A 465,422-nucleotide genomic window follows, 5' to 3' on the forward strand; every position below is an offset into this window, starting at 1 on the left:
GGGCCCGGAGCCCAGCTCCCGGGGCCGGGGCTCGGCCGTTCCGTTTGGCAGCGCCGAGAGCCGAGCCCGGGCCCCGCGGCCGTGGGGCCGGGGCAGAGAGCGAGTCCCGCGCCTTCGGGCCCAGGAACGGAGCCCCCGTCGGCCGGTTCTGGGCTCGGGGCCGGGGGCCGGAGGGGGGCTGGGGGGGCCGTGGCCGCGGGTGGGGGGAGGCGGGAGGGCGCCGGGCTCTGGGGCTGGGAGGGGGTGGGCAGGGTGCGTGGGCCCCCGCCGGAGGTGGGGGTCCGCTCGCGTTGGTCCCCAAAGCCAGGGAGGCTGGCATGCACCAGGCCGAATGAAACGTCTGAGATAGTCTCTGGGCGAAAAGGCACTTTGCACACTCTCCGCTTTCGTCCAACTCTTTATTCGAGGTACACACATCATAAACACCACGATCCCCCCGCCCTCAACGCGCGTACAGCGATGACAGGTCATATTCATATCCGAGAGGTGACAGTGATTGATTTACGGCCTGGCCACCAGCCAGGAGCGCTGGAACAAGCCCGAGCTGTACTGGGCAGGAGCTGGAGGCACAGGCACCCTGGAACTGGGAATCAGCTGGAGAGGAGCTGAGGCACCAAACGGAGCTGGAGACCAACTGCCCTGGAGAGGAGACGAGCTGGAACCGAAACTGAACTGGAGCTGGACCTGAAAGAAACAGAGGCAGAAACAATGAGCTGGGGCAGAAACAATGAGCTGGAACAAAAACAAACAGGGGCAGAAACAATTGGGTGAAGCTGCGCAAGAGCTGGAGCCATAAACAACCTGGAAGAGAAAGAAAAATGGGGGAAAAAAAACCCCAACCCTACCTGAAGCTGCAAACGAGCTGGAACCACAACCAACTGGAGCTGAAATGATCAAGAGTCATCCATGGGCTGGAACTGCAAACAAGCTGGAGCCATAAATGAGCTGGTCCTGAGATGGGAACCCCAAATGAGCTGGGGCCAAAACTGCACTGGAGCTGTCCAGGAGCTGGACCTGAAAAAAACAAGGACAGAAACAATGAGCTGGAGCTGCAAACGAGCTGGACCAGAAACAATCAAGGTGAAGCTGCTGCAAATGAGCTAGAGGTGTCCAAGAGCTGCAGCCAAAACTGAACGGGAGCCATCCACAAACTGGACCTGAAACAAACTGGGGCAGAAACAACCAACCTGAAGGTACAAACGAGCTCGAGCCAAAACTGACCCAGAGCTGTCCAGGAAACCAACAGGAGCCCGAACCAACACTAAACCAACCACCCAAACAACTGACCTGTGGCTGTGCAGTCCGGGTGGGCAGAGCTGGGCAGGCGCAGAAACAATGAAGGTGAAGCTACAAATGAGGTGGAGCCAGAAGCAGCTGGAGGCGTCCACAAACAGGAGCTGAAGCTGTTCAGAGCCGTCCAGGAGCTGGACCTGAAAAAAACAGGGGCAGAAACAATGAGCTGGAACAAAAACAAACAGGGGCAGAAACAATTGGGTGAAGCTGCACAAGAGCTGGAGCCATAAACAACCTGGAAGAGAAAGAAAAATGGGGGGAAAAAAAACCAACCCTACCTGAAGCTGCAAACAACCTGGAACCACAACCAACTGGAGCTGAAATGATCAAGAGTCATCCATGGGCTGGAGCTGCAAACGAGCTGGGGCCAAAACTGCACTGGAGCCGTCCAGGAGCCGGACCTGAAACAAATGGGTGCACAAATGATGACCTGAAGCTGCAATCGAGCCGGAGCCATAAATGAGCTGGAATAGAAACAAAACAGGGGCAGAAACAGCCTACCTGGAGCTGCAAATGAGCTGGAACCACAACCAACTGGAGCTGAAATGATGAAGAGCCATCCATGGGCTGGAGCTGCAAATGAGCTGGAGCCATCAATGAGCTGGTCCTGAGACAGGAATCTCAAACGAGCTGGGGCCAAAACTGAACTGGAGCTGTCCATGAGCTGGACCTGAAACAAATAGGTGCAGAAACAATGAGCTGAAGCTGCAAATAAGCTGTAACAGAAACAAAACAAGGGCAGAAACAACCTACCTGAAGCTGCAAAGAAGCTGGAACCACAACCAGCTGGAGCTGAAACCAGCCAGAGCCATCCATGGGCTGGAGCTGCAAATGAGCTGGGGCCATAAACTGAACTGGAGCCGTCCAGGAGCTGGACCTGAAACAAACAGAGTGCAGAAACTATGAGCTGAGGCTGCAAAACGAGCTGGAGCCATAAATGAGCTGGTCCTGAGACGGGAACCACAAATGAGCTGGGGCCAAAACTGAACTGGAGCCGTCCAGGAGCTGGACCTGGAACAAATGGGTGCAGAAACGATGAGCTGGAGCCATCAACGAACTGGAACAGAAACAACCAACCTGAAGCTGCAAATGAGCTGGGGCCGTCCAGGAGCCGGGCCTGAAAAAAATGGGAGCCCAAACCAACAAACCAACCAAACAAAAAAGAAACGGGGCCCCAGACAACTGACCTGAAGCTGGAGCCGCACAGTCCCTCAACATCTCCGGGCGGGCGCAGGCAGGGCTGTCCCCAGCCAGGACGGGCCACGTGCAGGGCAGGCGGCAGCGTCGGCCTCGGCGCAGGCAGCCCGGCTTCTTCCCGGGGCTCCGCACCCCACGCGGCTCCCGGCGTGGCTGGGGCTCCTCTGTCCGTCCGTCCACCCCTGCGCAGACAGACACGGCACAGTCAGAGCTGCCGGCGGCACCGCACGGCCCGGCCCAAAGAGCCCCCGAGCTGCTGCCCTGCAAACCCGGCTGCCTCTCGGGCACGGGCAGCTCTGCTCGGCCCCTCGGCAGCAGCGACCCAGCACCGCGCGCCTGGGAGGGGAGGGGGGGACAGTTTCTCCCCACGAAAGCGGGCGAGAGCCAGGATCTGACTGAAAACCCACTCACCCTGTGCAGCAGCAGCAGCACAGACCGACTCCAGCAGTGCCAGGCTGGGGACAGGGCCGCACCGCACCCCGACAGCGCCAACTCCACCTCCCCAAATGCCCCTCGCAGCCACAGCCCCCCAAAATACACGGCCCAGACCTGCCCGGCCCCAGCTCAGGACAGGCTGCGGGGACGGGAGCCGCGGGGACCCCAGGGCCCAGCCTGCACCCACAAATGGCCTCCGGCCACGGGGGACACCGCCCGGGCAGGCGCAGGCCCTGGCCCTGCGGTGCTGAGCTCCTGCCAGCCCCGAGGGACACACACCAGCACCCACACCAGCACGGCCCCACCAATGCCGGGACCTCCCTTGCCCCCCAAGAACTCTCTGGGGAGCTGTGCCGGGGTTCGGCCACCCCCCCAGCAGGACGAGGGCAAAGCCCAAGTGCCCCCAGCACAAAACCGCTCCCCAGAGCTCCCGACTGCCCTACCCCCCCGGGGCACAGCAGCCCCCAGCACCTCCCCACGAGCCGGCACCCCGCTCCCACGGCCTGGGGGGCTTGGCCCCCACCCACCCTGGTGACCCCGGTGCTTCCTGTGGCACCCAGAGATCCCCGCCGGCACAGCCAGCGCCGGGAGCTGAGCGCCCCGCTCCCACCACCCAGCTCCCCTCGGCCGCCGCCTCGGGGCTCTCACCTCACCGGGCACGTCCTCCCCGCCGGTGTCCCTGGGCGCTCGCTGCCTCGGGGCCGTGCTCCTCACCCGGGCACAGGGATGAGCCTTCCCCCCACGTCGGCACAGCCACACGGCATCCCCGGTGCCGCCAACGCCTCCCAGGGACCGGCAGCACCGGGACGGCCATCGCTGCTCCTCCCTGGCCAGGCCGGCTTCACCAACGGGGCTGCAGGAGCTGGTGCGGTCCCGGAAGCGGCTTCTGCTCCCACCGCAGCGCATCTGGAGCTGAACAAGAAATTTTTGGGTGAAACCCTGGCTTCAAAGCAAGCTCAGAGGCACCCCAAGGCCCCAGCATGGGAGCACCCCAGCGCTGCCAGGTCCGGTGCTTGGGCATCTGCCTGCGAGGATGACACTGGGCAGGGCTGAAGGGCTGAACCCCAGTGCAAACCAGCTCCCCCTGGTCCAAGCTTGCACCAGCCCGGAGGGGTTTGTCCTGCCGGCAGCTGCTCTGGAAAAGAGCTGTGGAGAAGAAACCAGCCGGTGCCCGCACCAGGAGGGGTCACCCCAGCTCCCCCGGTCCCCTTCTCCCCCAGGGCACACGGCTGGCAGCCAGGCCCAGGAGCCGCCAGCGGCATCACCCGGGATCCATCCCGCGGTGGAAATCGGGAGCTGCCAGAGATCCCCAGCCCCACAGGCCGAGCTGCAGTCGCTGCCCCCCAACAAGGGATCGGTGCCAAAACCCACCTGTGAAGTCACCACACCCCAGCCGGGCTCCCACAGGGGGTCCCGCACCAGGGGAACAAACCCCTCGCCCGCGGCCGCCCTGCGTGCCTGCCCCAGCGCCGAGGAGCGGAGCAGGAACCGAGCGCCCAGGAGGGTCCCAGCCAGGAAGGGGAGCTCAGCACCTGGCAACGAACTCACAGCCGGCCCAGGAGAGGGGCTGGGACGCCCCCGACAGAACTGCAGGAGTTGATCTATATTTACACGCGTGAGGCGTCCCAGCCAAAGCGGGGCACCCCAAACCTGGGCTCACCCGGGGTCCTTGCACCCTCCAAACGCTCAGGTCCAACACGTTGGACTAATCGCTGGCACCCACACTGCCCATCACCGAGCACAGAAACGCTCGGCCGAGCAGCGCTGTTTCGGCAGCGTTCTTGCCGCTCGTCCGTTGATCCAGACGCCCCTGGAGTCCATCGTGCCAGAGTCACTTCTCTGCGACACCAGCCACGCCACGAGGGTTTCAAAGCCGCGTCAGAGGGGCTGGGGTGGCGGCGTTACCTCGGATGCCCGGGGGCTCCTTTGTCCTTCAGGGACGGCTCTGTGTTTCCAGGAAGCAAAGTCCTTATGTCCAGGGCCGGGCCGTCCCGTGGGTTGTTTTGCTGCAGCACGCACACTGCCCACATCTGCAGTACAACCGCAGCACCTCCTCGCTCTCCGGTGCAGGGTGGGAGCTAGTACAGATGACCAAAGTTAATACCTTTCATGCGATAAACACCCCCGATGTCATCCTTAGGGAAGGGCCTTTCCTTAGCACACCCCGGGCAGGGGGCACACGCAGCTCACGCCGCTGCCCGGAGCCGCCCCCGGGGCTCCCCCGAGGCCTCTCGGAGCGAGTCCTGCAGCGAACGTCAGCCCCGGGGGGGGGCTTTGGCCCAGGGATCCGCGGTAGCCCCAGCCCCCAGGAGCTCCGCTCCTCTCTCCCGCGCCCCAAGAAAAGACGCCGCAGCCGCCACCCAAGTCCCCACTCACCCGCGGCGGAGCAGCCGCGGCGTCAGCCGGTTCCCCCGAGACGCGGCTGCCCAGACGCCAGCAGTCCCGTGCTCGAGCAGCCCTCGTGCCCGGCACGCAGCAGAGCCCCGGGGAGCAGCCAGAGCACAGGCAGCGCAGGGACGGCAGCTCCCGCAGCTGGAAACATCTCGCTCAGCAGCCAGCACCACGTCTGCCCACGGTCACTCGTGGGCTCGCGGCAAAAACGCAGCGGCTGGGAGACTGCAGGGTCAGGGATGTGGACGTGAAGGGCTTGGAGAGGGATGGAGGACAATAAACCACTCTGTTCTCTGGGAGGGGGAAAGAAAAGCGTGGTCAAAATCAAGGCACAAATACAAACAACTGCTGTGTAAAATCAAAACTTTAACCTTGACTCTTGAGTTTTAACTTTCCACCTCAACCATAACCCATGGCTAGCAAGCACATGCAGGGCACTGGTAAAGAGCAGCTTAAACATACCAGCTAATAAACTGCCTTAAGCAGAAGGAAACCAAAATGCATTTGATGAGACCCTTGGTCTCCTCAGAAACCCCCCAGGAAGGCTGTTCCTGTCGGGGTGACCTGAGGAACCGCTGCAGCAGTTCTGGGCCCAGCCCCGCTGCCCCCAGCAGCCCAGGGCACCTGACCCCCCCGAACCGCCCCCCCCACAGCTGCAGCTCTTGGGTGTTTGAAGGAAGAACACAAACCCTTCTCCAAAGTACCTGCCGACTCCCGGAGCTGAGAACCAGAAGACACTGTGCTCCAGCCCAGGCAAGAGAAGACAGGTGGAGCCCATCCCGGTGCCTCCAGCTCGGGGGGGCTCTCCTCCTGCCTCCTGTTACTCACCCTGATCAGGGCGGTGACCAGCGTCTCTGCTTCCCCTCGCTGGGGCACCCCAGGGAATCCCGACCGTCCGTCGGCCTCCAGTCCGGGGGTCGGATGCCGAGACCGTGCCCCGGTGTCCAGGGAACGTCCCGCCTGCGCAGCCCAAAGCACCCTGGCCCGCCCGGGGCTGGAAACGGGCGCAGCCCAGAGCGGTCAGAAAACGTCCCACTCGGAGATCTCGGCAAATCCAGCAGCACTCGCGTTACACGGGGACCGTAAAACTGCACCACAAGTGCATTACCTCCACCAAAGGAGACCTCAGACACGGCTCCCAGCATTGCTGCAGAGCCTGCACCCACCCGCCGTCGTGGCCCAAACCTCCCGTCCCCTCAGCCCGCACGGGGGGGACGCCCGTGTCCCGGCCGCTTTGGTCCCTGTGGGGACGAGCAAAGCAGCTTTGGGAACAACAAAAGCAGCAGAGGTGCCTGAAACCCTGCCCCGAGAGCCGGGGGTGTGGGTGAAGGTTGGTGCATCAAAACCAGGTCGCAGCCTGAAAAGCAGAGGTGCAGCAAACGGGTTTGTCTTGCTGATACGCAGCACGGAGGACCCTGTGCCCCAAAGGGCGGCAGGAGCTGCCGCCCGCCCCACGGACGAGTCGCTACCGACCCCCAAAACTGCAGTACCGTCTCGGGACAGATGTCACGTCCCCCTGTGCGCCTCGGGAAGCCCAGCAGAACACAGACCGGTGCCGACGGGCAGGCGTAGCGTCTCTCGTGCCGACGCAGGACGGGCGAAGGGCGAGCGATGCCCGCACACGCGTCACGCCTCGCCCACGGGAGCGCCCCGGCTGTCCAACCTGTAAAACACGAGGCCCGGAGGAGCAGAGCATCAGCAGGGGGAACTCCTGGGTCACCCCAGCAGGCACAGCCGGCACCAGGAGCAGGGCCAGGCACCCTGCAGCCCGGGAGGCTCCCCGGTACCCAGAGCAGCAGCAGCAGCAGCTGCCGGGACGAGAAGCGGGGCACAAGCCCCCCTGAGCCCCCGCGGGGGCGTTGGCAGGGGACGGTCCCCCCCCAGCCCCCCCCGGCCTCGCACCCCGGTCGCTCCCGGCGCACCCTCCCCCGAGGCGGCAGCCGTGCAGGGGGACCCCGCACCCCGGCTGAGCCCCACGGGGCTGCTCCGGGACAGAGCCGGCCCCTCCTGCCGCCCCCACAGCCCGGCCGGGCCCCGACACCCCCCGCGCCCCAACCCGGGGGGGGCACAACCACCCCCGACCCCGGGCACCCCCTCACAGCCCGCCCGGCCCGGACACCCCCTCCCCGAGCCGCGGCCGGGCCCCACCACCCCCCCGGCCTGGGGTTCGCCAGGGGACGGCGGGGCCCGCAGGTCACCCGGAGACGGGCCCCGAGGGCCCGGGCACGGCAGGGACACCCCCCCCCGCCCGCCGGCAGCCCCCTCGACACTCCGGGAACCCCTCGCCGGTCAGGGACCCCCCAGAGCCCTCAGGGACCGCTCAGGCTCGGCGGGACTCCCCCTACACCACACTCGGGACCCTCACACACCCCTCAGGGACCCCCCAGGCCCTCGGGACCCCCCCGGCCCTCAGGGACCCCCCCGGCCCTCAGGAACCCCCCCGGCCCCACTCAGAGACCCCCACCCCACCCCTCAGGGACCCCCCCGGCCCTCAGGGACCCTCACACAGCACTCAGAGACCCCCCAACCCCACTCAGGGACCCCCCCGGCCCTCAGGGACCCCCCAGCCCCACTCAGGGACCCCCCCGGCACTCAGGGACCCTCACGCAGCACTCAGGGACCCCCCAGGCCCACTCAGAGACACCCCCCCGGCCCTCAGGGACCCCCACAACCCCTCAGGGACCCCCCTCAGGCCCCCCCCCCCCCCTCAGCCCCCCCGGTACCTGCAGCCCCCGCCCCGGGTCACGCGCAGCTCCCGCGGCAGACGGAGGCGCCCCCTGGCGGCGGCGAGCGGTACCGCGCCCCGGGGCCTGTTCAAGCCTCGGGGGTCGGCGCGCACCTGCCCCGGCGGGGGCGGCCCCACCCGCGCCGACCAATCGGCGGTGCCGGCGTCTCCGCGCAACAGCCAATGGCGAGGCGGGGCGGGGCGGGGCGGGAGCAGTGCCCGCCGGCCGTGGCGCCGCCTAGCGGGCGAGCCGCGCCCCCAGGAGCAGCCCCCGCCGCGGGGTCCCCTCGGGCCGGGCGGTGCCGGCGCGGCCGCTGCCCCGGGGCTGCCTCGGGCCCCGGGCCCCGCTCCCACGAGTCCTTCCAGCGCCGGGAGCTGGGCCGTGCCTGCCCGGGCTCTGCCCGCCCCTCCCGCCTCACAGCCCGTCCCCGAAAAGCGCGGAGCGCGCGTGCTCCCGGCGCTCCCCCGCGGGTGCCTGCCCGTCCCGGTGGCACCGCCGCCGTCCCCGGGCCTTCCGCGGGGTGAGGCCTCCTGCCCCGGGCCGTACGCACCAAGCAGGCCCTCCCCTCAGAGCGCTCCCGTCCTCCGGATCCGCAGCAGCGGGCAGGTGGCGGATGGGAGCGAGCGCCGGGCAGACCCCCCACGCCCAGCCCCGCCGGGGACGGGGGGCACCTACGGCCTAAACCGGGCACCGGCCGTTCGCATCCCGCACGCCCGACCCGGCACGGGCACCGCCCTTTGCTAACGGAGCCCGACTCCTTGTCGGTGAACGCCAAACCCCAACCCGGGCTGGTGGTTCACGCCTGACGGCCTGGCGCTACCCACCGCCTGCCGCGGGGGCCTCTGCCGGTCTTGCCAAGAGACCGATCGCACGGCGGGTGCGCATTCTCAGCACACGGTACTCGTGGGAAGGGCGAAGGGCGAGCGGTGCCCGCACACGCGTCACGCCTCGCCCACGGGAGCGCCCCGGCTGTCCAACCTGTAAAACACGAGGCCCGGAGGAGCAGAGCATCAGCAGGGGGAACTCCTGGGTCACCCCAGCAGGCACAGCCGGCACCAGGAGCAGGGCCAGGCACCCTGCAGCCCGGGAGGCTCCCCGGTACCCAGAGCAGCAGCAGCAGCAGCAGCTGCCGGGACGAGAAGCGGGGCACAAGCCCCCCTGAGCCCCCGCGGGGGCGTTGGCAGGGGACGGTCCCCCCCAGCCCCCCCCGGCCTCGCACCCCGGTCGCTCCCGGCGCACCCTCCCCCGAGGCGGCAGCCGTGCAGGGGGACCCCGCACCCCGGCTGAGCCCCACGGGGCTGCTCCGGGACAGAGCCGGCCCCTCCTGCCGCCCCCACAGCCCGGCCGGGCCCCGACACCCCCCGCGCCCCAACCCGGGGGGGGCACAACCACCCCCGACCCCGGGCACCCCCTCACAGCCCGCCAGGGCCCAGACATCCCCCTCAAGCCGTGGCCAGCCCCAACCACCCCCCCGGCCCTGACCGGGCCTAGTCCCCCTTTCACCGTGGCCAGGCCCGGGCTCCACCGGGAGCACGGCGGGGCCCCCAGGTCGCCCGTAGACGAGCCCTGCGTGCCCGGGGCGCGGCACAAGCCCTCCCCCTCAGTCAGGGCCCCCCCAGCCGTAAGCGGGACCCCCGCAGCCCCCCCGCAGCCCCCCCCGCCCGTACCCGGTCCCGTTGCGCCGCTCCGCTCCGCCCCGCCGGGCCACGCCCGGTGCCCCCGCCTTGTCGCCCCCTGGCGGCGGCGCTGGGTACTGCAGCGCCCCCCCGCCCCTCCGGGGGCTTCTTGTCGCCTCGGGCGAGTCGCCGCGCACCTGCGGTGGGGCGGGGCTGGAGGCGGGGCCTAGCTCCCGCTGTCCAATCAGCGCTGCGATCGTCACACGGGAACCGCCAATCGTGAGCCAGGTGGGAGTACATAACGGTCGCTGTGGGCTGGTTGGTAGTGTGGGGGTTTTGGGGTCTTTTGTTTTTCTTTTTTTTGGATTTTTTTTTTTATTTCTTTTCAAATTTTTTTATTTGTGGTTGTTGGATCGTTGTTCAAGTGTATAACATGTCCCATATTGGGTACTGCACCATCCCCCTTGGAGTTGTGGTAGGAGTGTTTGCTCTTTGCCTTTCTTTCCTGTCAGTTATTTATCTTTTAATCCTAGCTTTAATCTTAAATGTCCTTCTTGGGAAATCTTATGAGGTAAAGAGTGTTCTCATTTTCACTAACTTCAGGTTTGCAGGGTTCCGTTAGGGTTTTTCACTCCTGGGTTTTGTATTTTCACTCCCCCTTAGGCCTTGCTTGTAGTGGGCCTGTTAAGGCTCTGTCTTGGGTGGGCCTTTAGCTTCTTATTGGCAAGGCCATGTACTCACTGTAGGCGTTGTTGGGGTGGAGTAGTTTTTTAGTAAGCTTGTAGAGTAGACTATACACATGCAGAGTTTTCAGCTTTTTCTAGGAGCAGCACTCTTACTCACAGTTAGTAGCTGGGGTTTGGCAGGTAGGGGGAGGCAGAGAGCTTATTTTGTTTTAATTCTGTTGTGTTTATTCATTTATAGTAACAATTTTGTAGATTAGGGTTGCCTTACTGTTGATAAGGATCATAATATCCAAGCTACTCCTTTGGTTTGGTAATACAACAGGGAATAGACTTTGTCCCTTGTGTTAAAGCTGGTTTAAACTGTGTTAGAAAACATGTTAAAAATACACATTTGAAAAAATTATCTATAACTAAGTTTTATATCTACATAAGTCTGTTTTTATATAAGTTTCTGTAGCCCAGAAAGCCAAATGTATCCTGGCCCGCATCAAAAGCAGCGTGACCAGCAGGTCGAGGGAGGTGATCCTGCCCCTCTACCCCGCCTGGAGTACTGTGTCCAGCTGTGGGGGCCCCAGTACAGGGGAGACATGGAGCTGTTGGAGAAAGTCCAGAGGAGGGCCACGAAGTCAGGCAGAGGGATGGAGCACCTGTCCTGTAAGGACAGGCTGAGAGGGTTGTGATTGTTCAGCCTGGTGAAGACAAGGCTCTGGGGAGACCCAGTTGTGGCCTTCTAAAACATGAAGGGGCCTACAGGAAACATGGAGAGGGACTGTTTATCAGGGAGTGTAGTGACAGGACAAGGGGGAATGGGTTTAAGCTAAAGGAGGGGAGATCTACATTAGATGTTTGAAAGAAGCTCTTCCCTGTGAGAGTGGTGAGGCCCTGGCACAGGTTGCCCAGAGAGGTTGTGGCTGCCCCTGGCTCCCTGGCCGTGGTCAAGGCCAGGTTGGATGGGGCTTTGGGCAACCTGGGCTAGTGGAGGGTCTCCTTGCCCGCAGCAGGGGGATTGAAGCTAGATGATCTTCGATGTCCTTTGCAACCCAAACCATTCTATGAATTAAATTTCCTCTCTTCTTATAGGTGAACATACTCTCTAACTGCTCTGATGGCAGAGTGTTTCCAAAACACTTTTTTACACTATCATCTTGTGCTAGTTGGATAGGGTTTTTAAGTGCTTCGTGCAGGCTGTGCAGTACCTATGAAATGTAATGCTGGCGTGCGTTTTAGGGAGTAAGTAGGATGCTCAGGTTAACTTGGTCAGTGAGGCTTGCTAACTCTGGTTGGAGTTAATCATATGGCAGTATTGTTTGTGTGACCAGCTTAGTTGGCTCAATGCTGCGTTGTGCTTTGCAGATGCTCTGTGAGAGGGGCAGTGATTTGAGCTCTGTGTCCTTTACAACTGGTAGCAGCCTCCACAAGTTGCAGTAAAGGGCATTTTGGCCTTGTGTCTCTGCTGCTGCTCTGTTGCACTGTGGTTATGAGTAGTGCTTCATAGTCCTGCTCTCAGATGCTGAGGCTTCTCTTCTGTTGTACGTGGCCCAGGAAGCGTGTTCCCAGGTGGACACAGGGTGTTTAAAGCTTGTAGATGAAATCTGCGTTTTAATTGCCAAGGAAAAAACGTGCTTAGCATGTAAAAATGCTCTTACAATTGGTAAGAGCATCTACTTAGGGTAGGTGCCTTTCTGTACTGCTTTCTACATAACTACTACATAACTACTGTAATCATGTAGTTATGATTTTGAATTCAGTAGCTGCATTGTGATGTGTACTTACTCATTGGAAGCGCATTGGCTGTGTCAAGGTAGGATGGAGGTGTGGCTTTCTTCAGCTTTGGATATTTTGTCTTTGAGCCAGGAGTAGCCCTGTTGTGATGCTAAGTTCAAGTGCCTGCTAAGTTGCTTTTTCTTTGAGGTCTGTGGAATTTCCTAAATAACAGTTGCTGTGAGGCAGGAACAACTGTTTTTTGTTGTTGTCCCATTTGCCTCAAAATAGAGTGAAAACCTCTTGGCTTAAAGGAGTGCTTTAAGAGGGCACTTGCTAGCCTTGTGTTGAGTGACAGGGCGTAGCAGACTGAGTCTTGCTGTGGGTTCATGCACTGGATAGCATCACAGGAGGCAGAAAAGCTTGGGAGTGTGCTGGAGAATTGAGGGCAGGAATGGGTGCTTGGACCAGCCTCACCTGGCTCACCTTACCCACTAGTTCTGCCTGTTGACACAGGAGTTCTAATGAATTGTTGGCTTAAATGGCTGCCTAAACCTTGTCTGAGTCAGCTGGCTGGAAATGAGGATAAAATGCATTTATGTTTCTCAAATACTTTCGGCTGGACATCTCTTCAGTTGACACATCTGAAGAGCAATGATGTGCTGTAAAATAAAAGTATGAGGTGCAATGTTTGCAGCTGGCTTTGTCTTGCCAGAGCTATGTTGAAGCCTCTATATATTGCAGGCTACGCAGAGCTTGTTCCTTGCTTTCTGAGGTTGATGGTGGAACTCCCTGGTTGATTTAAATGACCGATGCATAAGAGCGTTGGGCTAGAATTACTGGTTACATCTATGTCTTCTATAGGGCTTATATCAGAGCTTTTCATTCTTGACTAGATCTGTCTTGGCTAACTTAAGACCACATGTCTGGGTTTGAATGTGTATTTAATACCTGAGTAATTCAGGTAACAGTAATTAGAGTCAGTTGTCAGCCATGACAGTTTTTCTCACATGAAGACTAACAACTTATTGAGATAATACACAGAGATGATGCATTGCAACTTTTGGGTTAATATTAAGTCTTGCCAGGTGAGTCTGAATGGGTTAAACCTAAGTTATACCTAAAAAAACTTCTATTTGAAGTTGTGGAAGATAATAACCTGTTCTGCAAGAAATGCTAGGCCTTGGTCTGACTCTAACCCTAAATATTCAGTGTGTTGAGCTGATGTGTTCTTAGTGCTGCTGTCAGAAGTGGAGATGGATGGATTGAAAAAGCTGTAGTTAAACCACTCAGAGGTGTTTTAGAACAGATGCAGAGTACTGAGGCAGAGATTCCTGTGTAATTTCCCAGTGTAGTACTTAAACATTTGTGAAATTGGTCTGTAGTAAACTTGTCTTGTGTGGTGCTTTTCAAACAGGTTGCGGTTGAGAGTGTGAGTACATCATCCATTTGCTAAGCAGTGCAGCTGAAAAATAATCCCAAAAGGTTAATGGCTACTTCTCCTCTTTTTTTGTCAGGTAAGATTTGTCTTGTGTATAGCCATCAGTGATAGGTGTGGATCTGAGCCACCTGTAAGAACGTGCACTTTATTTCACAATTTGACCTTAGCTGTTGTGTTTCACGGAGTAGCTGGGTTATGAGCGCTGTAGGGTATGGGGAATGGGATTTTCAGGGAAGCTGATGCTCCCTGTGGTATGGGGAGTGTCATGACTCAGTGTAGGTACAATTGAGGTACGTGCTGTTATGCTTCTAAGGGTAAGGAGAGAGGTTAATTTCCTAGGCCTGTCCAAATAATACTTTCTGTTTAACCACAAAGCTATCTAAAACTAATTCTTAATTTAGTACATGAGAAATGCACTCAAGCTTATCTTAAATTAGCCATGTGGATCTTGTTCCATATTGTGTTGGGAACAGAGTTAAGCTCTGCTTAGTTCAAAGGAGCATCTTTGGTCTTGTGTATATGCTCATGCAGGACTCTTATCTGTCTTCGAGATTTTTAGACTTGTTGTTATGGGTGGAAACTAACATGAAACACATAGAGATAAAGGTACCTGATGATCCTAAGGCTGCTTTCTCTCTTCAAGCAGCTGTCTTTTCTAAGTCTTACCTATTTGCAAGTGGTAAAAATCAACTTGGTGACTTGCTTCTGGTAACACTAGTCAAAGGAACAGGGTTTTTGATGAAAATCCTTGAGATGAAATTCAGATTCTAAAATGGAGAAGATGCTGAAGATGGTAGAGGGATGGGAATGGACAGTCCGTTGTAAGTATTTTCTGGAGGGTCTCTTGGTGTTCCTGATCTAAAGCTGTTGTGTCACCAAGTAACTGCACTCTGATTTAAAAGGTTTGGCATGTGTTGAAAGTACAAATCAGACACTAGCAGACCAATATCTGTGCTAAGTGTCATCTTCCTAAATGACTGCTTTGGGTAGAAGTGTGTTTCTGTAATGCACAAATACTGAAGTTTAGTATAGAAAACCTGTTTGGGAGTAGTTATATGACAGGAGTGTAATAAAATTGACGTCTTGGCTGGTAGGTTTGTATTTTTTCTTTGAAGATCTCAAGATTGCAATGAAATAGTGTTAATGTACTACTTGAAAACCACTTACCAAGGTAAGTGGTATAATTTAGTATTTTTCCTGCTATCTGCAATCTCTCAATTAAGTCCTTAAGTAGAAAGCCTAATGCCAATATCATGTCTGTGTGTTGGAGCTTTGCGTGATGATCTGCATGCAGCTGTGTCATTCAGTAGATGTCTCGTGAAACCATCTGAGTGACACGACTTGAGGTGATGGCAGACACAGAAAGTCTCTTTGTTCACTGAATGACCGGGTAAGGTCTAATACCCCTTCTGTTTTTCCTGACCTAGCCAGAAATGGTACCTGTTAAGGTAAGCACCAGGTGTTGGGGGACAGCAGTCAAAACCAGACAGAAGACCATTTCCAGGTAGCTTGGCTAACCTGTGCTTGAAGTACCTTTGCCTTGGGTGTGCTAAGCGCATTTTCTGTGAGGCTGTTGTGCACTTGGAAATGCGTTTCAGATCTACCGATCAATTCAGTTAATTGTACTGGTTGGAGACCTCTTTGCTGACCTAAACATAGTATTTAGATCCTAGTACCACAGGGCTTGCAGTAGCTTACAGTAACGGAGTAAGGTGTTATCTGTTATCTCTTTCAGAGACTGCAGCTGCTGCTGAACGCCAGGTCAGCTGGAAACAGTGCTTGCTGTCAGCTTGTTTTCTTCTGTTACAGGGAGGAGTAAAAAACCCACTTTGCTTTACTGTGCAGCATTGACTGAGGCTATTAATTGCAATAGAGAACATCTACAAAGCTCTTGTTCCTTGGGGATGTGGTGTTGTGTATGCACAGTAAATCCTAGGCTGTGAACTCGTGGGTTTGATATAGCTTTACAGGACTAACTCAGTCTGGGTGTACCACCCACACAACACTTACTTTACTGAAGTCCCAGGACCAGCAAGTCCCTGCGGCTTGAGGAGTTGAGGTAGGGCGAGAAAGATGAGGCAACACAATTACTGCCTAAATGTTTTTCCACTGCTCCTTGCCACTGTGAGGGACGAAGACTTTGCATCTCTGCTGAGATGAGCTGGCAAACAGCACTAGCTGTTTTTTGAGTGGGCAGTGAGGAGGAGTCTAGTGGTCACTCATCTGATGGCAGCTGAACAACAGTAGTGTTGCCATCACCAGCCTGACCACCGGATGTCTGTGCTGAACAGAAATGACATGCGGCTTGAGAGAAACCCTTCTGAAAATGGAAGCCAAGTTAAGTGGCAGGGAGGGGAAAAGCCAAGAGTGGGAAAGGCTTTCTTCCATGCCTGGACACCCTTGAGGCAGGGATGGTTTTCAGGTGTGTTGTGCATCTCTTGTTTCACAGTCCAGGACTGAGTTCATGTTACCTCAAATGGGTGCTGAAGTGAGGAGGTCTCAGTGTTTGTAGAGTGGGAGAACTGTTCCTCCTGTTTGGGATGGACTTGGTGGGAACACAAATTTGATATAGTTTACAATGGCTTGTGGCAGAAGGCAGTAGTAGGTTAGAGATTTGCTTTTGGATGTTTGGCCATGACTGGAAATGTGCAGCTGGACCGAAGGCATGCTGTGATGCATGGATATCTGGGTTCTGTCTGGCCACAGGTCGGTGCAACAGTTACTGTGGTGTTTTGGTGCTGCCTGTGTCCCAGCTTGCATGGATCTGGCCTGGGTAGTTTTGCAGTGTGCCCTTAGCCTTATTTGGGGCTTAGCCTCATCTCTGGGACTTTGTTTGCTGGCCCTTGCATGAGTGCAGCTCATCCTTAATAAGGAGCTTGCTGATGGGATCAGAGAATGCAGTCAGGCCCTGGGATGTTGCGTAGGTTCGGCAGCTCCCTTGTGGCCTACACGTTGCAGAGGACAAGCAATGTATTGTTACATGTCCTCTTCCACTTCATGTTCTATAGTAGTACTGTTTAGGGTCAAGAGTCTTTCATACTTGGAATATTTCTTACTACCTCTTAAACTTCACTTTTGGTTTCATTTTAGAGGAAAATTGTGCCTGTTCAAGGTTCTTGGACTGCAAATAGAAGCTAAGAGCCCCAAGATGTCTCTGTTGGTGTGAGCCAGCTGTTCTATCAGTGTCACTCGCTGTCAGCGTAGACACCAGTTCTGTATTTGCCATCCACTTGCTGAAATATGGGAGCTATGCACAACCAGGAGGATCCAGGTGAAACTTGCTTTTTTTTTAAAGCAGATAAGAGGTGGAGGTGCAGGCAGTGGCAAAGAGTGTTTGCCAGGTGAGAAGACAGAGGTAGCGGGGAGAATCTCAGTGCTCTAGAGCCCAACAGCTTTGTAGAGTCCTCGTTTTGATTCAGTGGTAAGAAAGCCCATTGGCATGGCTAGTAAGTAGCCACTGACCTAGTAAGGAGTTTGCAAGGCTTCAGGACTGACATGTATCACATGGCTAACTTGTCTTGATCTGTGGAGTGGCTTTGGTTCCTCTGTAACAAGCTCAAGAAACTGTAGTCTTTTTAATGACCAGGTCTTGTTGCTTAAGCTGATGAACTTTGGGTTTACTGTTGTGTAGCTTAATCTAGGCTGTAGTCAAGTGTTTTGCTACTGTGTAGAGTGAGATGGTACTTGTTAATGCTCTAGTGTAGGAGACGAGGCTGGTGTGACAGAGGCCTTGAAGGACAAGACACATCAAGCTGTGTGGGGTATGGAGCTGATCAGGAAGGGGCACGGAGTGACACTAGAAACCCTGAGGCTAGAAACTACTCAAATAGTGAAATAAAAAAACCCCTGGGAACTGGGCAGAACAAATTGAGCAGTTTCAAAGAGAACCAGGGAAAGAATATATTGTCTTGTGTGCTTTTGCATCTTGTGGGCTTGAAGATAAGAGGACCAAAACATGACTTAAATCTATGCAGATAGCCCCAAGTGCACAGAGGAGGGGAAGATGGTGCCTACAACATTGGTCTGGTGAAGGATCAACGATGGATAGCTTGGGATAACCCGTTTCCCAATTTGTCAATGACATTGGAACCCAGAGGGGTGACTGACAGCAGAGGAAGGGGTCAGAAGTAACTAACTTCTGTATAGCTATTTAGTTAATGCTCCCAGGATTTGTCTGGGTTAGGGGGAAAGGCGGTACCTTGCACTGCGGGTAGCTTCTGTGTGGGCTCCCTGGCTTCCCAGGCTCACTGATGGCCTGGGCTGACCCTGGTGATGAGCACAAACACAGCCTGAAGAAGCACTTCATGTCTCTGTGCTGTTTTTCAGTCAGACATCCTGTTGAAGGTGCTGGTATGAGGCTGTTCACTCAGGCTAATGTTTATGCTGTGAGGGCTGAGTATTCACAGGGTTACTTATCTGTTTGGGTAAGAATAAGGACTTGTTCCTTATCCATTAGATGCTTGACATGTAGTGTCAAGCACTGTACTGGCTCTGGTTCTCTCTTGGATTTCAGCTTTTGCTATTACAGTATCTAGTATATCATTTATAGGCATGAAAGTCTAACTTAAATGCATACATTGGGTTGTGTGTTACAGCAATGTTGACAAGAACTGATGAAATGACATACTGCAGGCAATATACTTGGATTGGTAGAGCTAGCTCTAAAGCTAGCAGTTCTGTGCAAGCTGAGAAATTGACATTGGCGGCCTGGAAACAACTCCCAAAACTTTCTTCAGGTAAGATGGATGAACTCCCACTGTGTCTGAAAAGCTTTTTGGTTTTGCTTTAAAAAAAAAATCAAGTACTCCTAAAGGTGTGTTAGCATTACTTTTCATGTACTTTTGGTGAGGTGGTTACTCAGTACCTTGTTTGAGCTGCTGTTGGCTGAATAGGTGCCCTTAAGTTAAAGGTCATAGTTTTGTTAACTGCTTCTCACAACTTGTACTGTAAGCTCAATTCCAGTGATACCTTATAGATGACTCGTGGTGGTCCTGAAACGAGCATTTCTTCCTTAAATGGCAGGTTTCATCTGGTCTGTACCAGAAGCCATTTCTCAGCTCTGTATCCTCTACAAGGCAGAGGTTTCAACTGGGCTGTCTGCAACTGCGCTTAAGTGATTTTGCTGGTCTGCTTGATGCTGTCCTGGTACATTATGGGTCTCATGCAGTTAGACCTGTTTTCAGAAGTGAAGTGTTCACAGTGACAGGCTTGCAATCCTCTTTATGTTGCACAGCCAGCCCTTGCTGACAGGATGATTATTTTTGATTGCCTGGTTGACACTTGCAAAGGGCTGGAAGGGTCTTAGTGGCACAGGTAACAATCTTTAATGGAAAAGCAAGGCCACAGGTGTTATGGCTTGGACAATTTAGTAATGACTTTGGTTATGTGGTATGCTGAGCTTGTCCTACAGGCTGTAGTGCTAAAGTTAATATATAGGTTTTGCTGAAAGGATAGCAACATAGTCCAACTTGCATAGAACAGAAAATTACATGCAAATATTTGGGGCAATTTTTTGGGTCTACTTGCCAAAAGGCTTGTGGCAAGTGTAGCGCTGCAAAACTCATTTAAGGATAAGAAGAGAAAGGTGAACCAGTTCTCATGAAAAAGTAGCCTCTGTTCCACTGAACTAAGTATATCTGGGGGGAGGGGGCATTTGCTTTGGCTGTCCTAGGTGGGTTAATGAATCCTTGGAGGCACAAGTGGAGTTTACAGCATTAGTATTTCCTGAATGACACTTTGTCTGAACCCAGCAGCGCATGAGATGCCACAACAGGGGTGTTTGGCTGAGAGAAGGTGGAGAGGCATGGGAAGAAGCAAAAATGATTGAACAAGGACAACAGTAGAAACAAATTGCTAAGGTGAGTTGTCAACTTGTTGGCCAACCCAGAGGTACAGCCACTTAGGTAATGGAAGGTTCGTACTGAGTCGTACAGCCATGCAAACAGAACGGCCACAGCCTAATTCAGACTTGCTGGCCGAAGGCCTGGAGCTACAAAAAACCTCCTGTTCTCTGGTGTTATGCCTGCTGTTCCAAGCTGTCTTCTTGGCACCAAATGATGAAGACTCCTGGATTGGGTCAGCTTTTGACAGAGGCAGTGCCAGCTGCCTTGGGTTTGTACTGGGTGTTTAGAGAAGGAGGGGATGGGTTCAAAAACTGGGTGCAGGGAGAAAACTTTTTTCTGGAGTTGGAGGTGGGTTGTTTACATGTTTGGTGCTTGCTGAGCAGCTGTTGACATGGCTGGAAAGGTGGATATGTAACTTGAAGTTTTGAGAGGGCAGTTGCTCGCTTAACTGTACTTTAAACATATTCTCTGACTCTGCCTGGTGTTGGATCTAATAAAACACTACTGTTAATAACAAGTGCTGAAAAGCTTTCTTTTCTTCTCTGCTTGATAAATTTCAAGTAAGTATTGCATCCAGCGCATGCATATAACTAAGAATGCCTCCTGACATTTGGAGAGTAATGATGGCTCTGGAACTTGTTGTGCAGAATATCAATGTTAATAACAGCTGCCTACCAAGGAGCCCTGCATGATTCTGTTTTAACACTTAGCCGCAGTGTATAAATGTGAGTTCGTAACCTGTCTTCATGACCTGTACTCAGAAGGCTTTGCTTGTGCAATTGCAGTATACTTAAATAACTGAATTTGAATGTGCCTTTCTGAGGAAAATAATAGACTTTGGCTTCAGAGGAGTCATTTGGTGTTAACCGATGATTTAAAAACATAAAATCTTGGTCTTTTAACAATTGTCCTGCATAAATGTAGCCCTGCCTAAAAGAATATAAGTGACTATTGCCTTTTTTGCTTTGCTTGTATCTGGTTAAAATTGTCCTGTATTGCTTTAATTACAGTATTTGTCTTGAGTCAGAGTCCATCCTCTAATGTAAGTCTGTATTCAAGTTAACACTGTAACCACTTCTAGTTAACAACTGGCTAAGGTGCACAGGCTGATGCAAGGTCATTTTACAGCTCATGTCCTTGCTTTTCCAGTCTGTCACTGAGTGGTGATGGGGCTGCTGTGTTGCTGTCATTACATGGGTGGCTCAGAAGTTTCGCTGCTGTGGAGAGGGTTGGTTGGTTCCTGCCTGTATATTCTTCACTGGGTTGTTTCTGGCCCTCCTTCTGAGGCCCTGTGGATGTCTGTGGACTCTAAGTCTCTTAGCAGCTCACAGGTCTGTAATTAAGCCCTGGTTTCCATTTCCATACCCTTCAAGAAAACTTAGTTCTTCATGTCTACAAGTGTGATCTGTCTGCTGGTCACTGCCACCTCCACCTTGCCCATGAACACTACACCTTTCAGAGAGGGGAAATGGATCTGGACTAATTCAGTTGGTTGGCACACTAATGCCACCAAGTTGTTTTCATGCTTCACTTCTGGCAGCTAGTTGATGAGCTCTGTAGTCTGAAATGAACCAATGGAAGGAGGCTGACCTTTAGGTGGCCAAAAGGCTTTCTGTTTGTTTTGAAGCACTTAGCCTTCGTATTCTTCTCTAGAACCTGTGTGGATGAACAGTTAACTTAGCTGTGCCGTGGGGTCTTTCTGTTCTTTATGAATGAATTACCAGGGAGTTGACTTCTGTCCCCTAAACTAATGAGAAGCAGCCTTGCTTACATGGGTTATGTTTCAAATATTAGCAACTTTGAACCCCTGAAATGTGGAAGTCTTGTGGCAAATTACGAGTCCTGTGGAAGTAACCCCTAATTGTTGTGGGTATTGTTTCTACAGATGGGATGTAACTTGTATTAAACACTTGATGGTTTGGGATGGCTTCTGTTTGTCTAGATGGTGATTACTGTTAACACAAATCCAACTTTGCTAGATTGTTTTTCAACATGTAAAAAATATAGACATGAGCCTGGCTGAAAAGAACCTGCAAAACAAAGCACAAGTAAAAGGTGTGTAAGCAAAACACAAAGAAAAACTGCTGCTGAACCGTGGCATGCTTGTCTTAAAGATAGGTTTTGTAATGAATTGAAAGGCAGTTTTCCTGCCTCTGGTGAATAGCACATATGTACTACCTGCAGAAGAAAATGTGTAGAGAGCAGCAGGCAGGAAGATAGTTTTTAGATCTACCTTTTGATTCCAATTCTTCCTGGTGGGTCTGTGCTATGTGAAGTACAAAGAAAATAAATGTTGGGCTACCTGGTTGTTCATTTGTTCTTTAGCTTGAAAGAGATGTACTTGTCATGGAATTCCAGTGAAGCTTCACTTGCTGTATTGGCTGGAGTGACAAGCAGCTGGAGCGGTTTACTGCCCTCTTGTTATAACTGTCATGCCAGTTGCTTGTGACTCCAGATAATGACACATCACACTTGTATTTTCTAGGTCCTTGCTTAAAGCTTTCTACATGTGGAAATCAGGTTTTCTATAGTTCCAGTGGAACTGGAGGATCTGTTCCAAGAAATATTTTCCATAGTACAGACTTACATAAAAAGTTCCCTTGTCAGAAAAATAGCAGTACAAGTATGAAAATGAAGAAAATGGCCTCAATTAGGATGCAAGGATGCCTATGCCAAGCAGGGCGGTTGCTTCTTGGTGTTTGTTCTCCAGAGGGCTGGTCCAGTACTGTCTGCTCCTCGCTGCTGCCTTGTTCATCAGTGTCCAGCCTGACTGGTGGCCAGATGGGCATGTATTAGTTGGTTTTGGTAAAAGGTTGAGAAGCCCTCAGATGGGATTGGGGCAGGACCTTGGTAATAAACTTCAGCCCTCAGTGATATGAGTAAGAGGTAGAATATCCCATTCTTGCAGTTGACAGTCTGAAATCACTGCCTGGCTGAGCAGGACTTCTTGTTGCAGACAGTTAGCTCTGGTCCATGGATCCTTTCCAGTCAGCAGCGCCTAGTTCCCAAACACTGTCCCCTGCTTCCCTAACCTGCTAATATTTTACTCTTCTGAGCCCCAGATAGTGTTTTTACAGTTGGGAATTAAACTATTGCAGTTGCCTACTGGGGACATAAGTGTTGCAGCTGAATAAAGTCCATTTCAGTGTTCATTGTGAATGCATTTTTATGTAATAAAACTACTTGTTTGCCTACTATGTCAGTTACTCTAAACTGTTCCTCTGCATGTGTTTGGTTTGTTATGGCCATAAGGTGCCATTAACCATGTCTTCTTCCTTACTGGAGAGGATGTGTATCCACCCAGGGCATTCTGCATAACATTTCCATTAAATAACAGTCTATTGACTGTCCCCTGGATCCAATTCAATCAGATGATTAGAGGCTACTGCTGGTCTACAGGGCTAAGGTGTTTTGTGTAACCCGTTGCATTGCTGTGTAACAGGTACACTAGCAGATTAATGCCCTCGGTGAGAAATAAAAAAAGGACTATTTCACTTGCCTAGCCAGCAGCTTTGCAAAGGAGGGTGTAGTTGAAACAAGAGTTTTAAAGTATTTTGATTTTACATATAAAGCGAAAATTCAAGGGTGAGTGAACATGACATTTTGTGGTGCTGTAGCATCTGTGTGGAGAGGACCTCTGCCAGCAGAGTTCAGTCCTGAAGAGAAGCACTAGTACGACTTGCTCGCATGTCCCCTTAGCACTGCACGAGAGACTACAACCTGGACTGCTACTTAAGCACTAGAGAGAGCGTGGAAGGATGGGAATGTTCTGCTTGCCAGCTCCTGCCTCTTCCCACAGCTGTTGCTTTTGTTGCTGTTTTTTAGTGGGTCTTGCATTTTAGACTTGGTTCTGAAACAGCAAGGCACACAATCTTCATTTGGTTCATGTCCTCATTGAACTCTGAAACTGTTCACAGAATTAAAGGTGTTTCCAAGCCAATGTGTTCACATCTTTTTTTCTTTTCTGTGGTTTTCTTTAACTGGTTCTGGAGTTAGGAATGTGGGAAGTTAGGAATTATTTTTTTTTTTTTTAAATAATGGTGTGGTAGCTACCCAGGTTCTCTGCTGAAAATCTCAAGCCTGTGTTTTATTAGATAGCACCAGCACAGGGTGGGAAAGAGATGGTGACCCAAAAAGCTAACAGCAAGGTAGATGGTGGGGCACCAACTGGAGCTTGGCCCATACAGTGCCTTTGTGCATTATGCATAACATCAGATGAGGTATAAGGGGAGAGCTGGAGAGGGTTAATGAACAGGTATTGTTTTTTTCAGATGGGTCCATCTTGAGATAAGAACAAAGCCAGAACGTATTTCTTGTCTGGTTGCATGAGTTACGTGAACTTTGAAAACGTGCAATATTAAATTCATCTGGGCCATGATCGCTGTCCCTGTTCTGATTAATAATTTTCTCTTTTGTTCCTAGGCCTTAGCACCATTGTCTTATGAGTGAAGCAAAGGGCTGCTTCAGTATAATAGCTAATTTGATTCCAATCCAGGGATGAATCAATTCAGTGAGGGGAAAGTGCTAAGAGCATCCAAGCATAGAGAAGGAAATAAGTGACTGTGTTTACCTGTATTTCTTTACTTGTCCTTCCTGTTGTCAGCTGGGCTGCAGGGACTCGCATAGCCCGTGGTTATCCTGCAAAAGTGGTGTTATTCAACGTGACCAAAATTTCTGAAAGGCTAAGCATAAACTCTGATTTACTGACAGGAAGGCTCATCTTAACTTTGCATTGAAAATCCTCTGCGGAGTTGCTGTCCAGGATTAGCACCCGTGCGGTTATACAGTATTTACTGTAGAGGAAGTTGAGCATTTGGCTTATCTGCGCAGGTCAGATGTGTTTGCCTCAAGGGAATTGGTGTGGACTGGCAAGGTGTGAACGTATTTTTGTTTTCTGAAATGTCTTGTAACTTTTCGTTGTTGTGTTTTTCAGCTATTTTCCCTCATCATTTCCCCTTATAATCGATGCTGGTGTATTCTATCACAGGGGTTTTTTATTTGTTTTTCTCAGCCTTGTGGTCTTGAATGGTTTGGACAGAAAAGGTTTTGCTCATTGCTTTTTGTCTTCCCTTGTTTCTGACAGATCATTGCAGCATGCTGCACAAGCACTGGGCCTGGCGGATGCTCTTCTTTGTTTTTGTGTCTGGTTCAGTTCTTGTTAAGCATTTCTTGCGGTCCAGCATACTAGATATCTGTTACTTGATCCAAAGTAAAACGGCAAAGGATTGAATGACAAGGTAGGGTATATAATAAAAATAGTTCTGCTGAAGTTAGGCTAAAGCTACAATAATAGAATTTAGCAGACTTGTTATGCCTGCAAGAGGTAGGAATCAAACTGTTGAAATAGGGCTTGTATTTCATTTTGACTGTCACCTCAGAATTTTTATGGAAAAAAAAAACCCTTTAGTGAGAAATCAGAACAAAAGTGTGAAAAGATGATCGTTTAACTTCCACGGTGTACTTCATTTCCCCCCTCCCCCCCCACCTTCCTTTCAGGACAGGAAAAATCATTCAAGCTGGCACAGCTATGCTAAATAGTTTGGTGTTTGATCAGCAAAACCCAACGTGCTCCCTGCCCCATCTGCCTGCGCCGAAATGGCATCTAGTTCTAACAAGGGTATGGGTTAACTCTAGAGGGAAGCTTTTACTGGGTACGCTTCTATTTTGCTTTCTGCTTGGGCTGAACTCAGGAAAATGACATTTTTAAAACTCCAATTTGGTCCTATGTGTGTGTTCTGAAAAACGGTAGAAGTTGAGAGGCATGGGACAAAGTTAATTTCAGGATTAGTAGTATTAGACTAGTTCTACAGAAAAGTATGCTTCGTTCATTAAGCTGATAGTTATAGATGTGGTATATTGTGTGTGTTTGACTTTGTCCTTTTGTTTCTGAATTGCAGACTGTTAGGTCATGTAAATTTCGGTAGTCTCGTTATTTTAGTGGGGTCAAGTTCATTTACACAGGCTGACCTACCTCAAAAACGTTCAAGGGGACTTTACGACCCCCTAAACGAGCATTTGTTTGTCTCCTCTTCCTTTTGTATCTCGCTCACATCACAACTTGCCGTTTCAGTTTCTCTGCCTTTTTCCCTTGGCTGCCTACAGTTGAGAATTGAAAAAGCTTTCAAAATGTAGAAGGCTAGCGATGCAGTACAGTTTGTTCCAAACCACCGCCTGGAGGCAGATTTAAAGGCATCAAAAAGAGCAGCTATGAAAGCAACCTCCCGGAGACGCCACGGCATAATGAGATCAGAGCTGCCCCCTTCTTTGCATTTTGATAGAGGCTGCTCATTTACGGATGAAGGATTCGGTAGCAACAGAATTTGCATTGCAGCTTGCCTGACTGTATCGCATCTGTCCAGAGTGTGACTCTGGGTAGAAGGCTTTCAAGAGCAAAATGACTTCAGACCTTCTGTGTGTATTTTACGTGAGATACAACTTTAGGAATATGCATTTCAGTAACGTTACATGCATTTATCTGTCCAACATATTAAGAAGTAGTCTTTGTTCTTAGTATCAATAGTACTTGTTTTCCTAACAGCAGGAATACGCTTCCTCTTTGTGTATGCTCAGCACGTGTCTACTTTAAGAGCGTTCCATATATTCCGTACCTGTCGGTAATGGAGCTGTACCTACCGGGGCAATGTTGGAATCTTAGCTAATTGCTCTTCTGCCTCTTCAGTTCTGTAGACCCCTTACTGGAATTAGCGGTAGCATCATGCTGCTTCTCTCCCCAGTGGTGATAATTATATTCTGTGATACCATCTTGAATCGGGTCAGGGGTTTATAGCTTGTGTCCGACCTTGCTGGCTCAGAAGATCCTCTCTTTTCCCACTTGGTTAGACTTGAGACGTCCGGCATCTCCGTGGCGGGTGTACCCACAGGTTGCTTGCCGAGCTGACCCTGTCCTCCATCCAGACCTTTCCGAGGGGCAAAGCCTGCTTGCTGCTTCCAAGGGGGTCATGAGTTTTGAGGCAGGTACCGGTTCCTGAACAGCAAGGGAGGGCGAGGGCCGAGATAAGGGCTGTGGTCGGGTGGAGATGAGTCTTGCAAAGCCTCCAGGAGTAGATTATAAGCCAGCTCAGGGATAGCTGCGTTCTCATTACCTGTGCTAAGAGGCATCGGTTGCTAATTACTTGTCAATGAGAGTCTAAGAAGTGGTTTGAGGGCTTAGGACAGGAGGAACCCAAGTTTTCTGTTTATTTTCGGATCTTACAAGGATGATGGCTAATGCAAGAATGGCTGAGAGCCTCTAAGTCGGGCTCGATGTGAGCACTGGTCATGGGAAAACAGATGCATTTAAGGTTTGGGGACGATTTGGGGTTAGCCTCTGGAAAGAAGCAGGACAGAATACTACCATTATTTGTTGGACCGCTGAAGACTTAGTGGAGGAAAATGAGTGATGGTGCTGGATGAAGTGAATGGCTTCTGCCGTTTTAACGCAGGCTTGCAGGTTACTGGGATCTTGCTAAACCTCAAGTTAACCTTGTGTTTAGGAGCCGTGTTCAGGGATGCAATGTCTGAGGAACTGTAGTTGCCATGACACCAGAAAGAAGGCAAAATTTGGTGCCAAAGCTGTCTCATATCAGGTTGCATTTTCCTTAGAAGATAGAGGTCTCTGGACTGTTGTCACGATGGCTGTGAGGTTTTGAGCAATCAAAATAACAGGGAACTCTCAATTCCAGATGCCGATTGGAACAATTCCCTTAAGTTAGTTTTGTGTCTGTGATAAATTGGATTTGGGCTGTAGAGTGGTTGTTAGGAAATGAAGGACTGAGTAAATCTGCTCCATGACTTTGTAATGCCTCTGGGAGAAGAATCAGTGCTGGTTGTGTCACAATGGACTTATAACTGAGTAGCATTCACTACTCTGGATGCTGGTTGTTGTTTAATTTAAAACCGGCGTTCTCGTTTCATTCTTGCACGGCATGTACTCAGGTTTGTGAAGTATGTGCAGTGAAGATGAGAGTCATTTGAAGGAGAGCCTGGCTGTGCCTAGTTTTGTTGCACGCGTGGATCCGAGGGCATTAGAGCTAGGGTTCTTTTAAGATTAATTTTTTAGTGTTAGCTATGGACCAGTGTTTATCAGATCGACTTTGATCAATCACGAGCGAGACTGTAGGTATGTGAAGGTGTTGGATATGCAGCAGCGTCACAGTGACGCACCAAAGGGACTGACGCTCCGAGTGTGTTTCAGAAGCGTTACAGCTCTGTTTTCTTTTAATTTTCCTGGTGAAGCTTCTTTCCTGACAGGGTCACAGACACAGGGAGATGAGAAGAGCAGTCGCTACTCCATGCATTCAACGCTAGGGAAGCGGGCTGCCTCTGGAGGAGCGATAAGCACGGTTATTATCTGGCTTTTCTGACAAATGACTTGGTAGTGGTTCTGCTGAGAATGTGCTCTTGTTTGGTGAGCTGGTCCTGCTGATGAACCCGCTTCTCTGCTCTTCTGGTCTGTTGGCTCGGGAGCAACTGGGCTGTGTGCGGCTTCGGCTGAGAGCTGCTGCGTGAGCAGGCGTGCAGGAGCCGTGGCGTGCAGGAGCCGAGCCGTGGCGTGCAGCGGCAGCCGCCTGAGCTTAACCGCTTCTGCACAGAGCTCAAGTGGGGGTCGTCCCCACTGAAGGGTGGGAGCACAGAGAGAAGGGGGCCCAAACCTAACCCCCAAAACCTAAATGGGTGTATCAAACACTTCAACAGTCATTCATTTTTAAAAAAGAGGAAAATGTTAGTAGTTGCTTATGATACATCGTTAATTTCCTGTGTAATTATCAACAAGAAAGGGTTTCAACACAGAACAGTTGAGTCAACTTATAAAAGGAGCTGCTAAGAGGAGAGTCTGTGGCAAAATAAGTCATGTGTCTTGTTTTCTTGGGATGACCTGTTCAACTTTTCTTTTCCTCTCATTTCTTTTTGCCTTTTTTCCTGGTTTGTAATTTCCTTTCTGCCTTAAATTAGTTTTGTACGCTCATGTTAAGAAGTGTATTTTTAGTGTAAGTTGTGGGTGGGTTTGTTTGCTTGTTGATTCCCCCAACAGAATCAGGACTTAGGAGGTTGTGGAAGTCTGAGGTATTTACGAGTGGTGAAAATCCCCCTGTTCCGATGAATACCTGGATTTATCATGCAAAATATCCTGTTGAACAGGATTTTTCACGAGAAAATTATTTGGAATCTTTCCAAACACAAGTGGGCTGTTGTCTCGCTCCTCCTGATAATCGCTCGAGGCATATGTGAGCGGCTTAGTGCTAGCACCGCTCTCCAAATAATGACATTTGAGAGACTTAAGTATTACTAATAACTCTGTTGTCACTTGATGGCCAAAATTTGGTCCTACAGCTTGAGACTTATGAGGTAAGAAAGGAACGGAAGCTGACCGAGGAAGAAAGAAAATGAATGCTCTGAAACGGTGGGAGGAGATGTGCAGCTAGGGCTCTATTAAGACACAAACCAGCAAATCTAGCTGTCTCATTAAAATCATCAATTACCTCCCGCCAGTCTCTTGGCACTGCTGTTCTATTGGTAATTTTGCTACCTGCTTCCTTTCAGCAGGAAAAACAATGGTTGTCTTGTATCTTTGGGAGGCTGCGAAGGGAAGGGAGGATTTTTCGCTAGTCGGCCGCTTCTCCGCTTTGCCTGATTTTGTGACGCTCGTGCTCCTACACCAGAAGGTTTGGAAGCGACTCGGGGAGCTCCAGCCATGTCTAGTTTCATGGCAGTAGTGCTGTTAATTTAAAATAGTCTGTGGTACTCTGGAGCACCTGAGGGGTTGTTAATTCTTCTGAAATTGTGAAGTCTGAAGCAGGAACCTGGTGCAATGTCTTGTGGATCATTTGAACAAAGCTTCTTTCTTCTTTTTCTCTCGCTTGAGTCAGAGATGTGTATTTGCTCACAGGCTCCAGTGCAATTTCTGCTCCCTTTCCGCTTAGAAAAATAGCAGCAGGACACTGTGTGGGAAAGATAGCTGATGCAGTGCCTCTCACTGATGCATTTACAAACACAATCACAGCTCCAAAATTATTGTCAAAACGTTAATGAGTTAAATCTGTGTATTTTCTGGGGCAACAACAAAAAAAAATCGTCATTTCTCCAACTGCCCTGCCTCTCTTATATGCAACATGGTTAGAGAACTACTGTTACTCTCATATTCAAAACCTGTGGTTTTTTCCTGTTTTCAGGCAAGCCAACTAATTGCTGTGGAAGAACTGCTGTTATTCATTGTGCAGTCTTTTAATTACGTTGTATCATTTACTGTCAAAATTCTTTTTGTTCATATGTCTTTCTTTTCAAGCTGCCTTTGGCATATCTCTCCGGTGGCACGGTAAGAAATCTGTTTCTGGCCAAAAACTCTCACAAAAGCTGCTGCTTCTTGGTTTGCACTTAATTCGTTTAAGTAACAAATAAAAATTAAAATAAGGGAGGAGGGATCAAATTAACCTGAATGTTGAGGTGAAACCTTTCCTATCTATTAATTGTTTAAACTTATTTTGAAGTCTTAGAAGACAACAATTGAAACACAATTGCAAGCATGCTTTGTTTAACCGTATAAAAAATAGTCATGAGGATTCAGAAGTTTTAGGGCTATCAAGGGAGCGGTGTTTCTTGCAAGGACATAAGACTGGCGGGACCAAGATGAGGGCGCGCTGTGACGCAGGTGACTGACACGTTTTGATGCATTGAATCATCACTGCCCTGTGACCCCTGTTAAAGCTAAACTCGGAGCCGATGCGGGCAGAGATCTGGAGAAAGGACTAATTTTGCATTAGCTACTAACGCACTGTAGAATTGTCAGTTAGAGGCTCTGTGGCAAGCTAAAAATGATGGTTTGGCATTGGTTTGTGGGAATGATTACTGAGGTGGCTACTCTCAGCAAAGGTTATTTATTAATATTATGTCAGGTTTTCCTGTAGCTGTGGGCAGCAAAGGCAAGGCTTTGGGTTAGGAATTCTCAAAATAGGGATGGTACGACCATTTATGAGTAAATACATATGTAGATCTTCAAGGATTGGGACGAGGACTTTTGCATTTAGTGAGCTGTAATTGGACTTGTTGCAATTTTGAGCCATCTTGTTATTTTAAAAGTATGATGATGGAAAAGTTTTGAGGATATTTCAAGAGCTCCATTTGTAGCTGGATGTCACTCAAATTGCAGCTGTCAAGTGAGGTTTCTGACTAGTAGTAAAGCCTAATGCCGTCTGGTCGGCCTGGCTGCGGCTGTAACTGTCACAGATTGTGGCTGGGGTAGGTTTTCCAGGAAACCGGAGGTAACTAATGGACAGCGTTCTGGAAAGCAGGGACCGCACAGTTCTTAGTTTCTGTAAAGCCGAGATGAAGGCTTGTAACAGTAGCACAAAACTATTATTCTTGTTACTTTTTGTTGAGTACATGTTAGTCATCACGATGGATGCGCAGCAGGGTTGTCGGTGGGGTCTGCTGTTCCTCGAGGAGAAGGTTTGTTCTGTAGTAATAGAGCTTTCCAAGGGAGCTATGGGCTCCCTTTTTTCCTAGCTTTGCCGTGGGTATTTGGGCACTGTTCTCGTTTGGATTAAATTTGAGGGTCACACGTGGGGTCAGAGCTAGGTTTCATGGTAAGAAGGACTGAGGAGCTGCATCCCTAAACTTTGCGTCATCTGTGTGATAAAAATGAAGTAGTAGCCACAGAGAGTGGCGGTTTCTGATAAATGTTTTTCCAGTTATAACCGGCATACTGCTAATACCGGGTTTCAGTTCAGAGATTTGTTCTGGTTTGCAGCTACACGTGCGAAAGTGCCTTGGATGCCTGCAGAGAGAAGGATAGTGGCTTTTACTGACTTGTAATTAATTTAGCATAACCCCTCGGCCCATCTTTAAGATCAGAATTAGGGCTGCAGTTATGGTGAGGGATTGGTGGGGTGTTGGGTTTTTCCTCTCTGGTTTGGGTGGAACAGAGTGGTTTCTGCTGAGCTGTGTGCTGACTGGCCGGACCTTACGCCCAGGATGAGTTTAAGATATAGGCTTAGGTTTTACTCGAGCGGAAATTGAGGTACCCTGTTTAGGTAAGTAAGGTTTGTGTTGATAAAAGTGACTGTGTGATATTTAAGGTTGATTCAGGTGTAAGGGTCAATGTTTAGGTTTCAGGTTTTGGATCTGCATGCTGATTTGAAGCAGTCTTAGGATGAGTGGCATTAAACAAACAACGGCTTTGTAAATTAGATAATCACGAACAACAAAATGAGGAAATAGCAAAGGTTTTCAACGTCTGGAGCTGAGGACAGACACTGTGTAATAACTGTGCCTAATAAACACGTAGTTCAGAGACCTGACTCCAACTAAGGTGTGACAGCGCGTGGGCACAGAGGGGTCGGCTCCTTGCCCTGCCGAGTGTGAGCAAGGTTCCCTTGGCTGGGATTGCAGCCGTGCAAGGGTGTCGCACGGCGCGCCGTGGCTGTCGACTCGCCTCCCAAACCGTAGGTTTCATAAAGATACGTTTCCTCCCCTCTCTCTTTTTTTATTTCTTTCTCACCCTGTGGTGTTGAAGATAAGAATGGAAATTTGCTTCATCTGCTGGGCAAGTTGTTTTTTAATGGAGAAGCTGGGTCAAAGACAGACGGCTGCATTTTGTTGCATCCTGAGATTTTATATCTCACCTTGAGATTTCCTCCCGGTATATAGCTGTTGTGGAGGATAATGTTTGCTTCTAAGGTAACAGAAGGTAGAGGTGGACTTTGCGTGGGCTTCGCTGGCGGTTTTCTCTCTTGTTTTGCCATCTGTGGGCAATTTGCTCTGCAACAAATTGCAAAAAGTACTGCTGAAAAATAAAGAAGTTAAAAACAGCTATCCAAAGAAATAACACTTTTTTTTAGAGGAAAATCAAACCAGTCTGAAACAAAGAAAATTGTTTCCCCTCTACTGAAATCTTTAACATGATGCATCCACACGAGAGGCCAATTTCCGATCGGTCTGTGTTGAAGAGGATTGCGAAGAAGGGTTGGCTGTCAGGTAAAAAAAAAATCTCTGCCACAGAACAAGGGATATGGGCAACTTTCTCAGCATTCAAATCCTCTCATGAATGCCGTTCCAAATCACGGTTTCCAGCCCCAGCACGCAAACCCGTAAGTTTTTGGAGGCTTCATGGGAGATGCAAGAGTCAGGCAACGCAATCGAACTTTAGCTTCTAGCAAATGATAGCTTAGCAGGGAAGGAATCGTACTTCTTAATTGTGAGCCGGGGTTGGTGATGGGCACTTAAGAAGAACAAAATGCCCTAGAAAGACTCTGTGTCTTTTCCTGTCTGTAACTCCTCCACAGGAAGAGCTCCTAGTAAAATTCTACAGGGGCTGAAGAGAACAAGTCCCTTCTTTAAACCTGCCCGGCACAGGAAAAGAGGAAGAATCGTAAAGTTTCCTCTGCCAATAAATTGGATACTGTGGGATTTCCTGTTGTCATGCTCAGCATCCCTGTGAGGCAATTTGCCTTTGACACTAAAAAGCTGTGGAAGTAGCAATGCTTTATTATGCACAAGAAAAGTGGAAGTTAGCGTATTTGCGGAGTATCGTGAGGTTTGCTTTGAACTCTCACCAGCTGAATGGGGTTTAAACAATATGGGGGGAAGATTGCAGAGGAAATCTTGTTACATCTGGTTTTTGTTCCCTTGGGTGAAAAGGGTGTTCTGAAGCCGTTCCCAAAACGGCAAGGGATGTGTACAGCGTGCCTTATTCTTAGGGAAAGCAGAAGCTGATCGGGATGCAAAAAATAGAGCTGGTCTTGCTGTAGCCTTTATCTGATGTTGGTCAAGTCTCGCTAATTTTGCAGATATTCAGTGGCAATGCTCTTGTCATTGCTAGGTGTCTGAGCGAATGTTCCGTGAGCTGATGGACAGCTGTGAAGAGCAGTCGCAGCTACAAGTCTGGATACACTCTAAGCTGCTAAAAGAATTATACAGAGTCCTCTGAAGAAAAAGACCACGAGCGATGCTTTGACTAGTGTGCGTATGTAATACTGCTACTGCTGTGCTGTGGCTCCTAAGCTGTAAAATAATTCTGTGAGCATGGAATGATTCATGCTTATGGACCAGTTGGACGGCACGGTGCTCACGCTATCAGAAAGCTGGCAGGCACACGGACACGTCCACATTCCAAGCAGGGTTTTAATGGTGTGCGGGAAAGTTGATCTCATGCTGTGTACTGCAAAAAGGACCATCAGGAAAAGTGAATAATGGGATATTAACAGGGAATAATTCAGATCATGAAAAACGACAGAGAGAATAAGCCAGACTTGTGTCAGTAGGCAGGGTTACAGTGTGTGCAGCTCAAGGGAGACCATGTGGAATTATTTAGGGGTTGGCTGTGCCCTTGTCACCTCCTCTGATTTTTCTAACTTAGCGTGGTCCTGCAAAAAGGGGGAGAGCAGTTTGTGCTGTGAATGCCAGTTAGGTGTGAGCGAACCAAAGCTTTTGCCTGAAGCGTGGGATGGTAAATGTAGTTAGGTGCACGGTTTTCCCTACAGATTGTGATGCCTCTTCTTTCTAATCCCAAAATGCACCTAAATTCTAGGTGTATTTCCTTTCCCTTGGCCCTTTGCCCTGGTTTTGGCCGGTGAGCTGCAGAGACTTTATCTGCACGAGTCCCTGGCTCAGGAGAAATCTTTTCCATAGCTGGGTGTCTGGGCCCACTTGTTTCTCCCTTCTTTCTGAACGCTTCTAGAAAGTGTTTCTTTTGCTGTGGGAGAATCGCTCTGCGGGAACTGCTGGCTCTCTTTGTTGATGGAATAAGCCAAAGCCCATCCCTGATAGTTAAAAAAGCCCGAGGCTTAAACAGAAACCCTTCCCACCGTTATGCTGGAGGAGAGGGGAGCCCAACTTCCATGTCCTCTAAAGGGGTGGACTAGCTGGCCTGGGTGCAGGGCAGCACTCCTCGAAGCACCGTGATGGCGTATGCTGCAGCCCACGGCCTGTCTGGAGGGTGATGGAATGTTTTAATTTTCTTTTGAAGGCAAATTGATGACTTTAAGCATTGAAGATGCTCAGTAGATGAGTTCAGGGTAAACTCTTCCTTTCTCAGAAGTCGAACAGATGCTGCAGTAAATGTAGTTCTGGAGGTCGTTGCTACTGTGAAACTCGATAATTCCTTCTGTCGCCTCCCTTCTTAGCATTCTCTGAGCTGCTGTTGCCCAGAGTGAGATATATGTACTTGGTAATTTGCTGTGGGAAGCAGAGTGTCATCACAGATTCTTTTGAATAAAGCTAGCTCTCATTAACTTGTCTTAAATTCATGCCCACTAATGTGACGGGTTTTATTAAGCCGTTACCTTAAGGGCTAATGTAGAGTGTCATTAAGAGAATGCAGTATCATATCAGTCAGTTGGAAAAATACATTGCATGCAGATCAACTTTCTTTTAAATGCTTGATGTCAAAATAGAAATTAATTAGCATGCCGCTAACATCTGAACCTTTGGGCTACTGAGCACAAAGGAGTGCAAAAGCATTAGTACGTGTTTGAAGCCAATGAGAATTTCATTATTCAAAGTATACGCTTTCATTAGGGCCTCGTACCGAGGAGATACATTTTTACATCGTTTGTAAGGAAAGCAGGAAAAAAGTGTACGGAATGTATATTGATTTGCAAAGTAAGGAAGTAGGTGTATTAAAACTGTGCGGATTTTTGTGCTTGCTTATTCTTTGCAAACAAATGTGTCGGAAACGTTTGGGAAGATGCTAGGGGAAGATGAGTCTTGCTGCTCAGCCCTGGCTGTCGTTGCAGGAACGCCTGCAGCTCAGCTGCTCCGCAGTGCCCTGCCTGAGTCGCAGAAACCACTTCCCAGGCTGTGGCAGCGTAATTAGGTTTCCAGCTGAGGCAAAAACTCCAACTGAGATCAGTGGTCTCTCCCCATATTCTTACATCTGAGAGACGTTGTGGAGGCACTCCATGTCTGTCGACTTGAAAACAGCCCCTGTTTGGGGATGCCGCAGTTCAAACGGAGCGGGATGAGCATCTCAATTGCTGTCCCGGGCTGAAGCAGGCACACCTGGAAGGCTAGGGGCTGAAGCAAGCTGCCTGAGCTTGCCTGTCCACCATTTGTCTGCCCTGCGCCCATCAGGGGGTTGTCACCTTACAAGCATGTCTCACGTGCTATGAATTTCAGCGGAAGCAGGACTGGGGCAAGTCAGGCTTTCCGCAGCTGTCGGACGGGAGAGATGTTCAGCTTTCTTCAGACGGCACAGGCTTGAAACCTGTTGCCCGGCCGAGAAAGGCCCTCCGCTCAGTACCGCACCGCGCGCGTCAAGGTATGTCGGCTCTGGGGAAAGCGCTCTCGCGCTGGGAGAAGGTTCTGGGGGCTGTGCGCCAGGCTGAGCTGGCTGTGCGCAGAAGTGCGACGCGTTGAGCCCTACCTCACGCTCTGCGTGCCTCTGCGGTGCTCCTCTGTGATCCTGCTGGGCTACAACCGAGCACCCTGGATCAGGCCAAGACAATTTTAAATGAGCAGCCATAGAGTTTGGAAGGGACTGCGGAGGTGATTAATACTACTTTGGACCTTTTTCCCCTCAAATAGTCTTTCTGCTCTCCTGCCCTTCTCCTTTTTTCCTGTCCTTCTGGGAAAGGTTTGTCATGCACGTCGGGTGTTGTGTAGCTCTTCTGGCACAGCCCCATTAGTATTCAGGACTTGAGTTCTCCATCGGTAAAAACTGAGATGGTGATTATTTCTGCCTTGTCAATGTGTGATTCTAAACAACTTTGGACAGTTCAAATGCACCTTGCGGTAAAAATAAGTATTTAAAGTGTTGACTTAGAGCCTGCGGTCTCTGGATCCCTGGAGGTTTGCGAGAACCCGGTGCATGCTTCACGAAAGGTAACTAAGGAGAGGCAGTGTCTGGTCAGTAGGTTTAGTCTGACATGAGGAGAGAGGTACTCCTGCAGGGTCCAGAAACCGACAGATTTTAAAGTGTTCAGACTTATTCTTGGATGCACCATCTTTGAATTTTATCATTATTTATCTTGGTTGTATATGTATGTATGAGGATTACTCATATTTCTGTCTTTAGTAACATCTGCTACAGAATGATTGTTGTATTAATGAGGTTTTGGTGATTGCTTACAGGTTATAGTGGAAATTTTGGCCAATGAGAAGCACAGGATTTTTACAGACAAAGAAGGAATAAAAGAGGAGTCAGGGAGGATGGGGTCTCTGCACAAAGCCAGGAACGGATGGAGCCAGATGGGTTCCGAACCCTCAAGGTTAGTGCACACGGGATGGGTTTGGGCTCCCCTCTGATTGCACAGGCCAAAGCGCTTTGCAAAGCGTGCGTGTGTGTGTTTGCTTTTCGGAAGTGACTAAAGGAGCTGCCTGCAGCCGGGTCCTGTACCCGAGCGCATAATGACCCTTTCAGCCCTGTTCTCGGGGTCTGGCAGCGGCTAGTTCCGCTTGCTGGAGAGCAGAGGCTGTAAACCTTAGTGCAGTAAGCGGCGGACAGCCTTCCCACAGCAGCAGAAAGCAGGTAAGGTTAAACGTGCCACATGAGCGACCTGTGCGATGGAACGCTCAGCGGAGCCAGCTCTGCTCCTTGCTAATGGGATTGTTAGGCTAATGCGGATTAGACTCCTCGTTTAGGAGTGGTGTCTGCGCAACAGTATTGCTTGGTGCCATCAGAATTTCGATAGCTGGGGTATCAAGTACCAGGAGTTCCAGTGGGGCTGGATTGCTGAACGTGAGCGGCGAGTAAAAAGCAATGCAGAGTTTAATAATGTTTTCTGTACGTCTCTCTAGAAATGGAGAGTCCAGAAGGGAATTAGTGCCTGAGCTGTTAGCTGGGTAGGAGACTCGCGCTTGTGTTAGTTATGTCCCTGGCTTGGCTCACAATTTCGGCGTTCAGGATCAATTCTCATTGACTCCCATCGAGAACTGAGCATAGCCCTTGAGGTGAGGAATGTGACCCTTAGCTGCAAAACAATCTCTGTGAAAAACAATGTACCGTTTATTCAATATTGTAGAAGGAGCATTAACATTTCAGGAGCTGTCAAATGCACATGGGTATTGTAGTGTGCAGCTCTAAAGAAGAGTATGTCCTTGGTTTTCTACTGTTAACATGCTCAGCATGTTTCTCGTTAATAGTTTTATTTTCTTTTTTCCTTGCTGTATTTACATTCTTATTTGCCCCCCATCTACATGACGAGGCTGTTAACCACTCACAGGGTGGCGATGCGGCGCCGATTCCTGCCCGCACAGCTCATTTAGGGTCAGATTGTTGAAGAGCGTGCTGGTGAAAGCTGAGTTGAGAACTAGTTTGAGAGCTTGATGGCATCTCCTACTGAGAAGAATAATTTTGTGCTCTGTCTGTATCTCTGTGTTCCAGTCTTTCTCCTTTTTTCCAGATTGCTTGGCTGGCAACACGGGGCGACGTATCAGCTGGCCGTTGGAAACAATACGCGGTTTATCCGATACACTGGTGTGTGAGACCAGGGAAAAGCAGAGAAGGACGATTTTCTCCAAGTCTTAAGCCTGAAAGGATAGTATCTTTTTTTATTGTGTGGTTTACTTAAAAAAAAAAAAATAGTGAGGATTTCTCATGTGCTGTGTCATGTAATCCTATCTGCCTAAATTTGCCTTGGAACAGCAGCAACTGTAAATGCAGAGGAAATGAGCGCTGCAGCTCTTGTCAGAGAAACGTCTTGGATTTGTTAAGTAATCCAAGGAAGAGGTACCTGTGATGCAGATAAATAGACCTGCTCCAAAGCCCCAAGTGAGGCAGTGGGAAGGCTCAGCTGCTGCTCAGAGGCTGCTGCTAAGCCTGCAGAGCAGCAAAACCTACTGTGTTTTAGGATTTACTTGCAGTTGCTGTATCAAGGCACTTAGACTTGAATGCACGATTATCTGTGTATTTGGGAAGTGCCAAAAATACCCTGGTAGTTCTTGTGGCACGTGACGAGCTCGCTTCCAAGAGTTGCTTAAGTTTTCGTTTCATTGAGTTTATGGGGGGCTGGCAACTCCTTGCAAAATAAGGCTGGAAACGCCGGGGCACTTGGCTGTTGCCAAATTCTGTTGCAGCTGCTGAAGTGTATATATGTAAAAATCAGGGAAAGCAATTTCCCCTTCTCCTGTGAAATAGTTACATTGTTGGTGTGAATGTGTAAAAACATGAGAAATGTAACCAGGGTCATAATAAACATAATTTTTGTTGTAGTCCTTGTGGTGCTTTTGTGGTCAGTTGAGGGGAACAGTAAAAGTACTTGTTTTTTCAAGAGGTAAAATCAGATAAGCCATATTGGTATTGATCTACCTCATGACTATAGATACAGTCAAATATACAATTGATTTTAATTCCTAAACAGTTTAAGTGTATAAAAACAACAAGCCTACTGCATCCAAAAGACAACTGTTGTTTTGTGCAATTATTACCTTTTCCCAGATAAACTGTGGCTCTGTCAGAAACGAGATGGACTGCATTTCAGGCCTCAGGATAATGTTAGCAATAAGACATTGTGCTATTCAGAAGCCCGTGTGGAACATAATTAACCTCTGGCAAGACTCTACTGATTTCTGTAGATTTAAGGCAGGAATTAGTCTGTCTGCCAGTATTTTAAAACAGGTAGGAGGTCAGCAATCCAATGATAAATTGGATTATGTGGTAAAGCACATTAAAAATATATATACTCTTCCAGTGCCTTTGTTCTTCTTCCCTGAAAAATACTTCTATCTATGCCACTTAATTTCATGGGATCGTCGTTTCTGTGGCCGTGAACGGCACGGTGCGATATAGGCAAAAAGATCCCATGTGATTTCCGTAGAAGAATTTGGTATGTATTTTATAACCTAGTAATAAACAATGCTTATCCAGTCACGAGTCCAGCGTCCTGCGTTCTGTCTCTCGCACCAGCAGAAAATACTCCAAGTACCTTTTTTGGTAAGGGCAGAAAAGAGGACACCACCATTCCCTAAAGGTCTCGGAGCATCTCGACGCCCTGCGTGTGGAGGCTGGCTGGGGATGGGGTGAGGGAGGCTCTGCCGCGTACGTGCCAGCGGTGCCGAATTGGCTGTTCCCTCGGCACGTATCCTGCGCGGGGGTGATCAGCGTGGGTCACCATTCTGTCTTTTCTGGTGGGGAAGGACGCAGCGTTTTGAAACAGAATCAGCGCTTGAAGGCTATTGTGAGGGTGGTTCAAAACAAGGCGCTTTTTTTGCTGCATATATACAAAAGCAGCAACCGTCACCCTTGAAACTCCCCGCCTTGCCTAGTTGAAAAGTTGGAGTAACTCAGGAAACAATAGTGTCCTGTAAGAAATATCTACAACTGGCAGTCTGGCTCAGGGGATGTGGGGAGCCTAGTCCCTGAAACATTACATTAACACACGGGGCTTTTTCTCCTTGTTTTTTCACTGCTGTGCAAATCTAAACCACGCAGGCTATTTCCAGAGCGAGCTGCTTTTCCCCTTCAGATGATCGGGATCACCGTGGTATAAATATTCCCTTTTTCCCTCTTCCAGAGCCTGAGTTCAAGAAGCTGATAGACTAATCGTCAAATTCAGACCTCGTGGCTTAATTGAGTGTCCTCTGTACAGAGTCCCTTAGCTCGCTGCTCACACGGGGATTGAACAAGTGAAGGCCGTACTGAGTATTATACCGGGGCTAAAGCCTTTCTCGTTGCCCATACCAAAACCAAGCTGATGGTGCTATGGTTTTGTCTACTCTTCTGCTAGCAAAGCGTTATTAGATGGATATAACCTCCTCTTTCACGAGGAAGATAAGTGCATCAGTGTAACTTCATTAGGTGCATCCAGGACCCATTTACCCAGCTGAAGAGGTGTGATTTTTCTGTTCACAAGTCTGGCAGTGGTTATTTTGAAGAGTGGCAAAACAGTCCCCCAGCTGGAATTCTTTCTCTGTGAGCGGGACATTTAAGGCCACGGAAAAACCTCAACGCTCTGTGTGCTGTGCTCGTGCTGCTTAGTATTTTCTTGCTCGGAGACGAGCTGAGCTGCTGTCGCTGCAAGTGCCACCTCGCCTGGGGAGCTGTGTGCTTCCTGCAGCTATTTACAGCCTGACACACCAAACCACGTTGGTGCCTCCCGTACTGTCTCGGGTGTTTGTGGCAGCGTGCTTTATGTGCGTCATCAGGTGGGAATATTCTGCTTGTTCCAGACTGGCCCCACGGAGCGTTGCTGAAAGTTTAGGCTTGTCAGCTTAAAAGTTTGATTTGAAAAGTGGCTAAAATAACATGTGGGTTTGTCAAACTGGTGCTTCTGTGCACAGCATGACAGTCTGTGTTTTCTATTTGGGGTGCTCAGCAATTTGTAGTCCAGATAATTTAACGTCCTACGTTCGGCCCAGCAGATCACAAAGTCTATTACGTGAGTATTTATTCTTTATTTTCCTTTGTGATAGCTTAATGTCCCAACTGCCACCAGCAATTTCTTAATTTCTTTTTGAGAAAACCAAATTACACAGGCACGTTGAAAAGGGGACGGTAATTTTGTTTAGAGAGGATAGTGCTGACGGATTAGTCTGCCTGTGCGACCTAAGTACTGCAATATCCGCAGAGCCCACGAGGAGACTAGTCAAATATGATTAGATGAAATGAAGTTAATTCATTAAAGAGGTTTTTTGATTTGCACATCAGCCACCAAATATGAGAATTTTGCTTCAAATCTTGTCACAGTTTTCTGGTGATTGCTCGGGTTGTTTTGAAAGTCTAAATAGCTGGTTTTTTCTAACTGGTGTTTTAAATTTTTATAGAGTGACAAGTGGGAAAGTGGGGAAAAACCCCCACGAGTGTTATTAGCAAATGCTTTTAAGATCCGCGGATCGGTCACACGCCAATGGACCCGACCGGTTCGAGGCTGTATTTTCCACTTGGTAACACCTCCTCCATTTTTGGAATCTGCTTTTGAATGGTATCAGAACGAAAATGTTAATTTCAATACTTAATGAAATAATGTCAGAACATTTGCCTTTCAGAAACTGGCCAGGCAGACCGCTGGGAAAATCTGTTACTCTGCCCCTCGAAAGCATCGTTCAAATCAACATTTTTGTGATGAAATAGCTCAACCTTAACAGAACACATACAGTGAGTTTAGGCGAAAATACTGCCTGGTGCTAGCAACAGAGAGCCTGTCAAGGAATAAAGCTGTGTCCAAGTACCGCTACGGTTTTAACCGGAGACGGCTCCGTTTCATATTGAGTCGCAAAATCCGCTACTGCGCGTGGAGCAGCGCGTTAACCTTCTACTTACGCAGATGGGCACGTTCAAATCTTTAGTTCACAGACAAGAAAAAAATCCATCTGAAACTTCCTACGCTTCAGTTCTTATTCCAGATGGTAATTGCAAAGACTAGGAGAAACTTCCACAGCCGGAGAAACCTTATCGTTCGTTTATCAGCCCTAACGCTGGCTGGCGGAGCTGGACTGGGGCGGGGTAGCCGCCTCTCCGCAGGGGCTGGAGCGATGCTGGGGAGCCCAAGCCATCAGGCGCGGCATAAAATCCTGCGACGCCTCGGCAGACGGTTTGAGGCATTAGCTGGGCAGCCTTTTTGCCTTTTTAAAGTCCCCTGTAAGCGTAAGGAGTTCAGCCGCCGTTCTGGCTGAACACACTCGCTTCTCAGCGCTAAATTCGGCAACCAAAATACGGTAGGTATGAGCCGTGCCTGCTACTCGGTATTTCCCGTAACAAAAGTCAAAAACAAATGTGGTTTTGGATTGAATAACTTGAAATAACTTTTAAAAATCGCTTTTTTCTTCAATTTTTCCTGTTTGTTTGTTTGGATAATGAAATTCCCTCTCTGGAAGCGTGTGAAGGTCTTGCCGCAGTGGGCTGTCAATCCGCTCAGCTGCAGTTCTTATAAGTGCCCTGGGACGGTAAGAGCCCCGTTGGGTCGGAGATGGGCTGCAGTTACCAAATTAAGCCAGGGCAGAGTGTAACGACTGGGCTTGTTCCTATCTGGGATTCTTTTCCTTTCCACCTGACAGCTTTTTGGCAAAAGGAGGCAGGCGGGGAAGCGCTAGGCGGGGAATTTTGACTGCTTGCTCTGACAGCGCCAGGTCAGGCTGTCCAGCGAAGGTACACGCGTGTGAACGCGTTTTTTCCTTTGGGCGCGAGTACCTGTGGCGGTTGGCGCGTGTGGCGGTTTAATCCCCAGGCATAAAACCGATTTAGCCGGCAGTTAGAGGGCTGCTCTGATTTGGGGCCCATAGCTCCAGGATCTGCTGAGGAGCTTTGTGCACGGACGGTTCTTTCTGCTCGCTCTGCGACAGAGGTGCAGAGACCGGGTTTGGGTGCAGAGCCAGCTCAACCGCCGCCTCTCTGCCGACAAAGGCGTAAAACACTTCAAAGACACGATTCTATTATTATTTTTGTGCTGTTGACCTCGTAGGTGCCTTTTAGATTTGCGGGCGCTGCTAGCTACGGGTGTGCGGAGACGCGCCGGCCACCGGTTCCTCCCGTCTCCCTTCGGCCAGGAAGGCGCCGTTCTTTCCTTGCCAGTGCAAATCGTTCTCGGATTTCTACGAAGCATCAAAGCTATAAAGCTTTGGTTGGTATTAAGATGGACTGTCCTCTTTTTCTGTTTGTTTAATGCACGTTATAGCAAGCCAAGGATTTGAAGCCAGTCAAGTTGTGGTGGCTTAACCCGACAGGCAGCTAAAACAACCGTGCGGCCCTTTGCCCGTGCTCAGCTAGTTTCACAAAGGCAAAAAGCGACCAGAAAAGCAGGAGGAAATAAAAGAAATGTAGACCAGAATCCAGACGGGGCGAAGGCGTGAGTACGGCTGGCAGGAGCGTGCTTCGCAGGAGCAGCAGGGTTTGCCGTGCGAGCAAGAGTTGCGCTAAATCAGAGGAGAATCCCCTGCGAGGGGTCAGGCTCTGCCGGAGCCCGATGCTTTCTCCGTCCTTTTGGAGCCGGTGCCGTCGCCAGCGCCGCTCCTGCTCCAGCCCAAGAGCCTTCTCCGGTACGCTGCGCTCCTTCTCACGCCGGCGCTTGGCTCCCACTCCTCTTTGCTGCAGCTGAGCACCATTCTTTGCAATTCGGAGCGCCTCGGCTCTCCTAAAGCTCAGTAACGCAAATGATTTGGAACTTTAAGACCTTAATAGCTGCCCGTGACTGTTGTTCTTATTTGGAAGACTGGAAATAATTCTTAATTAGATTGCAGAAGTGTTTTGCAAAAATTTTCCCTTTTTCTGCTGATAGATCTTCTGTTACTCTGAATTTCCAGGTATTCCTTTATGTCATACTGCCATACTAATTTCTCTGACAATCCTTTGGTCCATGCTCAGCCCAGGCTTTGTTGAGGCCTCTTTGGCCTCTGAAACGTAACGTCCGCAGAGGCGACTCGTCGGTTAACGGGTGTGATTCGCAACTGGGAGGATTCATTCTGCGTCCGTGCAGCGTTCCTTGCGTGCACGGGATCCCTTCCTCGCCGGACGGGTGGGCGCGGGTGCGCGCGTGTGTCAGGCTGGTGACCGACCGCAGCGAGTAACCGCTTGGTGTTCAGGTTTTAATAAATTATTGCAAGGGCAGAGCGAGAAATGCTCGGGCAGGACCTGTCCCGGCCGAAACGCCGTGGAACTTACAGTCAGCCTTCGTCCAGGGACTTGATGCGAGGCGTTCCTAGCCAGGACAAAGCAGCCTTGTGTTCTGCTCCTCCCGTGCCCGGCGCGACGGTCAGCGCGTGAGTTCGACCCTTACGACTCGTGTAGCGCTAAAGGAAGTACGTAAGTACGCAGATGCCCCCTCTCCCGAAGGTGTCTGGGCGTCGGATGGCGGATTGCCATCTGTCCGTCGGAGGTGTCGGTGCAGCGCCCAGATGAACCTTGGCAGAGGTGCCAGGAGAGCTGTCGTGACGCTCATCTTCGTCTGACAAAAGGGGCTACGTCTTTCTAAAAGCCGGTGTTTTCAGTGAGAATCACATTTTCCTTCCAACTATACCACCACTCAAAGAAAAAAAAAAAAAGAGAATGCGTGAGGTTTTTAAAATTTATGGATGACGTGTATCGATTGTGAGGGAGAAACTTAAAATTGTCTCGAAGCGCAGGATTCCCACTACGCCAGCGTGAACTCAGACGGCCTGAAGTGCAATTAGCAGTTCCGTTATCGGTCTCCGCTTTACAGTTTTCTCATCGCTGCTCTCCCGACGGTATTGCCGGGTACCTGAAGTGACATGGCTTCTCTCTGAAATTCCTCTCCACCTTCTCTGCAGGAATTGCTTGACAATTGCACGCGTTGCTGCTTGTGAAGACTTTTTGACGCTCTTTGTCTTTTTTAATTTAGAAAGGAGTTTTAAGATCAACAAGAGCAGCTTACAAAGCCAGGCTTCAGCGCCGTATGTTTTTCTTTTGGAGTCAAGAGCTTGTGAAGAAGTTGATGTTGTCTAATAGTACTTTAGAGGAAAACTTTTCTCGTTTAGTTTGGTAAACAAAAACAAGCAGTGGAAAGGCAAACAACACAGTGGCATCATTGCAAAGGATTTTGACACATTTGTTACTGCATAATTTGCTTTATTCCCTTGATATTCTGCTGGCTTCGGATCATTTCATTTTAATGACCTGTTTTTTTCACTATCCAGCAACACTGTTTACTTTCCTTGTCAGGGTAATTCTGCCAATTAACGTCCTCTTTTTTTTTTTTTATTTTTTTTTTCTTTTTTTTTTCTTTTTTTTTTTTTTTTTTTTTCTTTTTTAACATCAGCTTAATTTTTCATAATGTTGTCTTTACCTTCTGGCAGAAATTGTAGCTGTTTGCTGCTTATTCTCAGCAGAACGGGAGAGCAGTAAGACTCTCCTGGAGGACCACGCATTTCCTGCCAAGGTTCCCAGATTCACAGGGTGTTCGCTATACGTGGGGTTTGAATCGTTTGAGCGTCGATGCCGATGACAAGTTCTGTTCATTTTTCAAATGAGACAGGCAATGAAATATTTGGGTTTCGGAAGATGGCAAAACTGTCCCGTAATTCCCAGCAGCAGGGCGGTGAGTCGCTCTCCCCGGGCAGCGTGCGGGTTCCTGACGAGAAACGCTCCTTGCACCCAAAAGCTCCCGTCGGAAGGGCGGCGGGTGAGTCGCGAGGTCCGTTCGGCGAAGGGAAGCGAAGGGCCGGGAACGCGGTCGGGGCCCCCGGCCAGGCTATGGGCACGGAGGTTTTCCTGCCGTTTGGGGAGCCCAGGGGATGAACCCTTGGTTATTTCCTCAGCGAAGAAAAGTGTGCCGCTGAGCGCTGCCGAAGGGGAGGTCAGGGAATTGTTTCTGCGCGGCCTCCGCGACTCGGGCGCGTGTGGTCAAAGACTCGATTTCTTGTTAATGGACGAGCCAGGAGGGACTGACAGCGGTTGCCGGGTTTTTAACGCCTGTAAGCGGTGGCTGCCGGACGAGAGCAAAACCACGTCTCTGGAGGCTTCTCCTCTGCCCTCGGAAAGGACGAGGCTCGTTCAGCTCTTCCGAAGGTCTTGCTCGGCCATCGCGGTCCCTGCCCCCAAGTCTGGAAGACCCGTGTTGTGGAGCAGCGATGTGGGGGTGAGGAAACACACGGTGCTGCTCCGCAGGGGAGCCGTTCCTTCCATCGCAGCGCTCGGGAACCGCTGGCAAATTACTTCAAGGCAGTACTGAGGGAGGGAGGGATGCGTGTGACACCGCCGCGGGTTTGGTGACGCCCGGGTCGCTGCATCTGTTGGGGAGGTGGTCGCTGCTGCTGCGCTCGGTGTTTGCCAACTGAGAGCGTTCCTCCAACTACGGCACAGGAAGATTTACGCCACGGGTAAACCACTTATGCTCCCGGCTTTCAGAGGTTTATTAAAATTGCGAAGAGGAGGCGTAGCTGTAGGAAATGTTTTCTTCCTCTTTGTTCCTTTTTTTGTTTTGTTCTCCCCTTGAATTGCCAACGTGTCTACGGTCATTGTTGAGACTGAAGACTGTAAGAAAGCTCTGTTTTAACATGATCTTTTTCCTATTCCGGGCAGTTTCTTTCTGATGTCAATAAAGAGCTCTTGACGCAACCGGTATTGGTTTCGTGTTATTTTTGTCATAGGGAAAGTTTTCTTTTGAGAGTTTTGTCTCTTCCAGTAACTACCCACTCCCCCTTCGTCATTCTTGGTGTTTTCCCCAAGAGACGCTCACCCAGTTCCACGGCCCCCTCAGATCTGGTGACGACACTGTCGTATAGCTGGCTTGCTCGGCTGCGTTACATCTGTAGGTAGCCTAGAAATGTCCAGTAAAACCCACACCGAAAAAAAAAATCGAAATGTATTCACAATAATTTAAAAATGCCCTTCCCTGGAACAGCTGGGTCTGTTTGCCACTAGAGCCTTTTCTTAAAACGCTCTCAGGCCCAAATGTAGCTCAAGAACTATGTTGACAGGTTTCAGTTAGGGATTTGTGGACTTGGATTTCCAGGTTCTCTAACAATAATGTCGAGGTGTTTGTGTGTGAGCAGAGCAGGCCCAGCAGATCAATCAAGGGCGTTTAGGCTAACGGGGGTCCGTGGGAAGCGTAAGCGTTCAGGAGTGACGCGACCGGGCAAGTTACAAAACGCGAGACTCTGGAAACCTGGTACCTCACACGTGACGAAGGATGTTTGATTCTGATTCCGTTTCAGCGTGGGAGGTATATGATTTTTTTATTTGGGTTTTTGTTGATAAATGATAACTGGATCTGTCGTGCCGTGAGGTCTGCGGCCCTCGGAGCCGTGGGTTCTACATCGTGAACGCTGCTGACCCTGAGGACAAGCAAGTGCTCTGAAGTTCCCTGTACGGATCCCATATTGAAAACGAGCGTCTAGTGGAGTACCGGATACTCGAGGTTTTTCATCAGCCACTTCACGCCGCTGACAAAGTCATTCAGGTATGTCTTAAAAGCCGGTTCGGGAGCGTCCTGGGCAGGAACTGCAGAAACCAAAGCAGAGACCCAGGTCTGCTCCCGCTTTTGTGAAACAAACGGGTGCTGGGAGAACCTCGGGCCTTGAATAGAGACGTAAAGCGGACAAAGTCCTCTCGCTGGGGACTGTCCCGACCCAGGTGCGGGACCTTGCACTTGGCCTCGTTGAACCTCGTGAGGTTCGCACGGTCCCGCTCCTCGTGCTGTCAGACGGCCGAGGACTGGACGGAAGGGGTGCGGGAAGCGTGGCATACCCGCAGCTCCGAAAACCTTTGCGGTGGGGTTTTCAACAGAGCGTGGCAGGATCAGGCAGTCGTATTGGATGAGATCCTTTGAAAATCCTAGTCTAGACAAAATGCATTATAAAAACCTTCTGCCAAATCAGAGCTGTTCCCGCAGCTTTTCTGCCCGTTTCTTCCCAGACCTTTTCCTTATTTTCCGCTGTTCGGAAAGGAATGTGCTTTGGGATAACACAGTTTGAAAAGTTGTCAGTTTTCCTTAACTGGGCAAATCTGTCACGATCTGCAAGGTTCTCCAGTTCACGTGAAGAAGGACCGCAGTCTGACGAGCGAGGGTGCCGCCTCATCCTTTCCCGGCACGTGGCCCCGCAGCCCCTCTCGGGATAAGGGGCGGCGTGCTCGCGCCGTGCAGCGGAGCTGCGTAGGCTGGTCTGTGCGCCGACCCGCGTTCCTCGCTGACGTCGGGAGCCTCCGTGAGATGCTGCCAGGGTTGCTGTCTGTGCACGCTGAGCTCCGTCGGATTGAACGAGCCCCACAAGTGGTTTTTCTCCTCCTAGCGCTGAAGTCGCAGTCTCTTTGGGTGACTTACGTCTCCCCAAAAATAGAATTGAGTTCCCCCCCAAAAAACGTACCACAAACGCCATTTTTCATCCTTTATTTCTCAAATTTCCACACCTCTTTATTTGCCTAGGTGCAACAATAATTAATATCACGGAATTATCGAGGGGGGCAACCAGAAAGGGGGGTAAGTGGAGCGTGACCGAAGATGCTTTCTCGCCGTCGTTTGGGCAGGAACCGGTTGGCCTTCCGCACATCGAGGCAGGAGCAACGCGAGCGCGACCACGGGAAGAGCCGGGAACTGGTGAGTTCCGTTCCAGTACCCAGCCTGTATCGCCAGTGTTTGCGTCAACGAGAGTTATAGAATAACGGGTTGGCGAGCGCCGGGAGCAGGCTTACGCTTCGCAGAAGAAGCCACAAGAGTGGTACCGAGGACCCATTGCCAACAAAGAGAAATCTATGTTAAATCAAAGTAGCGAGATTATTGGATTAGTCTTGCTTTTAGCAGAGGACTTTTTTTTTTATAAATCTCATTAGCAGGGATTTTGGTCTAGAGATGAAATTATTTCTTAATCTTCCGGGGGACGCCCTCAGCCCCACCGAGCCCTGGGGTGGGGGGCACACGCTCAGGGCCCTGGCGAGTCCGGTGGTTCCCTCCTGTGTCCAGCTCCGCAGTCTGGCTGGATGCTACGCACGGCAGCGACGTTTTCGTCGTCTGGTATCAGAAGAAAATTGCAGGTATTAACAAGAACTAGCCTTACGCGCTGAAACGTTACCGTAAATATTGTTCGAGCGGCCCCGTCTCAACTCCTCTGAGATTCACAGAAGCAAACGAGCGAATGTTCTCTTCATCGGCGAGCATCCAGAGTGATCGTATCCAAGTCAATAATCACGGTTCCCTTTTTTGCTGCCGTTAGGACAAAGGGAAGGTAATCCCATTTTAATCACGTCTTTGCTCCAGCGTGGTGCAGGAGCCGCGGGTGATCGCTGACTGCGGGCCGGTAGCCGTAAGGGCTGATATTTGGTTTCCTACTCGTATCAAACGCTCAAATATCATGCAAGCTGCGTACCTCCTTCAAAACAGAAACGCCCCGGCGTTTTTGTCAGAAAGGGCTTACGGAGCGTGAGTTTCACGACACAATAAACAAACTCTGCTAGGCGTAAATCGTTCAGGCAGTTCCTAGCACGTTTCACTTAATCCCGTCACCGCGGGGCTCTTCTAGATCCTCCATTATCAAATCCTGCTGGTTATTCACCCAATTTCCTTTCTTAACTGCCTTCCCTTCGTTTCGAGCAGCTCGATCCTGGCGCGGCCGGGAGTTGGCGGCTGGCGAAATGGCGTTGCTTTGGCCTTGCTGAGAAGAGACCTCCCTCCGCACGATCTCCCTGAAGCAGAGCTGAAGTTTAAAGGCTGCCCGAAAGCCTCGGCGAAAGTTTTCGTTAAAGAAACCGTAGATGATGGGGTTGACGCTGCTGTTGAAAAAGGCCAGCCAGTGAGCAAAGGGGTAGATGTAAATGTTGATGATCTGCAGCTGGAGATCCGACAGGTTGGCGTAGTCCGAGAGCATCATCAGGGTCCACAAGGGAAGCCAGGACAGGGTGAAAAGCAAAGCCACGATAATGAGCATTTTGACGACTTTTTGCTTCTTCTTAGACGCGCCGTGCCGCTGCTCCCGGCTGTGCTTCCCCGCCGCGGGCACGGCTGTGTTGAAGAGAGCAATGCTCACCCGAGCATACATGATGACAATGAGCGACAGGGGAGCCAGATAGATGTTGGCAAACAGAACCGTCGTATAGATCCTCCTCATTCCCGGGTCGGGCCAGTCCTCCCGGCACCAGTATACGGGGCGGGTTTCGTTCCCGTAGCCAAGGATCACCCTGAAATGCTTCTCTTCTTGTACCCGCAGCATCACCGCGGAGGGACACATGATCGCGACGGCCAGAAACCAGATGACCGCTATAATGACGAGCGCAGTCGAAACGGTGAGCTTCTGCTTAAACGGGTAAACGATGCAGCGAAACCTGTGGCAAAGACACCCGGGGACAGATGGGGAGAAGCCGTTCAAGGAGTGCTTCGTCAAACAGGCAAGCACGCGTACGCTGTTTAAATCGCGGGGTTTTAAAAACGTACGGATGGAATCATCTCCTCATCCTGCATAAAGCAGTGGAATCGCGTTTTGTTGCTCCCTTTAAGAGCTGTGTTGGTAAAAACAATCCCAAAAAAGGTCACATTTGTCGCTAAAGTTTCCTTATTTTGATCTGTCTCTGGATCAGCCTGCTGCCGCTTCCATTAACCACAGCGGGTACCAGCGTCGCTGCAGCCCAGCTTAATGGCTCCGGAACAAAGCAACACACGGCAGCCGGGCTGCGCCGGTTTTAAGAACGTAGGAGCAAATTGCTACGGCTGCTCTTGAGAGTCGGCCGCGTTTTGTTTCGCTTAGCTAAACAGCCTTAGGAGCAACACGCGCCTAGCGTATCGCAGTGCGTGCGGATTGCTGAATTGGGCTCCGCGTGGCCGGAGGGAGGGGAAAGCGGCAGTGTGCGGTCTCTGCATCACCTTACCTATCCACGGCAATGGCAACTAGCGTGAAGACGGAGGCAGACACGGAGATTCCTTGGACCATCCCGCTCATCTTGCAAACCAGGCTCCCAAACGGCCACCCTGGAAGGAAACAGGCCATTGAGATTGCCTCCCTCTCGCCGCAGCGCGATGCTTATATACCTAAGAGGAAATTTCCACCCCGGCGCTAACGCGTCGGGCCGTAACGGGGGTTAGGGGGACAGAGCCTGTGCGAACAAAGGCTTCGCCCGACGCCTTGGGTGAGTTTCTGACGTTCCAAAAAACAGCAAAGTAACCGTTAATGGCGTAACGTCCCGTTACGACGAGATCTCAAGACGAGACAGGGCATCGACCGCTACGGTTGATCGTTCTCTGCACCTGGCTCGTAGCATCGGCCAGGTCTCCCCAGACATGTAACCTGGTAGTGGGACAATCCCTCCCTACAGACGGGGGACGTGGCAGTCGGCAAGGGCAGCCCCAGGCGGAGGGCGGGTGGAGGCTTGTCTTCCTCGCGGTGACCCCCAGGGACTTGCCAGGCCCGCGGAGCCCCCCCCGCCCCCCCTTGAGGTTTTGCCCCTTGAGCCCAGCACGCAAGATGAGGGGCATCCAAACTCGCCCCAAGCTCCCCTAAAGAAGTTGGTTTCTGTATGCCACGGATGGAGTTGAGGAGCCATCGGAGCGCATCGCGGTCACGCGCACCCGGCTCGGGGGGTCCTCGGGGGGGGCCCCGGCGCTCGGACGCGCGGGCCAGTCCCCCTCGAGCTCTTCCAGCCTACCTGCAATGATGTTGTCCAGGAGGGTGGTGGGCATGCAGAAGATTCCCACCAGCAGATCGCTGACAGCCAGGTTTAAGATGAAGAGGTTGGTGACTGTACGCATACGTTTGCTCCGCAGGACGATAAAGCAAACCACGCCGTTGCCAACCATGCAGAGCAGGAAGATCAAGAGGTAGGAGACGATGAAGACAGCCGCCACGGAAGGCTGATGAAGGTAGAAGCCCACATAGGAGACGTTGCCTTCTAAGTAGAGGTACTTGTACGTCCCGTTATAATTCAGCGCTTGAGGCCAATCGAATGACGAGTTCGAGTCCATTTTCCTCCTCGCGTTGTAATGTGCCTTAAAGGATATTTTTGAAAAGGTCATTTCAGTATGCTGGAAATGGACCTGAAGAAACGCGCCCGGTTTGGAGATACCGTGTGCTGAAACACGTGCAACGCTTAGCTGTACTCACCCCTCCGTGGCTGCCTTCCACAGCCCCGTGGTCGGAGCCTCCCCAGACAGGACAAGCACCAACACCATCAGTTTGATTTTACAACCCGGGCGTAAAAAGTGACCGATAAGACGGCTGAAGGTTTTTTTCCTTCTGCAGGGTCTGTGAATTAAGTCCTTCCTTTCCCAAAGGGGAGGAAAGCAAGGCAGGGTGTCAGCTGGCCTGTTGTATTGTGCCAAGTAAACAAACCAGCAACCTGAACAGTTTATTTCGAGAAAAAGGGGTTTCAGCTGCCCCCCCCCAGCCCCTGGGATTCCCCCGTCCGCGGGCATCGCTGGAAGGCGACGTTCTGCCGTCACTGCTCCCCGTAGGGCAGCCCTCTCCCCGGGAACAGAAAATGAGGGTCAGGTACCAAGGCCGACAGGACGGGTGGTTTTTCTTCGTTCTTCTTGCTGGGTTTTACTTCAGAGAGTTTCTGATTTACCTTCTGTCTCTGCCTGGTGTTCCTCGATAGATTGACTCACACCTTGTTCTCAGGAAAGCGTTGCAGCTCTTCTGTATTTTGCTTGTCGGTGACATTTAACAACATAAAGGTCTGTGTTTTACCTTTCAGGTAGCAGGCGCAGCGAAAAATATTTATTCTGATATGCCCCAGGTACGGAACAAAGAGAGTAGTGGGGAAAAAAAGTCATTTTCTGGTGTCTTCTGCCTTTTTAGAAGTCAGCAGCAATACAATGTTTGCGATGGGTCTGTATTTTTACGTTTTCGTTAAATTGTCTGCACATTAAGGTAGGCGGACAAGAATCTGAAATTTCTTGCCAAAAACCGGCTGCTTGTGTGCTTTAGGGAAATACAGGCAAGCTAGCCGTGGGAGCTGGGTACTCGCTTTGGCCGTCCTTACGGGGAAAGACCGTCCGTATGGGGTTTACTCAATGAATTTCAAAACGATTGAAAATATTTTAGTTCAAATGCATCACGTGCCAAATGCTTTAACTAGCCAGAGATGGGAGTCATCTGCTTTGGAGATCGTTTTACTGCCGGTTTTGTAATTCAGGCAAGGCAGCGGGCACCGGTGCGTTTGCCCACAAACGTGCCCGAGATGAAGAGCGTCAGCAGGATCCCCGCAGAGAGACTGGCCGGGAGCGGTTTACCCTCTTGCTTTAATCGCGGATCTGGAGCTGCGCTTTAGCAATCCCCGGAGATGCTGTGTCGCTCAAACCCCACGTAAAGCCCAGCAGCTCCCGCGCTCCCTTTGGGCCTCGTCGTCCCCCCAAAATAATACCTTTCTATTATTATTCTTATTACTGTTATTGTAAATTAACACTAATTTTCTTCTGCACCCCTGTGTTTGCCAGAGGTGGTGCTTTAAGAAGGACGCTCCAGGTCGGGCCAGACGGCTTTGGCCTCACGCTGTGCCGGTCCCCAGGACCGACAGGACCGGTGCTGCGACGAAGCAGCCCCGCAGAGGAGACGGAGCTGGCTTCCCTTCCTCGCCTTCCTTCGTCTGGCTCTTCGAGGGGGAAACGTTCCGTGTCGTTCCGGGGGAGCCTTGCTCCTCCGAGCGGGAAGGAATAGCTAGGGTTCGGATTTGACGGCTGCTTTGCTGCGCTCAGGGGCTACGTGGCCGGTGCTGGGCTCGTCGCACGCGCCGCTTGTTACGCAGGTACGCAGAACAGGCAGCCTCGAGCCCAGGAGTAAAAAAACCCTTGCGGGTTATTGCCGTGCAATTCTAGGGAATGAATTACTTATAACTCTGTGCATAAAACAACTGAAATGATAGCTTACCGCACGCAAAGTAGGAGAAATAATTTTATTGTTGTTTTTTGGATGCCTGTCTCAGATGTCCTCTCATTTTCCGACGATGTTTTGTAACGCAGCAGCTTTCCGTCTTTTCAGTGATGGGCTCTGGAATAGTTTTTGTTTGTAACTGGTAAACAAGAAGTTTTGCAAACAGCCTCGAGGCAAAACCGGAGCTGTGCCCGCTTGTCTGACGCGGTCACGTCCCAGTTCCGCTAATGAAATGTTGCGTCACCGTGGCCGTAGCAAAGCCGGTGGCTTTGCCGTACGAATACCGCGGCTGGCAGGCAAAGGAAAAGGTTCGCAGGTTTTTATTGTGTTGAAGCTGCAGTGGACAAGGAGTGGCTGGAAGGAGAAGTGAAGGCAGTGCCTTGTGTTTTCACAAGGTTCTTGCCAGCTAAAAGGGCCAGTCATAAATAATCGAGAGGGGCACAGAAGACAGAAACCTAAGTCATCTCAGAAAAGGGAAAAAATAATGCAATGCATAAATATTACAAGATGATAAATAAAAGTAATTTGCTTCCACATGGTATTCTGATAAGGGGACGGCCTCCCTATTCCATTTAATATACCAGGGAAAAACCTGCCCACAAGTAAAGCGAGAGCTTCCACGCGTGAGAAACTGCCCAGTGCCACGCGCCGGGTTTTGAAACCCCCGCGGCTCCTACGCTGTCGAAATCCCAGTAACGGCACCTGTACGCAACCGTACCGTGCTAAGTCTCACACCTTAACCAGCACGTTCTCGTGCTGCTGGAGATGGAAAAATCAATTTTCCATTTTTACAATAGCAGTTCCAGGTAACCATGAAGCAAATGCAATGATTTTTATGGTGGCCGCGTGGAGGAAACCCAGTAGCCACCGGAGCCGGCCAACAGTGCTTTGCCTCAGTGGTGCGCGACCGTCGGGTTTTGTTATCGGGATTTTTGTGCGTGTGACATCTCCTCGCAGAACCCTCTGAGGCTTGGGAAGCTGAAACAAAGATCAGGAGCCTTCAGAGACACCAAGAACAGAAGCACGTTACGGTGGAAAAAGAAAATTTCATGTGGTAAGTGCTAAAGAATTTGTCCTTCCCTTGTCCTGAGCGCTGTGCTCAGTAACGGGTCAGCATCCGAAATTTCTCGGAGACCTCAGAAAATGGTAACATCTCTGGCGTGTCGGAAAGTTGGAAAATCCTGCTTGCAAAACGCAGCCACTGAGGGCTGGCAAAAATAGCAGCACCTTGTTCTGGAAGTGCCTTAGAAATCAGGAAGAGACAAATGCATGGGTTATCCTATGCCTCGGTGGATCAGCAAAAGCCATTAACCAGGACAAACAAATTGCTCTTGCCTAAAAAAATGTTAAAAGACCAACCGTGAAGGTTCCCAACTCAGGGAAGTGCTATTAGCAGCTATTTCTAAGAGTTAAGTAGGACACGTAAAGTAGAAGAGACCGGCCACTAGTGAGCCGTGCCGTAACAAAAAGGGATGGTTTGGGAGAAGCAACAGCAGGGCAAGCGCTCCCACGGCCAGCCAGGCACGCGGGGTGCAAAAGACCATTTCCTATGGAAACCAGCTTAAAACCAAAACGCCATCCCCCCGGGACGCACCGCACGGCAGGACAACGCCGCGAGGCGGGAAAAACTCAAGGCACCCCTGATTGCACGGTTGTACAGTGGCCCAGGACCAGGGCTTGGTACCCCAAGACCAGGGGTTGGTACCCCGGTACTGGCCGAGCGGGAGGAGACGACAGCAGCGCGACGAACGAGCACGACAGGCGCCCCAGGAGCACCCGAGCGGGACGGTAGCGGGCGCGATGCACCTCCACGCTGCTGAGCGCTCGGGGCTCGTGTCGCTCCTTGCGTTTAGTTCCGGTTGATTTAATTCAGCACAGGTTTGGAGCTAGTGCAGGAAGCATCAGGGTATAATGTATGCCCTACAGGGAAAAATCGTAAGATTAGGGGCTCGTTTAATCTCAAAAGGTAAGATGCAGTGGTATGTTCTTCCCTTTTGCTCTAAGTTTCAGAAATACTTGATCATGGCGTCATATATTTCAATAGGCCAGACACAGGATGGATGTCACCTTTGCTTTCCCTTCCAGAGAAGGAGCGAGGCTCCGCCAGAGCCCAAGACCAAGTTCAAGGCTGCGGCTCAGGTAAGCGACCAGCCGAAGCGGAGAAGCTGTCGCTCACAAACCGGAGAACCTGGGCTCGACCGAGACGTGCCCCAGACAAAACCACCTTTTCCCCACGTGCAGATTGCATGAGAGCATCGTCCGCTGCTTGGGAACTGGGTGAAGGTATGTTTTAACTTCCTTTGGAACTTAATGGAGCTGCCCACCTAAGCACAAGCGTTCCGTTTCGCTCATGCAAGACTTGAGCTGCAAAGTACGAGCTCTGATTGTGTTTATGAATTAGGAGAAGAGAACTTACTCTTAAAGTACTTTATTTGCTTTTTCATACTTCCAAATTTCTGTGATATTTCATATGAAATACCTCAGAGTGTCTTATCTCAAAATAAGCCACTGAATATCACATGGAAAGGGTAGGCTTTGAGCTGGGAGAAAAGGAGCCGTGAAAGTAAAGCCACACTAAAAATAGCAAGTTATAATAAAAATTTTTTTCTTACTGACATTTACTTGCATGAAAAAAACACATATGCAATGAGAAGCAAATTTCTCATTTTTAAATGGGCAATCCCAAGGAGCTGTACTCATCTTCAAGTTGCACACAGAGCTCTTATGAATGGACTTAAACTGTTTATCCTCCCCAACACTCATTTATCTGCATGGTCTCAGGTGGGACCAAAGAAAATATTTCATCAAAGTATTTGTGGTTGTTTTTTAAAATCTTAAAATTTCTCTCATCCTGTGTAATTATGAAGAACAATGCTATCCGTGGGATTGCCATCATAAACGAAACAAGACATGGTTGCAGATTACTCATCCGCTTGAGCTAGGAATAGAAAATATTTCACTGCAAAGCTGAATCTCTGCTGTACATCAGAAGGTGCTAATGGCAGGTGAGGCATTCATAGCGAGGTGAGTTACTCTGAAATGCATCATTTTTTCCACCCGGCTTAATTCTTTAGGCAATCAAATAATATTACACAATTTTCATGTCAAAGATATATTTTATTTGCACAGTAAATGAGGAAGAGTAAAGCTGAACACTTACTAGCACAGACTCTTGCCCTAGCTAAGTGTTTGCTGCCCTTGGTTATTAGTTGACCTTCAGATGCCCACGTATGATTTCTCTCCTTCCCAGCCCATGCTTGACTCCTGCCTAGGAACATGAAAAACACAACGAACATGAAGTCTTGGAGAACTACAGCCTGGGGTGCTTAGCCACTGCTGGGCCTTGTGTTATTGCTCTTTTCCCTCATGCTTAGTCAACCTTTAAGCTTCCGCATTTATGGTTTCTCTATTGGATGTGTCACAGACTGTTTTAAATTTTAACTCATGTCTCAGCCAACTGTTCCCTGAAATAAGGTGAAGGGAAGATTTGCACAGACACACACTTATCCAAGCCCTTTATTAAGCGGCCTAGCAGGCTGCTGTACACCAGCTCCCTTTGGCTTGGAAAGGGCTTTTTGTCACCTTGACAAGCATTCCCCACAGACCACTCCCACCCCGAGTCTCACTTCCCCATCTCTTAATAGCCTTTTTGCAACTGGCATCTTGGGAGCGTGCTGGGCCTTAGTCCTGCCGGCCAGCCGCAGGCGGGGACAGGAATATGGGCCTACCCCTCCTGGCAGCAGCACGGGGGAAGAGAAGGGTAAAGGACTGAGCCTTGGCCTGGCCATTGTCAGAGACTTGCACCCAAGCCTGGAGTTAAGAGCTGCTGAGTCAGAAACCAAACGCATGCGTGAGGAGATGTCCTCCAGAGCTCCCCAAAACCTCACCGACAGCCATCCCCACGCTTGCCAAGGCAGGGTGTAACAACACGGCTCCGGTGCTTTCTGCTCTTCCCGCCCCGAGCCTTCTCGCCCTGCCCCTCTGCTATTCCACCGGCAACACAGGGATGGAGAAACACCCTTGTCTGAGTTATGGCCATTCCCCTGGTGCTTGGGATGCTTTGCAAGGTGTTAGCACTCGCCTCTCTTCCCTTTGGAGGGTTCCCCCCATGTGATCTAGCACTACTGGGCTCGCCACAGCCAAGGAACAAATGTTGAACAAGCCAGAGCCATGCAGAAAGCTAAGGGCACTCCCTCCATGCCTTGGCTCTTCAGGCATTCCCTCAGCAGAGCAGTGAGGGTTTTCTCAATATATTAAGTGGGTCTTTGTGGTCGAGCAGAAAAACCTCAAAGAAAGCACTGCAGAAAAAAAAATTAGTACAGCAAGAGCAGCGTTCTCCCCTCTCCCAGCACAGAGCCGCCGAGTGCCGCAGCATTAGCAGTGCTTTGCAGGGAGAGTAGCAAACCTGGCAGGTCTCCTCTCCGTCACCAGCGTTGGCTGATCCAGCGTGTCCACCGTTCCTGTGAGCCAGGCATGGAGCATCATGTTCTTGGTGCCCCCTGCATCCCCCCCGTACCTTGCCTCTATTGTTCCATTTTAATATAGGATGGGAAACAAGGCCCCACTTGAGAAGCTGTCAGTAGGGTGAATCTATTCCAATTCAGTTCTCCTGAGACAATCTGCCAGCAGCAGCTTCCCACCCACCATGGCAAAGTGGCCAGGGACCCCACTAAACACCATCTGAGCTTTTTCACTGGCGAGGTTCTCCAGAGAGCACTTAGCACTGAGTGCGTGGATTAAGCTAGAGGAACAGTTAAATGACCACGGCCAGGCTTTTTGCAGCACTAAAATCCCCGCTAATGGGTGACAAGCCTCCTAAATTGCCACCTCCCAGCACGGCAGCTGATTTTTACCATCCCCAGCTCCTTGGTCCTGGCTGGCTGGCAGGCACAAAGCTGAAGCCTCTGATGTTACGTGCAGGATAAGGCTCTGCACCGCAGTCACTCGTCATCAGAGCGCCTGGGTAGAGATGACAGCTATGTCATTTGGAGTACTGAAAGCCAACAGAGTAATTGGGGAATAGGCAGAGGGAGGAAGCAAGTATAATCATGGTTTAGGTAGATGCTGGAAGGTGGGACAGCCATGAGATAGTGCCAGTGGAGAATAAAATTGGCAAACAAAACAAGCAGTGTAGGAGCCCATGCGTCAGGCTGCCAGGTAAATCCCCAGGTACAGAGAAGCAGGCGCTGCCAGCACACACCTCACACACCGATGGGGCACTGCAGCGTGAATGCCCACCTCTCAGCCCAGGGTTCCCCAACACCCGGTACGTGTCCCTACAGAAGCGCAGCACGGACGTGTTAGTTTTAAGTCAGCTGCAGAGCACCAAGAGATGCAGCAAAGCAGCCTGCTCTGCCGCGTCCCCTGCGGTAAGGCTCTGAGGAAGCATCTCTGTGAGATGGGGGGATGCTGGGGGAAGCTGGGGTGCCCGGTGACTCAGGTTAGCCCCCCGGCCCTGCAGCAAACCCCCAGGCCCAGCAGGGAGCAGCGCCGGCAGTCCGGGTCACAAACCCCAGCAGCGTGCTCAGCCTGTCCGAGCGCTCCTGGGATCAGCACGGACACAACTGGGACAGGACTTGCACGCTGGCAGCAACACTAGAAAAGTCTATCTGATGTTGGTTTGTGTCTAAGTTCCACATGTATTTTATGGTAACTATGGAATGTAGTACTGATGTTGTTTTGGGGAATGGGGCTCAAAACTTAGCTCCTCTATACCACGTGGCGTATACCAGGGCAAACCCAGCCAGCTGCACTTTTCACATCAGGCTAACTGTAGGGTTTACCCGGTTTGTGTTTCACACTTCAAGCTTATTACACCTCAGTAGCATTTCACCTCCTCACCAGGCTGCCAGGAGTGCGATACCCGTTGTGCCCCACCAGACGTTCATGGGAACTGTTGGCCTTGCCGAGGGGCAGGGCCTACCTGGGCGGCAGGTTGGTGCCGAGCCCTTAACACCGACCCACAGCCAGAGGTCAGGTGTGCCCAGTGACCATCCCCGTACCCTTCAACAACTGCACAGACTACACGGAACAGAAGACCTGGCTATTAAGGTTAGAGCAAGGGTTTAACCTGCGTAATATCCTCTCTCCACAAAGAGCTAATGGTTGGTAGGACTCTTCCTATACCTTCCCACTGCTATCTGTTCACTTGGACGGACTTGGCACACCAGCTACACGGCTAATTTAAATATTCACCTGGAGATGAATCCACTAATCCTTTCCATGAGTTGTTCTAATAATTTGAATTCATTTAGGACTCTTGAAATCCCACTTACCGCCTCAGTGACTAGATAATCATTATGCACTGGGCAATTATCACTCAAATTTGAAGCCTCACACCTGGTAAACATTGATAGGCACATCTAACAGAGGTCAGAAATTTTACATACTCCCATCGCACTGAGAGGTTACCTCTCAATAGCCTAGGCGGTTCACCCTGCCTAGTTTGAGGTGGTTCTGTGTCCAAACATCGGCTATTCCCCCCAGTCATTTGTGTCCTTCTCCTGCGGTTTTCCAGCAGGCAGCATCCTGGCAGGGGTGAAGGGGAGCGTGGCAGCAGTAGTAGTGACATGGAGGAACCCAGCAGTTTCGGTGGCACGGTAAGCTGTCCTGCTTTGTTATCTCCTCTTCCCTAAGGATCCCTTTTTATCCCTGATGAGCACAAAGCATTATTTCACCGGGTCACCACCATGCCAAGGCCGCAATGGCAATAGCTACAGGAAACTACTAATCCGTGCGCCTACTGCTAGTTAGCCATGCACGCACATTGTGGCTCTGAAAAGGTTGAGTCCATGTGGCACCTGCACTCTGAGGTCTCCATCACCGTGAGCCTGAGGATTTTAGGCTTCAATTCTAATGACTGGTGCAAACAAAGAGAACAGCAACTCTGCACTTCTAAAGGCAGAGCTAGTCATTTCCTTCCAAGAGAAGAGCTTTTCTGTCAACGCAGTGCTCTTGGTACCTTTCATTTATCGTGTCGGAAAGCTACGATTAGTCAACAGGTTCCAGACATATAATCCTTCTGCAAGGAGGGGGTCAGGCCTAAGTTCTGCAAAAACCTTATCCTTAGATTTTAGTGCCATTTGGTAAGTGATTTTAGTCTACAAAGTCATCTTTCACTGTGGGATTAAATGTCCTTAAATCAGGAGAGGTGATTATTAACACATCAACTACCATCAGCAGCTACTACCAACTGTTCAACTTTGCCATAACTAATTCAATTCTCACCCCGTACACGTCAAGTCCTGCCTTCAGTCCGCAGGCGTTCAGGGTGTCGAGCAGGTGGGTGGCTCAAGGCACCGGTGTCCTGTTGGCCATGACCTTCAGACTCATCCCACCTTCCCTTTATCCTTGAGGTACCTCAGCCCCATGAGCAGCACCAGCCCCTGCAGAGAGTCCCCCTGTGTTTCTTCACTGATAATGGCGGTACTGTACAGACACCCTCACCTAGGGAGGAACTGCAAGTTCAAGGTCAGTTCTCATCACCCCAATTCACATAGCATCAGCTTGATCAGGTCAGGAGATGACTAGAGCAACACTGCTGAAGGACTTGACCCAGCTCAATTAACTTATGCTTCTCCCCATCTTGTTGTTGGTCCTTGAAGGAGCTCTGCCAGCTCCTACAGCAGCAGTGGCCACACCAGCCTGGCAGTTGGCTTCCCCCTTGCCTCTCCGCGGCCTCCTCACAAGCCTCAGGACCTTGGCCTCTAGCACTGCTGCGGACATCGCTGTACCATCAGCCCCAGGGCATTCAGCAGAAGGAGTAGTCCAGATGCCCACAAGATAGGTGAGGGTGGCAGAAGCCTATGATAAACCAGGATGTGCAGGAGGTACGCTTTCATCTGAGGTCTACACAATTAGGTTGCTTACCAGATTACAAGGTAGATAAAAACAACTTTTAACCTTCAAAAGTCTTCGACTGCTGTGGAAGCCATTCAGTTTTACTGAGATGCTCATTAAAATGGAGATTAACATCAACACAACACAGGCTTTAACATATGCGACAGGCATAAGGCAAACTAAGCCAGGATTTGGGACGTGCAACGGCCCTTCGGGAAATCCAGTGGCTGCTGTACCTCAAGCAGCAGGGACTGCAAGTAGGTTTGCCTTGCTAAGATCTTCCCTGTGAGAAAAGCAGCAGCACAGGTCCCTTCCTTCGCTTTGAGATGCCATCTTAGAGGTACCCGATCCCAAGCCTCAGGAAATGGTTCTCCCTTCAGAGTTACATTCAGTGAATTACTCTTTCTCCAGAAAAACGGTTGAAATGGATCTCACGGCATTTTATACCTTGCAGCCCACAAGTGTGGTTCACATATAAAGAACCTAGCACTACTCTCCTGTGGATAAATAGCAGAAGGTACTCTACCAGATACCTATCCCCTACGGGAGGTGGTCTGCTCTTGACATAAAAGCAAAATGAAAGCATTTAAACTTTTTTGTCATTTTTCCCCCAGTGATTATAGTCACCCCTTGGAGAGCCATTCTGATGGAAATGAGTAGTTCAGACTGAAAGGGGTTGGCCTTATTTAAACATCCCAAATCTGTCTTGAATCAGAGTTTTCAACCTGAATTTCAAAGCTGTTTAGAAGGGAATTGCCAAGAACTCTTTTCTGTACCCCTGTGCACATTTGGTGTTTGATCCCCCAGCTGCACCGCTAGCACTAACAGCAATGTGGTGGACTATCAGCGGTAATGCCACCACAACACTGCTCTGTAACGCTGTATGGGGCTTCCAGCACTTACATTCACAACAAAATTAACGTACCTCTGACTCCTGGCATACAAGTTAGCCAGACTCAGCAGAGGACCTGTGTTAAACTGGCAGCTTTTGACAACCGACCCTTCAAACGTGGATTTCACCCTTTTAATGGACAGCCATTTGTGTAACGAGTCAGGACAAAGAAAGTTCCACAAACCGCTCTACTCACCCCTCTCCCGCAGCAGCCTTGGCTTTCGAGAGCCCCGGAGCTCTGCGCAGGGATTCAGCGGCAGCCCCTTTAGTTCGGCTCTTCCAGCAGCAGCGACACAGGTGCTTCCCCCATCACACACAGGGGTCCTGGCTGGTGGGGAGAAGTGGTGAGTGTGTGTGTCCTCCAGTTATCGAGCCACAAAGCGATGTGCGTTTGGGGCATCTCCTGCCACCCCCTATCCCCCCCCACCAGTGCAAGAACTGGTCGGGTGTGCAGCCTTCCACTCCTGGGACTGATTTAATCAGCATTGCCAAAGGGGGGGGGGCTTGCTTAGCAGAAGGCTGGCGTCACCACGAGCCCCATGCAAGCAGGGTTATGTCCCGAGGTAAACTGGGGTACCCCCCCCCCCACCACCTCAGAGCAGTAGGATCAGCGTCCCACCTTGCACACACGCACAAACCTGTTGCTAACAAAGCACATGCAGTTTGACCTCAGCCCCCAGCCACAGCAGAGCGGGAAGAAGAGCCCAACCCAAGCCGAAAGCACCCCCCCACCCCAAAGGACACCCCACTTACAGGTGCCAGAGCTCCGCAGCAGCCGCTTGCTCAGCACGGCGAGGAGGAAGGCTGCAGCCCCAGGCGCAGCAGAGAGCTACCAGACTGATGCAGGGAGGAGGGAGAGGAGGAAGGAGGGACTGGAGAGAACAGCCCAAAGCCTGGCCGCCGAGCCCTGGGGCTACAGGGCTGTCACCCGCAGCCACCTCTGTCCTGGCTGGAGGAGGATGCCTGGCTTGCACCTCAGGGCTGGGTTTCTTGCCTGTGTTTCCTAGTTCAGCATCCCCCTCCTGCTCTTTTTGAGCTTGCAATGAGGGTCAGGGACTACCAGCTACCGCGGCAGATGCCAGCCCTCCCACGCACAGCCCAGCCGTCGCAGCTGGGGGAGCAGCAGCCCAGAGCCATCCCCAAAGCGCCGAGCACTCCTCGGCGCAGTGTGCGGCTCTCAGGCACTTGTGCCGCACGCTGAGCTACGGCACTTAGATCCAGCCCCTCTGGGGAGAAGGCAAGGGCAGCTCAAATCAGCAGCGGGAACCAGGGGAAGAGAACAGTCCATATGGCCCAGGCTAAGCTAGCTGGCCCTGGTAGCTGAGGTTACAGATTTTGCCTTACCTGTTTCTGCCTCCCCAAAACTCAACTCCTCCCCAGAGCCAGGAATATTCGTCCCACCAGGAGCTTTCTGCCTCCTCATGGGGGTAAAGGGTGGAGGAAGGTCATCTCAGGAAGGCCAAGGAGGGCTCCGGGAACATCTTACCTCTCCCCATCCAGAGCAAGAGAGGAAGCTCCAGGGCTCTAGTTTTACAAGGAAAAAGCATCCTTGCTCTCTGGGGCACCCTTCCATGGGTACATGTTACCAAAAGAGCCCTCGGACCTGGGCTTAAACAGACCCTCAAAACCTGGCCAGAAATTAGGAGAACAAGAGCTCTGCCATAATGCTGTCACCAGGCTGTGCATTTCTGGGGGTAAGAGGTAACGCAAACGTGACAGGCGTGCTTTTACAAGAAAGCGCTCCAGCCTTATGTTAATCAGCCAGTGAAAAAACCCAAAACTTTTAAAGTCACATATTACCACTAACCCCAGACAGATTACAATACACCGGGCAGAGAAACAACCTTAAACCTCATGGCAGCAGGAACCCAGGGCTGTCCACCTGCCCCCACCTTCCACACACAGAGCCCCCCCCCATGCCTAAGCAGGAGTCAAGGGCAGGCAAATAACACAACACAGGTAAAAACACAAACTAAAGACAACAACAAAAACATCACACCTACCAAGGAAAGAGAGCTGACAGCACAGCTACAAGTGGAATGAAAAAGAAGCCCCCTGGCCTGAGCTTAAATACAGAGCTGGGGCCAATGGGGCAGGGGGTGTGGGTGGGGGGGCCCCAGGTGAGGCCGTCGGGGCGATGGGGACCTGGTGGGGCACTCGGGATGCCTCTATCCGCAGCTGACGCCAAGCAGCTCTGACACCTCCACTGACATCCCCGCAAGGCTGTCAGCATCCTTCGGAGCGGAGGGAGAGGCAGAAGCATCATCTCCTTTTAGGATGTGCCCAAGGGTCTTCTCTGCAGTGACGCACGGTGGGGACAAGCCGTGAGCAGCGTGTGTGTGGTACGTGTGCCGTTAACAGAGTTTCCCTACACACAGCGCTCTGTGTGATCCAGATCGGACTACGCGGTGAGCTCGCTCCTTTTTTTTTCTCATGACAGTAGGAAAACAATTGATGGGCACAGACTACAAATTGAGTGTTTACTACTTGATTTGCCTTCTGCCCATCAAATCGATCAACAACAGCTGAAATTAGAAAGACCCATTTGAAATAACAAACATGGGGACAGAGAGATAAGGGAGAAGCATTTTCTGCTTTTCCAGATCCCAGCCCCAGCCCAAGCCCAGCAAGTGAAGTACCAGGCCGTTCGTGATGGGCAGCCAGCAGCACGGGTGGCTGCTGCAGAACGGGGAGCTCCGGATTCTGCAGAGGGATGGGAGCATCGATCTCGCACTTCGATTAGGTATGTATATTTTGTTAGATGCCTTAGAATATATTGCGAGGCTTCTAAGACTCTCATCTGGCCCGACGAAGGAAAAAAATCCTCTAAAATTTGAAACCCCTCATTCAAAAGAAGCCTTTTCTGCCAGGAAAAAACTGAAATGTCCCTGTTTGGCTGGACGTGCTGGTTGTGCGTGCGTGTGCGCGTACGCTGAGCTGTGCTGCTGCCTTGGGCACGGCAGTCTGCGGCAGCAGAGCAGGATTCAGCCTGGGGTCCTGGGTGAGATGCTGATGGATGCGATGGCGTGAATATTTGCTTTCTTTTCCTCAGAATGGCTCGCAAAGCGTCGACGCGTCGTGGGGCTGTCTCGTGGTCTTCGTTTCTTCTCCTCGTTTGAAAGTCTTTTCGCTGTTAGAGGAGAAGTTGCTGTACAGGACATGAACTCTGCTTGGGCTCGCGGTTATAGACTTGGGTTTGTCCTTGTAGGTCCTGAAGCAGACTGTGACCTTGCTGTTGCGTGGGATGTCATCGTGTACGCTCGCGATCGCCCCAGAGGACAACGATCCCCTCTCCTCTGTATACCGGAGCAATCGTTCCCAAAAAAATATCCAGCTCAGCGCGAGCGCTTCTGGTTTTACCTTCAAATAAGGTGTGCGTGAGTTGCAGCTTGCCGGCTTTCCGTCTGCCACCGCACCTATTGCAGGGGGTTCCCTGTCCTCCCAAGCACAGCGATGGCTTCACGAGTTTCCCAGAGCAGTAGAAAGCCTTTGTCTGGAATACTCTGTATTAATCAAAGCCTGCACATCCAGGAAAGGTTAAATTAAAGCAAACTCTCAGAGCCGTTGCTGAAGGACTGGAAGAGGACGTCCTTTGTAGGAGAGAAACGGCAAAGAGCTCCCCGACGTGCGGCCGGACGGCACGTGCTGAGGCAGGATCTCCTCCTCTTCCGCTGCTCTTGAATCTCGGAAGTAAGAACCAGGGAACAAACCCAACATACTTAGCTACAAGAAAGTATTGAAAGGGTACTTATTGGGAATAAGCTGGCAATGAGGAAATTTAGGTAGGAAATCAGAAAGCTTTTCATAGGGAAAACCTAAGCAAAAAGTACCCCCAAATATTTTAAATACGGGACTTTTTCAGCTTGAAAGAAATGGTCCCGTGTGAATTCTGAGCTCTCGGTGAAGCCGTATCAGGGCAGCCGTCCTGACGCGGTGACAGTCACTGCCTGTGAGCAAATACGCTCTGACCTGTGCAGGCAAGAGAAGAGCCAGCGCTGGAAAAGGTTCCTTGACTGGCCTTCCAAACGCTGAAACAGGCAGCTTTCACGCTTCGTGCTCTCCTCCCTCCCGGGGAGGCCTCATTGCCCTTTCTCTCCATCTTTTATTAGGTGAGAATTTAAAAGGAAACTATTTTTGGCTACAGTAATTTTCTATAGCCGGTGACGACAGCTGTAACTGGAGATTTATTCTGAGTCAGACGGGTTGCTCAGGGTGGGGAGGAAAATGGGCCTGGGATGATTTGGCTGGTGTCTGGGGAGTGCGGACTGGTTTTGGGGAGGAAAGAAACGAGGGAAGGGTTACTTTTAGGAACTTTAGGGCTCAGCGGTGCGGATATATGTGCGTTTAGGGTGTAAGATGTGGTGTGCCTGCAGAACAGCAGGGGAGTTTGATCTGAGATGCTTGAGACCTTCACCACTTTATTACCCAAATGTGACATGATGCTGGACAGCCTTGAAAACTGCATTTCAGCTACAGGGAGACTGCATCAGAGGCGCAGGCAAGTCCCGGATGCTTCTAAGCCCAGTTCTAAACAGAGCATCCTAAAAAACCAGCCGCGCTTCCGTCCGAACAGACAAGGGAGGACTGCTGGTGGTGGCAATCCGGCCGGAATGGCTTTTAGGCGTGCCTTCATTCCTGCCTTTATTTCGCACTACGAAAGATGTTTTACTGACTTACTGTGGCGCAGAAGGGAACGACCACATAGAAAGCTGAAGCTTGCCAGAATTGCAAACCTGTCTTTTGGGTTCACTGCTATCCTTAACCTCACGCGCGGCAGGCTGACACCAGTCTGGAGATTGTTTCTTTTATCACCTCTCTCGCCTTTGCAGGATGGACACATCCACCCTCGAGGAATACGTATCTTGTTCTCCCTTAGTTCTGAACTGACTCCTCTGTATTTCTTTCTGCTGCTACGCCGTTGCTCAGGGGCGAGGGTTACTCAGTTTTCATCAAACCTAACAGCAGTCGGGCTTCCAGGTCCTCGGGGCAGCGCTAAGTGATTTTCTCACAGCCCCTCGCTCCCGGTACAGCACTTGGGTTCTCTGCAAATTCTCGCTGGCTCCCCCATCGCCCCCGTAGTGGATGCAGGCAGCGTAGTGTCGCTGCCCGCCCCGGGACGTTATTAATGCTCTGTGGGGTTGGACTAGCGCGTCCTCAGTCCCGCTACCCCGTGCGCAGGCTGCGTTTTCCTGACAGCTTGCTCCGACGGAGACGAGGGGAAGCTCGGGGCTCCTCCGCACTCTGCTCCCAAGCGTTTCAAAGTGTCACGTTTGGTCCCCTTGCTCCGGCTCGCTGCTGTTCGTTCGGCGAGCACCCGCCGTGCGATCGGTCTCTTGGCAAGACCGGCAGAGGCCCCCGCGGCAGGCGGTGGGTAGCGCCAGGCCGTCAGGCGTGAACCACCAGCCCGGGTTGGGGTTTGGCGTTCACCGACAAGGAGTCGGGCTCCGTTAGCAAAAGGCGGTGCCCGTGCCGGGTCGGGCATGCGGGATGCGAACGGCCGGTGCCCGGTTTAGGCCGTAGGTGCCCCCCGTCCCCGGCGGGGCTGGGCGTGGGGGGTCTGCCCGGCGCTCGCTCCCATCCGCCACCTGCCCGCTGCTGCGGATCCGGAGGACGGGAGCGCTCTGAGGGGAGGGCCTGCTTGGTGCGTACGGCCCGGGGCAGGAGGCCTCACCCCGCGGAAGGCCCGGGGACGGCGGCGGTGCCACCGGGCCGGGCAGGCGCCCGCGGGGGAGCGCCGGGAGCACGCGCGCTCCGCGCTTTTCGGGGACGGGCTGTGAGGCGGGAGGGGCGGGCAGAGCCCGGGCAGGCACGGCCCAGCTCCCGGCGCTGGAAGGACTCGTGGGAGCGGGGCCCGGGGCCCGAGGCAGCCCCGGGGCAGCGGCCGCGCCGGCACCGCCCGGCCCGAGGGGACCCCGCGGCGGGGGCTGCTCCTGGGGGCGCGGCTCGTCCGCTAGGCGGCGCCACGGCCGGCGGGCACTGCTCCCGCCCCGCCCCGCCTCGCCATTGGCTGTTGCGCGGAGACGCCGGCACCGCCGATTGGTCGGCGCGGATGGGGCCGCCCCCGCCGGGGCAGGTGCGCGCCGACCCCCGAGGCTTGAACAGGCCCCGGGGCGCGGTACCGCTCGCCGCCGCCAGGGGGCGCCTCCGTCTGCCGCGGGAGCTGCGCGTGACCCGGGGCGGGGGCTGCAGGTACCGGGGGGGCTGAGGGGGGTGGGGGGGCCTGAGGGGGGTCCCTGAGGGGTTGTGGGGGTCCCTGAGGGGTTGTGGGGGTCCCGAGTGGGGCTGGGGGGTCCCTGAGTGGGGTTGGGGGGTCCTGAGGGGTGTGTGAGGGTCCCGAGTGTGGTGTAGGGGGAGTCCCTGAGGGGTTGTGGGGGTCCCTGAGGGGTTGTGGGGGTCCCTGAGTGCTGTGTGAGGGTCCCTGAGGGCCGGGGGGGTCCCTGAGTGGGGCTGGGGGGTCCCTGAGGGCCGGGGGGGGTCCCTGAGTGGGGCTGGGGGGTCCTGAGGGGTGTGTGAGGGTCCCGAGTGTGGTGTAGGGGGAGTCCCGCCGAGCCTGAGCGGTCCCTGAGGGCTCTGGGGGGTCCCTGACCGGCGAGGGGTTCCCGGAGTGTCGAGGGGGCTCCCGGCGGGCGGGGGGGGGGGGGTGTCCCTGCCGTGCCCGGGCCCTCGGGGCCCGTCTCCGGGTGACCTGCGGGCCCCGCCGTCCCCTGGCGAACCCCAGGCCGGGGGGGTGGTGGGGCCCGGCCGCGGCTCGGGGAGGGGGTGTCCGGGCCGGGCTGTGAGGGGGTGCCCGGGGTCGGGGGTGGTTGTGCCCCCCCCGGGTTGGGGCGCGGGGGGTGTCGGGGCCCGGCCGGGCTGTGGGGGCGGCAGGAGGGGCCGGCTCTGTCCCGGAGCAGCCCCGTGGGGCTCAGCCGGGGTGCGGGGTCCCCCTGCACGGCTGCCGCCTCGGGGGAGGGTGCGCCGGGAGCGACCGGGGTGCGAGGCCGGGGGGGGCTGGGGGGGACCGTCCCCTGCCAACGCCCCCGCGGGGGCTCAGGGGGGCTTGTGCCCCGCTTCTCGTCCCGGCAGCTGCTGCTGCTGCTGCTCTGGGTACCGGGGAGCCTCCCGGGCTGCAGGGTGCCTGGCCCTGCTCCTGGTGCCGGCTGTGCCTGCTGGGGTGACCCAGGAGTTCCCCCTGCTGATGCTCTGCTCCTCCGGGCCTCGTGTTTTACAGGTTGGACACCCGGGGCGCTCCCGTGGGCGAGGCGTGACGCGTGTGCGGGCACCGCTCGCCCTTCGCCCGTCCTGCGTCGGCACGAGAGACGCTACGGCTGCCCGTCGGCACCGGTCTGTGTTCTGCTGGGCTCCCCGAGCCGCACAGGGGGACGTGACATCTGTCCCGAGACGGTACTGCAGTTTTGGGGTCGGTAGCGACTCGTCCGTGGGGCGGGCGGCAGCTCCTGCCGCCCTTTGGGGCACGGGGTCCTCCACGCTGCCTATCAGCAAGACAAACCCGTTTGCTGCACCTCTGCTTTTCAGGCTGTGACACAGGTTTGATACACCAACCTTCACCCACACCCCCGGCTCTCGGGGCAGGGTTTCGGGCACCTCTGCTGCCTTTGTTGTTCCTAAAGCTGCTTTGCTCGTCCCCACAGGGACCAAAGCGGCCGGGACACGGGCGTCCCCCCGTGTGGGCTGAGGGGCCGGGGGGTTTGGGCCACGACGGCGGGTGGGTGCAGGCTCTGCAGCAATGCTGGGAGCCGTGTCTGAGGTCTCCTTTGGTGGAGGTAATGCACTTGTGGTGCAGTTTTATGGTCCCCGTGTAACGCGAGTGCTGCTGGATTTGCCGAGATCTCCGAGTGGGACGTTTTCTCTTGACCGCTCTGGGCTGCGCCCGTTTCCAGCCAGGGCAGGCCAGGGTGCTTTGGGCTGCGCAGGCGGGACGTTCCCTGGACACCGGGGCACGGTCTCGGCATCCGACCCCCGGACTGGAGGCCGATGGACGGTCGGGATTCCCTGGGGTGCCCCAGCGAGGGGAAGCAGAGATGCTGGTCACCGCCCTGATCAGGGTGAGTAACAGGAGGCAGGAGGAGAGCCCCCCCGAGCTGGAGGCACCGGGATGGGCTCCACCTGTCTTCTCTTGCCTGGGCTGGAGCACAGTGTCTTGTGGTTCTCAGCTCCGGGAGTCGGCAGGTACTTTGGAGAAGGGTTTGTGTTCTTCCTTCAAACACCCAAGAGCTGCAGCTGCGGGGGGGGGGTGGTTTGGGGGGGTCAGGTGCCCTGGGCTGCTGGGGGCAGCGGGGCTGGGCCCAGAACTGCTGCAGCGGTTCCTCAGCTCACCCCGACAGGAACAGCCTTCCTGGGGGGTTTCTGAGGAGACCAAGGGTCTCATCAAATGCATTTTGGTTTCCTTTTGCTTAAGGCAGTTTATTAGCTGGTATGTTTAAGCTGCTCTTTACCAGTGCCCTGCATGTGCTTGCTAGCCATGGGTTATGGTTGAGGTGGAAAGTTAAAACTCAAGAGTCAAGGTTAAAGTTTTGATTTTACACAGCAGTTGTTTGTATTTGTGCTTTGATTTTTACCACGCTTTTCTTCCCACCCCCCCCTCAGGTAACGGAGTGTTTTATTGTCCCCTGTGCCTCTCTGAGCCCTTCCTGCCCACGTGCCTGACCCCGCACAAAGGACTTTGCTTCGTGGAAGCCCAGAGCTGTCCCTGAAGGACAAAGAATGTCCCCGAGCATCCGAGGTAAGGCCGGACCCGGCCCCTCTGACGCGCCTTTGAAACCCGGCTGGCGGCGCAGAGAAGCGACTCTGGCAAGACGGACTCCCGGGGCGTCTGGATCGACAGAGCAGCAGCAAGAACGCTGCAGAAATGGAGTTGCTTTGCCGAGTTTTTCTGTGGTCAGTGATGGGTAGTGTGGGTGCCAGTGCTTAAGTCAAACGTATTGGACCTGAACGTTTGAAGGGCGCAAGAACCCCGTTTGGGGTGCCCCAATTTGGCTGGGACGCCCCATGCACGTGAATAACTATTGACTCCTGTAATTCTGTACTTTGTGTTGCAGCCTCTCCCCTCGGTCGGCACGGGCTGCCGGTGGGACAAACCCCTCCGGGCTGGCACCGGCTCTGCCGGAGCCGGGGAGAGCTCGCACCAGGGGGAACTGGTTTGCACTGGGGTTCAGCCCTTCAGCCCTGCCCAGCGTCATCCTCGCAGGCAGATGCCCAAGCACGGAGCTGGCAGCGTTAGGCTGCTCCCATGGCGGGGCCTCAGGGTGGCTTTGAGCTCTGCTTGAAGCTGTGGTTTTACCCAAAACCTTCTTTTTCAGCTCCAGATGCGCTGTGGTTGGAGCAGAGGCCGCTTCTGGGACCCGCACCAGCTCCTGCAGCCCCGTTGGTGAAGCCGGCCTGGCCAGGGAGGAGCAGCGATGGCCGTCCCGGTGCTGCCAGTCCCTGGGAGGTGTTGGCGGCACCGGGGATGCCGCGTGGCCGTGCCGACGCAGGGGAAGGCTCATCCCTGTGCCCGGGTGAGGAGCACGGCCCCGAGGCAGCGAGCGCCCAGGGACACCGGCGGGGAGGACGTGCCCGGTGAGGTGAGAGCCCCGAGGCGGCGGCCGAGGGGAGCTGGGTGGTGGAACCGGGGGGCCGTGGCTGCGAGGGGTGTTTGGGGAGGTGGGAGCGGGCGCTGTCGGGGTCCAGCCCAGACCCCATTGGCACTGGTGTGGTGCCAGCCCCGTCCCCAGCCCGGGGCTGCTGGACTCAGTCTGTGCCGCCGCTGGTGCTGCGCAGGGCGAGTGGGTTTTCAGCCAGATCCTGGCTCTTGCCCGCTCTCCTGGGGAGAAATGAGATGTTTCTGGTGTCCCGTCCCCGTCCGTCCCTCCCCTCCCACCACAGGCGTGCGGTGCTGGGTCCGTGCCCTTGATCTCTGACTGTGCCACGTCTGTCTGCACAGGGATGGACGGACAGACGGACAGAGGAGCCCCAGCCACACCGGGAGCCGCTTGGGGTGCGGAGCCCCGGGAAGAAGCCGGGCTGCCTGCGCCGAGGCCGACGCTGCCGCCTGCCCTGCATGTGGCCCGTCCTGGCTGGGGACAGCCCTGCCTGTGCCCGCCCAGGGACGCTGCGGGGAACCTCGCAGCTCCAGCTCGGCTGCAGTTTCAGGCAGGTTGTTTGGGCCCCATTTGGTTTTGTTTAGTTGGTTGCTTTGTTGGTTTGGCCTCCCGTTTGTTTCAGGTCCAGCTCCTGGACGGCTCCGGTTCACTTTTGGCTCCAGCTCATTTGTGGCTCCTGTTCCAGGTCCAGCTCATGGAGAGCTCCAGCGGGTTTGCAGCTCCAGCCCACAGATGGCTCTGGCTCGGTTCAGCTCCACCTTGTTTGCAGCTTCAGGTTGGTTGTCTCTGTCCCTCTTTTGTTTCTGTTCCACCTTGTTTGCAGCTTCAGCTCATTGTTTCTGCCCCTGTTATTTCAGGTCCAGCTCCTGGACGGCTCTGGACAGTTTCAGCTCCTGTTTGTGGATGCCTCCAGCTGGCTGTGGCTCCAGCCCATTTGCAGCTTCACCTTCGTTGTTTCTGGCCCAGCTCATTTTTCAGCCCTGCCTGCGCCTGCCCAGCTCTGCCCGCCCAGACTGCACAGCCACAGGTGAGTTGTTTGGGTTTGGGTGGTTGTTCTAGTGCTGGTTCGGGCTCCTGTTGGTTTCCTGGACAGCTCCGGCTCCAGCTCATTTGTACCTTCAGGTTGGTTGTTTCTGCCCCAGTTTTTTTCAGGTCCAGCTTGTGGATGGCTCCCGTTCAGTTTTGGCTGCAGCTCTTGGACACCTCTAGCTCATTTGCAGCAGCTTCACCTTGATTGTTTCTGGTCCAGCTCGTTTGCAGCTCCAGCTCATTGTTTCTGTCCTTGTTTTTTTCAGGTCCAGCTCCTGGATGGCTCCAGTGTAGTTTTGGCTGCAGCTCTTGGACACCTCCAGCTCCTGGATGGCTCTGGCTAATTACAGCTCCTGTTTGTAGATGGCTCCAGCTCATCCAGCTCATTTGTAGCTTCAGGTTGGTTGTTTCTACCCCCATTCTTGTTTCTGGTCCAGTTGGTGGATGGCTCTGTCTCGTTTGGAGCTTCAGCTCATTGTTTCTGCCCGTTTTTTTCAGGTCCGGCTCCTGGACGGCTCTGGACAGCTTCAGCTCCTGTTTGTGGACGCCTCCAGCTGCTTCCGGCTCCACCTCATTTGTAGCTTCACCTTCATTGTTTCTGCGCCTGCCCAGCTCTGCCCACCCGGACTGCACAGCCACAGGTGAGTTGTTTGGGTTTGGGTGGTTGTTTTAGTGTTGGTTCGGGCTCCTGTTGGTTTCCTGGACAGCTCTGGGTCAGTTTTGGCTCGAGCTCGTTTGTACCTTCAGGTTGGTTGTTTCTGCCCCAGTTTGTTTCAGGTCCAGTTTGTGGATGGCTCCCGTTCAGTTTTGGCTGCAGCTCTTGGACACCTCTAGCTCATTTGCAGCAGCTTCACCTTGATTGTTTCTGGTCCAGCTCGTTTGCAGCTCCAGCTCATTGTTTCTGTCCTTGTTTTTTTCAGGTCCAGCTCCTGGACGGCTCCAGTTCAGTTTTGGCCCCAGCTCATTTGTGGTTCCCGTCTCAGGACCAGCTCATTTATGGCTCCAGCTCGTTTGCAGCTCCAGCCCATGGATGACTCTTGATCATTTCAGCTCCAGTTGGTTGTGGTTCCAGCTCGTTTGCAGCTTCAGGTAGGGTTGGTTTTTTTTCCCCCATTTTTCTTTCTCTTCCAGGTTGTTTATGGCTCCAGCTCTTGGGCAGCTTCACCCAATTGTTTCTGCCCCTGTTTGTTTTTGTTCCAGCTCATTGTTTCTGCCTCTGTTTCTTTCAGGTCCAGCTCCAGTTCAGTTTTGGTTCCAGCTCGTCTCCTCTCCAGGGCAGTTGGTCTCCAGCTCCGTTTGGTGCCTCAGCTCCTCTCCAGCTGATTCCCAGTTCCAGGGTGCCTGTGCCTCCAGCTCCTGCCCAGTACAGCTCCTGCCTGTTCCAGCGCTCCTGGCTGGTGGCCAGGCCGTAAATCAATCACTGTCACCTCTCGGATATGAATATGACCTGTCATTGCTGTACGCGCGTTGAGGGCGGGGGGGATCGTGGTGTTTATGATGTGTGTACCTCGAATAAAGAGTTGGACGAAAGCGGAGAGTGTGCAAAGTGCCTTTTCGCCCAGAGACTATCTCAGACGTTTCATTCGGCCTGGTGCATGCCAGCCTCCCTGGCTTTGGGGACCAACGCGAGCGGACCCCCACCTCCGGCGGGGGCCCACGCACCCTGCCCACCCCCTCCCAGCCCCAGAGCCCGGCGCCCTCCCGCCTCCCCCCACCCGCGGCCACGGCCCCCCCAGCCCCCCTCCGGCCCCCGGCCCCGAGCCCAGAACCGGCCGACGGGGGCTCCGTTCCTGGGCCCGAAGGCGCGGGACTCGCTCTCTGCCCCGGCCCCACGGCCGCGGGGCCCGGGCTCGGCTCTCGGCGCTGCCAAAGGGAACGGCCGAGCCCCGGCCCCGGGAGCTGGGCTCCGGGCCCCCGACCCACCCCCCGGCCCCGCGTGTGATGTCGGGACGGGCCCGGGAGCCCCGGCGGTGTCGGGCGGTGCTTGGGAACTGGCCGGGGGGACCCGCCGAGCGGGCCCGGCCCCGGGGGAGCGCGGCCGAGCGCGGGGGACGAGGGGGGGCGCCGGGCTCCGGCCCTCCGGGCTTTATTCCCCGGCGCCCCGACGGCTCCTCCTCCGCCGAGCCACCCGCAGCCACCCGCCCGCCCGCCCGCCGCCCCGACACCCCCCCCCGAACCCGGGGCCGCGGCCCCCAGCGGTACCGCGGCCCCTTCCCCGCCGCGGCCCCTTCGGTCCCCGCCGGCCGCTCCGGGCCGAGCCCCCCCGCGCCTCACCTGGGCCCCGCCGGGGGAGCCCGGCCCGGCCGCTGCCGCCCCGGGACGGCGGGCGGCGCCCCCGGCAGAGAACGAGCAAATGGGGGGGGACGGCGGCCGCGGGGGCTCAAATCTGCTCGGCCCCGCCCCGCGCACGCGCCCCGCCACCCGCCCACTCGCCCCGCGCACCTGGGCCGGACGCCGCGCAGGCGCCCTGCGGCCCCGCCCGCTCCCACCTGGGCTCGGCCCCGCCCCGCGCACGCGCCCTGCGGCCCCGCCCGCTCCCACCTGGGCTCGGCCCCGCCCCGCGCAGGCGCCCTGCGGCCCCGCCCCTCGCACCTGGCGCAGGCCCCGCCCCTCGCACCTGGCGCAGGCCCCGCCCCGCGCACGCGCCCTGCGGCCCCGCCCCTCCCGCCCCCGCGCCCCGCCCCGCGCACGCGCCGCCTCTTCCGCCGCCAGAACCGCGCCGGCCCCGACCGCGGCGGACGCCGGTACCGGAGCGGGGGCGCTGGGCGGGACCCGCCGCTCGGTTCGCGGGGCTGCGGCCCCGGGGCTTCTCCTGCGGCCTGTGCGGAGCTCGGGGGCGGTGAGGCGGGGCCGGGAGGGGGGGGGCGAGGCCGGGGCTCGCGGGCGCGCGGTCCGGGCTTGCGGCCCTGCCGGGGCCGGCGGGGAGTCCCGGGCGGTGTCCGCCTCTCCCCGGGCGGGGCGCGGGGCCTGGGGCAGCGCCGGGGCTGGGACCGGCCGAGCCCGAGCCCGGCCTCGCCGCCTCCGTCCCGGCGCCGCGGGCAGGAGGAGCCGCGCTCCGGGGCCGGGCCTCGGGCGGGGAGCGGGGACCGGCGGCCGGGGCCCGAGTGCCGCGCTGTCCGCTCCGGGGGTGCCCCGCGGGGGAGCCGGGGCTCTGCCGGGTGCCGGAATAAAGGCGGCGGCGGCTCGGTGGGGCGAATCAAGGAATAAAGGCTGGAAGGGGCGGGCGGCGGCCGGGGGGGATCGGCGGGGCTGCACAGGCCCCGGGGCCGTGTCGGGGGGGCCGGAACCGGAGCGCCGGGGCCGTGTCGGGCCGGAACCGGAGCGCCGGGGCCTGTGGTTCCAGGACACGGCCCCCGGGCTCCGGTTGCAGCCCCCCAGCCCCGGGGCTCTGGCTCAGCCCTACCCCTGCCCACCGGAGCTGGTTGGCAGCCCCCACCCTGCAGCCCCCGGGCTGGAGTTGTGAGCACTGACCTGCAGCCCTTGGCTCTGGTTCTCAGCTCTGAGCCCAGCTCCCAAACACAGGGCTGGGGCTCTGCTTCCAGCCCCCCGGGGGCAGCACTCGGTCTCTCTGGGGGAGCCCCAGAAGTGCCTTAGTGACCCTGGCCCCACAGCTCCCACCATGCAGGACGTGGGCTCTGTTCCTAAGCACCAACCCTGGCCAAGTGAGCCTGGCTTCGGGCCCCCAAAACGCAGCACTTGGGCTCTCTCTGTGAGCCCAGACACACAGGGCTTGGGTTCTGCTTCAGCCCCCAAAAGCAGCACTTGGAGTCTCTGGTTTTGTACCACACCACACAGCACTGGGGCTCTCTGTCTCAGCTCTAACACTGCCCAAATGAGCCTGGTTTCAAGCCCCCAAAACGCAGCACTTAGTCTCTCCTGGTGTGCCCTACTGCTGGCCCAATGAGCCTTGTTGTGAGCTCCCAAAACGCACGACTTAGCCTCTCTCTCTGAGCAATGGACCTGGCTTCAGGCCCCCAAAACGCAGGACTTAGCCTCTCTCTCAGAGCAATGGACCTGGCTTCAGGCCCCCAAAACGCAGGACTTAGTCTCCGTTTGTGTGCCCTAACACTGGTTTCAGGGCCTCTGGTTTCAAGCCCCCCAAATGCAGGACTTAGTCTCTTTTAGGGACCCTGGTTTTGAGACACACACCCCCCCAATGCAGGACTGACTTAGCCTCTGTTTCTGAGCAATGAACCTGGTTTCAGCCCCCCCAAAACGCAGGACTTACTTAGTCTCTATTTGTATGTGCAAAAACTGGTTTTGGGGCCCTAGTTTCAAGCCCCGGGAACACAGGCCTTGGTCTGTATTTCTGAGCCCTCTGTCTGGCAACAGGGGTTTTGTTTCAAGCCCCCCAAACGCAGCACTTGGTTTCTGGGTTTGAGCTGCAAAAGGCAGGCCTGGGGCTCTCTTTCTCAGCTCTAACACTGACCAAACGTTTCCAGCACTGGGCCTGTGAGTCCAAAACCTGGCGTCGTGGATTCGAGCCCCCAATACACAGGACTCGGTCTCTCCTTGTGCGCCCTGACACTGGCTGAACGAGCCTGGTTTTGAGCCCCCCCCCAAATACAGGACTTGGTTTCTGAGCAACGAGCCCGGTTTCAGGCCCCCAAAACGCAGGACTTGGTCTCTAGTTGTGTGTGTGCAAAAACTGCTTTAGGGACTCTGGTTTTGAGGTCCCCCACAAACACAGGACTGAGTCTCTGTTTCAAGCCCCCAAACACAGGACTTGGTCTTTATTTGTGCACCCAAAAACTGCTTCAGGGACCCTGGTTTTGAGCCCCCCCCCCCCAATGCAGGACTCTGTCTCTGAGCAATGAGCCCGGTTTCAGGCCCCCCAAACGCAGGACTCTGTGCACACAAATCGAGCCTAAAACGGGTTGAGGGCCTCTGGGTCCCGGCCCCCCAGGCGCAGGGCTCAGTCTCTGTCGGGGTGCCCAAAACCTGTCGCAGGGCCCCTGGCCGTGACCCGCAGAGCCCCCCCCGGCAGGACTGACCCGCTCTCTGGCCCTGAGCCCCGGCCCCATGAGCCTGGTGCCCAGCCCCCGGGCGCAGGGCCTGGAAGCACAGCCTGAGCCCTGAGCCTGCCCCAGCGCCCCTGGGCTGGAGCCCCCCCGCCCCCCAAACGCGGGCCCGGTCTCTGGGCCCCGGCCCGGTGCCCCGACTCCGGGTGCCGGAGCCCCGACCCCCCGCAGCCCGTCTCTGCTGCGGAGCCCCGGAACCGGCCGCCGCGCCCGGGCCCAGCCTGCCAAGCGCAGCCCCGGGCTCCGTGCTGAGCCCCGGCGCCCCGAGCCCCCAGACCCGGCTGCCGAGCCCCCCACACACACACCGCGGGTGGGGCCGGGGCCGGTCCCGGGAGCCCCGGCGGGGCTGGGCGACGGGCCGGGGGCAGCGGCTGGGGCTGGGCCGGGGGCGCCGGGCTCCGGCCCTCCGGGCTTTATTCCCCGGCGCCCCGCGCCCGCCCGCAGCCCCCGGAGGCGCCGGCAGCCCCGGCAGAGCCGCCCCGGGCCGGGCCGGGCCCCCCGCGCCGCCCGCACTCACCGCTCCGGCAGAGCCGCCACCGCCACAGCGCCCTGCGCCTGCGCCTGGCCCCGCCCCGCGCCCCGCCCACGCCTTTTATGGCCAGCGCCCCGCCCCACGGGGCCGCCCCGGGTCCCGCCGCCCGCCCGCCCGCCCTGCTCGCTCCCTCCCGGGAACCCGGGAACCCGACCGCCCCCCGGGGCACAAAAGGGGGGTCCCGAGCGCCTCGGCAGGCTCCGTCGGGCCCCTTGTCCCTGCCGGCGCTCAGACAGCCTGCCCTGCCCGTGCCAAGCCTTTCCCTCCGCCCGGCCAGAGCAGAGAGGCCCCCCCGGCCCAGCCCGGGTCCCGGTCCCGTCCCCGCACCCTGACCCGCCCCCGCACCCCCCCGCTCCCGCCTGCTCCCGGCTCCTGCGGCTGAGCACACGGAGCAGCGGGGCCGGGGGGATGCCGAGCCCCGACACCCACCTCGCCTTAGGAGCGGCTTAGGAGCGGCTGCCCGGCCCGGCCCCGCCGCGGGACGTTCCCTAGGCCGAGCCTAAAGCCGCTTCCCGGGCAAAGCCCCCCGGCTGCAAAGACACGGGCGGGACTCGCTCCGACGCCCTTACCGAGAGCCCGCGGCAGCGGAGCCACGGCCAGACCCGGCCCAGGCAGCCAGCGGGGTCCCGGGCACCAGCACCCCCCCGGCCCCCCACCCCGGCCGAGCCCCGAGCAGGCTCAGCCCAGCCCCCACCCGCGGGGAGAGCCTCAGCACCGGCCCCGAGAGGCGGCGGCTGCTGCTGCTGCTGCTGCTGGTGCTGCTGGTGCTGCTGCTGCTGCCGGTGCTGCCGGTGCTGCCGGTGCTGCCGGTGCTGCAGGGCCCGCAGAGCTCGGGGCAGGCCCGGGAGGTGCTGCCCCCCCCGCACGGGGAGAGCCCCGGCACCCCCGAACCGAACAGCTTCGCCCCCCGCTCGGGCTCCCGGGGCCGCCGGCAAAGCGCGAAGGCGTCCCCGGCCGGGGAGCGATCCCGAGCGACTCTTCTCCCCCAGAACCGGCCCCGGAGGCCCCCGCGGCTCCTCGGCGCCAAGCCGGGAGGGGGGTTCCCGGAGCCAACCCGGCGGCCCCGACCCCCTCCCCGCACCCCCGCGGCCCAAAAGCCCCCAGGGCCGCCGGGGCCGCCCCTTCCCCCCCTCCCTCCCTCCCCCGGGGGCGGGTCCTGGCCCATCGCCCGCGGAGAGCCCGCACCTGGGGGGGACCGGGAAACCGGAGGGGAAAGGGGAAAGGGAACAGTAAATAAAGAGAAAGACATTGAATAAAGAGAAAAAAAGAGGGAAAAACATGAAATAAAGAGAAAAAAGAGAAAAAACATGGAATAAAGAGAAAAAAGAGAAAAAACATGGAATAAGGAGAAAAACATGAAATAAGGAGAAAAAAAAGAGGAAAAACATGACATAAGGAGAAAAAAAGAGGAAAAACAAGGAGAAAAAAAGAGAAAAAACATGAAATAAAGACAAAAAAGAAAAACATGAAATAAGGAAAAAAAGAGGAAAAACATGACATAAGGAGAAAAAAGGAGAAAAAACATGAAATAAGGAGAAAAAAAGAGGAAAAAACATGAGAAAAAAGAGAAAAATCATGAAATAAAGAGAAAAAGGAGAAAAAACATGAAATAAGGAGAAATAAAGAGAAAAACATGAAATAAAGAGAAAAATCATGAAATAAAGAGAAAAAGGAGAAAAAACATGAAATAAGGAGAAAAAAGAGGAAAAAAACATGAAATAAGGAGAAATAAAGAGAAAAACATGAAATAAAGAGAAAAAGGAGAAAAAACATGAAATAAGGAGAAAAAGAAAAAAATTAAAAAGAGGAAAAAGAGCAAACAGAAAACAGATAAAAATAAAAAGGGGAGAAAAAGGAAACAAGACAAAACAGGCAAAATAACTTCAAAGAGGAAAAAAAGAGAAAAAAGAGAGCGAATGAAACAAAGCACAAAACCAAGAGGCAGAGGTGCAAAAGCAGCCAAGGGAGCAGCAGCCCCTCACCCCACCCCACGGGCAGCTGCTGGTGGGGAAAAAGCTGCTGCAGCAGCAAAACTGACCCCGCAAAGCACCTGCCTGGGGAAAAATACAGCCCACAACCAACCACCCACCCAAACCCCCCAAACAGAAAGGCCCCAAACCAGCCGTGCCCAAATACAGACATGCCCAAAAGCGAGAGCCCAGCAGCAGCGAGCTCCCGAGGTGCAGAGCAGCAGCAGCGCTGCAGAACTTGCCCCCCAGCCCTGGGCAGCCCCCCGTCCCGGAGCAGGGGGTGCCGAGGGACCCTCGGGGCTCTGGGGGCCGGGTGCTGGGGGAGGCGGCAGGGCCCCCCCGCCGGCCCTGTGGGTGCTGGGACGGGGCTGCTTTGGGGAGGGGGCAGGTTCTGGGGCCTCGGGACCCTCTGGGTCCGTCCTTGGCACGGGGAGCCAGCGAGGTGGGGGGGTATCGCTGTGCTTTGGGGTATCGCTGTGCTTTGGGGTATTGCTGTGCTGGGGGGTATCGCTGTGCTTTGGGGTATCGCTGTGCTGGGGGGGTATCGCTGTGCTGGGGAGGGTATCACTGTGCTGGGGGGGGGGTATCGCTGTGCTTTGGGGTATCACTGTGTTTTGGGGTATCACTGTGCTTTGGGGTATCGCTGTGTTTTGGGGTATCGCTGTGCTTTGGGGTATCGCTGTGCTGGGGGGGGTATCGCTGTGCTTTGGGGTATTGCTGTGCTTTGGGGTATCACTGTGCTGGGGGGTATAACTGTGCTGGGGGGGTATCGCTGTGCTTTGGGGTATCGCTGTGCTGGGGGGTATCGCTGTGCTTTGGGGTATCACTGTGTTTTGGGGTATCACTGTGCTTTGGGATATCGCTGTGCTGGGCCATCGCCCGGGCAGGATGCCGAGGGGACGCACGTTCCCAGGGCAGGGGTCCGGCCGTGCTGGCAATGACGTGAGAAACGCCCGGCGATGCAGGTGGCTGGAGCCAGGGAAAGCTCGCTGCGTTTCAGGCAGATATCTATATATCTATACGCATCTCCCCTGGAGACGTGGGGGTGCGCGTGCCGTGTGGCACTGTGGGGGGGCGTACCCCCCGCCCGGCAGCTCCTCGCCCTGGGGCAGCGTCTGGCCCCAGGCTCGGGGCGGCTGCAAACCGGAGCTGGGCCTGAGCCAGAGCTGCCCGTGGGGTGACGGGACGGACCCAGCTGCAGGGGGGCAGGGGGGGCGTTGGGAATCGGGGCCAGGGCTGCAGGACCAACTGCCCTGAGCCACTCCGTGACTCTGGGAACCGCTTTGGGAAGCCGAGCGTTGCCCCGTTTCAGGCGGAGGGCTTGCAGGGAAACCAAGGAGGGGATGCGGGGGCATGGAGGGAGCCCTGGGACAGGCGGTCCCTGGGCGGGGGGGGGTTTCGCCCCAGTTTCCCTCCTAGACCCCTCCCGGCCGGTTGCACCCCTCCTTCTTCTGGAGGGGACGATGTCCGAAGGCGCTGCCCCGAGTGCCACGGCCCCGGGGGGTGGGGGGTCTCGGTTTCCCAACGCTCCGTCGCCCGCTGTGCCGGCTGCCCCGGCTTCAACCTCAGCCTGGGTTTATTGGCCTTGTCCCTGCAGCTGGGGGGCACGAGCATCACCTGGGCAGGGCCCCCTTAAACCCCTCGTAAAAGCCAATGTCTTCCATTGCCCGCCCCGCTTAGATCAGATGCCAACCCCCAAAGCCCCCCGGCAAGGCAGCAGCCGCAGCAGGGCGGGTTACGTGCCGACGGGGTGAATACAGGCGAACCCCCACAGAGGCTGGGCAGATGTGGGGTCTGGGGCACAGCGCAGCAGCTGGATTTCCAGCCATCCCTCCATCTCTCCATCCCTGCTCCCCCCTCTCAACACACTCCCCAGCAGGACCCGTGAGCATCGTTTCAGCTGGATTTTCCTGTTTCCAGGTTTGACGTTGGACACTAGAAGAGAATAACTTGTTGAGTTTTCATTTTCCAGGGGGTAACCGGAAAGCTGAGCTGTAAGGAGAACCCGGACAAGTGCTCCCCGCAGAAACATGGGACAGGGCTGGGACAGACGCGCCCGGGCACAGTTCGGCTGCTGAAGCCTGGCTGCCAGGACCAACTCCTGGGGAGCGTGGCGGGGCTGGGGGACCCCCGGGCACTCTCGGGCTCAGCCAACGTGCTCGTGGGTGCTGCTGCAACGCCCCCGCTCCAAACCAGAGACCCAAACCCGTCGGCTGCAGGGGCAGGAATTTCACCCGATGCCGTCCGACTTGCCGAGGCGCTGTCTGGAGCTGAGCTTCCCAGGATAACAGCCGACATTCCCCAGCAGCACCGGGCGCTGCTGATCCCCCCCCCCCATTTAACACCCCGGCGTGGGGGGCTCACCCGTGCTGCCCATCAGCGAAGGAGATCTGGACCAGCACCAGCTGTCAGGCAGCCGCAGCGCAGGACGTGCACCATGGGACCCAGCCTGGCCTCTTGTTAATTATTCCGCCTGACGAGGGCTTGTCGCGCAAGCGGTTGGAAGGGACGGGAGGGCAGCCCAAACCTCCCTCCAAAATCCTGCCCTCCTCGCCGCGATGGGCACGAGCTGAGCCGCCGCTGAGCGGGGACGGGAGGCAGGACCGCTTCCCTGCAAACACACGGCGTGTGGTTATCTGCCGTAGGCGCTCGTCTGCGCCTGGGTACTTTCTGCTCCGTCTCGCTTGGATTTCCGCCCCTCTCTCATTCTTCATTAATTTCACCTGTCAAAAAGATGAGACCGCAGAGAGCGGAAATCTTGTCTCCTACGCACCCCTTAGGTACGCACACCCCCTGCCATCGGGCATCCCATGGACACGCAGCAGCGCCCGAGCGCAGGGGAGCACCCCCCCCCCCTTACTGCGTTACAGAGAGGCCCCTTGCAGAACCCAAACCCCACGGGATTCAGGCGCGGCAGGACGGTGAAGGCAGCCGCCCATCCCAGGGGGGCCGAATTTGGGGAGGGGGCACAGGCAGGAGGCTGCTGCCGTGCCGGGACAGGAGGGCTGCCTGCTTTCGGCCTGGCACACCATCGGCTCTCCCAGCGGCTGGTAAGCCGTTAGGCATCCCCCCGCTTGGCAGGGACTGTGCAAGCAATTATCCTCCCTCTGGCTTAACCCGTAGCCGGGTTTTGGTTCAAAACGGGCTGAATAGGTGGCGATTCAGCAGCTGCTGGGAAACTACAGCTTGCTTCATAGAGGGCAGTCACAAAAGAGAGGGAATATCTGTGTCTGCGCCCAAAGAGCCCGTTACCCGGGTTTCTTCGACAAGCACAGTGCGGTCGAACCCTCCTCTGATCTCCGGTGGCCCTGGGTCCTCGCAGCAGCCACGCGGTGCTTCCGTCACTCCCCAGCTCCGACACCCCCGTCCCGGCACTGCGGAGCTGCTCAGCAGGCGCGTTCGCCGAGGTGGGGCTGCTCGCGGGGGAAAAGCACCGTTAGTCCCGGTAAAAGCAAGAAAACTCCCTTCCCCGCACATCCGGCTGCGCGTGGAGTCCCGCTCAGCGCTGTTCTAACCCGGGGCCACTTCTAGACCACGGCTCTTGCAGGGCTGTCCCGAAAAACAAGCCCACCGCTCCAAGATTCGGAGGGCGGCCCAAGACCAGCAGCAACTAGCTCAAACGCCGCTTGCCCCAAACAGCTGCGAACTCTCCGTACGCGTCCCTGGAAAAAGGGATAGTTGAACGATTTGGTTGCTCTAGTCTCAACCCAGCTCTTCAAAAGCCCCGGGGCGGCACCGCTCTGTCCGCCCCAGGGAAGCCCCCCCCTGCCGAGAGGAGCCGGTTGCTGCAGCAAACCCCGCAGCCCCGGGGCGGTGTCTGCTAGATGTTTAGACTAAATAAATAAGCTGCTCCTGATCCCGCTGGTCCCGGCACCCTGCCAGTGGTACGTACGGCCCCCCGCCGCCCCTTCTGCTGCAGCTCCCGGGGGGCCGCGCCGTCAGCCCGAGGAGGGGAGAAGGCAACACGCGCTCTCAGAAAGCGGCAAACGAACCTCCGGGCACGCGGGTGCGCGACACCCGGCCGTCGGTCAGTTCGGGTGGGAGTCACCCTGACCCGGCGCAACACGGTTGAGACGGCCAAGGGCATTGCGTGCGGCCGCCGTCGCCTCGCGGAGCGGTTGTCCCCACCTAACCGCCGCCCCGGGAGGGGTTGATGTGCTGACACCCCAAAAGTGCGAGCTCCGTCCTCGCACGGGGCTGGGAGGACCGTTCCTTGGCCCGACCGCACGTGGCTTTGCACTTGCGGGGTGCGCGGGACGCTTCCCCCAGCGCTTCTCCTCTCGTCGCGGATGTCGCGCCCATCGTCCGTCACTGGCGGGAAGACCCTGCCTGAGGTCCCGCAGCGACGCGTCCCCGTTTTGCCGAGTTAATGATTAAGACGATTTTGGAAGCGCTGGCACCCAGGCTATGGCAGGCAGGCCAAGGATGCTCGCCCTCTGCCCCGCCGCCGGGATCAATCATTCACCCGTCGGCTGGCGCCATCTCCATATAAACGCCGGGACGGGTTTCCCAGCGCCGCTTTTCGGCAGGAGGAGGGAAACCAGCCCCGCCATGAGGGCAGCTCTCGCCCTGCTGCTGCTTTTCGCCGCCGTGCGCGCCGAGCACCGAGGTAAGGGCAGTTATGGCGCGCCGGGGGCTTCGCTCCACCCCCCCCGCCGGGGTCCATCAGCTCCGGTGGGCTCCCCTCTCCCCGGCTCACTGCCAAATCACTGGGCAGGAATCTGCAAGAGGAAAAGGAAGGCATGGGACGAGGCGTTGGTACCCGGGACGTCCCTTTGGGGTGATGCTGGAGGAGCTGGAAGAGGCTGGAGGGAGGGACGGGGGGAGGACAGCGTCGCAGAGCTGCCGGCTTCTGCCTTTTGCAAGGGAAAACTAGGATTTTTCTGACCCCCCTCGCAAGCACCGTCTCACTGTAACCCCCCTCCGTCGGATGGAAACGATGCTCTGTGCCTCCCCTTGCTGCCTTCGCAGCTCCGCAGGGAACCATCCACCTGCCAAAAACCCCCTCAAAACCTTCTTCAGCCGCACCGCTGTACGGGCGAGAAATGAAAGGCACCGCGCCGGCACTCCGAGCGGGACCCACAGCCGCTGTTCCTGCAAGGGAAGCGAATCGCCTTTTACCGGGGCGTCCCATCTTTTCCCAGCGCCAGCAGCCCTGCAGAACCCCCCCTCACCCCTTCTTTCCCACCGCGGCAACGCGCCCTTCCGCGTGACGGCACGTAACCCCTCAGTTTTGGGGAGATGACCCCGCTCTGCACTGTAATACCGGTAAATACTGGTATCAGTGTTTACCCTGCCGGTACCAAAGTCTAACCAGCGCGGTTTGTCGTAAAAATCGATAGCATTTTTCCAGGGATGAGAGCTGCCGGGGATGCCGCCGCCGCTGCTGGGAGCTCCCGACCTCCATGTCCCGTCTCCCGCGCCCCCGGCCCTTACGCTCTCCAAACCCCGCCAGAAAAACCACCCCCCCGCGTTTCCAACGTCCGTTTGGCCAAGGGCCCCGTCCCGCACCTCGTCTCTGACCCCCGGCTGTCCCGGCTCCGGGCAGGGGGTTCCCCCGGCCCCGTTCTTGGCCGGCAGAGCCGGAGCAGCAGCCCTGGGGACCAGAGGGGCTTCTCCCCCCCGTCCGTGGCCATCGCTGCCCCGCAGCTCCGTGCCGGCACCTCCCCGGGGACTGCCCCGAGTCGCGCTTGAGACCAGAACCGACTGCGTGATAATAAAAAAATGACAACCCTCAGGCGAACAAAGCGAGAGCCCCGCAGCCTTCGGGGCCTAGCGTCCCTCATTGCCGCGCCGCCGCTGCCGACGGAAAGCGAGAGCAGAACGGGCTGCACCCGAGCCAGCCCCCCCCCGCACAAATCCTGCTCACGAATCCTCCTTTTTTTCTGCGCTTACAGGTAAAGCTTATGTCCGGGACAAAGTCTGCCAGGAGTTCAGGACCCTGGGGAAGGAGGATTTCCGAACCCTGTAGGTACCTCCTGCCCTGTTTGCCCTCCCAGGACGCTCGGCACCTAAGCCAAGACCAAAAAAAGAATAAATAAAAATAATCTTAGAAAGAGGAAGAATTACTCGCTCCCTGCAAACGAGGACTGCGATTGCTCTTAGCAGGAGAAAAATTTGCTGCGTTGTTGAACTCCCCAAAGCCAATTAAGTGCCGAAATAATTAGGCATTCTAACAGAGCTGGCGCGCGATCCCCTGGGAAGGGCAGCCCCCCGCCCCGTGACCCGCTCTGTTTTCCAAGGAATACGCCGCTATTTCTTGCCGCGCCGCAGCTGCTCCTCTCCGGCTGAGGGTGTTACACCCCGTCGTGGCAGAAGGATGCTGCAAACGTGATTTATTTTGTTTAAAGAGAGAGAAACGTGCCGCCGGCTCATCCTCTCCTTGCTCCCTGCTCCCAGGACCATTGTCGCCAACAGCAGGAAATTCTCCAACGCCACCTTCGAGGAGATCAGCCACCTCGTCCGCGAAATCGTCTCCCTGGCTGAGACCTGCTGCGCCGAAGGTGCCGACCCCTCCTGCTACGACGCCGGGGTGAGGCTGTCCGAAACCGGGCGACGGACCCCAAAAACCGGGAGCGGGGCGCGGGGGACACACACACACACACACGGGATTTGCCCTCGGCACGTAACCTCTTCTCCCTCCCGCAGTCCTCGGCTCTGTCGGCCAAATCCTGCGGCGGGGACTCGCCCTTCCCGGCGCACGCCGGCACAGCGGGGTGCTGCGCCCAGGAGGGGCTGGAGCAGAAGCTGTGCCTGGCCGCCCTGCAGCACCCGCCCCAGGAGCTGCCCCGCTACCTCCAGCCCTCCAACGAGGAGCTCTGCCAGGCCTTCAAGAAGGACCCCAAGGACTTTGCAGACAGGTAAGCCGGGCTGGGGAACGATAACGCCGGGCGACGCGCGGGTGCCCGCCGAGGAAACCTCTCCCGGTCTCGCCCCTCCGCCATCGCCGCTGCGGCTCTCGGCGGCCGCGGGGCTACCAGCGCATCGGAGCGAAAGGCCGGGGTGTCCTGCTTTTGCGCGGGCCGCAGGACCGGGCTCCTACGGAAGGGACGAGGGGTGCCATCGCCTGCGTGAGTGGCTGGAGAGCGGCCGCCAGCCCGCTCCGTGCCTTGGTGCAATGAGCCGGCAGCATGGGCTGCTGCCTGGAGCGGGCTCCCATCCCCGGGCAGCCCTGATGCCCCCCACCCCCCCATCTCCTGCACCCGAGCACCCGATCCGGGGCGGGTGGGGGCCAGGTCTCCTCAGCCCCCCCCGCCGCAGGTTTCTGCACGAGTACGCCAGCAGCTATGGCCAGGCGCCCCTGCCCGTGCTCCTGGGCTCCGCCAGGACCTTCCTCTCCATGGTCTCCACCTGCTGCATCTCCCCCGCGCCCACCGCCTGCTTCCTGAAGGAGGTGAGACCCTTGGGACCGCCGCGCTCGTCCCCAGCCTCGCTCCCCGGGGAGCCGGGCGAGCGCCGTGCCGACGGCCCCAGGAGAGGTGGCCGGGAAATGCTCGCGTTTCCCTCGGGGGACACCTCCATCCTCTTTCTGGGGCAGAAACTGGAAAGGAAAACCCTCTCCCTCCTCACCCTGATGTCAAACCGGGTTTGCTCCCGCTTCGCGGTGTACGGGAAGGACAAAGTCACCTTCAGGTAAAGGGGGAAAGGGCCTTTTCTCTCCTTGAACACGCTCGGGCCGGGAGTGCGTGCCTATTTCCAGCTGTGGATCCTGTCGGCCGGTAGCGTTCGCAAAGACAGGTTTTAGTTAAGATGTAAATCCAAGCGTGGTGGAGCATCCCGTGGAAACACTGGGTGCGCGGCAGAGGTGCAGAGCGAGCCCCGCGGCTCCCATCGCCTCCCTCCCGCGGCTCCCATCACCTCCCTCCCGCGGCTCCCATCGCCTCCCTCCCGTGGCTCCCCGCGGCAAACCCCCCGCCTGGAGCTGTTGGGAGGGGAGGGGGGTGCTGAGCCCCCTGAGCCCCCCGCACCCTTGTGCCTGCCCAGCTACCTCGCCTCGCTGGCGCAGAAGATGCCCGCCGCCTCCTTCGAGGACCTCTTCCCCCTGGCAGAAGACGCTGCCGAGGTGTTTTCCCAGTGCTGCGACTCGGTGGCGGAGGACTGCATGCAGAAGAAGGTAGGGGAGCCAGGAGCTCACCCCAAAACCACCTCCCGAGTCACAGCAGGGGCTTAGGGAGCGAACCCTGTGGTGGTGGTGGTGGTGGCGGGGGGGTCCCCGCAGCATCACCAGCCCCGGCAGGACGCCGAGCCCCGCGCACCCTCCGCTCCCCCCTTTGCAGTTATCGGAGCACACGGCCAAAGCCTGCGGCGCGCTGTCGGCCCGAGACGAAAGGTTTGCCGACTGCTGCAAGGGGAACAACCTCGTGCAAAACTACTTCTGCATCTCGGCCTTGCCACCGGCGCCCACCCCCACGCTGCCGGAGGCGCAGAAGCCGACGAACGGGCAGCTCTGCGGCGAGGAGGGGGCTCGCCACGCCAAGAGGTGAGCGGTGCCCGCGGCGGCGGAGTCGCCGACCCTTCCTTCTGCCCTCGTCTTCGTTATACGCTTTGATTATTACGAGGGTAACCGGGGCGGGGCGGGGGGTGATCATCTCTTCCCTCAGGGGTATCGCCCCCGGGGGCTGCCCAAAGATGCAGGAAGCAGCCCCCATCCCACGCTGAGCAGCACCCGGCGTTAAAACTCACCCGACGACTCGTTTTCCCCGCTCCAGGTACCTGTTTGAGCTGGCGCGGAGGCACACCAGCGTCCCCGACGCCTTCCTCGGCAAGCTCTACGACACCTGCCAAAGAGTCCGGGGGGAGTGCTGCTCTGCCAAGGACCCCCCCGCCTGCCTGGACAGCAAGGTGAGCGGTGGGGACGGCTCCGTTGGCTCACCCTGCTCCCCGCGTCCCCCCACGCCCCCGCAGAGGCTTTTCCCAGCCTGGTTCGAGCCGTGTCCCCCCCTCTGCCACCCAGCACCGGCGGATGGAAGCAGAGCTGCCCCCCTTCCTGGAAAAGGCCGGCCAGCTCTGCGGGCAGTACGCCGAGTTAAACTTCCTCGACTTCAAGAAGAGGTAAGCCTGTGCCCCCCCAAACTGCGTCAGCAGCTGCAGTCAGCCCGTGGCCAAAGGGTTGAGGATGCACGAGTGGGGCCGGGGGTTGGAGCCTGAACAGCAGCCAGACACGGGGAAGCGCATAACACGTCCCTCGCCGGGCATCCTGCCATCCCCGCGTGCTTCCCCCCGCCCCCCCCAAAATGCCGCGTGGGTATTTAACATCCCCCCACCCCGGTCCCCTCTAAAACCCGCCGGTGCCCCCCGCCGCAGGCTGCGGGAGAGCTTGGTGAAAACGCTGCCCGACGCCAGCCCCGAGCTGCTGGGGCAGCTGGTGGAACAGCGAGCCGACTTCGCCTCCACCTGCTGCCCCCCCAACGCGCCCCCCCTCTACTGCACCGCCAAGGTAAAGCCGTGGCCCCCGCCGCCCCGCGCCGTGCTGGCGGCCACCCCCCGCTTCCCCGGGCTGCCCCTCGGCTCTCTGCCCACTTTCTGCAGGTGAGCTGGGAGCTGGGAGCGGCGTGCGGCGGGGGCTCCTGCCTGCTGCGCTAGGTGCCCCGAGGGGAGCGGCTGGGGCGGGGGTCCGGCACGTCGGCATCGGGGACCGCTTCTCCGGTCGTGCATGGATGGAGAGGGGGTGCCCGGGGACACGTCGGGGAAGCGGGACATCAAGAGGGAGCATGAGAGGGAACGGGGCTGTTGGACGTCCGGCAGACGGCCGCTTTTCCTTGCACCGGGAGAGGAAGGTGCCCCCGAGCCCACCGCCCACCGCCCACACCACCGATCTATTCCTGCAGCCCCAATAAAGACTTTACAAAGCACCCTCGCCGCCGCTGCTGGAAAGGCTCTCTGCACCCCCGGGGCGGCGGGGAGGGCTGGGAGAGGCACGGCCCCCCCTCCGCAGGCAGGAGGAGGAGGTCCCAGCTCCGCTCCTGAGAGCTAACTGTCTAAAAACCATCAAACCCACCAAAACCACTCATCGAGTGCCCCAGGGGCGGCTCTCGGGGGGGGGGGGGTTTGGATGTTCAGCTGGCTGGAGGCTCTCGCACCCCCACAGCCCCAACTTCCCTGCCCAAACCCGGGCGTTGTTCGCGGGAGAACGGGATCGATAGACCCCGAGGGAAGCGGGAACGGCCCCTCGGCGCGCGGGGCTGCGCAAACATAAACCACAAACCGCCGGCGCTGTAGGAACGGAGCACGGACGGGCTGAAGCGACGGCCAAAGGAAAGCAATAAATGACATCAAGGGATAGAAGTCCCTTACCAACGGGGCAGAGGGACTCCAGCCGAAAAGGGGACACGCGAGAGGCAGAGGAGCAACAGGCGGAATCGGGGGAAATCCATTTAAAGCTAATTAACGCCCCAGAGCAGCTGTTTTGGGGACAGCGTTAGCAGTCCGGAGCTGCCACGCTCACCAGACCCGACCCAAAGCGAAACCAAGACGAAACCCCCGTCCACGTCGGTTCCGCTCTGTACTGGCGCGCACCAGTAGCCCCCAGTCTCCGCCTGCCTTCCCCCCGACGTGAGAAGCGAGATGGATTTGGGCGGCACGGTGTGGGACGGGGAGGGGGGCTGCGCCCCACAGCCGGGTCGGTCCCTGCCAGAATCCCTCCGGCAACCCCAACGCTCCTCTCGGGAAAGATGGGGGGGTCGGCAGAGACCGTCTTCCTCCCTGCCTGCCCGGAGCCTGCGGCGGGCGCTGCCGTCGTCGCCCAAACCATTTCCTAGCAAACACAGCATCTGTGTGTGAGTCCCCCCCGCCCACGGTTCCCTTTGCTAGCAAAGGTATCGAAGGACCGTGCCCCCCCCGTACTCTGGGGTCGCTGAGACCCCAGCTCCCCGTTAGAAGCAGAGCGGGGCTGTGCTCGGGTGCTGCCTGCATCTGCTGCCTGGAGCGGGCTCCCATCCCCCTAATGCCCCAACCCCCCATCTCCTGCACCCGAGCACCCGATCCAGGGGGCCCGGTCTCCTCAGTCCCCCCACCCCGAGGTTTCTGCACGAGTACGCCGGCAGCTCCGGGCAGGCACCCCTGCTCCGTGCCCTTTAGCCTGTGCTAAGGACGGGCAGGGATGCTGCACCCGCTGCCTGCACCTGCCCGCGGGCAGCACGACGGGCACAGGCAGCGAACGCCGAGCCTGGTCCTGCCCGGCTCCCAAATCCCGGGGAGCAGCAGCCGCATCTCCTCGGAGAGGGGGAGCATGAGAGGAAAGGCGCCTCACCCACAGAGGCTGCACGGGGAGGCAATATGCTCTCATTTCTGGGGACAGAACTAGAAAAGGAAGAGAAATTGCTTTTCTTTTTTTTTTTTTGGTGCAAGACGTGTGGCAGGGTGAGATAAACACCCTCACTGTGCATCAGCACCCAGCCGCAGAAGACGCGCTCGCAGCACAGGGCAGTCACCGCTGACCTGGGACCGGGCGCTGTCGCCCCGCGGCAGCAAACGCAGAGACGCCAGTTCCCCCCGCCCGCCGCCGCGTTACCTCGGGCATTTATTTTCCAAAATAACCAACAGTTGTTGTTTTATCCTCTTCCGTCAGGGCGAGACCCCCACACCTCGCTCGTGTAGTCGGCATCGCCTCAAATTCTCTCACCTCCCGCGGCAGCTCCACGCGCGCGTGGACGCGTCTCTGCTCCAGCAGCGCTGGGCAGCGGCCAGGGTCACCGCCGCGCACCCGGGTCCCGGCCGGACAGACGGCTCTGTCCCCCCGCTCCCCCAAAACACTTCATTCCCCGTCAGGCACGAGGTGTTTGTTAGCCGCCAGCCTGGGCTTTCGCTCCCTTCCAGCGTCACGTTTGCGTCCGTCACGCTCCGGGTGCGCACGGTAAGGGCGAACAACTACAGCGGCCTTCCGGGCTTCCGAGAAAAATTGGAGAAATACAATGGAGTGAGCCAAGAACATCTCCTCTGCTGCACGCCTGTTTCTAGGAAATGTGCTGATAGTTATTAAAAAAAAAAAAAGCAAATAAACCAGCAGTGCTTATTAGCATTGCAGCTTTCCGGGCGAGCAGCGCGCGTTGCGATGCCCCAAGGGTATTTCCTAACGCCGAAAGCCCGAGCACGCTGGAGAGAGCAGAAAGCCAAGCCCGGGCTCTCTGCGGAGCAACGGCATCGCTCACCCCTCCGCTCCCAGAGCGCAAAACTTTTGGCAGGGGCTTTCCTTTGGGATCGGGCAGCGCTGGCTGCTGGGGCGTCCCCTCCTCGGGGTACCAGGGGCTCCCAGGCCCGACGGCAGGGAGGGACGCGCTCAGTAGCTGGCCGCTCCTCCCCGGCCTGCCGCGACCCACCGGCGCGTGCTGTGTTTTGCCTCTAACAGCCCGTGAGCAAGCGCTGCCCAGCTGGGCAGGGGGCTCGGCGCAGCCACGGGGCGTTGAGCTCCCAAGCGCGCGTTCGCTCGGGCTCAGCTTTAGTTAGCTATGGGAAAGCCCGATTTTACTGAGTCTTCCTCCCCACCCGTTAAGCCAGCAAGCGATCGCGCCGAGCCATTAACGAGATCGCATCCCTTAGTAAGGATTCCGTTTTAGCCACGGCCGCTTCCCCGCGCGGCTCCCGGGACCTTCCCCAGGCCCCCAGCCCCCCCCTCCCGCCCGCACCACGGACGCGTCCCCGCGGCTTTGCGCCAGCGCGTCGTGCCGCGCGCCGTGCCGCACCAGCAGCGGAGAAATCGGACGGGAAATGCCCCCCAGCCCCTACCCTGCCTGGGGACAACGAAACCTTTGCTGGCAGCACCCCGCACAGCGCCGGGGGGGGGCTCCCATCGCTGCTTTTGTGGGGATCTTGTAGGGGGGAAACCCCCAATCTCCCCAAAAATACCAACCGTTGTTTAAAAAATACCCAAACAAACCCAACACAACAATTTTTTTATTAAACCAGTGGAGTTCTGAGGAAGCCCGGGCTGGCGGGTACAGCAGCACGGCCGCTCTCCGCTGATGCCCCCCCCCGGCCAGGAGCACCCCGAGGGGTTCCCTCCCGTCCAGCCCTCCGCCAGCCCGGGCAGGAGCCGCTTTCCTCCGCTACCCTGCAGCGCGGTGGGGCCTGCGCTTTGGCTTTTCTTTTAATTTCATTTACCAGGTCTCCTTCCTCTCACCTTCGGCACAAAGCATGGTCGCCTCCTGCGTTTTTATCTGAGCAGCTCTCTAACCCGCTTCCAAAGATTTGAAAGAAGCAGAAAAGTTCCTGGTTTACTGAAAAAACACGTTCTTGTTGCTCAGAGCAACAAGGCCTGGCCGGTCTCTCTGTTCATCACCCAAAGATCGGGGTGCCCCGCAAACCCCTGGCCACCTCCAGCACCTTCCTGCCAGGCGGCTGCAACGCCGGAGACGGAGCGTGCCACGAGGTTGGAGCAGGGAACGTAACGAGGATCCGCTAAAATCACCAAACCCCAACCGCAACGCCTCCGCCAGGCAGACACCGTTCCCTCCCGCAGCCGTCGGTGACGCTAACCGCGCGGCTGGCCCGGCAGTCACTAAGCGTCACAGGCGCAGTGGCAGGAACGGCACCGCACGTTTCCAAGAAGAGAGAGCGCGGCTGCGAAGGGGAAAGCACGACCGGAACGGCTCGAGGCACTAAAAACCGGCGGCGCTGAGTAAACCGGGTCCCACCGTTCGCCTTGCCGCTGCTCGCAGCCCACCCAGCAAGTGAAATAAGCTCATACCTCCTTTCGTTTTTCTTCTGTCCTGCATACAGCGCTTTCCTCGGAGGAGCAGCAAGCGGTTTCCTCTCGGCGTGACCCCCAAACCCCGCCGGGACGGGCTCAGCAGAGGCTCCTGCCCAGCAGAGAGGAGTTAACCAGCAGTTTAGGAGGGAGGGGACCGGCCGCAGGTGCTGCTCCTGTGCCCACCTCAGCCCAGGGCTTCCAGCACCTGCAAGCACTAAGTCACTTATTTCCCCGGGGAATAACGCTGGTACCCTGGTGCAGAAATGGCTGCCCAAAAACTCGGGGAGCCCCCAAGTGCCCCGGAGCAGCCCCGGGGCGGGCGCAGCCCGGCTCCCTGCACGGCCCCGCGGGCACCAGGCTCTCGGGGCAGCCCCCGACCGTGGGCGCCGACGGAGGCTCGCCCCTTTCCCACCAGGGCCCACCCAGCGAGTACCCGAGGGGTTCTCTAGGGGGTTTCACCGTTTTCCAGCGCGGCTCTTTGACAGCGGCGGCCGCCTCCAGCCCTCACCAGAAGCCGTCCTGGTACCGGCACGGCGGCGGGCGAGCATCCCTCCCCGTTACGCTGAAGCGTGTGAAACGGGGTGCTGGCAGGTCGGCCCCACGCCTGCCGTGGGGAAGGAGGGCAAGCCCGGGGAGGGGCAGCAGGAGGGACCCTCAGCCCAGCCCAAGCCCCCGGCCCCAGGCTCCCCGGATGTGGGGTGCGAGGGGCCACAGCCCCGACACCAGACCCCCAACCCGCTCTAATGCCAGGTTCCACTCCGGGTCCCGCGGCACCGAGCCCCTCGAGGGCCTTCTCTGCGCCCCGGACGGATCTTCGGTGGGGTGGCTGAGGGTGCCCTCGCCCCAACACCGGCATCTCGGGGAGCCCCCAGGAAGGAACGGGCTGAAAAAGTTCTATTTCCCTCCCCGAAAAGCTTCAATACATTATCCAAGAGAGAGCATTTCTGGCATTAGAACTCCCTTTCACAGCCGTACGTCCTCAACGCCTTCCCGGGTTGGTAAGAGACTTTCTCTACGTTCTCACGTGTATTTGTGGGACCTTTCCTCAGCATCCCCTCCCTCCGGAGAGCCGCCGAGCAGCTTTCCTCGGAAACGGCGATCACGACAACAGCGGTCTCGGTTCCATCAAACAAGACAAACGAAGAACGCCACGCGCACTCTCCAGTAAATGCATAAAGTTACTTTATTTTCAGTATACATTTAATTTTGAAAAATATAAATGCTAAAATATCTCATCATCTTCATCTTTTGATTCCATAAAAGTCACAATAGAAAGCTTCATAAAACTGTAAAATACTATAATGTTATAAGGAATTTCGTGGTTTATATTACTGGAAAAAAAAATCATTTTAATACATTGAAATGTTTTCTGCTTTTTTTCCTTTTTTGTTCCACCATCTTGATCCACTTCATTTTCTACTAAGTTTTTATTCTTTCCTCCAAAGCAAATACAGACTTACGAGAATTAAAAACACCACCAAAAGTATCTGAAAGTGCGTGTTGATTCAAAAAACACCCACCCCACCCCCAAAAATAAAATAAAACCACCAAGATATCTCGTCCCCGATGACAGCCGTGCGTGGGCTTACGGCGGCAGACGCCCCCGGGGCCGGGACAAAGCTGGCTGCGGCGGGGGGGCTCGCGGGGCTCCCACCACCCGCGGGGACCTTGGCCGCTGCCCGGGTCAGCCCGCACGCCTCCGCGCTCTCGGCCGCTCTCGTTGTGCCGGGTTTGGGTTTTAAAAGGCAAAACCAAGCGAGGAGCCCCCCCTGCGCTGGCGGCAGGCACCAGGAACGGAAACATTTCCAGCTCCTGGCCCCGGAGTTGGGTGTTTCTCATGGAAAGCTACAGAAATCTTTGTCCCGTCCCTTCAGCAACGCTACCCTCTGCACACCACCTCCCTCGGGTTAAAATAAAAATTTAAAGAACAAAAAAAAAAAAGAGAGAGAAAGCTCCAGATCAGCAGTCAATACATTTCAAGTACATTTAACGCGGTAGACGGTGGAAGACCTCACTGTCGAGGAGACACGTCACCAGGGGCCGGCCGACGCGAAGCTGCGCGTGGGCTGTGCGCGCGGGCGCGGGGTCCTGCCGCGGAGCCCACCGGGAGCAGGAACGCCGCTTCCCTCTCTTCGTCCGGGTTCATCTTCCCTCCTCAGCTACTGGGATTCCTACAAACCAAAGGTCTGAGCAGGCACAGGCAGCTCCCCCGTGCTCCGCAGGCGACGCTCGAGGCTGTCCCTCCCTGGGGAGCCAGGGACCGGTGCTCACGGCGGGATGGAAGCGGGTGGCTGAAGCCGGCACTGCGCTTCCCGGGTCGTCTGTCCTCCAGCTAGCGGGCCCCGGCAGCGGAGGAGAGCACCGAGCCGCCCCTTTTCTGGCCGTTTCCGACATCTCCCCAGCCCTTCCGCAGCGGGTTGGGGCTGGCTTCCCGGGATGCCGATCCCAGACTCAACACACGTTTCACGGAAGCCGAAACCGAGACCCCTCGAGAAGGAGGCGGGGAGCGCACGGAGGCGTGCGCACGCGCGTGTGCCACGTAGGCGCCTCTGCAGCCCCGCCGTCCCTGCAGCAACGGCCGGCGGCGGCAGCTCAAGCGCCAACCACCGCGGTCCCGATGGACTCGCCCTTGAAGGAAGCGCTGCGGGGAAGGCAAGGCGGCCAGCTGCTGCTACAGCACGTCGGGGGAAGAAACCAACAGCCCTATTCTGCGCCGCTCGTCGCGCATACGGCTACTGCGAGTAAGATGCTAAAATTTGGCATAAAGGTCTCAGCACCATCATGAAATTCTCTTTACTTAACCAACACGGACTTTGGTTTCGTGAGGACAAAAGCGCAGGAACGTGTCTGTCCTCTGGGGAGGGATTTTTTTCCATTGGGGAATTAGCTCTCACAGCTGGGCTTTTTTTTCTTCTTTTTCTTCTTTTTTGATGAAGCCTTTAGTGCATTACACGTAATCCCCGCCTTCATCAAAGAAACTTCCGAAATGCGTGCTTACGTGCGCACACCAGTACCTGCGCGCACGTGCTACGGAGAGAAGATCACCTCCCCCAGGGTGGTATTTGCTCGTTCGGTTTAAAACCAGAAGCCTGGGCGTGCCCATGCCTGGCCTGCTTCCTATCGACGCAGCACGGATGGACGGGTGGAGGAGCCAGCGGTCAAGATTTCGGGTGAATTCTGCAGATGAGGGAAAACGGATGCGGGGTGCGGATGCTGGTGAGCCTGGCGAATACGAGCGTGGGTTTGAGCATCCCAGTAGGCGTCTTCGGCTTCCTCCTCCGTTGCGCCGTCATCGTGCCTGAACTGCACACGGGGTCTTGCTCACGCGCACGCACGCGCGCACCGATGTTTCCAAAGAAATAGTTCCAACAATACCGCGTAGGAAACCAACAGCATGAGTACAATCAGCATCCGTCCGCTGACGTCGGTAGCCGGCCAGTGTTTCGCTTACCACCGTTACGTTTAAGACTCTTCCCAGATCACAAGAGATTTAAGTTACATCCCGTCTCCTTCATAGTAAAGTTAGATTACTTATAAAATAAAAATAAAAATTAACATGACCCTAAGCGAAACAGACGTTTCGGAGTAGAAGGTGTTAATCAAACTGATCCAGCGCTATGCCATGTCCTGGAGATTGCGGTGTGGTGTCGTGGTTTTGTTTTTTGTAAAAATCACATTATATATGGTACATTACATTTTTTACAGAAAGCCTGGCATCTAGAAATAAGAGGTAGAACTACTCATAACTATATGTTTCCTGCTGCAGGAAAAATTCATTTTTCTTTACAGTAATTAAAAAAAGGTTAAAAAAATTGACAAAAAAAAGTCGTAGGTTAGGCCCCCATAATTTAAACAAAATAATCTAGGAAAATAACACTCTTCAATGTACCTGACGGATTAAGTCCATTAAAGTGTTTCTTTAAAAAAAAATTGCATAGGAAAGGGACATTTCAACACACGTGCTACAACGATGGCAACGGTTTGTCTGTGCTGGGAGCGAAGTACCTTTTCCTTTTCCTTCCTGCGTTACCTACGAGTAGAGGCTTTAAGAGCAAATTAGTATCAGCAGCACTTGCCAGCATCTTCGAGCAGCGTAAGCAAGACAGCGAATTCGCCTGGAGGCCAGTTTTGTTCTGCCGGAGGACAAACGGACAAACCAACCAACCCTGATTCACAACTACGGCAACGGCAGCGCCCCTGACATCGCCCACCGGTGCGACGTGGTATCCTCAACGCTTCTGCCCCCTGCTCGCCAACGAGGGACACGCGTGCACGTCGGAGCGACAGAGAAGGCAAAACGAGTCTTGGTCAGCGCGGGGAAAATCGGGTGAGGAGGGATGGGAGGAGATGTGGCGGGGCAGCGCGGGATGTCTCATTTACTTATGCGGGTGGGGAGCAGAGAGCCTTTTAATATTTGGCTAGTGACAAAACAAATTCCATAAAAGATTTAACAGACAGACAAATTACAAAGTAGTTTCTGTTCCCTTGCTCCTCCAGAAATAACCATTGTCTTCAGGCTCAAGTTCTACTCTAATTTGAGGCACAACTTTAACTGGAGTTCGTGGAGGGCTGCGAAGAGAGAGAAAGAGAAGGTGAGAGCGGGGGCTACCTCCAGCCTTCGCAGCCCGCCCAACGCCGTCCGCCGCGCTCAGGACTTCTGCTAGCAAATCCCGAACAAAATTAACCACCGGCACTTTACAGACACAGCAGAGGGGCAACTGGCGTAAACTGGGAAAACTGGGGGTCCTGGGACTTTCCGGACAGCCAACAGACAGCGTCCCACCTGGAAGCGGAACAACCGCTGGACTCCCAGTCGCGGCTCCTTGCATCGGCTCGTGCAACGCCGCTTTCGGGAACCGGCAGCGTAGAGGTGCCCAGGGAACGTACAGCTCGCCCTAAGCTAAGGCCCGTACACCACGTAAGAGAATTTCGATGAGGTACTCTGACCACTGCCCCAAGTGTCCAGCGCTTGTGCCTCACACCGAGCTGTGCAACACCCGCAAACCCCACAGCACCTGGGTCTAGAGCCAACCCCTGGCGCGGGGAGGCCCAGGGTGGCCCCGCGGGGCCGAGCCGTGGCTGAGCTCTGAGAAATTGTTACCTAACTCTTCCTTGCTGCAGTCTGAGGTTATTATTGACTCTATTTTCCAGCGCAGACATGGGAAAATGGATTACTTCCTCTTTGCAGCATCCTGTTACATGGCTGAAGGAAAGCATAACAGCAATTTTCTCTCACTGTCTCTCTCTTGGTTTTTTTAAAGGCTAAACAAATCCAACTAATGTCATTTTTCCCCTGTGGATGGGTTTTCTAGACTCCTCCCAGTTGCTCCACGTCCTTCTCCTGGTTTAGACCCCAAAGCAGCCACGGGCAGGGCAGCAGGGTTCTGACCAAGGCTGGCGCAGCCCTCGCGCGTCCCGCAGCCGTGTCACCCATTGGCTTGGGACATAGGGAACTTTCTCCAAGTGCTTCCTAAGAGCTTCCTACAGGGGGACAGAAACTTTGGGTATACGGAGGGGTAGCCCGGATGCTTCCGAGGAATGATTACACGGTGCGGTTTTTGGGTGCTTACCTTGGCATGGCGTGTGACCGAAGGAAAGGAATTGTCTCAGCACGACGTATGGCGTTCAAGGAATGTTGGGGCTTTCTCTCCTGCCGGGGAGGGAAGAGAGCCTTGTTGGTCAGTGCCTGCAGCGCTGGGGGCTTCTCACGCCCAGCCCCAGTTTCTCCAGTACGCTCTCATCTGCCTGGCAGTGCTTTTTTACCGCTGCCTGCCTGCCTGCCGGGTGCACGTCACACCTTGTCAATAAACCCACCCCGTTTCTCTCTCTCTCTCTCCTCCCAGACAAAAACCCTTTAACTGCCAACACGACCCAAAGACTCATTTCCCAAAAGTTTCACCACCTGGAGACTTACCTTTTATCTACACCTAGTATTAGCAGGATTATTAGTAATATGCTTTGAATTGCAGAGCACAGTTATATTCTACAGCAATGCCACGCTGTTGATGGATTCCAGCTACTTTTTCTAGTCCAAAGGCCTGATTATTTTTTTTTTTTAATTTTCTTTGTTTCTAATTAAACCCCAGCAAATCAAGTACTGGCTCCGAAAAATGTACAAATATGCAAACCCACTGCTGCTCGGCTCATGGGTGCTTTACCCCGTGTTGTCTCAAAGGGCGTTCCAACAAACAGGTTTGCCGCAGAATTAACTTTTCCTTAACTACTTCAGCCTTAGAGGTGTTGAAAACACTGCCTCAGAAAATGGATCATAAAATCCTCCGTAACAACGCTTAGGATGCACCAGGGCATTTTCACAGAAAAACGAGGAGGATCCGTTTGGTCGTCCGAGGCAGATTTCGCTCCTTTTCCTTATCGGCAAACCCCTGAGAATATCTGCATCGCCAGGAAACAGTCTCTTTCTCTTTGCCTTTGCTCTCTAATGCCAACCTCCAAGTGCTCCTGTATCGAAAACCCACAGGGCACCGATCAGGATTGCTAAGTGCCACCACAAGGCAAGCGACTTTGGGACCAGCTCTGGAACTCAAATGATAGTTTAAGGATCTCAAGATCTGCGGGTTTCGGTCCTACTCCTAGAAATCTTAGCAGCAGCATCGCAGCGGTACTGATCTGTTACTACCACTTGTATTTCTCCCCTCCCGGCTCACGACAAACCAGCATATTTATCTCCACGTGGCACCCACTGCTCGCAGTGTTTTAAAAAGTCAGCGCCAAGGCAGAAAAGCTACGGTCAGTTGTTATTCCCGATTCCTCACTTAAAAGACCGTAACATGAAAAGTGGAAGTGACTGAAAATGAAGATCATAATAATCAGTTATGGATATTAATTTAAGAAATCAAAAAGAAACAGAATAGCGCAAAAGCAAGTCACCTAAGAAGGGAAATACGTTAATGGGCAAGTGATCACTGCCTTGTCAGTTTAATGCGCAATGCGGATCAATGACACGCTTAATTACTCTTTTAAGCGCTGATTTTTGCAACTGCTTGGCACCTAAGGAAACAAACAGTAACGGGACAGCGATGCAGTTTAGACATGCTGCAAATCCAGAACACTAGGCTCAGACGGGAAAAAAATAATAAAAAAATCGAACGGTCAGCAGCGTTAAGAGAAAACAGGAAAGGTCAGAAAAGAGAGGAGCAGAGAGGGGGAACGGCCACGAGACCTGGTGGTAGCTGGAGAAAAGCGCTTAAGCTGCAGGCACCAGAAGGAACAACATCAAGTTTGTAACGAGCAAAGAAAAAGGCTCACAAACCCCAAACCTGTCATAAATCAGAAGCCTGGAAATTAAAATTAAAAAAAAAAAAAAAAAAAAACCAAACCAAAAAACAAGAAGTACTTCTCAAGTAATAGGAAAGCTTGTGTTTTTTTTAAAAAAAATCACTCTAAACATCTCTATTTTTGTACTGCAAGGCAGAGTCAAGCAGGCATGCAAGAGGTTAGTTCTACTCACTGTCGGCAGGTTTGCTATCACTTAGGAAAGGTTCCTGCTCCATGATGTCCATTGGTATTTTAATACTTGGGACTTTTTCTGAGTAGGGGCAGTCAGACTGTGAAAGAAACGTGTAAAAGGTCTTAGAATATTTTCACTGCTCGCTCTCTTATCATCTCCCACAAATTAAAATTAGCCTTCATACGGTTTCTGTAGGAATGAGGAAAAGAAGAAAAAAAATTAAAAAAACATCATCCAGCTCAGTTGCCTGCTGGGTTCCACTGGTTCCCCACCGCACCCCACTTTCCCTCTTCCTTCGCGCTACGGAAGCGAAACAGATGGAAAGAACCATCTCGTGCAACCGTCGCCTTCCCCCTTCCCCACCTCACCAGCTCCTTCGCCACCAGCTTCCCATTCAGCCTGGCGTTGGCTGCGGGAAACACGGATGGAGAACGCGTTCGTAGGCAGAACGAGCAGGGCGCTGCCTTCTGAGACAGCTCATCAGAGTGCTCATCGTCTCCTGCTGGGATTTCCAAAAAACCCCTTTTTTCTCCCCAATTGCTCTACGAGGACGAGGGCCAGACGCGCTATGGCAGAGGTTCCTCGAGCCGGACTGTCTCAGCACCTCCCGTACGTCAGTCGAGCCGAACCCGCTCTCGGTTACCCCTCTCGTTAGAGTAACGCAGCTCACGGCGGCCAGGGCGCCCGTGAGGAGGCAGCTCCCTGCTCCCAGCCAGCCGCGGCACAGCAAACCGGCCGACGAGAGGCGCAGAGACCAGCTCTGCTCGGGGGGCCCCCGTTCGGGTACCCGCGGGGTTCGTACCCCACCCGCCTCAACAACCCACCTGCTTCTGCTCAGGGCAAGCTACTTGGAATTCGTTTGCTTTTTTTAAAAGGAAAGCACCTTCTCCTAACCAAGGAAAGGCTGGGACGGCACAAGCTGGCGGAACTTGGTTAACACATCTTTGTTCCCAGACACGGCACCGAGCGCCAGGCTGGGGCGGAGCGGGGGAGACCTTCACGTCAGGGCAGGAAAACATTACAGAGAATCGCTCTCCCGGCATTTTATTTTTAAAATGATTTCTAACATTGGCACCCAGTGCGGCACTTCGTACTCCAATAGCAAAATATTTCCTCAGGAGTATTTTTACGAGGCTGAGGCGTAAGCATAGCTCAAGTAAAGATGATTCCGCAGAAAAGCGCCGAGGCACTCAAGCCGTCCCAAAACGTCCGTCCCTGTGGGGCCGTGCTGTAAGCAGAGTGTCAGAGCCGGGTAACCTCTCCAGCGTCTCGCCGTTTCAGTGCTAATAAATAAATATGAGAGGTCTGGGGCCCCGCAAGGCTGACGCTCAGGGTCTGCTTTAAACTTCACCATCTAAAAGGAACAGAGAGACGGAGAAAGTATCTGCAGTTGGCAAACATGCCCCAAAGGGGAGATTCTGACTCTGAAACTATATATATTAGCTCAAAGTTGGTTTGTTGTTTTTTTTTTTAAAATTCTCTGGGCTTTTTTGGATCATGCATGTTTTGACATAAAATTGGTGAGAAAGCCAAGGCGCTTGAGGTTTCATTAGGCAAACACGGCAATCGGTTGCACTAATTCCCGCTTTGTAAAGACAAGCTGGAAGAAAAAATGGTGAGATTACTGAGAATCTTTCTTTGCCGCACGTTTGCCACTGCCCGATTGCTAGCAAACCGCACTGAGAACTTGAGGTGCGTCCTAACCAGCGCTGACAGCGGTCTCGCTGGCGCCGGGTTTCGCCGTACTCGCTCATCCAACCCCACCCGCGTTAGCAACGCCCAGCACTTCTCGCCGCCCAACTCCAGTTGCCGTACTGCCCGCCAAACCCCCAGTACTAACGGTGCGGAGGCACGTTTCTGGAAGGGAAAGCGTGAAAATAATCACACCGATAATGCCAAGTGCTTTACGATCGCAGAAGCTGGTAAAGGCAAGTGCTGAAAAAAAAAAACCCAAGACGAGTTAAGAACCAACATTTTGCATAAACTCTCTTACCCAACAGATTAAATACTGTACCTGAAATTCATTAACAGCCTGAGAAGAGAGGAGATAGCTTAAAACATCGCGGAGAGGCAGGAGCCACGGCCCAGGATACGACGCTGCTGGATTCGAATGGGGCAGGAGGAGGGGACGGAGTCAAACCTTCGCTGACCATTCGCTAGGCACGGAGTAGGGCGCCTTCTCTCATTTCGGCGCGTACAAAGCTATCTGCTGAAGGAAACCCTCGGCCTCGCAGGAGCCGGAGGAATGACGGGAAAGGGGAGCGTGCTGCCTGGAGCGAGCGCCAGTCCTGCCAGCTGGGATGCAGCTTGGTTGTTGGACAAGGCGTGGATCCGGGCACCTCCTGCACCCTCACCTACCAAACGCCTCGTGCTGTCCCCGGCAGCGCGCACGCGCTGCTTCAGACAGCGTATACTCCTTATAGCAAGGCCCTGGCACGTTCTCTCATCGGACTGGCCTGACTGCCGCCTCTGACGCGGACCCGCCGCGGTGCTCTGCAGCTCTCACGTTAAGGAGGCGGGTTCTCGCTCGCTCTCCACCAGGACCGAGGTTGCCTTCTCTGTCCTCCCGACCTTGAGCAAGATCTAGGAAAAGGCCAGCTGACTTCTCCCGCTGCCTGCCTCCTGCCAGAGCGCGACCCCTTCTCGTTTGTTCCTCCTGACGCGTTAAAAATGGGATTTTTTTTTTCTGGCTTCAGGCATACCTCTGCCTGTATGGTGGGAAAAGCCCTTCTTCAGCAACTCTGGTTCCCACGATTACGTGAGCAGAACGAGTCCTCTCCGCGTGGCCCGGAATCGTTAAAGCCTAGCTCCCTTTTCACGATGCAGAAGGCAATGCTGGCCAAGGCAGCCAGCTCCCCTCCCAGACCAAGCGCCGCACAACCAGCGGGTTCAGCGCTGCAGGACACATTGATGGCACTGGAGTTCACGCTAGACCTGGGCAGGAGAACGTTCGAAGGCACGAGGACTACGTTTCCTCTTCTCATATATACAGTAAAAAATAAACCAGTCTAAGGCACATGGATCTGGTCTGGTCAGGTCGCCGCCCCTAGCAATGACATAAGCAGCTACATCTCGCTATTTGAGGCCACGCTGCAACCTGAGGTAGGACCAAAGAGCGTACCGCAGAAGGGCACCTACGCTTTGAAAATATTTAGGTCATGGTATTATCAACAGAAAGCAGTCTTTCCCGCAACATGACAAGTCACATCTTTTTGTGCTTTTAAAGAGAGCAATTAAAAAAATATCCAAAAAGAAAACCAGAATATATTCAGAAGTAACAGAGCTGCTGGCGAAAGCCATCGTCCTTCTAAAAGGTAAAAGACAATGACGGGGGAGAAAGGCGGAGGAGGGAAAGATGAGCAAGGCAGGGTGACAAAAGGCATTCTAGTAAAGGGCACGACATCTCGGCAGGTATCTAGTGCTCTTGTGGAAAGTGTGATTTCATTCCTGGCAACCCAAGTGCCACCTACCGCAGGCTGGTGACGCCTGCCAAAGGGAAGGCAATGGAGAGAAGAAGTTTTGTCTGGGGCCGGTTTGCTGCTGCAGCAAAAGACTGAGCTGGTCGGCTTCGAAAGAGGCTGGGAAAGCCCCAGCCCCAGAGCTGGGGGGGGCGTGGACCGTCCCCTGGGATCAGCTAGCTAGAAATGAGTAATTTGACAAGGGCAGAAAGCTCCTTACGTCATCATTGTCACTGTCCACGCTGCCCTTCTTTTTCTTCTTCTTCTTCTCGTCCTCTTTCTTCTTCTTGTCCTTTTCTGGAATGACGTCGTCAAGAAAGCTTAAGTCATGCTGGGAGAAGAGGTAGTCCATGGCTTTTCTGACTGCTACGAGGGCCAGGATCTGCAAAGGCAGAGAGGGACTTCTCAGTCACATTTTACCTTTCACTGGGAACGCTCTGGGCATTCCTCTTGACACTGCTTCTTCATCCCACACACACTGTAATCCTGGTTGTAAACGAGCACGCGGGGAGCAAGGTGACCACCTGGGACATCGCTATCAACTTGAACGTCTGAGCTGTGACTGCTTCACGTCAGAATAAACAGGAGCGACGTACAAAAAGAGCACGTCATCACTTCATACACCCGTAGAGACAGAGGTCCTCTTTAACATCCAACTGACACGCATTGAGCAAAACTATAGAGACAAGAAATGAGTATTTTCGTTTATTTTTTGGATTTAGCCTACCTATGCAGGTTCACAAGGGCAGCCTGAGTAATTGTCTTTACTTTTTTCTCACCGCTTCCCCAGACGTAAGAACTCTTTAGAAGAGGGCCAAACTGTGCCCTCAGAGTTTGCAGAATAAAGTTTACCAGGATTGTGGCTGCACAAAACTGGAGGAAAAGCTTCTTCTGTGCAAGACTGCAAACAAAAGCACTGGGGGGAAAAAAAAAAGGGACATGTCTGAAATAATAGGAGTTTACAGCGACGGTGGGTTTACCACGACCACCAGAAGCCTACCAAGGTCACACGCACGCTGTGCCAAAGGACCACCGACAGAGCGAAAGCTCGACTTGGCCGTTAAAAAATATAACCTATTCCTGACAACCGAAGACTGCCTTTAAGATGAAGAATTTGTTCCGAGCAATGATGATCAACGGCACAAACAACTCCTAGGAAAGGATCTCAAGCTTTGCCTTGCGTAACTTAAGACACGATTACAGAAGTGAGAAACTACTCAGAGGGGGGAAAGATGCCATGTAGACACCCGGGATTATCCCATTACCAATTACTTTCGTATTAAAAGTGCTTTTACTTCAAATAAAGAGAGGTTTGGCTGTCGGCCGGATCTTCACAAATTGGAAGTTCATAGTCTTTTTGTTCACGGGTGCAAGTAACGGCGTTTTTGTTATCAGATCCAGCTACAACTAAGCCAGGACTGTACGTTCACTGCGTTTGCACCGTTATACCAAACTTCAGCAGGCTCAGAGTTCCCTCAGCTTCTCTATCGGGGGCAAAGAGGAGGAGCGTCCGGATCTCAGAGTCAGCTTTCAGCAGCCGTGAAAATGCACTGGAACAGCGTGTCAGCGGGAACTGCCGACTTTTAACGCCTTTATATATGAGCGGGTGTCCCAGCACGAACATGTGGAGGATATTTTTTTTTTACTTGAATAACCTTTTCTCTTCTAATTTCACCAGCATCAGAGAACAAACACTTCTCCTTGTTTTGTTTTCCACTTTCCCTCCTTCTCTCCCTTAAATAAGCACTGCAGGTCACAACTACACCCACAACTGAAATTCTACTTGTCCGTAAACCTGAAACGGGGTGACACTGGGACCAAATTGCTCAAGGGAGTTTCGTAAAGCTTTGACCTGAGGCAAAGTATACGTATCAACTCCCCTTAACACTCGTTTGGTTTTCATTTGGTCTAAGCACCTAATTGTGGCTGTAGCTCTAGTAATAATCTAAAGGCACAGAAACCCATCTCGCTACTCCCCTTCCTTGATGTAGAAATACTCCACCTGACTGACTGCACGGCGTGTATTTAAGAAACAGTTCTTCTGTGTGATCAACATTTTATCTCTCAACATCCAGAGTAAGTTTGAACAGGACTTTGACGTGCATTATTAGAAGGAGGACACGCGTCCTGCAAACGTACGTATATCATCCTCCTGTGCGAACGCATGAATCGACATTATTGTCTTTTTACTCAAGCTCAAGGGAAAAGACAGTGCTTGTTTTGCTCTCGATTTAGCTAATCCTTCCCCTCTGTTCGGCACACCTCTTCGCAGTGAGCCTCGTTCTTGGTTTTGTCGATTTGTGCTATTTAAAAGCGAGGGAGACATTTTCTGTACGGTAATTAGTGTGGGCTAAAAAAGGAAAACTCCGCACCTCTCATTCGTTCGTGCAGCTCAAGGAGAAAACACGGCACATCTAACCTTGGCAGCCAGGAACGGTCAAGCTAACTACACCTTTCTGGAGAAAAATTAACTTTCCAGGCTTGTTTTCCTCCAGAGGGTTTATGGAAAGGCGGCGACGGCAACACTGACCCCGTGCAGTCGTACATCAGCGCTGCGCACGGAGGCAGAGCCCCGAGCTGGGGATTTGACAGGGATGGGCTGGATTTGTCCGTTTACGGGAGGGTACGGCCGCGCGGGGAAGGGCGCGGGCTGCGACAGGAGGGATGTGAAGGAGAGGGTCGCCTACCATGACGGGGAATATGATAGCAGCCACGGTCGACTTGAGGATCCAGAGGAGGGCCAGGCACACCACCTGCAGGAAGGTGAACAGATGGACCCTGCGCAGCGGGACGTGGCGCAGGTAGATAAAGTCAGGCTGGTGTTTTAGAGGCATCAAGAGCAGCTTCAGACGATCCATGAACTGGAAAGGAAAAGAAACGAGCATTTAAACGCAACCCAGGATACGCAGAAAAAGAGATACAAAAGCGTTATTCCGCTATGAAGTGTGACCTTGAATCAACTTGCTTTCCCTCCGTAAAAGAAACCCAGCAGAAAACCCAGCACAGCCCCTCTATCCTGACTGACTTGTGCTTAACGTGTGGTGGGCGAGACACGCCAGTTCAGTTGTCTCAGGTGAAGGTCCCAGCTCTACTCTGTATTTGGGAACTGAAGAGAGGCGCAGGAGCGAAGCGCCTCTCAAGGCAAGGCTCGGGGTGCCTTTGTTTTAAGGAGCAGGATGATCTGGTCTAAGCCCAGAACAGAGGCGACGGCGGAAATGGCTCCGCTGGCGTGAAAAGAACGGGCTCGATCTGCTGCGGCTGGGCACACAGGGCGTTTTCTCTCGAAAGGAGCACTTCGTTACCCAAAAAGCAGAGAAAATGAGATGAATGCCAAAACTACGGTCGGCATCAAACTCTGGGTCGCTTCTGCCGCCCTCCCCTGCCCCGCTCCTGCCACGGAATGACATTCAGCATTTAAAAACAATGCTTTCCACCCCCCCCCCAAATAAACTGGGAGCAGAGGTGAGCAGAGGTGAGGGCAGACATCACGTCACCAGAGAACAGAAGGGCAGCTGACCGAAGAGCGAGGCAGACGGGCAGCTTTTCCGGCAGCGTCCCTTGCCCCGTGCTGGACCGGATGGACTTGGAGTTCAACCAAAAATCGGGATTTCTCATCAAGTGAAAAACATCCTTGATCAGGGGCAAACGAGCTGCCCTGTCCCCCGACCACCTGGGCCAGGCACCAGGGGAAATCCCCTCCGGGAGAGCCAGCCCCAGGGCGACCAGTACAATCCCCTCGTTGTCCCCTGCCCGAACGCGGGCTTGCTGCCCGCTGCTCAGACCAGACGGGTCTCACACGAGGGAATGAAAGCCCGGGCCATTTTTAAGAACACCCAAGGAAATTCTCATGGTGCTCACAGAACAGGCAGTCCTTTCCCGTTAGAGCACAACCAGGCGCGAAAAAGAAAGGCCGCAATTAACAGGGTGCCAGAAAGCAACAAAACCCACTTCCAGCTTCTGAGGGCCGATTACAGACGCTGCGCTGTGAGAAAGGCTCCTTACGTAATATTTCCTCAACGACAAAGAGAAGGGCTTGGCTTCCCCTCCCCGGCAAACAGCAATGTTCCCGCTCGTTAAGGCTGCGGAATAACCCCGCCGCCATACATCACCTTCCCTTGTTTTCCTCTGGCCTGCGACAGACGTCCCGGCAGAGGACCCCAACCGCGGGGCCTCTGGAAGCGTACGCTACGCTCGGCACCGCCGAGGTCTTCCCAAAAGACCCCTGGGTCTTCCCAAAGCTCCCACCGTCGCTCACAGGGACCAGACTCGGCCGCCCTCCCGCTTGGGCCCATCGCTCCCCTCTGGTGTGACCCTCAGGACGGCCAGCCAGCCTGCGGCAACGTCTGGCAGCACTGCCGCCCTCCCCGGCTCGCTTGGGAAGGGAAGGGAAAGGAGGCCATGAAGGAGGAGGGGAAGGCCGGAGGGTGCCGAAAGAAACCCCGCGCCGGTTCATGACTGCCGTCTCATGGAGAAGGCTCGGCAGGGAGCCCGGTCGTCGGAGGGACTCACCTGCACGCCGTTGAGGGAAGCGACACCCATGTAGAGGAAGACACCGTAGAGCACCGGCATGGGAATGAACTGCAGGGAAAGAGCAGGAGAAACTGAGTGAACAACCCCCTCGGACACAACGCACCCTTAACACGTGGCGGGATGTAATTCCTGGTCTGTCAGCGACTCAAATGGCACCTATGAGCAGACAATGCGGAGTAATAAAGCGAGCAACCCTTCTGCTGTGCTTTGAGAGGTGCGAGAACGTTTGTGGGATCACTGGAGGGCTGAGGAGCAGGGCAGGGGCTGCAGGAGCCCTGGGCTCTCCGCTTCACCGCGACTTGGACGTCCCTCCAAGGACCCAAGGGAATGAAGCCGGCCAGCGCCAGTCAGTCAGCAAATTAAAGGGGACATGGGGTAAACATGTTCCAGTAAGCTTCAAACTGCGATTCACCTCTTGGCTTCTGGTGAGACTAGAAGGAAAAGGTAGAGAAGAAGAAAAGGTGGCGTGAGGCTGTGGTCTGTCCGGCTCAGTAAGCCGTGGAAATCCATCCAGACAGGCTCTTGAGTCCCACTGCAGCGATGACAGTCATGCCAACGAAATCTCCGACCGCTCCAATCTTTCACTCATGTTAATCCATAACTATTCACAAATACGGGACCGGGAGTTACTTTCTTCACTGCCAGGATCCGTCCCTTTCAAACATCAGTTTCTGCTCCCCCAGGCGCTAAGCGCTGCCCGTTCCTCCATCACCGGTCCTGATGTCAGGGACATCTTCCTTCAGAAGCGAGGAAGGCGCAGGGTAACCACGAGTATCTGTCCCTCTGACCTCAAGCACAAAGCCTTCCTCGCCGGCGAAAGCCACGGCACGGCTGCCAAGAGGCAGAACCGCTCCTCGGCCCCGCGATGGAACGGCGCGCAGCCAGCCTGGCGTGACGGGAACGGGAATGCTCGGGCAGAAACCGCACGCAGGACCTGAACATCGGCCTCTGGGCGACTGACTTGAACCTAGACGGACGGAAAGAGCTCCGCCGCCGAAGGAAAGCCTTCGTGCAGTGACGGGCGGCTGCCACTGAACGGCAGCCGCAGCACGGCTGAGGCTCCCGCGCAACCTGCGGCCGGCACTGCTGCTGCAGGAACCTTTGTCTTCCAGCCTCTGCAGGCAACTCGCTACAGAGGCAAAGACGGCAGTTACCCAGCGTTTCGTCGTATTCTTGACCGCTCATTTAGCCTTCCGTTTGATTTATTTGCTTCCTTGAGCGAGCTCTGTTGATATTTCAGATTAAAAGCCAAATGTTTTTTCCACAGCCCGGCTTCAACGGTCTGCCATCGCCGTCGCGGGGAGGGCCGGGGAGCCAGCGTGTGTGTCCATGGCTGTGGCTGTCCGAGGGATTCACATCCAAAGGGATTAGACGATACAAAATAACACCTCCTCCGACAAACAGGGCAGGAGGCTTTGGGAGTTTAGCTTTCTAGTTCATTTACATTGCTCTCTTTCTTTCCCCTTCTATTTCTTTCTTTTTTTAATTAAAAAAAAAAAAGAAAAGAAAAAGAAAAATGCCCAAATATTATTTCACGATTCCACGATAATTAATCCTGTAAATCATCCCTAGGTGAAACTTCAGTACATTATCCTGCAGAGTGGTGAGCGGCGCTTTCATTTTGGAAGACTTTCTTTTGGCAAAGTAGTCACTAACGATGGGGTTGCTGGCTTAGGCGCTCCGAGCAAACCTGCTGCTAGCCAACAGAATTAAAAATGTATTTAGAGGAAAGTGCCTGTCATTCTCCTAGCAGGGCCGAGCACGTTTTGTGGAGATCTGCCATAACTGAGCAGAAACGTCAGTGACGTTGACAACCAGCACAAACACCGCAAAACCCACAAAAAACAAAGATGAGATTATCCTGTGGATCGCCCGTTTTATTGAATTTGGGATCCTCAGGGTTCGATTTGCCGCTGCCGTGAGAAGACTCAATGTTCTGCAATGCATTTAGCAAAGCGGCTCTCCCGAGCGGGAGACCCTGCCACCGGAGTTTGTGAAAGGTCCTGAAACGCTGCCAGGTGCTGCGTGCCGGCACGTGGGCGAGGAGCGTGCCGGTTTATCCTCAGGCGTCCTCCCGCCAGGATCCTCCCCGTACGCGTTCTTAGGGGAAGCACTGGCAAATAATTAATGAATGAAGCAATGACAGGGGAAATAATAGACCCCAGTGGAATAGAGGAAGGGAGATCTTGCAGGGAAAGGTCACATCAACTAGCAAACAGAATGATGACAATCATCAGGCATTAAATTAAGGGCACGGAAATGCCTGCTTGTGCAGAGGAGGAAACCGTTACCAAGACACAAAGATGTGCTAGTTGTAAACACAACCTTAGGAATCAGGAATAGGCACCCGCTGACCTCGCAAAGCCACTGTCGCCACTTCACACACAGGCAGCATCGTTGCCCTCTGCCTGCTCCTCCCCTTCGGCTCACGTCTAACCGTGCCTCACAGCCCCCGTGGCTTCCAACCTCCTCGTGACCAAAAACTCATTTGCCTCCTCCAGAAACGCTTCTCCAGACACCCATCTGCTCCGTCACGGAGTTAGGGCGCGTGGTGCCACTGCTTCAGTACGTACGTTAGTGTTCCGACATCTTCTGCTGGTACCACTGGTCAACGGATCCGCGGAGATGGACTTCTGCAGCTGACATCTCCTGCTGTACTTGCACTTGGCATCACTGAAATCATCGTCCCCGGAGAAGGCAGCATCCTCCACAAGACACGGGTAAGCAGGTTCCCCAGTTTCGTTCTACGATCTGATGATCCGCTAAGGATGTGTTTCTCTGTGGCTACGTGCCAACAACTTTCAGGTCTTGGGAAAAAAGCTACCTACCTAGATTAAATGGTACATCAGCACCACATCTGTCCAGAGCCTGGGCTAATCTCACAAGAAAAAAAAAAAAAAATCAAGAGATTAAGAAATAAATAACATTTGGTCACACTGCTTCCTCCAGAAACAGGTTTTCCATACTGCTGAGCTGGGCATCGCTTCTGAGCGACAAGGGATGTGCTATTTTAGGAGGATCCAGCCTAAAAGAGTCAAAACTTGATTGCTGTGCTGGCTGTTTAAAAAGAAAAAGCCAGGCAAGCTGCAGGAGCCTCGCGCTGCTGAGGTGCGCTCCTCGGCAGCTGCACCGGGCAGGGTACAGCTCCGCCACGGCAGTGGCAACGCTCCCCAAGAGTTCTGGCCAAAGCTGTACCCATGGACTCGCACCATCAGCTGTAGGCTCTGCTCGCTGCCACCAGCTCTGCGCGTTCTCTCCCATCAAAACCCCCTCCTCCTCTCCGTGGGCCATGCACACAGCCTGTGAGTAAGCACCGAAGGAAGATTTTCTTCGGGTACGCGTGTTAAGGCGTGCGCACGCTGAAATCAATCCAAACGTGCTTTTAAAGCTACATGTTCGTCTGTTCACCTGTGTCTTCTGCACAGCAGCTCTACTGCGTTGCCAACCATCCTTCCATCGTGCCACCAGAAGGCTCTCAAGCTTTATCCGCAAAACACAGGCCCAGCAGAAGTGTAAGAGTGCAAAATAAAAGGAAACTTAACTTTATACAAACGTGGAAGGAAAATCTTAAAATGAAAAAGAATCACAGCCCCCCAGAGCACCAGCCCCAAACTTTGTCACTATCTAGCACACTACAACGATGTTATTTTCTCCTTCCAAAAGGAAGGCTTTTAAGCTTCCAGAAAATTGTAAAACTGCATCAGTAATTGTCGCTAATCTCCTTTTCCACGCTTCGGCGATGAGCGTAAAACCAGCCCGACAGTTGCTGTGGCCCTGCTTCGGCTGTGTGAGCAGGAGGAGGCAGAAGAGGCGATGTCCTTACCTTCAGGATGGGAGCCATAAAGACAGACACGCCAGTCAGGATGAAAACGATGACTCCAGTGACTCTCTGCTCCCTGAAACAAAATCACGGGGTGAGCAGGATGGCTTCAGTGCCACTCTGGCTTTAGCCCCTCTCAGGGCACTCAAAACCAGCGTAAAAGCCTGACGACTCGTTTTCGCAGCCCCGCTTCCGAAGCGGAGCGGCGATGCCAAGCCGAGAGCGTCGGGCAGGTGTCTTGAGCCTGCCCAAGCCTCAGACAGCTCCTCTGTCGAACCCGAGGCCAGGCTTTGTACGCTGCCCTAGCTCCGCTGTTTGGGGATCTACAGAGTACTGCTGCTGAGGAAGGAGGAGCGTGTTTGCACCTTCAACATCAGAAACCGTTAACTAGCCATCCAGCTGCTCTGCACGGCAGTGCTTACAGCATGCAGATAGGTAATAAATCACGAGCTGTCCAGGCTCTTCATTTAATAGCGCATTTGGAGTCCTGGGCCTAGCACTCCAGCAGCTGGAGAAACGGGCCGGGCCTTCGTGGGGTGCTGAAGATGCGCCTTCATTGGCACCCACACCCGCTCCCTACACCCACAAATACTTTTCCCAGTAATATTTCAGAGTACCGACAGTTAGGCCATTAATTTTCTATTTTGTCACCTAAACGAGTGGCCCGATTGCCAGAAGTGCTCCTACTGAAAGCACTTCAGAACACTTAATTAAGGCAACTAAGTACAGAAAAAATTGCTTGATTGATTAAGTAGAGCTGACTGCTCTAGGCACGACAGGTTTACGTTTTTTACCGTTATGTTTGCTAATGAATGCCTGTCGAATTTGCATGGATAAGGAAACGTGCGGTAAATTTATCTCCTTTCTCAAACACTGGAAAACAGCGTCTGGTCTGGCCCAATAAACTTGTGAGGAGTTACAGGCAAATTTGTCCAAGACTTGCGCTGCTAAATCTCGCAGCCGGGTTTGGAAACACGAAGAAAGCAGCACAAAATTCTTCATGACAACTTCGCAGTGTCCCACGGGCACCGGAGCTCGCTCCGTAAAGCTTTGTGTATTTTGGGGTGACTTCTGCCCAAAGCAGACCGAGAAACGGTCTAAGCTCAGGTGCAAAGTCTCCTCCCTTTGCTCCCACGCGTTTGCACAGGCTCTCCCGTACTACAACAGTCGTGTTCCTTTTCACGGAAGAGTATTTGCAAATAAGGGCTACGCCAGATCAACTTCTAACCGGATATACCCTCTGCGGACAAAAAAAAAAAGCTGTAAGGAAGCACAGCTGATCTGAGGCTTGGCAGCGATTCCCCCCGAGCTCCGCACGTGTCCTGCTCGAAGCAGGACCAGTTACAGCACCAACCGACCTTGGCAGGCACACAGGCCATTGCTGGTCTGACGTACCTCACTCCCAAAAACTTGGGCTGTTCTCCAGGGGCTGAAGTTTCCGTCTCCATCTTCAAGCTGTCAATGTGAGCGATGGAGATCACGGTAGCGGCAACGTACCAGGGCAGACCCATAAAGGAGCAGATGATCATCAGGATGGCCACCCAGAACAAATCCAGATGATACCCAGCACCTTTCTGTGAAGGGAGACAGACAACCTTCAGCTTAATGACTCGAAAGACCTCCAGAAGGGCCAGAGGGTCACCAAACAAGCAGCATTTCCTTCCACAGCATCTTCTGGCCAACAGAAATGGTTACAAAAAACACCCGAGTAGGACATCAGTGCTCCTTACAGGATGAATTCCCCGTCTCTGCAGAGAAAACAGGGAAGCGTTGCAGGTCTGGCAAGCTCTGAACACAGCAGCACGCAGTAAGCACAGGAGAGCAGCAGACTTGCAAGCGGTTGCAAAAGACGGAGGACCTTGTGTAGACTCCAGAGCGCTCGGGGGTGGAGCTGGCACAAGGTGCCCTGCCACCAGCCAAACCGCTCTTCGCTAGGTGCTTGACACCGCAGACCAGGAGTTAAAGACAATCAGAGCGCACCACCTTCACCGAAAAGCGGCTGGTGAGACACGCAGCGTATCTTGCAAACAGTATACGCAAGCTCTCACTATCTGTATCTCGTGCAAAACCACGACGGCCCATTTGCACAGCACGAGACAGTTACGGCAGCAAGAGAGTTCGGAGCGGGCGAGCGGACGGAAGATCGCCCGCAAAGCAGAGCGCGGCTCGCGACGGTGCGAGCTGTTCGTCCTGCTGCCCGGCTAGGAGGGCGCAGGACTCGTCTGGACGCGGTGGGAGGCTGAGAGCGGCGCCTTTGTGCGCCAAGTCATCTCGCGTCCGTGGAAGCGACAGCTCGGATGCGTGCTGAGCTTCAAACACCCAAACCGCCCTTTAAAGCCAGGCAAAGCCTGATTCACATTTTAAGCAGCTGTTGTCAAATCCCTCTGAGTGTAAGGACTTAGTGAAGTCCACCTGAAAGCAATCCAGCAGAAACACGGTGCCCGCCTGAAGGTACCTTTGCTGTCTCAGGTCCCAACTCCCGTCCTCAGGACGGGACGCAACCGCGGGATCCCACAGTCGGGACTTCACAACCGGGCTGAGCCCGGCTGACGGTGCCTCGTGCCCGAGGCTCGTCCCGCAGCACCCAGCCCCGCGCGCTCTTGGGGAAAGCATCGGCAGCTGATGGGCTCGCACCTTATCGGGAGGATAAAGCTGCCCTCATCTTTACTCCTTTTGGAAGACCTCTGCTCTCCTGTTTTTCAAATCCTTTAATGAATTAACACAGGAAACCCGCCAGCCCCGAGTGCCAAGAGAAGTGAAGAAACAAAAGAGCTGCTAAAGAAAGGGATCTTCAGAAAAATACTGGGCAAATCTCTGAGGTTTGCTATTTTCAAGAAGATTAACCTTCTTTTAATCCCGTTCAATTTGATTTTATTGGAAAGAACAAATGATCCGGACCTACTTGGTGACCCAGGAGGGAAAGCAACCCAGTTCATCTTGAACGGTCCTCATTGTTTTCCTCATCAGCGCGCTGCTTACCTTGGCTGGCCGGCAGCACTGGGACGGGCACTCAGGGACACCCTGCCAAGACCTGGGCAAGGCACCACCAGAAAAACCCCCGTCCTCCTTTCGGCCGACAGGAGATCCGGTGTGCGGAGATGCTTTTTGGTGCGGAGGAGCGGGATCACGCTCGAGAGCCCCCAGTTAAACAAAAGCATGTGCTCGCAACCATAACAAGGAAGCAGGAAATATTTTTTTTTTTATATTAAACAGTTCTCTGCTGGAGTGTTTATACTTCGTTACTAAAAAAGTACGCCCAGTGCTGATAGCACAACCACGTGCGGTGCCTGTAAGCTCAAGAGATGAGGGGTCTCTTCTTTGTGGGGGAGGAACAGTGAATATATTCCTCCAGTGATTAAGAAAATGATGTGTCTGCTGGTGCGGTTAGGTGCAGGAGACAGACCTGAAACCGAGACCTTGTGGGTGACTAGCTTCCCCCGAGGACGACGGGGGTACCGTACCCAATATCCCCGCCCAGACCCAGACGGCAAGGAGCGGCGTGCAGAGGGCTTTCAAACCAGCCCCGTGAGACCACCAGCCGCACTCATCGCCCTCGCAGCAAACCTTCCCGCTCCCGGTGACTCTGACTTCCTCCTCCGGGTCAGGCTCCGGACGGTCTTAAATCCCCCGTCGGTTGTCTAATGTCCACGGCGACCACGTAAATCGGAACATCCTCCTCTCTTTCAAGTAAAGCTCCACTGGCATTGCCAAGGGCTCTCCATAGAACAGCTATCTAAACAACGACCCAGCGCCGCCCGTGCCCCGAGGGAGTCTTTACTCTCACGGGTTTGACCGCTCGAAATGTGTCCCGATAGCAGGAAGGGAGAGTCGTCTTTTACAGGAATTTAATATTTTTCAACAGAACTGACTGTGCAGGGAAAGGAAAGACCCTACAGGCACGAAAAGCTGCATAGCGCCGGTCCGGAAAGTTTATTTTAAAAACAGTACTACATCCTAGGCTGTTCTATGTCAGCGGATATAAAGCTCTTCTTTAAATAACATCCAACTGCGGCTATGCCCTTGGTATGTCCCAAATCTCTTCAGCTTATTGCTTTATTTTACAGCACTGTACAGCCGACACGGCTGTCGTACTGGGACCACTGGAGGGGTTCTGTGATCGCCCCGGCGCCCCCAAAACCTCCTTCAGAGCAGCTGACAGCCACACCGCCGTGCTGTGCCCGCTCGGGGATGGTCGTGACACAAAGAGACCTTGTTCTGCCGGTGGCTGGGAACATCCGCCAGCGATCGTCTTAGACGATAAACACGGCAACAGGGGCTTGTCACATCCAGAGAAACTCTGCCCGTTCTGATCAGGTGAGAGAGATTTGGGGTTGCAATAACGCAGTGCGGTGCAGATGAAAATTAGGTCCCGGCTCAGGTCAAAGCCGAGCTCCTGAGGGAGGAGGCCCTTCGAAGGCCCACCGCAAGCCTGAGCTCCCAAACACGGGCACTCTCTACAGACCCCTGCATGACCTGGTGCACCCGCCCTGGCTCTCCTTTCCACGCTGAGGCATGCGATCGATAAAGTATGCCCTTCTAGTCTGTGGCACCAGTGCAGGAAGAAAGCCGACCACCATCACAGAGCAACTTGCTCTCCTTCAAAACAGCAGCAGACGATAAGGAATAGGCCTGGGCCTTTGAGGGAAGAGGAAAATTAGATGTTAAGAGTCATTTGATGCTAGACGAGAGGTTTAGCTGGACTTGAGTCTGAGACTAGTTTCTCTAGGGAACCTTCATCTGTGAAGCGAAGGGCCGTTTGGAAGCACCAGCACTAGCCATCCCAGCAGTTTCACACACCAGCGAGCCATCAGACCCTTCTGCTGGCCCCAGTCATCTTCCTGAATGCCCTGCTGACAAAAATGCCAGAAAGAACGTTGGCCAAGCACCCCCACTGGAAAGCATCCTACCCTTCCTAGGCCTTGCTTAACATCAGACCTGTTTCAGAGGAGGTTTCTGAAACGGGACTCGTTTCAGAGGACTGAACAGTTTTGGCAGTATGTACAACTGTATTTGCTGGGCACAGGGGACAGCACGCGTTTACCCTACCCGAGCAAACATCGGCAATCACAGACATCAACCAGTTTCTGACTGCGTTTCATTTAATGATTTCTGATCTCCCGCTGGAAAAGCAGAGCTCACGGGACGGACGCACAAAGCGGACAAATGTATAACTTCATGTTTGTGGACAGACGCGCACGCTCTTTCCTTTTCTAATTCTTCAAACGGTGGAGTCTTGCAGAAGCACCAAGGCAAACACCACCTCTGGGGTCAGGGCTAGCAGATTCTGACACGAACTTCACCCAGCCCTCTACTGAGGTAGACAGTACTACTACCACGACTAGAAGTGCCGGGGCAGCAAGGCCATGAAGGCAGCTAGATGGTTTCCACATCAGTATTCTTGACAAGACAAGCCTTGACTAGCCTGTACTTACCAGTTTCCTTTGCCATTCTCCAGCGTTTACAGTTGGAGAGCAAAGCTCTTGCAAGGATAGACCAAAATATTGTAAAGGTATTAAGAAACTTTTGGGGTTTATGTGGACATGAAACACAAGTTCTGCCTCTCAAAGGAGGGCTGCTCCGATTTCTACCGGCTCTTGCCAGGCCTTTGCCAGAAGAGCAGTGGGTAGGATGCGACGGGTCTAAGTCCTCTCCTTCCCCTGGGAGGGAAGGCGTAGCTGGCTGGTGGGGTGAGATCCCACTGTTCCTTGCATGGGACCTGTTTGTGACGGAAAAGGGAGAAGCAATCCCAAAGCTTCTCATGTGGGAACGCTTCAGGCCGCACGATGGTGAAGCCAATCAAAGTTAGCAAGCGCTTACTGAACGAGACACCGCGAGTTGGCCCCGCACAGGGTTCTTGCTCTAGGAGGAAGGCAAACACTGTTTGCGCAACGCTCAAGATTTTCAACCGTCTCAGCGGTTTTCCTGGAAAAACCTCTACGCTAGTCAACAAAATAAACAGTGTTGTTAAACACCGCCATGACGTTTCTGCGGTGGCATGTACGTTCAACCTTGCCACGGGCCCTCCTCCATCTCGAGCACAGAAAAAGCACCGGGCAGCTCTCCGCACGCATGCAAGACACAAAGCACACCCACCTTGAGCTTGTGCTCCTTCCTGTTGACGATGACGGCTGTGATTTGCTGGTCCATGAAGATGAGGATAGTCACCAGCAGTGCAGGGATGGCTGCTGCCAGGTAGACCCACCACGGGTTCCCTCCAAAAGGTGGGATGAACCAACCCCTCTCAGGACTGGTTGGCTTTGAAGGGCAAGGAAAGGAAAGCTTGCATTAGAGCCGCAATATAGGAGCGATGACATCTAAATACACCGGCACTTCCAGCCATGGGGCTACAAGGAGATACCTGAGGTTTGCAACAACTTCCTCCTTCCCATTAGCAGCAACAAAAGGTTCCAAGCATGGGGGCAGGATTTAGGAGACAAAGCAGCCAACCCAAACCATGCTATCAAAATGGGTCTCATCTGAGAAAAACGGCCCTTTCCAGACAGCCGACTACTCTCCTGTTTTGAGGGCAAGTCATTTCCCACGGGGCAGACGGGTGGAAAAGAGAACCTCTTCCCAAGGCCACCAAACAAGCTGACGACGACATACCTTGAATTCACTTGGCACAATGAGTTTCGGTGTGTCCACACCTACCAGGGCATCTATTCCACAGAAAATCAAAATGGACAAGATAATGGCAAAGTCACTGATGAGCTTCCGGGCCTGAAACAGAAGATGATATCACATCAGTACTCAGTACGAGGAAAGACCGTTTCACCCATGCTTTGGTTTCTGTGGGATACTCCAGGCTCGTGTCCGGTGGCGATACGAGCTCATCATTTCTTTCGTAGAAACAAAGGCGTGTATCGTCACGTCTGGTGCCGTTTGCCTCAACGTGCCTGGGTACTTTTTTGCGTTGTCTGAAAGCCGGACAATTAGGCCTAAATGGAAGCATGAAAACAAGCCCAAGGACAAAGAAAACTGCTTTTGTAAGGAACGCCCCCATGAATCCTTCAAGGCAGCCTCACTGCTGTTGGGTTCGACAGCAGCCAGCAACCACGGGCACGGGGACCTAGTTCCTCTGCAGCACCGTCTGAAGAGACTGTGCAGGATCAGCTTCCACTATTAACAGATATTGAACATTCACAAATAAACCTAATCAAAATTGTGACTTTTATAGACATATGAAATATTGTTTCCTTCTGTTTGCCTTCTGATCTCTGATTCTTTAGGGTCCACGTATTCCTGGTTTTCTATGCAGGGCCAGAGACTGCTTTTCTGACACCTTGTGATCACGGGGCTCCTAAGGTATGTGGCTTTAACAAAAAATACTGTGTTACCTCCAGACTCCATTTGTTTAATATGATGGATTTTGCAATGCAGACTAAAAAAAAAACCCACAACAAAACCAAACAAAACGGAAAAGGGGAGAAATGGTATTTTAGACCAGACAATGGAAACAGTCCCAAGCTTCTCTTCAGAAGATGGGAAGACCCAAAGTTCCACGACAGGTGAAACGTTCTGCATGACTGGCTGAGATGAGATTGTTTTCTGTTCAAGTAACAAATCAACCTAAACAGACAGGAAACCAAACTACGCTTCTCGGCTAAATCCTCAGCGTGCCCTGAGAGCGCCCAACTCCACTGAAGCCGTTGGAATACGACAACTTACAGCCGCCACTGGTCAGAGCCCGCAATTTAACTGGGCAGGACCCGCTGCGCTTGCCCGTAGCTGCATGGTCGTCTCAGAGCTGCTGTTCCTGCCAGGTTTCCTGGGTTCACATGGTTACAGATAAATTGAGCTGCATTCCAGCCCCGATGGAATTTGTTTCCTTTTTATTAAAAATAATAGAGGTTCAATTCTAACACAGCAGAACAGTAAACATCCATGCAGGATAAATCCCCGTGTGTCAGAACGCCAAGAACGGGGGGTGTGGGGGGGGGCAGGTCTTGGAGAGAAACACGGCTTCGGTACACACGGAAACCGCCAGCTCGCACGCGTGTCGTGGTACCTTTGGTCAGGGAGACAGAACAAGCAGATGCACCTCAAAGGGGCATGTAAGGCGGCTGTAAGTCTGAGCAAAATCTTGTTTAAATCAATGCCGAGGTTTTTCAGGTCATCCTTATTTTGCACCTGATCCTCGGAGAGGAAAGGGAATTTCTGCTTTAGGTCCCTACCGTAACAGGTCGGCCAGACACAGACTGCAGTCGAGTTCAACATTTTTGCATTGATTTCTGAGTATTTCGGACGCTACGTGGTAATATCAAAGATGCGTCTCTGCTCTCCTGTTCCACACGGACAGCTCGCTTACCTGCTTTTACGGTGACACAGCAACGGGCTGCCTCCCCAAAGACTCCCGCCGGCTCCAAGCAGGCAGACTTCTGACGTAAGGATTAACAGCCCCTTTTGGTCGCTTGAGCCCCGCAAAACGGCCACGCATCCCACCCCAGAGCCAGTACGTCACACCAAGCGCTTTGTCTGACGCTGAAAACGGCCGGCTGGAACTATATATGCCTGAAGGACTCTTCTGATTTCTTAAGGCTGATAAACTACATCGTCGCCTATCTCAGCTTGGAAGCGTTGTCGTCAGTACGTTTAAAATCACTGCCCCACCCTCACGACAGATTATGGCTCATTTTGGCTCTTTTGCTGCCTTACCCGTGCCCTGCAGGAACACCGAGCGCGAAAGCTGAGCACTCCCAGCCACGCCTGGCTTAACCAGGACCAACGTAACGCGGCTGCCCTGCGAAGCGTTCCTCCCTGCGTGCGAGAGCTATACCCAGAGGAGGGCGGATCTTTGCACGCTGAGACTGCTAGGGTGAAAGGAGACACTTACAGTGGTTGGAAAGTAGCGACTGGTCTTGAATTTCTTCAGGGCCATGGAGCAGGTGTAAGTGCCAAAAAAGAGGATGAAAGACATGAGGGTGATGTCAGGGACGAATCCGCAGTTGTTGCCCACAAGCTGACCTCTGTATTTCAAGCACTCCTTGGCTGTCAGAGATGACCAGTCAATGGTGGTGTTCTGCAGGAAAAAAGAGAACATCTCCATAAAGCTGTGCTCATGCAAACACTGCTCGTGCTAGCACAGGAACGGGGACAGAGCGTCAGGAAAAATACTGGGAGGAAAAGGGAGGCACGGAGCAGAGGCTGAAAATCCCCGTGGTTCTGTGCAGACAGAACGGATGTTAACCCGGGCAGAGGATGGTATTACCTGGGAACTGAGGACACGCCGGCCCTCGGAAAGAAGACAGAGATCTTTTGACCTCTGCTGCGGTCTGCCAGACACGCTCTGCGTTTTCTCCAGTGGAAAGGCAACGTGGGAAACCTCACGCAGAAACTGGAGTGGCCTGAGACCACCTCTACATCCGCTCCCCGTTGCTCGTTCACCGCAAGCAGTGCCGAACCCAAACCTGCTTCTCTCGGATCAAGACCACAGCAAGAAATTCCCTTCCTCGCCCTTTCTAGAAACAAGGCTTGAGCTCGCCTCATGCCCACTGGCGTCAGGAGGCTTCTGCAGGAGGCAACTGCACTTACTGGGTGCCATCAGCGCCCGCAGAACGCCGGACGTGCAAAGAAAAAGCTGGCGCACGCTGTAAATCGTGTTAAATTGCTGTCTCCACGCAGCTCCCTTCCAAAGCAGGGAGGTGAACTAAGAAACAAGCATTTGGGGGCAAATTTTACATGTTGCTATTTTATATCGGCAGAAATAGGCACCGGAGAGTGCTCAATAGGCTGGATTACCACTTGGGGTATCAGAGAGCGGAAAGAAGAGGGCATCTCTCTCCTTTGGGAGACCCCGCAGTGTGATCTCACTTCATCCCCGGCAGGATTTGTGCCAGGGCTGCTCTGCCCCTTCCCACGATCCCTGCCCTGTGTCCCCAGACTCGGGTTTTCCTTCGAAACTCCAAGGCATCCACAAAGGGGCCTGGAAACAGAGCCAGGCTCTGGGGACCAGGAGACCTCAACTTGCGTCTCTTCCCCCTGCGACTGATCCCTCGGGGACCCTGGGCAACGCTCTTGCCTTCAGGTTCGTGTGTCACGCTCCTAGCGCCTGCCGACAACTCAGAAACCATTCCCTTTCTGCTGGGCCACCTGATGCCGCACGAGAGTGGCCACCACGTGAAAAGAAACACAGGCAGGAGGGATCCGTGTTCCTCAGCGGAAAGCTGTTACTCTGCGTCTCAACTTAGTTCCCCTGCACCAAAGACAAACGTATCTGACCCCACCAAGCTCCGTTTCTCCCTCCTCATCATCCAAAGCTCACCGCCAGAGTGAAATGTGGAAAAGCCAGGCTTAGCCACGGAAAAATCCAAGAAGGGGATGGCAGCAGGACCTTCCAAAGGAAGGGCTGGCCACAGCACTCCTACCGTTACAGCCCTCCAGGGCTCTCACTAATGCCCCGGAGAACCACCCGCATCCTGCCACACGTCCCGATCGGACTGCGAAAAGCGGCCGCTGGTAGCAAGCAATCGGCATTGCCCAGCCGTGCACGCAGCATTCCGCACGCGGTGCTACGAGAAATCCTCGGAGGATCAAGCGAGCGTGCCGAAAGGAGCAGCGTCGCGTTTTCACAGCGTCACGGGCAGCGGGGGCTGTCGGCGCGAGGGTTTTCTTTGCGCGCTCGATGCCAGCTCCATCGGCACGGCCCAGCAGAAGCGCGCGGCACGCGCAGACCTCAAAGCCCGCACGACCCCGTCCTCGCAAGGGCACTTACCGTCTCGGTGGAGTAATCGAACAGCTCATCGGCTGACGGCACCGTTGTCCCGTTAAGTAACGAGCTATTAACTGCAAGAGAGGACAGAAAAAGGAATACCGTGAGCCGTGCTGCCGAAAAGCACATTTCAACTATCAAATCGTGTTAACTCCATCAAACCGTTGGCAATCTCTTTGCTCCAGTAAAGTGAGACAAAAGTATTGTTTCAGGGTGACCCAAGAGCATCGATCATCAACCACTCAAAAACTGGAAAGAAAAGGCTAAGGGAAACATAATTAAAACCTAACTGGGTTTTTTTTGGAGTTCACTGTAAAAAAAATATAATAGAAAAACAGACGGACAATATAATATTTCATGGTTTTGCAATATTTTTCTAATGATTTCTGGAATAAAACTAATATCCACAGAACACTCCTAATTATTAACTTGAAATTAATGCACAACCCCAAAGATATCCAGAAAAGCAAAATGCATCTCAGAATCCAGCACAAACACATTTTTTGCGTTAAAAAAAAAAAGACAAAGAGCAATTGAAATCAACAGGATGGGAATAACTTCTTTGAAAAAAGGGGCAGCATTCATTGTGACAATGATACACGCTTTACTTTTCTTTCCATGGGATTAGAAATCATTTCTTTGAAATTTCATTTAGAAATGCAATCCTTCCTGAAAACAGGCTTGTTGACTACGTCCTCGTGTTTTATGCAGGTTTGGCATGTACTTCTAGGTCTGTAAGAATATTTAAGTTGTATTAAAGCATTGCATGGCTCACATTTCTTTAGCTGGAGAAGGAGGAGCTGCGTTTGTCTTTTACACCACAGAAAGCAGGCTAGGGTCTAAATAAGCAGCAGGACAGCTTTGTACGGGGGGGATCTTTCCCAGGCCCTCGACAAGGCAGATCGCGCGACTCTTGTCAAGACAGGGGTTTTGCTGTGCCTCGAAGTGTTACTGCGGGTCCTGCTGCCCGCGTCTTCCTCGCGACGGCGCGGCCTGGACGCGGCGACTGCGCCGAGCTGCGAGCCGTGCTGCCAGGACGGAGCTGAGCCTGGGAAACGATGCAATCCTCTTCTTCAGAGGGCAAGTTTGAGAAGCGATAATCAACGTCTCTCTCGGAGTGCTTGACGTTCTTTTTCGAGCGCCTCCAGTCACGTCCGAACCCCTCGGCAGGCTCGACAGACGAGGCAGAACGCCTTTTGGACGGAGCGGCTTGTCCCCTCCGAGCAGAAACATGCCAGGCGGCCGGTTCAACGAGGGTCTTCGCACCGTCACGGCCGTGCCCGAAAACCGCGCGGAGCCGAGAGCAGCGAGTTGCAACCTTCCAGACCCCCGGTGCCCCCCGCTGCGGCCGCCAGCCCCCTCGGCGTTCAAGCACACTGCCCCGACGCTTTGCTTTTGGCCAAACAGTCGCTACGCGGACGCGATTGCTCCTGAAGCGGATGGATTGTGGGTCCCGCTGCTGGTTTTGCCTTTTAACTTCCTGACGCACGTGATACGCCGGTGCGTGTCAGCTCGGAGACACAGACCGGAGGTGCAAAGATCAAAGGGAAATCGCCGCAGGACACGCTGGGTAATTCTTGCCAGAGCACGCGCAAATCCCGCCGGTGATTTCGAAGGCATTATCTCAGGGTGCTGTGGGACGCACGGCGGGGCTGGCGAGACGCCGCTGCCCGGCTTTCTGCGGCCGCTGCTGGTGGGGGAGCGGGCAGAGGCCAGGGCAGACAGCGAGCCACGCCAGCGAAGGGCTGACGCTCAGGCTCTGGAGCCAAATCTTAACGGCGCAGAGATGAAAACCAGCGGTAAAAAGCCTGAACCAGAGTCCGAGGAAAAGAGAGTCGGCTTCACCTGGGGTGTGACACAAACCAATAAAGCTTTACCTGCACGCGCTCGGGGGGAAAAACCCCAAAGCAACCTGCCCCTCTCCGCAACGCGACCCCCACAGCTTGTCGACCGCTGCTTACACCACCCCGACAGCAGCAGCCGTGAGCTGCGCTCAAGGAAAATCACCGGAAAGAAAGCACCTGCTACCGCGTCATGCTTTGCTTTGTTTCCCAGCACAGACGTCCCCTTTTGCTCGTCTGCCACGTGCCCTGTTATTCCGTTTCCTGCGGCACGAGAGAAAGCTTGCGAACTTCCAGGGAGGGAACGGCAGCACGAAGGGTAATTGATGTCCTAATGCTCTCTTGGTGGCTCCTTACAAAACCTGCTGCTGCAAGACGTGATGGTCTTGAGCTTTGTTTCGAAGCCATCCGACCGCACCGCTGGGACCGCAGCTTGCTTTGGGTTAAGTGCAGATCTCCTCGCTTGTCTTATGCTGTGCCACCCCCCGCAGTGCCTTCATCCCGAGCCAAAGGACCAAGAGACCCCCCGGCTGCCAGGGCCCCGTTGCCCCTTTCCCCGAGCTGACACCGTGCAAATATCCCCCAAAGGCAACGAGGATCTTCTGCCGCTACTTTGCCTTCTCACGCAGGGCTTTAAAAAACTGCAGGACATGGAGAATAAGGCCACTTACGTTCAGCGAGCAAAACGTCACAGACTGACTCCCGCTGCGCGGCCAGAAGCACGCAGGCAGAGCAAGGCACTACCTTTAAAAACGGGCCAACTCAGAGAGGCTGCGGAGCCCCTTTGTGAAAGCTGGGCTCAGACTCTGTCCTGGCTGGCGCTCGCTGCGGTGCTGCGGATTTACTGTTGCACGGTAAGAGAAAAAAACCTCCGCGGTAGCTGTGAGGAGCAGCTGATGTGGAAACCTGTTTATTTAAGGAGCGGGAAGAGAAGAACCGCGGCAGCGCGGGTTGGTGAACTTTAGCAAACCACACGTGCTCATCCTCCCCCGGCTTGCTTACAAAGGTAGAGACCAGCCTTGCGTTTCCAGGCACGGGCCTCTCAGGAACCGAGCCGTGGGCTCTGCCACACGCTCCCTGTCCTCCCCACGTTCCGCCGTACCACCACGTTTGCCCTGGGCACCGGCTCTGCACCGCAGGCAAAGAAGTGGCGACTTTCAATTCGGCATTGACCGTTCCCCGCCGTCCGAACTCCGACAAAGAAAAGGCCCCGGCGGTCAGCGGGCAGCAGGACTAGCCCGACAGCCAAGCACGTGCAGAGACCCTACGCTTAACACCGAACGCCAGCACGCAGCGCCGGGGGATCCAGCTCCCGACACCTTTTGCCCGGCGCTAGCAGCACCCAGCAGCTTTTCCTGTTCGACAGGTATGTCGAGATAACCTGCAGTTTACTTTGAGCACAAACCAAGTTTCTTACTCACTCCTCTTTGTCTGAAGGATCCTAGGAGTGGTCGCAGCTTCCCTAATGGTACGAGCCAGCCTACTTCTGTTTGCGTTTGGGTTTTGCAAGCTTTTGTTCCCGCTCGCGTTGCCAGATCTGTCCGTATGCTGGCTACACCGGCCTTGCGGCCCACGCTCTAGCGATAGGCTGAACTGTTGGATATACGTCCCTTCCGCTCCAGCGAGGAACCGTTTGTGCTTTTCCACTCATACGTGCAGCCGGGAGGTGGAAAACCACCCACGTTTGGGTGACGCCCTGAATAAATCCAGCTCCTGCACTTGACATAATGGCTCAGCGGATACCAGGAGTGACCCAAGCACCGTGGCGGTGACCTGGCCGCCGCTTCGGCCCCTTCACAGACTTCTCCGAGGAATGCCACTCAGAATTACCAGCCACAGGGATGCGAGGAGACAAGGGTACGGAGACGGCTTCTCCACCGGTAACGATGCTCATGCGAGGAGAACCCAGGAAGGTCGGCGGTAAAGACCTTCCGGTTGGCACGCAGGGTGAAACTCACCCCTCGGCCTCGAAATAAGGCTGAGATAGGATATCTGAAGACAACTGATAAAGAAGGATTAATCTCCCCGTTTGTTATCTGGACCGCAGCACAACAGAAAAAGAAAGCAAATGCAATCTCCTATCTGCAAACTGGAAAGCTAATTAAACATTCTCTTACCTGGATCTAATGGTTCACAGGCACAAGAGTATTGCGTGATATAGTCCACCTTGAACTTGGAGTTGATCGGGTAATGATCTGCCAGCTTGATCATCTTCTTGAAAGCATCGTAAATGAAGATGAAGCTAATAAGGGAAGAAAAACCTTCTTCGGTGAAGCGGGTGAAGTACTTGACCAGGAAGCTGGCATCGGTCGCGACGAGAACCAGACACTGGAAGGCTGACCAAAGGCCGATCCAGAGACGAAACTCCAGGTAGTCAAAATCATTGTCTCTGCAACAAGAGAGGGGTGGCAGGAAGGGAGAATATCGGGGTTAGATAAATCCACGCAGGATCGTGCCTTCCCGGTGGGAAGTGGTGAACGCACAGCCTCTGGGACCTGTCTCGTTGAGGCTCAGGGTCATCCCACGAGCCAAGCTCTCCGCTTTCAGCCGGCCAACTCCATCAACGTGTGCGGTGCAGTTTAACAGCCGAGGTGGCAGAAGAGCATGCAGAAGCCATCACTCTTGCTTACGCCTCCGCTAATAAACGTTACCAATGAATTCAAGCACTTTCTAGGCTTCCCAGTAAAAATCCTCCCTTGGCAAGCACGCGCAGAGCTGTGAGGGGCCGAACACCCAGCTCTCCAGACCCAGAGCAGCTCAGCGCCGCAGCTTTCCACCAGCTGAAGACATAACCACAGTTTACGCATCTCCTTCAGAAAAGCAATCTCCTGCCAAGCCTCCCGCTCAGCAGCCTGCGTTTCCATCTCTCAGGCCCTCGCACTATCTGTGGAAATCTCGATATCACCAGCAGAAAACCGACAAGTACAAAGGTACAAAGCAGAAGACGACAAACCCTGGTGCCAGGATGTGGCAGAACGATGGAGCGAATTGCATCGTTCCTTCCTGGGAAATCGGTTTTCCCCCCCGTTTGCTGCTCGAGGCTGCCATGCCCTGACAGCGCAGAGTCCGAAGGCACGCTTTTAGGACCAAACAGACGTGAAAAGCGAACACCGGAGCAGACAAGGCCCTGCCAGGGAGGTTACAGCCTGCCCTGGGAGGCCACGGGGCCCGCAGCCCCAGCCAGCCCATCTTCCCTGGAAGGCAGGAGCCCTGCCGCCTTGAAGGACAGGGGAGGAAGGGCAGTTTCTGTGAAAAATCATAGAATCCCAGACTGGTTTGGGTTGGAAGGGACCTTAAAGATCATCTAGTTCCAACACCACTGCTGCGGGCAGGGACACCCTCCGCTAACCCAGGTTGCCCAAAGCCCCATCCAACCTGGCCTTGACCACTGCCAGGGAGGGGGGAAAACCACCGAGCAAAGTCTCTAACAGTGTCCGAAAGCTCTGGGGAGGGAACGGGGCCCAGGAGCTCATCCCTTCCTTCCCCCAACTACAGCAAGAGTTGTAAGAAAAACCGAACGCCTCTCCCTGCGAGCCTGCCTTTAAACAAAACCAGCAAAAGCCGTGCTCGAGACACCTCCGGAATGCAGGCTACAGCAGATAACCACCCACAGCTCAAACAGAACAGCGGAAAAGCACCTCCGAGCGCCTCTGCAAGGCACGAGGGAGGAGGAGATTGCTGGATTGCCCTGCAGCACCATCCCTGCGGGACCGTTTCCAGGCGTGGGTCAGAGCGGGCTCCCCCAGAGACCCGCGCGTGCCTCGGAGCGGGCTTAGCTCCTAGCACCAGGGGCAGGTTTAGCTCAGCAGCAAAACCCTTGGTAGGGTGCTTGCACCCTGGCACAACGGGATGCCTTCAGAGCTGTCCACGGGCTGGTCCCACCATTTACTCGAGTCCCGTCTGCAGACGGACTCCCTCAAACCTTGCGTAGTAACAGCGAAACAAGTCCCTGCATCTCCCACGTGCCTGTTCTTACACGCGCTTTCCACGGAGACACGGTGTGCCGTCACGCACCTCTACCCTCGCTCAGCAGTCACCCGCGGGTGGCAACCTGTGCCGTGTCCGGTTGGCTCAGACAGCGTCGGGCACCCGGGGTCAATCCGAGCCTCGGCAGGGCTTGCTCCTTGTCGTAGATAAACCTCTCAGGGAGGGCTGCAGCCTTCTCACGCTGCGGCCCTGACCGGGAGGAGGGGGAAGGAGCAAGGAAGAAACAAAGTGATGATTTAGCAAAAGAGAAGGGGGGGAAATAATAAAAGAGCCCAGTGCCAGCTCTCTGAAATATCCAGCGTCAGTGCCTCAGAGCGCAGGAGCTGCCATCCAGCCGACCAAGTGCGGAGAAGGCGGCTGGCAGAAGCCCAGACGGCACCCTGGCTGTGCACCGTTGAAGAATTTCAGAAGGTTTAAAACTTTTTTTTTTTTTTTTTTCCCCCTCTCCCCTCCCCAAAGTCCCACAGCACTTCTGAAGCTCACAGAGCAAATGAAAAAGCACAGGACACTTCACACACACCATACAACAGGCCAAGTACTTTTGCCGTGATTAATTCTCTTTCCGAGGTGTCTGCAGGGGAAGCGTTCCCAACAGCCGCCTTTGCAGCTGGAAGGCAGCAGGGCTGGGGTCCTGCCTTCCGGGGGAGCCCAGCGCCTCGCTCCCCGCCGCTTCCAGCTCGGAAACCCGGACTCATTTCACAACGGGCACCGGAGAGACTCTGTACGGGAGCGGAGCTTGCCAGCCAGGACGGAGTCGACCTGCGGTGTCCTGTAGCATTGACCCGTTCTGCCGGCAAGGCGGTGAACGTCGCTCCCGCAGGCGCCCAAAGCTAGACGCACGGCTGGGTACACGAGGCTTTTGAGCCTTATGAATCGGTAAATGGGAAGCCTTTCTAATTTTGCTCCCAGCAGGGAACAGGGTGTTGTGAATATGAACAACCACAAATCCATTATTGAAAAATCACAGTACTTGATTCCAATTTCCTTGTGAGAAATTCTCCCTCGAAAAATCCTGCCGTTCTGCTCCAGCAGGTTGTTAGGACAATAGCTTTTATAACCACCTCCTCCTCCTCGGGTTAAAAATAACCACCTTCTCCCTCCCAAAACCGTACAAAGTGTTTTTCCATCTTGCTTCTTCCCTTCCGCGTGCAGCACCTGGGCTTTGGCCCGCCTGCCAGAATCAAACAGCTACAGCGCGTCTATTCCTGATTTCATCCTGTTATTCCAGCCGAAGAGAGAAAAGAAAGGTGCCCCTTTCTGCCCCTGCAGAGCAGAGCGTGCCGAGGCGAGCGGCGGTGCCGGGGCCAGGCAGGAGGGGACCGCGCTGCATTTGAAGGTGCGGGGTCGTCTCTCCGTGGCATCCTCGACTCAGGGATGAACTTCTCCCCGGCTTGGCACGCTTACGGCTCTGCCTAACGGCAGTCAGGGCGCGCTGCCGGGCCATCCGGGCTTCAAACCCAGCAGTGCCGATTACAGAACAACGCCAACTGCCACAACGCAGCGGGAGAATCAGACCCTGCCCGCTTCCCCCTGCACCGTTTTCCACAGACACGGCTCGCACGGCCTCAAGTGTCGTCAAGTGAGCTCAGTAACCCAGCGAAATCATCCCGCTCCGGAAGAGCCCGGCGCAGCAGCGTGAATGCGGGATGGCATGTAAACACACCATCCGCCTTAGCCCTGGGCCCCTAAAGACTTCTCCGACATGTGGGCTGTTTGCAGGAAGGCACGATTACATGCTCGCAATTATCTCTGAGTAACTGCCCACAGAGATTAAACCTAATGAGGAAGGAGATACAATTAAACAACCGAACATATACCATGTCTCCTGCCTCACTGCAACCTGCAGCCATGTTCAGCTTCATAATTCAATAGACCTTTTCTAAAAATAACCACCACCGGCCAAAGAGCTGTTCCACATCACAGGCGACTGCTTTTGAAAGCAAGCCCAGTAACACCTTCCCTCCAAAAGCTCTCGCTTGTGTGTCCTGCAACGTGCGTCTCCCACACCTTGCCATGCTGTGAACGCTCCCTGAGGGGGGAAGAGGGGGATACAAGCAATTTGGGGTGTTTTCTGTACCACCCAAAGCGATATCCTTGCAAAGAATCCGTAGTCCCACGTGTAAAATCATCAATGAGTACCCACGTCAAACCCCCACGGAAGATGCTGACCCCTTTAGGGATTCTCACGATATTTTGCCAGCGTTGCAGAGGCGGGAGTAGTGCAGGAGAGCACCTAACCAACGGGGCTCCCTTCAGCTCTGGGGGTCAGCCATCCTCCCCGCACCAACCTCAGCGCGCGGGGAGGGCGCCGAACCTCTTCGCTCCGGGGAAAAGGAAAACACCCCAGAGCATTTAACGCGGCAAAGCTCCACCGAGGAATTCTGGGGACAGACAGACACGGATAGCTGCTTCTGTCAGAGGTACTTTTGCTTTTACAATAGTGATTATTTCAAATGAGCACTGATTTAAGGACAAATTTTTGGTAACCTTGAGACTGGCGGGATTGTGTTAGTGAAATCACAGAGAGCTGGATTCCCTCCTCGGCTCCTACGGGAAACATGGAGCAGCCAGGGAAACTCAGGCAGCAGCCGGGCAGGAACAGCACGCTGACTGTAACCGCTGCAAACGGCTCGTCGAGGAGAGGCTTGGCCGAGAATTTCCAAGCGGCCCCGAGGAGAGCCGTACCCACAGAGCGGGCAGCGCTCCGGGACACGAGTGCCTGGGAAAATCCCCGAGGTGACTGCACTGCAATCTCAACGAGGAACAAAGAGATGTTCCGTTTCAGGCACTAAATCCTCTCCTTCCCCACCGCCAGCCATCTCATTCCTCAGCTAGTATTTCATTAGCGCGAGACATTCCTCCCCTCCGCCCTCCTCCACCCTCGTACTTACTTGCTGAAATTAAAGAGGAGCCGTTCAAAGACAAGGACAGGTCCCGTGCTGCTCAAAATTGTGAGTGGCTGACCAGCGAAAAGGCAAAATATCGCACCGGTGACCGCCGTGCCCAGAAAGCTCTCCAACACGCCCTACGGGAGACAGAGCAAAGACGTGAATTCTACCGAATAACCCTTCCTATTAGCCCTGCTGCAAGGAAACGAGTAGTTAGAGCAGTGAGTGCCACGTGGCGTACGCCGACACGTCCAGGAGGAAGGGCAGCCCATCGCCCTCAGCTGCACACTTAAGACGTGTTCGTCCCACGCACTCCACAGGTACTGGGGATAACCAGCAACGCCCCTCGGTGTTTCTGAGACCCAGAGTTCAGTAACGCTATAGCGTATTCTGCATTTGACAAGGGGAGGGGAGTGTTTTCAAAGACCACCTAAAGGATTTGAGAACTCCTCGAACATCTCCCACATCTTTGGCAGTAAAGACACCCATTTGCAGGGCTCTTCCAATGGGGCAGAGCACGGCTAGAGGACAACGGAGGGTGGGTTCTTCTTCGTTCTCCAATTGCGCAGGTGCTCTTTCTAGACAAACAAGATGCCTCTCCTTCAAGTAACTGTTTTAGTAAGCGAGACACAAACCAAACAAGGTTACTTCACCCAGCAGTCCTGATGTGTTGAGACCCAAGTTCATCAGATGTCACCAGCAAGTAATAAATTCCATACTTAACGGGCTCTACAATTACCTTTGGCATCTGTGGCAAAACAGCTTTGCTGGAGAAGGATAAAAGAGCGTGCTTGACGCCTTCTTGGATTGTCATGTCCAACTATAGCTGGACAATATCTACTTTTAAAATGCAAAATGTGGATGAAATATAAATGGCAATAAAACGTGGTTATTGACGGAGTATGCATCCTTCTACAAAAACGGCAGAACTCGCTGGACCTCACCTCGTTTGCTCTTACGGAAACTAATCCGTTTACGCTCGACTGAGTTTTAAAGGAACAACAAGAGCATCGCCTTCGACTAAGACGTGCAGCCGTCGGCATCACCCTCTCCAGGAACACTTGCCCGAGAAGCCGGGCAGGTTTAAGCAGAGGCTTACGTGCTCCGCTGTAGCTGCGTCTGAACGCGCGGCCCCATCAACGCCGCACGTGCTGAGCAACCGGCCCTCAACGGCACACACAGATCCTTGTCTCCATCCCCGCCAGACTGCAGGGCGGGGGCTGCAGTTTTTCTGACTTATCAGCGGTAACCCGAAGAATTTAAATTAGGTTTTGTGGCTCGCTCTCTCGGAAAGACCCACGTTACTGTTTACACTGAGGAAAGTATATTCGTATTGTCATCTGTCAAACCAGAATGTTGCTACACAGAGCAGAAGATCCTTTTTTTATCTACTAAATTATTAGCAGAACATTCTCTAAAGCAATCATAAACTATTTTTCTTGGCGCAAACACGATCTCGAAATACCCGTGGTCAAGCACTGTTACTGCTGGGTGATTAAAGCAGCAGCACGGCAGCCGCGCAGAGCAGCGGAAGGCAAGGACGGCCTAAACGCCGCCTGCTCCTGACACACATTCGGTCACTCGTCGATGTAGACAAGCTGCTGGAGCGGGGACAGAAACCACCTTGCCTTGGCAAGAGGTGTCATCCTTGGTCCTTCTCGTTTCCTAGCGCTACCGGCGATGCCCATCAACCGCCAAGAGCCGCGGCCACGCAGGGATCAGCGCAAGGCAGGTCTGCTTGCCGTGATGCCCTGCGGCCCTCGCGCGGGGGTTTCGGGGGGACCCGGCCGGGAGCCTGCCAGCCTCTGCATCCTGCCGTGGGGGACTCGTGCGGAGGAGACGACTGCTCTCAGGGCCGGGAACGGCATCCGCACAGCTGATCCCCTTCGCTCCTCCCGCATTACTCATGGAGAGGGCCCTCGCGGCCAGCGCATCTGGAATCTCTTTTCCCTGCATTCTTCCACGTGTCTGTAGCTAAGAATAGTGTCTGTTCTCAGAAACACAGAACTCTGAAGTGAGCTTTTAAAGAAGCGTTGGCCCCGTCAGGCTCTCCGGGGCAGGCAGCGTGGGACGGGCGACTCTCAGTGCCTGACCCGGCGGCAGCCACGTAATTGTTTACAAGAAACAATAAGCATAAACTGTGATGTGGTAGCCCCAAACCCACTGTTTTCTATGAGGACAAAACGTCTGGGGGAAAGCTTCTGGGTGCTGTTCCTCAGCTGCAGAAGCTGGCGGAACCTTCCCTCGCATTTCCGAGTACAAAGACCGAGCGCGGCGCCTGCTCTTGCACGCCTCTCAGCAACCCACGCTTCCAAACTCCTGCTGCTGCAGGGACGCGCAACGGTTTGAGCAACGCTCGACGTGAACCTGGACTCCGTCCGATCCCACTGAGCAGCTCCCTGGAGGAACGACTTGAACTGGGAGCCTTGGGATGCTTCGCTCTGGCTCTGACGATACGGGGGCATTCGAGGATGAAGAATGCAGAGTTTTGCTCTTGCGTTGCAAACCTGCGGTCAAAACCCCTTCCAGGCTCCCGCAGCAGCCAAGAGCCCGAACGCCTTTCCAAACAAGGGCGGTGAGTAAAGGTTTGCTAAAGGGAGATGGCAAAAGAAAAGCCAGCTGCGCCCAAAGTCTCCAAACCTCTGACCCACCACCAAACTCTTCAGAAAAACTGCTGGTACTTGAATTTTAAATCAGCGCATTAATAAAACCCAGTAAATTCAACTGGTCAATGTACATGAGAAGCAAGTCAATGCTTAAGTGCACAAACTAGAAAATAGCAGACAACGTTTTCCTGCACTGAGCCTTGGCTATGTTCTGCACGGATTTGTTTTTTCTAGCAACTCAGCGATGATTTTCCTGCACTTGGCTCCAGTTCTGTGCATTGAAGTTTAACGGCCATGGGGAGCGGGCGGCCGGGGGGGGCACATCCACAGCCCCCCTCCTTGCTGTCAGCGCTCCTCCCCGCCTGCAGCCCAAACTCCCCTCCCTGAGCACGACCCCCTGAGAAGCAAAGGGGAAAGCCTTCGACAGCGCCTCGTGTCGGTTCCTCCTGCCGCTCCCCCAGTTTTTGTCCGTAACGGCTACGCTGTGTTTCCATGTGCTGCAGAGCTTCCCCGTTACCAAAGCTCTATTCTTAACTGCAGAGCACCAACGGCTTCCCTTTTCGACGTGGAGAATAAATCACTGGGCTCCAACCAGACTGTTTCTGCAGCTTTTGTCTTTCTAGGGACTTTTTTTTTCTCCGAGCAATAGGAAAACTCAGACTGGGTTTTACCTACTGCAGAGAAAACTCCGGACTAAAGGCAACCTGTGCCTTCTCTTCCATCGTTTCCCCCCGGTGTGTCTCCCCTCCTAAGCAGCTCACAGTTTCAGACATGCTTTGGCCAAAGACGACTGTCACGTTCAAGAAATGAACGCCGCTTTAAATCAGAGGAAGGCTGCACACTCTGATATAATCCCATCGAGAAGGTTCGCGAGGTTCTTGGGAGAGTAACCTCAGCTCAGCGTCAGAGGGATTAACGAAACACGTTTGTGCGTCAGCCCCTGGCAGGTGGAAGACGCAGAGGGCTCCCCCAGGAGCACAGGGATTACCGGCTCTTCTCCTGGAGGCCGACCTGCTTTTCTCGCCTGCTTGTGATTCTACTTGATAATAAACATTCATGGGGTTCTAAGGGAACAGAAAAGACTTCTGGACACAACAAAGTGATTATGTGCACTAGCTTTGCAATCAGGTAACGTTTCCCCTTCCTCCCCTCCTTTAACGACCGTACCTCGTACGGATGCAGAGCACACAGCCCCTGCTCTGCTGCTCAGTGCCACAAGAGTGATGCTCACCGGTGGATCCCGGAGGCTTTCCACTCTCTGCTTCCATTCGCTTTTATTTCTTTTTAACGTTGCACGTCACCCATTTGTTTGCATGACTGCTGCGGAGCTGACTTTTGGAAGAGCTAAATGGTGTTTGTACAGGGGAGAGGGAAGTTTGGCATTCCACCGGCTACCGAATCTTACTCTAGTCTGTAATTTATCACAGGGAAGTGTAGAGCTCCAGACAGGTGCCCCCTCTTTTCTATGTTTGGTTTAATTAAACCTGCATAAATTACTAATTCAGCCATTGTCACTATGAGTTTAATCTTTCTCAGGAGATTCAATGTGGCTGCACTGAATCTATCTAAATACAACCTCCTATGTTTCCTTCCTCCTCAAAAAGCCAAAGGGATACTACCGCGCACTGCTGGAGCATAACTCTGCTCTGGTCCTTTAGGCTTCATCTCAAACTGAGCCATCCTTGGAAGCCCCTACTTCTGTCTTCACCGCTGATCAGCCTGTCTCTGGCTACGCACCATGGTGCTCGGGATCTGATCCTCCGCTATTACCAAATCCACCTTTCTCAAGAACCTCGCATTGTTCTCCTGCGTCGCATCTCCTGCTTTACTCGCTTTCCTATCAGTCTCAGGATTTGCTTTGCGCCGGAGAGGCACAAGTCCAGGGACTGCAGGAGTCACGCAGAGGATACAGCGCTATGCTCTGATGACATGGAAAGTCTGAATCAGCCTTAGTCAACTTCACCGGACTGAAACGGTACGACCGAGACACAAACACAGAGAGCAGATGAGAGGAACTTCGCTACATAGAAGGAGCAAGGGCCCTCTCTGTCTGGCCATCTTTCAAACACCATTTAAGGTAACAGCTTGTACAATTTTTCAAAGGACAGCCGTCCAACAGCAGAGAAAGCAAGCCAACTTTCAGTCGAAACACAGGATACCTCGATGAACTGCACCCAGAATTCAAGCTTTGCCGGTGGCCAAACGCCCCTTGACTGCAGAGAGCAAAAGGCGAATGACGTTATTTGCTGCTTCCGAAAGCTCTTGCTAACCTGCATGTTTTCCGTAGCGTCACCAAGCAATCCCCCAAAAGTGATAGCGTTGGTCACCGTGGCCAGGTAGATGAAAAGAATGGCTGACAGGGCTTGAATATTTAAAGCGTCGTAGAAGTCGCTGGCGAAGAACGGTGCTTTCCTCTTTATGTCTTTGATTAAGCCACCGCAGAATCTGAAAAGACAAGCAAGAGAGGACTCGTGCAAAATGTTTTACAGTGAAAGTCACCACGGTAAGTAATCAGAAACCTTGCCAGAAATGAAGTATTATCTGAAAGGAGTGAGATCATCACGTTACATACTAGTCTTATCGCAGCTGTGATGGTCCAGGGATCTCACTGAGATCACGTTGTAAGGAAAGAGAGTATCTTGAACATGTGATGCAGTTGGAAGAGACAAATTTCAGGAACACAAGCCCTACTTCTGCTGAAACAGACCACTGAAGTTCGCAGTTCAGGAAGCCTGTCTGTTGGGGTTCCCCACGCCGCCCCCCAGCTATATTGGTTGAGGTAATAAAATATATTAACTCTCGTCTAAATCCCTGCCTAAATTTCTCCACGTGGCAGACACAACGGTTGGCTGAGCCAAACAATCTGCTAAATGGAAAAACGCGTCAAACCATTAACCAGAAAAAGAATTAGAAGTAAAAACGCAAGTGAGTGAAATCATCTTGGAGAACAAGACGGCTTCACTTGCAGACATGTTCTTTTTGTACAACCACGGACGAGACAGTATTTAACTCTTACAGAGCCTCCGTGCGGCTCTGACGGTGCCAGCACCGAAGACGTTTCTGTTTCGCCTCTTGCTCCCTCGTACGCAGTTCACCACCGACGCCAGGACTGCTCAGACGCTCTGTACGCAGAGGCACAGGGCAGGGATGCGCACATCGCTTTCTGACCCAGAACCAGGACGTATCGACTGCCTGGTACACACCGACGGGTCATCTCTGACTTTCAGACCTTTGACCTAATATTTAGATATCCTACTAGAACTTAAAAAAAAAAATAGAGAGTGGGAAGGAGGACGCAACACCACCACGCAAACCCGTGTATCGACCCTGAAATGCTGAGCACAGCGTTTCATGGCCACCTGAACGGCATCCCCACTCCAGCGGACTTTGACGTGGCGTGCAAGCAGAGTAATAAAGCAGAGAGTGAGACCTCGGGCTCTGTGACCTTCTGTATTTCTGCCCCATAAAAGCCTTCATCTGTGCAATTCAACTACAACAGCAGTGTCTGGCAAAGGGAACGTCTCTGCTTTTGGCTAAGGCACTCCCAGCAATCCAACTGGAAACTGCAGCTGTACCGGCCACGCTGACATCCCTTACAGTCCATTGAACTTCACAGACCTCCAACAGCCAACACCTACCTGCGCCTTCGTTCATTTTTGAGCGCCTCGTTTATGACGCTTTGTCATTTGCTGGGGGTGGATGTTCAGAACCCTTGGGACAGCCTCAAGCTGGGCACTAAGAACCCCAGGACACGTTTTGGGGTCACAGCTCAACCTACACAAACGCTATCTGGGGATGGAAGGCACAAGGGGCGAACTTGTTCCGCAAGGGAAGCGCTGCCCCTCGCTCGGATCACGCCGGGTACATCCCGCTGAGCGGCGCGTTACCGACCTGCCAGTCCGCTGCAGTTCTTCACAGTCCCCGTGGCCCCCGCCGCCGTGTCCTCCATCGTGAGGCGTGTCTCCGTTCATCTGCAGATTTTCTCCGCCGGAGTACATGTTTTTCCTAGGCAAGAAGGCAAGCCACGCTGAGCCTCGCTCCACAACGCGCCATCCGCACAAACAAGCGTTCACAGCCTCTCCCGAAGCCGTGCTGTGCAAAGGAGACCAGGAGGCTGACCCGCGTGTTAGGAAGACCACGCAGAACCCCAAAGAGTCTGGATAACCACTACGTACCTTACTATAGGCCGACATCACCTTAAAGGGTACAAAACTGCAAGAATAGCCTCCCTCCAGCTATTCAGACCGACCTGAACGTATCTCTAGTACTTTCTAAATACAGACAGCAACTCCGCCGTTGCTGAATAAACCTGGTGCACCCAAAGCACCGGCTCTTCCCGTCACCCTTCCAGAACTGATGCACACTGTCCCTCATCCCGGAGCTAGGCCTGCCTGTCTCCTGCTCTTACCTTTTATCTGAGGAAGGGAGAGACTTGGGGGGCTCTATCCTAATGGCTGGATCCCACTCCCCAGGCGGGAGCACGATGACTTCATCCAGAAACTCATCGATGCCAGCGATCAGGTCCTGCCGGTCCTTGGCTTTATAGGCAATGTCGTGGAACACCTGCAAGGGCAAGAGAGACTCCACGTAGAAAAGGTTTGCACCTTCTGTGGTCTGGACTCCAGAGGCAGCTACCGAGTTTTACTCTACAAAACCCCCTTATTCATTCTCAAAAAGCTCTCAAAGAGCATCAGGACACTCGGCACAAGGGTGCGTGAACCTCAGGAAAGCCCAAGTCCTTTAACGATAGAGATTCTCTTCTTTTAGGCATATTTCTAATTTTTAGCAAAATATACATTTCTAGCCTTTTAAAAAAACGTTACTAACGCAATAATCCATTTCTTTTATTAAAAAAAAGAAGAGTTTTCCTATAAATGAGGAGTTTCAATGATATTTGGAGAAGGCGCTTTTACAAAGCCACAAAGAAGCACCGATCCTCTTTTCCTACCTACTTCACAGGTTAGTTTTCAACCCTGTGACACAGAAACAATGACAATATTTACTCAAAACTAAGAACAAGAAGCACAAAGGAGTTTTACAGAAAGGCCTAGTGTTACTGATGGAGAGCAAATGAGAGAAGAGAGGCAAGAGAGCATTAACGCTGAATTTTACAGAAATCTTTTGGACCACTCGGAGTGAAGGTGGATCAGGACACGCGACAGACTTAGTAAGAACAGCCGGTGGTAGGAGGGAGGACTTTGGGGCTACGGGGACTAGACCATTGCTCCAAGCAGTGGAATGACAGAAAACAAGAGCTGAAACCAGATGAGCGGTAATTAAGAGAACCGTACGAGAGCAAAACAACACAAGGAGAAAGCAAGAAACAAACACGATGTGAATCAGCCCCAGACGCGCAGAGCCCAAGGGACACTGGAAGAAAGAAGCCGTAAGTGAATATTGAAAGCCCAGTCATCTCACCGAGGTGTACGACTAGCGAGTAATTGCTGGCTACTCATGGATAATGTATAAGCGCTGCCTGAATGAAGAAGTGCTCCGGGATACGGCGCGGCGCACAGCAGCACGCCCTGGGTGGAACCACTTCTGCCCCGACTACCTGGAGCGTAGCTGCGGGTTACTGCCACCGTGGGACGCGACGCGGGGCGCGCGCCGCGAGAAGATCAACGCAAAGATTAATTCACAGTCTATTTGAAAGGGTGATTGTTAGCAGGAAAACAATCCACACGATGGACAGAAACCTCCTGTAGTCACGCTTTTAGGCAAACATGAAGCCAGATGAAACCATTATGTAAACAGATGGAATTAGGTGACATTTGGGTATTTCAGCTTTACGTGTATGCCGTCGATCACGCTGGAGGAAAGGACATCGGTATTAACTACAGAAGTGAAACCCAGGAGACCCCATTTCACACAGGAGACGTCAAGACACCTACCTCATCCGACATCAGAGTGGCGATGGCTCGGCCGATCTCATGGTAGGACTTTGCTTTGCCCTTCGGTCCCAGAAGAATGAAGAGAAATCTGACAAAACAAACAGATTGTTCCCATGTAGGATGGCAAAAATGGATCGCTTATTACTTATACAATACCTAGGCAGAAATTCAGCTTTAAAAAGTTGTGGCCCTTGTTAGAGATCCAGAGGCTGCCAGTGGCCTCCAGCTAACGTGGGAGTAGAGGTTACACCCTGCAGCCCGTCACGCTTACCTGGACAAGCAAGACACTACCCAGAGGTTTTCTCCCCAAAAGCCTTAGAAGTAGCCTTGAGGCCACCGTGGCCAAACGCTATCACAGCCCTAGGCAGAAGTCGCTACCGTCAGCAACCGACACTGTGGGATGAGGTGAAGGAAGGACCTTCTTCCAACGTCCAGTCCCTGGAAGTGAACCCTGCACGATGGATGCAGCTCCAGCGCAGAGCGGTTGAGAATCCATGCCCTGTGCACCACAGAAAGCCCATCCACCTCCACGGTGATTTATTTGGTCATACGTTACTGGCACCTTGTAGCTGTTCAATCCTGGTTTAAGACATCTGTGTTAACCGTTTCCCTAGCGCTATTCCAGTACCATGTACGTGACAACAGCGGTGACGTAACTTCTGCTAAACAGCCAGGAGGGGACAGAAGAAGGTTTAGGGACTGTTCGCTCCGCAGAGCTCCAAGGGCAGCGACACGCCTGAGCACCGTCTGTGCGCAGGACGGAGCGGGGCCAGCACAGCAGCGGGCACAGAGGGAAGGTGCCGTTAGCTATCCACGTTGCTCGCTGCAAAGCACATGGCTCCCCCGAGCTATCAGACAGCACTCCGCGTCCTCATTAATGCTCCCTCTAAGAGAGAGATCTCTCTTACGGTTCAGCACCCAGAGTAATGACCCACATGAGAAGGGAAACCATTAAACTAAAACAGGACTTTAGCAATAAATAATTAAGCCTAACTTGTATGCCCTGAATTTCCGCTCCGAGTATACAATACATACCAGGACCCGTAAGCCCATCTGCTGGCTTCGTAGTCACAGCTTGATTCCTAAACAGGCAACTGAAAGCGCAAACCAATTCCTACGATAGGCACCATCAGCGAGGGTGACTACATCTACAAGGAATTAGGAGTTAATTTCTTACATGATGTCTTTTGGCAGCAACTTTATCCGAGTCACCGCTAATGAGTTTGAAAAACACCGTGATATGAAACCTTTGCAGATAGGAAATTACTGCTCTTTATCTTTCCTGCCCTTGCTTTTGTCAGTGCTAATGTGCTATGAATCAGGACTTGACTACGTGACAACATGTTCTAATGAGATTCCTTAATGGAAAAGGCTATCCATGGAGAATGGATGTTTCTGCCAACAAAATTGTCCAGCGGTTGTGCCAAAATAACGGGAATACCGGTGAAAGGTGACTGGGTTTTCCAACCTCTTAACTGATACTCATGAGAAACAGTGTCAAGTACGGCCTCAAGGTTGGATGTCCAAATGTACCTAGACCCTTCTGGCTTGGAATGAAAAAATGAAAAAAAAAAAAAAAAAAAGAAAGAAAAAAAGAAAAAAAAGATACCACCATTCAAATACTACTGAAGTCAGGAAAGATCTAAGCCCTACCTTAGACACTCCCAGTTCCTAAACTAAGTTTCGTACGCAAGGCCAAGGTATCAACGCTGAAATGGTAAAAGCCATTCTACCTTCTGTAGAAATACTCTAACGCTGATTTTGTGCCGCAGGCAGACGCAGAGCTGGCAGCTACCTACTCACGCAGCAGCTACGTACGGCCTTGGCCGTACAAACACGAGCTTCCTATAAATGCCCTGCTCAGTTCTGTCCCAGAAAAAAAGCTCTGGGTCATGGCTACGGCACAAAAATACATCTGTCTTCACGCCACCTCGTGCAACGGCCAACACTGGGTGGCCCGTGGGCTTTCCATGCCGACCATCGTGCCGGTCGGACGGTGTCGTTTCAAGCCTTCAGCCTGAGCTGGACTCTAACGAGTGACCTTGAGATAAAAGTCTCCCCCGCATCAACTCATCCTTGCAATCAGCAACAAACGAAATCTCATGGCAGGAGACCAACTTCTCCATTTCACCTAATTTAGCAGGGACCGGGAATTATTAGGGCAATTTTCAGCAAACTCCTTATCAGCGTGTATTTCAAAGAGAAATGCTCATAGCTGCTCCAAACAACTGTAAAGCTGCCCGAATTAAGCCTTTTTCCAATTACAGCCGTACCTCTCAATCAGTAATGGAAAATAAACACACCATAACCTTTGGTAAGTTGTCTCATCTAAAACACGTCCACTGTGAATGTGGGTTAGCTTCAACTTCTAGACATAAATTTCCATTGTCTCTCATAGCTAGATCGAAGAACCCTCGATAATTAAATTCCTGTAAATATCCTCCCCTATCGATCCACTCGCCCGTAGCCATCTGTCAGTCGGGCTTTCCTCCTCCATTTGAGGCTTTCTTCCTCTCTTTAGTCACTTCGATGGCTCTTCTGCGAACCTTCTCTGATGCATCAGTGTCTTCCTCGGGGAAATCATCCAAGAGCTGGTTTGTGAGTGCAAACATATAGATGAAATAACCTCTGGCTACTCAGGAGCTTGATGTGAGCCTGCCTTCCTGAGAAAATGAAGTTAGGAGCATCGAGTCAGCAGACAGGACTTGGGATAAGCACGGGAACTCTTAGGAAACGTGGCAGGATGATGGGGAGATGACCGGACTGCTCTGGGCCACGGATACACCCTCTGCGTTATTGGCCGACCTTTACTACACTAACTGTATGTTTTCTCAAAAGCTGCTGATAAAACATGACACGCAACAGGGTTGTGAGGTGTGACACCTCACCAGAAGTACTTCTCCCCTTACAAGCACCGTATTATTTTGGCTTCCTAAATGCAAATACTGTGAAGTACTAAAGTCAAATGTCTTAAACGGTGTATTATATCCAAACAAGTACTTCCTATTTAAAAAATCAAGAGTTCTACAAAAAAAAAAAAAAAAAAGGCATCAAGTTAGTAGGACAGGATCCATAAATACACTTTAGCTTGCATTACTAACACTAACACTTCCTAATCGAGTTCTTCATGAGGCTTTCAAGTGTTTTCCCTGAGGTTCACACGGAGGTGACTAAGCCACACACGCCTAGGTCATGTCCTCTGCTCTCCTCCTACCTCCGGGAACTTTCCCTGTCTTTCACGAGTTACCATAAAAATACATTAAAGACAAACTGTTCCTTTGCCAACTCTTTTCAAACTCTAGCATGCAAATTACTTTAATACATTAATTGGAAAAAAAAAAAAAAAAAAAGTTCGTAACTTCAGAAGTTGCTGCTCAGCATTCTCTGATGTTCCAGGGGAAGGAGACATTTTCATAACCATCTTCTGAAATAATTACACCAGCTGGCTCTCTTCCAAAGCCTAACAGCAGTACCTGAACGCTCTTGCATTTACTAAAACTTTCTTGAAAACAAGCCGTTTGTGTTGCCTTCTAAACTCTTCACCCTGACCGATTCAGCTCAGAATTGCCTTCAGCGTGCAGAACAAGAGCTTGGAAAGGGCCAAATATTATAAACACAAAAACATTAATGCATTTTAGTGGCCTGGACTAGATGATGTTTGCTTGCATTTAATATCATTTACTTACAAACACTTCCACCCTCGCTCCTAGCTGTGACATACTCCTCCTCTTCATCCGCCAAGACGATGCCAGCACAGAACTCCTTGCTGCTGCACCCAAGGCAGGCTGAGTTAGCAAACGTCCCTTTCTGACACGCAACGTTGCTAAGGATGCTTCAACGCAGAGAATGCGAGGTTCCACCTCCTATCACTTCGCTCAAAGTCTCTCTGAAGTGGTAACAAAATTCCACGTTTCTCCCGAATGCTCTGGGCTTACGGACAGGGCCGACAGCCCTCACGCCCAGGGTACCTGGTCTTGAACTCTGTGTGACAGCACAGTCAAAGCACTCAAAAATCCTTTGATTCCGAGCTCATATGAGCCAGAAACCCAAGAATTTATGATTCTGTTTTACCTAAAGCACTATTCGCCCTGTCGTTTCTGCACGCTTTACCCTTCTTAAGCAGATGATGGCCAGCGACTACGTACGATTCACCTTTTAACGCTATGGACTATGCCACCAAACCCGACAGGAACAAATTCATTCTCACAGATGAGTCATTCCAATTCGAAATGGATAAACGTGTCCCGGCCAACACACTGTAAACCCAGACAACGCACCTAGAAGATCTATATGTAGCACCACAGCGACACTGCGTACGAGCCCAGTAACTTGGGGATGTGGACCTAACAACCTGCTGAGAGGAACACAACCCTCCTGGACCTCGGCGAGAGGTGACACCAAAGACTGCAGGGCAGAATTTCAATCTAGTCTGCCCCAGGAAGCGACAAGGCTTTACGTGCTGTGCCTCTTGGGAATCGGGCTAGAAATCTCCATGAAATCACACCAAGAGCACGCTTAGGAGGTGGGGAGCGAATGCAACGCAGACAGGCTCCAAAGTCAGTGGAGCACTAACGTTTTGCCATCTGTTTGGGATATCCTGCAAGAAATTCGTAACGTCCATGACTAGCACGTTCCTGTACGGGGTAAGGGTCATGGTGAAAACTGTCCCAGGACCAAGCCTCACCGTGGTCTCCTTGCAAGCTGACCCTCAGTGCAGGAGACAAGGTAGGTTAAAGGCAGCTACGCAAAGGAACCTCAGTAAGGTCCTGCAGAAAATGGTTTTATTTTTGAGAGGGGTAGGGGGAAGCAGACCTTCTATTGTTGGACACCATGTGAGATGCCTGCAAGGCATCCAGCATTCCCAACAGATACATGTCGATGGACTCGAGGGCTGAAAGAACCACCTCTTGATGTACTTTTCCAGCAGAATCTGTGGCTTGGACCGCTGATGAAAGGAGCACGACTTGAGACTGCAGTAATGAAAGGAGACAGTGAAGCGTTTTCTCCCTCTCCTATTTCACACAGGTGGTCCTTCAAGTTCTGTGCAACCTACCAACGTTGCAGGCTTCTCCCACGGCGTCCAACACGTGAACGCAGACAGACAAAGGTAGTCCTTTGCTGCCAGAGCTCCCATTTCCCAGAGCAAGTCCTTCAGCTGGAAAGGCTGCTAAAGGACACAGCCCTGAAAACCATGTCAATGCTGTAATTACTGAGCGAGACACACATTTCATCCTCCCCTACAAAGAAGAAAAGATGCCTTTGCAGTTAAAAGCTCAAGTTAGGAGACAAGGGAGGAGAATCTGACTCCCGGTTTTGCCATATGCTTCCTAAGTGACCTTTGGGCAAGTTACTTCATTTCATTTCAGACTTGTAGACACGGGCGATTTCCCAGCACTACATATTAGACTGTGCAAGTCTGTACAGCTTATCTCCAAAAGAAATCTTTCCCTTGCTCATTCTTCCTCTTTTTTCCCCATCAACATGACATTAATGCAGCAGACCTGAACACGTAATTGCACATTTCTTTGATGAAAATAAGAAGCTGTGCCTATTGCATCGTCCGGAGGAGAAGCAGCCGTACCCAAGCCACGGCGCGAGCACAGTAGCTAAGTGCTTGCCAAAATTAGGAGTTCGTTGCACCGTGGAATTACATCCAACATGAGAAAACCAAAAAGTCCTTAAAGGTTTTTTCAATCTGATCGGTGAAACGAAAACACAGTGAAAGGCTGGGATCTTTCCGTACCGATTTCAGATCCCTGACTGCTATTACTAGGGCTGTACGAAAACACCCTGCTGAGAAACTTTCCCTGGGGAGTTCATCAGATCTTGCTGGTTTAAGTAAAAAATTACTTTTAAGTAAAGGAAACACGTAAAATACTGAGCAAGGAAGCGTGAAAGGAAAAACATATAGAAAATGTACGTATCCAAGGAAGAGCCACTTCTACACAGGGAATCTTATTTCTACAAAGCATCCAAAATTCTGTACCTCACAAGAAAAATCCATGCCAAAGAATGTGTGGAGGAAGTAAAAAAAACCCCAAAACAGCAAACTAAGTAACTCATTGAACTGGAAGCCTACGTGTCGAATACTGACTACCTTACGCACACAATCTTCCTTACCTAGGACCTGTCCTGGTTTCAGCTGGTCAGTACGAATAAAGCAAAACAGGGCAGGGACTATAGCTGTCACGAGCCTTTCACCTCCGCAGAGCTGCTGTCACATTTGCTCCTGCATCACCAGGCAGCGACGATGCCCTACGCGCCCAGCGCACGGATGCAGCCGATGCAGCCGACACGCTGATGCTCAGCTGGGCTGACGAAAGCTGTCGCCGCCCTCTCCCTGCAAACCTGCCCACCCGGCGCTTTGAAAAGCAAAACATCAAGATGGCTTCGTGCAATTCTGCAAGCTGCGTGACAGCGCGTGGCGGCTGGGAACGCCGTCTCCCTTCTCCCCGCTCCTCGGGAGGGCTTTCGTCCCTGTCCCTCTGCCAGTGACCCAACAAGCCCTGCGACCCAGGACGTATTCGGTGTATCCGTAGTCGCTAAAAAGCAGATTTGTACCGAACGCGGCCCACCAGAAACACCAGCCGGATGGCCGTGCGAAGGCACCTCCAGCAGCGCCTGTCCCCGCAGGAACGGGCGGCCGTGGCTGCGGTGCAGGCCGCGTGCCGAAACCTGGCTGCCTGCCCCCCACAAAACCAACCTGCTGCTTTCCGGAGAGAGCGACGGATGCGGGTCACGCTGCGCTTACTCGATACGCTCGGCTCACGACGCTCCTGCAGCAACCCACAGGGCTGAAACGTTAGCTCAGGGTTATTCAGAAACCCCAGGTGGTTTTTGCGCTGCCTAGCTTTGATGGCTGGTTGTGACAATTTTACCAGGAACTTGATCATTGAACAAAACAAAAGGAGAAGCCCCAGGGGAGAGAAGAAGGGTGGCACCAAAGGCTCCAGCCCCAGCATCTTGCGGAGCCCACGGGCTGCTAAGTGCATGTCCGCAACAGGAACCGGGCGAGATGGCCGAGGCTCAGCGCTGGCCGAGGAGCCGCTCCATCATAGCTCGTCTGGGCCCTGATGGGATTTCCTTGATTGAATTTCACAGGATGCAGCCATTGCAAATGGCTCTTCATTACTCACAAAAGCCATCTAATGAGCCTCCCTGCTTTGATTAGGGCTAGCATTTGGTTTGGAGAACGGCAAATGGATAATACTATTTCCTGGAAAAAATGTTGGCAGGGAAGGACATATTGTCTTGATTAATGCTATTGAGTAATGAGGTCGTTCCGCAATCCTAGATCTAACTTCCTGGCTCCCACTACCAAAACAAACAATACCTAATTTTACATCTGCTGAAGAGCATTTGGAGATGTGTTTAGAAGAAAAGACTGAGTGGGGTTAGACTTCGAAGCTGAAATACTCAAGTATACAGAGCTCAGTAACGCTGAGGAACGAAGGACAACCTTTTATAAAATGAGCCACTTGTATCTCCCCCTACTCCTACCAGAACACCCAGCACGTGCAAACGCTTGTCGACGTGGTTATTGTAAAGAAACCCCAGGAAATACAAACACTGCTGCGTTACTAGAAGGCAAAACTAGATCATCTTTTTGCTTTGTTTTGTGCACGGAAATAAGGTACGGATGATAATAACCGTCCAACTTTCACTCCACACCCTGGCTGTGCATCCTTCCAGTATTAGTGATGCCCTAGCCACGTGCTTTTGTCGAGGTACTGCGTCTCTTCCCACCAAGTTTTACTTGATACAGCCTCAAACCCTCAAGGCATTATTCAAACGACAGCCTTCGCCCTGCACTGAAAGCCCTTGAAACCCTTCACCTAAAATACACATTTGCGCATTAGCGATGCGAAAGGGGCGGTTGGAGCTGCCTGAGGAGAAGCAGAATGCGAAGTAACCCCTTTGTAAGCGGATACCCAAGGCACGCCGGAGCCCGGGGGTGCGCAGCGAGGAACACGGCGCCGCAGGGACCGCCGCGGAGCTGCAAGGGGATACTGCCGCGCGGGTGCAGGCTGTCCACCCGCCGTCCTTCTCACCGACGCCGCGCTGCTCCGCTCCTCCTGCGCCTCGCTACCTTCCAACACCGACCGCTTTCACAGTCCTTACCTTGGGGGGGGGTGTTTGCGTACGGGTGATGCAAAGATGCGCTGCTGCGTAACGCTCGCGTACAGCAGGGGCTCTGGGCATCCACACCGACGGGTTTTCTCTACTACGTGACGTGATAAACAACAGGCGACCGCCTAACTAGGGGCGACATTGCGAGGAATTCAAACCCGACTCCGGCTTTGCTCTTCCGGCAGATACGTACGCTCACTGTCCAGGCAGTGAGGCACATTCGAGAGGTGAATTCAAATACTTAAGAACGTAAGATATACTCATATTTGTGAGACTCAGATCAATTTGCAATGAGTCACAATAAATAAAATATTTATAAGACCTTGTTCGCTGAACCGTTACGCATTACAAAACAACACAGAGGGTGACTCCCCCCCCCCGACAGAACTGTATCCCCCAGTTTTCCTGACTTGACTTTTTTTTTTTTCGCCCAGCAGGGCCAGAATTGCATCCTTCATCTGATGTGAGTCTTTAAGAGGAAAAATATGTACTGCAAAAACGTGCAGCGGGACTCTGAGGTATGTACGGTGTGTGTTGGGGGAGATATCGGGGGCAGGAAAAAAGCCCCGGTAATTAAATTTCACACTGATAGTGCCCTTCACTGCTAAGTTGTTCAGTTAGTGTGTTTGTGTAATGTTTGTGTATTTTACAGCTCATATCTTATAGCCAAATTCAGGACCTGGAAATGATTAAGCATCTACAGTGAGTTTTGTTACTTTAAACCAATAATCCTGACTGTTACGCACATCCCAGGATGGAAAGCAACGGGGAATGCCTTCTTTTGGCCCGGTGTCTTTAGTTTAAAAGGTGGAAATGCAGTTTCCAATTCTTGTCCCCTGCCCGGGGGCTGAAGTCTCTTACCGGGTGGGTACGGGGACTTCAGTCAGAGCACCCAACATGACCGCCTGCTGCAGCCGGACGAAGGCAATGAAGGGGTTCTCCAGGAAATCCACCTCCCCCACCAGCACGTTGGAAGCCTCAGCATCACGGGGTAATTTCTTCATGAATTTATTCTTCAGCTGCATCAGTGAAAGAGGAAGGAAAAGAAAATTAAGTCTCGTTAGGCGTGCAAACAGGAACGCACAATAGAATTTAGCCTGTTTTCACCCACGTTTCCTCCTTGCTCAGAACCTATCTTTGGCCAGTATGCATCATCCCCACAGGGTCTACTGAGACACAAACGCGACGAGGATCGCCCCCGAAGAACGACGCTGAGTTGGGTGCCTGGAGCCGAGACGATGCTGAGACGACGCCGCCTCTCGGAGCCGCTCTTTTTGTTTACAGAGCCGAGGTGGAATTATTTTGGGAGCAAAAGGCGTGCAGCACTGCGGAAGATAAGTCGCTCTGGGCAGGGTTTGGGGAAGCAGCACCGCACCGCCTCGCTGCCCGGCATCCGCGGCACGGGCACGGGCGGGCACTTCTACGACTCAAACTGCAGCTCCACGATCTGCCGCCGCCGCTACGGAAACAACGGGCCCGAGGGAAACTAGCCCTGAGGGATGGACGCCAGGAGCTGGGCACCGGCGTTTCGCTGTGCACGTGCCTTTTCAAGTTCCAAGTGAAAGACCCAGCTTAGCGCGGGCTTTAGGAGCACGTTTCCTGCGCGAGGATGAAGACAGGCGCACAGAAACTCCCGCCCCCCTCCCAGCCACAGAACTCCTTTCCAACAGGAGCCTGAGTTGTCATTTGAGCTTTTTTGGGGGGTGCTAAGTGCTTTTTCTAGTGTTCTTTCACTCTCTGGCACATCTTTGCCTCTGTCTCCGTTACCCGTGAGCACAGCTGGGCCATGGGAGGCATGGCAAAGGGAGCCGGTTAAGGCACCGGGAGCGGCTGCACCGCTCATCTCCACGCTTTCTCAGACTTAAGGTCTAGATTTTAGTCTATATGAAAAACAATACAACTGTTTTGTTTTTTTTTTTTTAGAAAGAAAGGTTGTATCTCTAAACAAAACAATGTAGTTATTTGCTATATTGTATCATATTAAAAAATTAAGTATTTAGCAGAATTTTCTATCAGTTTTTGCTGCCTGATCAATAAGAAAAGCATATGGGAAAGTACATATTTTTCATCACATTTTGGAGTTTAAGTCTTCATTCGTAGCAAGCGCGCTATAACCTGTGGCTCCAAACACACGGCCCCTCCTGCCTCCTCCAACACCCCCATCACACCTGGGACCACAAAATGCCACAGTCAAAATAGCGTCACCTAAGGCAGAACGTCGCTGTGGAGTGGACATCAGCTCCGTGCGTTTGACCTAGAGAGAGCCGCCCCGGTTCCTGCATTGGGATACGCGCGCAGGCGTTATCCCAGCTGAAAAGGGGGACCGGAGCGAGCCCTTGGGCTCCTCGCGCCTCCTGCCTCTGCGGGCTGTCCGCTCGCTGCAAAAGCGGCACCAGAGGTGCCAACGCAGCGTGAATCCACCAGCAAGGCGAGCGGCGCTGGGACTTCACTCACGATATAAGCAGCACTTCTCGACAGGCAGCAAAGCGGCTGTTGCGTCACTGAACGGTGGGGCTCAAAACTGCAGGAAAGCGAGCTTAGAAAGACAACCTGTAAAGCTGTATTTATTCATTGCCAGCAATCCCCCCTGCGGCACCCAAATGGTATCCCAGGTCCAGTTCTGTGCTCATCACTGTTAAACCAGAGCGCTGGAAGCAATCTACTGACCGGCATCGGTCTCATCAGCCAGCTGCCAGGGTTCCTCTTATTTATACGTCTTCTCCCACCGTGTAGCTATCAGGCTAAAACCCGTTCCTTACAGCCTGACGGTTATTCTTCTCATCTCTGCACCTACGTACTGTAATTGCACCGGGGCAGACGTGAGTAGGCGCACGGGGCTCTGCAACACGCATCATCGAGCCGACAAAATACCAACCAAGTCCCACTACGGAGAAACGCCGTCAACGGCTTCTGATCTGGTACAGGAAGACACAGCAGCAGCCGAGTTTTACAAATCAGCCTCTCCCGGCAATTTTCTGGGATCTCCCCGGCACCTGACGTCCCCTCAGCCGGGCAGAGGGCTGCCTTTCTGCTGGGTTATGAGATGAGCTGGAGCAGGGCTGGGCGACGTGCGCGGCACGGCTCTTACCCGGCCCCAGCGAAGCTCCCGCAGCCCCGGCTGCGCCGGCGGGGGGCACCGAGCCCCCATCTCACACGCGCCCCTCCGTCTGACTTAGCATTCAGGCTGCGTCCTCGCAGCCAGGGAGGGATTTCCGAGCGTCCTCGGATCCGAGACGGCTTTGTTTTGAACTTGAGCAGCGGGAGAATTAATTTCAAGTTAAGGCTTTGGAAAAATCCTGCCCTTAGTTGGTTCCCAACACCGCCCCCCCCGCCACCCCGGCTGATCTCTGGAGACGCTCTGTGCGCGTCTGGCGCAGGGTGAATGGCGAGGGAGGATGTACTGCCAGAAACACCCCCGGGGGGAACGCTCAGCGGGGCTACGGATCCGCAGCGGGCTTTGCCAGGCGATGCGAGGAAGTAGGAAAATGGAAAAAAGTCTCAGGAAAAAGCATGAGTTATTGATTCCGCAGGAAGAAATCTGCTGGGACAATCCTACTCCTGCTTCAGTCAGGATTGCCACCCCAGAAAACATTAAATAAGCATCAGGGAGCTCTGTGGAGGAAGGCTAGAGAAGTGCTACCAGTTCTCCCATGCACAGTGTTTTGGAGGAAAGTGGAGATTAAAAACACCGGGAAGGCGGCAAATCCCCAATAAACCTTCAACTTTGCGAACAGGCCGGTTGCGCGTTACGTGTGCTGCTGAACGAGCACCGCGTCGGCCCAAGCGCAGGTGCCTTTCTGAACCAGAACCGACAAGCAGGACCTCAAGTCAAAACCGCGCGACTAGTTTTGAGGAGCTATCGTTACAGTGGGGTTTCTTTCCTCCAAATGAGTTTTGCAGCACCACTCGCCACTTAAATCATTTATCAGCTAGGTGATGGGGAGGGTGCAGCTAGCACTTAAAATCCATTTTGAACCGTTCCCCGAAAAAGCTGCAGAAAGCTTCGAGTCTTCAGCAGCACCCGAGAGCAGGGCGGGCGGGCGGCTAGGCGGCTGGCAGCACTACATTCGCTTTCCCTGCACTCTGCTAAATTGAGCATCATTCCAAGCCGACCGCTGATGTTACGCTGAAGGCCAGAGATCTCCAACACTGTACGTGAAAAAAGGCACGGCAACCTGAAAACCACAATATCCCTAAATGTATTTTAACACTCTGCTGTCTACAGCACCACTTTGGATGGATGGGAAACGAAAGCAGTTCCTAGGAACAGCCGGGTTTCACTGCGCCGGGCACGGTGCCGCGCCGCAGACCTGTCTGCCTGGCCTCCCACCGACGCCGCATCGCCCCAGGCAGCTCCCGACCGCTGCCCTCTCCAGCCCGAAAGACAGGTGTTGAGGAAAGGCAGCGTCCGACGTTTTGTAAGGGATGGAAAGCTTCTTCCTTTCTTTTGGGAGCACCCAGCGCAACCGAGAGCACAACCGCCCGACAACCCGGAGCGGAAGGTGCAAAGGAGCACTTGGCCTAACGAACGCGTGGCTCCTGCCTGCGACCCCGGCACGCTCTGCCAAGCAGTCTGCAGGCTTGTCCGAGGCAAGAGAATGCCCAGGGCAAGTGGAAACTCCGTGAAACGAGTCCTTAGCTGAACCATGAGAAACACAAAGCTAACCAAAACCCAGGACGCAGCACTCGCACTCTAACCAGAGAAGCCCTCTAGCTAGTCGCGTTACTGTAACGATGCTCCGCGCTTTGCGGAACAGCCTGCAAGGAACATGTAGGCACGGATCCTGGGAAGAATCTGTCGGCCCTACGTGTCATTCCTGGCCTCAGGAAGAGTTACCGAACAAAAACCGCGGCTGTGCGAGCTGGAGGTCAGGTACAACACACCACCCGGAGCAGCCGCCTCGGAAACGGAGCTTACACGCCTACGAACGCTGGGCATCAACTGCTCTTTGGGGACGGAGCTCTGCAGCGTGCCGTATGGCAGCAACAACTGCCTCTGCCTTTGCAGAGGACACCTCGGCGCCGTGAGCACCGCCGCCTGACTCGGGGCTCTCGCCCGACTAGCGCTGCGTGGATTTAAATGCCAGCTGCACGGGGAGAGTAGTCCCGATGAGCGGCGATGGGACACGGCCAGTCCGTTCGCGTGCCTCCTTACACCTATTTCACACCACGCAAAGCTTTTGCAGCTACGCCCGGATTGAAACATCAGCCCCAAGTGAAAGGAGGGCTGGGACAAAAGCCAAGCTGTTAGCGAAGCGCGAGGCCGTGACTCGGGCGAGCTTTTCTGTACGGGTGGCGCAGCCGCCTTTCTGGGCTGCCACCCCTGTCCTCGCCTGCCGAGGTCGCGGCGGGGAAGCCCCTGCATCGTTACAGCAAAAGGGAAAAGAAAAACGTTATTCAAGTCTAATGCCATGACGTAGGTGCAGCAGATAGCTAATAATCCCTGTCTCATCCCTACAATAACAATATTAATAAAACAAAACCAGAACGAAAGGGCCATCCGCCGACTTGTCCTAAGGAAGCTCTCAGCAGACACGAACGCCGTATCACGCCTTCCCCTGGCCGTGCAGGATTTAGCTGCTATTGTCGGTGGAATGGAGCGACCAAAGCAAACGCCACTGGCATGAGAAACTGAGAATGCTGTCTAGCGGGCAAACATCAAACCCAGAGTTTCTGAGCTTCTGCCTAAAAGCCCAGGAAGGCGGCTTGTGGCAGTCCCACTCCGGAAAGCAAAGCTACCAGGGCTGTCCCATCCAGTGGGGAGAACGTTCCACCCCTTTTCTGTCTCTTCATGCCTTTCATCATTTTACCAATCTCCCTGCTCTTGCCCCGGCCACGCTTTTTCCACCCGAAGACCCCTAGATGATACTTAGCGTCTCCAAGAGAGTCTCCGCTCCAACCCGCCGTGTTTCACTTCACTCGTGCCGTTTCTAAGCTCACCGTTTCCAACAGCCTCCAACACCGCCCTGCTACAGCCAGCCAGCGCTCGATGCGGGGACGACAAGGAGGGGAGAACCCCACGTGAAGGCTGGGGTATGATCCGGCTGCAGGTCCAGCAGAACTCAAACCCACCCAACGCAGCTCTGCCCCCTCAAACCACGGCAAAACCCGAGCGTTCGCAATCAACGCGGATCGCACGGATTACCACCGCGAGCCTAACTGCACAGGCGGTGCTTTGTGTAACTAAAGGAAGGTCCCTGATCACAGGGAGAAGGGATCCAGGTCCCCAAACTCCTGTTACACCAAAGCCAAGCGCAACACGGGGCGCCTTCCAGCCTGGCAGGCGGCACCGGGGGGGACGAGCACGGGGGGCACCGGGTGAAGCCAGCAGAGGCTCGGGGGAAGGAACCCCTCCGCAGATACGGGGGGAAGAAGAGGTGAGGGCTGCATTATTTAACGAGGCCGTTTAAAAATTCGCCCTGCCTCCTGTTTACTCTGCGCAGGGGTACGCGTGCTCACCTCCGCACAGCGGCCGGTTTCATGGTGGGTTCCGCACCTGAGCGCAGGCACACGGAGCTTTTCTACTCAGGAAAGGTTAACTGCCCCAGGAACCTGAACCTGCCTCCGCCTCTCTGTTTTTCTGTACCTCTTCGGGTCTACGTCTACAATTACCTTCCCACAACTTGTCCCACGAACGCCTGCCTCAAGGGGTACCTCCAACGCTCTGTGTTTTGCCTACGCACAGACCTCCATCACCCAGGCATGCTTCAGAGATGCTGTGGGGAGAAACGATGCAAGCCAAACTGCCCTCTGCATGGAGAAAAAAGGCCAAAGTAAATGAGATTGCAGTTAACTCAACTTCCCAGAAACTTCTCCTCTCCTTCAGAAAGGTGGCAGCGATCCGCACCGGACGACAGTCCTTTTCATTTGAGCTCCGAGGAGTGAAAGTAGGTCACCCCGGCTGACGGACCTAAAAACTAGGAATGTCAGCTTGTGACTGCGCAGACGAGGAGACCTTGTTCCAACAGGAAAAGCAGCGAATTGAATCGCTCCCATCATTAACCACCGGCCTTGGTTCCAAACAGCGGGATCCCACCGGTGCCCTCCCCGTCCGTGGGTCCCAGGAGAGGCAGGAGGGTTTCTCCCAACAGGGCCAGTTTCTTTTTTAACTTTAAGAGCCGGCTTTGGCACAGATTCCCTGTTGATATGGAAACACCGGTTTGAATAAACAGTGCACACACCACAACAAATAAGGAGGGTTTTGTGCCTCTCTGGCTGACCGTACCCATTCAGAGCCCGTTTTTGTCCCATATACAAGCCACTCAAAAGTGGAGATAATGCCAGGTCAGTAAACTCCCCTTACATCAACATATATTCATTTTCTATATGCTACCGCATCAGCTCGCTAAAACCAGGTCCCTGGTACAAGAGGTTTTCTTTAAATGTCCCCTTTATTTTACATCGTGAGCATTAAAGAAGTCCTGGCGATTCGGCCATCGGGAGCTGCCAAGGACATTTTAACAGAGCACGACGGAAGGATTTCTCACGGGAGGAGGGACGGACACCAGCGGGAACTTCCCAGCTGCCTACGGTCCGCTGGCGCTGCGGCAACAAAGGGGCTGATGCAGGCTGTACCTGACTCTTTCAATCACTTCCGTTCGCAGATAAAAGCTGAAAAAATAATTTTAACTAATTTCCGATTATTAAGACTACATGAACCAAGAGCTGAAAACAAGACCAAATGGATAAGTAGCGCTAGCAAAACGCCCAGCGAGCAGCCGCCGTGCCAGCAGAGAAGAATGCCACCGAAGGGATGGCAAAAAGCCGAACGGTGGGGAGCAGAAAGCCGACCTCCGAGGTGCAGGCACAATCCACGCGCACAAGTTTGGCTGGTGCAGCCCCATCAGTCGACGGCGTGGAAAACCCCCCCAGTCTCTTGGCGTACGCAGCTCACGCCAGCAAAAGGATCGCTGCTCACCAGTACAGGTCACCCAGCGAGGCGGCTCCAGCCGGCGGAGGCTGCGGGTCTGCCACACGGGCTTGCCGCCACGCCGGAATTGCACCGGCAATCCCTGCGACCCGCAGACCAGCCTCTGCTACAGAGAAAACCAGACAGGAGCGCGGGATGCCGCCAGCAACAAGGAGCGAAGCTTGGGATGGCCCTGCGCAAACCTTCGCCTGCTCCCCGGCAGGCTGCACCGCCGCTCCTGGTCCGCAGCCCCGGCCCGGGCACCTCTCTGGCAAAAGGCTGCTGGCAACCTGGCAGGAGCTCAGGCAAGAGCGATCCAAACGAGGCAGCGGCCCGGAGACACAACCCTATCAGAAAAGCTCACGTGCATTAAATACACGGAAGATGCGTAACTTGGCTGAGACGCACCTAGAGCAGCAGCAGCGTTAGATCTTTTCTAACGACGGCCGGCTGAACAACCCACACGTAGGCGCAGGCGCGCACCCCCCTCGCCTTCCCCGGGTTTGCCGCCCAGCCCGCCAGAAGCACGGGATGAGGGGAAACCACAAGGCTGGCTTTTCTGACAGCCCAAGAAACCTCCATCGGGCCTTTCGGTTCGGTGTTGTTCAGCGTGGTGCTAAGAGAAGAACTTGAGCAAAGAGCTCGACCTCCGTGAGCTGGAGGAATCGCCATGCCATGAGACGTCGTGCTCTTTCAGACTCTGCTCCGGCACCACCGATGTACCTGGCAAGAGAGAGCTCAGAGCCCGGGAGAGAGCAGGAGGCCTGGACACTGGAAAAACAGAAAAGAAAAATAAATTGTCCAAAAGCGACGCTGCCTCTGCTTGTCTGTCTAGCTGCAAATGGCCGGTACGTGAACTGCAGCCAGCACCTCATAAAATAAGACAAATGAAGGCACGTCACTTCTCCGCGCTGCTACCTCAGAAGCGGTGTTCTGCCACCACAAATCCAACCACAGGGAAGACACCTCCCCTTCCCTAATCATCCTTACAACCTGCCAAAGTGCCAAGCAAGCCCAAAGCAAAACCACGATAAAACAGCAAAATGAAAACTCGGTGGCCTTTATTGAAGCTGTTTATCATCAGAGCGGGTTGAGTCAGCGCCCTGGCGTCTTCTGCGAGACCCTCGGGGTGCTGAGCCAGTCTCTCGGGCGCTCCAAAGGTAACGCGGAGCAATGAATCCAGCCGTCATTCTCAGGGCAGAGAGGAGCCGGTCCATGCAAATTGCCCGACTTCAGCACTCAGAAATAACCCTCTCCTAAGCAGGCGTCGCTGTCGGGGTGCTCGGCACTGCTGACAGCCAGGAGAGCGGCAGGAGGAAGGAATCAAAAGCCTTTTGTTCAGCTGCGGAGCAAGCTTCCCACGCGGGCTGGAGGCGGAAGGGGAGATTTCCTTCGGAGCACCCCCCGCGAGACAGCGTGTTCATCGAGCACGGCAGCGAAAGCGGGAATAAACGCTGTCCTGCCCTCTTCCCTCCTTCCCCCACAACCCTTCGCCTCTTGTAGACATCATTAAATATCCTGTTACGGCTTTTGATCCCACGAGCTCAGCTGGGAACCTGACGGGCAAAAAGCTCTGTAACGTTTTGGTGCTCGTCAGCAGATCCCAGTGCCCCGACATAATGACCTAACAGTAAACCAAGGCTGAACATCTCTCGGAGAAAACGCACGTGCTTTTGCTCAACCAGAAACCCCGGCTCGCTGCTGCCTGCGGACGCTCTCTACGACCCGTTCCGTGCAGGCGAACGCCGTACCGACAGCACGGCCGCTTGGCCAAGCGCTGGTGGCCGCACGCTGCGCTGCCGCTGCCTGCAACCCAAAATAACCCTGCGCTACCAAAATAACCAATAAACCACCGACCCCGTCGTTTCCCTTTCCGCAGACCACCAGTGGTGACGAGCAGCCGCGACACGCAGTCGAGGCGGGGGGCACCGTGTTTTGTCTGTCGCACACGCATGAGATCCGGATCAATAATATTGATGCAATTTTTGCGATGAGTAATCTGCAGTTAAGGATTTTCTGCGAGCTCTGCATTTTGGTAACTGGGCCTTCCTCTTGTTTCAGCGTTACGATCATTTCCTTTCAATAAATTAAAGGGGGAAAAGAGTAACATGACATTTTTAATTTAGGAGACGTCCCAACCTCACAAGTAACCCAGGACGTTTTGACTTTCAGATTTCTGCATCGTTTTATGATTTCACTCAGTCTTATTCCGATGGCAAAATTATTTCATCCAGTCTCAAACAGAAGGAAGAGAATTCCACCAAGCCAATGACCGTGTTCGAACTCCCCCCTTTTCCAGGAAGCAAGCTCTCCTTTGCTAAAGCCGCTCATCTAACCGCTGATCACACGTCCGTAAATGCGTTAGGTCAGAGGGAAAAGAGAGAATAAAAAAAAAAAAATCTGATATTTAAGTCACAGCAAGATTTGTTTGGGGTTTTTTTTAGTCAATAGCAGTATGCTGAAATTGTTTTCAGAGGACAGTAAAAATTAGCACGATGATCTTAAACTTATCAAAGAACAAGCCAACCACGCATTACCGGAATTACCGGAGCAGGCTGGCTGCAGAGCACGGGGCTCCGAGCTCCGGCCCCAGCTCCACGCAGCACTCGCTGCTGCAAAGAGCCCGAGCATCCCCTCTCCTTTCCTGACTCCAGCCTTTTCCAAGAAGGATCCCAAGTTTGTTTTCTTTGTGAAAGAGCTTAATGGTTACCCAGTATGATGATCAACTCTAAAAAGCTTATCAAGAGTGGTCACCAGCGGTCACCACCTCCATCGTGCATTCGCCTTTGAACACCGGCATCCTTCCCGACTTCTCTGCAGGGCAGGACAAGACCGGCCCCGGCAAACCTCGGGGAGGACATCCTCTGGACATCTTCAGGGAAACGCCGAGCACGTCCAGCGCTCGCTAGCACGCCCCACTGCCATGCCCTCGGCCAGATCCCAAGCCATTCCAACCCCTCTCCGCCCTGCTGTGACGGAAGCACCCACGGCAGCCAGGTGCTGCCACGGCTGACGTATGCCAGCACGGCTGATGTACGCAAGCATGAAGATTAAGCCTCTTCACAGAGTTGTCCATGCTAGCAGGGCTTCTTCTGCAGCTAGCGAGGCAACTACCAGCCCACCTGAAACCTGAACTGACTCTGCAACTCCAGCTCTCTGCAGGGACTCAAAAACAAGCTCAGGAGAGCAGGCTCGACGACAGGCACCTCGAAGAAGTGCCTACGTTTGGAGGGATCCATCTGGGCTTTTGCCTTTGTAGCTGAGGTGCCAGCTGCTTACTGCCCCTTAAATGGATTATCTAAAAACACCCACCACGACCCAAGCCACCTGAAGGCAGCCTGGTCCAGGTGACCACGCTCAAGCAGTGCTGCCAGCTCCGAGAGGAGAGAGAAGTGGCCAAGCCTATTAGGTAACACGCCAACACATGCCACTCTTCTGCACAGAGCGTTTCCCCTCCCAGAGTGTCCTCTTCTGACCTTCTCCAGGCTTGGTTTGCTGCCTCTGAACTCAAAGGCTATCCTTGGAAACCACCAGTCCTTGCCAACACGGAATGGAACGGAAAAACTCAGTATGTGCTAGTGGTGAGGCTACCAGAGTACGCCAAGAGACCTGCTCCTGATGCGGCTCCACAGCTAACGATCCCAAAGAATTATCAGGGTCGTACAATGGGAGACACCGGTTTTCAACTTGGACCTCACAACAGCAAGGGGAAAGGAGCAGGGAGGCACAGGTGGGTGCCCAGGACCCGTCTGCTTTTCCAAAAGCGTGCGAGGGAACTGCTGCTAAGCAGAGACCGAGCGTCTCCGGATGGCGAAAGGGAAGTATCACGGGTTGGAGCCTGGGAGCTGGGGGAGAAGGCTTTCCCGGGCAGGCTGAAAGCACTGGGAGGTCTGGCTGCATCAAAACGTTACGGCTGCTACCAGCGAGATGAGCGTACAGGGCAAGAGCTGTGCTAAGGCACGGTCCTGCGTCCCTCTCCCCGTTGTCACGTGGGTGACAATCGCCGAACCCGCCCTGCCAGCCCGGAGGAGGGAGGGCTCGAGGTCATACTGCGACTGCAAAGCACCGGCCACCAGCACCGCTCCGTGAAGGGAAAGGCATAGAGGCAGAAACAAACGGAAACCACAGGGTAAAATCTTCTGAGGAGCACACTGCACAGGTTGAAGAGAGAGCATCCACAACCTCTACTCCAGTTCTCCTCGGGTGTCTTTCTGCTCAGTAAGGACCTACCGAAGCACAGACTAAAGGAGTCTTCTGGCTGTAATATCGCTGCACCGCTAATTGCACCATTCCAATTAGCATTAAAGGTTGCAGAACTGAAAATGAGGGATGTGGGCAGGCGGGAGAGTTACTGAAGGTGTAGAGAAGTTTGTTCAAAGCCTTTCTTCCTTTAAAACACGGGCACACAACACCCTCCTTTATCTCTGCAAAAAGGGTGATCGATCCAGGAGCTCAGGTCCCCGTCCTGCTCCACGCAACCGTGGCAAGCTGACTTCAGCCTGTCGCAGCTCCTACACACGCAAATAAATCAAAAGGGGAACAGCTCTTTCTCCAGCGAACTCGTACCTCGCGATGTGGCCTCATTAACCGCCAAGCTTCCAGATGGGATCCCAGAATAACGAAAGCCAGTCACCCTGCTGTCAGGGCAGGAAAATCTGCTCTCTTTCCAGCTCCCGCTGTCGTGACGTGATGGATTACTCCTCCGGTACGGCATGCTAAGCTCTGCTCGAGAAAGTCGCCGGGCATCACCACAATTTCACAAACTTTACCAAGACAGGAGTTTCAGTCAATCAGTAACGAAAATTGAGATCTAAGGTGATTTCTCAGGCCAGCTCCGAAAGGCACACAGTACAAGGGTTCCATTGTGCAAAGTTCATCAGCAGGACACGGGCTAATTAACTAAGTGGCTTTTTGGAACTAGTTAGTTTTCAAGTAACGGTTTTCACTACCAACAGTCAGGCATTATCTACGCTGAAAATTCAAAACTTTGGAGCGCGCTTCCAAACTGGCTTTATTAACAGATTTCATTATTAGCACTGCCGAAACATCTATTTTTATACCCAGTTCCACACACAACAAGCCTATTATCGGTCTGCGCCCAGAGACATTTCACCAGGAGGGGGAACTGAGACTGTCTGCACTGCTGAGATCTACGAAGCCTGCTGCAACGTTCAGACCCAGTTTTCTGCTGGTCTATCTGTAAGATCCCAATTAGAATGTGATTAAAAATATGAAACGTAGCAGTCTTTCCAATAAAAAAAAAAAAAGCTATTTTACAATCCTACTCTTTTCCTAGGTGTAGCTGCATGTATTAAAGGAAACAAGTATTCTGCAAAACCAACCAACCAAGATGTATGCTGCAACTCTGAATGACACCGAGGTCAACGCCAAACACGTTACCCCCCATCTCTTTCTGTGAAAGTATATTTATTTACATATATTTTTTAATATTTAAGTACTCTGAACTCACTTTTCTACATGGCTTACACTGCTGTGCCCCTTAAAGGCAGAGGTGCACTTACAGAAGATTGCAACCAGGCACCGTCTGAAGGACCAGAGTCCTTCTCAGCTGGCCGGCATCACTGCGGTACCCAAATCATTTTCCAAAGTAACTCTCATTTGCATTCAGAATAACCATGGGACTAGAGAATACTGAAAGACATGGAAAAAAAAATAAAAAGAGTCTCCGAAAGAAAGCCTCACGCTTTGAGAATAACCCACTTTTTGAACCAAGACAAAGGTTTTTTGAAATTTGCACAGAGACCTTATTCAGACAGCAGTTTTATAAGAGTGGAAATAAGCTCACCCTTACCCCTCGGACTCTTCGGCTCTCAGAAAGGACGAGAACACACACAAAGCCAGCCCATACCGTACACCGCAAACACTACCCTGGTCTAAGAAACCGGCGGGGAGGCTTGGCACTGAAGGCCGAATTTAACTTCGTTACGCGTCTCTATTCCGGAGCTGCTCTGCGTCAGCACAGCCGCCGTTCCGAAGCGACGCGGAGCTGCGCGGGGCGAGGCAGCGTCCTCTGTTCCACCGGCTGCTGGGGTAGGGACACGCTGCCCCCAAGGCTCCCCGTCTGCCCCGTGGGCCCTGCGAACGCCCGCCCCGGAGGGCTGCAGGACCCCGGCTCCTGGGCAGACCCTCGCTGCGACCCCCACGACCCTCTTCTCAGCAGAAGAGGATCCGAACTACGGCACTATCCGGGTATTTTCCCTCCTTTTGCGTGGGTACCAGCGAGATGCCACCTGCGTGGCGTCACTTGCTTCAGGCCTCGCAAGAGTTGAACCCGCCGTTTTCGAGGGCTGGTGCCCAAAAAGTGGAGGAACCAGTCGCAGACTGGGAAACGCTCTACTCACCTCGTTCACCCGCCGCTTCTGCTCCAGTTTTTTGGCGGAGAGCCTCTTCCCCCAACATCCAGCCCCTAACCGTACACATCACCAAGCGAAGTCTGCACCTGAAGCTTACCTGATCTTTCTCGGGCTTGTCAGAGATGTCGTTCAGACTGGTGGAAGTCAGGTTTCTGTGAGTCATGGCTGGGCTGCCTGTAAGAACAACGTCGACACCAATTAAAGCACCCGTCTGGGTCCGGTCAGAAGAACACAGAGGCTCAGGCTACAGCAACACCCTTCCTTGCACCAGGGAGGCTGACGTGGGGAACTGAAGACCCTGACAGGCTGCTTCCTGCGACTTTACGTGGCACGTGGGATAGTAAGATGCTAACGCTTCCTCGTCTCTGACCCACAGCGTTCCCAAGACTCTTTGGGAAGCAAGAGAGTCTCAGGATTTTCCCTAATTCCTGCCCGTGGGAGAAGCGGCAAAGCAGCGACAGCGATGCTGCTGGGGCCGCCAGGACCCAGGCACAAAGCCACCCCTCAGCAGGGACCCTCGCGGTCACCCCGACCTGCGAACCCCTCGCCTTAGCCGTCCGACGGAGACGGCACCTTCCCGGCGCCGCTCAGCGTCCCAGCCCCTGCACGCAGCTCCCGGCGGCGAGGGAGGGCCAAACAGCCGAGAACCAAACCCCACCGTTTCGGTGGCCAAAAGCCACCGGTTCCTGACACCAGATACCCCCGGGAGATGAACAACAACCCGAGAGACAAAGAGCTGAAGCAGTCCGCCTCCGTGTCTGTCGCAAAGCCCTGCTGCTCGTCCGCAGACGCCGGCGTTCGAGCGCGGCAGAACCGCCCGTCAGGAGCTGCTTGCTCCCTTTTGGGCGACTCACCCTACTTACTCCGCTGTGCCCAGAGGCTAGCGGAACATATGGAAACAGTTGTAAAGAACTTGGAAAAAAGCCCCACGATTTCGGAATTCAGTTCTACAATCCCACTAAAAGCATTTGTAGTTAAAACTGAAGAAACCCAGAAATAGCCGTAATTGTAAAAGAAGAAAAATAATTTAATTTAAAAAAAAAAAAAAAAAAAGATGACTTCTGGGATGGACAGAGTATCATAAACCACAGCAGTCAGTATGCATTTTTTTAACTATTCTGAAATTTTCCCATCCCTCCTCACCCACGCTCACAGCAACCAGAAGCACAGGAACAGGAGCTGTTATCTCAGAGTTTCTGACCACGAACATCACTGGCAAGACAGAAAATACTCACAAACAACTGGCTCGGAGGCATTTCCCAACTTAGGCTGTGTTTTGAGACAATATTGATTAAACTTATGCTTTGATATTCGTACCAAAATGAAAGTCCGAGTTTTCAGTGGTCATCAGTTCCCACTGCAAATGAGCTCTATATAAAGCAGCATAATGGGGGGGGGGGGTAAAAGAAAAAAAAAAAAAAGAAAAAAAGATATAAAGCAGCATAATGGGGGGGGGGGTAAAAGAAAAAAAAAAAAGAAAAAAGATATAAAGCAGCATAATGGGGGGGGGGTAAAAGAAAAAAAAAAAAAAAAAAGAAAAAAAAGGAGTGGGAAGAAAAAGATCTGGACTCCCGGAGTTGGGTTTTCTTTACAACATATTCCAACGTATGTGGAGATAGACCTAAAGCATTCTTTCTTATGAGCCACTTGGAATCACAATATTGTTGTCACATCCAGGAACGTCAACCCAGCAGCAGCCAAGCACAATTAGATAAATTAGCTATTATAAAAGGGGGATCCCCAGCTTCTCCTCTTCCTGCTGTTATTGCGAGCCAGGTTTAAGACCCTGCCTATCTCTACAACATTTTTCCACATATGTTTACTCATAAAGTGAGAAACGGCACTAGGAAGACTGGTTTAAGCTCCGTATATTAGTAACCAGTCTCTTAATTATCAGCAAGCCAGACTTCGACGTGTCTACACACTGTGATTGAAGGGCTGGTATGAGGCGGTAGGTAGGAGGTAAACGCATAAACAGAACAGGAAAAAAGTGAGCAACCTTGCTCATGTATGCTGTGTCTGCGTAGACGTTCTTCTGTTCCTAACACCTTCGGTGATGCGATTATTTCATAAAGATTTCTATTTGGTAAAAAGCAGAGCTGGACAAAACCCCCCAAAATAAACCCAGGTCACTGGAATCCTGAAGCCCGCTCTTGAAACGCAGGGCTCCTTTTTCTGGTATTTTTCCAGATAACATTTGTTTGCTTTGTTTATTAGACGTCCAAGGCTGAATGTTTCTTAGGAGACAATCACCCTGCTTTCTGGAGGAAGGGGCTAATGACTTTATCGCCTCTTTCTCCCAACGTGATCTACATAAGCACATCAAACTCACAGCAGCTCTTCCTCAAGGCATCCCAGATTCATTTCAGACCTGGACAGACTCACGAGCCCAAACACTGGTCTGCCTTTTCCGGCTGAACCCCTTGATTTAATAAATACCACACTGCCCAACAAGCATGCCCTTGACTATGCTCTAAAACCATCACAGCTACGGCAGCGCTACCACGACAAGGCTGACCAAGGACAAGTGCGCGGAGCCCAGAAGCGAGGGACATCAGACAAAACCCCGCGCAAGAAGCAGCGTGAAGCTCCAGGCAAAGGGCTCTCGGGAAACTCCTTTTGTCACAGTTCCAGCGCTGCCAATGGGGAATGTCCCCTCCTGCCCATAAATCCCTCGCTGGGAACTCAGCACCGCTCTGGTATTTTCTCTGCAGAAACTGCTTGTGTGACAGCAGCCCTGTTTCAGTGGGTGACAGAGCTCCCACCAGGAAGGAGGACCTGAGCCCCAGAAGAAGGCAAGCCTGCACCTGCACCGCTTTCTGAGAGTTATCCCCGCAAAGACCCGTCGGCACGTTAGCCATAGCTCCGACTTGTCGGCACAACGCACAGACCTTACTCGCTCCCTTTCTCCGTCATCAGACTGCCCTTGCCTTAAGAGATCTGGGCACCAAAACTTTGCAACGTGCTCTTTGTTCTTTGGAGGTAGAAAGCGTCTCACAATCCTAATTTAAATAGGGCTCTCACGGGCGAAGGCGATTCGTATCTCCATCTCCTTGCAAGAAATTTTACACTTAATGCTGACAGCCAAAACCTCCTGAGCACGTAATATGACTGCTCTCCCCTGAAGTCTGGTGTCTGTGCGTATCATCTCCTGAAGATGCCTCACAAGGCCCTCAAGTTCAGACTAGTCCCACTCAGTTCTGGCTTTGATGATCTCTAGAACACAGGCTGGAGATCACAAGCTTCACCTTTCACCAGCTTTGCTGACCTAAGGAACCTGACAGTATCCCAGCCTGCGTTTAGAAGTTCTCCCCAGATCCCTGAATTTACCTTGACTGCCAAGCACAGTCACTAGCAGAAAAATGCTGCTAAAAATGCAAGATGCAACACGTGCAAGGCTGGCTCAAAAGCCGTTCAGCTTTGCGGGCACTGTGGCCCAAACCTGTACAGCCTAAATCCCTCCCGATGCAGGTTCCCAACGGGCGTGCACCTTTGAAGACCCCGAGTAAGAAGGACGCGTCCAATACTCGTGTTTGTACAACAAACCTGCTCCTAAGAGCAACTCTCAGCAGCAGACTCAACCAGTTGGAGGTTACGGTGACACGAGCTGATCTCAGTCTCTGGGGTGAGCCTAGCAACACCACTTCCGAGAAAGACCTGAAAGAGGTGGGAAAACCCAACCTTAAACGCTTGGGAGCGCTCGGGGGAGCGGCTTCTCTGATGGAGAGGAAACGGGGGAGCAGAAGGAAGCAACAAGCCGCTCAGCCTGCGGGCTCCCAGAGCCCTGGACAAACCAGCCCAGTTAAAGGTTTCTGCTGCCGAGACGTCAGCCGAAGCCTTCGGCAGGCGATGCCCACCCTTAGGCGGTTTGCTGAGTGCGGCCCTTTCCTGATGCAGGCCTAACTGGCACTACTGGCTCCCTGGCAAAGGCGCTGGGAGCCGCTCCTGGCTGTGCTCGGTCAAGCGCTGGCACAAGAAGTACGGCAGGCGGCCCCAACCTCCCCGTGCTGTTACCTCATTCCACTAACGGGGTCTCTCACGGGGAACGCGCTGAAATTCAGATTTCTGTGGGTCGCTGTGGCCTATAGAGAACGTCTCTGTGCCGTCAGGACAGCAAGCCGTGCCGTCCCGGGGGAACCGGCACGCTCCTCTGGGATCAGCAAGGTTCCTGACCAGTCGTGGTTTGTACAGGATAATCAGAGACAAGTGGGGCCTGAGAAGAGTCCAGCTCATCACCGCGAGATCGAGCTGGCGAGGGCTGCTAGCTGTGTGACAAAGGGAGCCCGGTTTTGTATTTAATTCATCTGGAAATTAAAATATTTAAGCACGTTGCCTTTATCATGCTGCACTGGCGGCAAAATTCCTGCAGCCCTTTTAACAGCGCTTCAGTAGGGGAAAGAGAAGTCACTGGACAGCTTAGGAGGGAGAGCGTGCGGGCTGACCTACCTGCTTCATCCCGGGTGAAGAAAAAAAAGGCAAACAGAGCGAAACAGAGCGGCGGGAAGGGACAGCGAGGGAACGCAGACAGCCAGCACACAGCCATTCCGCAGTCTTCCCGCCGTTAACGCAGCAGCGAGCGTCCGGAGCCCGGCAGCGTGAGTTCCCCGCTCCTCTGCCCCTCGTCCCCCCGCCGCCCGCCCGCCCACCCGCGCGCCTCCCGGGACTTACTGAGCCATCCCACGCTGGGGCTGCGCTGCACTCCCATCTCATCATCCAAGGTGCGGGTTGCTAGGCAGGGCACGGAGCTCTCGAGTGGGCTGCGTGCTTGTGCGGTGCAAGCAGGAGACAGTAGCAGCAGCAAAGAGGAGGAAGAGAGCAAAGTTGAAAAGTCAAAAGGAAAAAAAAAAAAAAGAAGAAAAAAAAAAGCAAGACAGAAACGCTCGAGCAATTGCACAAGCAAGCCAGGTAGGAGAGCGAGTGTTTGAACAGGCGCAGTTACACACGGGTGCACCTTTTTTGCACAGTTCGGTGACCAAAGCGGTAAGCCCGCTCATTTGGAGCACGACGTCTCCTGCGTAGCTCCACCTCTCAGCGTTCCCTTGCCAGGTCTGGAGCCAGTTTTCCATCCCCGGCGTCTAAAATTCAGGCGTCTTAGAAGCGGATTTCAAGCAACTGCGCGAGGCGGCCGCAGCGCTAGCTGTGCTGAGCAGCCCCGCGCTGCGGCGTGGTCAGTGAGAGCGGCAGACGCACAGTGCTTTCGGAAAAAAAACCCCAGGTGACGTTCGTGTAGGAGCCGACCTCGAGCATCCTGAGCACGCACGGACCCAGGCGCACCGATTTGGGCTGGGAAACGCGTGCCTTCGTCTGCAACGCTTCGAAGGATGCAAACAGCTACGCACGGCGATGGGGCATTTCCAAGCATTCCTTGAAAAATATCTCATTTCTGACTTAAACTTCTCTCCTCCTGTGCTGGTACTATTCAGCTGATGCCATCACTCAACTCTCTAAAGGGACTGCGGATGCAGTTTGTATGACAAACACTTAACTGAATAAACCTCAACTCTAACGTGAAAGTTTTAGAGGAGAAAAGTTTTCATCTATCGCTAGCTATCCTTCTCTCAGTGCATCGGTCGACGCGTTGCAGACAGCCCGAGTGTTATTTTAGCTCAAGTGCTTTCCAAACTACAGGAAAATAAATCCTGTTCACGAGGGGTTTGGGCAGCACAGACACCGTCCACGCGGTGATGGGTAGCGTGCCGTTATTGATGGTGGTTAAACCCACGCTTAAACACATCACGGCTCTCTACAGCCTCCGCCAGCTTGGCGGTAGCACCATTCTTATAAACAAAAATGTCAAAAATGCATAGCAAACGTCACCCCCGGAGCACCGGTACGCACTGACCCAGGCAGCGCCACGGCAGAGCTGTGCTAGGACCAAAGGTGAGCCTGCCGGGCAAGGACTGCCGCAGAGCCGCCGGTCATTATCGCAGGGCTTCGGCGTCAAGCGCTGCGTCCCGGGACAAGGCAGGACACAAAGAAAGCCCGTCAACAAAACAAGACGTGCACAAAAAACCCTGTCCAAAAACCCTGCAGGAGTTGAGATCTAAAATCGGAACGTCCTTCTCGGACGCTTCGTACAGCTCAACCTTCTACCGATAAAAGAAACGAAACGGGCGGTGTCTTTGTAAGGGAACTTTGAGTAATTACTGGGTACAGCTCTGTCTGCTCGGCTTTTTGATAATCATCTTTTTCCTGCTGAATGGAGAGCAAAGGAACGGAGAGCTTTGATTTATCCTCCTCCACCCCATGCCACACAAGAAATTACCTTCTTTTGCCCAATGTCCTTCCCAAGAGCAAAAGGATTTCTGAGAAAACATCCTCCCACAGGCAGGATGCAAACATCGATCTTTGTGACGCAGCAATGACTAGAAGGCGTTGGGCGCACACCTTCGCCGCTCCAAAGCTGGCTGATCCTGCCCATCTGATTGCTACCGAGCCTTATCTCCAAAAAGAGCCGGGAAAGGAAAGAAGGGGGAGGAGGATGACTCCGCTACCGGGGACCGCAGAGCCACAGTCATCCCTGGCGAGGTTCGCCAGGGCAGAGGGAGCAGCTGGAGACGCTCAGGGATCGGTCATGGCGGGAGGTAAATCACTGTGTCTTAGTTTGCTGGATTTCTCTGGGCGTTTCGCATAACTGCGCGGGGCTCAGTCCCCTCAGAAGACGGAAAGAAGAACAATAATACGCATCAGAGTGAAAATACACTCATTTTCCCAGGCTAAGTCTTAGCAACTCCTGCTTATTCACCCTCTTTCCTGCTTTATGCGTAAAGACTATCCTAGGATGCATTCAGAAGTTTTAACTAGGATTGAACGTAACACCGGAGCAGGACTTGACACAAGCTTACCATGAAGCTAGGAAAGGCACAGAAAATTTTAGAGCCCCTGAGACCCGGTTACTTAAGTGAGATACAGGCACCTCAATACCTTTGGTGGCCCGGGGGACGCTTCCAGATTTCAGCCCTAACCAATACCCTTGAAGAAATCTGTCATTATTTAATGTGGGTTTTTAAGCCTAACTGCCCCGAAAATAAAAAAAAAAAAAGGAAAATTGCGGGCAGAATCCACACTAACGACATTTTACTAAAGAAACATTTTTGAAAGTAATTTAATCCAATTAGGTACCTGTCAAAATGAGAAGTTGCAAATCAATTGTGATTGCCCAGTAAGAGCCCCTAAGTTGCATAAAATATTTACACATAACCTACAGCAGGGTCCGGTGCAGCTTCGGTAGAGCTCGTTTCATTAGCAGCCCTTAACGAACGCACAATAACTGCGTCCACTAAACGAGCAGGGTGCTTTGTACTTTACATCAACGCGTTTTATGGGTAAACCAGAGATGAGAAGTTCCCTCTTTTAACAACGGCAGTAAACGCCAGCCGAGCAGAAAGCCGAGCTGCTTCCCAAATACACCAGCCCGTCAACCTACTGTGCGGAGGTGAGAAGTAAGCGATGCGCAGAGGGGCCGCTGCTCTCGCGAACCGGGCGGCAGCATCGATGTTGGATGGAAGTTGCGCTGAGGCTGAAATGAAAGGCGGATGCTGAAAGGAAACACCTACCTGGAAAGAAACTCTAAGGGAAATTTATGAGCGCAGGGGGCTGACGGCACTTTGGTTATTGTGATTAGCCGTGCTGAGAGACAGCTGCACTCCTCTCGGCCTCATTAAATTTTTATCTGTCTACAGGACAAATTCTGCCTTTAGAAGCAGGATGAGAGGCACTCGCTGAACTCTGGGGAGCGTGGTGTAACTCGATCAAATACATTCTGGAGTTACTTTTTCATTAAAGTGTAAATAATAAATAACGGTAACAACTACTCATGAAGTATTTCCCTTTGTATGCAAGTCTCTCCCTCCTTAAGTCTCAAAGAATTGCAGTGTCACGGGGCGTAATGCATTATATATTCTCCTAATACATAACATCCCAGGTGGGGAAAGAGAGGCAGAACAACCTGAAAGGAGTGGCTGAAGGTCAGCCAGCGCGCCAGCACAGTCAGGAAAGAATTTCTTGAGAAGCGGTCCAGCTGACACAGGACTTGCACAGCCCTTTCCAACAAGAAAACGAAATGAATGAAAAGCAAAGTCACCTAGAACCGAGTAAAGGATGCCCTTAGCCATGAAAAATAAGCAGGGGCTGGAGCGAGAACTTAGACAAATGCCCTCTGTCAGCACCATCCTTCCCAGGATGAGCGTGCTGTTATTTCCTCTTTCATCAGCCCCGTAAGTCTTGCTCTGTGCAGTGAAGAGACGGGGCTTACCGTCGAGGTATACTTCAATAACGCACTGTGCATCATTTACCTTCGCACCTCCTGAGTAAGTTTTAATTTGCCTCTAACACCCTGAGGGTTTGATGGCTCCTCGAGGAACGGCTGTAACTGCAGAAAGGAAGACTTGGACATTCACCAGCTGCTGGAAAAAAGAGGAGGCTGTTACAAGCATACGGTGCCGTAAAAATAGATGCAATACAGAGGGGGAAGATGGATGTACCCTGTACGCAGAGCACTTCTTAACCCCTTCGGCTAAGACTCCTGCTGTGTCCGAAGGAGGCACTCGTCACAGCAATGCCACACAGCCCATCCTACAGGTTTCTTTACGGTTCTACGCCTGCGGAACAACCCGAGGCGGCTACTCTGAATAAAACACTAAACTCCATTACCTGTTCAGCTGCAGCACAGGAAAAAAGCCTGTCGCTGCCCGAACACGGAGGCAGTCCCTGCAGTCACAAGTTCACCTGCCCGTCCGCCACACAGTACGAGAGCGGCGAGGCGTGAGCGGGGAATCGCAAGCGCACCGTGGGCCAGCACGGAAACATCTCTGCACATTACCATGACCCTCGGTGCCCCGGTGCCCGCCCGCAGCAACGGGGCTGGGGCTGGAGCCGAGAAGCGAGGGCGTCCCCCACACCGCGCACAAGGCGCCGCGTGCTGAGGACGCGTCCGCCTGACGTTTTGCCTCCCATACAGCACGGCTACAGCGCAGGGTCCTTCTCCTCAAAGCAAACCTGTTCATCTTTTCAAAGGTGCAGAAAGAGCGGTGGTCATCACGGAGATGGTAGCTGATGGCTACAGGCACCACCGCAAATAACGCCTAGGCATTTTACCCGCAACGGCCGTTTCCTTCTTCTAACAGAAAGCAGATGCCTCCCACACCGACAGTGGGGAGGACCCAACGGAAAGCCCCAGAGCACGTGCTAAAACGAACCTAAATTCTTACTCCCAAGTGAGAACAAGCACGGGTTACTCGCTGGGTGCCCAGCCCTGAGACGACTGAGGCGTCCTCAGGGATCTGGAGTGCCCGGCTGACGGACGGGCCAACTCTGAGGCACCTACAAACGTTACGCCTGAGGCTAAGGGGAGACGAGCCGAGGGGCTTGAGGAGCGGCAGTTCGCCACCGCTCCTGGATCCGGCCCTCCCTGGCCACTCCTGCCCGTGCGGACTACCCAATTCGCCAGGTGGCTGCTCAGCTGGAATTCCTTGACAGCGCTCTCCAAAGCGCTCGGCCCCTCTCTTCGCTCCACGGGAGTCCTGGAGGGACAGTCCCGCCCGAGCTGCACGCTCACGACTTTCCCCTGATTCACGTTACCGCGCCTTCGTGTTATTCATTTAATCACTGCGTTATCAAGGCGCTCCTACACGACAAGATGCATCATCAAGACAAATAAATATTCTTCACATGCGCACACACAGCCGTTGCAAAAGCAAAGGAGGATAAAAAGCAGGAAATGTTAATAAAGCGTGGTAACAGGTTAGGGAGAAAGGTTAGGGTGAGTTTTAGAAGCAGAATGCAGAAAGCTAAGAGGCCTTCAACGTAGCAAGGAGAAAATAATTTCTTCGATTGCTTTCACTTTTGGGTATTTTAAAAGGGCAACTTTTAGATAAATGTCCAGACTGCAACAGGAGGCAGTTCACGGAAGTCCAAGACATGACAATCGGCTTAAAACTCCTCTTTTTTGGTTAGCTCTCATAAGACGACTGCAAATCTCGATGCATGGACGGGTAAGCGCAGAGTCACTGCCAAGGCCTCCGTAGCCGTCTGCATCCACACGCACGCACACGTTTACAGACACCGCTATAAACGCGGCACTATCTATTATGCGATTTTTAGAGAGAAGGAGAGACGTGTTCACAAACATCCACCACAAAACAGTTTAGGATGAATAAAGCAAGATGGAAATCAGCTTTACCCACACTGGACAATGATTGTATGGCAATAAAATGCAAGCTAGATGTAACTATCGCGTAATTTTTGATTAAGAGTGTCATCGACACCATCTGTTACAGAAATCGAACGCGCAACGAAAGCTTCGTCTCTGCCCAAACACTTCAGACGATTGGCCTCTCAGGTTCAGGCGCGGTTGGAGTTTTTTGTAAATCTCTCTTCCCTATCGTTGTCCCTCCGTTATCTCCTACACGCCAGCTGCGAGAGCATCCCGCTGCCCGTCCCTGCGCCTGCCTGCCACCTCCCCTCCTCTCCCGCTCAGTCCAGTGAAGATACGGTTAGAGCGATGTGCCACGGCCAAAGCAGCCTTCAGAGCCCACCACTGACGCGCTATCAGTACGGGTCTCGCTACGCTAATGGTGGGTTAGAAAAGCATTGTCAAGGCAACGCAGTTAGTTTTTGGCGGGCAAGTTTGGTGGGTTGCTTTAAAAGGGAAGGCTATAGCCAGTTAGCCTCTGCATTACCATTATCGGGGTTGGTAAACATCCTACTTGCACTGGAGACGGTCTTTCCAATGTCGGCCAGAGAGCGCAGGTTGGATTTCTTGGTCTGGTGCCGGTGCTTCCTGAGCAGCGTGTAGGTGACTTTGTCCTTCAGTTCCGATTTCAAAAGCCCCGTCTCGATCTGATTGTCAACGATCATTTCTGTTGCACGCAGAGAAAGGGGCGAGGGAGAAGAGAAGACGATTAATCACAAAGCACAAAACTCAGCTGCATCAAGGGAGAGCGGGGGGAGAGAGACGGATCGTTTCCGCCCCACCTTTTTGAAGGCCTTCCTTCCCCTCTCAAAACCACCCCCATTTTATTTTCAGTGGGAATCTCTCTTGGACGTGTCTTTGGAAACAGAAGGACTTCCATCTGGCAACACCCATCGGCCCCCGATACGTACCTATCGCACCGAGACTCCCTTTTGTAATTTTCATGAGCCTATTTCAAACCAAGCGTACCCAGGATAAGACGGTTCTTAGTTGAGAAAGGGAACCCGCTCTGACCCTGCGTTTTTGTGAAGAAGCTACAACTACTTTGCAAGTTCCAGTACGCTCCCAAAAATAACCCGGTAAAACTTCTACCGGATTCAACGAGGCCTGAGTTCACCTCGCAGGCCCCCAATAAAAGCTTATCTAATGATAGAAAACAAGTCCTGGGGATGAGTAACTAATTAAATCACTCACTCTCAGAACTGAAGTAAAGTGACGGCAACTGCAAAAGGCAGAACTTGCTCCAATTGTCACAGGACGGATTACGTGGCTTTGCCTCGAACCGAGCGGCCAGGAGAACGGCTCCCAGGCCACTGCCCAGACTGCTCGCTGGCCACCGATTCCCTGCTCCCCTGCCCCAGAGGAGACAGGAACACAGGTAGCCAGATTTATGAAGAATTTCTATTGTGCGTTAAATCTCACATCAAATTGTTTCCTTGATTACTTCAGTTAACGTGCTGTCCCCCAGGGGAAAGTGGCAGCTCTTATTTGTCTACCAGTAACTTTAATTTGTGCTAATAATAAAAGTTATGGGAAAGGGGAGACAGAACATGCGTCACATTTGCTAACTTGGTGAGTCAGAAAGTCATGCTCGATACGCTGCCCAAGAATTAATGCCTCTTCAGATCACCAGGGAAAAAAGCCCAGCTCTTCCACCCAAGCTCAGGAAAGGACGATTACACACGTGTAGGTACGGTTACACAAAATGTTTGGCAACAGGTTTATTTTTGTAACGTGCCCTTTTTCCTGTAAGCTTTTGTTGTTCCTATGTTTTGTTAGTGACTTTTGGAATGCTGCCTTCAGAACATCATGTCTTTCTTCATCGAGTTTACGCTTCTCCATCTGGCAAGTATTCCTTCCCTTCCGCGCTTCTGACATACCGCAAATCAACAAAGGGAGCTCTTGGAATTTTTCCTTTCTGTCGCTCCTCGACACCAACCAAGTGAGATCGTGATGAAATAATTCTGGAAACCAAGTCTGCGGGCTTCTTGGACATCTCTATCTATCTGATTATGGACCTGGACCACCAAAAATACCCCACTGTGGACAGTGTTACAGCAACAGCAGACACTGATTTGTAATTTAATCTCCCAGAAATTAGACTCAAAGTGACTTCGAAAGGAAATTTAATGTTGGAGGGCTAAAGTTTTGGACCACTGACATCAGCTGCTATCTTCTGAAGCACGTTCAGCTTCAGCATAGAACTTCAGAAGGTTTATTTTTTTTTTTAAACTTTGCCAGGCTGTGCATTTGGATACACAGACACAAAATTAAAGATAAATGCCACCATAAGCACCTACAAAACTAAGCTCAAAACTCTGCAGATAACATCACAGGTAGCTTTTGTAATTCTGAGTCTTACAAACTGGTGCAACACCTGATACTGGATAATTTTCTGCCAGGACAATTTTGAGCCTGCGTCCTGAAATTCTAATTCAAAGCTCTGAGTTTTATTTTCTTTATTTCATTTTGCTCTTCTACACCTCTTGACACAACAGCTCCTACGCTCAGTGCTTTGGTTAGATGTACCTCCACTGGATGGCTCACTTTCAAAATTTATTTTCGCATGTTTTCTCAGACGTCACCAGGAACAGGGCATAGCTCTCAGCAATGTCACTGAGCATCATTCCAGGGCACGGCTATTTCGACTGCGGAAGAATTGCCATCCCATCGAGCGGAGTGAAGCAGCAGCTGGTACCGTGGCTGCTCTTCACCCCCTTTGCTGGAGGGGAGCCCCCCATCCCAAACAGAGCCTGGCTGCCATCGGGGGCCTCGTCGGAAAGCAGCCCACGGTCTGGCACGCGGGCCAGCGTCCTGCACCAAGCGGCGCGTGAACCGAGGGAGCCGCCCTTCGGCAGGTCACCCTTCTGGCAGCGAACACACGCTACTCTTCTCACGCACACGCAGCGACATCGGAGCACACGTACTGCAGGCTCCAAATGCCTCCATGTCATCACCAAAAGCCGGTTCAAGGCAAGCACTAATTACCGCTGGAGTCTTTTACTCTTGCACCCGAATTGAGAAGAACTCCTTTCCTTTATCTGTTATCCTTCTCCATGTGCTTTCTAGTTTTCCCCGTAATTCCTTAGAGGATTCCTTCTTTATTTTCCTCTCTTATTTTTTTATTCTCTTTTCTTTGTTTTCCTCTTAACCCACCAGTGGAGCCATCATCAGGGTTAGTAACATCTTGCAGGGAAGAGCTGAGGGGAAGAGCCGAGGCAGCTTTACTTACCCACCACCTGCGGGAGAGAAGAGGCCTCTATATCCAGCATGATCGAGCCCTTCTCGATACACGTCCTCAGCTCAAACAAGCTGTGCAGGGACAAGGTGGCCACGTGAGGTTTGCTCCATCGCTCCCCACCTTGTTCTACCTTCTCCTCAAACTTGATCCACCTACGAGAGAGAGCAGAGCAACGAGACCGCGTTAAAGCCGTCGGCTCCTTGCAGACACGCGTCCCCGGAAGAAGGGAGACAGTTGAACCGTCACGGCGTACCGACAAGTTCAAGCACACGCGTTTTCCCACGCATCTCCGGGCCCACAGACCCGTGATCAAGTTGCAAAGGCTTAATGAATCGGTTTGTGTCAGCTGAGCGGCGATAACGCTCCGCCTGCTTGCAAACTACTGCAAATGTGAGGTAAAAGACGTTATCTTCAACAGCTTTCCCCAAGGCTTGGACTAACACCCTTTAGCTGGTGTTTGCTCCAGGCCAAGAGCACCCAGGCGGGTTCAGCAACCCGTCGCTCCCTCCCCAGCTTGCACAGCCGGTCCCTGACCCGACACTGCGTCACACCAACCGTCACACCTCGACCCACGCTTCGCCAGACCCAACGGAGACAAAGTCAGGTAACCGCATTCACGCTGCAACTCTCTCCAGTGAGGAGGGCTGGGCACCACGGCTCCACAAAACGGACGGGGGGAAAACCAACAATCAGCATTTCGGGAAATGAGGTGACCTGTATTCAAGTATTGACGTCCAGACAACACAATCCGACCGCTTCAGCCACCGCCAAAGCTCAGCAGCACGGGATGGTAGCGCCCGTACCCACGGGTGGGCATTAGGCGAAGGGTGGAGGAGAGGAGCGCATCCCAAGCAGATCCAAAGATCTTCTCAGCACAACAAGTGAGCCACCAAAGGAAAAGACGCCAATCAAGGGGCTTGCTCCTTCCCTCCGCTCTCGAGCCGTTGTTTAATGATTTAACAGAGTAGGTCTCAAAAACCACAGAAAGCTCACCCCTAGTTGAAGATTAGCGCAAAGGTTAAATCCTCTTCTGTGCAAAATACTCTTTACACCTCTAAACCCATGTCCTAACGGGGGGGAGCGGGAGGTTCCACCTCCACCTCCAGCCTTGACCTGCCCTTGGCTCCGCTGCGCCCAGCCAGGGGTCTGCACAGATGGGCTGCCCGGGACGGAGCAAACCGCTCCCTGCGTGGGCTCGAGGAGGAGACTTCCCCCGGCTCCTGCCTTCCCTGCGCTGGGAAAAGGAAAAGGAAAAGGAAAAGGAAAAGGAAAAGGAAAAGGAAAAGGAAAAGGAAAAGGAAAAGGAAAAGGAAAAGGAAAAGGAAAAGGAAAAGGAAAAGGAAAAGGAAAAGGAAAAGGAAAAGGAAAAGGAAGGCCACGGGCCTTTTTTCCTTTACTGCAGCACCCGGGGATGGCTTTGCTACAAGCTCAGAGTGCAGGACGACAAAGGCGTTTTAGCAGCATCTAACTGCAAAGCAAAAGTGCTTTTTAGTCCTGTCTTGAGATGCTGTTTGAATATATGTGGAAAATGAAAATTCCAGTGACTAATAAAAGGGGATTATTAAGACAAAACCCCACAGATGTAAAGGTAAGGAAGTTCATAAATTGGTTCAAAAGAACGTTATTAACACCAAGAGAAATTATATTTAATCCTGCAAAATGTATTACTTGAGGATTAATCCATTGTGCTTTTCAATTGCAAATAACCTCTTTTTGAGACTTTTTTTTCTAAGAAGCTGCTTTCTTAGCCCAAGCTAAAAGCCTGAATTTGATCTCAAGTTAATAAGGTTCTGTCTAGTTCACAAGGTATTTCCTAGGACACCTGCGGGACTCGGGCAGGCGCTGATCCGTGAAGCTGGAAGGATACAGATGACGTGTGATGAGATGCAGTTTACCCTGCAGCAGCCTAACGGCCGCAAATTACAACGTGTTTGTCTTCTCAGTGAAAGCGCATTATTCACCACTATCAATATTTGCTTTCTGTTTACTTTTCTCACTATAACCCACAATATAAACACAATAAAACAAATATTAACTTGCCAACCTGTTTGAACTGTGGCCAAGCTGCAGAGCCCAGTCCCTGGAATAACTCTTTCCCTGGGGAGCGTTCAGGCCGTCCCTTTCAACGGGGATTCGCCGACAGCGAGGCGCGTTCCAAGCACCCCGAAGCAGCTCTGGGCTCCTACGTCCCCTCTGAAGCCCACCACCTCCTACGCAAACCAACGCCGGCAGGTAGTTAAGCAAAGCTCTCCGCGTGGCTTTCCACGCGTTTAACCAATGCCGCCGCCTTCGGTTTCGTTTTGTTTTTTAAAAATCTGCTTCTGCAGAACAGGTCTCTTACAACCAGAAACCTGCAAGGGCAGAAAAAAAGTGCTGGACTTGCAGGGTGGAGGGCAGTGGAGAGGGCAAAAGGGCTGAGGGTTCCTATCGCGTGAATGCGGAATCGGGCCGCTCTCAAGGGAGGGTGCCGAGCGCCGCAAGCAGCGCTGTCTGCAGCCCAGCCCCAACCTCCCGCCCAAGGCAAAAGATGATCTCGGCTGTCTGAGAAAACTGACCATCAAACTGCCTCCCTCATCTCCATCCCGCTCTGCTCTTGACATCTACGTAATCTTCCCGACTGCCGGCTGCACTTCACCTGCAACAGCTAGTAAACGTTCCTGTGAGCGCATCAGAGAAGCGGCAAGGTATGACATAACCACCCGCGTGCTGTTGCGCCTCGTGGGGCCTGGAAACGACGCTGGCGGCTGCGGCAAGGCTCCTCCGGCACTGGGGACTGCTGAACTCAGGTACCTATTGGCATCGCTGGCTCCGAAGGGCTGACGCTTGCCAGAAAAACCTGCCCCGGCGCACTTGGTTGCCTCCGGAGTAACACCCCGCGCTTCACGCGCGTGTCCGGGAGCCGACGGCGCAGTCAGTGTGCGAGTACTGTGAAGAGAGCCGGTATCCCTGCTCACCCACGGGCAGGAGCCATCCTTTTATTTTTTATTTTTAGAGCTTCAAGAAGCACCGCGTAAAAGGTGCGTTAATATTACCGTGTGTGAAAGGGTGAAGGATATGGATGTGCTGCCTGACGGAGCTTATATGACAGAAACCCCCCAGCATAAGAGAAGATTGAAACCCCCTGCCCGCCATCCCACGCTCCTTTCATTCCTTTTCCCTGTCATCTCGTGATCTTTCCACCATCTCCCTGCCTCGTAGAATGACCAAATGTACCGTACTGAGCCTCAAAACACACTGGTGGCCTCCGCAGCTTCAGTCTCTTCCCTTTCCTAGCTGGCTCTGTATCCTGCAGCATCCACGTGCTAGTGCAAGAACTCGTCCACCCGCACCAGGTAAATCGATTACGAGCGCCAACAAACGGAACGAGGAGCACCCAGTGACCCAAATCTTCAGGTTACCTTTTAACAGCAATAAACCTTCCCTTTTACTGCTCTCTTCCTAAAGCACCGACAGGGCTTTGTGGTGCAACCCCGGGCACGCTGAGGACATTTTGCCAAAACGGCCCTTTATCGCGAGCCGTGGCCCGACACCGTGACGTGCTAACCGGGAAGAGGACTGCGCTAAGGGATACGACGTCGAGCCCTGGTCAGGGGCTGATCTCACCTCCCGTCAGAAACGTCACCTTCTGCAGGGGGACAGCTATCGCCCGTTTATACTGGGGTTGCAACAGGCACCTCAACTCACGTGAACCAAGAACCGGGACGGGCAACTGAAGGTCCCCTTCCAGAAACATCCTTTAATCAGCACCTTTAAGGTTCTTGCTAGAAATTTTCCGTGAGATGTACCAGTTCTTTTTCCGATGACCAGAACAGCTCTGGAAGGGACAGTGTAATTCGCTAATCCCTTCCAGTACAAACACTTTCCCGACAGCTTCCACGCTCTTTCAAGTCTGAGCCCTGCAGAGCCAGCAGCTCCTCCACCCGCCGCAGCACCGAGCTGGCCAGCTCTAGCCGGTACGTCCCGCAGCAGGAGCCGCTCCGTAGCTCGCAGCAGGCTTTGCTGTACAAGATTAAGTCATTTTTGGGAAGATCCTGACCATTCCTGAATAACCATACGCTATGCAAGATCCCTATCGACAAAATAGCACGCACGGCAGGAGGTCGGGCCAAGTTTAGGAACTGCACAGCACCAACGGGGTGCTTAAAGCTTGCAACACGTGCAGCTTTAGAGAGAGAGCACCATAAACGCAGCTCCGTCTGGCACTTCCACCAAAGACACGTGAAAGCACACAAACCCAGAAATCATTTGCCCGAGAAGACGACAACCTCCCTTTTTCCCTAGAGCCGCCGGACGGTACGAAGAGCGGAGGCAGACCCCGCCGCACGGTCCTCTGACGGTGAGAGCGGAGGGCTCCTGCCGACCGTCCCTCACCCCAGAGCAGGGTGCTCAAGCACGACACAGGGCGTCTTCTTCTGACGGCTGACACTCCTGGACTTAAGGAAAACAGAGCTTCCCAATATTCACGCTATAAAGCAGAGATCGAAGAGCCCGCTCCATAAGAAATACCGCGCTAAGGTGAGAATCGTGAAAAAGCTTTAGGAAACTGTCATTAAAACCCCTTCCCAAAGACCTACGCACGGCCAGAGGAAAGTGTCCTTTGCTGTAAAAAGCAGAGGTGGGCGGTGACAAAATGCAAGTACTGAACTAATGATAAGAGGGAAGAAAAGCAATAAAGGGAGAAAAGGATGACCCACAAGTAAGGAGTTAAAGAGTAAAAGGTGAAAAGTCTTTAAAGAGGTTCTCCAAGTGACCGAGAAGTAAAAATAAAGATAGATAAGGGGGTAAAGGGGTAGGTGGTGGAGCGGTTCATTAAATCGCAGGTAAAGAAGATTAAGGTAACCAAACAAGACGGGCTAACTAGGAACACAGTAGGTGCCCTTAAGACTGGAAGGTGGGGAAAGAGCTTAGCCCAGCCACAATAAAGGAAAAGGAGAAGCCCCGAGGCGAGCGAGGGGGAGTGGGAATAGGGAAGGCAGAGCCCCGGACCCCTCCCCGGCCGGGGGAGCGCCTCTTTCTAGTGGGACATATCAGGCTTCACAGCAACGAGAACGCAATTAGGGGGTTATTTTTTAAGGCAAATCCAATAAAATATTTTTCTGTATTAAAAAAAAAAATAAATATCAAAACTTTCTAAGGCTAGAGGCTAAGCAGCAGCCTTCAGATCACAAATCCAATCCAACGGCTCTTTCAGTGGTGTTCAGAAATAAACTACAGGTAACTTGTGTCAACCAGATCCAAAAGACATGCCAGGTTTTTCGACCGTGGGTTTGGCATGGCTTTTTAACCAGACCAACAGCGGCATCAAAGAAACAGGCAGAGAACCCAACCAAGAAACTCCGAGCGGGGAACCCAATCCGGCACTGAACACACACCTTGAATAATTTCCTCAAAAGAATAAAAAAAAACTTTAGGGTTTTTTGCCTGTTTAAAATGAATTTCATGAGTAACTCGTTAGCAGAGGGGCACAGTCAAAATCTCCCAATTTGTGGTGTGCAGTGGGGTCAGGCTCAGTTGGGCAGCAGAACTGAGGTCGCTTTGACGTACCTGCAGGAGCTTTCCTCAGGCACTGACTGCTGACGGCTCTGGCCGAGACATCATCAATTCTCTGCAAAGCGCTAACGTGCCCATATGTCTGCTGGCTCTCCGCTGGCAAACCAGTCAAATCAATCTGGCACTCTGTTTTTCCCTAGTTTTTGTTTTAAAGGAATACTTAAATCCTCAAATTCTCTCATTTATCAAAGCAACGTAATTTGAACTATACGGGCTCCTTCCTGCGGAACCCCCAGCGACCCTGGAGCACAGCTATCGCCCCAACTCAATGTTAACGAGCAATTTCCCATGGGGGTCCCGTGCGGCTGCCCTTCCCTTTTGGGGAAAAGGAAAACCAACCCACCTCGCGGTCTCCTTCCATTCCATCTCTTGTCCGTCGACGGCCAGAAGTTCATCCAGCTCCGTGAAGAGCTGCGGGGGCGCCGGGCTGTCATCTTCCTCTCCGAGGATGAAGCGGATGCGTTCGGCAGCGGGGGAGACTGCAGAGGTGAAAATACTGCGGTTAACGGCCTGCGAGATGACCAGGGATGTGCGGCTCCTCTCCTTCCCCTTCTCCCCAAAGCCATTCAGCTGTTTCTCCAGGCTGTCTTTTCCATTTGACATCCTAGTCGCTGCGGACGGAGGGGCGTGAGCGAGGGTCCGTCTGTCTCCCTCTCTCCCCTTCCTTGCCTCTCACTTAACTTCTTAAAAGTTCAGGCTGGGAGTAAAGTTCAGGAAAACTTGCCTCTTCCTACAGTCCTTAACTATGTTACAGCAATTTGCAGCCCTTGTAAAAAAAAGCGCTATCGAGCTCACAACCAATATGCTCTATGGTGCGTGCCCAAGGACCTTTCGTACTCTGATCAGCTGAGATCCTTCGCCCCCTTTTTTATATGACGTCAAACCAGTTTCGGCCAAACTATTTTGGGGCTTGCTGTGACAGCATCCCATAGCTGGCTCTCCCCTCCCACTGGCCTGCAAGGCGGGCTCTAACCTCCCCGGACCGACTGCTGGAAAACACAGGAATATTTAACAGCAAGGTTGTCTCATCTACACATGAAGAATGCGACCCAACGCATTTAGTCAGGCACCAACGCACTCAGAAAAAACAACTGCTCCCGTGGGGAAAGGACTGCCCGTTTAGGCACAAGAAACTAGGTTCAGCACACGCTCTTCTGCCAGCGCAAGCAATGTCCATCGGCGTTATTATCAGCTCAAGAAAAATTAGCAGAAACCCCTTCCCGGTTAAGAAACACGGGCGATTCAAAGTTAAAACCTGAGAACATCGCTGGCCACGTCCCAAGACCTAAGGGCGTCTCCCAAAGGCACGGAGCTCGTGCCACAAGAGTCACCTTGCTGGAGGGCTTCGTGGGGTCTGCGGGCTTGTTCTGATCCTGGCACCTTAAAACGAAGGTGCCATCACGTGAAATTTTAAGCCAGACATCCTTTCTGCTGAATGTTTATTAGCATGAGAGTTAAACAGCAGACTATGAACTTTGAACAGTTCTGCTAAAAACTCCTTTCTTTTCAAAAGATCAGCTGTCTGTCTGTTGCAAAATAATTAATTACACCAGGTGTCCAATCACCATTGATTTTTCCAGGGTAAACAAAGTCTCGATTTGTAGTGGGAAAAAGGAACCAGAAAGAAACATGCCCTTTCCTCCCTTCCTCCCCAACAAGAAACATTCTCAGTTTCCTTCTTCCTGCACTCAACAAAGACGGATGCAAATTCAGGTAGGAGGGATAACGACACACGTCTGGAAAACCCCGCAGCGCTGGGCCACGACGGAGTGCAGAGCTCAGGGTGCCGGGCACCCTCGGCACCTACCAGTCTTTTGGCTTTGTAGAGGAGCCGCGTGTCCCTCCTTTAACATCCCAACCCAGCAGCAGAGACGGCAATCTCTGAAGAGGTCTTTGGAGTACTGCGTGTCCTGCTAAAAGGGCTGGAAAGCGATTCCCTTCTCTCGCTCCAACAGGAGCCGGGACATTCACACGCACCTCCTTTCTCCCCCCGCCAAGTCCTCGGCACCGTCGCCTTCCATCACAGAACCACGATCCCAGGAAGAAACTCTGTGACAGCCCCGACCGTCCCTTGGCACGCAGCATAGCGGTTCAGCCTACCTGCCAGCTGGGTGCATCCATCTGTGTTCTCCATCGCTGCCACGGGGCCTGCAGAGGTGCATCCCGCCGAGGCACCGCAAACCTGTTTCCAGAAATCCCCATCTCCTACCCCCCGCCATTTGCACCTCCCGGAGACGTGGCCCCTACCGCTCTTTCTCTGCAGCGCTGCGAAGGGCAGCCCCTGCCAATCCCCAACGCAAATAACTAACTGCACGTACACCCTGGTGTCACCGCTCCTGTCCCACGCTCATCGTCTCAAGGGTACCGTTTCATAATCCCAGCTCCCTTGGCCACCACGGCCTCGGGACGCGCGCGCAGCAGCCTTCCGACGCGGACCAACTGGTCCGTGCCCCCGCCCCTACGCCGCGCGAGCCGCACGCTGCCCATCGCTCAGTACAATTCCCAGACCGGCTACGCAAAGGTGTTGGCATTTCCCGTCAGTCCTTCCTTTGAGAAAATCCATCGCTTCCCACCAAAAAACACCAAAACCAAAAGCTTTCCTTCGATATGCTCCCAACGGGAGAGAAAAATATTGCTAAGCTGGATTTACAGACATTTAGTTATAGAAAGATCCCAAAAACCCTCCTGGTAATTAGCACTCTTACATCACCGCTAGCTCCTACAGGATTTATCCTTTTTCTCCACTATATTTCTCAGAATTTGTGAGGTGCACAATGAGTATTTGATTATCTGACTTGGATGTAACAGACGCGCTCTGCAAAACAGTTCCAAAATACATCTGCAAACACATAACCTCACGCACGAGAATTGCCCTTGCAATTATAAAAGCAATTTGGACCAAAAATCTGCATCTAAAACACATTTACAGCAAACATTAGTATAAATAATTAAGATTACCCTATTCTAAAAACGCAATTAACACTTGAGCTCATCTTGACAGAGTCAGCCCCAGCCGACCACTGGTGCCAGGACCTCGCGCTGAAGCCAACGCACCCGAGCATCGGGAGGCAGGGTTCCATCTCTCGTGCGTGCCGCGGGGCGGAGATCTCTCCCTCGGTGCACACAGGAAAAAATACCTAGTCAGAGGCCGAGGAGTCCCCTAAGGCCTTTAAATACCACTACACCTGTGGACTGTTCATAACACAACGGCATTTTTTTTATTTCTAGTGCAGTAGTGCTTCGGCCGTGAAGACGGACACGCGGCCCCTGCACAGCACACCCGTCCAGGTTTCGGGACATCCCATCGCTTCGAAAAGCGACGTGGAGCTGAGCAAGGGGCTGGTGCACGGAGCAGCCTGCGAGGGAAACGCCTGCAGAGCTTCCAGGGCTGCCGGAGGCACGGGCTGCAGCCGATGGGAACGTTATCTCTTTTCAGCCACTTTGGAGGGGGTTTGTTAGGTGGAAGCGTTACCCTGACACTCGGTCCCATAACACGGCGATTCCACAACCTCCCACGACGTCTTGCTCCCTGAATGGCATCAGGAGGTACAGAAATGCTCCCACCAAACCTGGACGTGCATCATACATCTCCCCTTCTTTCTCTCCTTCTTCCTTCTGTTTTTGCTAATTTCCTATTAGCTGCCTTTAGCACAGGCGATAAGGGTCAAAATCCAATTAAGGAATTTGCTGGGTCACAGGTCTCCTATGGCCTGCTTTACCACATGTTCTTTATTGCGATTTTGTAGGTTAATGGGCCGTTTATGGGTTGTTTATGTGCTCTCTTTAGCAAGGAGAACATATTTTCATCTTAATCTCTGGAGCGAACACTGTGTGCTCAGCGCGGGGCGGACGGCCGAGTGTCAGACTTCAGAACCGGAGAGCAATTAGCCTGGGGGGTGAACTCTGCGGACCTCCTCCCGCCCGACCTTTGAGCACCGACCCCGCCAGCCTGGCCCAGCCTTGACCATCACCTTGGCTTCTACCTAATCCGTCCAGTTTCGGAGCTGCTGGAACCGGCGCCGTTAACGACAGGATCGGTCACCGCCGCTAAGTCGTTTTAATGTTATTTTCCTTGCTATCTCATTCAAGAAACAGCCTGACGATCAACAGGCATATGTAGCACAGAAAATGCTAATCCACAGATTTAGACGGCTAGGATTATATTTTTCCCCTGAATGGGAGAGGAATTAAGGTATTAATTGCAGATGGTAAAGTGCTCCAACGCAACATTTCAACAGAGGTATTGCCGTCCGTAAGCGACACCTCTTACCTCTCCCTTTCCCCCCTTTCCTTCCTGCGTTCAGCTGCAAGCGGTCCGTCAGGCGGCTTATAAAATACATCACTCGCGGAAGAGAATGAACACATCAGCAGTTTCTCCCAGTTCAGTTCAGGCCAATTACGAGTACCATTTATATCCTCGGGTTCCCAAAGGCAAAATCAATCTCCATCAACAGAGAGAAAGCTCAGGGAGCTCAGAAATAGAGAGAGACACATCCTAGCACGACAACCTCCGATCAGCCGCGGCTGAACTTCCCGACCCGACGTTGTTCCCCTCCTGCAACCGCTGGCTCCGGCGGGGAGCCCTCCCACGCTGCCCGGCGCCACGGCGGTGCTCCCTGCCGCCCTCGGAAACGCCGGGGGGCTTTGCGGCATCGGCACGTGTCCCGAAGTCACCTCCTGCTTCAGCAGCGCCTCGCCTGTCGTGGGTGGAAGGTGGCTGTAGCCCGGCTCTGCGGGTGCACGAGGCTGCCTTGGGTTGGGGGACGCGGGGCTCTTTTGTGTTAATGTCTGAGTAAAAACTGCCTCTTCTCCAACCAACCAACCAACCAACCAACCACCACGGCTTTCCTTCTGTTTGCCCAGCTGGCTGCTACCAGCGACACTTCTAAATACCCGTGGGACCTGCCCCTCAAGTCAACTGCTTCCTCCATTCCGGGCCACGGAGACCGTCTAACACCACGTTCTGCGTTACTCTGAACGCCGTCGGCAGCTACAAAAATCCCCAAGAGACCTGGTGTAAATCCTTCCTCAGAGCCCGTGGTAACATTATCAAGGAAGGTTATTTGTCAACCGTGCTTTCCAAATACGCTTGTTAAAATAGGACAAGATCGTACTCCCATTGACTTCTGGGGCTGCCCTCACTCAGCCAGAACTCGGTTCAGATCCATCTTCCATCTCAAGTCAGAGCGAGCTAGTTAAGTGAAACACCCACGCGCTTTTATCAAGTTTGAAGTCGACTTCTTTCTAGTTTAGCTGACTTCACTTCCGAAATTAATCCCTTACCCAAAGCAGTTTTAGTTGTATGCTAATGTCGATACCAGACCTCACGCAGTTTCATCGCCTCCCTTACGATTTACGCCTTGGATGAACTGCCATTCGTTTCCCTGACGGTTCTTGCCTAGCCAAGCACCAGCGTTTGAGCGTCTTTAGCCGGGATTGAAGGCGCTGTCAGGGTCAGTTTCTACCAAGGATGACTGATCCAAGACCCCGCGCTCCAGTCAGCATTACCAAGGGGAGCAGCAAACCAGGCAGTTTTACTGTTCTAACCCCCCGACAGCAACAACCCCGTCTCTATCGAGGCTTCATGCCTCACAGCAAAACACAAGCACCGAGCTCCGCAGACTACAGACAGTCAAAAACTGCTCCTAAGGACAGGAGACTAGAACAAAACCAATTACGCCTCGCTTTACTTTTGATACTCCCTTTGTGCAACTTCCAGCTGCAGGGCAGACTGTGCACACGTACCATCTCCCCTGATCCCCTTCCACAACAGGGATGTCATCAGAAGCAGCAGTAACCCGGACCGGTGCCGATTACACACCCCTGATGAGACCAGAAATCTCGCTATCTTGATTTCACAGTGAGATTCTTGCTCTGCATCCACCTGGCTTGATTAACAAAGGCAAGAGCTAGTTCAGTTACTCGCTTTGGCAAAAAATTGCGGAGGAAACCTCCTGAATCGAGAGCAGGGTAAGACGTGACAGCGAGAAGGTGAGATGAGACTGAAGAGCACCATCTAAAAGCAAGCAGGGATGGCTTTTTTGGCTATTCCCACACCTTTACGGGTAAGAACTGTCATTCTCATCACAGAAGAGATAACCCTCGAATTAGTGAAGACCAATTTCTGCAGAACAACCCGGGTGAGAACTGACTTCGCGATTCGCCAGGCGCTCTGTCAAGCGACAGCATCCTTGAGCGTCACCGAAGAAGTCAACTGCACGGAGCTTTGCACGTGGCATCTGCTTACAGAAACGCCGGCGCCTGGAAACGCCGTTGAGCGACCCCGCACCGGGCTTTCCCAGGGCCTCGGGGAGCCCACCTCTGGATGATCAACTCTCCAGCTAATCGCTCTAAGCAAGCGTGAGAATTTCTTTTTTTCTTCTTTTTTTTTTCCTTATAGAGAAAAAACGATTACTTGTTGACCCTGCCCTCAGCGCTGGCTGGCTGTAAGGCAGATTAGACTTGTCCACAGGCTGAACTTGGCAGCCTGCAGGGAACACTCACCACGTCACCCAGATCCCATCCCGGGCCGTTTCTTTCACAACTCCGGGGAGCAAAAGCAGAGAAGGCTCTTCAACTTTTCTGATCCACCTTGAAGCAGGTATCTCCCATCCCTTGATACCTTGTGACCCTTCCCAGCACATAACGAGCAGCACTGACTGCCTCTGGAATAATCCATTTTCTGCTGGACGACTGTACTGCACGATTGTACACGTTCTGCTGTAAGCTCCTCCGCAGCATGTGGCATATATTAAGTCTTTGATCTGCCAAAACTCTTCAGTATTAGACAAATGCTTACTAACAACATATTCTCTCAAGTGCCAGCAGAACGGCAGCTTTTACGTAACAATTTGCTGAGGATTCTCAGCTCCCTTTGTCTTCAGTGCTGCCAAGATCATGTACGAGAGTTTTGTCTACAGGTATTTTATTGAAGCATTCCTTGGAGATGCAGGGGCAGAAAAAAGACCCTTCTTCCAAACGTGTCTCAAATCAACTCCCCCACAGTGGACAGCTCACGTGGACAAGGTGTGCAATGTGCTGGATGCTATACCTCCGGTCTAATTATGATCTTTTCCCAACGTTGCTCCGCTCGAGAGAGACCGTCAGTAACTGTCTTCAAAAATGCTCTGCTTTTTCCAGCTGCAGACAATAACAACAATATCTATAGAGCACGTCAGGAGCAGAGGCAGCTGCATATTCCAAACGGAATGCATTATTGATAGCTTCCCACAGATACGCGATTAGCAAGTTGAGCCAGACTGAATATTTAACGTATTAACAGCGTGAGTCTGTGCCTGCTCAAATCAGTGCAAGGTTCCGCCGATTTCAGGGGTGCGGAATCAGCCGTACGTGGACCGCGCAATTCTCCGAGGGTATGCAGTAGCGAGATGCTAATCACCAGTGACTAGCTTCCAAACTGCTAGAAAAACTGGAAGTTTCTTTCTCTATCTCTTTTTTTTTTTAATTTTCTAGATTCGCCGAGTGTCATTTTTAATTACGTCAAAGGCAGTGATGTCTCTGACGCTCATTTTCACTGAACAACCAGCCCATGCTTCTGTAGCGTAGCCTGAGCCCTGTAACCAACCAAACTGTTTATAAGCCCTGGCATGATGTAAACTACATAACAAGCAATTCATTACAAAATATGGATCACAACGGTATTTTTTGACTAGTCCTGGAGGCCAGCCATCTTACTTCAAATTGGTGAAACTGCTACAGCAGCACATTTTTAAGGAGCTATTACGGAGCAGTTGGCAAAAAAGACTTTAATAAAGAAAAAGCAGCATCTAGAGAAAGCCTGGCTTTTTTTCCGAGCTTTGTAACATTTCCCACTGTCACACAGATACGGGATGCTGTCTGGCATCGCACCTCCCTTGGACTCGAGTATCAGTCAAGTCTCCAGTTAAACCGTTTAGCAGCACAGTGGCTGCCATATATAACAAAGTTCAAAAACTGCTCCATATTTCTCAGCGGTTTTCTTTTCCTCTGGCTTTTCTCCATTTTCCTTTTAGAAGCACTACGGCTTTCGGAGTCTCCTGCAGAGACGTGTGCCGTTTACCTCTCTGGAATCCTGCTGGGGTCCTATTCTAACATCTTAAACATCTTAATCGCATTAGGGAGCACGCACAACTGCCCCCGTACTTCCAGCGGCATCGCACCAACAGCACACCGTGGGCACGAGGCAACTGCTCGACAGAAGCTAGCCCAAGAGAAAATTTCTGTTCCTCCGGTGAGCAAAAAAAGATACCATTTTCTTTTCCAAGACTCTAACGCGGCTCCCCCGAAGACAACTGTAAAGCTATTTTCATGTGACGCAGTCCCTGAGTAAGTCCTGTCATTTCCTTGCGTCGGCTGCAAGCCCCTCTGCCAAACTATTGATTCTTTTTTAAGTTTACCGCTGATCATTTACCTCTGTCCCCTGTGTCAGGTAATGGTGAGAGTACACTGACGTTTTTAAGGACACAGCTATAACAACTCTGGGCTCTTCTTCCGAATTTAAGCTTCCATGCAGTAACAAGAAGAAACTTCCCTTTCCTCTCCGCGCTGTAAAACCAGCCCTCCGGCAGCAATAGACAATTTTATGCCTATTAAGCTCTTCTCACAAGCCGGGTTTCATCATTGTCTGTTTGTCCCGTTCAATCAGTCTCCACATCAGCTCTGACCATTTCAGCATTTCTAGAAGTCTTCTTCAGCGAGGGCTCGACAGAAGAGACCGACCCGCAGAGGAAGGAAGCGAAGCGCAAGCGTGCGAGGGTTTTAATTTTTCGTTCCTGCAGCTCCAGTGCGTGTCGAGCCCTTTCTCCCACGTGTTTTTCAGCCAGCGTCTCCGGCTGAACTGGAGTCCCTCTCTGTTGCCAGGCAGTATTTCAAGGAGTACTGAATGCCTCTGGCATCCAACACTTTTTGCTTTCAACTCTTTTCATCCTGCCCCCCCCCCAGCCTGTTTTAAATGTTCCCACTTTCAGGCATGGAGAGAAAAAAAAAAAGCACATTATTATTCCTTACAATCATTGCAGGAGATGAGACCAAAGCACAGGCGCTGTGAGCGTTCTGCAGGTTGTTATTTCTTCATGATCACCTGCCCCGCTCCAAACACCCCGCAGCAGAGAGATGCCCCGGGCTCCCGTCGGCCTCGAAGCCCACAAGCACCAGTCACCGCTGGGGGAGAGGATGGAGGGAGAGCTCAACTAACGAGGTTCAGGTTGCCAGTGCCTGGCACACGGGACCGTTGTTTGTGAAACGGGTATCGATGGCCGGGCCCCACTGGAGTGGTTTCATCTGGCAGAGGGTGAACGGCAGGACGAAGTGCCAGCGATCACAGACCCCGGCTCGGTACCGCAGACCTGGCAGGACAACTAACGCGAGAAGCCCTGTCGAGGCGAATCTCATTTTCAAGGCTGGCAAATACTTCCTCAGAATCCACAACGTGACCTTCTTTTCACCAGCGAGTGTAAAATTATCTCCAGGATCAATACTCAAAGGCAGCGCTCGTTAGCAGGCGGCGTTCTCAACAGCACCGAAGGCGACTCTCCTGCTTGGGCTGAACGAAGGACAGCAAAGGGGCACTGCGGCAGCCCACAGCGGGAAAATGAAGGTACGAACGTACGTGGAGAGGTATCTCTTATTGATATAAGTACACCCCGTCTTCGCCAGAGCCGGCGGTGGATGTGGAAGGCTCTCCTTTTCTCCATGTTGGCCGTTCTGACGAATGCCCATCTCCACGCTATAAGCATTAACATGTGTATTCAGTAGCCTAAATCTACTCTGAGCTTAGGAGGCCACCTCATCTTGAGTATCAGCAGGAGCAAGGCGCCAACCTCCTTTGAAATGCTTTGAAAAAGCTCAGCTTTTATTTTTCCATCACCTTCTGAAAAGCTTCATTCAGTGACAAACCGCCCTTTTGGCTCTTAAAGGTTAACAGCCACTTATCTCCAAAGCTGCAAAACCAGCCTGCGGATTCAGACAAAGCTTCCATTGACTTGGAGAGCAGCAGGATTTGGCCTGACGGAGCGGTTACAAAACCAGTTAGTTTCACGTTTGGACGCCGGTTTTCCTCACACCGCCCTGCTGCAGCAAAACGAGATCCATCAAGTAGACCCATCTCTTCAGACCTGCAGTTTGGGCGACCGCATTGATTCTGTATTTTAAATCCTGATAAAAGCCCGTCCTCAGCACTTCCCTTGATGGGCAGCCTTGGACATCAGCCTGATGAAACTGTCACCGTCTGCTAGCGGTGTGGCAAAGCAAAGCTTTTGGGGGATAAATCACTCCTCTGAGGGCTTTTTCTTTTTCTCCCCGAGTCAAAACAATTCAGAAAAGGGCTTTTGCAATGGTATTTCGGTAGCAGAAAGACCCTATTGAGATACAGACACAATAACCAGTTTCGTTCCTGCCTTTAAAAATTAACCACCGTTAACCTCAGGCTCGGAGCGGCTCCAGGCTGCCAGCAGCAGACTCCTTCCAACTGCCTTCCCAGAAAGAAACTCCTGATTCAACTCGTTCTCAAAAGCCTTTGACATTTCTGCAGCTCTTGCTCTTCGCCGGTTTCCCCTTGCAACAGCAAGGAGAGTTCAAGCTTCTGCCTCCTTTTTACTCGGAGCTCCCAGACCCACCCCACCTCCTACCCAAGCACTAAACCTGCGCAGAGCACGGCGATGCGGGAACAAACCAGGCGCCTGGGCTCACAGACGAGGTCCGCGCCTTCCGATGTGTCCCGCCGCTCTGAAGCGGAACCCAGGCAGAGCAAGACCTGCAAACCCATCCCTCCACGGAAGAAAAACCGCAGTTGCTCGGTATCCCTCGCGCAGTGAAGTCGGAAGGGAGCAGAGTTAGACCAAGAGGTGCGCGCGGGGCCGTGTTTTGAGCCGTTTTATGTGAGCTCCCAAACGGCAGGTGATCCCTCATTAGCGAGAGGTAAACCGGCGGGGTATCGCACAGCAGGCATTTTAGCACAAACGTCAACGGCAAAAACAAATGTTGGAGAATGGAAAACAAGCTGAGATCAAAAAAGTTAAAAAAAAAAAAAAATAAATCAAGAGAAGGCCAACGAAACATTCACGAAACACGATGTCAGGCTGGCAATGCATACCCTACCCTTCCTTGGCGGCACGTCAACTGGCCAGATTTTGTGGTTGACCTTGGCGCCTACTGCGCAGCAGAGGAGAGAGCGAGTCTCATCAGACTCCAAAGTACGAGAAGGAAAAATGACTCAGGCAAGGCAATAACTTCAGTGGGTTTGCTAAGGACTCACCTACGCTGGAAGGTAGTTTTACTGCTTTAAGCAAATTTCTGTAATTCAATCCACCAAGGACAAGAATAAAATATTTGGGAAATTAACACTACTAAGATCTATACCAGTAAAATTGTGTACAAAAAAGAAAACAGACCATTATCCAGTGTATTTATACAGTAAAACTGAGCATAGGCCAGCTTTCAGTAAGTGACTGGACTGTAATTAAGAACAATATCCTCAGGAAAGGGATACTGCCAAAACTGAGGAAGGAAGAAAGCTAGTTCAAACAAACCTAACTTTTTTTCACCGAAAAATGAGAAATTTGGGATCTAGAGTTGCATTTGGAGACTAAACATGGAATGCAAAGCGAGCCACACGGAGATACACTTTTACCGGGAGAGGCTCAAAACCAGTAAGGAAGCACAAATCCACGAACAAGGAGGCAAAGCCCCACTTCCCTGTCCCATGTGAGAACTCAAGTCCAACACAAGCCTGGGTCAAAGCAAAACTAGCAAACATGAAACCCAAGGAAGATTCAACCAAAAACTGGAGAGTAAGTACAGAAGGCACACAAGGAAAATTAATTATTTAAGAACATTAGCAGCAGGAGCTTGAGAACCGGCGGGTGAACTGGACCACCTCGGAGTGCGACTGCCAATTAAGAGGATTAAAGGTTTTGCAGAAAAGCAAACCGGTTTCTTCGTGTGAAACTTCACCACATAGGCGGGTGGAAAGACACCTAACCTTTTTGAAAGGCTAACACGTGAGGCAGCTCGGACACGAAGGTGTCTGCAGAAAAGAAAGAAAAGATACAGATGAACTCGGCACTAAGTGGGCGAGACCCCTCGCGAGACCCCGCCCAGCCCCGAGGTCTGGAACATTCCGTACGGCGTGAAACCAAAGAAAACTATAATCGATCCATGGAATCACCAAGAATTGATAACCAACTAATTTAACAGGGGATTAACACCAGAAAAAAACCCACATATTTTATCTGATTCCGCTGCTTTCTAGACTGCGGGTAATGCCCTTTGGAGGTTTTCTACCACTGTTCAACCACACTGGGGTTTCAGAAAGTGCACAAGGTTAGCGTGCCTTTATTTTTCTTCCCCTCCTAAAAACACAGCGAACCTGAGCTGCCGCAGCCTGTCCGGACTCACACAGACCGGGGTTGCTGTAGTTAAAAACAAAACCATTAGCAGAATTCTCCGAACCGAAGCGCTAGTTAAGCAGATTTCCTTTCTTTCTTTCAAGCGCCTAACTGCAACTTTAGCAATTATTGGTTTATGTAATTGCCTAACATTTAATGTTTACAGCAACATTTTACAACTAATTTACATGTAGTTCACTAAATGCTTTAGGGTTAATTGGTCTTTTGTTGTGCATTAAGTAGCTTGTTAATTATTAGACGGCTGGGAGGAAAAAACAACTAGGAGGTCAGTTTGAGGATGGCTCGGACTGAACAGAATGGCTGCTTGTCATTAGCAAAATGCACGGGGTGATTTTTACCTAAGCATTGACCTTCCGCATGGTCGACCCCATGGTTAGCCCCAAAGCAGGCAAGCCATGAGCCAAGGGCCTATTTTACAGGATCACGTCGTCTCCGTTCCTCGACCTACGCAAAGGAGAACACAACACTGACTTCACTGCTTACAGCATGTGTGTGCGAGGTAAAGATGAAACCGTAGGAGAAGAGAGAGAGAAGACGCAATTCCTTGTGCTCGGCATGAAGAAGATAACAGAGACAACTGACATTTTTAAACACGCTTCAGACAAAACGGGTGGAACAAGGAACGCAAGGAGGATCCAGAGGGATGTCTCCCAGGGCCACCTCGAGACGACCAAAACCAAGCACCCACATTTCCCAGTTTCTTGATTAGAGCGCACCCAGGCCACATCTCAATAGCGTGTTGCGGCACGAATAATTTTGTACCGGATGTGCTAAAAGGGAGCCCCAGGACACCCAAGTATTCTCTGCTCTGAGCGCTGTCAGCCCGGATGCATCCAAAGAGATCAAAATGATTTGAGAGAAAAAAAATAAATCAGTGTGCCTCCTTGGGGCTCTACTCCACCTGCACTTCTATCTAACGAAAGAGTGCTTTGGACACGATATCATAACTTAGAAACCAACATTAATAACTTAATTACCAAGTTGGCCCTGCTTTGAGCAGGGGGTTGGACCAGATGACCTCTATAGGAGCCTTCCAACCTAATTGATTCTATTGCATTAGTGAACGCCACATATAGCTAATCTCCGCTCCAGTTATCCCATCTGCTGCCCAAACGTGAGCGCTTTGCCAGGTTTTCAGAACAAGTTTTAGTAATGAACAGAGACTGGAAACCCCAGATGCTGGTTTTAATGATCTGCTTGGCATCATGGTCTGGGAATTGAGATCAGAAACTCATGTAAGAAAAAGCCAACTCTGTATATTAGAAGCATTTGCAAAAAAAAACCCAAACAAACCCCGCATCCAACTTGAAAAATATATGTGCTGTCTTTCCCATGCAAAGCGTTCCCATGGTGGCTTCTCACCAAGTTCCCCAACTCCAACTTCTTTGGCTTTTAGTAAGATGGAGCTATTATTAACCACGTGTCCCGCGGCAGCCCAAAATGTTTCATGCAGGAGCCCACACCCAAATGACTCTGGATGCTGCACAGACATACCCAAGTAGGCTGAACCGAGGCACCAGGAGCAATTAAACCAAAATGACCAGATGCCTGGGAGAAGATGCATTAGAGAAATCACATCCATTTCTTGCATGGACCGTCTCGTTCAGAATTGAAGTGACCTTTACCAGATGCATCTTGACTGGAGTTATTACGCACTTAACTCCATGAAAGATTTTTTTTTTTTTCCTAGGACCCTCCATGCTAACTCACTCTTTGGAAGCCCCATGGGCTGCCCCAGCACGGAGGTCTGACTCCACGGGCTGTCCCTCAAGACCAGCCAGAGGAAAACAGCAAAACAACTCCGAAACGACACCGCTTCCTCTGCGTTCGGGGAATTGACCATGACCAACTCAACATGGAGTCAAACTCTACCTGTACCTTTTAAATCCCTGCCCAAGCACGAACAAATGGCCTCATCTGCAAAAGCACTGAGCCCCCAGAAGCAAGGTTGGCCTTAAGGAGTATTCAGGACTCAAAGAAAAAAAAAAAACCACCAAACAAACCCAACAGTGAGGAAGGAAAAGGAAAAGAAAAAGGGGGGGGGGATGGGGGGGGAGAACAAATCAGCCAGGTACTACTAATAATCTTTTAAACAACTCGAGATGGAAAGGGCAAACCCAAAATGAGCAGTGTTTTCCAAAACGTATTCCATCAAAACAACATTTCCTCAAATGTAAATCGCTTTACAAGTACTGATCTCCTTAGAGTCGTTAAGTGCTATCTTTATTTCTTTTTAATTGGTCCCACTGCATTTCAAATTGCTTTTTGAAAGTATAGTAGAAGTATATAAACATGATGAGTTGAAACACTGAACTGTTAATACAGGGGAATTAAAAACTCTGTAGTTTTACTGTTGCTTAAAATCCATTATCGAGAAATAAGGAATGTACTTGTTGTTTTTTAAAAAAAAAAACCCTGATTATTTAAGAAAGTCTTAGCGTGTGGCAAGTTTCTGCAAATCATTAATTATTATAACTCGGCACGGGGTGCTGCTGCTTTCCTTCTGACCCCAGGAGCATGCACACACTCCGGGTGGCTTTAAGAATAGCAACACGGAAACGTCACCCTTCCCGAGCTTCAACGCTTTTTTGCTCCCGGCGCTTCGGCCACTCGTTGCCCCATCCACCCTGGGATCAGCGCCCGTGCTTGGACCAGCCCGTTGCGCAGACGCAGCTTCGCGCACGGCCGCGAAACCAGTTAGATGGCCACGAAACCAGTTAGATGGCCACGACGGCGAGGGCAGGAGCTGCTGTCGGGAAGGCAGAAAGGAGTCGAGGTGTGATGGGAGCTTTGTAGAGGCGACGTACCCCAACAGAAACGTGCAGCTAAAGCTAGATGCCACCCGTGCAGTTAAGCCATCTCGGAGCGCGCTGTAGAAAGTTCACAGCCCGGCAGCTGGGCAGGGCTCGGTTAATACCGATATTCAAAGGACCCTGTCCCGGTGCCAAGCACACAGTTCGTATGACAAGGGTCGCTTTGTCTCGCATCCCCCTCCACCTCCCAGTACATGGGAAACTTCAGAAATTCCCTTGCCGAGGAGAACAACTAAGCTGAGTAACTTGGAATTACAGGCTTTCAAGGTTAGTTTGCTGCTGGAGCCAAGACATATTTCCAGTGCTTCTCAGGACTGAAAACAACCTTCTACTTTTAATGACTTGCCTTTTATCTTTAATAAGGGATTAGGAGTTATTTTTCCAGCTAATACCTTAAAATCCAGATAATCATAAAAGCAATCAGTAATACCCAATATATGTTAATTACTCATTTTCTTCTCGTCTCTCGTTGGCGTGCTGTCACTCATGTACGTTAATTTGTCTATAATAAGGCTGCAAATCAAAATCAACAAAAGGCTTCGGGTCCTCTGGGGAGTCACAGGTTTAAGACTTGGGGGATTAACAACAGATTATACCTGCGACGACAGGGAAGAAAACAACATCGCGGCCAAAGAGGCGCTGAGCTATCCCACGAGCCATTTACCTGCCATCTCCCTGCACGCCACCTTCCCGCAGGACTCAAACAAAGCACAGGACCACGGTAAGAAAAGCGAACGAGGCACCGGACAAACTTTTCAGCTAGACGGCAAGAAGGGGAGTCAAAGTCGTGCTTGCCAAGTTATTCCCAGTGAAATGTGACCCTAAAATAATTGCAGGTTGTCTGTAATAGGCTACACTGGCCTTTCCAAGGGGAATCTCTGGGAGTCGCAGCTGTAGAATCTTTCCATTCAAGACCAGAGGGTGGCAGAGGGAAAAGCTGAAGGCGCTGGAATAACGATGATAAACAGCACATCGCTCGGCCGGGTAATACCTACAACTGCAAAAGACTTGAACGGAGAGGATGTCATCAGAAATGTCCATGTCCTCTTGAGGACATGGAAATGCAAGCAGCCAGGAAACTTTCTTCTACCCAGGTTTATGAAAAGGCTGGACCCAACACCGCTGCCGACACTGCCCACGCTGCTCTCTGCGCTCAGGAAGGTCAGTCCGGCAAGCAGTGCCGCAGAGCACGAACCCAAAAGCTTGTCGACTTCTCCAAATTTCAGAGTCAAAGCCAAGTGTTTGAAAATCCCCCCTTCTGCTAAAATGATATCATTTCTCTCAAAAAAAATGCTGTAAGAGGTACTAAAACTCAACCTTTTAAATCAAGGAGTAGTACAACTAGCCTATCTAGCCACAGCTGTCTTTGCACAACACAAAAGCGTTTCTAAGCTGGAAATACTTGCACTTGGTGACAAAGCGGACACCCAGAAACTAGACATTTGCGCCTCTGAACCCAACTACAGGAATACAATGCAAGACGAAGGGAAAACAGCACAAAAATAAGAGGCTAAGATCTTGGTGAAATTAAAAAAAAAATCTAACACAGCACAGATACTGGAAGAAGGAAACACCTTTCGTTGCTCACAACGAGAGCGTCTCTCTCATAAATCACTTGTCAAATCTTCCTCTTCCAGATTTTCACCTGCAGACCACAGAATTATAGACAAGCCTCAGCTGGAAGAACCCTGTGGCAATCATCTGCTCCAACCCGGGTTGAAAGCAGGGCCTTCGATTAGGTGCCCAGGGCCCCATCAAGCTGAACCTCGACCTTTCCAGCGAAGGAAACCACACCACTTCTCGCTCCAATGTTTGCTCTCTCAGCGAGGAGTATTTTTCTCATACCCAGACGGACTTTCCCCTGGAGCGGCTCATGCTCGTTCCCTCCGGTCCCATCACCGTGCCACCTTCCGAGGATCTCTGTACACGGGAGAGACAACGGGCTTCACTTGCAGCTCTCCCAAGAGCACTGCAACCGCACGGACACGGCCAATGCAGGCTACGTTTCAGGACCGCCCTTTTCTGTCCAGCCAAAACCTAATTCCACTTAATTGCTTGGTTCAGTACGTTCTTCTTCATATCCCAGCGGCGTGCATGACGATCGCCACGACGTGGTTGTCCTACGCCCAGTGCAGGTTCTGTTCAATCCCCGCTCCTTACGCTCTGGCCGGGGGCGGGAAACCTGGAGGCGAGTCCCTAACGTGGACCAGGACTTCGGATGCGGGCCGAGTCGCTCCCGGGGAAGATCAAAAGACTCGAGAGGCTTCAGCTACGAAATTCAAAGGCCTTTCTGCTGCACACGTGCAAGCAGGCATTCACAAAGCTTTGACTTTTGGGGAGTTTGGGCAAATTTTCACCTGGGCAATGACTGGCAGACATAGCTAACCGTTTTCATTTCAAGCATCTGATGTAAAATGCAGGTGGGATCTAGTTTCCAGAGATAAGGATCACTAGAAATTTTTTTTGTTAGGTTCTGTGAAACCTTTTCTAGAATTTTAAATAGAAATTTATCCCTGCTTTCCTTCTTCCTCCTCTTCCCCAGAAGAAATGCGAGCTTAATGCAGATAGCTAAATGGAAAATTCCAAGTCCTAACGATTACATTTTGGCAAAGACACAAGCAAGGACCTTAGATTCTCCGTTTTAACCGTCTACGAGCACCCCGGGTGGTCACGCACCACCGTGCGCGTTTCCTCGCTCCGGAGCGGGACGAGCCCACTCTGCTCGCTGCGGAGGCCGGGCGATTCTCCGCTGAGCGCCCCGCCACCCCGTGCCCTTTCCTTACCTTGGGAAGGCACTTGTGACGCCGCAAGGCTGGAGCGCCAAATCGTTGCTTCTTCAAGACGGTGATACAAAACCAGTTCCCATTTTTGTCCGATCATCTGCTCTTAAATACTTTCTTAATAAACCGATTTAAAAACTAGCAAATGAAATTAAGACCCAAACTGTAGCGTAATCTGCCGAGAACATGAAAACTAGTAAGACAGAGCACTGAATAAAGAGCAGAAAATACAGGTTTCATTCCAAAGACCAGGGCAAGTCAAATTGCTTAATCAAAGTGAGAATCACTAATTAATCATCTCAGCAGAGATATGCAAATGTGCTAAACTAGTTTATTAGCAGCGGTATCTTCTATAGTGCAGAAAGAATATTACCATCAGTTCACTTCATTAAATTATTCAACTCATTAAAGAAATTAAATGGGAGGTGACAGAACAGGAGAGGTTGTTTATTTCTTCTGAATTGGGAGCTAAAAAGAAAGGGCAGGGAGACGAGACCCAAGGAGAACGGGGAAACTCCGCTAGCTCATCCGCTCAGGTAATACTGCCCGCGACTCCTTCATTCAGTTCGGGTTCTCCCTCTAGCAAACAAAAAAATGCATTGCTTACTACTTGCTAATGCACAAAAATTAAGATGCTGAACACCTATAGACTACATTATCGAATTAAAATGAGTATTTCAAAGTGTGCCTTGGCTACCAAAAGGGAACGACAGGTTCAACGTGAAAGAAATATTAACAGCAAGTCAATCACTGAGAATCAACTTCCCTTTAGGAAATCGTGAAAATTACATAGCCAGATTAAAATCCATCATTTAAAGTTTCCTACTCACTGATTCAAACCACTGATGACACCAAGTTTTGTTTGTTTGTTTTGGATTTTCTTTTAATTTATATTTTTTAAGGCAAACCAGGCTCCCTGATGAACTGTCTCGTACATTACTTCGGCTACTGACTTAATTTCTCCCGAGCAAGATGCACATTTTCAGGGCTCCAGGAGAAAAGCAGCATTACCCCGACCAACAAGGGCAGGAGCAGCCTGCAAGCGAGAGGCAGCAGCGAAGCTGCCGAGCGGGAAGGGATTCACTGAGGATGTGTAACACACGTGCCAAGGCACACATGGACCCATCTCAGCCGTTTCAGGTCGCAGAATTTTAAGAGTTTTATTTGTGTATGCAAACACACACAGAGGGAGGGGATTGATTTATTTATCTTAAAAGCTGGGCTTAAAGCCTACCGAACTTTTAGGAAGAGACAGAAAAATTATGTTAAGAAATACGCACTTGATGTTCAGGGAAATGAAATTCCCTGCCTTCCCCGGCCCCCCAGTTCAAAGTATTATTAAAGCGACACGTAAAGCCAAGGTGCTGCAGAGAGAGGGACCTCCTCATTTCCCCAAGCCTCCGCAACAAAGTGCCGGAGCAACGTCAGTACGTGCCACTGAAACGCTCTTCCCAGGAGACACCGTACCTTGCTGTTACGCTGAAGGAGCTTTGAAGAAGGAGAATGAACTTCTGGGGGGGCTTCATTTATTTCAGAGTGAGCGAAGAGCAGCAGTTTGGTGCCGCGAACAAACCGGCAGACCCTTGCTACAGCAGTTACTGAAAAAGAAGCCTAGGCTATTAACTTGAAAATCATCTCCCGCGAAGGGCCGCACTCATCTGTACAGAGGAAACGTTACCAAGTCTGCGTTGCCTTCTGGTTTTGAAAGAAGAGTTCAAAGAGTTTTGAAACTTTGACTGATGCAGGAGCATATGTGAAGTCAAACTGAGGACAGCACGTGTGCTCATCTATCAACATCAATCTCTTCTCTTCCCCTGAGTTTTCAGTAAATGGATTTCGCGCCGCAGCAAACTCAGAAAAATAATAATAATAAAGATAGATAATAAAATAAACTTGCCAGCAACCTGCTGTGCATTAACTGCTGTGCCTGGCTTACCCCAGCACCTCTTCCACCCACGGGCTGCAGTCTGAACACTGTGCACTTCTCAATATCCCAGCCTTACTGCGCATCCTAAGGACAACTCCATCACGTGGAAAGGCAACTTCCGAAGAAACAGGCAGGGACTATTTCCTACACGTCTCCATCAAATGCATTAAAGAAAAGAACACGTAGAAAGAAAAGCCAGAAGCCGTTTTCCATGTATTTCTCAACTTTGTGGCAGTTGAGAAGCCACAGGAAAGCAGACAGCTCTTTCAGATACCTGTTCCCTCGACCACAGCCCAGGGTCTTCTGCTTGATTTTGAGATCAAGTCAAATGTCTGCCAACAACATCACGTCAAAGAGGGGAACGGTTCAGTTCACTGCAGGTTCACAGACAAAGGAGAACCTGGTCTAGATAAAAAAAGCTTTTCTTCAAAACGCATTTGTTTTTTATCCCCCAAAGAGACAGGAAATTGTGAGCAATAAACCTCAAGGATTTATTTTCTAAGATTACTGCATTTGAAAGCCGTCCTCAACTAGAGATTCCCATTTTCAGCACATGCTTTGCATAACTGAAAATACCTGACCTTGATAGGAACCAAAATATTTCTTGCAAAACATTTACTCTTCCTCTTGCTATGTAAAATCTGTCTGTTCTTCCTAAACGAAGGACATCAAACCCACATTACCTAAAAAAATGTCACACCGGATTTCATCGGAGGAGTATGTTTCTACAACAAGTGAAGCACTGACCTTATGTTTCTGAAGCCGTGGGCGCCCGAGAAGAGAGCATCTTCTGCGCCAAGTGCTGTCCTGGCTGCGCGGGCTTTCAACAGGCCCTTCCTTTGCAGAGCCAGGACAGAGAAGGCACCGCTGCAGTGCGACGGGAACAAGCTCCACTGAGCTCTCCACGTGTCGGCAGGGGACACCAGAATCACCAGCCAGATGTGCAAGGGACCCTCTGGCTCATCGTGCCACCCGTGGCCCTAGGGCCTCGGGAGGCCGCCGGATACCCCGGTACTGTCCGAGCTCAGCCCAGTCAGCTTAAGGAGGAAGCTGTCGTCAACTGCAAGAGCAACGCACCTACAGCAACACCAAGCTCGGCTCAGACTAACTGAGCTAGAGCTAAAGGCTTCAATGGCCCAACACTGGAGATCCACATGAAGCTGCTCTGGTATGAGCCAGAGAACTGATCTCACCTCCAGCCCGTGCCTAGGAACACGGTTGGTACACTCTAAGAAACACCTTTTCCTTTTTATCCTGCAATGAATACTTTCCCCCCCATCAGAAGGGACTGCAGAGATATTAAAAAAAAACACCACCACCACAAAGGAAAAAAAGAAAGAAGAAGAATAAAGCCCGGAATTGCACTCTGCAAGTAACTGCCTGACAGCAGAGAAGAGATTAATCCAAGAAGGCGTACATCCATCGGAGCAGCATGAAAAGGAACCGCAGGCATACTGCCTGGAGAGCGTATATGTTACGCTGAAGAATTTTTGCGTGCCCACAGCTAAATCCACACGCAGGTCCTGGAAAACCTGGGACCATTCTGACTCCGTGTGCCTGGTGAAACAGGGCACCGCTCCCCCCACGCAAGCCATCGTAAATGCGATCCGGTCTTCAGAGGACTTGCGAAAGAGCACTTGCCATTCCAATCTCCTTGCTTTTCATGGCATAGCTACATCCTGGGTTTAAATGGGTTTTTTTAAGAAATAACACGCTTCTCGGCGCAAAACCTGAAGCAGGCAGATGACCCTCTTAGATAAGCACATCAACGAGCAGGCGTACTGGCTGGCTTCTGGGACATTTCCCAAGTTCAGAAACACAAGTGTTAGGATTTTGTCTCCAAGATACCGTTTGTCAAACAAAGCGCTGCTCGCTCTCCGCTATAACACCCTATCTCCCTTGCCAACAGGCAGGGCTTTGGATACCCCCAGCAGAACTGCCGTCTCCTCTTTGCTCCTCCCGCAGACTAACCCAAGAGACCACAAGTCCCTCTCGAGACCCTCAGCAGGTGTGCTACTTCTCTGCTGTTTCCCCCAAGGCGCATGCTGATGTCCGCAGTGGACGGATCGCCTGCAGAATCCACGCTCGTGACAGAAAGAAAAGCAGGAGCTACTGGCACTCCTTCTTGCAGAAATCTCTCGGGAGGATGCTCGTGATACCACCACGTCTACATCAAGGACATTTGACAGTGCACCAAATACCACCTAACGCTGTCCTACACCCATACAAAGGTCTCAGGCTCTCTTCAAACTTGTACCTAGGGCCTCACCTCTCACAGCCTGAAGCTACGGTGGTAGCAGTGTCCAAATGACCAAGCCCTGCCAGAAACGAGTCATTGACCGCAGCGGCTCCTACGCACTCCGTGTCCGAAGGAAAGCTGACCGGGCAAAAACCTTCTGTCTTTCCATTCCTTACAAGCACCGAGTTAAAATGCTTGCAGAACAGCACAGCGTCACCACCACTTCCAAACACTTCAGACAAGTACAGGCAGCAAGTGTAACCGCTTGTAATAAATACCATAAGCCCGATCCCCAGTCAAAAAAGATGTGAAGTTACAGAAGATCATCAAAGGCGAGGCCTGTGGCTACACATGCTGTGAGCTCAGACTTAAACACTCACCATTTTTAAATGCACAAAACAGTTTATAAAGGTTATTCTCAGCAAAAAAAGGACTTAGAAAAAAAAAATTGCTTGCCGTGAAAACCAGAAGGAGCTTTAAACACTTCTAAAAAGTTGCATTTGCTAATAAATATTTCACAAGTAGGAAAAATTAGGTCATTAAAATGCAACATCTGTTAACGCTAGTAAAAAGCAAAAAAGTACTGATTTTTGTACCAGCGGTTCAACCAAAGGAGAAAGTGATGAGGGTAAGCCTAAGTCATGAGTGAAGTCATCAGCCAGTGATGCGATTTCTACCGTCGCTCAGACTCTCCCCACCGACTTCGCTGGGAACAGAGGTAGCCCCAACTCTCCGGGCTTCCAAAGCTCTCCCCTCAAGACCTCGTTACCAGATGAAACCTTAGAGCAAATGAAAATACTAATTTCCAAAACTTGCCGAAGACCAGCAGGCTTCAGCCAAAAGGAAATCAACTTCCTAAGTCTCCAACTTTCCAAGTAACCCCAGAGCCAATACAGTACTTGGCCATTTAAAGAAAACAGGTGAAAAGAAACGCAAGCGCCTTTTCTGGTCAGAAATCCAAAAGTTCTTGTAAAATAATCATTACCAAAGGTTCAAAAATAGGAGCCAATAGAAGCATGGATCAACGGAGCGTTTACACATTTGTTAGACGAAGTGCTGCAGAGCATTCCTGCAATCTATGAATACACTATCCCCCTTCTCTCCCAGAACGCAATCCTGTCTGTAACTCATTACATGTGCATATCATTATCATTTCATCTTTTGATAGTTCTTTCTATCTTCAAAGCCCTTCCATTTGATTAAAGCAGCCGCAGTCCCTCTTGACAACAGGAACGAACAGGTTCCTCCTCAAAGCACTACACCTTCCATTGCTCTGCCCCGCTCGCTTCCGAGCCACATTCCTTGGCAAAAATGGCTATCAACACCGGAACTTTGATCGATAGGCTTTTAGCCGTTACAAGTATGCAATAACCACTGCGGAATGATGAAGCAAATACCTTAGTATTTTTCCATTTTTAAAAAAAGTACACAATTACGTTAACAAATGACAAAACTATGAGATTAGTCACAGGACAGTACTGAAAAGAGTCAAGTCACAAACCTTAGATTAGCTGTAGATGTCAAGCAGTCAAACTAATTACTCTCTCAAGCCCAAAATAGCATTCAATTGCATTTGAAGGGTATCTACAGCCTTCCACAGCATTCCGAACTAGCCACGGAGAGAGAATTAAGTCGCCAAAAGGAAGGTTTGCTTCTGGTGCAGAACGGCAGTTTTGGAAAAAAAAAAAAAATTAAGAAATGGATCCATCAGACTTTTTTTTTTTTTTACTGCAAACAATCTATATCCTCTTCTCCAGAAGGGCAAAGAACACCCCCTTGGTTTGTTAACAGGTATTCCATCCACTCGCAGAAAACGAAGGGGAAGAAAAGCCATCCACAGCTTCCCAAACACTGCCAAGTTTCCGTTACGAGCCTATGGCTCCAACTGTTGTGAAATATGGGATGGCCTGAAAATCAACACTTTGCACGGACGGTACCAGCCGCAAGCTGTTAACGGCGTTCAAGTCCTCCGCGGGACCGGGCTTCTCGCTCAGGAGCTAACGAGGATACAGCGTGCTACAATCTGTTTTGCTCTAATGACTGAAGAATGACATGACACAAAAGCTGGGTAACAGGACCTTCTTCGTTAGCAAACCTTCCCCGGTTCCCGTCTTTACCAGCTTCTTCATATTTAGCCCTCCAATAATTAAGAAGCACCTTTCACTCCAGAAGCGTGAAAAACGCTTTATGTTCTGCAGGCACAGGTTTTGGACAAAAATCCGCACGTGTTATCACTTTCACGTAGAAAAAGAGCGTATTTTGAGACTGGGAATGCAAACTAAACGCAAAGGCCAGGTTTGCTGGAGCAGCAGGGACACAGCTCTCTGAGGCAGCCCTGCCAGAAGGGCTAGCAGGGTGGCAGTGACCGCCGCCAGCTCCTGCCCGGCACTTTCCAGGTAAGACGGAGTCAGCGCACGACCTCGCAGCGGCAGGCGGCAAGAAGCGTGACGCAGGGAGAAGGTCAGCAACTGCACCACCGCTTCCAAGGGGAACTCGGAGCCCCTCATCGCCCTAACCGCGTCCGACTCGAGAACGATGCCGGCCCAGAGGGATCTGCCCGCTGCGTTTCCCTTTTTTACAACCCCTTTTTCACAACAACAGGGAGAAACTCTGACAACACCTAGCGTTCCATCTGGTGACAGCTTACCTAGCGTTAAGTAAAAATAATAGGGAAAATGAGAACGCTCCTCGTAAGCAATGCTGGGAGAAGAAAGCCCTTCCACGTGAACTCTACTTACAAAGGGAGACCGGGGCGAGCTATATAGAGCACGCTGGCAGCTTCCCAGCGAAGAGATAGCCCTGCTCATCCTCCCGGGATCAGTTTACAGTAAACGCGGGCGAGGGGGGGAAGCTCTCAGCAGAGCCACGCTTCTGGAAACCCCCACAGCTCCAGGGTCAGCCGGGGTGGTGGGCAGGAGCCAAACTCCGGTCCCGTCTGTGCTCCGCTTCTCCCGCTGGCAACAAAGGAAATTCTTCCTTGGTTCTAAAACCCCGTGGTCATTAGAAAGCGAGCTAAAGAAAAGGCGAAAGGACAGCGAGAATCTACGGCAGAAACAGCCATCTGGCGAAGCCGCGCTGCTTGCATCATCCCAGCGCAGCAGAGCGGCCGAAAGCGCTCCCTGAAATCTAGCCCGCTCCTAGGTTTCCCCACGTAGACAGAGCAGCTCCAGTTCGGCAAACTATTTATATCAGCAATCCGCACAGCACTTCAACAGATGCTTAGCTTTAAATATGGATTTAAATCTTCTTGAAAACAGCCAGGCTAAATATACGCTGTAGGTTAAATTTGTTCCTCGGTGCTGTCCTGAATCACAGCTCTCCTTCTGCCTGCGCTGTTCTGTAGGTGCTGACAGAAGATGTACGGGCAGCCTGTCCCTCTATCACTGACCTCCCTCCGATCGTCACGGCAAAGCACGACCAAACCCTAGGAGAAGCTGATGCTGGGATCACAGCGCTCCTTCCATAGGGAAAGGTCCAACAATCGAGAAATGCTCACATTTTACCCCAAATGTGGTTTTGTCTGCACTTAGAAGTTTCTTATTTACTGCCAAAGCATTACAGGAACCCACAAGACAGAGAGCAATCTCATGTCGAAGGCAAACAATTAATTAAAACCTGCTGCCTGTTTTACATAGACATGCCTGTGTATTTTAAGCAGGCCAGGTGAAAGAATTGGAACTCTTCCCTTTTCACCATCGAGCAGAAGTCACACTGACACAGCTGGAATGAAATCCAGATTCAGACTGGTGAAAAGACTGCAGCACCGTTTATTTGTCTAGATCCCCACGATCTTTAGCGGCCATCCTGCCACCTCCTCCTCACAGCCCCGCTAGAAGGCTCCGCGCACGACACGCATGGCTCGTGGGAGCTGCGAAACCCTTGCGGCCGGGCCCAAAGAAAATCACTGAGTTGTGCCACTTCAGCGATTACTCTAAATTAGGAGTGCAGAGCGTGAGAGGAGTTCAGTGATATCTGAACTACAGAGCTGACGAAATTTCACTCTAAAAAAACCACGTGAATAATTTAAATCAGCATATTTTGTGGTTACGTAGCTGTTTCGTTTGCCTCCGCTTAGCAAATGTGATTCTGCAAGCCGTAACAGCCATTTATCTGAAACAGTCCATCCCTAAAAAAATCCCCATTTCTTGAAGCAGACACGAAACAACTCTTCTGGATGGCACTACTTCTCCGCCACTAGGAATGCGGAGTATGTTTCAGCCCAGCTTTAATGCAAAGCCTAGACTAATCCCCCCCAGAGAGCTTTAGCCAGACTTTGCCAAAGGAGCAATTGTTACCATTAAATAAGTTTGTACTGTTTGGTGGTGAGCATTTTCTTTCTGCAGAGTGAGCTCTTATTCCCACGATGAAATGCATGCTGGAATGAAGTCACTTGACTACATTTCTTTTTTCTATAGACTCATCCTTCTGAAGTTTCCCATCCTAGGCAATTTACATAGAAACAGGCTGGAACAAGAAAACCATGATATACAAAGTAGGCGGAATGAGTCCCAGACAGATAAAGGGAAACCCAAATAAGAGCCAGTCCAACAAAACGGGGTCAGACATGTTCTCTAGGAATACCCAAAGCGCGAGGAAGAGTCAGTGCCCGGCTGAATAGTCAGGTCGGCGCTCTGCCTGCAAGCGAGGACGGGAAGCAGGCTTCCTCTTCTCTCCAGCGTCCGGCGCCCGACCGATTTGCGAGACGCCCCAGAACGTTTTTATTGGCGCAAGGACCAAACGGCCCAAGTCGCACATGGAAGTGCTCCCGCATCCGTGCAACTCTTCCCCAGTCTCAAAGTTCCCGTTGCCTTCAAGGACACGAAACCACACGGTTTTGTGCAACTTGTGTAAGCGCATCTCCTCGTCGGGAGCAGACCTACCCCGTCCACATAACTGCCCCCCAAACGGCCCCCAAAACTTTGTGGATCCATCACGTGCCACCTCCCAAGTTTATTCTTTCCACGCAGCGGCGACGGGCCCGTCTCACCATCACCCACAGACCACGGGAACCATGAAGCGTCTGACTCCAAAATGCAACGGCTCACGCAGGACGGGGCTACCCGCCTCTCTCTGAGACGCCACCGGTCATCCCGCACACCGCGTTCAGCCCTTGGAGCGTGAATTAAGGTCCAACATCACTGCAAGGACACGTGCGACAGCGCTGCCCGTCCGGAGCTCTTCAGGTTTCTTTGTTTCAGACAGGGAATTCCAAGGGAATTCCACGGTTCGTGGAGAGACTTGCTCACCCAGACTGCAGGCCAGGGAAAAACCTTAATTTAGTTTCTCCCCATCTGTGTGACGCCTGTCTCTGCCCAGATTTGATGCAGGACACTTGGCAGGTGTCTTGATAACTAAATCTTTTGTTTTCAATATCGCTTTTCTGACCTCTCTGCACAAAAAGCCAAGCACACAAAGTTTCACTGCGTACAGCGAACTCTTCCCGACTGCTCTTTCCTGTGAGTGGTGTTATTTAGCGCGTGTCCTTCTTTTTTCCCCGACTGATGATTCACATCGTAAGAGCTACTTATCTGTTTTAAAAACAAAAACATCCCCCAAACCCTACAACGCTATCAGCGCTCTACAGCCAAGGACCAACATGCCGCCATAGCACTGCAAACTTGTTTAACTCTTTCCTGTAGCGTGTACACAAAGCTGATCTCTTATCTGTACCATCCGTCGCCCCGTCGGACCACGTTTGCCCAGCTCCGACGGGGCCAGGCACTCCGAGACACGCTTCTATCACGACGGGTCCCCCTCCGAGGCAGAGCCGGGCTCCACCGTGAGTCGTCTATCTGCAAGCAGGTTTAGACACCTACGCTTTCTGCTTCGTTTCGACCTTCCAGCATCCTTCCACTCGCCACTGCTTTTACCTCGGGACAAGCGTTTGGTTCCAAAGAAGCGAAAGCGCGGACTGAAGAGCCGCAGCCTTCTGTTGCCGACCCCAGGTTCCCCTAGCAGGAGGGCAAGTACAAAATAAGGACACGCACTTCACCTAGCAAAAAAACCCCTCCCACGTAGCTTCAACGCAGAGAAGCCGAGTTATTAATCGGAGCCTGAAATCCAAGACTAATAACTCATATCGTTATGAAACTGCTCTTGGAGCGTGAACCCAACAGAGAGTAACTGCTGGAGGTCTCCACAGATCAGGATGCTCAAAATACCTCTCCTTTCATGCACAGCCACGCAGTTCACAGGGTATTATATACCCGTAGCTCCGAGCTAAGTCAAACACCCCTCCTCAGCTGCATGAACTCAGTTCCCATTACTATATTTAAATATCAAGGTCTCCAGTTGGAAGCAAGACTTGAACACAAGCCCAATACCACATTCAGGTTGAGACTAGTCCATTCATATGTTTCTTTACCAACAGGAGGAAAGGCTCTGCTGATTTATGCATACTTTTATTTCCATTTAACTGCTGAGGTCTACACTACTCTTCCAGTGAGTATACAAACCATAAGGCAAAATGCACCAAAAGGCATCTGCCCTTTTATAGACAGAAATCTGGCCAAACAAGTACAAACACATCTATAAAGAAACGCTTACACTTCAGTTAACACCTGCTTTCCTCTTCAGCTTTCAGATGACCAAGCTCTTCCCTACACGTAGTTTTGATGTACTTAATATCCTTAAAGTTCACTCAGTGGGTAAGAAATAAGCAAATAAATCCAGGCAGAGACTCTCCCCTGCTTGAACAGATGTTGGATCAGGATTCGAAGCTGAGCAGAATAGCCCACAGCTCTCAAAGCTTTCGTTTCAGATATCACACGGATTTATTTTAACGAATATACCATTTTTCTGGGAATTGGCTGACACTAGCGAAGAAGAAAGGAAACCATTTGCAATGATTCATGTACCAGGGCTGAGGCCTTTGCCACCCTATCTTGTTTATTCTTTGGGTTTATGACATTGAAATTTCAGTGTCGTTCAATTTCCATTTCCTTTGGTGGTGGTGGTTCTTTGGCGTCCAGTCCTTCAGGCCGCAGGTGAAATAGTTCATTCTGGCTTATCAGAAAGTCAAAGAGATAAAAGAGTCAGAAGAGATAAGAGAGAGGTAGTTCTTGCCCCTCAGTAAGCTGTTGTTTCTTCAAGGCACGGACACATTCACAACAGCATCTGCTTCAACGCAACAGAAACTTCAAAGCAAGTTCACCATCCCTAAAATAACCCTGGCAGAAAGAGAAACCCAGGAGCGGGTCCCTGGACAAGACCCACAGCTGCAGAAGACTCAGCCTGAACATAAGTCTTTCCTCAAAAGCGTTTGTAAGGGTATAATTAAGCTTGTTTGTCGTGAGCGATGACAGAAATGTATTTATTTTAGGGTTCACACTTATACAAGCGAGAGCTCCAGCAAAGCGCGCACCGGAGCAACACTCTGTAGGGAGGCAGAAAGACCTCTGCTATCGGCAGAGTATTCCGTATACGACTGATTGACTTTTTCTGTTTATTAACACTCCCATTTTGCCATACCAACCTACTGGCATCTAAGTAAAACAGGTTTTTGGCCTCGAGATCTCTGTTTCGCCCTCCACACATTTCTTAATCATCTAATTCCCTAACAGCTTCCTTGTGCAATCTAAATTATCCGCATTATCTCTGTGCCAGCCCGATCTGGAGGAGGAGATAAATGGGGGGGGGGGTGCCAAGAGAAGAAGGGAAAGGGCCCAGAAACAACTGGTGTTAGAGAAGGGAGCAGCACTGCGGTTCTACAGACATCCCTACGCCACTCACCACGGTTTTGCTAAAACGCCTCTTGATCCTACTCATTAGATCAGCAGCATCTGCCGCCATCCCGAGAGCAGCCATCTGTGCGCTCATTTCCCAAGCCCACGATCCCAACTGGAGGAGGTTAGTAGGTCACGGGCATAATACTCTGTCCCTCCCGGGATGAGAGGAGACTCAGCTCCATGCTGCGGGAAGCACTCGGAGGGCCCCTCTTTTACCCATCCCTGCCCTCTAACACTTCCCCGGCCAGCTGACCTCAGCTGCAACCCACGTTTCAGTCCCTCCAACCTAAGGCTACCTTGCCTTCTTCCTAGTGCAGCAGCAGCAAGAAGCGACAGGCAAATCTACAGTAGCTCTGTTCGTGGGTAAGGAGATTTCAGTGTGGAAAGAAAAATTTAAAAAAAAAAAAAGAAAGTACATGAGCTTCAAGAATAACCAGACTAAGGATCAACATTTCTAATGGTCTCAACAGGAACAGTTCAATGAGATTCACAAGAGCCAACAGAAAACACAAAGTAGGGCTTAGAGATGAAAATCCTGACGTTGGGTGTATTTGCACGAGAGGATTTTGCACAGAGCCTACCTACATCAAGACTTCCTAAGAATGAAGCAATGCTTTTCAGTTGCCGCGTGGAACAAGATCGTTCCAGCTCGCAGCTCTATTTCCAACGTTCCCTGTCGTGACAGACCCCGAGCCTGCCTCGTGCCTCCCTCCATCTCAACTTCAGACCTACAGTCATCGGAACCCTCTTCTTTCTGTAAGTCCCTCTGGCAGCCAAGCCAAGTGGAGAACTTGGAACTCGCCCCATCAACTCGTACTCTAGCCAGTCGCTTCTCTGTCTGGGGCGATAAGGACTGAACAGTGACAGCAGCAAACATTTAATACACAACATTTCCACCAAGTTAGTAAGGATCCAAGGAGAGCTACTTTTCCTCTCTTTGTTAGTACAGTACTTGCCATCCAACTCCAAGCAGCATCCATGCTACGTACACCTACAACATAAATATGCAGAAGCGATGTGGCATCGCTGCTGACCAGTTTTGCCTGTTCATCAGTAAGACTGAGCCTGATCTGGACAAAGCCACGCCTTCTGCCGAAACGTGAGTCAGAAAACCCGCGGTATGAAACATAAAGGCAATGTTGAAATAGCTACGGGGCTCAGCGGACAGGTTCCGTCTATTTGCTTTGAAGCGCTTCAAGCCCTTGTTTACACATCCACAGAGAGAAACCCAGAGCTTTGGGATGGCTTGTTCCCACACTGTCCAACAGATTTGCATGGAGTTTAATCCAAAAAGGGCAGCTTTACAGTACCAACCATCACCTACACAAATCAGCCCTTCTCAGCTATAGAAATACCTTTGGCTTAAAAGCAAAATGCTTCTACATGAGATATTTTTTCTTCCCACATGGTAAATTCCTTAGACTTTTCTGTCCCTTAGCAGTTTCACGTGAATGCAGAGAACAGAATTAGGCAAAGAATTAAGGTGGCTTAGGTAATTATAGCGGCACATGCTATCAGTTCAAGACAGAAGATTAGCACAGCGAGCTTCCAGTTAAAGGAGGTCTTCCCCTGTACCGTGAAAGGAACTGGCCTCTGTCTCGCTTTGTCTGTCTCAAACACGAACAGCGTACCATGTCGAAGTGGCAATATATGCCGCACAAAAACCTCCCAGAGGCACTTTGTCTGGTACTTAAGAACTGAAGGAGTTTGAAGACCAATTTGAAGAACCACTTTAAACCCACAAAGTAGACAGCTATGCACCCTGTGGCTTTAAACCCAATGTAAAGTTTATATCGAATTCTTTTCCTCTACGTCTAGCGCGCCTAATTGTGTCGCCTTTGGCCGAGGGAGATTTCTAATAAAACCTGCCCGGTAATGAAAAAGGCAGCAAAGACCATTCTTAATCAAGAACGGCTTACCTGCAAAGCTGCAAGCAAATATGCAGTTAATCAAGGCAGAAGTGACCAGTAAAGGAAAATGCTTTGCATCACGCTTACCTACCACAAAAGGGAGGTATTTTCAGACTGATTCATCCCTTCATTTTGCAGGTGATAGTCTCTGTTCTGCCCAGACCACATTTATCAAATGCATAATTCTTATCATTTTATCTCAAACTTTGCAACAATTAATTCAATATTAACCAGATGGGGTTTATAATTTTAACTTCCCTCTCAAGGACAAGTTAAAGCTATAGAAGAATCTTAACTTTCCCTTAACCAAAAAAACATTTGTATCAGTTTGGCAAATTGTAGAGAAAACATACAAGTATGGCAGGAGCGCGACAGCGTGAGGGTGTCAAATCCAGCAGGCCAGTTGAAAAAAAAACACGACTTCTGTATTGGTACTTCACATGCAAATTAATTTTGTTATTTCAGGGCCAGGGATTTTGATCACTTGAAGTTGACAATAACATAAGTGGAGCCGCTCAACAGCTCTGCCATCTATATTGGGGTTATTGCCACGGCAATTTTCATGGTTTGTTTTTTAACGGTGAAAACAGTAGAGGTTTTAAAACACCTGAAGAGATGACACTGGGCCTTTAAATGCACCGCCCCTAGAAATAATCCTCATCAAAAGCACATTATCATTTCTCTTGAGAGGAAAATGATCACATCCATTCCTCCCCCTTCTTCCACGGCAGCGGCTGCTCCTTTCAGACACATCCAGAAATCTCTGAAAACAGAATTCAGATCTGAACGACTTTATCCTGGTCTCTGCACGGGTGGAAAACTCTCTCCTGCGTATTCACATTGCTCCAGGCCCAGGCATTTGCGATGGCTGTGCACGGGCACATTACAACGCCCGTTTTTTTTAAACTCTTTTCCAGACTGGAACGGCTTCTCAGCGCCAGTCTGGCTGCATCACAACCAGGATGGAAACAGTGAATTCCTAGAAATAGAAGATGCCTTCTGAATCCTACCCGACGCACCCCGAAGTCACCGCAGTGAACCTTCGTAAGCCAGCAGGCTCTACTCAAGTACCCAGCAGCCTCGACGCAGCTCGAGGCGACAACACAAACCCCGAATGACATTACCGCTCTCCCAAACACAGTACGCACACAAGAAATAAGTAGAGCTCGACTATGGAATTTCCAGTCTAGGCTGCTCATTTCTTTTGAGGAACCACACACGATGGTTTTGTTTGTGGGGCTTAAGGGCCATTCACTTCCTAAGGACACCTTTGTGGCACTGCGCAGGCTGGAGAACGCATGGAAAAAAACTTAGAGAAACGGTGCTGGAAAGAAAAAAAATTACTGATATTGGGGAGGGGAGAAAGATGTTGGAAGCAAGCTGCGCACGGCCGCTTGTGCTCACAGCAGCCTGCACGGTGCCCTCAGCACCTCGGCTGCTTCCAGTGCTCAGCCCAACAGCCGGAGCTTTTATCCCTTTGGGTTTCAGCCCCTTGTCCTCGCACCCTGGTATCAAGCGGAAGCCTGTGGGGAGAGCTTCAGATGTCACAGCAGAGGAAGAGAGCAGGTAAAATCCAGGGAGCAGAGTCTGGAGCTTCCCTGAGGCAGAGGGCTTTCTCAAAGCGAAGGACTTGCCAGAGCGAGATGCAAAACTCCATCTACGAAGACCGCCAACCAGAGAGGATAACGTGGGAAATGCTGTTACATTTGGGTGAGATTTGTTTTCACTCACCCGAGATCCCTGACATAACTGTCCCTTTGAGGACTTTCAACACCGGCTTTCAGGACTTGCCAAAGGCACCCGGGGCAGCTGGTGGCAGGGCCAAGCCCAGACGCCGTGTGTCGCGTCCCAACAGGCACACACGCGTACTCCCCAGGGGTACTCGACTGATGCCTAAATCTAATCAGACCTAGCATGCACCTAACCTATTTGGGGACAACTGCTTCTTTTCCCCAAGCCTTATTCTCAAAGCTAACTTGAGAAATGACCCTAAAGGGAAAAGCCACATCTACCATACCTTTCTGGACAGGAAAAGAACTAATCCTCTGCACCAGGGCTCTCGGTATTTGCCTTAACAACCAGCACCGCCAGGAAAGATCACTTGCTGTCACTGTGCATGGGAATCTCAGTACACACCTACCGAGGGAGGAGCAGTTTAGCCCTACTTGTTATCACACCCACCCAAAATCCCGACTTTGCAAGGGGATAAAAAAACCCCCAAACCTTAGCTCCTTTCCCAGCTGTCGCAGGCAAGGAACGAAAGCTTGACAAAAAAAATGAGGTTTTTGCTCTATGTCAGAATGAGAGATTAAAAACAGGCTTCAGTAATTATTTCAGAAAACATACCGACAGGGGGAAAGGGGAAAACGTAACACGGGGCGGGGGGGGGGTGTGCAGGCAAGAGCAGGGGAGCACGCTTGGCAGCGATAAAAAGCTGCACCGTTTGCACTCGCACGGAGCAGCTCTCGGGACTGCCAGGCTTCAGCTGCACAGCGAAGGCAAACCAAGAGCACCGGGCAGGTTCGCACTGTTCCGTGCTGTAAGCCCAACTTCAGCCGTGCATTTTCCTAAATCAGGTGGATGTTATGTGTAAGGGAAGCGCCAAGTGTTTTAAACAAAGCTAAGGGTTCCTAAGAAGCCCTTATGTGATTGGCATATGCACAAGTCAAGTTAAAAAAGAAAAAAAAAGCAACACTTCAGTCAAGAGGTGTTGCAAAGAAAGCAATTTTTTTAATTAGCTGTCTGAGAAAAACCCTGCACTCTTGCCAAGAAGGAAAAGAAAGCCTTTGCCTAGGGTGACAGTTCACATCCAGACCCAACCTCGTATCACCGTGTGCCTTCATCCTGTCCCAGTGCTTCCGTGGGAGCTGTGAGTCCCTGCAGTTACAACGGAGCCACAGGAGCAAGAAGAGAAATACCATCCAGAGCATCTCCCACTGACGAGCGCCGGAGTAATTAACAGGTGAAAGGAAGTTGGGGTTGGCTGCTGCTTGAACCATCTCCCTCCTACATGCGTCTCTCACTCCCGCACCTACAAGAAGTCCTCCTAACTGCCCGTTGTCTGCATCTCCAAGTAGCCTCTACTTACTCCTCCTCTCCCCATCTTTCCTCTGGATTTTTTGAGAGCACAGCCTCTTTCCTGAACCACCCATAAATCCAGAAATATCCATCTTGAAACCTAACGCGACTCCAGGTTTGTATCCCCTGCAGCTAAAGGAAGGAGAGCCTCCTGCACCCGCAAAATGAGGCAACCTGCCGGGGACAGAAGGGGTCCTGCCTTGGGGGAGCCCGACCCACCACGAGAAGGTCCCTGACCAAATATTCAGGGCCGGGACGCAGTCAGCTTCACCCGCGGTAGTCCGATGTGCAGCCCAGGTAATTCGCGGTCTCTCCCTGCGTTACGCAACCTCTCCTTTGCAGGGTGAGAGCGGAGGCGAGGGCTGTGTCAGCAGACGGTGCCGTGCCGGGCTGCTGGCTCTGCAGGGCTGACCTCCTCACCTGCACCCTTCCCACCGCCCGCCTGCCCCGAGCACCTTCCCATGCCCCCTCCCGTTCACTCAGCCAGCTGCACCCCGACAGCCTCTCTGACGGGCCCCCAGCTATGCAGAGGGCACGTTTGCAACCGAAGCAGTAATTATTTCTGCGTTTACCTTGGCAGTTGCGCTACGCGTGACCTAAATAGGCCCCTTGCAGCGTCCGAGATCGGAAGGGCAGAACGAGGCATGCTTCAGCTGACTCGGCCACCTCGGACCAACGCGCCAGCCTGCTGCGCGGTTCCTGAAGGCCAAAATACCACAGATTCCCTTACATTTATGGGAAAGTCTCCCTGACCATCTTCCCTATGTAAAACGCTAATATTAAAAAACCCCCTGAGCTATTTGGCCATCCTGCCTGGTCTGGTTCAAAGGCTCTCAACGCTGGTCTGCCACTGCTCTTGCTGTGGTGAGCTGAAGCTAAAAGGTTTTGGAAAATCCCACCCCATGTCTTCAAGAGCCAGGAAAGAAATCGGATTGCTGAAAAATCCAGCCACACTAATAGAAAGAGGACTTTTGGCACACCCCTGACTGCGCCGCATCTGCTCTGCTAAGTAGGTACATTTATTCCAATCCTGCAGTTGTTGCTATTTATAGCTGCTAGCCTAATGAACTTTCAGGGTAGACACCAAGCCTGAGCCTTCCTAAATCGATGTTTAAATATCCTCGTTGAATTAATTCGATCTTGTTATGGATGGACTGTTCCACAGTTGGACCGGCAACTTCCACTCCTCACTGGAAATCAACTGAGATGTTCTCCAGAATACAGGACCTTCTCCTGCAAGGCAGGCACTCTGACCGGGGAAGCAAGACCAGAAATTTACTTCCCAGTAAATCAGACCGCACATCAAGAGGTAGGAAGGCCGTTTAAGAATGACCAAAGAGATGACAAACACATTTTTTAAGAGACACGCAGCTGAATAGCCACGTCACACTCAACTTCAAGACCAAGAGGAGCAATTCTGCAGGCGTCGCAGGCACAGGCACTTGGACGCGCAGTCTCTGGCTCGGGCTGCAGGCAGGTGTACCTACCGACCCGGCACGCTGCACGCTCCTCAGACCGCCGTACCGCTTCACTAACCCCGCGAGCGACTTGTTTCCCATTTTGTGCAGAAGCGCTCCTGAGAAGAGGCAGTTTTGTGCCGGAGAGCTGCAGGGCTTGCTCTTCGTAAGGAGAGGCCTGCCACAGAAAGCCTGGAAAAGCCCTGCCGAACACATCGCCGTGTCCAACGGATTGCACTTACTACTAGAAAGAGACGGGTTCCACACCCGTGGGCTCAAATTGCCCTTCCCAGGAGTGGCTGGTTTCAAATAGAGCCTTGTCGCCGTTTCGGAGGCTGTGCCAGGGACAGAGCCTTCTGTCCGTTCCTCGCTCATGCCAGCTGCTCCCTGGACGCGAAGGCTCGTTCTGTCCCCACGGGAGACTCCGGCCCCACGGGTGTTTCGCAGCACGGCCCTCGGCACGCTGCTCCGGATATCTTACCTGCGGCATTTGCGAGAGACACTGGGGATACCTGGCTAGCGCCGTTCGGAGGTACTGCGCTCGACAGACAGATGTTAGAAAACTATTCACGCACCCCCCACCCACCCCAGTCTCTTATTGAGGCACTTAAACCCATCAAAAGACCTGAAGAACGTGAAAGGACCAAAAAACATATTTGTTACACAAGAAGCAAACCATAAGGTAAAGGAAACAAAGGATACCAACGCCATCAACTTCAGGGTGTGCCACATCAACCAGAAGCAACAGACAAACTGCTGTACTCGGATTAAAAATGAAAAAGCCTCCACGTAAACAAATCAGTGTGGTGAATTCATGGTATGAGACCGCTCACCACAACATCTTTTATATCGCTAGGCATCTCGATAAACCAAGTATTGATCACCCAGTTTAAAAAAAAAAAAAAAAAGAAAGAAAAGATGCCAACTGCTGTTGCAGGATCCGTCAGGTTCAGACAATCGGTTAGCGATAATTACGGTTCTCTCTCCACATCAAACATCCTCCCCATCCTCCCAAGCACTACCAAAACGCAGGTATTCAGCAGCAAAGCCTTCGCAGGCGTACCCCAAACTGACGGCCAGCTTCAAGCGAGCAGGATTCTCTGGAGCTCCGGCTTTCCTAGCCCCAGATTACGCAGAACTTGCCTTTGCGAGATGGCTGCATTCTAAATGAGAATTGTTAAAAGGTGCGTACGAACCCGTAGCGAGGGATGACGCTTGGCGATCATTCCGGAGGGACCCGGCGGTTGCCTACATAGCAAATCTCATCCCTCCAGACCAAACCTCACCTTCACTGGGAGAGATGCCCTCCATCCAGAATGACAGCCCAAGCCTCAAACAGTACCTTAATGAAATGACTCTGCTGCAAACGTTCTCTCTTTCAGCAAAACGCTCCTCCTCACCCACATCTGAGGGCTCAAGAGAGGGTTGTTTTTTTTTTTTAACTAAAACCTTCAAGAACTACTGCTGGTGGGTGGCAGAGGAATTTCTCTGAGCAAACTGCAACCCTTTACAAACCTTTGATGGGATGACATACCATCCCATCCCTCTCTCTTGCTATACGGGTCCTCTAGAAACCACCCCAACAGACAGATCCAGATTTTCAACCTCTTTTCCCCGTTTCTGGTTTTGTGTCCCGTAAGCAGGATCAGGGTTACACCCTTCCACTGGTAAAGAAACCCTTCAGTAAGCTTAGCCCACGTGCGACCACATGCAGAAGAGCTGCCACTAACAGTGCAAAAGGAACGAGGCCCGCAAACACAACCACTTACCCCTCCTTTCAGGTTTTCCAAAATGTAGATTCTGCAGTTATGTTTATCCACTCGACAACATTTTGACTCCTGCCAAAAATGAGGTTTTACTCTCTTCACCGATGCAAGGGCTAAGTAAATTCTACTACAACAGGCAGACGATTAGTTTCACAGGCCCCTTGTTATTGCTCGTTGCTTTTGGGTCCCGGTGCCTTGCTGGATCCACTCCCAAGGCTAAGACTCACGGTCCCTTCTGAAGCCCAGCACCACCCGGGGCAGAGCGCCCTGAACACCCATTTCCAGAAAATGATGAACACTCAATTTCCTTTCCTCCCACTCCATTTCCTTAAGCGTTATGCGGAGTTTAGACAAATCTTTCACATTGGCAACAGCGATTTTTCAGACCCGCAAGTGGTTTTATCAAAGTCAGTAAACCATAGAGTACTGCAGCAAGGCTCTACACCCCGCAACTTGTGGGATAAAGCCTTTATACTTGCAATAGCAATAACATCTCATTAAAGGAATCTAATCTGACAGCCCTTCAGCAAAGGGAACTCCCAAATACTCCCTCTTGCTCTTTAAAGGCAGGGCATTGACATGTACAAATACGCGTTCATACCATGTAAAGCGCTATACTTACGATGGGCATAAAGACATCCCATGTTCACAGTGAAGAGTAATGCCAGCAGGCAGCTTGCTGTCCCATCAAAGCAAATTCCTTCATCCCTTTTCCACATAACACTGGTAAAAACGAAAGAGGCAAGAGGCTAAAGCCAGGCAGCCAACGGGGCTTTGTCCCCAAGAACATCAGATGCTGCAATCCACTTGCTATCACTGCCTGCTTTCCTTAAATCGTGAACGCAGGCTCGCGTCCTCCGCAGACCTGCGGGCTGCGTTCGCAGCTCCGCAGAGCTTTACAGAGCAGAGGGGTGAGCTCCCCTTCCCACGAATGCGAGGCACACAAGTGCCGTGCACACACATTCTCACACCTACTTTTTAAATTGAGAGAAAGAAAAATTAAAAAGCAAGTGATGCCTTTAGTCTACTTCCCGAAAACAAGGTTTGTGGATGTTTATTGCCAGCTTGCTTTAAAATCACGCCACAGAAAAGAGGATTTTCAATCTTTTGTCACCTTTGGTACTAGCATCATTTCTGTGATTACTTTGGGTAAAATGCCTTAGGGCTTGGACTGAGGAACACTTACGATACTAGTCCTTGACTACACATGAAATTCCCCAGGAAGTTTTGAAAAGGGACGGGTATTTTATATTTTGGGCTTCTTGCTCTCCATTTGCTTGGAATCACTGTTGCCTGTAAAAGGACTTTTACCCCAGCCGCTGAATTCAGAGTCAGGAATACGCACAGACAGTCTCTTACCTTCCAGAAACCAGATGCCAGAATTTCCGTTCTGTCAAAGAATCATCATACGTCTACTTCTTCATACGTTTTCCTACTTCTCTTTCTTCTGAGCCAGTAATCGCTCACATCAGCCCAAGTCTGTACCCCATATTCCAAGCACTTCTGTTCTAAACGTGCTATCAGAGTTTCAAAATAGAGAGATTCGTATCTTTGTTAACGTGTACCTTCTGCTCGTGCCGTGTGTCTAAGGGGTGCGGAGCTGGGCCAGGCCAAGGACAACCCAAGCAAGTTCTGCACAAGCACGGGCATCTCTGCGGAGCACTTCGTAACTGCTCCGTACGTAAACCCGGTGTCTACATGCTGCCTGCTACGACAATGCTTTCCAACAGACATGATTTCATTGTGTTTGAGCCAGGAAGGTGAGCCAAATTAACTTGGAGGGCAACCAGACAACAAGAAGAAACCCCTTCCCAGATCAAGCAGAGATGCATTTCCTTGTGGGAACATCTCTGCATGTCTGTAGCAAAGAATGAGGAAGAGGGAAATGGATTCAGATCGCGGCCTGTCCCGACGAAGAAACTTCTGTCTGCTGCCTTTGTTCCTCCCTTGTCTCGTCCCTTCAAGAAACAGCAAACTATACCATTCGCTTCACGTCGAGATGAGCGATCGGCCGACCTCAGCAGGCAGCACCAGTCTCGACGCCTCTACCCGTGCCAGCTGCCAAGCCTGCTCTGGCTTTCCACCACCAACTCTCCGGCCAGCTGAGTCTTTCCTTCACCCCACTAAGCGCATGAGCCATAGTCAGTCACAGACCAACTGAAAATGCCCAAAACACCAGCAGGTCAATCAATACTCCAGCCATTAGCACTACAAAACCCACTAAACCTTCCCTCCAAAAACCCCATTTTACCCATCGTCTCTGAGTATGCTACCCTTCCCCTTCTGCAGCGTTCTGACAGCATAAATCTTCATCTGTTTTCCAACTCTTACGTGTGTTTTAGGCAGGTAAGAGGAGGATGTTTAAAGCCTGCTTACTAGTAATGCAATAACTTTAGGGGTTTTTTTTAACCTCGAAAATACTTGTATGCCAGCTTCCTGGACGGTGCAGAATAACCGTTGCTGAAAAGCATTTCCTTCTTACTGGCCCTAAGTGGAAACCAGGGCCGGGCTGGTTAACGGAGGCGCTTTTAGAAACCAGGCGCTGGCACACTCGATGGGGAACACGGACGCGTGCCAGTCCGCGGGTGAAGGCAGCCGCATCTCCGCGAGCAGCCGTGCCAGCAGCCCTGCCTGAGAACAAGGCTCGGAACTGCCCTTCTCCTGCCGAGCACAGACACAGCCCCGCCGACCTGGAATACCCCGAAAGGGCTCTGCAGAGGGAACATCGCCTTCAAGCCTCCTCCTTGGTGTATCAGAGAACACCCCTGCCTGGATGTTTGAAGGAGGCATCTTTCCCCAGCGGTAAAGTACTTTGGGTAAAACGTATCTGTACACGTTCGATTTCCCTGACTCTCCAGATGGCAGAGCTTAAAGTTGTTTATGACCTACTAGAGTTTGGCTTGTTTGACTGAACGGGACACAGATTAAAAAAAAAGATTGACATTGCCAGACTGCACCAATTCCCAAAGAAAGCAGCACAGCTAGACCGGTTTTGAACTGGAACCAGACGTTTGTAGGGAAGGTTTGCATTTCTGGACCTGTTTACTCTCTTGCCTGTAGCCAGAGACGTGTTTCATCAGGTTCGTTAGTTGTGGGACTAGCAGCTTGACCTGGTGAGTCAAACCCAGATTTGGTCAACATCTGATTGTACAGTTTTCACCAAAGAAGCACAGAAAACATCGGCAGGGAAGATACCCAGGTCTAGCTTATATGGTCCTTAGGGCCAGATCAAGAAATAGGAGTGATGTATCGAATCAAAGCTGGCTGAAGCTTTCTACTCAGTAAAAACAAAGCTCTCAGTACAATGGAGACAATCAAGTCATTTCCTAAACTTCTAGGAACTATTTTAACAACTATGTTATTAAAGATTTTTGCAAATCAAGATTTATGTGCTTGTCCTTATATTTGAAGATGAAATCAACTACGAATTCTATACAAGCTGAACCGACAGCGTCTCATACTTGGCCACGTTCATAATTGCAAAAATCAACAAAGAGAAGGAGCTAACCAAATTCTCAATTTTATAAACTGAGATGCACTGTACCTTTCCTCAAGATGTTTGGGTCTTCTTCATGCAAAAGTGGGTTTTGCTTGTTTTAAAACACAGTTAACGAAAGAGAATATATGAATCCAAAAATCTCCCAATTCTAAGGAAAAGCCTGAAATGTCAGCCAGTACAGTCCCTTCACCTCAGCCTTAACTACATAAACAGCACTTTCATTTTATGGTCTCATTCCACTTGCATACACCTCTCGCCGCCTCTGCAGCCTTTCTGAAGGCAGCGTCCTGCACGTCATACCCGCAACCCGGCATTCATTGAGCCGCAGTCTCTGACGGGTACCAGGAGCGCGCGGGAACCCGATCCCGTTTTGTAGTGGCGAGCACAGTCCCCGGTGACAGCCAGCCATCACGCAAAGCGGCGTTATGCAAAGGTCTTTAACGCGGCCGTCCCAGCAGCCCTTAATCCTGGGAACTGCAACACCCTCGCTCTTCTATTCTTGGGTCCCTTCACGAGAAAGGCGCTGAGCTGCGTGAGAGGGCACAGCGGGCTCGGGATTTCCTCTTTGCTGGAGGTCCAGCACTTGTAACAGCTATCTCAGCTCCTGATGCCACAGACTCCCTACCGACAGCTGTCTCGATTATACGTAATATATTTCACTTCAGCTTTCTCCCAACTCCGTTAAAATTGCTGCTTAAAATTCCCCAGTTCTTGGTTTCTAATATTCTTATCCTTTTGAAACTGAATTTGAACCACACACCCCTCATTTGCTATTAACGGACAAAAATTAAAAAAAACCAGGGTTGTAATTGAGATGTCTTGCCATGATTGCCAGTAACGAATCTCAGACTAAGCCGGTAAGCTTTGTCTGAAGAGGACTGGCCTTCTCCTGGACACTCTTGTCGTGACTGAGAGCGAACACAGCGCCAGATACGTGGTGCACAGGAGCCATTCAGACCCTCAACAAGCCTTCATCAAAGTGCCAGAGACAGCTAACCTGGAACAGTCTGAACATCCAACAACTGTCTCGGATCGGCAACCACCTAAGAGACAGAGAACGAAATGGAAACAAAGAGCCAGTGATAAATGACGGCGAACGTCGAAAGCGGAACAGCAGAAATTTCTGAAGGAAGCCTGGCATCACCACGTACGCAAAACTAGAGAAGAAAGGCAGGTTAACAAGCAAAAAAAGTGTAGGAAACAAATAATTCAGGTCAGCTATGAAGACAAGCATTTCAGAAGAGAAAAAAACCTGGGGATATGAGGCAACGTGTAATTCGATGTTTGGAAATTCAAGACAGTAATCTGAACTACTCCTATCCTTTACAGTGTTCTAAATTAACTGTGCCAGCTCGTAAAAAGATCTGGCCACCAGTGCAAAACGGCAAGTCCCTGCAAGAACCTGGTAAAGTATCTGCATACGTGAGACAGTGAACAATACACAAAAAGTTAAAAATGATGTAGTATTAATGCTATTGCACAGGACGCCTGGAATATCGTGTGGTATTTAAGTGGTCCCACTCCAAAAACACGTAGGTCAGGGTGGAAAACACTATGGGAAAATTCTCAGACGGGAAGAGATGAAAAAACTGCACATCTTTACATTCAGATAAAGAGCAGGCAACAACATACTAACCTGTAGAAACAATATAGGAAAAAATACCACTAACCCCTTCCCAAATGACACAAACCAGAAACAACGATGAACAAAATGAAAGGCAGAAAATCAAAACCTGATGGAAGAAATAGGTTTTCAACCATAGGCACAATGAGCCCGTGGAAAAGATTCCCCTAGGATACCGACACATCCAGCAAAGGGAATTTCTACAGATCCGGTGGCTTGCACACCAAAGAACAACAGGTGCTTGAATTCTAGAGAGGATGGTCATCCCGAGAGCCAGGGCCGAAGCAGCAAGAGATCTGTCTGGCTGTCTACTCGGTCTTTGCGTTTCCCTGCTATCTCTTTACACACAGCGTCAAATTGCTTTTTAAAACGTGGCCTGTTCCTGGCTGGCATTAGCTCAGGAGCAAACTCAGGTGATACAGAGGGATGAAATGTCTGCTCCAGCCTGTGCCTTTTCCAAGCCACAGCAACCATTCGGCGGCAACTGACGACTCCGACCCTGCAAGATGAGGTGACTGCTTTTGTGGATCCAGTTTCTTCCGCCACGACCCCATCAGGAGCAGATCACTAGACAACAGACCACTGTAGTGAGGGACAATTGAAACCAGTACTTACTGAGCGGTTTAAGGATGCTGCTGCTTGTCTCATCAGCGTTTTCCACGTCTGATTTGTCAGAGTAGTTCTCAGAGATTTTCTCCTTTTCTTTCTTTTCTTTGTGCCCAGGTCTTCTTCTATGACGCCTCCTCCTCCTATAGCTCTTCGGCACGTGGACCCCAATGTAAATAGTGTGATGACCTAGGGAACACAAGCACAGCAAATATGAACTTCGACTGCGAGTAGTTTGTGCATCGCTGGCCAGCAGAGTCCATGCTGCCTTTCATTCAAATAGGCAAGTGAAGTATCTTTCTTTGCTGGCCTAACGTTAATTAGCACCATGTTTCTTGTCTCCAAACGTGAGCTAGGAGCTCTTTAGCTACCGTTTGGAAAAGTATTGTTTGTACGATCATTTCTGAGAGTGCACGCTAGTGCAGACTCTCCGATAATTATTCTGTCCTTGCGACTCATTTAAAAATAAAACCCACAGAAGGCCATCATATTCCTTTTGCAATATTCAATATGGTGCTCTTCAAAACCATTCTACATTCACTTCACCATTTGTTTACTGGCCAGACTTAACACCTACCTTGTGCAAACTGATCCAGCTTAATTAAAGAGCTTAGAGCAACAAAATTTACACCACTTGACTATGCGGTCCATTGTATAACAAGTGTCAAAGTACCACTAGAGTATTATTAGCACACAGCAGATGAGGGAGAACTACTAACATAACTTACGGTAAACTTCTAAGTACTTGACGCTTTCTAAAATAAAAATTAAGTAATAGAAGAGTAAGTGCCAAATTTCATATGCTGACTGTAAACACAAATTACGCCTCTTCCCTTTCATATAGACTTTCATTTCAAACTACATTTGCCAATTGTTAAGTCTTTTTGATGAGTTTGATAACAATGTTTTATTTTCAGAGCTTCCTGCGCTCCTGCCAGCTTGGGATAAATATCTTCCCTTGTGCTCACAGAAAGCATTTACAGGTCTTTTTCTGCGCCCAGATAATTCAGACACCTTACTGTAAGCTTTGACAACAGCTTCTTCACATTTACCTCCTGACAAACGATAGCAGTATTAGGCGCTTTTGACCAAATTTGCTTCCCGCACTCACGTCTCAGCGTAGCCAAGCAGAGAGCGTCAGACACACGTGCCCTATTTCTGACCCAAATACGTTCATCCGAATGAACGAGCAGCAAAGACACGTGAGAACAAATGGAGTTATCTGTAGGTCCAGTCATCCACATCTGCTCACAGCGCGGCGTTTCCGCAGAGCTGTCCCTCTGCGGAGTCACATCCATCTATTCTTAGCCTACGCTCGCACCTTGCAGGAACGCGTGGCTATCAAACCCCGCGCGAGCATACCAGCCGATACGTTCATGAGGAAGCAGAGGCTGCAGCTTCTGGAGAGACGCGCACTGTCCCACCCCAAGTCATTCGGCAGGTGCCTCCCCAGAGAGAGGGGAGACCCCCCAACAGCACCGTGACCCCCGTGGCTTTGAGCAGGGAGCACAGAGAAGAGACCCCTCAGCCCCGACGCCAGCGCCTACAGCTATCTGCCACAAAAGACGTTCAGCCAAAAGACTCGCCACAAAGCGCAATCACATCACTCCCGAAACCACCGGAGCGGTTCTGTCAAACGGGTGGGCACCCAACAAGAAGGCGGCGACAGTGCCCGAAGCCAGACGAGACGTGCTTCTGCGTTACGGGACACGGAGCCCTGCAACGCTTCTCCGTTCAGCTCAGAGCTGCGTCCGCCTCTCTTTTGCCGCGGCCATACTCCGTTTGGCTCAGGAATAAGAATTAAGCCAAGCGAGTAACAAAAGTCAGGCTTCGCTTGATAAAACAGTCACGTACTTGAGAAGGTGAGAGAAAACCGGCCTTCGCCCCGACCCATCCCCGCGGATTCTCCCTCTTTACAGAGTATGCATTGCTCTTTCCTTCCACCTGCACGCTGCACCTATTGCTACTGTTTGCTTCCAGCACCCTCGCAAGGTTCCAGGTGACCCACCTATTTGCAAGACACGGGAAGCTGCTCGGGAAATGCCAGTGCAACGGTAAAGGCAGCGTCTGCAGCCACCAGTTAACTCCCCTGCCAAACACACAGCTCTAATTCCTCATTAGGATAAACCCAATCTTTGAAACTGAACAACTGAAAATTTAGGCACAAAATACCCAATTTCCATAGCAAACTGACCCTGCGTTTGCCATTTCGAATTCCACAGGCTCGCGAGGCCAGCTGTCTGCAGAGTCCTTCACCTTTTAGCATGTGAATTTTCATGCTGAAACCATGCGAGGTCTTTTAAAAAGCTGCTTGACTGGAGTGGCCCTCCTTGATAGCGAGTTTAAAATAGCTAACCGAGTTCCCCAAGGGCTTTGCAAATAACGGAATGATGAGCTGTACGCAAGGCTGGGGCCAGCAGCTTATGAAAATAGCTCACGCCCTGTGCACACTACACTGTCTCATACCCATCCACATCCACGCTCTACAGCCCTGCAAGACTACTGAGGTGCGCAGATCTCCAGCAGCAGCTCCTTTGAAAAGCAAAGACAAATGACAAACTAGAAATTTTAAATGCATGCTGTTGTTGAGTTACTTAAGTATACAAACGCATCTGGAAAAGGCTTCCTAAATACTGCATTCTTAATTCTCAAAGATCAACAAAGTGAAAAAAAAAAATTGTTGTCCAATAGGAACACTTGAAAAAATATGTTCATCCCCAGAGCGGCGCTCAGCGTGACACATTTTGGCTCCAAAGTAATTTGTTGTGTGGAAATTCTAATAGAAAGCGGAGGCTCCCAGAGGAATTCCCTTCTCACCCAGCGACGCGACGGTGCGGCAGCACCTGCGACGGCCCTAAATGGACGGCATCACCCTTCTGGTGGCTGGAGCGCTGCAGCAAGCTCGCCTTCATGTACCAGCGGTAACTAGGCAGAAGACCACGCTAAACCAACAGAACAGATACAGAGATATAAAGATATACGGTGTTTGTGGTATCACGATATAAACTAACAGATCCAAAGCGATAGTGAAAAATCTCTCAGAGTGAAGGTACAGTTACTTTTTAGCCGGTATTATCTGGGCTGACACTGGAAGTCCACCACTACAAGCACATCTCCTGCTGCTGCCGGGTACCAGCCACAGTACAGCTGCCCGGTACAGTACCGGACACTAACAACTTCCCATCTCAGGGAGCTGGACACAAAAAGAAACAGAAACCCAGGGCCGAGAAAGGTCCCAAATCAGGCAGCACAACAGGGGCAGAAGCGAAGGGACGTGCATCTGCTGGCTCCAGCCCAGCGATCGTTGAGAAACGGGCTCGCACCACGGCAGGAACGGGCAGAGCCGCAATGCCAAAGTTGGAGACACCTGCAGCGAGACCTTACGGATCAACACCTGAAGATGTGACTGAGTGTGTCAAAGGAAAGCAGGAAAGCTGTTCCAGCAACTGGAAACACCAGCTTTAACATGACAGATGGCATCAATGCTGGATGGGGAGAGAGAAGGGGACATCTCATCTGAGCACGGGTGGCCCCGGGACAGGGCAGCGGTAGCTGTTCCCAAGGGATTCTTACAGCCAAGATCGCATCCCAAAGCCCAGTGGAAAAGGATGGGGCGATTCCGGTATCTGTATTAAAACAACGTCCTCCTTTGAATCACTTAATTCTGCGGTCAGCTTGATAAAAGAAACACAACATAGTAAGCCTGGAGTCTTAATACTTTAATATGCTGCCAACAGAACTGGACAATCTCTCTAATCTTTTGACCACGTGCGCACAGTACAGATTTTGGTAATATGAAACCAAATTGTATGTACGCAGGCAAACCCCTGCATTCCTTAGCTGCTTTTCCCTATTCTGCAAGGGAGAGAGACTTCACATTGCTTGTTGTCTTCCCCCCCACCGCCACCTCCCAGTCCCTTCGGGGAGGCCAGGCAAGACATTTTCCTTTTCTGCGTACTTGAAGTGCTTGGCATCTGTTTAGATTGTTGCAAATGCTGAGATAAACTTCTCGGCTCCCTTCCCAACGTGCCTGGAAGGAAACAATTGACACGTACTCTCAATGCACCGGCCTTCTGAGACATTTCCTACTCACCGGGGTAACAGAGCCTTTCCCATGAGAACCATTGACTGCAAACGGCAATGCCCGAGAAATTTAACGTGACGCACACGCACCGCACTATTATCCTGCGGCTCCGTGGAGGATGGGAAGCAGAGAGCCGAGTGCTAAACTTCTGCCTGTAATCCAGGTCCTGCTCAGCCGTAACTTTCTCCCGTAGACCCGACCCGGGCTCGTTGCCAGCTTCCTCCTGTGGCCCTAGTGCATTCGCAGCCTTTTCTGGAGGCTGCTCCCACCGCCCTCCCCCAGGAAAATCATTAGCCTCTGTGTGCACCTCGTTAATTTTTAGAGCTGTTCTGGTTGACCAGAGGCATGTATTTCACAACACAGAAATCCCATAGCTGAGAGGCACAGCCAGGCATGCAGGTCCAAGTGGCACCTTTTCTCTTCTAAAGGACGGCGGTGGGTCGTGGCTTCCATGAACCGACACCTGCTGCCGCTAAAACTTTTGAAGTTAGCTGCTTCTGCCCGAGGAGAAACTTTACTGTGCGCCAAATTCAGAGAAAAATCGTTTCATCTTATTATTAATAGAGCTAGAAGTAGTCATCGTCAGAGAGGTATTTTTCCCCCAGAAAAATTCTGGTTGCAACCACATCTTTTGCTTTATTAAGAGCTATTAAAGAATAGCAGCTCATGATTCAGAGTCCAGATTTAGAGTTTGGGCACAGGAGACTCCCTGAGTCAGTTTTACTGGTGCAAACCCACTCACATATTACCAAATTTAAGTTCTGTGAAATGCAGCATTCCCTCCCTGCCTGCGAGAATATCTGTTCCATCTCTTGTCTCTCCATCCTGGCCAAGCATGGTCTTGTTGAGGTCCTGGGAACGAAACTGTGTGACTCTGAAGTCGTGCACGCCACACAAGCTGATGTGCCGATACCAGCAGTGCTCTGCCAGCAGCACGGCAAGCGGCTCCAGACGCCCTGCCTCAGTGCACCGCCAAGCTATTTCTTTCCTGAGCTGTTCCATTTAAGGATATCTGGGGGTTAAAGAAATGTAAACACAGGAGGAAAAAAGAAAGAAATTCTATCTAGGTGGTTCTGCAGTCACCGCAAGGCTGGAATCAAACCTCAACTGTCCACGAAAACCACCTATATAGAGAGAAATCCATAGTTCAGGTGCTGTTTCCCAAACTAGTTCTGGCACCACATTCATCTTAAAGAGCATTATCGCTTCCTACCATGTCCTTGGTAAGAAACCAGTTCCTCCCAGAAGCATCGTGCACAAGAGACCTGATGTGGGATGCACCTACGGGGAGTCGCAGAGCTCAGGTTTCACATGGAGTGTGAATTTAAGTGGTTCTGGGGAGCTTCAGCCTGCAACAACGGCCTTTCCACAAAGCCTTTTGTACCGTCTATTTCAACACGTACACGTAATACCTTACCAGTGGCCACGGCAGTAATCCAAACGTCGGGTACTACCAGAAAACCTGTGTTACAGGAAATGCAAACCACAATCAGAGCCTTAGCATGGGGGGGGGCAAAAGAAAAAAAAAGTTTAATCAGCAGACGTGGTTAGATTATCCAAGTGTGGTGATACCTTTGTGTCAGAGGTCTCTGCATTCGTCTGGACACTGAGCTGAGTCTACAGCTTTCTGCAATCTTAGTGCACGACCGAGCACTGACTTTAAGCCCGACACTGCGTAAGACTGAAATTCTCCTTTCATTCCAGTTATCTACAGCCACACAAATGAGCACAACGAGATCACTTTCTTTATTGTCCTCTCCATTCTTAAGCACTACCTCTTTTAAGAAAATGGTGACAGTGGAATGGCTTTTGCTTAGCAAAACCAAAACTTGGTCATTTGGAGTAAGAAGCTGAAAGTTACAGGATCAAAGGATAAAGTCTGCCTGGTGCATAACATCTAAGAAGGAATCCCTTCCACAAGGCTGAGGTTGTTGAGACTTTGAGCCTGGTCAGATCAGCCCATAAAGAACCTCAGACTGGCACCTCAGAAGGAAACCAGATCAAAACCTAACATTGAAAGTGTGTAAAGCAATGAAAAAGAGCTGAATTTTAGCAGTTTTCACCTGGCCCTTGTTTTACCTTCCAAGGCTCCTTTCCAAAGAACCGGGAGAGTCACACTGAACCTGACCAGGCTTGGACAGGCTCCTGTGGTTACAGCTGACATGTCTACACAGCCGACCTCCTCTCCACAAGCTCTGGCCTCTCGCGTCTCCTGCACCGGGCAGCCGTGTCTTCCCCGGCTCTCAGACATTTCAGGGCGTGGGAATGAAGGGTTTCGCTCGGGATGCCCCAGCCATTTGACTTTGGGGCACGGCTGACCGATAAGGCGACGCAGGCAGGCAAAGGTGTGCCCTTCTCTGCCCACTTCCGTAGCCTAGCTATCAGTCTCGTATCTGGATGGAACTGAAACACAGCATACCCTCAGGGCGGGGAAGCTTTACTTACTGATGTGGCTTATGACACATCCCAGGAGCGTACGGCTTTCACTCCTACCTCTAACGAGTTGCTAACTTAATGAAGACTCGCTCCGTAGCGATGCCTAACATTCAGGCATCTGCACCGACCGTGGCTCCCAAGTCACGTGAAATGGGCAGGGGACGCAGCCCGCCACGTGCTTCATCAGCAGGAGACAGCACGGCACACCTCTGTGGCCAAAAAGAAGGTGCCAAGCACGCAGCGAGACGTGGCGCTAGCCAACAGGCCACTGGGATTACAGCCGGGCTAGCGCAGCTTTTAGCGGCTGCCTTTCAAACCCGGGGGTGGCGGCAGAAGGGTACTTCTCATTTTGTGTGAGAATCAGAGGAAATAAATAACATAAAAAGCTGACGGCCCAGAAGGACAAATAAATCACAGGGATGATCCATTTTAAAGGGGAGCTACTAAAAGTAGCACTAAGCAAGTCCCAAACTAAGCCCTGCTTAGTTTCAAATCAGCTCAAGAAATAAGAACAAAAGGCCACGCCGCCACGTGCCGAGTGCCCTTAGCTCTACCTGGTTCTAAAGGGGTTACAGGTGCTGGTGCGAGCAGAGGGGCCCGCGCAGCCCTGCCACGACACGCCTGTCGCTCGGCACACCGGGGCACACGCGGGACGGGGCACACAGCCTGCACAACACCCCGCTTCAGACAACTGTGCGCACCAGCGGAACAGACGTCACTCTCCCAGCCCTTCCTATACAATCATCAGATTTCACCTAAATATTTCTCAGGAGTGATCAGAAAGAGCATTAATTTCCACACAGGTGAAAAAACAGGGCACAAAACCAACAGGCAAATGGGAATACTTTCAGTGATACATTAGGCAGATGGAAATTCCGGGTAGGAGAAAAGACCTGGAAATTCACAAGAGCCGCCGGTGAACACGGCTGTTCGGTGCGGCAGAAACAAGGAACACGATGATTTCCCCAGCACTAAGAGCTAAGGGCCATTCCCATCAGGGCATATGAATGCAGACACTGAAACTCCCAAGGAACCAAAACCAAACCAGAACCGATTCTCTAGATGGGCTGACCAGGTGCGCTCCCAGGCTCCCCGCGCCGTCTCCACAGGGGTTTCAGAACATCCTGATATTCAAGTGACTGATTTTCCAGGCGAGTGAAATCTTGCCCATCAGGTAAACAGCAGAAGGATTCATTGAACACTGTGTTAAAATCTGGGTGAAATCTAACCAAGCTAGCACACCAGTTGGAGATAAATCAGATCCAAGTCCCTCCTGTTCCCCACAGCAAACCCACCCCGTCAAGCGGCAGCAGAGCAGAAAAGCCGCGTTTCCCTCCAACGAGAGGGCAGCCCGCACAACTGCAACAGACTCGGCTCTTTGTGCCCCAGTAACGATTTTATTAGCGCAGAAACGTGCACGCATGCCTTGCGGCGGTGACGCTTGGGCACCAAATTACCTCTCTGCAAGGGGTTCCCCTGAAGGGAAGCCACGGTCTTGTAAGGGACTGAGCGCAGACTGCCACAGGACCAGCAGCAGCAGATGACGCCTCGAGTTGGATGAAGGATGCCAGGTAATGGACTGGCTGGGAGAAGCGGAAGAAACCATGCCTGTGTGGAAAAGACTGGAATCAAGTAGCACAAGTCTGTAACCAGGTAGCTGAAAAAGCCTGAGATGAGGAAGGCCCTCGGGCATAAGGGCCTTTAAAACAACCGCAGTATGAAATAAAGTAATTCTTCCATGGTATGTGGCAGTCGGCCAGAGAGAAGGTTCAGCCCAAACCCATCGGGTCATGGGACCAAATACTTGCCGACGGACAACCATAAGGTTGAGCAGGGGGTTCACAAGCTAATAAAAGCCACCAGGAGAACAGCCTGCAAAGAAATGCAGAGAAATGCACAAGAGAAAACAGGGGCTCCGAGAGAGACAGAACGCAAGCTCCTATGCAACCCACAGATGAAGTAAGGAGGGACGAGATTAGAAACAAGAGGAGTCTCTTCCCTTCTGCCGGCTCTGACAACAGAATTCATGGCTAAGATGAAAGTATTCAAGAGAGGACCCAGCACCAGCAATGAAGACGCAGTTACTTCATCGAGCAGGGAACATGCCCAAAGATCATTTTTCCTATTTATATCACTGCTCTTCACATCTTAATATGCAGCACTTGGCTAAAAGCACTACACGGGGCAGAGAACTGAGCTGCGGAGGGGAAGACAGCATGTAAATCAGAGATTTTATCTTTTCCTTCTTCTTTTATAACATCAGGCTTCCAGAACTTCATTATCTTCAAAAGGTCAGTTTAATCTTTACGTAAAGTGACCTCGTCGATCTTTAAAAGGTTCCCACGTAAGAACACTATAGTTAGCCGGAAGGAAAGTCTTCCTAGCCATCTGTCTAAAGCTTGCACTTCTCAACTTCAAACGTGCGCTCGCTCCCCATGGATGACCCAGACTTGAACTGCCAGATTCCTAATAAGATTCAGAGGCCACTCCAGCGAAGCATGTTTAAAAACTGAGTTAGCACTGAGCCCTCAAGAATGGGGCGGCTCGAAAAGACAGAGCTCACATAAAGTCAAGTCAGGAATATCTAAATAGGAAAAGAAAATGAAAAACTGAGATGAGGTCTTCGGTTGTCTTCCTGAAGATCCTACACAGTCTGTTTGTTTAGAAGGAGCAGACCAAGCGAGTCACCAAAAACGACGCTAAAATTGCTAAGAAAGGATCAGAATATGAAGCCCAGAAGACACACGTTGATGACAGCTATAAAGGACTGCTCCGTGACAGGAAAATAAACGGAAGTGGGCAATGAATTAACGGGTGGACATCGTTTAGCAGAACAACAAATATGCGTTTGGGGTATTCTCACTGAGCTTTACGTAAGCCATTGCGAGACTCTTACCCACAACCCCATAAGCTGCTTTTCTTTCTCTCTTCTTTGGAGCTGTGAGAGGTTACTGAAGCCACCGAACCTGTCCTGCTGTCATCTGATCTAATCTGGCCAGTACTGCTTGGGTTCCACGGAAAGAAAAGACAGACTTGAAAACAGCACGGCTCCGGGGAACAGGGCAGAGGAGGGGAGCCGTGCCAAGCTGTTCAGAAGCACGGTACCTTTGGATTCTCTGGCATCTGCCTCGAGCACTGACCACAGTTCCTGTAAAATTATGTCCCCTTCCGTAACGTCCCAAATGACCACCCAGAACAGCCCATCTTGGCTGAAAAATCTTGGCCGAAAAATCTTGGCCTCGTTTTCCATACTGCCATCTCATTAATTCCTGAGGCTGACTAAAAGAATACCAAGCTGTACTTGGCACTATCAAGTTCATAGGTGCAGGCAGGTTTTAGACCACCCTCCAATATAACTAAGAGCTGTGGTGTAACGACTGAGGCATCCAAGCGCTGCCTCCATTTCAGAGCACAAACCTCAAACTGCTTTCTAGGTACCAGAGGTTGGCTGCTGCTTTACACAAGCAACAGGAAGGCATGCCGCTGACATCTGCGCGCTAAGCTCTGCGGCAAACTCCGCGGACTTTTTAGAGCCTGAAGTCCTCATCCCCGTCAATGACTGCACGGAGCAGCACCTGGTCCAAAGCCTGAAAAGCAAACAGCAAAGGCTGGGCACGGGTTAGCAACGAAACCGAGATATACAACTGCAACGTGCCGGGCAAAGATCTACCCAAACCACCACCCTGTTTCCTTGGGTCTGCAAAGCGCCAGGCGGCTCATAGCAAGAACTCGTAACTGCCCGACTCTGCCGTACGGCATCGCGACAGAGAAAAACAGCCCCGCTGCAGGCGAACCTTGATTCCAAGGCTGCAGTTATAATTAAACATATAGAGACCACGGAGTGTTTTATGGAAGACGGACTGCGGCCGGAGCCGGGGTTACTAGAAGGCCGAGCTGCTGCCAGCAGGACACCACGAAGGAATGCAACCACCACGGTGCTCACCACTCACACAAAGGCCTCCCGACGCCTCGCCAGCAGCACAACGCTTCCTTCGGGGAAGAGCCAGAGTATCCTCTGTCCCTTCTCAGCCTCTTTTTACTGCTAGAGAAGTTCTCCCAGCCTCGTGCAACCAGACTAGGACTATCACCCAAAGGAAAGGAAGGGACAGACCTTCACGAAGGCTGAGATGATGACCGAAGGAGCGTACAGACTGCACTTAGCCCAGCAGGCTACAGAAACAGCCCTGCAGCTTCCGGATTAAGCCCAGCTCCACGAGTTCTGGGCACACAGGTGAGAGAGGGAAGGACGTTCCTGCGTTCCCTAGCTACACGAAGGCTGTGACTGTTTGATGTGGCCAAGCTTGAAGGAACCCAACCCTGACATGGGGTCAGCAATCTTCCACTTTCTGCCTCACCTATTTGCCAAGTGGGTTCTGTCGTTTACCTTCATTACTTCTCTCTGCCCTGATTTGTGGCGTGGAGTACGTCCCTTAAAGTCTGTCACTTCAGCGAAGAGGCAGAAACCAGGACAGGGTTTGCTAAACACAGCCAGAGAAAGCAAACACTGGCATTACACATTTTACAATCGCGACTGGGCCTCCCCAATACATGTTTGTGTTACCTTTTCATTTTAAATGTGCCAGAACACCTCAGGAAGGGTAATCAGCACATCTGGGGCCCGCACGTGAGTAAAGGCTGTGTCGGCCCTTCAGTCTCCATCCTGAACTGTCATATCCAGTATTACTGTGCCTTATAAAAGAACTGTTAGGCAGAGGAGGGCAAATACTACAATGGGTGGGAGAAGACAGTCAAACAAGCCTAGAATTGAATCCTACGTGAAACGCCCCAGGAGAGGACCAAACCATCGTGTAACCAGCAGGTGCACAGCTACACCACCAGCCTGCACATGTGGCGATGCTGGCAGCATCTAGAGAAACTGAAGCACAGAAGAAGAGAGGGCTTCCCAAGTGACCTTCACGGACTCGTTATGGCGAGCACACTGAGACGACAGAAGGCTCGTGCCCCTGCACTGGACTACTGCGCACTGTCCCAGCGCCTGCTCTCTCTTGGTAGGGACCATCAGCTTCAGGATGGCCCCGGTATCTGAAAACCTCCACTCTGAGAAGCTGCTCCCATCAAAGGCTGGAAGGTGCCACGTGAGGGCCACCTTTCTAATTAGCACGGCCCTCAGCAAAATTAGTTTCGCTGCCAGGTCAGAGAGCTGATGGCTCTTTCTAAACCAATCAGAGATGGAAAAAAGCCGATCAGAATGGCAGGGAAACACCTTCCTTCACTGCCACGTACCTTACGCTCAGAGCGTGGGTCAGTGCTAAACTTATCATCGCTTAAAAGAAAACACCTTTCCTTCGCAACGGACAAAACACATCACGTATTGACTCAGCTGTCCTTACAGCATTTTTCTCCATTTCTCCTGCACGCACAGCCAACTTATCGTTACCTTACGTAAAGGCAGTTTATCACCATCTGAACCTGGATCGCAGTTTTTCTCACAGAGCTCGGACTAGGTCGGCATCAGCACCTTCTCGCACAACCCCGGCAGCTTTAAAGCTAATGCTGATTCCTGGCAACAAATCACAAGACCTCTGCAGTGACCAGAACGATAGCCCATGCTATAACGAGATGGAAATTGCCAATATTAAGCGGACTCGTAGTTTTACTAGCATCAAGCCAACAAACGAGTGAAAAGTGATATTATCTTAACGACAAAAATTTCTGAACAAACCGCTTTGTGATTCGTATTTCACAGACCTCCCAGCATTTGTACTATTGACTTAATTAATATACACACACAAAAACTGCTCCCAACTTTTCCACAGGGATTTACCGTATTATCAAAAGCCTGCAGTGAAGTCATAGCGCTAGACCTTTTCATTTAAGACAAAGCAGTTAACGGCACATTTCAGTATCCTGCAAAGTGTCACGGAGACTTAAAGCTGGAGAGAAGCTCATCGGAAATCTGTCATCCAGATACTTCAAAGCTGGGAAGATGCAAAACCACCCGTCTTGTTCGTACTGGCCGTGTGGGGCAGGGTTTAGGTCCCCATCTGTGCCTGCCGTTCCCAAGCTGTGCCAGCTGCTGTACAGAAAGAGAGCGAGAAGGCAGTGCCCGAGTCCTCATCGTTTTGCTTTTGCAGGAGCAAAGCCTGACTCGGTTTTGCCAAAGCAAAACACAGCCTACTCTATCTCTGCATATAAATCAAAAGTACCAAAGAATATTAATGAAGCACATTCTGTGCTGAGATTTTATCTGATTTATTTTTTAATCATATTTATTTCAGAAGCAGTTAAAACCTGATATGAAACAGGTCTTCTGCATATTTCTGAAAAAAGGAGAAGGTCTGCCTGCAGTCAGTGATCAAAAACTGAGGGCGGGGATGAGGGAACAAAAACAAAGTACACGGGTGAATACAGCTCAGTTCTCCTACCTTCTGCCTGCTGTTAATAAAGGTAAAGATTTTCACAGTTATCTTTACCCTTTCAGCCTCTCTCCTCATTGATCCAACCATCAAGTAATAATCTTAGGCTTATGGCATCACACAGCTTTCTACCAGCAAAGTGCAATGACACTACAGGGTCGAGAACAGCAAGCGAGGAGGAGGAAAGTGTGGGCAGCCGTCAGCTAAAAAAGGTAGTTACAGAACGTTGTTACAAAATCCCTGGTTTAGGGTCTCTATATAGGAAATCCCATAACCGTAACAGGATCCATGAAGAAGTTTCCACTGTCACAGCATTTTTCCTTGAATTCACTCCTAAGAGATAGCCTCGTGACCTTTACTGTGCAAACCCTGCAAGACCAGGACAAGCGCCTGAGACGAGCGCTGGTTCCTTTCTCCTAAGACGGGCAGCCGGACGCTCCTCAGGCTTTCCAGCGAGGGAGTCGTCAGGCCTCAAACCAGGCATCCTCCGCCCCACCATGAAGTCCGGGTGGCAGCCAGCCCGGGGGAAGTTACGCTTCGAGAGCCAAGAATACCTTATCTCAAAGGATAAGGTGGAGCTTTACTTTTCCCCTCTTGCAAAATTGGTTATTAAGTAATCTGTTTATGTCACACATACCAGCACTCCTAACAGTGGCATTACAGCACTATGTCATTACCTTCAAGGAAAGGAACGTGCGGTGCTCTAAATGAATGGGAATGGTTTTCTCGCACAGGAGGTTCAGCTTAGGGCAGTGCCTCTTCCTGATTTCCCCCAAGAAAGCCTACATTTTCACACTTGCTTTCTTCCACACTCTGAACCGGACCCAGGCAGATCCCTTGTCTCGCCAAGTCACGTTTCTGGGCGCTTATGCGCAACGCCAGCGATGGCCGGCAAAGTTCTTCCTAACTAACATCTGCTGAACTAATGGACCGAGCCCTCCCCCTGATACAGACGGGAGGGGGTGAGCTGATTTTCCAATGCCATCGCTAATAAAACAGCAACACATTGCAGTGTAGGACCCGACTGAGGTGCCATCCTAGAGGAGCATTAAACAATCTCTGGAACCAGGCCAAAGGGACATACTTTTGTCAGGTAGGTATGGTTTCTATTAAGGTCACATTACCTCAGCGAGGGCATGACCGACAACCGCCCCAAGCTGAAAATGTCTCAACATCTTACTGACCAGAAATGCCCGTTTTTCCTCCCTCCTTAAAAAGCCACGTCCTTCGCCCTCCCCCACACCACTATATAATCAAATTAATGAGTGACGTGGTACTTCGGAGCTGCTATCTCCATGTCGCAGACCTAAGTGAGGTCACCAGCTAACAATAAAACGACACCACGCTCTTTCTCTCTTCTTGCAAAGAACGTGCAGAAGAGGGATGCTCAGAATGACAACTTTAAAATTGAGTCTTCATCTCTTTGAAAGCAAACCATTCACAAGGAACCAAAGCAGCCTGCTTTCTAAGCATGTCATAATGTTTTGCAGTGGGGTTTTCCTGTTCTCTCCTGCAAACTCCTGCAGCTGGGGAACCCCCAAGTCCCACTGCCCTAACGCTACACTCTCAGTTGTCTGCTGATAAAGCTTACAATTCCCCTTTCCCTAGCAGGGGGAAAAGAAAACCATCCCTCCTCTCTGCTTGGGTTTTTTTCCCCCTACAAGTTTAGTGAATTTAAGAGTAGCTTTAAAGAACCTTCCTGAGAAAATTGATCAAAACTGACTGCTAGGTGCAAAAACTTATTGCGAGAAGAATGGAAAGAAGAGGCAAGAGAGGCAAACCACTTCATGACAGGTATGTTGTTCCCTCATGAAAGCAGGCTAAAAATAAAACCTACTCGAAAAATAAAATACACACTTGCTGTTACCTTCTTCTACTGCAAGCCTTTTAGAAAAGCAAGTTATAACTGTACCATGAAAGTGGCTGGAGTAATGGAGAGCACTTCAGAGCTAACACCTTCAGGCCTCTAGACAAATGCTCTCCTCCTTGAAACCACTCCACTTGCAGTGCAGAAATCTAGCAGACACGCTTAAAAGCACCTGCACCACTGTCAGCTGAAGGTCTTCAACCTGATGTTTTAGCTCTTCTGGTGGATTTTAAATTCAAAGAGAGTAGATTTAGACTGGATGGAAGGAAGAAATTCTTCCCCATGAGGGTGCTGAGGCCCTGGCACAGGGTGCCCAGAGAAGCTGTGGCTGCCCCTGGCTCCCTGGCAGTGGTCAAGGCCAGGCTGGATGGGGCTTTGGGCAACCTGGGCTAGTGGAGGGTGTCCCTGCCCATGGCAGGGGTGGGACTGGATGGGCTTTGAGGTCCCTTCCAACCCAAACCAGTCTGCGAGTCTACAATTCATTCTATGCATGCAGACTTCGAACGTACACGGGGTGCACGTGTGCATACTAGGTACATACATTAAGCGTACTTATATACAGGGCGCATAGCTGTGCCGAGAATTAGATGGAGCTGAGGATACGCGTAGGATCACAGAACCATTTGGGTTAGAAATCTTCCCCCCTAAGGCAAATAAGATCTCGTCAAGGTGCCAAAGCCTTTAATGCTTACTTGCCCTGTGGTAACGCCCCAGATTTGCCAGGTACGCTGTGAATTCAAGGCTGTCCCGCTCCAGAAGAGCGGAGCGGCTGGGCAGCAGCTCACCGCCCCAATCATACAAGCACCATACACGCAGGGTGACACCGACAGATGCTACAGCGTCAGCACCGGCCCCGCCACAGGCGGCGGCTCCTTTTGTGATCTAGCTAGGTCGTTCGCAGAAGCCTGGTGAGAATCGAGGCGCTGCCTTTAGCACGAACAAGGGAATCAGCTGGTTACATGGCTCCGAGTCTCTCCGGAGGCTCAGACAAGCAGCTAGAGTTCTCCGAGGCCTGTCGTGTGCCATTAGAAATACTTGTTTCACCTCCTCTTCTCCTTACCACAGCGAGATGAACTGCAACTGCTCTGTTAGCCCAACTAAATCAGGATATCTACACCGAAACATGGAGATAAGCAGACCACGTTACAAATATTACTTCAAGCGTCAACCGCACCCTTTTCCACAGCACCTGCAGAGAGTTAAAAAGGAACGCTCCCGCACGGCTCTTCACAAACCACCCTTTGTGCTGTATTCCCGGAGTGTCGGACATGGGCAGAACACCCCCCGACAGCATCTGGCAGCATTTTAGACAGTGAAAGATAAGAAATATTCTCTCTCTCTCTCTCCCCTCTCAAAGGTTTCTGCTCTGCCAAAGTATCAATTATTCTACAAGCAAAAGGCTAATACAAAACCCCTGTCATTCCGACCCTGCAGACAGCAAATGGCCTAATTAACCCCAACATGGTGATTTATAGCTACTGAGGGCAGATTACTTCATACAAGAGAGGAAGAAAACACAGGCTTTTTCATGGAAATGACTGGTTTGATTTGCTGGAAGTGTTCTAATCCATCTTTTGGGAGATTATTTTCTTTTATACTGCCTGATCCTTCACCGTCCATTACCAGTGACTATGACACGGCTGTACGCCTACACCCTTCAAAGCATTTTAAACCAAAAATGCCATTTGTTTGCAAATACAGAAATGAGAATTATATACCTAAGTCAGGAGGGGAAGGACAGCATGCTGGCCTCCTTTCCCTTCTCGGTAGAGTACCTACGCTATCGTCCTGTCCTCCTCCTCCCCCACTAGTTTATCACAAGCACACGGTCAACTGATCCTCATGAAACAAGAAAAAGAGAATTTGCTGCAAATAACTCATTCCTATCTGCTTAATAATTTTCCACAACCAACCTTAAACTAAACTCCTTTAAATTCCTTTTACCTTTGGGATTTCACACATTTTTTGTTAGAAAATAAAAACACTTTCAAAGGAGTCTACTCTCTTCCTAAAGAGCGAGGAAACAGTTTGCTCTGCTAAAAAGCTCCTGTTCAAGGGAAAAAACCCTTCTCTTTATGCCTCCTAAGCTGAAAGGATAACCCAGGCAAGCGCCCGCTTGCTGCCTTATGTCCACCCCCGACACTCGGTACCTATTCTGCTGGTTTTTCCAGTTCACTTCCCCGTCTGCGACACCTGCCACCGTATTCCAGCACTTCCAAGTGCAGTGGTGATACGCAAGCGTTGCCAAAACTATATTCATAGAGGGAAGAAAAACAAATAGCTCCGATATTTCACAGCCACCATGCAAGACACAGCAAAAGCGACTTTGTGGGAAGTGGGAATGGGTGTCAGCAGCATATAACAGCATTCGCTCCTGAACTGAAAAAGAGGATTTCTTTAAAAAGGCAGCTTCGCCCCGATCAAGCTTACCCGTGTTTCAGTCAATTTTACAATTAATTACTTGGCAAAACACAAGCGCCCTTTGTCTCTGTATCCGACTGTGCCGATCTCAGATACAAATACAAATGGTGAAGGCAACCCTTTCTCCCCAGCAGTCTCTTACCTTCCACTTCTTCTTCATCACATACATGTTTAAGGAAGGAAGCCCCTCTATCCAGTACTGCCTCGTCCTCCATCCTATAGTAATAGAAAAGAAAAAAGGAATGCTCAGACTTCTCCTGGAGCGAGCTGTTTGAACCAGCCCAGGTCCTGGGCAGGTTAACTTGCAAGCTGTTGTTCATGTTCCTGGGGGCACTCCCGTTCTCCTTCCAGTGCCTGCTGTTCCTTCATAGAGCTCCTGTCGAACGGCGTTTGGTTTAAGCTGGCCTCACGTAGCTCGAATTCTAACCTTGAGAAGGCATCAGGGGTGACAGGTGTGAGAAAGGTAATCCCGGCTACAAGTCTTTGGGCTTTTTTCTTGTTTCTTGGGTTGGGGTTTTTTCCCCTCTTCCTTTTTCCTTTTATCTAAAAAGGACATAGACACACAGAGGCAAGTTTGGGACTGTCTATGCAATAGCCAAGCGTTTGTGGAAATCCAGTTTCGCTTTCAAGTTCTTCTAAAAGACCTTGGCTGCAGAACCCCATACAGAAGCAAGCACGCACACTACACACGGACACATGCGCGTTCGAACGCACAGTGGGGGACCAGGCTTCAGCCAGCCTCTTAATACCCGCAAAGCACTCTTGTCTGTGGGGAGGCAAGCTCTGTGTCACATGTTGGCCTTACAGAAATCTGACATACGAGGATTATCCTGAGACCAAGCTACAGCAAGTCAGACCATCACAGCAGTCATTTATGTGTGTCACCCATTCATTCATCCATTTGGGGACAGGTTTTAGTAGTTGCCTTCTTCCCCCCGCCTTTTCTCTCTCTCTCTTATCTGCTTCTGTGTACAGCAGAGACTCCTAATTCTACGTCTCTGCCATCAAAGTCCTCCCGTGGCACTGCCCAGAACTGATGCTGCTGTATTTCACCCACAAAATCAGACCCTGCACGCTTTCCAAGGGTTCAGCTGCAAATTCCCTTTTGACAAGAAAATACAAAAATGATAAAACAACAAAGAAAAAAATAATTCTAGCTATATTAAATAATCTCCTTTCATATCGCTGGGGCTAAGCACACATTTACTGCTCGCTGCTGGACAGTCACTGCGCAAGCCTTCTATCTTAATAACCCGTTTTCCTACCAACGGCAAGAAAAGGCATATGTGGGTAACGATCAAAACCCAATACCTTCTCCTTATATTCCCGAGATGAAACAGGGACAAACTTGGTACAGGAAGAGACAAAGCCTTCAGATCTTCTTCACGTCCACATTGCTTCTGCTTGTGAGCCCGCAAGACCCTGGGAGTGCAGCAGCAGCAAACACTTCATAGAGTTTTTTAAGGGCACGGTCAAATTCGGGCGAGTATAAAAACCGAGTGGATGAATACCAAGAAATCAAAACGTCTTAGGAAATCTACCTTGCATGTCAACGCCTACCTGAACAAACAAAGAATTAAAAATTCAGCCCCAAAAGAAAGTACCGGAGCCCTCATTTTCTATAAGTAGTAGCACAGCAGCCGTTCTCCCATCTTTGCCAAGTTTTCCTCCACCTCAAGCACCTTTACTGACACGCCATTGGCCTCATCCTTGGCTCTCAGCCCGCCGCTCAGCTCCCACGAACGAGTCTCAAACACGTCACAGATAAGAAAGAACAAAGCAAAACAGGTCAGATTCAAAACCACTAAGTAAGCATACGGAAATACACATTTCTCATTTGGATTATTGGGTGGCAGCAAACAATCCAGCACCGTACCCAGACATGAACAGGAGCATCAGCTCCTCAGTTCAGGTCCAGTTCAGACATTTGAACCGAGGCGCACCTCCCCTTCACGCAGGCTGGCTCTGCCCGCGCTGCCTGCCCCAGACCCAGAAGCCAGCGGATTTGAAGAACACGTTTCCCTGACTTCAGGTACCTTTTCACAGCAGCTGCTGCCCTGCGCGAAGGGGTAGGACCTGCGTCTTGCCAACACCACGCGCAAAGCCAGCGCTTCAGGCACGCACACGGAAGCCTCCCCTGAAAGCTCCAGCTCTTCGTTAAATTATTCAAGACTATTTATGCATCTTTTCTAAGGCAACAAAAGGGAACCTATTTCATGGATGCTCTTGCCTGTTTGCAAGGGTTGTGAAGGCACACCCCAATTTATTTATTTTTAAATTCCCCCTCCCTGCCCACAGCAGCACGGTAGCTACTTGCTATAAACACAACTGAAAACATCTGGAACAGATGGAGCTGGATTTCCAAACCAAATACAAACCGCACGCGCTTTATTACTCCGTCAAGTCTGCTCTTAACAGTTTCACACGCAACGTGCCCCAGCGTTTGCCTCTGCTCCCTGAGCACCGACGCGTTCCGGCCCCTCAGCACGTGTCCGCGTGGCACCACGCCTGCGCACCCCACAGCCCCCGCTCCAACACCGGTTCCCAAGGCCAGTTTCTCGGCAGCATCAGTCCAGAGGTGCAGCAACTGAGAAGCAACGGTCTCGTGGCGCGGAGGGGAATGAGAAAAGGGGGGAGAGGAAGGAAAGGAGCAAATCTCCACTGCCTGCAAGGAATCCAGTGCTGAAAATTCACAGAGGCAGCAGCAGCTCTCTGTGGGCAGCAGGGATGGACCCAGCGCTTCCCCCCCACCCGCCCAGTAACGGCACCTTCCCTCCCTTGGATCAGTTCACCACATTTAACAGCTGCGCTGTCTAGCTGCAGAGGGTCGGAAAACTGCTTACGACACATTGCAAGCCTGATGCTTTCCCCGAAACACACGCAGAGCGGATCCGAAGGAGCTGGGGGGTTTAAAGGGCCAGGAATAGAGCTCGGGTCGCCTTGGCACGGCGCCCCGTCTCTAATCCGCAGGAGTTTAGCGATTAGACTCCCAAGCGCCACCTCCCTTGACTTGGTCTTTTCTGCCCTTCTCAGATTACGGCAGGATTTCTTCAGGCCAAAATCTACCAAGAAAACATCCTTTATTAATTTGCACGGGGGATATATTTCAGCCCCCTGGAATTTTTCAAATAACATGAAATGGGAGTTGCAGAAATTAAAAAATCAAAATCACGTGAAACAACAAGAAAATCTTCACTTGGGTCTTCAGGGGAAAACCGGCAGAGTCCTATCAGTGAAGCATCGCAGCAAGAAAAGGTATCTTCACCGTCCCGCGGAGGCGACACACACACTGGACAGAAGAAAGGGTGGACTTTTTTTTAGGGCCTCTGAACAGAAACGTGTCTTAGGTTAAGCTGGTTTACCAGCTCCTTGGAGTAAGGTAAAAAACATGAGGCATTCAGACACTTTCTATCTAGATCCACATCCTCATTACTGCTACTGCAAGGTGTTGGAAACAAACCTAAAAAATTAATTCAAAAATATCGGGTTTCTATTTTCAGGGTCTAGATCGGAGCAAGCCATGTACTCTGACAGAATATACTCAAGTGAAAAAATATGAGCTGCCTGAGTAATTGGCCTCTCTGGGTAGATAATTAGACCGGTACCAAACATTTTTAGGAATGACATTATGTGTCAATAGGATTTTAACAAGAATCACACATAGCCGAACGAACACAGCATGCAACTCAAACCTAAATTCACAGACCACTCGCAGATAGAGCTCACAGAAATATTCTGCCAGACTACTCAGAAAGAACAAGATCAATTTAACACTAGCAGGGATCCCAGACTTCATAATGGAGAGAAAAGTCAGTATAAAATGGGCAAAAGTGAAGGCAATCCAATAGCACAAAGCAGACAAGACGATGAAAAGCCTGTTCCGTGAGCAGAGCACACCCTGAGAAACGAGCCAGTACCTTTGCCTCTCTGCTCCGGCTGACTTTCCAGGTAAGAGCATTTCTGAGCGTTCAGCGCAGCAAACCTGATCTGGGTTCTAAGGGAAAGTGCCGTGGCTCAAAACCAAATTATTTGTGATAGGCTTTTAAAAAAAAAAAAAAAAAAAAAGACTTAAAACTCCTAGTCCCCTTCCCCATGGCCACACTTAACTGGCAGTCTCCGTCTTGCTCATGGCATTATAAATCCTTCCTGCAGGTCTCCTCATTACAGCACCGAACACTTGCAACGAGTCGTCAAAGCGGTCTAAGGCAGCAATTAGGCTCAGCTTTGCGGTGTCCAGTCCCGGAGGCCACCCCGCAGCGAGCCGGAGCGGCAGATGGATGGAGTGCTGCCACCGCCCGGCAGTCCGGCCCGGGGACCCGCTGCTGCCAGCCGCCCCAAGGGGCACCGCCGGGGCCCTCGACACCACCGCTTCTTACAACTTCATCGTTTACAACGGGAGATGAGGGAAAACAGTGTTTGGTATAAATAAAGCGGAAGGGCTGATGTGGCAACAGGAGTTGTTCTGCGGAGATACAGCTCGCTCGAGTGAATGAACACACAACGTAGCCGGGGAGCAAGAAACAAGAGTTATTACTTGCTGATAAGCTTTTACGATTCTGCCCATTTCAAATGTCTTTTGCAATCGGGAAGAAACTCCAGCAAACTCTGGACTGAACAAAGAAAAAAAAAACCAACCAAAAACGGATCCAGCTGTAACCGAAACTGATAGCATCACGCAGAGCCCATGTCAAAGTCACATTTGAAGAGCAATCCTTTTGCAATAAGCCGGGTGCAGAGTGTGTCAACGGCTGCAGGGAGGAGATGGGATTGCGAACATTGGGTCACAGAACAGCAACGCCTGCCGGCCGAAACGGCCGCCCCGACAGCGGGGGCTCAGGGTCAGAACGTGCCCGCCCAGCCACGCGGCGCCACGGCTCCTGCTTTACAGCTCTTGCGGGCTCGTGCGTGGAAGCGGTCTGCCTTCGTGGGAAAGGCCAGTGAAGTACAATCGTCCTGAGGATCAACCAGCCTCGTCTGCTTCTCAGCCTCTGGCATCGTTTACCTGGCAAGACTTTTTCCTCAGAAAACCGCTATCCGGAAAGCGGAGCAGGAGCACGAAGGATGGGGACGCTGGGGGAGAAGAGAGGCAAAAGCAAGCGAACAGTGCACCAGGCCTCGCTGTTCGGCAGGTCTCACCAAGGGCTACACTGGAATCTACACATACACCCTGCCCCCTCACCATTTACCCCCCAAACACAAAAGGGGGAAACTGTCCAGCACCCACGTCACTTTTCCTCTTAGAGCCTGGAACGTACAGTTGTCAGCCGAGGAGACTCTACAGCTGCCACCAGAACAGACAACTGCCTTTGACAGCTCGTTCTGTGCGGATGCTCCAACGCCCGCTACGCGAAGGACTCCTGGACCTCTGCACTTCCTCCCTGCGCTGCTAAGAACAAACTCAGAGCGATCCATCAGCTGCGTTTTTGCTGCTGGTAACCGTGACCCGAGCTGGAAAAAGAAACGTGATGTGCCTTGCAAGGAGCAGCCACAGGTACAACCACAGCCCCGCTCCACATCGGGTCTAAGAAGCCTGTTTATGACAACTGTTGGAGTTCAGAGTCCTTCACTGGACTCGGACATGTTCTCCACCATCAAAACTACTTGTGACGAGCAACATCATTCAACCTTCAACAGATGGAACGACACAACCATGGGCTAGACCTGGAGGCTCACGCAGACGGGATGCACAGAGCAGAGAGAAGAGCCACCACAGGCTTCCCGGCCCCTTCACCACGCCACCCAAGTTGGATGCCAAATGCACGTGCGTGTATCCCAAAGATCATGAGCCAATAAGCTAAACAGGATTCTTCTGTCAACAGGCTGCGGAGAGACAGCGATAGTATTATTTCTTTTCTCTGCAACCTGTGAAGCATTCCGATACTGCGATGACGGTGGCCAAGTAAACAGGAAACTAGGAAGGAGACGTGGTCCCATTGATTCTCTCACAGCCCATACGCAAATGCTTGAATAAACAGACCTAATATGACCGATCCCTTTTTATGGGCTAGATGCGTTTTGTTTTTCTCACATGCTTACATGTGGGCTCTATCACGCAGAAAAATGAGCTTCTGACTATACTCGGCACGGCCTGGTTGATGCACTTTAAGAACACATTGCCAAATTTATCTTGGATGCATTTTCCCCTGTCAGCTCTAAACCAGCATTTATTCACATGCTTTCTCAGCAAAAGACTGTACTCACCAGGAGCAGAGGAGGACAGAAGCCTCTGCTTTCTGCAAAAAGAACATGCATTATAATATTTTTAAATCCCAACATAAAGCCAGCTTCTCTGAAAGGAACTCTGAATAATCAACAGGGAACTTATACCCAAGATGACTGCTTAGCACAGTGCAATCGAGGGGCAGAGAGACTCGTCTCAGCTCTTCCCTCTCCTGCAGATCTCTTGTCAGAACAGAGACCGCCGTTCCCTCTCTCCAGAGCAATGCCAATCGTCTCCTGTACAGAACCATGAGACAACTGCAAATGCTACAAGACAGAAATCTGTAAACGCATGCAAGGTGCAAAGCACCCTTTTTTCTGACAGAGCAGGACACACAGGACAAGGCTGGAACATACACAACCTCAAAGGAGGTTGACTGGCCATTTCTTTTGGGCTGTGCTGCTCCTTTTTGCAGTACCGACTCCTATTCTCTAGTTCCAGAGAACTGCCGGCGCACGTTGGACCACGAAGCACGTGACGCGGTTGCTCATTGATTGCGCGCACGCTGTAGCGAAACAAGGAGGAAGCAAAAAGTAAGAAAGCTTTGCAAGTTTATCTTATTACTACCAACTTACAAGCAACTGCACGTTCTGGATTACTCGTCTCTTCAAAGGGCATGTGAAAACACAATGGTTCGCCGTTGCCTGCTCGTGTCTCTCAAGCGTGACAGCGACACAAGCCTTTCGTTACTTGGCACTGAAGCACACTTGTTCAAGGGGCTTTGGGGAAAGGAGGAGCAAAACACAGGGTAAGCGTGCCCCTAACAGCTCACGTAAATCGCTGAGGTTACACTTCCCGTCCTCCCCTCCCTCGAGGTCCTTTTGTGGAAGCCCACCTAGGCCAGGGTGATGGCAAGTTGGCACGTACAGGAAACAAGCCACTGGCCCAACCCGCTCGCTTTGCACAGCGTGCAAGAGCCGGGCCGGCCAAGCACAGCTCCTGCACCACTGGCATCGCTTTGGGGAGCAGCACGCACCCCGCACCCATCAGTAAGCTAACACACTCCGTGTACAGCTACAAGACTGCTTTACAGATTTCATGCTATTTCACCTTTTTTTTTTTTTTTTAAACCACCCTCAGTATGTTCTCCAGAATAAGTCATCTAAAGAGACTCTCCGTGTTCTTTGTCCCTCAGGAGCCTCCTTAGTGAGGGGGTGCACAAACCAAGGGGCTGGGTGCCTCTGGTCAATCGGGCAGCGCCACGTAGAATACAAACCTCGACAGAGGTTATTTGCTTGAAATGTCTCAGTTACATGGATTTCACTTGGGAAAATGTAGCCCGTTCGTTCAGTAATACTGTGCCATGCTATTTAGATTACTAAAAGGGGTTTCAGTATTAATGAGACGTTTTGGAAAACTTGGGGGGTATGGTGGGAAGGACTTTTGTTGGGTTTGCTTTTTAATAAATTCCCAATTAAGTCATCTCATTGTTGCGTGAAATGTTTCACTCTGCAGAGGTGTTCTCAGGGACTGGAATTAAGTCCCACTATAGCATTTAAATAGCAGTCTCCGTTCTTGACTAAATCTTGTTTTCACAAACTCTCACTGACTGGAACGTCAAGCACTCTAAAGGTTTATCTCAACTCACAGGCGAAGCCTACGAGAGCACCTTCTTGAAACCAAGGCAAGAATCATTTGAATTTATTTTGACAAAGTAAGTCTTATCATTTGAATTTCAATTTAAATCTCTGACAACTTCAGGAGAACTCTTCAACTTGGATACATGGCAAGAATGAAATAACTATTAAGAAAAACACTTAGGAGTGAATGAAATCGCAGCGTTCTTCTGCACAAACAAGAAAGTACCATTATCAGAGTGCAGGGAAATACAAGGGGGGATACTGGCACTGGACCCTAGGGGAGGTGTAGCAGTTGAAGCCATTGTTTTATTATGTTTACATTGCTTACCATAAAATGGCACAACTCTATAAAAACCGATAAAGTCAGCTGCATGTTTGTTTTCATTTCCTTCTCTCAAAGGAAACCATGGAGCTGTAACTGGAGATGCACCTGCAAGAAGTCCGCGTTTCACTCGAGCTTAATTTGAAACTGGTACCATCCCAGTTAAAGCCCTCTCTCCAGCAGGACGAGGCGAACCTCTACAGCTGAGCACCTGGTTCCCGACATCTTCCCCGTACATCCGCTGTATTTAACGTAGCTAGAGCCAGGAGAGGGTGTAGAGACGCTCTGAAAGGAATTCGAGATTGCACTTACGTAGGAGCTGTATGAGATGAGCCAATCAAACGGACAAAGTCATTTCGGACTGCAAATATTATGAATATATCTGTTTGAGGCTAACATAAACCAGACATTTTTGTGGCTTAATTTTCTGCAAAGCATGAAATATAAATCACAAAAAAGTTTGCTCTAGAGGCAGAATGGTGTCAGGTTTTAAACCCATAAGCAGTAGTGGACTCTTCCTAAAAATTATTATTTTAAGACAGCCTGTGGGATCCGATTTTTTTTTTTTTTTTTTTGCCATTTATTACTGTGGCAATGTCATGTCCCGCAATATTTTTGTTACAGTTTTATGCCTTATAGGCAACTTCTTACTTGACCATGTTTTACACATCCAACTGGCTATCCCTACAATTTTTTCAGTTTTGCATGCTAATCAAAAAAAAAAGAACATAGTTCAATCTTGGCACGAAACAGTTCCTAAAATCCCCCTCTTGCTTCAACACACTGGCTTGGAAAAAAAGAGCAAATTTTTAGAAGTAGTTCAAAAATGGGAAAGCGGCAGGAGGAGAGAGAACATTTCAGGAGTGGACTAAACACAAAGGCTAACGTGAAAAGATGACTGCAAGACATACCGCGTACGTTTGCCCCAGTTAAAGAAAATGAGGCATTGTACAACAGATTTATAATTTAGTGCGTGACTCGAGGCTCAATAAACCTTAGAGGAAACTGCTCCAGAGGGCTGATTTACAAGAGCATTTTCATGTGCTCTTCAACTAAACCCCTGTCTATTTAAAAACAATCCTGTTTTATAAAGTGGTTGCTCTTTGTTCAAGCCTCGTCCAAGAGCTCTTTTCGAGAAATCTGTGCCTAAGTGTACTGTGTCGTAAGACGAGGTATCACGGACTAAGGACTGCCTGCAATATTACAAGCACGTCATTTACCTCAGCTCAGCGCACAACTTGAAAACCCCTGCAAGACTTTAAAAGTACTTAATAGACAGGGGATCTGTCTCTACCTATATATAGACACACGCAGATATGTGAACCCAGACAACAGAACAGCAGCTGTGGGAAATCTTACCAGCATCTGCTGCACGTTGCCTACGCAGAGTCGCAAACGGCAAGGTATGGGCAGCTTGGACCCAACTCAGCGTTTCCTACCTAGAGACAAGGATGTTAAAGCAGGCGTCTCGCTCTTGTGCCAGACTGCCTTTTAAAAGAAAAAGGTTATCTAAAATGGGAGTTCCTGGGTTTAAGTCCATTTCCCACTCAGCAAAAGAACAGGCAGTGTGTACAATGTGGGGTGGGGCAGCACGCCCAGTGCCACCATTAACCCCGATGTGGTTTTCTCCAGGGAAAACAATCCAGCACTCTCGATCCCGGCTTCCCAGCAAGCAGCTCCTGCACTCCTCCTCCCACGTGACCGTTTTGGGGGAAAGTCTCTTCTCCGCAGCAATAACCCCCAGCACGCAAAATACCCCCAGTAACACAAAATGCACGAGACGGGCTTGTATCTTAATTTCACTCCTGTAATTAGCATTTGGAACTTTTCCCTTCCTTCAGGCTCCGTACTCTCAAAGGCGCAACTCCTAGAGCTGCACGTTTTCCTCCCCGTCACCTTCCCAAGCATCTCCGAGATGCTGAAGTCATTCTAAAAGCATCACAAAACTCTGGACCACCGACATGAATGCGGGGGCTGAGCCAGGCCCGGCCCCAGCCAAGCATGCAGTACAGAACGTATGCTGGCTTTCTGCTTTCTGCTGGAGCAGGACACACAATACCTGATCCAGCACAAAGCTCGCCTGGCCGAGGCAGAAAGCCTGGTTGTATAAAACGTTTTGGACATATCTGAATCAGCCAAGGGAGCTAATGCACTTTCAGCACTTCAGGGAGTGCAGTCACAGCATTTCTGATCCAATTCTCGGCGTTCTGAAGCGATAAGCGGGTTCACGATATGCTGGTTTCAAAAACATAATCCAGCATAAAGGATATTTTTAACATGGATGATTTCAGTAATCTGCTTCAGCGCTCAACCTCATTCACAGTCCACGTGGCACGACCGAGCAGCGCGGCACGGCATCACGCGAGCAGGAGCGCCTCGAAGCGTGCCTATCACCAAAATCCTCGGGCAACTACGGTGTTTCGTAAGGACTGAGACCTGGAGAAAGTGCATGACTGAGAACCACGAGTATGTCAAGGGTTTTATTTGATTTCTAAATAGTAGAGGCCTTAAGGGGAAGGAAAAAAATTTTAAAAAAAGAAAAGAAAAAAAATCGGTCTCTGCAAAATTTAACTGGTTACAGATGAAAGTCCCTGTAAGATTACATACTTTCTACAAGTTAGACAAGTTACTCAAGACTAAGAAGGGATGTGATAACATTTGGGATCACATCAAAAGGGGCGTGATCAGAGCACACAGCTGTAAAACTAAGAAGAGGCAAAGTCACCAAATCCAAATGTCAGCATACACACGTCATCCAGGCAAAGAAAACTTCTCCAAACATACTAGACAAGCAAGAAAACCAGTGGGCTTTCAGAAACTCAAATGCTCCAAGCTAACTTCATCCTCACTTGAGTGACAACGGCTTGTCCGGAAGACTTTATAGCGACTGCTCCCCAGGGGAGACGAGACAAAATGTCTTCTGAAGAAGGTCGCTGGCATCAATCCCAGTGCAGGCATAAAATGTTAATTTAATAATAGTCAATCAAAACTAATGCAGACCTGATAGCTAGAAATGCAAACAGCCAATTTTCAAACTAAATGCCCTTTTTGCCTCCACCAGCTGCATTGGGAGGAAGAAAGAAAAAAAAACAAAACGGAACACCAACGAAAAAAACCACCACCAACAATAAAAACCCCAAAACACAACAACACAAACCAGTGCAAGTTTTCTGAAGATGAAAAAAACCCAACATTTCCAGAGAGGAGAGAGAGGAGAGAAATGCAAAACCAAGTTATTTTAAAGCCATCTGAGAATAAACTGAAATAAAGGAGAATTTCATCACTTCCACCAATTTAAGCTCCAGCCAGAACAACAGAAGAAAGTCGCACCCACAGCACCACGAACCCAGGGAGCCATCCTGTTTCTCAAGAGCACCACGCGCTTCGCAAAATACCGATTATGCCAGCAGAAGCCCCAGAACCCGAGGGATGCAGGTCCCTTAGGAATGACCCCCAGGAGGATCATTCAGCAGAAACGTGACTCTGCGCAACAATTCCTTTCTGCATCTCCAGAGCAGAGTCCCGTGCTGGTGAAGGAGAGCGGTCTGTTGTGCCTCCTGGGGACTACGATCCCGCTGTTGGGACAAAGTCACGTACGGTTGATCCCTGGCTGTCGCTAACCAGACTTACACCCACACGCGGGGAAACTTTCCTGCTGCTGAAAATTTCATGTCGTGATATCAGAAGGACAGGTTCGTATGCGGTTTTGCCAGTATTAACAAAGAAAATAGCGGTCATGGAGCACCGACGGCCATTGGGGGAGAAGACAGTTGGGGGAACCTCACTGCCATGACCAGCTCATCCACACAGCTCATCTCACTCCCTCGAGAGCACCTGCAAAGAAAGGCAGCGGAAACGCTGTACACTTCTCAATAAAATTCCCTGCAGCGGGCAATAGGGAGCAGGTCACGGGCGCAGGGAGCAGAGCAGTACCTTTTGGGCACCCCTTGCCTTTCCACGTGCTCAGCTGGCGAGAGCAATGCATCCCAAGTGACCTACTTACTACCTTGACTTGGAAGCGTGGTGCCAGTGAAGAGCAGATCAAGCCTGTGATCTTTAAACTCGGACCCGCAGACTATCAATTAGCCATTAATAAGGGTTTGGCCCAGGTCAGGCAGGGGCACATGATTGCATTTTTGTTGCCTTAGTCAGTGAACAAAGCGATATGGGCTCATTCACCACCAGGATATCAACTTAAACAGTAGGAACATGACGCAGCATAAAAGCAGAGCGGCACAAGCAGACAACGCATGATCCTGCATAAAGTCAATCCATTTAGAAATGTTAAACTCACTTTACCAGCAAAATGAGTTTGCTACTGGATTGGCATTTTGCTTCATGGGAGAGTAATGTTCTTAATTTGGTTCTAAGTGCCCTAAAGCTGGATTTACTGTATCCTCCAACCACAGCCAAGAGCACATAACTGAACTGCTGAGCAGGCAACTCCCAAGTTTTAACAAGGCTGTCCTTTAGATGACATCCACTTAAGGGCAGCCCAAAATAGACTTACTCATATCAGCCTAAAACAAGACTGAGAACAAAACAATCACCCGGAACGGAAAAGTAGTTTCTTACCAGAAAGTGTTCATCATAGCTACTTCTTACAAACTCCTTTCTAGTGACCCATTGCCGTGAAGAACAACTTGTGGGGAAAAACGGGTAGGAGCACAGTGATGCTGGTAAGCAGCGCTGTTGGAGGAGGCCCTGGGTCCTCCAACGTAACCTAAAAGCTAGCGTAGTGACTCACAGGCTTGTCCAGAAGACCAAGCAGATTTTGGGAAGAGAAGAGAAACTGTGACTTTAGCATAGGCCTTTCTTTAAGACAATGTCTGAAAAATCCCATCTGCTCAGAAAAAAATCATTCTTCTGGATAGAGACAGCCTAAAAAAAATAAGACCGCTTGCATCTTCTCTTCCCAAAGGCAGGCTACTCGGGCTACTCAGACTCCCGTAGCACTTTCTCAGACACTCAAGCACGTTTGAACCCACTTTGTTGCTCTCCCTCTATCAGTAGCTGGCCGAGTCCAGTACCACGACAGAGCACTAGTCCATCAACACAAACTTCCCAGACATCCCTAAAATGTTCTCTTCAGAAAGGAGAGATTTCCCAGGTTCCTGTGCACCTCAGCCCTTTATCAACGAGGCTTTCAAGCCACAGCATTTTAACGTAAGATATATAAAAAAGATTTTACAGTTCCCTCATTCTCTTTCCTCTTCTTCATGAACTCTAAAATAAAGGTTCCTACTTCTGCTTTATGAACTATAAACTCAAAAGCCCAGTGTTTCTGGGCATGGAGAGGGCAACGCAAGTCCATGTGCGTGGTCAGCGCTCATTCAGCATAACCTGCCCGACTTGGGCATCACCTGGCCTCTCGTTAGCTGCGTCGATTCACCCCCAACTCCACAGAAATCCTTCCGACCAGTATTCCTGGGTACCGTACTTAAACGAGTCGGTGCCTGCAAATTGCACCGGTCATGTTGAACTAGAAATCTCCATTCCAGAGGAGGGTACAACGGTGGCCAACTCCAGCTAATTTTCAACAGAGCTTGGATACGAAGCTGCCTTTTGTCCCTTTGGCGATAAGGGCCTCAGTAAGGAAGAGAGATAAGAGATAGTCCTGGGTGAGCCTGGCCGAGTCACACGCGTCTTAACCATGGCCGCAAGCACTTTCTTAAATACAGAGTATAACCACCTATCGCTGAACCCAGCTTGTAAATCTTCATGTGATCCCAAATTTCTTGGAGACACCTGTTAACAAAAACCAGTTTTATGCCCAGCACCTAATTGCAACACGGCTGTTTAAAGGCAAGAGGAAAACAGGCTACGGTAATATTAAATCCCTGTTATCTGCGCCCATTATCTTACATTTTGCTTATTGCTAAGTGGAATGAGCGGTCCGGGAACAGAGCCAGAAAAGTTGGGCTGATACCACAGTTCAAGAGCTGATAGACATTACTGAGAATTTCAAATTGAGGGTCATAACCGGAAGCGTACGGATATCTTTGCGAAAAACACCGGGTACGTTCACAGAGTTACAAGTCAAGCCTCCCCAGGAAAACACGAAGCTGTTCGTAACCCAAAGCAGTATTGTGCCCGGAATACTTAACGCAAAGGTGTCTTATTCATCATTTGGAATGAAAAAAGGCAGAAACAGGTTCAAGAAAGATGGCTTCATTTGTAGAAAAGCAATTACAGAAACTTTCAGAGTTCACAGAAACCTCTACGCACGCCCACATTTCTCCACCGCTGAAGGCTCAGAGGACATTCAGGTTACTTGCCGGGAGAGATATTTTGAACACGATGAGCTTAAGTTGGTTTTGCAATGCTTTTTAATAAATTAAGTTGTATGCCTAATGTTCAGGGAACTGCATTGGCTCTGGGCTCTTCTAGCTTGATCTTTAATTGGAGTAATTATTTTAAAAGCCGGAGACACAATCTCCCTTTATTCAGTGTCTGGAGAGGATTCTGACACTGTAAGATATAGTTGGGATTTCCACCGAGTTGTTTTGCAGCGTATCCCCTTTCAACAAAAATTATACATTGCATTTTTGGCAAAGAGAAGAGAGGGGTGATCCAAATAAAACTTACGAAATAAGGAGGTTTTTCTTTTGCAGCAATTCCTGCTGTTTCACTGTTTTATTCACGGGTCCAGAGCATCCATCCCGGCTTAAACTACACTACGGTGATGACAGTTACGTGCCCCCTCCTTTAATTTACACTGCAAATAGGAATAAGCCATTAAACTGAGTAGCTGGAGCATCACGGCTGTAGTTCAGTGCCCACAACAGTCAAGGAAGGGTGCCTGGGCTTGCCTGCCTTGTCAGTGAAGCATGGGCCTGAGCCTACGCTCAAGCCCAGACTTGCTCACATTCTTTCCATGCTAGCAGGCTCTCAGGCTTAGCTTCAGAGCACTTCTAAGACGGAAAATCCAAGGGCTACCACAAAGCCCAGCAGATCCAACTTTTCCCTCCTGCCGCTGGACACCGGCACTGTCCCACACACAAGCCAATACTCTCCAGAGCAGCAGCAGGACCCGCAAGCCAGCCTCGGCAGGGACAGCGCACGGACGTTCCCCGTGCAAACCACGAGGCTTCGGGCCAGGGGAGCTCCGAGCCGTCGGGCTCCACAGACCGAAGCCTACATGCAGACCCGGGCTTCGAGCGCAACAGCGACATTGCCAGGGACAGAGAGGGCTCGGCGCAGCACGGATCCCTCCTTTCCCCCGCAGCCCACTCGGGCTGCCGCTCTCCCACCTCCCGTGTCACATCTCCGAGTGACACAAGTCATCTACGGAACTTTGCCGGGTTGCGCGTTCAAGGCTTAGCTCAATTTTCTTCAAATGGCTCCTATATTTTCATCCATATAGCACACCATTTAAAAGAGCACTCTATCTTTTTGAATGGATCTATTTTCAGTTTAAATGTCTCACACAACTTTTGGTTCTTTTTTCAGTTACACAGGCTACCTACATTAAGCAGAGGGAAGCATCAGGCAGATGAATACATTCATCAAAGGAAGCCTTCTCCAAATTCAAAACATAGAAGAGGCACCTCCTCACCTTTTCCTCTACTAAGCTAACCAAACACTTTTGTCTGACGCGAGCGAGCATATTCAGGACTCTGATTTACCCTAATAAGGTGTCAAAGCCCACTTCCCTAGGCACGGGAAAGTATAACACATACCATCCGCTGAAGGCCACAGAAAGCATTCTCAAAGCTTGTGTGACGTGGAAGGCAAACGTTGTGGGAGACAGACTGCCTTTCCTGCTGAAACCCAACCGTGGCTTTTCCAGATACAAATCAATCGTCATTCATAAACAAGTAGAAAATGTCAAATACTATCTTATTCTGAGTCAGAAACATTTACACCATTACGGGAAAAATCTTTGCACATATCACATTCCTGTAGAAGTAATTCTTGCTCTTAAATGAGAATAATCTTTTCTTTCCAAGCACATTTTGGTGATGTATGTGTCAGTAATACACTGGGGACATAAACTAACTCTGAAATGGAAAGCATTTAAAGTGAACGCTCTGCTAACAACATCTGTCTCTTCAAGATGTTTCTTCCACAAAAGCAGCGATGCCATCAGACAGGGCTACAGGTGAACTGTGACCGAAAACACAACCGAGGCAGTTGGACTAGAGGATTGCTGTAGGTCCCTTCCAGCTGAAATATGCAATTCTAAAGAAATACTCTATTCTACAACCTCTCTGTAACACCACCCTCCAAGTCCCTATCAAAGATGCACTGAAGACTTTGCACCGGTCTTCAACTGATTTCCAACCCCACCCCGCAAGCAGCTTACGTTTGCAATCTAGACGTTGCTCCTCCTCCCCTCCGGCCCCGTTCGATCGGCTCTCTCCACTCGCTGTACTATCTCACCGTTCATGCCAGCGGAGCTACGCAGGCAGGGCCCAGTCCAGCTCAGCCCTTCAGCCTGGCCTTGAAGGTCAGCCGGTTGAATTGCTTCAAGGCCAGAAGTCACCTGTGCTCACGTGCTCTGCGGGAATAAGGCACGAGCCTCACAGAAACCAACATCCCAGGAATCGTGAGAGAGGCACCGGAACGGGAGCCCACCGTACGGTCGGCAGCGATGCATGTTGTCGCGCTCTGACGGCACGGCTCCGGATTTCCAGGCTTTCTCTGTGTGCCGATACGGATGCTTACGGCACTGAAACTCCGTTCTTCTCGGGGCGCCTTTTTAACCTTACCGTCGGCATTAACAAAGGCATCCGGCACTGCTTCCGCAGAACACCACATTCACACTTTGCACCAGGCAATGCTCCTCAAAGTTGGTTATTACTCACAAACCCAAGCCTAATGGATCATGAGATGTTAAACAATTTATGTGGAACTACTCCCAGAGCACTACAGGCTGTATTGTCGTGCCATTAAGGCTTTGGAACGAAGCTTCGTTGGGGACAGAAGAGAACAAAGTGCCCGTCTATTTTTTCTTTGTGATTATTGTTTCTGCCTGGAAAGACACACAGGCTGGTCTACTGAACGGGGCTACTGTTCTTCAGCTGTGCTGTTTGTCTGCTGAATGCAGGAACGGCCAGACGGGGAAGTGATATCAGACCACTCAAATTTAACAACGCTTTGGGTATAACCCACTTTGCGATCGCCAAATTTGCCAACTGCGAGGCCTAAGCTAAACGCGCACGTCCGGTTCCCGTATATGAGAAATGCACTTGCCTTCAATTCCAGGGCAACGAAGCAGGTTTTTAAGATGCTCAAGTGCTACTTTTCCTTGAGCAACTGAGCAGCTATTTCCCAACCTCGTTCTAAACACCGAGTCTTCCCATATTTAGCAACCTAGATGACAGCTCTTTATGCTTACGTGTAAGGGTTGACAATGCATCTGAAGTGTTATATAGTCACGGGGACAATAAAAGCAGTTGACTTGTGCAACCTTCTGTTCAAGGTTAAGAGTTGGAATAGACACTCAGATGAGTAAACCTTCAAGAGATGATTAAGTAAGAACTTAGAAAAAACTTAAGGTGAAAAAATTCTCATCTTCATGTTGCATACGCCAGAGAAAGAGAGGCAAGTTTTGTTTCTGCCCCTACTATACAAAATAGACAAAACATGACAATTTTCATAAAGATGATTACTTGACATGCAAGACTCCAGTCCTCGTCTTTGACTTAAGATTACACATCCACATAGACATCGCACATCAAAAAGTTTGCATGTTCTGCTCCGCAAACAGTAGCAGAGAATGACAGAACACACCACAGGAGGGAATTTTAAGTGAAAAAAGCCAAAAACTGGTTGCACGTGCAAACCCCCTAGGATTTCTTGCATAATACCAGCTATTTGTGATAACTTGTAAAAGAAAGTACATCTCCACTGGGGAACAATCACACAAAATTTGAACCTGTTTCATTAATTCCACGGATGAGCAGCAGTCACCTTTCACAGGTTAAAAAACAAGGTACGGGTTCCCACCACGGCCCCCATAGCTGCGAGCACAGGTTTCCACTCGCCATTATTTGTGTCCACAGCCACGCAGATCCTGGAAATACTGAAGTTCCAGATGCAGCGGTAGGAACGCTCAAACGGATCAAAAACCAAAAGCTCACAACCACCCTCAAAAAAACGTGTAGCCAAGAAATCCGCAGCTAAGGGAAATGAAAATAGTAACTAAGCTAAAAAAGCAGTCCTTGAAATATTTCTAAAAAGGAGCAACACAGACAAACCTGCTCCAATTTATAAAGAAATGCAGTTTTCGTCACAGTCTCCGGCCGGATCCAAGCTTTTCTCCTCTGAAACCCAGACAAAATATTCACCGTGGACCGTATCTTGCAGGAATAATTTGTTTACAAGGTGAGGAAAATAATGTAATTCATCAAGCCAACATTTTCTGTTTCAGAGTATTTTTAAATATTATCATTTATTATGGTAACATAAAAATTTAAAGAAGCAATTTTTATAACTATCATAAATAACAGAATAAAGTGATTTTAATAATCCTCAATCTTAAAAGCTTCGAACCATTCCCACCACCACCAAGTTCAATTCTTCAAGAGTCACTTTGAGATGCGAGATGTATGGATCAGTACTTACGGAAGGACAATTAAGGCTTATTTCAAGTCAGATTTAATACCGAGTCTTTGGCAAACATATATTATATAGTGGCAAAATAGAAATACGACTCTGTTCGCCTATAAATGTAGTTACACAATAAAGCTAGGATTTGAAATGCTGTGACTCTGAAGATTTCCCCCCAGCCTTGAAGGATTTCTTTAGGAGTAGTAAATACACAGATTAGCCATAGTCTGTCTGTCTGTCTCTCCACACACACATTTATTTGAGTAATACACACAGATTAAATAAATAAGTAAATAAATAAAACCCCTTCAGTCTTTGTTTCACTTCTGCCGCAGAATTAGCTCTGCCAGCAGCACACAGTTCTGGAACTCAGGTGTTGAAAGTTCATTTGAGCCACAAATTAAAAGGATTCTGATTTTGGTGATGCCAAATCATCTCTTCTGCTAAGAAATTTTCTGGTGAACAAAGCCTGTTTAAAATAGGGCCATCTGCAATTTCCTCCGATCAGTCATCCTCAAAGACTACGGATGACAGCTGACTATTGTATGCTATCAGTCCTGCTTTCCTTTTATTTACACGGCTGTAAATTTGGACAGAAGTCCACAATTCCAAACCAAACAGAACTGAATGCCAGAACCGAGACGTAGATTTCTCTGATTTTCAGCTCTTTCCCCCATAATTCTATAATTCTCCCCACTGATAGACCCCGTGGCAACTTCAAAAGTTCCTGATGCAAAAAATAAGTAATTGCAGGAGAATAATTCAAAGACATTTCTATCTCTTCTGTTAATGTAATGAGGGCACTGAAAAACAAGAGGACAAATGATAGCACGGGGCTTCCCGGCGCGGGTGCTTGCTTTAGGAATGCCCGACACGATGGCCGGCGTGCGTCCGCCCGGAGCCCAGAAGGCAAGCGCACGGATCTGTACTAAAGGCTTTTATTTCACAGGAGGCATTTGCATCATAACTGAAAGCACGTGCTCATTTTTCAAGGCTTAACAGTTAACTCCACATCACAGTATCTTTGAGCTCAATCTCCATGCAAGCTTTGACCTGAAAGACTGTGGCCACTCCTTGAAGCCACTATTCAATATTGAGTCATCAAGGTCTAGAGAGAGGATGGTAGAGATTTACCCGAGAGCAAGCACTCCAGCAGGCTGCGGTACAGATATAACTAGGTGAAGCACTGTAACTTTTTACTTAAGTCACACTGTTTTATCACCCAATTATGGGTGCCATAATTGTCTTTGACACCGTCTAACAGCAATAAAAAGCATTCCTGCCACAAACTGCATACAATCCTGAGCAAACTCAGAAGAAACGAGATGCTCCAGCAACTCAAAGTTCAAGGGCAGGGGGGCGGAGGCATGACTTTGAATTGCTGTAGGACTTCACCGCAACCTCGACAATTTTATTGCTACATTTTCATTTCAAGCCACACAGTGAAACACAGTTCAGACAGAGACCTCTTCCTCCCCACTCAAGTTCTGTTATTTAGAGGGAGCACAAAGGAGAAGCTTTCCTTCCAGCAAAAGCAGCACAACGACAGAGAGACATGCTGCTTTATCAATATTACCTGTAAACTGCTCTTACTGGATTTTCAAGGAGCCTCCTAAATGGATTTGAAGCCGGAAGCAGCTAACCGACTTCAAATGAGAAAACCTGATAGTAGTTATCAGAACCCTTTTAATTTGCTCAAAGCAGCAGTTCAAATTCTAGATCTAAAGCACAAAGACAAAACGTGCAAGGCAGGTCACTGGAACGTGACAAGGATGCTATCTCGCTAGGGCAATGAAGTAATTTTTTCCCAGCGCGGCAGAGGAAGGGACCCGATGCCACAGCACCAGAGTCAGAGCCCTCTGAACACGCTGTTTGCAACGAGGCATCTTTAAGCCCAGGCTGAAGTCCTCTGGTCCTCCCAATCCGTGAGAAGGAATCTGAGTGCAGACCAGTAAAAGCTATGCTGTTTTCGGTAGGGACATGTATAAGAAAGTAATAACATAAAGTTTAAAAAATTGAATTAAAAAAATAAAAATCAGAAGACTACCAAATGCTATCTAACAGACTGGCACGTAGGCGCAGGGAGCATCGCTTTCTGTACCCGCAGGAATAAGCGCTTTCACGCATCCACCTTCCTGAAGCAGCTACTTCACCCAGTCTACCTTTGCTCAATCGAGACAACACCTTGCCTTTGCAATCGCTTCTCTCTGGCAGGACAGCAGCTAAGAGCTGCTACCTGAAAATAGCTGCTTGCAGACTCTCATCGGCACAAAAATAAGTACAGGTTTTCTCTTTACTCTCTCGCGTGGCAGTTTTCATTCACGACCTTGCCCAGAACACCTTCCAGCTTGTTATTTATTACGGGTCTTCAAGGCGGCAGTGCAGTTACAAATCCTTCAGACAGAAGCACAAACGGCTTCTCCACCGTGCTGGAAGAACACTTGTGTACGTGAGCAAGGCGCCCTCTCTGATAAGTAGGTAGATCAGAAAACAAAAGGAGTTACAGGTTTTCCCTTCTCACGGGGATGTTTTTCTTCAAACTGCATTGTGCACAAAGTCAAATCTTCCCTTATCGACGTAAGACATCAGCAACTGGAGCGTTTGCCCTACAACCACTGCGAAAGCGCATTTTGAAAGCTCCTCTACAGAACGCCTATGGAAAAACTCCTGTGAGGAATACCACAATACAACACCAGTCTACAAGGTTGTTGTCTGACTGCAGAGGAGTTTCAAGGTTTACAGTCGTCACATGGAATGTTAAAGGAAAAATCTTCACAGTTGTGAGCAACAGAAAAACCTGCCGGACGTTGCTGGGAGCTGAATAGATGTGTACAGGGTGTTAACTTGCTCGGAATGCCCTGTGCACACAAATGAAAACTTTATCCCTCCTCCTCCCAACTGAAAAAAAGAAAAAAGCCAATCCGTATTTCCTTCTCGCCCCACTTCCAACTCTGGACAGCAGCAGCACACCCCGCTGCCAGTTCCTCCTAGGCTATTGGTCATTCCTCTGCAGTTGCCAGCCCCTTGAAATCTTGGAAATTAGGAAATAATTAGGAGTAGCCTTTTCCTTAAAATCCAGCCACTGGTTTTATAAACGTGAAACTCGCGCTCTGCAGGAGCAAAGAATAAGTTACAAGCAAATCCTCCCCGTGACATTTTTTTGGAAATTTAAAAAGAGTCTCGGTTTCCTTCACATTTGATGGGGGGGCAGAAGGGGGGCTGAGAGTGTCCCAGAAAAAGCACCGCTGCAGACTGTACTAACACTCACCCTTCAGCTCACACTGACACTCACCAGTAGGTGAGCTTACTGAGAACTAATACCGCCCGCCGTAACAGAGCCTTGCAAAACTCAACTCTACCATCTTCTGGCACGCTGAAAGTCACTAGGAAAGGTCCATCAGCACTCGCTTCAGCACTCCACGGCGAGCGAGAGAAGGAAGGACACAGGCTATGACAAACGGGTTCACAGACATGCAAGCATGGGAACGAGCACAGAGACGCCAACAATCCCATTTAACTGTTCTGCGTACGACTGGAAACTACTGGGACAATATTAAGCCTGTCATGAAATAGTTGCTGGGGTTTGGGAGCCTTAAGTTTTGGGGCTCTTTTGGTTGGGGGGGGGGGGGTGTGTCTCTGTACCTTACTCTTCATGCACAAACCGTTTCCTTCTGATTATCAACCAAAATAGAACCAGGCATATTCCTTCAGACTAGCACATCAGCAATTAATAAGTAGCAAATTCTGTTCCCACACACAAAATGCAACTCTGCACATTTTGTTAAATCCAGCTAGCCACATTTCTTACTTTTTTTTTTAATGGAAAATATGTACATTTCAGGAATAACCAGAACAATTAAGCCACCAAGTAGCTAGCAGCCTAAGCACAAAGTCACGTTTAGATGCGCAGTAAAGCACACCTCCCCAAACCAAGAAAGCCAGTACCTGTCGTACGTGGAGCAGTTCTCCGACGGAGCCGTTACTGTCAGGATTCGCCCTAGGGCCCAGCCTCGCAGCTATTCACGCACCTGACTTCGCTTACAGGCGGAGCTCTGTGCAAGGATTCAATCGAGCTCCTGCCGCACGCACAGAGCCCGGCACCGCTTTCACACCGTGCAATACCAGGAAGCTCTCGGTACATTTGAGTACACTGGCTCCTCCTGAACGTACGTACTAAAAGGATGCGCTTGTAACCAAGAGGAAAGCCGTTAATAATTAATGCTGTCGTTAAAAAAAAAAAAAAAAACAAAACAAACCAAAAAAAGGGGTATGTGAACAAAAGGATGATTAAATTCTCATTTCCACGTTTGCTCTCGAGCAGAGCAGCTCTGGACTGCAGGGCTTAGCAGGAAGCCCACAAAAGGGAAAACAACCAGCAAGGAGCTCGTCTCAGCTAGGAAAATATCCCCATACGGCCACATACCAGGTGGAACACCAGAAACTTGAGCGGAAATACCATTTCCTTCAACCGGGTGCTGCTGGCAACTTACTAAAGTGAAAATAAGAAAGTTTTCAAACACTACGAAGTATTTTTAAAGCCCTCACCAAATAACAAACGCCAGACAATGACACCTATAGGGACAAACACTGTACGAAGGAGACCGAGAGAAGAGGAATCTGCCTGGCTGTGAAAGCTGTGGGTATTTCCACTCCCCGCGGGCCCACCCCACGCTTCCCACAGCCGGGCTGGCTACAAGTGTCCGGGGGCCGCCGCTCCGCGCAAGCCCACCCCGGCCGGGATGCTAACGGAGCAGCGGCCCCGGCTGCCCGCCGCCGGGGCGGGGAAGGAGCCGAAGGCAGCCAGCCGGGCAGGTGCGCCGGGCCCGGCCGAGCCCCCCCCCCCCCCACCACCCCTCCCGCTCCCCCGTCCCCTCCCGCAGGTGCCCCCGGGCCGCGCTCACCTCCGGGGCTCGGGCTTGCGGCGCTCCTCCAGCTCGGCGGCGGGCGGGGGGCTGCGGGGCAGCCGCGGGCCGGGCGGGGAGCAGCGGGCTGAGCGCGGCGGGGCGGGGGGGCGGCTTCAGCAGGCGGTGCGGAGCATGGCTCCCCACCCGCACCTCTATCAATACGGCTGGCTAGCTACACCTGTCTGCCTATGTGCGCACACACGCCCGTCTGCCTGCCTCGCTGCCGGCTTCGGCCCGGGCTGAGGGGAGCGCAGGGGGAGCGCAGCGCCCGCGGAAGGTCCCCGCTGCCGAGCGGCGACGGCGAGGCGCAGCGGCTGTGCTGGCGGAGCGGCTGTGCTGGCGGCGCCCGGCCCGGCCCGCATTTAAAGCCGCCCGCAGGCTCGGACGTCCCCTCGCCCGCTCCCATCCCGTCCCATCCCATCCCCCGCTCCCCTCCCCGGCCGCTCGGCCGCCGCTCGGCGTCACGGGGCCCCAAGGGCGGGGAGGCCGGAGGAGGAGTCTGCGGGGCCGGGGCTGCCGGGGCTCCGGGCTCGCCCCTTTTCCCCGCCGCGCCGGCCGGCCCGGGCCCCGCCGGGACAGGTGCTCCGCGGCCGGGCGGCCAAGGGGAGAGCCGGCCACCGGGCCGCCCCAGCGCAGGGCGGGGAGGGAGGGAGGAGAAGCGGTCCTGCCCTGCGGAGCCCCGGCAAGCGTGGGAGCCGGCCGCCGGGGACCCTCGCCGGCCCATCCCCGCTCTCTGCGCTCTCGGCCAAGGCAACGGTGTGCTGGCCGCGCCGCGTCACTTTTTCCGTCAGTTCGGCGCTTGCCGGGTGGCTTTTTATAGCTATTCCGCCAACCACCCCATGCCAACGAGCCGTTGCACGGCCCCCCTCCGCCTCAGCCCAGGAGATGGCAAGCTGCCGCCCCACCAAGCGAGCCGGTGATACAGGGAGACATGTCACCGCAGCTTATTGGGGGCTGCAGCTTATCAAAAGAGCGTATCGCGCTCCCACAGCGGGACCCCCGCTACTGAAAACACACAACCCTGGGAGCATCTCGGCCAAAAGCACAGACTGCCGAGCACGAAACCAGCAAAAATGTAGAAAACATCATTCGGTCAGTTCGTTTTCATTTTGCAACGAAATAATATCTTACCTGGTGCTCGTCCTTCGCTTCCAGCAGGACAAGGCTCGCCTATCACCAACCAGTCTTTGCTGCCCACGCATGTAGGCTTAGTCCCCTCTCTCTTACGCACATACACATCTGTTTACACTAATTGCCCTTCCAAAAGTTCTTTCCAGAGTGGTGTTGGAAGACCAGGCTAATACCAACGTCCCCAATCTCGTTCAGTAAGCCATGGCTCTCGTGCTCAGCTTTACTGTCCGGGCCAAGGCGACAAGATCCATAAAATACTAACAACGGGGCTCTGCAAATGGCTCACGAGTAACATGGCAGACCAGCAATCCATCAGCGGAAGGGACACGGGCACTCAAGGGAACAAAGCAAACTATTGTAGCCCTGCAGAGGAAAAACTCCACTTGAACAACGTTTAGGATTACCACACGGCAACTGCCTCTTCAGCTACTCCTAAACTATCAAGCTCCACTTTTGTCACCCGTCCAAATTCTGTATTAGGGAATAATACTCAATCCATCGGCCAGGCAAAATAGCAGCAGCAACAGAAACCACAGCGCTTGCCGACTGGAGCGAGAGCACTGCTGAAGCGATCTCCCTGCGGAACTCCCTCTCTCCCTTCTGCCGCTGTCACCTCTGCGCTTTCCCCAGGCGCTCAAAGCAGGAAATAGCCTTAAGCCACGGTGCCCTCACCCTCTTTTTCAAGTTCTCGTGAAAGCTCTCAGACCTGTGGTCTCCACATGAATTGGTCAGGACTGGGGCTCCTCTGCTCCCTTTAATAAATCAAATTCCTCAAGTACCTGTTCGTAAACAATCAATGGGTTTCCACTGGGTCTCTGACAGCATAGCGAGGCCTTTCATCACTTCAGAGCTGTATTTCATTTCAGCTCATGACAGTCCCTGTATTAACAAAAGCAAAGCACTACATCAATTGAGAAGCTTTGTATGCTCAAGTCCTAACTCAAATACCAAAATAAATATACATCTTCCCCTCTCCCAAAGGCGTAGGCAGCGGCTCCGAATCAAGGACTACTCTCTGTTGTTTTACTCACTTCTGATATTCCAGTTAGCTTGTACCTTCAACTTCACTTCTATTTATAAATGAACTGGGAAGCTCCTGAAGAAAAGACACGGTAGCTACTTCAGAAGATTGCTGTTGCTTCTTGCCACTTAGACAGCTAACGGGGGTTTTAGGATCCCCCCCAAGCCTTCCAGTCCCTCGGTGAAAGCACCTCTTGGATGGTCCTCTGCAGCTGGCTCTTTGCTCCCTATTTTAGTAACACATCTAAATAACACCCATACCCATTCCATTTCCTCACAATTCATTGTAATTTAAAAATATTGTCCTGTCAAACCTATGCATTTCATTTTCTGGCTAAAAAAAATGTTTTGACATTAGGATGCATGATTTTAAGTCAGTCTTTAAATACACCATCGCTCCATTTAATGATCTAAAACCCTATAAAAACCATTTCCAAGAGTCCTTAAATCAAGAGCCAAGGCAGTTATCTCAGCCAAATTTGAAAATGAGTACACTCTACGAACAGAGAAACACCCAAGTAAAATGACCTAATAATCCTGCCTGTCATTGTGATTGACAAAATCAAAAACCAGCAGCTAGAGCCAACTTGTCCGACGTCCTGCATATACGTACCTTTTGCCATTCCTTCCCCACTTTGGCCCGCATAGTCCCTCTTAAAAATTACCCGGTCATTTCCAGCATTTCTTCTGTTTGATTTAATAAACGGAGATAAGCTTGTTGCTCAGGACTAAAGCCCGCTAACTTTCCATTCACAGAACAGGCCACGAAGACACGGTTTTGTTTGGGAAGCCTTTGGCTCTCTGTTTAAACCCGCCTTTCAAGTCCGCTGGCTTCGGCCCTGCGCACAAAGACTTTGTGAAGCAAAGGTGTGCCGACGGCCTTCGCTAAAGCCAACGTCCCGCTCAGGACCGAGGCAAGAAAGCCTGCCACAGCGATGGCACGGGCCAGGGTGCCACGTTCAACTCAACGTCCGCTGATAGGCAGAAATTATTTTTCTGCCTTCTCGTCCAGCGCACAATTTTCCTGTGAGGTCGCACAAGGTATCACTGTCAATGGCGGCATCTGACATGCGTACGGATAATGAGAACAGCCAAAGTTATGACGGTAAAGATTAGAGAGCACATAGACGCACATGCTCAGTGGACTCGGTAGGGTAAAACTTTCCCCGTGGGCAGGTTGTTCCATAAATATATCTTGCAGCATTTCGGATAGATTCCTCAGAAGCCACTCGTGCTGACCGCAGCGTTGCCAGTCAGAGACGATGCTGAACTAGATAGAAACTGGCAGCTCCTGCGTTTCCAGGGTTGCGTGCAGACGACCAAGCGATAAAATATTTGCATTGCATGAAGTCAGGAGTAATTCAGTGTAAGTCACAAAGTTCACAAGATAGAGCTATTTCAATCAAAAGAAGTAGGTGCAGAGAGAGCGCAGCTCTACTTGTCTAAAAGGCTTTTTGTATCTTTTCCTTTGTCGACAAACGGTCAGTGCCAAGTCATCAGTTACAAAAGCAGGCTCAACCCTGAACACACTTGTGAACGCAAGTAATCCTCTTTACATCAACAAAATCAATCACACATATTTTCAGGACTCAATCATGGACCGTGGCTATTCCTTAGGACCTTGAGGTTTTGGGGATTGTTTTGTTTTGTTTTAAAAAGATACAGGTATGCAGCTCAATCTAGCCGTTGAACTCAATGGAAAAAATTCCTGCATTACATTCCTTAGTATTACAGCTAAATTAGTCCAATAGCACCGATTCCTCAGGGCAACCACAAAACACCAGTTCAGTAGCTCTCATATTTGTATTCAAGTCACCAAGAATCAGGACTCGTCTGCCCTTTCCATCCATTTCCCAGGAAATCCAAACAGAACATGATGTCTCAGCAAGCATTACCTGATAGCTGATTATTAGAGGTCCAATGGAAGTAAACCTTTTGAAACTTGATTAGCAGGTCCTGCATTTTCTAAGAGTCCTGCTTCAGGTAGCTGTGAAAACAACGTTCAACGGGGAGCTGACTTTTCAGGCTCCCTAAGAGTCCCGATTCAGCCCCCTGAGCGAGTGTCTGGCCCCTCCCTGTGAAACCCCGCGCAGGGCCCAAAGCAGCAAGTTGCCAAATTGCCCCGACTTCCCCTGCGCTGGCTCGCACCTTCACCCTTCAAAGGGGGCAGAAAGAGGAGGTGCTGAAAAAAGCATTCGGCTGAGGGAAGACAGAATCAAACGCTGCAGGCTCGAGGCTCTGGGATTTTTTGGAAGGGTTTTTTTGCAATGTGTGCATTAGTAATGCATCACGTCTGCTCGAGAGCGATGAGCAATCCTGGATCACTTTGATAGCCATATAGGCCACAACAGTCTCTTCATTCATGCCAAAAGCAGAAGGGAGCTGTGGGGATTTCATAGTCTGGGTCAATTGCTCCTGGTACCTTCCGTACTCCTAAGAACTTCTGATAGCTCAGCATATTCGCCTCAAAAGATTGTCAGTAGATCTCTAGTTAAGGTTGGAAGGTTAAATGCTTGGAGATCAGCATATATGAAAATAAGCGTTGCGTTCTACTTGACTGGGAAGACGACAAGTTTGTGTTTCACACAGATCTGTAAGCAAGACCAGCCAGCCCCTTACCAACTACTACCTCCAGGATTGCATTTTCTAAACCACTCACATTTCCTTGCAAAAACATCCCTTATCTTTCCAGCAAGAGCAACTCCTCCAGGCACGCAACTGCCGTGCCTATCACATTCAGTGCCGCGGGGAGCCCCAGAGCTGCTCGGGGCCAGGACAGCAGCAGGCAGGGAGGCTGCCCGAGGCTGTGGCGCTGCTCGGGGGCCCTCTGCTGGAAACCTGCCCCCCCCCCCCCCCAGGACCTGGCCACAGTCACCCCCAGATCAGACCAGCAACCCTGCTTCCCCCCCGGGAGAGCGGGGCTAGAGCAAAGCCCAGCTCCGGCCCCCCGAGAGGGGCGAGGGGCCGGTGTCCCCTTTGCAGCAAGCAAGCCAGGCTTGCTGCGGGACAGCTCGAGCACCCCGGCCGTGGGGAGCAGCGGAGAAAGCTAACTGATTTCATACGCCTCGAGTTGTGTCCTGCTCCATGCTGGAGGGCGCGAAGCCAAACCAGCCTTTGGTCAAAGAGCCAAAAACACAGGGCTTTGTTAAAATAAAGAAAGAGCATTTGTTTATACACCCACAAAAACCACCAGAGCATAGGATACTGAAACACAACGCTTCCGCCACCTACGACCGTTGGGGTATTGAAACAAGAAATACTCATCCCCTCTAGAATGAGTAAAGGAGGAGAGGGCTGAAGAAGAACGGAGCAGCCCAGCCAGCTGAAGCACTTATGTGCTTTGCAAACATAGTGCTCCTTCAGAGCGAGTTTGTGCACAAAACAGGTCAGAGGGACAGAGATTACTTTCACTTCTCAGAACAGGAGAGAAATCATAGGGCTAACGTCACCCCCTTTAGCACAAGGGTAGTTGTATGTAGATAAAAATGGGGTGCAGAACTGGAAGCACTTCTCTGCTGTACAATAGAAACGGGTGGGCTGCTAGTGAGAGAGGCAGTAGTTACGGCAGGAGGATTTATTCTTTTCCCAGGTTCATCCCCAGCTGTCATTTAGATGAGTTTCTCTTCCTCATTCCTCAGCTATTGGCATCCTGGGCCAAAAAAAAAAAATTTTTTCAAGCTCTGAGACACGGGCCGACATGCCCTCCGTCCTTTTGTATAGCACCTGTACTGTAGTCCAGACCGATTCTCCTGAGCACAAAATCCTTTTAAAGCTTCAACCATCGTCTTTATCAAAACCCTTCTCACTATGCACCAGCTTAGTAAAGCTCCTAATATTTTATTGCTGACTGGAGGGTGAAGGAGACATCTCACCCGCTCTCAGTGCGAGGCCAAGTCCACCAACATGACTAGCACAGGCAAAACCCGCAACTCACTGCCACCAGTCAGCAGCCCCCTCAAGGAGCCTTCTTACCCGCTGGCTGAAGATGCCTTCCAATAAGCAGGTGGGGATAGGCATTAGGGTTAGGAGGCAATCTACATCAGGGAAACGACCTCTGCCCGCTTCTCTGAAATTGAACCCTTGCCTCTCCTACACTGATAGCATCTGGTCTCGAGCACCAAATATCCTGCTGGAAAGAGTAGCTTGAATGGCAAGTCACCGTGATCCTCTTAATCCAAGACGACATCTTTTCCCGATACAAAAAAAATCCCAGCTGGGTACATTGCTGTGCCCAGGTGCCGAGCCCCTAAAAGGTGAAACACGGTAAGGCGATTCTGAAACAGAACTTTCCTTCCAATGCAGCTGTTGACAAGAGAGAGAGGATAGCTCTAGGCTTAACCAAGGTATTCCAGTCTAACAGCTTTCCAACTGGTAACAGCCAAAATCAGATACTCCACTCTTCTTCAAAAGCTGCCCTCTATCCAACAGCCTCCATCAAGATGGAGCGTTCTGCGGACACCTCCACAGGGCAGTGGAGGTGCCAAACGGCAACAGCGGGAAATCCAAAATATGGCACGCCCCAGTAAAAAGCGACTTGTGAAATCCCTCCCGCTGGGGAACGCTCTCTTCGCAAGGCAAACGCATGCAGAACTATGCCACGGGATCTGAAAGGCTTTGCCTATGGCTCAATCTGATGAAACAGAACAAAACCTTTTTGATGGTATAAGCCACAAACCCAATATTTATAGGAAATGCGTTTGATAAACACTTTTTTGTCATTTCAACAACCATGAGGTCAAGATACGGGCGGCTCCCTCTTATTCTAAAGGCAGCATCAGTACCCCAGCTACTGTAGTGATAAATTACCGACTTCTCTACCTCATCCAACCATATATACCCCTGAGCGTCCTTCTCAGGTCATGTGTAGTGATAGATACTTGAAAAAAAGCTATAAAACTCTCACAACAGGAAACTACATAGTAAACTCCACGGAGATCTATATTGCTTAGCTCCAGACAATTAATCATTAATTGATTTCCAGTACCGGTCAGGTTATTGTTCTCGGAATATTGTTTTTCCCTTACTTAGCCAATTTAATCAACAGATATTCATCTAAATGTTTCTTCTTCTTCTCCTCAGCTCGTCTCAGCTCTTTGCCTTTAACCATTTTCCTATAGTAATAATACAGACTCTACTCCCAGTGAACAACAGTGTTTCCATTGATTAGCTTTTAAAGTGTTGCCCGTTTTTCCCCGGGGAAGGCCTCTTTTGCTATGGAGAAAAAGGCTACACGGGAGCAACTGGCACTTGCCATAAAGTTGAACTAACTCCATCATATTATCCCTCCTGTCATTTCATTTCTAAACTCCAGGTCATTTTTATGCAGGACACAATTTATAACGCTATATACGAAAGGCTGCTTTCGTTTATTATTTTGATTTTTCTTTTTTTCCTTTGGGAAGGGCTTCAGTGGGTTATCCCATTGCCTATTCTGCATCATGAGAAAAGTTCGCTTCTCCCTTCAAATAATTTAACACTGGCATTATCATTCACTCCTTTGGATTCTCTTGCTCTTTCTTTGCTCTTTTATATAAACATATCCTGAACAAAGCATTTAAAAACGAACATTGGCAAGTCATACTTAGCCAGAAATTTGTGCTCCATAAATAAAGCTTTGAAGACATAATGATTTTTAAATTATTTGTTTGGTAATTCCAACCGAAAGCAGCTATTTTATAGCAAACAACAATTCCCCAGGAGCACATGTAACTCCAAAAGGTCTTTGCCACTCTAGGACCGTCTGAAGAGCAAAGCGTCCTAGGGGGGAAAAAAAAAAAAAAAGCAGAGTGAAAGCGAGACTGGATAAATGTGTTGTCCAAGCCTGAACAAGGACAAAAAAAATAATAAAGAAACCTCGCATAAAATGCTTCTGCTCTTTTTCACTCAGCGATTACGCACAATCACAATGTTAGTAGCAAAGGGCTTGCCCCGTCCCTCTTGGGCAAGCAGCCGCGACCCCTTTGCTACTGTCAGAGACAGCACTCCTGCAAGAAGTCAGAGGTGCTGGGGGACTACCTCTGCCATGGGAGGATCCTGACAAAAACCCACCACCGACAGCTTCCCTCTCTCGTCACAACATTTCGTGAGGGAGCGGCGCTGCTGCTGCAGCCCTTCTCCCATCCTACTGCAGTTTTAAGAAACGCAGGAACAAGGAAAGGGGAAGCAGAACACAACGCTGCCTGTGAGAAGACTGTTCAAAAGCCATGAGGCAGGAAGGGAAAAAAGCATCACTGAGAGCTGGCTCTTTCGACGCTCTTCCCAGCCCAGCAGCCTTCTGCCGCAGCAGCTTCTGCTACCTCGGGCAGACGAGAAGTAGCCCCAGATCTCAGGGATTCATCCCAAACGAAGGGAGAAGCAACCTGAGCTGGAGTCACCCCAAGACAACACGCCCCATCTGAAGACCCTTGGGTATGAGAACCCTCCCCAGCCAACCCCCTCAGATATTCTCACCGTTGTTCCCGATGTTCAGCAATAGCGAGCTGTGCACTTTACATAAGGCAACTCCAGCGAGTTCAGAGGAACTGCACCGAGGAGAAATCTGCCCACGAGACCTGTTGCAGAAACCACCTATTTAAATACCTCTTGTGGTTACCTCCAGCAGCAGTCCCTCAAGGAGGCTGCAGCAAACAGCCCACATCAGAGCAAACCCCTATCTCCTCTCCACGGGAAGGAGGCAATTTGTTGAGCAGGAGTTCAAGGGCAAGGACTGCGTGGTGCTCTGCGAGCAACAGTAAGGGCAGGCAGTGCAGCCTTGTTGTGAAGCACCTCAGAAGCACCAGTCTGCAAGAACGGCTGTACCAGGTACGACAGAGACGAAGTACGCCATTGGCCTCAGCTTCTACAGGCTTCCAGTAAGCAAAATAAATTCAAGGCATATCAGCTTAAGACTAATAGAAGTTAAGGCACTGTATGAAGTAAAAATGTGCAGAAACAATATCTCCTGCCTTAAAAACTAATAAAGGCAGGCTTCACCTCAACATTTATGTAGCAGCAGGAGACAACTGTCTTGAGATAACGTTCTGTTCTGTGCGCTTTACGGGACTCTGGGCACGACAGAGTATTGACAGATATGAAGGGACAGCATGTTCTGGTGGAGCATTTTAAGAAAATAGTAGTGCTGTCAAAGGGCAAGCTTTCATTTTATGCTTACACAACACCAGAATAAAATATTTCCTCTGGAGAACCTCACATGTCATTTTATCAATACCAACATACGAGGAATATCTCCATCTCTCAGAGCCTTGAACTTTTCGCCTGCGTTTCCCCCCCTACGCTCACGGTCCCATCTGAAAGCTCCCATCCTTCCCCACCAAGGGAGAGGACATCCTCAAGGCACCCTACCAGGTCCTCCTCTGAGACCAGAGCATTTTCTTACAAAGCTAATTCCTGCAGTGGAGCACCAGAGTTGCCTTCCAGGGCATGCTTTTGTCTTCCTTTTCAGCCTTGCTTTTGGTGGGAAGACGCAGCCCAGGGCACTAACATCCTTCGTTTCTCTACTGCAGCAGAGACGGCATCATGCACGTCCAAGCACGGGTGGTGTTCCTGGGCCTATTGTGCAGCTATTCCAGGTGCCACCTATGCCCCTGAAGTGGCATTAGCTCAAGCCTTTTTCACCTGGAACGTATTAATGCTTAACGCATCACTTAGGGTGAGATCCCAGAAGGGCGAGGGTCCCGCTGCGGTTCCACGTGTACCAATGAAGCAATAAACTCTCCACCTGCAGTATCCGTTTCTGGGATGCTCGCCCTGACACAATCTAATGGACATGCCGGCTCACAGCCAGGGTCAAACTCACATACAGAAACGAGAGCAACACCACCAGATTGCAAATTGATCGCTGGGTTCAACTGGGAAGGCAGGGGAATGGTGCTTGTGTGCAAAGGGGGCCCCAAACCCAAGATGGGGGGCCCCGTCAAGGAATTTCTGACTAACCTCTCCTGGCAGTGCACAGCTGCTTCCCGTTGCCCCTCAGTTAGTATTTTACAGTTCCCTGCCCAAAAGCAACAGGGAGCCTCACTGCCAGGGCAGCCTCCTGATCCAGGATGGCATCAGAGGCAGCGAGGACACCGATGCAGCAGAAGCCAGAGGAAACTGTATTCCCATCATCCAGGACAACGTCTTCTGGGATGGTCTTTCTACGTTGCTGCCCATCTTCTTTTGTGAGGATAAATTCCAACTTCCCTCTCACATCAAGTCTTCTTACTGAGTTGATGGGGAGATTCCAAAGGATATTAATCGTTGTTTGAAATGACTTCAAAGGACCTTTTTCTTCCCCTCTTGTATTAATAGCTGGAATGAGGAAATTGGTTTGGGTTTCGTACTTACATCTGCTCCCCAAGTCTTTGCGCATTTCAAAAACCCATCTTAAACCAAGCCTGTTTCTATTAAAAGGCTCCTACTCCACACAAGTGTTCACACCCATTCCTTTCCACTTCCACACATATCTATAGCCCCGCGTTCCAACTGGCAGCCAGAGGTGCCAGAAATACCCACAAGAAAGGCTGCCATGAAAACTCCAGCCAAGTTTTGAAAATCCAGGCACTTTACACAAGCATCTATGCTTACAGTACTTCATCCGAAGTCAACCTGAACTCGGGTCTTTAAGGTTTGCGTATCACGGATCAAATATCAAAAAATGTGAAGGCAATTACTTTTTTTTTTTCTTCTCCATAAAAACACGCAAGATAGCAGTTGTTCTACGAGCCTGTTAGTGCATACTTCTAACAGCCTGCTGATGTTCCTGCCCCGCTGGTACTAGCTAATGGCTGGGTTTCATTCTTAAGTGGTTGCCCCCACCCTCCTTCCAAGTCTATGCTACAGTGATTTTGGAAACTGGGTCAAAATGCAATTACTACATTCCCATGCTTTGGGGGTGGGGAAAGAAAATAAAAGGAGGAAGAATGGTAAGAACAAATACCACTGGCTGTAAGCCAGCGTTACGCTTCTCGCATTCTCACCTGAGCTGCAGCCTAGAGCAGCCCTGAGCGCTCCCACAGCAAGTTGCTGTTTCCCAGCAAGTTGTTTCCCAGCAAGGGAGTCGGGGACGAGCGTGCTTTGTCCTAACACAGGGTTTCCTGGCCAGACCCCGGCCACCCCTGCCCTCGCATCGGTGCTGGAGGATGGGAGCAGGCACAAGATGCAGCCGGTGACAGGGGAAGGACTCAGAGCGGGGCGGCGGCTCCTGCCGAGGACAAGCTCGGTTTTCTTGGCAAGCTGCAGTCGCTGCCCTGTGACTCTCGGTCTCGCGGGTGAAGCTGCAGCAGCCAGCTCGGATCTCCAGAGCCCTCCCCATCTTTTCCTTTCCTGTGGCATAAGCAATATATCCCTGTACTTCAGTTCCCCTGCTCCACGGAGAAGCGTTCGCTGGTCCCAAACGGCTAGCGGGCCTTCTTGAAACAAGAACCAACCACCAACCGCCTCCTACGTGACCTCGCTCCTCACTGACTTCCTATCGCAAAGTCACTCACCTTCTTGTACTAGCAAATCACATTTCTTTTGCAGAGATATCAACGGACTCTCCACATGTTTCCTCTCACCCGTAAGTCAGCACAAACCAAATATTCATTTGCTTATTGCAAGACATCAGCTTTACTAGAGGCATCTGCTTTTGGTGTCATCATCTACTACTTTGGCCGACAAAACCAAACCTCTTCTTTCATGTGTAAACATTTTCCACAGGAGAAGGAAAATATTTGCTGTATGTTTAGACATGCCCTTATTATTGTCACACTTATACCACAATCTATCATACCTTATCAAATTGCACATCTTCAGCATGCAGATGGTTTGTGATGACATGTTTAGGAGGCTTTCAAACATGGAAAAGGGAATGGCTCAAAGACTTATTTATTCCACATCTTCCTAACGAGGTCTCTCTGAGAAACACAGAGCCCATTATACACGTCCCCTGTTTTCCTCTGTCTCTCATTGTTTCTCGTACACGTGGTGATCACAAACCAATTCCCTCTGCCGCTCTGCTCCCCGGCTTTGTTTTCTACAGTTCTCGGAATATCAGTTCCAACTCTGCAGCATTTGCTGGCTCTGCTCCCAATAATTGCAGGTTAGAGTTGGGTAGTTATGGCTGCAGATGGAGGCCTAGAAACATTCAACAGCTTCTGAGAGATGCAGACAGACATACAGCCTTTCTTTTCCTAATGCCGAACGCAGTTTATCTTGCTATCACAACGATCCAGGGAGATGTTATGCCGCTTATCTTAACGATTTAAACAGATCAAAAAGTTGGCTTGGGGAGAGCATTTGCCACCGACAACAACGCACAACGCCGATGTTATCCAAGAACTAACTGTAGTATGCTAGCACAGGACAAAAAAAACCCAAAACCATTTTCATCAAATCACTCTGTAATCATCCACATAGCATCCATTAAGCAAGCACTAACACAAGGCAAAACGGACCGGTTTCCACTGAACGTTTGTATTCTTTCAAACGTGTTGCAAGGCACAAATATCACACCCTAGAGCTTGCTTTCAGAGGGCTCTCCAGCTCCTAAAACTGTCTAGAAAGGTGTTCTGCATGACAATAACAGAACCTGGTGTGCAAGACCTTGCATCTCAAGAGAGTCTTATACTGGTCATGTCCTGCATCAACAGGAAAAACTCTGTGAAATGCCAAGTCTGCCACAGAGGGGAAAGGAAGCGTTAGGAGTTCAGACTAGAAGTCACTGCATCCCTCCTGAATGATTGTGCCTCTCGGCGTCCAGTCCCAGACCAGGCTGCCCAGACCTACCTCCAGTCCGTCCACAGGTCCAGGTGTTCCATCGGGTTCCTTTAGCAGGAGGACAAACAGTGATTCACAGCAGCTCACCCTCCACATTCGCACCAGCTCAAAGAGAGAGGCAGAGTCCAGCAAACATTGTCCAAGCTTGGAGGAACACTTTTTAACTTCAGGTCTGTTATGACATTTACTATGGCCCCCTTCTTCCCTCCCCTCTGCCCCCCCAGTGAAAGGGATCAAAATAGTTCCCCCCTGTGACATTTTCCTTCATTTGACCAATCGACTGTGGGAGCGTCTCCATTAAAGCCTCTGAAAGCCAAGAGCAGCAACGCCAGCCACCATCGGGGCGAGAGCAAAAGTAGGGGCAACGCCACAAAAACCTAACTTTGCTGCTGCCAGCAAAGAGGGCACGGGGTCCAGAACAAATCGGAATATCCCACTACTACAATTTGCTTTGCCTACGCCTCGGGTGTAAGCTGAGCCCTTCACCTAGTGCCAGTGTAACTAATACGCCTCAGCTATCTGTCTGTGGTCCAAACTGCCCATCTTGGGGCTGACTGAGCTAGTCTGGCCTTCTCTGCTGCCTCTGGGAGGCCTTCTCCAAGCACCTGACCCTTCACACCACTCACCTCGTTTAATCCCTTCCCTCATCTATTTCTCCTGGAAACACGGTGCCTCAACAAGCCAAGTCCACTTACTTCTACTTAAGCCCTTAACCGTACTCCTGCCCTGGACCTTACAGCAGCACGCACACGTACGTACAAGGAGACAGAACACGGTTGGATTCAAGCTGCCAAGAAGCATAAGCAATAACAAATTATTGCCGTGCTGAGGAGGGAGAGCTGCGTCCAGCTCCAGATGAAGACCAGATCACACCTGCCGCCAAGAAAAATAGAAGGGAACGAAGCAGAGCGGGGGACCCAGGAGAGTTGAGCTTGCTGGTCCCCTTGCCAAAGGAGGAAGCAGCGCCTCGTAGGTCGGTAACTTCACGTCTGAAAGCTTTGCGTGTGTGTTTTCGTGCTATGAGAAAAGCAGAAAGAGCCTTCGCAACCAAGGGGCAAGCAAGAGAAGAGAGCCTCCTTCTTTTCTTTATGTAGGTCAGCATCAAAGACATCGGCAACCTCTGGGGTTCAGCGATGAACTCCACAGTGCTCCTCCCTTACGTCACTTTGCTTACTCTTCATGGCGTCCACACTTGCCTTCGTCCTGGTTCTGTACCCAAAAGGACTCGACTACTCGCTCAAACTGTGAGATGCGCCTCCACAAAAGTTCTATCACAGACAGTAAGATGGATAAGTCTATTAACTCCCTGCAGCCAACTCTCTCAGACCAGAATACGCCTTACTTCCAGTTCTACCTAAATCCATCACATACCTTACTTAGCAGCTACTTCTCCTGGTAGACAAGCAAAGAGAGCACATCCGTCCTCCTTTTCAAGGCAAGCATGAGAGATGAAATACAAAACTCAAAAGCTGTTCCCAAGGAAATCCCTTCTCCCCTCCATCTCGGACACTGCAAGTCTTCTGGAAAGTATTTTATTTCCAGCATTAATCAGCTCAGCTCATCTATGGCTGAAGTATCTCTTTTTCTTCTTTCTTTTTTTAAGTTGTTGAAGCAAGCGTAGCTGTGGTAACGACAGCTTTGACTATAGCACTTGGATATTATTGCGCAGGACTTGCCAGCACCCTGCTTTGACTGAGACCCTGCTGTGCTGCACAAAGGCAGACTCAGAGACAGCCTCTGCTCCAAAATGTTCAGTATCTAAGTGGACCAGGCACGCAGAGGAGCTGCTAGCACCTGTGATTTACAGATGGAGGTACAAAGAGGAACGCACTTATTCATCTGCAGCACGGAGGAAACAAAAGCAGCTTTAGCCTCCACTCCAACGCCTTACCCGTTTTCTTCTCATCCCAACATACCTCCAGGCAATGGAAACTCATTATTAGCCTCCAGTTAAGCCTCAGAAGAGATCTTCCTTCTATAATTAAGTCTTCATAACACTTACTTTTTCTTGCTACCTTTTTGCTAAGACTTTTGGGAAACAGGGGAAACCAGTTTTAAAGCTTTTTAAAACTTTTGTGATTGAAAGAATGGTAATAAGCGATAGCAATAACAGTCAGACCAGCACATTAACTGTGCAGAGCAGAAAACTTCCCCTGGTTTTTGCCCCTACAAGGTAACTATTGCATAGTTACTACAGGATGAAAAACGATCATCAGGTCCCAACGCTGTGATACAAGACCTTTTATTTACAAAGCCACCTAATACGTGGCTCCCCTAAGCAGTGGCGGAATCAAAGACAGAGAGAGCTTTTGTGCTTGCAGCTTCAAGTGTCTTTCAGGTAGTACCTGACACAGAGAAGCTCTCCTCCTAACACGGTGACCCTGTCTGCCTCCAAGCCTGTCATCTTCTCATCGCCTTCTCTCTCTCTGTTACACTCGTACTTTTGCTGGTTCTCTTGTTTGCAGATAGTCCCGGTCCTTCCATTGCCTCGTATCCGCAGTTTGTTAGGCCAGTCACCGTATACGTTCCCTGAGGCATTCCAGCTCCCCTCCAAGCCTGGATGCGCAGCTGTAGCCCCCTTCAAAGTATTTCTCATCTCCCACAGCCTACTTTGGTCACAGAGTTTAAGAGGGTCCTTACACATATCTCAAGTCTGATGCAGCTCTTAGCATGCATCCCCTTCCTTCATGAGGGTTTCTCCCAACCCCGTTGCTACATCTTCCCTCTTGAAGCTCTCCGAGTAAAGTGCCAAACTTATCACCATAACAGTAAATGAGGAATAGAAGCTGCAGTGCCAAAAAACAGCGAGCCTGGTTTGGGAAGCGTCGCAGCAGAACAAGAGCTCCGCAGCCACACAGTACCAAGCGCCAGACTGCACAAGCTCACCCTACCGATGCAAGGTTTTCAGCATTTCATGGAACAATGTTTATGACTGACTAGATACCGCCTATTCTGCCGCAGCCAGCTCGGTTACCACGCACTCTAATGCGTTCTAGTTTACGAAACAGAAAAGCATGACTGTGCTTTCATACCTGGTCCAAATGAAGTCGGTACTGCCAAATTATCCGATGAACTTGCAAGTCTGATAGACCTGAACACGTAACCACAGCCTGATAACTAGCCTGTCAGGTTATTCTGTTTTTTTCCCCTTAGGAAAGCTGGAATGGCACTCTTACATTAGCTTGTACTGAGGAACAAAGCCAAAGCAATGCTGTTACCAGTCCAAGAACACCTAATGAAGAATTGAATTGTGTTCAACTCAAATGTACAAGAAAAAAGAAAAGGAATGAAAAAAAACCCATAGAAGAACAACACGGCAGAGTACTCAGCAGTTCCCTCTCCTTTAAGACATTGCAGTTCGTAAGGATTTCGGTACATTGGAAGAAACTTACTGTTGATGTCATTAAAACTCTGTTTGGAAAGGGTAATATTCCAAATTCAGTGTGCGGCCATCACAGAAACCGAGAGAATTTAAAATCCTTCAACTCCATGGAAATTAATACCAGGTAGGGGAGGGTGCTAAAAACAAAGCAAGCTATTTTTAACTGCGTATTAAAACGTACATTTCTGGCTTCTACAGCTAGCAGAGTTTTCAGACAAGTAGCAATATTAAAGCACACTGTGCCATTGAATGCTCGAGATGTGCCTTTAAAGATAAATCGCAGAAGGAGATACAAAGGTTAAGTGAAAGCCAATTCCTTCTCTTGAGAGCTTGCTTCGCAGCACAGGACATACAAAACCTGCCCCTGCTGAGACAGGGCAGACACCAAGTGCCAGGAAATAGGTGCGAAGCTGCGGCAGGAATACGCTCCAGAGGAGACAGTTGATCACAAAAAGATGTGTTTGAAAGCCAAGGTAGAACAGCTGACACAGCTGTTTGCCTGCTCTGCCTTCTGTAAATTCAAGACACTGCTACCCGTTTCTCTTTCTTACCCACAAGCGACCCAACGCAGCTGCCTGCGTTCAGCAACAGCAGATGCCGGGACAAGTAGCCCTCAGCCTCTGTCCTGGTTACTCCCTTGGAGGTTTGCTTCTTTCTACTCCTTTCAACATCAGCAGTCCATCGCTCCCATCCTGCAGAGACACCAAGAACTGGAGATGGGAGCGGGTCATTCCTTGCCCAGTCCCGAAGATCAAGCAATGCTGTAGCCTCCAGTCCACGCTCCGTGCCCAGTTCTCCGCTCCTTTCCCCGAGGCCCTCTTTGGGAAGAAGCTGTTTGCACCAGCCCGTCTTGCCAAGCCTCTGGGCACCCTACCAGAGGGCTTCTGAGCTCTCTCTCAGGCATGACAGGCTGAAATCAGATGGCTGCTCAGGCCAGCTCCATCCCAATCTACTAGTTTTTGTTGCATGTCAGTATTGCCCCCTAAATCCCTACTAAAAACCATGAGGAAGCCAAACATTCTCTTGCAAAAAACCCGGTCCCAAACATATTTGTTTAGAGATGTTTTAAAAAGAAAAATAAATAAATCTATGTCATCTGTTGTAATCGTTGAGGTAGCGTTGAGAATCTCTGTAAAATGCACTACTACATCCCTACGTTATTATAAACTACTAGTTTATACGTACCCTGTCTACACATCTGAAGACTTGCACCATGCGCTTGCTGAACGTATTTTACTCATCTTTTTTGGTCAGTATTAAGGGAAGGATTGTCAAGAGCTCTAAGGAAGGAGGACCTGTCACCGTTCGTGCTGGATCAGAGACAGGCCATTTAAAATGACTTCAAAGGATGCAGGGTTAGGCTATTAGAGATGACTCGGAGGCCCCCACCGAGTCCCACCACGGCAGTGAAGAAGATATGAAGGAAGCTACCAGGAGAGGAGAAAGCAGGGATATAAGGCCCCAGAATTAATACCGGTGAGGAAAGGAGGGGAAAACGGTATTCAAAGAAGTGGACAGAAGAACATCTACACTCTAAGTCATAGCTTCTGCTTGCCAAAGAAAGATGCGTGTCCCAGCCCTTCAGAAACAACCGAATCCCCTAGCACTCTAGGGCTCGCTCTAGTGCCCATTAGGGTCAGGCATCTGCAGCCTGTATTTATAGAAATGCGTTGTCCTCACCGCACTGGCTCTTCTATAACATCACACGCATTGCTTCCCTCTGCTTCCATTATCTCAGGTTACATGCAGGCAGTGCAACGTGAGGCACTGAGGAAGATGACACTCTGCCCAGCTAGCATGCTACCAGCGCTGCCATTTAGTCCTCTCAAATCCCGTCTAGAGATGACAAGCTGCTTACACAAGTGTCGTGTAGCAGGGGATGGCAGAGGCGCCTAGCGGCTAGGGCGCTCGTCTGGAACAGAAAGGATGTGCAATTTATTCCGGAGGGTGCCACTTCCCTGCTGAATGGCCTGAGCGATGGCGCTTTGTTGCACGTGGCCTCAGTTTCCCTGTCTGCAGAACAAGGATAAAGATCCTAAACTCCTTTTTTACATAGCATTTTGAGAACCGCAGGAGAAAGGAATTCATTTATTTGTGTTATTAATACCAAGGAAGTGCAGAAACCTGCCCCCTCAGTTGTTTTGCCAGTGGGACCAGGATTTCACTCAGAGGCCCCGACTTGAATTTCAGAAAACATCACTGACTTGCCAGAAACCCCAGTAAAGTTTCTTTAACTCCTCTATGCTTTAACTTCCACACACAAGAAGCAAGGAGAACTTCCTTCTCAGAGCGCCTGATAGTTAATGAACACAAAAGCGCAGAGACCCTGACGTGGAGGAAGAGTGTTCCAGCCACGCATTTCAGCCCTTCTGGAAGGAAAGTTGTGCCCAGCTTTAAAGGTGCAGCTTTACTTCCTAGAAAACTTGATCAACTGATCCATTCACAAGCTCAAGGCTTTCAAAATGAACCCTTTAGGAATTTTCTCATTACCATTTTTTTCCCTCCTTGCTTTCCTTCTAGAATGCTTGGGGAGTCTAAGGCATCAAGTAGTAAACAAAATTAAAGACCCGGGATTGTTTTTTTTAAGGTAACTTTGAAAAGCTGAAAGCAAAAAGCATTCTCTTTGTCAGCAAATTATTGCCACTGCAGATTTTAAACAAGCTACAGTAGACAGCAGATAAAAACAACTTGACAAATCTAACGCATCAAGTTAAGAAAATCGAATCTCAGGTTTTGAAAACCTTTGAGCTTGCTTTTTCAAGAGGAAGAGGAAGGCACTGGCTCCAGCCAGGGAGACAGCAAACACGTTACCATCGTTTACTGATCTAATGGACTGTCCCAACTGAACTGATAGTCCTGTTGTGCCTTTGGCGGGAGAGCCCCTGCCTTGAAGAGCTAGTAGAAAAATTAAGTCTCAACAGGGAAATACACAAAGGCAAGAAAGACAAGGAGGGATATCACTCTCTGGAACTGCCTGAAAGGAGGCTGTGGCCAGGTGGGGGTCGGTCTCTTCCCCCAAATAGCAAGCAATAAGACAGGAGGAAATGGCCTCAAGTTGTGCCAGGGGAGGTTTGGATCGGATATAAGGAAAAGCATCTTCACCGAAAGGGTGGTCAAGCACTGGAATAGGCTGCCCAGGGAAGTGGTTGAATCACCATCCCTGGAGGTATTTTAAAGGCATGCAGATTTGGTGCTTAGCGCCATGGTCTACTGGTGGAATTGGCAGTGTTAGGTTAATGGTTGGGCTTGATGATCTTAGGCTCTGTTCCAACCTAAACAATTCTAGGATTCCATGATAAAACATCACGCATAAGGAGCTCCACTGTTCCAAAAAGATCAGATCCCTTCATTTTTCTTCAGTCTGTACTCTGCCCCCATCACCAAGTATCCAAGAAAATTCTTTTACCATCTGAAAGCGCTTACTAATTTCTATTACTCTTCTGGGAATCCTATTTATCTTTTGCTGTTCGCTCTTCTGACACACTGCAAACCACGGACTACAATGTGGTTTAATGACAACATATCATCCAGTTATGTACTCAGAAGATGGCTTTTTTAAGCACTTTCTTTGTGACAGAGAGGATTGCAGACAGCAAAGACACAGGAGACTTTCAGCTAACCCTATGACAACACATGCTGTCCCCCAAACCTGCCTCTCTCAGGGTAATGCGCTCGCTCCTATTGCTAATGTTACGGGAGGCACGTAATGACGTTGTTTGAGCAGGTAATTTCGCAAGACCTTCTTACGTAACAGTTTTCTAAAACCTATTTCACACTCAGGATATAGCATGGCAGTTTGAAATGGTTCACGTTCCTGTGCGATCAGGAATTTTGTCAGAAATTCCTGCTTTGTTAGCTACTCCGCCAAGTTCCCAAATATCAGCAGAATACTTACACATCTATGTATTTCAACACTTCTTTGTGCAGAGCTTTGTAGGAGATCATTACGGTTTGAGTACCATACCTACGCGCGTCTGCGGCAGAGACAGGTGGCATTTGGTGATTCGGCTGTAAAGCAGCACCAAATTCGCAGACTGTGTGCATCACTCGAACCGAAATCATCTACATTCAGACTAAATAATCACAACACACCCAAACCCTATTGAAACGCCTATCAATCCATATCCCTAGTTCAGTTGCTACCAAATACTCTGGAAAAAAACCCCCAAAACCCAAGATCTGTGTTACTAAGCTAGCAGTGCCTTTCCACCAGTGCCATCCATCATTGAGCACTGGAGATGGAGGGGCAGGGGGTGAATCAGAACGCAGCCATGAAAATCCTCTGCAAGGGATGACTTGCTTTTTCAAGCCGAGGTAAAAGAATCACATCGTCTAAGCTGCGGGCCTCGCTGCTTTTTCCTGTGCCAGTGACTTTGCCCATTCAGTCCTCCTCGCCAGGGAAGGGATGGAAACTCTCAGGCTGGTCAGGCTGCCGAGATGTCTTGGATCTCGACAGAAATGGTACCTCCTGGGCTGCAAATTATTAGCCAGTCTCCTGTCTTCTGTGTATTCTGTCTATATCAAATTCCTGTGGTGCTCTACACCCAAGTGGGGGTTTTTTTTTTGGGGGGGGGGGGGGGGGGGGTCCATCTTTGTTTACTCTTCCCTTCCAGCTACATGTACAAAGTTTCACTCTATCCTTGCTGGTATCGTATTTTTTGATATTCTTAAAATTTATTGCAGGAGTTGCTGCAGGATCTAGTTGAAAGCGATTATAATTAACTCTGTAGTATTTCTTCTCACACTTGAGCATGAGTAATCAACTAAGGACACCAAAACGCAAAACACAAGGGAATTTATCTGTGATGCAAAGACATAAAAAAAGCCGATGGCTCTCTGAGCTGACACCCACTTGTCACATTTGCAGAATGGCCACCGGAACACTGTAAAATGTTACATGCCACAGATGTCACTGGCTGAAGTAGCCCAGCTTCAGCAAATAGGTTTCATTTTTCTGAAGCCAAGGAACTTGACCACTGCTACTTTCAGTCCTGCTGTGCATTATTAAAAGGTCATCAGAAACAAGAGCTCTAAAACGGCCTCTGCAGTTCTTGTTAACGGGATCTTTCTCCTCCTCCTTGTATTGAGAAGCAGTGAAATTTAACTCAATTTAGTAAGCATTATCTCTGAGTCTGAGGTTGCACTCAGTAAACTAAGTCAGGGAATTAAATTCTCCTGAAGTCCCTTGAAATTCTTTGCTAACTCAGACAAGCATTAAGTTGGAAAAACCTACCAAAGCCTCTTCTTCCTAATCAGCCTAAGAGTTCAGATTACTCCCTCTTACTTGAGTTTGAGTGGCGAGGCATTTTCAGTTATGATTTAGAGGCTTGCTGGAAAATCCTCCCTCTTCTGTCAAGCCGCCAGACTCCCCGTTTGTTGACCCTGAGAACACAGAACAAAGCTAATCTATTTACCAAAGCACTTTCCCCAGCGTGGGATGGACTAAGGTGCGTCTGGAAGAAGAATAGGCAGTTAGGCAACCAGGGAGCGCTGCTGCAGGCATGAGTGGTTTATCTTCTGTTTGATCTCTTCTGCTAAGGGAAGACAAGAATGGACGTAATAAATCTGCATAAATACATGAAAGAAACAAACAACTGTCAGGAGTCTGGGGTGATTTGGGAAGCAAAGACAACTCTATTTGTTACCTGGCTGCTCTCGTACAGTGAAAAATTCACATTATAAAAAGCAGTCATCGCAAAGAGAGTGGTCATCTTTTTAAAAAGAAGCAGCTTCTAACTAAACAACAAGATGGAATCAAGTAAGAAAAATTATTCAAAAGTAAAAAAAAAAAAAAACAACAACAAAAACCTCCCATAAATATTTTGTTAGGAATATTTCCTGAGGAAGCTCTACAGACTCCTTAGGGTGGGAAGAAAAAGAAATCCTTCTAAGACAGCACAGGATCAAAAAACCGTGCCATACATGGAGATTCCTACAACAACTTTTGCCAGTTTTTTAACTGGGATGTCCGTTCCTTCCTGCTGACGAGGCTTTAATGCTATGTCATCCTCTTCGCCGCCGCCAACGTTCTTGATCTACCTCCATTTATGCTCCCTAGCACATAGCATTTCTGAGACTGTTCTCCAGTCTCTGATCTCTACCCCTCCTCAGATCTCTACCAACGACACAATTACCTCCATCCCTTACCTGTATATGTTATTTGATCTCTTTGATGACTTACGCAATGTTTATCCACTATTTGATCTTCTCTGATTGTATCATAGCAACAGACAACAGTTTATAGAGGATATTGTGCGAACACTCTCCAACAAAACACATCTAAGAGTCCTGCTGGTTTCTTGGGTAATGTGACCCTCTTTGGAAGAATAACGCGAGTCAACGAGTTATCTTAATTTTATGCTAAAATTAGAGCAGTTGAACATTATTTATTTCAAGTCCAGTGGTTTTATTGAATACCAGGAAGCAGCGAGAACGTGTCACGAGTGGTGCAACCCATAAAATTTCACCTAGGACAGCCATGCAATACCGTTTGCAAATCTGAGCAGTCAGAATAGAAACTCTACACGGCAACCACACAAAGTAAAATCTAAATGGGCTCGCTCCATGCCTTTGTCTAAATACACGTGTAAATGGGAGATCTAAAACCTTTAGATTTGGATTCAGAAGAGCTTCTCGGAGTCATAAAGAAAACATGTTCAAACAAAGACCCCCAAAGTACTACAGGAAAACATAAATAATCTGTCCCGTCCCTAGATAACGTGATAAAAACTACACCGCCACCTCTATTCAGCCGTCGCACTAAAATCAGTAGCTATTGGCACATTACTCGCCATCAGCATCCCTGCCACAGGTGTAGGGAGGATTCAAGTGTCAAGCCCTTCCGCAAATTGTTAGCATGAACACAGCACAACTAATCTATAATACTAGCAGAGCTGTACAAGCATGAAAAGTGGCAGTTAAAAAAAAAAAAACAAAACACGTTTGAAAGGAACTGAAGTAAGGGAGGGGTGATTCTTTCTTTTTAGGGAGACGGAGCTCAGTCAGTCACTTGATCATGCTGCAGTGTGCCCCAACGGGAAGACTGCAACCGTCCCGTGAGCTCCCAACAGCGAGCCCATGCACCTTAGAGGATATTAGTCCTGCAGGCTCAAGAACTGTAGATATCTTCTCCCACATACTATAAAGTCACCTGAACCTAATCGGACTTCTTTTGAAGTCGAAAACAAATCTGGACAGCTCTTTGAAAGGATCCTCTTTTTCCCCATCATCCTTCTGCACGTCCATTTCCCACCTTGTGCCATCGACCAACTTAAAAGAGAAGTAGGTTTTAGTTAAGTCTGAGGGAGGATCTCTCTCAAAACTTCAGGCAAAAACAGGAAGCAAGATTTACAATGTGGCAGCCCTATTTTCCTTTGAGTCGCTCTGAATGCGCTCGGTGTCATTACCCAATGTCATAAACCGTGAGTCACTCTGCTCCTCAGGTAGCTAAATTTCGCCAGAGGCAGTTTTGATCACCAACGAAACGCAGTCTCTTTGATTGCTGCCGAAGGTGCCGTGTTAGGAAATAGCACCGAACACAGCTCCCGTGGACTTCAGGAAAAGAGACTTCATATGTCTTCTCCTACATACAACGGCATAGCACCGGCGTCACAATCCTATACAGAGGATTGTGCTGCAGCTATACAAATTCCTCCAGTTAAGTCCCAAACTGCTATGGTTGTCATAGCTGCTGACTCAGCTTTAGCCCGTCTCCCAAAATAGGCTGGATTCTAACAGCAAGCAGAACAATTCAGGCATTTCCTACCAAATCAGTCAGGCAGGTATAATGCTTAAGTAATGCTTAGCATCCACACTTATTCTGTGACCAAGCATTCCTGAAATGTTACAACAACAGCCTGTCTTTGGCTTTATATGGAGAAGTGCCTAAAACTACGCAAGTATCCAGATCTTGCAGTTTTCTAACCTTTGCTGGTAAAGTCCCATCAACTGCTAAGCAGCATATTCCCTCTCCTTGGCAACTGAACCATGTTCTTCATAATCCTTGCACGAGTCCCTGCTTACAGAAGCGGTCCCCGTATCTCTCCTGCAGGTTCCAGGAGAGATCCTGAACTTTGGTTTCATAAGCCAGCAGTGTTCTCCCTTATTCTTTAAGGGCCCGCTATACATCTGGCCTCTCTTTTACTGACTTCTCCTCTGCCTACCCTGGGCAGGCACGATCTGGAAGGAAAACCTGATGATTCTTTTCAGGGTTGAACCTTTTCCTGTGTCCTTCATATGGCCACACCTGTATACTCCATCCGGTACTACAGCAAGACGTTCTCATCCGCCGTATCTTGTCTCCAGAGCTATTCTGTTCTGCTTTTGTCTGTCCTGCTCTTCTGATCTTAATCTCCTCCCTAAGAAAACACCACTGAGTCTTGTTGACAGGTTGTTCCTATTTAATCACTCATCACGCCGTAACAGACATCACGCATATAGCTCCAGAACAGGAAATTTAACAATAAACACAAAGTGATACGCAGCATCTGATGCAGTCCTTGTCAGTAAACACCAAATCACTCACCGCTCCGTTCCTTTCCCAATTATTAAATTAATGGTGACTTAATGGAGCAAAGAGGAAAACAGTTTTTCAACCCTAGAAGACTGTAACTTCTCCTCCAACTCCGAGTGCTTTAAAGCTTCTACCATCACTGTGCAGAGGACATGAAAAAGCAGGACTTTCGTTTTCTGCCCCAGCATCCTGTCAATAACACCAATAAGATCCATCTGCAGTACGAGGCAGAAAAGAAAAATACCAAGTTGCGTATCCTGTAGTGGCTTTTCAAAAGTCCACGTGGTCTTTCTCAGTGAATAGGTAACAGAGAGCAGATACAGCGAGTAAGATGAAACATTTGCCCCCATCCAGAGTTACGTCGCCCATATCTTAACAGCTGCAGGCAAAACAGCAATTACACTGCGGACCCACTATAAAAAGTGACAGTGGAAGTGGCATCTGCGGAGCACGACCTGGCCGCAGTTCCAGCCCAGCGCACAGATAACCCGCAGGGTACCAGTCACCAACCTATAGCCTTTATCACCCTGGCTTACAGCGTGATATATTAGAGGGTGTAGCTGCAGGGACCAAAACTGTGTTACAGTCATGTGAGTATGACATACTTTATAACATTATCACAAACAACCGACAAATATTCATCAATATCCTCAGCTAATTTTCAGCTATTCTTTCGCTAAGGAGGAATTACCTTTATTAGCAGAAAAGAGTTTTATTGCACTTGAACATGCTGAGCCTGCTGAGGACAGAGATAACAAAACCTATCGTATGATACATTTTTGGCTGCGCAGCCAGTTGAATCAAAAATTCAAAGAGGCAAACCGAGAACAACCCAAATAATCTGAAATCAAATTTCTAAACTTAAGACCTTTTCCAATTTACACACCATTAGTAATTTTCTGATTTCCAACAGGAGAAGTAAAGGTTTTGTAATAACAGGTTGTGCTGCTATATTCAGGTTTCCTGCTATTATTTAATTTTACTTGCTTGAAAAGACCACTGCCTTCGATATATATCGTCTATATTTCCAATCAAAATGTAGTGCTCTCAATTAATTTTCAAATTAGCTTCTAATATTTTAAAACAGAAGGGCCCAAATATACAAAATACCCAGGCACGGGTACGTGCTTAACCATCTAGTTTTTTCAACGCACGCTTTCTTCACAGTGTAAGGCTATCGATGAGATTGTTGATTTCTTTTGTTTTCTTCAGTATGGATTAGCACGCAAAGCAAAAACCATACTTCTGACCATCTTACAAATAGTTTGCTAGATTTCTACGTCCATTGCATCACTGTGATATTTCACAATATGTAACGTCCTCCCAAAACTATATTCTACAACACCAATATTTACAATTTAATTCCTTGTAAGGTAACAAAGTGCCCTCTAAAGCAATGCATCCAAAGATGTACTGCACCTCAGATTTGGTCACCTACCAAGAAAGATAACGTCTCTAAAGGAGACAGAGGGCAGGAAGAAAAGGAACAAGACCTCTGAGGCTTAGTCCCAATTTACCCTGCTCCCCCGCACGGCAAGAACGTGCCACCAGGGTCAGCGTCAAACTGTCCTTTCTGGCAACGGTATAGTCTTAGGTCAGGAATATCCCATTCCTCTTCCATCTTTCTTACTAAGATCTCATGCCATCAGCACACAAAAGGGGAAGGAAAGGTACTAAGTGTTCAGAGACATTAACTCCATTTTACAGGAGAAGTCACTGAGTTTCAGGCCACATAAACAAATACCTGACCGGTATAGAAGAGCGAGGACCAGAAACAGGTTCGCTGACACATTCCAGAAATAAACACAGCTGTTCCATCTCCGTTATCAGACATACCTGATCTGAGTCTCAGCAGGGTCCACTTTTCTAAGCAAGCAACGTCACGTCTCAGGATGACAGAGCTCTCGTGACCTTTATTGTTATTACTGTTATCAAGAACACCACGAAATGGTGTTCCTTGGAAACTCAATTTGGCTTTGATTTTTTACTGGAGCAAGGATTCAGTTTTTCCTTTTACTTGTTTATTGTTGCAGAGATCAGCCCTTTTAAGGTGTTTCATGTTTTGATTTTTTACACAGAAATAGATGCTGACTCACTGGAAGAAGACAAAGGATGAAGAATCCAAAATCTGCTGTTGGTACTGCTAGCTAAGCCTGCACGACCACAGTCTACAGATGTGGAATCCTAAGCCCTGGGAATACTTGCTTTTACTGTGTTAGTAACCCCTCACTTTCCATTCTGCGTAACACTCAACCTGCACACGTTCAGTCATTCAAACCAATACATACACAGAAACAAGATTAATTTTCTTCACCACTGCAAACAGGCAAAAAATCAAGGATAGAAATGCAGTCCCAGTGCTAAGGCTATGTTGGCTGCATCCTTCCTGCCATTAGAAGACTTCACTCTAAACGCCCAAAACAACTCAAGAGACACACTTTCCATGCAAGCAAGCGATTGCACATCCGCTCAAAAGATCTTTCAGATAACCATTTTTCTAAACTGTGAGAACAAACTTCAGCTATGTTCCAAACCTTCCGCATGTTTGAATGAGACCCAGCAGGACTGCATCACTTCTTCATAAACCGTGCCCCATTTGAAACCTCTCTTCAAGGACCTACCACCTGCTAGACAAAGGCGCCTCGGGCAGAAGGAAAGGGTATTCCCAACACAAATCTGGGACTTGAAGACACGTCACCAGAAAGACGGAGGGATAGCCGTGCTGCGGACAGGCTATCTGATGATGGCTTTCTGGCCTCCCAGTTTCTCCCAGTAGCAGAAGGCTGTCCCCGTCCCCTCGGGGGGGCTGCCGGCGCTGCCCTTCAGCACCACGGCCAGCGCCGGGGCCCAGGCCGGGTTTGAGGCGGGGGAGGCCGGGCTGGGCGGGGGCCAGGGCCCGGCGGGGGCCAGGGCCCGGCGGGGCCAAGGCTGCTCTGCTCGCCGGCACTGGAGGGGCTTCTCCCTGAAGCCTGTGCTAACAGATGGAAGGTCATAGCTAACGCCGAGATGGTTTGGGTCATTGTAAAACCTCATCTGCATTTTCCCTAAGTAATGGAGTTTCCCAGATTTGTTTTAAGCTGTTTTCCTGGATCTGCTTTAAGATATTTTCAACTTAACAGTACTAAGGGATGTGTGAAAGGTTGGATTGGATGTCACAGGCCTTAAATATTTACAGGTTTTGTATTTATTACAGATCCTAGGCCTCCTCTACGTACGTGCCAGCATCTCCGTTTAATGATAAACATTATCAACATTCAGACAGGAAGAGTTTATACCCACCTCAAGTTAATAAATCAAAATTATCACATTAAGATATACTTCTATTTCTGTTTTAATGGGGTTTTGGAATAATACGCAAGGAAGACAAAATTCATACTGCTAAGTTGGGGAGTTTATCTACTAAAATAGACTCACTAAATACCACATTAGAAAGAGGTCATTCTTAAATGCAATTGGCTGTAAATTAAACACCACAATTACCAGGAAATTCTAACAGTTTAGTAAGAATACTCTGCATCACGCTTACGTAAATAGACTTAGGCTTGGATCTAAATGCCAGTCTGATTCTCAAAAACAGCAGTTATGATGTCTTCATCGTGTAAGTAAACTCAAAGTTAACTCTGGGCCGAGTTAAAAACAGAAAGCAAAATTAGCCATCAGCACTGAAAGTCACTTTCACCGCTGTATTTTTAAATTCTTTCTCTACATTTTGGGCTGCAATTAGAAGATACCGGCTGCTGAAAAGCAAGCTTCAGCATAGTGCTTTGTCCTTCCCAAGCCCATCCTGCTGCTCATTCCCTGGAGAGCTTTCTCATGCTTTCTCTTCGCTATTCTTGCAGTCAAAGCTCAGCAGGAAAGCAGGAAGTTGGGCAGAAGAATTTTCCTACGTGCAGCTTACACTGCAGAAACGCCTGCGTTAACCTTCCCAACGACCCTCATATGCACCTAGGCATAGCCGAGTTAGACACCCAGCTATATTTCTTCTATTCACGCTTTGCCCAAGCGTCTACCGATTTGGGAGAGCAAGGCCAGCGCTGGCACAAGCGGAGGAACGCCTTTTCTGGGTGGCCACGACATCTGCCGACACCTGCCTGGCAACAATCCTTGTCCTGTGCGGCTGGCATCGCAGGCCTTTCCCTACTCGGGATTAGCATGTCATTTGTCTGTGCATCAGCTCTTCCCACCCAGTGACTCCGGGCAGCTGTCAAGTGGCTCTTCCCACCCACGAGGCAGATTGCTCCGCTGCTGGGATGACTGTGTAACGACAGGCCCTCGCAGTTGGCAAGCTGTTGGAATCCCACAACAGAACTATAATAAGCACAGGGCACGACTAAACCTGAAGCGCTGCCTCCTTTTCCAGTGGCATTGTTGCCATAACCTATGTGTGATCAAGAATTTAAAAAAAAAAAAAAAAAAAAATGACCCACATCCTCTTTCAATTCCTCACCGCTCTTCCAGCAGCATCTGGTCACCCACACAGCTCCCTCTAGCCAGCAACCCAAGAGGCTTTGGGAAGCCGTGTCGTATGGATACCCTCCCTGCGTTGCCCACGACCAGCAAATCATGATGCACTCTGGCTGAGAAAGAAAAGGAGCTGGGCATGGAAAACAGGTTTACTTTCTCAGTGTTATCTTTTGGGCACTAACTAAACGAGAGACAACTTGAAATTCCGTCACTAGAAGACAGACTGAGCTCATCGCTATATAGCTGATCCCACCCTGACGTGAAATCAGCATTTCTGCTTGGCTGAGCAGAATCTTTTTTATCCCGCTGCCACTCTGAACACACCGTATTTCAAACTTGTTCCCACAGCAACTTTAAGGCACTCTCTCTTGTAGTTAGACATGCTGACTTTATTCGCAAGGTCACGGAAGGCAGTGACAAAAACACACGTAGCCAGAGTTTCTCATTTGAGAACAGAGAAAACACAACTAGTCGACGAGTAACAAAACCGTACTGTTTGTACCACTAAACACAGCGCTCTCGCAGAGGAGTAAGCCACCTTTTGTACCAACACCACCAAGCAGGCAAAATAGCTGGCACCGCAGCCTAAAAAGCACAAGGAGCGTGACACCTTGCACCACCTAATCATTTACTTCCAGCTATATTATCAGCCCTCTGGCTATCGCTAGCTCCTAATAGCTTTCCTAAATCTTTGCACAGACATGAACAAGGAAAGCTTCGAGCAGTCGGTCAGGAATTTTTAACGAGGTATGCCAAGACTGTGCGCTGAAAAGGCAGAGTTAGCTCTTTGCTGAATGACAGGGGCCTAAACAGCCACATATGACATCCTTGACAGCTGTGGCCGAGAAAACAAAGCGCTGGAAGCATAACTGTATCTGAAGCACTCCACCTCAGGCAAAGAGCTAGCCCCAGATTCCTGCAGTATAACACTTAACCCTCTGTCTTCCCGGCTTTCACAAACGTTCTTTGGATTCGAATAATTTGCAAGTAGTTAGTCCAAACTGGTGGGCAAAAAAAATAAAAAAATAGAAAAAAAAAGGAAAGCCAGTCCTTAAAGCAACGTATTCTGCAACTAGATTTTACAACCCAGAGGTCACAACTGTCAGTATCCTAAAACTTTGCAGGAAGTGGTGATGAAACATGCACACGCAGGTACGTAGGCACATATACAGAGATAGGTACTCTTTTTATGAGAACAACAACAAAATGAACAAAGAAGTAGTTCCTTTCTGAAGTCACACACAGTCTATTCAAACTGGAGTTTGAAAGCAGTCCAGTTCTCATCTCCTCCTCTGACAGAACTCCATGCCTTAAACATATACACTTTGTCATATACACTATTTCACTTTTCCTTTTAACCTCCTAACCAAGTAGGCAACTAGCAATGGCCCTATTTTAAACGCATGGTAAAAGGCAGATAAAGTGACATAAAATGGTCTGCTGCAGGTCAAGGAAGCCCAAAGGTCAAATCAAACAATACATTTAATTTGCCCCCCCCCCCTTTTTTTTTTTTAAAAACATCAACAGGTTTTGAAGAAGTGTCTTCCCCTTCTTCACTTTTCGAAAGAAAGAGACAGACCCTTTAAGCCATCTCAAATTATGTGCCTGAAAGCAACTAATCACATTAAAAATTGTGCTCCTCCAGGGCGCCAACGGAAACCAAGTCAGACCATGCCCGCCTTCACAGAGCACGGTACCACGTTTCTCTGAAATGCTTATTTTGACCTCAGAAACTACCAGTAAGCTGTACCTACACGTAGGTTTTCTTCTGGACTTCCTACTCCTTACCTCCGGAAAAGTCTGTGCGTAGACCCCCTCCTACAGCACATAGGTACATATGCTCATTCGTGTTCTCTGGGATAAACTGTCTTCCTAAAACAACTTCTGACTTCTTCCTTTCTAACTTCTTCACTACTCTTTTGATTTTCAGGTGAGCAGCTTATTTGAAATAAAAATTTACAACTGAACGAAAGCCCAAAGGCATCTGTTTAGACCACATCCTTACCTAGTGCCTTTCAGACTTGGGGTTTGTATCCACATCGGCGGTGTTGCTCTCGTTTGCTCACCATTCTATAGCCTTTATGAATACAGTCTCCCAAATGCTTATGACTATAGCCAGGCTATTTTAAATTTCCCTTCTTGACCAGGAGGCGTAAATTTCTCATAAAATGATATAATGTTTTTACACATCACCACCATGCTTATCGGTCTGGAATCCCAGACTCTTACCTTTTAAAAAAATGAGCTCTCTAACAGAATTCCTTAACGGTACAGGTCACGCCTCTTAGGTAACCAGTTTCTACACTGGCCAACCACAAGACAACAGCACCATCCAGCGGCCCCTTCTTCAGCCAACGCTTTCAAGCGCTATGAATTAATTCCGAGTACCCCTCCAAGGGGTACGCGCTTTGTGAGGCTCTCTCAGAAATACCAAGGTGCTTCAACTCCTTCAGTTTCAATCGTGCAGGTTATTTCCCCAAAAAAGTGGGACTTCATTTCCAAACGGGATAAAACCCCAGCACCACCGATAACCACAAATGATAGGCATTTCTGAAATTTTAGGAGTCTCTTGTTTTCAGACAGCATTGAGATGGCTTTCCACAGACATCCCTTGCATATTCTCCTGTGACTGAGACACCTTCAAACCGTTACTTAACACAGGTCATTCTAACAAAAAGTCCCTGTATCGCAGAGCTGGCATGCTCAGAACCGGTCTGTTTCTGGGACTTTTTTGTTCCAAAGCTCAGACTTCATCAGTGGGACATCTCCTTTCTCTGAGTGGCACGTTTTACTTGAGATCGTCCAGTCCTCTCCCTAGTGAGTCCACACATTGTTTTGCAAAATAGTAATTCCAGCTTGCTTATGCTGCTCTACTTTCTATAATTTACCAAGGACAAAGGGTTATCTTTCTGATCTTTTCATGGGTGATGTAACAACATGTTGAAAGAAGATCACTGTTAGACTAAATTCCTCCCAGGTGCCTTATAATTATAAGGCAACAGTCACAGGGCTATACCAATAAAACAAAAGAGGTTAGCTTTAGTTATTTGAGCCAGAAAACAATTTAAAAAAAAAAACAACCACTAAAAAAACCACCACCAAACCCCAACATAAATGGCAGTTGTACAAAAAGCAGCAATAAACACTGTGCACCCTTGTTACGGAAAGAACTGGCATGATCTCATCTCAAAAGGGATTTAGGTGCTTAATTGCCTCTGAAACCCAATTCAAAATTTCTGCGTCTGTGAAGGTTAAGTGCAGATTTAATAATAAAATGTTCTTTTCCCTACAAGAAAGACTGTTTTAAAAGTCAACTGTAATTAAATGCTGACAGGTCTCTAAGCTAAAATCTTTTGTAACAGTAGCGCGGACACAGTGTCCTATTGTTAACACCACATTTTACACTCTGCGGGGACCAGCTTTCCTTTTCTTCTGGGGCATTACTCAGGCATGGAACAACCCCAGAGTCTAATCCCACTTTCCTTTAGGTTCACAGGACCGCAGAGGTTCTTCCCACAAGATATTTTCCCACCAGTCTAGCACTCAGGGCACACTTGCTCAGCCCACAGCCAAATCTCAAATGCACTGGAGGATGTCTGTTTACCTTGACACTAGAGACCCAGTTTATGTTTTTCCTCTCTTCCCGTCACATAACCGCAAGCTGGAAGTGCCCAACCAAAATATTAAGTCATGAATACAGCTGAAGCATACATCGGTTGTGGATTGGTCAGAAAGAAACGACCACAGCCGTTACCTTTGATGCATTTCTGCTTGCTCTTTGTACTTCTGGAGTAAGTCCCCTTTCAGCTTTACAGCAGCATACGCTGGAGGATTGCACGAGTCTCAGATACTGCCAGCCATACCAGGAGCTGTACAGGTGCCTATGACAAATAGAAGAGATTATTTATCTTGTGTCCAGAGGCCTCTGAAAGGGCCCAGGGCCAAACTGCAGCAAAACCAAGGACTGTTAGTTGCCAGGTGAAACAGTCAGCAGCCTGGCTGAGCCAGGCTTCAAGCTTAAAACTCTTCTCATTTAGCTGTGCAGGCCCTGGGGCTCTGCTGAAGGTGGATTCCCATCAGGACACAGGACCAGCTTATTATCACAGGGGAACAAGAACGGGTTTTTTTTCCTCTCTGTGGCCAAGACAAGCAACTGTGTGATTTGATGAAGGCAATTAGATGGTTATTGTATCACAAGCATTGGGCTTCTGCTCCTACCTATCCTTGCTTATACTGCAAATGCCACACACCCACCCACGCCCCCCCACACCCAGCCCCTTTCCTAACAAGCAGGAAAGGGAGGAAGGACTCTCAAGGAGATGGGTCAAATCAGGTGGTTTGTGCCACTATAACTTCAAGAGTGACCAGGGAGACCATCATCAAAGCATCAGATTAGCCAGTCTATTCCTAAACCACAGTCACTGGAGAAAAGAGGAGGTAAAAGCAAAAGACAAGCCCTAAGGCCGCAGAAGCCAACTGGAACAACAAAACCCCATCACAACACACGTGCACACACCCAAAACTGTTTAACCCGTGGCCAACATCTGGACAATCCAGAAGCTGAGCACCAAGGACAATTCTCAGAAGGATCGGTACCTCAGTATGGGAATGATTTTCATGAGTTAGCCTCCTTCCACCCGGAGCACACTCCTCATGCAGTCCAGCCCTCCAAGGTCACAGAGAGCAAGAGCATCCTGTCGCCCATCTCTAGCGTCCTCAGCAAATGAGATTTGACTCTAAGGCTCAGTTTGCTGAATCTCTCAAATGCTTGCTTAAGGAGTGACCACCAACAAAACCAAGAGCTATCTTCTGGCTCAGCAGTTACTGCCGGGCTTCCCAATCTCACTGCCTCGCTCAAGCTCCCTCTCCTAAAGCCGAGCTTCCCTAATCCTGCCTGCTGCGCACAACACCCGGGGCAGGGTGCCTGGCAGGCTGCAAGCACCGTGCCTCCTCTCCTGTTTCCTGTTCTATGCATGAAGCCTTACAGCACACAGAGCAGGGGAAAAGAGAGGGATGTGGGCATTTCACCATCACGCAGAGTGCCCTCTTTGAGCAAAAGGACAGCACACATCACTGTGGCTCACTGGCCAATAAGCTTGGAAAGCGTATTGCAGCACTACCATAGAAACTAGCAGCAAACAGTCTGGCATTCAAAGACCCACAAGATTTATGGCTTAGGTTAGGACTGACCAAACAGGAACATGCAGATCCACCCTCCTAAGCTTGGAGCAACACAGCTCCAGAGCTTGATCATCTATTCACACAGCAAGTGAATGAAGACACTTGTAGCCCAAAAACAGGAGTGCAAGGCAGTTGCAAAGGGCCCAGGGCACAACTGCCAGCCTCCACAGTTGGCGCAGCTGATGTTTGTCCAATGCGCGGAGCGCTTTCGAGGCTTTCAACTCAAGGGGCCTGGGGTAAACAGCTCGGCTGGCTTTCCATTCTTCCTTTTCACCTCGGGATACCTCAACTCAGTTTGGTAAACCCCAAAGCTCCAAACCACCTCGGAATGACTCTTTACTCGAGTCATCTCCCGTTGCAATGGCCTGGGTATACAGCCATGCTTTCGCTCTATGCTGGCTACCCTAACTGCCTCCGTTCCACCTCTACATGGTGAAACTGTTTCTACGTGACAGCTTTTTTCTCATCAGAGTGCCGGTAGAGCAGAGGGGCATACCTGACTCTCAGGCTAACCGTGCGTGTGTCGGTAGCATTGTAGAAAAGCGCGCAGGAGAGAGGAGGCACAGAGAGCAGACGTACCGTGACACCCACTGGTTCTCGGTCATCTGAGGCCGACACGAGTTGGCCAGACTTTTATGCAGAAAAATGCTCGGAGACTCTTTCTACATAAGAAACCCAAAACCCAGACCCCATGTACTAAGAGATTACAGGAAAGGCAACCATGAGGGAGCAAAAACTGAAACCATAATTAGCTGTTATGATTACTGAGTAGTAACTATGTTGTCTGTGGTCACAGAGCAATAATCCATGTTTGGAATCACTGACTGACTACAAACTCTGGCTAGATGCTGCAGGCACATTTTTTTCATAATCACGACAATACCTCGAAGCTCCTTCTACAGCCAATGCACAATGTGGCAAAATCCATCAGGGCTTTAACAGGCATCGCTGGGCAGGAAGCATTTCTGAAAGCCCAGGGGACTTTGCCTTACGTGCTCACACAGAAGCTACGCTCCTGTGCAAATCTATGCATCGCTGAGAAAACAGACCGACAGATTACATGGAAAAATCTCACACGAGTTAGATGACATCCCCTGATGACAAAGGGGCACAGGATTAAGCCCAGTCACACACGACTCTCGAGTAAGAATAATCCTGGACTGTGCTAGGTTAGGTGGAGTCAGAAAGGTAAATGAAATGAAGAGTGTTAACACAGGCTGCATTCTTCTTCTAAGACAGGTAAGGAGAGTGCTAGAGGGCTCTCGGCAGGGAAAGAATACAGTTAGCTTCGCAAAGTTGTGAAATCTTTGCCAGTTTCCAACCAGCTGCCTCAGTGATGGGAAAGGATGAGCAATTATTCCTGGACTGGGAGGAAAAAATAATCAGCTTTCCCAAATGATTATGGAAAATAGACCCAACAATAAGTCATATAAAAACACAAGCTGCCCAACAAACCTCAAATGACATGGTAAACTTGATGAGAATCTAGTGTTAGGAGGAAGCCCTGTTTGCTACTTTCTAGCTGCTCCCCAAACATCTAGTAGAGTCGATGGGGACTTACCCAAGTCATCAGTACACCATTTTACCTGTGGCAAGTAAAAGGAAGAAAAAAATCTTTTGCAAGGAAGGGCTCAGTGAGTCTCCTGGCAGAGTCCCCACTTGAGACCACCAAATATAACCCGTTCGATCGTAGACGGCCAAATTCCATTAAGATGTCAGGCAAAGCCAGCAAGTCACAGAAAACGAAGAAAATGCTGAAGGATTTGGGAGGATGGAGTTGGCAGAAAGAGACCGCAAAGGCTGCAGGGTGCCTTCGTAACAAAAAAGACGAGGAAAATCTGAACTTCTTAACAGATACAGTTCTGCGCAAAAAGTGAATTCTGTGCTACGAGCGTGTGAGAAACTAGTTCACTCGAGCCAATCTACTATCAGGCTGAAATACTACTTGTGACTCTTTCCATGGAGCCTCTTCTATCAAAAGAAATCCACAGTTCAGCAAAGCTACTTCTAAGTTCTTAAATAGCCTTTTAATGAGCCTCTGCTGCCTCTGAACAACTTCTTTCAGCCACTGAAAGGACATTTATCTAACTCACACAGCATTCAGCTTTAAACAAACAAATACATGAACACCAATAAACAATTTAATTAGAATATTGCTGCAAATCACCAGAGAGGGGGGTTGTGCAACATGATGCCAGGGGCAAGGAGCACTCTGCTGTGGTAAGCAATTTGTAACAGCAGTTAGGGCAAGAGACGAAATCAGAAATGGAGCTGGGGTGGAGATTTTCACTAGCCTCTAAAAGACTCGCCGCTCTACGTGATTATTATCAAATCCATTAATTACAAGGAAGACCTCACACCCTTTTTCTTTTCTTTTGGTTTGTTTCTAAACAAACCAAATCCATTACCCATAGAAGAAAAGCCAAGAGCTCTAGGGTGAAATAGATCTCTAAATACTATAGCCATGCATATTTCAGAAACAAAGGCTATTTTTCTCCACATTATTTATATTAGTGGTATATTTTTCATCTTAGTATCTCAGCAATACTGTTTTTACATTCCTAAAGCAATTTTTTTTCAAAAGCAGCAAGAGTCAGCCCTATTCTGCCCCTCGCGATGTCACTTCTGCCGGAGCAGAATCTGCTTGGGGAGAAGAATTAACTTTCTCACTAAACAGAAATTTAGACACATGCTCTCTTCAAGAAGCTGTGCTGTATGTTTAACATCTCATTTATCTATCTCCCATCAGTGACTTAAAAACTGAATACACTTATTCTCAAACCCAGCAGAACTAAAATACCAAGAAGAAAAAAAACCAAAAAAAAACCCCCAAGAAAACCCACACAAGTCATATCCAAAGCACAGTACATGTACTTCAAATTGCACGAGTGTCAGAGCAAACCACCGCTCTAACCCCTTTCATTAAACATTTACAGAGAGCTCACGTGCATCTCAATCTCAAGCAAACAAACCCACGTTTGCAGCGAGATGGGTTTAGCTGGATTAGAGATCGCTTTCCCTTTCACCCCACCAAATTAAAGACATGAAACAGAAAGGCTCAAAAATACTGTCAAGTTTGGAATGGAAAATTACTCCTTTCCAAGTCCTTTCTGAGCATGTTCTCCTAACTGGGAGATGCTGTTAAAAAAAAAAACAAAAAAACAACCAAACGAAAAACTCACACGTTAATTTGAAGCGCTCCTCTTTGACAATACACTATATGCGGGGGGGAAAAAAACAAACAACCCTCATTCTCTTACAACATGCGCTTAACTAAGACCGAGTTCAAATAAATAGCTTTGCCCAGACCTTTACACTGAGGCCAGGTCTATGCCGTGAGCTAACTGTCGATACAGCTAGACCTTGCTTTGTGCCAGCAAAGGGCTGGAGGGGTGAGCATAGCCTTTCCTGGCGAAAACACACTCTCGCTACAAGAACTTATTCCAGCCTTCTCAGGAAAAACCTGCACTGACAGAAAGATCTTTTTCACCAAAATAAGCGTGCCAGCAGAAGACACAAGACAAAATAGCCTGCCAGATTTGTAAAGGTCGTCTTCATTTTTTAACCTACATTTATTTGGCAGAGCAAAAATATCCGTAGATCCCCTTCAAAGTAGCTCTTTACTAACCCTATCAGGGGTGTAAACACCTGACCCTACCACCACCGCTAGAGCATCTAGCCCCTTTAGGACTGCTTCTTCCTCCTCACATTACCAACTTTATCGTCCCCGTAGGCTTACAGCAAGTTTCCTTAGCCCCATCAGCCATCACCTACAAGGAGCAAAACGCCGAACAGTTGCCTCGTTAAGTGGCCCAGGGCATACAAACCTTCTACACAGGCAGAGGAGGAGAGAAAAGCAAGGAGAATAAAATTCCTCAGGGGACTTATGCTCCCCTTTAATTTCCTTTCTCCTACTGCTGCCCCCTCAATTGCCTAGCACGCGGGAGCCAGAACAGAGGTTATGCTGTGTCACTGCCAGGGCAGAACTCGGCACCCACCGGCTCTCTGATCGCTGAAGCTTTGGCAATTGCTCAGGTAAGGGAGGTTAGCGGCATGGATCGTTCTAGCTGTCGCAGTACCGGGATTACCTCAAACTGCACTCTGTCCCTGCTTCCTTCTATCAGGTACGGGATGTAAGCTTGATGTAGTGTAATAGTTCTTCAAGCATGTCTTTAGGTGGCACTTTCCACTCACTTGTACAGTTGTCATCTACAAAAAAGCAGGTTAATTTTCATCCTTCTCTTCTTTAGCAACATCAACAAACCTCACCGCTTAACAGACCTTTCAGCATTGTACTTCCAAACCTGGAAATAAAATTCCATCAAACGATATCCTTCTAACGTCTATAAACCTACTCGGTCTAGTCTCTGATTGTTCACTCAGCGTGTTACGTGACACCTTCTGCCTTATTCAGGTCACTGCCCATTCCCACCCCTCGCTCAGCCGTTTCAATAAGGAACGCAGTATAGTCCAAAGCAATAGCTCAAGTCCAAAACAGACTTCGTTCCCATCTGTGATGTCCGAGGTCACGCAGGAAACGGACAATCCACTCCATGCTGTCTCAATTCCATCCTCTCTAAAAAAGGGGGGTAATAGATATTTGTCATGTACTGTCACATTATCAGATGGCAGTCTTAGTAACTCCTTAATTTAGGTTTCAAAAAAACCTTGATTTAGGTTTCAAAACCATTTTTCGAGCTCAGCTTTCTTACTGTAATAAAATATCATACTCCCTTTACAAATATATGAAGCATCTCCTAACTAGTATAATGCATGTTTCACTGGTAATCTAGATAGATAACATGTAGGTGCTACACCTGGCTTACTTGGACAGCACCATTTCACTGCTTCTTAGAACACCTTCAGGGCATTAAAATAAGACATTCCTAAAGTATTTCCCTATTTCGGGTTAAAGGGTCTATAATTTTCCACGTGCACAGTGAAAATACCTACTCATTCCATCACTTTAGACACAACTACCTCCTCCCCTAGAAAACACCAAACTAGTCGTAGTGGTCTACAAGACTAACTCCAAGCTGTAGGCTGCAGACTCCTGAGGCCAAGGGCCAAAGGATTTGCAAAAGCAAACACAGAAAGCAAGCCTTCTCTCCGGAAGGTTACATTCCGTTCCACAAAAGCGTATCATACCTGTACAAGTGATCTAAACCAGTGCTAAGAACAGCTACTAGAAAAAATGCCAAATCTGCTAGCCATCACAGGCCTGTCAAAAAGCTAAGAGCCTTCATTTTGGCCACCGAAGGACCAAAAAAATACCATCCCGTGGATGTGATTCTCCTCTCATCCCTTGTACAAAGCAGAAGCAACTGGATGAAACGTTGCTGTTCAGCAAAAAGAACCTCCACATCGTATAGACTGTCGCTGAAACGGAAACAGTGTTTGTTTTACTGCTGGCAACACGGCCCCGCTAGCCCCAACCGGTGTGCTCAAGTCACTCGAGTGTTATTTCCTAAGACTCTCGGCAGATTTTGCGTGCTACAGAGATCTTAATGGATTCCATTTAGCAATAGCCTACTTCAAAGGTAGTCTACAAATACCTCAACTCGCCCTGGATTACAGCATAGCTATTTCCTGTAAGGACAGAAAGCCTCTCCATCTCTGTTTTGATTTCTGTGAAACTGTTTTGAAATGAAGCTTCAATAATGAACACGAGCCAAAGATTTAGTCCAGGGCATCTCATTCCCTCTCATATCCTGCCAGACAAATAAAATTGTAAAAGTCCTATCAGCTAGGAGACAATCAGCTCCACCATATGAGTATCTCCCTTTCCAACATCTGTCTGCCTCTCCAGCCTGTAGGATCCGACAGGAACGCTTTTAGCAAGTTTGTCCTCGGACCATTTGTCTGTCTCTGGGATATCGGTAAACAACAGATTTTTAAACAGAAATCAATACATGCGCAATACCTAGCCCAGCGCAATTAAGGCTGTACCTTAGAGAGCACCTGGGATTTGCTGAATACCATGGAAACAGTCCAGATTCACAATGCATCGGGACACAATCGGATTAATTGCAAAACATTCTAAACCTAACACGTTTCTTACGTTAGCTTACTTAACGTCAGCCTGAGCCAGACTCATTTTCTGATTTATCCTCCGCAATAGCCAGTACCGCAGTCTAAATCTGCCTCTCCCTTCCGCTCAGCTTTTTCTCGCTCCGTCCTCCTTGTTAAATGGTTACCAGCCTTTGTATTACCCACCCTGCGTCTGCTGCACCAAAACTCTTCAACTACAAGTTATTCTTTGACTCATGCATTCTCCATCTTCTTTTTTGTGAGGGGGCAGGTATTACCAACAACTATGTATCAGCAGCATGCATCTCCCGGTCACTACTTTACCTGTGTAAAGACAGACAGCGCCCGTTCCTTGCTACCTGAACCCCCTGCTACCAGGCTGACTACACTGCCTTTTGAAGCGGTTTCTCAGCTTCCAGGGGCCTTAAATTATTAGTAGAATGTTTAAGTGCAATCGCTTTTCTTCCATATCATTTGACAACTCCCATGCAAGTCTTTCCACCTTTGCACTTCTCAGACATGTATTTTTTGCAGCATCAAGCATCGCTTGATGAGACCACATCCTGGCTCCTGCTAGCATTGCATCTTATTCAGGTAAAAAGGTACGCTCTACTCATTATCTGTTTCCATCTTCTTATTTCAGGTATATCCACGCATTAATTATGTCCAGATTCACAATAACATTTCTTACTCTTCACATGTCTCAACTCCCTCTCTTTAAATAAGAGCAACTAAGAACTTCCTTCTAGCTCTTTCCGTCCTCCCCAGTCACTCACACAGCAGGTAAACGGTTAAAAATACAGCGCAGGTCTTGAGGCACTCCTGGCTATCAGCATGGCAGGCGCTGCCAGTGAGTCACCGCTCAGAAAAGCAACCCGTCCAAGACCACATACTGTCGCAACAGGCACAACTAGAACCAAGGACTTTCAAATACTAACGCTTTTGTTAGTGTATCAGATTGAAGCTAATTGTACAAACAACCCACAGTCCTCTTAAAAAAAACAACAACAAAAAACCTAAACCCAAACTACATACAGTCATAATAGCCATTGTTTAACCAGTGCTGTGATCTTGCAACTGTTATCACAGGTCAGAGGCAGCACAGAAAATCAGAGGCGAAAGTTCCCTTGGCGGTCACACCGGCTCCCAAACCCGTGGCGTTCACGAAGAGTCTGCAGGGCAGATGCACCGCATCTAAAGCCCAGTATTTTCCTTTGTGCGCACACGCCTAGGAAGCTACGCTGCAGCTGCGGTCTTCTGGTAAACAAGGGAAGCCGATTGCAATTTATACAGAGTCCTAATGCGTTACTCAGTCTATGATACATGAAATACACTGGCAGCTCATCAAGTTAACAAGATTCACACCAAGTGACTTGGAGAAACACAGCAGAAAGGCAGGATGTTAGGAAAAACCTTGCTAGTAACATCAGCTGCCAGGCTTTCTTGCCCACAAATCCATACACCGAGTTGGTCGCAGGAGAGAAAGAGCGAAGAAATAAAGCTGCCTTCTAACTCAAATAAAAGCAGAAGGAAAAAAAAAAAAGAAATAAAGACAGGCACTTTGCATGGAGCAATGCTTGAAAAAAATCCAATTACTTGCCTTGTTCAATGAACACAGTGCTCCCTTAAAGAAAGACTGTAAGGTAAGACATACCACCAAACAAAAAAACCCCAAATGTAACACCGTAAAATCAAGAATCAGAAGTGGAAATCAGTACTTACATCAAGAGGCTGAGAATTCTAGTATCTACATCTACTTTCAAGACCTTAAGTACTTCCTAGTGAAAGGCAAGATTATTCAATGGACATACTGTTCCAGCCAGCAGGAAATACCTCGTCCCCTACAGAAATGTCTTCCAAGATCTAAAACAACTACGGCTATCCAAAACAAGGATCGGTACGGTAACAGCCAGCAGTTTAGCCTAAGTATACCAGCTCAGACCACAGGAGCTCAGCAGGTAAAATGACAGAGCAGTACAGGAAGCACCAGCTGATGGATACGCTGTGCTAAGTAAACGCAATGTAAAGGGTTCGGTCCCCGGGTAGCATCGTGATGGATGCAGAAGAAGAATCAGGTTACATTCCAGCGCTAGAGACAAGCGGAGCAGAAGAACAGGCAAACAAAACCCCCTCAAAGACAGCACAACAAATGCAGAGACAGAGAAGATTCCAGACAAAAAGTCACTAGAAGGAGGGTTCTGCAGAGGGACTTGAACAGATCCAGAGATCTCCAGTCCACGCTCCACAGAAAAGAGACTTGCCACATTTTCAGCAATGCTTTCTGACCTACTGCCAACAGGAGTCCGGCTGGATCGTAAAGGCAATCCCAAAAGCAACGCTAACAGCAGTATTTAAAGCCAAAAGTGCACCCAGATGCTGGTCAAGTCCTCATCTGAGAGCACCGGGCAAGTGCAGACCGTCAATAAAACATAAAACTAAGATGCATTATCACTTAGAGTGTATCACGGGTGAACAACCTTGGGAAAAAAGTAAATTTTCAAAAACTTAGTGACTCATCTCTGGCACGGACAAATTCCATCAGCCCCAGTGCATGCATACGCTAACTCTAAGTCATTAACAGGTATCATGAAAAGCCGTTACTGACCTGAGCTAAACAACTACAAATGCGATTAAGTTTCTAGCTGTACCACACAAGTTGAAGTGCGCAAAATAGCCGTAAGACTTGGCAGATACAATTAGAAATAATTTCTAGAGCGTAGCACGCCGTAGCATCTTAGCATCAGCAAAGATCGGTCCTGTCCAGACTAAAATGCTGAACGGGATGGGAAGCCACAAGCAGCGGAACAATCACCCGCTAGAGCACAAACGTCACGCTGTCCTCTGAGGAAAAGGCTACTCTCGTGCATAAGCTGTGATTACATTCCAAGGGGACAGAGAGTAAATCTCACGAGGTAAGAGCTGAAACTGTGAGATCAATATATACTTCACAGCCGAAGGTCTAAGAATAGTAGGGGCGCTCATTAGCTACAAAAAACAGGATTTTAAGTGTGTGCAATAGCAGGAGGCATGCTGAAAATAGAGACTGCCCAAGAAAAGGAGGGCTCCCAGCCTCAAGGCATCTCAGTTAACTCTCCAAGACCTAAAACTGCTCAATTGCACAAAACGGAGCGATATTGCTTTGTCGTAATACACAGCAAGTCTACCATTCAGAAACCAGAACGTTTAAAGGACACTCCAGCAAGAACTGCAGTTCAAGCAGGCCAGAAAAACTACAGCTTCCTAACAAGACGTCACCAGACTGTGGCCACAGTACGCTGCAACAGAAACCCCGTTTGAACAAGCTTTTTAGTCGGTTGACATGCTGCCAATCCCCCAGACAATAAGAAAGCAGAGACAGCAAAGAAAGCGTGGACAAGAACAAGCACACACGAAATACCTACCCGACTGTGCTGGACCATTGCAATAAACCCTCACAAAACAAGCAGCAGAGTGGACCAGGAATGGATACCTAAAAAGTCAAGCCCTGCTTTCTCTGACAGCGGGTCTTCTCCTCCCGAGGCGCAGCGCAGACAGGACAGAGGCGGCCCGGCCAGCCCAGCAGTCTGCTGCAACAAAAAAGGCAATGACCTGAGGCCACGGTACACGGCCGAGAGGGCCAGGGTAAAGGCCATGGGCTAGCCCCGCAGAGAGGACAAAGACAAAGGAGCAGTGGAGAGTTATCAGAGAGCAATAGCTATCGTTACACAAAACTAACGGAGGCAAATCTAAACAGAATTCTGAAAAAGAGAGCAGATTGCCAGCACACATCCATAGACAGTGCTGAAGCCAGGAGGAGTTAGGAAGACTCCCAGCAATCAGGTGGGCTAACACAGGAGAACTGCTCAGAAAAGAGGACTAGAACGCCTAAGATACCCAGCTGGAACAGAGGCAGAAGCCACATCCTCAAGTAGGGTGCATGCTAGTGAAATTTTGACTTTAACAAGTTTGTTACAACTTGTACGAGATCGTGTTTTAAGTAGTTATTAAAAGACAAGTCACAACAACTTAGAAGGAAACTGGAGAGAAATGCACAAAATGCAGGACAGAAAAAGTCTGGAGAAAGGACAGGAACGTATTCAGAATGAATTGCAGTGGCAACGTCTTGGTAAATAACTCTCAGGAACCAACTACCTTCTTCCAAGTTGGTCAGTCCTGTTAACCACCAAACATACATGGTGCAAGCTGGACTACCTTGACATATATGTATAAAAACGTACACCCTGCCTAAGACATTGGGAAGAGCAGTCAGCAGAAATCCAAGAAACAGGCAATAGCCTACACTGTAATTTAGCATGCGCTATATTGTTATTTACACAGCTATCATCTTTCTTATACGCACAGACTGAAACCTAAACCTAAGAACAACAAAAGTCACCTACACACAACAGCCCAGACTTTTCGGCTCTGCACTTCACGTTGCTTTTACGCCCACGTTGAACACCAATCTCAGGTAACATAAATCACTTCACCACTTACTCCCAGTATGGAATCCTTGTCACTACTGGATTTCAATCCCAATTTCAGTACAGTACACAAAGTGCTGTGCGTGGCTTCAGTTAGTAGAGTTCATGATTCCTTCATCTTCCCAGCACACTGCCAGCACTAGTAACTGCTCGCTGTCTGCTTTTGGGCCTGATAGCTCAGCACTAGAAGATTGTTATCGCTCAGACACACGGGGATTAGCGTTATCCACGTGCTAACATTCACCCACAGAAGAGCAGCAGCTGGTGGCTGCATGAAGACCTTCTGGTGTCAAACCCCTGCCATGAGCTCAGCCTTTTCTAGTCTTTCCCTTAATCCAACGGGGGTTTGCTTTATTCCCCTACCTCCCGATCAAGATTTATCTCATTTCCATCGAGTATTTATTAATCAGTTTAATGTTTTTGCTCCGGCAAAGCGAGGCAGTGACCTCTTCCTTCATTACCTTTTCCAAAGCCATTCACTTTTAAAACACTAATGCTCTTCTGGCAGCCAGCTCAGCCAGCGAGACGAGGACACGATGACCTCCTGTGGCAGATTCTGCACATAGCTTCCCCGTTACCACTGCAGCACAGTTCTTGCCATCGATTTTTATTTCAAGATTAAATTTGTAACAAGCGTCCTCTCCTCACAAACGATGACAGTTTTCAGCAGCCGTGTTCTTCAGTGAACTAACTTCAACACAATTGCCGTTGCACTGACAGTTTTCAATATCTTTTAAAACAAATGCGTAAATTATATGGCCCATGACTCTGGGCCGGTGACCTTTCATGAGGACATCAAAACATCCCACTGAAAAATCTAAAACCAGGGCTGCCTGCATTCTCAATTATTTAACAGAGCACTTCAGAACTACAAAACTGCACATGAATATTAACTAACTAACCCTCCCAGCCTTCTGAAGACATAGGGAGGTATCAATGTTTTAAAGATGAAAAGACGGAGGCAAAGACCGATTTACTCACAGTCACGCAGCGAGTCTAAACAGGAGGTGGGAAAACAACCTCGGAGTCCCTACACCTGGCTACGCTGAAACCTCTAGGCAACAGCAATTGCACACTGTTTTTTCCTAAGATATAACTTTATTATTAACTACCTACATTCTTCCCTGGTCTATGCTTAACAGCTTACAGTGAATTTCTCCTGTGTCATTTTTATTTCGCTAATATATTCCTGGACTCTTTAATTACTGGAAAAAGAACAGAATTATCTCAATACTAATCACATATTATATACAATTCCGTTATTTTGAAGGCTGCTTAAATAAACAGAAAACAGTAGAAATAGCTAACTGGCACAAAATTATAGAAAATTAAGATCCTCATACAAAATTGGTGGTTGTTCTAAGAGAACTTCAAATCCACTACACAGAAAAGAACTACAAGGACTCAAAATAAAATGAGGCAATATAACATCCATTGCTCACACGTGTACTCACACAGCAATTAAAATATTACCCAATCGATACTTGAATCTGTATCCTAACTGGAAAAAACTTAACAAAACCCACATACCGATTCTGTTTCCCCCATCGCGATGACACCTGATTAAAACAAGCAAGCATTTCTAGCCAATTCCATCAAAGTACCTCTTATCCAACGGAAGAGAAAGGGACACAGCACTCAAAGAAAAAACATCATCTCCAAAGAGCTGGTATCAGTTCAGAAATGTTCCGTGTCTCTAATAGGCAAAAAACCAACACAACAATCCTGTTTTGCGGTAGCCTGGGAACAGATTTAAGCAAAGAAAAGAATACTGACAAATTTGAAAGCCCGAGGTACTGTTAAGGCTGTGAAGTTTCAGCTGACGCACAGGCAGAACCGTCTAAGGACATCTCCGCTTCCGTCTGCTGTGCCTGTCCCACAGGCAAGTACTGCAGCTTCATGTACTTCAGCCCAGCTACTTTCAAAGCCCTGAGGAGCTTGGGGGCGGGTGGGGTGGAGGGGTGTTTTGGGTTGTTTGTTATGTTTTTTCTCCACGGCAATTAAAAACATTGTAATAATTGGTCATGACTTTGCTCCTTCGAACGCAAACTTGGCAGGCAGAGATTTTGTAAAGCTTTCTGGAACGGGAGGCAGATAACCTGCCACAGCATTTCTGTGTGCTCTGTGATGGCTTTAAAAAGAAGTCTTTATTAGAACTCAAGACTTGTTTACTCCGTGCAATGAGCACTGTCATTCCAATTCCTGTAATTAAATCCACAATTTTGACAGCTGAAACTGTAGGAATAATTGCACTGTTAGTCAAAATAAGTTGTTACTGTTCAGACTGTCGCCAAGAATGTTTTAAAGGCTTCTACTATGCGTTTCAAGTAAATCCGAACTAAATCTTCATCCATTCCACCTCACTTCATTTCTGGAGCAAAGATCTTAAAATCTTTACTTTTACTAGGCAACCTTGAAGTCCCGGCCTAAATTTTCTACCATACTACTGCTACGTTCTGCCATAACATAAATATTATACAAAACACTTCTACTGCTCCCTAGGTTATACATATGATACATTTTATATAATCGTGTGTCTCTCTCCCATAAGCTCCTTGCACACGTATGAAAAAAATCTGAAGCAGTCACAGCATTTCAGAAATCTTTGTGAACCTGTACACCAAATACACTGAGAATGCACAATCTTCATTTCATCCATTGTACTAGTATTACGTACCAGCAATCTACAACATTATTTCTTTTACGAGACAAGGGAGCCAACACTATTAAGCATTAAAAAGTCTTTCCAACCACTTTTATTTTTCAGTCAACGGTTAGAGAATGCCAGCACAATTCCAACCACAAAGGAAGAAATTTCATCTCAAATTAGCAGGTAACACAGGCACCACGGTAGACAAAATGCTTTACAATAAAATTTTGCATTCAAAAGCCAAGCGTGCAATCATTCAGAAATGTTTAAAGCAGAACAAAGCAGCTCATACAACACAGTACTTGAGATGTGTACCCTGTATATATTTTCTGCACCTGAAACAAAAGTGGCTCAGTTAATAAAACAAGACGCACTAGCACAGCAGCTACTTCACAGAAGTTTCCCCTTCTTACTACAACAAGACGAGAAAGGACAGCCTACTTCAAATATTGCAGTATCTCGTATAAGCACCCAGGAGGGCCAGCTCACAAATGGAGAAGCTGGAACAAAAGCAGGAAGCCACCTCTGACATCCAAAACGTGATTAAGGAAATGTTTAGAAACACGTCATTTACAGATGGAGGCCCTTTGCAAAATGTTCTTCTTCCTTTTACGGTACCCATCAAGCAAACATACTCCTCTACAGGAAAAGAGGACTTAGCAACAACAAAAACCAGCTGTTTTATTAAGAGCTTAAAAAAATTGAGGGGAAAAAAACCAAGCCCAAACACACTAGAGAATGGTAAGCCTCTTAGTATCCTAGTTTGCAGTGCACAATGCAAACGGATATAAAAACTAATTTGATATCTACAGAAGTTCAGCCATATTTGGATTTGTTTTAATTCGGCATATTCTGTGAAGAATTTCATCACTCAACATTGTCAGACATTTCCTTATACCTTACAGTATAAAACTCCAGGTTATATTCAAATTCCCTCACCAGCAAAAAATGGTTTTTACTTTTTTCTTCCTCAGAACAATGAGACATCCGTTACAAATCAATTCCACTGAAACACACCAAAGAGGTCTAAAAAGCCACTACCTTCTTGAAAATTAAATAGCTGCTAGGCACAAAATAAATTAAAACAATACAATGAAACACTCCAGAAGTTGTTATTGGTCTGATTAGGAAGAGGCGCAGTATTTAGGAACTCTCAGAATTCTAGCATCTTCAGAATGTGTGAGTGTTACTTAATATAATACTGAACAGATCTACGATTTATTAAATAATTTCCCTATTCAAAGTTTGTTTGTTCCTCACAATTAAATCAACAGGATTGAGTCCTGCCTCTCCAGAGGCCGCCTATAAAAGCAGAAGCTGTACTTCAGACTTTGATCGCACAGATGTTTGGAACAGTTTGACTCTGCCTGTGCTTCAAAGAGGCTTATAAGGTGCTCAAAAATTCTTTGACCTGCAAAAGAAACAAATATTGTCAATCAAACCAAGTACTTAACAACAGAAATAGACAGCAACTACATTTACCTCTCCCTTGTTTTATGCTTTACTGCTCCCTACAGAAACAGGAGTTGGGAAAAATAATCTTAGGCCCGGCTATGCCGCTTCTTGTCCATCAAGAACTTTTTCAGCCACGGCACCTGTAATTTAGCAGGTGTGGAGAAAGACGCATTGGAATGACCCTCATTCCTCCCGTGGTCCTAAAACACGGCCCTACATCACAAATGAATTATCTTAAAAGCAGGTCTAACCTAAACATGAGGAAGATAATGACCACCTCAAAACATGTCATTTGGAAAACACCAAGTCACACCCACTACCAGAACGCCGTTCATATTTAATGTCAATGAACAACCCGACACATCTAATGAGTATGCTCCTTGGAATTTGAGGTTGGCAACTAAGTAATAAAACAATACCTAGCAAAACCAGAGTGCCTGACAAAAATCCGATACTGTAGAACAGCGCCATAAATATTTCAGTTACTGTTGAACTCCATTTCCAGTGTTTGAAGAGCGGCTCAAATGGCTACAGCCACCTAAAAATTAGCAGCGAAGTCCTGGCCCATAGAATGCTATCAAGAACCTTGAGTCACAAGTCCGTGATCCTGCGTAGAGCACGAGACCCGGTACAGCACCTCAGATAACCCATACGATTGCACGAGAACTGGATCCAAAACGGACAGCGTGCCAACCAGCGGGCTAGCGTTACGCTTCTAAGCGCGGTCGCTTTAAACAGCTGCTTAAATTCAGGTCACTACCAAAGGTTACAGGTAGACAACGCGCCGAGAACGCGCTTCTTGCCACAGGTACGCGTGCCTTTTGGTTGCATCCCCTCCACTCCCGCTCCCCAAAACTAAAAGAGTAATTACTCCCTCCCTTCAAAGCACAGGAGTAGGACCAGGCCACTTTGTGTAAAATACAACCACCCAGCAGATACGAGACCCACGGAACACAGGCTCTAGGTACAAAACCCCTCTCTCTGTTTCCAGAGCATCCTACCACCTACGCTGTGATATAGCCTCAACTGGGAGCCTTCTGTCCACTCAAGCCAGGCTACAGCATAGAAGGGAATTGACGTTTCACTAGAGAACACGCTGTTATTCTTTGGCAGAGGCTCTCGTGCACAGAGCGCATCTGTAAGCGTTTTGTCCAACTCCTTGATGTGAAATGGAAACAGATCTTGGATCGCAGCCTCCAACTGTGACCCTTCCCTTCCTAGTTCAGGACTCAAGGATGTGGAAAAAAATTTTTTTAAAAAGAGGTCAAATCCCTTCCCGTAGAGAAGGGAACACCTAACTGTGCCAATACTCTAACTTTAAAGGTATCAGGAGAAAGCCACCCTCCCTTCAAAAGGTGCAACAGTAATACTGCATCATGAGCCTTATCACAACTTGGACCCCGGGCAGTTTCAGGACTGGTCTCTGAGAGCGAGCATCACAACAATGGTGAGAAGGACACACAGGTTTGGGGTCCCGCTGGACACAAGCGCACAGCAAAGGCCAAAGCACCCAGCCTCAAAGCGTACAGCAGTTCTGGGACTCCACTTAGGAAATGCCAAAAAAAAAAAAGGCCAACACAGGGCTTGGGGTGCTCCCAGATAACCTGACTGCTACACAGGAGCGAACTCCTCTGAAATACCTTTTCAGGTGCCTGAGCTTGGCCTTAGCTCAAGGGGCAGACGGGAAGCATATTCACTGCACAGCTGCCATGTCCAGCCATTCTATCAATTAACAAGCTTTAAAAGAGCAAATATCATGAAGGCTGGTTTTAATCAGGTGAAGAGTTCTACTTCTCAGGGGATAAACTGAGATCAAAGCACAAAGCTGATTTTCCTGTGAGATAATTTATTTCTAAAGAGCAGAAAAATGTGCACGTACCATTGCTAAGGTCCATAACTCGTCACAACTACTCAAATAAAAGTCAAATTGTTCTCAGCTGAATCTCATCACGATTCAAATACTAGACACCTGAGCAGTTAAAACATTGATGGTTTGGCCACACTTTAAAACATTTATTACACCTGTTTGTGCTAAGGATTAGATCTTCTTAATGCAAATGGAAATCTCAACTTGAATTCTTTTTATATCAAATCAACTTTTTTTTTTCCATGCCTTTGAATAAAACACACTTGTGACATTCGGCATTACTTCCTGAACAAAATGAAAAGCTCCATTTGAAAAGCACTCCCTGAAGTTCTAGACCACTGCTTTTGAGCAAGGTTTTGAATAACACTTTAATAAACACAACTTGAAGGGAAAAACTTGAATGATAGTGGCAATTTAATAAACAAAACTAAAAATAAGCAGTATCGCAGCAGGTTAGAAGACTGTTTGTTACCTGAATATAACTCCTAACTTAAATATTTTCGAAGGATGATTATACAGCGAAGTATATTTTTAGAGCTAATGATCCCCATTTGCATTAGCTGTACTGCCCTTTGCTAACCAGCAGAAAGGATAGCCCATACTGTCTTTCATATGTGCAAAACCTAAAGTGGATTGCCATTGGCTCACTGCTTTGGATCAAAATTCAGCCGCGGGTGCAGTAAACTCATCCTTCCCTTTTCCGTTGTGGTGCTTTTGTACTGTATTTTCACAGCACCTGGAACCAAAATTCTTGTATTGCCTACCACCGTAGGTTAGACACTTTCACACCTCGTACAAAGACAACTTTACCCCAGACATGTATCATCTCGGACCTGCGTTACCTTCTTTGTCTGTCCCTCAAGAGCTATCCTCATCCTCTCCCACTCCACCACATTTCATAGGATACCTGCACAATGCTAGAAGCAGGACACAGCAAATCATAGTTCTTTTAAACAGCTGAGGGTTATTTAAATGAGAAATTACATTTGCAAACAAAGCTACTAGTGAAAGTCTTCTCAAATAAGCCTGGAATATTTCCTTCCTTTTTTTTTTTTTTTTAACTTCTTTCTTTTCTAATGGAAAATTAAGGTAGGAAATAGCATGAAGAAACACAAGTTCTAAGCCTAGTCTGACTCAAAGAACGCTATGAGATTGCTTTGAGATGCAATAAGTATCCTGAATTCATTTTGACACGCTGGCAATAAACCAAAATCATCCGTCTATTCTGCTTGTGAAATTTTACCTTTTCAGTCATGTTATCGTATCTGTCCTTTTTGCCTTTGAAGTCTTCGTTAACATCTAACGTTAAAATCGGTATTTCCTGCAGATATTCAAAATCCGTTCTGTATTGGGATAAGAACAAAGAAAATATTTCTAGCTGGTAAAAAGTATACATCATTCAAGTCTCTGTCAGCATTTTCTTTGGTAAGAATCCCACGAAAAGAACTGCACATATAAGTTACAGCCATGAATTCTGAATACAAAGCAGCTTGGATTTACAGTGTGGCTCCTACGATACGTTATTGATACTTGAATATTCTGTTCCCCTAGCACCTAACGTTAAATTCGACTGTGGATTAAAATTAGTTCAGCTGAATCCTGTGCTAGTCGGAGCTCTTTGTGAAGAGAGCTCACGGCACGCTGCATGTCCTAGCAATAATTAACATGCTGTAAAGCCAACACTACACTAAGGAAGTATAGATAGAAATATTCCTGGAGTTTAACTTTACACAGCATAGGAAAAGGTGAAGTTTCACTGGTGGAAAAAGCATTATGGAACATCCTTACAAAGATTTATCCAACTTCAAGCATACATGAAACAAACCCTACCGCAGTGTCCTATGCTGAAGCCAACTTTCATGTTTGTAGTGAAGCTTCTCCAGATATTCTATGGGAATTTCTTGCTCTTCATCTCTTCCACGCAAGTAAATCCTATTCAAGCATTTCTAAAGGCAAAAGATGTTAAAACAAAAAGATTATTTTTTTGCCAACCCTTCCTACTGCACTCCACTCTTAGGCCAAGATGAATGTTCAACTTGCTAACTATCCTACGAGCACAGAAACGTAATGTCCTGTTCGGCTGATGGAGCCCAGGGACTACACACAAAATCAAAGAAGGACCCAGGAAACGTATCGCATAATTTCTCCGCTACAAGGAAAGGTCTCAAGTAAGCTCCTCATTAAAAGAAAGGGTACCAGTGAATTGCATGCAAAGAGCACAGAAACATCCATCTGACATGATAGATTGGCATTTCAAAAGTCTCATTATATCTTTCTGGCTCTTAAGAACCCAGTTTTCAAATGCAGTATATCATTTATTTGTTCCTGTCCTGAACACATCCAAAGCCTCAACAACAGCCCGATCAAAACGGTTTAAAATTGTTGTACTTTGTAATTGAAATATATGTTCTTGACTTGAAGAGGGGGGGAAAAAAAAGCCCTCACTATGAGCCTAGTCAAAAAAGCCCTCAGAGAAACTGCGGCATATTACATTACACAATTGTTTTCAACAAAGTTGAAAGCATGAAAGTTGCACGTAAGGAAGTATGGAAGTGAACTGTAAGTTAATGACTGCAATTAGAGCTCTTCTGAACTCTTCCGGTTGTCTCTCGTTCATTTAAGTTTCATATTCAAAAAGATATATTCATTACGCTGTTTCCTCGTTTTAAAAAAACTAATTTAAGAAGCCCAAAGATCAAAGCTTTGTCATAAAGCCTCACATACCGTAGGTGAGTTCATCTGGCTTAGCTCCATCGCTCCAAGTGAAAGGGCTTCACACACACACCCCCAAACCAGCTGTGATATGAACTACAAACTGTTATATCTATCACAGCAATGTTCCTACGGCTATTTTGGACTTTCCTCTGGTTTGCTCTTGTCATATATTCTGGTTTTATACCTAGGAAATCATTATCATTACATTTTATTTGAAAATACACAGGCTGCATTTAAAAGAACATTCTTTTTTAAGTATTTCCAGATTGTATGAGTCATAACTCAAGTATTATAGTCTTCAGGGGAATACTACAATCTGAACTGAGCTCTAATCATTAGGAGTCTTACAGTGAAAGATAAGGGTAGCTCAAGATTTTGAGAAGATCACATTTCAAGGAGAATTTCTCCACTGTCTCCTTGCACAGGATGTTCAAAGCAATCCCTAAACAGAGATACAGCGATACGCAATGACACACAGTCGTGACCTTACTGAACTTGACTGCAAGCATATTATTCTTTTATCATAAAAAAAAAGGTCTAGGATCATAGCTAAACCTTACATTTAAAAAAAAAAATTACTATGGAAGCAAAGACAAAGGTCAAATTTTACGGGCAAGGCATAAACTCTGTGCTCTCATTCTCTGTGCGGTCCTAAGTTTTTATTCCTCACCTCAGGAGTGGCTCTGAGATAAATGATCCCATCCAGCGCTAGGCTTTGACCAAACTGCTTATTCATCCAGTCATGCCAGTCTTGGTAAATAGTCCATTCCGTTTCATTCATGCAATCAGACTCATATAAATTAGCTGCAAAGATATATCTGTGAACGCAAAATAGTTAGGTAAACACAAATTACCTTGAACACAGTTATCACTTTGTTTGCCTCAAGTACTGCAGAGTAACTAGAAAAGAAGCTGAGCGTAGTAATTCTGTAACTTCTTTGATGTATGGTCAGACTGGAAATAAACAGCCGGTATCCTCACGCTGTAAACCATGTCTGCTGCCGTTGCCCATAGCAGTGTCCACAAAAAGCAGTAACCTTTGCAGCTCAGGAATCATCTATAAACCACCACTGGTTTGTACACACTGTGGTCATTTATTTACAAAGTATTAGAACACAGTGAACACCTAAGGCTTACGTGACGGGATTTAGCTATCAAATCTCACCTTCCGCACCCAGAAACACAGGGTACGGCAATATGAAATAGCTAAGCCTGGGTCAAGAAGCATAAAACAGAACAAGACTAAGCAACAAAGGAAGAAATTGCTCTTGACTCTTCTTGACGCCTTCTCCTCTCTTTTCTTTGAAGGGAAACATGCATGCAAAATCAGAAAAAACCTCCCCGCACAGAATGGCAAACTGCACGTAGCTAATAAAGGTTGAGAGGCTGCGGATGCCCCATCCCTGGAAGTGTTTAAGACCAGGCTGGATGAGGCTTTGGGCAACGTGGTCTAGTGGAGGGTGTCCCTGCCCACGGCAGGGGGGTTGGAACTAGATGATCTTTAAGGTCGCTTCCAACCCAAACCATTCTATGATTCTATACAACAAAACTATCAACTCTCAAACCAGTGATTTTACTTTACTGTCAATACCAATGAAAGAAAGATAACAAACCACTTATTGAGGTTATTGTGATTCACCAGTATCAAAATCATGACAAAAAGAGGTACGAAACACAGTCACGCTCTGCTGTTTATTTATGCATTTTACTTCGGAGCATTTTGATCTTCACTTTAAGGACTTCAGGCCAACATACCTGTCGCTGTAAACAGATCGCTCGAAGAAGACCACAGGATTCTCCGCCTCCCTGAGTTTGCCATCCAGGGATCTGAGCTGAGCCCGGATCCTGCTGAGACACGCATACGTCTGGAAAGTGAAAGACCACCTCTCTGGTTTCTCGTACATCATCCGAAGCACATTTCCACCACTCTTCTGTGATGTGGTCAGCTCCTAGTTTTAAACAAATACAGCGAACCTTTAAGTTGAAAAGGTGGACGATTCAGATAGAGCAGAATTGTTCTACAGGTTTACAATTGCGTCATTGACCTCTCAACTCTATTCGTAATAGCAGGCGTAAGTGCCAGTAACGTTATTCCTCCTAGGGCACTGAGCTGAATAAGCAACTCTCTGCAATCCACAATGTCAAAACACTCAAGTATCAAACCACTTGATCGCTATTTACAAGCTTTAACGAAAGAACAACATCCCATCAGTACAAAAAGTCAACCACACTGTAGAAAATCCATGCTCCTTTTGCTCCGACAAGCGTGAATGTCAAGTTTCAAGCTGGGCTTGTTTTGGGTTTCTATCTATCAATTACAGTGCCCATGGTAACAGCTGCTGATGCAGCACCTTAAGATAGCATTATGGTCTCCCCTTAACTGGGAGGTTCAGAACAGACTCCATGCTAAAGACCTCCCTCAGCCCGCGAGGGAGATCGAACACCTCGAGACAGCCACTACAGCTCACGGACACGGAGAGCTGCGTGCCTCGGTTTTACTAGAAAACACAACCTGCCAGAGGTGACTGCTGCTATCCGAATCTCTTCGCTACGTTAACACCAAATCCAAAGCGTGCCTGGGAACTGCTTGTAAGAATCCTCGCTGGCACGGGACAGCAGTCCGCTAGGGACAGGGGACACCGCCTGGTTCCACTATCCAGGATATGCTCCCCTACTCCGTAATCAAGAAAATGCCGCTACAATGACCCTTCTCAAGTCAGAAGGCCCTTATTTATCAGTTTCACCAGTGAGAAAGAACAGATAAAGAACAATGCTCCGGAAAAGAGTTCAACAGCTTTGAAAAATACCGTATTAAAAAGCACAGTACTAAGCCAACTGAAGTATTTCAGGTGCAACTTTCATAAAAACTAACAACTACAAAACCACTAAGACATGCCTCTTTCTACGAACACACATGTAAAAATGAACTTCCCAATTTATTTTTTTTTGGTAGTGTGGGACACTGAAAGTATGAATCTTATTAAAGATGGAAAAGTGAAAGTCTACTTTTTGGTATTAAACTGTACAAAAAAAGCAATAATCAAGATCTCGAATGCTGATAACTTTTCTCAGAAAAGGGAAAGACAAGGGGAAAAAATAGGCAAAGGCTTATTGTTCAGGCTGTACAATATTCTTACTAGAAACAGAACTGGCGTGCAGTACCGTGCTGTTGTAGGGCAGCTGCTGCTGTTACCGCGTGCATTGGCCACCAGCAAGGAGAACATGGCAAGCTATTGACAACGCACACAAGACCTAAGAGATACCTGCAGACACACGCACACACAGGTTAACACACGCACTACAGTCTCGTCTTTAGGAACCTTGAGTTAATCATTTCCTGACTGATTTTAGGAGTCATATATAACATCGTATTTCTGCAAACCAGCCAAAGCAAAAGGAGAAAAGAGCAAATTACCAAGTCCAACTTCAGGGATGATTATGAGGGATTTGAAATTTACGTTAAGCTTACTGGACCTGACTGGGATGGAGTTAATTTTCTCCCTTACAGCCCATACAATGACATGCTTCGTGTTTGGGGCAATAACACCGTCAATAACACGTTGACGTTTTGGCTATCACCAAACAGTGCTGGCACAGCATCAAGGCTTTCTCCCTCTCCCACTCTGCCCCCCCAGGAAGCAGGCTGGGGTGGGAAGAAGCCGGAGGGACAGAACCAGTGCAGCTGACCCCCCGTGCCCAAAGGGATATACCACACCACAGACCTTCACGCTGGGCAATTCAACTCAGGTACTGGAAGAAGGAGGAAGAGAGGGGGTTGTCTTCCAGGGTACTTGCTGCTCAGAGACCACTTCTAGGAAGTAAGCAATTGCCTTTGCATCACTCCGTTCTCATCCTCTTCCCTTTGCTTATTAAACTGTCTTTACATCAGCCCGGCAATTGTCTTGCCTTCTTTCTTCCTATTCTCTTCTCCGCTCTGCTGGGGGGTGAGTTGCTGTTTGTGCAGGTCCTTAGCTGCTGGCTGAGGTCAACCCACCACACTAACCTTTAAACAAATCTTTAACTTGAAGTTCAAGTCTATGAAACTAGCCTGTTAGCTTAGTTCTTAAAGCTAAGGGCTGTAGTCTGGTTTTATATTTGCATTTACTGTAGTATCATGAAGAAAACAGAAAGCGAGCTGCCTAACTTTGAAAAAACGTAGCTGAGGAAAAGGTAGAAACAATACGCTGCCATTAGAAGTTTACATTTAATTAACCCACATACAGTGCAGTTTTTGCCAGATCGAAAAAGGAAAAGTCTTCTAGAGTTCATCAACAGCTGTCTACACAGCGATGACTTTGGCCACGAGATAGCAGCTGGATTGCCAAGAGAATTACAGGTAGCTGACAGAAAAAACAACACTATCAACAATTTAGCAGCAGCGCATTATTTCCTAGACTTTTTAGAGGACACGTTCCAGGCCACCTGTGCAGCCCTCTGTTCTCACCTGCCTAGTTCACAGTTACTAAAAGCAACTTCCACCTTACTTTTTTCCATCTCTTGTTTTTGTATGTAAAACAGAACAGGCTTTTACCGCTTTTGTAATTTACATCCTGACGTTGAATAACATTTATTCCATAATACGCCGAGCAGACTGGAAAACAGGAACTCAAGTATTACGATAAGAATCGGCAAAAATGTAGCTATCATATATTTTCTAAAATGCCTAGTCTGTCAGAAATGTTGGTCTTCTGAAATTACGAGAACATTTGACTGGTTTTGTTGGGGGTTTTTAGTGTGTGCGTGAGATTTTGGGTTTTGGTTTTCTTTGTTTGTTTGTTGGGTTTGGGTTTTTTTTTTCTTATTTTAAAAGTTTCACTTTAGTTTCTTTTACCTTACCTCGCAATCCTTTTCAGAGTTTTGCTGAACATTGCACCACCTAGCTACAGGCTCAGGGACAACTTCCCATTCCTCACCAGCTTGTTTGAGGATATTCACAAATGTCGATTTCCCCGCAGCTGTAGAAGAAACATTCATGAAGAATAGCAGTCAGAAAACACCAACAGTGCCAGTATTTAACTACTGTACAACTCTAGTTTCAAGTCCCATAAACCAGTCTCCCACATCCATTTACTTCTGACTTCATGACAAGCATCAATCAGAGACTATCGTGTACCACAGATCATCAATTAATTGAGCAACAGGGGTTTTCTTTTTCATTTTGTAGCACACAACACCAATACCACATTTAACAAAAATCAGCAGTGACAAGTCTCAGCCCAGATCAGTTATCTGAATTCTAGAAAGTTACATTTTCAATGACAATACCAAGCATGACATTTTTTAAAGACACTTAGCGATCCAGTCTCAAGCATGAAGGTGCAGTCTTCCAAAGTTATCTTAGAAAGAAAAAAAGAAAAAAGAAAAAAAAAAAGCAAGCATTGGCCACAAAAAGTACAGCGAAAGCGAGGGTTTCTCAAACGAAGATACAAAGATGCGTTACTAGTTACTTCCCACAGCACACCAGTCCTTAGCGTGCCGTCAGTTGACAAACAGCTTTAAGAGGAGATCCTTAAAGCTGAGAGAGGCCAACCAGTTGGCTGTCAACCACCCAAGTACATATTGGGAAACGAACGGCCACCCTGGCAACTCCGAGCCTCAAATTTAAGCACGGCCCCTTGCCAAAAAAACCAAACCCCTCAAAATCCAACTAAGTATCTCTTTATGAACAGCCCACAACTTTTCCTACTCTTTACAACACTTGCACGGGCTTCTGTTGATACTTAGTAGGAGTAATGAGCATTACAGGTTTGACCAGTCTGCATTTACACGGGAGTGTACCCTACAATCAATCAGGAAAGTGTGGGAGAAAGCTTAGCCTGGACTTTAATCCGTCTTTTAAACGGTGAGTAAATTAAAACCCGTAATAGAAAGCTTGTTTGTTCTCCCCCCACCCCCCCCCCGCCATCTCGTTATTTTTATAGTATTATTTCTCCCGGTGCCAGCATAAAGTTAGTCAAGTTAGTAACTGGCTTGTTGGCACAATACCCTCGCCGGCTTCCCTCTCCCGACCTGACGAAGAGCCTCTTCCGCCGGGAAAAGGGGAGAAAAACCCCTCATGGAACAGCCCCGCCAGAAGGGCCGGCCGCGCCGGCCGCCGAGCCCCGCCGGAGGCCTCCCCGGCCCCGCGCCCCGCTGGGGGAACAGGCCCGACTCACCGATGTTGCCCTCCACGGCGACCTTCTTGATGCTGCCCTCCCGCCGCCCGCGCTTGGGAGGGGTGGCCATGGCGGCGCGCCCGGCCGGCGGCCGGGGAGGAGAGGGGCTGTGAGGCGACTGACGGCCCGCCCCGACACAACGGCCGCCGCGCTCGCGCCCAGCCCGCACCCGCCTTCGAATTTGGCGCGCGGCGGGCTCGAGAGCCCGGCCCCTGACGTCAGCGCTGGGGAGGGGCGGGGGGGGGGTGGTGGAACAGCGCGGCCGGCCCGCGGCGTCGCGGCCGGGTAGCGGCGAGGGCCAAAAAAACACAAGAGGCGAACGCGGAGGGCGGCGGGCGGCAAGTCCGCAGGGCGGGCGGTCGAGCGCGGCGCTGCGGATCCAGGCAGAGCTGCGGCAAGACAAGCGCATGGATGGGCGGCGCCACCCCTGTCACGAGTTGCTGGGTTCTCGGCCCACCCGCGTCCCCGGCAGCGGTGCCCCACGCCCCAGGGCGAAGCGTCCTCGCACATCCACACGCAGTGGTACGCGCCTGCCATGAGTGGGACAAAGGCCACAGCAAGGTGACCGCACGGCGCTCCCACGCAACCGTTCATGTTAAAAATCTTACAGAAATACCTAAAAAAGCAACTGCCGGTCGGATTTAAAGGAGATCAAGGCCACTTGGTTATTGCTGGAAACGGTCAACACGCCCGCGCAGCCACTGAATTCACCACACACCGTCACAGCGTACGACCCTTCTGGTTCTTACAGGGCCAAAGGGGGGGGAAAAAATCCTCAGCTCTACCCAAGAGGCGCAGGCTGCCGTGAGGAACACGCTCTCGCGTAAAACCGGGACTGCTGTCCGAGACGGGAGGCTCTGCCCACCCCCCAAGCCAGGCGCTGTGGGGACTGAAGGAAAAACAAGGGTTTTAACCAACTGTTCCACCTGCACGCCCACGACTTACCTTGGGAGTTCCGGGCCGGAGCGGAGAAGGCGGAGGGCACGCGGAGGGAATCGGATGGGCAGGGAGGAAAGCTGGAGTGCTGCAGCTGTCCGGGGCGCTTTTAAGAGAAAAAACAAGCGAACGAGGGACCGGGGCTGCCGAGCACGGCCAAAAGCGGAACCCGCATCTTGCTGGTGACCTGAGGCAGCACCGCGCCACGGCTGCGACGCGACCCGCTCCTCGCAGCAAAGCTTCTAAAACCGCGCCGAGATGCGCTTCGTGCGACACTGAACCTGTTGGGGGAAATCCCGCAGCGAGCTCCATCCGCTCCGGGTAAATTCAGGTGAGGAAACAAGGAAAGGAAAAGGGTACCAGGTTGGTTTATTGCTTTTGTGTCTGCCTGCAATACAAATATTCACAAATTCGCACAAGGCAATTACAAAAATCTAGTTTGTATGTGTGATGTTCGCATGTGTACAGTGTACAGGGGGGGAAAAAATCTATCCACAAGTAGAAGATAATTTAGAAATAAGTTGAAGAAGGAAATAAGACAATCATGGTCAAACATAGCTATTTATTTTCTCTTATAAACAGCCTTCAGTTTCTTATTGAAAAAAACCTAGAATTTAAATATTTTGTCCCATCACATACAACAATCTGTATACATTATTTACAACTCTCAAATAAACACGTTGCAGATTTTTCAGACATTCAACTTTTTTTTTCCTGTTTTTAATCAAAAGCTGTTTAGTTTATTAAAACTAAAATATCAATCAGTGACTACAAACTGAAGCGATATTGGCACAGTTAGCTTACAGTAAGGGTTCTCATCTTGCATTTTACATTTTACACTGCATTTTCTCCCATATATTTTAAGATTCTAAAGGAGGAGGAAAGGTTAGTGTTGCTTTCATAATATCTTTTTTTATCTTTTTCATTCCGAAATGGCCTTTTATTGAAACCTCATTTCACTTTTATTGCCTTCTCCTCTCTCTTCCATTGCGCATCGAGGTATGTGCTTCTAGGTACTAAGCAACACAACCACAGCATACCCAAGTAGTAAAACAGCCATGAAAATAAGTGTTCCCTCCGCGACACGTCTCTGAAAAATGTCAGAAGTTGCAAACGTACAAAAATAATGAGTATAGTTTAGTGGCTATAAAAATTAATTTCCCCTAAAAATACAATACTCTATGAACACTTTAGAGAATTGGTTCTTCGAACAAAAGTGTACTCTGATATTTACCTAGACTGTAATCTTAACCTGGCAAGAGGAAATTGTAAGAAAAACAGGAAAATAAAAAGGTTTATCACTTACAATAACCAACGTTAGTCTCGCCTTACAAGAGAAGATATCCAGGAAAAGACGACAGGCATCCAGAAAACTGCTAGTGGTTTTAGTAGTGCAGTTTGGAAAAAAAAAAAAAAAAACCCAAAAAAACCCAACTCCTATCAGCAGCGAAGGAAACAAGATTCAGAGTAACGGGCAATCTTTCCGTTAAAGAAGAGCACGAAGTCTGCGTTCGTGCTGCAGCTTTTTAAACACTCCAACTGAAAGGGGGCGGGTTATATACAGTAATACAGCACTCTGGCAGGCAGGAAGGGGGGAGAGGGGCGCAAAAAAAAAAAAAACAACTATCCAAAAAGGATGTGTTTATAGTGAAATTGGGTCTGGTGATCCAAGAGAAAGGGAGGGGGGGCGAGAAACAGAAAGGAATTATCTGAAAGGTAAGTAAAGTCCATAGCAGCAAATAGGTATCCTTACCTGTTAAGTGAGTGTCAGGGAGAGTGTTCAGTTCCCAAATACTGAGTAAGGACAGTGCTCCTCTATATCGTAAAGGATAAGCGGAACTTCTAAGCTCTACATTGCATAGTAAGCAGTAAAAGAAACTTGATACTTGCAGGCGGGCCACCTGCTCCTTGAAACCTGTTTTCTCCATCTACCCTTCGGCTACCTGCGACAGCAGAATGTGGCGGGTTTATTTTCTATTTGCGTGATTAACTTGTATCCCTGACTTCCATTTGAAAGGCTCAAAAAAACCTATTTCTGCGCACATCACGTATCCACGCCATCTAAACGGCGTCAACGTCGGCAACGGTGCCGGAACTATATGAACCTAGCAGAGTTTGCCCCATCCCATCTCGAGGTAGATGACCTCCTGAAGTTACCACCCAAATCACTGACACGGTTTAACACGCTGGGAGCTGAAAACCACCCCGAACCACAGAATTTAAGGACCCTGTTACACTCGGCGGCCCAGCCTGCTTTGACCCGCTCCCGACGACAACCAAGCCAAAAGTTTTTGTCTCCAAGCGCTCGCGACACCTAACAGAGTCCTTTGGTAACGTGGGGTTTGTTCAGGGTTCGTTTCTCTGGGTTTTATTTGGGGGAAGAGGGATGTCCTCCCCCTTGCCCCCAACAAATGCGCTATTTTATCAACACACTCGCTCGATCCAGGTTCGGTTTGTACAACATGGCCACTTTTGTTTAGCATTCCAACCTGCCCTTACTTCAAGAGTGTAAACACACGTCAACTTCTGGTCCCACATCTTTTTGAAGCAAAAAAACAATTAAAAGCTGCAAGTATAAACAGCATAGGGATACTAAATCCCAACCACCGCATACTTATCTTTAATATTGTTGTTTTCAAGTGCTGAATAATTAAACAATGTGTTCATACAGCTGTCAGGCAAATCATGATCTCCAAGCTTTTACTACACTCCTAGAAACTATTCTGTAAAAGTGTGTTCCACTGCCAGATACTAAGTACAAAAAATACACTATCCACATAAAAGTAGGGTTTTTATCTAATACATTCTAATTCTTATTGGCTGAACTGCAGCAGATGTCTCTGAATTTCTAGAATTGGCTATTTAAAAACAAAAATGTAACTGCGATAGCACGAGCTCTAGCACGGTTAAAAGGCTCCTCTCCGGTAAGTGAACGTGCACCCGCGGCCTCTTAGCAGCGCTGACTCAACTCAGCAAAGCGGTTTTCATTAGAAGGTTTACAGGGTTTTTAATATCAAACCGCACCTGTGGCGCTCTTCACGCCCCTGTAGCTGGAAATTTGCAGTCATTAGACTCTCGTCAGACAGGAGCACGCATAAAAAGGTGCGTGTGTAAGATCACATTCTTAAAGTCAGCTTCCTGCATGACTGAGTACTGTTTAAAATAGTGCAGTTCAAATTTGGGAGCTAAGCTGCTTTTGCACAGTCAGGTGGACGCCGACCGCTCCCATAACTCTGAAAAGACGACCGTCTTCTGCGTTACTCAGTCCTTTGCTACGAGAACCCCCCAAGCCTGCACCAGAGCTAGCATTGCCACCCTACTGCTGAGGAAAATACAGCATAAAAGACCTTTCCTTTGACATCCACACATGAAGAAAACTTGGTAATTCTGTAGGACGTTAAAAAAAAAAAAGCCAAAACATAAGGATAACTGAAAATACCACTTGTCCTTTGAGCAGATGCTAATGGGGAGTGACACTGATCTGCCAAGGAGCCCAACACTCGCTACGTTTTCTAGGCAACACTCCAGGTCTGCATTTCTAAATAAGCAGCAGTGAAGTAAGTACACAATGCCAGTTTCTAGCTCAATACTAGGTTTTCTCAATTGTTCTCAAGACTTTCGAGGGAGGGGGGGGAAGACAGAAGAGGTAACAAAACATTCAATTGCTTCTCCAGGAAGCAGTTCAGGCAGACTAGGAAATTTAACTCCACTGAAGGTAACGTAGTTCTTAAACTAACCTTCAGATGCTTCCGACATACATCATTTTAACTCAGAAGTAGTCGTTCTAGTCTCCCAAACGAGTGTAGGTTTATTATTGCGCTTAGGTGTTTATTAGCTGGCTACACTAATAGCCCCTTAGAAATTCTGCAGGCTGCTGCACAGTGTTTTCCCCTTTACTCAGCATTTTCAGTCAAGCAAAGGCACACAAAACCTAAGCTCAAGTTTTCTGTCGCATGCTAACCTTGGCTTCCCCCGTAAATTTGAGAGGTTCAAGAGTCAGTCTAGCGTACACCGCTCAGTCAAGGCCTTCGGGTTATTCAGGTCTACAAATGGGGGGGGGGTTGCGGCGTGACAATCTAGCCGAGCCTGGCAACGTTAACAACCTAGCGCGCTGCATTTGGCAACCAGTGACGTCGCGGGAGAGCACGTTGCAGAACCTTATACAGATTTCTCTGAATCTGAAATACAACGGCTCTGACAAGATCCATAAACGAACAAGAGAGCTAGTCATACGGGCTTCTGCAGGAGGAAACCTGACCAGTACAGAGTTGCAACAGAAATTTCCAAGTCATCGCGTGCGGGTCACCCCAGAGGTTAACATCTCGCAGGCGATTCTCATTGCTGGTTTGAGAAAACACAAGGCTAGAGAGGCGCGGGGGAAGGCCACAGTTAGGTTAGGTTTTCTCAGAAATACATGATGGACCAAATGGCAAACCACTAAAAATTCACTGGTATGTTCCTATTACTTGTCCCAACTGCTCTAGTTGCTCGGAGATGGGCTGCATTTTGAAACGGGGGAGAACACCATCACGCTAACGTACATCCAAAGTGGTCCACGAAATTACATTCCCTCCAAGCTATGTTCTCTACCACAGAAAACACTGGCCACCAGAGCTCCTCCACAGAGCCAGGCTTCTTATTCACAACTCACAAACATCAATTCGCTAGTTACTTTTCAAGCCAGGTTTTTCTTAGTCTTACCCCAGTGCTTTTTTATTTTTTTTTTTAATATTGACTACTTTCCCTAACCGTATTTGTGCAAACGAACCGTTCATTTGGCAAATGCTAGGAAATTTCACAAAAGTGACTGACCCAAGTTGCTGCTTCCCTGTTAAAAAAATAAAAGCAACTACAAAAAGCCAAACCCAACGGCAACAGACATGTAGCTACTTGCTAAGCACAGGTTCTTTGTCATTTCGACAGCACCTTCATCGTTTCGCTTGAGCGACTAGAACTTTGCCATTACTTTTCTTTGTAAGAAATATCTAGTTTTGAAAAATCCTATACTAATCTCTAAAAAAATAAGACAAGTATTTGTATTAAAAGCTGGAGATCATAGATTTCAGTAAGTTATGGCTTTTTTTAGTGTAAGCATATATATATATTTCTAAAACAAGTATCAGTAAGTGTCCTGGGTGTTAGTTCATATTTCCTGTTTCCAGCAATGTTCAGTATTGTATGTGCTTTGCACCTCAGAAGTGAGTCTGCCAAGGCACTTAGAAAACGTAAGCAAGTCTTCTAGGGACTTCATGAGAATGGGCAACCACTGACACAATACAAGAACCCATCCACCAGCAGAGTCAATCCCCCAACCAAGCACATTTCATTTATAAATGCTCAGCACCTGCTAAAATTCCACAATGAGTAACAACAATCAGAAAAAAAAAAAAAAAAAAAGCTATTTGCCACGTGTCACTAACAGATAAGATTTCCCCTAATAAAAGCACAGAAAGTAGATCTTGGCTGTCATTAGTAACAGCACAGGTTTTTGTTTTTTAAAAAAAACAAACGAACAAAAAACAAATACCACACGCTTGCTTAAAGAAACAAGTGACTTCAAGAAATCCTCTTCCTTTTATCTGTCCTTAGAGGTGAGTTTTTCAATCAGTTCTTGAAGCGGTGCAAGTTCTCTTCTATCAATAAGGTTGAATTCCTGTAAAAGGGGTAAGACAACAGACATAGATACAGCGTTTTCTAAGCGCAGCTCAGGTGAGAAGTCTTATCCAGACAGAATTTCTTCAGTAGCAGGCGCTCTGAGTCCAGGCTTAGCCACTACAGCATTTTTTGCCTGGCTGCCCTTAGCTGAATAGCAGCATTCAACCGCCTGGAGCTTGTGCCCTGATTTAAAGGACAGAAGTGTACAAAGATGCTCTTTTTTTTTTAAGGGAAGGCGTAAAGCATCTCTGAAGCAAGCACACTCTTATCAATCTAGCTTCAGATAGCGTCCTCTCTCTTTCATTAGGAATTACTGTTCTACTGAATTATTTGGTAGGGAACACTTTCAGTATTCAATTTTGAAGTCAACAACTACTTTGTCGAAATCTCTTCCATTCTCTGAATGCTTCTAGCAGTAAATACACATAAAAATGGAGCATGACAACGACACTACCTTAGGGTCCTGGAGATGTTGACTCTCCTACAAATACACCAGGTGTTAAGGAACTGAAGGGGCAGTACTTGGATACGTTTTTCCAGAATATAATTGTAACCATAATGCTCCTGCCGCACTTACCTGAACAAAAAATATAAAGTGCTTGAAAGAAGTGTTAAGGTGTGCCTCTTCCTGTAGCTGGATCACTGGATCAAAGTGCTGGTGATAAATGTGAGCATAAACTCTGAAGAGACGCTTTAAAATTGTCTTTGCCACTGACATGAAATTCTTTGGGAACGGTACACCTAGAAATAAGACAACAGATGGCTTATTTTTAAATGCCCACGCCACGTTTGCGTATTTTGAAAGCCATTATAACCCAACCCTATCTCTTGCACAAGAAGGGCTGTTCCGTTTCGCTCAGCAATTCCATCTGTAAATCACAGAACATATTTAGGCTGAAGCACGACAACGAGCTCATCGAAAGGCCAGAGAGAAGGCTTCCCTCCCCTCAGTAGACCAGTGGCTCGTGAACTTTTTGCAAGACAAATCTGACCGCCTTCCTACGCTGAACCCTCCTAGCTTCAGCTTCCAGCTACTACATCTTGTTATGCCTCAGTCGAGTTCCCTGAAGAGCCTTCTCTGACTGAGAAGCTTCCTCCCTTCCAGTAAGATTCTGATACCCCAATACAGGTACCTGAAGCTTCCTCCCTTCCAGTAAGATTCTGATACCCCAATACAGGTACCTGAAGCTTCCTCCCTTCCAGTAGGATTCCGATACCCAAATACAGGTACCTCATGCGCTTATAGATGCCCTCTCAGTACCTGCCTGGCCTCTGACCACCAATACAGCAGAGGGGAAGCCTCCTGCAGGCTCCCAGACTCACCGATGGCCCTGTGCACGTGCCCGAGATACCACGGGGTGCTCCAAGGGACACTAGATACCTCTGTGGAGGTACCTGAAACCACCCTTGGTATCAGCCATCGAGTTGTACACTTCTCTTAGCTAAGGTGAAACCAGAAATAGGCTCTCTTCCATCTGCATCACGCCCAGCAAAAAGACTCCTGTTTCCGGCTATTGCTTTCTTAATTGCCTGCTCAAGCACTGCGAAACATGCTCCTTTCAGTCATTTCGGTGACAATGACCCAAGACAGGTAACATCAGTTTCAATGGCAGATCTTTGTCAGTGACGACATTTGATTAAAATTGGTTAGGAAAGAGCAACCGGCTACTGGGAGCAATAATCTCTTTAGTTGACACATCCGCAGGCTAAAAGAAGATATGTATCAACCGTCTAAAAAGATTTAAACCTGTCTAGCTTCTCATCACGTAGCAGTTTTCCCAGTCAGCTTAGTTCTTTTGCAGTCCTTCCAACGGCTGAAGCCCTGTCTGAAGGCCAGAGGCCCAAGCCGGATGCTATCGGCCAATCACCATCTCACCAATGCTTTAAAACCCTAACAATATAATTTTCATACTCCTACTTAAGCTTGCCCTGCTTACATGTACATCACATTTCCTTCACTGGCTGCTGCATCGCATGGGAAGTTTCTATTTAGTTGGTTATCCATTGCGGCCTTTCAGTCTCTTTCTGAATCACTACCTTTCAAAAATACATCCTATTAAAGGAAAAAAAGTCTTCAGCAAAGTACATGCTGCAGTTAAAGAAATATGAAGTCCTCACGTCCTCTTTTGAAAACCAACTTTAATATTAACTGTAACTATTAAATATCGTTCTTATTAGTAGCGGACTTCTACCCCAGCTCTGAACCCTGCCCAGAAACACTGAAACGAACGCGACAGTACACGAAGAAACCACGCTCACATCTACTGAGCGGGGAAGATTTCGCTTGTTGTCACTTCCTCCCAAACTAACCAGCCTTCTCTGCCCGTCTGCTTAACTGCACGTAAAAACAAACGCCACTTGATTCTGACAGGTGGCCCTGGTTCTCTGAAAAGGAGGCCTACCGAAAAGGTGTCAAAGGCTTCAGAAACTATTCACAAAACAAAAGCAATGAAGAGATCTCCCTTCCTTTCTCCACAATGGATCATAAGCCTATGAGTAGTGGTGTACTGGAAAACTGCCAGTTAGGAGCTTGAGAACAAATAGTCCTTCGTGCCCCCAGAAGCAGGATTTTCTTCTCGTTAGCGTTTCCAAACTGGTGGTTGTTCATTATTTTCCTCCTGCTTTTTGGAAAAAAACATCTTAAAACCATACATCTTTCATCTTCACTTGGAAAAAAAAAAACAAAAAAACCCCCAACACAAAACCATTAACTTAAAATCAAAGATGCAGTAGAGCTTCTTTGGAGGCAAGGCCTAGAAGTTGTTCCTTACGAGGACCGGGCATCTTGCCCGCATCAAAAAGCTGCCACTTTATACCAATTACTGGTTATAAGGTTTTGAGAGCCTCTGCCCTATTTCTAAATTCAAAGTTCAAAATGAAGACGACATCTGATGTGATCAACACGGTCAGTTATTAACGAGAAACATTACCTCCTTCATTCAAAATTATGATAGATGTTCATTAGCATTAACAACACATAGATCAGAGTTCATGTCCTACCACATAAATTTTATGTGAAGAGAAAAAAAAGTGCTTTTATATATATAATGTAACCTTTTAAAGTTGCTCTACTCCAGTCAGTCATTTAGGAGACCTTTTAATGTTCTAAGACTTGAATGAATATTCCTGTACAACTGTAATCCAAATACATCGATCAATTTTATTTACTTTACCTATTTTAGAAGGAAATAGCGTTTCATCATCCAGCTGATCCTGGACCCAAGTCATCAGGTAATCAATGTACTTTGGTGCAGAGCACTTAATTGGTTTCTTTATGTTTGTCCCGTCTGCCCAGTGGTACTCATATCTGGGTTGGGACGACAACAACAAGACATTTCTTAACACAAATGAATCATTCATATCAAGGCCTGGAAGGCTGCTCTTCCTGCTCCGCTCCCCACACTCCCACACCCTCCCACCGCCCTTCCTTCAAACTAAAGGTCCAAATGCTCCCGAGTCGTCTGCAGCTGCTTTGTTCCCCATCTCCCCACGGCAATCCTGCTTTAGCTGGACTCTCTCCTGCAGTCTGGGAAGGCCTTCAAAAACTTCATCCTTTATAGCATAACTCATTCACCCTCGGGTGAAACGCTCCTGCCAAAATGCACGTGGCGGCCTGGGATCGATCAAACCTGCATCCCTGTACATCCAAAAGATGCTGTACGACTAGGTTTCCAAACCCTGAAAGGCCAACAGCTACCTATTCTTTTCAAAAACTTTATTTCCACCCCCCCTCCTAAAGAAAAACATTACTGCCTGGTGAAATGAAACATCAAAAAGTTACATGAGATTCTCACACAAAAGCAAAGCTCCAGGGCTCAAATCACTGAAGGTACTTGGCTGATTTCTAATGTGAAGTTTCACCCCGTCAGCCCTAGCAACGGGCTTCTCTTCACCTCGGCCGGCAGAGAACAACTGCAAAGCGAGTGGCAACGCTCAACATCTGCTGCAGCATTAGACCCCTAACATTTATGGAATTGCTTAACATTTCAAAGTATTCTTACAGATTTTGCATAACTGAAGACCACGCTACGCTGGCTGCTGCCAGAGACCCCAAATTATGATTGCACGAGAGACACGGAATAGATTCAGAGGTAGGTTAATGCCAAGGAATACTCTTAGAGAACTGGAAGCTGGTATAAAGTGCCTGTCAGCTAGCGGTTCAAAGAGAGCTTCTAGACTAAATAGTCCTCCTCAAAAAAGGTTCATTTCTGAAGGTCTAGTGCTACCATGCAGGGCAGCAAGATGCAGAAAAATCTCGGTTTCCAGTTACACCGCTGACCCACTTCACAGTTGCAGGCCAGTAACTGTCTTTTAGCTCAGTTCTTCCATCTGTAGGACAGGTGATATCGCACCTTTACGAGCCACTGACGTGACCATGGGACAGTAACATGTGTGCTCTTTTTATCCTTTTCCATTCACCAGAGCTAGTAACGTTGACATCTTTTATGTAGCACACTGAATGAGTAGATTCCGACATCATTCGTTATACAGTTATCATTTCCACTTCAGGAACTTAAAAGGCCACGGGAAAAAGTATTAAACAGCGCTCATTTAAATGCACAACCAGACAGAAAGAAGTCCTCGTGAAATTAGAATGGAACACCTATTTTAACTGACTTGGGAAGTGCAATGATCCAAGCCCAGACACGGGAGAAGACGGGAACATATAGCTTAAAAACCCAAACACGTTTAACACTGGGAGTCTGACAATACCAGCTCACAAGTGAACCGGTGTTTCTTTCTGTGTCTTGCTGAGTGCAAATACACCTATCTTAACATTCCTCGCCAATCCGTAACATCTCAGCAGCTGCCTCTCATCGGCACGGAGCCGCGCATAGCCCTCTCTTTTACATCCGCGCACGGCGTTATCTCCCACGTCGGTTTTAAATCAGCCAGCTTGGCTCAGCCAGCCAGCGCTGCTGCAGAACGGCTGTCCGTGGGGCGAGCCTGCTGCCAGGCCAGCAGCCAAACGGACTGTTGAGCTCTGCAGCTCTGAAATCCTCTCAGAGGAACAAATGAACAATGATTTGACTAGCTGAAACACTCCTCTTTTAAAAATATCTAATCTAACAAGCAAATAAAACGTACAAGGATAGCCATGTCAGTTCAGTCATGCTTTCACAGGAAACATAAAACTTGTAGGTAAAGTGCGTATCAGTTCTTTTTTTTGAAAGAATTAGAAGAGACCTTATCAATGGTTAGTATTTCTTCTTTTCACGGAGGATAGCGGGCTCAATTTAATTGTTATTTCTTAGTACTGTAGCAGCATACCACAATGTTTGGGCTGCAACTACCACCTTGCTACCTCCAATTAGAAGACCTGGTCCAGTGGCCGCACAATGCTATTTTCAAGATCATACACATCATTTTATGCAAAGCTTAACTGTATCTGATAAATCTGGCTTCTCATTTTGTTTAACAAATTCAGTTTTGTCAGAACAGTAACTGGGAGAACGTTTTCACCATAAACAAATCTTAGCAGTGATAACGAGCGTGCTGCTCACAATGGTATAAAAAGACCCCATTTTTAGAACCGCAATACATCAGAGGGTTTGAAAGCATTTTAACGTCGTATCTCAAAACACATGCAAAAATTCCACACATGCCGAGTGGACCAAAGTGCGTCTGGGTTTCTGACGAATCAGTATTCCTCACCACCCAGTAATACCCTGATACTGAGATTTAAGTGGTATTTACAAAGGACAAACACTTAGCTGAGGTGCAAGGTTCAGTCTGGAAACAGAGTAAGACAACAAACTAAATTACATGCTAAAAATCTCATCCAAGTAACGTATATCCCTGAGAAGTTAATTCTCCAGATTTGAGAGGAAGGAATGCCATAGAATGACCCTTTAACTAACACAGCTCTTAGAAACAGCAGATATAGCCTGACAAAAATAAAGTCCTATAAAGAATCTGAAAGTATTCCAGCAAACACCCCATGCTCCACGCAGCGGGCGTCATGTTCACGGTTGTTCCTAGGCTGTCAAAAGACTTGGGGTTCGCAAGGGCGTAGAAAATGAACTCTTCCTGCAAGATTAAATACATCACTGAAAACAAATCAAGAATCCTAGCCCAGTTTCTCAAACAAAAAAAGAAAACCAAAAAACACACGAAAAATTTCCACATCTCAGATTCGAACAGCTATGGAAAACAAAGGGTAAAATCACATTTCTAGCTCAAGCTTGTGAGCAAACACCTACAGCTCTGGTGATAGAAATAAATTAACCTTATCTTAACGAGTCTGGTAGAATTCTCTCAACTAATAAACACAAGTTATTTGCCATCTATAAACAGAAAACCCAACTATGCTTCTCACACTAGAAATTATCCCTAAGTATAAACAATCGTAGGACCAGCTCCTCTACTGTGCCATTACATGTACATGGCCAAAAAAAAAAAAAGGGGGGCAAAAAACCCCAACAAAACAAAAACCAGCTTCAGTAAAATTAAAGCTGTTACCTTGTCCCACAGCAATAACGTGCAGTGGCTCAGTAATGCCTGTTAAAAGATTCTCAGACGTTTATCATCTCTAAATCTCAGCACAACTGTATCACATCAAGACTGCTGGAAAATACTTAACTCTATTTTGTCCTGCAGTCATCAAGTGACACAGGCACAGAGTGGAGCGTCACAAAAAGCCAAAGGATTGATATTGCCAAGAGACACAGGGTATTGCAAGGACCTAATTACATGATCTATTTGGCTTTTTGCTGCAGAAGGCAGCACGTGAACATTTAATTACAGCATATTAGGCCCACGTGGAATGTATGGGAGCTGTTCACTTTGGAGTGCGCAGCTATTCCAATTTGAACATCTGAAGACCGACGGAAGCGCTGCGGACCAACGAACCTCAGGAAAATCAGACGCATCTCACCTCCATTAAGAGTGAGCTTAGTGTACTCTCACAAACACCTGAAGATCGACTTTAGAGCCCCAGTTCAGAGACCCAGCTTTGAAAAATGCAGCAGACACATCCCTCCTTTGTGCTTTTATTGAAGACTTACAAACAGGCAGGAAAATAAGACTGGCCTCACGCAATGCTGGTTAACAAACTTACTAATTCTACAGAGGTTCGTAGCTTGTTATCATGCCTGCTGCACTGATGGTGATACTGCTACTGATCTAAGAATAGCAAGTGATAACCAGCTATGGTTTGTTTGGGTAAGAAATGGTCCATCTTTGCCGAAGTGACAAGAATGGAACATTACCGGGAGTAATCAGATGGTTTGGAACAAATGAAACCGATACTTTTTTCAAATTGTTAGACAGCAAGCTGTGAGGCAGCAGAGGAAGATCTATTCTTGATCTTTACATCAATCCTTAACTAACTCGAAGCCCTAACACCCTGATAGGAGCTAAGTCAGCAATCTTTCCAACAAAGCCAAGTCCAAAACAAATGAAAATGATCCCGCAGCACACGAAAATTAACCTGCCTCAGCTAAGCCCTTCTGTTTAAGATTGCTACAAAGAACCACCAGTGGGCCGGAGAAGTCGCCATACAGCCCCAAGCATTTGCTTGAAGGTAGCCCTTTGCAGAAGGTAACCCTCCCTATATCAAAACACAAAAACCCCAGACAGGAACCTAGGTGACCTGGTTGTTGCCAGGTCCATTTTTGTCTTTTAAAGAGGCTTTAAACACCAGTACCAGGCAGTGGATACAGGAAACATGACACTTCTGCTACAGCTCCCCTCTCACCTCAGCCGTCTGGTTTAATTCTTCCACACACTGCTACAAGTTTGTCAGTTGTGTTATGAAAATTGGGACCGAGCCACAACGAGTTCTAAACAGTTACCTTCCTATGTACCAGCACCATACAATCCTTCTTTAAGATACGGATCATAAGCACTTTTCCAGTGGGAAGGCAAAAAATCTAACTTTAGAGCCATAGAGTGCCTGCTGCTTTTGATTCTCTCCAGCTACTCATGCTACGGCTGCCTGACCTGTTTCAAATGACCTTACCTGAGTTGTTTCAGCTAACTTGTACTCTATTGTCTGAAAGAGATGAGAACGCAATGCTGGTGGGCAGCTCAGCCATGGATGTGAGCAGTAATCTACAGCCTAGAAGCACTAACGAGCACCTAAAACTCACTGCCTCTTCTGCCAGGAGAGAAGAGCTAACAGATAAAAAACAGGAAAAAACCCTGTAAATATCAGTGCTTTCATGCTAACACATTTTCCAGCAGTACTTCCCTGAAAAAAAAAAATAAAAATTGTGCAGGCCAGCTTTTAAGCGAGAGCAAGCCACGCTGACTCAAAGTAAACCCACTGTACATGCTCCACTGCCAGGCAGGGCCATCACCCGTTCCTGCGCCTGCCCGGCCTCGGCCCCTCACACGCACACGCACAAAATCTGATCTGATCCCTTCACAAAACCCATCTCTGAGCACAGGCGGGGTCTGCAGAGCTTGGGGAACGCCCTCCAAATCCTCGGGACAAGATTACCTGATTAAAACCTTGGTGGAATGCATGTTCTACCCTCTAGCATCTCTTGTCTGTCCCGCCTCGTAACTATTGGAGTACAACATACACTTCTGTCAATGGTTATCGGTCTCTTTGGAGAGAAATAAATTGTTTAGTCTGGCAGACAACTAAGCCTTTAATAATTAACCTCCACGCACAACTAACTGCTTCTCAGCAGACAAACAATAAAGCAAAGAAATATTTTCATGCTCTTATTTAATAAATGAGAGTCTGTTCTGCATGCCAAAGCACAGAGCAGACAATGGGCTACGTTATTGCACAAACTTAGCCTAAAGTTCTTTTGCATAATGGTAAACTTCTACTCCTTTTGTATTTTCCCCCCTCCCTGCTTCGCAGCGGCAGGTCTGCCTGCCCGCACGGGTTTTGGCATTCAGCAGCGTCCATTTTTAGTTTAAGAACGTAGCGCCCGAGCTTTTCTTGGTCCGTCTGGCTGCTTTCGCCTTGCGGGGCTCCTGCCCTCCCCGCCGCACCCTTTCGCGTGTCCTCAGCTCTCCACCACGCCGGCTGGCAATTACTGCCTTCAGAGAGTAACAGCAAATGTCATTGTAGAAGAGGAGGAAGTGGAGGAGAGGACTGTTTTTCTTTATTGTTTATTTAAGATTTTTCACTATTTTCAAAGGAAGCAGTGCACTCCCTTGCCACTGGCTTAGAAATGCAGGCATTTTCCTCTATAGAACACACTAATCAGCTGGAGAGCAAGCAAAAACACAAAGGTGGGATGTCTGTACAAAAGCATCAGCAAGAATCAAAAAGTGACACTTCACTGAGGGACAGGGTAGGGGATTCTTATCCAGACTACTCAAAACTGTAGCCAAGTTTATTTCTACAAAACCTACTCAAATGCCTAAAGGAAAGGTAAGTCCTACCTGAATGCTTGCATATAAAAATGCTAAGTCTTAATTTAAGAAGCCCTCATTAACATGGGGGGGGGGGGGAGGAAAAAAAACCAGTGGTGATGATCAGGTTACTTCCCTGGCTAAAGAAGCAAAACCAAAAAAACCCCAAACAGAACCCTCAAAACACACCTTTCTGTTCCCCACTCCCTTAACAAAGGTTCAATTTTTTTTTCCCCCTTCAAAGGTAACGAGAGAAGACATCCTATCCAATCACACAAGTTACCTTATCTTGACAGTCAGCTGAGCTAGTCTCAAGTTTTCAAATGCAAAATTGTCTCAAAAACTGCACACTCTCACCAATGTGTAAAAAACAATCTTACTTTGGGCCAGCAGACATCACAGGGCAGCTCTCCTCTGTGCAGAAGTCCGTAATGGTTCCATACAGCATATTGATCTGGTTGAAGAAGTCGACAGCTGTAAAGCATTTAAACCATCAGTTAACACTCTGCAGCTTAACAGCAACACAAGCTTCCTGCAGCCCACTGCAGGAACTGTAAAGCGCACACTACTGAAGATGGTCCTGGAATATTTTTTGTGAAAAAACATCACAGTTATTGCTTTTTAAGAGGTATTATAAAAGACCAGCAACTTTCTAGAAGAGCCTCTGGCGAGACCTGTTTAATTGTTCGCTGCAGCAAAATCTTAATTTGAAAGAAGAAAAGGGAAAGAGAAAGCAGAGTTATTTCCTTTTCTGACAGTTTGGTGCATTTTTATTAGAATCCCAAATTCTACCAGGAAGTCTGGAATAAACCAAACATTTTCAATGTAAACTTTCCAACTAGAGAAATGTTCCTCTGGTTAAATCTAATGTTACTCATTAGGTGACACTGATTTCTCTCGGACTTTGCATTCCAAAAGACTATCTTTTCAAAGAATATTTCATAGAATCCCAGACTGGTTTGGGTGGGAAGGGACCTCAAAGCCCATCCAGTCCCACCCCTGCCACGGGCAGGGACACCCTCCGCTAGCCCAGGTTGCCCAAAGCCCCATCCAACCTGGCCTTGAACACTGCCAGGGAGCCAGGGGCAGCCACAGCTTCTCTGGGCACCCTGTGCCAGGGCCTCAGCACCCTCACGGGGAAGGATTTCTGCCTCATACCCAATCTAAATCTACCTGGTTTTAGTTATGCTATGGTCAAACCCTACACGTATGGGAGGTGGGTACAGAAGGCATGACACAGGAATAGTTAGTGCCAAGCAACTTCTGTTCCTTAGATTATCAGTTAATTACCACAAATCAATATTTAGCTCCCCAATGTTTCTTCATTATACATTATCCTTGGAGTTTTTTTCTGGGGGGTTATTGCTTAAGTTTTATTACACATCTGGGAAAGCAGTTCTCTCAGCCAAACCCTTTTTTTTTTTAATGGTCTATGGTTGAATTAGTGAAATAAAAGACCAAAAATTAGCATATCTAAATATTCCCTTAGTTCTTACTCCTTTAAATTGGTGCTTGATTACTTAGAACTCCTTGAAAGCAAGGCTCCTCTTCAATAACCTAACAGCAGGCGCTGTTCTTAGGAACTGTGGTCACTGTCACCAGTTTATAAAATCCACTTGATCTCCCCGCAATGAATGGCTCCCCTTGCATCTGTTGGGTAGCACAGCACATTCCCAAGGTATCAACACACAAGTTTATCTTTTCAATATGTCCTTCAGACAATGGATGCCACGAGTAAAAATTGAAAAGGTGATCAATATTAAGCACTAGGAAATACAATTTTAAGTAGGCTGGGTTAAGTTCTTATGACTAAGTGCATGGCATGGTTGCAGAATAACAGTTATACTACACATTCCCGTCTCCCTTATCCCACAACAGTTACTATAAATTCTGCTTCTGGATGAACCCAAGTAATACCAGCATACAGGAACTTAAGACTTGTGGGACCAGCTTTGGTGCCGTTACTCATCCATTTTCATGCACGGATGAAATTCAGCAATCGCATAAAAACTCAAATCAAGCGTGGTGAAGTTCAACTCCTTCCACTTAACCACAGTGCTCTGCCAATTTAACTATTCCTCCGACACCGCCTTATCCTGAAAAGAACCGTATCTCACATAAAAATAGATTTAATGCCCCAGTGCCCAGTCCAGGCTACCTCGCTTCTACTGGTAAGAGCACAGGGCCTGCCACCTCTGCCAGCAGGAGCCTTTACAGCTAGACACTTCGTTTGTCAACCATACCTGCAGAGCTAGTCCTGAGGAGGAGGAGCCAGCGCGCAGTCTGGGCTCAGCATCACTTAACTTACTTTACTGCAGCGCTACCTGTGTTACGCCTGCAATACAATGTGACAGTGACAAACCGTGTCTTTATCGAGACAGATTTCAGGAATACTCAAATAAAGCCCCTTATCAGCAGTACTGACAGTCTAATCATGTCATCAAATAGCCATGCATTACTCAATTTCGCATTCGGGTGACAAAGCAAGTTCTTCATTCTGAACCAACAGGGAAAGGTTTTCTTGTGATCAGCCTCTGCGGGAGCTCGACAGACATGTTTGTTTTAACTTACAAAATGAGTTTAAAAAAAAAAAAGTTTAAAAAAGTTACTACTTGCAACACTGAAAAGTCTCATACCACCAATCTGCAGGACACCGTGGAATGAACGCCACCACCACACTCCTCTCAATCCAGTACCGTGCCAAAGAGAAGCCAGCATATTACTTGGTAGCCTACCCAAACCTGTGTTCCTTGCTTAATTTTATTACAGAAATATATAGTTTTGCCGTAATGAAACGGAGAATGACATCCTAAGTGTAAGCACCAGCAGATACCACGTACTGCGAAAGTAACCCAGGGCTGAAGGAAAGGGGGGTTAAATACTGCAGCTCCCCTCATTGATTTTTTTTTTCCAGAGAATAAACATCAAAGATTACACGAATATCATGGCGGCAAGTTATAGCTACTGTTCAGCAGATGCAGGATACGAGCTACAACTGTGTCGTGCAACTCGCCACGTATCAAAAAAGGGAAGCAAATAAAAATTGGTATGGCATGCACCCTAACACAGCTCATCTCCAGCAACAACAACATTTGTATTTTTTTCTTCCTGCACAGCAAAAGCACAAAACAGCTAAACAACATTGGGAAAGCTTGATATAAAAAGTTACAGGGGACGAGGAGGTCTCCTAAAGCTTGTTTGGGCGGGGCAAGGAGGCACTTAACACTGAAGGCAGCAAGAAGTGGTTATATACAGCCCTTGTTTCTTAAGCGTACACAAGAACCGTTAATGAAGTTTCCATTCCCTGCTCCCAGTAAAAACCACAGCCCAAAATTTGCTTCAAGGCAAGCATGTTCAAAAAACCCACACAGACTTCGACAAGATGACTGATTACTGTGAATCCCACACTCGCAAGTCTCAAAAGGCCCGGAGACACACCACCCGTCCACCAAAGCCAGCGGCGTGTGACAAACAAGAAAAATGCAAGAGCCTCCTTCCCAACATGTGTCAAGCTGTACAGGGTCTCTGCATATTTTCATTTCCTCTTTTTACTCATTGTTCTTCAGTTTTGAGGGCTTAAGATTACTTTTTCCTCAGAGTGCTTTTCTGTTCGAAAAAGTGCACGGTGTCCGGTGTTGTATTACAAAGACATGGGTAAGCTGTACTTTTGAAATTATTTTTTTAGTATTTTCAAATCAAAGAGATTGCAAATCAAACTCAAACCAAACTGATTATACACCTCTGATCTTATTTTATTTTGAAAACATATTTGAAAAATCTACATGTACATCAACTCATTACCCTAAGACGTCAATAAGGCTAAGAGCTGAGCAAGAAGTGGAAGGGCAGAGCACATTTGTTCCTGTGCTCTCACTATTGTGAAGGGCAAAACCAACAGCATCAAGTCACACATTTTATTTCCTTATTAGATACCTCCAACAACAGAAGGGGCTCAGAGCTACCATTCACTGGTACTAGGTATGACAGAGGGATGCTGTAAATGAAGGGAGCGCGTAATCAGTTAATCGCTTCTAGACAAAAACCCCAAACATTAAAAAGCCACTCTGCTGCAGGAGGCACAAGAGAGGACCGCTTCATTACAAAAAGCCGCTGACACCAAAAGGCAGCTCTCGCTCTTTTGCCAAGTGCTTTGCTGCCTTTTGCCACTCAGCTAATTTAGCAGGTAAGTCATTTGGGAAGCGAAAAACACCGCTGCCACGCAGGAACGAAGAGACATGGAGCGGAGAAACCACCAAAAGGGAAGGGTGCCAGCAATATATGAAGCATCTTTAGTAGTGCTTACTCACAAAAATGGGCAGGCTTTCTTTCTAGACAGTTTTGCAATACAAGGTGAATAAACTTTTACAAAGAACGGTGTCAGCAATTTCAACATTCCCTGGAAGCAATGGCAAATCATATACCAGAGCCCTGCGTGGCTAATTAAGAACCAGAAGGTTGAAGTCAGTATGACAGTTTCACTTCCCAAACATGTCGAAGAGCAAGAAGCAGACAGAACCACATAACCAATTAAAAGACATGTATCTCCAGCACAATTTATCCTGCACAATCAATACCATACAATCACAGCAGCATGCCAAGCCAAAGACACAAAAGATGAGGAAATAGCCAGACGGGGCCCAGAGTCTGTGGCAGCCAAAACTCTGCATGGGCTACGGAGCATGATAGGACTTGGATTAATCCATTCTTTAAAAGCAGAAGGCAGGCAGCAAGCTGATGCAGCAGGGAGAGGAAGGAGGAGGAAATGTGGTCAAGCAATCAGAAAACAGTAATTTGGGCATCATTGTTCAGCCTGACCTAGCATGAAAGGAAAGAGCTAGGGCAAACAGCTTTAGAGGAAGTTAAAATAATGACATCAGAGACTTACCAGAGCAAAGGCGCACGATGTGGTAGAAACAAAAGGAAGGAACTAACTTTAGGAAAATTGCAAAGATGGATCTCTGGGTTTGTTACGGGCAATAGGAAAGCCAGGCCATACACCTTAGCAGCTTTTAGACCTGGCCCTCACACTTAACTAAATTAAGGTTTTATGCTTAGCATATGGAGGCTTGACTATCCTATTGGGTAACAACCTCAGCTGAAAGAGAGCGAGGTTAAACATATTAAGATGGCACTGACAGGCTACTTTCTAAAAACAGCAGTGACATTTCTACTTCAGCTCTTGTTCGTGATAAAGTGTTCAGACTTTAACCACTAACAATACGAATTATTTTGTTAACGGCAAAATATTTTTGGCACGAGGAGATTAAGGAAGTTTTGTCTCGCTGAGTCGCTCCGCACCTGTCAGCTGTAAACGACACGACCTTCACCTCTCCCAACTGCAGCAAAGCCACGTGTGCAGGACAGACGAGCCTACCCCGCTAGAAAGGAGTACGCAGTTGTCCTCCCACAAGCATCGGCCCACCTTCAATGCCGCCCTTATGAAAAAAAGTTAGCCGACTTACTGTTAACTGCAACCCATTCGTTTAAGTCTTCACCCTCTGGAAGCATAACAGCCATCCGGAGATTACCGCTTCCAAGCGTGGCTTCGGCATGTTTTAGCAGCTCGTACTGGTGAGACCCCTCTGGAATATTCTTCTTTGGTTTGAAGGTTTTGGAAGAGCGACTACCGCTGCGAACGGGAGAGGAAATATTTAGAGAACTCGTGGAAAGGGAAGGGAAAAAGAAAGGAACAGACAACTCGCACATAAGCGCAGCATTAAGGTCAAATACTTTCCCGCTCCCTTATTTTCATGTCAAAAAAGGATATTTAACAAAAACCGGGATGGGCAATAAGAGGTCCTTTGACTTGTTGTTATAAACAAATCAATGATTTTCCACTACCCTGCCCTCTCAGCTGCTCACCCTGCTGTTAAGCCAGCCGCAGAACTGGGAACGCTCGGACTCCCTTTCCTCTCTCAGCAAACGGATCATGAGCAAGATGAGACCAAAAATATTTCCTTCCCCTGAATTTGGACAGCTGTTCATCAGGGCTAGTGGCCCAGCCAACTAGAAGCTTGTCATGGTAATTAAAGATACTGTTTATTTAACAGACAAACACATGTTCATTTTCTAGCACCCACCTTCATGAGACATGAAATGTCATCACACATGATGACATCACACAAGACTGCTTGTTCAGACCCTGTCTTTTCAAATCAGGTATGATGGGTAATTACTGTTAATTCCTCAAAAACAAGCTGCTGTTATTTATGAAAGCATACTTTGGGCAGGCCTAGTTGATTCAGAATATTGTCTTAGCTACCAACATAAAAATAACTTTTCGAGCATCTGGTATTGTTTAGGAAATTAGTTTAAAATACAGTTGCTCAAAAATACACTAACACTTGAGCTGAACACTGATACAATTCCACATTTTCCACAAACATTCCATGCGTTTTCCCCTGGTTTCACAGCATACAGACCTTTCGGTCCACCAGTTAGGGAAAAAATAAGGATGACAACCTTTACAAGTTTCATATAAATCATTTCCCTACCGATAATTCTGTTAGAAAAAGACAGACTGACTGAGAAAAAAACTTTAGACATTTGAGTTTTAAATGATGGCTGTGAGTCTGGAGGGCACATTAACCCCTAACATGTCAGAAACACCACTACATAAAATTAAGTATTTGTAGAGAAGTGTCATATGAGCCAGTATTTTGAGTGTTTTAGTGTACGAGCTGAAAAAACATTTCTGTCGTAAAGGGAAAACTGAGCTCTGAATGTCAATGAAACCAAGTGGAAATATGGGAAAGCTATACAGCAGAGTTTTCATTACAAATATTATCCAGTTCTCATTTCTTTATATAAAAAGACTTTGCCAGTTTTTTACCATCTCTCTACAGGACCAAACAGGAAATTTTTGTTGGTGGGGTGTAAGGGTTCCCCCGGCTCACTGAATATTTAAACTGCACATTTGAACAGCCAAGGGTTGTAGCTTGTCCTTGGGGCAATACCAGCATAGCGACATTGTCACACAAAGCACTCTAAGAAAATGAATTCTGCACCTCATTTTCCCCGCCACACTACACTACAGCCATCAACAGAAAGTTAACCAAGAAGAGTGCTCATTTCTACAATCCTGAACACCAACAGCTCTAGCAGAGACACAATGCGCACCGAAGAACCCAACAAAAATTGTTCTTTGCAAAACACTAACGGCAGATGATCGACAACGTGTCGTTCGCCAAGCAAATGACAATAATGGTTCACTAAGTCTCAGTTTGAACCTGAACAAGAGCAGCGGCAGAAGAAAATATACTGAAACCGGAGATACATAATGAGTTTCCCAAATTCTTTTGGGCAGGTAACAACGTCTCGGCAGGTGTGTCTTTGGGTATTGAACAGATCCCACAAGTCTGGCTGGTTGGAGATTTACATGGTCCCGGTCCTGCTGACTCTCCCCAGCTATAAAGGAGCAGCAGCAGCCTCGCCTTCCCGTAGGCCTCCGCAGTAATCCTGTTTCCTAACCCTCGTAAAGAAGCACTCGGCTGCACTAACAGGGATGGTGGGATGACACAGTTGAACAGGCCATGTACATTCACACAGACGCCGGAACAATACTAATGCAGTCAGCTGCTAAAGGCAACCAAGAGCCACACATAGAAAGAAGAAACATACGGCTCCCATACATTCTGTTACAGGACACTTCTGACATGCACGCAGTCATTTGCATTTCACCCTAAGCAAAGATACCAGATTCAAATCTTAAATAAAATAATTGCCTCCCAGTGGGAGTGAGAAGCTTTTGCGGCTCGGGGAGTTGCCTTCACCTCCCACCCCTCCAGCCACCCGCATTTGTTGCCAGGCCATGTTCAAACTGACTCTGAAGAAAAAGCAACCGAAAAAACCCCACCAAACAAAAAAAGCCAAATCTTTTCACTGACTACTTAAGAGATCCAAGTTTTTCTCTTCAGCAACATATCTACTTAATAGCCACTATGCCAACGTAGGGGGTAAAAAAACAACTTAAAACATCTGGCAATTGCTTTGGCACATGATTGCATGGACAGGGCTGACGCAAGGTAATACTCACAACAACTGAAAAGCAAGCGAGACTGGTATCGTTATCTTTCCACGTGTGTCAGTGCAAGCAGAAGAAAACCAGCACACGCTAAACAGTAGCACCGCGCTTCCTAACTTGCTCCTGAGATTTTGTTCTCACTCCATCACAACTAGATGACGAGGGAAAACAACTCTAATACTTTCATGGAAAGCAAACCCAGGGTTTCCACAGACTTACCACCACCACTCCAACGCTCAGGCCATTCATTCATCATAAATGAGAAACGAAAACAAGCGATTCCTTCTCTGCCCTCCCCGCTCTCTGCTTACATGGAATCCCCAATTCCTAAAGCCTACGCCCTCCTTCCCACCATGCTTAAAAACCTAACATACACGAGCTTTTCTTTCACAATACTGTCATTTTCATACAACGATGAAGACTCAAAATCTTAACTGCTCTAACTGGCCTGGTGCAGTTACCCAAGGCAAGACCTAAAAAGCTCACTGTCGAGACTGCTACGGGGTGTGTGGAGCTCCCCGAGCGTGATGAGGAAAGCTCTACCCTGATGGAGGGAGCACTTATCAAGAGGATTTCCATCACCAAGGGCAGCACCCCCCCTACAGCTTCAGCAGAACATCTTTGTCGGGGAGGAGAAGATGGTATAGAAACAGATGAAGCAGTAACTGGAAAAAGGTTATGAAACAACGAAACCAAGAAGTTGTTTGCATTTTAGCAAAAAGGGTAAGCCAACAGAAGGGATGAGGGTTCCAGAACAGGGCACGAGCAAAGCATGGTGAAGGAACTCCCTAAATAAAGGTCTAATTTGAGAAAACGCTGGGTAGAAACACACGCCGGATCCACGCCGGATCGTGAGCTTGCCAGATAACAAACTCAGTCACTGCAGATCTGTTGAACACCCGGCAGAGATCTTCTATAGTCAAGGAAGCAGAGAATGCACAACGCACTGGAAAATCATGAGGTATCACTTAGTCCCTGCTATCCCCTTCCCAGAAACACGGAGTTTCTTCCCATAGGCTGGCAAAAGCTGTAACAACAAGCTACACAATGACTCGGTCTCACCAACTAGTCTAAAGAAGCTGGCCCATATTTGCCTCCACTACCTTTCTGATCGCTACTTCTCAAATTCAGCACAGCCATCCTAAGAGAGCAGGAAATGGTCTCACGCAAAAGGCAGGCAGGCAGGCATCCAAAAGGAAAAGTAATTAGGATAAATGCAGGCTGCTAGTCGTCGCGTGCTATGGAAATATCCGCAATTTTGGCCATAAATTATCAGAATTGCATGCATTTATGCAGTTCACCATATGGGAAGCCAGGTAACTGCATGCACGGTCATACGCTCCTTGACACAAACGACAGTTCAGGGACTCAACAACCTAGTAATACAGCTTCTCTAAGCCAAACCCCTTACGGGATGAGTTTGCTCTTGGGAAGTCCAGTTGTAAGTGTTACTGCAAATGTCACATCAACTGCCTTACTAGTTCGGAAACTCTCCTATTATTTAACTAAAACCATCCTCATTTATTTATGCCTTAGCACCACCAGTTAACTCCCCCTTCAAACAGTTACCTTACTAAGTCATCCTGCTTCCTCCCTGAACCCTGACCACAGCAGCGGATTATTCCTGCTATCCTATATTATGATTCCCAACGCTTGGCTGAAGGCATCTTAAAAAACCAAAACAAGTAAATAGCAATTTTTTTCTCCCCTTATTACATCCATCTGTTACTTGTGACGGACTTAGAAAAGCTTGTTCCAGGCCTATTTCTTCAACTCCTTGAGCATTCCGTGAAAAAAAGTAACTGTCTGGTGGCCGACAATACACACCATAATAGATGTCTTGATCAAGTACGACATTTCGTTTTCACCCACCTTCCATAAAAGAATGAGCTATATCTGTGAGCCATCTCTCCCAAGATTTTAAAATGCTCCGAGCTAGTAGGCAGCACCTGCCTTCCCCTGGTAAGAGTCTCTGACCTCTCCTTCAGTTGCGAAACATCGCGTCAATGCGGAAGCGAAAGGGGACAGAGAAACCCTCAGAAATGCCACAGTGAAGATCCCATTTTCCTCGGACATAAAAAGGTCATGAAATGGGGAACGCATTGCATCATCCTCACTATGTGTCACAACCAGTTTCTAGTCTTCCAAGAAGAACTGACTCCTCAAAAAATTCTTGCAATTCCAAGGACGTTTTGCTCCCTTCGCTCCCACATTCAACATTTCTAGTAAATTATGCCCTTCTATTTTTATAGGTAAGTGCAGCTACAGCAGTGCCAGATGCAGTTCGACCTAGCGCTAAATCAGGAAATGTGTTTAAAGCCACTGACTCACAGAGCCGGGATGAGTCTGGGAGCCCGGGGAGGAAGCCACACCTCCGATTCCCCCCGCCAGAAGCCCACACGCCGCTTGGCCTCACGCAGACGTCACAGCTTGCTTGTAAGCAAGAACACAAAATTTCCTCCAAAGCTGCAATTTTATCTAGTCATCTGCTGACAGGGAGGGTTTTTAATGATGCGGATTCTGCAGGCTGTTCTGCCTTAGGTTGGCAGGACGACGTTTCCAGCAGAAAGGAAAATTTTCAGGCATCCTACTTACAACACGCTTAGCAAGCTGCCTCAACAGCCCACTTCAGCTTCAAACGCGGCACTGGCAGGTCTTTTACTATCAAGGCAGCCAAATATCCAGCCTGAACTCTTGATACACTTCTCGTTAACTGCACGAAAACAGCCACTTGAACCTTCACGCTCCTAAGCGAAGCACTTCGGTTGGCCCGGCCTAGACCTCCCCATACCCAAGCTATGTGTGCATTGGAGTCTTTTAATGGAGCTTTTTATCTATTAAGTCTGCTGCATATCCAGGGAAACTTGAATTAAACCAGAAAAGTTTAGGCTCCTTATGCATCAAACTCCAGACTTCACAGCTTGTTCCTACCACAGAACTAACCTCAAGCTCTTACTACTGTTATGTCTAACACGGCTCAAACTGACAAGCAAAGAACCTTGCCCTGAATCTCACGTGCTTCACAATCAAACGTACGGATGCAGATCGAAGCCCAAATCCTACCTCTACCAAGACCGCCACCCTGTCCATTTTGCAGCAGCATCACAACTTAAGCCACTGAAACATTGACAGTGCTCCAAACTCTTCCTCGAATTCCTCCTGAGTGAACAAAAACAGACCAAGTTATTCCATAACTCACTAACAGTTCATTACAGCACCTTAAACTAACGCAGTATTTAGAAAGCATGCGATTAGTACGCCATTGGCAAAATGGAAGAAGGAAAAGAAGAGACGCCACTCTGGAGAAGCTGTGAGAACCCAAAAACCTTCCCCCCCCGCCCCCATACACCTACTTGTGCATCACATATCAAACCGACATGTTTTACAAGAAATTAAGATTTTATTTTAAAATATCACAAGCAGTCAACTTCCACGGAAAGCAGAGAGAGCACTGCTCCTCCAATCTGTTTCAGGCTACCTGTAGGCTCCAGAACGCAGTGCGGCAATTACCGTAAATCATTTCACATGGGGCTCATCAGGGGACCGTTTTATCAAACACTGAGAAGGACACAATCTTGTCCTGGGGGCAAATAAATAGAAAATGCTGCGGTGGCACCACTTTCAGGATACACCTGCCACCTATATTCTTCTGACTGGTATGTACTGCTGAGGCCATGGGAAATCATCTTTCCTTGGGGGTGAACGTGCGAGTAAGTAACTTCTGCAAGTATAGCTATACCACTCAGTGTCTCCCAAAAGCATTCGCTGCCATGGTCCAACTGAAATAAGCCCCTCCAAGTATTTCCAAGTGCTCAAGAGATCCTGGAAAATAAAAAAAAAATCCCAAACTCAAGACAGGACCCAGAACGTTCACCTGAGGCATGGAAACTTTTCGTATTTCAACTCCTGCTTTTTCATCTTCAAAGGCCTTTGCAAACATTAATTAATCCTCACAAAGTATCTTTGAAGTAGGCATCATTAGCGTCTTGTTAGACCCAGGGAAACTGAGGCAGCGACTTACTGCCAAAGGCCAACGAGTAAACCTATCAGAGAAGTCTCCAAGTTTTACTTCCTTGTCTCCTTTCTCCTGCTGCATCTCTTTTTAAACCCCGATACAAAGAAACACTGTAAGGCAATAACCAAATTCCAGAAAGGCAAACATTTCAAGCCTTCAAATAATAATAGGGGCTTAAAATGATAACATCCTGGTAAGAATAGACACATCAGAGTACAATCATCTTAGTTTCCAACAGTCATCGTGTCAACATAGAAATTAACATCAAAGCTCAAGCTACTTGTTGGAAATCAAATCAATAGTTGCAGCATTTAAACCCATTCTCCCTGTGACAAACACAACATCAGAAGGACAGCAGGTAAAATTAAGTTGTACGTGTTCAAAATCTGCACTGACAAGATGTAACTCGAGCATTTCTATTTATACAACTGAGTAGTCACAACATTTCTGTTCTGGAGAGAGACGGTCTGCGAGCCAGGCATGACTTTCTTCAGCTCTTATAATACCAAAAAGTCAATTATTTTCCAGTCAAATTCCTACTCATTAAAATAAGCCTCAGTCAATTCACTTTAATTTGGAGGTAACAAATCCAATGTAAAAATTCAGGAAGCGAGCATTCCACAACCTCGTGTTCCTTTGATGGACCACCCTGCAGCATGTCTAAAAGCCCATCAAGTAACCACCAGCCTAGGACAGAGAAAGACGGCCAAGGAAGCTTCAACGTCATGCTCAGAGGTTGCAAGTGCAATGCGCCAGAGAAACGCGCGCTTCTGCCAAGATCCGGGGCAGGATGAGAAACCCCGAGAGTTAAAAGCCAGCAAGCATACGGTTAAGTAGAGACTCTATGCGCACAAGCTGATAGCACTCACCCTGAAAAATGACGTCCCTCTCTGTAAATTCTTCAGATACAGTAACTGTATTATTCTGAACGCTAATAAAAGCGACACGCTTCTAAAGAGCCCTCCCATGTAACAAAAATAACTTTCACAAACATTAAGCTGCAAAAGTATAATTCTCTTCACACGGAGGGAAACACAGACTCTGCCAAGATCACTAAGCAAATCAAAGCAGCCCATCCAGGAGAGTTAAGAGCTGCCAACTCCTTACACAACCAAGCTGCTCTCCCACAAGGTAAGGCAGTGGTTAGAAAGCAATTCCAAGCCGAGGGGTCTTGTTTTGCTTTGTTTGGTTGGGGTTTTTCAAGGAATAATCAATTGCACTGGCTTGAAAATTTTCCATAAACACATGGTCATTCCTACAGAAACAGAAAACATGTTGTTTATTGTTTATACGCTCTATTGTAGGAAACAGTAATTGAAAATACTCAGATCAATGGCACACAGCTGAAGTTTCCCAGCGTAGCTAGTATGAGATATAAGAATAACCTAAATTGTCTACTACACCTAGAGTAAATGACTGAAAGTAGAAATACCAAAGCTAAAAATGGTGAAAGTAAGGCTGCCTAAGCAATGCTTCTTCCCACAGCTAACAAGGCTCTTGGTAACCAAGAGGCCTCAGCTTTCTAAGGAATGTCTTTTGTGTGATTAACTCACCTATTGCCTGCCCAAGCCGCAGCCAGTTGCCAAGGCTACCAAAGACGGGTGCCACCCTTGATAGCCCAAAGGCTCGGCACCAAGTTACTTCTTTCCAGAATTCAGCATGCTCCTTCTACAGCACTGTCATGAGAAAAGCCGTGCCTAGCATTTTCAGGAACAGGTACTCGATTCTGCCCAAGTAACAATTAAGCTTGCAGACATTTCTGTGCAGACCCATCCCCGTCACATTCCCACAACGGCCCCTGCTCGCTCCAAAGCGGGATCGCTTCCTACGCCAAGCTGTCCTTTCGGACGCCTGACCCCCATGGCCTGGAAGGCAGCTTTCTTTCCGCCTCCCAGCGACAGGCTCTCTCCACCCGCAGGCGAGCCAGGAGGCCCGGCCGCACCTTTCCCTTGGCCAGGCGCCCGGCGGAGGGTCGGGGAGAGCGGCTGCAGCTAGCTCCTGCCCAGGCCAAAGGCCTCTCCGGGGGAGGCAGGCTCCGCTCAAGTCCCTCCCGCCTTGCAGGCGCTTTCGCTGAGCACAGCAAAGCTGCCCACGGCAGATCTCTGCGGCCCTTTTTCCCCAAAAGCCCCAGGTCCTTGAGTTCAGCACCTTAACAAGAAATTCAGATTTTAAAACAACTAAAACCCGAGGTAACAGATACAAAACACAACTTTGCACAAAAGGCAGGGGGTCCTTTCAGAACGGAAGGGAAGGAAAAAGCTTCGTTTCAAACACCATTTTCTTAAATATTGAACACCACACTTAAAAGACACCAGAAAACATTAATCAAAAAGTTTCTTCATCAAAAAAAAAAGTTATCACAGATGGGATGGGAGGAATTTAAAACAACATCCTTATCTCTCAGCACTTGACATTGACAACAATGGCAATACAACACAGGTTATTCCTAAAAGAAGAGCTTCTTCAGATGTCTGCAAATGGAAGAAATACCAACTGAGACAAAACTCCAAATCCCACTTCCTTCTTTTCCATGAAATGCTGTACTCCACCCTTCCTCATCTCACCCTTTTTCTTTGCTACTCCATGGAGTGAGTTCAATTTTCTGTAGGCTACTCAACCTGAACATCCTTCTCAAGGACCACAGTGACTGCTATCGTTCTAACCGATTCGAAATAGTTCCTCCTTCTGTCAAAGTACTGACAGTGAAATAGGTATTTTTATGAGATATTTTAATTCTCTACCGATCAAGGCGGAGACTAAAATCTGGCTTCTGCTTCTTGGAAAAATAATGATCTTCATAGATTGAAGTTCCACACAAGATGGTATGAGAGGAGGCAAATGGAAAAAGTCATCATCTCATCAATAGCTCTTAAAAAATACGGGGATCATTACACGCAAGACTCTACATGTTAGAAGAGCAGAAGTTTATCAGATGATTCACATCCAGGAAGGAGAAAGTTATTTAAGGTAGCCTTAAGGAATGTTTTGCTTTTGCTTGTCCCAACCTTCACCACCCTTTGTCGAAAGCTGTCACAACATGTATACGTCCACATTCTTAAAACACACTTTTTTCTTCTATCTGTACACATTTTAGAGTCAGTGAAATCAAGCAAACGCGGGATTTGTCCAGCAGAAGTCAGATGCTCCTACGTGCACCAGAACACAGCTGAAGACAAACTTGTGCTGGCTGAGCTATGACTACAGGATAGGGGACCGGCCCTTGGAGAGCGGCCGCTGAGCCCTTCCCTCTGACACAGGCCCTCGCCCGCCCGGCAGTGGGACGCTTGGTGCCCAATCCACAAAGATGCTAGGTGGCCACAGACCGCTTTCCAGACGAGCCAGGCACCTATGCTTCTGCGCGTCTCCCCGCCTCCGTTTTTCCGTCTGCGGGCTCAGAATGTGCCTGTAAACAAGGGGGAGGTGTTATTCTACAACGCTCACGTCTACTACAACCCCACCCACATAGGTGGAAATGGTGTTCCTGCTGTTTACCCAGTTGAATGCAACTCCTCTCCCAGTAATCCCAATTCCTAATGCAAGGAACAAGCGAGCGTCTGGAACACCATCCCGTAACAAGGAAATCATCATCAGTTTGCTATGCTCACACACAAAATAAATTCTCTTGTTTCATTTACAACATGTTTATTTAATACATTTCCATCTTCTGGAAAATCCTCAAAATAGACCAAGCAAGTCACAGTTGCTCTCACCCGATACTTCCAGAGCTCTGCCTGCGCACTCAAAAACACAATTAAACTAATTCCCAGAGCAGCCAACAGTTGTGGAAGTGACTCAACTTCTCGAGCGTTGTCCTCTGTAGGACTAACAGCACTGCTGGGCAACACAAGGAGAGGGACAGGCCACAGACACAAAAAAAAGTATACAAGAATATCAGTCAGAGAAAAGCTTTTATGAAAAATAAAGAAGTCCACGTTCAGCCAAGCATGCCCTGCTGCCTTGCAGAGGGAAGCAGGCAGAAATGCAGACAGCAGAGGAACTGGAACCTGTCCGTGGTATACAATCTGCAGCCTCCCAGAAGGCTCACTCTGCATGTTTTATCACTGTCAGTGCCGTGCTGCTCCCAAGTTTCTCCACAGACTTTTTCCAAGAGTTTTAAGACCACCAAACATCACTCGAAACAAGTTTTCATTCCAATTTGCAAGAAAGAGGCTTTTACCACAGGCCCACGTATCTCTGCGCGTTGTCCTCTGACATCCCTTTGAAATCCTGTGACGTGAGAGGAATCAAGATTACCCAGAACGTTTTGCTGCGCATCCCGTGGGATGGGGAAGAGAATCGGAAGGGTAAAAGAAGAATCGTGGGTTGAGATAAAAACAGCTTAATAATTGAAATAAAATACTAGTAATCAATTGTATAAGCGCTACTTAGCGACAACTAAACCATCACCGTGTTATCAACACTATTCTCATCCTAAATCCAGAACACGGCACTATACCAGCTGCTCGGAAGAAAATTAACTCTATCCCAGTCGAAAGCAGGACACTCACTTAAAAGGGAGGGCACAGTATGAATTCAAACAGAAGCTAGCTAGAACGTCATCCAGTTATGCTTCAAAGTTCAGTTTCCACAAAGGCTCAAACCCCAGTTTACTGCATTAATGTACCTAATGTATCATTCAGTAGACATAACTACGCTTCTTTTGTAAAAACTGCCCTTTCCCATACGTCAAACTTGGCACTAAAAAGCCATTTGAACACTTATTTCTGCTGCACATGAGCGTATGGCGCATTTTCCTTTGAAAGGAGAGGACTCAATCAAGCTGTAAATAGCAGACTACTGAAAGAAGCCGAAAAGGCTGCTGAAAAGGATGCCGTACGCACCCTGCAGCAAGGACTGCTGTAGGACAACTCGCACCACAGAGAACGAAGTTCTGCCCGGTGGCAAGCAAATTCAGAAACAACAGAGTTGTTTCTCAATATACCTACGTGCCGCACACCCATCGAGACGGGCAGAAGGACTCAAGCCTGTGAAGTCTGCAGTCCAAACCATCTCAGGCGGTCTCCCTCTAATTTTTTATTTGCATAATGAAGACACAGACCCAAGAGCAAATGCAGGAAGAAGAACATCTGTGTATTTTTGAGAAATTCTTGAAACTTGTCACTCACGTCACATGTTTCCAAGAAAATGTTATGTTCTAAAGGAAAACAATTACAGCAAGGGAAAAATGCTTTGTAACACATGTGGGAGTGAGGATGACACAGCACATGTTATGCAGACGCACAGGAACATGAAAAGCACTATTAGACAACTCAACCGTCATGCAGGATATAAGGGAACGGAATAATTTTTTTTTTTTTTTTTTTTTCTTTTTAAGAGGGAAGCAGTAACATGCAAATCCTGGCCTGGCAGTCAAAATGACTACCAACAATAAAGAGAAACAAGTCAACCGCTGAATATGAGCGTCCACAGATGAACAGAAATCAAAACTATAAGGTACCATTATGGATACAACCAAACAAATTAAAAGAAATATAAGGTAATATGTAAAGCTACAAGTCTGGGTTATTTCTTTCAATAACACAGAAAAGATACTAGAAATGTTAAGAAAGAAAGAAAGAAGGTTTACTAAACCATTTAAGTAGGCAGTAAGGAGTTCAAGATCTTTCCGCAAGTAACTCAAAATATCATCAAGTGGCCTGGAGAGCTCCAGCTCGCTCGGGCAGCCTTGCACGCTGCCAGTCCCTTAAAGCATCATCCGGCTTGTGAGGCAGGAGCAAGGGGGGCAAGGGAGCACATCAAATAAAGCCGGTGATTAACGGTATTTCCCTACCTATCTTTTCTTTGCTGTAGGTTTTTGATTTGATAAACCAAGGACAAAAGTGTCCCATACAAAAGGTATACGTTACTGTCCACAGCAACCTGTTCCTCCTGCTACAGAGACTTCCTTATATTCAGGTAAATTATCTTTATGTCCTTACATTACTAATACACTCTGCATCGTCAACTGTATCCGCTGGTAACGGTCACACCCTTTAAATACATTAAAGAAAGTAGGAAGCAGAGATTTTCAGAAAGCAATCTACAAGCCGCTGAGGATGATAAATTGCAGCAATAAAAGCTTGGCTCTAGTATCAAATCAGATCCTTACTTATACACCAAATATAGTGCTTGGAGAACATGCCTCAGAACATGGACGGTTTCCCAAAATGCTGATCAGTGCTTTTGAAAACCAATGCTTTATGAATGACTAAAGCACATCTAGTCATACAACCTAAGAAATCACAGCAGGGCATTTTAAAAAAAAAAAAAAAAAGACTCAACAGTTTAAGACAGTCTTCAATCCTTTTAAACACAATAAAAAGAACAATACGTTATTGTGTTTAGGAAAAAGGCAAAGTTAAAAAAAAGGAGAAACTTAACTAACTTTTAATGGGGAGGAGTCACTTTAGCACCTAATAAAAGGCTGTCTTTTATTTTAACTCCCACACATAACAGGCTGATGATAGGAACATGGCAAACGAGAAATACTCGGCAACTTCCCAACAGAAAACCTCAAAGCATATATGTAAGATTACACTTAGACTTTTATTAATAGTTAAACCAAGGTCTGAATTCAGGAAATAACAGAACAATCGTTAGAGGCAAGAAATAACACAGAGAACAGCAGGAAGAAGAAATGGACAGGAGGCAGCAATGAATAATCTAACAGCTTTCCAAAAATACGTTGCATTATCTCATCACTGAGTATTGCTTACACATCCCCCATATTTAATACAATCTTCTATGTGCTGTGTGTAACTACCTTCAGTAAAATTTGCTTATATCTTGCCAAGTATCATATCAGGAAAATCCACCTGTCTGAAGCATCTGAGGTGGAACAATAGCTCCTACATCCACAGGAGAACATTTCTTTTGAAATTATTTCAGCTTCTGCATTTGACAGTTGAGTCCGCAGTCAGTTTAACTGTTCTATGGTGAATTTAAACGTACATTTTTTCCTCTTTTCCAACTCGCACTGCAGCAAGAAATTTTAAGAAGAGCTGTCAACCACAGCAGTTAATAATAGGACACTAGAGACACTCGATTTTTTGTAAAAGTTACACTTCAGCATTAGAAAACACAGTATTTTGTTGCCACAATGTATGACAAGTAAAGGGCACAGTAACGCCATTTCAATTCCTGGATCTAGAACACTCACCAAGTCCCTAAAACAACTAGTCCATTCAAGCAAAACCAGGACTGTGCCACTGAACTTGGTAAAAACACAATTAAAGTACCAGCTAGCAAAACAAAATATGGGTTATTTTAAAGCCAACATTGGAAAGCCACCCGTTCATTATTTCGGTTGAAATTATTTCCATGTTGAAAATCACACGTCTCAATTTTTAGCTAACAAGTAATTTACCGAAGGTTACTTAAGCTCATTTATTCTCTTTGTCATAAAGAAAGGAATTAGACTCGTGATAAAGACAACAAATCCAGGCATTATGAGTTCTTATCTGCAAGACATTCTTCTTCACTGAGGAACGGATTAAGATTTTCTACGTCAGGAGTGCTCAATATCTCTAGGACACAAACAATTAACTCTGGAGGTAAGCTACCAAATTTAAACATTAAGTGCAACAACGGACAACCAAGAAAACCCAAGAATGTGGAAAAGACGCAAACTTCAAACAAAACTCAAGTGAAATATGGGCAGGATCACAGGAGGTATGCAAGAACAACAAAAGGCATGCATTCATGCCAAGGAACAGCTGTGAACTGGAGAAGGAAGAGAGGAGAGGGTGAACAAGAGAGAAGCATCTTCGTAAAACAAAAAAACCCACAACATCAAAACAGAAGGAAAGTTGGGACAAGAAGCTATGGTCACAGTTGGTTTTCAAAATGAATGGGGAAAGACAGAACAAAGGAAGAAAGACCATTTACATTTGCAAGTCATATCACAGAGACCGAAATCACTATTTTGAAGGGCAAGGCCTAAACAGACCAAAGAGCTGCACCTTATCCTTAGCTTTCTCCTGAAGAAAAAATGCAAGAGAAGAGCACATGAATTCACTTCCAAGTACTGCTTATAAAAGTTTGAAAATATATTTGCAAGGAAAAAACTACTGTTACCTTCATGAATTCACAGTGAGGGACTGTCTTTTTATTAACACAAAATTAGCATCTCATACACATGAATTAACTGTCTGCTGACTCAGGCTACATATTTGAAATGGGAAGCAAAGACCTGAATTAAACAGAACACGTCTGAGATGCACGCCGCATTTTACTGCGCAAGTCCTGGAAGGCATACACCTACTAAGTTAACTAAGAAGTCGGTTCAAACTTATTTTCACAGAACCAATTTAAGCTGCACGGACACGTGCCTCTCCAGAAAACTAATCCCCAGCTCTCATTCCCTTCTTTTCAATGCTTTCCCCAAAATATTGACCCAGGCAGCAGCGCCCTGGGAAAGCACCCGACAGACCTACATGCGGACTAACCACCCCGTCGGCTCTGGGAAGTTATTTGAAAAATTATAAAATGAACTTTGTGGCTACCTCGTTATGATCTGCTTTAAACTGATCCAGAAAAACTGCACACACATGGGTTTAGATAACCTAGTCAGAATGTACGGTAATTCTGGAAGGATATTTATAGCACCTTGCTCAATTTTAAAATTCAGGGTTATTTCCTTCCAGAAGGGGTAAATGCAACAAATGTCATCTTCTGGAAGAGAGCCCCCTGAAAACCTAGAGAAAAATAATTTTCTTGCCCTTAGTTGTCTCGCTGAGACTCCAAAAAGGACTCTTCCAGTTTCTCCTCCCAAAGGCTTTCAGCGTCATTCACCTACGCTGACCTTCGTACAGCGCAGCACAGTCCTTCACACCAGTAGATACGTCCATCCCAACCTCTCTTCAGCAACGTTCATGTATCGCGCAGCAGGTGAAGTAACAATGCTGACAGCCAACGTTACGCTAGTGCCACAGAAGTGCTCATGAAGTGAAAGGGAAGGAAATGCCATGTTTAAAAAAAGCAACGCACACAGAGATGACAAAGCAAAGCAGTGGATCCTGATAATCCCACATTGTGAAATTTACAGGCTAGAAAAATTTTAAAGAGTATGTGAAAAGCAATTAAGTCATATTCACTTATAGCTGAAACAGAATCTACGGCATTTGAATACATAAGCCACAATCTCCCTCTCTGTGTACTTAAAAAAAAAAAAAAAAAAAGAAAAAACCAAACAAAAAGAGGACAAAAACCAAACAGCAAGTTTATTGTGGCTCAACTCTAATAGGAAGTGGCTTAGTTTACAAATGCTAAAAGCATTGCAAAGCATATCCTGCGGTTTAGGTTGATTTGTGGGTGAAAGGCTTATTGATAGCTTTGGCAGCAATATCTTTCTTATTGCTTACTACAGAGGGCTTAAAGTGGCATAATTAAATGCAACTATTTACTTCTCTAAGAACAACAAGCAGCTTCATTCTGTCAACCTTGGGCACTAAAAACATATTATCACACTTGCAACTCTTAAGCCACTCCTTGGTGGACAAATGCTTCTAATATGTTATCCTTTTTCAAACAAGATTGAAAGAAACTATATATCTCTCGGGATCCTATAGCATAAGACATAACTGTGATCCCGGGGCCATCCTTACCATGGTTGTCTGTTGCCACGAAGAGGTCCTACATCCAAAGACTTGACACAGAGAATTACAAAATGCTTTTGGCACCTTTTCAAGACTAAAAACCAAGCCGCTTGACACACGCACAAATCCTTCCCTGACAGCGATCCTTGTTGCACCACTATTCTCGCCTGACAAATGTAAACAGCTAATTGCATAGGTTCACTTATACTGCAAAGACAAAGAGAGAAGGACAAACACGGGAAAACAATTGTGGCGTAAAAGCAAACAATTAGGAAGCAATTAAGGCTGGACATCACTGCAATGCAGTAAACACAACTTTCACACTGAACAATGCCTTTCTTGGTATGTTTTTTTCTTCCCGCCAAACTAATGCTTCTATATAAGAATATTTAAAAGTGCCAACCACTCGCTTCACCATTTACATGTTCCCAAAAACAGCGTCTGAGCAGCAAAAGTGTTTTTTCAAATGCCTTTCCAAGCTCAGACATCTTATAGCCTTAACTGGTCTGCACAGCTCTGTTATTCGGAGGCAGACCCGTTCCAAACTCAGCTTCGCAGCCCTCTACCTTCAACCTTACTGATGAGGCAGCACCACTCATGCATTGCTGGCTACAATTTATTTCCATCTCATTGTACGCAAATTTAACCAGCTACTCTTTGAAAGTGTACGCTAGCATACCACAACAAGCAGACATTTCATCAAACTCATCAAGAAAGAATAAAGTCACTAATAGGAGAAAGGCAAGAACTCAACTACCTGAACGGGTACTAACACACACACAAAGCCAAACGCAGACTGAAAGACTGGGCTGGCGAGATAGCTAAGCTTATTCGATTGCCAGTTTGCACAGAAAAAGGAAGAAGCCTCCTCCCTGTCTTCTGCCATGTCCAGACACTCCTGCTGCCGTCATTATTCCGACACTATCCCTCATGTCACTACACAGTAACACCAAGTAACTAAATTAGCAAAAAACTAATCCCATCAAAAAGGAATTAATAGTTTTCTGCTGATTTAGCTTCTTCACCCAGCTCAGTGGAAGGAACACAAGCGCCTCAGTGAGCTTAACCCTATCAGCGAACTGTACCCTAACAAACTGTTTTGGGGGTCTCCAGGGAAGATAAATGAGGAGGGAAGGAGAGCGACAAGCACTTCAAAAGGCCTTTTTTCAGAAGAGGTTGAGAACTGTAAAATGAATCATACCACACGCAGCACAAGGGGCAACATGAACACCTCTGTGTAAGATTTTTCATTGCCGTGGTTTCTGGAAGCTTTCTGTTTCCTTGAAAGAGAGACCAGCTGCCAGCCGAGGGGCAAATCTTTTGACAGCAGGCATTTCAAAACAGAAATTAAACAGAGAGTTAACACTACAAATGAAGTGATGCGTTTCAACAACATTAAACACAAATTTTAGGTAAAAGCCTTTATTTCTACAGCAAATCATTCAATGAATCATAGAATCACTTATGTTGGAAAAGACCCTAAGGTCACAGAGTTCAACCATTAATCTAACACTAGCGATGAAAGCTATAAGCAACTAAAAAAAAAAAAAAAAAAAAAGTTTTACTTTCTGTGAAGTTCACTGTCAGAGCTGATTCCATATACACTCTACCTCTAAGGAACCCTTTTGCTTTCCTCAAAACTACTGTTACCAAAACTTAAAAATAAATCAATAAAAGTCTTCAAGAAGTTTGCAAGAACTTTGCAATTCTCTCAGATTTACTCATAGGAAAAGTCAGGAGACTTTTAATTCCCAGTACTCTTAAAGAAGAAAAAGAAAAAAAAAAAGAAACTGCACGCATCATTAATGATATTGGTTAAACAACAGATTTCTCAGTAAGGCAACAGATTCACGTGTTGAGAGCATCTACCCTGATCTCTGCCCCAGGAACACAGCCTGCACAGTAGTATTATGCTAATCGAGTTAAAACTGAAGGAAACCAGTAGAAAAACATCTGAATCTTCGACAAGCAAGTATTTCCCATTTCTAACAGTCTGTAAATGCCTACATATTGATTTTCAATGACCATAATTCCAGTGGTCTTCAGTGGGAGCCCTTGATAAAGAGGAGATAAATACCACTTCTCAAACTTTTAACTACAGAAGGAGCGCTCACAAAGCACTCGGTTTCTCTCAGGCTAGAGGGAGCTGAAAACCACTGCCTACTTTAGAACTGGCTTTCATTTGATAAGTAGCAGCAACTCAGCATCTAGGAAAGCTGAGAAGGGGAAACAACAAATACCCATGATGTTCTTCAAGAGACTGGGAAATCAGGAAGGCCACAGTGCTTGTCAAACTGGAAACAAACACACCAGCTCTCATTTTGGTGTTACTCTGCAGGACATGTAAAGAAGAAAAAAGTGATGTCCCACTGCAACTTCTGCACATACATATACACATAAACTATGATTTTAATTAAATTTTAAAAAAAAAATTAACCCACGTGCACCATCAGAAGCAGCTACTAGGCTCCATCATGCTGTAAAACAAGAGAGAAGAAAGAGCACATCTTTCCAGCAATTTGGTTTACAAGTTAACTTTGCATTGATTCATAAACACAGGCACCCCAAACAGCAGCTACTTGTCCTCGCCCTCACTGTTTCCATCGGTTCCTAATGTTTCAAAGTGTCATCAGTTATAATTACTTACGTGAATCTCATTTAAAAAAAACACCCACAACTACACCGTGGAATTTTCCGAGAGGGATTTATTAATGCATAGATGGGTTTTGGGGTTGTTTTTTGTTTGCTTTTGTTGGTTTTTTTAAGAAAAGACAATTTCACAACTTCAATAATAAAACTGACTCTTTTCCTTTCAAAAATAAATAGGTTTCATCTAGCTTCTTTTTTATGTAAGTTTTGCCAGCGTAGGATAACACAAGCATGTTACCATATGGCACGCCTACCAGAACTATCTTTAATTTTTTTCCTTGGAGATGTAAGCTAAAGTACCTGCAACTATGCTGTAACTTCCTTTTAGAGAGAACTTATCAAGCTGAATTTTTGGGGAACTAAAGATAGTTTTCTAGTTCGAATCCCATGTTTAATTTTTTTTTTTTTTTTAAAGATTCAGGACAACTTATTCAACCATTGGAGAGGTTTACAAAGTCTTTTCAGAAAGGAAGAACCAGATCAGACAGAGATAATAGTGGCACTGAAAATAACAACTGCTGTCAAAACAGAGTTGTATTAATTCAGTGACTTGTCTCACAAAACAGTCTTTTTATAATGTTACCCATAACAAGAGAAGACAATGGTTTCCCTTGATTCCCCCCCCCCCCGTGTAGCTTTCTATGTCACTGGCCCTAGCAACAGCGAAGAATAGCAATGGATTTGTCAGCAGACAAGGACCGTGCGACGGGCCTGCGAGGGGGGCCCCGAGCACCCTGCGTTATCCAGGCACAATCGCCTTGTTATTTGACAACAAGCAAGTCTGCAAGCAGAACACGGCTTTTGATATCGCGCTTGAGCGTCAAACTGACAAACTACAGCCAACTTACTGACGATAAACCTGCGGGACAGGTTCACTGCAATTCAGAAAACGTTCCCCGTCTAAGCACACAAGGATGGTCTCGATCCACCACATCTTTTATTGGAGGTTCAAAATTGGGAGTCATTTTGCCAAACGATAACAGTATCACTGACGCAGACAAAACAGCACAGACAGACAATCAACCTTGCTACCTCCATAATAAGAAAACTCTCAGTGAAAAAGTACTACCAAAACTATGTAAAAAGTACTCTGAAAACGTGGGGGGTTTGCAGCTCAAAATACAAGTCTGTACTACTAAACCTGTAAAAGTGTAAAGATATCCAACCATTATCTTTGAATAACTGTCAACACAAAATTCAAGGTTGACAAAAGGTGATGCTAACTTTCTGGATCATTAAAAAAAAAAAACCCAAAACCCCCACAAACACAAAAAAACTAACTACTTGCCAGTAACATTAAGAAGTTTCCCTGCTCTCCCTGAGGCCTACCAAGCATATTTTAAAATTAATTTTTTTAAATCCATTTCTAGACTGCAGATGAGCAAATTAGGTGCCGTCTACAACGCTCTGCCCGCAACAGCTGAGACAGCCTTGCCAACATTCCTGGCTTTGCCATGCAATAACTTCAGTTTCTATTTCTATATTTCATCCAGCAGGACCACTTGAAACAATGGAGGTGGGGGTAAAGGTTTGCTTTCCCAGGTTTCAGAAGGGTCTGGAAAAAAGGAACAAGCGTCTCATTATTGCCTGCGACAGAGAGTGGAAGGTTTCATGCTTTTCCATTACCAGTTAGCCAAATGCCACGGCGAGGGAGGCTCTCATAATTTGCAAACCAGACTCCCAGAACACCACGGTACTCGAAATCCTGGCCCCCCTTCTCCATTGCAGCAGCTGAGAATTACGAAGGAGGGGGACAGCTGGCCTTCTCATTAGGAGCACCGCGTCTGAATCCAGGGACAGTCATTTGGACCCACCTCCCATTTGCAGCTTCCACCCTGCAGCTGATAGGTGTCTTTTAAAATCTCTCTTGGGGTAAGGCAGCGCGAGCAGGACGACAGGCAAGCCGGTTTGCTACGGCCAAGTTCAAAGATAAACGCAACGGAGAGATTTAGAAGGAAGCCAGCATCCGTGTTACTTGTCTCCACGAGAACACAACTTAATAGAACGCTCCAGATGCCAAGATAAAGTATCTTCTCTAAAAGCAGGCTACATATACATCTGTTGGTTATCAATATAAGCCTTTAACAACTGTCACATATTATGGCAACGGTCCCACTAACTGCTCGCACGTAACTCTGAACGGGCAAGAGCACTCAGCGGGGCCAAGGCCTTAACGGAGCTTGTGGCTCTGCAAGGGTGCCTTTTTCAGCCGCTTGGATTTCCCTTCTTTCCCTAGAGCACATCTTCACTTTAATTAATAGGTCACTGAACCGGTTTATGTTAATTGTCAGAAGTACCTTGTCTTTGTTCCCAAGGGGAGGGACCAAAGTTCATTCAGCTGTTGTCCACGAAGCAAAACTGAAAAACGTAAGGTTCTGCACACACCTAAATTGCCACCAATTCCTAAGGGAGCTTTTTTATGCCGCAGTAAACAATTGCCTTCTCATTAGCACCGTGCATCCCGCTCGCCTGCTCGCTCTGTTCGCGCCAGATCACCGGCAGTCATCTGCACAACCATTACTTGACCCTGGAATTAACTTTTAAACGCTGCTCCTCACCAAAGCTGCGTCAACGCCATCCAGTTGTAACTTATCTACCGCAGATAACGCTACGGGCAGCAACTTCTGCCCATACCGTCCTTGCTAAGAGTTTAAAAAAAAAAAAATTATAAATAATAAAGGAGACTCCAGCAGACCGGTGTTACTCCCCTGTGGGCTACTCTCGCCTTTCCAGGGACGCCCTTTGCGCTTGCAGCACAGCACTCACCGCGAAGGTCTCCCTCGACCCCCAAGTACCAGCCCCGCACGGATTTACTCGCCCAGCGTGGGCTGGTTTTTGAGTCCGCGTCCCCGCTGATGGAGACGCCCGGCCGATACGGCAGGTCGCAACCCGCCTCCCACGGCGGCCGCCCGCCCTCCAAACGCCCTCGCGGCCGGCCCCGAGCAGCCGTTACCTCCCAGCTCCCGCGGCTGAGGGGGGCGGCCGTTACAGCCGTTAGCGCGGCCGGGGCCCCCCGGGGGACCGGGACACAAAGGGAGAGAGCGGGCAGGGCGCTGCTCCTCCGCCGCCGGGGCGGGACGGAGAGGAGAGGTGCGGAAAGGGGCGCCATGCCGGCGGGGAGCGGCCGCCCCGCTCCCTCATAGGCGGCGGGGAGAGGGTGGCGGGCGGCGGCCGCGTCCCCTCGGCGAGCTTCCCTGCCCGGCGGGGCGGGGTAGAGGAGGAGGAGAAAGGGACCCTTCTCCCTCCTCAGGCAGGAGATCCGGCCGAAGCGAGGGCAGCCTTCCCCCTGCCCCCCCCAGCCGCCGCGACCCCTCCGCGGTTACTCACAACAAGAAGCTCATGGCGATGGCGGCGGAGCGGGACCGGCGGCTGCCTGGGCTCGGCGCGGCTCGGCTGGGTTCGGCGCTGCTCGGCTCCCAATGGCAGCGGCGGCGCAGGGCGGGCGTGTGCGGGGAGAGCGCCGCGGGGCGGGGACACGGCCCGCCGCCTCCCGCCGCCGCCACCCCCCGCGGCCCGCCCGGCCGCCATCGCCCCCAGCAGTCCCCGCGGCCCGCGCCGCCCTGCCGGGGAGCTCTCCTCAGGGCAGCGGCCGCCGGTGGCGCGTCCCGGCGCACAGCCCTCCCTCTCGCATATCCCCGGGTCCCCCCTTTTAAGACCCCCCCCCCCCCCCCAGTTCCTCAGACACCCTCGAAACACGGATTTGTCCCTGCAAATATCTCCCTCTGCCCCAGGCAGCCCCAGCTGCACCCTGCGGCAGCGGCCTCAGCCCCGGGGGCAGCACAAGGCTCCCTGGAAGCATGTCCCCCAGCCCCCGGGGACCCAAAGGGAGCAGGGCACAGCCTCCTCGGGAAAACCCTGGCACAGCTCCGGGCCACGCTTCTCGGGCACAGGCACGACATAACTGCCTCTGACAGCCGTGAGGCAGTCCTGGCAGTGAAATCCCTCCGGTTACCTACCAAATGTCACAGGGGAACCACGAAAAGTGCTTGAGCAATGGTGCGGCCTGCCAGTATTCATCCCTCTTCAACCCAAACTGTGGAGCAAGCCTGTGGGGTACAGGAACAGAGCGGTTCGCTTAGCACATCACGCCGGGCATTCACAACGCGTTACAATTTCATTATTTCTGACATCCAGGCTTCCTTGGGCCATCTATCCTCATTCTGCAGGTGCACGACAAAGGGGTTCAGGTTCCCAACCCACAGACAACCACCAGAGTCATAAAAAGAATAGGGAGATGGTACCTTTGGCATTTCTGCCCTCCTCACTCCATAGCCTGACCCTTTTTAAAAGAAGTGCATCAAAAAAGCTTCTAATATTTCAACACAAATGTTTGTGAGCAATTTTTAACTGGGCTGGCTAGGGCGAGCCGTCGACTAAGAAAGGCCTTACCTCAGAAGTGAAGATATGGGCAGCTGAAAACTACCGAGGTCAAAAAAATCCAGTTTTTCTTATAAACCCTTGGCAGGTCCTTCACCCCACCTGTGCCCTGAACCACTTCACCCTGTGTGAGCGTGGTTAAAAGCAGCCTGTGCTCCCATTTGTGGAAATTTAATGTACGGCATAGACACGGTATGATTTCAGCATGTTTTCAAATAAGTAGAATGCTGGCAACGATTATCAGACAGCGTGCTCTTCCCGGGCAAGAGGGCTGTTCCACGAAGCGCAAACCGAGGGTGCACGGTGTGTTGCAGAGGGTGATGGCAGCTCGTTCCACACCAGAGGACAGCTGCAGGCTGTGGTTTTGGGGTCTGGGGATCCCTACCTCCCATTCCCAAACCAGGAATGATGCTCTTTTAATTTTTGGGTTCGTCTCGGTCAGCTTATATGTTCCAGAGGAAACAAAGATAGACAGCAGCATCCAGAACACTTCCAAATAAAATATTATATCAAGCAAGGACCACACAGTCGACTATCGACTTAGCCACATCCAAGCGCCACCTCTTCATGGCAGAAATGGCAATCCCAGATTGTATCTGGCAACTCAGATAGTACCACGTGAAAATCTGCCTCCGTTTAGGTCAGTAAGATGCCAGCTGGATTTCGGAGAGCGGACAGGACAGGCAGCACGGCCCCCAGCGCTTCCCTCCTGCCCCAAGGGGATTCTGCGAGCCCTGCAGCCCCACAAAGCCCACCCTGCTGCAGGTAGGCCCGAGGAAAAACCCCACGACTTGCAGCTTCGTTATCGGGCAAATGCAGTACATCGAAACATGCTACAATCCCACGCAGCATTCGGTTTCCGTACGGCACGTAAGGGGTGTCAGCTATACTACCTTACGTGGCAATACTGACAGTCATCTGCTGCTCTCATGTTTTTTAATGCTGAAACTGCATTTTCTACTTTTCTGGCTCTGTCCTTCAGACCAAAGCAGAATGCCAGGTCAGTGCATTTCTAAGTAAATTAAAATTGCACTACTGCTTTTAGGACACTTAAAATCAAGCGTTTTACTGGGCAGCGAAGGCGTAACTAAAAAGCACTTAATGTCATTTGCAATGTTCCTTTTGGCTGTATTAGTAAAAGCGGGCATGAAATGGGTTTCTGGACACTTTTTAACAGATGCTGTCCGACTAAGTTGGCCACGTACATCAAACTCAGAAAAATATTGCTGATCTTTCTGGCACATTCACGTTGGTTCTCTGTTCCCACCCGTACGCTTCCGTCTACCCACAGAATGTTTTATTTTAGCGGCAAGTTAAAATTAAATGTCTGTTACCGCAGCAGTCAGTAGGAAATACTTGGCTTGGGCGGCTGTCAGGAGAAAGGGTTACGTAATGTGTACATTTTACATCTCACATTAATATCGGTCTATTCGGAAAGGCTAAGGGTCACACGAAGTGCTCACTTCAGACGCTGCCGATACGAGGGACTGGCAGCATGCTGCAGTCTTACGTAAGAGTCGAAGCGCTCAGCTGCTCCAGGAAAGGCACAGCGAAGGCACCCGTGGCCTCACATCTGTCATTTTGGTTTATCTATTATTCTGTAGAGCTTAAAGACTTACTCTGAAAGGGCCCTCAAGCTGACAAAGCGCTTTGGTCCTGAACTGAAGTATCCAGCTTTTGCAGCACAGCTCGGTAGACCCAGAACATTCCAGCTGAAAAAAAGTTCAAAAACTAAGATCGCAAAACTTAATCTATACATTATCGGGAACATAAAAAAAAAAAAAGGAAATGAAATTATGTTTTGCAATGTAACTCATACAGTAGGCAAATAGTAAGCTCTATAAACATTCTCCCCGTGTTCTAGATTAAAGCAATAGCATCTGTCAATTTTTTAATCAGATCCTTGTTTGTGCATTACCCTAAGGGATTTGAGTTGTGAAGAAGCAATGCCTAGAAGACTAATGATATAAATGTAGTGAAGCATTTAAGTATAAATATCAGATCGAACTTGTGGTATGTACTTGGTAATTATTCTCTAGGAAAAATGCAACGCATGAAGAAATTACAGCAACTATGAGGTTATTATACAGTGGTCCCGAGAGCTCCCATAATTCTGGAGCTGGGATAGTACCACTCAGCAGCCTGTTACTGCTGGACTGCAGAGAGAATAATAAATTGGGCCCTCGGTGGCCTTCAGCGCTGCTGCGGTGCTCAGATACATGTCATCCCTGCTGCAGCGGTCATACGCTTTAGGAATGTATGAATGCCGAGATAGTTGCAGATGAGCAATTGTTTAACAGGCTCATCTATCACAGAAAATAGTGGAACCCCCTCTGCTCAAGTAACTTAAAGCTAAATGAATAATTTTGGAAAACATCAGAACAGAATATAAGAGCAATTTCTCTTGATGACAGACTACACAGAGTGATAAGTAATGTTGCCCAATACAAGATAAGCATTTGTTTTACTATCAACTCAGAAGATTTTTCTTTTTCCTCTGATCAAACTACAGAATAGCTCGTATTAATTATTCTTAACAATAACCTGTTTAACATTAGGTATTGAAAAAGGCACCTTCCAAGGTAGATAAATCTAACTTCTTGGTCAACAGGAGTATGGAGGGGCATCAACCGAGTCTTTTTCTTTTTACGTACGGAAAGAGATTTCCTCTCGTACGTAGACTTCATTCAACACCACTTCTGTCGAGGGAATAAATGCAAATTCTATTGTCTTAGGCTGATTTTTTTTTTTTTTCTCTCTGACCATAGGTGCAGAGGCTTTGATCCCTCTAAGGAAGCTCTGAAGATTCCTGGAAAACTGCAGTGCCAACAGACACTCAACAAAATGGTGCCCTCTAAAGGTAATTTGCACACACTAACAACCTGCGAGACACAGCAGTGGGATATTTTTTACTGTACTTGGGAAGCAAATATATTGAAGGAAAAATGGGTGGAAGACGTGCATCCCTTAAAGAGACTCTTCTTGCACCCTGCGTGGTTTGCAAGAGAGGAGTGCACGTAACATTCCCTTGGTGCGTAAGATTCGGGGATCTGCTTATTCAATTAAAAGCACGAAAGCCAATCCAGATAAAGATAAGTGTTCAAGATGAATTCCTCTAGTTAATTTTTTGCTCCTATAAAATTTGCTTGCTTATTTAAAGAAGGTTTTGAAGAGAAACCTGACATGTAGACCATGAAAAACTGGAATGTGAACCACTTGAGCACCCAGGTCAACACTCCTTTGAAAATGTGTATAATATGTGATTTACCTTGAGAATTCAAGAGTCGAGAGTGCTGTCGTCAAGAAACTGTGCTAGTATCAAGGTAATAGTCTGTCATATGAAAGTTTGTTACAAGAAATAGTTTATAAAAGCAAAAGCCAGCAATGAGGAGATGACCTAAAACAGCTTGTTAACATTTTCAAAACAGTGGTAAGAAACACTCAAGGCTTCTGACAAATTAACGGGTTGGCAGTACTACAAGCCGAAAGACTGCTCTTGAAAACCCATGACTGTATTTTGAGTGATAATTTGCAATGGCTTGAGACGGCAACTCTTACTTGGAGATCCCAAGACTGAAACTACAGGATGCCAGACAGAAGAGGAGTATGTTCCGTGTTGTGGCCGTCACCATCTTCCCGGCGCTGGGGTCCACACGCCAGGACGGCGTGGCACATCCTTTCTGAAGAACCGCTCAGATACCTGCCTACACACCCTGGATCTGAGCCTCCGGTCTCCCTCAGCTTCCTCCACTGTTGGGTTGAGTTGGGGTTTTTTTGGCTTGTCTTTTCTCTTCCTGCTCTTTTTGCTTCATCCTGGAAGTTGCTCTTCTGGGTTCAGCACCACCTTCGCATTTCCGATGTGTGCACTTACAGGCCGGTGCCGGTGCTTTTCCCTTATCCCTCTGAGAGGCAGCAGTAATAGCAGAACTGTTTTTCCAGATCATCTCCAAGATGTGTGTTCCTCCCAGACAGCTTCGGCCTCTAACGTATCAGACTGTCAAGCTAGGATGGGAGCGAGGGGGGAGAAAATCAGCTCTCTTGTAAAAGTCTGCAGGGAAGGGGTGGCAGAGCGATAGAAACTCTAAATGAGCATAAGCCAGTAGTAACTTGTCGTGAATCCCTGAGCCACGCTTCTCTGTCCAACTGTGTCACCTAACAACTCTCTCACAACCCGTTTCTTGCAGAGCCTGAACGCCCTCTGCTTGGCAGAGCAAGCCAGGAGACAACCCCGCTGCTGTCCCCGCCGGCTCTCCCCTGGCTGAGGGCATCCCTTCGCCTCCTCCTGTCACGCCTAGAGCTCTCCGAGGCGGGAAACGGCAGCCGCGGCCCGGCCAGCGGGGTGAGTAGCGGCCCCGCGCTCGGAGGACGCGAGGCGGCGGGCACGGGCAGGCCCTGACTCTCTCACCGCCAAGGGCCCCTCAGACGGCCGCGAAGCGGAGCGGGGTGCGCGGGAAGCGCTTCCCGGGGAGGGGGTACCCCGCTCCGCCCCGCCGGCGCCTCCTGGGAAGGGGAGGCGGAGCCCCCGCCCGTCGCCCATGGCCGCCGCCGCCGCAGCGCGCCGCGGCCTGGCCGCCCTGCTGCTCGGTCGCCTGCCGCCGCTGCCGCCCTGGCTGCGCCCGCCGCTCACCCGTAGCATCCCCAGAGCCGCCGCCGCCCTCGGGCCGGGCGCGTCGCGGGCTCCCGCTCCGCTCTGCGCCGCCGTCCGCAGCTACAGCCAGGTAAGGGCCTGCGGGGACGGGGCCTAAGATGGCGGCGGCGCGCGGCCGGGGGAGGCGGCGGGGACCCCGCCGGGCCGCTGCCCGGGACGGAGCGGGGGGACAGCACCGCGGCATTGCGCGGCAGTCGGGCCGGGCCCCGCCACCGCGGAACGTCGGGGCGACGGCGGCCCGTCAGCGGGGCCGGAGGACGCGTGGAGGGCGGTCGGCAGGGCCAGCCCCGGGGCCGCTGGGCCCCGCGTCCTGACCCCCCCAGCCGCGGGGAGGCGGCTGCGGCCGGCGCCATGTGGAGCAGCTGGCCCGCGCTTCCTCCTCCCTGTCCTTCCCCACACGCCGCCCCTGGCCCCGCCACGCTGCGGCTGCCTCACAAGCTGGAGGCGGCCGTGTACCCCTCCCGAAAGCTGCCCACTTGCTCTTGGTCATTTGAGTGGGGTTCTGTTTCTTTCCGGTGGCAGGTTACAGATGCTCCGTCCCAGGAAGGTCACCTCTCGGAGCAGGAACCCGAGCCGCCCAAGGCAGACAGTGACAATGTCTTTCTCATCAGGGCGCAAGGATTCCCCTTCTCCTGCACCGAGGAAGATGTGCTTACCTTTTTTGAAGGTATGGGAGTTAGGTTTCCTGCGTAACTGTTCAGCGCGGTATTATCGAACCCCATAGTTAACGGTTAGTTAACAGAAAGAAAATTTGAAAATTGTTAGCCAGAGAAAGAAGAGTCTTTAATATTGCTGCAAAATTATTCACAATTTACACATATAAAACAAATTGCCAGGTTCCACACTGCTGCACAATGACTAGTTACTCATCCTTATGGCATTTTGTATTGCATTGAGCAAGTCTTTCCCTTCTCGGTCAGTGTCTCCACAGTAAAGGCAATCCAATTCAAAGTGGTTCCTTTAAAGGCCATTGTGGTTGGCTTTTCACCAAGTTCTCTCTTTTAAATAAACTGGACTATTTTTTAATTACTGGTTCATATTTCAGTGTTGGTTTCTGATCCTAATGAATAGGCTTGCACATACCTTTGCAGGGCTGATTCCTCCATGCTGTAATAATATGTTGCATCCTTCCAGAGTAGACTAGATAATCAGATCCAGGTTTTTAAATGGTTTAATAACCTGCCAAGCTAAACTAAGTGACTTTGAAATCCTAGGGGAAAGGAACATGGAGCAGCCAGAGTATAGCTATAGAGACTGAAAAACTATAGCATTGGTTCTTGATTTCAAGTAACTCAGAAACAATTACATCTACCAACAATATGAGACTATATGTTATCCAGTTAGACTGCTGTGGAAGCTAACAGATGGCAAATCAGTTGCTTAACTGCGATAAGCATTGTGTGTGAGAGTTAAGGCTTGAAATAGGAGTTTCCTATCCTTTGTTTCAGGATAGTATCTTGCACTGCTGAGGGGGGACAGCTCTGTGCAGAATATGCAGTTTTCATCCGCAATCCACAGATCCCCACATTTGATGCAGTTGCGTATGTTTCTGTATCGTATGTTCCTTGATTTCTAGGCTGTAGAATTCGAAACGGTGAGAACGGCATACACTTCCTCTTAAACAGGGATGGGAGACGCAGGGGGGATGCCTTGATCGAGCTGGAGTCAAAAGCAGATGTCCAGAGAGCCTTGGAAAAGCACCTGAGGTATATGGGCCCACGCTATGTTAAAGGTGGGTGTGAAGTGACAGAAGCTATGTTGCAAGCAACCTCACGGTTAAGCGAATAAGAACAGCTTGCATAATAAAACTGGGTGGTGTGGAGAGGTGCGGGATGCAGAACAGAGCATCAAATTAGCCAACAAGGTACCATTAAGCCAGAACTTCCAGGGCTGGACAGGAAAGACAGAGCAGCTTGTGTAGCAAGAGGCACCATGGCAGGACTGCAGAGTACGGGGTGAGGGAAGAAACGTAAAGTTCGGGGCAGGGGGCGGGGAAAGCTGCCTTGAAGAACGCCTACGGAGCGCCACCGTCTGCGTGCCATGGGGGAAAACATGTTTTGTGCTTGTATTCCTTGCAGTTTTTGAAGTACACGATAGTGATGTAGAAGGCTTACTACAAAATCTGCGGGATGAGTCACAAGCCATAAATGATGGAGTCGTGCTACTCAGAGGCCTTCCGTTCAGCTCCACTGAGGATGATATTGCATATTTTTTCTCAGGTAACTCAGCATAGTCCACGCTCTTCGGTTATGAGGCATTTACTTCTCCAAGTTGATGCTTAGCCAAGCTGCTGTTCCTCTGAGAAAAGGAGAAACACATGCAGCCTTGAACACCTTAAACCGTCTAAGGAGTTGCTGTGCCTCTGCACCTAGAAGTAACTAAAGCTTTCTGACCAAGCTTTTGGCTGCAGGGCATTCGTGCACCTCAGACTTTCTGCAGGTCTAACCTAGGATCACTGCTTGCAGTTCTCTTATGGGGGTGGAGGAACCGAGATCCTACTATCTGCAGTTGGATTGCTACTGGTGCACAATTTGGCAGAATTAAGAGGGGGAAAGATGCCTGTATGGTAGTTAAAGTACAAGTGAATGCAGCGTGAGTACTCACAGATGGATAATCACAACAGTTTGATCATGTGTGCCACCGTTAAAACCGTTAACGACAATTTTTTTTATTACGGGTTGTTAATGGTTGTGAGAGTTAACTGCTCCAGTTCTCAGCTGAGCAAGTATTGCACACCGTGCGTGCGCACGCTCGCGTCCGGCGCTTGGTGCTAGAGCTATCCAGGTGGCTGCTGCCTGCATTCATCAGCAAAGAAGCCTTTCTAGGTTTTGCAAAATAAATTGACTCTAGGTAAAGTTTGAGTTGTAGACTAAATCAAAACCAGTTCTTCCCCCCCAACTCCTTCCACTCCAGGTAGGCATGCGCTAACGCTCATAATAACCACCTTCACGCAAAAGCAAAGGCCACCGATAGTAAATTTTTCAGTTGATAACCAGTAGTTCAGCATGTTTGAAGGCATCTACTGGCAGAGTTACCACAATAGATGACTGGGGCAGCATTTTGGAACAAGTATTTCCATTTCTTCGGGAGCTTGAGGAGACCCTTTGGGAAAGTAACAAGGCGCAGAGAGGTACACAGAAAGGCATTCCTGAAAAAATAAGTGTGGGAGCTCAGCCTAGTGTGCACTCTGTCATGTCAGATATAGCTATTTACTAGATTATAGACTCCACTGTACAGCACAGAAATTCAACTTCGGTGAATTTGACCTAGGTTGTAAAGAGCTGGGAATAAATTATGATAATAATAACAATAAGAGAAAATTTCAATAACATTCATGCTCTGGACTTCCTTGTTGTCTAGATCTTGGATTCACTTGTTGTTTTCATAGTTACTTGAAGTCTCAAGTTGATTCATTGTTGGCAATTAAGCCGCCTGTGAAAACTAACTTATATCTAGTAAATTGGAGTTTAAAAAAAGTTTTAAAAAAAAAAAAGGTTCATAGGCCAGCATGAGGCGTTGTTTCAGAACTGGTTAACTAATTAGCTTGTCAAAAAAACAGTAAGGGAAGAAATGTCTGTTTGAGCTATGGCACAAGTTCCTGACAATGTAAATGCCTTTTTCTCCCCACCATTCCTTAGGTTTGAAAATAACTGACATAGCTTTCGTTTACCGAGGAGAAAGAAAAACAGGAGAAGCTTTCGTGCAGTTTGCAGCTCCTGAAATGGCAGCTAAAGCCCTGCTACAACACAGGGAATATATGGGAAGTAGGTAAGGTGCTTCACTGGGGTTCATGAGGGTTAAAAAAACCCATGGTGTAAAGCATGCTGTGTCACTTAGAACTCACTTCTTACCAGGTGAAACAGCTAATCTTAGGCTATCTATCTATCTCATACATTATTATTAAGGAAGTCTCTACCTTTGTTGCCCTTAAAACCTAAAATTCAGACTTTAGATTCATATTTCAGTTGAAATCTTAGGTAAATCTTTTTCATAGTGGTGTCAGATTGTTACTTTGTGGCTTAAAACATCTCTTCTGTAATAGCCCCCTCTGAAATGCTGTGTGTTACCTTCTCTGGTGATGTTTTCTTTAGAACCTTGACAAAAGTGAAGAAAAGAAGATGAAGCTTTTTGCAAGCTTCTGTGCGCTGCAGAGGCACCTTCGTTTTTTCACAGCTTGGGGGGGAATTTGGGGCCTATTGGAGGAAGTCCTGGTTCTTTTTAAGTACTCCTGAAGGTGGTCTCATCCCAACAACAGCGGGGTGATAGCATTCACAGCAGGGAATGCCAGATAGACACCGCCTGCCGGGTCACCGGCACACGGGGATCCTCCGCCTCCTGCAGACACTTGCCCCTGCCAGATTTTCACCAGATTTCCTAGTGCTTTCTGCAATTTTGGCAGCCCTCACCCTTCCCTTTAGCCTGGAACCGGCACAGTTACCATGTCCACTGGGAGAGGACATTTTACGATGCACAGCTTACCACTCACCTTTAGCTTGAATCCATTCCCAACGTTGACTGCTGGCTGACACCGTACAATCTTCTACCTCTTTGGTGACCGTATCCACCTGGGCTGTCCCCCTTCTGCAGGAATCCACGTTTAAGCATTGTCTTCCAGAGCTCTGAGCCCTGTGCCACACACCTCTCTCTCTCAAGCACAAGCATGTACCAGTTTTTCCCAGAATCCTCAGCTGTATTCAGAAAAAAGAAACAACCCTAAGATAGCTCTTTAACCTACTGAGGTTTCTGATTTTTCTTTAATAACCCACTGAGTTGTCTCATCTGAATACCAGGTAGCAAAAGCCCTCTCCAAACCTTACCACTTCTGCTACACCACACCTACTTCCTTTCTCCTATTTCCTGTGCCCAGTCAGCATTTCCTTGTGTTTGTCCCCCCCACCCATAATAAAAGAAAACAGCTGCTCTGTAGGTGCGCCCAATAATTGAATTAACTGACACACTTCCCTGCGTTCCAATAGAGATTAATTAATTCTCAGTCTGCCATTAATTTTTTTTTCATCACGATCGAACAAGAGCTGATCTAACTCACCTACCCGAGGTCGTACACCTCTGTTTCTGTGTCATTAGCCAGGAACCTGAGTGGTTTCCACAACTGCTGTCAGCTTGTTCTGGTTCATTCTTCCCGGGCTATGGATTTTATCCAGACGTGGCCTTCAGCTGTGCAGAGTCCCGAGCATGGGGTTATGTCTCGTACTGTAGCCATTCCCTTTAGGAAGGGAGGAAAGCCTCCTCAGACGTCTGTGTTCTCTTTTCCATCATATTATTCCTTCGGTGCTGTGGAAATCACTTAATTTAACACTGCTAGTTAAATTATGTGAGGCCCGGCTGGTTTTGTTGCCAGCTCTCAGAAAGATTAGCACAGGCAGCTCTGAGTTGAGGGTTCTGGGGCGAGTAGATAGAAATAGAAGGTGTTACGCTGTTATACTTTGACTAAATCTGCAAATAAAGGTTTGCTGTTGGGTTTTTTTTCTTCCCGCGGCGTAAGCGGGCTCTTGCTGGAGTCCCTTAATGTTGCATTACATATGGGTGTATTATACCCCGACTTTCACACACACGCCACTGCATTTTGTCCCATCAATTCCATAGCAATATGTAAAATCGTAGGGCTCCACTGAAGTATTTAATGATGTGACCCTGTGCATCTTTCACGTCTGCCTGTTGCAGTCATCTGTTTAGGGGCTGGGTGTTATTTTTACTTTGGGGTTTGTAGAAATGGGAATAGCGCAGTTTGCAGAGATGCACCGAGGGGAAACAGCGACGTGTATGGGGCTGCTCAAAAGGGATGCATACTACTGAAAGAGAAAACATTCTTCAGAGGACATAAACTCGTATTTCTGTGACAAAACAGAATTTTGGCTTCTGAGCGATCGATAAGAAAGAGCTCTGTATAAGGCTGTAAGCTAAAGACTGTCCAGACCGATCTGGTAGTCTGCCTTGGAGTAGGTGGGTTTGTACAGGAACGCAGCTGTCACTGCAAGTGGAAAAGGGCTTTCATAAACGTCTGTAATTTAAATTAATTACTTCTTCAGAACCGTTGCTTGCCATACCACAGCTCTCACACCTAGTACGTGAGCAGAGCTGAGCGAGGAGAACATCCCGCAGGTACTTTCTCAAAAACCTTGAGTTCTTTGCGGAGGCGCAAAGTATGCCATGTAATCCTTTCCTGTGCATTCTAGGTATATAGAAGTGTACATAAGTAGAAAGCATCAAATGCAAAGGCACGTGCCTTATGACAGGCAGCTGCTGACCTACCCCAAAGTGAGAAAAGAACATGAACCCATCTCTGAAGAAAGGCCGTTGAGCAACACGGGAGGCTCCACCGCTGGAAGAGAAAATAGTGAGTCCCTCCCTATCGTGCGCGTTCTTTGAGGCCTCATCATTTTACCCTTATTGTCTGCTGTGAGCATGACCCTGCGCATCTACAGCTTTCACCTGCAGGAGGTGTTAATTGCTAGTATTAATGATGTTTTTTCCTCTGTTCCACAGAATTGTGCAGAGAAGAAGAGGAAAGCTCCGGGCATGTTTCAGAATCTGAGAACATCTCATCACCACTGCACTTTGTTCACATGAGGGGTTTTCCTACACAAGCTAGTGCCCAAGACATAATAAATGTGAGTAACAATAAAACTATTAAATTACTCATGCAAACCCTTGATTAAGTGTTACAGATGAAGTGACTTCAAATTTTTAATTTGTCTGTGTTAGTCCTCAGGCTGAATGCATTTGGAAACATGAACTTGCTGAGGGTTCCAGGCTCCCCAGGGTAGCCGTGGCCTCACGGGCACCACAGCGATATGCTCGCCTCCATAAATAAAAATGGATTAAAGCCTGCTGGGCCATCTTAATACCCATCCCTTGGACTTGAGTAGCTATTTATAATCTTGGCTAGAGTTCACGGTCGCCAGTTGTACAAAAATGAATTTCAGAATCTTTTTAGTATCAGTTTTACTTCATTTTAATAGTATGCAGCATCACAGAGCGACTGTACCTGCACTTAATGACTTTGATGTCTGCAGACCGTGTGTGCTGTGTGAGGATTTTTGTTCCTGTCAAGACTTACTCTGCCAGGAGCTTACGAAGGGTGGGTGGCTGTGCATTGTGGGACAGGGGACTTGGGGGTGCCTCAGCTTCACCCCGATGGAGAGGGGGAGCCTTTTCCTACTTGAGCGCTCAGACACACACCCACCACACACACACACACACACACACACCCCCCATAGCTGGACAGGCTTTACAAGTAGAAACATCAGCTTTCTCAGAAATAGGGTGCTTTACTGCGCTGTTGTCTCTTTCTCACCAAACTCTCATCTTCCTCCTTCTCAGTTTTTTGCTCCGCTGAAGCCCGTGAGGATCATGGTGGAATACAACTCCCATGGAGAAGCCACAGGAGAAGCAGACGTGCATTTTGAGAGCCATGAGGATGCAGTTGCTGCAATGGCTAAGAAGGGGTCACAGCTGCGTAAGTAAAGAGGAGGGGATCTTACAACCCCAAGGCTGAGATCCTCACGTAGTTTGGCATAGCTTGTCAAGCTACTGTTAATATCCTGTGCAAAAGGATCCTGTGCCTTAAGTGTAGAGTTTCTAATTACTCTATAATGTGACATTGGCTTTGCATAAAAAAAAGAAAATGTAACACATACAAATCACTGAACACAGACTGCCTCTCTCAAATTGTCCCCCAGAGTGCAGTGCCGTTGAATTATTCCTGAATGAACATCCACAGGCAAAAGACGACTGCTAGTGACAGTGGCACGGTCTCAGATTTGGTAAGTGCATCCTGCTCCTCTTGTTCCTGGTCCATTTTTAGGACCGTATGCCTCAGACATACTGTTTCTGATACTTTGGATTTCAGCTAGCTTGAAGACTAACATGGAGAGTGGCTGAAGGCGATCATCAGAGCTCAGCTGAGGTCAGGCCCTGAGCCCAGACCCTCTGGCCTGCGACTCCGGCTGCCACGGGACAAAGTCCTGTGGCGAAGGGGCAGCAGGTCTGCGCTGAGGCTACAGCCGGCAATAGCAGAGGTTGCTGCGCTGCCCAGACCCAGCACAGCTACGCAGCAACACCCCTTTCACAGCCAGGGCCTGCTGATGCGTGCAGGGAGGGCTTTTTGGGTTTCCTCCTCCCCTCAGAACTCTGCTGTGTGGTGGATGAAAAAGTCTGATGGGGTTGTATTCCCCAGCATGGAAGAGGAACTGTGGCTAAATGGTTTCCATTGACAGTAACTGATCTGTTGCCTGGGGTGGGATATTGCTTACCTTTACAGACAAAGGAGTTTAGCAAAGTAACCTTCTTCAGGATGTTGGGGTTTTGTTTTGGTTGGGTTTTTTTTTCCTTTTTCAATCCATCTGCTCTCTCAAAAGCAGGCCTGTGGCCTAGCTACCTGTGGCAGTCAACCTGTTTGCTGTGTAACCAGGTTGTAGTGTTTTTCATGATGTTAACAGTGGGGCCGGTTTGGTCTGTGCCAGCACAGTTCAGGGCTTGCTTTGGGGTTGTGAGTTTAGTTTGTTTTTTTCACACAGAAACTGTGTATCTCTCCTTGTCCTCTTCAAGGGAAAACTGGGGGACTGTGTTGGGTGTGAGCACAGGGGCTGGGGGGTCCTCCTGCAGCAGCAGGCAAGTGTGGGGCGGCAGTTTGTGCTGCTGTAAGGTCAGCAGGTGACACTTGTACTGAAAACACAAGACAGCCCTCCCTTCTGCGGAAGACGGCTTCCTCCGGCTGCGACCATGAGGCAGATTTGTATGAGGAAAGCAGCTTCCTGTGACCTTTGTGGAAGGCCCTGGCTGACCTGGCTGACTTCCTTCTGAAAGAGCGGGGGTGACGGTTGCTGTTGCCCACCCCAAGCTGAAGCAGGAAGGGCCTGCACCCCCCCAGTGCCCCAGGCCTGCGTTCTCCTCCAGGCCAGGGACAAGCTCCTGGGGAGACGGAGGACATGCACGTAGCTCTGCCCTGCATCCCACGCAGCCTCCCTGCCGCCTTGGCACAGCAACAGTGTCCCGGCCCCAGCAGAGCTAAACAGCCCCCGAGTGTGTGTATGTCTCGCCTGTTGTAGCTGTTTGTGTCCTCTCACCGTGTTTGGTGAGGTCTTTTAGTATTGCCACACTCTGCTAGTCTGTTACTGGAGACAGTAATGTGGAATAAAATCAGAATGTGGAATAAAATCAGTGGTGCATTTGAAAAAAGGAAAGCAATAAACTGCAGCAAGGTAGTGATTTTTTTCCTTTTCCTCTTCTTTTTAGGCCAAAGTGAACACATTCCGTGGGTATGAGCATAAAGCTTGAGTACAAGTGTCGCTGCTCAATAGAAGGGATAAACTGTATAAAATTTAGTTCAGCGTTGTGTAAAAGCATGTAATAAATTGTGTTAACATACTCGGGAAAGATTGTCTGTTGCAAAAGCAGAAGCAGCTGTACTGGGGGAACGGCAAACGCAGCAGGATGGATCAGTTCCGGTCTCCAACTGCGTAACGGTGTACAAAGCATTAATAAACCACCAGAACTGGCCGTTCACAAAACCAGAGCGATTTCAGATCCTCGTACACCAGTCAGCAGGCCCACTGGGTAGCGTAACCAATGCCTCATCCCTCCTGCCACGCTTCTCTCAATCTGCGTTAGCATCTGTCATTTGTGACCGGCTCCGAAATCCTTTCATGCATGTAGCCAAAGCGGAGTGGAGTGGAAAGACCAGTCAGGAGGCGGGATACAGGTGATCAAGTTTTTATTATTGTAGGGAACAAAATTAACATCAGAAAAACTGTCCCAATCCCAACGTCCAGGTGTCAACCCACGCTCGTGTTACCAGCGGGACCTGAGCAAACGTGCCTCAAGCGTGCAGCCCCCCGAAGCGTAACATCCGGTACGCGGAGGCAGAGCCGTTCACAGAGCCCAGGACGGCAAGAAAGGCAAGTGGTGACGCTGGCAGCAACTGCCGTCTCGCTCTGACCTTTCTAAAGGCCGGTTTCCATTCCAGCCGCCAGAGCTGTGTTCTGAAGGGTTTCCAGCCAGCCCACGCGTAGAGACTTCGCGTCACTTCAGCGGACCCGCTGGAGAGCCGGCCTGCTCTTCACGTGCCCAGTCACAGACCGCTTGGAGCAGGTGGAACTGCAGCCGCTCCTGGCAGGACAGTGGAAAGCTGCCTCCAGGTCACAAACGAGCTGTAGCTTCCACGCTGCAAAATGCTGGATGTGCCAGCACTAAAATTATTTAACAGTACGCGCCCCGCTTCCAGTTGAATCCTCTAACATGGAAATTCCTTGGGTCTCGCTTTCTCCTCGGGGGACGAGTCCCACTGGGCTTGGATGCAAGAAACTGCCATCTTGTACATGTGTACAGAAGGTACACAGACCTGTAACACTAAATTCAGTATCCTTTCCCTTCAGCTCTGGTGTCTCGCTCCGGCAAAGCAGCACGCGCCCACACTGCAGCTCTAGGCTTGTCGTATTTCAGCACTTTACAACTACTGCTCTACTCTAAGGGACAGCGGCAAGGCAATGGATGTGGCAACTGCCACGAGGGAGGGGGAAACAGCAGAAAAAGAAGAACTGTGCCCCCCTGCAACATGCTCTGGCTCTAAGGGCACTAAGAGGGGTTGGAGAACTTGGGTGGCTGAACGTGCCGAGAGGGAACCAGCAGGGTAATTCCCGGTACAAACTAGCACCAACCACGCAAATGACCTCAGCTCTGACACGCTTTGTAGTGCGGTTCCAGCCAGTCTAACACAGAAAATCCCCCCACCCACAGGAATTAAACCACTAACACCTAATAAAATTTGTCCTAACGCAAATGCATTTCTCACATATAAATGCGTCAGTTTTCTACTGACTACAAAACACTCCGTGGTCTTAAAGACTGAAGTAGGCTGCCAGTACAGAACAGCCCAAACCCAACTGCGACACGCTACGTGCTTCACGCGGAAGTCACCGCCGCTTTTTGGGGTAACAGAACTGCCTGAGGGTAACAGCAACAAAGAATAACGTAGCATGAACCGTCAAACCTCTTTAATCTGTTTCAAGTTAGAATTTCTAGTAGGTCAAAAGCATTCCCGTTTCATCTCTCCTTCATTTTGATCTAACCAGGGGAAAAAAAAAGTGAGTTCCAGGTTTATGATGATTCTTGCACATGCACAAGGGGGAGGTGGATCCAAGCGGCCCTAAACCTCCTGGGAGGCGAGGGGGGTCTGGTCTGTAAATCCTGGGGAATCCCATTCCTCCAGGGACCCCAGGACAGAAGCAGAGTCGCACCCTTCCCTCTGAGCACCATCTTGCAGCCCCGAGTCACAGTGAGGGTCTCGGAGGGGACGGCCGGAGATGCCCCAAGGCACTTCCAGGCCAGATCAGTGCAGGTCGTCAGTTCTCGCATCGCGCACGCCTCAGAACCACCTGCACCCCCAGCCCCTAAAATGAAGGAGAACTTCAACAGCTTGCTTTGATTTTTTGAGACTGACTGGCGTAGCCAGCCCACAGCCAGAGGGCTGAGCCAAAGAACCGACGGTCGGAGGTGTCTGCTGGCATCTCACCTGGCCTTCCCACCCCTGGCGCTGACGTGGCGCGGGCGAGCCGGATTGTCAAAGCAAGCGGGGAAGGGGAAATGGTATTTCAAGTGCAGCCAGACATGAGGATTAAAAACTCCTGTTCTGCTTTCAGCGAGCCTTTGCTTAGCAGCAGCATGCTTTCACGCCACACGCCTGAGGACGAGGCTGTTCCCGACTTGCACACGCAGACACACACGCGGCTCTTTTTTGGGCGAGGGCTGTGTGTGTTCTCAGCGCGCCCTGCGGCCGGTCGGGCACAGCTCGGGGATAACTCTGTGGCGTGCCCCAAGCAGCTCTCCCCAGCGCAAGCTCGGCTCCGAGAGCAGGCAGGCTCTCGTACAGGGAAGGCTCAGACTTTTTTAAGTCACAAGAGACCGTAAACACCACGAAGCTGCTTCCCCTCTGACCTCCAAAGAACACAGGCAAGCGTCTTCACGTTCCTCCTGAACTCCAGAAACCATCATTAGCTACAACCAGTTTTTGGTCACCTCTCTCTGCAACCCGTCCCCTACAAGGGACTGCTCGAGTACTGCTGGATGAGCTGCTCGTGACAGGGATTGCAGACGCGCTCGGGGTTAATACTAGACGGGAGAGGCAGCTCATTCGCCGAACAGGTTTCACAGAAGATGCCGCCACAATTCTTGCAGATGTTCTGGAATGCAGGAAGAGGACAAAAATTAAGGAGATGCTCAAGACACAAGCAGCACAAAACCCCTTATGTTTTCTCTCATTATTCCATCAACCCAAATCTCCACTGGGCTAGAGAAAGGCGCTCCAAAACTCCACTCTAGTCCCCTCAGAGGACCAGAACTTTGCTCCTGGGCTCAGAACCAGTTTATAGCAAAGCTCCTTAGGTCACATGAGAGTAGGTGAAGGCCTGTAGTAAAGCAGGTAAGAGTTACCAAGAATGGACCATCCAAGTTCTAATTGACTCGGTCTACCAGAGCGTTTTGTCACAAGAGGGGCACGTGGGTATTTTATAGCCATATACATAAGTCTTGCCCGAGGTAAGTATTTAAATGTGCACGTGCACTGGGAAACACGTCAAAGGCGGATATAAATCCGTGGCAGTTGCTTGGACCTCACGCGTTTTCTCAGGATAAGCAGAGGGGAATGGGAAAGACTAGAAATCCTGCAGAGAGTTCCTACACGTGTAACAGGAGAGTTCAGGGGGTGACTGGGGGGCAATGGGGCCCCCTCGCTGCCTGTTGTAAGCATCATGGTACCGCAGGGTCGGGGAGGAGAGGGCTGGCTTCTGCCCGCGCCGAGGACCACCACCTTCGCAGGCGCGGCGCGGCAGGCTGGCTCCGGAGCAGCTCTTGACTCAGGCAAAACGCCTCATCGCCAGAGCCGTCTCCGTGCCAGGCAGAACTGCAAACGCGGTGGCACTGCCCGCAAGAGCAGCAACTCGTCACCGGTCACTCGGCCAGAGTAAGAGAAAAAGGCAAGGTGGCTTTTGGGGAGAAATACCACGCAAGTGTGAACACCTCCTATTCTCACTTCTGATTGACCCCAGAAAAAAAAGACTGAGCAAAAACGGGAAGAAGCTGCTAAAGGGAAAGAAAACCAAGCCGCTGAACACAGAACAGTGCGGGGAACCCTCAAGCGACCACTGTTCAACAAGTTCCCTTTAAGGGTAAAGCAGACTTGAGACAAAGGGCTCATTTCTTTGTCTCAAGTCACCCATAGGAAATCTGTGCTGTTCAAAAATGAGAATTAGAGGAAACGCACATTATGACAATACAAGTCCTCGGAGTTACCTTTTTTTTGCTTCGGCTGCTTTCTTCCTGGCAGAGCTGGCAGATCTCAGCGTTTCCAGGTTCTGACAGCTGTTCCTAAACCCCAAGTAAAAACCAAGACGCTCTGCGTTACATGACAGCTACATTAAAGCTGCATCAGGGAGGAAGATGTTACACGCTCGTGTTTCTAACTCCTCTCTATTCACCGCACACCCTGCGCTTGCAGGATGACCTGCAGTTGTACACCACAGGGCGGACGGGGAAGCGTGAACCAAGGACCACACAGCTCAACTTTCAGATCAACGCTGCTGGCCCAGCAACGAGGCGGGAAGAAAATATCTTTTTCACTGTGAAAAAGAGCCGACGGACGCAGAAATTCCCCGCAGACGGCACACGACGCGAGCGTTGCTGCATCCCATTGACAGTGAGGGGTCAAGCCGCGCTTTGCAAGGCACCCAGGGGAGAAAGAATGGATTCAGGTCAATCTGACATACGTGGACAAACCAAACCAAACCAACGGACCAAACCCCCTGCCCTCTACCCTACAGAGCACCTGGGAACACCCTAGCCTCGACCACGGAGATTTAACACCGCCATTTTCACAAACACTCCATTCTATTATGCTTTTGTTGTTCTTTTTAGAGGCATCAATTCAGAAAAGGCACGGGGCAAAGGAATATTAAAAGGCGTTACTGTTAGTTTCAAAACCAGCGTGGTCGTGCTGAGGCGGCCGCACGACCTGGCGTGGGTGCGGCACTGCCAACGCCAAGCCTTTCTAACGAGACAAGCAGCACTTTTCCACGAGGGAACGACTGCTGCTACGGACTCTGCAGACAAGGCAAAACCCGAAGGACAGACTTCAGGGAATTTGGGCAGGGAAGATGCTCCCGCAGTACCGTCGCCCTGCAGTACTTCAGTGCAAGAAAAGGAATCACCAACCTGCTCTTCCTGTGCGTCACTCGGTAACCTAGGAGAGAAGAACATCATCGCTCAGAGCTGGCACTTCAGTCACCGCCACATTCAAGAAAAACATCTGAACTATCGGGGAATTCCCTCATCCTGTTTTTAAAATCCTACCCACACCGATTTTTGGGGTTGTTTCTTCAAAACCACGCTGCCAAGCCCGCTCGCGTGAGAGGCGAGGCGTCCATCGGCAGTACGCGACTGGTGCTGTTCAGGCACGCAGCGCTCCTGGGTAAACGGGAAGAGGAGGAGAAAAACTGCAAAACGCCTTCAGGGAGCACACAGATAAAAAAGACTGTTTGGATGGTGCAAACACAGTTTGAAACCAGCTTTGAACACACGACCGCAAAACGTTTGATCCCCTACAACGTCTGTGAACAGGCAGCGATAACGTGCGCTGAGGCCTCCCAGATAAATCGGCAGCCTGACGCTCACGCTGCTCGAACGCTCGAGGTGAAATGGGGGTAAAAAGCATCTAAGGCCTGGAAGGTATTTTAATATCTGGTAAAGCAGATTTGAATTGAGCTCATGCTATTTTTCAGAGAATACTTTTCTGATTAACTTTACATTGGCATTCAGGGCACGCGTTTCGTCACTGACATTCAGGGCACTTCAGATGGCTGTTGCCACCTCCGAGCAAAGTCCTCGTTACGGAGCTGTTCCCTGCGGCTTTCAAAACATCTTTTCACGCTTAAAACCGAATCTGTGACTTAGCTTTCAAATACTAAACAAATCCAGCACTTGGCTTACGAGGGTTCGTTAAGTAACAAAAATCAGTAAACGGCAGATTTATACAGGAACAAGCGCAAAGGTAAACGGCAGAGTCAGAGCTTTTCAGATCCAGCAACGCTGACACCGAGCAGAACCTCCTCCTCCCCTTTGAGAGCTCTGAAAAAGCAGCAAAGAGACCTCAACAAAGGGCAGAAGGTTGAAACAAATCTTTCTTAGAAAGGGAAGTTGCACTATTCCAAAATTCCCATCAGCAAAGAAATGAGAGAGGGGGAAGCAGCACTTTGAAAACATAAAAATGAGATTTCTTTTCTTCCGTACTTGTGTGGTGGGACGCTGTTCTCCTCTCTCAGCGGCTGTTTCACTTTAGCGTTTTCTTCCTGGATTTTGAGCTTCCCGTCCTGCCAAAAGCAAACATTTACCCATCAGCTGAACTGCACGAAGGGTCTGGTTTCAGCCCTGCCCCGCTGCGAAGGGAGAGGCACACGGCTATTTCGGGAACGGTGATCTGCCCCTCCTTGGCACAGAGGTGCGCTTGGACGCGTGAGAGCACGCCAACACCCGTCCGCCCTCGGAGCGGCTCTACGCGCTTTCCTTTTGCTGCGAACACAAAGTTGACTTCACAGTTTAGAGGTGGACTCTTTCACACGTCCAACGACCTCCTTTTCCTACAGGACACCACAGTCGCCATTCGTTATTTTAACGGCAGAGGTTGAAAGGCAGACGGGTTGAATGGGCTTTTTAAAGACTCATCAGCGAGGCAAATCCTCTCAGCCAGGAAAGGAACGGAAAGAAACCCGCCCTGGCTAAGACCAAGCCGTATTACCTGCGTAACGCCCCACCGAAACACGGCTGTCAACAACCAGCCGCCCGCCTGCGCGGTAAGCGCCGGCACCATCACCCACGCGCGCATCACGCTCCGGTTGCGACTGCAACCTCAGTGGAGCTCTTCCATTTCTGCCAACGCAAATTCCCACCGGATCAAGCACCACCTACAAGTTTTGTGGCAAAACCCCAAGTCCGTGCTGAAATCGCCGGTTTCAGGCCGGCCCATCCGTTCCTAGCGGGAGCACCCTACTCGTGCTACAGCGCTCGCCTACTGAGGAAAGGCGGAAAACCCCCCAGAACCTGCTCTCGAACCCCAACCTTTGCTTTACGGATGAAACCACCCAGTCTGGGGTCTGGGGGTTTCCTCTTTTCATTTCTACTGGCCAAGCGCATCGCACTTAGTTCCCGATTCCTTCTACTGAATTACAGCTGCTCTGCCACAGCAAACATGCCTTTTTGACAAACGACTCGGGATGCCTAAATAATTTCACTGAAACGATGTGTAATATCGGTTGAAAAAAGAAAAAAGCCGGTATGGTTCAGGCAGCCCAGGGGAGCCCAGCGAAGGCAGCTCTCACGTGCAGCAGCACACGCGACAAATGCAGAAACAACCTCTATTACTTCACGGTTCTCAGAGTTACAAGTTTTGTTCTCCAAAACAACTGTTTTACTTCCAATTCCCAGCAAAAGAGCCTCTTTCGTTTCACAGAAAAAGCTGCAGAGCAGATTTTCACTTTCAAAGGCAAATTGACTCCTAAAACGGGAGTTTTGCTCGGGGACTGGGAGTTTTACTCTCAAGACGAACACTGCGCTTTGCCTTAAAACCACTGAATCTGCTGACGCGCAGCACTAAAAGAACGCTGAAAGTGATTTGTGATACCCTCGAGATAATTTTGTCTTCCAGGTTTTGCTATTTCGGGAGAATTTCCCTTATTACGATGCAAAAAAATTAAAACGAGCAAGTTCGCTTTTCCTAAGATGTAACGTGTACAGCATCTCTCCCGCTGTACTACACTTGGGTTTATTCAACTAGCGAAGGAAAACCACAATCACTGTCAGGATTTTGTCAGGTACCCAGCTTGCAAGAGGAAACCAGCGTTCTGCAACAAAGCGTTACGCTTGCGATATTTTTGTGAGGCTCAACTCACTAAGCTGCCTATTTAACGCATGTAAAAGATGTTGCAAAGCTCATTTTATTGTGGCACGTTAACAATACATATTTATTGCCTCATAAAGCTCAGGGAAAGCAAATGAGCAAAATGAAACCATACTTCAAAGACGAGTCAAGAATACAAGTCGTATTACCTGTCTTAGCCAATTCTTTGCGCCTTTTTTGTTTTCTTGGCTGCGCTGGTGACTGTGTGACCATCTGTCTCTTTCCCGCTTCAGTTCTAGTTCAAGGTGGCTCCTAGAATATCAAGGAGGAATTGTGAGGAAGGGCCGTGGGTTTCTAACGCTCGACATCACGAGCAAATGAACTATTTAACCCTCTCTTTACACTCAAGCAACTGAACCCCAATGTCAGAGCTGACAACTGCCTCCCTGAATAAAAAGCGGTCTCGCGGTGCGTTAAGCCGTAATATGTCAGGATGGAAAATCTAAAAGTTTGTCATTTAATTCCAGCACCATTTTGCGGGAAACAAACCTGCTGACTAAGTCTGCAGGTCACTACAAAATAGTTATTCATCTATTACAGAGCTGTTGATCGGTGCCCCGTTCTTCAGCACGTCAGCTGCTACGGGACAAGCTCTGAAAGCAGAATAGGCGAGGCCCGGCGGGCTGCACACCGGCTGCACGTGCTCTTTTACGGACGGCAGTCCAGTCCCTGGGTGGGCTAACCTGTAACGAAGGGATGACACACGCTCCTTCGGGACTGCTCTGCGCCCGTACCGCAGCCGAGGCTTTCGTGTCAGTCCCACGGTACGTCGAGCCGGAGGGAACAGAGGCACGGCTGAGCGGGGCACGTCCATATTCAGGAGGACGACTGATCACGGGCCAAGGACAGATGGACGGGCACGTCCAAGGTCCCTGACGCAGCCCGAAACAGGCTGAAGAGAAGCTCGACTCTAGATCTAGCTCGTGGATCGCAGACCTTTTACCCTGGGGCACCAGAGAGCCCGACACCTCCACGGCTGCAGGAACAGCAACAAAGCTCGTGGAGCACAGGGACCATCAGGGACTGAAGCGTGGAAGCGCCCTTTTCTGAAATCACTACAAGTAAAACGTGGTAGCTGCCGTAGGGAACGACCTCTGCTCCAAAATCAGAGCCTACAAACTGAGTATCTGCTGGTAAAAGCATTGGCAAGGCTCGTACTACAGAACAATCTGAATCCTTGTTGCTATTAAACCCAACGTTATCCGTTATTACCGTCGTTAGCTCCATACCGCTCCAACAGTTTTTTAAATAACTCTTTGTGACTACAGCTTCATTAGTTACGTAGCCTAACTGAAGTGAGTAAAGCTGGTGGAGACTTAGATCCAGAAATGAATCCTCGCCCACGCTGGCATTGAGAAACAAACCAACCGAGGGAATTCCTGTTTCTAACTTGGACTTTACACCACCAATCGCAAAAAGCCCCATTTCCTCTTAAAGGAATAGATTTCAAGCAAGACTACCCACCGACCACTGCAGCACCCTCCAGTAACTCACTGCTTTAGAAACCCGGCTAAATAAAGCAGTATGACCTCCCGGTAAAGGAGGCTCAAACATTTTCATGCTGTCATCTTGATTTAGCTTGAGCGAGGAAAGAATCAGAAAAAGTCCAACTGATGTGAAAATAAACCGATTTGCAAATGCCCTCCCCAGGTAGCTACGCTAAGTACGTTAAACCGACTCAGCGTAAGAAGGTGCGTTCCCCATCTATACCCGAGAAGGCTGCTAAGCTCACCCACGCGCACCCAGGACCTCGTACGAGTTTCTGATCAAAGCCGTTTGCTGGCTTTGTGGGTACCCTCTGTACCCTTCTGAAAAAGGAAACTAAAAGCTGTGCCGGGAGAGCAGGAGGGGACAAAAAATGTAAAATAAAAACACATCCAGCAATGCTTCCACACCATTCATTCCAGTGACCTTGCAACAAACCGAAGATGCGTCATGGCTGCAGAAGGAGAGACGCTCTTCTATTTTAAGCTAAGAGGATTTCTCTGTTTTCCTGATACTGGTAAACTGATGACACTGCAGGGGAAATAGGATAGCTCTGGCCAAGTTCTTTACATTTGGCTTCCAGCTTTTTGGTTGCCTCCCAGCAAAACTGAGACCAGTTTCAGCTGGGGGAAAAAAAAAAAAACAAAATCCATCACAGCACTGTGTGTCAGACTGACAGCCAAGCCAGGACTGACAACCCTCGCTCCCAACTCCTCGGTGCCAGCGCTAGGCAAAGACTTAGCTGCTCCAGCCCTGCCGATGAGCAGCAAATTGTTTGCTTTAGACTCCAAATCACGGTGTTACAGTGGAAAGTCTGACGCAACGCCCGAGGTCGCAGAGGTCGACGTTGCTGTCGGAGACGTGGCTGCGCTCTGACGCGCACGTCCAGCTAAGTCTCGGTCCCTAGAGCAGGCTAACCTGCAAGGCGACCTCAGCGCAGACCGAGGATCTGCCCCGTGTCCCAAAGAGGTTCTACAGCTTGCTGTGATCTCTGTCCCGCAGCTGCAGCGCCGTAGGCTTTCAAATGAGATGGTTATCGGCAGATGCCCAACAAATCACACAAATACCCTGGCATTTCATTTCCACCCAAGAGACGTTCCGCGACCTACTTGTGATATTCTACCCCCACGTAAGATCGGTACTTTTGCTGGTGGTTTCTGCTGACCGCGTAGTTCTTTTGCATTTTCTTCCAATCTGATTTTTCAAGTTCTAACTTTAACGACATGCACGTTACAAGGTTTGCCATCTCGCAAAGCATTTCACCTCCCCGGAGCTAATGCCTGCCTGGCAGCTAAAACGCCTCTTGTCTCTCTCCGCCTCCAACCCCTACTTCCTTTTGCCATCGCCCTGCCTGCTTTCTGCTAGACACACTAAGAACAGCCCAGAAAATAAATTAGAAAAGGATTTCTTCACCGCTGCCTGGAGAGCTCTTCCACTTCTAGCTGGAGGCTGTTGATTTTGTCCCCAAACTCCTGCTTGAAGAGACGGTTGTCCTGCTGGGCCAACTGACGGTCCTTCTCTGCCTGTCGCAATCTGGATTTGAGCCACATGAACTTGTGATAAAAAACAAAAGCCATGGTGGGGAGGAAGACCGAGTTTAACCAACAAATAAAAAACCCAGTGAAAAGGTAAAGCCAAAAAAAAAAAAAAAGGAATGGTAAAAACAATGGAAAGGAGGAAAATATTTTAAAGAAAAGCAACATGTAGGTGAACCAGGCAGAAGCTCTGATTTTCAATAGTTTTTATTCTATTACTACAGTTTACAGCCATTAGATGAAAAACATAAAACATCACTTTTATCCAGATTCAAAGCAAACCTCAAGTACACAGAATTTTAAGTCAAATTTGATTTTAATGTACGTTACATTTCAGCTTTACACATGTAACTGGAACTTGCAACATAGGTTAGCTACTATATTGAGAATTAGTGCATTTTCCTGGTCTCTCCCGTGGATTGACACACTGGCTCAAGCGCCCAGGCATTAGTGCACCAAAGCATTTCCACTTCGGGCCTGACATCAGAAATGGCCAGATCCTTAATTCGCTCTTATTTCAGCGTTACTGTGACAGCAAACCAATCCAGCCCAACCCCCTATTTCTACAGAAATCTGGGGAGGGGCAGGGGAGTTCAGGGTTCTAACTAGCTATTTGGATACCTAGATGGAAGCTTCCACCTTTTTATTATTATTTTATTTTTCTCCAGGTAGTTAAAATGAGTTTCTAGTAAAAGGTTAAGTTGATACTTTCGAGCATGCGACTTGGGCATCGCCTAGAGATTTAAAACGGGTCTCCAAGTCTGCTTGCGGGCGGGAGTCCATTAAAGGAGCTAAGCGGTGGTACACGCTCGCGTACAGGAGGACTAGGCTGAGCCTCAGATATTTATACCTACCTAGTGAGAATCAATAGCTGTTCTTTCCCCGGTCGCGTTCCGGTCACATTTGCCACCCACTGCCCCAAGGAGCGCTATCATACCTCAGGACAAAGGGAGAACTGGCACCAAAGAATTTCTGCAGGCATCTCACCAGAGCAAAAAAAAACCCTTACTCAAGGCAGAAACCCCCGAAATGTCATCTTTTTGAAAGAAAAAAAAGAAATCTCTAGGAGCACTTATCACCTAAAGCCCGTGACAGGCGAGCACGGTGAACTTCTGCAGCCACGGGGAAAGGAATATTAGTTTTTATAATAGTCCAAGCTACAGTTACTTAAAGTTTTGCACTGGGCTGTTGTTCTGGCAATTATTTTTTTTTCCTATTGAGAGCTGTTTCCAAGCTTTAGCTGTTCTTTCATTAGCAAATTCCATTTGTACTGAGCAACAGAAACGCAGAAGCAAATGAAAGAAGTGTAATAGTAAAAGGCAAATCTTCCTTTAAAACCACTAACTACTCAGACAAGGAATGGTCAAGTACCAAATTACCATTTCCACTCCCCACCACTGCATATTTCGTTCCTTCTTTTTTTTTTGTTTTTCTTTCTTTTAAACACTAGAGTATAAAGATCAGATTCTTTTTTTTTGTAAAACGTCTAACTTCCCTTTCTACGAGGAGGAGAGACCTACCAAAACACCCCTCCTCAGCTTCCTTCGGTCGGGAAGAACCGCAACGTACGTCTAGCGGGATTCATGGCAGAGGTAGAAGGCAATGCAAAGATAAGGAGGTTTCCACTGAACTTACCACTCTATCATGTTACTCTAAGACACCTAGCTACTAATTCTGGACACATGAAGTTTAAAGGAATAAGGATAAGTCCCCACCCTCCCACCAAGTCACTAAGGCAAAACCGTTGCAAGCAGTCTCGGTTACAAGAGGGCTGGTCTTCGCGGCGACGAGCTATTGAGTCGCGCCCGTCTGTCTTGGACTTGGGGCTGAACCCACAGAACAGAAGTGAACGGGTAACGGCTTGGGGTACGCACACAACTACTTTCAACAACTTCCAGGGATGCATTTTTTCGTCTACTTCACAAAAAGGGTAACAGAGAAAACTAGTTGACTTTCCAGAGCTGGCCAATCTGACAGTGACTTGACCAACGCACCTAGTATCCATCAATGTTGAAGACTTGTGCTGCTGTATACGGTATGCATCACCGGGATGTACAGAGCCACATATCTCCCGCTCCTTACGCTTTTCTGGTGTGTTTATTGGCCAGCTCATTGGTACTTTAACACAGTTTAAATGGCAAAGTTAGGGATGTTTATACCCAACTCTAAATCTCTGAAGAAAAACTCACTGATTTTAAAAATTCAGCAAATTCCAAATCAACTTTAGGTGACAATTAACATTTTAACAGTTGCTTTTAGCAATTCTCAAGTTCTCCCCTCATAAATGAGTTCTGATGTCAGAGCTGTGAGGTGACCAGACATAAAAATGTCTAATGATGCTTCTGGATCAGTTTGTTTGCTGCACTATTTAAGGTTTTTGCCTGTTTCACCAAATCCTTTTCACTGTATAAGTAAGTCAGAACAAGGATGATGAGAAAATGGAAAAACAAGAACAGCAAGAGAAAAAGAGCAAATCAATTAGCTGAGTAAATATCATAAAACATTTTCAAATACAAACTTTCTACAAACAAAATGATCTTTTTTATAAAGAATCATTCAGAATGTAAACCCTAAAACGAGAGTGTTCATCTAGCACACTGACCTACTCATTAATTCAGCGACACGAGTTGTGAACCTTTGGCCAAACCACCGCAAAGCCTGGCTTTGACAACAAGACCCAAGGGAAAAACGAGCGCTGCTCCTTCTCAAATCAATCTGACTTGGGTGCTGAGGCCCTCCTCATCTCACGAGGGTTACTAACACGAGGGCAACGCGGTCATTAGGATGGAACTTGGCCCGCTCCAAATGGATACGACACCTAAGGGCTATCTTTATCAACTTCTGGCGACAGCCAGGTTGCCCTCTCATCTTCCTCCATTTACTTCCATTTTTATCAAGCGTATCTCCCTCAGAAAGTACAAGGCTGTTCATAAAGAGGTTCCATTTGGGGTATTTTTTTCAAAACAGCACCAGAGAGGTCTGGAATAACCAGGCACCTCCGAGCTTGGCCTCTGCTGCACGCTCGTCCTTCCTGCTCCCACCCTAATTCTGTCATTAACAGTCCAGCACTTCTCTGCCTTCCTATCTCTATCTTTTATCAGCGCTATCAGAGCCAGTAATTGACTTGTAATGACTGGATAACATACAAAAGTGCAGCTGACATAGATAAGCAAAGCTGCTATGTTAATTACCCGTTCGGTAGTATATTCTTTTCCAACAGAAGCCCTCCTGAGCGTGCCAAACACTTCTCCTAACAGCACCTCACAAAATTGCAGCTCTCTTTAGAAGCGGCTAAGCAGAGCACTCGGACTCTCGCCCGGTACCTTCAGGATCAGCGGGACACTACCACTAGAATACACACATCGCTTTATAATTGTACAAGTTTCATTTTTTACCTTTGTTCAAGCTGTTTGATGGTGGCGGCCATCTGATTTGTTTTTTCTTCCAAACGGCTGTTTAATTCACTCTTCTGTTTCACTCCCATGTCTGAACTCTGGAAAAAGTAGCATCGTGGAGTATTTTAAGTAGCAGTAAAACCAAAATAAGCCACGATAAACCACGTGGTACGCGAAATGAAGGCGGCAGAAGCCAAAGAGGCAGGAGAAGGTGCTCGGAAAGCAAATGCCAGGTCAGTATTGCGAGGACAAGCATCTTGCCGTACAGGTGCCCCCCACAAAAGGGCAATACTGTAATCAATGAAGCTTCCTGTATAATACGTATTCAAGCAGTAGCCGCTAAGATCATTCGACTGTTTTGCACAGAATGATTTGCTCAAGGGGAGCAGAAACAACTCTTTCTGTTCTAAAGTTTATTTTAGAATTTCTTTCTGAGCATTTTGTGTTGCTCTTTGTCTTAACAGTCTGCTTCTGTCATCACACGGTAATGTATGCAATTACACCACATACCTTCAAATGCTAGACTGCGCTGGAACAGAAGCTACCATGATTCAGTTTTTATACCCCAAAACCACAGAAGATGCTTTCCCCAGTCACACAGACACAGTTCCGGATCACCATGAGTCTTTCTTCAAAGAAACTGCATTTTCCTGTAACCTCCAACACATCCAATTGTTCAAGCACTACAGCTTTCTTGCAGCAAGACAGAAGTATGCTCAGCAGCCTGCAACCCCTCCGCACCGAGCACCTTTTAAATAGATGGGGGGGAAGAACAAGAGCTATCGCTTTTATCTGGAATTCACGGCATTTGATTTAATTATTCCCCTACCTGCAGCTTGAAAGACAGTTCATGCTTTAGGGCCCTGAGATCATCCAGTTGCTGTCTGAGCGCCACCAGCGCGTCTTGCTTCTCGCAAACATCTTTCTCCAGCATCTTCATGGCTAGCTCCATCTCCTGCCGCATCCCGATCTGCGCCTCCAGCTCTTTCTCCACATCCTGGGAGAGAGGGATCCGTCAGCACTACCAGCCAGCTTTCCTCGCCATCCGTGAGATAACCGCCCTTAACTCGTGCTCCTGCCAGGGCCGTCACTGCCTAGAAGCACGCCGCGCTCCCACGGCCTCACAGTTACAGATCGGACCCATCAAGACAGTTAAGGGCAACCAATCCACATTTTCAGTCCGATATGAAAGCCATGTGAACAGCACGACTAGCAAAGAGTCAGAAAGGACCAGATAGGCCCATCTTTCTGATGGAGGGCACCAGTGAAAAGCTGGCAGACTTTTTATTTCCTAAAAACCTTCTGCCCGGGCATTTTTCTCCCCACCAGCCAAACACACTATACCGGGTAACAGTGCAGATAGTGGCAATATCCTCATCGCCAAGGGGGATGCGTCAGACCTAGAAACGCAACTGCACTGCTCGTTTTGAGAAACAGACCTCCAGCTGATCAACAGAGCCGCAAAATTAGCATCGCTTCTGACAAGGCTGTCTCCGGTCAGGCTGAAGCAGGCAGGCAAGAATGAAAAAAATCCCCTGGCCAGACATTTCCAAAAGCGATTGTCTGACGTGGAGTTATTACGTGCAAAAGCCATTTGTAGCCAGCTCCAAGCTCGCGCTGTCCTTACCAGCCGCAGCTGAGTCTCCTCCTTCAACTGTTTTCGTGCCTCAGTCAGTGCATGTCCATCAGCAGTTCTGTCTTTGGTGACCTAAGTTAACAAAGACACCCAATTAGCCTGTCATTATATACTACTAACCCTGATGATTTGTTTTTCCCACTACTTTGAAAACAAATTCTGCAACTATCAAAACTCAGAGCTCCCTTCAGTTAACGCAGCTTCCACGTAAAATGGCTCCATCACCCTGCTTCCCCGAGGTGCTCACTGCGCTTCAATGGATATGCATTGAACGCACGCAACGTCTACTTAGTATGGCTACAAAAGCTCAAAAAACATCTTAGGGGTTTTAAAACTAAAACCAGATCCTGCCACAGTTACTAGCACTTTCAATAAAACGACAAAATATATAGATCCTGCCCCCCTATTTCCACAACGGGTAGTATTTCAGGCGATAAAAGCACAACTCCTACATCCAAATTTTTCTGCCCCCTCTCAGTAAATCATCCTTCCTCCTGTCCCTTTCGGACGCCTCCCCCAGCAAGCCCTGAACACGCCGTGTCAGCTCTCGGCTCTGCGCACGCTCGCAGTTCCAGCGGCTACGGCCAGAGTCCATCCAGTACCCTCTGCGGAGGGCCAACCTGGAGCCACGCTTCTCTATTGCAGTTTTCATGTGAGTTACAGAAGGAAACAGAGTCTCTTCCAAACACCTACTACTCGGTCGAATTTGGGCTGGGACTGCCCAAAGGGATCGGTAACCGTTCACACACACCAACCTTACGATTGGACTCTAAGATGTAAGAACTTTCTTCTTTAACCCGTTCCATCTCTTCTTGCAGCGTAATAATCCTGTTGTTTGCAACCGCAAGCTGTGAACAAAATAGAACAACAGTAACATATCAAAAACACACTTGACCTTTTTTTCCCTCTCTAGACTCATTTTCTGTACTTATCTTTTTACCAAGTGAAGGGAAAAAAAAAAAAAGATATTTGGAGTGGCAAAAGACAACTCAGCCTCTACCATGGAGAAAGACTATCTGAAAAAGCATCAATTAGTGCCAGCATGATGGATTTCCAGTATCGGCTAAAATAGAGACTTCCCAACCTATTTTGGTTCCTGCCTTTCAGTCAAGTTTTGGACATCATCAGGTCTCTAGCTGCTAGACTCAGTGTAACGTGCGGCTAGCGCAACTCAGCAGAAATCCTCACTCCGTTCCCCTTCCCTTGCCAAAGTTAACAAAAAGGAAAAATGTGAGCACGTGGCACCTGAGCTTCGTTGACTTCGAGGAACTGAAATATATTACCGAAGAAGAAATACTTGCATGGGTTAGCCAAAGCTTCAGTAGTTTGGGTACGCTGCGAGGTAGAGCACCCGAGATGTAAGATGCTCAAGCATTTGGGCAGGAGAAGCACAATGAGAACCTCATCAGAGGAGGAAGATCTGGCTGGAAACGGAGGCTCAGTAGCTCACACCACCCTTACGAGACAGGACATCTGCCCCAGAGGAATTCCCAATGAAGGATCGCCGCAGACTAACAGATTACTTTGAGCGTGTGGGTCACAGGCCAAAATAACTCCAGAAAACTCCCTCTGGCTTTGTAAACCCTAACTTACGTAAGCCTTCTGCACAAGAAAAGCTCAGTGACATTCCAAGAGATCAGCGGCGTTATTAAGTGACAAACCCAAGCAGAAATTACCCCGATAAAAGTGCGAGTCTTCGGTACGGCTCAAGCCAAATACACAAACTGATGTGACACGTGACACAGCTCATTAACTACACCCTGCAAACAGCCCTGGCTGGCACAGTGTGCTCCAGCGTCACTTCAATTCTTTGAACAGCAGGCAGACTTCACTAAGATGCAAGCAAGTAAATTATTAAAAAATCAAAAAATACTTGAGTCAATATTGCAATTCATGTCATGGGTACTGTGCCTAATGGGCACAGCACTCACACTCTGCAGGTAATAAATCAAAAGCCACTTATTATAGTAGCGCTGAGAAAGGCAGCCTCTACTGCACACCACCTTTTCACAATTAAAAAAATATTTTAATTGTAAAAAAAAATTCTCACTCCTTAACTGCAAGAATGGATACACCAACTTCCATCGCTAAAGCTTCTCATCTTTTGGAATACATCCATTAGAGTAAATGTTCAACACACAGACCTCCTTTAATGAGGGTGAACAAGCAAAAAAGAATTTCTATTTCATATTTCTACTGCAAGAGCACTGAGACATCCCAATCAAAATCATTCTGCTAAGTGACACAAGGACAGAGATACCGTTCGGATGAGACCTACTAGCACCCATTTGTCAGGGAACTGACCACAGAAGTTTTTATTACATTTATGCCATTACTAATCAACCACAAGACTGATTTTAAAACACAGGTTACACCTCTGACACACGTACCAACCGTTTTTCACGCTCAGACTGAACAATGTTTTATCTATAATGATCATTTTTCCTTTATTTCTTGCAAATTGTGACAGGCTAGAGAAGAAGTTTCTGAAACATTTCAGTTGCTATTTTGACACTGTAGTAAACTTCTGCACCTGTCAAAATCAACAGGCATTTAAAAATTTGTCATGTCTGGATGTCTCCTAACCTCCACCAGCTGTACGGCCTTCATAATCACACCCACTGTACAATTTATTCTGAGGCATCTTCCAAAAATCAGACAGCACTCCGAGACTTCAGAGGGGTGAAGGGTATTCAGCAGCTTTGGGGTTTTAACACAGCCATTCGGTTGTTTTTCCACCTCACGCTTAGTTAGTAGCGACAGCCGGTGCAATTCCTTGGCAGGTAAGTTAGTCCAGTTCCATCGTTAAACGCTCATCATTACGTACACCACAAATCTGCAAATAACTCCTCCCTTACCTTTTTAATCTCCGATTCCCCAAGGCCAAAACATCGGATAATTTGCTATTACGCTTACCTCCTCAGTCAGTTTAGTGTTGGATTTTTCCAAGGCATCCACCTTGGCCTGTAGGTTGTTTACTGTAGCACTGTTGAAGAGAAAAAAAAAAAAAACACCCTACAGTAATTCCTTCTGTTTTAAAAGCAACTTTTCTATTCTTCTAGATCACATAATAAAGAATAAATAAATAAATAAATAAATCATGCCTTACCTTAAATGTCTGTTGAGTTCTTCTACATAGTTCTTCTGGTCCAAAATAGCCGTTATCTGACCATCTCTGGAAAAAAGAATTATCATTCGGCTCAGCCGTTTGGATTCAAAGAACAAGAGACACTATTAAAGGTCTAAGAGCAAACGGGGCGACACAGCCCACGCACCCAGCGTAGCACCGATACCCTGAGCCTGGCTGAGTCTATGCGACATCAAGGAAACGGCCAAGCCGAGTTGCAGTCTCTGCCTTTACAATCAATCGCTGTCCCCTGACTTCTCAGAACCTGCAACCGCTACATTCACCCGGACGACGGTCAGGCGTTTTGTGACACACAAAGCAGAAGCATTACAGCAGACGGCATTTCAAAGACTACTGCAGTATTTCAAAGAAAAAAACCCTGGGTTTGCACTACATTTCTATTGGACGACAGCCACCTCACCAAAATTCATTCAAGGTAAAGTGTCAATGAATGCGTGTCTTGCACGCACTTCCAGCAGGAAATCTTAACTAAAGAACGTTCGAAAAATGAAAGTATAGATCAAACAAATGCCATCAAAACATCTGATCCTGAGGGATAGTGATTAAAGATATCCAGGAATTCGCACTAGCAGGGCTTCCATAGAAGGAAGAAGTACTCTTGAAGAACCTCGGGCAACCACAGCACCCGCTCCCTACGTCAGTGTGCCCACGCTGCAGTTTGCAGGCTCTTGCTCTGAATGTTGCACAGCTCCATCCCTGTATGCTGCCACAAGTACTTTAGGCTATTGTTACGTTGTGGAGATTTTTTTTGTCCCCTCTAAGGAAGCTATGGTGCCAAACCCCACCTGCTATCCAGCCAGCCATACAACCGGGGAAGGCTACCAAGCTGCTGACCAAACAGGCTTTATAGAATGGCAGCCCTCCCTCAGCAACGGGCCGCTTTTCAAGTATTTTTATCTTCAATTGCCAGTTACGGAAGAACACACAGAACATCCGGGAGACTTTCCTTTTCCCCTGCTCCCTCCCGATACTCCCCGTATCTTATTTATGGTTTATCACAGAAGAACAATTCAGTCTAAGTAGCTTTTTAATTAAAAAAATCTAACAGCTTGCAGGGCAACTCGAAATACTTGAATACAAGTTACCAAGAGATAAGAAGCAGGACAATTGTGCATGTACTTACCCTTCACTGCCTTTCGTGCTGTTCCCATCTTTCAAATACATTGAGAAATCAATAACTCCAACCTAAAAAAGAAAAATTTGCATCTTACATTAAAGGCTTTTTCTAAGACTAAACACTGTTCGTAGCCGTGAAAGTTTACGGTCATTCGGTTCAAACATCAGTACGCGTTGTACTATAGCAGGGATTCATTATGCCAGTCATTTATCAAAAATTAATTAAAACATGGCGTATTTCAAGCAAAAATATACTAGCATAAGCCGCAAGCTGGCGAGCAAGTCTTCGGACGTAAGGGCAAACCATTACCATCCCCATATCTGCATATACCCGGCTTGCGCAAGCTGGAACCTAAGTGCATACAGGCTCATTTTCTCTTGTTTAGCAGCTACAATGATTTCATCACACAGTGGGAGTGAATGAACAGTTCTGTCCATTTCTCCCCTCATTTTGGCCAAGTCCTTCCCCATTTTCGCCTCCTTTTTCATTTATTACACGTCACTCCTCAGCGACGTGCGTGCAGACCGTAGCGAAGCCTAACAGCAGCGAGAAAGCTGAAATCCAGAGTCCGATTTCAGCGCCACCAGCTATCCAAAGACCGCAGTCATAGTAACACGCTTGTAGTAGCCTTCTATTACATATACTAACCAACTTCTATCTCAGTTAATGAAAGTCCTCTATAACGGAAAATTCTTCCAATTTAAACGAGCAGAAAAACATGTTAACTGAATACCCAGTACCTGTGAATCCAGGTCTTCTCCTTTCATGCAGAAGTTTGCATCGATGACATTCAAACCTACTAGGAGGCCAGCAATGATCGCACCTTCTTCTTCCATCATCAGTGCATTAGGCTCGTAAAATTCGCTGCAGGATGCGCGGCAAGAGAAGAAAAGCGTTGCATCTTTAAAAGTCAACTAAAATGATGTCAACTAGCATGGGATCCCCGCTAGTTCATATGATGATATAACACAAATTCAGCCTTAATAAAAACCCAAGCAGCGGCACATAGTCCACACGGAAATGCACTCCTACGTACTATCAGTGCTCTCCTGCTCTGACCGAACAAATCTCTCTCAGCTCCGTAAGTCCTTAGAGGAGGCAAAGACCCAAGAAGTAGGAGACCTGGTCCCTCAGCTGTTGAAAGGGGATGGAAAGTAGGCACAATTCTCGAGTAATGGTACAGCACGTTTAAGATTTGGGGCTTAATATCAGGTTTTTAAGTAGCATATTTCTACTCCTCTATTACGTACTATGATTAACAACAAGCCACCGCCACATTTTGCAGTGGGCAATACCAAGTTCTCCTCCCCAACCCCAAGTCAGCTACGGATTTACACGGACAGCCAACAAAAACCTACTTGTTTGAGTAAAGAAACACCAACATATTTATTAAACCCTACTGCTTTGCACAGACGTAGCAGTTCAAATCCATGAACTTCCAATTAAACTAGAAAATTGTTGCTGTTTTATGAGTGGGAAGCAGAGATACAGAGAAGTGAAATGACTTGTTCCAGGTCAGACGGTAAGACAAGGTCAGAAATAAATCCAGGGCCAAGATTTTGCAGACAGACAATGTTGCATCCCCTCTGTACAAATATTTCACCCAAATCATCTCTTTGGAACCACAATTTGTGTTTACTCTGATGGATATTTGAGACAATAAAAGCAGAGAAATAACAGCTTCTGAATTAAGAAAGATTACTAAGCATTTTTAATCCCTCAGAGGCAGCTCTGCATTTCAGAAATATTACCATTCCTCAAAAAAAGTACACGCATACTTTACCATTTGGGTGTAAACGATCGGAAAGATCTTACACGAGGGCAGAAGCAAACCTAACCTAACCCGAGAGCGAGCTCGGCACTCACCTGAGAAGATCCTTTCTGTTAATCAAGGCTTTCATGTATTCTGAAAGTTTCTTCTGCATTAGAGCCAGGCGAAGCCAAGCTCTTCCTCTGCCCACAGGTGTCCTACAAAGGCCAGAAACAAGAGAGTTACTGACGTACTGCAACGCACATTTACAAACAGCTTTAATAATCCCTTCTAGCTGAAGCTTCTGCATCTGAAAGGTAGAGCTGGCACTGATGAAAACAGGGAAATGCAAGGTATTTAGGCGCAAATAGTTACTGACTAGCTTTATCCAAGCAATCACTGCTTCTCTCACAACTGATTATGTCTTTGTTGTTACGCTAAAAATATTTCGCTGACTTTACTCCTGCTGGATGCTACGACATAGAGATCAGTTGCTTCAACACATCACCTTCTGACTGAAGACCAGTTTTGCGTAAGGCAAGCCAGAAGAACATGTGTACACTTCAGCACCGATGCCCAAGCACCACTCCTTCAGGCAGGTGTTAAGTTGGGCGAGAACCCACAGAGACAACCCAAACCACCAACTCAGTACTGTTCCCTTCAACTATTCTGATCATCAACACGCTCACAGGACGCAATGGGTTATAGTCACAGTCCTTCCCCCTCTGTTTCTCCTGGCAATCTGCAGCACGCAGCTTTAAAAATACGCTAACCGATATGCTGCATCACAGCTCTGGCTCCTCTAGCCTGGCACGCTGGCCAGGAGCCAGCACCAGATGCTCCAAAGGAAGGCGTAGATCCCCCGCGCTGAGCAGGATTCTGATGAGAAGGAAATTTCTTTTCCATCTCCAGCAGTCAGTCAGCTGTCTTATATCAAGCAGCTCGTGGGGCATTCGATTTTCTAACCTTAACTAGTGTAAGCAGCAACTGACCATGAAAGTCATCTTCATTACGGCCCATTCTTGACCTCTCCAATACGTGACATTTCCCAAGGGTTAGTATGAACGCAAGGCTGAGGTTTGGAAACCTGTTCTAAAGCTGTTCTTTATTTCAATTTATTTAATCTCTCAATATATTCTTTTACAACAGGCAAAGGTAACAGGAGCGCTGGCACAACACTGTCGGTACTCCCCGCCGGTCCTGTAAGCTGTTCCAGGAGGAGTCCTGCACAGCTCTCCAGTAAAAGCACTGCTCCATATGTACACTGCTAAATGCTCATCCAAAAGAAACTGTTATTGAATCTATTCACCTCTTCTTTCAGCAAAAAAGATTTAACCCGTAGTCCTGCTACTCATACAAAAGCTTCCTTAGACATTTTTAGCTATTCCTCTGGCTGAAAGGCTCTTACTTTTTTTTTTTTTTTTTTAAAGCATGGAATAAGCAAACCTGAACGGGATGTCTGAAGTGACTATGAAATTTTTAAAAGCAATATATGCTTAAAGTGGGGTTTTTTCCTCCCCTCTTTAAGATAAGCTAGTATCATCTCCAACTTTGCGACTGAGCCTCTCCTTTACACAAAATCTCTAAGTTTACCTGAATTTATTTAAAAGAAAAATTACCTCTATCGGCCTCAAAACTATTTAACCTGCAATCACCTTCTTTGCAATTCCCTTCCTCTTCAGTCTGACTTAAGAGAGTCAGGGAAGGCTGCTCCCATTCCCGAGACACATCGTCAGTCGTTTAGTGCCAGCAATAAATGCACTATTGTCCGTAACAGCCCATGCGCTTAACACAGAAAAATATATCCCACCCTCTCCTTCTGCAGTTCCTTGATTAAGAATAAGAGAGAGTAATGATCCATTTTTATCAGCGGAAGGCGGAAGATGTATTCCTGAAGGTTATGTTTGCCCTTCCCTCTCTTCTTCAGGATCCTTCTTACAATAAAAGACATATGATGTATTTGTGCAGTAGAAGACTGTACTTACTTCAGCCCTGGGAGATCCTTAACGCTTGCTGTAATTTCTGCAGCTTCAGGAACGAGTTTTTCTACTAGTTCTAGAGGTCCCCAAAATGACTTATTTTGCCCAAGGAAAGTCTTCTTGGCTAGAAAAGAAAAAGATATAAAATGAGCCTCTTAGGCCTGTGCTGACTAAATACATTCTCAAACATGGTCAGAAGTGAATGAACAGCAGATAAAAATCACCAGAAAGATTCTTCTGGGACTGCTGCTGGGCATAAGAAATCATCTTTTGTGCTTGCCCGAGTGTGGCAATTACGGGTATCGTTCAAATAAGGGAACAGGAGCTTGAGACAGGTACAGAAAATATTCCATACATCCCCAGTGTGCCAACACAACGACATCCGGAGATAACCAGCAACTTGGATTCACTGCTAGAGGTCAAAATTTCTACTAGGATGCTGCCACTGCCCCTAAGTTACACTCGATGTGTGCGCGGTCATTTTCTCTCACGGACCATCACATCACGAGGACAAGGACCACACCGCTCTGAGCCTGCTCCTTCTCCATGGCTGCCAGGGGCTCCTCTGTGCATCCTTACCTCCTTCAGAAAAGCTTTCTAGTCACCCCTAGGTATTAAACTGGAAATTAATTTTCTTCTTCCATAGTCCTTACTGCTACTTCACAGCAACAGTGAGAAGACCAAGAACTCTGTTAACTTCAAACTTATGACCTGCAGTAGGGACACCGGCAAATGGATAAGGAAGCTGAAGAATATGAATATCTCCACTTCGCACAAGGCCACCTTAACCGGCACGGGAATCCCTTTTTCCGCACCTAACGCTGAACACGAGTACTAAAGAAGCACCGCAGGATGTACGTATGGGTGCCGAGAGGGCATTTAATATCCTCTGCTTTTCATCTCAAGCTACTACCACGCAAGGGCAGCGCATCAAGAGAAGTACTCTGGTACTCGACCATTTCAGTTGTGACTGCATATTACATAGTTAAGTATATGCTCTGCTTGCTGTTTTAGAAGAGAGCTCGCAAGATGGAGCTGCGCAAAGCCAAATCCTCAGTTTTGATAGAACTACTGAGAAAGGACCTCTGTGTTGCAGTTCCTCTTCCAGAAGAGGGTGGTTGCGTCTCTAAAGCATGAGGAAGTGCAGGGGGAAAAAAAAAAAGGGGGGGGGGGGGGGGGAGTCATGAGTTTGCAGAGGAGCTAATTTTATCACTGATTTATACTCAAGTCATCTGAAAAGCTGGTTTAAAAATGGCAAGTACAACTGTGAACTTTCCAGCTGCGGTGTTACACCTTCAGCAGATTTTTTTCCCTTCCTGTGGCCTGCCAAGTCAACCATGATCACAGCAGTGACCCTGCCTCAGCCTCTCCTTAGTCTACTGTAGATTACAAAACTAGAATTTTTTCCCACAAGACTGCTCTCTTCTCGCTCCTACGCTAGGACAAACAGCCCGGGAGGACTCCTCTCAAGCAAGGTTACCTTTCAAGCCGTGTTTAAGGCAATGTTCCATCACAACAAAGAACTGCTGAAGAGGTGCATAGTCGGAGTCCAGCGTCCTGCCCAGGTTAAGTGCCGATTCAATCAGCCCCTTGATACTCAGTTTCGCCATGTTCATCAGGTTCATGCGTTCATTAGCCATGAGATAATTAGGATCTATTAAAAAAAGGAAGAAAAATACTACTGAGTAACAAAAGCTATTTTTAATACAATAAGATATCCCACCTCTCTCTCTGTCCCTCAGCTTTGAAGACATTTTTAGGGGCAGTGACGGTTTCACATGAGGCACTCTCTTCAAGCCTTTTGTTGAGAAAAACCGAAATTAGCTAGCATTTTATGGCCGAAGCCACAATAACACCAGCATAGGCGATGTATGACATTAAGGGTTCCTCAATACTTCACATAACTACAAAAGCTTTACATTTTCCAGGCAGAAGAGTTTGAAGACAGCTGTTAGTGCTGTGCTTTACATCTTGACCGCGCGTTACTGAATGCTACGGCCGTCACTTGCTCCAACTCAAATCCCCAGCTACGTCCAGCAATTACAAACCGCTAAGAATCCTCCGCTTGTGATTTGTTCTTTCATCTAAAGACAACCACGAATCCTCTCATGCTTAATCCACCCATGTCCCTCTCTATCCAGTCTTTCCTTCTCATGATTTTACTGTCCCGTAATTAGAGTGAAATTATCCTGCGACCACAACAAATAAAGTGTGCTTAAGCTTTAGGTCTGGAGATACACAGTCACAGAGAGAAATTCTTGCTAGTAAAATGATGGTGCACCAGTTGCAAGTTTTCTGTTTGTATCTGTTCCACCTGCAACCTCACACCCAGATTTTGAGCTGAAGTTCTTTGGCACAAGCAGTTTCATGCCCGTAAGGCACATTTATCCTAGGGCTGCTTTTAACAGCCATGGACCTTGAACCAATTTGCCACCTTCGCGAGAGAATTTCCTACACCTAGAAACCAGAAACACGACCAGAGGACATCCAAGACTAGATACCAAGGGGCAGGTACTTCTGAGACTACTGCAGTCTCCTACAGGACTTGTCCCGATGGTGCAACTCATCGTCCTGCTTCATCACAATGCTGACAAGCCCAGTCGCTCGAATACCAACTCCTTGCGATCTCAAACGTACCGCCACTGCAACGAGGCATCTTGTCAGCACCCACCAGCCAAAAAGGGAGCAAGGAGCAAAACTTTACAGAACCACAGAATCATTAAAAATCACATCATTCCCACTTCCAATCTCGGGCCTCTCCTGCGGGTTGAAAAGCACTGCAGGCCCGGCAGCGCGTGGCTGACAGGAGTAAGGTTTGATTTCAGTAACCTACGGCCGAGCCCAAAACAGGCGAGAAGAGGCGCAACCGCTACCGTGCAATTGCGGCCCCTTACGCCAGACAGGAGGAGACACGGAAACGCACCTCAGGGTTGGGAGACGAAAAGCAACTACTGGAGACACAAGCATCCTCAATCGAAGAAACTGAGTAATTAGGGAAGGGACTCCAAGAGAGCGTTTGGGAAACCTCAGAACAAAGGCGGATGCGCTGAATCTGCCTCAGAAGCACACCGTGGCTCCGAGGCTGGTGAGGTCTCATTATTCCCGCTTAGTTTTGGGGGGCCTGTCTGCCAGAGGACGGGCTGCTTTTGTCATGGATGCTGCTGCTGACTCAGAGAGACACTCGGACCTAGTGCTGTGGCAACAGCGCTGGTAACACTCGAGTACCCCTCATCAAACTGGCGCTACTCAATGCCGGTCGGCGTTGCCATCCATCACTAGCCACCCGCCTAGCCACCGTCCAGGCCACAGCTGCTGCCACGGGCCAATGCCTTCTTGTTCAGCTGAGTGGCAGACGAGTCCAGTCGCTCCTGTGTGTCCACCCAAGCTACTGCTGAGGGACAAAGGGATCAACCCCCCTGAGAGATTTCTGTTACTAACTGTACACTCTTCAAGCATCAATTGTCTTGGCTCATGTCTTATAAAAACGCTGAGAGTAGGCATTCACAGTTTATTTTCAGAGTTCAGAAAACTTCAAAGTACTCATTTAAGAATGCCATTCTCACAGCAGCATTGGACTGTAGAAAGATTTAATTTAGTGGGTGATTTTTATTGCCTGCGTACAACTACTGCTATTCGGCACGTACGTCGAGCAGATTACCTGGTTTGTGATTTGCAATACTTTTTAGGATTTGCGACGTAGCTAACTTTCACCATTACTAGGAAGGCAGACTCAGTGAAAAAAAGTCAGATATAAATAATATCACACACGACTGCAAAAACTACTTTTGGTACATGCAATTAAAAAAACCCCTTCCGTGTATTTTCTTCTGCAAACTTCTGCACAGAACTAACGAATGCCACCTCTGACAGCATCCATCACAGCTGCCCTTTAAGAGTACATGAACACCACTATAGCATTTGCTTCTACCGCAGACAACTATTGTCACAAACCTGCGCTTTCCTTCGGTACCGCGATTCAAAATCTGCTCAGAACAAGCTTATCTGGTAAAAAAAACCATCAACCCCCTCCTGGTAGCGCAACTCCACCTACAGTATATCCACACTTCTGACCGAGACAGATAAACCGGCAGAAATCGCTAGTAGGTTTGAATTATCCAAGGCAATTTTTATACGTACTCTCAAAACAGTACAGTGTACCCTCAGAACTAGGTTCCTACTCCATTATAGACTCACAGGAAATCACGCACGATTCTTAAGAGTATCGAGAGCTGCTGCCTCTCACAGACCTATACTCAGGCCAAGGGTACCGTATGCTTTTTGAGCCAAGGTCCACGGTTTTCCACGAGTCTTGAGAGGTCTGTGACTGCTGTGTGTCAAATGGGGTCAATACTACCCTAAGTAAAATAAAAAACCCCACCAAAAAATACAAACACACAAAAATAGAGGGGCGTATGAAGCATGTTCAAGACAACTAGATTCCTACAACACTTTTAAGAACTAATTAACATCTGAGATGATGAAAACACTTAAGAAAAAAGAAAAAGCAGGGCTGTGCTTTCATTTAAGACTAAAATGTGCAGTCACAGTCTAAAGAACCGAAAAATGTTTTCATCGCAATAACTAAAGGTTTCTGCTTCATTACTCTCTTGTGAACAATGGTGCTCTGCATATGCAGCTTATCTAAGATTCTCATCTTGCAAACCAATTAACTGTTATATAGTATGAAGCTGGATAAAATCCCAAAGTTTTATTCCGAACACGAAATCCTAAGTAGTTTATACTATCGTTACATGCACTGCAACATATACACCTTTAAAATTGGGTCTTAAAGAGCTGGGTAAACAAGCAAAGGTGACTTTTACACACTAAGACTTCTCGGCTGGCTTTAAGTCAACCCAGACACTTTCTGCTTCGACAGTCTGACCCTGACGTGCAATTGAGATTCGCTGGTTGAGTCAATGCCTTCTCCAACTTTCCCCTTCTGCCTCTTAACTGCAAAAACCCTACACCTGTGTTTTACTACACATGCCATGCCGTCAACCTTAAAAAGTACAACTTTGGCCCTTAAACTCTACCTTTCAATGTGGTTTGGATTTCAGTTGAAGTCATCTTGAATTCTCAAGACACTTTCCTATTTAAATATCGTAGCTTCTACACAACAGATGTTTTCCAACCTTGCACGTGGGATGCAAGTGGTCATGACTCAACTGGACTTGCATCCCGTTACAATGACAGGGTAAAATAATCAACTACTCTTACTGTTTCCTTAAAACCCTGAACTTCCAGGTTTCTGAAGAGGTAAAACTGCACCACAGCTATTCACAAGCTAACAGCATGAAAAGCAAAGGGCTCCTGAGAAGCCTCCACAAAGACGACATTTTCAAAAGCACCCAAGAATCTCAGGAACCCTGTAATTTGTTCAGAAGTTAAAATACGTACCTAGGAACGTAAAAGTCAAAGTCAATGCATTGCTTGATTTCAAAGGTTAAGCTGCCACTGTGGTCTAAGTACTTCTCACCTGGTGACAATAAATTTCATTGCTCCTTATATTGAATTACCCTAAAAGAATTAAGAAGAAACTAAAATAAAACTAGACCTTTGATGAAATGCAGGTAATCATGGAACACTGTAGATGTGAACAAATCTGCTCAAAGCAATGCCAACTGCTCAGTGTTTCAATGAGGTTCTCCATGTGTCGAATCCATATCAAATCAAGAACCGAAACTTAGAGCAATCTGACGTTTAGAAAGGCTGCTTCTGTGCACGGAAGGGAGATGGCATCTCCAAACAGTTCACGCTGTGTTCAGATTGACTGCGATACGTTAATGGTGAAATGCTTTCAAAACAAACCAGCCAGCTCTCTGCAGTACGCTGAGCTTCAGTTAAGCAAATTCACATTAGGAAAGACATTAGTTCCAGCCACTCGGACTACAAAATCATAATTTCTAATAAACGTGGAAAGCAAATCCCGAGATAAATTAAGGACTTTCATCATTTAAACTGAAGTTCAACATCATTATGTACTTGTTCAGCTTCTTGTACTGCGGTTAAAGCTTTCTGGGCATTCCCTTACCTTCCAACGCCTCATCTGCCTTCCAGCATCGCAAGCCCCTGACGCCCATCTCAAGGATGAGGTGACACAAGTTTTGGCTATCACGCAAACACTCTCTTGGTGTGACAGAAATAAAAAGGACGTGCCTATTCACAAGTGAAAAGCAGAGGCACGTCTGTTCCTACAGAAAGACCTTTTATTCTACTAATTTTTTGCTTCTATATTCAAAACTCAACCTGTCTGTTTTAAAGGACTGCGGACAAAACGGCAAGCAGCTGGACTAACGCCACCGTACAAAAACTAAGTCGGATTTCCTAAGAGAAGAAACATTTTCACAGAGAGTTTGTAAGGTTGCTTCCTTTGTTTTTGCCATGATGTCCTTAATGTTGACTTTTGAGGGGGACAGCACACTCTGCAGCAAGCATCCACCAGTCTCCGATCCCCCGCCCAGGAGGACAGTTTCCTGCACGAACCAGGCACGTAAGACAAAAATCCCCACAAAATCAATGCAAAAAATCTGTACACAGTTTAATGGAGGGGGGGAAAAAAAGCCTTGACCTCTTTTTTTTGTTTGTTTGGTTAGTGGTTTGGTTTTTTTCCTTAAAGACTACCTTGCACACGCCTTCGGCTGGAGCTGCTGGGGAAGCAGAACCCGCTGTCGTGCCAGGAGAAGGAACATCTCCAACGCTTATGAGGCCGCCGGCAGAAGCCCAGGCACTAACCAATGCAGCAGTTAAGGAAGGCACTATCCAGGGAAGGGCACCAGCAAGACAGAGGCGTCGTTAACACCCCTGAACTAATTCTTGTGCACAATGCATCCTCTTTAAAAAGGTTTATACCATCTGAGTTACCAAGTATAAATAAAAATAGAAATAAAAGTTTGCTGTGTCATGGTTGATTTCACTTTTTTTCTTCCGCCAGAAATGCACTTAAAACTATTTGCACTGGAAGGTTTTTCCTGAGCGAGCCCCAAGCCCAGCTGCGTTACTCGGCCATCCTTAACTACCGGTTATTATTCTAGTAATAATCACAGCTACGGATTTTAAGAGAGATGTATCCTTCATGGTGTCGCTCATAGTTTACTCTCTGTTTACAACCCTGAGTCCATAACATAAATGTGCTTCACTTAATTTCACCATTTTGCATTACTAAGTTTCAAGTTTAAATTGTTTATCTGTGCTATAAAGCAACAAATGCAGCTTTTGGTTAACATCCTACGGGTGAGAATCAGACCAACACTGAATAAAAAACGCTGGCAAGAAAAGAGATCCACCGTGGGATCTGCAATCCGCACCACCTCCGAAAACACTCAGTACACTAAATTCTCATTTCATACTTCGCAAGTCTTAATCAAAATTTGCAATACAAGTTTTAGAGTCACTTTTGCAAAGTCTGCAGTTGATAAATATTTCAGAAAATCTGAAGCTTTGGGGTGATTTCTGAAATACTTTTTTAAATGTAGCTTCCGTATATTGCTGCAATCTTTTAAGTTGTGTTTATATCAGGCTCAGGAAAATAATTGCCTCAGAAAGCGTTCAATATAAATAAAGTAGCCCCGTGTTGATTTACTTTTTCTGCCTCCGCTTGAAGTTCAAATATCCCAAAATTTTCAAAACATTTTTTAAGCAACATTGTATGCACATATTTTCAAAGAGATCAGTAAGAATTTAGCAACCAAAATCGATCCCATGGAACCCAAGGAGGGGCCCATAAAATTCAGAAGAAAAGCCTTCACAATATCTATTTAAAATGTAAATTAATACAATTGCAAGAGCGATGCATTCACTGGTGTGATCAAAGACATTCTCTTTAACACGCTAACAGGAGAAACCAAAGATCCACACCGAGCGCAACTAGGGCAGCACGTTCTGGCCGCGAACCTGGTTCAACCAGCCCAGCACGGTCAGAAAGCCACGGCTATTGGCACGGCAAAGGAAAACTCTATTGTGCGCTCAGGCTCAAAATAAGAAGTCAAAAGCCAATCGTTAGCGGAAATAATAGCTGAAAGATGTTGGTGTGGCACGCACCTTCAGTATCATCACGCAATTGCTCCACCACATCTGTCAAATCCTCCCAAGAGTCTTTGCAAACAGCAAAAAGAAAGGAAAAGAAAGAAAATGTCATGCAAGCCATGATCTAAAGGAAAGATTCAAAATCAAGGTATAAGAAAAGGGTAAATGAAAGGGAGATTTGCATAATACAAGACAATTCATATCGGGAAAAGATTTGCAAGTCAAAAGGGTTTAGTAGTCTGCACAATGCAATACAGCAAAGCGTTTTTTTTCTTGAGAGTCAAATTAAGGCAGGCTTCAGTGAAGCTTCAGAAGCTTTGTTTCTTTCTGCATTAAGACAAGCAACGTTTTAGCAAAGCACATCCTAAAAAGAAAAGCAAGAAAAGCATTATTTTGTTTGTAAGCTCAAAGCACTAAACTTTCGATATTTACGCAAAGTCAGCATTTGCTTCCATTTCCTCCTACCCAGCCCCCAGAAGAACCTCCCAACAGGGAAATGCACCACGCATGAAAACAAGCACGTTTCAGGAGAAGGACGTACTGAGGACGCTTTGGATGAGGTTAAACAGAGCTTTCACTCCGTTACGAGCGCCACTCCAAATGAAAAATCTTGCCGAGGTGATCCAGCCGAGCCCGGCCGCGGGTCACAGGTTTTACGCCGTCATTCTGGTGATGATTCACTAAGGCCTGGATGAGGAAAACCCCTCTGTCTCCTTGCCGGGCGCCTGCAGATGGCAGACAGGCGTGGGGAGGAGGTCGGTGTCCTGGGAGAGGAGCGGGCAGGACAAGGGGAACTTGTTTCAGCTCGCCCGCTAAATCCCCAGGTTCAAATCCAGAAAACAAAGCCGGACGAAGCCGGGGAGGGTCTGAACCCTGTGGGATTTTCAGCTCCCTACTTATGTGCCCCACTGTCCCCAGCACTAATTCCCAATCGGTCCAACGTCCGAAGCACAAGAAAGGCTCTATTCCCCCGTACCGGCCAGCTGTGCCAAAGTCCCGAGCAAAGTACACACACTACTGGGATCTCCTCCCTCCCACGGAAAAGCTATCACCAGCCTCCTCCTGCCGCAGGAGCCAGCGCTGGCGAGCAAACAGCGTAGTCACAGGCACTGCTTTTAAAGAGGGGAAAAAAAAAAAGTGTAAATATCAGCACAACTAACAATTCAACCGGTCCTCGAAAGCTTCTTATGGTGCAATACCACTGACCAACAGTCTTCTCATCCTTTCCAACTGTTCTATTCCTGTAACTGATCCCTAAAAATCAGCTTTCTTCATAAACCAGACGGTCACATCTTCCCCCACGGCTAAACATTACTGCAACGCTGCCAACAGCACAAAGCCCCCAACCCTTGGGTCAACCCAGGTTGAAGTGATAGACCACCTTTGACTCAGCAGGGACTTCTCCTCTCCTTGTCGGGGTGAACAGGGACACAACCAGGTCCACGTTCCTCTGCCAGCTAGGAGCAACATAGAGTTTTGCTTGAGAAATCCCTTCCATTGCAAAAACAAAGCCCTGGTGATGCTCCCCCCACACTACGCTTACGGCCTTTGGTCTGTCTTCCAGGGTCACTTTCACCCCTTCCCCTTTATTTTTTTAAGGGATTAAAATGCAAATGTTAGTGTGATTGAGAAATTCAGTATTTGTAGAAAATTCCCCTTGCTGTCTAACAACACTACATAATCAAGCTAATACCGAGCATGTTTTCCAGGTGTATTTCTAGCATTTCTGAAAACAAATTAGAACCTCGCTGCACATGCAATGGTTTATTTACTAGCAGCTTCATCACACGCAAAGATCAGAACCAGATTCCGATCACCCGGAATCCCTACCTGCACGCAGACTGAAGCCAGACATCATCACTGAACGGGCTGCCATCTAATCCTGGGGGTTCGGGGTTTCTCCTTCATCTCAAGCGTGAACAGAACTTCTCATAGCCAAAACAAGACTTACAGTTAGCTTGGCAAGAGGGACAGACCAAGTTGCCAGGCTTCGCTTAGCCTTTTACGTCATCTTTCTCCCTCCGATTGTGCCGCCTGAGCCTCCTCCCCGCACACGCCAGGCAGCCTCCCGCTGTTTAAGCTCCGTACCCCTCTACGCCTCTGTCTTTGCTCAGCTCCATATCCAAAACCCACCCAAGACCTCCAGCCTACGACGACAGCTGTTACCAACAGGCGGTGAGGCTTATGCACACGAGTGCAGGTTTTGCTTTCTCATCGCTTCCTTTTTTCATTTTTCTTTTTTTAAATCAACGTAGGAAATCCCTTCGCTGTGTCAGGTCAGCCCAGCCCGGGCAGTCCGGTACCCCACCTCGCCTAACGTCTGGGCTACGTTTCACAGAGAGCTGCAAGAAACCTCGCGTGGCTCTACCTGGACAATTGCTACCCCATTCACGGTAAAGCATTAAGGTGCATATATGTATTTTTTTCTTTTTTTTTTTTTAACCCTTAGCAAGTGATTCACGTAAAGCTTACAGACCAACATCCAGTGGAGTCGCAAATATTTTCTTCTACTATGTCCATAGGGGCAATAATCCTAGCCTCTTTCCAGTGAGAAACGCTTGCAAGAATTGCATCAATTTACGTTGGCACAAAGGCGCCACGGGATTTGTACAAATTTAGAGGCAAAAGCAGGTTTAATTAGCACTTTCCTTCATATTTTCATTCATTTCTTCACGCATCTAACTGTGGTTTGCATATATTTCATTTCTTCTTTTACATTGTACAGTTTCCCCCACTCGTCTGGAATTTCCACCACACAACAGCGGGGAAAAAACCTTAAGACACAGACACACAAAAAATAAAATTAAGAAAAATTACAGAAATCTGCAACTTGATAGTTTCCATGTTCCTTATCATGGTACCTCTAAGACAAACTCAATACTTTTGATGATTATGGAAAAAAATATTAAAGCCTTTAACTGGTGTAATACCAAGTTTAGTAAACAGGATGACCAAGACTTTTAAGTCTTCACAAAACCATTACCTCATTCCAACTAGATCCCCAGGAAGATAAGTATTATCGAAATGGATATCCCACCAGAACAAATGCACAAGCAAGTTCTTCACAAAGGAACAGGAGTACTTATTACCACCACAATGGTCGTCATGAAAATCCCATCCGTTAATTTAACGCTGCAGTTTTTTGACGTTACTCTCTTCCCCGCGTCGCTGACGCAGCGGGGGTCTCCTCAACAGGTCTGACTGCAAGCGAAGGTCCGGCAGCCGCCGGGGACTCCGTTTGGGCTGATTTAGCTCCGGAGGAAGAAACCCCAGACAGCCTGAGCAAAGTGACTTCAGCTGCCGTTCACACACTCACTACCAACCACAGAGTCTTTCAAATCCCACGTGAAATAAGGTTTACGAGGCATTTTATCCTTTCCTAACAACTAAAAAAACCAAACCAAAACCATCCTCATGAGCAGGGATATTAACATATAAGCAGCAGGAGCTTCTCTGTGTTCTGACTTTGTTCCCACTAATAAGAAAGCTTAAAAAGGGGTGATGATTAATGAATACTGAATGATTACGTACAGTAAGAAAACAAACAAAAACTTTCTCTCCTAACTTTATCTTCCTGAATTTGCTCACCTCTTCATTTTTGGTTCAGTATTTCTCACAGATACACGCAATACCTAACAGTTACACTGACATTTGGAACAACTCGTGCAGGAATAAAGGATATTGCCAGCGGTTACACTTCCCCATGCAAATAAAAGCTTTTAAAAACAAACCCCTGGGAGAAAAATTATTTCACGCTGTTATTAAACAGAAGGAGTGCTTCTTTTTTTTTTTTCTTTTAAAGATTGAAGTTATTAGCTTAACACAAGGTTAGGAGTAGAAACCTTAACGAATATTCCTCGCTACCACCGTACCTGTCCGAGTCCCATCCAGCTGTGTGCTGCAGTACAATGCTCCTACGTCTCCTGGCAGCCCCCAACGTGGCTGTGAAAAAGCTCAAGTCCAAAGGCAACAGCGCTAAGCAGTGAGTTGCCACACTACTACACAGTGCTGAGAAAAAACAGGCTACATGCAAAAGCTGAGTACGTGACGGGGAAGTCAAGATTGTGGCTTCTCACACCGTGGGCCGGACGGGGATAAACCCAGCATCCGATTCATGCTGTGGGGTTTTTGACCAGGTGTCTCGTGAGCAGACACCAGCAAAAGTTCCCAAATACGCAGCAGAAGCATCCCTGGGATATTTTAAATAAACCTAAACAAGCATTGAACATGTGCCCTTTCATAAACACGGAGAAGTTCCCATAGCCCAGAGCTGCACAAACCCCCACATATTCCCTTCAAATCCCCGACAGAGAATGTATTCATTCAGAAATAATGTGCAAAGAACATACATATATATATGTGTGTGTGTGTTATACCAGGACACCACCTACAAGCAGACTCCCACGATTTGCGGTAAGCCTAGCAGTAAACCGCAAGTTCCCCAGCACACGCAGCTTCCCAGGCCATCAGTTCTGTGCCCACCTCCTCTCTACTTTTATCAGTAAATACCTTGCGAGTGCAACGAGGAGCATCGAACGCCCCGAACTTCTTACACAGCCAGGGCATTTTTTCATGCGTAAAGACAGACGCTCAGAACACAGCAATGAATCCATACATCCTTTCTATAGTTTCCAAGCACAATATGAGAATCAAGTTCCTCCAAAGACAGACTAAATAGGTCAGGATCTTTTGGGTTTTTTTTCTTTTAAGTACAGAATTCTTAACAAATGCATAAGGAGAAGCCAAATAGTCAGTAAAATAACAAAAAAAACCCCACACTAACCCAGCACTGATTTTAGGAAGTGAAAACAGAGCCAGACACACAAAGCATGGCTTTGTGACAATGGTGCCATGTCAGCTATGCTGCTCTGAAAGGCCTGGCACCCATCTCCTCCTTACTTACAGAAAACATTAACGCTGTTGAAGAATTATAAACAAACAAAACCACAAGAAGACCAGGGTCCCCCCGTTCTGTTTACTGATAAGGACAGGGGTTATTCATTAAGCTTGCCCACAACAGCAGCGCAGATAAATACTAAACACAGCAGCAGCTGAACACCAATACCAGGAATGACAACTGGACTGCCTTCAGCGTTCAATCTCCGCTCCTGCCTGGGGATTCACCACAACTGAAAAAAGTTCTGAGGAGAGAAGAAAAAACAACCGACACAGTTAAAGTAAGACCTACAAAAGTGCCGACGAGTTAGTGAGGACTGAACGACAAATGCAGGAATCGGGATGATGATCAAGAGAACCGAATCCAAGCAAGCAGCAAACAAAAATGCCCAGCAACAAGGGCGACTTTCTCCCGATTGCTCTTTTTTACCCAACATCGTTCTTTAAGCTAAGCCCTAATATTGAAAGCACGCCGGGAACTCTTTCTTTTTCCTCCAGCAAGGAAAGACAAGACCACTCCACCACGCCTGAGCCAGAGCGTCAGGAGTTAGGGCAGCACTTCCCGCATTCCCTCAAAGGCACTTTAACATTTAACTAGAAGTGAAATTCTACAGCGACCATCAGCGTCACCGTAACGGAGAGTTGCCCTGTCGTTATGCCGCATTATGCCAAAAGAGAAGAAGTACCGTCCGTGTTCTAGAGAGGGATGCTAACGGCAGAAATGCTGACACGTGTGCTCTTTAGAAGATTAATTATAGGACTATTTCTGATTTAACTTTTGGTCTGCTGCACTAACCACTTGCTGTTCTTTCTTGGGCCACAGCATCTCACAAAGTAGAGCAAAGTCAGAAGAGCTCACTGAGAAATAATGAACATACATAGCAATTACATTCACGTCTCTTTTTTTTTTTTTCCATTAAGGCTAGCACACTCTCCTTCATTGTATGGACAACTATTACTTTTATCATGAAACGGAAACCTATAATCGCATTATTATACTTAAAATGTATTATCTCATATTTCTTGCCTTAGGAATGGTAAATAAATACATTCAATAAGAAATAATTAAAGTGGTCAAGAAAAAAAATTAAGTAGATGCTGTTAATATCATTGTAGGTATGTAATGAAATTTTTCAGATTACAGTTGCAAATCAACTGGATCGTGAAGCGCTGACAAAGAAAAGGAACCAGCAAAGACAGTTTCAGCATTACGTTCAACCACTTTGCAATCCAAAAATCAAGGAAGCAACCAGAAGCCCAGAACGCCAGGAACAATCTGTTCAGGACTTACAAAGTAGCTGAAGAAAAAACATTTTTCAACCCACTACATAAGAAACCCATCTCTACGGTTTTATGTATAGAAAGAGCCATGCATGAAGAGGAAAAAAGTAAGTCCATCACTTTTACACTGCAAATTCTATCTAGGACAGCTGTTTTCAAAACAGGAAGGTCAGACGGAATAGCAGATACTAAAAAAGCTTAACACGCATCCTCCCGTGCGAGTACCACTGCACCACACGTGCCCGCCTGCCAGTCCCGGCTACGCTTCCAGAGCGGGAGAACAAAAAAAAGAGAACACGCAGCTCCGCTTCGGTACTGCTGCTGCCTCTAGGCAGCCTACAGCTGGACTTGGCTGACACTGCTGACCTTGCCGCTATCCGCTCCCTGCGGATAACAGCTCCTTTTATCTATTGCCTCTGACCACACCACGCACGTCCACTCTGCTATCCCACACCTTCCTCCTTTGTTCGCTCGGTTAACACATCCTTACCCGGCACCCAACTGCCCAGAACCGCTTTACCTCACATTACAGCACTAACAGCCTGGGCTTCATTCTAACTTGGAACAAACGACTGCAATATTTGCAGTGATTTAGAGATTTTTTTATTTGGTGTTTTTTTTTTTTTTTTTCCAAAGGCTGCTGTCATCACTCTTGTTTTAACACGTGCTACTCCTCGCTTGGCAGCATCAGGGTCACGGCCTGACACGACCATTTTTCCTACACCATGGACATTTTGACATAAATTAAGGCTTGGACTGTACCAAAAAAAAAAAAAAAATAGCAGTCACACATCTGCAACAAACTGGGAGGAGATGAAAAGGAAGGAAAAAAACCAGTACAGAGGACTCGGGAATTCCAAGCCCACTCTCCATCGCATATATGGGACAAGTAAATAGCAAATGTATATCACACAGTCCACAGTGTAAGCCCACCCTAAGTTTTATTCCTGTCTCCTCGAGATGACCATCAAGCATTTCTGCATGTTGCAACTGTGGGGAGTTACATGGAATGGTTCTCCACAACCAGCCTCTATCCAGAGGGAAATACAGGAGTAGCTGCTACGGGAAATTTCTCGGTTTGGCACTTAATAGTTTGCACACACACACAAAAAAAAAAACCCCAAACCAAACCAAAAACCCCACAACCCCAAAATCCTACTTTAGCCCCCCGAATCTTTCACTTCCCATCTCGGTTGACACCTAAGAGGTTTCTCTGCAACACTTTTGATTCTCTATCTCCAAGGGAAATAAACCTGCCCCACATTTCCCAGACCTGACTGACCAAGCTTAGGAGAGCAAAGGAAACAACTCTCAATCATGATTTCTTGATTACAGCACTGAAAATATTTACCAAAGCTTAAAATTTAAAACATAAACCAAAAATTAGAGTAGCCCCGATGCGGGTCTCCCCCTCGCCTTACAGGGCGCTCGCTCTCTTTTTCTCCCTGTTGCGTCAAATGAACTGGAGGGCTGGCACATTGTACTCATTGTCCTGAGGAGCTTTTTAAAACTTAATCTTTGCTCCCCTTCCGTTCAGGGTCAAGTGTCCATCTTCTCTCCATCATTTCCCTTTCTCCACGGCTCGTGATTAGGCCTAAGGACAGGGAGCAGGACGTCTCCTCCGTCCCTGAGGAGATGACCGTCTTTATCAGGTTACTTTTCAGTACATGCCGTCTGGATTACACGACCTAACTACTATTCAAAATATTCAGAACCATTAACAGACTGTAATTCATTTATCTTGCATATTATTGACTTCACATTTGTTCTATTAAATCTCATCTCTAGCTCCTTCAAACTTGTGACCCAGTTAGGGGTTTCTGCCGCCACGCGTGTTTAAAGAGGTGCTTTTCTAACAAGAGAGTAAGCATACGGGGTTTCTGCCGACACACGAAAGGTCCCTGCTACCCTCCATACAGTGTTTACAGTAGATCTGTTCTGTAATGGCAGAGGCACAACCCATGGAGCAATTTCACCGCTCAGTAACAGGTACCGGGGTTTCGGGCCAGGTACGCTTTGGTCTCCGCAGATCTTTATGCCAGGACCGCAGGTCCCCCAGCGGCACAGCCCAGTATGGCGGATGAGCCTTCGGGTCACACGGTTCCCTCGCAACCCAACGGCTCTCAAATTCCCCCACCAAAAATAAGGAGATTCTCGCCCCCCCTCCATGCAAATTTCAGCATCAAGGGGGCTGCCGATTTGCAAAACAAAAGTATAAGTATTAAGGACCTGCTGCTTCCTTAAACTATCTTCAAGCGTGCAAAGAAACGTGGAAAAATACTCGAACAGAAAATGGAGAGAAAAGGTAGAATCTGAAGAACGATCCAATAAACAGTGCAAGAGATTAATGGGCAAGAGGTTTTTGAGCGGAGAGAAGAGCATTTGCTTTTTCTGAAGAGCTGTACAAGTTCTACTCAAGGCGTTTTAGGCAAACATGCATCTGAAAGTAAGACTTTTTAAAGTACTGGTCTAAAAAGAAAAAAAAAATCTGACCTTAACTACCAAAAGAAAATTTCATCTTTGCACGTTATAAACATACCACTCCAATTCCCCATTTTAGTGTGAATAGAACAGGATTAAAAAAAGGAGGGGATACTATGATTCTGGACAGTTGCAAGCCAATTCAGATCCTACAGTTACCACATGTATTCCTTCTGTTCTCAACTACAAGCTGACCCCATGAGGATTAAAATTTCCGTTGCTCTAACGTGAAGCTCCTCATGAAGACGACTGATTATCCCAAGCAGACATTTAACATCCAGTAAAACCGTGGAAGGCCATTTTGCATCTCATAACTTCTTCCCAAAGTTGAGACCTGTATTCCACCCCGTCTACACACGCACTCTGCAACGTGGAACAGAAACACAATCCAGACGTGTTTCACGCCTCAGTCCCTAAAGATGCCTCGAGGATCATTATACCTATTGCAAACAAGATCTTAATAGCCACTAGTGCCACCTTTCATTCTGTGATGCCTGCATAGCACAGTAAAGTTCTGATTACCTAATTAAGAACCACTGTTTAATAAAAAAAAAAAATTTTTTCCAGGCCAAGCAGATTGACAGTATCTAGCAAAATCCGCTTATTTTCATACACAGGGAATTGTTCCAAACAGCTGAAAGTTTATTGCTTTTATTGTTAAATTGAGCATCCATTTACACACTGTACTGAACACATACAGTCGCAAGAAACTCAGTAACTATACTAATACAGCTACCCTTCTGCTACACGCTACTCTTGAATTAAATTCAAGTTTTGCTCAGAGTTACACTCAGAAACTCCACCTCTGTGGCAGGAACCAATTCCTCCAAACTGACACCATTTCCTCTCGGATCGGAATCTGTTTCCCAACGTGCACTGCTTTTGGCTTAAGAAGTAGCAGAATTGGGCTTGGGTTTACTAGAAAACATCAGCACCGCTGGAGGATGCCTATTGTTTTTAAATGTCAGTAAGACGGCTATGACCACCATGCCCTTTGATTACGAGATTACGAGCTGCCCTCCCCCGTCCCTCCAGCTCCTATCACTAAATTAACAAACTACTTCCATTGCAAAGAAAAAAACCAACATACTGCAGCTCCTTGTTTAGCACAATTCTGTTTTCTCAAATATTTTACTTTTTTTGCCCTACATTTGGAATAGCTACAAGAAAAAAAAGCATCTTTGAAAACAGCAAAGCAGAAAGTCACTTCATAGCCAATCGTATGAAGAGAAGCTTGAAGGTGCAAGGCCTGTGACACAACTCAGCTGGAAAAGTTGGGAACCCAGAAGAGGAGAAGCTCCCTTACAATTTAACAACTCATCACAGGGCATTACACCACAGCAGTCTAGCACAAGCGTACAGCCGTCAAAATTCTTGAGACTAAAATCTTATTTTCCCATCGCATTTTAAACCTTCCCCATTCTGCGTGCTGTTCTGTTCTTGGCCCTTTGTCTTCTCTTCTTACTTACTCGCTGCCCAGAACCGCCGTCTTCCTCTCCTCGCTCTGACACCATGGGCTGGCTGGCAGGTCCGGGGTGCAGGGGTGGGTGCAGACACTACGATGCAAGGCCAGGAGCACGGTTCCTATGCATCCTAAGCACGATGGGTGCATGAGGAGGAGGAGGAGGAGGAAGGCAGGATGGCTGCTTGTGGGCTGGGGGCATCGCAGATCACAGAGTGAAGAAAAGCCAGAGACAAAAACCTCTTGGGAAGCAGCAGGAGCTGAGGGACAGCAACTGGAGGCTTCAAATCCTTATTTCAACAAGCTGCTGGATCTGCTACCGCAATGTGTTATTTTTTTACATAGCTTGATTTGTAAGGAAAAAATTGCAAACTCTTGTCATGCCTTTGGCAGAACTCCAGAGCCTTTTTTTTTTCCCCCTTCTTCTTCATAATCCCTACCTTTCTCCATCAGTTTTATGGAGATACCACAAGACACATCAGCTTCGGCTCCTAGGTCTCCTGCTTTCCCCCCCAGACAAGCACTTGGTGTCCGCAAGCCCCGTCGCCCTGTCCCCTCAACGCACGCATACACAGAGGACGCAGCAGCAGCGCTGATGCAGTAGCACCAGTTCCAACCCGAGGGATAAAGCTGTGTCAGCTTTTCTATTATGAACGCTTCCTCCTGACCTTCTATCTCTGTTAAAAATATGAACTGGGTGCAAAGCTCCCACCCCAAAACAACCAGTCTTTCTGCCTCCCAACAAGCAACCTGAACTTATGAATGTATAAACACCTCCATAAAGGTTATGATTATGATACAGTTCTCTTTTTTAATTCAGTTTTGACAGACAAATTAAATAACATGGCAATGAAATGAGAAAACACCATTTTCTAAACCTTTCTGGTACTTGCAAGAGAGTGACTGTAATTACAGCTTTAAAAACAATTATTTTTCTAGTTTTGGGGAAGGGTTAGTCTAGTATTAGCATCTGAATTGTTTACAGAGGCAGGAAAGAGCGCAAGCTGTACACTGTAAGGAGATATATTCAGCACATTTGAGAAAGGCAACCCAGAAAAGCTCTGTCACAGACGCTGGAGTTCGCTCAGAGCAAGAAGGCGAACAGAGAGGGAAGAAACACATGCAAAACCAAGGATCTAAAGAACTGACTCACAGCGTGACTGAAAGGTTTTCCAGGCTATACCCTCAGAAGAGCCCTAGCTTGCTTAGGTGGTCATTTACTAACTACCTAACAGTAGGTTAGGTAGTTATGAAAGCGATGGAGAGAATACATAAAAATCAATCCACCTGCACTAGAATGTACTGTTAAAAAACCCCCAAGCACTCAAGTCCAAAAACATAGGAGTAAGACTGAGCAAGTTCTGAATAAGCCCGTGCCACATATAGGAACATGGGAATTGGCAGACGGCTGGCTTTCTGCACCCTTGGCTCACCCTGTCTCACCGCTCTGGTTCTGCTTTCCTGAGCCTGTGCAGCACCTCTCCGAAACCCCGGGACATGCTTCAGAGGGAGCGTTAGTCTCTGCTTTTGAAACCTCCGTCTAGTATCTCACTGTGTGACTAAGTCTTTGGCAAGCAAATCCAAACCCAAGGGCTGCTACCACTGAAAGCAGCTGTCAAATGGAAATTAAATTATCACCTGGAAATTAATTTTAAAGCTCAAATCCCCACCACAAGTTGCCTCATCCAGCAAAACGACAATATAGTAAGGCATTCCTGACTTGACAAGCCAGCATCAAACGGGCTTGACTACTTGGTGGAGTTGCTCTTGGGCAGTTACCGGAAAAGGGCCAGGCGCGAAAAGACGGAGCCCCCTCGCCGTAAGACCAAAAGGTGCTCGGCACCCAGCAAGGGGCACCCTGGCCATGTCGGTGAGGACGGCAGCGCTGGTACTGTGCAAAATTCCTTCAGAAATTCATCCTACCTCCTTCCTCCCCACTTTTTTTTTATTGGTAGAGAACATCCTCTCGTGTTTTTAGCGCTCGCAAAGCTTCCAATCCTCATCTGACGTGACCCAGTGTTAAACCGTTTTCACCATCGAACCAGATCACAAATCCTTTGTCGAGAAGCAAGATGCATTACACCTCCGCTTTTCAGGCTTCCAAGCCATTATAAACAACAGCACGCTCAAGAGAAGCGAGCTGGAAGACTTGCGATAGTATTATCTCCTGACAATAGGCACAGCTGCGTAATCGCTTGGGGCTTTCCGAAAACTACCCGCTGACCGTACGCAGACACACGTCTGTATTTTGCCAGTATGCTCCATTTCTAAAAGCTGACAGCCGACTACCAGAGCTGTAAGCCCTGTTTTGAGAGTAAAATCACGATTGAATGTATCGCTGAGCACGCATCGTGGTTATCTTCCTTCCCGAAACCCACAAACCCAATCTTTCCAGATGCATCTTAAAAAATAACAACCATGAAGCACAAATCTGTCGGGGGGGGGGATTACAAATGACGCAACAAATTGTAAGGGCAATCTGAAGCACCAGTTTGGCTTTCTAACATGTCCAGGTTCTCCAGGCACGACAAGAGCATCTCGTCCCAGAGACACCCCCTCCCAACTTGTGCAGCGGCTGTAACAATGCGACGGCTGCAGGGAACCGGACCGTACCTTCGTGGGTAGGCTCTGGGTCGGGCGTCAGCGAGATGTCGTCCAGCTCGCGCAAGCAAAGCCATTCTCCATCCATCGACACTCGGAATTTGCAAAGATAGATGGTCTCCATGGCAGCCTGAGTGATCTTGTCTGTGGTGGGGGTTGGCATGTCGCTTTGAGGCGTCAGAGCAGACATGATGACTCAGCTGGTACAGCAACAACGGGGGGGGCAAAAATAAGAACTAAAACAGAAAAGCTTTCGGAAGAAGAAAATAAGAAATACCTTGCTATTAAAGGATAGATATGCTCAGGATCGCAAAGACTGCTCTGGCCTTTTCATATAGAAAGCAAGGTAAAAACGCTGCTCCTTCACGCTCGTCTCTTCCTCCCTCCTTTCCACCAACTGTCGTCGTCGTCTTCAGCTATGCTACAGACTATTGATCCTAAGCGACCACGAAAAACCTGGCTTCTGCATCAAAGACAGGAGATAAGGGGAAAAAAAAAAACAAACAGAAAGAAAAATATAAAAAGAAATAAAAAAAGCAGAAGGAGGAAAAAGAATGGCTTCCTCTGGTGATTACCCGAGCAAAAACAAAGGCAGACTGTAGAGACAGATATCCAGGTTTGGTGAAATCAAACTGCTGGTCCCTTTCTTCCCAGAGCAGGCAGAGAGCGAGTGCCGATAGGATTGGTTGTGCGCAGTAAGCAGGGTGTTGACCAAAATGGCTGACTAATGAACTGAAAATTCAGGCTCATGTGATCAGCTGCTCTGAGCGTCGGGCGAGCAATTCCCAGGATGCTTCCGAGACGCTGCTGATGCAGGGACGGCAATTAGGCTCTCATCACCCACAGCACCTTCTCATCAGGCTACGCCAGTCGGTTTGTGAGCGAGCATAGCGCGCCGCGCGGGTTTCTCATCCGTCGCCCCCATACTACAAAGCAGCGCAGTCTAGCAGCGCCAGGAATACAAAGACACATTTGTATTCCTTTCACGTGCCTGGATGTCACTACAGGAATTAAATAAGTACCTTTGTTGTCACAGTAGGTGCGCAAGTTGCGGTTTGTGTTTTATTCGCTGTGCAACCTTCCCAAAGGGTACCTTTGAGCTAAGAATTCCCACATACAAAAAAAAAAAAAAAAAAAAAACCAAAAACCAAACGTTAGGATGGATTTATCCTCTCAGGGGAACAACGAGAAAAAAAAGATCTGGCTCTAAGCACTTGGGCCATCGAGGATTAAGCTCTTTTTGGGGGGGCACATGCACACAGAAAGATGACCAGGGAGAACACCACAAACATACGTAGCTACGCGACTCAACCTTACACTTGAAAAACCTCATCTGAAAACTGGTACTGCTCAGGCAAGGCTGATGAAGCAGCAATGGCAGACAGAGAAAAAGGCTTTCAATATCTCATGAAAAAGATGACAGCACTGCATTGCCCTGTGCCTTCCCGGCCGTCCGGATCTCCCCCGTGTCCCCAACCCTCGCAGCCCCACCTCCAGGGGACGAGAGGTCCAGGTCCACAGACACCCTTCCTGTTCCCGAGAGCACGGGACACTGCATCACCACTCACTTCAACTACAGTACAACAACAAATTAGCTTCTCTTGCTTTACTCCTGCGCGGCTCCAACGTGTCTGTGGAGAGCAGACGGGGAGCATCCATCTGAAATGGACGCCTAGTACCCCCCCGTGCGAATTCGGGGAAGGCTGACCACCAAAAAAGCGTACTGAGAAGAACACGTCAACGATTAATGCTTGGGACCTTAATTATTCTCCGTACTTTTTCTTCCCTAAAGAAGCACTCAAAAGGATGCATGTCTATTGCTTAGGGATGTGAAACAAAAACCGATGGCTTGAGACAGAATTCAGCATGCCAATGCCTATAGCTTTTCGGGGAAAACAGCACCCGTTACGTAAAAACCTCATAAAACTACAAGAAGGGTTAAGAGCTGTTATTTCTAACAGGCAAGAGGAAGCAGTTGCTTTCAGTGAAAACTTCCTGCTTGGTGGATAACATTTTGACTCAGCAACTCTTTCCCCCGTTAGACTACACCAAACAAAGAGCCATGCAGCGTATTAGTACAGCGACGCAAAGGAGAATTATTTCACAAACGACAACAGTTACTATTGTTCCTTCTCCCTAAGAAAGAATGGGGTTTATAAACCGTGCTGACAGCATTTTAACTCATGATATTTAGACTTCCTTTCATCAACGACAACCTCTAGTATTAGCTTTCACATTGCACCACTATTTCAGAAGCAGTGAAAGTCGCCATATACAAACAGCTACAGGAGAACAGCTGCTCCCTGGGCTCTCGCTAACCTTTCGAAAGGGTCTAAACAAATAGCAAACAATCAAAATAAACCCTTTAAAATCAACAAAGTACCATAAGCCATTATCCAACATATCTAATTACCAGACAGTTTCATTTTTTGGCTTTGAAACAGTCAGAAAGACAAACAGCATTAGGTGTAACCCCGCAGCTCCCATTTCACAACACGTGTCTGCAAGTGAATTCAGCCCTGGCAAGTGACCCGCATACCAGGATCACCGTGGAGGTTTGCTGAAAAATTAAGGAACTGCTCCACTTCAGCTGGTTTGCTTTTACGCCGTTTGCTGCTTCTTAACACGCAGCAATAAAAGAAGCCAGTCTGCCCCTTCCAGCTCGGTTGCACTTTCAGGCTCCTTTACACAATGATCCTGCTGCAAGTACTCCATAGGGATATTTGAAATGTTTGAAAAATATTTTTCAGCTTTCATTAATTTTTGTTTATGTTTTGCCCAAAACAAAGCTTTAGACACAGTATACCACCCAATTTGATTTTGAACACTTGCCACCTTAAAACAAACTGAGCTACTTCACCTCGGTAAAACCATACCTTTTACTCCTCAAAGGAACAACAATGATATGAAGTATGCATATGCTTAGAAACGCCAATGAGTTGTCTTTGATTTTTTTTAAGACAACAATGACAAGTTCAGAAATTATTTTTCAAGCCGATTTGGTTTTTTCTTGCAGAGTTTTGATACGGGTATTGGAAGACCTAAGAACTCTTCAACCGTCCAGAGGAGACGGCAGTCTCCAGGTTCCAGTACATGGCTGAATTTACCCCTACAGTACAAACAGAGAACTTGCTTTCCCAACACAGCTTTCAGGGTAAGCCAAGGCAAGCAGCAAAACCATCACAAAAGCAGGTAACGCCCACACATCAGCTACACTACTACGGTAAAATAAAAACCCTACTCAGAAAACAAAAAACCCAAAACACAAGCGGAAAACCCCAAACAAGAACTATCCCATGACTTACTGATGTTGTATCACCTGGAAAACCCAAGACAAATCCTCCTCTACCCCCATTCTATGCCTCAAAGTTGGAAAGCAACATAGCATCTTACAAAGAAACAAAAGAAAGGTATCAAATACTTATATTTTCATAAAGCCTTTGATAAAACTACCATGCAACTCCAGGTCAACTGATAAAGCTCCACTGGGGTTCAATGAGTCAACGACAAAAGAAAACCAAGCGTAGGTGTAAATGAAGAGGAGGTTATTAATGAAGAACCACTTTCTCAATCTCAAACGAGTCAGACAGCCCTGACCGGTCTTACAAAACCCTCGTTATTAGCTACTCTTTGGCAAAAGTGGTAGAGGCTTTGGCTAGATGACAAAACAAGGCAGTTGTTTGCAAAAAACGTTTTCCAAGATAAGAGAATTAGAAATTGACTGTGTTGGAAGTTTAACCATCTGAAAGCAAAGCGCTCCATCAGCCACTAGTATTTGAAAGCGCAGCTGTACTCGAAAGTATTTTGCGTTTCAAAAGCTGAATAAATTAGAATAATCTAAGCAACAAAACCCAAACAAATTCCCAAAGAACCATTTGGACACGTACGACGCCTTCGGGTGGAGTTTTACTTCCAGTGCCGGCAAGCCAGGCCTGCGAGCAAGCCGAGTTTCAATCATTAGGTGAAAACTTTCCCCGATGACTGTGCAGAGATTGCAAAGCAGCCATACAGCAAAACGGCAAAGTTGGCAGATGAGATCATTGCTTCAGCTGACTGCGTTGCTTTGGGTTATTTAAAATCGCAGGAGACCACAGAGCCATACAAAAGCCACCACTACTATACGAACGGGAACCACTGCCGAAGGTAACAGCGTGGATGCGCTGCTGAGCTCTTAAACAGCTGCTCGGAGTCTCTGGGGACACTACAATGCCGGAGGTAACTCCATGCAAACAGGATGAAAATTATGAAGAAACACAAGCCTTTATATCACAGTCTAAGACAAGCATGAATCACGAGCAGGTTCCTGCAAGCTCTTCTAAAGCCTGTAACCTGTGTGTAGCTGCTCTATCAGACCAGGCAGCCTGACAGTCAGGTCCAGTAAGGCAGCTCCCACATTTCTAAGTGAAACAATTCTGATCTTCCTATTTTCCGCTCATGCTCTTGCCCGACATGTGAAACCCTCTTACTAGCAAACCTATGCTCAAGGTCTTTGCTCTCAAGCCCTCTCTTTCACTTTGCCTTCAACTCCACATCAACGTGTTGTCCGACTACCCATTACTCCTCTCCGTAGCCGTACCAGTTGCGATGACAAGAGAAACGCCGTCAGGGCTATGCCAGCTTCTAGAGCCAACAGAGCTGCTATTCCAGGGAGCACACGGCCACACACATCCAACAGCCTCTCTCCGGGCAATTTCTTACGCGGAACGGGATCTAAAAAGATAAAACTAGTAACAAAGCACCTGCATTGCAAAGTCTGACTCTTCTGCCAGCACGGATACGTACATTACCTCAAATACCAGGGGCAGTTTGAACCCTGCACGCTAAAAACATGAGTGAGCAAAACAAAGTTTAATCACCCGAAAACCAGTGAATAAGTGAGAAACTGTTTTTTGCCTACCTACTGTGAAATACAGAGCTATTATTTAAGGATTCAAGTAACTCCCACAATTGACAGTACAATTAAAAAAAAGGGAAGGAACAGTTTACTGTAAGTATCACGATATCTGGTAGGTTTGCAGTGGGAGCAAGGAATGGTTTGGGGGGGGTTCTTGTTTGTTGTGGTTTTAGGTTTGGTTTGGTTTTTTTTTAAGACCGCATAATCAAGTTGCTTTTACTGTATTTAAAAAGTATTCTAAGGTTTTATTGCAGCTCAGCACATTTAAATAAATCTTCTTGTTCCTTCTGTCCGTCTGGAACCATCTGTATCAGAAAAGTCACGCTCCTGGTGTGAAAAGCTTTTTGCAGTCTCCTTCCCTTAGCAGCTCTCGCCTTCACCTTATGTTTGGAATCATCTCACCTCTCTTACCTCGTAAATAAGAAAACTTGGATAAGATGGAGAAAGATTAGTTGGAGGGGGAAAAAAAAAAATATGTCTGACAGAAAATCCGTAGAGAAAATGAAGTTGTAATAGAGACACATTCTTATGATTTCATTCTTTGTGACCAGATATCCTTCATTTACATTCGTCACTGGGCTTCAGGTCACCAGCGCTACACGGCTGGTAACAGAAGCATCACACCTCCACCTGGGTGCGAATAACCCTTGGGTTGACTTCTGCTGCTGGAATCAAGAGTTGCATGCAGAAACCCATCAAGTCACCGCTCTCCAGGACAACCCTAATGCAGAGCTACAAAGGCCGTAATTAGATCTCAAGCAGCAAACGTAGTTTTCCAGATTTTCAAATATAAAATTAAACCGCTGTACAGTACCTTTCAGTCCTCTGGCAAGACCTCCAGAGAAAGAGAACGGATTAATCATTGTGTCCTAACGGGGGAGGGGGGGACAAAACAACAACTTCAAATAAACCTCCAAAATATTCTGAAATACTGACTTTTTTGTATATTGGTCGCTGTAACACATAAGTGTCAATACAGAGTAATTATTTTCGTTACTACTCATGGAAATGACAGCCTTCAACCACTGAAGGGAGGAACTCGTGATGCAGCAGGAAACACCCTTCACCTAAATCACTGCTTTCAGTTTACAGCTATTTAGAGGGGAATTAATGTTCATAGAGTATATCACTTTTTTTTTTTTTAAATACACACACAAGATGCAAAAAAAACCTTCTTCACACTCCTCAGTTTATCTTAACTCTAAAAATAACTCCGGCGCTGAGGATTCAAGGGAAGCAGACATGAACAATCACTTCAGGTGCTATTGCAGAACAAGGAGAAGCAGATCGAGAACAGCGGATGCCGCAAAGAGCCTGTGAAACAGGGCTCCAGGGGCCACCGACGGCTCTTCCAGTAACACCAACCCAGACACGTCTACCTTGATAAGCCGGGCTACAATTAACGCCGCTACACCTCGGTGCTGTAGAGAGTAACTGCCATTTAGAGGAGACGCAAGAAGCGACGACACCCGCAAGGCCACATACTCTACAGGGATTCAACACACAACATCCTCGCTGCGCCAGAGTGAAGTTCTACCCGGCGCTTTAACGGCAATCCAAAGCAGCCAGGGAACAAGCAAAACTTTGCAGCAGAATCCAGGGCTCCTGCTGCTTGGCGATGAACAAACAAAAACCTTTTTTTCAGACGTGAAAACTGAGGAAAAAACCAAACAAACCAGGGATGATGACAAAAATGATTTACAGAGTTTGCCCCCGGAGAAACAGAGTCCAAGACACCATGCAAATAGATGACGATTCCTGTTCCCTTCAGACGCTGCTATCAGCGCATCGGGCGCTCAGTTACCGAGCGGGCTTTGACACACAACATTGCACAGGCAGCTATTATCTTCGAGGCAGAAAAGAACAAGGGAACTTTAATATACATTTTAAAGGCTTTTTCACAAAGCTTACGTGAATAGCCACTGCAGAGTACGCCTAACACAAGGGATAAAGCATTGCTCAACCAACGAGTTTTTACACTAACTCCTTGTGAACAAACGCGCTCTTCTCAATGCCTCAGTTTCACCGCACCTGCACAGAAGCCTTCTTACAAAGGTATTACAAGAATTAACATTTAAACAGCCTGAACAGTAAAAGCACGATGGCCAAGATTAAATGTTTTTCTTAAAGGCTTCTTTTCTAGCAGAAATAGCTCAGTGCCTTGTGTAGCATCACAGAACCACAGTGGGTACAGGTTTCCCGATTAAGGAAAAAACAAAAAAAAACCCCAAAGTTTTGACAGGAAGCTGTCAGTTTAAACAACTCATTGTGAAGGGAGTTTTGGACTGTGGACAACAGTTTGCAGTCAGAGACAGCCTTTCATATAGCTCAAAGCAAAGTCAGGTCATTTCATCTGCTCTTGCAATTGCAGAAATTCACTTCTCACCTCACTAGTTACAGCGCTGCGGAATAACGGCTTAAATAAAGTACATGAACTTCAAAAGGAGAAAAAGGAAGAAAAAAACCCAAAGATACCCACCCCAAAATAATTAGCTAACGTGTGAGCAAACGTTCACCTGGGAGGTAGGCAAAGGAGACAAAGCAAAGACACAAAGCTCCGTCGTTCACACCCTGGCCCAAGCCCAGAAGATGAAGCTACTGGCCGTCTTCAAGATGGATGCATGGATAAGGGAAGGTCTCTTCTACAGGCAGCCACACACGGAGTTTTTATTTGTTTTTAAAGCACACGCAACAACCACTTCACAGCACTCAGCTTACCCAAATACACGACGAGAACACTGCAAAGAATCTTACGGAACAGAAAATTCCAAACAGAAAACGCGCCCCAGAAGAGAGCACACGCAGCAACGCGCTTCAGCCTCGTCAAGTAGCCAGCGTGCAATGCCCTCACCTCGCGTGGTGCTCCACACCAGCCCTACGAGGAAGCCCGAGCGGGGGTTTCCCACCCCGTAACTACACCCCAAGGTGAACTTCTTCAATTCCAAAGGGTGGCACAAACTCTGTCCAGAAAAAAGGGACCAGAAAGGAGAGAAGTCTCTGTAGCACTGGTTTTGCTGAACTTGTGGGTCGGCGTTGCTTACAAACGCACATACATAACGCCTCCTTCCAGAGCACTCCCTTCTCCGGCCAGGTCACACGTGTCCCTGCTGTCAGGGGAGCAGCCAGGCCACCCCCACACCCCGGCAGCCCCCCTGCGGGGCCACGGGGAGTTTTTGGGGCGGGCACCCCCCGTTTCCAGGAGCCCGAGGTGTACCGTGGCGGACGCTGCTAACTCACCCCTGCCCAAAACCACTCACCCCCCCGGGCTGCTTCAAAGCCTCGGGGCACCCGTCATGCGGGAGCCCGGAGCCCAGCAGGGACGCAGAGAGCCCCCCCCACCTCGCAACGGCGGCCCTCAGCCCTGCCATGACACCTCCCGGTCCTCACGGCCCCGGCACGCCCCGCCGCGGGCAGCTGAGGGGCGCGAAGGAAGGCCCCGGGCCGCCGCCCGGCAGTGCCCCGGCCCCCCGACCCCTCCCGGGGCGGCTCCCCCCGCTTCGCCACCCCGCCTCGAGGGAGGCTCCCGGCCGCGGGGCGCCGCCGCCCGGGGAGGAGCCCCGCAGCTACTCACGGGTGCCGGCGCCGCCGGCTCCGTCCGGCCCCGGGTAGCTCAGCAGCAGCACGGGCAGGGCGGCCCCGCCGCGGGGCGCCGGGGGTCTCCACACGCCGGGCGGCGCGGCGGCGCCTCCATGGCCGGGGTAGAGCAGGAAGAAAGGCGGCGAGGCAGGAGGCGCCTCGTCCTCCTCCTCCTCCTCTTCTGCCGCCGCCACTGCCTCCTCCCCGGGCTCGGCCCGCCGCTCCATGGCGGGGGGCAGCTCCGCGCCGGCCCCGTCCCGGGAACTTTCCGCCAGCAGCGGCGACAGAAGCGGCGCCCGCTCCGCCTCCGCCATCGCCGCCCCGGGCCCCGCCCCGGCCGGGAAGCAGGGCCGCGGCCGGCCTCCGCCTCCGCCCCCGACGCCGGAGGGGGGGGCTGGTGCCCTGTCCTCCGCCCGCGGCCCTTGTCCCTTCGAAACCCCCCGCACCGCGCCGGGCCGTTCCGTTACAGCCGCGGGGCTGGGAGCGCGGCGGCAGCGGCCCTCTCGCCCGGCCCTGCTCCGGGCGGCAGCTCTCCCCTCGGGCCGGGCAAGGCTGCCCCGGGCCGGGCGGGGAACGGCAGGGCACCGCTCCCCGGCACAGCTTGCCTGCGGGATGGAGCACGCAAGCGTAACAAAAACCGCATCACCCCGCTCTTGTGGGTGCAGGGGCTCCGGGCGATGCAGAGAGGACCTTGCTTCCACCTCGCTTGCGAGCAGCTGGGTTTAGGGTTTTTTTTCCCAGCCTTATACCCGTAACGCTTTCTTTTTCATCGCTACCAGTTCGTCTTTCTCATACTTCAAGCAAAAGCAAACTAGACAAGTCCACCTGGTCTTCTAGCATAAGCTTCCCCGCCCTGCTACCAATACCACCTGGACTGCCAGCTGCAGGGAAGGGGGTCAAAGTCAGACCCCATCTCATCACCTGTATTTCATGGTCTGGTCCTACACCAAGCCAGAAGGAAGGAGGCAGCAGCCCCCTGCATATAGACTTGCCTCCTGGGACCAGTGCCCACATGGGGAAAACACAGATTTTCATCTTAAAAAAACAGCTTCACAGAGCAACGAGGATGTCGGACTCCCACGTGCTTTAACTTACCCATGAACCGATGCCCTTACGCTATCTGCCTCGCCCTCGCGTTCCCCAGGGTGAGATCTCACGGGCAGCAGCGTTTTCAGACCCTTTGACAAGAGGTGACAATACAAGGTCCAAATATATTCATTGCTAATATAACTATCAAATAGGTCATACCACTGGGAATTTCACTGAGGAGATCATTTTTCTGAAGATAGTAATAAAGCCTCCTCAGTAAGGCAGGCCAGGTAACGTGGACTGTAGTATTGTCAACAAGCAAGGAGAAAGAACAGAAATCTGCCAGTTTTTAAAAAACATCCTGCATTCAGTGTCTTTAGGCTAATGTTCAGTTTTCAGATTTGTATTTGCCAGTGCTAGTGAGAGTATAACAACATCCAGACTGCTCCTGATAAAATGTTAGGGAAGACAACTAGGAAAGTTGCAAGGCAGCAGGAGATGTATTTCCATGTGAGTTACTTAGAGTGTTTTCCTCACCCTGCATAAATAGAAATTTCAGGTCGTGATGCAGAAAGCATTGCCCACCCCTCTGCCACTGGATGTTTTCTGCCCAAGCTTCCGAAGGCAAGCCAGCCTTCCTCTGGATGGTTATCACCCACCAAGGATTCTTTCCCAGGTGGAGAAAGACAATAGAGCAGCTCCTACCTCTCCTTAGAGCTTTCTACACATCGCCTTCGCACTTTTGAAATACGAATCATTTACGTGCAAGCGCGCACGGGACTCTCTTGAATTACCGTGCTCCGAGCGAGCGGATGGGAAGGCCACAGGGGCAGGTATCTCCGTGGCAAGCGGGGCGATCCTGGCGAGGCACAGCTGTCACCTGAGCGGCTAAGTCCTAACCCGCGTTAGGTGCGGCCGGTGCTTGCTAAGCAGGAGCCCGGCGAGGATGAGCCATGTTGGCAGTATCAGTGCCTTCTCCAAAAACACTACGCAAAGAAGGAAAAAAACCAGTGTTAACCATGACCTTGCTCCACCTCTCACTTATTTTCCTGACCATGATCTGTGGTCTTTCCTCTGTTTCACACGTGTCCATTTTCATAGGGATTTTCACAAGCTATTTACTGTCCGGGATTTTGCTTCAGCACGAAACGTCCCTCTTAAGAAGTATTTCTTAGAGCAAAATTACAGTGTCCCCCCTCCCGTGGCATTAGTGATCGCGGCCTTCCCGTGATCACTCATACATAAAACCATGCGGGAATGAACTGCTGATGGCTTTGTCCAATCGCTGAACTAACCGACTGAACAGAACACCGTGTTCAGCGCTCATTAAAACAGGCTGGCGCGGCGGTGCGGGGAGACGTGCTGTGCCATCTGCTGGCTGCCTGCGCTGGCCGTGCTGATGGGCTGCCTTCCCCCTTGCCTTCAGCCTCCATGCCAGCGTTTCCAGGGAGCGGGTCTGGAACAGCGCACTAATTTATTATTTCCCTTATTTATCGCTCAGATGGAAGTTGCCAAGATTTTTCTTGCCAGCTGCCTAAAGCTTTTCAAGGGAACACAAAGCCGCCTCGGATACTTACAGCTTGCCTGCAGACCTACGAAAGATCATCAGCCCTTCATTTTTGCACCGAATGCGAAACATGCGTGAGCAGGTGCTGTGGTAATGAGATCAGTTAGCATCTCTGCTGGATATTTTCCACATCCCATGTGATGCCTGTTATGCAACACCATTCCTCCTCAGAAAAAGCACCTAAGCTGCTTTTTTCCCCAGCACATTACCTTTTACTGACCTCTTTGCAAAGCTGCAGGAGCATAGCTCAGCCTTGTCTGTGGCGGCCTCCATCGTGATCCCACTGCAGACTTAATAAAAGGTGTAGTTTTGGGAAAAGCTCTAGTTCTCTCCTTGGTAAAGCTGGGACCCACTAAAAGCCACACATTGCTCAACAGCAAGAGCAAGCAGCTCACTTTGTTGGTAGCTGCTCACAGTAAGGGAGGCTGAGTAAGCACAGGTGAAGGACATATTTATCCCCACAGGTGACAGGTTACATGTCTCCCCTATGGCCATCAGATTCCAGAAAGCATTGCTTAACCGAGAGGACGCTTTCAGCGAGCTCTTCAAGCAAGCGGCACTTTTGCAGCAGCGACCCTCTGGCCGAACGAGGGCCAGGGTTCGGCACGGGCCGTGGCCCCAGGAGCTGAGCGAGCCCCAGCTTCCCTGGCAAAGCAGGGCTCCAGACTGGGATTTTTCAACAGCTGCTACCAGGAAAACTCTTTTGAAAAGTGTAAAGGACCACATTAATTTCCATGTCCCAGGAGGTTCTTTTGATCCTTCCTCTCCTTTGTGAGGATTTCACCACACGAAAAGCCTGTCTAGGCTCAGCCCCAGCCACTTCAGGATGTGACAAATTAATCCTCACTCCTGCACTTACCTGCTGCCAGAAGAGGCAGCAAGTCCCAGCACCGACCTGAAACACCAAGTTTTCTTCTCTGCTGCCACCAACGCTCTTCCGGCCCTTCCAGTAGTTTCCATTACCCCTCACTGTGCAAAGCGCCACGGCTCTGCAGGCAAGCAAAGATCTCCCAGGCAATTTCATGGAGGAGATCAAATCGCAATGCCTACTTCTGTGGAGGAATTTTTTTTTATTATGCAGTGTTTAACTGTTGTTTGGCCTGTCAGCAGCAGGGGGCAAAAAAGGCAGGGCCATTAAATTGAGCAGAACTTCCTGTTTCAGGATTTTGCTCTATACCACACCAGAATCCCCTCCAAAATGGCCATGCATGGCTGCACTTCCCGTGGATCCAGGGCATCCAAGGACTAAAAAAGCCTCCCTACTTCTGTTCCCATCTGTCCAGCTTCAGTTTGTTGTTTTTCCACCTCTGCCTTTAATCATCAGCTGTGAACATTAATGAAATATTCTCCAGTTAGCAGAACTTTCCTGGCCGAAACAGGCCCGGGGTGTAAAGGTTTGCTGCAGACACACATTTCACTTGCAGAGAACGAGCAGAGCGCCTGCGTGTTTGAATTGTAGCATCTAGCCTGTTGCAGGTTGGAGAACACACACTCCTAGTTTGGCTTCCCCCAAGACTATCAGGCAAAAAACCCAACCCAAAACCTACAAAAACCAAACCAAACCACCTAGATAGACTAGTGCTTCCATAACACTAAGTAATATTTATTGACAATTACTCCCCTTAACTGATTTCACATGGGAAACAGACAATAGCATCTCTGAGATGCTACTGGCACCCAAACCAAGGCACAGGCTCCCCAAAACCTGTCCCAAACACACGTGCAGGTCTCACCTGAGACGGTGTTTGTTAAACTTGCAAGAAAAATCAATCAGTCATTCCTCCTTTACAGCCGGAGCTGGAACCGGCCATTCCCAGCAAGAACTGCAGTGTGGGGTTAAATGTGTTTTCCCACCAGAAGACACGGAAATAATCAAAATATTTTGAAAGTTTACCTCCAAACGCTTTACCCGTTTGTCCTGTATCAATGCTATGTTAGACCTATAACAGCAGACAACAGTTAACATATTTATCATAGATGAAGCGAATATATTTATCACACATGTAAATAACCATGAAATCCAGAAAGTCCTTGCTTTGATTCTCACTGAGTTCAGGAGGGGAAACAGCATCTCAGGCCACAGGGGATTTCAGCAATAGCTTTTTGCTCGGTTCCAAAATTATGAAGATTTAAGGGACCCTAAAGGTACTTACATCTTAAAATGCATGAGCACCAGGAGTTAATCAGAACAAGAATTAGACAAAATACCATAACCACGCACATCTCATTCAGCAGCTCAAGGCAGAAAAAGGAGGGACCGGAACAAGACAGTGAAAAGGCAGAGAAAGCAGCGACAGCATCCCACCCTCACCCGCCCTCCGAGGTCCCTCCATCCCAGCCCCACCTCCACATCTGTCCCCCCCGGCCCATTTCATTCCTATCGCTCTGCACACCCCTCGCAGCCTCTCCAAGCCGCTATTTACAACGCAAACGATGACAGCATCACGAAAGAGGAAAACACCTTAACACGCAGGCCGGGTGAAGGAAGGGCCCTGTGCTACTTGTAGAGGTGGCCCCTTCTGAAAAGCATCCTCTGAAAAAAAACCCCAAAAACCCACCACCCCACAACAAATAGACACACGCACACCAGTTTTCTTCAGGATAAAAACCACAATATCCTTTATAAAATTTTTATTGGATTGAGTTGTGCTACTCACAGCTCTCAGAAACAGAGAAAAATAACTATCATTGAAGCTTCCTGCTTTTCTTAACTCCCGCACGAATGCCAGAGAGTTCCCCGGCATATCTGTGCAATTCCCTCCTAACTTCACGGACCTGGCCCTTGCGGCGAATCTTGGCTCGCCGAAACTTCTCCCGATGCTTGACCCTGGGGTTGCGATCGATCTTCTTCCTTCTGGGCGTGAGGCCTTTGTTCTTGATCATCTGATAGGTCACACCTCTCTTTTTATTCGGATCCTCTCCTTCCAACACCGCTTCTGCGTCGAGCACGTCTTGGTCTTCGGTTCTCTTCCTCTTGAGTTTCAATTTCTCCTCCATCATCTTATAGTATTTTAGGGCAGCCTCTTCATCCAGGTCTGACTCGTCTGAGGGTTCGTCAGCAGTAGCCCGGCCATTAGCAAGCGTGGGAGCACGTTTCGATTTGTTTTTCTTAACGTCCAGTGGGAGAAACAGCGCAAACTTCTTCTCCTTCCGTAGTTTATCTTCCTTCTTATCGTAGTAATTTTTCAAAAGCATACGAACTTGCGAGGATAACTTTTGATCTATAACAGCCAGGTCATTGATTATATTTCTATAAGCAACCAGCCGTTCGATAACAGGGTGACTATGAACCGGCATCCTCTTTGACTTCAAAACCAAATAGAAACTGATATTGGCACAGTAATTCAAGTACAGGTGATACTTGGTCTGCAAATAGCGGCTACCTTTGCCTTGCGGGATAGTGCCATTTTTGACCATTTGCAACAGGGGGTACAGTTCATCCTTGAGCTCCATTAGCTTGACTTCAAAGTCCTCGATCAGTTGCAGGAGCTCAGGAGACTCCTGCTTCAGTAGCTTCAGCTGCTCCTTCCTGGGAAGCGCCTGCAAATCCTTGTCAATCTTCTGCCCCTTGCTGTCATGGGTTTTCTGCTGCTCAGCCAGATAGCCCTGGATCACATCCAGCCCATAATCATCTTCTCCCAAGTCTTGCACCAACCGCTTCTGGATGACCTGAGCCTCCTGCTCCTCTTCCTCCTCCTCAGCATCGACTTCTCGCTGGTTACGCTTGTCCTTGGCCTGGGCATTGCTCCCGTAGTCCGTGTCGTAGTAGAGCTGCTTACGCTGGCCCCAGGAGAGCTCGTGGGGGAGCTTGGTGTCCTGACAGTGCTCCTCCAAGTCGCTTTCCATGGACAGGTCCCCATCTTCATCTTCACACTCATCTCCTTCTCCTTCTCCATCCTCCTCCTCCTGCTCCTCCTCCTCACCTTCTCCATCCTCTTCTGCACTGTAGTCCACGTAAAGATCCAGCCCCTGTACCTCCTTCTCTTCTTCTTCCTCACCGTATCCATCCTCCTCCTCGCTGTCCTCCTCGGGCAGCTGCAGCCCCAGCACTTCCTCCTCCTCCTCGCTGTTCCCGGCCTCCTCCTCACTCTCCAAGGCCGCCATCACCGCCTGGAACTGCGCCTCGTGGAACTCCTCCACCTCGTCCGCCAGGTCCTCGGGGCCCGCCCGGCCGCTGGCCACCTTCTCCGCCCCAGCCTCATCCTCCTCCTCCCCGGCGGGGTCGGGCGGCGGCCGCAGGACGGTACCGCGCCGGGTCCTCATGGCTCCTCTCCGGCTCTTCTGCCGCGCTTCCGCTTCCGCGCCCCTTCCGCCGCGCCCCTTCCGCTTCCCCCCTTCCGGCGGCTGCCCTTCCTGCCCTGCCCGCCGCCGGGCCGGGAGTAACGTGCGGCGGTGCGGGCAGCCTTACCGCGGGGCTGGGCTGCTGCCCAGCGCCGGGTGCTTTGGAAATACCCCCACCTGCCGCGCTTGGTGCGGCTTCAGATTTGATCCTTTCCGGTTAAGCGTCTCATTTATATATGAAATCACTGCGGGTCTGGAGCGTAATTGAGTTTACTTTTACAATTAGATTTCTAATAGAGCAATACACGTAAGGAGCTGCGTGACGCGGGCAGCCACTAAGCCAGGATTATTTTATTGTGGCAGGTATCAGCAATGAATAATGCCACATTAAAAGAAAAGAGTGCCTTTTTTCCTCCTTTAGGGATTTTTCTTCACTTAAAAGCCCCAAAACATACACATGCCATCTGTATAGTAATCTTACAACAAAGAGGGGGAAAAAAATGCAATATAGAAAGCACACCTGACATCTGTCCCCTTCTTAACTGAAACTTCTCAGTACTCAGTTCCCTACAACCAGACCAAAGTTTCAGAGAGAAAAAGAAGTACTTGAAAAGCTCCCTGGACACATCTGAGGTGCGTACGTCAACTCTGCTGAGCCCTTGCCTTCACCGTATGACATCTTTACAGGGATACGGGCATCTCCCAGCAGGAATCAGGCCCGTTCCCAGAGGCTGCGGATCAGCCTCCGGGCTGTAAGGCGAAGGCAGGCAGCAAAGCTGGGCTGCTGCTGCTTCCCCGTCCTCTCTGCCCCTTGGAGCCCAGTTCAGTCCTGGCTCAGAAACCCAGAGCCTGTTCAATTAAGCAGCCACACGGCCCAGCAAGAGGAGTTCTGTGTAGAACAAGTGCCAGTGGTTTTTTTCTCACCGCAGAGCAGGTGCAGGTTTATTTATAAATACTGCCCACCTTCTTACCAAAAAAAACTATTTCAAACAAATATTAAAGTTAACTGAAACAGTGGGGAGTGCACAGATTTACTCACTTTTTGGTGATTTGTTTGGATTCTGGTAGATCTGATGGCAGAGCAATCTCACTTAGGAGCCTTTTTCTGACATGCTCAGCTTTTCCACATAGTCGCCTCTGGGTCAAAATTTTCCATGTTTGCTCTTGCACCAAAGATTTGTTTTGCTTCAGACTAAGATGCTTTATGTAAATCTGCCTGTGCCAATTTTCAGATATCGCTTCCCCTGGAGACAGGCCTGTATGAGAGAGAGACAAGAATAACTCGGTTTTGGTACTTGAGACATAGCATTCATTTAATTTGTTAGCTGCACCTCCCTTTATACTGGTTGGCTGTTAAAATACAGCCATCTCTGCTGATCAGGCTTTGTAGTCTTTGTGCTTAATCTGACCGGGTTTTGAGCGAAGTCCATCCATAGAAGCCTGCAGTCGTTTTTGGCGTGGTTACCAATTCCAGATGACTTTGCTAGCGTGACGTACAGAAACCCAGGCCTTCAAGGTGCCCCCGACCCGGACAGTTTCCATCCAGCTGCCCTCACAATGTAGTGCTCTCATTTTTTTTTTTAAGTCTGCTCTTTCAAAATTCAGAGCCTTGAAGCCAGACCACCTTCCACTTGGCCTCTCACTGATTTAAATCTAACTGATGCCTTATCCCTCGATCCAAGGTTAATTTCTCAGAGCAGAAAAGAAGCAGCCACAGACCTTGGAACTTCCTTCAGGACTTGCTGAAAACGTCATCCGCTTCTGGCGAAGCTACAGATGACATCCGACATGAGTTAGTTCATCCAGTTACCAGGAACCGCTCAAGCCAAACCACACCAGTTTGCTGTGAGCATCCGTGGAATCACCACTACCAATACGATCGTCAGTGACCGCTGCAGGTCTGGTTTAATCCACCATTTTTTCTGCTGCTGAGCGAGAAAGGAGGAGAACAGAAAGCAGTAGGACAGACTGCTAGTGGAAGGTGTGTTACCTGGAAATACGTCGTGCCCTAGTACAGCTGTCTTCCTCTCCACTCCTCTCCCAGCACAATCAAGGATGTACAAAGATGCAACTATTTGACCTCACTTCATCCAGGCACCTGCCCAGCTTCTTACCTAGAAAATCCTAGCTCGGCACATCCAGGGTCAACTGGAGGCACAGGACAAGCGCAAGGAGACCGAGGCTACAAAGCTGGTTCCCATTTCTGTTCTAATTCTCAATTATTCTTCTGCTAGCCTCTGCCTCGCAATGAAGTCGGGAGTCTAGCTCCCCACTCGGCCCGGAATTTAAGCTGGGGGTGATGGTTTGCCAGCCCCTGGCCAGACTGCCACAGTTCTTTAATGCCTGCTTCCCCAGATCATTTTCTGGTAATTCAACACATCCCATAGTAAAAAAGAAGGACAGTCCATAAAAGTAACTGTTCATAAAACAAATCTTCCTCTAAAGAGCTTGCAATCTAGATAGAAATCCTCAGAGACACACAGGTGGCTGAATGGGATTAAAAATAGCTCTCACCACCATATACCGACCAAAGGGACTGTTTGCAGACATTTAGATTTAGCAACCGAAATTCAGATATGCTGAGCACCAGGAGCCAGGGAAAACCACCGAAATAGTCAGAATCACACATAATATCATTCTGCTCAGAGTGTCCCTTCGGCTTTGAAAATACTCACGGATGCCTCTGCTTGGATTTTACCAGTGGCATATTTTTATCAGGGCAGTTTGGCAAAGCAGACCAGAACTATCCTATGTTTTACATGTGCTTTATTCTGCTGCCTGCATCCCCCCCTTCTTGTGTATTAAAAAAACCCCAACTCCTATTTTGTTACAAAAAAGGTGAGTGAAACAACGAGTGCTTTAGACAGACACCCCTACCCCCCCCCATGGTTAGCCAGCTTTATTTTTAACCTTCTGCAAAAAACAGGGCACAGGGAAAATCTTGCTGCTTCAGAAGCAAACTCCACATAAAGCTCTGTTGACAATACTTTCTGGGGAGGGGGAAAAGAAAACCACATTTTGCTCTCCTAAAGAGAGACCCCTAGTGAGAAAATGAGGTTTGTAAAGAAGAATCATGGCATAAACTGATGAGCTGCTAGAAGCTGGGCTCACACCCACCATCCCCCCCAACTCCCAGGGGAAACCTTGCTTGTCAGCGGTGCTGATGCAACACAAAAGCTCATTGCATCATGCAACTGCCACGCAAGATGTTTGCACTAGGAGAAAAAACTCAGGACGCAGATTCCAGAGTCTTTGAACAGCTCCAGGGTTAGGGACCCAGCCAGCAAGTTCTCAAGGAAGGGAAGACAGCCTGTAAGGTGACAGGCTGCCCTCTCAGGAACTGGGATGCCCAGCAGCATTGCCCCATGGCTTTAGCCTCTTGAGAAGCTTGGCAAGAACAACAAACCCCAGGAGCCAAGGGTGGCCCAGGCTGCTTCTGGTCACTGGGCTGCGGCTCTGCTGCTTAAGGAAAAGCTGGAGAACACAGGGAGATTTACTGTGTACTGCTAATATCAATGGAGAGAAACGTGCATTGCAGGTAGCAGAAATTCAGTATACACTGGTGCAAGAACCCTGGCTAAGACCGGGCCTGCCAGCATCCATCGTGCTGTGCTTTGCCTCCCCTTTTGTCCCGATGGGGGTATCTGGAGGCCCTTGCTAAAAAGCCCTGTTAAGACCAGGCTTCCCTTAAAAAGCAGCCTTCTCTGCGCAAGACACATAGATATGCTGCAGAGACAGCTCGGGTCATTGCAGGTTACATTGCAATGTCTATTTTCCAGAGTTACACAAGTGATCCCAAATCTGGGACAAAAACCCCCAGGTCCTCTCCAGTACTCCCCTCCTTCAGGAAAAATCTGCTTGCCCAGTACCTGAGAGAGTTTGCCTGGGACCTGACTCAGAGCCTTTCGTACACCACCAGTCTGAGGGAAACTCTTTTCCATTCATAAAGCAGCTCGTCAACTCAGTGGGCAGAACTGGGAGAAGCGTTCAGCTTTGCCTCAGACCTGCTGTTTCTTTACACCTCTTTTACCCCTCCCCTCTCTCTCATCTTGTCTGCTTTGCCTGAAAGCTGTTTGGGGGCAGGTCAAGCCCTTAATATATATTTCCAGAAAACCTGCTGCAAACAGGAGTCTGATCTTGAAGCCTGAAGTGTTTTTATAATACAAGTCAAATGATCTTTAAGTCTGATTTCTCAAAACTCGAATCCAGAGCTGTGACTCCTTGGCTATCCCGACACTTTCTTGCCCCCCAGGTTGGGACAGTGCCACTGGCACTGACCGTAAGATGTCCCCTAAGGACCAAGATGGCTTTGCACTCAGCAGCTTCATTGCTCATCGGTGATGAGCAGAAGAAAAATGCACAGTAATAGCGCAACCCCCTGCCCACCCCCCACCACTGAAAGCCAGAGGTCTTTCTGCATTAAACATGCCCGGTTTCGGTCCCCAGCCACATTTTCCACAGTGTCAGTGCGAGCCGGCTGGGCCGTTTATTTTAAGAAACACATAGCTGTATCATTTGCACACGCCCTTATAGGCAGACACGGGCTCTCCACTCGTGTTCTTCAAAAGAAGGGAAGACAAGATGAAGAGCTCTTTGTTGCTGTCCGTGACCTTGGCCGTCTCCTTGGGGCTCGTCCTTGTGACAGGTAGGTGAGAAACAAAGAGCACGGCAAAGTGCGCTTAAGGCATCAGCGACGGGTTTTGTGTAATGGACCATTAATAATTCTAACAGTCAAAAATCAAACCTCAAAGCCTGCTCAAGCAGTCATGCTTCAGTGGGGCTTGGACACCTCTGTGTCTTTCTGCACCACAGAGCTGTGCATTTTTAATTGCTGGCTTGGAGCTAAAAAGTGATGACTAGCTGCAAATTTAAGACTTGATGATTAGCCATTTTTCATCGGGTTTCTGAAGCTAAAAACCACCAACATGCACGCTTGCTTTTCTGCAGTGCTGGGAAGCTTGCAAGACTCTTACCTGCTAGATTTCAAGGCTTCTAAAAATCTTCCTGGTAATCCTGTCATACGGCTACAGCCAACTTATTCCTGATTGAAGTGTAGTTTATCGTCGAACTCCACTGAATTTGTTGGAGACTCTTGATTTAGACCAAGATCAGGCTATCATCCCAGCACACTCCTCAGGGTGGTTCACAGGTGATAGATACTGACTGTACTACAGCCAGATCTCCAGATGACGGTCTGAAATCATCCTCATTCACATGGTGGATCTGGTCCGCAGGATTAAATCGTGCTGAAGGATAACTATCCCAACAGCATCCCTGCATTTCCTCCGACTTTTGGGAAGGGGCATCTTGCTGCCTACCCGGGCAGGTCCTTGTAAACTTCTGCTTCCTATTAAAAGTCACCAGCTGTATAATCCATTAGCTGAAAAGGCAGAAAACATTGAGAAATACTGTGTCAGTTCAACACAGACCCCAGTCTGTTGTTTCCCATTCGTACACATGGCTTTTTTTTATATATATACACATGCATATTTTTTTTCTAAGTGAGCCTCTTCCTACTCTAATGAACTAGCCACTTGCACCTGCAGCCAAGTTTGAACAGATATTTTCAGAATGTATTTGCTTCTTTGCTATGATGCAGCTGGGTTTTGTTGGGCTTCACAGTGTATTACAGGACAACCCAATACTGGGAGATGAGAAATTTTGTCAAAATAATCTCTGGATGAGTGTTGAGGAGGGAGGGAACACCAGGCTGTAGCAAATCATGCACCAGAAATTCCAACCCACAGTCAATTTAGAAGGACATTAGGAAATTTTGTGTTTAACTACCTTCTCCCCAAAGGAACTTTACTGGGTGATATGTGGAAGTATTGCTGAAGAAACTATCTTTTTTGCAGCTTTATAATTATACTTTTAAAAGTATATGGAGTACCTGTAACTTTTAGGGTTACTGAAGCCAAGAGTATTACATGAGAAATTAAATCAGGACAATATTTTTAGAGTACAGTCAAAAAACCTCTGCCTATTCATAGAAGAGTATAGTCATATAATTTTATAAGATGAATATACTCTTGGCGGGCTCCCAAAGGTTTTGGGACAAATCTCAGAGCCAATAGGATCCAACTTGATTATTGGCTTTGGATTAAGGCCTTAGAAAGAATTGCACGCAACATTACATAGAATAAAATGACAGACAGCAGAGGAAACTACGTGAAGGACAAGAAGCCAGGGACTTTCTATAAGGAAAAAGAAAGGCCAGGACTCAGGGAGGCAGAAAGAGGCTTTTCCAGTCAGCTTCTGCATCAGAGGGAAAAGTTCATGTTGAGCCACGAGCTGGCAGAGAGGAAGCACGCAGAGCAAGAGAGATTGCAATAAGGCATATAAAGAGACAAGCACTGTAAAGCTCCGAATAACCACCATCTCCGCCTGTCAGATACCATTATGTATTTCTGCCTGGGTGGGGCACAGCGCGACCAGAAGCAGGACTGGACTTACGCGCCCTGTGTACATTTTGCAGTGGCGTTTGCACAGCTGGCCAGGTGTGCTGGATGCTGTACAGAGAAATGCTAAAAGCCAGCCCTGGCTCTAAAGGGCTCAGCTGGCACATGTGATAGCGGGACACGCTGCAAAGGGAAAGAAAACCGTGAGAGCAGTAGAAAGGGCAACATCTCCTACATGCCTTTAGTGGCTCGCTCCAGTGCCCAAAGCAAGGGAGCCAAGTAATTTCCTTCCTGATCGGGAAACTCCACAGTGAACCTGTTTCAGGAAGCCTTCTGCTGCCAATCGTCACAGCAACAGCTTTTGTAACCAGCAGCTGAATTGTAGGGTCACTCTGAGGCAATATCTTACACAGGTTTTGTGCCCTTTTCACAGTTATAAGGTCTGTAAGGATCTCAGAAAATAACCCAGGGGAAGGGAAGCAGCTGAGACCCATGTATTATAGGGGCAGGAAGGAAGCTCTAAGAAGCCTTAGATAGAGAACCTGGAATGCTATTTTCATTACGTTGTACGGACTAGATAATTAGGGACTCTGCCGATCAATACCGTCCTTGTTTGGTCTTGCAGACAGCTTCACACAACAGTTAAGCTGCTGCCATTACAAGCTAACAATCACAACACTCAGAGTCCGGGTGCTGCTCCTGGATGCCAGCTTTGCTTTTGTTCCCATAGGCTTTGAGCCCTATCCCTTTCGCCCTGTACCAACAGGGTCTGTTGTTCCTAAACCCCAGCAGCTGTGGACATGGAGATTTAAAAAGAAAACAGACCTGAGCTTATGCAGCATATATCTCCTTACTTACTGATCCATGCTTTGATAACTCAAAGAAATCCAGCTATTAAGACCAAAGCTTTTAAGTCAAAGCAACTCTGAAATCCTCCATAGACATGATGAATGCAGATGTTTTCAGCCTGTTTCTTCTTTCTCTCCATGGTTAAACCAAGGGACAAGCAGAGTAGGCGAGTCCCCAGAACCAAGGTCCATCTGAGCCCAATATTAACCGTCCCATCTCAAAGATCACTCATGTTGGTACTTCTAGTAAGCAGGCTGAAAGTGCTGTGGGAAGAGTGACACTCCAAAGTGATGGCTGTGAACTTGATTTTAGCAGCACTTAGAAATAGAGGGATGTAGAAACCACCACTTAAGAAGGGTATGACTCTGTGTGCACATAAAAGCATGGCTGGCCTGTGGTGGGAAAAAAGACCAGATGCTCTGGGTTGGGGAAAATGAACTAGCAAACAACAAGCTATTTCAAATGCATCTATTTGCCCAGTAAGACAGCATTGCGTGCCACCAGGAATGTTCAAAAAGTTTCTGGGTGACAGATGGGATGTTTTACCCGGTTTTGACCGAGTTTCATATTGAATAACATGCTATAAGTATGGGAGACATACCCAAGCCAGTTGTTCTCTATTTGAGTAAGAAAATCAGGACCCGAGTTTTCCCTGCAAACCACAAACATCGTAAGCGCCACTTGCCTTCCGCTGCCAGGTCAGCAGGCTGCCTTCTTTCTGGGTCCTGTAGTGCTTTTTGGCATCTGTTCCCTCCGAGACCTGAAAGACAACGTACCGCTTAAGCAAAACTGGCCCATCTGCCACGTCAGCAAGGTCAGACATCTGTTTAGAGGCCAGATTCAAACGAGGGTTTGGACTGCTAGAACAGCCCTGGTGCATGACAGAGGAATCGGGTAACCTCCCCCATCAGGGGAAAAGCAGCACTTGAGCTGCCAGGTATAGCTCAAGGCTTGCACGGGGACTTTCTTCCCATTTCATGAGAAACCCCTGCATGTTTGCCTCTCACCAGCCACACAGTGTCTGGGTTTGTCATTTTTTTCCTTCCCAGTCCCACCACCTCCACAGACAGAAGCATACTGCCGACCAAGCAGGGAAGACAGCTGAACTCATCTTTGCCAAGAAGCTCATTTGTACTTGTTGCAGGTGGACTTTAATCAATCCAGATGCCCTAACAGTGCATTTCTGGCATTCTCATCACCTGGCTTTCTCCTAGAGCAGGTTCCCGGGGTTTTCTTCTTGACCCTCGGATTGCATATTCTGTGCTTGCAGGTTTTCCACGGGACCCCGAGGACGAGGAGTACGTGCTGGTCAATAACAAGTGTCAGTGTGTAACCGTGACCGCAAAGTTCGTCCCCTCCAAAGAAAACCCTGATGAAAAAATCCTGGAGAGAAACATCCGCATCCTGTAAGTGGCAGACAAGTATTACATGGACATGGTGAACAGGAGATGAAGCGTTATAGGAGTTCGCCTTTCTTTGCATTGTTTCCCATGTCCTGGCATTGATGAAGTGAAACGGTTTTCCCCGTGGGCTGCTTTCTATGCTATCCTGGAATATTTCCTTTTGCTTTGTGTTTTTGTACCTCACATGAAGCTGTCTGGTGTTTGTCCCTTCAGATACAAAAGCATCCCTCTGTTTTAAGTGGTCCAGTAGTACCTTTACAAAATAAGCTGGGCAAGCAGAGGATTACATTTCTGCAGTTGGTCTAATCTGAAACCAAATTGGTGCCCTGACAGTGGACTCATTGACCCATCTGATACCAAGCCTGCTATTTTATAGGCTGAGAAGACAAGTTAATGCCTAAACTATCAGAAAAGGCTAATCCGATGAGGCAGATCACAGTTCAAGAGTAGGATAAGGTCCTTGTTATTCCCACAAAACTTAGAGAATTGTGTGCGTGTGTCTCAAACAGGGACCGAGTTCAGGCTCAAGAGCTGCAGGAGTTCTGGTAGAGCTCACAACAGGAAAAACACTAATTAAACATGTCTATGTCCTGCAAGTCTCTCGGGCATCTGCCAGCTCAGAATTTAAAAAGAAAAAAAGGATTATCAGCACTGTCACCTTGAAAATGACATTTTCAGAAATTGCTGCAGTCCTCTGGGGGAGGGTCGTTGCCTTGGAGGGCACAATAGGGCCAAGATCTGCCTTTCCCGGGCTTTGCAATGGAGGAGCATCGGAATGGAAATAACCTGAAGACCAAGATGAGAGTCGAGAATTGTTTCACAGCGCACTAGTCCCCTGTTTAACGAGCAGTTTTCATGAGAGCCATTCTCCTCTCCCCTTTGCAGAGTCCCCCTGAAGGCTCGAGAGAACATCTCTGACCCCACGTCCCCCCTCAGAACCACTTTTGTCTACCGCATGACTGAACTGTAAGTAATTTTCTTTACCAAGTTCATTTCCTAAGACTTTATCTCCCCTGCAGCATTGCCCACAGCAGCTCAAAAACGTGCTTGAAGGCCAGTAGCTAAGGTGAGGCCAGGTCACAGAGGAAACTTTTCCCCACAGAGTCTAGCGTTTTATTCTGTCGCAAGCTAAGAAATTGTTATTTCCGTGATTAAATCGCATAAAAAAGATCTGACACCTACAGGAAATGTTTCTTTCTGACCGCTGTTCATCTCAAATGTCTTAGACATCAGCAAATGACTCATTGCCTGTTTAACCCTCCCTCTTAGGGACCAATTGTGCCAACAGCAGCTTGAGAACACTAAAAGCGTCTGGCTGGAGTTCCTGCGTAAAACCAGGAAGGCCACAGTACTCTCCTAGCTGCTACATCTGCAGATCAGCAAGCAAGATTAGGGTTTCACCAGGGGCATCTTTTCATCACAGCTCTTAACACCTGTTCTATTCTCCATCTCTTCCAGTTGCAAAAAATGCGATCCCGTAGAAGTTGAGCTGGGCGGTGAGATATACCAGGCCCAGCAGAGCACCTCCTGCGATGAACCGGAAACCTGCTACACCTACAACAGGGACAAGTGCTACACCACAACCTTCCCATTCCTCTACCACGGGGAGACGAAAAACGTTCAAGCAGTTCTGACGCCGGCATCCTGCTACACCTATTAGCTCAATCCGCTGCTGTACTACTGTCTTGTCACGCTCAGCGTTCCTCTCAAAAATACCTGTATAGCACCGTAGTACCTGGACAACAGTGTCCACGCTATCAGCTCCCAGAGTAATGCCAACTTGCCTCTTCATACTGTTTCCAACACCAGACTAGTGCCGTCTCCCAAGAGCACCTACCAGTTGTCAGATTCTGTTCTCGTACCCCCAGCACATACCCGCAACGCCATATTACGCGTCTCGGACGTTACCATCACAGAGACCAGATCCTCCGCAGATGTAAATCAGTAACTCCCTTCAAGTCAAGGGAACTACACCCCTTTACAACACCGGGGAAGCTGTCTTTTCCACAGTTTTCCATCGATCTTCATCTGAGCAAGGTTGCCACAGACATCAGCAGCAATGTCTGTGTATTTCCCTCCCTGAGCAGTCCAAAGCAAACCTCTGCACACCTTTTAAACAAGACCCTTTGATTACATTAGCAGAATTTGTGCCATTATTAGAAGGCTTTTGTACAATCAGATTGGAGAGAAAAGATGAGGCATGAGAGCGAGAATTCCAATTTCAAAGTTACTTTACAATTGGGCATTCTGGACCCTTCTAGCATTTTGACAATTGCCAGCTTCTAGTTTTCACGTACATTTAGAGAAGATGAAAAGATGCCGTTACCCTGAAGCGTTTTGCAAAGTTGCCAGGATCTCAACTGTGCCAGGAATAGTAAACTCTCCTAGAACATGTTAGGTATTTCACTTTCCATACTTATTTACCAATATTGCTGCCTTCTTCCACCCCTGCTCCCAGTTCAATTGATGGAAAAAAAAGGCCCAAGTTTGCTGAAATTTCTTTTCTTGTTCCTCTTTTAGCATTTAAAGCTTCAGGAAATTCTGTAAAGGCGACTCAATCGCTAGAGCAGGACTCTAGTTAGGGATTCATTCCTTCTTTCACATCAGTAGTCTTTTGTTGTCATCCAAGAAACCCTCACCAAATTAAGGAGCTGATTCCATATTGCACCCTACGTTTCATTGCATTACACTTGGTATTGCCCATAGAGACATCATGTACACGAGCACATAAGGCGTCTGGCGTTACCTTGGGGATGGCCGATACGTTTCTCACTGTTTTAAGGAGTTGATTGTAAAGCTTTAGGCTGTTCTCAAAAGTCCTTATCTGGCTGCACACGTAATTGGAATGATACAAGAGCAACAACCTTATTCCCAGTTATTGTAGCTTTGTTAGTGAAACATTAAATAAACTTTTTTCTGCAACAGTCTGTGTGTTATATTCCAGTTAAATAAGAACTCATTAGAAAAAAGTCAACTCTGTAATCATATTCTTTCCTCCTTCACAGTGACTTAAGGAGCTCTCCCTAAATAACTGTTTCTGCTTACAGGCAAAGCCTCCCAAAAAACTGGCATAGAAATATTATGGCGCACTTGCAGAAACTGTGACAGATTGAGGCTGAACTAGTTTACAATTTTAAGATTGGCTCTGCATCACTGAGCCGCTTCAAGGCCCTTCAAATCAGTCGAGGATTGGAGTTTAAAAATCCGTACATCATCTAACCTCTTCAAACTGCGAGAATTTTACCTCTCCACTGAAAAAAATGTGCCTTTAAGACAGGTATGTCAGGGGCTAAGTCATTCATATGCAAGGTGTCTGTCCTAAAGAAAAAACAATCTTGTGGGGGCCAAATTTTGAAGAGGAAAAGAATAAAGAGGACCAAGACATAAATTATTCTCATGTTACATTAGAGTTATGGAAAATGAACTCAAAAATCTTTTTTTCCCCTCTTTCATGCAAAAAGATAGCCAATTCACAGAAACGCAAAATGCCAAGAGAGGCAAATAGACTCCTGCCATGTTCTAACACAGCTATGAGTATTTCAGAGGTTAGGCTAAGCTAAGCTTACTGAAATTTGTCTCAGAGGTTTTCATCTTGAAAATCCTGGTGTTCGCCAACCTAGGCATGCTGCAATGTTAGAAGTTAGGTCACGATGAGGCTGCGTTTCACCTCCCAACACAGCTCTTTAGGTTACATGCATAGGAACTTGTCTGTCCTTGGGGCTCTGCCTCTGCTGTGGAACTACATAGCTAAACATGATGTTTCCACATTTGTTTCTACATCCTATTGCAGAGACAACGCAAGATTCACAGTCACAACAGGACTGGAAATCAGCCTGCAGCACTCCTTGGGAGCCCAGCAATGCCAGCACAACAGACTACTCCTGAGAGGCATTCAGGAAAAAGGAAGTCTAAGCACAGACTGTTTTCCAAGAAGCTGTGAACAAGGACTTGCTTAGATTATCTCGGGCACAGCAAGCAGCCACTAGCAAACAAGAAAAAAGTGTTCAGCAAACTCACCGTGTGCTATTCACCTTTATTATATAGCACCTTTGTAATAACCATCTTTTTTGAGATGCAGACAGCCCTGCCCATCCTTCAGTACTGGATTGTGTTAGCCAGGTTTTAAATGATACCTCAAAGCAACATCACAAGTTCAATCAGGCTCTGAATCCTTACCTGAAAGACCAGGACAGTAAACTAGGAGCTACTGAGGTCTGCTTACCCCTGAGAACATACTGGGGAGCGTCTGGGACCTCACAGCCAGGGGAAAAGACGCTGATGGACTAGAGAAATTCCCCTTGCTGGGGATTGTCTTAGAAGTGCCAACAAACCCATGTCCTGCTTTGAAAGATCCTGTTTGTCAGACCACGCTGCCCACTTCTAAGTGGGATTTTTTGCTTGGTCCTGATGTTGGGGGTAAGAACGCTTCCCTCGGTGAGGACTCCTCTATGTCATTCTCTAAGTGACTATGGTGGGACAAGGCTTCCCCCTCGGACTTGCAATACTTTCCTACAAGCTCCATCTTCTCCTGCACAGGTCTGCTTGGTTCTTTAGCTGCATTTCATGTTTCTTGAATAGTTTGTCTTAGTGTATTTAAGCTAAATTCATTTTGTCTCAGACTTGGAAGAATACATTCCTATTTTATCTCCTCACAGGCTACTTCTAGAGGTAATTCTTCCCAGGTCTGTCCTCCTTGTCTAAATACTGTTCTGTTGCTTATGCAAAGTTGAGTTAGAGGGATTTCTCACTAGTTTTTTTTAGACATCCTTTTCAAAGCATCAAAATTTATCCTCATAACTCTGTTTCCAGTTTGACCAAAAAGTTTCATTAGCAGCAGAAACTACAGCACATACAAAGCAGAACAAAACAAATCAAACAAAACAAAGCTTGAGCTCAAAGACATTGTTTTACAGCAGGAAGTTCAGCAAAGAAAGCAGCTTATGACTGTAAGCATCCAAAGCTGCAGTTTAACTCGCAAAGAGGCCAAAGGGCAGTGGGACAGCCCTGTTCCTGCACTGTAAAGGCTTCAGCTGTCTTTGTGAGATTTTTGGTGTAGTAATAGATAACAGCTATGATTTTTGGTGGTCTCGCTGCATTAAGTCTACTTTTGTCAGCGCAAGGCTTGTCCATGGTGGGATGTTTCTGCAAAAGAATACTGCTTTGTACCCTCTCAGCTAAGAAATGAGGTCGCTTCGTGAACATGAAGTTGTTTTTACCAAATTATAACCTGTGATCCTGGATTCTGATGTCCCAAGCTATACAAAATCATTTTCCCCAGCATCTTCGGTAAGGAAACCTTGTTCTCCATTATCCAAGTAACCACACCTACCCTCGACCATCTGCAGTCTATTTCCAGGAGGAGCTGGACAAAATGAGATGGATTATCATTCAACTGTAAACATAGCCTTTATTTTTAGGCAGCATTAACAAAACCTTTAACTTCGCCTTCGTGTTCTTCTGAGCTGAGGTGCTCCCAGGCATCTTCTCTGCAAAGCTTACTCCTTGGTCCTACAGAGAGCATTTTGTCATAAAACACGAGTGCCACTTGCCATTCACCTCACCAGCCCTTTGCACATTCCATGATTTTAGTCACATGCAACTCCTGGGTCTTACCTTGAGAAAGATTGCCCTCTAGAGCATGAACAATATCTTCCCTTTGTCTATGTATTAAGTATGCAAATGGAGTAGATTTTTTTTTATCCAAGGAAAATAAACCTACTTCTAAACAAACCCAGCAGCAGAAAAAATACCTGCCTGCTCTTCAAACTCCTCCTAATAACTCCTTGTACCACAATTGAAACCAGCACCTTTGTTAAAACAGGTATTCCAATAAAACAAAACCAGACCACCGTAAAACATTCTGAAATGCCAATCACTTGCTTTCAGCAAATGAATGTTTTTCACCACATATGATCCCAAGAGCATTCAAGGAACCCAATTTACAACAATTACTTCAACTAAATCTTGATTTGTGCTTATTTGCCTTCTGGGGCTATTTGTCCACATGCGGGTACCATCAAAACACAGCCTCATCCAAGAGAATGAGCCTGCTTGAGCACAGTTATCTCAGCTTAGATAACATGGCTTGTCCTTTGATTATGTGTTCAATGGTTTAAAGAAAACACAGCCTCTTCTTTCCTGGAAAAAAGGAGTGATTCCAGGGCAGTCTGCTTTACGGTGAGCCCCGATCTACACCTCAGACACAGAAGCAGTAGCAGACTGAGGTGCAGTGTTTTGCTACTCTCCGGCAGCACGGTACCTGTCCTGGCTGTAGCCCAGGGCAGGCAAAGCCTGAGTGCAACCCAAATGACTTTTCCCCAAAGTTGCAAGGGTGAAGAGCATAGACACTGACAAGTCTAAAAAGCCAGTCTGAGAAGGGGTGAATGGTTAGCTCTGAGATAATAAAGTGATCAGTTTGTGTGGTCTCAAGAAACCACACAGGAAGAGACTAAATAAAGAAAGCTGACATTGTTTGGCACATTATGTATATATACACTCTTAGAGTTAATATATATATTTACAAGTAGGTGAGAGAAACAATGACAATCAGTCCTCAAAAATGAAACCCCAGCACACCAAGCACTAATTGAGCACTTGATATACTTTTATATAGCTATACATTTGTAACTAAATATACTTAAATATTTCTCTTGCCTCCTCAGTTAATATTGGGTTATTTCACACAGAGCAGGACAGGAGAGAGACCAGACAGCCTCCCAGGCATTAAGAATTTGCCTAGAAAACCCCTTGCTATGGTGTAAGGTTTTCTTTTATTCCTCAAATGCAGTGAGGTCTGTCAAAGGACCTAACAGAAAACACAAAGGCCTAAAAAGCAGGGTTTTTTAAAGTTTTGGGGTTTTTTCTACATTACAGCCAGGTTGCTGTCTTGACTTACTTCTCATATTTACAGTTCAGATCTATAGATTTGTCCTCTATAATCCCAAAACCAGCTATACTCTTGTATTAAAGAGAAGAAATACTTTTTTGAAAAACAGTTCTTTACCTTGCATTCAACATACAAACACAAAAATTTTTTGCTGGTAATTTTCAAAAAACTCAAAAACTTAATAAACACATATACAGCTTAATAACTTACTCACTATTTGCATCTTCTCCCATCAAATTATCCTTTTAACAACATTCCATATTAATTGTAGTAATCAAGAAACATACTCACAGCAAAAGTATAATATATTTCATAAATCATTCCCACAAAAAAACCTACAAAAAACAAAGTTTATATGTTCTTCCTTATAAAAACCAATTAGCACCACCACAAAAATCACCCCCCATACCAACCAAGATACAAAACCTTTTCCCCCCAAATTTAAGCAATCCTGGCTTGATTAGCTCGTGGAAATCAGACCAATGAGTGTGCAGGAGGGAAAGGGCTCAGGATATAAATGCTTGCACTGGGCACTTGGTTCAATAGTTGCTTTCTTTTTCTTTAAAGTGTTTAAGGCAATAATATAGAAATTGCTGATTTGGCTTTTATGTATTTTGGGGTTTTTTTGTGTTATGATTTTTTCTTATTTTTGTGCTATACTTTCTATTGATTGGATGCTAAGGTAAGTATGTAGAGTGATTTTTCTGTTTTTTGTACTATTATGAAATGAAGAGATAAAAAAGGAGTTTTACAGAATCTTATGTATTGACTTAATTAAAATTATTATAGAGGAGATACAGAAATGTCTTTTTTAAAATGTATTGTAACTAAAAAATTTTTTGTTGCATGTTAGAGTTCATAAGCCTAAATATTTTTAGATGAAAAGTAATTAAGATGTAAAAAGTAACTTTTTAAATTGTTTTATAGGTGTATATAAGTACATGTTTTCATAGTCAACTGGAAAAATCAAAAGTTTCTTTATTTATTTACAGGAGCTACTGTTCTTGAAGAAACCAGAGTTATAATGCTAACTTTACAGAGATGTTGCAAAAAAATGTAGCAGTTAAGTCACTAAATCTATTACCATGTTAATAAAGATGGTTTCATGTATGGCTGTTCCTGAGAATATGGTTCTTCTTCAATTTTACTGGAAGTGTTATAACATAGTAAATCAGTGATGTATTCCTGTGTTAGAGCAGTTTATGGTTTTTTGCCTGTTTAGAGATTATTGGTTAAAATGAAAACTATGTAGTTCTGTTTTGCTTTTGTAAAAACTGGATTCATGTTGAAATGAAGAATTAATTGTAAAAGTGTAGGATCAAGTGTGTTGTATAATTTGTTCAATGTAGTGCTATGCTGAAGTCTTGAATAGAGAAAAAATGCTTGAGCACAGAATCTAAGCATGTCAAGATACTAATGAACTGAATTACTACGAAAGATGAATATGCAAATCACTACATAGCTTTTTAGATAAGAGAGCTTGGTTTTGCCTTAGTGATTTGATAACAGCCCTCCTCTTAACTTGCCATCTTTGCAAACTTAAGCTAAGGCAAAAACTAATTTATTAGCAGCTGTGCAAGCACATAAGGGATACTATATTGTTGATGCTCTAAATAGAATAATTGGGGTACAGCATGATCTCCTGTTATGACTTAGTCTCTTTTGAAATTGGTCCTATCAAAGGGTTTGGGAAGAAGAGCTGATGACAGAAAACCAATGATTTTCTAGCATTTGGTAGAGGATTAAGCACCTTAATCCTTCAGTTCTGGAGGTTGCCAGACAAGGACCTCTGCGTGCAGCTGCAGCAAGGAGTCATGACAAGGAAGGTGGTCATGGAGGGGCTTGTTGGCAATGTGTTAATTAAGCTCTTACAGACTGTTACCAGTGGCAGTATCCAGCCTTTCAGGCTTAGGCTATGGTCTAGCAAGTGTCTGTACTCAGTGTAAGTGAAAATGTGTGACTTCTCCTGTAAAGAGACACTGGAAAAGAAAGGATTAAATTTCTGTTATGTTTTTTGTACTAGGACTGTGAGTGACCAGAAGAGATTTTAGACCAGGTCTACAGTGTTGCAGCCAGCAGCAAGTGAGCATGTATTCCCCCTTCAGCTTTCTGACTGAGTGCTCAGCCTGTACATTACTTCCAGTACCAAGATGCTCCTGGTGCCTGCAATGGCAGTGGTGCCTAACAGCCTGAGCATGTCTCAGCAGGCACTGTGCCTGGAGGGGCTTCCTACACAGAAGGATCAGCTGTTCTAAGGGTTTTGGGAAAGCCAGAGCTAACCTGAACCAGAAGCTTCAGATTGCCATTGGCAAGCTGTTAGCAAATAGGTGCTTAGGTGGTTACAGCTGGCTGTGATATTATTACCATCACAATGAAAGCTTTTTAGTGAGCCAGTCTGGGCTCACTGGAAATGACAAGTAATAACAATTTTGGACCCCTAACAATGCCATGTTTAATCCATAATTTTATGTGGATACTCAATATCTGGCTGTATATAAGAGTTGTTACTGGATAAGTTATTTGTAAGTATATGTAGAAAAAATAAGTTTCTGTTCTACAATGTAAATAAGCAGTAGAAATATAGTATCTTCAGGCTGGTGAAGACCTGTAAGATCAAGTCAACAGTCAACCCACCACCACTGTGCCGACTAAATCATCTCCCAATGTTCCCTGTCTACATGTAACCAAAAAGAAACACAATAAGCTATACAATTTAAGAGCTAAGGTTTCTATTGCCTTGTTTTAAAGGTAAACTAATAAAAGAAACTTAACTGGAATTATTTTATCCTTGTTGAGGCTTCACATTTAATGCTGACTTACTGTATACACTAATCATTTGAGATGCCTTGTGAAATCAGTTCCCAGAAAGCAGGAGGGGGAGGGAGTATCACTTCTGAGGAGCTTTAGATCCTGGCCTACTTGAGCCAGAAGCTGTCCTCCCTTACCTGCAACTTAAAGGCCTGAGGAAAACAACTTGCAGCTGTCAGGGGGTGAACAGCTGGGGAGGGAGGAAGAGTGTGGGCTGTTGGTGTTCAACTGCTCTCTTTGTCAGAGCAAGAGTGGCTGAGTGTTGTTGCCCAGGTATTAGGGTCAGGCAGATGGAGAGGAAAAGGCAAGCTCTGTGGGGGATCAATAGCCCTTGGTGACACATGGAGTTTTAAGTTCCTCCTATTGTTATGTCTGATTAAACTAATCAGGGTGTGCAGCTCTCATCAGCTGTCCTGACAGTGAGCACAGTTCATAACAAGAAGAGTCAGCCTTGCTCTATATAAACTAGGACTGACTTGACTCACATCTGGTCTATCAGAGCTGGCCCCATGTGTTAGCCCCTTGTCCAAATCTTCCCATCTTTTCCTGGGGAATATGCTGCATGTGGAGAAACATCCTGATCTCTTATGCATTGCCTGCTTCTGCCAAACCTTTCTGAAGTGTCTACTGTCAGCTCCTGCTCTGCATGCTAGCCTTGAGGTGGGACAGCAAGGATGTTTTGTTTTCAATGACAAGCTTTGTTATACCTCACCTATTGTTTCAGGCAGCCTGTACAACTGGGCTTGTCAATGCCCTCATTGCTTACTGCACAGGGCTGAATGAGATCCAACCCCTCTGAAGGGAAGGAAGATCAGCATGTGAGTTTGGGGTTTTTGTGAAACAAGCTAAATCCCTCATTGTATCCTGGAGGCTGTGCAGCACTGATCTATTAGCAGCCTCTGCCCAGTTATTTCCTACCAAGGGGTTCAGGTAAGAGTGCAGAGTTGCCTCCTCCTACTGAGGGGTTAGCAAGAGAACTTCTGCTTCCCCTGGGGCAGAGGTGGTCAGTACAACTACTCATTGCCTTGAAACACCTGTATACTTCACGAGATTATTGGAGCCTGATGCAAAGCATTTTATATCAATAACATCACTTCCATGATAAGCAGGGTAAGTTTTCCCAGGACCAAATAGCAAATCATCAATATGCTGAATATCACCTGCCAGTACCCAGTGAAGGACTTCTGGTCTGATGCAATTGCAATTTCTTTGGTTTGGTCACTTTAGTGCAACAATGAACAGAAAAGATACTTTTGAACACCAATTTTAGGCAGGTATAAAAGCCTTACTGAGGGATTCTTTCTTGAACAAGCAGGGTGTTTCTTTTTTAAAGTTCTCCCTCCTAGTCTTGGGCTAAGTTGAAGAGGTCACTTTGTCTTTATGTCCCAAAGATCTACCCTAGGCACTGCAGCTGGAGATCATAGTAGGAGCACAAACCCAGCCAGGCTGAGGACATAGCCATTACCCTGGATGTAGCACTGGGTGTAGTGGGTAGATGATGCTTTGTGGTCCTTGTGCATGCTACTGGTGGCTGTGTGAGTCACAGCACTGCACTCTTAAAGGGGGGAACCAGAGCAGATGGTGTTGTTTGCATGCCTAGGTCTGGGCAGCTTGTCAATAATGTGGATGTGTGGCACCTGCCGTGAGCAACTCAACTGTGAAGGGCGGGAAGATGCAATTCCTCAGCAGTGTTGCTGCACAGCTGGCAGCACTTACGGTTTAACAAGCTGCCCTTTCCTTACCCAATTAGGCTAGGTGATCCC

The 465,422-nt window shown here is 49.1% G+C and overlaps 9 protein-coding genes and 5 long non-coding RNA genes across 37 annotated transcripts; 5 read left to right on the forward strand and 9 right to left on the reverse strand.

The window, feature by feature from the left end:
* Positions 1–447: 447 nt before the first annotated feature.
* Positions 448–8,142, reverse strand: LOC142601614 (uncharacterized). Of its 2 annotated transcripts, XR_012835122.1 has the most exons (6): positions 8,040–8,142; positions 6,145–6,310; positions 5,302–5,609; positions 4,586–5,003; positions 3,574–3,837; positions 448–684 (listed from the first exon to the last, which is right to left on the reverse strand). It is a non-coding gene; the product is annotated as an uncharacterized LOC142601614 (long non-coding RNA). The 2 variants fall into 2 exon arrangements; XR_012835121.1 differs by lacking the exon at positions 8,040–8,142 and having other exon boundaries at positions 6,145–6,462.
* On the reverse strand, positions 1,726–2,834 carry LOC142601615 (uncharacterized). The gene is made up of 3 exons (XR_012835123.1): positions 2,481–2,834; positions 2,047–2,170; positions 1,726–1,963 (listed from the first exon to the last, which is right to left on the reverse strand). It is a non-coding gene; the product is annotated as an uncharacterized LOC142601615 (long non-coding RNA).
* An 11,137-nt stretch (positions 8,143–19,279) lies between the features above and the next one.
* LOC142601516 (uncharacterized) lies at positions 19,280–38,409 on the forward strand. The gene is made up of 3 exons (XR_012835040.1): positions 19,280–19,344; positions 36,394–36,530; positions 37,665–38,409. It is a non-coding gene; the product is annotated as an uncharacterized LOC142601516 (long non-coding RNA).
* Positions 38,410–49,128: 10,719 nt separating this feature from the next.
* NPFFR2 (neuropeptide FF receptor 2) lies at positions 49,129–51,601 on the reverse strand. The gene is made up of 3 exons (XM_075750696.1): positions 51,275–51,601; positions 50,501–50,600; positions 49,129–49,960 (listed from the first exon to the last, which is right to left on the reverse strand). Exons 1-3 carry the CDS (start codon positions 51,588–51,590, stop codon positions 49,129–49,131), a joined length of 1,248 nt encoding a protein of 415 aa, XP_075606811.1. The 5' UTR covers positions 51,591–51,601.
* A 21,131-nt stretch (positions 51,602–72,732) lies between these two features.
* On the forward strand, positions 72,733–74,280 carry LOC142601617 (uncharacterized). Its single transcript, XR_012835125.1, has 3 exons — positions 72,733–72,835; positions 73,758–73,926; positions 74,067–74,280. It is a non-coding gene; the product is annotated as an uncharacterized LOC142601617 (long non-coding RNA).
* A 10,490-nt stretch (positions 74,281–84,770) lies between these two features.
* On the forward strand, positions 84,771–90,211 carry GC (GC vitamin D binding protein). The gene is made up of 12 exons (XM_075750847.1): positions 84,771–84,969; positions 86,258–86,327; positions 86,760–86,892; positions 87,009–87,220; positions 87,621–87,753; positions 87,898–87,992; positions 88,344–88,473; positions 88,637–88,839; positions 89,069–89,201; positions 89,314–89,411; positions 89,664–89,796; positions 89,889–90,211. Exons 1-12 carry the CDS (start codon positions 84,786–84,788, stop codon positions 89,940–89,942), a joined length of 1,578 nt encoding a protein of 525 aa, XP_075606962.1. The 5' UTR covers positions 84,771–84,785; the 3' UTR covers positions 89,943–90,211.
* Positions 90,212–95,206: 4,995 nt separating this feature from the next.
* SLC4A4 (solute carrier family 4 member 4) lies at positions 95,207–311,182 on the reverse strand. Of its 8 annotated transcripts, none has more exons than XM_075750848.1 (27): positions 311,094–311,182; positions 300,236–300,362; positions 243,795–243,868; positions 226,477–226,656; positions 182,981–183,116; positions 177,079–177,239; positions 174,334–174,513; positions 163,752–163,828; positions 150,233–150,390; positions 141,242–141,329; positions 139,759–139,913; positions 139,242–139,355; positions 137,621–137,795; positions 132,748–132,881; positions 127,987–128,258; positions 124,032–124,102; positions 122,154–122,339; positions 119,927–120,040; positions 119,414–119,575; positions 114,716–114,894; positions 113,324–113,396; positions 109,480–109,548; positions 107,658–107,831; positions 105,191–105,352; positions 101,513–101,609; positions 99,615–99,715; positions 95,207–98,613 (listed from the first exon to the last, which is right to left on the reverse strand). In XM_075750848.1, exons 2-26 carry the CDS (start codon positions 300,244–300,246, stop codon positions 99,651–99,653), a joined length of 3,267 nt encoding a protein of 1,088 aa, XP_075606963.1. In that variant the 5' UTR covers positions 300,247–300,362; positions 311,094–311,182; the 3' UTR covers positions 95,207–98,613; positions 99,615–99,650. The 8 variants fall into 8 exon arrangements, with proteins under 8 accessions (XP_075606963.1, XP_075606967.1, XP_075606965.1 ...); XM_075750852.1 differs by having other exon boundaries at positions 174,361–174,513; positions 311,094–311,180; XM_075750850.1 differs by having other exon boundaries at positions 99,615–99,694; positions 311,094–311,123.
* Positions 311,183–314,885: 3,703 nt separating this feature from the next.
* On the reverse strand, positions 314,886–327,220 carry DCK (deoxycytidine kinase). The gene is made up of 7 exons (XM_075750873.1): positions 326,998–327,220; positions 325,679–325,797; positions 322,598–322,791; positions 321,513–321,660; positions 319,958–320,073; positions 319,371–319,470; positions 314,886–316,216 (listed from the first exon to the last, which is right to left on the reverse strand). Exons 1-7 carry the CDS (start codon positions 327,065–327,067, stop codon positions 316,190–316,192), a joined length of 774 nt encoding a protein of 257 aa, XP_075606988.1. The 5' UTR covers positions 327,068–327,220; the 3' UTR covers positions 314,886–316,189.
* Positions 327,221–328,475: 1,255 nt separating this feature from the next.
* On the reverse strand, positions 328,476–375,793 carry MOB1B (MOB kinase activator 1B). Of its 2 annotated transcripts, XM_075750876.1 has the most exons (8): positions 375,128–375,793; positions 373,189–373,281; positions 371,149–371,238; positions 348,372–348,538; positions 343,290–343,383; positions 336,762–336,895; positions 334,166–334,329; positions 328,476–333,586 (listed from the first exon to the last, which is right to left on the reverse strand). In XM_075750876.1, exons 1-8 carry the CDS (start codon positions 375,199–375,201, stop codon positions 333,509–333,511), a joined length of 894 nt encoding a protein of 297 aa, XP_075606991.1. In that variant the 5' UTR covers positions 375,202–375,793; the 3' UTR covers positions 328,476–333,508. The 2 variants fall into 2 exon arrangements, with proteins under 2 accessions (XP_075606991.1, XP_075606992.1); XM_075750877.1 differs by lacking the exons at positions 371,149–371,238; positions 373,189–373,281; positions 375,128–375,793 and adding an exon at positions 370,520–370,716.
* A 143-nt stretch (positions 375,794–375,936) lies between these two features.
* On the forward strand, positions 375,937–387,306 carry GRSF1 (G-rich RNA sequence binding factor 1). The gene is made up of 10 exons (XM_075750872.1): positions 375,937–376,287; positions 376,740–376,884; positions 377,794–377,949; positions 378,296–378,436; positions 379,856–379,985; positions 382,412–382,572; positions 382,722–382,846; positions 383,559–383,694; positions 383,918–384,001; positions 385,473–387,306. The coding sequence occupies exons 1-9, from the start codon at positions 376,105–376,107 to the stop codon at positions 383,974–383,976; spliced, it is 1,236 nt and encodes a 411-aa protein (XP_075606987.1). The 5' UTR covers positions 375,937–376,104; the 3' UTR covers positions 383,977–384,001; positions 385,473–387,306.
* Positions 385,934–446,577, reverse strand: RUFY3 (RUN and FYVE domain containing 3). Of its 14 annotated transcripts, none has more exons than XM_075750863.1 (19): positions 440,262–440,391; positions 439,534–439,616; positions 410,703–410,876; positions 409,229–409,346; positions 407,360–407,461; positions 406,234–406,357; positions 405,500–405,561; positions 404,338–404,403; positions 404,145–404,214; positions 401,984–402,076; positions 401,220–401,300; positions 400,422–400,589; positions 399,593–399,690; positions 396,076–396,195; positions 393,327–393,429; positions 391,515–391,594; positions 390,441–390,468; positions 389,523–389,597; positions 385,934–388,414 (listed from the first exon to the last, which is right to left on the reverse strand). In XM_075750863.1, the coding sequence occupies exons 2-19, from the start codon at positions 439,535–439,537 to the stop codon at positions 388,271–388,273; spliced, it is 1,710 nt and encodes a 569-aa protein (XP_075606978.1). In that variant the 5' UTR covers positions 439,538–439,616; positions 440,262–440,391; the 3' UTR covers positions 385,934–388,270. The 14 variants fall into 14 exon arrangements, 13 of the variants coding, with proteins under 13 accessions (XP_075606978.1, XP_075606976.1, XP_075606975.1 ...); XM_075750861.1 differs by lacking the exons at positions 439,534–439,616; positions 440,262–440,391 and adding exons at positions 429,981–430,168; positions 430,246–430,947; XM_075750860.1 differs by lacking the exons at positions 439,534–439,616; positions 440,262–440,391 and adding exons at positions 429,981–430,431; positions 430,544–430,946.
* On the reverse strand, positions 435,970–438,105 carry LOC142601618 (uncharacterized). Its single transcript, XR_012835126.1, has 2 exons — positions 437,714–438,105; positions 435,970–436,516 (listed from the first exon to the last, which is right to left on the reverse strand). It is a non-coding gene; the product is annotated as an uncharacterized LOC142601618 (long non-coding RNA).
* Positions 443,625–445,335, reverse strand: UTP3 (UTP3 small subunit processome component). Of its 2 annotated transcripts, XM_075750871.1 has the most exons (2): positions 445,085–445,334; positions 443,625–445,048 (listed from the first exon to the last, which is right to left on the reverse strand). In XM_075750871.1, the coding sequence occupies exons 1-2, from the start codon at positions 445,295–445,297 to the stop codon at positions 443,720–443,722; spliced, it is 1,542 nt and encodes a 513-aa protein (XP_075606986.1). In that variant the 5' UTR covers positions 445,298–445,334; the 3' UTR covers positions 443,625–443,719. The 2 variants fall into 2 exon arrangements, with proteins under 2 accessions (XP_075606986.1, XP_075606985.1); XM_075750870.1 differs by having other exon boundaries at positions 443,625–445,335.
* Positions 446,578–449,752: 3,175 nt separating the features above from the next.
* Positions 449,753–456,887, forward strand: JCHAIN (joining chain of multimeric IgA and IgM). Its single transcript, XM_010312405.2, has 4 exons — positions 449,753–449,960; positions 453,833–453,968; positions 454,851–454,931; positions 455,424–456,887. Exons 1-4 carry the CDS (start codon positions 449,897–449,899, stop codon positions 455,623–455,625), a joined length of 483 nt encoding a protein of 160 aa, XP_010310707.2. The 5' UTR covers positions 449,753–449,896; the 3' UTR covers positions 455,626–456,887.
* The last annotated feature ends 8,535 nt before the right edge of the window (positions 456,888–465,422 follow it).

The sequence above is a fragment of the Balearica regulorum genome, chromosome 4, assembly GCF_011004875.1.
Source record: "Balearica regulorum gibbericeps isolate bBalReg1 chromosome 4, bBalReg1.pri, whole genome shotgun sequence".
Classification (NCBI taxonomy): domain Eukaryota; kingdom Metazoa; phylum Chordata; class Aves; order Gruiformes; family Gruidae; genus Balearica; species Balearica regulorum.

Bases quoted from the DNA above. Each gene is read 5' to 3' on its own strand.
- GC (XM_075750847.1), top strand. From the start codon at position 84,786: ATGCTCGCCCTCTGCCCCGCCGCCGGGATCAATCATTCACCCGTCGGC. The intron at 86,328-86,759 runs GTAGGTACCTCC...CCCTGCTCCCAG, and splicing joins AAGGAGGATTTCCGAACCCT to GACCATTGTCGCCAACAGCA. The intron at 87,993-88,343 runs GTAAAGGGGGAA...GTGCCTGCCCAG, and splicing joins AAGGACAAAGTCACCTTCAG to CTACCTCGCCTCGCTGGCGC.
- MOB1B (XM_075750876.1), bottom strand. From the start codon at position 375,201: ATGGTGACGGCCACAACACGGAACATACTCCTCTTCTGTCTGGCATCC. The intron at 371,239-373,188 runs GTAAGTCTTTAA...TGTACCCCACAG, and splicing joins AGCTTGAGGGCCCTTTCAGA to GCTTGCTCCACAGTTTGGGT. The intron at 333,587-334,165 runs GTAAGTGCGGCA...CCCCTTTTACAG, and splicing joins ACTTTATATTTTTTGTTCAG to GAATTCAACCTTATTGATAG.
- JCHAIN (XM_010312405.2), top strand. From the start codon at position 449,897: ATGAAGAGCTCTTTGTTGCTGTCCGTGACCTTGGCCGTCTCCTTGGGG. The intron at 449,961-453,832 runs GTAGGTGAGAAA...CTGTGCTTGCAG, and splicing joins GGGGCTCGTCCTTGTGACAG to GTTTTCCACGGGACCCCGAG. The intron at 454,932-455,423 runs GTAAGTAATTTT...CATCTCTTCCAG, and splicing joins GTCTACCGCATGACTGAACT to TTGCAAAAAATGCGATCCCG.
- NPFFR2 (XM_075750696.1), bottom strand. From the start codon at position 51,590: ATGGACTCGAACTCGTCATTCGATTGGCCTCAAGCGCTGAATTATAAC. The intron at 50,601-51,274 runs GTAGGCTGGAAG...GTTTCCTTCCAG, and splicing joins CCTGGACAACATCATTGCAG to GGTGGCCGTTTGGGAGCCTG. The intron at 49,961-50,500 runs GTAAGGTGATGC...TCTTTGCCACAG, and splicing joins GTTGCCATTGCCGTGGATAG to GTTTCGCTGCATCGTTTACC.
- SLC4A4 (XM_075750848.1), bottom strand. The intron at 163,829-174,333 runs GTAATGCAGAGG...TTGTTCTTACAG, and splicing joins GTTTACCAACCCCGATAATG to GCAGCCCAGCCATGACTCAC. The intron at 113,397-114,715 runs GTACGTCAGACC...ATTTTGTTTCAG, and splicing joins CCCAAGTTTTTGGGAGTGAG to GGAGCAGAGAGTCACTGGAG.
- GRSF1 (XM_075750872.1), top strand. From the start codon at position 376,105: ATGGCCGCCGCCGCCGCAGCGCGCCGCGGCCTGGCCGCCCTGCTGCTC. The intron at 376,885-377,793 runs GTATGGGAGTTA...CTTGATTTCTAG, and splicing joins TGTGCTTACCTTTTTTGAAG to GCTGTAGAATTCGAAACGGT. The intron at 382,573-382,721 runs GTGAGTCCCTCC...TCTGTTCCACAG, and splicing joins CACCGCTGGAAGAGAAAATA to AATTGTGCAGAGAAGAAGAG.
- DCK (XM_075750873.1), bottom strand. From the start codon at position 327,067: ATGGCCACCCCTCCCAAGCGCGGGCGGCGGGAGGGCAGCATCAAGAAG. The intron at 322,792-325,678 runs GTAAGGTAAAAG...GTTTAAAACTAG, and splicing joins ACTCTGAAAAGGATTGCGAG to GAGCTGACCACATCACAGAA. The intron at 321,661-322,597 runs GTATGTTGGCCT...TTGCGTTCACAG, and splicing joins CGATCTGTTTACAGCGACAG to ATATATCTTTGCAGCTAATT.
- RUFY3 (XM_075750857.1), bottom strand. From the start codon at position 438,752: ATGGCGGAGGCGGAGCGGGCGCCGCTTCTGTCGCCGCTGCTGGCGGAA. The intron at 409,347-410,702 runs GTAACCTTGCTT...TTTCTTTTCTAG, and splicing joins CCTTAAACACGGCTTGAAAG to CCAAGAAGACTTTCCTTGGG. The intron at 388,415-389,522 runs GTAACTCCGAGG...CCTGCATTCCAG, and splicing joins GCAGCCGAAGCAAAAAAAAG to AACATCTGCAAGAATTGTGG.
- UTP3 (XM_075750870.1), bottom strand. From the start codon at position 445,297: ATGAGGACCCGGCGCGGTACCGTCCTGCGGCCGCCGCCCGACCCCGCC.